General features: G+C 36.2%; 2 protein-coding genes and 3 long non-coding RNA genes across 18 annotated transcripts; 2 read left to right on the top strand and 3 right to left on the bottom strand.

Annotated features, from left to right (window-relative positions):
• Positions 1-76,681: 76,681 nt before the first annotated feature.
• On the bottom strand, positions 76,682-148,978 carry CXADR (CXADR cell adhesion molecule). Of its 4 annotated transcripts, XM_088144593.1 has the most exons (9): positions 148,718-148,895; positions 135,744-135,904; positions 133,820-134,018; positions 131,650-131,805; positions 128,233-128,355; positions 127,976-128,114; positions 124,912-125,095; positions 89,268-89,375; positions 76,682-76,717 (listed from the first exon to the last, which is right to left on the bottom strand). In XM_088144593.1, the coding sequence occupies exons 1-9, from the start codon at positions 148,764-148,766 to the stop codon at positions 76,697-76,699; spliced, it is 1,140 nt and encodes a 379-aa protein (XP_088000719.1). In that variant the 5' UTR covers positions 148,767-148,895; the 3' UTR covers positions 76,682-76,696. The 4 variants fall into 4 exon arrangements, with proteins under 4 accessions (XP_088000719.1, XP_088000720.1, XP_007421209.1 ...); XM_088144594.1 differs by lacking the exon at positions 76,682-76,717 and having other exon boundaries at positions 86,747-89,375; positions 148,718-148,978; XM_007421147.4 differs by lacking the exons at positions 76,682-76,717; positions 89,268-89,375 and adding an exon at positions 113,648-114,625 and having other exon boundaries at positions 148,718-148,893.
• On the top strand, positions 89,847-101,201 carry CUNH21orf91 (chromosome unknown C21orf91 homolog). 2 transcript variants are annotated; one of them, XM_015888930.3, is made up of 6 exons: positions 90,034-90,154; positions 90,879-90,981; positions 92,369-92,499; positions 97,371-97,901; positions 98,875-98,937; positions 99,764-101,201. In XM_015888930.3, the coding sequence occupies exons 3-6, from the start codon at positions 92,376-92,378 to the stop codon at positions 99,922-99,924; spliced, it is 879 nt and encodes a 292-aa protein (XP_015744416.1). In that variant the 5' UTR covers positions 90,034-90,154; positions 90,879-90,981; positions 92,369-92,375; the 3' UTR covers positions 99,925-101,201. The 2 variants fall into 2 exon arrangements, with proteins under 2 accessions (XP_088000721.1, XP_015744416.1); XM_088144595.1 differs by lacking the exon at positions 90,879-90,981 and having other exon boundaries at positions 89,847-90,154; positions 99,764-101,200.
• A 97,346-nt stretch (positions 148,979-246,324) lies between the features above and the next one.
• Positions 246,325-506,918, bottom strand: LOC112541239 (uncharacterized). 10 transcript variants are annotated; one of them, XR_015796776.1, is made up of 8 exons: positions 506,320-506,918; positions 478,907-478,950; positions 451,921-452,023; positions 391,209-391,328; positions 351,694-351,755; positions 264,153-266,658; positions 254,231-254,399; positions 246,325-246,436 (listed from the first exon to the last, which is right to left on the bottom strand). It is a non-coding gene; the product is annotated as an uncharacterized LOC112541239 (long non-coding RNA). The 10 variants fall into 10 exon arrangements; XR_015796778.1 differs by lacking the exon at positions 451,921-452,023 and having other exon boundaries at positions 506,320-506,916; XR_015796777.1 differs by lacking the exon at positions 391,209-391,328 and having other exon boundaries at positions 506,320-506,915.
• On the bottom strand, positions 275,299-279,479 carry LOC148215121 (uncharacterized). Its single transcript, XR_015796784.1, has 3 exons — positions 279,116-279,479; positions 278,047-278,092; positions 275,299-275,841 (listed from the first exon to the last, which is right to left on the bottom strand). It is a non-coding gene; the product is annotated as an uncharacterized LOC148215121 (long non-coding RNA).
• Positions 386,825-531,060, top strand: LOC148215120 (uncharacterized). Its single transcript, XR_015796782.1, has 3 exons — positions 386,825-386,909; positions 529,140-529,319; positions 530,558-531,060. It is a non-coding gene; the product is annotated as an uncharacterized LOC148215120 (long non-coding RNA).
• Positions 531,061-576,716: the final 45,656 nt, after the last annotated feature.

Here is a 576,716-nt window from a genome sequence, read left to right as displayed (position 1 = left end):
GAATTACAGCCCTTTACCCAATGGGGAAAGATGCTGAAAGTCACAGTTCACTAATATTTGGAGGCCCTGGTCTTGATACTACCTAGGTGAGGTTCAGGCCTCAAAGAAAGCCCTCTGAATTAAATCTTACCCAAAGGACAACCTCATAGATACACATGCATTTTAGATTTGTTTTTTTCAAAGGTTGCTGTGGGCTGATGCTTATTTGGAAATGGGGTTTTTAAATATGACCCAAAGAAGACAAAAGTTAAGCAGAGATTATAGAGACCATCTGAAGGGTGGAGGGCACCAATTTATTCTAGCAAACAATGGTTAGTGGTTAGCTATGCCTACCATGGTAGGTATTTTTTTTTTTTTAATAAGAGCCACTCTGTGGTATTTTGTAAGAGAACCCACAACTTTCCAGATATATACACTGACCAAAACAGATTATATACTGTATCTGAGATAAGTATTCTGAATGCCTTTGAAACTCATAAAATACAACAGTATCTATTACAACAAAATGGTGTATTGTCTGTGCATAAATCTTCATTTCTAGTTGCTTGAATTTGATTCAAAAGGGAATATTTTGGGGGGGTTGCCATGGCTTATGTTAACAAAAGCAAAGGATAGTGGAAGTTGAAATCTAACATTGCACAGAAGTTCCTATTTTGCCCAGCCCTGGATTAAAGGGTCTAACGTGCATAACAGTCTTGCAGTCAGGCCTTTGCGTCTTTGAATTGTTTAGGATTCAGTGTCATATGACTCTGTCTAGGACGGATGCTTCAAAAGGCTCCAAAAAAGAGGGATTAATCATTATACACTGCAATTCTTTTCTGTTCAGTTTACTCAGTAGCAGTTGATATGTGGAGTCATGTATCCTGAATCCCTAACAGCTAACTAAATTTTGGGGCCATGAAGAAATTTTCAGCTGCTGGAGCTTCATGCTGGAGTCTCTTTCATTCCTTCTTACATACAGTTTCAATGACAGAAAGGGAACTGATTAAAACATCAGCACTCCATGAAAGACATAGTAGATACCATATCAATTTTTATCATTACAATGTTTAAAGTCGTTATATGATGAAACATTTCATTGTTTGATGTGACAGAATCTCATCCTAACAGCTAGTCTCTGACCATTTTATATCTAACTGTATACAATTAATGTTCATCAATCCCTGTTAAGCAAAATCAATATGGCAAGTGTTTTCCATTTTATCAACTTTTAAGCAGGCATACATTTTTATGGTATCAAGATTACAAGTTTTAAAAAGTACACAAAAATACAAGAAAAAAAGATCAACTGATAATACGTGAAAGAGAAAAAGGGAAAAATTATAAACATTCCAAGCATATCACATGAAGTATATCACAGTAAACACTGTATAAAATTATATTAAAACTGTAAAATATCATGAAATGTGTGCCAAAGGGATGCATAATATTCTGTGCCAAATTATGCATATTGCATTATTTTTTGATTAGCAAAAAATATTGCATTTTCAGAAATGGATAAATTTCACATCTCCTGGATCCAATCCTTAATATCTAGAACAATTTTTTCCAACATTTTCAAAATAATTTTTTTTTGACAATTCCCCATATGTGATATAATTAAAGTTCCTCAAAAGCAGTCATATTCCATATTTTTAATGTAATTCAACATATTATAATTAGCATTAAAAGATTTCTTCATAAATCTACTTGCATTATTGTTCCAAAAAGAAGCCAATAACTCACAGGATCATGAGAGTCAATGACTCTTAAATTTTTTATATCAACAAAGAAAATCTTTGTCATCCTTTCAGATATGTTCTTGGAGGGGGAGTGACATTCCATTAAACTAAAAAGAGTCTTTTAATTAATTTCATTTTTAAATCTGATGATATAGATTTAACATTCTTTCAAACAGGCAATCATTAAAGGTCCATTATCAAATATTCTAATTCCTTAGTTCATACTTCATAAATGTTGATTATTTCAACTTTAAAAATGTTCTTTAATTTTGATACAAATATGATATAGGTTTAGATTCAGACATAGACTCTATCAAAAAAGGAAGTACCCTAACCCTAATCCTTCAAATAATTATTACAAAATAATTTAAAGTATCTATTCCAGATTCTGCCTATACATTCCAAATGTTTTGCTTCCTATTTAAAAAATAGAATTCTTCCATAAAATTAAATATTCATGAGCCTCAACATTAAAACCCAATCTACAACCCAATAGGGTCCAAAAATGCCTAGTTCTCAAATCCAGAAATAAGAGTTCTATTTGGTTGAGGGGTAGCTATATAAATTTTGTTTAATAAGTAATAAATAAATGTGAAAGCTTCTAAAACATAAAGCATATGATGGACTTTTGATTCTGCATATATTTGCTTTCATTTCCATCCTTAATTTGTTAAACTGTTTCATAACCCCAAATAATCTGAAAATGGCACAAAAAGTACAATTTTGGGTTATTTCATGGGACTTGCAAAGGATTAAGTATAGGAGTGGGAAAAATTTGCTTCCCAGAGGCCTCCTGCTCCTATTCCTACACTAAAAATCTACCAAAAAAAAAAAAAAAGGAATTGTCAGTCCTGTGACCTTTCAGTAATGTCACCATTTCACTGGAAGGTCTTCTGAATTGTGATCCTGACTTCTCAAATATTGTCCACTCCTAGTTTACAATCCTGGAAGAATCCAACTGAAGTTTATCCTCTGTTTCCTATTTAGCATTTCACAGATGATTATACTAATTGTTTAGCACTTTAATATACATTAATTTCTGCTCTGCTCTCTATTCTTAGTAAATGCTAAAGTTACCAGCATGGATATTATACTATGTTTGAATTGATCTGAAGTGTCATCAGATCTTCCTATTATCCAAACAAAGTATAATTTTACTAAAACATAGTTTGCAGTTGTATACTGTACAATATATGTTTGTAAACCATTGCTTGGAGAATGTATCCTTAAGCACATATTCAGTTGTCTATGTAAAAAGATGAAGTAGTAAAATAAAAGCCTGTAATAATGATTTAGATTATTCCTGCATATGAATTTATTTGTGCAGTTAGGCTACAGACACTTCCATAATAATATGGACTCTAGAATATTCCATATTGCTTATTTCGGATGATATTCCATTTCTTTTGTATTCTTTAAAAACTCCCAGTTCCTGTTTATGATAATTCAGCTGGTTAACACATTTCATTTCATTTCATTTTTTTTTCTCTGTTATTTCTTTTCTTTATAGCTATGCACATAATTCTCAGCCATGAAAAGAAAAATGTGAAAGGGATGGCTTAGGAAGGTTGCCAAAATGTGTTCAGGTCTGCTGCATATTTGCAATCTACATGCTTAATTCTGCCCTGGAAGCAGGTTCAACAAGCAGAAGGGTTTGCTTCACACAACCTTGAGTAAGACTGCTCAGAAGTAGATAATTTGTGGACACTTTTTATCATTGTAGTCAATACAATTACAACAGTGCTTGGACATGATCATAATTTTAGTGTAGTCTTTCCACTGCAGTGGCTCAGGTCTCTAACTTCCAGCCTACTGAAATGAAAGAAAAGGGTTAATCCCTATACTAGGTACTAGGCTGCTTCTGATCATTGGTCTTCTGGTATATTGGTCTTTTATTGGAATACCAGTAACTCCATGACCATAGGCTGGCTGACAAATTGGTGGGACAGTGGGTATGTGAGACATAAAACTGGAAGAGTGTGCATGGTTCATCATGACAGCTCTCTCCTGCTTCATCCTATCTGTCATATACCACACTGATCTCTCAGCTGGGCTATTTGGGGACATCAATTTTCTAGAAGACCAGTAGAACTATGTTCAGAAACAGGCCAAGTGACAGGTCATAGGCAGAGTGGAGGGATTACAAAAAGCATCAGAGGTGCTACACTCTGCCTTATTCTGCACACTTCAGCTGTGCATACAACCTGTTACTTAGGGTAGAATGTGAAACAGAGCCCTTTTTCATTCTACCCTGATTCTGAAATACAAGTTCAATGGCAGTGCTACTAGTAAGTCTCCCATGGAGCATGCAAAATAGCACTGGAGCAGGCAAAATGGAACTGCCATTCTTTAAAAGTAATAAAATAGTAGAAAACATGGCCACAGGAAAACTTTTGGGACAGAACAGCAATATACGGTTAGCAGATCCTGATTCTCTTTCTTGGATTAAATTATGCAGAGAGCATTAAATCTGTTGGTTTTTTACCCCTCCCCCAAAGATCTGGTTTACTATTCTTTCAAAAGACCATTAACATGTATTTAAAACAGGTCTAAAGGACTTTCAGAAGAATGCTTGACCCAAACATATAATGCATAATGCCTGCATAGTGTTTTGCAAAGCACTAGATAGGCAATATAATACCAGATCCCTCTATGGAAATCAGGTGTCCAATTTCTCCTGCAGTGCACACAAAAATGGCCATGGAGGTCAGCATCCACTGACAGGAAGGGAGCATGGCCTTAGCAGCCAGAAATGGTAAGAACTGGGAAAACCCTAGCCCTTGATTCAGTCATCACCAGTGTCATCAATGAGGTATTGCAGAGCATTCATATCGCAAGACTTGTGTTGGGAGAAGATGAAGAACACTGCTTTAACATCAGAATTGCTATATACAAACATATTCTGCTTCCCTGGTGGGCTGAGGATGATGAAGGCTGCATAGTAAGGACACTTTTGCTAAAAATGGTTAGTGAGGCATCTTCGTGCTGTAGTTAGCAAGCTATGACAATTAGCCCCAAAAGAAGAGTCATGGTGGTTGATGACCAGGCCAATCCACTGTCTGCCAGAAGCAAGGATGAAGGTGTGACAGAATAACCAAAATTTACTACTGACACTTATCCCATCCTGCTAATATATGTGAGGTAGATGATACCACAAAGAACAGCTATACCACTGATTATGAAAACCAAAGAAGGAAGCTCAAGAACTTGGGTGTTCACATGGAATAATTTTCCATCCTCTAGTCATCAGAAGACAAGAAGGAGCATGGTCTCTTGAAGTACTCAATAAAAAATAAAGAACATTGATTAATAAAGTTTGTAACTTTCATGGTTTATGGAAAAGAAACAAGATGAGCTCTTAGTATACAAAGGCAAGTATAATTTAATGGACATTACAGAAACCTGGTAGAATGACTTCTACATCTAAAGCAGCTGAAAGATATGGCTTGTTCAAGGATCAAAGCAATAAAAAAGGAGGAGTTGCACTGTATGTTAAAAATATCCATTCCTACTTAAAAATACAAATGAGAGAAACTTGGCAATGCTGTACAGAGTATCTTTTTTTTTAATAATATTTTATTGAAATTTTAAAGTTACAAAGTTAAAAGTTATAAATGAAAAAGAAAATTGAAAATACAAATTATAAAGAAAAGGAAAAGAAAAAGTGAGATAAAGTAAAAGAAAAAGAAAAAAGATATGAAAAATAGATAACTTCCAATCTATCTCTGGTCTTAGGAATAGTAAGACTATCATAAGTGCTAGTTTTTAATACATTAAGTAGGAGTAATTCTTTGTCAAAACATATCCCATTACATTTATAATCTAATCTTCAAATCCCCATGTAAGCTTCACCCCACCTGCATTTTGCAAATAGTCCATCAATGGTTTCCATTCTTTAAGGTAATAGTTGAGTTTTCTTTTAATAAGCAAGTCAGTTTATCATTTTCTGCCATCTGTACAGAGTATCTCAATTGTAATAAGTGGATGAACAAATAAAAATAATACTGCTGTTGGCCTGCAAAACCAAGAGAAGATGATACCTTCCAAATTAAAATGTATTCAAGTTTCAGAAAAGCAGATTCCAACTGAATATTAGGTGGCAAAATGTCCCAATAGTAAGATTAGTGCAACAATGGAACCAATTATCCAGGGCAGAGGTGGGCTCTCCTTTATTGATTGTGTTCATGATGTGGTTAGATTGCCATCTCTCTGGAATGCTTTAAGCTGGATTCCTGTTTTGAACAAGGGGTTGGATTGGATGGCCTAAATAGCTCCTTCCAACTCTATGATTTTATTATTCTAGGTTATAAAAGAGTACTCACAATACCTCAGTGTTTTCTTTTCATGATAGGAAAGACATATTTTGCATTAAGGCTTGGTTTTCAGATTTACAGGAATAGACCACTCGTGAAAAGACTGTATTTGTTAACCTCAGTGTTCTGTCACAACTGTAACTAAAAGACTGTTGTGGTAGAGGAAGTCTTAGAGGAAGTACCACATGCATCCTATTTCATTTTGCTCTGAAATCAGGTTTACTGTATTTGGTGGATAGAAATCCTTCTAAGAGTATACATATGCTGAAATCATCTACTGAAGGCCTTGATAATCTCCCACTTTTATGAAAAAAATTATGTGCTGAAGTCAATGCCTTGGTAGTTGCATTGTAAAACATTCAGAGGCACCAGGTTTTAAACTGAATTTATCTTTTCAAAGTACCTCTTCCCATTTAAGTATTTGGAGAAAGTACATGCAATTTACTTTAACACAGCACGAAGTAAATCACCAAATAGAAAAGACAGAATTTTATATTTATGGAATTGGAATTATGCTGCACAACTGCCAAATTCCATAAATCCATAAAATGGCCAGCAGCCATATGCATTGAATTTTTGCTGAATAGAGTTAAGTGAACACTGCTGCAGAAGCAAACTTAACCACAACTGCAGTATATCATGGTCTAGACTGCAGGGTATATTTCTTTGCACATGCTTCACAAAAAGACACATTTCTCTCATTAAATACTCTTTTCTTTTAAAATATATGATGTTTGATTACATCATCAAAACTGGTTCATGTTTTCTAAAGGGGCATCAAATATTACTTAGTTACATGCCAGGAATGATTCTGTGGCAAAAGTTGAGGCACCTGTATTTCAGTGAAGTGCATCAAATTATGAATAGCTTATCGCAGTAAGAGAAATATATTTCTCCTTCCTTACATTACATGTGTATACTTCATTCCTTTATGGAGTAATATGTTCCAAAAGTGATTTCCATAAAGAGAAGGAGACTTGATATGCACTTCTCACAGTCATAATTATATATGATTTTTCAAGACAATTCATATCTCTTCTGCTCAAATGTATTTTGCCATATACACCATCCACTATTAGCAAATAATAAGGCTTGGAGGGCAATTTTCTGAATACACAATATATTTTAAAAATCTGTGGATGTGTTGGGAAACAGAATATTCTGGATCTTTTGGGACCAAAACATTCTTTGCTACTGTCCTGTAATGCCTCCTTTTTGCCCCTGCTCCTGGAATTTCCAACTGCCAAAAGCAAAAACAGAAACAAAAGCAGTGATAGATTTCCTTGCCCCTGCAAGTATAGCTTCTGAGGTTGAACCTCTTTCTGTACCCATGGACCATTCTCTCTGCATGTGGAAGGGGGAATCCTATAATACCTTATGAATCTTGGGGTGCCCATTCCCAGACTACAGGAAAGCAGTCTTTATATACCAGGACCAGATAGGAATATTGTTTGTCTATCACTATTTTTTTTGTTAATAAGAGCTAATCCTGAGAACAGAGTAATCCCCTAGTTTTAGAGCAAATGGAGGCAGTTTAATAGCAGAAATAAGAGTTTTCTGCAAGAAATAGAGCAAGGTCCCAGTAAAGAGCAAGGGAATGCTGTAGATTGTCCTATAACTCTTTCTTTCAAAATGAAGTGCTCATATTTTTATAGAGTATTTAAGGACAAGCAGTGTAGGATGCTACCCCATTTTTAATGTTAAAACATTCATTAGTAAATTGTTTATGGGCTGCCAATGGAATAGAATAATATCAGGAACATATTTTAGAAGAGCAGTCTGAGTTTGGCCTCCAAAGTGAATGGAACAGTGGTCTTTGGTGATCTGTATTATCGTGGCAAATGTGAGTTGAATTATAAATGAGAGGCATAATCAAGCAATCACCTGACAATAAGCAGTTTATTTTAGCCAAGACCAGCATAGTCCAACTTTCTGAATTTGGCGTCCCCAAAATGATGGAAAATAATTTCCAGAATTCCCCACCACTGTAGTTTACATAAAGATAACCAATTGGGAAATATTGGCCTAATCTGTTACATGATTTGGAAGAAAAATCTCTATACAGTCCAGCTAAAGCTATTGTGCTTCATGAATCAAAGAAGCAGAAAGTGGTATCTCTTCCTTTTCCATAGATAGAAAACCTACTTGCAGCCTTTTGAATATTTTAACATTAAAAATGGGAAAGCAACCTACACTGCACCTGAAGACGACTAGCATTTCTGGTGACTTGAAGAGATGCAAAGCAGGCTGCGAATCTCACCACTGCCCTTTGCCTTCAGCATTTCCACCTGAGGCTATACTCTCATTCTGTTTAATTCCTGGCTGGTCCTACTGTGTGCCAAATCCAAACAATTTTGACCAGTGCCATTTGGAATAAAGTCTTGTGTTTGTGAACCTTTCTTATAAAAAGTGTGCATAGTTTGCATTTCCACATTTTTATTATCATACTGCATTTGGATGATTGCTACCCAGTGGTAAAATGCTGACTGATCTTCTTCCATAAGTAAATGTTGGAAAAGCCCTATAACATTTTATCAGCTTGCATTTATGTCACAGCAGCCTCATAATTTAAAATTAGAATCCTTCTTTTCTAGTACTACTTAACAATTTACTAATGATTTGATGCCAGAAAGTACCTATAAATGAATCAAGCCTTGACTTTTCATAAATAACCCCCCCTTTTGGGGAGGGGGTGAGGGAACTACAGTTCCAACTTAAAATCAATGCTGATTTGTTTGAGCAGTTAAAAGCATTTAATTAAGATCTTAGTAAACAGTGCAAAACATGGATGAAGGAAACTTTAGCAATTGTAAGAAACGATTGATGAACAAATTATTATTGTCATTTGGTCTCAAAATAAGAAGATGGAAATCTTTCCTGTCTATTATCTGTTCTCAAGCCTTCTGTTAAAAATTGAAGATGACAATATGACTGAATTTAAATGTTTCAGTCCTGTTAGACTATAACTCCCACCATTTTAATTGAGGCTGATGGGAGTTGAAGTGAGAGAAACTTGGACAGACAATTTGGGAAAAGCTGCCACCAAAACTATTTGCCTTATTAAAAATGTCAATTTAATTTTGTTATCCTGGACACTTAGCAAAGTAAAATTTTGTCTTCTCATCCCAAATCACATCTAGGGAAACAAATGTTTTGAGCATTACTGAGTTTTCAAAAACACAATAGTTCTCATTTTGTATATTCCTATTTTCCAGTTATAGTGGACTGTGCAAGAAACAAGGAGAAGTAGCATTTTGAATGGGCCATCCACCAATATAAACAGGGCTGCCAGCACAATCCAAAGTATGTTTGCTCAGAAGGATATTCCACTCTTGGGAAGAACCTCATCATCACTGGCAGGAGTTGATTGTCCCAGGGTTGTGGCTCACAGGCTATACGCTTAGTTAATTAGGAGAGGCAGTAGAAACAGGATGGCACAATGATGTACAATGCCACAGAGAAAGAGGCTGATACAAAAACAAAGCATATTTGTAGCCTTTCCACTGGTAGGCTGTTGCTCATTGCTGGATCTAACCCATCCAAGCAGGACAATCCGGGCTGGTATATCACTTATTGTCTTCAACTGGCATCCACTACCACCAGCTTCTTTTGTGCTCCCAAACTAGTAGTATAGGACAAAATCAAAAGAAGGACTTATGCCTTATCCTTAAGCCCAGGATCTAGAAATCATTTGGTCTGGGCATTCTGAGATATGTTAACAGATTACACCTCTGTTTAAAATAGCGTTTAGAGTTAATTAGGAACAAAAAAAAATGATGGCGTTAGGTTTAGAGAGACTGAGGCTTCAAGAGAGGCAGTGTAACCAAAGGAACAATGAGTAGGCCTACTGAAAATGGGGAAGAGCCTCAGAGACAAAAGCGTTCATGAGAACTGACAACATGCAAAATGCAATGAAATCCCTAACCCACTCTATCTAAGTACTCACTGAACCTAGAAGTCTGGCTTAGATTATATTAGGGGTGTGCTTGAAACAAACAAACAAACAAAAAAAGTTGTTGTTTTTGACATTCTATCAAACCATTCTGAGTGGGCTGAGGTTTAACAGAACTAAAACCTGGAACATTTTGTTTGTCCTATATTTTAGCTAAAACAAACTCCTGAAGGGTATTATTTGATGAACACGGCAAGGCTAATATGTCTTGTGCTTCTTTTCTTCACGTGCTGGCCCACCTGCTGATCTTCCTAGCACCTTCTTTTCCCTACCTTCCCATGGTTGCCATCATCAAGGCCCTTAGTTTTAAGTATGGCATAGTCAACTGTTTGGCCTCCCCAATCTTTGTCATGCTTCCCTTTCCCCACTTCATTTAGGATACTGCTGCGTATTTGGCTTCAAGCATTGCATATTCAACTGGACTCATTGCTTATCCCTCAATCTTTTGGGTACCTTTCTTTCCTTAAGCCTCTTTCTTTCCTTTCTTAGCTGCTACTGCATCATTGCAGATGTCCTTGACTTTTCCTATTCTCCTCCCAAAATACTTCTGTCATGTATGATTCATGGAACTGTGTGTGTACAGAATATTTTGCATGTTCCTATTTCCTTCCTGAGTCATGGAAAGGTTCACACCACAACCTGGGATGAATTTGGATTCTTTCCTTCCCTTCTTCCTCCTGCCAGTTGTTGCTCCTAAAGAAATTTAAAAAGCAAAAGAGAGATTACTTAATTGCTCAGAGATTGTGTTATAAAGGTGCTTATTATACCACACACACACTCACACACCTATTTTTAGAGTAGTATACTGTAAGTTTCAGCCAGTGTTTGTGTTAATCCGATACGTATTCCCTCAATGTCAAGAGACTTGAAACATGTCCCACTTATGCATCTAAGGGCAGCCTTGAGCTATATCTAACATACTGAGAGCTGAGCTGAGTTCCCAGTTGAGTTGGCAGGACCAGCACAGAAGCGTAACATTCCATTAGCACAAAAGGGAGCAAAAGTTGAGGCTTGTAGATGGCCATGTTAAAGAAACTGAGAGCTAAGAAAGTGAAATCCAAAGCAATACCAACTTTTAACACTCCAAATGAGTGATAGGCAAAGAGTTTAAAGAGGTGATAAATCTCATTGAGTCATGGGGGGGGGGGGGGATTTCTCTATTTTAAACCCAGAAATGCTTCAGCACAACCTAATTCAATTCATTTGCTTTTCCCCAGATTCCTGCTTTAAAATTTGCAGATTTACTTTGATGGGGTGTTTCAGTCTAAGTTTTATCAAATAGAATAACCCATTTGATGCATGTACAAGCCTAATCACATCTATTATAGCTGCTGAGTTACTTCTTATCCTGTCATCTTCTTGGATTTCTATACGCCTGCAGCCATATTGAGGTAGTATTACGGGAACTGAAAGTACATGAGCCCTCAGCTATATATTACAGAAACCACTGTTGCAGAACTGATCTGTAAATCAAAATAAGCTAGAAGAGACAAATCATATCAGATAAGTCTGTACCAAGAGTTGAATCTTGGTTTGTCTTTCTAGTGATCACTGATAGATGATTTTAAGAGGAATAGCTGTGACAATTTATTGCATCAATAGTGAGAAACTGGAGCACTTAAAGACTAACATAAGAGACAAGCTATCACAAGCTAGAATCATTTTTTGTGAAATAAAAAAGTATCTAATATTAGCCAATATACAGTGTTAGAAACAGTTAAGTCAAAAGAAAATGAAGTGCAAAAAAGTACTATTATAATGATATTTGATTAAGAATTGTGTTCATTCACAAAGCAACACTGATAGTACTTTAAAAAATAATTGTTTCCATACAATTTTTCCTAAGAAGTCTCCGATTCCCTATAATGCAATGATTTATTTACACACACACACACACACACACTGTATTGTATAATATCTTATTTACCCAACTTCATGTTAGCTGAATAAACAAGCCTATCTAAATGCATTTTTTCAACTGCTCTATCTGCACTAGAAATGGAAATTGATTTTTGTGAAAACCAATTATTGTGATAGTATGGTAGTTTGATTGCTACTAACTGTGATATTGTATGAGCAAGTGGCATTGTTGGTGCTATTAGTTAATGTTCAAGCTAATATCGACCATCTATTTTCAACAATAAATATAACTATCCTGGACAGAGGTGTCTCTTCAGCATTTTCCTTGACAATTGGATGATACAGTTAGCCTGAAATTAAAGTCCCTAAACCATAACAATTAGGATTTATAGTCACAACTTCAATTCATCTTCATCTACAACCAGCACTCTTCATTGTTTTAGATTAGAGAAGGGAAATATCAATCTTGTGGAAATAAAGAAAGAATTTTGATTCTTACCTTAAATTGAATCATATTGCTCTATGACTAAATAAATATTAACAACAAAGGAAAAACTCTTGATTAGATGGAAATGATTTATCACCATTGTTTTCAACCCAGGAAAAGGTGTGATCACGTGTCATTTACATTTTCATAAAATCTTACAGCCAACCTGATATTTTCAGTTTAATCATGGTTCCCTTGTCAGTAAATTAGACTACTATATATGGACTGCAAGAATCTGGATAGCCATTAGATAGCAGCAAAAAGATGTAAAACCATTGACACTTTATTTTAACAAACTAGTCTGGGAATGAGTGTATATGTTATTGAGTTAGGTCCATTAAATCAAAGAGTAGGGAGGTTACCTAAATGGTGTCATTATGCACATCATGAAAATTTCAGCAGAAATTTTCTCTATTGCTTACAAAGTCTGTTGCATCCAGGTTTCGCTGATAACAAAGTAATTATATTTTGATTAACAAATGAGTAACAATAATGTTCTTTTATAGAGCAAGAAGTGAAAATATGTCTGAGGAACTATTTCTGGGGACTGAAAAATATTGTAGATTCCTTCGAATAGTTAATTATTAAACTGATTTTTGAAAAGGTCAGATGAAATTCATTTAACCTTTTCCTAGACATTTTCCTGATATTTGCTATGAACTTCCAGCCTTCTCAGATCAATTTCGGGATTCACTGCAGCTCCCCATCCTGGCTTCTTTGTTTAGTTTTCCATTATTTCTTCTTTCTGAAGTAGAAACATAATTTCAGTTCTGTTTCTGAAGGTTTGTATTTGCAGCTCTCCACTCTTCACTTTATTTCCACTTATACATGTGTCACACTTCCAATCTTTTGTTCAAACAGGAGAGTCTTAGGTAAACAACCATTTCTTCAGCTAGTTTCTCCTTGAGGAACAGTTTGCAGCTGTGGCTAGGAGGGCCTTTGCACAACTCAATCTAGTGCACTAGATGCAACCATTCCTGGATCCAAGAGTAATTCTCATTCCTATAGTCACTTATACCTTGGACTCCTCATGGTTGGACTACTAAGCATACTTTGCATCAGGATGCCCTTGAAGTCTATCCAAAACCTACGGTTAGTTCAGAATACAGTGGCTCACATAGTTATGGGTGTGGCTTGTTATACAAAAATGGCACTACCTTACCAATATGATTTAAAAGCTAGTGTTCCCCACAAGTCCCTAGGTTGTGAGAGTTTTATCATATGAGGCCACAGGGACAGGCCTTCTCCATTGCTGCTCTCCTCCTTTGGAAGTGCATCCACCTTGAGTTTAATCTGGCACCAATCCAGCTGGGTTTAAGTAAGCTATTAATATCCCTACTATAATAACATTTTTCATTTGGTATAGATCTGGATTGCAGTTAGCTTGTCCTGTAGGAGATAACTGTTATTCTTTTTTGTTTGTTTGTTTGTTTGTTTGTTTTAATCTTTTTACTGTAACTGGGAATGTAAAACACTTAGAGATGGTTCATGATTAAAGCAGCCTATTAATGATTCATTATTACTTGGCTCTTTTACATGACATTAAGTTTTGTGATGGAACCATGCATTCAAACTGTGATGAAGCCATGCGTTCAAACTCTTTTACTGTTTCCTGTTTCCTGTTCAGGTTTCATAGTTAGTCTGTTAGACTAGAATCGTTCAAATACCCATCATGCTATTAGACTCACACTGTAAGCCTGGATCACTAGCTGTGTATCAACCTAACCAATAGTTGTCAGGATAAAATGGAGAGCCATGTGTTCTGCATTTTACTTATTAAAGAAAAGGCAGAAAACAAATAAATATGTCTTTACACATTCTGAAATTATTTCTGATGTACCCTGAGGTTGCTGATTTTCTTCAAAAGTTGTTTCTAATTGCTCTCTGCCTGGCTATTATAAATACATGGCACACTATGCTGGCTGGGATTCAAGAAATCTAACATGTCTGTAGAGCATCAGGTTGAGGGAAAGCTGCAATATAAACCCTTCAATTCACCAGATTCATATAATTAAATGATCCTTTCAAATAGGTTAGCAACACTTTCTAGCATAATTTATTGGCTACCATATGCTAGCAACAGCAACTAAAAACACTTGAAAAATAAATTACCAGTCAAAAAGACAGGTGATCAGAAAATTGATATGGAATACGGGACTTCTACAAAGGCTTTGCTTCAGAGTCTTGCTTAGATAGGTTTTTGGAAGATGCAGTAACTCACATATCACACAGCTTAAACACAGTGAGCTACAGTGGCTTGCTGAATGAGCCTCAACTGGCTGAACTTACAAATCACACCAAGCTATATAACATGCCTTTCAAATCACAGTGGCTGAAGTCACTGTGCAAATGACAAACAAAATGTTATGGCTTAACATGATGTGTGAGCCAACCAGCCTTTCCATCTCACTTCATTGAGCTTCTATGAGATAAAATAAGATAGATGGTGAACACATGATAGATCAGAGACTAAATGTCAGAGAACTCTTGAAGACTATTAAACTTAGGATAGCATCCAGATGCCCTCTTGTAGGGAGTGTTGTCCCTCAAAACAAATATTTTCACCCTCAGTATAATCCATCAGCAATGTGTGTAGCTCCTAAGGCGTCCAAATGAGAGATGAGAGAAATGGAGCAGTGGAACTGGCCTCATAAAAATATTCCCTATTCCATCTTTAACTTCTCACTTGGAACCTTGCAAAGCCCTGAGCAAACATTAAAAAAATGGTTTAGGAGCTGAGAGTCTTGTGCATCTTCCACACTGTATTTCATGTATAAGCATGAAAAGTTTGGGAACCATTGTAATAAGTATACCACCATGCAAAATGCTGCCTAAAGGAGATGAATGATTTTATTTCCTTGAAATACTAGCAAGGAATAAGTGTTTGTAAGGAGAGAATTAATCAATCCTAACGCTCTATATATTTGCAGCAATTTTCTAAATAATGTCTCCTCCATTCAAGAAAGTTTAAACCAACTTAAAAATGTATTTCTTCATTCCTTTGGTTACTTGGTTATTTCTGAAATACTGCAATTATGTAATGACCCTTTTCATTTAACTGTGGTGCTAGAAATATCAAGTCAGGGCTGCCGACTGGAACTCACCATCTGCTGGCAGTGCCAGCCCCAGTTTCAAATTCAGGATTATCACTTATAATGGTGTGCAACAGAGCAAAATTACCAAATGTGTACTGTATATGCGAAAGAGATGTTTGTAAAATTTACAATTGGAGAACACTCTTGTTCCTGCTGTTTTTCCACTCAAATTTCATCTATTGAAAAGAGAGTGTTTTTTTTTCTTTTTCTTTGAAATAACAACAGCCACAAATGGTATTTACTTATAAGTATCTGAACACCAGTAAAATCAAGATGCCAGATATTGTAACCAATATTTCTGGTAACTGCCAACTCCCACACTGCCATTAATCAATTAGATAATTAATAAATTAGTAAATTGGCATTCTCAGTAGTAAAGATCTACATTTTCACCAAGTTTAGAATGTGAAGACTATTTTGTATATCTTTCCTTGCATATAACTGCAGACAGAATGGTAGATGACTTGCCAGCTTTGTGCAAATGCTGGATTAGTAATTTAGAAATTCTGGGCTAGATAAAATATTACTTACACATAAATCCTTACAAATTTAAGGATGCTGGGACTAGGGCTCCGCCAGCCAAGCTTCATGGACAGAACTAGCAATACATCTTAGGTGTCCATGAGACAGCACAGGGGGAATGATGAAACATGCATTTTAACATCATGATTCAAACCCCAAGACTTTCATACATCAAGATGCACGGGCAAAAGGCCAGGGATTGTACTGGGATGTCACAATTCATATTTCATCATTTTTTCATCATCCTAGCTAGTAGTAGACACCTATAAATGTGGCCCCACTTCTTGTTCTCTGCATAGATCCCCTTTATGCAAAAGGGGCTTCGCCATGCAAATGAAGCTGCTATTAAAGGGTATACAAGGAGAGTAGTTAAAAAATTCCATCTTTACCAAATGGTGGCTAGTCTTTTTCAGGTCAAGTTCTTTACTTTGTTGAGCTCTAAATAGTGAGTGAAATTAGTGCAGAAAAGATGTCAGGAGTGGCTAGATACATCCTTCTTGGATGAGGAAGGAGAAGAAGTGGGTGAATCTATTACCTTGGAAGTTGAAGAACTACAGTAAAAGTCTTTGTAGAAGTAGGATGCAGCCTTCACAACTAAATTCCAGGGCCATAGGACTTATAGTCTGCAATATGAGCTAGTCAGCCCAGTCCCTGAGCACACCAATAATGGGCTATAAAAGGCTAGAGTATTAAAAGAAGAGCATATTTGGGAAAGAACTGAGGCTAACCTGAAGTTTGGCAGACTCATACCTTTGTAATCAAGACCAGCTAGCATCAACCATGCTTGCATGGATCAAAGAGAATCTGGGGAATTTAAGTCCCACCTGTGTCACTCTAAGACAATGAAACAATTTTTATGTGGCATGTTTTTATACTGAGCTCTGGTCGTTCTTGAGAATTCCTGTTTGCCTTGATAATACTATCTGCCTTGCTTTTCTATCTGCTGATAAGGACTATTTGAATATGAACTAGGACAGCATTTGATTACACTGTACAGTATGCTTCTTAACATATATGCTATTGATGTAGAGTACATCAAGGGCCAGGAGAAAGAAAAAAATTAGTGTGTCCAGTGGGAAAAATGTTTTTCAGAAAAATCTCATATATTATTCCTTTTTAGAACATTACAGTTGATAAAATGTCACTTATTTCAGCAGCAACCCATTCTAGTAGATGGCACATTGAGGAAGGGACTCTGGGAAAAGGAAATAGTGTGGGGAACCACATGTATCCCATGGGTCACAAGTTGCCCAATCTTGACCCAATGCTTATACCTACCTATATGGCTTGATATAACAGTATTTGCTATGCCAAGACAAAGCCAACTTCATTGTTAAAATATTTTGTTCTGACTGCATAGGAAGATTTAATTATTCTGTCTTCCTTCATTTGCACTACCAAACTGAAAATGTAAACTGCCTGCTTAAATGATACCAAATTGAAATTTGCTTTCTTCTTTTTTTCCTGTAATGTCCATTTATACATATTTTTCACGCTTGTACTCCCCTTTGAACAATTTAATTGCTTTCACCTTTTGAACTTTTGGCTTGTCTTGTTAACTTTGAAATATGCATGACCTCCCTGCAGAATTTTGAATTTTCTGGTAGAAACAATAAAACCTTGACTTGTATGTCAGATTTTGGGGAGATTTTGTTTTTTTCTTTTCTTTTCTTTTCTTTTCTCTTTTCTTTACTGGAAAATAAAGCTTTTTCTCAAATGTGACAAAGGACAAAAAATAAAAATGTGTGAATCAAACCTGAATTTCCGGTATCTTTATTAAGAGAATAATCCACAAACAGACCATGAATTCATCCAATACCCCTTTATTAATTAACTTTAACTATTGGGATATCTTTTAACAAGCATTTATTTAATTTTTTTTCTATCTACGTATCTAATTAGTACAGGTTATTCTTTATAGGCAACTTTACAATTGGAGATTATATATAGTGTTAGTAGGTTAGGTGGTTAGTTAGTACAGGATCAGTGAGAGCTATCTGGAGCCTAGGTGTGTATAATTCTTGCTTTCTTTGGATAGACAATAGTATTATTACCTATACAGTAATTGACTAGCCAGCTTAATTCCTTCCTCCTTTGCTTTTATATCTCTTAATCCAGCAATTCCAGGCCCTTGTACATAAATGTGCTGGAATGATAAATTGCCTTCCTACAATCCAATGTTACAATGACTAAGAAATTCATAACTTTTTCTCCTTGTCAGGTGGAAATCAAAAATTGAAAATAGACAGATATTCGCTCTTCTTATTTGTTGTTACTTGATTTAAAACATTCCTATGTTGTGTGACTTCCATGTTCATTGGGGTGTGATATAAACCACTGGGCATGTGAATACTGGAGTAGTACTATTATGAAATACCAAATCCTGAAGTGAATAAAGTGTTTTCAGAATATTGACTGAAGGTTGCAGCATGCTTTATCTCAAGGGAAAGGCTGCTCCATGGTATAGTTTCTCTGGTGGAAAACAAAGAAGTCCTGTTCCTCAACAATGCCAAATGAATATCCTATGGCACCAGCATGAGGGATTCCATTGATGATCTCACTGACCTGGCAGGTCTATATGGAGAAAACATTTCTCCCAAGTATGCTGGTCCCAAATTGATTAAAACCTTATGCCAAAACTGTAAACCTGGCCCAACAGCCGATTGGCAGCCACTGCAGCTCTTTCAAGAACCCTGTTGAGTGGAAGTATCTAAGCACGCGGTACAGCAGCCTAGTTACTACCAGACCCTGCATAATAGCAGTTAACACTGAGGATATTACAGTAACTGAGGATCTGGGGACAGAAGAGGATTTGTGATATGATTATTTTGGTTGGTGTTTGTTTTGTTACACAAAATAAGTTTCTGGGAATCTTGACCAAACTATTTTGAATGTCAAACACCAAGAGCTCCCAAAAATGCTGAAATGTCACTTATAACCTCTGGTGATATCGCTACTTTACTTATATCCACTCTCACAGTTCTTTAAGGCCAATAGATAAATAAATAAAAAGTTGGCCTCTGCCAAAAAGAAAGTTGTCCATATCAGTTCTAAGCCATAGACTGATTAACCATGGTCTGTTGATTATGTCACAATTAGCTAAGTTCACATGTCACACTAAGCTATGAACCATAGTTTTTAATTATGTAGCTTATTTCACACAGGATGCTAAGCTATAATGGGTTTCTTTGGTTTAGGCACAGATTGTTAAGCAGCCCAAGTTACTTTGCTAGTTGAAATATAGTGCTCCACAGGTGACACATGCTAATAATTCATTACCATTTTCAAACATTTATTTCATTTTATTTTATTTTAGGTATGAAGGATTTCCATGAGGCAAGTCCATCTAAATCATAGACTGCTATCTGCTAAGCATACTTAAACTCACAACCTGAACCAATCCATATCAGCTACTTATGCCTCAGAGTGAAATATAAAACTATAATAATTTGTAAATCTAGTCATCTGTATGCACAAATAGTTAACTATATGAGAGTAGAATGAACACTGGGTAGGAGGTAATAAGAAAAGGAATTCAAGATGGGTTGAAGTTCCTAAAAAATGAGGTGCTGAAAGTATAATTGCAAATAGTACTAAGGAGAAAAAAAACAGAAGACAGCAGAAGATGCCAAATACAGCGCTTAGTGAAAATGTGTAAATAAGGGACACATATAGGAAAGTCCAGAACAACTACACATCTTGCCAAATTAACCTTATCTCATTTTTTTAAATTGGATAACTTCTTTAATCAAGTGTGGGAATGGTGTACTTATAATTCATCATGAGAAAATATCTGATAACGTATACCGTGACATGCTTACCAAGCTTGTGAAGTGAACCTGGAAGTTAAGTAAACGCATAGCTGCCTTGAAAATTCTATTCAAAAAGTACTCATTAACAGTTCCTCACCAAACTGAAAAATGGTAGTAAATGGAATACTACAGGATCAGTCTTATGCTCTCTACTTTTTAATACTCTTATTAATGACTTTTATGAAAATGTATAAAGAATGCTTATCGAATGTGCAAATGACACAAAATAACTAATACTCTAGATGACAGAAATAAAATTCAGAATGTTCTTGGTAAGTTAGATAAATGGATTGAAAGTAACAAAATTTAATTTAAGACAGAGAAAGATGCATCATTCTTCACTTTAGAAAGAAAAGAAAGAAAAATTATATGTACAATTATAGACTAGGAGGTATCAGGCTTAGTAATAGCACTCATAAAAATTATCTTGGTATAGTAGTTGACTACCTGCCAGCAATGTGATTTAGCTGGAAAAAGCTAAATGAAGTTTTAGGCTACATCAACAAAACTATAATTTCATAATCACAGGAAGTAATAATTAAATGCTATTCATCTTTGGTTAGACTTCACTTTGACTACCATATCCCATTCTGGGCATCAATGCTAAGAAACAGTTTAGCCCTGGATATTTGACCCTTCCCTCCATGGGATATGAGTTGACTCAGGAATTCATGGCCACCCATGGCTTATCCCAAGACATCACTGGCCTGACCCACACTGCTGGCTACAGAGAAGAACAATCAGGAGACAAGAAATTAAATTAGATGAAGAGAGATTGAAGGAGCTACGTATGTGTAACTCTGACAAGAGAAGATTAAAGAGGAATATGGAGTATTTCAAATACCTTTATTATTTCATTTTTAATTCTTTCAATTGCAAGGCTACCTGGCTTCATAGTAACTCTAGGCAGCTTACAATTAAAAACATTAAAAAGAAAACATCAGATATCAAATAAAAAGAATATAGCTGACAGACTAGAACAAAAGCCAAAAGGGGTCAACTACCATCCTAACCCAAGGCCTGGGTGAACAACTACGTCTTTAACAATTTGTAGAAAATCAGGAGGGTACAGATCTCTGGGACAATATTCCACAAAACAGGAACTATCACTGAGGCACACTGCCTTCATCTGCAAGGAGATGCTGCTCAATTGATGGGATCTGGAGCATTCCCAGTCTAGCTAACTTCATTGGATAGGCAGAAACATATGGAGATACCCAATCCCTTAAATAGTCAGGCCCTATGCCATGAAAGGCTTTATAGGTGATAACCAGCACCTTGAATTGCACCTGGAAGCCAACTGGCAGCCAATAAAGCTTGCAAAACAGTGGGGACATACCTAACTCTGCCCCCGCTAGACCGGCTGTAGCTTCTGAGTGGTTTTCAAAGGCTAATTAACTCTTGATTGAGAAGGAACTATGTGTTTCCATCAACAACCCAGATCATGAATTATGATATGATCTGAAAAATGATATGGCTGCCTGAATTAGAAAGGTGCTAGCTCAAAGTCTTCCAAATCATTTTGAAAGATGGACAGCACTAAAAAACAGTACTATATTATGAGGTAGGCTCCAATGTATTTATTTTCAAAGGAAAATGGCCCTAATTTTCCTACACTGATATGATACATCTCAGGGATTTTTTTTTTTAATTTTCCTTGCCATTATTTATATCTTATATAGAGTCTACAGGAGACTTTTAAGTTATAAACAGATCAATATGCATTACTCTCTAACTGCTGTAGCATAAAATGTAAATAGTCTTCAATAATGAAGGAGGTGATATGATGTATATGATTTAGAATTACTCTGAATTTTTAGAAATGAGTTTTATATAATTCTTTTAATGATGGATTGGTATTCAAATATTTCATCAATTTACTTACATGTCATATTTTATCAATTTATTTGATATGGTTATGTAATACTGAAAATAAAAAGCTGAGACTTCTGGAGGAAGAAATGGAAACTAAAGATTACAATTAAAGAACACTTAAACTTGACTTACAGTTACAGAATGAAGCAAAATATTCTAACATTGGCCGTATTGAAGGATATTTTTGAACAATGGACCCAGAAATTAATTTTAATACTGTCAACACATATCTGCCTCGATGGATAGACGATATCTAAAAGATGTTATGGAAGAGGAACAAGTTCTACCTGACAAAATCAAGACTGAGTTGAGAGTGGATTTACAAATGACAGGCTACAAGAATGACATGGGAAAAGATGTTACACTGGACATACAAAAGAAACTTGCTGATGTCTTAATAATTAAAAGAGATATACAAACCATAAACCAAGAGAGTGACCTGGATAATTTTCCTATATTGGATTTAGAAAAGAGGCTTGTTAAAGTTTTGAAGAATCTTGTGAGAAGGGACAAAGAAAAAATGAAAAGAAATCAAGTTCTATGACATTATTTGAATGGACTAAAGATTAAGATTGTTAGAAGTAAAAGGAAGGGATATAAAGTAGATTTATTTGATCAAGGTTAAAACAGATATGTTGTTATCTCTGGTAACCCTTAATGGATTTTTGTTGACACCAGGACTGAAATGACAATGTTTTATGGATTTGTTTATAGACAAGTTATGAGATATGGGAAGAAGAGATTATTTGTTGTATTTTAAGAGAAGGTGATAAGTTATTAAAATTGTTTATACATGTGATGAAGGTGGGAAGTCACTTTATATATTTCTTTTCTTTTTCTTTACAATATTCTTATTTTTCTTTCTGTTTTTTTTCCCCTTTTTTCTTTCTTCTCTGCAACTTTGACTCTTTTTTATTCTTCTTTTTTCAGTTTATATTAGTTTTTACTGTTGTAATTATAATCTTTAATAAAATTTCTATAAAAAAAGAAAATAAAAAGCTGAAAAACATGAAAATATTTTCTGAACTATCTCATATACATATAATTTACATAATAATAATGTGAGAGTTTTTTCATATTATAACCTCAAGAATGTATGCATTAGGTAAAACTGTGTCCATGCAAACAGCTGTTTCTGCACTGTGTGATAGGCTGTATGTAGCAATCATCCATATTATATAAATTGCTTTTCTCCATTACTTTATTGTTTTTTGTATCAAATATAGCTCATAAAAATATATATAAGAAAAAAATGACCACTTATTATATGAGCTCCTAACCCATCTTGCCTGCCTAAGATGTACTGGGGCTATAACTCCCATAATTCCTAGTCACAGTAACTAAGAATATGGTACTTGAGAATGCTGGGAATGTCAATCTCAACATATTCAAATGGTGCCAGATTAAAAACTATAATCATTACTATAATAACCAAGTAATGATTGTCTTTAAAGTGACTACCATATGGTTCTCATAATAGGGAAACTTGGCCTGACTTGAGAATTACTCAGATGATATGAAATGACTGCGTTTTTGGCTGCAACTGATGATTTCCCATGCTCATTCACAGTGCTGATAAAATCCATTAACTGGGTTATACTGGCCAATGTATAACTAATTGTTTTCACGTGTGGGAGTGTGTCTGTTGTGGAAGTCCTAAAACTGAAAAATGTAAGTTCTAAAGGGTCAAGATGAAAATACACGTGGGAGTTTTGTTGTTATTGCTTTAAAGTCATTGATGAATATGATCTCGAGAATAAGCAGTTGGTCAGACTTTTCATACTCTTTTGGGAATCCTCAGCCTCCAAGTGAATCTCTACTAAATGTTTTTATGAAGAGCTAATGTTAATCTTGCTGTTATATAAGGTCTCAAGTGTGAATCTAAAAGGCTTTATTGCACTGTATAAAAGCATCAACAAATCTGCTTGAATCATTCTTCTATAAAGTCCCTGAAGACAATTCTTTTAAAAGAGTTTAATAAGTCGACCTTACCACACTGTGCATTCATAACAGGATTTTACTTCAAACAAACAAACAGTTTTCCTTAAATGTCTCCTCAAATCAGCTTGTTATAAACGAGAGAAATTACTGAGCTTGAGGGGAGGGGGGGAAAAACCTATTTAGTTGATAATAACTGTACAATCCTTTTTTGTCTGACAAGCTGTTTAGTGCAGATGTTTACTTCTACCTGGTATTTCCATGATTGTTTTCCATATGCTTTTTGGTAAATGGTCAAAACCAAAATGAAAAGAGTGGATATTTCTCTAAATTGCTTCCATTTCTCGAATGAATTCATATTGATTGTGTAAGTGCATCTTCCAAAGCAGATAATCTATTCCTGCCAGTTTGATCTGTCAGTCATCACTTACCTTTAATTGCCTTGCAGAAAATGTCAAAGAAAAGAATGGCTTGGCTAGATGGAACAAGAGAGATTCTTTGCATATCAGATAGCTGGCCCCAGTAAAGGGGGGGGGGGGAGAGACAGAGATTGAGAGAGAGAGAAAGGGAGAAACTACCTCCAAAAGTAAAGTTCTATTGATTATTCTCACTTTTGTATTTTATATCATCTGTTTTCAAGTCTTATAAGCTAAGATTATTTTACAGTTGGATTTCTTTCATTGAAAAAGAAAAAAAAAACTTGGTTTTAGATATTTTTTGGATAGAAACTTGATGACAAGCCTATAACTCACTAATTTAAATGTAGTCATACATATAACTATTGTGGCCTGCTGTGTGTCTGAGAATCCCTCTAGTTTCCTACTTGGCACGGCAAAAAACAAACAGGAAAATTATTATAAAGATGCCCAATCTGAAGCCCCAGGCCCACATGTAGCCCCGAAAAACCTTGAGGGTGATATCAAAGATCTTCCAAAAATAGCCATTTATTTAAAAATATTCTTTAGAAAGAGAAAAAAAAATGATTAAATCCTTGGGAAATAACCCTGCATTTAAAATAACTCTGATTCTAGTTAAATGAAAAATCTGGGTCTTCTGGTGCTTTATAAAAAAATCTGAGTCCTGCATATTCTTTGAAGGGTAACTTTTCAGAGTGCTCCTTCGGCCCAAGTACAGCCCTTGACCCAAAGAAAAAATGTGCCATTGAGATATTATATTGGTAATGGTCTGTGTAAAACATGAGAAGGTTAATGTGTTATTTAAAAAAAAAAAACTATGCTGCTCTTCATAAGCAGTTGTGCACAGGATGCTTATGCACTTAGAGGGAGTCACTTTTCCTGCAAATTTCCTAACATTCTATTAACAGTAAAGTTATGAGTAGTTAAAAAGAAATAGTAATTTGATTGTAACAGAAAAATGTACTGATTTCTATGAAATTCTGTGGTCATCTTTTCATAATGATCTGGCTGTCTTGTAAAGATTGTCCAGTTCTAATAATTAATAAATACATACATACATACATACATATCCATTAGTTGTTTATGCTTTTTTCTGTACTAGACAGGATGGCACGGCTTTATTTTTCCAAATCTGCTTCTAACACAGGAACCAAGCAAAAATGTACATCCTCAGAAAGAATAAGACTGAGTGAATGAAGCTAATTTGGACACTCAAAATTAATTGGGCAATGTCTTCCACAGCTTCTCATACTATTCTCTGGACTAACCTGCATTAAAGTTTCTCTGTTTTTGTCATATTCCTACCAATAGGATATTTGTTTGTTTGTTTGTTTGTTTAATAGCCACCATCTCGCAATCTCACTTTTGGATGGTACACAGGTTTAAAATTAGCAAAACAGAAATAAGAAAAGCAATGGCAGCTCAGGACAACCCCAACTCCAATTATAAGAAAGAGAAACTCACAGTGATGGGCGTACCAAATCTGCAGCCCCCATGCCCAAGGGAACATCCAAGTCTTCAAGGACTTCTGAAGTGCATTGGGTCTCCACAAATCTCAGATTTGTTCCAGAGCACAAGTGCTACAACATAGAAGACATGTTTCCACCAGATGGCATTGTTCAATAGACAGGTCCTGGAGCATGTCCACCTTGATGGATCTAATGAGTCAAACAGAAAGAACTGGGCAGAGGCGATCCTACAAATGTAGACTGTAATCAAAGTGAGCAAACTGTAGCTCACAGATACACCGTCTTTTGGAGTCATCCACCCTCCTCAAGATTACACTGCTACACCTTGTAACCTCATTAGCATACCTAAGTAGTTTTCTCGGAAATAATAGAGCAATAATGTACCAATTCTACCTTCTGTTAATGTTTTTTTTTTCAATCTTCAATCTTCCAGTCCAGCCTATAATCCTAGGATTTCCTAGTGATCTGCCATCTAAGTACTAACCAGACTTAACTAGATGCTACCATTTACTGAAATCCAGTAATGCCCTATTAAAAGTAAACTGAGAACAAATTTAAAAAATCAGGCAAAAAGTCTTTAATACTTATAGTATGCCAGATCCTGTGGCACTCAGCTACTAAAGAAATCATATTTGAAAGCATCATATAAATTGCCTTCTGTTCCTGACATACATGGAACAGTGACCTTATGCGCTAAAACAACATACTGAAGGTTGATAAAATAAGTAATAAAGACATAGTGAGGAGGTAAGGTCAACAGGTTCATTGCAGCTCTACTCAACTTATGGTTCCAATTATATGCAGGTGAACTTCCAGAGAAAGCTCCTGGCATCTGCCTATGTAATGAAAATAAGAGTTATGCTGATCTCAGGAAGATTCCATTCATCTTCTATAGGCTACTCGTGGGGGAACAAAATATTTAAATTATTTTCTCAATAAATACTAAAGCAACATGGTCCCTTACTTTGATGTTTGTTATTAAATGATTTCATATTTTAATTTAACCTTAAACCCGAGATAGACAGCATACAGCCCAGAGCTCTAAGGGACAATCCCTGGAAATCTTTCTTTATTGATGAATTTCATTTTGTAACCATTTTGAAGAAACAAAACATCTGAAAACCTGCAATATAGCCCTAAAAGGAAGTTTTATTTAAAAAAAAAAAAACTGCTTTCCCAGATTCCATACATAATACTCTCATCCACTTAGGGTCCTCATCCTGTCCACTGCAGTCCTCATGACCTCAAGGTATATTTAAGTCCTACCTCCTACCACCAGAAAGTTTTCCACCCCTTCTCTAGACATCCAGAGACAGCAAGATATGAAAAAGGCAGCATGATATGGAAAAAGTTGGACCAAACTGTTAATAAATACATCTCAAAGTCTAATGCAAAGCCACTTTACAAAACTAGCCAGTCAACTAAGACTCTTCCAGCCAGATATACCTTTCCTAGCATTTTTTGCTTATGCAGCTCTTCCTGTCCCTGAAGAAATAAGTCCCGAGCTGATTTGCAGACACTGAGGGTCTCAGGTACACTGTTCCAAACCTTTAATTAAACACTCAACCACAGAAACCACTTTTCTTGGCGTACTGGACAACCAAGAAGCAATTGCAGGCTTGACTTTTAACATAATTGGTAAGGAGCCCTAGTCTTTAACATTGACAAAATGGGTTGGCTGCTTTTCCTGGCTGGCTGCTCTGAGTGTTTGTGGTGCCACTGCTGAGCTTGAAAGCATAATATAGCCTGTCCTCAGCAAAATGTAAGAGCAGGGGAAAGTGCAACTCATGGCAAGGAAGGCATCAGCAATCACTAAATTAATACCCAGGTTTTTAAGGCACTTAACAATTAAACTTTAATTCCCTTTCTTTTCTTACAAACCTTGGAGCAACTAATTCTTTTAAATATTGCTTTGTGATGTACAGATACCATGCAGAAGATCTGGGGTGGGGGAGGAATACAGTTTGGGAGAATAATATACTTGAACATTTCTTTTTGCTGTGGACAAAAATAGATGACTCAATACGAATGTTTAGATATGAAAGTAGTATCTATGTCATCTCTAACACAGACAGCATAAACATGTTAGACAGAATATCTAATCTTATCTGCCAATCTTCAAATCAATAAGAGTGATTTGAAAACTTTCCTCCAGTTTTCAGTACTCATGTACTCATGTACACATCCTGATTTTGGGTGGGTAGGGGGGTATCTTCAAGTCAGTCTGGACAAATTTATAGTGTAGGCAAAATCAGCTGCCTATTGAACAACAACTACAAACCAAGACATCATTCCGAGGCCACTCCTGGAAGATTATGTTAAATGCCATTAAGAAAGTAGACATGTGATCTAACAGTGTGCTATTTCTCTGCCCCAGACAAGTCTGGATCTGAAAAGGAACACATGTTTAACTCCAAATCATTAACCTGGCATCATGCTGATATATTGCTGGGAATTCTGGAGATGGCAGTCAAAAGACATCTTGACGGAAAGGTTGGGAAAAGTTGCAAAAAACAGCAGTACAGGATGCCTTTTTCTAACTTTATGTTGAAGAAATTCATAGAAGGGTTTTTGTTTTTTTTTCCTGCCACAAAAATAAGCACTTTGTACAGTAGAATATAGTATCCCAAGACTGGTAAAAATATTGAAAGGGAAATATACATATTACAATAAGGGGTGAGTTTGTATATATGAAGATCAATATAATTCCTGGATTTAACAAAAGCAGACTAACTTTGTCCTGCTGAGCTAAAAATTTCTAAAACTAAATTGACATTAAATGCAACAGAGGCAAGTTTTTATTTGAAAAGTATTCATTTATTTATTTACAATGTTTATAGTCTGCCCTAAAATAATAATAATAATAACAACAACAACAACAACAACAACAAGAGGATATCTGCAGACTCTTCTCATCCTGGGTACAATCTGTTCCAACTTCTTCCTTCAGGACGGCACCATAGAGCTCCTTATGTTAAAACATCCAGACATCAGAATAGTTTTTTCCCTCGTGCCATTGCTTTGCTGAATACCATGTGATCTTTTTTTTGCTCTTATCCAAACGCACCGTTGATTTTGCTGTTATCACTGAAGATAAATTCCTTGTGTATGTTTTATACTTGGCCATTAAAGTATTGGTATTGGTATTGGTATTGGTAACAACAACAACAACAAACACCACAAAACAGAGAAAGTAATAGAAAATGAAGAAGCTAAAGTGCTCTGGGATTTTAGAATTCAAACAGACAAGCACCTGCCACACAACACCCCAGACTTAACAGTTGTTGATAAGAAAGACAAAAAAGTTTGGATGGTGGACATTGTCATACCTGGAGACAGCAGAAGAGAAGAGAAAGAACTGGGGAAAATCATAAGATACAAAGACCTGCAAAGAGAAATAGAAAGACTGTGGCAAAAGAAAGCAAAGATAGTACCAATAGTTACAGGCACCTTAGGTGCAATCCCAAAACGTCTGGAACACCACTTGAACACCATTGGCATTGACGAAATCTCCATCAATTGCAAAATTGTGCAAATATGCAAATGTGTTTTTTTATAAATTTTAACTATATATTTATTTATAATTTTAATCTGTTGTAAGCTACCCAGAGTCCCCCATTGGGGGGAGATGGGCGGGGATAAGTTTGATTAATTAATTAATTAATTAATTAATTAAAGGCATCTTTACTTGGAACAGCTTATATCCTGAGACGATACCTTTAACAACATCAGTCAACAACATCTGCCTATCCCAGGTCCTTGGGAAGAACTTGATAGGTGGATAAAAATGTCAAATCCAGTCTAAACATCTGGCTGACTGTGTGACTAATAATAATAACAACAACACATATTTTAAAAGGAAATCCAAACAAATGAAATTCAGAAACACCAACAATCCCTACTGAGTATCAGCTTAGTTCCCAGGTTCGAACCATACTGGGTCTAATTGATATGGGAAACCTAGTAATACACTTTACTTCAATTCTGGAAAAGTTTTTATCTCAAAATGGATTTGAAAATTTTGTGAAATTCAGGTTGGCAGTCTATGTGGAAATTTCTGATAAAAATTATACACAGAAACATCTGGAGTGCTGTTTTAAAAAGTCAAGACGGCAGCTGCAACTGTGTGATCAAAATCCCACCTCCTTTTTATGTGTGTCGCACATGCAACATGTATAAAGAAAAGAAAGCAACAGAAAGAACTATTTCTGTGATTTGCATGTATAAATATGAACAGATCTATTTTAACCAGAAATATAAAACATAAATAAACAGCGATCTAGTGAGCTGTGCGCCTGTTTAGTCTGCTGTCCAGGTGCTGACTCCAAATGAGTAATTCCAGGAGAGAGTCTGCATTTACTTATACGGCTGCCGTAAATTGGAGACAGGGTGGTTCTGCATAACTATAAGCAATACTTGCTTCTGCTTCTCCTGACACACAATAGACAATCATGGCAAGTATTTCAGTTTAATAGTGATCAGAAGGAGTGTTTATATGAACCTAGTGGCTTCTGCAAAAAAATCTTAGCTTTTTCTAGTTTTTGTTTATATTGCATTATCCATCTTCCATACTAAAAGCCTTCTTGAGAAACAGGTGCTGCCATCTTAACTGAATACATTTCATCATGGGATTTGTAGTCTGCCTTTATCACATAAATAATTATTGCTTTCCATTTCTTGAATAACATTTCAGATATGAAAGCTAGAGAAAAAAACAGGTGCAGAATAACCTAGTAAAATTAGCATATTAATTAACCTTTTTAAATACATGCATTAAAAAATTGCATAAGGAGTAATCTTGGAACACTTCAATGAGTATTAGGCATCTATTCTGCCATGCCTTGAACATTAAAAATTGACCCTCAAAAGTGTGCTAACTACGGTTCATTATGACTGAGAGGAATAACTTTGCAGTGAAAAAAAAAATAACGTTCTTAAATCCCATTGTTTTTAAGAGATTGTTGGAAGTGGAGTAAACTCAAACATCAAGAAGTTGCCTTTCCACAAATTGCTTCTTGTAATGCTAATCATTTGGGCTTGCTCATAGCCATTCATTCTACATTCTAGAAATCTTATTTCAAGAGGAAACTTTATACAAGAAAAAGCTGATATTATAATTCTCTTTAGCTTAATGAAAATACACATTTTCTATTTCTTTATTCACCATAGTTGTTCTTTCTCAGATGCATTGGATCTGAACTGTATGATAAGGCCCTTTGAAATCATTGCTGTCAAAAGAACACAGACATCTGGAAAATGTAGAGTCTCTGTTTTTTGAAGAGCAAAAAGCAGTCTGCTAAATCAATGTACAACATTTTTTTCAAAACGTTTAGAATAGAAATCTTTATTGTCATTGAACAACTTGTACAACGAAATTAATGCCACCCCAGTACAGCTTTAAAAATATAAAAACCATAAAACACATAAAACACATAACACACATAAAACACATATAACACAACCTTAATTAATTAATAATACAGTGTTCTAATTTCTCAGTCAAGTGTAGCTTCATTAAATGTTTACCCACCTATTCTTCCTTATCCTGTCTCTATAACTCAGCTCTTCCTATGTTATTCCCACATTAAATCTTAAATTGTAAGCTCCTCCCTCTAGATTGGCCAATGAAACATTCTGGGCAGAAAACAACATGAAGTTACAGTGATATTATTTGAGCAACAAGTTCTTCCTAAGGTATTTGATCATTCTTTGGTCCTAATATTTGTTTTGTTCTGTTTTCCTGATGTAATACATGTCCAGCCTACTTAGTAGTTTAAACTACTATATGATCTTTGAGAGCATTTCCAACTCTGTGACTCTTTCATCCTAAATGCTAGTCCACTACCTCAGATTTATCTCAGATTGGTGTCCATGGCACAGACTTAGCAAAGGACGATAGTGTATTGCACATGAAGGCATGTCCATCCAGCCTGGCAAGTGCTGCATAGAATTAGTTCCTCAAAACACTTCCCCTAAAACTCTGCCTCACGGAGAAGGATTTTTTTCTATACAGAGAGATAACTGTTCCTTTGTGCACAGAGGAGCACAAATCAATCCTCTTTCCTTGAGCAAACAAATGGTCTATTCCTTCAACTGAATAAAGGAAAGAAGGAACCATTGCTACTTACTTTTCTTTGCAAGGATTGCTTGATTCCTGCCCAGCCCTTTCTCAGCACAGAGAAAACACTTTGTACAGAAGGGGAATTCTGTGAGGAAGCCGAGTATGGTAAAGAGCACATGGGCCTTCAGCAGAGGAAAGGGGTTTGGGAAAGAACTCCTACTTTCATTTCTAGATCATATTCAAGGGAACCTATACATTTTGCTTGAATGTCTTTGTTCTTCCCACTGCATTCATTTCAATATTTCTTGTTTGAAAGATACTTTCATTATGGAAATAACTGAGTCCCAAAGGCTGGACTACATATTCCTCTTCAACAAATATTTTTACCTACAGCAGTTAGAAAAAGAGCACATCTTTTGTCTTGGCAGCTAGCATTAAAAAGAATCAGATAAAAAAGGATAGAGCCAAATAGTCTACTCTTCAACAGGAATGCTTTCAACAGGAGTTTTGGTGTTTCTGTCCAATGAAGTACACTGGGTTGGATTTGGGATCCAAATCAATGTATTTACAAAAATTAATTAGCTGTTTCTCTAAATAATAGTGGAAACCACAAAATCTATATTAAAATGAATAATTTAGCCATCAGCCAAACTTAAGCCTACCAGGATAGTTGCATATGATTTAATGGAGAACTGTTTTACAGGGCAGCCCTCAGTAAAAATACTTGCATGCAATGTGCACCAGATTGTATAATCAGCAGAAATTAAAACAGCCAAAATGTGTAGATCTACTGCCAAAAAAAAAAAAAAAAACCTGTGCTGGATCATTCATTTCTTACTAGCTTTCTGTGGAAAGTAGATAACTATTACTAAGTGGCTGCCTGTGGGCTGAAAGCAGGGCCAGAATAATCTGCTGAGCTGTGTAAATTTGTTGACGTTATACCATCCATGATATTCACACTGATTGATCTACAAGAAAAAGTAACTATCCTTTCCATTTCTGTGCTTTCCAAGGCCCTTTTAGGAACTGGCAAAATCAATACATTTCTATAAATAAAGTTATATTAATGTGGCTATAAATTTGAGTCAAAGTTGGCATATTTAAACTAGTAATTCTTTATTTAAATATCCATCTGTATATTGCCAATTATTTCCTATGCAAAGTAAAATGAAGTGATTATAATAATGACAGGATTTGATCTTATGTCAGTGACAGACAACCTATAGATACATTTAGCATTAAGCAAGCAGCCTTATTGTGTATCAGCTGGAAGCTCTGATTCAGTTCTGCCAGGTCAGGTCTCCAGAATTTTCAGTCCTACCTGGAAATGTCAGGATTTGAACAGGGAATTTCAGCAAAATATATGCTCTATAGTTGAACTATAGTGCCTGAAACAACAGGACTTTCCCTTACTTCAAAGAGATAGTTTTTTACTTCAGGCAGTGTGTGTGTGTGTGTGTGTGTGTGTGTGAGCATGCGTGCACATGCGCACATGCATTTACAATGGGGAAACATTCCATTTGAGATAGTATGGTTTTTCACCTCATGTGCACTTTGAAATAAATCATGGGATGAACCTGCTTGGTAAAGGCACCTTGATAGAGGTAGAAAAGGAGGTCTGCTACTGAGTTTTAAATTATCCCTCTCCCTCTTTATAATATATGGCCAATAGTGGCATAGTGCAAGACAATAAGCAACTTTGAAATTTAAATACCCAGAAAATAGTATTATAGTATCATTCATGAAGGGGCATACAGCAGAGCCCTGTGGTGATTTTCAGGGTCCTCTAGGTCTGTGATGAATCGTACACCCTGCAGATCACACGGACCCCTAATGGCGCTCATATTCATTCTGATTAGGCTATATCAGATATTCCCAAGCATTTATTTACGAGCAATTTACTATGTTAACTTCCTGTCAACAACTTGGTTTGCCATGCAATCAAGGCTAAGTGCTAATAGACAAACCTGCCAGAACAAGTCATTGGAATACTTCACTAGGTGCACCTATGCTATTATGCTAGCAGAGATGAAATCTCTAAAAAATTTACTCAGAATCTTTATATAGTAAGCATCTCTAGGACCTGACTGGACACAAGGAAATCGAGCAAATTTTTCATCCTGATGCTACTATATAAATAGTTTGTGGCCATTTATAATTGGGTTGAATAGTGTTGGAAGGATAGAAGCTACAGCTCCAATGGGCCAAAGGAGAAATAAATATAATTGGAAGGAGTGAGCAGTGAAATGTTTGGGTCATTTTTTTTCATATTTTTGGAAATTAAAGACAGAAATGGGAGTTGGATGCCTTTAGGAAGTAAACTGCTTTGATTCCTACCTTTAATTCTCCTTTGCTATGCCTTTAGTTAACCTGAATACGCAGCCCATGTGTCTGAATGCATGTGCAGAATTAGACACATGTAGACAAAAATAGGGATGTGCAAATCATTCCATAAATTGATCAAGGTATCATTGGAGTTCTATTCATGGATGGAAACATGCATGTTTTATTCATGCACAGAGTTCAAACATACATGATTGACTGGTGGACAGCTTTGGAGTCTGTGTGTTCTGCCTGACGTTTCAGAGCAGGAGACAGCAGGTCCAAGGATGGTGGAGAGCTAGGGCAGGTCCAAGGGTGGATTCCAGGTGATGACAGTGGCAGGAGGAAGAAAGGTATGTAGCTGCAGGACAGAGATTGGGTGTCTGGGGTTAATGCAGGGCTTCAGGAGGAAGAGGGGAGAGAAGGACAAAGTGCAGTAGCCTTGTTCCACTTGCCATTTAAGACTCCTCTGGAGTTGCTTCAGCTGATTTTTTTTTAGATTTTTTTTATCCCGCCTTTATAATTTTTATAAATAACTCAAGGTGGCTAACATACCTAATACTCCTTCCTCCTCCTATTTTGCCCACAACAACAACCCTGTGAGGTGTGTTGGGCTGAGAGAGAGTGACTGGCCTAAAGTCACCCAGCCAGCTTTCATGCCTAAGGCAGGAGTAGACCTCACAGTCTCCTGCTTTCTAGCCTGGTGCCTTAACCTCTAGACCAAACTGACTCTCAATTTTTCTCATTTTCAGAATTTTCAGAATTTTTCAGAATTTCCCAGGTATAATGGATTTGTGGAACAGAACACTTTTTTCTTACTTCATTCATACCCCTTAACAAAAAATTTTGCACTGTGACTTTAGTACTTTAAAAGATTATTGGCTTTTTTAAACTGGGCATAATTAAAATGGTGATTACTTTTCAGAGAAAACTAGCACATTGTATATTTTCTACATACATCAAAATATATATTTATAGAATCAATACATAAGGCTAACTAGTCTGAAATGCATTTCATTGATTTTTAATTTTTTTTCATCTACTCCATAAGTGGACACATGAACATAATTCTGTGCTGTGTTGATACCTCTGTCCAATTTCCTATAGCCTTGTTTCTAGTTCTAATGAAATACCTCTAGTATAACTTTGTCCTGATTGAAACATTCCTAATTCTGATATGTTCAAAGCTAACTATAACAAGTTCTTTCTTAACTGGCAGCTCAGATAATAGAATGAAATACTGCAGTTACTAAAGAAACTGATACAATTTGGAATCCATTAGAGAGATTGCTCAGTTCAGTATTAGTGTCTAGATTTCCCAGAGTGAAATACTGCAAAATCCAAATTAGATTCATGACAGTAGAATGATTTACTCACAAACTATAGACTACTGATAATTAATAAACCCATTCCGCCCTCTACATCTTTTTAAAATTAAATATTGATTCCTTGCCCTCAGCTGCTGCACATTTTTTTACTGTCTGGGACAAAGTAATAATTATTTTTAAAATGTTTTCAAAATGTAGATTTAAAAATATTCATTATTCATCATATCTATTTTAAAAAATGGATTCCTGATTATAGTAATTATCTCCATTTACATGTGTGGAATCCAGGCAATTCCTCATTTATTGAAAGGTAATATGCCATAGATCTCTTATATACAGATTTTCAGGATTAATCACTCCATATCAAAAAAAGAGGAAGGACGGGACAATCTACCCAGATACTATACTAATTAACCTTTTAGTTTACAACCATAATCCTATAACAGCATCTGAATGAACTAAAGATTAAGCTTGTTAAAAGCAAAAGTAAGGCATACAAAGGTGGTTTGTTTGATGAAGGTTAAAATAAGCCATGTTTGTATAAATCTGGGATCCCTTTACGGACTTTTTGCTGACACTAGGGCTACAATGTTAATGATTTATGGATTTGCGTATGGAAAAGGGATGGGTTATGGGAAGAAAAGATACCTGCATGTAATGTTATAGGGGGTGATGAATTGTTAAGTTTGTTTGTACTTGTTGTGATGAAGATTGGAAACTACTTTATATTTCTTTTTTCTTTGTCTTATTCTTTTCTTTTTCTTTCTTTTCTCTTTTTTTTCTATACACCTGTATTCTTTTTTTTTTTTTACTTTCCCTTCTCTTTGAGTTTAATTTGTATTTTCTTTTACTATTGTTATTAAAACTTTCAATAAAAATTATTATTAAAAAAAAGTTTACTGAGCCCAGCTATATATGTCCAAATGGGTTATTGTGGTTCTGAAGGATGAGGTAGGTAGCAAAAACTAATAGCTTATTGGATCCATGATAGCCAAATGAGGAAAGAAAAAAAGCATTTTAAAGAAAAAGTTTACACCTTATACAAATAGAGACATCATATTGCAGTACCATATTAGTTAAAATATTACAACTTATAAATATGTTAGTGAATGAACATTGAATTATTTGACCAATAAGTTGGAAATTTGGGATATCATGAAGAGATAGAAGAGGAGGAGAATGATGGTGTAGTGTATGCATGTTGGACTAGGACTAGGTTCAGATTTACCATTGCCCAAGGAAACTCATTGGGTGACTTGGGGTTACTTATAGTTTCTCAGCCCAGCATATATCATGGGTTTGTTAAAGACACTCCTCCCCACCTAAACTGCCTCAAGAGATTAAAAAACAGATGATGATGACGACAACGACGACGATGATGATGATGATGATGATCATCATCATCATCATCTAGACCAATCATTCACAAATTTTCCTTTATGTGGACTCTTACATCATCTTCAAAAAAGTTGAGATCTACCACATAAGCCAGGGGTTGACAATATAGTAACTCTGGACACCATTACACATGGGTGTTTTTTCTATATCATTTTTTTTTTCTTAAAATGGCCAAAATCTTATGATGTTGCCAAAAACCATATGATTTTGCCTTATCATCCCAATCCTTCTGAGAGTTAACTGTGTTCCTAGAATTTAGTCTTATACATATGTTGGCACCTGCACCTGGGGACCACCTGCAGTACCCTTATGGACAACTGGAACCCTCCAGATTGGAAACCAATCCTGCTGGAACAAGTTTTCATATTCTCAAATCAGGGACAAACAGTTCATAAATATGAATATCTAAGACAGCTGTGGTATTCATAATTATAAAGTCTGGCAATAATTTCTTTCCAAAAGTTAAATACTGTAGGAGAATTATAACATAGATGTCAAAACTACTATTAACAGCTCTGAGCACCTTCCTTTTATTCAGTAAAATTAAACTCCTTTTGAATAAGCAGGAACTGGAATGATATCCTGGTTGAAGACATAGGCACTGTGATGGAATGTATCTGTGAAGGGGTGGGTGTTCTTGTGGTGGATAACAACAGACAACAAGGCTATCAGGAAGGAAGAGGTGCATTCCAGGAAGGGAAGGGAGACAAAAGACAACACAGACCGGAGCTGGAGCATGGGAAGTATAAGAGGTTTAGGATAGCCACTCCCTAGAATCTCCCAGGGTATATCCACTAGTTGCAGTAGTATAGATTTAGTCTGGCAAGATTCTGTCTATACGGTGTAAGCAATAAAGGAACTGAACTCAACTGGACTGTTTCCCTGTTGTTCTTGGGCTGAGCCTTACAGGCATAGATTTCTTTCCCACCTCATCTAGTACCTGAGAGATCTGAATTTTAGCCTAATTAAATTAAATGAGCTCTTTCCTTTTGCTCCAGATTGTTAAAGGCTTTTGTCCGTACCCTGCTTTTATTCTGAAATTGCTCTTGGCTCTTTTCTTATACTTACATTACAGATTTCCATTACTTTTTTTTATATTGTATGGATTACTTCCAAGTGCTTGATAGATTGGCTCATTCTGTGCAAGAAAATGCAAGCTCAGATAATTTTTCATTAAAATACTCTGCTTCACTGAAATTCATTAATGTACTTTGCTCTACAAGTAAGTATGGATCTTGTATACATACACCCACTTTGGGGAATCTCCTCGATAAATTACATGATTAGCACAAGTGGATTTTTTCTACATTATGTGAAAAGTAGCACCACAACTCACATTCTTTACGTAGCGGTACAAAATACACTAAAGAAAGGATTCACACAATCAGACACTTTGGAGCATTATTGCTAGAGACAGATTTATAGAATACTTCCTACCAGAAGATATTATGTGATTCTGTCCCAGTTTGTTTACTTGCTTTTATCAGGGAGGGTGCATGTTGTTAAATCAAAGCCTCTCATGTTTATTCTCTAATACTATTGCCTTATGTATTGTCGAAGGCTTTCACGGCCAGCATACGATGGCTGGTGTGGGTCTTCCGGGCTGTGTGGCCGTGTTCTGGAAGTTTTGGTTCCTAACGTTTCGCCAGCACCTGTGACTGGCAACTTCAGAGTGCAGGAGCACAGACAGGAGCAGTTCTTTCCTGGGCACAGAGAGAACTGCTCCTGTCTGTGCTCCTGCACTCTGAAGATGCCAGTCACAGGTGCTGGCAAAACGTTAGGAAACAAAACTTCCAGAACACGGCCACACAGCCCGGAAGACCCACACCAACTATTGCCTTAATTCATTGCAGGAAAATCTGACTTTTTTATTTTGTTTAAACCACAGGAATGTTAGAAAGAAATTATGTAAAGGGTCTCACAACTCAGTCTACCTATCCCTTCTGTCGCTCAGCAGGATAACTGTTCTGAAAACTGAACAAAATGGGACCAAATTTAGTGTGAAATGAGAAGCCAGCAAAAGAAATATCAGGTTGGGAAATGAAGCAGATTGAGGGGGAGGGGGTGCTATAGAAAAAATCCTGAAGCAAGTTCCCCAGTGTATCCCTATGGGAAAGGCAGTTGGGCAGTGGTGCAACATGTTGCTGACTGTTCCTTCTAACCCTGACCCTTCTCTTTTCTCATCACATGACCAAGAATGGAAGTGTGCAGTCTGTCCCGTGCTTTTCAGTGCACATATATCCACAAACACACAGAGATGTAACACAAAGCAGAAACATACATATACCGAGACACAACTCATATATGTCCAACCTGATCAGATCCTGCCATCTGTGTGCATGCACAGACATAGAAATATGCATATACACTTTCTTAATAGTCCCTAAGGAAAAAAACATATGCACAAACATACATACATGCACACTCACACATGTTATTTTATCAGACAGAAGAAAATACAGATGATTCCTAGAGCTACAGGTAGTCCTCATTTAGTGACTGACTCATACAGCTTCGTACCTTTGTAGTTACGAAGGTGATGAAAAAGTAACTTTGTGACCAATCCTTCATTTATGACCTTTGCAGGTCTATAAAGCAAAAGAAAGCTGAAGATTGTAAGCATAGTCACAGTTTTATTTAACAACTGCTTCACTTAACACTTTATTTAACAACTGCTTCACTTGTGTTGCTGATCACAATTGTGGTCACTAAACAGGACTATCTGTACTGCTGATAAAGAATGTGGGGCAAAAATCCAGACCCCATGCTAAGTCTGCTTTCCCTAACCTGTTATTTTAAGAAAAAGAGCAATATCCTCAGACAAGGGACAAGTGAGTAAGAAGGAGGTTACTAGCAGTGTATGGAGACATCCATTCTACTCTGAGAACTTATCTTGAGCTCCATAAATGATAAGTTCTGAGTCACTTCAGAGGTAATTCCTGGATCTGGAATGAGCTTTACACTTTATACTGAATCTACTTTACTATTGTCTACAATGGGAAAAATTCAAATACACTGATTTTTTTCCCTAATAGAAGGGGATGGAATTTTCAGAAATGACAAATACTTATTAGGTGAGGAAGCTTTCAAAATGTCGTAAAAAATATAGCATAGCTTTTCAGGTTGTAGTCCTTTTTCTTTTTAAAAGTGCTTTTAACTTTATTGTTTTGGAATAGAACATGAGGCATTGGCAGCAAAAATAGTTCCTATGGTCATATCTGTGTCAATTTTGAGACAGCTAGATTAAGGGAACTTTGTGCAAAGGGAAAGGGTGATTGGAAAGAATAATGATGCCACTCCAGAATGTAATGAACCTGATTGCTGGGGCTGAAGCATAAGTGTAAAAGTTAATTCATCTTTTCAAGACAACTTAGAAAATATCATACAACTACTTAGGATGTGAGATTTGACAACAAGGAGGGTAAAACAAATGCTAAAACTAATGATTTCTCTCCCAATACCTTTAAATCCTCCCCAGACGTTGCAGTTGAGTGATCAACAGTGATCAAATTGTAAGGGTTTCTGTATTTGGGTGCTAGATCTGTCAATCACTGTGTCCAATATTTCTCCCTCTACTCTCTATGGTGTTTTACAGTTGTTGTTGTTGTTGTTGTTGTTGTTATTATTATTATTAAAATTTATATTCTGCCCAACTTCCAGCAACTCTGGGAAAGCATTCCCCTTCTCTTTCCTTTGAGGAGAAGGGTGTTGCTTTCACAAAGGTACTATTTGTTATATATTAGGATTCTGGGGAAATGGGTTGGGAAACAAATTTTCTAAAGGAATTTGATTTGGAAGGCAACTAGTTTAGATACATCTATTCCAGCTCAATAATGAAAATGTATTTGATTAAATTAGGTAACCAGTGCTGTTTCTAGAAAATTTGCCCTCAAATAGCTGGGCAAAATGCTACAATGCACCTGTTTCCTTACATTCAAGTTAAATAAGCACCAATCTTTCCTCTGACACAAACAAATCTCTGTTTCTTTTCTGTGTCCCGCCTCCCTTTTCTGTCACACATGCAGAACTTTGTGTTCCCCCTGCTCTCTACCACCCTATACACACAAGTGAAAATTTTGACTTTTTTACTAGGCCACTAGATCTAGGTTGCAAAAATATGGGCGACCACTAGATGGTAGCAAAGATATGATTTTGCATCTCTTTTCTTCCATCATCTGAATTTTTGAAACCTAGATGTGATTGCCCTAGCTTCCAAGTTGCATCCCAGAGATTTGAGGGAAAACAAAGCAGATAAAAAAGATGGAGAAAAGAGGGTGATTATAGACGGAGGGCAAACATTTGAAAATCCAGACTGTCTAGAATAATTCCAAAGCTGACAAGGACCAATGGGAGTTGAACCTTAACATACAGTTCCTTAATATTTTCTATTCTTACTTTAATGCAATATTTTCCTTCTTGAACTCAAATGTTAAAGGGAACTAATAACATTAAGACCGGCTGCAACTAAGGTCTGATTTCAACAAGATTAATGCTGGTCAAATATACCAGATGCAGACAGCCAGGAAATCGGGCTCTCAATCAGGTAAATGAGAACTAGGGACAGGAGGTACGGAGCTACTCAAAAAACTGCCTGGTGACCAGGCAACAAGTTGAGTAAACAAAACTAAATAAGAACATACAGTGGTTTAATGTCAGCTAGGGGTCAAGCACTTAAAGAGAGAAAATGAAGATGAATGATCCAACCAATCCAGTTGTGAGGGTGCAAATATACAATCTGAGAAATATGAATATATCAATCCATAACCAACTTTCTATTACTCCCTTGTGTCACATATTCCTGACTGGACCGAAGAGCTCCAGCTCCAGCACCAGCTCTGGGCTTCATATGGGTGGTTCTTCACCATAAGAGTGGTATAAGGAGAAAGAAAGCTGGGCTATGCTACCTGAGTCCTGGTTTCTTATACTGAAAACAGCAGTGTTTTTATTAATAAAAGAAGGACAAAATTCTGGGCTTCTTTGTGCTGTGATTGCTAGACAACTGAGAATCAGCCTTGCTCACAGAAGAAATGCATTGTAGAAATCCTTTACTACATAAATGATAGCAATACAAACAGAGAATTACAATGAGGAATTATGATATCCAGTTGTGCATTCCACGCCTCAAACCAGACTGAGGATACTTTTGAACTCCTGACCTAGTCCTTGGAGTTTGTAGAGGTCAAAACAAATTTAGATTAATGCTGAAAAGATGGAATTACTGTTTGTTGGAGCTGCTGTTTGTTGTTGATAATCTGGATTGATTCTGATTCGAATTTTACTCTGGATGGAATCACATTCCCTGTGAAGAAGCAGTTCTGTGATTTGGGGCTTCTCTAAAGCATCAGGAGGAACCTATGGCCAACAGGGCCTTTACCAAGCTTTGACTGGGTTCCCGATTCTGGAACTTTTTGGACTTGGGATGCTAACAACAATGTCTTCATCACATCACAATTAGACTACTGCAGTATTTTCTATGTAAGTTGCCATTGAAGACAATTCAGAAGGTATGATGGGTCCAGCATGAGGCAGCCTGTCTGCTAACCACTGGGAAGAGATTCAGAAGTTTCAATGTCTTAAGCACTTTTACTGTTTCTTGTTTAGCTAAAACAGTCCCACTGAGTAAATCTAAGGTGCCCATTTCACAGAAAAGCAACTGAAGTTGATGTAAGATCTCTTCAAACTTTATGAGCTTATGAAGGATGCAGAAAACAAATTCTGAAAGCATTTCTGTAATTAGCCCAGGTCATAGTGTGTGTGCTACCAGGGGCAAAATTTACCTCTCGCTACATTCCAGTTTCATGAAAAGGAACTGATATTAGCCCATAACTAAGGAATTCTGACATGGCTATAGAATGTATGAAGGCTACGGGGGGAGGGGGGAGAAGACTCTAAAAGCATGCTTGTGATTGGCCTCACCAATGTATGCTGTTTGTATGAATTATATTGAGACAGCTTAAAATTCTAAAAAAAATATTGGGAAGAAATCATTATGTGCAAGATTTCCAGTTCACTATAAAGCAGGGATTGGGGAATAATAATGAATTGGGGAGCATTTTGGTATTTATACAAGTGGAATTTTTTTATATAAAGATGGGATGTACACACACACACACACACACACACGTATGTGTGTGTGTTTGTGTGTGTTTCACTGAAGGGTGAAACCGAAGTCTGAGGATTTATAGCAGAAGGGGAACACTATTTCTTCTTCTAGCCCAATTATCTGATGAACCATAAGGTATAGTCACACTGTCTAGTCAGCTCCCTCAGCTATTCAGGGCACCACAAAGCAAACCAGCAGCCCCCTCCTCTGCAAAGTTGCCATGGTATTAATTCCTTTAAAGAAAAGTAGGTTGCCAGATTGCTAGAACAGATCTTTGGTTCAGGATCTTTGGTGCCTTACTAGAGTTTCTACCTATAATCATATTTATATCCATATGCTCAGACAATTATGCAAATGGAACCAAATATTAAAATTATATTTAATTCAGTATTGGACCACACGGTCTCTCAATTATGCATCTGTACTATTTAATTAAGGTTCCATTTATGGTAAGGTCATACTTGTGTGAGTGAACATGCCTTTAACCAATTATGTAGGAATATGCTCACTGATGCATCATCTTTCTTCCCATACACTTTATATATATATATATATATATATATATATATATATATATATATATATATAAAAATATATATTAATAATGGAAAATAATAATTTTCTTAAAGCAAGGTATCAAACTTCAAGAAATTGTCATAATCAAGCAGCTAGTACATACAAGCCACTTTAGGTTTTCTTCGTGTTATCATCTATGTATGTATCGTATGTACTTCTTTGCAAAAATATACAACTGGCTACTTTAATATCTCCTTTCTGCATATGTGAACAGCAGGATATAATTATGTTGCTTTTATTAAATAGTGCTGTATCTTTATCAGTCACTGATTTATGTCTATTTGAAATTGCTGCTACTGCAATCTTCCTAAAAATTACTTTCATTTATGCTTTCAAGCAATTAACTGATATACAATAAGATTATTTTCAAAACTAGCAACTGTAACATTATTCCCAGTACTTTCTACTGCCAATCAAATTCATCATCGAGAAAAGCATGTTTCTTTACGTTTTAGAATAAGCATGTGCCTAAGTGATAAATGTTGTCTGGCTATGCAGAAATAATTTCTTCTGAAGAATCTCCTTCAGTATTCCTTTGTGTCATCTGACTAAGGCTATTTCAACACAACTGCTCTTTCATTCCCCAATCCTTCAAAAGCAGTTGGAAGCTGATTTCAATCTGTTTTCACTTTGTTGGCCTTGAAATGTGGAGGACAACATTATGGCAGCTGAATCTATATGGAAAGGGAGACAAAGGAGCCAGTACATGGTGTAAGACCGGCTTCACAATGGAGCCTCCTCTCCCTTTCAGTGCCAGCCTAGTGCTGGGGCAGGCTGCAGCCAGATCAAGCAGGAGAGTGGTGTTTTCCATCAGAAAATGGAATTCTGCTGGAATTGTACAAACATTCTGAATGTTATGCAGGAGAGTCTGAGGGAGGTCAGTGACACCTCCAGCTGTAGAGCTGCAACTGACCAGCAGCAGGACTGCTCCTTCCCATCCAGCCATGGGCTCTGCTTCCTTGGCCATTTATGCATTGACTGCCAGAGACATCAAGGCCTCTCTAGCAACCAACTTTTAAAAGTTTTTCTGCCCACAGGTAGCCTTCTCTCCAACTAGTGCTTCTGCTGCTGCTGCTGCTGCTTCTTCCTCTTCCTCTTCCCCTCCTCCTTCTCCTCCTGTCCAGCAGGCATGAAGATATGTTGGAGAGGAGAAAAACCTAGGGGGACAGAGAACTTTTGCTCTTTCTGCTATTCTCCCTTTTGCTGCACCTGCCCTTATTTACTAACTTACCTGCACTTCCCTATAGCAGTCCTGACAGCAAAAACTGCAGCTCCTGTCCTTGTGTGCAGACAGCAACTTTTCTGGCATCACTTTGGAGGTACAACAAGCAAAATGCAATGGGGGCAGCAGTTTTTGAAATGGTGTGCTGGGGGAGTGAGAAAAAGCCCACAGTGTTTTCCACAGTGGCCCATCTACAAGGACTGCAGAACTTCAAGTGAAGCAACCAAGTCTGATGCAATTTCAGATGTACTGCGTATGTACAGCCAGCAGTAGATCAACTCAGTTTCTGGACAGAGAAGAGGCAGTTCTGAACTGGTGTAGTGGCAAGATGGAAGACGATTGTTATTTTGAGGAGTTCAGGTGATGTAGTTTAATTTCTCCTGCACACATTAAGAAAGCTCACTTTGAATCATAATAATTTTCAGCTGGCTTGTTTTTCACTTTTAGTTAGAAGTGGGGTGGGGGGAACCCTCAGGATTGTTTAGGTTAAGCATTAGCTTATCTATACAGTTCTCAGGCTCTGGACTTTTTTGATCAGCAGGTATCACATCTGGTCAAGGTCACTTTCAGAGCCCCTGGCTCCAAAACAGAGTCATAGGTTTGCAGTGCCAGACTTTAATAAAAAGCTCTGGCATTGCCCCTGGAAGTTGGAGCATGGACACAGGCCTTGGGACTAGGCGGTGTATTACCTAAACCCTATCTTGGGGTCTCTCTGCTGTCTCCATATGGTAGCTCCCAACAGTAGGGGAAGAGTTTTATCATCTTGCTTGGTATGTTATGTTTTTATAGTATGCTTAAATCTGTTTGCTAGAGTTAACAATAAATCTTAAAATCTCCTTATCTACTGGTGTGTTCATTGGATCTAAAAGAACTAAAAGAACCACTTGTCTTGCACCTGGCCAGTGCTTTGACAATTGGCAAAACAACTGGTACAGTATCCTTTTATGGAAGTGTCAAAGGAACATGAGGAATAGAGTTGGACACATAGCAGATGGTCTTACATATACCATTATATCCCCACATTATATCCCCTGTCCAAGAAAGTACATAGTTAGTATAATCAACTAAAGCTAGCCATAATATCACTTGCACTTCCAATGATAATGATGATTCTGCCCCTGCCACCCCCACCCCCATGCTTGTTCTTCCAGAGCAAGTGCAACTCCACTGGAACAAGTAAACTCCTCAGTTTCCAAATCCATAGCATCTTCCACAAGTTTCTGTCTTGTCAGGAGTCAGATTCAGTTTATTAGCCCTTATCTACCCATCACTGCATCCAGTAGATAGCCGCCCCCCCCCACCCCCAATTCAGAATGATCTCAGTGCTAATCCAAGGCAAACTATTCAACATCACAGTAATCCAGGTCTGTGCCCCAACCACTGATCCCAAAGAAGCTGAAGTTGATCAGTTCTACGAAGATGTACAACATCTTCTAGAACTAGCATGAAAAAAAGATGTCCTTTATATCATAGGGGATTGGAATGCTAAAGTAGGAAGTCAAGAAATAATTGGAATAACAGGCAAGTTTGGCTTTGGAGTACAAAAGGAAGCAGGGCAAAGGCTAACAGAGTTCTGTCAAGAGAACAAGCTGGTCATAGCAAACACTCTTTTCCAACAACACAACTCTACACATGGACATCAGCAGATGGTCAGTACTGAAACCAGATTGATTATGTACTTTGCAGCCAAAGGTGGAGAAGCTCTATACAGTTAGTAAAAACAAGACCAGGAGCTGACTGGGGCTCAGATCATGAGCTTCTTATTGCAAAATTTAGGCTTAAATGGAAGTACATAGGGAAAACCACTAGACCATTTAGGTATGACTTAAATCATATTCCTTGGGAGTACCCAGTGAAGGTAAAGAATAGATTTAAGGGATTAGATTTGGCAGACAGAATGCCTGAAGAACTATGGATGGAGGTTCATAAGATTGTACAGGAGGCAGAAACTAAATCCCTCCCAAAGAAAAAGAAATGCAAGAAAGCAAAATGTCTGTCTGATGAGGCTGTACAAATAGCTGTGGAAAGAAGGAACGCAAAAAGCAAGGGTGAAAGGGAAAGATATGAACAACAGAATGTGGATTTCCAGAGAATAGCAAGGAGAGATAAGAAGGCCTTCTTAAATGAACAGTGCAAAGAAATTGAGGAAAACAATAGAATGGGCAAGACTAGAGATCTCTTCAACAAAATTGTAGATATCAAGGGAATGTTTTATGCAAAGATGGGCATGATAAAGGACAAAAAAGGCAGGGACCTAACAGAAGCAGAAGAGATTAAGAAGAGGTGGCAAGAATACACAGAAGAACTATACAAGAAAGATCTTAATGTACCCGATGTCCACGCTGGTGTGGTCACTGACCTTGGGCCGGACATCCTAGAGAGCGAGGTCAAGTAGGCCTTAGGAAGCATTACTAACAACAAAGCTAGCAGAGATGACAGTATTCCAGCTGAGTTATTTAAAATACTAAAAGATGATGCTGTTAAAGTGCTGCACTCAATATGCCAGCAAGTTTGGAAAACACAACAGTGGCCATGGGATTGGAAAAGGTCAGTTTATGTTCCAATCCCAAGGAAGGGCAATGCCAAAGAATGCTCAAACTATTACACAATTGTGCTCATTTCACATGCTAGCAAGGTTATGCTCAAAATCCTACAAGCTAGGGTTCAGCAGTACATGAACCGAGAACTACCAGATGTACAAGCTGGGTTTTGAAGAGGTAGAGGAACTAGAGATCAAATTGCCAACATCCGCTGGATCATGGTGAAAGCACGGAAGTTCCAGAAAAACATCTACTTCTGCTTCATTGACTATGCAAAAGTCTTTGATTGTGTGGATCAGAACAAACTGTGGCAAATTCTTAAAGAGGTGGGGGTACCAGACCACCTTACCTGTCTCCTAAGAAATCTGTACGCAGGCCAAGAAGCAACAGTTAGAACCGGTCATGGAACAACCGATTGGTTCAAAATAGGGAAAGGAGTACGACAAGGCTCTATACTGTCACCCTGCTTATTTAACTTATATGCAGAGTACATCATGAGAAATGTCGGGCTGGAAGAATCACAAGCCGGAATTACGATTGCAGGGAGAAATATCAACAACCTCAGATATGCAGACGATACCACCCTAATGGCAGAAAGTGAAGAAGAACTAAAGAGCCTCTTGATGAGGGTGAAAGAAGAGAGTGCAAAAGCTGGCTTGAAACTCAACAGTAAAAAAAACTAAGATCATGGCATCTGGACCCATCAATTCCTGGCAAATAGAAGGGGTAGAAATGGAAGCAGTCACAGACTTCATTTATTTGGGCTCCAAGATCACCGCAGACGGAGACTGCAGCCATGAAATTAAAAGACGCTTGCTCCTTGGGAGGAAAGCTATGGCAAACCTAGACAGCATATTAAAAAGCAGAGACATCACCTTGGCGACAAAGATCTGCATAATCAAAGCTATGGTTTTTCCAGTAGTAATGTATGGCTGTGAGAGCTGGACCATAAGGAAGGCTGAGCACCAAAGAATTGATGCCTTTGAACTGTGGTGCTGGAGAAGATTCCAAGGAGTCCCTTGGACTGCTAGGTGGTCAAACCAGTCAATCCTAAAGGAAATCAGCCCTGACTGCTCACTGGAAGGATTGATAATGAAGCTCAAGCTTAGACACTTTGGTCACCTAATGCGAAGAGAGGACTCTTTGGAAAAGACCCTGATGCTGGGAAAGATTGAAGGCAAAAGGAGAAGGGGATGGCAGAGGATGAGATGGTTAGATAGCATCACTGAAGCAATGAACATGAAATTGAGCAAACTTGGGGAGGCAGTGAAGGACAGGAAGGCCTGGCGCAATACGTTTCATGGGGTCACGAAGAGTTGGACATGACTTAATGACTGAACAACAACAACAAAAGCTGACTGTAATCTCTGCATTGGTGATACCCAACTCCAAAACTCCCAAGTAGTTTCATATCTATCTTAAATAGCATTGGGGATGCATTAATATCTCAGGGTACACAACTGCCAGGATGTTGAGGCACAGCCACCTTTGAAACTCTCTCTGCAAGTAGATATAGGAGAGCATTCTCATACTGACAGCATGGCTAGTAATCGTTATATAAGCAAAACTCAAGGGCAGACTGGCCTGGCTTCTCAGAATGGATTGATACATTGCAATGTGAGAAGAAGAAAGCTGATGGCTTTGAATTATCTATAAAAAGAGTTCACATTTGAAAGAAAGTTACTTGCCAGAATTCTTGAGCATTCATATCAAAATTTTTTCTAATAAATATTATTAATCTGAATTCAGAGAGAATTGTTTTTTCATTGTTCTTTTCTAATGTTGATTGTTACTATGGAGATCTGGCAATGGGAGCAGAGTCACTGTAATACAAGGTCACCCAATCCCCATTTATAGAAATGGAGTTAATATTGTTTATTGATAAACTACAATTGCATAGGTTTATACAACTAATTCCACCAGAAGCCAAAATCAAATCACATTCTAATTAATGAAGTATGTAAACTGATTACATACATACAGAAAAATCTGCATGTAAAGCACATCCCATAGAGACAACCTACTGTTACTTCACATGATGGTTAATCATGTGGGGAGCAATGCTTGAAGGAAGTCAGGGAAATCAAATACTTGCCTTTCCAACAGCTTTGTAATCCAAATTGTATCTTAAATGCAGACAGGTGACAAGCATTGTGCTTTCTTAAAATTGCATCATTACAAATTTAAACAGAATTATTTGGTTTTTTAATTTTTTCGTTTTGTTAGTTTTGTTTTATATTCTACCTTTCAATGGTATTTGCTAAATAGTGATCATCCTGATGTAAAAAGAAGGGAACTATGAAAAATGGCAACACTTTATTTAACTTGAGATTAAACACACTGTAGTTTACAAATGCTGTTTTTTTAAAACTGTTACTAAATATCAACAAATAATTTTATAACAAAATACTCACCCTGGAGATGAAAATAAATGAAAGCTATAAATAAACAAACCTGATGCATCTGGACATCTGGGATAGTCAAATGCAAAAGAGAACAAGGCTCCTACATCTTTAATGGTTCAGTAAAAAAGAGAATTCTAGCAGTTGTAAATGGATATTCCTTCTTCAGCACAACTATTAAAGGTGCAGGAATACCCTTAGTATATAAGTATTGTCTATGTACCAAAACAGAAATCTTTGCTTAATTGCATATACAGTGTTTAGCCTATATTTGCATAATGCACTTGATTTATTGAATAATGATTATGTGCCATCAAGTCCATATCAACTCTTAGCAATCACATAGATAGATTTTCTCCATGATGATCTGTCCCTAGCCTGTTTCTTCATGTCTTTGCCACTGTGACTGAGTCCTTCTATCTTGCTGATGATCATCTTCATCTTTTTCCTGTTGCCTTTCCGAGCATTAGAACTTTCTCCAAAGAGTTAGGACTTCGCATAATGTGTTCGAAGTAGGATAATTTGAGCTTGGCCATTTATTCCTCAAGTGAGAACTGTGGGTTGTTTGTTTGATAATCTATTTGTTATAACAGACTTACTTGTAGTTAACTGCAGAGTGGTTTATTGAATTAATCCAATTGCCTGCATCTGCCACATTACAAAATAAAGCATATCGTTTCAGAATGGCACTTGACTAAGGCTTGGAAACCTTGCTAAAGATTATTGAATCCTATAAACAAAGGATTGATAGACATGCAGGGCACGACTATCAAATGTGCCAACATCTGATTAGACCACAGCACTGTCCAAAATTATGATCATTTTGAATACAATTGTTTGTTTGCATATTTGTTACATTTGAGCCAAGAAATTGGGTTCTCTTTCATACTGGTGAAGACTTCAAAGCTACAATATTAATTTGACTGAATAACCACTACAGAGATCAAACCAGGTAGAATGTGAGAATAAAAGTTGAAATTATTAGAGCTGAAGCATTCAGCCCTTCAGATTCAAAAGGAAAAAAGGGTGCAGGAGTGATCATGGACACCTATCAGCAAATCCTTAAAACAACTGTACTTTTCCCTAGGATCATGTGGCTACTTTCAGCAGTGGCAGCAAGATTCTGAGCAAGATACAATTGCTTTAATGAGTGCCTGATAAGTGCTGATACATGGATGCAAAAATGTGCTCCAAAGAACCTTTTTGGTTTGAAATCCAAAATGTTGCACTGCCCTAACAATAAGCACATTTCTTCTATTGTTCTCATTTAATTTAATGAAAAAGAATTTGCTTTTGTCACTACTTTCAAAGTAGAATTTTGATTAATTATTATGGTAGAATGTTCTTGTACATGTAATGAGCTTGTCAAACTTGTGTGCAAACATCCTTTGTTTTATTCTACAATCAACTTTCCTACAGGTTACATCCTCCTCAATCTCCTACATTTAAATCGGTTAAATCCCAAAGGTAAACCTAATGAAGACACAAACTCATCCTATTGGGACTTTTACAGACTGTAAAGTTTGAGCAGCCAGGGAGCCTTCAAAGTGATAGAAAAAAATGGGAGAAAGGAAACAACAGCATCAGCAATAGTATCTCCTCCATCTCCAGGAAGAAAATAAAAACACCATCAAGAGAAATTAGGAAAACATGATCAAGCATCTTTAGAATAAGGTAGAAAAACAGAAGCCTCTTTTGCTAGAGAAGAAATGGCTTTAAAAATTGCTAGAATGGCATGAGTGAAACTGATAAGCCTTAAAATTTAGTCTCTAAAAGGGCTACTTTAAGCTTCTCTGTGTAAACTTCTTTCTGTAGTTAAGATGCACTATTAAAAGTAGCATCGCAAATAAGGGATTTCTCTACCAAATCTGTCATGATCTGCCCTTTACTGGGAGAATGAGGCTCTGATTCAAGCACAATGTTCCCAATTCTTTCAATATAATTTTGGCTGGATTGCTACTGACCCTATGATTTGCCATACATTTTGCACACATCTCAAGCCAAACTAGTATTCTGTGACTAACTGCAATTATTTATTGTTGTTGTTATTTATATGCCACCCAACTCCCAGTAACTCTGGGTGGCAATATAAGTGGTCCCTTTCCTGAAAAGTTTCTAACTTTAGGACAAGTGACATACTTTATTGTACATGTCATGTAAAGGGGGGGAATTTCATTTATAGGTTAAACCTGTAAAACTGAGCAGTTTTTTGTCCCTTGATTATTTTTTTCCACCAGCATATTCCTAGAAGAATGTGTGTGTGTGTATTAAGAAAACAATGTACATATAATGAGTTATATAAAAAGAGATTGCGCTAATTATAAAAAATGCAAAATGTTTGGCTCCTAGGAACATTTCAATTAAAAAAAAAAAAAAGCAATAATGTGCCATTTATGGGAAGCAATGTAAAATATACCAGCATCCATTTAAATCTCCTTTTTTATAGAAGTCCTGAAGTGCTGATAAAGTCCTGATATCAGCAAATCTGCCATTTTACTGCAGTTATTCATTGCCCACAGCAATTCAACTGAAAATTAATTAGCAATACCCTACTATAAATCTCCATAGTACTAGCTAAAATGCCAATTCTGTAATCACTTTTCATGAAAGCCAAAAATACTAATTAAAATTGACTTTCCCTTCCCCTTTCTATGTTTTGGTAAACTGCCTTCAGTTTTAAGATACTCTCAGAAGCAAGTCATAAGAAGGAAGACCTTTCCCTAAGTAGTCTGTATAATCTCACTCTTGCTATAAAGATAACAATGCATGAAATGAGAAGGAGCATTTAAAAAAGGAGACTGATAGGCACACAATGCAAGGACAGGAGCATGTGGGTATGGAAATAATAAGAAAATATGTTCTCATTAAAGCCCCAGCTAAACTGGGATGTTCCCTAGTGCTACATTCTAGACAGCTAGCTGTTAATATGCTACAAGTTACAAAGGACTGTGTTGATTCCCTCAGTTTAGACATTTTAGGGCAAATTGTGCCAAATATGTCTGGCTGAACTTTGTTTTCCTGATGTGCCTGCCCAAGTGCTTTCCGCAGCAAACTGTGTTTATTCTTATTCAAACTATTTTTGGCTTAATATATTTTTGAAAAGCCACATCTGCTTTTAAATTAGTGGCAGACTAGACTCTTGCTTTGTTGCATCCCTTCGCAGCATATTCTGATTGGGCTTCCAACAACATGATTTTTTAAAAGAACCTATTAAGTTTTATGCATATATTTTGTTCATGCAACTAATTAATTAGACTCCTACTCTTAACCTGTAGGATTGCATCCCAGCCCCACCTCAGAGTAGGTCTGATGCTCACTCTCTGTGCCATCTGCTATCATATTTCTGACACAGAGCTCAAGAATGCTTTCTGATTCAAATGTCATGACTTTAGCAAGAGAATCTGGATAATCATTAAAGAGTCCATCAAAGTCTGGGGAGGTTGTTCAAACCACAGGTCTAACTTGCTGCCTTTAACATATCAATTAATTGAATCCTGTTGTGTTATTCCTATTTTTCTTTTATTACTGAATTGGCCAGTTGCTTGATACTATTATTACTGCCTTATTTGACTAGAAAAGAAGTTTTTTACATAACTGGATGCCTGATATGAGATGCTGTCTGTATCAGGCACACAAATATGGAACATTTTGTTTCTACCTAGAGAAGAAGGAAGTGTTAGTGGCCAGAAAGATTAAGTATAGGTCCAAGGCTAAAGATAGCATACCGACAGTCTATTCACTGATAAGTATGAAACAAAATTAATATAAAAAGAAAGCTAACAGAAGATTGTCGAAGGCTTTCACGGCTGGAATACGATGGCTGATGTGGGTCTTCCGGGCTGTGTGGCCGTGTTCTGGAAGTTTTGGTTCCTAACGTTTCGCCAGCATCTGTGACCGGCATCTTCAGAGGACAGGAGCACAGACAGGAGCAGTTCTCTCTCTGCCCAGGATGAGGTGACCCTTTTGTGGGTATTTATAGAGATCAGTGAGGTACCCCCCAACCCCCCCCCCACAGGCACCCTCGCTGATCTCTATAAATACCCACAAAGGGTCACATCATCCTGGGCACAGAGAGAACTGCTCCTGTCTGTGCTCCTGTCCTCTGAAGATGCCAGTCACAGATGCTGGCGAAACGTTAGGAACCAAAACTTCCAGAACATGGCCACACAGCCCGGAAGACCCACAGGAGCCATCTAACAGAAGATTGATTTGTTTGCTTGCTTCTGACACTTGCATAAATCCCATCAACAAGTCCTTTGGATGATTGACAAATTAATATTCATGCCTCCTATTTTCCCCAAACAACAACTCTGTGAGGTGGGTTGGGCTGAGACAGACTGACTGGCTCAGTCACCCAGCCAGCTTTCACGGCCACCTGGTTTTTAGGCCAGCACCGATAGATAGATGACAGATAGATAGATAGATAGATAGATAGATAGATAGATAGATAGATAGATAGATAGATAGATAGATTTGTATACCCAATGGGTTTTGCTTTGAGCGGAATGCTATTTTTCATAAATTGGTATAACGATTGGAATGACTGCAAGTGGATGTGCAATCATTAATGTGCATTAATGAGCCATTCCTTACAAAACACAATGGATTAATATATGATTGCACATTAAAAAGGGAGCTGTTAGGCTTCTTTAGACAGTGCTAGATTGGGAAAAGGAGGAAGCAGGGATTTAAAGACATAAAGCTTTGTTGAGTAGTTTTATTGTAGAAAAGCAATATTATTACAAAGAATTCCAGCAATTCCCGTGTATCAGATTGCAAGGCTTACTTATAGAAAAAATCAAGACTTAAATCTTTGAACCTTTTGGTGATTTGAATCTGTCCCTTACTTTGGTAACAGACAGGTTTGCTTTCCAGCTGGCTTTTCTGACCTCTCATAGGATTCTACAAATGTTACATGTAAGATTTGCATCAATAACTTGGAATATAACCACCTTTCTGGACTTGTAGCTATTTATAATTTCTTAGGATAGAAGAAAACAACTCTACAATTCCCTTCAATGAGTCCAAAACTAACTATACAACAGTATTAAAAGACATAAACTCAAAATAACAAAAACAGTCGTCTCACTGTATAACCAGCTGAAGGGCTGCTTAGGTTCCACTAATGAAACCATGCAAAAGCTACTTTTCACACACCAATTATTTCTGCAGTAATATCTACCAGTTGTGGTTAGCATTTTTATAGTGGGAAAAACAGATTTCCTGTAGTTCTTCTTGAAATCATGAACAGCTGGAGCAAAGCATAGTCAACTGTTGATCATTTGAGAAAATATCAAGCATGTAAAATCATTTTCCAGAATATATCAGAAGTCACTAAGAAAAAAAAAAAGAAAAAAATATGATTCAATACATGGTCCTGGTTGCATATAAATATAATCCTTTAATGATTAAATTATTCTGGTTATAACTAGTGAAAAATATCAGAAATAGCAAAGTTCAGATTGATCAGAAATTTTATTTAGTTTTATCGCACAAGAAATTAATTGAACTATGCATGATTTTACTCCACAATAACTATGTGAAGTAGTTTAGGCTAAGAGATGGCTGATCCAATTATTAATTGAACTTACTAAGTAAAGATTTAAATCCCTTGTCTTATGTGAATACTTTGACCATACTGAATCATCTGAATGAGTTTCTAAGCCCACATCTATATTTCAAGCAATATGCAGTTGCCTTTCAAATGGAGGCCTGCACAAAACTCAAGTGAAATATAACTTATAAGCCATGTATACCTGACCTCCAATGATTTGATAAAAATCACAGTTTTTGTCACCTTTTAGAGATATACAAAACTGGTGATTCCAGACCTCAATAGTTGCATGGTGTTGGAGATAGGTAGGTGGTTGGGGGACACATTTTGGACTCTGCTTCTGGCAAGAAAACATTTTAGGTTGGTAGTTGTCAGCCCTAGGAGGAAAACAATGGTAAACAACTTCCAAAAATCTTTCCAAGAAAGCTGCAGGGATTAGTCCAGGCAGTCTCCAGCACTGTCTTGATGACACAAAACACACAAACAAACAAACAAATTCAAGCAATCATACCTTGAATTTAGTCTAATACACCAATTAGACTATACTCAAATCTAACAGGAGAGGTTTAAAAAACAGAGATAAGAGGCTTGAAGGGCCACTCTATGCAATGTTGTTCAGTTTTTTTAGACTAAATCCCAATCTTTTAAGTGTTCTAATACTTACACAATTGAATATATGGTGTAAAATAGAAGATGGGGGAGTTCTGAAAATCTAATGCCAAGCATGGATTTTTTCTTTTTAATTTTATTTTATGCCAGTATCTAATAAGAAAGAACCTTAAAATTATCACATTTATATACTGTGATGCCTAACAACATAAATATTTTGTTCCTGCTGCAAACCTCCCTTCCCTCCTAAACCTGTTCTGGTGCTTTGGGAAAACCTGCTAAAGCCAAGTTGGAAACTCATGTAGGAGGAGGAAATGAAAAACCCATTATGTGAGTGAAAGCACAGATGATAGCATTAACATGGATGCTCTTATATGTACAGGAACAGTTTATTTTTTCTTTGGAAAAATACTTTTCTCAGTGTTTATGACAAGAATGAAAGAGAGAGAATGAGAGGGAGGGGGGAGAGAGAGAGAGAGAATATAAGGCAATTTTAATATTACAATTTGTATTTATTTATAAATGTAATGTATCTAATTATCATCACATTTAATAGATCTAAACCAGTGAATGACCTTTCCCAGCAATTTCCTGTAAGACAGAGATATTATATAGACATATAGTTACAGGTATTCCTTGCCTCATTTAGTGACCACAGTTACAATGGTTGGGGGAAAAAAAAAACAGCTTTGTGACCAATCCTTGCATCTACGGCCATCACAGCATCCCAGGATCAGATGACTGCCATTTGGGTGCTTTGCAACCGGCTTCCAAAAAGCAGAATAATGGAGAATGTGGAAGTGGTCATGTGATGTCTCACTTAATGACCATGGTGATTTGCTTAGTGATGGAAGTGGAAGTGAGGTTGTAAGTCTGGCACAGTCATGTGATTTTTCACTTAGTGACTGTGGCGCTTAGCGACAGAGTTGCCGGTCCCAAATGTAGTCGATAAGCGAGGACTACCTGTAGTAACATGGGAAGCAAAGTAGAGCCTTCTGGGATTTCTCACCCTAGGATAATTCCATGGGATCAAGCACAGGTCTCCCAGTATTACTTTCTCTGAATACCTAGAAAGTCATGAGCATATCTCTGAGTACCTGGAAAGTCATGAATATACTGTATCTACCACAAAGTGGCGCCTCCAATCTTTACCAACTTCAAATGAATTTAAGCTTCAGTTTCTTTTTAAAAAGTATAAAAATAGTATAAATAAATGAACTAGTTGGATTTATCTCCATACATATGGCTATAACTTTACTGCTCATGTCATCTAGAACATTCTATTTGTGTATCTTTGATGATATAGTTGAAAATGAACAATGTGTTCATTTGATCACTAAATACATTGAATATGTGTTTCTTTGGGAATTGATGCACAATCTCCTAAAAGTAATCAGGATAGCCAAGAAACGTAGTTATAGAGACACTCTATATGTAAATTAAATAGCAGCACAAATTTATTTGGAAGTCTTTGGGATTATTATCATGGTAGATATACAAAAGTTCATTCCAGGGCCGTAAGTGTGTTTCCTGCTCAGCTACCAGAAACTAAAACAGCTGTGTTCAAGAGTTTGCTGAACAGCTGTCTGTTGGTTATTTGAAAACCTCACTTAAAGTACACAAACAACCCAAAAGCCTTACCCACTACTATCATATGAGGAAAAAGGAAAGATTGCATACAAGCTACCTAGAAATTCAGTAGTTTAGAATGTAGGCAGATAACGCCTAATTTCTAGAACAAAAATGTCAACTACTGTATTTCTGTATATTTATTTATGCATGGCTTCAAGTCAGTCTTCCAGTCTTGTTGATCTTGACTTTCATTGGTAACACTGCATCAGTGGTTTTCCATTGTCTTCTTTCAGGATGTTTTTTGACTTCCCATCTCAGGCTTAGAAAGAATGAGCACCCCAAGCTGGCTTCCATGCCTGAGGGAGGATTGGAACCTGGGTCTCCCTTCTCCTAGTCCAGCACTTAACTATGTCACATGGGCTCTCACATTTAAATGCCTGATAAAATTCCCAAAATTTATTTAGATAATCAAAAATATGTAAAACGTGAAATACTGCTGACCTAAGAATGCAGTGGATGTCAATATTTGTTACAGAATATATAACATCAAAGTTGTCATGCATGATTTTACACACAAAGTTGTCATGCATGATTTTGCACACATTATACACACAAATTTTCTATATTAATATGTGAAAATATATACAGTGTAAAATTTGACGTTAAGATAGTAATAACAATCAAAATAAATATTTGTTCATTTACTCCTATGACTCTCTGTCTGCCTTTCACCAAGGCCATAAGCCACCTGTGAATGTCTCTCACTAGGCATGCATGTCCTAGTATGCAGACAGCTATCTTTCTGGAAGTGGGGAGGTCGAGCTGAGAAATATGAGTGGGGATTGTTAAGAGCTAGCTGTCAGTTAGAGAAGGGGGTGTTGTTTGTGAGAACAGCCAAATGATGTGCTGGATAAGAACAAGGGGAAAAAAAAGATAAGAAAAAAGCTCCAGAAGATCAAAGCCCATAGAACGTAAGTACCTCAAGGCTCAGAAGATGTTCTGAGGTAAAAGGGGATGAAGTCATGAGACAAAGAAGGGAGATGGCTGTTGGAGGTATGGAGGTGTGTAGGTGAGATGAGAGTTGGGGCAAGGCAGTCTTGTTGTTTCCTCAACCAGTTGATATGCTGAGTCAAGAATGGTGATGATTATTGTGATCAGGGAAAAGAGAAACCAGAAAGTAGCTATGTGATTTTGTGCTTCAGTTGCATGAAACCTATGCCATTCCAATATATGCTTTCTGGGCTGGTGCCACACTGCCTGAAAGAACTCTTGCTAAGCAAAAAGTCTCTGCCAAAATCTTAAGTACCTGCCATTAAGTCCCTATCAGGTTTGAAGACACCATTATTTTGCAAAAAGTGACACCACTCAAATGATTGGGCTAAATTTGGTCCAGTGTATCAATTAACTTAATGGCTTTGTAAATTAAGCCATATTTCTTCTTCATGCTTCAAATATGCTGCATAATTTTAACTCCTACTTAGATTTTCTTTTAACTGTAATAATATTGCAAAGAATACAGGTTATAAAGGATCAGTAGAAGGAATGAATTTGGAAATACTGAATACTGTATTTTTCAGTCAATCTATTTGCACGTGTCTCAAATGATTGTGAAAAGGAGCAAAAATGGTACTGTGCATATATTATGGACCACAACTTCCACAATCCCTTACCATTGGGCCTGCCAGGTAGAAACAATGGAACTTGAATTCAAAACATCTGGAGGGCCTCAAATTCCCTACCTAGACCGGCAGGTAGAAAAAAAATCCCAGTTCCATATTGCTGTCACAAAAACTATATAGACATGTTCATGGGGTCAGCAGAAGTCAAGAACTCGATGAAGTCTCTACCTTCATTACAGAAATATTTGATGTTTCTTTTTCTTGGCAAGATTTCAGAAGTGGTTTACCATTGCTTGTTTCCCAGAGCTGAGAGAAGGTGACTGGTCCAAGGTCACCCAGCTGGCTTTGTGCCTAAGGCAGGACTAGAATTCACGGCATCCCAATTTCTAGCCTGGTGCCTTAACGATTACCCCAATCTGACTCTCCAATTATCACTATTGTAGTGAAGGACTGGATAGGCATGGCTGCATCCTAAGAATGTCCTATCAGTTCGACCTATTCCTATTTTGTTTGCCTGTGGGTTTCCCTCCATGCCCTCCCTTAATATCATTTTGGCAAAAAAATCCTTCTTTACGTCAACATTTTGGCTCAGCATTCAAGCTGCTGAAAAGAAATTCCAAAATTCTGTTGTGTTGGTGATTTCATTTATTGGATAGTATCCTGTCTTTTTGCCCAAAAGGCTGCAAATACCATATGAACCTCAGAACAACTCTGAGAGGTAAATTAGGCTAACAAACAGATTTTTAGCCAAGATCACCCAAACAGGTTGCTGCAAAACAAGGATTTGATCTGCCACTTCTAAACAATACTGACCAGATCACCTGGTTTACCTGAAGCACACTCAACAAGTGTTTGAAACAATATGCATGTTTAATTTTGCATACCCCACAAATTATCATATGAATCTATTTATATTTTTCCCTATTATTGGGATGGGGAACTTCACATACTAACTGGTATCCTAACAAATTAGCAAGGATTTGCACTCCTGATAATCAATATTAATACCTTTATCAAATGACAACTATATTAAAAACTGGTGATTTTTCCCATTTGTAATATGATATGAGAGTCTATATTCAAATGAAAAATGTAAGTCATCCTTACAGAAGGTTGCTTAATTCCACCATTGTTCCTTCACTCTTTACAAAGCAATGGTAAAACAACAACAGCAGCACCTCTGTGGCACACAGTCAGTTACATTCTTGTTTATCATAGGAAATTACACTACTAGTTGTGTATAATATTCCTTTCTCTCTGTCTGCCATTGAGACAACTAAAAAGGTACAGGGAGACACAGGAGTTCATATGTCACTCTTGCAAGTTTGTCACCATTGCATCCATCCAATCAGAGTGTGCACACCAATAATACATACTGTATATGTCTCCATCAGGTTTGCTGACAGATACTTGAATGTATAGAGACCACTTGATCTATTTTACTGACCCCATCCAGTACTTCAGAAATGTTCCAAACCACAACTGGTTGCTCAAAAGCAATTCAATCTGACTGTGCACATCCAACACAAGGTTTGGGGGTGGGGGGAAGTTCTGTCCTCCCACATCTACCATGTAAAAAGCACAAACTTTATTTTCTGCAAAATGAAATGAAAAGATTTATGAAGGGAGGAAGCATGCCAGAATTCATGGAAATCAGTGCAGAGCTTTTTGAATTATGTTTCTTTAAAAACTGATTAAAAAAAGAGTCTGCAACATTGTTTCTCTGAAAAAGAATGTGATTAAATTTGCAGTGACAGTAGCCCCTTTGTCTTGCCAGATTCCAGATGTGTAGATTTGTGGGTTTTCTGCAAAGCAAGAGGATGGTCATAAGGACTGTTGATGCCTTCCCTGAATATAAGTAGAGCTGACTATCAGAGGTTGAGCTAAAACTAAAAAGTTACTCAATAGAAGAGAATATGAAAGTTACTAATTAGTTCCTCACACTTATTGTTGCTGAATATGGTGCTGAAAAAGTTGTCCCTAAAGTTTTTGAATTAGATTTGTACCCAGAACAGAAGGTATGAACAAACGAAACACACATCCTCTTGAGACTGGTGATCCAGATACAGAGCTATATAGCCAAATAATAAAATTAAGGATCTTTCATTCTCATTATCTTTGTACTCTAAGATTGCAATGGTTAGCGATTCCTTTGGTTTTGGGGGCAGACCATTCAGCCATTGAAACAGAATACGTCCTCTGTTTTGTTTCTGTTTGGTTTTTTCTTTTTACCACACTTCTCCCCTTTACAACTTCAGTAGCACCAGAAAAAGATACCAAAACTGGAGCTTCATTGAGGACCAGAATCAAAATGGTTAGTTTCAGAGGTACCATTGCATCACAGGCAAATGAAAATCAGGTTTGAACTAACCCACACTCAGTATTTGGCTAAATCCAGTTTCTGCTCCTGGTGCACAAATACAATATTTGCATACCAATACACTCTAAAACAAAAATAAGATTCTAAGCCTATACTGAGGTAATAGGGTACATACAGCTCTCTTGAAATGAACTGAAACAGCAGGGTAGTTTTTAATTCCTATGTGTTCCACCAAATATAATGCTGATAAATATAGGATTTCTCTCCTCCGCTCACCAACATACTTAGTTGTCTGCTGACCTTCCTGCTCTGTGGAACAGCATCCCCCCACCCCCATGGGATCCTGCTGGCCTTTAGAAAAGCCCTACAGACTTGGGCCAGGATGTTCTGTGAGCTACGAATATGTGTTAATGTAAAGGAAAAGAATTTCATCCCAGCACTATGAGTATTTATATACGGTTTTATTAAATTATTTGTTTTTCTTTTGGAAATGTTTATTATTTATGATTTTTGGATGCTTAAATATTGTCAGCCATCCAGTGACACTTGGCAAGTGGATGGCTACATAAATTAAATGGATGGATGGATGGATGGATGGATGGATAGATAGATAGATAGATAGATAGATAGATAGATAGATAGATAGATAAATAAGTAGTAGTAGCAGCAGCAGCAGCAGCAGCACCAATAGTAGCTGATCAGGCTGCAAACACCTGGAACATTTTTCTATCTATATCTACGTCTACGTCTACATCTACATCTACATCTACATCTATAGTATATCTATATCTATCTATCAATCATCATCTAATATAGTCAAAATGCCAAACTGAAAAGATAATTTACCTTGCTGGACAGGCAATTCTTATACTCTATACTGTAGACACTGAAAATCTACTATCGCCGTCAATAGAAGAATGAACAATTAAATGCAATGACAAAAAGATATAACCAACTGCATTTTTGCAATGGCTGCACACTAAAATAATATGAGTTTCATGCCAGCTCTTTATTCCAAATGAAAAATAAGAGAAAATGGCAGACTGCAATGCTGCAGAGTACATTTGAAAGGAAACTCTTTATTGCCCTCTCCTGTTCACTTCCATTATGAATGCAGAGTTCATCAACAAGTTTTGTTCCTGCCTAGAGACCACCACCACATCCCTGCCAAACTATACTATAGGATAGTTTTATTTACAATTTTTTTCCCCAGTGAATGAGATTTGACTAATCATACAGTTCTTAGTCGTCAGATGAACAGTTTTATTTTTGTGAGATTTTCTGTACTTACTTTGCAATACTATCATATAAAGTGAATGAAGAAAGGCACATAAAAATAAAACTATTCAACAGCTGTTCATTGGGTGGCTTCTTTATTTGTTAGAGATCAGGCTATTTGACACACCAAGTTAAAATAATGCCTCTCATGATATGCTCAATACAAACATATGGATTCATAAGTGACCGCCTGGCTAAAGGATCGAATAAACAATAATAAAAAAGAAATGGACTCTAATATAAATATAGCTTCTGACACTATAGCATCTCCAGATTGCAGCAGCGAAATCTGATGGGGGAAAATAAAAGACATGGAGCTTTTGCCAGATAACGCACATCCATTTCCACTTTTGAACCACCAGGCAGAGAAAAATGGGGGGATAGAAGAAGGCTGAATATTTTCTTATTGTTCACCTGGTAATAGTACTACATCTCCCAACTTACCCCTATGGCCTAGAAAGGACCAAACCCAAATCAAGTGACAGCACAGCCATCTCTGATAGAATGGATAGGGAACGGCCAAGTGGTATGGTGATTAAGGTGTTGACCAAGAGCAGGAGGACCCAGGTTCTACTCTACCCTCAATCACAGAAGCTGTCAGGGTGACTTTGGGCCTACCATGTGGTGCTTTCAAGGGGTTAAAGAGAAAGTGTAAAACAACATTTCAGCCCTCCCTTATAACATAGGAAAAGCAGTTTCATTTTTTCACCTTCATGTGCAATTTGGAACCACCAAATTGCTCTTCATATCAAAACAGTTTCTCCCTTCCCTTCAGATAAAACAGTATTTCAATAGTACAAGTGGGATAATGTTTTCTTCTGAACTCTAGTGTTTGCCTTTGGTAACTCTAAGCATATATATGTCAGATTATGATACATTTAACATAAGTTCTTTATTCAAATTTGCATTATTAATAATTATAATGGCTTCCTGTCCCAAATATGACAGCTACCTAATCTATGGGATAGACAGGAGTAAGTTCCACTGTACTTTTTAATTAGCCTTGGGGTAGTCTGGAAATATACGTAAGATATTACATTATATAAGATGTAATATATAGCACACACAGCCAGATTTTTACATAATGCTAAGCCAATAGTCTATTGAAGAAACTATGACATAGAGTTTACCCATCCTTCTAAGTCAAATACCAAACAAGCCATACAATGACTATGCAACATGTGTGAAACAGATCATAGGTTACACTTCTTTCTTGTTGTCTAGCACTTAGCATCAGGGAGTAAAATTCACCTGGCTGGTTTTCCTACCAATTCTTTTTCAGTTTGATGAAAGGAAAAGAACATACAGAAGAACTTCTCATAAATGGAATATGGTGCTCTTCTACATATTAAGTTGATAAATGGCAAAGTATATATATAAATGTCCAGTCCTTTAACATAAAATAATCTTGCCAGTGATCTGCAGCCTTCCTTGGATTGCTACACTTCCTCCTTAAACAAATTAAAAGCAACAGAAAAGAAAAATTGAGGAGGTGATGAAAGGATGAGAGATGGAAAATAACATTACTAGGCCCCCCTCCCAAATTCCTTGAATGACACAGGATCATTTCCAGAAACCAACCAATATTCCCATTCCTAAGTGACCATTTCATTTCAGCCTGGAGCTAATGACATCTTTTGGAAGAGAAAGGTGATCTATTGCAAACATGTTTAGTGAGATTCCTGTTTATTGTAATAGCAATATGAGAAAATGGAATGGTTATTGTTGGAAGACAACAGAAAACAGTAAAAAAGCTATATCCACTAGAAGAAGGAGTTTGAAATAAAACATTTTGGACAGAAGTCTCCACCTTGTGGCAAGCTTTATTTTTAGACTCTTCATTTAAGCCTTTTAAGCTCTAGTGAAATCTGTTTACGCTAACTTCCTTAAAACACATTTTCTACTGTTTAAAAAATCTGAGCCTTTATGGAATGCTTTCAGAAGGGTTTTTTTTTAGTTCAGTTGTTTAGCATGTTGACTCCATGATTGTGCTATCATATTTTTAGAATTTTTTTTCTATATATTTTCAGGCACATATCTGTCAAAATGTCTCTGGAAAGAAAAGACACTTAGTTTCTTCCTGAACAATGTGAGGAATTAAGATTTTCTTTGAAGAAGTCTTAGGACTTTTTTCACCACAATATCTCTAATAACATTTCCCATTCTAAGTACCCTGCAGTTAGCTTCCTGCCAAGAATTAATAAGGTTACACAGCTTCCTTTTTTCAAGTGATTATTTTATTTGGTTTTCAGAACATTATAAATCACTGCGAATAAAAAAGCAATGAAAAAATTTGCAAGTTTTATATTTTCATTCCCACAGTGTAATTACATAGAATTAGATATGTTTAGTGGTTAATCATTTGATACTAAAGGCACTGTACATGACTTTTTAGTTACTGGTAAATAATTAGAAATGGATGTTCTTATGTTTTGATACACAGTTTTATCATTTGTGTACGTGCATACAAAATATGCAAATTACACAAGAATTCTACATATATTTATAAGCAGATTTATTTTTACAAAAATACCTTTTGAATGAAACCAGCTAAAGTCTTCCAAATTAACCTGCAAAGTATATCAAGAAAACCAGCATTGGCATCATGGGATTCCGTGGGCAGGGGTGGGGGGAGAGGAACTTAGATACTTTCACAAGGCTTCATGATGCAAGTACATAATAATGGTATTTGTATGATGACATCATCATGTACATGTGCATTTTGATGTCACTGCAATTTGCTATGGACACTAATATTCACCCACAAACATTTGGAGAATGAGCAAGCCAAAACATCCCTGCCATTTTTCATGTACCATTCAAGTAAGTATCCTGTACTTCTACTATTCAACCTCATTTTAAACATTATTGCATTTATTTCTGTTTCACTAGCCAGGAAAGTTGTAGTAATGACCATAAAGGCCATAGTACAGAGTTTGCTGCATGATACCTCACTGACAACAGTGGTGTCCTTAGGATCCAATTCTTCTATCAAAATGGCAAAAGCAGCACTATGCCACAAACCCCTCCTCTTTCCTGTGTGAATGAGACATCAACATGCATATACCAAAGGGTGGAGCTTGCATTGCAACAGTGTGGGGCTGCTGCCATCATTTGTCATTTGCTAACCACACCCACCACAAATGTCTTTGACTGACACCAAAGAAAAACACTTCGAACAGTGATTCTTCAAAGTGTTGTATATCCTTAGTAATCCTTTATGATCATATAGAGGTAGAAAGTGACTGTCTTATCATGATGGGACACAGGTTCCTTTACCAAAGATTCTTGGTGGTACTTAAACAACCAAATGTGATACAACTTTGATGGCTGGAAATGAGGAAGACTAAGGTAAAAAAAAAACGAGGATGCAAAATCCAGTCTGCAGCTCGATATCTGACAATAATAATAACTCAGTGCAAATAGGCAAAGAACAAGTTAAAGTAATAACACACTTTTATCTAGATAAAGCTCAACATGGATAGTGACTGTAACCATTGTGAGATTTGCCCCGTTCGACAGAGAAACTCTCGTGACACGTGTGGTTCACAAAGAAGGTTTACTCATGCGTAACGTAGTAGTCACAAGCAAAGCCAGGACTGGCTTGGTACAATTGCATCACTTGTTATATTCCCCCCTTCCCGCGCTTTTTCCCGCCTCGTGATCGCGTTGCGGCTGTGGGCTATTAGGCCCCCCAATGTCCCCCCTGATCGTTCATGATGGCAGGGTCGGTCAGAGTCCATTGTCCTTGATTGCCAGTCCCCCTCCGGCTGGGTTGGCCCCTCCCTGCTACGTGCAGACCGCAGGTTCTGTGCTGCGTTGCGATCTTGTTTCGCTGCCCTGCGGCCCCGTTCCTTGCTTGCTCGCGCCGTTATCAGTTCGTAATTAAAAGCTTCCGCTGCGGTTTTCCTGTTTAGCTGGCCGCAGGTGGCTCGTTAATAAGCGGCGCTTTCGGTTCCTCTTTTCCCCGCTAGCTACCGCCGGTGGATTCCGCGTGGTCTGGTTGCGAGCTTCCCTGCAGCCCCGTGCTTCCCTGAAACCTTGTGCTGACCGAACCTGACATGCCGCCCCCCTGACGACAACTCCCCCCCTCGGTCCTATTTCGGCTTCCCGGGATATTTACTGTAAAAGTCCCGCACTAGGTCCGGCGCCCTTATGTGGGTTTTACTCACCCATTCGCTGTGGGACTTGGGGAAATGTTTCCATTGCACTAGGAGCTGGGTCTGCCCCTTGTGCCTCCGGGCGTCCAGTATCCGGTTGATTTCGAAATGCTGCTCCCCCCCGACCATGATGGGTGGTGGTACTCCCTCCGCCTTGTGCCAGGCGTTCCCCGGCTGGTGCAACTTTAGCAGGCTGCAATGGAACACCGGGTGGATCTTCCCGAGGCTTTTCGGGAGCGTCAGCCTGACGGTCACCGGATTGATGATCTCCGAAATGGGGAACGGCCCCACAAACCTCGGGCTGAGGTTTTTCGATGCCTGGTGCGTCTTTAGGTTTTTGGTTGACAGATACACCTGGTCCCCCACTTTCCACTTTTCCTCGGGGAGCCTCTTGCGGTCCGCGTGCTTCTTGTAGTCGGCTTTGGCTCTTTGCAATGCCGCGTGCGCCGCTCGCCGGGTCTCGTCGATTTGGGCGAACCAGGCGTCCAGGGAGTTGATCTGGGATTCCGGCTGAGGCAGCTCCGGCATGGGGACGAATTCTCTCCCGGTGGCTACTTTGAACGGAGAGAACCCGGTGCTCTTGTGGACGGCGTTGTTGTATGCCACCTCCGCGAATGGTAGTAGCTCCGCCCAATCGTCCTGTTGGTGCCCCACGTAGCAGCGCAGGTACTGTTCGAGCCCCCCGTTCAGGCGTTCCGTGGCTCCGTCTGTCTGCGGGTGCGCCGCGGAGGATAGGGCTTGTTTCGTCCCCACCCGCTTCAGGAACTCCCGCCAGAACCGCGCGATGAAGTTGCCGCCCCGATCGCTGACGATACGTCGAGGTGCGCCGTGGAGTCGGTAGACATGTTGCACGAACAGTTTCGCCAACCCCTCGGCCGTGGGGACTCGCCGGCACGCTACAAAGTGCGCTTGTTTGGAGAATAAGTCCGTGACCACCCAAATGGCGGTCTTCCCCTTACTCTCCGGGAGCTCCACTATGAAGTCCATGGCGACCTCTTGCCAAGGGCCGTCGGGTTCCGCTACCGGCTGGAGTAGGCCTCTAGGTTTGCCTTTGGCTCCTTTCGCTGTTGCGCACACTGGGCAACCCCCCGAGTATGCCTCCACGTCCTTCCGGAGCGTGGGCCACCAAAACTGCCGCCGGATTAAGTGGAGTGTCTTTACGAAGCCGTAATGCCCCGCGCTCCAGCTGTCGTGGGCTCTCTCCATGACCTCCCTTCGGCAACCCTCGGGCACGTACAGCTTTCCTTCGTGCCACCACAACCCCTCTTGACCGGTTAGCGCCTCTCGGTTCTGCTTGAGCCAACCGTCCCGCTCCGCTGCCTCCGCGAACCCTTGCCTTACTTCAGACGCCGCGTCCCGTCGCTCCCCCTTGGTCTGGCTTCAGGTCACCGCCTTTGCAGCCAGCCTGCTGGCGGGGATGACGGAGTCCACGATCTCCTCCCGTAGGCTGGCGTGCTGGGGCATGCGAGACAGTCCATCCGCTAAGAAGTTGCGCTTCCCGGGGATGTGTTTCAGTGTGAACCTGAACCTCCCGAAGTATTGGGACCACCGTGCCTGTTTGGGGGATAGCTTACGCGGGGTCTTCAGGGCCTCGAGGTTCTTATGGTCCGTCCACACCTCGAACGGTTCAGTTGCCCCCTCCAGTAGATGCCTCCACGTGGCCAGCGCCCACTTGACCGCGTACGCCTCTTTCTCCCACACCATCCACCTCCTCTCCGTCTCGGTGAATTTGCGGGAGGCGTAGGCGCACGGGTGGATGGCACCATCCGGGCTGGGTTGGAGCAGGACTGCTCCCGTTGCCACGTCTGATGCATCCACTTGGATTATAAACCGCCGGTCTGGGTCGGGATGGCGCAGGATCGGCTCCGGGGTGAACCGCTGTTTTAGTTCCTCAAACGCCCCCTGGCATTCTGCAGTCCACGCGAGTGCCATGCTGGGCTTGGGGGGTTTCCCAGTGCCCTTGGTTTTTAGCAGGTCGGTTAGGGGAAGGGCGATTTGGGCAAAGTTCGGGATGAACTGACGATAGAAGTTCGCAAACCCTAGGAAGCTTTGGAGTTGCCTCCGGGTTCGCGGCGCTTCCCAGCCCAGGACATCCCTTACTTTCGCCGGGTCCATCTCAATTCCCCGGCTGGATATTCGGTAGCCGAGGTAGTCTAGTTGCTCTCGATGGAACTCGCATTTCGAGAGCTTTGCGTACAGCTGTGCCTTCAGCAGTCTCTGGAGCACCGTGCGCACCAGGCTCACGTGCTCCGCCAGGGTCTCGGTGTAGATGAGGATGTCGTCCAGGTAGACCAGGACGCCCCGGTAGAGTAGGTCGTGCAGCACCTCATTAATTAGCTGCATAAATACCCCGGGGCCCCTTTTAATCCGAACGGCATCACGGAAAACTGGTAGCTTCCGAGCGGGGTGTTGAACGCCGTCTTCCACTCATCTTTTGCGCGGATCCTAACTCTGAAGTAGGCTTCGCGCAAGTCCAGTTTTGTGAACACCCTCCCCTTCGACAGATGCGACATCAAGTCCTTCATCAGGGGGAGGGGGTATTTGTACTCCGTGCTGATTGCGTTCAGCCCCCGGTAGTCTACGCACATACGGAGCGAGCCGTCCTTCTTCTCCCGGAATAACACCGGGGCCGCTAATGGTGACTTCGCGGGTTGGATGAATTCCCGTGCTAGGTTCTTGTCTATGAACTCGCGCAGGGCTCCCATCTCCCTCCTCGACAGGGAGTACATTTTTGGCTTAGGCAGGGTCGCTCCTGGCTCTAGCTCGATGGCGCAATCACTGGGCCGGTGTGGTGGGAGCTGGTCAGACTCCTTCTCCCCGAACGCTGCCGCCAGGTCTCGATACTGCCTCGGGATTCCGCCGCCCGTCGGGGGTTCCCCGGGTCCGGCCCCTCGCTTTCCGGTTGCCTTGCCAGTCGCCGCTGCCTCCCCTCGCCTCGGGATCGTGGCGGGTCTCCGGGGTCCCGGCGCTGCTGCTGCTGCTGTTGCTGTTGCCGCCCGGGTCTCGGGCCCCATCTGCTCTCGCCCCGTCTCCCGGTGTCCCGGACCCTCCGCTTGTCCGCCGGTGGTTGCGGCTGCCTCCGTCTCCACGGCTCGGTCCCCTCTGCTCTCGCCCCTCGCCGGTCTGTCGACCCCGAACCGCACTGCCTCCGCCGTCCAGTCGACTCGTGGGTTCCGCCGCCGCAGCCACGCCAAGCCGAGTACCACCGCGTAGTCGGCCACCGGGACCACCACGAACCTCAGTTCTTCCCGGTGACTCCCGATCGTCATCTGGACCGGCTCGGTGTAATACTGAGCTGGCCCCCCCCCTGCCAGCGTGCCATCTAACTGGCTGAATGAAATGGGCTCCCGGAGGCGCCTCAGCTGTAGCCCGAGCCCCGAGACCACCGCTGGGTGCATCAAGCAGTGGGTGCAGCCCGAGTCCAGTAGCGCCCGTAGCTGCGCCTCCCCTCCGGATCTCACCCCCCGGACGTGTATCCTCACCCGGAACGGTGGGCAGTCCTCGTCTCCAATTGGGTCCGCGCGCCTCGACTCCCCTGCTCGCACTGGGACGCCGTTCAGTGCGAGTGCGCCTCGTTTCCCGCCGGCTCCGAGTCCTCTCCGGAGGATGCTGTCTCCGGGGTCGACCACCCCCCGCGTCCTTTCTCGGTCACCGCCGCCACTGCCCCCTTCCGCGGTCGGTCACCGGTCCTTTTCCCGTTTGCACGCGGGGTTTTGACCTCGGGCCGTGGTGGGGCGCCTTCCCGCTCCGTCAGGCACTGCGCCGCTCGGTGGCCTCTGCCTCCGCATCGGAAGCACAGATTCGGGGCTCTGGTCGCCTCTCGCCTCCCGGTGGACTGCCGTCGACCGCTCCGTCTCTCCTCGGGGGTCCTCTCCCTCGGCCGGTCCCTCGTCTGGTCCCGTCGTCTTGTGCTCTGTTGGATCTGCCGCCACGCCGATTCCGCCGTTCCGGCCAGCCAGATCCAATCCTTCACTGTGGCCGGGTCGTCCCACCCCAGTGCCCGTTCCAGGATCTCTGGGTTGAGTCCCCTCTTAAAATACTTCACCTTCAGGGACTCCGGCCAGTCCGCGAGCTTCTCGGCCAACCTCCGGAACTCCAGGGCATATTCCGATACCGATTTGCCCCGCTGCCTGAATTGTAGGATGTCGTCCTCCGCCCGCTTGGCGCTCAATGTGTCCTCGAATCTGTCCCGGAGCGCCTGCATGAAGTCCGGGAAACTCCGTAGTTCCGCCGCGTTGGCATCGTACAGCCCGATCACCCAGCTGGCGGCTTGGCCATCTAGCAGCTCGGCCACGTAGGATACCCTGTCCTCGTCTCTAGCGAATAGGTGCCCACCCCTCTGCATGAACCCCCTGACGTGCGTCAGAAAGTGCGGCAGCTGTTCGGGGTCCCCTGAGAACTTCCCAGTGATACCTCGAAGTCTCAGGGCGTCTGCCGCCCGTTGGTCCTCCGACCGGGGCGCCGTGGGTGGTGCCGGCGGGGGTGTCGGACCGCCCCCCCTGTCGCTCGCCTCCTCGTTCACCGCCGGTGGCCCCACTCTCTGTAGTAGGGTCTGGAGCATCGCCTCCACGGCGTCTAGGCGTCGCTCGACTCTCTCCTCTAGTCGGGCGAATTTCTCGCTCCACTCACGGTTCCGGAACCCCGAACCCCGGGTCATCGTAACGCCCGAATCGCCTGGTCCTTGATTCCCGCCCATCGACCACCGCTCGGATGGAGTGCGCCCGGCCCTGGCCGCTGCCCCGTCGCTCCCGGGCGGCTCCGACCGCCCTTCCGCGAGCCTGGATCCCTCGCGCTCCAGCTGACCCACGGATTCCTCGTCGCTGGTCATGCCTGTATTGAGAAAGAAAACGCTCCTCGGTGGTACCGGGTAGCGCTGACGGTGAGTCCTGGCTTTATGTGAGATTTGCCCCGTTCGACAGAGAAACTCTCGTGACACGTGTGGTTCACAAAGAAGGTTTACTCATGCGTAACGTAGTAGTCACAAGCAAAGCCAGGACTGGCTTGGTACAATTGCATCACTTGTTATATTCCCCCCTTCCCGCGCTTTTTCCCGCCTCGTGATCGCGTTGCGGCTGTGGGCTATTAGGCCCCCCAATGTCCCCCCTGATCGTTCATGATGGCAGGGTCGGTCAGAGTCCATTGTCCTTGATTGCCAGTCCCCCTCCGGCTGGGTTGGCCCCTCCCTGCTACGTGCAGACCGCAGGTTCTGTGCTGCGTTGCGATCTTGTTTCGCTGCCCTGCGGCCCCGTTCCTTGCTTGCTCGCGCCGTTATCAGTTCGTAATTAAAAGCTTCCGCTGCGGTTTTCCTGTTTAGCTGGCCGCAGGTGGCTCGTTAATAAGCGGCGCTTTCGGTTCCTCTTTTCCCCGCTAGCTACCGCCGGTGGATTCCGCGTGGTCTGGTTGCGAGCTTCCCTGCAGCCCCGTGCTTCCCTGAAACCTTGTGCTGACCGAACCTGACAACCATGACATGAAGAGATCTACTGTTTGGAAGGAGAACTACATAACAGACAACATTTTGAAGTGTGGAGACATTACACTGACTAGAAGGTACACATTGTCAAGGCCAGGTTTTTCCAACTGTAATATATGACTGGGTCACTGGAGCCTCAGAAAGGGTCTATAAAGGAAAAATGAATGCATTTGAATTCTGGTGCTGGAGAAAATTGCGAAGAATCTAATTAGATGCCTCACTAGGCAAAAAATATGGGTAACAGCAGTTCAGCATCTCATGTAACTAACCATGGGCACATTCCCCATCTCTTCATTGGTTAACACTTTCGGTGGTATAGGTAATACAATTTTAACCATTTGCCTTGCAACTAGAGCAGCTTCTTTTATTAGCAATGTTTAGTGTAAATTTGATAATACCTATCAGGGATCCTATAGCAGTGGATTTCCTATATTATCGGGTTTAGATAACCTTTGATGTCCCTTCCAATTCTACAATTTTAAATATATATTTTTTCTGGTTGCAATCTAATCAAAGAAATCAAGGTAAAAATGGACCCTCTAATCTAAAGGTCTTGTTTTTAATACTGTGGTATTAACTATAAAACATTTCTTTTCCAGAACTTGGCAAGTATTAGAGAGACCTGGCTGAAAGAAGGAAGGGGAAATTAATCTCTCCTAGCTCTAAGTGCCAAATTACTATATGATGTAGCAGGCAAGGGTTGGAGGGAAGGTAGGAGATGTGTCCACAGTGTATGGGAATTCCTTCTCATTAACCAGACTCAATCTGACAATCTGGAATGTTTGCTGCTATATTTGGATGGCCTGGATTGTGTAAAAATACTGTTAGTGTACCATCAACTCTCTTTTTTCTGGGCTAGCCATGGTGATCTTTGACACTGCAGTGGAGTACTGTAGATATCTTATTCTAGGGGACTTCTAGTCCATGCTAAGGTTGACTAGTCAAGAGAAGCTAACAATTTCACATTTGAGGTCCCTACTATCTACCTCCAAGAAACTTATCAGCACCCTTGAATGTTGCCTAAACTTGATTATGGCCTGGATGAGAATTAGATGACATTACATTCAGACAAGATTAAAGTAATGTTGATAAAGAAAACGGTGGACTTGAAAACTGATTTGGAATATATTCTGGATGGTATTGAACTCCCCAGAAAGACCAGGTTCTCAGTTTCAGAATGGTCCCTGACCTCAAAGCTGACTAATAGGTGATAGCTGTGGTGAGAACATATTTGCACAACTATAGCAAGCCAACTGCAAAGCATCCTGAACCAGTCATATGTAGTAACAATTATCCAAGCTGTTATCCACCTTGTCTATTATAATATGCTTTACTAGGAGCTTGGCTACTAACTGATACAAAGGACAAGAATTGTTCAGTGCCTGTGCTGAAAAAATTGCTCAAGTTGCCATTGCTTACTGGGCAAAATGTAAGGTGCTTTTGTTGACTTTTAAAGCCATAAATAGCTTAATGCCTGATTATCTGAAGCTGTGCCTTTCCTGCTTTGAACCTGCCTGGTTACTCAGATTAGCAGGAGAGGCTGTTTTGAAGATCCCCAATGTATCTGGTACCAGGAATCTGGTACCATTTCCTGTGTGGCTCCCAAATTATGAAATTTGGCCCCAATCTCCCAGAGCTTTCCAACTAATTTTTAATTATTAACTGAAATTGTTTTAATGATACTGATCTTATTTGATATCTGATTTTAACTGAATTGGGTTTAATGTTTTATAACTAGTACTTTTAATTGTAAGTTCCATGAATGTCATGTGGAGAGAAAGGCAAGATTAAAAATTCTTAAATAATAAATGCAAAAAGAACTTTTTTCCACACTGAAGATAATTTTGCTACATTTTAATGACTTCATAGCTGAGCATTTATACCCATTGTTGTTGTTGTTTAGTCGTTAAGTCGTGTCCGACTCTTCGTGACCCCATGAACCATATTGCGCCAGGCCTTCCTGTCCTTCACTGCCTCCCTGAGTTTGCTCAGTTTCATGCTCATTGCTTCAGTGATGCTATCTAACCATCTCATCCTCTGCCGTCCTCTTCTCCTTTTGCCTTCAATCTTTCCCAGCATCAGGGTCTTCTCCAAAGAGATCTCTCTTCGCAATTTATACCCATGTACTATATTAATTATGGCTGTGCAAAGGGATTCTTCATGTCAATTAAGTTAAGAGCTTCTTCAAAGTTGCATCATGAAGTAATCCCGCCTCCTCTATCTAAAGAGTGAAGTGAAGTTGCCATGGTGCTTCCCTCCATGTTGCTTCTGGAGCTACTGGAAGCATTCAAAGATGCTGTCCCTGCAATACTACATGTGGGAGAAGTTCTAATTAGCTACTTAGAAAGCCACCAGAAACAATGCAAATTGTGAGTACTTCTCACCATTCTTGTATGTGTGTGTGTGTGTGTACACACACACACACACAGAGAGTATACATATATATATATTCACAGATTTATAATCCATTATTGTATCTGGAATACAATTATGAGGTCTGCAAGTAAATGAACTATTGAGACCATTCTTTAAAGATGGATTCCACCTATAAAATTGGTGTATGTCATCTGACCAGCAGTACTGACATTTTAGATTAAAGGCTTCACATTTTAAATAAGTTCAGCACTGAAAAGGCTTCTCTAACAGGTTTTCAGTTTAAGACTTGCTTTGAAGTCTTTATGGATAGATAACTATGGAATTCTGCTACCCTCTTGTGGCCAAGCAGGAAGTGTACCAGTTTAATTTATGAAACAATCATGTGCTTATTTCAAAAGAGTAAAATCCTTTAAAAAGATCTCTCAGCTTGGTATTAATAAATATTAATACACCCTTACTTTTGCAACCTGGTTCAGAACTGAGCCAAATCTCAGGTTCAGGCCATTTCCACAGAATAATTTCTGTGTCTTTAATAGCTTTTATATGACTACTAACTAAATAACAATACAAATAAATAACAAGAAAACAAACAAGAAATATTTTATGGTGGACAGAAAGTAAAACCTAGGAAATACTTTTGTTCAAAACATCTCATATATGCAAATACTTACATGTTTTCCAAATTAATTTATAACTAAGCTTGTTAAGGATGTTAAGCTTACATCTAAAGGCCAATGCATGTTAAGTTTTTTTCAGATATGGCACATGTTGGTGTCATGTCTGCTTATCAAAAAAAAAAAAAACAGACTGTATAGTTACAACACAAATTTAATTTAATCTTTGTACATCATATAATGTTCATATATAACAAGGAGAAAAAGCAAAAGGATGAGAAGGAAGAAGAGGAAGGAGAAAAAGATTGGAGTGAGTAAAAAACAAAGATGATATGCTAGCAAAATAATGCTTAGGATCATTCAGTGCAGATTAGAGCCCTACAGAGGGAAAGAGATGTCAGATTTCAGGCTAGCTTTAGAAAAAGCCAAGGAACACGAGGCATTATTTCTGATGCACACTGGATAATTGAGAAAGCCAAAGAATATCAAAAAGAAGTCAGTATGTACTTCATTGATTATAGAAAGGTCTTTGATTGTGTCAGTTATGTCAAGCTGTGGAACGTCCTTAGGAAAATGGAAATTGCAGAACATCTCATTGTCCTCATGAGAAACCTATATACCAGTCAGGAAGTCATAGGACAGACAGGACATGGTGAAACAGACTGCCTCCAGGTTGGCAAAGGAATGAGACAAGGCTGTACACTCTTAATTTATTTATTTATCAATTAAAATTATATGTGGAATATATATATATATTCAGCATATAATATATTCCATATATATATATGGAATCTGGATTGGAAGAATATGAATTCGGTTTTAAAATTGGTGGAAGAAACATCAATAATTTGTGCTAAGCTGATGACGCTATTCTGATAGCTGAAAATGCAAAAGATCTGTGAGCTCTAGTAATGAAGGTAAAGTAGCACAATGAAAAAAATGGGGCTGGAATTAAATAAAAAGAAGACCAAACTAATGACAATAGGTACAACAATCAGCCTTAGAACTGACAATGATCAAAGTGATAGATAGCTTCTGCCTTTGAGGATCAACCATCAGTAAAGCAGTCAAGAAATGTGCTGGGAAGTGATGTAACAATATATATTTCATCATTTTGGCATAATGTAGTTAGGAACAAACACCATTGGCCTGGATAAAGCTTGGAAATCATAGCCACAATGATAACCATGGCCTTGTCCCAGATTATCACTGACCTGACCCATTTGGTGGCCACACAATAGAGCTGGGCTTTACCTTAGTTCTGCAGGATATTTCCATCAGTTATTCCTTATGATGATAAGGTTAATTGGAGTCACCAATCTCCACAGAGAGGAGAAGCCAGTTAAGATGGTCTGTCCCAAATGACTGATGGTTTGTTTTGGAAGGCTTTCAGATGGTGCTTGCATATCTTCCCAATAATCTGGAGGCAGTTCTGTTCTGTTGGGTGTCTTGTTAAACATGGAATGGAGGGACGACCAGGATATTGGTAGGCATGCCACTCAGCACCCTCTCTCTGCATGCCAATGCCAAGCAGATTCTTGTGTTTCCTTAGGAGATAAAGGAGGTGAAAAGATTCCTGGAGGGGTTTTGGCAGGTGTGATTGTATATGGGTACCAGCTCAAATTCACAGCTACTCTGTGGCAGTATGGTGATGGTGAAATGTAAGAACCTCTCCATCCTTTACTGGATATGTAGAACATCAGCCAGCTGCATTATTTAGAGTATCTTGAACCCTAGAAAAAGACAGGCCAGAAAAACAATGTAAGTTGTGATTGTCTGTTGAGCTTTTAATGGATAAAATCACTAGCATTATCTCCAAGTTTAAAACAGGATGGATGGAATCTATTGGTATGATAGAGGTAACATCTTGCGATATCATCTGCAAGGTTTCAGCTGTGACTCTTAAGGAACTGGAGAGAGTTTTCTGTGGTCTTAACTCTACCACTTATAAACTGGATCATTAACACCTAGCTGGTCAATGAGGCCAGAAAAAGATTGGGAGTTAGATCCAAGCAGTAGTCAGCACTTCTTGAAAGGAGAAATTCCAGCAGTCCTAAAAGAGGCACTGGTATACTCACTTCCAGAAGTCAGCCCTGGCAACAATGGTAATAGATAATCTATCTTAAATCCAACCTGTTGAGCAATTATCTTGCATAGGGCATTGAAGGATATGGTTTATCTGGACCTGTGGCAATCTGAATGGCCTGTAACGGTTGGAAATTGGAGACACTAAAATAAGGTTGTTTTGCTGCTAGCGTCTAGGTGGTGGAGGAGCAGAGGTTGAGCCCTCAGCTGCTCTGCTGTGGGGTGCTTCAGGGCTGGCCAGTTCCTCTATCCTCTTTAACATCGACATGAAACCACTGAGAGAGGCATATATCCCCATAAATGGCATGTAAGTCCCCATAAATGAATAAATCTGCAAGTGTGGGATGAGTTATCATTAATATCCTAACAGCATCAAGTTGTGTATCTTAATCCCAGATCCACTGGGAAATGTAATAGTAATAGAATACATCTCTTCTGTAGGTGGTCACCTTGACATCTGCTCTAAAATGCCTTATATATCAGACTGCAAGATCTATTTATCCAGTAACACTTTCTACAGGAAACAATTCATGATGATAGAAATGGAAGGTGAGTTTGGTGCTGTGGCTGATTTAGTTTGGTTTTCTTTTAAAGAGAACTAAATTGATATTAATAGGTTTAAACTGCAGTTTATGCTATGTTTATTGGCTAATGTTATGTGAATTGTATGCATTAGCATTTATTTATACATCAAAAAGCATGAAAATTGTACATTACTATATGTAGGTAAATAACCACACCACCTAAACTTTAAACATATATCATACATTTTACATATGTTTATAGCTTTTCCCATAACATCCACATTATAAGTTGCCTCTAAATTTATCTGACACATTTTAATTTAACATTGCATCTGAATGTAACATATGCCTAATGTGACAACCGTATTTTTAATCTAAATATAGGTTATTTTTCTCATCTAAGTTACCATCTGAGTTAATTTTGTCACCTAAAAATATTCTATGTCCACTTTAAGTCCTTGATGCAGTAGATTAAAGCTTCAGTTATTCCACAAAAAACAATAAGTTTCAAAAGTGCTTCCTAAATTCATCATGATTTAAATTGGAGGTGTGCAATATGATCTCATGCCCTCTGAAGTATTGGACATCAACTCTCATGAGCCCCAGCCAGCATAAGCAATGGCAAAGGAATGTGGGAGCTATTGTTTGAAACATCTGCAGAGCATCTGATTACCTATTCCTGGTTCAGTTCAACCACATTGAAGCTACATAACTAGCCTACATAACCTAAAATAATGAGGAATAAATCAAATGACCCCATCTCAACATTTTCTAAAAAGTAAACTTTTTTTAAACATGGGTTAAGCTGTGTGTGTGTTTAATACTGTGACTCTTTGCTTTGAAGTAACAGTGTATTAATATTTTAGATTTATTTCCATTTGATTCCATTTTGCCCACTAGGGGTCAGTGAAAATTAATAGTTAACATGTGAATGTAGATAAAGCATTTTCCAACAAGAACTGACAACACCTGGGGATGGGAGGGAGAGTGTCTCTCACTTGATGATGGCTCCCTCCTCCTGCCCCTTTGTGGAAATTGTTTATGGGTCCTATCAAAAAGAAATGGATCTATGAAAAGATGTAACAAAGATCAAAAATTAAACTTCTAAAATATAGTAATACAAGAAATGTTACCTAAGTGCTTCAAGAAAAGGGTCATTTTGCACCACCACCAAAACATATATATTGTACATATATTTCATTGAATTAGGATAATATAATGTAGGAGGAACTGCCCTCATTCTTAATTATCATTACATGACCTGAGTCATGTCATGCGGCAAATTGGGTTATGATATGAGTGCATTCACTGCATGGGCCTTAATTGGATTCTTTTTATTCATTTGAAGAAGAAAAGCTATAACAAAAAGAACATATGACACCTTAGGAGAGCATAAGTGAATGAATTATTTTAACATTATGAGCAAGCATGAAATGAGTAGTAAAGATGTCAAGCAATACTTCATTCCATTACCCCAGTACAACATTCACACTGAAGATTTAACTAGGAGAATGTTCTACTCAGTCATAAATATAATGACTAACACTACCTCAGCTTACTATAGCACAAGCAGATTTTAACACTGCTGTTGCACAATTGCTATTAATGCAATCACCTGTGCTTCTTTCTGACAATCTCTAATAGCACAATCCTCTGCCTATTTAGTTATAAGTAAGACTACTATGTTCTGTGGTATTTTCTGTATGGTGTGTTTAGAAGTATAATTTAAAGGCTATTTTACTTTTTTAAAAAAGGCAAAAAATGAGTGCTGTATGTATTTTCTCTAAGAACTCAAAACAGTGTACATAATAAACCTCCTACAATTATATACTCACATGTAACTATTGTGAAAGTTAAGTTTTGCTGAGAAATAATGACTGGCCCTAAGTGAATTCTCATGGATGAAGGTGGACTTGAACTTGAGACTGCCTCATCCTGCTCAATATTTTAACCACTACACAATATTGGTTACTTGCATATGCAGGTTTATATGCAGCAGAAAGATTACACAATAAGATTCAGAACCAAGACTAGTTGTTGATCATTTGAGTTGAGACTTTCATAGAACATCATTCTCATAAGGAAAGAAAGGCAGTGGATGGGTTGATATCAGTATTAGATACCATTGCTGGAATTAAAGATGGTGTTTTAAACACCATCAGAGAGAAAGCTGGGAAGCCAGGAAATGGAGTTGATGGCTGGCAACTAAAATGGCTAGCATGGACAGAACAGCTCTAATGTCTGTTGGAGAGGGGTCTTAATTTAGAGAAAGGGTGGGTGATCTTAAAATGTGTCTTAGATAGCACTTGAATAGCAAAATGTGTGTTAGTTCCTGAATGTCCAAAGCCCATAAAGTATTTGAGAGCACGCTGGTAGAAAATGGCTGACTAGCTCTGGATATTGTCTACTCATTACAGATGACCCTTGGTGGAATTAAAAATGATATAACCCTACCCCCTCCTTAAAGTTTGTCAAAAGACTACCAGCTAGATCAAAGTTAGCTGCCAGTCTGTCTGACTGGGAGAGAGACAGGAATATCACTAATACCGGTAAGCCCTTTCTTGACTCTAGAATTAGGAAGAGTACCTAGGAGTATAATAGTCCACACATGTCTGAACCTGTACTGTAATAGACACATAAATGCATGCTTAGAGTTGATTACAGCTGAAAGAAGGAGTTCAGGGTGGAAAAAAGTTCAGCTTTCATCATCACACCGGTGAATATGTAAAAGAAAAAGAAGGGTTGCGGAAGATAGGAACAAGCGTTGGAGGGGAGGGTGTGTTTTTGCCAAAGTGGTAAGTACCTGTTTGGAGTAGGGCGTTGCCTATAATGAAGTGAAATACATTAGCTGAAACTGACAGCAACAATCAGCCAGCACATGCTGGAAAATACTACTTTCGACACATATCAGGAAAAGACAGGTGGAACTTCCCTTCTTGGTGGGCTGGGGGTGGGAAAAGATGATGTTATGCATTCCTGCCTCTAAGAAATTATCAGTGGGCCATAATGGTGCTGAGGCAAGCTGGTCACACAAATCAGCCCATGAACTACCCTCAGGAAATGATCCCTGAAGAGTGAACAAGGCTAGCAGATAAAGACCATTCCAAAAGCCTTTCTAGCTGGACTACCTTTGTCCACCATCACCATCATCAGAAGAAAAGACTGGATATTATTAGATACTAGAACACCTACTAATTTGGAAGGGCAATTTAACTGAAAATAAAATACAATTCTCTCCTGTTTGTGTATGTATGTGTATATACTGTGTGTGTGTGTGTGTATTGTAGTGGTGTATTTGGAAGAATGGATATCTCTAAAGATTGAGTATTTAAACATGGTTTGGGTGAATTCAGAGTAGTCATTCATTGTTTTCCCTTGTAATTTTTGAGACATCTGTGCTTTCATTGTCATCATCATCATCGCATACTTCCAAGGGCACCCCTTAAATCAGCATTTCCCAACCTAATGTTCTCTGGAGATCTTTGGATTACAGCTTCAAGAATTTCCAGCTAGCATGGACATCTAGTAATCAAAGCCTCAACACATCTGGATAGTATCAAGTTAGGAACATCTACCTGAAATAATGGAAATTGTGCATATTCTCCCTTAGTTTTTCCTATTTATTGTGATGACAGGAGGGGAACAGCCCGGCTGAAACTGACTTTCTACAATTTTGCCTTCAAGAGTCTTTTATTGTTAAAATAGAAATTTCAAGGAAGATACTTATGTCTGCTTGCATTTTTTAAGTGTTACAGAATTTTTTAGGCAGTAATTTTAAACAATGCATGCCAAAACAATAACAATGAGCAAGCCAAAATGAAACCACAAAACTGCTGCCTGTGGACAAGACTCTGAAGTGGTTGGTTTTTCAAGCCTCTTGGAGAATTTGTATTTTAATTTAAAGTGAGAGCTAAATAGAGAAGAAAGGGGCTGTTTTACTGAACTGATTTTCTTCCCACGAGTGGGAGAACATCACCTCAGTTTAAAATTAACATCATTGATCGGATTAACATCTAAGCTGCACAATGTTTTAGACTAATCAAAATATGTGAAGATAATTAACCACAAGTTGTTAGTTCTGCTTGAGGGAAACGCTTTTGGGAACTACCTCCCTTTCATTTAGCTTTCAGATAAGTATGGTTATACATCCCAATTAAGCAAGTTGTATTTTGAGCATACAGAATAACAAACAAAAGGAAAACCAGTCTAAAGGGAACATAAGAGTAAACAGATGGTAAACAAGAAAGGATATGACACAATGTGGTTTAATTAAAATTAAACTTTATAGTCAGACAAGCTTTACACTTGCCATACTTGATGCTGAGATGATAATTGAAACTAATAATAATAACCTGTTAACTAAGAAGTTACTTGTGACCTGATTCTTTGCTCCAAAGGATGCAAGGTCCACAATCCTTTTGACAAAATTAATCCCAGTCTGTGTATAACCTGAAAAAGATAAAGCTAGGATCCCACCAAAGGTTTTATTGTAGAATAAATGTTAACAACAAAAAAACAGCAGAACGTTTGGTTCCATAAAAATATATATGACATGTGAAACCCAAGGAAGAAGCTATTAATATATTTTGTCTTTGCTCCCACTAGAACCTTTCAGAGGCTGGGTGAAAACCAGTTAAGAAAAGCCTCATCCCACAGAAGTCTGGGTTGAAGATCTGGAAATTATATAGCAAACCAGATATGTGACATTTCAGAGGAGTTCATTTAAATTGAATGCATTCTTGAAATACATAAGATTTGGATTACTGAGGCCTATTGCTACTTGCTTCACTGGCATTAAAAGATCGATACATTTGTTTTTGGCTAGCTGTATCGAGCAAATATCTTCAGAAATGACCAGTTTATTTTCTGAACTCCTATGCCCATCTTAAAAACAGAAGTGCTAAAGCATAAGCTTTATGTAAGGGCCCATTACTTCCTTATTGTGCCATGAAAGACTAGCATTAAGGTAAAAAAGCAGCTAAACAAGCTCACACAATTTCCCAGCTTTGAAAACAGAAGCAGCACTGAAAGTCAGTTTCATACATATACCTGTGCCGTTTCCAAGTCTCTTTTCCTTTTCTGAATTAGGAAAACAACATACTTTCAATCTGACAATTCATTGCCAGTAGAGGTCCCCACCTACATGTTCACTTTATAGTGGACCATCAAAAAATATATGTTACATACCCAACTGTGAGTACTGTATGTACAAATGGTGATTTTTTAAAATATAATTTTATTGAAGTTTTTAATAAACATAGTAAAAACTAACATAAACTAAATTAGAAGAAAAAAAGAAAAAGAAAAGTTTGGAAGGTGCAGAAAAAAGAAAAAGGGAAAAAAAGTAGAAAGAAAAAGGCAATAAAGACAATAATAAAAAAGTGGCTTCCAACCTTCATCACACCAAGCATAAGCCAATATAACTTTCCCCCCTCTTTTAAAATTACACATTAAAACAAACAAGCAAACAAACAAAAAAACCCTCTTCTCCTCATAACCTAACTTTTATCTATACACAAACCAGAAATCATCAACTTTTCATTCCTGGTTCAGCAAAAAGTCCATTAGGAGTTATCAGAAATATCAAACAAATAGTTCATCCCTGATCAAACAGTCCAACTTGATATTCCTTCTTTTTGCTCTTCACAATCTTAACCTTTAAATCAGTGTTTCTCAACCTTGGCCACTTGAAGGTGCGTGGACTTCAATTCCCAGAATTCCCCAGCCAGCATGGCTGGCTGGGGAATTCTGGGAGTTGAAGTCCAGCCGTCTTCAAGTGGCCAAGGTTGAGAAACACTGCTTTAAATCATTCCAATGGCATCACAGGATTTGATCTTTCATCAATCTGGCATTCAAGAGGAGTCTTAAAAGCTTTCACCAGACTACTTTGTAAATCCCATAAAGAGGCATTGTCCAGGATTTCTAGTAGCAACTCTTCCATGTCCAGATCCTTTTCTTGATTTGTCTTTTGTGTTCCCATTTTGGTAATCTCAATTTTGTTGTCTTCCATATCTTCAAACTCTATAATGTCTATGTCAGGTAAAAGTTTTTTTCATTATTTTCTAAAAATGTATCCATTGATATCTGTATCCTTTCTGATATATTAGTTATTAATATCTCAGTCCAGTTATCAAAAGAACTCTTTAAAATAAGAAAATGTTATGGCCAGCTTAGCCATTTTAACTCTTTACTCCCTGGTCCTTTAGTTTCCTCTAGTGTCCATTTGCAACCTTCATCAATCAGTTCCTAATATGGGTTTAGTTCTGTTTCAGTAATTTCCCATGAGTATGTTAGTTAATTATATACTTGATTTTCATATATTACAGCAAAAATAACCAATATTTCAAATCTCTCTGGTCTCTCAATCCATTTTAAAACTTTCTTAAATCAAACTCCTTTTGTTTTTTTTGCTTTTTGCCAATTGTATATTATTTTAAATTCTTAAGTCTCTGTTTAAAATTTCTTAAATACAAAGAAGAAGGTAAAACTTAGAAGGTATCAAATTAAGTTCATCATTTGGAAAGTATCTAATATCCATAAAGTGGTTACATTGAACATTTCCAAATGTGATTAGAAAGTGAATTTGGCCAGCTTAGCATTCTTATTAAAGGCTACAACTGGGGAATATTTAGTTTCCAAATATTCAGTAGGATATTTTAAAGTATCTTTAAAAACAAACAAAGATTGTACATGACATTTTGCCAAGCAAAATGACCAAGCATTCAAACTGAACCAGCATAAGATCCAAAACAGGATTAGATCCAAATGCAATTAACAAAGCAGGTTGGCAGTTTCTAAATTCATTTCAGTCACTTATCCTAGAATGGAAATTAGGCCACTGCTAACAATGAGTCTAATGCTGGCTGTCTGGCAATTTCTAAAGACAAGGGCTCAGCTTGCATATACAGCAAGGTACCTGTTTAACTCTATGTAAACAGAACCAGATACGGCCTTTACTTTCTATTTAGTGCATTATAAAGAGGTTATGCCAGCTAAATGAGGCAAATGCTGTTCTTGTGGCAACTTTTGGTCACCTAATGCGAAGAGAGGACTCTTTGGAAAAGACCCTGATGCTGGGAAAGATTGAAGGCAAAAGGAGAAGAGGACAGCAGAGGATGAGATGGTTAGATAGCATCACTGAAGCAATGAGCATGAAACTGAGCAAACTCAGGGAGGCAGTGAAGACAGGAAGGCCTGGCGCGATATGGTTCATGGGGTCACAAAGAGTCGGACACGACTTAACGACTGAACAACAACAATCTCATAATGATCAGACTGTGGTCTATCATGTACTTGATAATGTTTCATCAGATATTGTATAGTACTAAAAAATATTATTAGAGTAATTGTGCAATTTTTAAAAATGAAATGCTACCTAAAAGTGTTTAATTGCTTTAGTTCTTATATCTTCAAAGTGTAAACCAACTTGATTTTTGCCCATAAAATGAAGAACCATTCATTTCATCTTTTTCCATATCTGTGTGGACTTATCAAGGTTCAAGGAGTCTGAAGCCCTTCAAACATTTTCGGGCAATATTCACCAAGTCTTTGTAGAGTAGGGTGTCCAAATAAAGAAATATACAATCTTCCAGGGTTGTTGGAAGCTGAGACTCTTTAATAGTGGGAAGTCTGTTGACTTTCCATCTCTAGCTGTAAGAACGTAATTTTTCAGGCTGACCTAGGGACGTTATTGAAAAGACTATTCCATGTATGTCTCTGATCTCTGCACACTGAGAAAAAGACCCTTTTTGCCCAATCAGTGAACACTGAAAGGGAAAGAAGATAATGCAATGTAATTGAAATCCTAAATCCAGTTATCTAGAAATAACTTCCATTTAAAGCAGAAAGGTTAAGCATTATACTTCTGCTCTTTAGCTGTGTTGGAAGAACCTGGCTTTCTTAACAGTTACAAATGGAAAACTAGTACTTTGGTCATATATGAGTGTGGAAACTAATATGATACAATGAGTGGAAAAATATATATTAATTTTATTGCCCATGACCTAGCTAGGGCTGCCAGATCTGGGCTGCAATAATTGGAATGATCATGAAATGGCAATAAAGAGGTAGATTTTTCTGTATCTCTTTGCGGCCACCTTGTAACACTTTGAACTTTTGCAGCCTCGATACAGCAACCTTCAACTTATACCCTTGTGCAGCTAAAGATCAGCTTCCATTTTTCACATTCAAGAAGTCCAAATATGAAGAGTTAAAATGGAACCTAACACTGCTCTGTTGAAAGAATGGGTTAACCGTTGGTTTCCCCTCCCTCCTTCAGCAGTTTACCTACAACCTCAAAAATCTGTTGCTTAGACTTAATTTCTTTTCTAGTTTTGGATTGAAACAGGACACGTAATAAAGTACTAGATGAGTAACACGATGAAATCTAATTCATAATGTTACAGACCGGCACTTCTGTTAACATGGGTGAAAGAGTGCACAACATTTCTGGATTGACCTGCACTCCCTCTGAAGAGTTTCCTAGTTGAGGGAATCTTCCAGTGGTGGCCATTATCAGGAGCTTTTTGCAAAGGCAACTTTTCAAAATATACTGAAACTTGGTCTCTGTTGGTTACAGGCTAGTTACACACTAATGACAGTTTGCAGGCCCACTGTAATGCCTACATCATGATCTGGCCTTTGAAAACAATCCAGACATTGGGTTGGTGGAAAAGGAAGCTTTTATTATTTAAAAAAGTTGAGACATTGAAACATGTGGTTCCAATTTTGTATCATCTTTATTGGGATTAATTCAAGGCATTAATTTTAACCTTTAAAACCCATAACAGTTTAAGAACAACTTAATTGATTATAAAGAGAGTGCCTTAAAATCACTTTCATTGGTTTGCTCTGAATCCCAGCACCATTTGAAGTAAAATTAGTAAAGTAAAATTGACCTGATGCTAAAAGTAATAGATAATGTGAATTATAGAACATACACGCTTATGTTAGAGAACCTTCTAGGAACTAAAATTAATTCACTTACAAACAGGCACATATTCACTGTAACTCAACTACAATATGATAAAGTAATATATATATTTCTCAGTAGGTCCTAAGTAATGTTAATAATGTGATCTTAAACACCCAAACAGCTCCCTAATAACAGTCTCGATACAATTTTATTATTATCTTGAGCAATGGACCTTGAGCTTGTTTGGAGGTTCTAGCAGGGGAGCGCAGCTATCGTATACCCTTGACCGAAGATCGGTACACTCCTTCTATCTGGGATGGTCGTCCTCTTCCACTGAGCACGCAGCTTTGGGAGGGATGCACATGGAGCGGTGAGGGAGGAAGGGGACACCCGCCTAGCCAGCCAGATCAGCCGAATCAACCCTGGCGATCAATGGGGTGACAGATGTCGCAGCCAGATCACCCTCACATCCATTGAGCAATGTTAATACATAAAACAGATATGGGAATCTTTCTACTTTTTCTGTCTCCTGAAGATTTATGAACAACCTGTGATCACATGCTTAGTTGTACACTGGGCAGCATAAGAGTTTATATGCAAAAATGCACATTCCTTCATGGTTAGCCAGAACTAAAACATGCATGCCATAAATCGAAGTTACCCTATCATGAACTCAATTGCCCAATAATTCCCTTCCAGGACACATTCAGAGAAGGCATCTTCCAACCCTCTGACTGTGAGCTACGTCATGGAAAACTACCAATAAAGAGGAACCTCAGCATTGTTCTTAATTGCGACACTTGCCCTCTGCAGCAGCTAGCTCATCACGGATGTGGTAATCTGAGAATCTGCCAATTGTCCCTAAGCAGCAGTGATGCCCACCCCCCTTAAAACAGTAGACTTATCTCTATACTCTCTAGTAAAATTCCTGTTAGTCACCTGCATCAACTATTGAGCATTTTCATTCACCTATGAAAATGAAAATGCTCAGTAAAAATCCCTGAAAAAGCCCAGGGCTTTTAGATGTAAGTGGCAAAAGCATGTAAAGGAGTTTTGTTTAATTATGCTTTTATTCTGTTTAGGAAATATGATACCCTTTCTAGAGGTTTTTTATTATCATTCCACTTTTGGTGCAAATCCATTGCTAACACACAGTCCATATTAATGTAATATCTTTATTAGTACAACTTGATACAAAATAATGTATTGACTAAGTAACACTTAGTCTCAGCACAATCAACTGACAGGGTTGCTGTGCGGAAAAACGGACAAGGGAGTGCTATGAGTATCACCCTGAGCTTCTGGAGGAAAGGTGGGATATAATTAAATGTAAATGTAATACTGTTAAAACAACCTCAACAACAACTTGCCATTCCTTCTCTTTTCCGATAGCTTTTTAAAAGTCATCTTGTCTGATAATGAGTTTTAAGTGCTCAAGAGCTTGCCCATTATTTGTAATTCCAAGCTGACATACTGTAATAGCAGATTTGCATGCCTCTCTTCGCCCCACCCAATTAGCATTAACAACAGTTCATTATCCTTGTGCATTTTTATTTTCTATAACTGCCTTGATATTTGCAACTTCAGCATTATGTCGTTTTGCAATAATACTAGTTGGTATTTTATTTACACACTTGCAGCATGCTAGATTCCTGTTTGCTTTTCATTAAAAGAATCATAAATTAACGTTTGATGAGGTATTGAGCCTGACTGGTGCCAAGGGTAGAGTCTCTGAGGTGATCGGCTCGAACAGAGGAATTAAGACATGCAAAATTTTGCAATGTTGTTTGCATTGTAATCAGAGCAGATCCTACCATTAGTCACAATCAGGTTGCATTTCTTGGTTCTTATAAAAGGGAGACAAAGACTAATTAATTTGTCATTTTAGACCCAATCCCTTTTGCATGCTGGCACCCATGGCACTCCATGTTACCCACAACCTTACTGGCCCCACATCAGGCCCTTGTTGTACATTCACCTGGATTCTATTCTCTGACTGTGTCCTTCCTGTCACCAATCACACCACTGCAAGGTCCCAGATGGGTGCTCCTTTGTTGCCAACCCTGCCTGCTCAGCTGCTGTAGTACAAATGTCTTTGACATCCAAATAGAGCAATTCTTTACTGTATTTTTAAATCAGTTTTATCCTGTGGTTTACCAGTCAACAAAGTGTTGGATGCACTTACACTTGTGTATACATGCAAGTAAACATATCTGTATAAATGTCAGACTTTCAGATCAAAATAAAATTCTTCCTATAATCATAAACATTTACAGGTTCATGCACAAGCTGGAACCAGCACCCCACAGCAACCCCATGGTTGCTGTGCATAGCCTCGAGCAGCTGTTCCAGGCATCTCTGGCTGGTCTGGGGAAAGTCAGAGAAATAAGGAAGCATTTCTTGGCCTTAGATGTACCAGCACCCAAAAATACTGGGTGCAGGAGTACCCAGAGCAGCCTTGCATGCATGTCACAGCTTTGTGTTCCCCATGTAAATGAGTGATACACTTTGTTTCTGTCTTCACGTACATCAAAACTGGTCAGGACTGCTGGAAGGCTGGAGATAATAAGCAAAACTGGGTAGTTATAGCAGCAGGGTGCTCTATTGTTAATGGCTGAGCTTTCTTCAGGATCCTTAGCACTGCTTTCAGTGGAGAGATACATCATGGAGAACATGGTGCTGGTTGCAGGGGAGAGACCTGTGGAGAGCTGTTTGGGCAGAGCTCCGTGGCCGAGTTGCACTGACTGGCTTGTGTCTCACCTGTGCCTGGAGTTCCTGGATCCTCCACAGAATCATCCACACTGCCAATGGAATCTTGCAGTACGAATCAGATTCAGCTTCCTGGCAACTGCACATCCATGGGGGCCACTGCACATGGATGGGGAGGAAATGATTACAGGCAGGCTTAAAGATTCAGGCTGTTTATTTGGAAACACTTACACAGGTTTACTTTTAAGTTAGAATTATAAATTAAAGAGTAAACATCTTTGCTAGAATTCATTATTGTTGGGTACAGATCAAACGGGGAAAAATACGTTTAGGTATTAAAACATCTGAGAAATCCTGAAGTTTCCTATCATCCTTTCTTTTCTGCTACACACATTTTCACTTCTGAGGACTGTAAAAAAAACCCTCTTCTGAACAGGAAATGCGTAACTGTGACGGGAGTATATCTATAGCTTGCAGCGTTACTTGCTACCTGTTTGGGGCTGATGGTCGTCTTTTCCTTGGACCGCGGGGAAGGTGGGAAAACAATGGTGACTTTTAACAGTGCTGCCCAATCAGAGAGGCAGAGAATTAGATGTTACTCAAATCCCATTCTCTAGGGAGAAACAAGAAAAGAAAGGAGAAAGGGGGAAAGGAGGGTTGGAGGAACGAACAACAACAAAAAAGCTTCTCCTTCTCCTAGATTATCACCCCTCCCTGGCAAGCAATGGTATAGTCCGGAAGCAGGCAGAGTCGGGGTTTCCCACATGCTGGGAGGCAAGGCTAAGCTTAGATTTGCTGCTGCTGCTGCCGCCGCCTCCTCCTCCTTTTCGCTGCTGCTGCTGCTGCTGCTGCTGCTCTTTCTTTCTCCGACAGCCATTTCGTGAGCACGTATCGTGGGCACCGAGGACCCTGGAGCGCGGCGGTCACGTGTGGCCAGGGTGAGCAGGAGGAGAGGTCCCCAAGGGTGGCATGCTTGCGTGTGGAGGGCTGGGAGCTCTAAGGGTTTCACTGGGGTCAGTTCAAAGTGGAGGTGGGATTTACTCTTAAAAAGGAGAGTGGGAACGGTGCGGACTAGGGCAGGAGCCCTCGAGGACATTGGAGTCCAAAGAGAATATTTCGGTACTTTTTCTAGCGGCTTTGTATAATGCTGGAAGAACTCGTGCTAATCTCAGGATAGCAACTGGGTGGATTGGGGGCGGAGGAATTGCAGCTGCGTGGTTTTGCTCTCCTCTCCCCTCTCTGTTTTTGCCTCTTTTCCCCGAGCTGCTTGTGCCCATCCCCTCTTCCCATCCTCAGCCTTTCCCAGCGTTCTACCCTCTAGATGAGTTGGGACTACAGTATCATTTCTGGAAGTCCCAGGTAATCTCGATCCCTCCAGCTCAGGAAAGGCTTCTCTAGGAGTTGGGATATTGGGCACAACACATGAGCAGGGGAAAGGGACTAAGGAGAGGCAGGGAAGTGAATCTTGTCAGGCCTAACCTAAGCGTGCCTTATGAAATGAGCGACCATCTTTGTACATACAGATGCCATCATTTGAATGATGGGATATAAGTCCAATGAACACTGTACATGCAAGAGCTGAAATGTATGAGAACAAAAACTGCCTCTGTACCTGTGTCTAGTACATTGTCCTAGCCCTAAATTAGCTCCATTTTTTTCCAGGATGTAAGAAGGTTTTCATGTTTTCCAGTTATATTGATTTTCATTGTAAAAAGAGAAACAATTGAAAACACCAATCCTTGGTATAACTTTTGTTCTCATTAAGGTGAGCAAAAATGTTTAGATAGATGTATATTTCCCCTAATAATGGAGGTAGAATTAGACTTGAGATGCAAAAGTGTACACATGTCTAGTATCCTCTTTATTGAAACCTTGGCCAAGCCTCTATGTTATCTGTTTTGATTCCCTTTCAGCAAAAATAAAGTGGCCTAGTTCCAGTTTTGAGGAAAGGGAAGACCTGAAGAACATCCCATATCTTCCAATAAGAATGGCTGTTTAGAAAACAATTCTGAAATTTAACTTTTTTTTTCCTTTTTGCACATTTTGTGCTTTTCTAAGCTCTGAACTGATGAGATGAAAGACAATTTATTTGATATGTTGACTATACTTACTGCTCTCTGGATATAGTTTAAACAGGAAGTTGGATAAATACTAATTATATTCCTTGTTTAGGAGATACAAATGTGATGATTAGTGCTCACAGTTTATAAATGGTCAAGTTTTGCATTCTGTTGGGGGAAAAAATTACAAGCTCAAAATGGCTTTCTAAAAAAAGGTACCTTAGAGCTCTCAAAAAGTTTCTACATTTAGTTATGAGATAAATATTGCAAAACTGTTCTGCCAGAGGCTGATATGGCACAGCAAGGCATCATAGAACTGGCACAAAGGTTTAAACTCTTCCATTAAAATGGGAAATTGTTGAAAGGACACTGTATTTTCCTGTGTGTCTCATTAGTGATTCACACATTTGTTTATTTTATTTATTTAATAAACCCTGTACGGCCGGTCATCTTATATAACAAAACTCTGAATGACTCACAGCAATAATTGTATGTGTGTATATTTGTGTGTGTGTGTGTGTCTGTGTGTGTGTGTCTATCTGAAGCAATAAAAAACCAACATCCAAAAAACAGCTCCCAGCACCCTACAACAACATTCTTAATACATAAACAACAATCACTGGGCTCTAGCCTCACCCTATCCCAATGCTTGGGGGAAGAGCCAACTTTTTAAGGCCTTCTAGAAGGATGGTAGCCTGCTGGACTGGGGTCTGTGTGTGTGTGTGTGTGTGTGTGCTCCTGAGTAGGTGCACTTACTGGGTCCTGCTAGATGATAACAAATGAGTACTATAATTTAAATACTTATAAGTATTTAGCTTATGGACAGCAAAAATATGGAGAACTGTCTGAATGATATAAGCCTACAAAATTAAACTGAAGAATACATGTCTAGAAATTATTTCAATTTGGAATCAATTTGGAAATAAAGATAACATTTTCCAAGTTTAGTAACTATTCAAATGTAAGATACTTAGAGTTTTTTCTGTTTTTCTTGTTTGACTTGGTTATACGCTGTTTGGGATGCTAAATATATGATTCTTCCATACTGTGAGTAACGTTAACAGAATATGCTGCTAAACTTTTCTCTTTTAGGGGCATTATGACTGAAGAGCAATTTGTTAACATTGATTTAAATGATGATAATGTTTGCAGCATATGCAAATTAGGAACAGAAAGAGAGACTCTTTCATTCTGCCACATTTGTTTCGAGCTAAGCATTGAAGGTAAGTGTAATCTAATTTCAGACACCTGGAGATTTTGAAATTTATCTTCCTCGAAAAAAAATTCCATTTCCACATTAGTGGTGATAGTAGCTCATGAATGTGTGCTTAACTTTCTAACATAGCTGTGAAAATGCTCTGCAATATGTTTTTATATTCCAAAATCAGGGATGCATATAAATAAGTTGCCATGTAATATCAATTGCTTGTTATACATTTTTAAACTTAAGCAAATGAGAATCTTTTAAGGTTATCAGATATAATGAAAAGCAAAAGGGGTAGTAACTGTGACTTGTTCCTTGACTTTTACTATTAGCCTTCACATACTGGAGAAAAGTTTCAAAAATGAGAGGGCATTTGTAGGGAGAGTCAGAAAAATCAAGATCATGATGGCCAACTGAAGCTTTGCCCCTTTTGTGTACAGCATTGCGTGTAAAAAAAGGGGCAGGGCTTTGATTACCCAAGAATCTTTGTCTTTTTGATCCTTCTGTGTGTGGGGGTATCCCCGAGTGGGAGAGTGGGTTTGTTTTGCATATGTTGATGTTTGTAGTTTAGATCTTTGATTTTCCAGAGTTTTAAATCACATAGTGGTCCTCTATGTGTAAACGGGCTCTAATTCATCTATTTTTCAGAATGTTTATATACATTTTTAAAAAATCACTAAGACACAAGAAGGGAAGATAAAATATAACTAATATTTGTAATAGATTTATATTAAGATTTTGTAAATTTGTAAATGTAAACCAATCTTTGAGAGCCAGTTTGGTCTAGTGGTTAAGGTACTGGACTAGAAGTGGGAAGCTTGAGTTCTCATCCTGCCTTATGTATGAACTTATTTGGATGAATCTGGGCAGGTCAATACTCTCTCAGCCCTAGGAAGAAAGAAATGACAAACCACTTTCAAAAATGTTGCCAAGAAAACTGCAGGGACTTGTCTATGTAGTTACCAGAAATCAAGATGGGGTCGAAGGGACCAAAAACAAAACAAAACAAAAAACCCACAATGTTCTAATGCTTTCTGGTACTTTGTCATTTTCTAATTTGATAAAATTGCTTTATCAGTTAGCCAACATTTTCTCCTTAGATTTCAAATATATGTAAACTTTTATAAATGCTTATTTTTCTGTTCTGTATACTAGAATGTGATTGCTTAGGGTTAGGGATTTGCAAGTTTGGACAAAATAAATAGCTACCAATTGTCTTGCAATGCTGAATAAAATAGACAATTTATTTTTGTCAATCTTTTAGGAGATGAAAATAATGTGACTTTATTCAGAAAAATACTGCCAATTTCAAGCAGCTTAAGAATTTTGTGAAGAATTGTGCTTTGAAAATAATTTCACTAGACAAATCCGATAACTTTATTGTAATAAACATTTGATTAAAAATATATAAAATCCACTAGTTTATTTAATTGGTTAGCTTAATATTAATATTGCTGGTAAACACATATGTGGCACTAGCAACGTGTTACAGTGTAAAATACAATGCTACCTCTTGAGCTATGATTAAGTATTAAAACTGATAAAATATTGAGATATTGTTTAGATTTTTATACCCACACCATTCCAAAAGACTCTGGCAGATATCTTGGGTTTTCGAACTTTTTTTGAGGGGGGGAGCTGCATTTTTGCATTGTTTTCTCAAAACTGCATCTCGTAATTCTCTATACTGAGAAATGTATGTTGCTAAAAGCCACTTTAAATGACTTTAGCTATTTTCTAGTAAAAGGGGGAGATTTAAGTACATCAGCTCACTACTGCACTCAGCTTCAGGAGCATTACAGCAAGTGGCTTGCATTTTTGTTGGCTGGGCTAAGCTTACAGCAGCTCATGGAGCAATAATCATACCAGTAACAGTTATTTTATGTGTTTTGTGTTGCTCCCCCAGTGATATCAACAGCAGTAGAAAGTTGGGGAGATGCTTTAACAGCAGATCTCTATAGAAACAAGAAGTTGAATATAGATGGAATAAGTGGGTATTTATGGAGATACAATGACAATAATTTAAAAATCAGACAATGTGATTTTCTGGATTTTTTTCCCCATTTTGTCTCTCATAGTTGAGGTATACCTATGATGAAAATTACAGGCCTCTCTCATCTTTTTAAGTGGGAGAACTTGCACAATTGGTGGCTGACTAAATACTTTTTTGCTCCACTGTATGTGTTGCCATATTCTGCTGACTTCATAATTATAAACTCCATTTTGCTGGTTTCCATGAAGTGAGAGAAACAAAGATAAAATGAAAATATAATGCCTATATAAACTTAAGATTACACATCAATATGTAGAACCGTATTGAAGTCAGGTGACTTTTCATGTTAATTTTGCTAAATCCCATGATCCATTCTTTGACATTAGGTGTGTAGAAATTGTTTCATTTTTAACTATTTTGAGCATGATATTTAATGAAATGTCTCATTTTGAGTGCATGATGTGCTGATTCCAGCATTTTGGAAGTGTTCAGAACTCAGAATAGCACTTTCTAAGTGCTCTGTTTCAAGCACAAAATGTTTTAAAACAGATTGTTTGCTTAAAGCAGCAGTTTTGCACAAGCGATAAAGAATTTCATACTTGAGATGATTGTTAATGAAACATTTTGCACACCATTTTGGGGAATGTTTTCTTAAAGAAATGAAGCTGATGCTTGTGTGTGAAAAATAAATACAGCTTGATGAGTAGTGAATATAAAACTAGAGATTGTGAGCTATTAGAAAATTGTTAAAGAGTAAACATAAGACATATGAAAAGCAAAATACCATTAATAAGTTTCAAGATAGAAAGTATGCTGGTGGAAGCCTGAAGATGTGTAGAAAAAAGCTTAAATAAAAGGCAACTATTTTTTGCATTCTAGGGACTACTTAGACATTCTTTAGTTTACTTGATGCTGTAAACTTGGCTAGAATATTATACTAGATGACCATCTTACAATCCTAGAACTTTATTAGAACTGTGTTTTAATCAGAATCCATTCATCGCTTCTTAAAATATGTATATTCTGATCAGATATTGGTTAAACCCAGTTAATTACAGGAAATAGTCATCTGTTTTCATCAGCTAAATGCTTATTAGTTATAATGTTTTAAACAGGTTAATACATGCTCAGAATTGACTTGACTAGAAAGTAGTTACAACAAAAAAACCCTGCAGTTGAACTTTACAAAATCTTCTTTCATACTCAAGTTCAGAGTGACCTTATATTTAATCATTATTCTTTTAAAATATCCTTTGAGTAGTAAGTATGGCAGTGCCAGGTACCATCTAAAATAGACATGGATGGAACGCAGGCAGGCAGGCTAATTCGTTGGCAAGTCCTCACAAAAAAACTATGTGTTTGCCTGTTCTGAGAACAGGCAAACACATAGTTTTTTTTTGTGAGGACTAGCACAGCTTGCACAGCTGCTGGGAGAGCTTAGAGGAGCAAAGACATGGTTTTGAAGAGAAACAAGCCCAGGAGCTATCGTGCAACAGTAATATAAGCAGCTTACAGAAGTTAATGCTGATTTTTACATACAAGATTTAAAAAAAAATGGTAGGTGCAGAAAAACATGAATAAACATCTGTTTCAAATATATCAGCAGCTGTTTTAAAATACCCATTGGAAAATAACTTAATTTGGGCTTTTTGTGTGTATATTTGTACTTTCAGTTACAAATATATTTAATATGTAGCCAAGAATATAAAAATACAACATTAGGTCAGAAGTTTTTTCAGTATTAATTTTTTTTCTGATGTATAGAGAGAACTTGTAGACTTAAGTAGTTGCTGAAATGTTTGGCAGGTCAGGTCCAATTTTACAGATGCATAATTGGTCAGGGTTAATATTTGGGATAACATTCTAATGTAAATACTGTACTTTTCAAGAATGTAGATTTTATATATTTAAAACAAGACTTTATTTACTTATTAATAAACTGTCATATCTTTGATCACAGTATTGGGGAGATACATATGCAGAACCCTGCAAGACCGAGTAGTTGGGTTTCTCTTTCTTTTTCTTTTAATTTCAACATGTTTGTAAAGAATACATTGAGGTTCAAGTGAGTGGACAATATTATATATCCTTGCTAAAATATATAATCATTACTTTCTCATAAGGGTTCAAATGTACTTGAGAATGGTATTAGTAAGTAAGTTACGATTTTGGAATACTACAGTCCCTGTCAAACTTAAACATTTGCACAAAATTATTGTTGGACACTAATATTCTGAAAATACAGATTTACCAAGGTTCCTGAGCTAGTGTTGGGATTATATTCATGTCCATGACTAGCCATGGTAACTCACTTGATGACTCTTGGCCAATCACACACTTCCTGTGTTTCAGTCCAGCTCCCATATTAAGGGAAATCCCCATTTAGGTCACTTTTTGCTCTTGAAGGGAAGGTGGAAATTGAATATGAATTTGAATAACTTCAAATATGAAGTTGAAAAAGTATATTTATCTTATTTACAAAATGTCTAGACAAAACTTTTAGATAAAAGATGGAACTTTAGATTCATTCTCAGTTGCATAAACATATTTCAAGTCTACTGTATAGGGGAATAGGAACTAAATACTGAATTATCCTTTTTTTATTTTTTCTTGGGAGAAATTGTGTTACAGAGAAACAGTTACTCCAAATTTCAGTGATGTTGAAATCTAGCTTTAGTAACTACTCATATCTGCAGCCTGTTTGAATTTCCAGGGAGACACAATAAAGAAATCATTAACACTGCTATGAGATAATGGAACTAATTAATTATCAAACCAATTAAAGACTATCCGGTTGAATGAAATATAAATATAAATATATAAATAAAATTTGCAGCCTATAATTTAGTATTATTCATAGAATTATACAACTTGTTTCATTTTTTTCCCTATCTCAGGAATACCAAAGTCTGATCTTCTGCATACAAGATCATTAAGGGGACACAGAGACTGCTTTGAGAAATTCCACTTAATAGCAAACCAGAGTTGCCCACAATCAAAATTATCTAAGAGTACATATGCAGAAGTAAAAAACATTTTGAGCAAAAAAATTAACTGGATTATACAGTATGCACAAAACAAAGATACGGATTTGGATTCAGAAAGTTCAAAACAGACACGGCACCGGATTTTTAGCTTTAGACATCAGAGAGAGAAAAAGTTACTTCCACAGTTTGATTCCCAAGTCCCTAAATATTCTGCAAAATGGATAGATGGAAGCTCTGGGAGTATTACAAACTGTTCACAGAATATTCTAGAATCAAGAGAACCCAGTGATTTTAGATTTGGCATGTTGGAACAAAGAGGTGCTACATTTTGTTGTAATAACTCATTATGGTCTACTCATAACCAGTCATCAGAATTGGGAAAAACTAAGAAAGATCCAGTTAGCTGTCTACGAAGATTTCCCCAGTACAGCAGAGAGCAATGTAAGTGAAAAAGTAATTTATTATAAATTTGTATATATAAACTTTTTATAGCACTTGGAAAATAAAATATTAACTTGTAAGTACTGAAAGAAGTAAATGTCCAGCTGGTACATAACTTGAATTATTAGAGTTTGAATCTAATGATACTGCATTTGTTAAATACTCCAAGCCTAAGGAAGCATCCTTTTTAAATTGTGAACACATACTAAATAGTATGCCTCTTTAATTCAAAAAGTATTTGGAGTTCATACTAATTTAAGACTAGTAAATACAGTTATCTTAAATTTGTGGAATTGTTTTTTGTTTTGTGCTTTGTCAGTGTGATCTAAACCTATCTTCAAGAACATAAGCTCCATTAAAAGAGCTCTATTTTCTTTTGACTAAGCTTCTATATACTTTCATTGTCAACAAAATATACTATTCCACTTATCTAAATATAGAATGTCATGTAAAAATATTCCATTATAGTAATTCTGGATCAGGTAGGAAGGACTTTAAATTGATGGATGCTTCTGGGGCCTTCATAAACAGCCGTACAATTTTGTAAGAGATATTTTGCTAATCAGTCTGTGTTTATTACCAGGACAAAATCTGCAGCATCATAATAACAGCTCCTATTTTAAAGTATAAAAATTATTTGGACAAAAGTGAAAATAATTTGAATTGGATACATTGTTTTAAGGAGAAAGGTTGAAAAATTATAAAGGGAGTTGTACTTCACTTATGTACTGCATTGTCATGCAGTCTTTTAAAAGGGATGTTAGTGCTTTTAGTAATTTGATTTATAATTGCAAGAGAAGAAAAAAAGAAAAATCCCAACACTGAATTAATGTTAAGTATTGATTTTTCTTTATATAGCTACTTCAGTACTATGCAAGTAAAAACTATTGCTGTTTAACTTTTCTGTATGAAAGCATTGTTTCCCATTTATACCCACTCCCATTAACAATTTACTCTCTTTAATTCATACTAGTGAATATGATGCCTCTAGGAGAAGTTGAACAGTTGAATGGGAAACTACTCAAGCAAGTACATGGTGAGATACATTTTAATATTTGCTAATTAATGTGTTTGTAAAACTGTATTTGCTTCTGTTGTCAATTTTAAATCTCTAAAAGATTCATGCTCCATATAAATATTTATAAATGTAATATTTATATTTAAATAAATATATAAAACATCAATAAAACCAACTGTATCAGTCAACAAAAGTAGATAAAAAACAGTCTCAACCAATTATTCTCCAAATGCTCTGTAGCAATGCTTTCTTTTGATCATTTTCTTGAATGCCAATAAGGTGGGTACCAGTCAAACTTAAGGGGGAAAGCTGGCCTATAAAATATCACCTGGCACCAAAAACAAAAACTTATCTTTCCCTTTCGGGAAAAAATATGGGAGAACCAATAGAAATCTGTTTTCTGCTAGCTTTTTGTTCTGTTTTCTTAATTCAATACTTTATCATGGCCTACTTACCAAGACAGTTTAGAATGATAGCAAACACCAAAAATTGTCCCTGTATGGATATTAAATGTGTGTGTGTGTATTTCACCATTTTTGTTGCAGAGTCTCATTCTTTAACACCTAGCATTCTGAGCTCTTCAATTATATATAACAAGCAGAAATTCAGAGATGATTTTGATTCAGTGTCAGACACCTTTGTTCTAAAATTTAGGGTATTAAAAACTACTCCAAATTGCCCCATTCCATTGTGGATTTGTGTTGAGTCAGGGTACAGCTGTAATTCACATTTTTTTTTTAGTTTTTTCTTAGCTATCTTGTAAATGAAAGTACATCATTACAAACTCCTAAGTGGTGGAACTACTTGATATTGTAGGCTAACATGATACCATTATTGATTTCAGATGTGTTTGAAGAATTGACTAAGCAAGTACAAGAAAAAGACTCCTTGGCTTCAGAGCTTAATGTCCGTCATATTGCTATTGAGCAACTGCTAAAGAACTGTTCAAAACTGCCATGTTTACAGATGGGACGAGCAGCTATGAAATCCAATGTATCCATATAGCCATGACAAACTTGCATTTTCTACCTTTGTTTCTTTATCTCATATCTATAAGTTAGATTTTGGGGAAAAAAGCTTGCACATTTGAGCAGTATTTTGGGGGGAAAATTAAGCTTGTGGGTACACAGAGTGTTTCCATTTTTAAAGAGGAAAAATAGATATGGATAGCATTTTTATTCTGAGCTTCATATCATTTCCCGTATTTAGTTGAACTGTGTGAATCTTGATACAGTGAGGCAACATGTCTTAAAAGCACGGCTGTTTGAGCCTCCCACACTGTTTTATGTGCATGGACGTACATGCCCAAACACCTTGCTATGATTGCCATCTCTATACTTTGAGCAGTGGATTTGGAGGAGTGGTTTTGCAAAGCACTCCTCCAGAAGATTTGCACAGCCTAATAATTATTTTCCTTTGTCACCAATTACCAATATTTCAGCTTCATTTAACAAATAATTCTAACCACCTGTAAATAACCTGTGAGATAACAGGTAAAATACAGTTTTAAGAATTAAGAAATAATGGAACAACCAGTATTCGTCTGCATTTTTTTTTATTTATTGCAAGCAATATTTTATTACTGAATTTTATAAAAAGAAACTATTTTAGGTACTTTTCCAGATCTTTTTATAAAAGTTTTGAATTATAAATAGCATTTTGCCTGGTGTAATGAGTGTTACTCTTTTTTCAGGTCAATGTAATTACCTTTCATGATGGAAGTTTTAAAAAAGCTCGTTCCCAAAGATACAATCTTAGTAGTTGTACTATATTACCTTTAATTTTAAGAGTGTAGAATTTTACCAGACATAAGAAATTCAAGCCAAGCACCTACTTTTGGAATGATGGTTCATGCTTTGTTAATATAAGCAGAGCTCAACTTCAGTTTTGTATGTGAATTTCTATTGTTTAATAAAAGTAAATGGCTTAAAAAAACCCTATAATACCTCAAATTAATTGTTAGTAATACTTTATGTCACTTGTGAACTTTATAGAAACCATGAAACTGTTAAATACTATCCTAGGTTAGGCTCCAAAGATCCTACAAGAGAAATGTTTTGTCTCTGAATATTGCCAGAAAAAAAGTAAAATACACAAATACTTGGTACTCATGGGGATAAAGTTGTATAGGTTGAAAGCTGACGAGAAATCTCATTCTGGTAAATACATTCTTTTTGTAAAGCAGCAATATGATTATTTTGTGTGCTTTCAGACCTGAACTAAAAACATTTCCAATCACACTTCATACTAACGCTTCACTTGTACAAGGTCTGGTCCAAAATGCAAACAGATCTGTCTGTGTGATCCATAGTTTTCAAAAAACGGGATTCAAATGCTGGATTATGCAGGAGCTATATATATCCCCTCTCATGCAGACTGAAGAGGGCTGGGGCTGCACACATGCTCTGTTCTCTATATATTTAGATAATTGCCCAAAATGGGCTTGAGTTTCAGAAATAGTCTGTCCAGTGGGCATTGCAAGCCTCTGTGAAGATACAGAATCCAGAATGTGAAGATTAAAAAAAAAATTGTCTGATTTCAAGCTTGCTTGATCCAATCCTTAAAATGCTATATGAGAAAAATCTTCAACCTGTTTAAACCATCACAACTTAAAATTAAATTTTAAAGAATTTTAAATCTTCAAATTAAACAGTAGTGAGATTCAATGATAGATGTGGGAAGACAAGTGCTATTTAAGGACATATTTCAGTCCTAACATTTTTTTTCAGTATAACTCAAAAAAATATATTTCCATATGCTATCAGATTCTAAAAAAATATCAATGTAAATTTAGTATCAGTATTGGAAGGGGCCATTTAAGCCATCAAGTTCATCCCTCTCAATACAAAAGTCTAAATTAAAGCATTTCAGACAAGGCTATCTAACCTCTGTTTCACCACATTCAGTGAAGGTGAACCTACTACCTCTGTTAGAAAGTTTTAAAATCTGCCTTCCTGGAATTTTAATCCATTCTGTGTCCTGTAATTTGGAATGAGAAAGAAGAGGTCCATACCTATTATACGTAACTGGCTGAAATAGCCAAAGCCTAGAAGATAAAATTGAACACTGTCTTGCTAGTTTAGAGAAATTAGCTGAAAATAACAGAATAATCAATGTGGTGCATTTAAGGTATTGGTCTAGGATTGTAGAGACCCAGGTTCAAGCCTGAGCCATAAAAACTCACTGGGTGACTTTGGGCTTGTCACAACCAGCCCAACTCACCTCAGAATTATTGATGTGGGGAAAAATTAGATGAGAGTTATATATTCACCATCCTGAATTCTTGCAGGAAAGGTGGGATATAAAACTAAAAACAATAGAAATATGTTTAATTTACAAATCAAATCAACATAGGACAGAGACACCTGACTTGCTAATGTTTACGGGGGGGGGGGGGACTTGCAATAGTAGCTGGTTGCAAAGTGAATATGAACCAGCAGTATAAAATGTTTTCAAAACAGGCAAATGCAATTGTACAGAGAAGTATAGTTTCCAAGCCATGGGAGTAACAGCTTATTTTATGTAGACCTCAGTATCAGTTGTGTCTGGTACTACGCACAACACTTTAAGAAGGATTCAGACAAACTGGATTAAGTTCAAAGAAGAGACTGATGTTGATAATAGAACTTAAAACAATTCAATTAAGAGACTGAAGAGGCTGTGTATGTTTAAACTGGAAAAAGACAACTGGAATAATTGATAGCATTCTTCAAATATCTGAAGTTGCAGGAGAAGAGCTGTGTTAGTCTAGGATTGCCAAAAATTTGAAGAAATCTGGAAGCACCTTTTCAGACTAACAAATTTTATTAAAAAGTATAGCTTTTGTGAACTACCTGGCTCTTTCTGATTTTCTGTATGAAAGAATGCCATACAGAAGAAAGTCAACCTTTTCCTGATACAGAATAATGGAATCAGGTTATATTGAATGTTCTCATTGAATGTTCTCACTGGATGTAACAAAAACCTTTCTAACAATAAGAACAGTGTTAACCAATTATGGTGAGATGTGATTTATTCCCTTCTCTACCATTAAAATACTATTTCAGAAGGAAGATTCTAAATTAGCCTTTTCCTAACTGGTTGTTTCTGAACTGAATCCAATGAGCCTCATCAAACAGCTCGTTCAGAAGCATGTTGAGAATTACAGTTCATTAAAAGGCCATTTCTGCTCGCAGCCCTAGGAAGCAGGTAATGGCAAACCACTTCCAAAATCTTGCCAAGGAAACTGCAGGGACTTCTTCAAGTAGTCACCAGGAGTCAAGACTGATTCGAAGGCACTAAATAAATAATAAATAAACAAGCTTGTATGTCATCCAACTCTCAATATCTAAACAGGACTCCTTTCCTTTCCTGTCCAGTTATCTCTTGTTTTTGCCTCATCTAGTTTTATTCCCCCTTTCTCTTTCCTTCCTTTCCTTGTGCAACTACCACACCTTGCCTGCATTCTGTTTTTTTTCTTTTTTTTCTACTGTTTCTGCGAGGAGGAGAAAGGGGAATGACTATGTGTTTAAGAAAGTGATTTCTATATATCAGAGACAGCAGCTGATATATTCATATAGAGAATTTTATAAATGAAGCTGGGGCACCTGTGGGATCTTGCTGCCTTCGTCAAAATGACAAAAGCCATGCCACATTTTACCCTTTTCATACTTGTATGTACACATAAAAGGGGCACAGCGTATACTGTGATGCTTTTATCAGTCTAACCCCCCCCCCTTCCCTCCCTATGAACACCACTAAAATGAAGTATTTTACACTTAATTACATTTAAAGTCATTACTGATTTGTTTGTTGGCTTTAACAGTTATTCCTTCTCTCCATTACTCTATTAAACCAAGAATTTACTCTCTGCATGCGCGCGCGCGCACACACACACACAGCCTCCAGTGGAATATCAAACAGTGCAATTTAATGAGTTTCTGCACTGATGCCTTGACAAATTCTAGTACGAAAAAATCATGAATTATTAAGTATTAAGTCAATGTTAAGAGATTCAATCTATATACAATAGAGAAAGTAATTTTAGAAACTGAAGAATGAAAGTGCAAACTTCAAATTGCTTAATTATTGTGCAGCTAATAAATAAATAACAAAAGGGATTCAGTCCTAAAGCTTTATGAGCCTTAGTGACTTCATTACAGCATCAAGATGTTTCAGCTGGAGGTCTCAGTAAGGAATACTAAATTTTCTTCATTCTATAACTTTATTAATCCTTCCCTAATCAGAGCAGTTTATTACAAAGCAAAAATAACTGTTGCTTAAAGGACTGAAATAACTCAGTGATTTATCAATACATTTCTTAAAATGTAATAGTTTACTTATTTATAAGCTACTAGTTCCATTAACAGCAACTGGCTTACAAATAAACAATAAAAAGCTCATTCAAAACCAAAAATATAAAATACTAAATTAATTACCTTGTAACATTGAAAGTTTCCAGTGACAATTGATTACATAAAATTGGCCCTACAATAGAGAAATTGATGGCATGTGGCATCCATGACATGACCTGCAACAGTCCTGCATCGATGACCAAAAACCAGTAACAGTTTCCTGTATTTTTGCAGCCCAAACCTGGTAGCCAACCTAATATGCACCAATATTAAGATCAGGTTCTGATACTTCTATGAACAGTAGCAACAACCCTAAAAAGCAGCAGTTTGTTATCAAAATAGAGCCATGAGTGATACATTGCATGTTTTAGATACACATCAAACCAGCCAGAAAACCTTTCTGGAGCATTCCATTCTTTCCTCAAACAATACTGATTCAGCCATTCACCAGCCCAGAGGTTTTCTGGAATGTAACCCCTCAAATTAAAAGTGCTTTGTGGTGTTCCAAATATAGTGTTTTGGAAAATACAGGCCTGTTTCAGGTATGGAAAGAATATGGAATGGCAGCTTTTATATAATCCTAGTTACTACATTACTCGCTATACACCTATACATTTTATAAAAAAAATTAGTAACATTTGTATAATTTTCAAAAACAATTTGAAATCTAACATTTCAATTATTTAAGTTGGCAACTTATGACTATACGCTGAAAGAAAATGTAGAGTAAAAATAAATTCATTTACAGTTATCGCATAGGATGGTAGGTAATGCTAGTATTTTCCATTTCTAGGAAAATGCAGAAGTTATTAAAAAAAAATCCTAGGAAAAACTTAACTTTTCATTAATATTAAATAGAATGGTACCCTCTAGTGGTAGATATAGTAACTGTTGGAAATGCTTCAGGTAAATCTGACCATTTTGTTTCAGTTTAATTCAGTTTTCAAACTGCCATCTGCTAGATGTCATAAGTAAAAGGCTTAAGTTATTTTACCTTAAAAAGATTTTAAATAGAATCTTATTTGACTGTTATGCCATGATAAAATGAAAGATACAATTGTTTTCTTGAGGAAGATACAAAATGATAGCATGAACACAAGGTATATACTATTATCAAAAATGGCAGCTTATTCTTATTACAGGTATCCTAATAGCTACAAGTTGACAGTAGATTTATTCTTTCTAAGAACAAACCTAGTGAGGAATACTGGAAGGAACCTTTGAAACATTATGAATGCTTAGAGGAACTCCCAGAACATGCATAACTAAGTGTGTGCGTGTGTGTGGGGGAATAGGTCACCAAATATAGATATGAAATTTGAGGTGTTAATGGTGAATCCAGGCCTGGTAAGAGAAGATTTACTTGTCCCAAACATCACATTCTTATTGTACCATTTGTTTTTGATCACTCTCTATTCTTCCTCGTTTGTCATTTTTCTGTAGATCATAAGCTTAAGGTCTAAATTTCTTTTTTTAATTGATATGAGCTGTTTTGGAAAGAACAGTGATCAGAAAAGTAGGATAAAAACAATGTTTTAGTGACTGATTTATTTAAAAGACCATTTCCTTAACAGACAACATCTGTACATCTTAAAGAATCTTTAGAAGATGCCTCCAAAGTTAATTTTAAAGAATAAATAGGGAGTAAGAGGATAAATTATTAAATCAGGTAATCATCTTAATGCACTTTAATTTAAACTTAGATTGAATTTAAAACTGGTGTGTGAAAACTACATGTTCAGAACATATGTTATCAGTTAAAATTATCATCAACTGAATTAACTTCAGTTATTAACCTTCTTGCTAGCTTCCTTGTATTGCTCACCTATATATGTGTTATATACAGTGTTATATGGTTATACGTTATATGGTAATATATGGTTCGTTACAGATAAATTATTCAACCTCCAAATGGTGTAGCAGTGATATAGCTATAAAAATATACCTCACACAAAGTCGCCTGAGTCCTTAAAGTCAGTGATGGACCAAAAAACATTCCCTTCCTAAGCTACATACTTGGTCCTTCAATGAAGCTTTGCCTCCTTCTTGAATCCAACTCTTCAGAATGCTCTTCAAAATGAGCAAACCTTTTACAGTTCCTTTCTTCTAGTCTAGCCTAGGCCTCAGTTTTTTAATCATTATCTAGACCTTTATCAAAGTCATGCACTAATTTAACACACCCATACCTGGGTTCAAAGAGAAGCAAAACAGTTAAATGGTATCAGCAGTTACAATACAGGCTTCTGAGTAAACTCACCCAGTGGTTTCTTGTAGGTTAAACAGCATGGGAGAACTATACAGAACCCAGGAGGAAAGGTATCAGATGGCTGATCAAAGCTTCCCCACCACTACATTCTGGAAATAAAGGAGTACCTGGGGCACAACTGTAAACAGCTCCCTCTCATAGATTTCTAGAAGGTTCCCATGGTTTATCTGCTGAAACATCAAAAAAGATCAACAGGATTACATTCTCCATCTCTATCCCACAGGGTGACTCAGGCTGCAGCTAAATTCCAATTTAAATGAACTTTGAAATGAATATCTAATATACTCTGTATCTAGTCATCTACCATTTGAGCACATATTATTATTTCTCTCTTAGGTCCTACATACAAACATATATATGCACAGATAAAGAGAGAGAACTAGTTATATTGCTGTATCTTTCAAGGAGCCCAGCAGTTTCCTCTTTTAAAGGAGCTGACCATGTCCTGGTCCCAGCCAGCTGTCTGATGTTGTAGGTTAAACAGCATGGGAAGAATTCAGGCATAAAGCACAAGAGTTAAGAAAATAACCACTTAGACACACTACAGATAAAAGTTCACAAAAGATAGGATTAGTAAAGGGCTGTGTGCGCATGCACATACACACACGCATGCCTTCAAGTCATTTTTTGACTCCTGGCAACTTCCTGGACTAGTCCCTGAAATTTTCTTGGCAACATTTCGGAAGTGGTTTGCCATTGCCTACTTCCTAGGGCTGAGGGAGAATGATTGGCCCAAGGTCACCCAGCTGGCTTTGTTCCTAAGGCGGGACTAGAACTCATAGACTCCTGGTTTCTAGCCTGGTGCTTTAATCACTTCACCAAACATGCTCTAGGAAAGTTACAAAACATCAAAAAGTTACCAAAAAAGGCAAATATATTTTACACATTTTGATGTGTGATTTTTTGTTTCAAACTATCTAGGTTGCTGATACAAGTAGATTACTTGTTCTGATATTGTTCTATATAGTAAATAGAGCTTTAATTCCTTTGGTATAGGTATAGGTAATAATGGAATAATATATGGAATAATATTTCCATAGCTTCCCTAACATTATACCACATTGGATAACTAATATTTTCTTTAAAGTATGACCCCTACACTTAAGTATTATATATTTATTTATATTAGCTTTCTACAGGATTTAGTTTAAATTTTTTTAACAGCTCATATTTCATTTCCATAGCTTGGACGTGGTGGTGATTGTGGGAGTCAATATCATTCTTTAAAATAATAGATAATACATCAGAAGAGAGAAGCATGGAGTAGGATATTTATATATAATTCATATATATATAAATGAATTTACTTCTGCCATCTGTAAATGTACTACAGAATCAGTGATCAATAAACCCACTGTTGCTGTCATTGTTCCTATTAAAGAACAGAATATCACTATGCACACACACACACACACACACACTTCATGCACTAAAAACATTTATTAAAGCATCAAAAGCATGATGCAAAAAGGTAGACTAAAACTAGGTAGAGCTAGTTGATGAATCAAAACTAGAGTCACATCTTATTAAAACTTGAAGATGTCTCAATGTTGGGATGACATGGGTACCTCATAATCTGAAATACAATTTTAAAGAAGTTTTGCATAAATCAAAAATCAAAAGTGACTATCTTGTATTATATGCTTAAGTTTCATGAATACTTTAGTCAATATTTTTTTAGGAAAATAAAGTTTGATTCTTTTCATTTTCTGAAAAAGATTTTTTGCTAAAGCACATTTATTTATACATTTATTAAAAGTTATTATCAACAAATACAATCAGTGTCATAATATGTACAACAGTTCATGCTAAAACACTAAAAATAGAGATGGAATATATAACAACATTTTCATAATAATAGAAGAGGAAAAAGACAAGATCATGCTCAAAAATGTTGTAAATGAGTCTCATTAATCTATTATTAATCTCAAACTGACATGTCATTTTCTCTGCAAGGGCTATATTCCAGGCCTCAGAATACTACAAAGTCTTAGACAAACATGAAAGATCTTTTCAACATCCAATTTTGAGTCACTCTTTGGTACTGGGGCTTTGATGGGGAAAGGTGCTGTCTAAAATATAAGGTATTTGATTTTAATTGATATGGAAACAGTCCCACTGAGTTATGACAATGCTGCAAGGATGATTTGCGTTTTCTTCTCAGATCAGAATTGGAGCTCTATTTGGTCCTCTATTTATTCCTCTACTAAGGCTCCAGAAAATTATTTAAAAGTCACATTTTGATTTCCAATAAAAAATAAAGTTCCCTAAAACAGATTCAAAGTGGTTTCATTATGAACTAATTGCCAAATTATGCTATCCTGGTAGGCATCTATTAAAATAAATGTTCTTTTTATATCAGCATCTTACCTCTCATTTAATCTGGATAGGAAGTGGTTCAAAAGAAGAGTATGCACTGTTTCTGGAATTGCATTTTACTTTCTGCCCACTGATATTTCTTCACATTCTGGGTTGGAGTAACAAAGCTGAATGACTAAAGGCTAACTTTGTAATTTATTTGAAATGAATTGCACATTTTGATAAAACATGTTTATGCTTGATATAGAATATAATTATAGGTCTGCAAAGCAGCAGTTTATGCTTTGAGTAACTTTGCTGTTAAGTACGCCAACTGAAAACACCACCTTGAAACTGATCTCTCTTGAATCAGATTGTTGCAATGAACAAGAAAACAAATGCAAGTTCTTCCTAAGGGTATATTAGAATACATACTCTCACTATTCCTACCTAATGGATGCTAAATAAAATATTCTATGCTCTATAAAATGTAAAAGATAAAAATACTCTTGAGTCAAGCTCAATTCATTATTGCATTTATGCAGATTAGTTGGCAACATTATGGAAATAGTTTGCCAGTACTTTCTTCAACTTTCTAATGTGGCCAGCAGTTTGTAAGGAAACTTTAGCCAACCTGCCTGCGTGCCTGCCTTTAAATTTATATGGCCATACATCTCAAACTTGTGACTCTTGAATGCTAACAATAGCTAAAAACTATACAAAAACATTACACACACACACACTCATTCCACAGCTGGATTAACAGGGGTGGAGATATAAAGCTGGGTATTATCAGCATACTCATCAGTACCTCAGCCCATGCCATCAGATGACCTCACCTTGCAGCTTCATGTCAATATTAAACACAAGCAGGGTGTGGAAAGAAAGCCTTGCGGTGGCCAGCATGAGCCTTTTTTTCCCTTTGTTTTCTGCCCTGGGACTGAAGAAGGCAGCCTGAAGAACACTGCACCACACCTGGCTTCAAAGTATGAAAAGAAAACACTGAGAGGATCAGGATGTGGGTGTATAGCTGCGTTTGTGATTTGTGTTGTGTCAGAGAGCAGAAAGGAGGGATTTGCAGCTGAGGGAGTGGAGCAACTGTCAGCTCAACAGACAACTGATGGTAAAAGAGGAGTAGCAGACAAGCTGAAAGGACAAGCAGAGCCCCGCAGCTTCACCACTCCAGCAGCAACAAATTCTCAGAGCTACAGCCAGCCAGCAGCTGGTAAAACACCTTCATCACCCCAGCACAGACTGAGAAACTGCCAAGGCAATGCTTCAGCACCAGTTTAGAACAGCAGCAGACAGCACCAGAAACCAACTTGAAGGTGGCTAAATGGCAGCTAAAGTCTTGGGAGTAAGCTCAAGCAACAAAGAATACTCTGTTTAGGAATGAGATATAGGCATAGATGTAGGTATAGGTATACAGGTTTAGCAACCACAATTGGGACTGCAGCACTGTTGTTAAGCGAAGTGGTTGCTAAGTGGGAAGTCACATAACTGCAACTGTGCATTCCTTTTCCAGTCTTCTGCCCTTTGGAATGTTCACCCAGGCACTGGGATAACTAGGAACAAAGGAATTAATGTTTGTATTTACATTCATTGGAGAGGAAGGGATTACAAGAGAGTAAGCAGGCACCCAATGGGGAATACACCAGCTGTTTGCTGCCGGCACCAGAGCATTGTTTTTGATGTATATTCCCCATCCACTTCCTCTCCAATGAATGTGGTGTGGGGAAAAGGGCTTTAAGATTTGCCCTGCAAACCAAGCTTCCTTGTGAGTTGAATTCCGGAGACCATCCTCACCATTTGGGCTCGCCCGGCTGTTGGGGGGCAGATCCCTCTGGCACTGTAAGTATGTTCCAGGACAATTTCTTAATAAACTTTCTCTAAAGGTTTGTGCTGTCCTGGCATCTCCTTTGATGTTCTTGTTCTTTCGTATCTATCCTGCAAATCCTAAATTAAGTGTCGAAGCACAAATTAAGGGCAAGAGGGCATTAACGATATAAGATTTGTTTCAGAATAAATACTGATTAGGAATGTTATCTTCATATTTTTTGAACAGCTTAATTGTGAAAATGAATGGCACATACTGTAATTGACCATAAATATTTATTTTTCCTGTAACCTCTCCATCACCACCATCACAAAGCAATTGGAGTCATTTTTCAGTGGTCATGTATAGGATGGCACTGTGAAAAAGAATTAGCACTCAATACATTGTACTGCAAAATAGAATCAAAATTATAGCCACAATAAATCCTCAGTTGTAGTTCCCTAATGTATATTATTTAAACTGTTTCCCATGCTTTTAACCCATGCAGATTACATTCCATGAGACCTCTTTAAAAATTCACCTTCAGTCCAAACTGAAGTTAGTTTTTTTTAGATGTCCAAATGAGTAATTTTGAGTGTTTCTATTTAAATTATTTTTCTTTTGTCTAGAAACAGCTATATATAAAACAATACACACAGCCTTCTGTGGAAGGCCCAACTTACAATAGCTTTACTTAAATGTAAAATTAATTTAAAAAAATAATTTATATTAAAAAAAATCAACTGATGCTAAAAAAATTCACAAGCACTAGTACATGTACCTTCATTTGAATCATGAACATGCTGTCCCTATATATGGAGAATGAATCTCATTATACTGGCTGGGTTCACACATCTCATTAAGTCACAATGTAGTTTTGTTTTGGCTTAATATGGTGCATGAAGTGGAATATTATGATTTCTATAAATCCAACTATTGCAACCTATTCATGTTTGAACCCCATTTTAGTCACTGTGGTTAATTCCAAACCATGGTGCAACCCTGATGCATAACATTGCCATGCTTTTCTGCCGTTTCCTTTGGCTCTGGCAACATATGCTGAAGTCTGGAATTTGCAATTCTGAAATAAACAATGTTTTCTTTCATATGTGCCTAAAATATTAAATTAGCTATTAAATGGTCAAAGAACTTTATCAAAGTGGCAAATAGAACTAATGATGGACCTAGAATCAGAATTGAAATAGAAGGGACCTGGATACAGAGACCTGATGTTGTAGACTGTTCTGGAGAAAGAAAACTGAACGTTTTGGTGAAGGAAAATAAATACGGGATTATTATGGAGTAGAAGCAGGTGGACAAAAAGGGGCAGAAGAGAACAGTGGTGCTTTCAACAGAGTTGAACAGAAAGAGACTGTATTGGGGAAGAAGAAAGTGTTGGGAAAATACTGTATAAAGATTTGATGAAGGAAAGCAAGTACCAAATTATTAAGAGTTGTTAGCAGGAGGGTGTTAAAAGAGTGGAGATAGAACTGTTATGGGTTAAGAACAATTTGTTTTGGTAGTGTGAAGAGATTGGAAGAATGGTGTGGATTTAATGTTAAGAAATAGAATACTTATAGTGGGAAAAATAAATAATCTTTCTGTTTTTCATCCTGTGTGTTAGTACTTCATGTTTGCTATTTTTATAGTGTCTTGATGTCCTGTTGTTTTAACCTTGTTGGTCACTTGCCATTATTATTGCTGTCATCACTATTGGATATAGCCTCTCTGTTGCCATTTGTTGGTGGATTCCTGGATTTGCCCTCCCTCAGAGATGGTTTTTATTCCAGTCATTTGTGACAGTCAGATTGGGTTGATACTTGGAACTATTAAATTAAGCAGACAACAACTTTATCACACTGGATTGTCCATTTGTTAGTTGTATGGGGTTTAAAATTGTTATAATGGAGTAATATTATTGGTTTGTTGGGGTGATCTTGTTTGGGCCGATTATTTATAGGAGGGCCATGCTGGAGTGTGCTTTGGAATAGATTTTAGACTGAAAGTTTGGCTAGCGGGTAAGAAAATTCAGTTAAATTCAGTTAACAAGAAGGATGTGTGGTCAAGGGGAAGTACTGACAACTATAAAGTTTGGGGGAGGGAAGGGAGGGAAATAGTGTAATGGAGTTGGAGCAGGTTGGTGGAGATCTAAGCAAATAGTGCCCATCTTTCTGTCAAGCCTATCTAGATGTGCTTCAAGAATTCTCACAGGGCCTTTCTTCTGTTAAAATAGCAGGTCAATCGTTAATTATCCACATCCTAAGGAGGTCTTATGCATGACAGTAATGCCCACAATGGTCACCCTTTGGGGTATCTGGCCTCAGGTTCTCCCAGAGGTTTCTATGTATGGGAAAAGTGACAGGCTAAAACTGAGGAAGGGGTGCTGCCCTTGCTGTAAGGATTCTGTCCTAGGAGCATACACATAGAAATACAATATATAAAAATAAATAAATGTTTCACATTACTTTCCTAAAAAAATTCTGCACCTGTTTACAATTCTTGATTCAGAGCAGTCAAATTGTACCTTCTTATTTCCAAATAAGAGATTTAACTACTGAATATATTAAACTATTATATATTAAAGAGATGGTCCCTAGAACTTCACTTAAATAAACACTGAAAGAACAACTACCAATTTTATTTGATACATTAGAATATTAGATTAGCTCATTCCCTATTTTAGAACTTTGTCAGGAAAAAAGAAAGAAAAGCAATTATCTCTAAATAAAATTTATAGTATAAATGTATTTTTCAGTATTTTGTAAATGGCATTGAATATTCCATTATACATTAAGTATAATTTAAAGGAAATTCTGCTGATTCCTCTTGTAAGAAACCCCATTCTTTAAGAATTGTCTATAGTTGATGTTAAGACAATGGGACAAAAAAGCTAGCAGGTGATTGTACCAAGGCCTACACTTAAAAGTAAAGAGAGGGCTTAAGGATGCAAAACAAGTAGGCCATACAACAGATATGTTGATGGGGGAGGAGGGGGGAGAGGCACTTTTCTTTAAAAAAAAAAAAAAGTAATTAAGATTTATTCTTAAAAAATGGAAAATGAACATATGACCCCAAGTCCTCATCAATTTGCAGAACAGATTTTATTAGCAACATATTACTTATCAACGTAGATTAGCTATGGATGATTATAAAGAAATAGAACAACCATCTATTGAATGGTTTATGTAAAATTTTCATATTTATGTAGCCATGAATGTAAGCCTTGTATGTTTTTGTTTCTTTCTGGTTTCATCTTTTATAATTTTCTGTACTGCATATTGTAGTTTTTCTTTTTAACTGTATTCAAATAAAAGAAAACTATTTATAAAAGACAGGTTTCTTTTTTAAAAAATCAGATCTATATGATTTAAAAAAGCATAAAAATATAATCTAAAAGGCAGAGTGTGAAATGATACTGATTGATCGTAAAATACAATTTAAAAAATATACCTTTTACTCAACTGAATTGAGTACTTGAGCATCAACAGCCAAAGCCTGCATTACTTATCTCCATTCCAAGTTAGGTCAGATGATTGTAAGAACAGTTCAACAATGAAACCAATCATACAGAGAGGTAGTGGGTATCCACTCATTGGCTGTGTTCAAGAAAATGTTAGGCAGCCATCTGTCAGGGATTCTTTAATCTGGATTACTGCACTGAGCAGGTTGGGTACGATGGCCTAAGTGGCTCCATCCAAGCATGACGATTGCATGATCTTCAATCAACTTCAATTCTCTTTTCATATTTTCACATTTTTCATGTTTAGCACTCTTACAAAAAATATATTTTCAAGTAGTGTATTTTTAAATATTTGGGAGGAAAAACTACCTATAGTAGATTTACTCTATTTTACCATCATTGTCTGCAGACCTTACATAGAATGATAAAACACAGAGTACTTCATTTCCTTCATAATGTAAAATTCATGATATTATGATGTTTCTTCAACTTTATACCACTGTTATGTCACCCATCCTGCATGCGTTGTCATACTACAACAGAGAAAACATGAACAATCAACAAATGAGCTTTAAAATTAAAGTATAAATAAACAACTATCCTAAACATTCAAGCTATAAATTGCTGTGGCTGGATATTTTAAATCAGATTGCTAAATGATCAAACTCTCCATCCAATGAAGCTAGTCCAATTTCTTAAAAAATCTTAGTATAGGATTTTATTGCTTCTATATAGAATATTTAAACTACTTCATGAATACAAATGCTATCTTTTTTTATCTTAGTATAGGTATATTACAGAATATTGTACATTTAATTTGATTTTAAGTCAAATTCATTGATCCAATTCAAATTCTACACAAGTTGCAGAATTGTCTACAATTTTAACTGCCGTGTCTAAAATAACACTCCAGGCTTGGTGGTAAACAGTAAGAAAACTGGCCAAAAAGAGTCCCCCAAATCAAGAAATTTATATTTGCAATCCCTTCATTTATAGCATTCCTGTACAAAATGCAGTTAAAATAAAAAAAAAAATGATTAGCATTTCTGGAACCCCACTATATTTATAGTGTGATTCACTCTTACTGTCTTCTCTAATCTTTAGAAAAGAGAAGCAACCTTTTCTCCTCTAAATATTGAATCTTCCCCCAACTTATCAAAGTTCCAATGGCTAGAGCATGTGGGGTTCTCTGTGGTTTCCCAAGTAGGGGAAAAAAAATGCAACTGGACTTGTCTGAAGTTAAGAAATGCACACAGAGTCCATACAGACAACAGCTGCTATTTCACAAACAGTTATATACAGTGGGGCAAAAAAGTATTTAGTCAGCCACCAACTGTGCAAGTTCTCCCACTTAAAAAGATGAGAGAGGCCTGTAATTTTCATCATAGGTATACCTCAACTATGAGAGACAAAATGGGGGAAAAAATCCAGAAAATCACATTGTCTGATTTTTAAAGAATTTATTTGCAAATCATGGTGGAAAATAAGTATTTGGTCACCTACAAACAAGCAAGATGTCTGGCTCTCACAGACCTGTAACTACTTCTTTAAGAGGCTCCTCTGTCCTCCACTTGTTACCTGTAGTAATGGCACCTGTTTGACCTTGTTATCAGTATAAAAGACCCCTGTCCACAACCTCAAACATTCACACTCCAAACTCCACTATGGCCAAGACCAAAGAGCTGTCGAAGGACACCAGAAACAAATTGTAGACCTGTACCAGGCTGGGAAGTCTGAATCTGCAATAGGCAAGCAGCTTGGTGTGAAGACATCAACTGTGGGAGCAATAATTAGAAAATGGAAGACATACAAGACCACTGATAATCTCCCTCGATCTGGGGCTCCACGCAAGATCTCACCCCGTGGGGTCAAAATGATCTTGTGAGCAAACAGTGAGCAAAAATCCCAGAACCACATGGGGGGACCTAGTGAATGACCTGCAGAGAGCTGGGACCAAAGTAACAAAGGCTACCATCAGTAACACACTACGCCGCCAGGGACAAATCCTGCAGTGCCAGGCGTGTCCCCCTGCTTAAGCCAGTACATGTCCGGGCCCGTCTGAAGTTTGCTAGAGAGCATTTGGATGATCCAGAAGAGGATTGGGAGAATGTCATATGGTCAGATGAAACCAAAGTAGAACGTTTTGGTCTAAACTCAACTCATTGTGTTTGGAGGAGAGAGAATGCTGAGTTGCATCCAAAGAACACCATACCTACTGTGAAGCATGGGGGTGGAAACATCATGCTTTGGGGCTGTTTTTCTGCAAAGGGACCAGGATGACTGATCCGTGTAAAGGAAAGAATGTATGGGGCCATGTATTGTGAGATTTTGAGTTAACACCTCCTTCCATCAGCAAGGGCATTGAAGATGAAACGTGGCTGGGTCTTTCAGCATGACAATGATCCCAAACACACCGCCCGGGCAACGAAGGAGTGGCTTCGTAAGAAGCATTTCAAGGTCCTGGAGTGGCCTAGTCAGTCTCCAGATCTCAACCTCATGGAAAACCTTTGGAGGGAGTTGAAAGTCCGTGTTGCCCAGCGACAGCCCCAAAACATCACTGCTGTATTGGAGATCTGCATGGAGGAATGGGCCAAAATACCAGCAACAGTGTGTGAAAACCTTGTGAAGACTTACAGAAAACGTTTGACCTCTGTCTTTGCCAACAAAGGATATATAACAAAGTATTGAGATGAACTTTTGATATTGACCAAATACTTATTTTCCACCATGATTTGCAAATAAATTCTTTAAAAATCAGACAATGTGATTTTCTGGCCCCCCCCCCATTTTGTCTCTCATAGTTGAGGTATACCTATGATGAAAATTACAGGCCTCTCTCATCTTTTTAAGTGGGAGAACTTGCACAATTGGTGGCTGACTAAATACTTTTTTGCCCCACTGTAGCTCCAAAATGAGCAGTCTTCCATGAGTGCTGATGCAATAGTTTGCATAACACCGCTAAATAAGCTAATTGCTCACTCAAACGTCTTTGAATCCAATCCAGTGATTTAGGATAAAAAAAGTAGATGTGTTAATGAGACCTGATTAATATAAAATTGCTTAGATAAAAAAAAAAAATTATAGTTTTTGCCCTAGACAAGACACTTTATCTGTGCATATTCTAACTTAAATAGTCTACTGAAACATATTCAAACATAAAACTACAGAGACAAATAAAGATTAGTTGAATGTTTAAAGAAAAAATAAAATAAATTTTATTCTGAAGTACAAAAGCAATCAAACAGAAAGCATTCCTGCTTACTTGATATGGAAGATGGACGGCACTGAGCATAAATCATTTCCAGAAATCATTGCAAAGGTGTTAATATAATCAGTAGTCTGTTCCACCATAAAAAGCAGAGTATTTAAAATAAATGAGGCAGGATGTTCAAGTTAGCTTGATCTGGCTTTGTAACAAAGTACCTCATATGATCCCTGAAAATTTTTGTATTTGTGTGATTTATAAAGCAAAGTTCTGCACAAAGATGGCTACTTCCTTTTCCCCTTTCCTACTTCCAAAGAGCTTTAAATCTGCTTTAGTCATCTACATCTTTCTATAATAGCATTGAACGAAAAAGCATTTCCAAGCATATGCAATAAGTTTGGCCTTTTTAGAAAAAAATGATCTAACATGTCAGCAATTTCTTCACGTGCAATTTTAAAATGCAGGAATGGGCTACGGTCTTCAATGGTTAATGGTGCTTTAGGGGAGGAATACATTATATAAAATGTATTTCTGTACTTTATTCACATACTTTAATTTTAGGTTTGGGGGGAATATGATGATTTCAAGAAAATTAGTCATCAGGATAGCAATGTTTCTCTTAAATATCATTGCATTCTGCTCCTATTTGACCAGAAGAATTGCATGCCAAAACTATTTCATAATCCAACATCTGGAAATAATTACTATTCATGTTTTCTAAATCAGCTACCTGGAATTTACATTGATCCTACTAACAATGGAACTAATATTAAACTTCTACAGTTCACTAGAATAAAATGAATTCAGTTGTATGAATAAAACCAACACATTAAAACACATTGAAATGAATAATAATAAATAGAATTTAAGAAGATACTACAATTCTGTAGGACTCATTTCAGTACAGGTAGTCCTCACTTAACATTCATTTAACAATGGTTCAAAGTTACAAAAGCCTCGGAAAAAGTGCTTTACAGCCTGTGCTCACACTTACAACCGTCACAAACCATCGCACCACCCCCGCAATCACATGACCATGATTTGTGACTTTTACAGTTGTCTTTAAGCAAATCATTGTGGTTGTTAAGCAAATCATGTGGTCTAAGTGAATCATGTGGTTAAGGAAATTCTGGTAAAAAAATCCATTGGGGAAGCTGGATTTGCTTAACCACATGATTCGCTTAACAACTGTTGTAAAAATGGTCATAAAATCGGGTCCAGTTACATGGTGACTCACTTAATAACCACCCCACTTAATGACCAATTTTTTGGTCCCTATTGTGGTTGTTAAGCAAGGACTACTTGTATCATACACCAAACTCAATTTTACAATCCCATGATAAAGCTACAGGTTTATCTACTTTACTTAAATAGATAAACCTAATCCACTTACACTTTAAAGCTATATAGCACAATTAATACATTCCAGATTTGAATACATTGTTCTTGTTTCCTGTATATAGAAAACATCACATTACACGTATTGAATTTTATAAACGAGTTATTATGGAACTTTATTCTCTTTACAATTTATGGAACCTTTATTCTCTTTATATACTTGACACACATGTGATCTTTACAATTATCATAAAGTCTGCTTTTAAGGGTTGTGGAGGAAGTTCAGATTATATTAATATCATTTTTCCCTGATCTAATATTTGTGAATTCCTTTAGTGAACTTTTTAAATTGCATTTTTAAAATTTATTTTTATTGTATTTTTAATTAGCTTGTTTATTATCCTTAATATATATCTTTCCAGATTTGATAAAAATGCAAACTTAATATTCAAATTTTATCAAGACCTTTCTCCAGAGCAATTGACCATAAGTTACCATGTTTTTTCCATTGTTAAATTATCAACAAATTTCCACTGCTGATGAATTATTAACTTAGCTGTTCAAAATAAAAATAAGGTAAGTTCCTTGTTATGTAATTTAGTAATAACACCCTCAAAAATATTTAATAATTCCAATTTTGGAGCACTTTCTACACTTTATAATTCAAATATTTCCTTCCAGAAAGATGCAACTTTTTCATCAGATATGAAAAAAAGTTCCCCATTTTGTGCCTCCAACATTTTATTTAATACTTATCAGATATCTGGGCTATTCTCACTGGATGTAAATGCAAATGATATGCAATCTTCCCTTGCAATTCTTCTACAGAAGCTGATAAAAGTCACCTGATTTCCCAAGATTCTTTTAGATTTATAGTAATCTAATTCCTTTTCTAATAACAACTTGTTGAGAATGTTCTTTTAGGTTGGGAGGAGTAATTACTAATTTCTCAAAAATTATTACACAGCAAGATGCTGAACATTTTATATTCTTCTTATTCAAAAAGGTTTTGAATTAGAGTCCTCTAAAATAAGACTCAATCTCTTCCTCATTATGAAATATGTTATTACAGGTAGTCCCTGGGTTACAGACAACCCACAGTTAAGAATGGAGCCTACTGTAGCAAAATTTGAGTTAAATACACAATGGTTCAAATTCATTACACAATACTACTTATGCAGTATTATACAATAATACTGTTCCAGCTTACGTACAAATTTGACTTAAGGACAGACCTTGTCCTTGGGAACAGAACTTGTTAAACTGGGGACTACCTGCACTGTAAAAAACAAACACACAGAAACAAAAACAAACAAACAAAAACCCTCTCATCCTATAAATATATCATTAGGAATGCTGGACGGGGAAAAACCCTCTATCAATATTGCATATCGCTTTATAATACACATAAAATTCAGCCATATAAAAACAAGCCAGTGTAACAATACCTTGCTGAAATTCAAAAGTATATTTCTTCATCTGATATATTCTTTTATGTGATCTCATACACTACTGTGTATAAGGTTTTTTTTTTAATTTAAAAATTAGATATAATTAATTTACTAATTAGGGACAGTAGCAAAAAAAAATTATATTACTTGCAGTTTATTTTGCATAACTATATTTTGTGTATTCAAGATAAGACCTTCTGCATGTATTTTTAAATTTATCTCAGCAACTATCTTCAAACTGGGTTCAGAAAAGAATTTTTGAAAGGAATTTTAAATCCAATACAGCTCTCTAAATCCAGTGGTGAACTTTGTACAGGTCTCTATGCAGTGACAATAAAAGCATTTATGTGGAGGATTCTGTTTTCAGATATTACCAAAATGAATAAATACAGCATATTTGTATATTTCATCTCTTCATTTCCCAAACATTTCAGTAATAATTGTGTAAAAATGTTTTCTAGCTAGTTTTACTCCAAACATAATAATTTCCCAAAGCTCTAAATGTAAGAAATTACAAAGAGCTATACAAGAAAGTATAGTATGTATAATCCTCTTCACTAAGGGAGAAAGTAATAGTTGGGGTACAACTGTCTATGATGAAGATATAACAAACATAAAATTGAACACATATAAAAACAAAACATACTTCTATAATTTATATTAATGAATGCTTACATATTCAGTGCCTGGTAATATTAAAAATTATTCTGAATATGTTAATTTACATATTCATGTAATTGAAACAACATATATGTTCAACTTAGAATGTAAAGTTAGTTATTTGAATAAAAAACTACAAAACTCAAAGTATATTATTAGGCCTAATAATACTTGACTACATTCAGATACTCAACATAAAGTAACATAAATCATACTTTGGGTCAGCAGAGGGAAGAGAAAAGGGATCAGAACAAATTTAAAAATGATTCTCTTCTGCTTCTTTGGATCCTTAATACATGATATAGTGCTCATTATAAATTATGTCCACCCAACTTACTTTTCTCTTTATTTTCCTGCTTTAAAAATTGCTGTTAGAAAATTTTTACAATGAAGAAGTTTTTTGACTAAACAACATGTCTATTACATTCATACAAATTTTAAAAAATGACTATTTTCTATTTCCAGGTCTATGAATATGAATAATGAAAATCAAGCCCAATAGCTTTGGTAATTTTGCCACTCTGATTTTTTTTTTTTTGCTTAATTATATTTTTCAAGAGACAAGAAGAATAACATACTTAATATGAACAAATTATCTTTTTAAAAACATTTACAAAACAAAGCTGCAATATTTAAGAACATCACAATATCTGATTTACTAATATCTTTATTGCAAACAGTACACCAGTAATAAACCCACAGCAATTTTTGTTTCCTTCTACAAATGTCAGTATTTATATTTAAAAAAAAAATCTAGAAAAAAAAAATAAACCACCTATAACTGGGATCTTCACAAAACCCAAAACTTGTAATGATGCCTCATAAAGGTTCTGTACTATTTGTTCCAATTGCAGGCATGTGACAGTGCTTTGAAAAGAACAACACTTTTTTCTCCTAGGGTTATGCCAGCACTACACAATTCCAGGAAAAGGTGCATTTGGTTTTAAAAGTTGCTAGATGTATATGTTAAAAAATACATGCTCACTTAATAATCACATTGACATCTATCTACTGACTAAAAACCACAAAACAAAATGTATATTTAAAAGATATACTGTATTAATGTTGACTATATATAAAGCTAATAGGCATGCAAAACAATGTAATTTAACTTCTTCCTATATTAAGAACAGACATTTCACGTATGTAATATTAACATAAGACCTTCATGTTTAACAAGGAATCTTAAGTTTAGGATTCCATTAACATAAACCAATAATCTATAAACATAAACCAATTAATCTATTCATTGAAAAAAGCAAAAGTAAGTTTTAACATCATACATTCTGACATCTTCATAATTAAATACATCTTCGTACTTCTTTCCTCCTCTGAATAACTGATTGGCAACAGCTACACAACCTCTCTGTGAATACTACCATTACTACAAACACAGCCCTAGAAGTGCTCATAAGGGCAGAGTGGTAATAATAACCAACTGATCTCTCTCCCTATCATTAACTTGTGGGATAAAAAGGTTGAATATCCTTAGTATGTATCATCCCAGGTTATACAACTCTTTATTTCTCAGTGCAAAACAGATTCCCTTTTCTTGGGCCCTGGAACATCACGACAATTGGAACACAGCCTCAAGAAAGCTAACTATTTACAAAAAATGACTGAGATTTTACTAAATGTAATATCATTTTTACTCATTCAATTCATTCTAGACATCCAATGCTCAGAATAGTCTAACCCAAATCAGTTACTATATATACATGTACATGTGTGTTATATTAGTTCCTATTTATACTACATCCATGAACAATCAAAAGCAACCAGACTATCTACATTTAACTATGTAAAAGCCACATCTTGCTGACAAATCACTATCTTTTTATTATGCTTTTATTATTTTCATAAGAACGAGAAAATTAAATGTGCCAGAATTCTTCCAACTGCTATATTAGCATTTTGCATTTTGTCTGATTTCTACCATTAAGTATAGCAGCAATGCTATAGGACGACAGAATGACAGAATTGTTAACTGAGAACCTAACTACTTTTCAAACAGTGTAGTCAAATTCTTGATTGTAGTACTTCAGAGTATAGTATGCCACACAATATGTTCATTATGCATTTCCAAATCCTTTGAAAGATTTCTTTTGGAAAGCATGGGAACATGTGCAAAGAACCCCTTCTTGTATTATTACAATAGTCACAACTTTTTCAAAGCATTAATACTGTCTGCAAAGTTTAAAAAAAAGAACTCTCTCATGAGTTTGACAAGACTTAAAAATACTGAGTAGGTTTGTTGAAATCAGTCCCCTGATTTCAGCAAACCAGCTTTAAATATTATATTTAGGTTTAATCCAATATAAATATAAAAGGGAAGCTGCCTTCTTATTGCACATTTGATTTTTATTATCTTACTATTCTGTTTTCAAAAGCAGGAAGACATAGGTTATAATCCCAATAATTCACTTATCTGGTACAGTGGGAAAAGATGTGCAATAACATGTAAAAGGATCAGACCCCATGAAGGAAGTATAGAAACAGTAAAGACAGACATTCTGAAATGCAAAATTATGTAGTCACTTAACCGACATTTGGCAGAAAATATTAAATAAGAAAAAAGAAGTCACAGTGTTGTGTCAAAAACTGCTTTTCTTAATGGTGCAGAAAGATGAAGATACAAAGTGAAGGACCAGGACATTTTATAGTAGAAATCTGACATATAATCAGGTGTAAAGTTTATTGAACACACATGATGTTTAAGGCACACATAAAAAATAATTTCATATCTAACAGTATCAAATAACCTAAAAGACTTCAATATGTGAAGACTAATACTTCACTCCAGTATCTAAATCTAGCAATAAGGGTGTGTGTACTTCAAAAATTGTTTATTACCTAATTCAATATATCCTATTATTAGATCAGGTCAATTTAAGAAATATCAAAGTTATTTATACTACTAAGTTGCATTACTACATGTACAAATAAAAATTCTTCAAATTAAAATTAGGTAACACAGACACACTTTACTACAGTTAAAGCAACATACACACACACACACACACAATTATGGGTTACAGGTAGTCCCCAGTTTAAGAACGAGGTTCCGTTCCCAAGGTCTGCCCTTAAGTCGAATTTGTACGTAAGCCAGAACAGTATTATTGTATAACTGTGTAAGTAGAACTGTGTAATGAACTCAAACCATTGTGTATTTAACTCAAATTTTGCTACAATTGGTTCTTTTCTTAACTATGAGTCATCTGTAACCTGGGCATTCTTAATGCAGGGACTACCTGTACTAATATAGCAAGAAAGCCCTTACTACATTCACCAGCTCTTGGTTTACAGAAAATGTTACCACAAGAGTATATTTGTGCTAGTGTATTTTATAAATTAAAGGCTAATATTCTGGTCCCTGTGTAAAATCTAATCTTTATAAAAAGCAGGGAATCTGATGGTTAACTATTTCAAAATGACAAATGCAGCTTGCAAAATGCCAAATATTAATTAAGGAATGAATTCAGGTTTCATTTCTCTGTCAGATATGCACCTAACGTGCTGAGTAAACACATTCAATATTACATATCTAGAAAGGAAAAGTTTATGCTCATAGAACAAGCAATTCACTATAAGACTGGAGAGAGAGAGAATATGAGAGGACATAAAGTGGTAAATACAGTAAAACTGTGCCTTATTATAACTGATAATCCATTTTAAAAATTCAAAGCTCTTAAGAAATGTACTCCAGAATCTATATTACAAGAATTCAAGTCCCTATTTTCAGATTTCTGAACAAAAGAACTCTATTGTTGTAACAGTTGTCATATATAGTCAGGTATCTCTAACAACGTAAAGATAAAATACTTCATGTCATACAGTCCACTAACGCTAATAGATCAAGAATTCATATTTCAATATTTATTTAGAAACTCCTAAAAAATTGTGGATAACAATGGTTCCTTCACTGTCAGCTTTCTTCAATGTAAGTGGTCAAACTCAATAAAAAACTTGTGAGCTAAGCAAATATTCTGATGCTCAAGAGTGTATTTAAAAGTGTAAAACTGGAACAAACTAATCATCAATGTGGTAATGAACTAGTGAAACTTCAAATTAATGTCTTGTCATGTTATACTATGGAACCATCTTTGCTTTGTGCTGGTATCATCACGGGAATAGCTCCCATTCTACTTAGATTAGGTGCAGCTACCTTTGGTGGATCAAAGTACTGGTTCTGAGGAGTACGTTCAAAGTCTTCACTTGGCACTTTATTGTACTGAGTTTTGGTAAAACCATCCATATTAGATGGAGACATTGAGCCCAAAGATGATCGATTACTCCCTATGTAGCTGCGAGCTGTTGAGGCACGACTCTTTGGAGGAGGGACATCCTCTCTGAAAAATGAAGCATATTTAAGAGTTTTAAGCATCTTTAGAAGCACTAAAAACAGTATTATTTATTTAATGAAGCTAGTATAATTTCTTTCAAACAAGCATCTCCTAAAATACAATACACTTTCACACTTAAAAATCTCTTGGATTTATTCTAAATTTTAGACCATAGTAACATCCAGCCACTACCAGCATTATTCTATAAAAGCAAATTGATCTAGCTGAAGAAGACAAAACAGTCTCTTCCCTGCAACTCTGAACTGGTAAGGAAAGGGAGAAAATGCAGTCTTTAGAATAGCTAAAAGAAAGAACAACAGTCAACAAAGTTGTCAACAGGAGTAAGCTAGTATTCTTTTTATTCACTTGTCAGGGTTTATTAAACATTATTAAATATTTCATAAATACTTTTGACCACATAAGACAACCGAATGATCGTCTTCAAGGCTAATATTTACAATAGCACAACAAGCTTTAGGCATCCTTATATGTTTCAATGAGTGCCTAAGAAGCTGACATAATCTCCTCATGGTAAAAAATTAAAAATGGCTTCTTCCTACAAATTTCTATGAAGTAGTTACAGAAAAGAGTGAATATGGCTCAAAATGCCCTGTTTCAAAATGAAACAGCCATTTTAAACTCAAAGTGAGGCATTTTGATTTTAGCAAAAATGTTCCAACATTTTTAGGAATGTACTGAACTCAAATCCACCTTGTCAAACAGCTGTTTCAACCTTGGAATTATTTATTATATTGATTTATATAGCTGCCCAATTCACAAATTGTAATTCTGGGTGGTAAACATAGGATAAAACCAACAACAAAGCATGACATTAATAACAACAGGATCACAAATAGTAGCACAATGGCATCTAAGGATACTCTAATACAATTCATACAACCATAGTCACAAGGATGGGCACAGCAATCTTTTCAAGTTGGACAGCACTGCACAATTTTACATAATGCTGAGGGCATAAAAAGTATTTTATTTATGTATTTATTTCCCATTTAAAATCTCAACATTTGACAGCAGTAAAAAAGATTAAACTGTTTTTAAAAAAAGTGATATAAAGCATGTATAAAATATACAAGATGAAATGAACAATTAAAACAATAAAACAATGCAATAAAGGATAAAACTAATAGGAAAAAAAAGTTCACAACAGACTATAAATTAACCCATAAAAATATTTTGGTGCCAAAAATAAAATATTAAATTTAAAAAGTAAATAATTCATTAAAAAAATAAAACGCTCAGAATTTCATGAAATTTCATCTGAGTCCAGAGATTTTGTAAGATTTGGTTATCTGATACTACCTAAATGCTTAAATGCTATGTCACCCACAGCCCTGGGTTGATAATCTCTTTAATAATTCTTGCATCTGTTTCTTTTAAACAATTTAAAACAAATGATATTACCCATTAGGGCCACACCAGCAGGAATGGAGGGGACTTGCAGCTTTAAGACCTCAAAAGGCCAACAGGATTTATCATAGCTCCCCAAGAAGCCGCACGGGTGGAAATGAGAAAGAGTATTAACTCTCCACCTCACTGCTTACTAACTCTGATCCAATTATGTTGGATAGAGGAGTGAGCAGGTAGAAACAAATTATGGCTGTAATTATCTATACCTGAATTTGTGTTGTATTTATTTTTCTCCTTCACTGACTTGCAGATAAAATGATTCACCCAGATCAGCAGCATTTTTTCCTGACGTTCTAGTTGGCCTTTTCCTGTACACTTTTCACATTCTCACTTCTGTCCTAGCCCCCCTTTCTCTCATATGTTTCATCCCAATTTTAGAGACTCTTCATGAAAGAGGGAAAGATGGTAGACGGGTCTTATATATGGAAGGGGGAGGGAATGGATGAATCTGCAAACTAACCTTTATACTCAGAAGTGAATCTTATTGAACCTTCACTAGCTCTCACAATTTCCATTTTTGACATTCTTTTATTTGCTTCAGCTCATGCCCACTCCACTGCTCAACTTTTTGGAAGGGTATATATTTCAATATAGTTCACAAAAAAGTATGTTTTTCAGGTTTTGTTTCCAATTCATCAAAAAAAAAAAAAAACAAAACAGTGATCTTGTAGGGTAATAACACTAGCATAATAGCATAAGACTCTTGGTTTCTGTTTACCTCAGTGTTTCTCAACCTTGGCAACTTTAAGATATGTGGACTTTAAGTCCCAGAACTCCCCAGCCACCGGCCTATCCTGTTCCTTAGTATTTTTTTAGATTTTTTCTGCCAAATAAGCCTATGTAAAATGTAAGCCTATGTAAAACTTTATTCTAAAGTACATTCCTTGAGCCTAAATAGATGTGTGTCAATTTAATATGCATACTTTTTTTTAGACAATTAGTGTTTCCCAAGTTGATTTGCATTAATAAAAGACAGCACTATTGTCTATGACTATTTGCTCCAATCTTTTTAGATTTTTAAAAGTTTTTAGATTCTTTTAGTTTTTACTTTTAGAATAATTCTGTTCTAAATATTAATTATGCTATTATTATTGCTAAGTTTCTTTATATTGAATTACACTCAACAGTTTCTACATTCTTATATCAGGTGAAATAAATGTACATTTTCATACATCCTGATATTTAAAATGTTGTCATTTATAGCACAGATAAAATCTTACTAGTCCCATTATAATATTTTCTCACTTTGTTTTTTAAACATGTGAATTTTGTTTAACTAGGGCAATAAACCAAATGTTATGAAATCATTTTTTAAGCAAAAGATTATCCATATATTTGCACTGGTAGGCGATGATTGACTTTGCTGCTAAAAAGGAGATAAATCAAAACTTTTTAAAAATTAACATTTTTAGAAATGAAATTTTGAAATTATGTTTACAGTTAATCAGAATGACGCACCTGATATCATGATGTACTTCTTTTTCATATTTTTTTTCTCTTCGTTTCTTATAGAAACAGAAAATGAAAACAGCCAATATGCAGAGTGCCAGAAGAGTCCCTATAACTGCTCCAGCAATTGTACCAGCTCTATCTATAGCTAAAATACACAAAACAAATTATGTGAGGTAGCAGAAATTAATTTTGCAGTTTAATGCCAAATATTTAGCAAATGTCTATTTTTATTACTTCACTGTTCCCTATTAGCTAATACTTACGAGGTTTAACAGTCAGTATAACAGAACATTCATCTGTGCCGACCTTATTTATAGCAAAACACGTGTAAGTACCAGAGTAAGCCTGAGAAGCGTTTTTCACAAAAAGGTCACCTGTATTTGCATCTGTAAATATTCAAGATATTTGTTAGAATTTTGCAACAATCTATAAAATAAAAAACAGTATCTTAATGTTATTTCATGTAATGTCATTATATATTACTTATACACCACACACTTTGATGTAAATCTTCTGCAAATATTACTGAGTATTAAAATTATTTTGGGAATGAGAGTAGATAGAAGCCCTTCTTCCAATGTCTTTGCATACCAGCACTTTACAGATGAAAATTGCACTGCAGTACTAAGGTCCACACATATGTTACCACTTAGGTATGCTAGCTGTACACCAGAAGAAAACTAGTTCCTGAGTGAGATATAGCTGGAAAGAAATCACCTTTTCAAATGTGTATAAAACAAAAGGAAATTCAAGTACTAATCTCTGCCAATTCACTTTTTCTACTGCTATCAGATGGTTAGTAATTAATCTATCACAGCCATAGACATTTTGGGGGCAGGGATAAAATTAATCTTTTGAAGAAATTGAAAGGCTGTTATCACCTCACAAAATTATTACTGTGGTGTGAATTTTTCAAACAAAGTAATTCATAATATATGAGAAGTTCATGCAGTGCACTTCTTTTTTCAGATCATTAGAGCAACCATGTCTTCTGCAAGGCTGTGCAGCTGCCTCAAAAAGCATTCTTCCCTGTCTCAAGCAACATCTGTAGAGCTGCTTCACATACAAAATAAGAGCTTTGCACATGCTAAAGTTGCAAGTATCTCTTTTGAAGGTTTTGCATGGATCTAAATTATTATATTCAATTATCACAAATGATTATTGTGTAAAAACAGAATTCTCTAAATGCCAAGCAACACCTTGCTTTTATACTTACATACACCTATATGCATAATTTAATATACTCCATGTATATCAAAATTACTTATGTTATCCCCAAATAAATATTGGTACTGATTCTACTTTTACCTTTCATAAAAAAAGATCAGTGCCCTTACATCAATACAAGAAAAAGCATACAGTTACTTGGATATGAATTTGCATTCAATTACAGTAAGACAATATGCTTCTGAAATTGAAAAGTTGTAGAAACTGCAAGTAGAACAGTAAAAACAAAGCAAGTTCTACAACTCCTAACACGTATGAAAAAACACTTTAGATTATAGTTAACAGGATTTTTCTATGAAATTAACACAAAGACAATACTGAAAGAAAAGTTTCTGTCACTGAAATATACTTACAGACATGAGCAACCATGGGTTCACAACTATCACAATTACCTTTTTTTTATAATAGAAAACATGGTTATTTTGTTAATTTACATAGACTTTTTCCTCACAATTGTCCCGCCTTCTGAATTGGATATAAAGCAAATTATGCACTTTTTGTCCATTATATTTGATTGATTAGGGGAAATTAATTTAATCATTTTCTGATATAACAACTGAATTGTTGCATCTATCCAAAGGCTATCTGGTTGTTCAGCACTGGCTAATCCCAGGAAGCCCACCAGCAAATTATGATGGACAGCTTTCATGATTCTAACATCAATGTTCACTTAAAGTTCTACAAACGTAACCACCTCTATACCTTCTTTTGTGAAAATTCAGGGATTTTAAAAAATGGTTTTTGAGGCAGCCCCAAGAAGGGAAAAATAGTAGAATCTTAAAAAGAGTTACTAAATAACATTTAAGCCATTTATGCACAGTTGAGTGCCTCCCCCCCCTTTTTTTTATTTCTATGATTACTAGTAAAAGATAAGATCTGTGAGCTGGACATAATTCCTGTTAACTTCATAGACACATCCATGTAACTTTCATGGCAGCAATATAGAAGTGATTTGCCACTGCTGTCTTTTGGTACTTTTTTTTTTTTTTTTTAAGTTCCAATCTAGCCTATTGTCCTGGATTCTCTTTCCATGCAAGTACTAACCAAGTCCAAAGCTGCTTAGCTTTCTGAGGTAAGTCTAGATTGGCTAAGTATTACCACCTATCAATAAGACATCATGAAATAATACTATAATTACCTCTAGAGTCTTAGAGAATTATCTCTGCTTAAGGTAGAACAAGGTACAGTGGAACCTCGGTTTACAAACTTAATTTGTTCCCTGACTCTGGCCATAACCCGAATTGGTCGCAACCCGAAGCAAATTTCCCCAAATTTCCATCCTGAACCTTTCTACATGAATCCTTCCAAAAGAATATGGGCAATGGTTCAATGTAATTACCATTAATCCGTTCTGGCGTGGAGGACAAGGATGCGGCTATTGCTTGGAGGGAGAGTCCCCCTCCCTACGACCACGTGTCAGGGCAGGAAAATGGCCACGGACCACGTGTCGGGCGGAAAAATGGCCGCGGACCACATGTCAGGGGCAGAAAAATGGCCGCGGACCACGTGTCGGGGAGGAAAATGATCGCGGACCACGTGTCAGGGGCGGAAAAATGGCCGCGGACCATGTGTCGGGGCGGAAAAATGGCCGCGGACCACGTGTCAGGGCCGGAAAATGGCCGCAGACCATGTGTCAGGGGCAGAAAAATGGCCGCGGACCGTGTCACGGGAGGGAAAATGGCCGCGTATCCTGCTCATACCCCGAAGCGGAGTTCACAAACCGAAGCAAAATTTTGCGGCCGGAGCTGGTCGTAACCCGAAAAGTTCATTAACAGAAGCGTTCATAACCCGAGGTTCCACTGTATCTGAAAGACTCTCACACAAAGGCTTGCAAATTCAGTGAACCAATGTGCAGAAGCAAAGCAACTTGTCAAAACTGGCAGATTCCAAAACAGGTTTTTTGGTTGGCTTCAAAACTAGTCCAGGGATTCCTTACTATTTCTTACACCTTTTCAGTGCTTATCCCAAACGGGAATAGCCTAACTGGTATGTATATGTGGGACAGAAATATGTACATTTTACTCTAATACTCATGCTCCCTTTCTACTACCAAGTGTTTTATTCATACATCTTACTTTTTTTGATTAACCATGTGTCATTTAGGAAAGCAAATATTCCATCCTGAACCTTTCTACATGAATCCTTCCAAAAGAATTTGGGCAATGGTAGGCAATGGACAACAAGGCCATAGCTCTGTTTCCTTCAATGACAGTTAACTATATTTCCCCTTTTCAACTAGCTTCAAGAACTTAAATGTCTGACAATATACCACTTAGAAATATTTTGGACAATCACATGGTAAATAAAATACCCTTATATTGTAAATTAGACAAAATGTTTTTTTCCTTATGTTTCAAAGTTGGTCTAAAATTAACTTAGTTTTTGAAGACAAAAAAGGTATACACAATAATACTCCTATCTGTGAAAAATATATTAATAACATGAAAGCATACTCGGTAATGCTGTTGCTGGAAGTTCTTGTGAACCAGTGGTTTTTTTCCAGCTGTAAATTATGATGGGAGAGCCTTCTTGGGATTTACATTTCAGAGTAAGATCTGTTCCAATCTCCTGTGATCCCTCCACATAGCATTTAGTCTTCGTGGGCTTTTCTGATGAATAATGATAATAACGTAAGTGAAAAGTCTTTAACTATGAATCCATTAATTGGCATTTCCATCTATATACAGGAATCTTTATTTGTACTGGAGATTTCAGCAGGCTACCGAACAATAGCAATTTACCCTAGTTAACAATATAGGACCAAATCCAGAGTTATACCACATATTTGCACTATCTTAACCCTAAAACCATACTTTTTTCTCGGCTCACAATAACCCTTGTCCAATCCTGCAAGTGCTTTCTTAGCTCAAGCATGTATTTTCCTGAACTGTGAGGCTAATCTGCGAGCCAAGGAAAAGCTTCACCTTTTAGGAGGCAACAACCTATAATCCTGCTGAAACAGCTGTTCCACTTCAGATCAGAATAGCTGACCATTCCTAGCTACAACTATTCTACAAGGCTTTGATCTGAAATATCACAGTAAATATAATTATACTATTAATTATTATAGTATTATAGTATTATAGCAAAATAATTTCTAATTATATGAGTTACCATTATGATGGTATGCCAGAACCAGTGGGGTACACCACTTAAAGTGCTGGCTTAGGATAAAGATGATGAAGATTTAAGCCCCCTTAGCCATGGAAGCCATTTGGTTGACTTTGGACCAGTCATTCTCTTAGGCTATTCTACCCCAACAGGGCTCCTGTGGGATAAAACTAAAGAATGTGTTTTGTATGACAATTTGAACTCCTGGAGTAAATACATGACATAGTGAATATATTAGAATAATGAATGACAAAAATGCAAGCCAGTGTATACACTTAACCTGTATGATCCTCCCTATTAGTCCAAAGACCTAGGCAAAGTCAGCCTAATCCTCTAAGGAGGGAAAGCTTAAGTGCAGTGTTTAATTTTTTGTAATGCAAAGCTTTGTGAGCTTCTTTTTGCTGGGACCAACCAACTTCCTCTACCTTCTAATCTATGCACCCATCCAAGTGTATTGTCTGCCTGAAGCCATTGTTTCTTGTAATATGCTTGTGACTTCAGTCCATATTAACCTGACAAAAAATAAGACATAAATTCTTTTATGTTTGCTTCTTTTATCAGTAATAGTAGATGTTGTACACAAATGACACAAAACTAAAAAATCAGAGGTAACTAATTGAAAGGACTTCAATATGACATAGAAAAGTCAAGTGATGCACTCAGGCACATTCATGACCAACATGGGTGGCGGGGGGGAGGGATGCATATATAACTCTAGGGTGAAAAAGCACTTTGTTAGTGTTTAGAAGTAATTTACTTTACTCTTACAGGTGGGAGGCCAACAAGCCAATTGCAATACATTAACCCCTGAATCTTTCTTTTTAGTTCTCTGTACTGGTTCTCTTCAATTTTTAATGTCTCAACCTAGTGCTTTATTCTTAGGCATATATGTTCTCTTATATAAACATGCTTAGCTACAAAACTTTGAATCTGAAGAGAATTTATAAATCTTGCAAGGAAGAATTTGAAAGTTAAGTATGGTTTCATTGTAGTAGATCCAGCCACATTTCCACTAAAAACAAAAAGCAGCAGTTTCAAGCAGCATCATTCAGTAACAGAGCTACTTGCTGGGAAAGACTGGAATATATATAATACTAACTTTGTTCCACTGTCAGATGTAAACATAACTCAGAGAATTGTACTAAAAAGTTAGGTATTGCAGTGTGAGCAGTATGATAGATGCTCTTTCAGTCATAAATTTATATTGCATGACACAACAAAGATTCATGTAGTGTTGTTGTCATGGTGCCTCACTTATCCTGTTTTTAATTTCCCAAGCTCATGGGAACATAATTCAAAAGACTTGAACTTAAAAAGGTAACACATTGAAATTTATGAGCATAAATTTAAAAACTGAAGATGCTCATTTTTAAAGAAAAATAACTGAACGACTGTTGAGTATCCAACAATGCATTATACTTTTTGCATTACATTGTACTTCCTACGCACTAAATATTTGCATTTACCACCTCATACAGAGCTGTACAAAAAGGCAAATCACAAATACCTTACCAAGTACTGTCAAGTGGATTCTATGAGTCTGAACACCAGGAAGTTTCTTCACTTTACATTGGTATGTGCCAGTATCTTCTGGTTTTAAATTTAGGACATCAATGCTTGCATCTCCAGAAGTTGGATTTTGTTCAATAAACTGTACTCGTCCTATCATACGATACTTATCATAAACTTTGTCTCTATTGTATATGATGACCTGAATGGGGGGAAAAAAAGTAAAGGTTGTATTATATCTACAGTGGTGTTCAAAAGTGTGTGAACCCTTTTGAATTTACAACATTTCTGCATAAATATAACCTAAAACATGATCTGTACTCCACACAAGTCCTAAAACTAGATAGACACTATCCAATTAAACACGTTTCAAAAACATTATACTTGTTCACTATTTATTGAAGAAAATGATCAAAACCTACATATTTCTGTGTGGCAAAAGTATGTGAATCTCTAGGATTATCAGTTCATCTAAAGGGGAATTAGTCAGGTGTTTCAATCAATGAAAAGATCATCAGGGATGAGTATGGGAGGTCCTGGCTTATTTAAAGAACAAAATTCTGGATATATACTATCAAAGTCTGATCTGCACAGCAGTTTAAGTGTGTCATGGCTCAAACAAAGGAAATTTCTGGGGACCTATGAAAAGCAGTTGTTGATGCTCACCAGATTGGAAAAGGTTACAAAACAAAAGGTTACATTTCCAAACAGTTTGGACTCCACCAGTCCACTGTAAGGCAGCTTGTGTACAAATGGAGGCAATGGAACACTATTGTTATCCTCCCCAGGAGTGGTGAACCAGCCAAGTTCACATCAATAGCAAGCCATATAATACTCAGCAGGTCTCAAAGAACCCCAGGGTAATGTCTAAGGAACTAAAGGTGTCTCTGGAGAATGTCAGCGTTCATGAGACTACCATCAGAAGGACAGTGAACAACAATGGTGTGCATAGCAGGGATACAAGGAAAAAGCCACTACTTTACAAAAAGAACATTGCTGCCTGGCTACAGTTTGCAAAAGACCACATGGATAAGTCAGAGGGATATTGGAAGAATGTTCTGCGGATAGATGAAACCAAAACAGAACTTTTTGGTTTGAATGAAAAGCATAATGTATGGTGAAAGGCAACACTACACTCTAACATAAGAACCTTATCCCATCTGTGAAACACAGTGGTGGCAGTATCATGGTTTGGGCCTGCTTTGCTGCCTCTGGACAAGTATGGCTTGCCATCATTGATGGAACTATGAATTCTGAATTTTACCAACAAATTCTACAGAGTATCTGTCCATGAACTGAAGCTCAAGAGAAAGCAGGTCAGGCAGCAAGGTGACCCAAAGCACATAAGTTGTATGGTCAAAGAATGGTTAAAGCAGAAGTTAGTTAATGTTTTTGAATGCCCAAGTTAAAACCCTGACCTTAATCCTATAGAAATGTTGTGGAAGGACCTGAAGCAGACAGTTCATGTGAGGAAGCCCACCAACTTCCCTGAGTTAATGCTGTTCTCTAAGGAGGAATGGGCTAAAATGCCTCCAAGCGATGTGCAGGACATCGTTATTGGAAACATTTAGTTGCAATTACTGCTGCTCAAGGAGGGCACACCAGTTTTACTGAAAAGCAAAGGTTCGCATACTTTTGCCACACACAAATATGTCGCTTTGGATCATTTTTTCTCAATAAATCAATGAACAAATATAATATTTTTGACTCATTTGTTTAATTGAGTTCTCTTTGTCTACTTGTAGGACTTGTGTGAAGAGATCACATTTTAGGCCACTGTATGTCTTAGTTATAAATAATCTGTTCAATGTACTTCTCCAAAAGTGCCCTAGAGAATGACATGGTATTTTCATTAAGAATTTAACTTAACATGCACACAACCTGAATTCAAAATGAATATTAAATCTATGTAATAACTTCTACTTACTGGTTCTTCTCCATTTGGTTCCAAAATACTCCATTCAATTTCAACTGTGCTTTCATCTTCTGGGGTGAGAGTAAATGTGCACAGCAGTGTAACTTTCTCTCCTTGAGCTTTTGTAACCATGGTCTGCTCAGTTGAAGTTATTGTTACACCTTCAGTTAGATCTAGGAAAAGCATTGTGAAATCAAGAATGTTAGATTCAATATCTTAAAAGTTAAAATAAAAACACAAACTTGTAACTGAAAAACTTTTATAGCAAGTGTTTGGTTCTTTAGATACCTAGAGGAATCAAATGATTTTGTAATCCTCATTTGCACATTATACTCAAAAGGACTGTGTATTTCTGAAACAAAGAAACATATATAGGAAAGGCAATAATTACTATTTATTTAATTTAATCAATTTGTATAGCCACCCATCTCAACAAGTGACTTTGGGCGGTGAACATATTAAATAAAAACAAAAACAATTACAATCATAGATTCAAAAATTAAAGTGCATAGCATCTGAGGAAATGACACAGTTAACAAACACTAATACAGCCAGGAGATGGGTCTCTTCACTTAATTGAAGCCCCAAGTCCAGGCACAGAACCTGGGCTGACAAATGGCTAGCAGGGTCGGGGCCAACCTGATCTCCGGAGGGAAAATGTTCCATAGGGCAGGCACTATGGCAGAAAAGGCAAGCCACCAACTGGCATTCCTTAGCTGATGGGACCCGAAGCAGGCCCATCCTGTTGGACAGGACTGAATGGGTAGACAGGACCAGAGAGAAACAGTCTTTCAAGTAACCCAGTTCCAAGACGTGAAGAGCTTTAAAGGTGACAACCAACACCCTGATTTGCACCCAGAAGCATACCACCAATCAATGCAGCATCCAAAGTAGTGATGTTACATGTGCCACATAACTGGCGCCACTGACTACTCATGCTGTCGCATTCTGCACCAGCTGAAGCTTCTAAATGCTCTTCAATGGAGGCCCATGTAGAATGCATTACATGTAAATCCAGAAGGGAGGTCACAAGGGCATGAGTGACAGTGAGCAGGGTCTCCTGGTCCAGGAACGGGTGTAACTGGTGCACAACCCGAAGGTGTGCAAGACCATCCTAGCCACAGCTGCCACTTGTTCAAGCAGGAGCCACGAGTCCAGGATTGTGCACTGGGTCTGAGGCAGTGCCACCTCATCCAGAACAAAAGATGGAAGATCTCCAGCACCATAATGTCTTGAGTCAAATCAAAGCCTGTTGTGCCCCATCCAGACCTTGACAGTGTCGAGGCACTGGGACAGGATGTCTGCAGCATCACTCAGACTGTCTGGGGCGAAGATATAAAGCTGAGTATCATCAGCATACTGGTGATATCTCACCCCAAACTGTTGGATGATCTCAACCCAGAAGCTTCATGTAGATGTTAAGCAGGAGGGCGGAAAGAATCAAGCCCTGTGGCACCCTACAGAGCAGGGGCCATGGGCTGGACCTCTCCCCTCCTATCAACACCAACTGGAACCAGCCGCAGAGGAAGTAAGAGAACCAACACAACACCATGCTGCTCACCCCCACTCCCGGAGCCGGTCCAAAAGGATACCAGTTGCCAGTAGGTAACTAGTACAGAACACTGGGATAATATGCTTTTAAGGACAAGCATCAGCCAACAACTGGACTGCTGTACTTTAGATCAGCCGTACTTAGTGTTTCAACTTCAATGGCAGCCCCATGTAGAGCACACTGCAGCAGTCTAAGTAGTGATGAGAACATGAGTCACTGTTTCTCCCATTCCAAAACTGTTCTCCTATCCATGGCCTTCATCTGCCCTGCTCTTCCTGTTGGGCCATATCCAGAAAGCAGTGTTGGGAAACTACATTCAAATACTTGAACAAATATAAAATAATATCCCAATTCCTGATCCAGCAATCCCAACATTGGTGCTATGAGACTAGGCTGAAGCTGCCATAACCTAAAGATGAACCAGGCATGTAAGCAGGAGAGAACAAAAGCCAGGAATCTTGTCTAAAAGATGCCTTCAGGGAGGTAGATAAGAAGGAAACAGGTTGTTAAGGGAACAAAGGAAAAATGTCACCTGAAGCAGAGAAAAGAAGCTGGCCGTAGCACATTGGGGGGGGGGGGGAACCAAACAAATCCCATCCATAGTTAACAGGAAATTAACAAGGCAAGAGTAGCTGCCAGTCTTGTGAATCAACAAAGCAAGGACTGTTGGGGATAAAGGGGGTCCTGAAACCCACCCACTGAGTCCTCTTGGATCCAGACTTGGCAGCTTCCGTCCCTCTAGCTAGTGCCTGGCAGCCTAGTTGAGAAGGACATGGCTAGGTGAGGATGGGGAAGAGTGTGTGTACGTGTGAGAAAGAGCAAATGTACATTATAAACAGTAAAGTTTTACTGCTACTTTAAATTCACTGGGTCTCCGTGTATTCCAAAGAATCTGATGTGCCTCGGTGTTCAGCTTCATAATAAGTTTCCAACATAGGTCATCCATCAAAGCGGTGTCAGCAAGAAATCTGACGAAATGGATCCAGAAAACAAATTCAAAAAATCTGTATCATTCATATTAGTCTGGAGTTGCAAAGTCACAAAGTTCTTGACTGTCTTTTCCAGAAAAGCCTTTCTTTTTATGCAAGGTTGTTTCAAGCTATTCAAGTATTTAAGTCAAACAAGAACATGACAACAGAGCTCCCGCTCTTTGGAACATTCTGCCCCTGGAGGTGCGATTGGCCCCCTCACTCCTGGCCTTCCGAAGAGCCTTGAAGACCTGGTTCTGCCACTTGGCCTGGGGTGGGGAGGGAATACTTCAAGCAGGGGGATGGCTAGCCCCGTAGTGGCCAGCTCTCCGCAGTTTGATTTGCCATCTGCTTGGATCTTCCTTTCTTTAGTATTGTTTTAAATTTTGGATGTTTTATGTGTTTTAGATGTATTTATAGTTTTAATGTTTTTTGTAAGTTGCCCAGAGTCCCCTATTGTGGGTGAGATGGGCGGCGGAGAAATCCAATAAAAGAAATAAAAGAAATAAACATACAGGGAAGGTCCTGTAAGGGTTTAGGTTGAACACCCGTAGACTGGAATGGTGAGATCTAGACCAGGCTTCAGTCCAGATCAAGACTAGAGCATAACTACCATATGAAATTCCAAATACTTAATTCTTCACAGTACAAACTATAACATGCAAAAAGGAAGCAGCAACTTTCCCCCAACTACCTAGCAACAGATTAATTAGTGAAGAAAACTTCAGGGCAAGAAAAAGAGTATCTAAGGCCCAATGTGTCCAACAGGTTGCCAAATAAAGTATACATTAAGCACTCAGAACTTATATATTCAATGGTAGAAGAAACAGGACTCCATACTGAAATTCTGATCAAGGATAAACCCAGCATGTATGTTCTCTTTACTTTCTACACATCTGTTCAGATTGGATAGTTACATGGGAATTATAAATATCAGTTTAAGGAGTTTTCATCATATCTTCTGACTGCTAGTTGGTGTTCATGGATGCGCTCTGCAAGCCTCCTGCCTGTCTGTCCTTTAAAGACCTCCAAAACATCTTAAGCAAACCAAAAGACACAGTAGTCCAAGAAGGAAAAACAGGAGTCATCTACAACATACAGTGTAAGGACTGTAACAACCACTATGTAGGACAGACAGGCAGAAGGCTTGCAGAGTGCATCCATGAACACCAACTAGCAGTCAGAAGACATGATGAAAACTCCTTAATCTCACAACACATGGACAGACTTAACCATAGTTTCAACTGGGAAACTGTCAGCATCTTAGACCAAGCTAAATCCAAAAATGCAAGGGAATTCTTGGAAGCTTGGTATTCAGACAAGGCAGCCATCAACAGGCACATAAACAATATCTACACACTATTCAAGAGAGACAAAAGAAAGGAAAACAAAAGACCAGAAGATCTTACCAACAATCATCACCCAGATAAGCAGAGATTAACATCAAGATTACCACCAGACATACAAGCAGTAAACAATACCTTAATCAAGGAACTACCAGAGGAAAAAATAGAACAAAACAACCCCCCCCCCCAACACTGGCAGGGCATGCCAGAATATATAAACAGAGAGCAAACCCCATTCTATTCTAGCACTGAAGATGCTACCTAGCTGGGTAATGAAATGTTTGCAAGAAAACAACCAAGCTCAGAGAACCCCAAGGACTCCACAGCTTGGGAATACATTGTCAGACTGTGGCTCAATTTTCTGGTAAGTTCTAAAACTGTTAAGCATAAATTTCCCAGTTTAGAAGTAATTATAAACTATGACTCTGAGTTTCCAGTTTTATCCACAGATGAAAGTCTTGCATCAAAATATTAGTCCAAAAAAAAAGTAAAGAAAATAAAATTACATTTAAATTCATACCTATAATCTTAGAAGAACATAAAGTGAAATAATTTAATCCTAATGTCAACAGTAATATAATAATTTAAAGTAATGTAAAGTGAAACATAAAACTGGATAACAGTTGAGGATATTTCAGTTATTAAAATGAAGAGGTGGAGGGAAAATGTTTGGTTTGAATTTTAATGCAAGCATAACTGATTCACATTCAGTATACACAAATCAGAATGAAAATCCTTCAGTATTCATTCTTAACAGATTTTGTGATGGATGTTACCAGGTTAAATAAATATTATAAAGAAAATTAAAAACAAATGGAAAAATAAAGAAGTGTGGATTTAAAAATAAAAAGGTGGTGAAAATAATGAATAGCTATGAAATTCTTAAACCTTTTTTGCTACAAAGGTAGCAACTATATACTTTCAGGGGACCATATACCTATTTTCATATAAGTATGATATTGCTGCAAAGAGTATTTTCCAGCAAATGTCTTCCTTTTTTGTTCAGTTACCAGATTGACTGTTTTCTTCAATATACCAGTACGTTCAACATTTTCAGTCTTACATTAATGCAGTAACTATAGTTTAAAATGCAACTTTTAAGCTGCAGTCTTATATGGTACCCATCTAGATGGAACTCTAAACTTGGTAGAACCTAAACAGAATTGTGTATGATGCTGGTATTTTCTCTGACATTTATTTAATGTTAATTATACTGTAGTAAACACTATTTACTGTATTTGATACACATTCATTTGTATCTTTAAAATAACTTTTTCACATAAGAATTTTGGAGTTTAAATGGAGGCATTTTAACTATGCACAATTATAAGGATTAGGGTTATTCAAGAACAAAAAACATTTTACAAACTTTAAAGCTTTAAAAGCCAAATATTTTACAATAATCTTTCTTTTTTTTAGAGGAGGAATGTATTCACCATATTTGCTAAACAAATTAAAATTTCTATTCTCAAACTAAAAGTTTACTGTATAGGTATTCTAGCAATAACAGTGATGATTCTGGTCTACAGAGACTCTTATCAAATTCATGGAACATTTATAATCATATTGCTGGAAAGAAAAAAAAAACTACTTTAGAAAACTGCATGGCCAAAAAGCTTGGTAATAGCAACAAACAACTGATTATAATAATTGGTGGTTTCTATACTATGAAAAATGTATTTAACATGGATTTTGAAGCAGGATAGGAAGAATATTGATGCTTTTGAATGCTGATGTTGGAGAGGATCCCTGAGAATATCATGGACAGTCAAGAAAACAAACAAATACATTATCAAACAAATCAACTCAAGAGTTCTCACTCAAGGCACAAATGACCAGGTTCAAATTATCCTACTTTGGACACATTACATGAAGACCTAGCTCTCTAGAGAAAGCTCTAACGTTGGGAAAGGTGGAAAGAAAGAGAAAAAGAGGACAACTGGCAACAACGTGGAGGGACTCAGTTACAATGAGGATGAGTGCATCATTGGAAAACCTGAAAGCCCAGGTTAGGCACAGATAGTCATGGAGAAAATCTATCTATGTGGTCGCTAGGAGTTGACAATTGATGGCACATAATATTTGTTGACACTTGATGGGACGAGTTGACACTTGATGGCACATAATATTTAACAAATTTGGATCCAATATATATTTTACAAAACCCATTAATTTAAAATTAATGTTACATACTGAAATAGAAACAAGATAATTCTATCCTTTGCTACAATATTACTATGGACATCTAGGTCTGTAAAGTAAATCACCAATTAGTGTTATCTCAATCTGTCAGGGAACTAGTTCTTACAGATTGTTGTTTGTGAAACCAGTAAAACATCAAATATGGGCATTAAGGAGATCAGTGATGAGCAGGCAACTGAACAAATCAAATGTATTGTTGGCAGCATCAATGTTGTGGCATTTCCTGGAGTTAGCATATTGTAATACATATATTCCCCTACTGATGCTTCTGCTAAGCAATACTGTAGAACAAGTATTAAATAAACTTTGGGAAGTAACAGTCATACTGGATGGAAAACAAAAAACGTCTGCATGATACAAAATGGTTTAAATTTTAGTGAAGAGAGTAAAAAAATATATATATAGTTACAATCATATACCTGAAAGAAAGGTGAAAAGGAATAAAATGGTTACATGAAATCATAAAAATCAATCTATAAAAACAACCAACCAGAAGGCAAAATATATATTTTTTATTTTATTCCACAACAGGGTATGCTACCAGATCTTTCTTTTTTCAGTGATTTCTGCAAAACACAGATAGGAATTTTCTAAAGGCAAATTATGTTCATTTGCAAAGGTTTCTTTCATTATTTCCTAATTGGAAATGTATTAAAGTTAAAAACAAAGTCTGGATGGACAATTGGGTTAAGCAGAAATTATGCTCAAAGTTAATATTAACATTAAAACAGAGAAATAAATTTAAAATGCAAGAAGCTCTGCTGCAGATTGCATGTCCCAGACTAAAGATGTATACACTCTGTTGTAAACACCATACTTGGTTTTGATTCTGGATACCAGTTATGTTTTCTTTTTTTTTTACTTCAAGAAGATTAAACATTTCTATTTCAATTGAGGAGAAAAAGAGTAATTTTAACAAAGTCAGCCATAACAAGCCCTGAATATTAGATCGATTTAGCTGATGAGATAAACTTAAACCTAATCCCAGGTACTTTAAAAAACAATCATGAAAAACAGCTGCTCTATTTTACTGTGGATGACACAACCTGAAGTTAATGCCTAGGTTAAAAGTAAGAAACAGATTAATTAGATTGAGAAGTAACAGAAGAGTCTGTAAGAAACAGATTCAATGCACCTTCATCAGCACATCACTTTTCCTTTTATCAGCCATGTATCAATTTTTTTTTTTAACGCCTTTTGTTTGATCTTAACATTTTCAGAATGTGACTGATGTGTGCAATTTGAAGTATTCCAGGCTCTGTCATCTTTCTAAATACTGACTTTTCTCTCAGTTCTGGAACATCATTATTTTCTATTATTGTTATGTTTTTATGATGCTCTATAAAAGAGTTTTGAGAAAAAGGATTCAAAGAGTGAAGTATATTCAAACTAGTAACTAATATATTAATATCTGTTGGCTGAATTTCATTAACTATAATTTACATTTTATTCAAAATAGTATAATCAAGTATGATGACTATAGTAGGACAAATATAATAAAATTACAGATTTTTACAATGCTTTATTATTTGTATGTGGATGTGCATTATGCCCTAATATACCATGGTATAAACCACAAAACAATATTTTGGAGAACACACCCTCTCATTTAATGACTGCATTTTGTTCCAACGACTTGGTTGTAAAGCGAATGATCACTAAGTGAACTCATGATGGAGGGAGAGAAACACTGCGAAGATCACTGGTTACTGCCACCTCATTCAGATAAAGTTCTCTCATATAGTGCCCTGTGCCTGACCCGTTTTCCCCCCTTTTTTTGCTCCCTTATACAAGCTATCTCTTCCTGAGCTGCTTTTCTCCACAGCACAGTGCTTATCTAAAAAATGCTAACTGTAAGTTAACAAGCTTGGCTCTGTGACCTTAATTAGTTCTATAGAACCCTCCTGCCAGCTTGTGCTTCTGCCTGAAACTGACCAGATCTTCAGTTTCACACTGAAGGCTTTTGTTCTCAGGTACATGAAATTTGGTTGAAAATGCGCACATTGGTCAGAAAATTAATTTTTATTACCATTTAGTACCATTCTGTGAATGGTCACTAATCGAGGAAGTTACTAAACAAAGGGTAGCTGTTTTAAGATAGCAGTAGAAGGAAGATGCATGACTCTATCATGGGTAGGTAACACTGTTGTTTGCTATCTCCTTTGTGTTAGACCCAGAAGTTGCACTGAAATAGCAATATGAAGTCTTTCTACACTACCATTATTAGTATTTTTCACAAATGTTCCTGAAGCTGCTTCAATAATTCAACAAACATACAACACAGCCTTTCTTCCTTTATTATCATTATTACAATTATTTTAAATTATTATCTTTAAAATTTGTTATAGCCATTCTGGTAATCTCAGGGTGACTTAAAAAATCCCAAAACAATAAAAACAGTTAAAAACATACAACATAGGCAGCCCAGACTAAAACAACCATCATAATAAGAGAATCACAACAAGGGACCCGCAACTCATTAATCCCAGGTCTGAGACCAAAGCAGAACCCCAGGTATCTCTGGGGGGATGCTGTTCCAGAGGGGAAGGCCATATCAGAGAAGGCACGCTTCCTAGGTCCCATAATATGACATTTAATGGAAGGATCTGGACCACCCCCATTCTACCAGAACATACCTGGCAGGCAGAAACAATTAGAGGTAGGTTCCAGGCCCTATGCCATGAAAAGGCTAATGATCTTAGAACCTTGAACTGCACCTCATTTATAGGTAATGACCAGCACCTTGAACTGCACCCAGAAACTGACTGGCAGTCAATGCAGCTCATGTTGCAATGGTGGCACATGGGCATACCAAGAAGCACCTATTACTGCTTGTGCTACTGCATTTTGTACCAACTGTAGCTTCTGGATGGTCGAGGGCAACTTCATGTAGAAAGCACTGCAATAATCCAATTGTGAAGTAACCAGGACGTAACTATCTGTAGGACCTCCTGGTCAAGGAAAGGGCTCAATAGGTGCACAAAATAAACCTGTTCAAAGGCCTTCCTGGACACAGCTCCCACCTGTTTTGAGCAGTAGCTGTAAGTCCACAAGGACCCCCAAATTGCAGACCAGTCTTGAATGAGGAAGTGCTAACTTAATCCAAGACCAATGATGAAAACGTCTCCAACCCCAGGAATGGGCAATTTTAAAGGAACAAAAAAAGTTCAGATTTTACTGTATTAGTCTAACAATCCCATTTTTCCCATGAGCAAACTAGGAATCCTCCATAATATCACAGAAAAGATACAGGACAATAATCTTCTGTTTGCTCTCAGCAACAAACACAGCCACTTCAAAAAGTGGTGGCTACACCTAAGTATCATATTCAGTAGCCAGTGATACACTTTTTATCCAAACATTTATGTGATAATCTTTTGAAGCACTACACTTTATAAATTATGTAAGTGCTATCTGAAGATGCACTAATAATGTATGACTGTCTTAAAGCTCCTGGCTATTAGTTTCATTGGACGATCAAGTTCTAGTACTAAGAGGAGGATATGAAACTTCATAAATTTTCTTCACTGCTTGCTCATTTTATAAATCTTTACTAAAGGAATAGGTAATTTTTTTGTCGGGGCTGCACTTTTTGAGGAAAAACCTCAATACCAGAATAGAACAGCAGAGAAAATCAGAACCAAACTTTTTCATTCCTTCTCCTTCCTTTATACAGTAGCTATAACAGGGGGATGAGATTATTCTTCCATGAGATTCAACTGTTGTTGGTAAATGATTCTGAAATTACAATGGGAGGTATAGCGATTTTGGCAAATAATATGTAGTCCTGATGCCAGTATCTCCCCTCCCACATGCTACCATATCTCCCTCAGTGTCATTTTTTCCCCCTACCTTCTGAATAGGTCTGTGACAAATAAGAATCTTTTCCTCCTTAAATCTCTCTATGCCTGCCACAGGACAGGAGAGGAAATCACCCTCTTCTCTGGCATTTTTGTTTTGGCACATCTGATCTCACTGTTCTATTCTAGCTACAGAATTAGCTATTAAATCGGTATAGAATGAGAAAAATAATCTGTTTACTGTCAACCTATGTTTAAGATAATTATTTGCACCATTAAACTTCATGATACAGAAAGAATACTACTGCTTCTATGTTGTAGTTATTACAGTGTCACGTCTCTAACCATCGTTCTTCTGTCCTTCCCTCCTGCACATATGTCTCATTTAGATTTTCTTCACCTGACCTTATTATATCTATGATTTTGCTTATTTTTACATTTTTTGTTCTCTTTTACTCCACTTATTCATTATACCATTTTCTGTCTCTGTTCCATCACTGGAACTTAAATTTTGTGCAGCAGCCAAAGGTCAAATAGAGTCTAAAATAAAGAATATTTTTGAAACTCTAACTTAGATTGGGTTTAAAAAGTGATCCCTGTTAACCAGATATTTATATCTCCATCCTGAAGTTATTAAAACAGGCAATTTCTTCACAAGCATGATTACAAGTTTGAAAAAGAGTCCTCCAAAAGTGCACATTTACAGATTTTTCAGTTTCACAAATTTGCGACTGGGTGGAAAGCAAACGGGAGATCGTGAGGACCATTTCTACAGGACCCACCTATATATATGAGATTCCGCCACAAAATTATGCTGCCAAAGTTGTCTGCCCATGTTCTACAGAGGGTTCAGAATTATTTTACAGTTACTGTTACAAGGCAAAATTTTGTATTTTAATATTTGGTATTTTTTGGCATACTTTTTGTGAATTATAATTATTTCATTAACATCTGAGAAAAAAATCTTTACTTGAATTCCCTATTTTAGTAGTTTGCATTTAAAGTGAACATGATATACATACTGAAAAAATTAAAGCCAAATTAAACAATTATCATCATCATCATCATCATGCCTACCACTGTTAGTTTCCAATTTGTGGTTTTTGTTTTTAGTTCCATGCATTTTAAACAAAATACTGTTTGATGACCAAAAAGAATTTTTATCCTATGAGTAATGTTGCAAAACTATGACATCAACAGTGGCATAAGATATCTGGACAGGAAACAAAGAGCTAAAAACTGCTGAAAAGCTATTATTTTCTCTAACTTTTAACCTCACAGGTGTTGGATAAATTGAATTCTAACTGTGTGCAGTTTAATAGCAACTTTTTGAGAAGAGGAAATTATTATAAGGCAAGGGCAGCAGTTTCCCAGCATTAAATGATATAAACCTTATTATCGCTCAACTTTGTGAAGAGAATCCTTCATAAATAAGATCCATATATTTTAAATGTTTTTTTTGTTTGTTTTATATTTTGTAGACCACCCAGAATAGCTGGGAGTTGGGCAGCATTTAAATTTAATAAAAAAATAAACATGTGTTGGAGTACACCTGAGGATATATCATAACAAAAACATTTGTATACCTTAAGCTTAATACTAGCTAGATAAAACTTTTATGATACAGCATAATATCTAAGCAACTGTCATCTTCCTTGTTCTACCAGTACTTCTAGTCATTACAAGCCAACGTATTAGAATTAACATAAAAATTTTAATTTATGGTACCACTTTAATTTTATGCCTCCCAATGTCCCTCTAAAATGGCAGGTAAAGGTAAGTTTGTCGAACCATAAAGATCTGAATGTAGAGTCTGCAGCATGATTTTTCTTTCTAAAATAATTATACCCATTTAGAACATATATTGCAGGAAAAATACTTCCAGACTGAGAGTTAAAAAGCATTATACAATTATTTGGTCTAACAGGTTTTTCTGGAAGGCATTTACAAAGATATTTGTAAAATCATAGATTATGAAAGTTTTGTGTGGATGCATCTTTAGCGACCTGAGTTAAATTAAACTCAAGTTTTAGACAAAGACTGAACTCACTGTAACTCTGCAGTCCTGTACTTGTCAATCACAAGTCCTAAGTTCTATACAGGTTGGTCTGTAATGGGTGATGTTTATCTAGTTCTAATAACTCCTCCATCTTTATTCAAAGTAGCTAAGAAACTTATTTATTTTCAAAAGAAGCTAAGGATGAGTCCTAAATTGGGCAGCTATTGGTACCCTTAAACATACCTTCTACTTTTGTATTTCTACAAAGGTAGTGAAGCCTTGTTGAATTGAAGCAAAACAAGGCCACGTTCTGATCAGAAAGAGCATGCTGGGAAAGCTTGTGCTTCCTCCACCTAGTTTTGGAAGCCTTTCCAGCACTATTAGCAAAAATCCATAAAGGCAGCATCCTATTTGGAATCATTGTGCCAGCACCTGCCCCATACTATAGGGATTTATGGAGTAGCGATCATTTGGGTTGTTCAAGCTTGTGAAACGTTTTTAATTTTTTTTTTTTAATGAAGAAATGTAAAATTATGCCCCTCTTAAAAATGTGCTTTATTTTTACATCTTTGTTTAAATTGAGTTCTTCGCCTGGCTCACTACTTTAAAGAGCGAAGGACTTTGCTACTGGGCGTTGGTAAGGATAGCAGTTACGCGAACCCAGCGCTCACAACAATGCCTCCGGTGAATCATCAGAGAGTGAAATCCCGATACCTCCCGCTCGCCCCACCCCCATCGGGGAAAGATCTCACCAAAAGAAAGAGGCCGACATACTGTTTTGTGTCTTTTTAAACGAACCTACGCGGAGAACCACCGAGAGGCAAAAAGACGCGGTAGCAGGCAGAAAGACGCGTTTCTTTTCTCTCGCTCTCTTCCCCCACGCCCCTCTTCGGAGCCCTTTCACAACTGAGCGATTGCTCCCGAAAAGCCCCAACAATGAAGAGTCTACAGAGTCATTTGGCAAAGCGACCCATCCAACCTCCCGTCCCTTAACTCGGACCCTTTGTTTTCCCATCTCCCGGGGACACCTCGGCGAAAGAAGCGCTTGGGAAGCTGGGCGAGCGGGGGTTGCGGAAAAAGGGGGGTCTCCTCCCGTTCCTCGCTGACCTCCACCCTTACCTGCACAGAGAAACGTTACAACCCACAAGAGCGGCAGCAGCGATGCCATGGCGGGGAGAGCAGTCGCCGGCGGCCAGAGAAAAAAGAGCGACTCCCGAGCGAATTCCCAACGGACACTCGCTGCCTCGCGCCGCCCTCCTCTGTCCCCTCGCAGCCCAGCAGGTGAAACGGCCGTCACTTCCGCCCGGCCACAGCCCTGCCGCGTGCTCCGCTGGAGCTGCCGACGCGCAAGGGCAGCCCAACGCCGGGAGAAAGGCGCTGACCTCTCGCCTTCACTTATTTGCTCACCCACCCCGGGACAGAAACTCCCAGCAATTCAGGCTTCGGAATATTGCAACAGGCAAAAAGCGCCCTCGCTTGTCTTATACCTCCCACAAGCTGGCTTTTCTCTCTCGCACACGCACAATTCCATAAACAATAGCTTCAAGTGCAGGAGGCTTTCGGAAAGTTTATGAGGATCTGACCACTTCTCCCTGGACCCTTTTTAATTCACCACACAATCATGAAAAGGAATTTTGCCTATGTATTTGAGAGTTTGCAGTTACGCTTTACAGTACTGTACAAAGGACAGAAATGCCTCCATATCATAATCACCTTTGCACGTAGCCCATAGCTAATACTAGTCATGTTAAGATGTTTCACCCTTTACTTACCCAACCACAGGTGACTATGGTTGTACTCCGGGTCTAAGACTAACCTGTGCACAAATTACGTGCACTTACCACACTTCTCAGGAAAGAGAAAGTCCTATCACAAAATACAGGCCGTTGGAATAAAAGAGCTCTAACAAGAAAGAATGTACCCCTTAAAATATGTCAGAATGCATAAAACATATAGAACTCCACTAACAAACTGCACAAAATTGATATTATACCTAGAGTTTAGTTTTTAATGAGAACTCCAATCCAGAACTGTGATGACGTGCATGCAGCAGGTCTTGGAAGAACTTAAAACATACTCAGAGGGACTTTTTATCTCTTTCCTGTCTGGGTCTTCTGAAAATCCTGTGAGTAGGTCAGCTACAACAATTTGCCCAAATACAGCTGCGAAATGTAAGTGATGAATATGTTTACCTAGCTTCAAGCCCAGAAATATTTATTTATAGAAAACCATTTATTTATTTACTTACTTACTGCAAGCCTTATAGGCTGTTCTAACTGGAACCAATTCTAAGCAGCTTACAATTCCCTGACCAACTGGCATATCTTTTCCTGTATTTAGAAACCACAGTATTCCAGAAGAGACACTGAACTTGGCTATTGAAATAATTTTATTACAGTTGAGTATGCAGATAACTGTTGAATATATTAATGAGGAGTATTTTATAGAAAAATGCCAATCATTACTATTGTGTTTCTTAACCACTTGGCAGGGCTGAGACTGTTTCTCTTTAATCCTGTCCCTGTATTACAAAGCCAAGTTTTTTTTCTGACTTGTGTAGGAATCAGTGTCACCTAAGAAGGTGTAGCACTTTCTCGGTAAAAATCTGACAGTAATTTCTTGTGTGTGATGATGAGAACCAGGATGTCTCTTATTCTGCTGAAATGAATATGCTAATGCACTGTACAATCTTTTGAAATCATTGGTTACCATAAATAAACCTGCATTTCCCCCCCTGAAATCTGAGTAACCGTTTCAGGATAAAATTACAAGGGAAGCAGTAGATTCATGTTATTTTTTTTTCTTGGAAAATACAATTGAAAGTACTGTTTACCGCTTACAAAGGAATCCACTGTGTTTAACAGTTTGTTTAGCTTCACTTCTAAAATAGACAAAACAGCTTAAGGATTTACTTATATATTTAGATTTTATTTATGTATTTAGCACTGATTTCAGAGATCTGTTCTTCAAAACAAAAGCCTTGTAAATTACAAAAAAGCATTTAAGGTTTGCCAAATTAGACATATGATCACTCCTAGTTACTAAACAGCTCATAGTTCAGATTTATGTATTTAATTATCTAACTACTTAGATAATGAAGGGATCAATATCTAAAGTGGCAATGAAGCAATATCTAAATTGGCAATGTTAACTTCATAGCTTTAGAGCATGCACAGAGTTCTCTATAGCCAAGCTTTAATACTAACAGCACTTAGCGAAATTGCAAGAGGAGGCAAATAACCACAGACGAGCTAACTCAGATAATAGGGAAAACCCCTCCCGAAGAGACTAAGTCTGAGGCCTGATAAGAGGAGGGAGGACCCAGAACAAGAATCTGCAGGGACTGACAAGGTATAAGAGTTAGGGGGAACTCCTTTAAATTATGTAAGCAAACAAGGGCGGGGAATAGAGTTAATGTAAGCAAACAAGGGCGGGAAATAATGTATTCTGCTTAAGTTTCTTTGACTGGTTGTAAAACTCATCTTCATTATAATGGTAATAAGTTCTGCCCTTTTAAAAATACTATAAAAGGCTGTGGTTTTGTCTCCAAGGGTGTGCCACCCTGCTCTCTCTTGGTGCATGGTGTGAGCACCCAGATTTTTGCTTGGCCAAATTATGCGCTGTTTAGAGAAGTCTCTGCTTGAAGTCTTTTATTTTGTGCTGCTGATTGATTTCAAGTTTTCTGGGTAGCCGTGAACCTTACAATAATATAGACCACATTAATAACTTCCATAACTAGCAAATGTATAGTGGTGTAAGTTTTAACCAGGTAGAAGTATTCATTTATTATTTAGATTAACGTCCTATCTCCCCTCAGTAGTTCAAGACAGCATGCATAAATAACACTGCTCCAATTGTCCCACTAACTAGGTTCAACTGAATTAAAGCAAAGCTGTGAGCTTCATGATTAAGGATAAACTTGAATCTGCATTTCCTTGGTTGTAATATGTTAACCACTGTATGACCCTCATTTCTAATACACCTGCTACTCTTTATTATATTATTATTGTTATTATTTTGCTGCAGCAGACTAAAATGGCTACTCTCCTGGGCATATTAACTTTGTTTTTAAGCAGGCCATTCATCTTTCTTTGTGGGAAGTTTTGTTCATATTGCAGATTTTTAAAAAGATAAACAAATTTATTTTTTACCTTAATTATTGGTGTGCTATGCATTCAAGATCTGCTTAAACACTGGAATCTAAAAAGATGACATTTTCATTACTATGTCAGGTTCGGTCAGCACGGGGCTTCGGGGAAGCTCGCAGCCAGACCACGCGAACTCCACCTGCGGCAGCTAGCGAGGAAAAGAGGAACTGAAAGCGTCGCTAATTAATGGGCCACCTGCGCCCAGCCAAACAGGAAAACCGCAGCAGAAGCTTTAACTATACACTGATAACGGTGGGAGCCAACAATGAACGAGGCCGCAGGCAGCGAAACAAGATCGCCACGCAACACAGAACCCTCGGGCTTGCACGTAACGGGGGGGGGGACCAACCCAAGCCGGAGGGGGACTGCCAATCAAGGACAATGGACCCTGACCGAACCTGCCATCATGGACAATCAAGAGGGATTATTGGGGGGCCGATAATCCGCAGCGGTAACGCGATCGCGGGGCGGAAAAAAGCGCGGGAAGGGGGGAATATAACGAGTGATGCAATTGTACCAAGCCAGTCCTGGCTTTGCTTGTGACTGCTATGTTACGCACGAGTAAACCTCTTGTGAACCACACGTGTCACGGGAGTTTCTCTGTCGAACGGGGCAAACCTTACATACTAGACGTAGGGCAATTTACTGTGTTACATTTGAATTTAATATAGAATATGTGAACATTTAAACATGATTTGAAATACACATGTGATCACTTGTTTCTGATGTTTTAAATATCAACATATTTAATTTTTCTAGGTTAGATTTGAAAAGTTTGGCTGCCTAACTTCTTGTTGATATAAATTGCACATGATGAAATAGTTAATGAGATAATTATACTCAATGTGAAAAAAAATGAACCTCTGTTACACTGGTGGTCATTATGCTTATTCTCATTATGTTACCTAGTAATTTTATGAAATGCTGTTCAGCATTTTGAAGACTGGTATTTGTCTAAGTTCCATGGATTTTCTACTGTGAGTGAAGGGCAGTTTTTGCTTTCAGAAAATACATCATGTTCTCAGAACGATGGACACTGATCCCATTGATTCCCCAGATTCTAGATTTTTCAGGAAGACCACATATAACTGATAACAAGATTGTCATAAATTGTGCATGGGGACTTTAATTTAAGGTTCACTTAAATATTCACTGTAACATTCCCTACATAATTTCTCATGCTGAAGAAAAGATAACATTTGTCAAACTCTGGCAGAGTTAACTTAGAAGCCTTCTGGTATTAGAGGCAAGAACAATCACTAGTTTTCCTACTCTTCCTTTCCCCTCCCTATTTTTCGGCTAAGTCTGATGAAACCTTTGGAAGAAAATGCAATTAAAGTACTTTTGAAAGTTACTATTTTTCACAGGGCTTGGATGAATCCATTACTGTATGTTTTTTTGGGTTTGATGCACTGAGAATACCACTTAACTGGCACATTGCTATTCCACTTGCTCTTCTTCCTTGCTCAGCCCAATCCACTTCACAGGGTTGTTGTATGGAAAATAGGAGATGGGAGCATTATACTTACCACTTGGAGTTGTACAAAATAAAGAGATATGAGTCATAGCAGAAGAAGAGGAGGAGGAAGAGGAAGACAGTGGCAAGAGCTATGCATATAAGTGGTATCCATTACTTCATAGTATACAAATATCCTGCTAAATTAGGCACATGAGTCCTGCAGGAATAAATTAAAAAAAAAAAAGAGAGAGAGAAGGATTAGATGATAAGATTTATACTTTGAACAGGAAATCATTTATTCTACCCAATGAAATGGGAAAATCAAATAATATGCTAAAATTTAAAAAAAACATTTTTGTATAGGTGTGTATATACTAAATATGTATATATGTATATAGATGTGTGTGTGTGTGTGTGTGTTCCCCCAAGTGATTGCTTAGCACTCACTGATGTTATTGGAACTTCCAGAGCTGATTGGGCCATGCAGGTGGCTGTTGACTGACTCACTATTCCCAATAAGCTCTCTGGGGGCTCCAGAACAGCTCATTCTTCTGTCAGAGCCATTGGACAGTTCCCAACCTGCTCGTGGTTGGTGAATGGGAGAAGCGGCTTAGAGTTGCTAGCTGGATATTACAAAAGTGATGACAACAGCTATAATTGTTATTGTTGGAGGATGGCTGAATGGAGCTGAGACAGTGAGAGCTGGAACTAGAGCACCACCTAGAACTGCAATAAGAGCATTTAGAATATTGGGACAACAGGAGGTGGGACATCATTGTGGGTGTTATCATTGCTGTGAGGCTGAGACCTAGCAGAGACTGTGGCACTGGTGAAGGCAATACATCAATGAGGACAGACTGGTAGCTAAGTGACAGAATGCAATTATCACTACTACTGGGGCCAGCTGAATGGACTTGGAATAGCAGCAATGGTAGAAAGGTGATATTGCTGCTGGGATTTGTGGTGATGATGGTTTAAAGAACTAGTGAACCTGGGACCAGTTCTAATGGGCTGGACCCATCTGAGGGTACAGTTTAGATCCTGGGAATGGGAAACTCACCTAGATACTAAAAGCCACAGCAAAGAACACCAGGGTCACAATTAGGCTGGTGAAGTGTGGGGGGAATGGGATCTTGACACTCTTCTGTACCTGTGCTACTCACAGAGTTCCCTGGAAGGTGGTCTTCTAACAATGAGATGTGAAGTACCCTGAATGAGCACAGCGATGCAGAATTTGAGAGGCTGCATATGGCTGGGTGCTGACTGAGAAGGATTTCTATGAAACCAGTATTTCATGTGCAGGAACTTATTTTCATCTGGAGCATTTTCTTGTGCCATTACCTGGAATTCTTGTTGCCCTGTGACCTCCACCCTGCCACCCTGTAGCAGACAGGGTGCTTTCTAAGATGACCTTTGGTGCACCAGTTGCAGCCCTACCTGGAGTAGGCAGTTCTTGCTATAGTGACTATTCCCTTGTCACCACCTGTTTAGAATACTTCAATACATTCTACATACACATTTTGAAGATCCTTTGGAAGCTGCAGTTTGAAACCTGCAGGTTCAGAGTGCAGCAGCTCATGTGATTACCAGTGTTCCCTGCAGTCTCTATTGCCTTCGTTAATTGAATCCCATGGTTGCTAGGCAAGGTGACTTCCTGCTGGCTTCCAAAGTTAGTGGGGAAGCCAGCAGGAAGTTGGAAGTCCCAAGCTGGCAGGCAGGTAAGTGGCTGCTGCTGGGTGGGGGAGGAACTGTGGGGTGCAGCAGAGGAGTGGGGAGAGTGCATAGGGGTACCCAGGTGGCCAGCGTGGCATGAGTATAGAGGGGCTGGGAATGGTGCATGGGTGAGGGAGACTTACCCCAGTGACTTGTGACCTTCCCTGCCAGCTTCCCCATAGACTTTCTGGGGAAGCCGGCATGGAAGGTTGCAAATGGTGATCATGTGATCGCAGAGTGCTTGGCAACCGGTCGTAAATATGAACAGGTTGCCAAGCACACAGTTTGCGATCACATGACCATGGGGGGTTGCTGGGATGGCCATAACTCCGAGGACCAGTCATAACCACCATTCGTTCAGCACCGTCATAACTTCAAACAGTTGCTGAATGAATGGTCATAAGTCAAGGACTACCTGTAGGTCTATTTTTTCCCAAAGAATGCTAAATCCATGCATATAAAAAACTCTCATAATATGATGCCTCTGCAGAAGCCAGGTATCTATTTTTCTTGCAGCTCAAGCTTCAGTGGTCATGGTAGCAATATACAACAAGAGAGAAAAAGGCATGCACACCCATAGCCTGAAATGGACAATAAGGAACAGGGAAATCACAACCTCTAACTGCATCATGAACTACCCAGAAGCATTGCCTCCACAGCAGAAAGTATGTAGGGAGAAGAGGGTAAACACTATACTAAAACCGGAACAATTACCACATTAATTTACCATGGGCTCAAGATAAGACAAAAACAATATGACACTTAAAAATTCTTTGTGGTATATGTTTGTGCCACAATAAGAGTCCTATAACTAATTTGTTTAGTTTAATTATTTGATTAATTTATATGGCCCCAATTCAGCATATGACTCAAGGTTGTATACATCATTAGTAAATAAAAATAAGTCAATGAAATTCACATAATAAAACAGAGTATAATTTAGAACAAAACCATACAAATGCATAAAGTGCTGGAAAAAAACTCATTCAACATGTCATACTACTCCCTCAATGCCTGTGGAAAAAATACCAGTTCCTTAATGTCTCTCAAAAGGCAGATGGGGGGATGCTGTTATAAAGTATGGGAGCAGCAATAGAGAAGTCATGTCTCCTGGGTCCTGCCAGATGACATTGTCTAAGAGACAGGACTCTGAGAACACCAACTCTGTCAGATCTTAAGAGATGGGCAGAAATAGAGAGAGATGGTTCAGCAAGTAACCATGAAAGGCATGAATTGCAGCACCTTGAATTGCACTCAGAAGCCAGTGATAACTAATAAAACCTTATAGAGATTTACCCACAAATAATCTTCACTGAGGTACAATAACTATCATTATTCTAAACCTAAAATACTATTTACTCTTAGAACATTAAAAATAGGATATGCAAACTGTTTCCAAAACACAATAAAACAGGTTGGGCAGGTTTTAATGTATTTATCCTATCTCTGAGGTATACTGCAAGTTTAAACAGTATTTTATTTTCAGGGTTAAGATTTCTTAATCCTTAAAAAAAGAGTTGGATAATCATTTAGTGTACAGTTTTAATCAGTGATCATTCTAAACAATGGGAAAAGAAATGGCTTGGCAAGATGCTTATTTGAACAAAACACTCCTTTACCAACAGCTAAAATAGCTAGTTACTTGATTGTTTATATATTCCTTGTTTTTACATGAATTATGAAGAATGCAATTCAGGGAATTGATGATAAAGAAATTAAACCACTATTCAATTTAAGACAACTGTTAAATAGGTATGTCATCAGTTGTGAAAAAGTGTTACTTTCTTTTCCCTCTTAGTTTTTAGGGTAGTGTTTATAAGTAGTCAAGGACCCAAACTTAAAAGAAGCCACCACAGTTTGGGTGGACTTGCTGAAAAGGAGTTATCCTTTGATATCATTCGTATAATCTAGATTATTTGCTAATTGCAAGGCAGCTTAAAACCAAACTGGAAATTTTCTAAAGTCAAGGAATCCTAAGAGAACCTTTTGGAAAGGACTAATTATACAATAATTTCCTTAAAAGCCCAATGGTTCATCAGTTGTTGTCCCCCCCCCCCCCAAGCCAAGATGCATCACTTATAGTATGCACAACTACAAGGACCTTGTCCATGTCAGGCTGCAATGCACCATGTAACTGATCCAAACACTGATGACAAGCACAAACTCAGAGCACATCAGATTTACACACTTACAGAGGTACCATAATCAAAATTAATGATTTTGTTTGCATGACAGGCATAAGTGTGTCATTGACAGACTCTGAGCGTTATGCAATATCTAAGCCAGTCACCTATAAGAATTGAGAGGGGCAGTTATAACCCAAACAATCCTGGGTTTATTTGTGGTTGAAGTCATTACCTGGTCAGATGTGTCATTTGTACACAATAAACAACCAAAAGTAGGGTACTTTTTCTACCTACTCAGGTCTCCAAGAAAAAGAGTTGGGCTGGTAGTACAGCTGAAAAAGCCAAACTAGCCTGTATAGATCTTACTGCTAGAGTTCAAAGAGAAAGTGATCTCCCTAACTTAGCTTGACTTCTGGGGCCAACCAAGCTACCATTTCCTACACACTGCTTGTAGATACTCTTCCTGCAAGCTCTTAGAACAGCAGTTTTTCCAGACTAAAAAAAAAAATCCTCAGTGGAGCCTCTTATACCTACATTTTGAAAATACCGTCAAACATGCAACACATCTCTATACATTCCCAGTATAAACAAGTTACAACATTTCAATAATGCTATTTGAGAGCACTGCCATTATGTCTGACCTAGATGATAAATTAGTTATGCAAGAACCCAGTCCAGGACTAGCAGATCTAGGCTGCAAATATGCAGATAACCAGTGACAGTAAGCAGTTTCTATACCTCTATGCTATATCTCTGTTCTACTATGTAGTGGTCACAGATATTTTTGCAGCCCAGATCCGATAGTCTTAACCACAGAAACTCATTGGATGACTTCGGACCAATCATTCTCTCTCATTCCAACCTACCTCACAAGGTTGTTGTGATGGTGAAAAAAGGAGAAAAAAGCATTGTGTATACCACCATGAACTCCTGCATGAAAGGTAGGATATAAATTTAATCAACAAAAGGACGACATTTATAACAGACGTTGAGACCCATCTCCTCCATGTTTTTCTCCTAATACTTGATATATATTACCCCCACCACCTGGCCTACATGTGTCCATGAAATACATCTAATATTCCAACCAGATGTATCTGGAATGGAGCAGTACTCTCTCAAGCATCAGTCAGCCAGGCTTCAGCCTTTTTCTTTTTAGAATCACAGGGTTGGAAGGGACCTTGGAGGTTTTCTAGTGCAACTCTCTGCCCAGTGCAGGAATCATCATACCATCCCAGACAAATGGCTATCCAGTCTTTTCTTGAAAACCTTGAAAACCTTCACTGAGGAGGACCTATGACTTCAGGAGGCAGGCTGTTCCACTGCTTAATTAAGTTATACCATTCAAAAATAAAACCAAGCATATTCAGAACCCCTAGGTTTATTTGAAACTCTATTATTTAGCTCAGGGAAAATAGGGCAGAAAATCATATACACAGATTTCAAATATATCAAGGAATATGGCGGGGGGGGGGATGTTTAGTCACCTACTGTACCTGCAGATGTTAAGGTAAGATGTATCTGGCATACCATTGATAGTTAATAAATATTAAGCAGTAGTAAAAAATATTTTTAAATTGCACTGGGGAATTGGCTTACAAGTAGGAGTAATTTAGCATGAGGAAAACTATCCATACAAACTATAGCATACAGTAATTCCTGTCAATAATTCTTTGGGCAGAATTATCCTGCCTCAATATACGACGTTGCTCCAATGGCTAGGTTCCTTCAAAATCTTTTGGATCATCCAAGATTAGAACAACAGTTTTCTTGACTATTTGAACTAGAAACAAGGAAGATTTGCCTTGACATAGTTTCTCTGAAAATGGAAAAGGAGAAAGTATTCATACTATACGCCAGTGGAACTCCTGCAGTGACATACAAGTACAAAGCTCTTCATTTTTTTGCCAACTAAGAACTCTCCCACACATTTCTCACAGATATAATCAGTTGTAGTGGTTTTTTGATTATTTGCCAAAATGCCTCAGAATGACAAGTCATATACGGTATACTTCAAATCAGAAGTTATCACACAATGTAATTAATGGATGTTCCCTGAATATTGTGGACATTTTCCAACATGAAGATATCATTGGTATATGGGGCAGTACTTAAGTACATCTTCTAGCAATTGTTGATTTGCCCAAAATATATGCAGATTTAAACTGCTTACTGCTTTGTATCAATTGGGGAGGCAGTTATTTTTCCCAAATTGTGCAAACTTGCATTTGGATAATCTTTTATCTCCAGAATGCCCAAAGGTGGGGGGGGGGGGGGGCTGTAAGGAAGAAAGAAAGAAAAAGATACCATATTGCTATTTATAATGACATATATCAGAATGTCCATGTAGTATATTCCAATGCTGTGTTTTTCAGTGGTGTTGTACCAGTGTATTATGAGGAACTAATTCAGTAAACATAGCTGTGCTTTCCAGGTATGTATATTTATGCTATAATAGATGGTTTTTCATGGCAGGGCCCATGGCACCAAGAAGAAGAAAACAGTATAAAAAATATGTAAATACATTTCTCAATTCTACCAATCTGAATGAAGTTTATAGAAGATTACTAGACAACCCGTGACCCATTGGGTCATCATTTCAGAGATATTTATTCTCTTTATCTAAACAGATAAAGAGAATAATCAAGGGCAAAAAAATCAGCGGGAGTGTGAGCGAATTATGACTTGCTTCCAGCTTCCCCATTGACTTTGCTCGTGGGAAACTAGCAGGGAGCATCAGAAATCTTCCTTCCTTCCTCCCTCCCCCCATGTATAATATAGGCTTGTGTCATTTGCCCTCCCCTCACAACCCTCAGGAGAGCCCTGGTGAAGTTGCCACCACCTCCTCCTCCTTCTCCGCTGACCTGCGGAACTGCCCTGCCACTTTGTTGAGGGGAGCTGAAACAAAGGGAGCTGCAGACTGTGAGGAAAACTGCACCCCTGCTCCTTCCTCCTCAAGGAAGAAGAGGGCTCACCTGTCGACCACTGGTGCCCCCAGCCAGCCCTACCTCACCAGCAGGTATCCGACTCACTCCCTCCTCCTTCCCTCATCGCTAACCACCATTAAGAGGTTTCAAATTTCTGCCTCGTTTCCAAAGCAGCCAATTGCCGGTCATTGGTCAGGCCTTGCTGCCAGCCAATTGGGCACAGGGGATAGAGGGAAGTGGGAAAGAGGTTAGGGATACACCCATGATGATTACATAAACTGGGCTGACCAAATTTCATTCCCACAAGAGTAATGGGTCCCGGATTTTGGATGTTTAGATAGAATCATTGTCCAATCACCATTTTGCAATGGTCTGAGATATCTAGATGTTGAATGTTTAAACATAAACTAAACAAATGTTAGATGTGTTTATTGCACATCTAATATAAATCCCATTCTCAACACCATAACTATCTCCTGTTAGATCTCTGGATCACTGAGTCAACTCCTGATGACTCCAGGGACACAACTATGGAGTTTTCACAGCAACAGCACGGACATGGTTTGCCACGGCATTCTTCTAAGGTATTTTCCATCTTCCTAATCTACCCTAGAACTTGGCATTACTTGGTGGTTTCCCTTCCAAGTACTAATCAAACCCAGCCCTCCTCAGCTTCCAAGCCCAGGCAAGATAGGTCATGTGTATGGATCTTACGTCTGAGTTACTAAAAGCTGCATAGTGTTGGGCTTCACATTCATATTTCAGATATGCTCTTTGGCAAGTTTACTTTAAAACAACCAGACAAAATTAAAGACACCTTTTTCATGATGGAATTGAAATACTGGTAACTGTACCAAGCCTATCAAAAAATTTCACCCCAGAAAAAATATATATTCTAGGGCCACTGCCATTTGTCCTTTTCCTGTGGGAAAATGAGCTATACAATAGCAGCATTGTTTTTTGCAGTTTCTGTTAGGCGATTGGCTTACTTCCCATGGGGCTTTTTAGTGCAAAGCACTTTTGTATGGGACCACATTATGTGTCAAAAAAATACATTAATTAATCTGAAATTTTGTACTGCATGCAATAGAGTTAAATTCTGAAGTCTGTTGTTTCACCAAAAGTAATGTTGAATATTTTAAAAAGTATTTTAAAAAAATATAATAGTATTTCTTTCTCTACTGTGAAATAAAACTCCAGTGAAAGCATACATTAGAAACTGAAAATTTCATACTGAAACCTGATATCGCCAAAGGATTGGCAATCTTACTTGGCTGTGGGTGGGTTGTTTGGTCAAAGGGCAAACAGAACAAAATGATAACATACTGTTATCACACATTTGTCACAAACCACATAACTTGAATGAAAGTACTGAAAACAAGCAGGAGTAAAGGCATAATACTGAAGAAAGAAGGCCCCAGAGATAATTCTTTTGAAAGATACTGCAAGAACAGGGCATCATTTGTCTGCTGTCCCTGAATCATTTCCCAGTGAACTCTGGGTGGGAGGCCTTAGCATACACTGTTAGATAAAATCCTTCGGAGACATTCCATGATATCTATAAATGTGGCATTTTTCAGTTAAGCTAGCCAGACCAAGAACAAAAGAAAACACACACATGCAATGGACACACACCACTCCTCTGAAAAGTAGTGATCTACAAAACTCAAAGTTAAAACAGCAAACAAATTGAACACATCAAATCATCCACCACAAGGAACTTGTCTGATAAAAACCACTTAATACGACTCATCAGAACTGGATGTTCAATATAATTCATGTTACTGTGTTCTAATTGCAAATAGCTTTTAGATGGTGCCTAAACTGTTCTAAAAAGAAAAAAGAAAGAAAGCCCTTATTCTGCTGTTACTAGTATTTTTCAGGTTAATCAAGAAATCTTACTGTGTGAAGGATCAAAGCTCAACTAAATTCTGCTTGCTTCTCTATTAGGCGTTTATGCATTGTTTACCCACAACACTCACCTTCATTCTGCATAATCCTTAAACATAGAGTAAGTGCACTATATATTAGAGGTGAAAAGTAGTTTTATGCTTTACATTTTTGGTTCTGATGTATTTGTCTTAAATGTGTGTATGTGTATGTATATCTATCTCTGAAAAGTAGCAGCTTTGTTCACACATAGCAACTTTCCATAATACAGCTGAAATTTAGCTGGTGTTGCTGGCAGCTGCTGGTTGTAAGACAAACACAGATGTAATTAGGTATTGAGACCTATGGCGCTTGCGTGGGGCAGCCAGGGATTTCTTAGCTTTAACATGAGTGGCACTGAGTGCTTAAAGCAAATCTGCAGTCAGTGACTGTACTTCTTCTTCAGTATTTCCCTTTCTTCCCATGATGTAGAGGACAGTTTCCTCAACAGTTAGAAGCCTGAGGGGTAGCCTCATAAGGCAGTACCTGGGGAAATAAGAGCAACCTTTTCCTCTTTAGAGAAGGCTGCAGCTGATCCTTTCCTGATGTTTATTCTCATGCTGGCCTGTTTGCTCTGGGCCATGTTCACGCCCCTACCTATGAGGCATGCTAGTTTCACTTTAACTGCGTGAGAGAAAACAGGCCTGTCAGCAAGCAGGGAAGGCAGCAGAAGGAGGGATAGTGCAGTGATAAAAGCAAATAATAAATGGGAATAACAGCAAAGTGAGAATGTTCCCAAAGCAAGAACTGATGTTGCTTTGATTCTTATTTTCATTTCAATTTTCATTTCTAACCAACATAAATATGCTATTTTGGAAAATAAGGAATGAGAAAGGAGCAGTAATTTTTAAAAGTACTGCTCGATAACATGGTAGGGAGCTTTCCCATAATATATCTGTGAGACAGTAAGCATTCAGCCTTGCTCACATGAGGACTCAAAGGGTGATGAGTATGCAAACAAACATCATGTCCTGTTTCCAGAATCAGATCTCTATTGCTTTATACTGACAATCGCTAAACCCTAATAATTTTCACCAGAATGGGAATCCATCCTTTTAAGTATGTAAAGGAGGACTTCTGAGTATCTAGAGGCTATTTCTTCTGTTCAAGCCATGTAAGTAGAAGGACATTTCAGTCTTGCTTGCTCCCTGAGGTGGTGTTTTAACTGGATAAACAAACAAATGTATCCCACTGTGCCAAGAAATTGTTCTTACATATATGGTTTGTGGAATAAAGTTTTGTTGTCTTGGTTTGTGCAAGGTCCAAACTCCAGGTCCAAACTATTATTTATGAAGTACAATCACTAAAATCACTCATTTCAATATACCACAATATGGTGGGTTTGACTGTGGCTTAGTATCAAGTTATAACATTTAAGCTTCGGGGTCACACACTTACAAAGATGTATTTTGAAAAGTTTGGGATTCCCATCACTCAGAGGGACAGATATACACAAACACATATGCACGTACATTTTCTACTGGAAATACAGCACAAAATTAAACTAAACAAATATTGGTATAGCTGCCCATTTTCTCCAGGAGCAGACAAGCTATACAAGGTAGATTTCTTTCTCTTTGTGATAAAAATAATTAATAATAAATAAGATAATCCATATAGATTTAATTACTGTCACATAGAGCTATACAGAAGAGAGACAAAGGTCAGTGGATCAGATATAAACTATGTTTATTTAAAAAGATACAGGGCTTCTGTATCTGGCATCACACTTAAATGCAAAAATATCAACTGGGCCCTAGATTCTCCTTCATCAGGGATTCATAGAACCATTTAGGTTATCAAGTCCCTGTTCAGTGCAGGAATCCTAAAGTGCACCTGAAATTGCCTTTGCAACAACATCACACTGCTGGCTCATGCTCAGTTTACAATTAATTATCACTTACTCATTCTCAGGTACTTAGGTGGGTTCAGCCGCTAGTTAGTCTTCAGAGATGGACCACTCTGCTTGACTGAATAAAGCAATAGTAAGTTTTTCTAAAGAAGCCTTTCACATATCTTCCTTTTTCTCTAAGGTAGAGGATGTTCAAAAAAAAGAAGAAGCAAGGAAGGCCAGCCTAACAGTATTCAAGCAGAGGGCCCAAATGCTAAACTCTGAACATGTATTGAAACTGAATGCCTTATTATTTATTTATTTAATGGGTTTACAGAGCTGCCCAACTCAAACAATGTGACTCTGGGAGACACACAAAAAAAACAATCAATGAACAGGGAAAAAAAAACCTGCACAACATTAAAACATTATATAGTTAGATAGTAAATAAACAGTTCAGTAAGATCAAATTAATTAAAAATCAATTTTTTTATAATGATTTTTATTGAAGTTTAAAATAAAAAGGTAAAAAACGAATACAAACTAAGAAAAACAGAAAAAAGAAAAAGAAAAAAGAAAAAATGCAAAAAGAAAAAGAAAAGGGGTAGAGGAAAAAAGTATAAAGAAAAAAGATATATACAGAAATGACTTTGGCCTTCATCAAGACAAATACTAACAATTTCAGTAACTTATCACTTTCTCTAGTGTTTCGACCAAAAATCTTTTCAACCCATATCTCAACTTTTATCTATTAACAAATAATAAAGCCTCATTCAATCAGCAAAAGTCCATTAAGAGTTACCAGAAATAACAATATATACATTTTAGCCTTAAACAAGTAAACCAATTTCATAGTCCTTTACTTTACTCAGTAACTTATCATTTTCTCTAAAAATACAACAAAAAAATCTCTTCTTCCCATATCTATAAACAGCCTCATAATTCAATTTTTTTGTAATCAAGAAAATTTCATTAAGAGCTACCAGAAACAACAACATATTGAAAATCTTGATCTTTAATCCCTTCAAATAATATCCCACAAATTAATTTATTATCATTTTCTCTTCATCTCCTCTCAGAAACTCTTTCATAAGTTTAACACTTTCCATACAACAACAAATCTCTTCTTCCCATATCTTATCTATAACCAAATCTTTAAAGCTTCATTCAGTCCTGGCCAAGAAAACCCCATTAAAAGCTACTAGATAAAAACATCATATATATTTTAACCTTGGTTGAATAAGCCAACTTAATAGTCCTTGTTTTTGGTTTTAAAAGTCTTGATGTTTATTCCTTTTAAATAGTGTCCCAAAAGCTGATATCTTTTCATTGTCTATTTTTTCTCAGAAACTCCTTCATAAGTATAGCACGTCTCTTTTGTAAGTCCACAATAAGAAAGTTGTCCAACTCACTATTCTGAATTAAAATCCACACATCCAAGTCTCTCTTCTGATTTATTATTTGTGTGTCCCTTTTAGCTATTAAAACATCTGCCTGTTTCATTTGTAAGTCCTGTGTAACATCTTTGTCAATAACATTTTTGTATCCTCTCATTTTAAAATCCATATCCAAAACAGCCTGTTTCTCAGTTGTATCCTCTTCTATCTCCTCTTTTAAACCCATTTTTATAATAGCAAACAATCTTAAGAGAAAGTTCTGAGTACATTGTTGCCAAATGTCCTTGAATTCTTCCAGAGTTAAAATACTTTTCTCCTTTCTGTATTAGTGAGACTTCTCCTTTAATTATAATCTTTAGTTCTTTCTGGTTATCTCTAGTAACCAGCCTTCAAGGTCTCTTCTTACCATGTTTTTTCTCTAATCCACAACATTTTCCTATGGAAAGATTTCTTACACTTAGATTCAAAATCTTCATATATTTTTAATAGGATTTTAAACAAACTACAGGAAGGGTTCTTATAATTAGTTTCAAAATCTTATTTCCAGTCAATATGGCCCCTTAGTTCATTTATAACTTTCCAAAATCAACAGCCTAATTACCCTTTTGCTGCTTATTTCCAAATATTTTTTTTTCTTTAAGTTCTTAAACTTACATGAAACTTCTTTCTCTGAAGATTGAAGGAGTATCACCCAGTATAGTGAAACTTGTCCTTCTGAAGGTTCTTAGTAGCCAAAAAGCAATTTGCAAGCCATTTCCAGAAGTGATTAAGAGAGGAAGTGAGGGAACCCAGTGTACCTCTGAAGGCTCCAAACTGCAGCTTTGGCAAAGCTGACTCTCCCAGCTCCCAGAGCTCTAAAACCTGCTGGAGACTGCTGTTTTAAGTCTCACATAGGGAGCATCTGTATGGAGAACTATGGATGATCTGAGGTCCTCCCCCTTATCTGTGGAGGAATTTTGAGGCACCAATCCATTTGTTGGCTCCTTGTTTTGCTGCAATCATCGGCTCCACTAAAAGCAAAGCCGTCTTCAGTCCACTATTGCTTCCCTGGAAGTCCAAATCAAATCTTTTTTATGTTCATAGACCAGGATAAGGAGGCTGGGGTACAGTCAATTAAAAAGCATAAAAGATACAACAGATTATGAAAAGTTAGAAGATATAAAACTATATATTAAAACAGAAAATATATATTAAAAAACAAGATTCTAAATAAATCTAAAAAGAGGGGTAGGAGCATTTAATGGGTGTAGGGGAACATAAAGGTTAGTATGTAAAAGAGCACTATAGTATGGCGAACTATAGCTCATTAAGTCTTGTTTATGGCACAGGTCATCATCTGATGAATTTTAAGTGCTGCTGTGCAGAACCTGGCAACATTGTATGTTGTAGCAGGGCTGGTATCTGAAAGTAGCAGGGAGGTGTAGAATTGTCCTGTGCACCCTGGATATTTATGCAGTAATGGTGAGATGAGGCTAGTACAAATGTCTCTGTAATACAGGTACTGGAAAAGCACATGCTCTGTTGTTTATGTGTGTCCAGAGTCACAGGAGCATTGTCTTTCTGGGTAAGGAGTCTTTCTGTATTGGCCTTCAAAAACAGGTGAGGGAGGGGCATGGCATCATGCCAGAGTAAAGGCCCTCTGGGCCTTTAGGTTTAGGTACTTTGAGTTTAGTTAAGTATGTCATGGGGAGGCAGAGTACCTGTTGGATTCACTGGCAATAAGGGTTGGGGTCCTGGCACTCCATCTGGCACTCTTTGTCTGCTACACACTGTTTAATGAGTGCTTTGGCCTGATCATATCTCATGCTGAGTAGAAGACCTGGAGAGAAGCCCAAGTATGAGATCTTAGTTGCCACTGCCTGTTTCCCTGTGGATTGAAAATCATCACTCATAGTCAATGGAGCAAAGCCAAGGGGAAAAAGGGATAGTTCGAGTCAATAGTTGATTATGGTTACTCACACTCTATCCTCTGCTTTCATGAGGCCTGACTCTAGTCACAGGGTAGTATTGATTTTATTGGAAATCTGTATATTTGATTACTGCTTCTCCTTCTCCTTATATTTCCAGATTTGGCTTCATTCTTTTTCCATAAAACCTTCATAACATGAAAGAGTTGCAGAGCTGCTCCTCACATTTCAGGGTTAACATAATATTTGTTAAATTCTGTTGTTTCCATTAATATGCATGTAAAGACTTAATTTAGAATTTGCAGGACTGATACTAAAGAACAAGGACACTAAGGGAGACGGCAGGACATTAATACATCTTGAACCTTGAAAAAGGTTTATAAGAAATAGCCCCTGAATACTTACAGAAGGTTATGAACCCTAAAACATCTGGGTGAACCCTAACAGTGGGGAAGGTTCATGTTCCAGAGCTTGACTCATGAGGAAGCTGGAAAAAAGGGATAATCTTTTAGCCCCTTTTCCCACTCCCCCACCACTTGGAATTCTCACCTCTTGTTCTGGGATAATTAGCAGGGGGGAATTAATGTTTGTATTTACATTCATTGAAAAGGAAAAGATTACAAGAGAGTAAGCAAGCACACAGTGGGGAATACACATTGAAAGGAATGCCTTGCCACCAGCTGTTTGCTTAGGGTGCTGATCTAGGAGCCACAGCACAAGAAACAGCAACAAGAAACCCTTTAGGTTGAAGCTGAATAGGGCCTTTGCCAATATCAGAAAGCAGCACAAGCTGGCTGAGGTACTAATCAACCTGAAAAGGAGTTTAGGAAGAAATAGCTTGTTTAAGCAATATCTTCCCTCTGCAAGGGTGGGGGGGATTCTGCAAAGGGTGAAAGGGAAAAAACAAAAAATACAAATTAGACAATCAGGCACAGGATATCTGTTTCACTGCTTTTTGACCAAAAACAAATTTCCTTTCTATTTTTCTTCTGCCTGGGCTGCAGGGAGAAGTCCTTGGTAAAAGGGCTAGGAACTCAATGAGTTACAATGGGTCAGGAGGTTCAGCTTGACTGATGTCTTTTACCAGTAGACCCTTGGAAGAAAACATCTGCTAGTGAGGTTTTAAATTGCTCTTCCTCCCAGATTATGATGCAATGTTATAAGTGTCTGGTTTTTGTTTTTTGTTTTTTCCCCAAAGAGATACAAGGACAAAACTCATATCCATACTATACGATATGATTGACTGATCTGTAATCTCAGGAAGATATGGATTCTGTAAATAGTTATTTCTTGTCTGTCTCCTATCTTCTCTGCAGTGAGAATTTAATCCTTTTCTTTTTAAGTGCCATTGGCTTTTCACCCATTTCTCCAATGTTCCACAACAAGGCGAGTAGAGCAATGGCAGGGAAAGCACATGTTTAACTAAAGGCAGTGGCAACTTCCCTAGGATTGCACAACTACTTTTGCAGCTGCAGCATAATCCTGGGAAAATATGTGTTTGGTTTAGGGAGTTGCCAACAGATGCTACATGCCTACACATGCTCAGCTTTTCCCTTCAAATCCCAAGCTCTGCACTGCCCTAGTGCATATGTGCATATGCAAACTATTTCAATAGTTTGGCCAGACGTTTTTTGTTTTTTGGGGGGGAGGAGCCTTCAAGTCAATTTTTGATTCTTGGCAACTGCCTGGACTAGTCCCTACAATTTTCTTGGCAAGGTGTTTAGGAAGTGGTTTGCCATTGGCTGTTTCCTAGAGCTGAGAGAAAGTGACTGGCCCAAGGTCACGCAGCTGGCTTTGTCTCTAAGGCGGGACTAAAACTTATGGCCTTCTGGTTTCTACCTTGGGTGCCTTAATCACTATACCAAACTGGCCCTCAGAAGTAAATTAAATTAATTAAGTAATTAAATTAATTAAATAATAAATTATTTGTATGTGTCTATTATGTTTCAGTATATACAGTATGATTTCTGTAAAATATTTATAGCTTCTAACAATATCAAATAACAAATGAATAAAGCATATTCTCATAACTAAATAAAATAAAACCAAGCAAGAAGCAATGTCAGAAAATATTTCAGTAAATATAGAATTACAAATTCTATATTTTATGATATAAAATCATAAAATGAAGACTGTATCCTATACCCACTTACAGAAAACAAGATACTGCTGTTGGACAATTCAGAGTTTTGGCAAACAAAAGCTTGTTAGAATATAGAAATGTTTTTTGTTTATAGCTTTCACACTTTATGCCTGATTTATCTAATAAAGATGCTTTTTTATTATTATTATTATACCTTAAATCACAATAACCCATCTTATTCTTTGCAATATACAATATTTTTGTATTTACATTTCCACTATTTTTAATTCTTTAATAAGTCTCGGAGAAGGAGATGAGAAGACATTGTAGATGATAATGAGATTAGTTCAAACAGATGATTGGTTTTTCTGCAATTCAGTTTTTTATTCCTAACATTAAAGTTATCTAATTATTAAAGCTAGAAAACAACTCTGCTTTCCAAAACTTGTTGGAAGTATTTAGGATTTATCAATGTTTGGACAAATGGGCATTCAACAATCAACTGATAACAACTGATTATTGTACTTTTTTGGGCATGGTTTAGCACTTTGGAATAGCACTATCCCGGAAGAGCAGGATAAACTCCTATGCAAAAGAAACAACAATCAGTAGATGTCAGAAATGGAATCATATGCATTACAGCAGCTGTTCATTTTACATAGAAGACAAATAAGAAAAAGAAAAAAAAATGGCATGCTATTCAAGGCCACTGTTTTGGATTTTGGGCTAATTTCTTGTCCCTGGAGATTCTTATGTCAAGAGAAAGAAGCAGATTCCGTCTTCTCATTCTCTTGCATGCCATCTGTCTTGCTATATCTCACTGTCCGGAATGCTTCCCGTCAACTGATCAGACAACATAATTGTGCATTGGTTCTGAGGAATAGTGTATGTCCCCAGTCTAGTGCATTTAGTCAATCCAATTAATGTTGTATTTATAAAAACACTTAGACTCTTATTCCATTTTTGTCCACTAAAAGGTTTTGCCCACCACTGAATTTTGCTCACCAATCAATTATCTCCACTTATTTTGGCTGTCTCACACTTGTTTTCCTGCCAAGTGGCTTAGGGTTAGAATTAGAGCTATCAATCAATGGTTGACAGTTACCTTTGCAAATTTATATACAGCTGTAATCACAAGGATATTACATCAATTAATTATGTTTGTGGGGGGCAAAACTTTTTGGACATGAGATTTTAATGCTAGTAGTGAGCAAAATAGGATCAAGAGCCCACATATACCTCTTCTTTCTGTGTGTAAAAGATGTGCTTCCAATGTGGGAATCACATTGGAGATTAAATTTCTTGCCTTCGGTATTAGAAACCTTCAAAAAAATTTCACTTTTCTTTCCCCAGTCCCTAACAAGCATTTTGTTATTTTTGAATAGAAAACCAACCAACCTCAACCATCTGGGAATTACAAATTCAGAAGACAGAGTAAAATATTAGACCATAACATTTAAACACTGTCTGAGGTGTGAAGTATATTTTTAAGGGGGCACTGCAACTCGAGTGCAAAATCCATACATTCACTCTCTAGGGAATAAGCTTTGAGGGCATAGGGAAATATCAAGTAAAATGCAGAAGTTTCCTCCTTGAAGCAATTAAATTTGGTGCTATCCACAGCTGTCTAAAAGCTGGCTTGTCTTGATGGAAGAAGGCTGTCGTATGAGTCACAATTTTGTAATAAAGTAGCTACACTTGCAGCATACCAAAGCTCTTCCAAACTCTCCCTCTCCCTATTTTTAATGTATTGCTTGCTGTCTCTCTTACTCACTGACAGGGATGGGAAGAGATGCCTTGCAATCAATGCCTCTTGCCTATCACCTGTTTTCCAAATTATTATTTGTTTTTAACCTGTGTCTAATTTTTCTTTTTCAGAATTTCAGGAAACTCATCTTTAAAAGTAGCCTGAGAAAAGGTTTGACCAACATCAGGTATGTCATGCGATGATCTTTCCAATTTTAGCATGCTTCTCATACCACAGTGAATGTCAGTAGTTTTATGGGCTCTCTGATAACTACTGTTTATGGGGAGCTGGCCCACCAAGCCTCTAGTCATACAGATCAGCTCCATGGAATCAGAGACCTAGCAGATGAAAGATTTTCTCTCTCTCGTTTCTCTTGCCACTCTAATCCAGGCTGGCCAGAGACATGTGGTGATATATCCTTTTTCATCTTCATGATTTTGGAGATTTGGCAGGTACAAGGGGAGAAGCTGGACTTTCCCACTGCTCAAAACGGTGCCCATGGATTTCAGGGAAGGGGGCATCCTGGCAGCACCTAAAGTTGCCAATAAGAGCTGAAAAATTCCAACCCCTGACTACATCTTTGTAGACTTGTCATGAAAACATCCTAAATCATTCCCATAGCCAAAACTGTGTTTGAAGTAGAGGGAAGATGCTACTTTAAAATGTGACAGCTAAAGATGACTTTAGGCTGCCCTTGCAGGCTGAGGATGAAATGAAGGCAATACAGTGGTACCTCGGGTCACGAACGCTTCTGTTCACGACCAATTTGGGTCACGAACAGCACCGTTCACAAAATTTTGCTTCCATTCGCGAACTCCGCATCAGGTGATGAACAGGATCCGCGGCCATTTTCCCTGCTGTGACACGTGGTCATGGCTTCCTGTAGGGAGGGGGACTCTCCCTCCAAACAACCGCCTCCCCACCCGCCTTCCTGTCCTCCACGCCTCAAGCAAGGTTAGCGTTCTCTCTCTTCATAGTGTACTGTACTGTACTTTGTGTCATATTTTTGTGGTTAAAAAAAAAAATACATATGGTTCAGAATGGATTAACCGTATTTACATTGAACCTTATGGGAAAATTTGATTCGGGTCGCTACCAATTCGGGTCACGACCAGAGTCGCGGAACGAATTAAGTTCGTGACCCGAGGTACCTCTGTACCATGAAGATATATCACAGAAGGGCATTTTTATGCCATGCTTAGCGAGACAAGAGAAAGCAGAGCAGGCAATGAAATACTTGTGTCTGATATTGGGACATCATTAGGGCAGGACTTGCATCATGATGTCACAATGCACATATTAACACTTTGACATAATCTGTTGTGTGGACCCCTTTGAATGCATATTATCTTGGCCACAAAAAGGAGACCTGTAACAATATCATGTGTCATGATACAGTATATCATTCTCTGACTATTGTCAGATTGGTGTTTATTTTTAGTAAATGGTATTAAAGCATGTAATTTTTAAGCATACACAATCAGTGGATAATGTTTAACTCACTTCATTAGTGATGCAAGACCTATAGGCTACAAAAGTACAAAAAGAATATTAGCTCATAAAGAAGTGTTTGTTTACAAAAATATAATTTTAGCATACTGGAGTAAATTGTAGGAATTATAGCTGTATTACAGACAATCTACTCTTGAATTTTGGTGGATTAGACATACATAATGGGAGCTTCAAGATATATACACAAGAAGGGGCAAAGTATCTCAAACCAAAAGTAAGCCTTTCTACATTTTGCCCAAGTCAGACCAAATTTACAAATTGTTCTCAGAAGTAAATTAAAAGTAAATTAAAAGTTGGACTCAGAAAACAACAGGGAACATGCAGAGGTACACTGGGTATTAAAAGGCTGTTCCTGAAATCTACCAAGAAGCTGCTGCTAGCCAGTTCAATCAAGGACATCCGATATTCAGATGGCCAGTTTACAGTGTGAGAATGTACTTTACTGCAGGGAAAATGTTTCAGTCTAACTACCCAGGGCAGCTGAATACAGAGCTAAAGGTTTTTGTTTCTAGGCCTGGAACGTTCTGACTCATGTAGTTAGCTATCCACACCCTTTAATCTCAGTTGCTTTTTTCTGCCACTGGTAATATTTAGAAAGAAAGCTTTTGAAGGATAAGACCCTACTTCTTTTGCTTTCATCTGCAAATCATACTTTATGCATGGAGAGCACTATAGAGCACACACACATATACACATTTCTGTAAGACTGCCAATCACTTTAAACATCTCCTCTCTAAGGAATGCATATTTGAAGCAAACTTACAAGATTTCTTATATTAAATCCAAGGATGAAAGGTATGTTATAGCATACAGCAAATACAGGTGTTACCTGGATGATGAAAGCATTTTGCTTTATTTTCTTTACTCACTTTGTGAAGATGGAGATCAAACAACAAGCTTCTTGCTGGCAGCACAGGAATTCATTCTCTGCTTTGAGAGGTTTCCAGAATAGTTGCTTGTCCACTTGGAATTAATCTGTTTTAACACATCTTATACTTTCATTCTAATTTGCCTCTGCAGTCTTTGCTTTCCAAGCTTAATGCCATACGAGGTTCTTTGTTTGCAAAAACCAAATACAAGAGAAAATTATGTTTCATTACAGGACCATTATGGAATTTTCAGGAAGTTTACTATTACCCACAAGTTTTTTCCCCCCATATGAATCAAGATGTGCTAACGCTTATTTTTAGAATGCATGACTTGTAATCTGGAAATATTGCTCACAATGTAAATGCACTGTAAATGAATAAAGTTTTCCTGTAACATAAGTTATATACATTTTTTTTGTTTTATTAAATATACAATTTTTTCAGTTAGTATTGTTGAATCAAGTGATTACCTGTGTTTACATACAGCTCAATGAATTGTAATCACAAGATAAAAACTTACATCAAGAATTTTTGAATGAATCAACAATAAAAATCCTAACCCTTCAAAAATAATTATAAAATCATAAAGTAACGGAAGACAATCAGAAAACAGCATGGTAGCATTTAAGATAATGTTGTTTGTTCCAAAAAAGTGACACAAACAGCAGTTTAAAAATTAACATGGATTGTTTTCACATTTAGAAGATTCCGTTTCATTAGATTTTAACTGATAGTCTTAGTTTTCTGAAAACTATATTTCTGTGGAATAAATGAATTAATTAAGGAAAAAAGAAAAGAAAAAAAAATGAAATATTTATTTATTTATTTGTTTATTTAATTAATTAATTTGTATACCGCCCATCTCCCCCTGAAGTAATATGGCTTATTGTTCACAAAAAGTATAATGTGATGAGTTTTGGAATAGTTCAACATTTCTGTCAATTTTACGTTGTGAAAAACCAGTTTCATTCCAGTAAATGCATTTTCTGGATCTGATGCCATAATTGTTGAACAATATGAATTTTTTCCCATTAGGTGTCAGGAATTAAAATATTTGTGGAGTTAGATTCTATACCTATGCAGTTTATTCCCTAATGAAAATGTGATAGTAACTAATAGAAATTTATCTCAAGTTGCAAAAATCTATAAATAGATCTGTTAATCATAGTACCATTCCTATTTCTAATCAGTGAATTAAAAAGTTTAAGTAAATTTAAGTAAATAATGTTTAAAATAAATAAATTTAAGTAAACAACAAATTATTATGTAATATTTTAAAAATAATTGAAAGTTATTAAATCTTTATGAAGATTTGTTAAACTGAGAAAAACATCTGGATTTAAAGTGATATAATTGTTTTTGCTAAGCAAAAATCAAGTCAGAATAAACAAGATTCATAGCTCCTATTCTTTTTAATTTTTACATGAAAATTAAAGATAGATATAAATATAGATATTTTGTATTATATGCATTATAAAGCAGGATAGCTAATTTTCAGTGTTTCTACTTAGAGGCAGTGACAGAAAGAGCACTGAAATATCCATATAACTGAGTGGTAAATTAATTCCTACTGTTGTTGCTGGGAGTAGGAACTAATTAATTAGCATGTAAGCTAATTTTGCTGTTCCTGGAGCATTTTGGGAAATTGCTGCTTACAACAGCACACCAGAAGAGCACTGCAAACCTGGTTTGGAAGGAATCTCATTATTCCAACTTTACCAACATACAAATTTGGAGCTGCTGAATGGATGATTCACTAAAGCGGTATTAAGGATTATTTTCCAGTGTTAGCAGTTACTAAAAAAGAGGGAAAATCCATCTTTCAGTAAGCGTTGATGAACATTCCTAAAATCAATAATGTCAATTAAATTTCCCATGGTACTTCTGACTGAAGGTTGTTTATTTGTAACTTATTTGGAAACAGTATGTTGATTTATCAGTAAATCAGCACTCTTGCTATTTGAGTTATAGTACTATCCTTGAGCAAATCTGGGCCTAATCAGTACATAATTATATGCATGGAAACATGGAACACAGGATGGGTGTACTTGTAAAAAAAAGTATACTGTGCCTAATCTTAAGATTAACACTTAGCAAACTTTAGTTAAGCATGCACACACACACACATAACATATGGGACATCTTTGTCTTTGGATACTATCAGGAAAAAAAGAAGGCAAAATTATACAGATGGTATAAGAAGTAGAATTCTGCTTATTAACAATAAAAGGTTTTTCATATATATTAAAAATAGACTCAGCATTATTTTGAATCTAAAGTGTTTTCTATCCTCAGGAGGTTTTAGATCCATTGGAAAAGGTTCAGCTGCTGAAAAAGTAAAAGAAAGATCTCTAAAACCTTTTAGCAATGTGAGTACAGATGCCCTATGTGGAGAATCTATGTCTAAAGAATTTTATACCTATTGACACTCCTCTTAGGTCTTCAGCATTACTGGGATACTTGGGATAGATTATCAACATTGCAGAAGAGGTCAGACGTAAGGTCTTTCCTTTTCTGTTTTTTTTTTTTAAAATACAGAGAGATCTAAATGGGGCTAAGTCTATTTTCTCACATTTAGTCCTTCCATCAAAGTATAAAATGCTTTAAAAAGAATGATAATGATTATTTCCATCTTTCCTAACATCTAATCTCTGCTGATAAAAATCATTGTCTCCCATAAAGCAGTGTGAAAGTATGTTCTGAAAATACTTCTAGTTGAATCAAAGAACATTGTTGTTGATAAGATACAGCAGCATTATCTACAATTCAACTTTCAAGGATTGCTTACAGCTATGGTTATGTTACACCATGCGAATAAATATAATATGTTAAATCATTAACACAATTATTTTCAAGTAGGGAGAATGAAGATGACAGTATGTGTTGATACAATTGAGTGCATAGTAGAAACCATAGACAGATACAGTTTTTCACTTGTTTTTCCTGAAATATCAAGATTTGTGGGTTTTTCTTTTGTGTTAATAGATAAAAGCTTTGTGGGCTGTTTAGAGTACAACCATCCAGTTATTTTCTACTTCAAGGCTACTGAGCATCTACTTCTCTTAACTTTGTTTTCTGTAGTCTAATATATTCAGTGTCAGCTGAATACAATAGTCACAATCTCTCTCTCTCTCTCTCTCTCTCTCTCTCTCTCTCTCTTTTCCATCAAAGATTACTGAAAGGAAGGAATTAGATAGGGATTTTAGTTGCCTTGTATAAATATTTCAGTAACACCAATCATAGGCTAATTTATATGCAGAATTCCTGGGCTTTGGCACAGTTTAGACATTTTATGGAAATGATCTGCCCCATTTCAGCTTGCAGTGAATTTTTCTGCCCCATTTCAGTTTGCAGTGAATGTTTCCTAGAGATTGTGGTTGGTTTCCATTCAGGTTGTACCAAAATGTTACTATTTATTTTTCTCAGCATTATAGTTAGGACTGTAATAGCTGTGCTAATGTTATTGAATTATATAAAGTTGCCTGTTCACCCAAATGATGAGCATTGATTTTCTTTTGTCCAGAAAATATATTCAACTGCTAGGTGACTGAGAGATAGAAAAAGCACAGTGCAGTTTGATGTCTCAAATTCTGAAAGCCAGAGTGCCTTTTGTAAGATGGGAGGAGGAATGGTCAATTTTCAGCTATGCAGAAATAAATCTTTTTAATCTAAAATTAAAAAGGTAATTTCCTTGCTCTATATATTTGCTAGCCGCCTTCCCTCCCTCCCTCCCACCATCTACTTCTCTTACATTCTGAATGCAATCTTTTACATTTGTTGTTATCATCATTATGGGCTTATAGATTGACTCCACTGCTCATTATGATTTTGGTCACTCAAAGCTTTGATATAACTCTTTTTTAGCAAGATATAGAGAGATAGATTGGTTACAGCCTTTTGGACTGTATGCTACAAGCACAATACAACTCCAACTTTATTCTAAGCAAGTTCACAGTATTTTATGCACCTCTAGCCTAGGGTCACTAACCTAGAGACTATGTTGCAAGCCAACATGCTATTACCAAATCACACCATCTAGAACAGCCTTTCTCAACCTTTTGACCCTGGAGGAACCCTTGAAATATATTTCAGGCCTCAGGGAACCCCTGCACATTCAAGCTCAAATATAGGCCAGAAGTTACAAAATTATATTTGTTTCATGTATAGGCCTGTATATATACTTTAGCAGTGTTCTTAAACTAAAAATAAAGAATGAAACTTACCTCTTTAGTGTGAAACCTGTGTAATATATTTCTCCCTTCCTGCAGTATAGCATTCACCTGTTATCAATGGTCTCCACTAACTCATGTCAAAAATTAAGAATGGATTCAACCAAATAAACCCAGTCCTACACAATGTTGTCAGCTGGGCAATTTTCCCGCCCAGTTGGGTTAGTTTTAGAGATTAGTTGTGGGAAATTTTTGGTGTTTGTGAGTTGTGGGTTTTTGGGGCTATTTTGGGCTACTTTTAAGCGTGTGTACAGTTTTTGAGTGATATATCAAACTCTCATGAATTATAACTACAAAATGCATCTCAGGGATGCAGATGATGCAACCCAGCCTCCTCGCATCTCTCTGCACCACCAGCACATTGTTCCCCAAACCCAGCTTCTCCTTTCTTGCCCCCCTTTCCACCTCCTCTCCCAAGGACCCCTTTGCAAAACTAGAGGGAGACTCCCGCCTTGTACCCTTTAAAACCTCTCCCCTTAATATTTGGATTCCTCAACCTCTCCTGAACTCTTGGCACCCTGATGCCAAAGGCTTCACCACCACCACCACCACCACCACTTTGTCCTACCCCAGCCTCTTTCTCCCCCTCCCACGCCTTTGTGGGTGGCTCCTGCTGCCGCTGGTGCCTGGGCCAGCCCAGTCCCAGATATCCTGCGCCCACCCAAAGTCGGAGTCCCCTGGGCTGCTGTGCCTGCAGAAAGGCAGGCAAGCACCAGCAAGAAGAGCCCCGGTTCTGCAGGCAGGAAGGGCCCAGCGGGCATTTCACTCTCTCTTGTGCTCTCTCACCACCTGCTGCTCTGCAACTGCATTTCCAGGTCCCCCTCCTTGGCTCACACTTTGCTCACCTCCCCGTTTGCATGCACATGCATATTCCCCACATCCACCTGGGGTCCACACATGCTCCAGTGGGCCAACCCAGTGTTGGAGGTTGGAGGGTTTTTGTTCGGTCTTTGCTGATCACTCTGATCTTCCAGTGAACCCCTAGTGACCTCTCACAGAACCCTAGGATTCTGTGGAACCCCAGTTGAGAAACCCTAATCTAGAAGATAAATGAAATATATTGATACATGCTTAGGTTTACTACTCATACCAAACTTTTAATATTTGTATACTAATCGGATTAATGCCAGTGTTAAATTAGATTTTGCATTTTGTTTCAGTTTCTTTAGATATTTGGTAATAAGAGTTTTACTCCTGTTTTGTGCTGTTTTATTGATTTGTTTTGTGGCATTTGTAGTTTTTTACATGTTTATAAAACTTCACAGGTATATCAGTAGGAAGAGTGATATGGACATTCTAAAAATAAAGTGCTGAAATCCAGCACTGTGCAAATGAATTTATTTACATGCTGTTTGTGTCACTTAACAGCAGTTAAAATAATGTTAACACATTGGCTATTCTTATTCAGCTTCAGTCTCTCCCTATCCAATGTAACTGCAATATTTGGCAATGACAGGATATCTAGTTATTTGCAGAACTGATATCAGTTACAACATTCATGTCCTATAGAAAAAGGCCAAAGTGTGTGGGAATAACTTTGCCTGATGCTATTAGCTTTAACAAGCAAGTGAATCTGTAGTATTATCTACTGGCATGTTCTCAGTTCAGCTCACCTATCACTAGCTGCCTGAATCCTCACGCCTGGTGCCTGTGTGTAAGCAATTAAGACTGACAGATGTTCCAGAAACCAGAGGTTTGATGTGAAGAATCATTCTCCTACTGTCAGCCCTTCAAGGTAGATCAGATCAAGAAACAGACTCCAAAGGAAGACTAGAATTACAAAGTACTTTATTGAGATAGGCTATAATAATAATTCTTATAGATAAGGGATGGGATATGGGAAGAATAGATATCTGTTTAACCTTATTGGGGGTGAAGAGTCATTAAATTTGTTTATACTTGTGTTGAAGGTTGGAAGTCACTTCTTTGTATATTTATTTTCTTTTTCTTTATTATATTCTCTTTTTTCTTTTTCTTCTTTCTTTTTTCTTTTCTTGCACTTTTATTCTTTCCATTCTCTTTAGCTAATTTTAGTTTGCATTAGTTTTACTATTGTAATTAAAATTCTTAATAAAAATTATATTTGAAAAAAAGAGAGAGATAGGTTATAATAACAGAATCTTACAAGGCTGATTGACTTTATCTCCCATCCGTCTTATATTCCAGTGAATCAGGGAGACGCCTGCCTGAGACTCTTCTGAATACTACTTGTTTCTCAAAACTTAAAGAAAGTTTCATCCCTCTTTGCTTATACAGTGGTACCTCGGGTCACGAACGCTTCTGTTCACGACCAATTCGGGTCACGAACAGCTCCGTTCACAAAATTTTGCGTCCGTTCACGAACGCTGGATTGGGTGACGAACAGTGCCCTCCCGTGACACGTGGTCACGGCTTCCTGTAGGGAGGGGGACTCTCCCTCCAAGCAATAACCACTTCCCCACCCGCCTTCCTGTCCTCCATGCCAGAAGTCGCGTCGAGCAAGGTTAGCGTTCTCTCTCTTCGTGCTGTACTTTGTGTCATATTTTTGTGGTTTAAAAAAAAAAAAACATATGGTTCAGAACGGATTAACCGTAATTACATTGAACCTTATGGGGAAATTTGATTCGGGACGCGACCAAAATCGGTTGGCGACCAAATTCGGAGGGGTCAGAATGGATTAACCGTATTTACATTGAACCTTATGGGGAAATTTGATTTGGGTTGCGACCAATTCGGGCCGCGACCAGAGTCGCAGAACCAATTAAGTTCGTGAACCAAGGTACCACTGTATAATGGATCGTGCCTATTTCTCTCAAGGTCATCTCCCTTCTCTACACCTATCAGCAGACTTCATGGTTCACCAGTGTAATGCCTTGGACTAGGAAGTGGCTTCTAGGGTTCCAGGGTCACCCTAGTCATTTCACAAACTAGAAAGACAGAATGACAATAATGGAAGCTGACTATTAATCTAAATTTAACCCTGCCTTTTTAAGAGGATTGTCTGTAGATGTTGCTATCCTAAATCTGGAGAACAGACATTCAAAGTATATAGAAATATATAAATATATATATATTTTAAATCAGAGGATAAAGAAATTATTAGGAATCTTAGATTCTCTTCCTTAGCTGACTTTCTGAAAAATATTTTAATTCACAACAAGAATTAAATGGGAAGCAGATATGCAGCAAAGCAAAGCACCAACACTCAGCATCATTTAATTTCTAATAATGCTTCTACAGATGGTGTAGTTAATATGATGGATGACTATTCTTTGAAAATGTATCTATCTGTCTGGAAAAAAAAATATGCAGTGGGGTAGGAAAATATGAAAGATGGCATCTTCAGGCTAGAGACAATAGCAAGAGGTAACATCAGCAGTTTCTTTGTGGTAATAGTTCTTTTGGAACTGGTGACATACTCCATGACAGTCATTTTGTAGAAGTGCCCACAACATGCTATAAAAATTCCAACTCTGACAGACCAAAAAATTAGGGAGTCTTGGACTACCTTTTGAGACTTATTAAGAGTTAGACTAAGAGCCAGTTTGGTATAGTAGTTAAGATAGCAGGCTGGAAATCATGAGATCTAGTCCAGCCTTAGTAACAAAACTAGCTGGTAACTTTGGGCCAGTCATTCTCTCTCAGCCCTAGGAAGAAGGCAATGGCAAACCACTTCTGAAAATCTTGCCAAGAAAACTTCAGGGACTAGTCCCAGCAGTTGTCAGGAGTCAACACTGACTTGAAGGCACACACACACACACACAAGACTATTGATCTATAACCAGAAAATCTATCTTGGCAATTGTTCTCCAGCATTTCTATTTAAAGTAACACCCATGCCAGTTAGTTGAATTCTTGGAAACTTCTGCAATAGAAATATAATTTCTGTTAGTAATCTATACACTATACAAATCAGGTAGCATATATTGTTCTGTCCTCCAAAATTGCACAGCATTCCCCACTTCAAATATAATATCTGTCCCAGAAGTGGCACAGTCCTGTTTCTACCAACACATTAGCAAAATATTTGCCATAGGTGCCCACAAGGAATAACTTAAATTCTTCCTTCTAATTCTGCTTCCAAAAAATCTGCTAGTTGGATTGTCAAAGAATAATTTGAAAAGAGGTAAAAATGGGAGAAAAATTGCCAGGAGAAGCTTCTATTGAATACATACCTTCTGTTAACAAAATGAATTATCTCCATTTGGGATGGAGAAGCCAGGCCACCATCTAGGCATCAAAACTGAATAAATAAATAAATAAATAAATAATAAAATATTTAGGACCAGCCATTACACCTACTTCATCACTTGACCTTGGCTTAGCTGTTTTTTGTTTGATGTGAAACAAAAAGCCCCCCCCATATATATGTGTTATTCATTCATTCATTCATTCATTCATTCATTCATTCATTCATTTATTTATTTATTTATTCCATTATATAGCCACGCATCTCACTTTTATAAGCTACTCTGGGTGGCTTACAACAAAGTTAAAACAACAGTAAATACCTAAAAACCACTCTAATTATTAACAATTTATAACATCAAAAACTATAAAAATGGTGCTGAAACAAAAGTAGATGAAGTGATGATAATAATGGAGCCACTTTACTAGCTCACACATCTGTTGATTGCTGTTGGAAATTATCTCCACTATGTTTAGGAAAGTATTGCCACCTACTGGCTACATGTAATACAGCTTTGATATTTGTTGCACTAGCGATGGATATGTTAATGAGGATTTCAGAAAAAAATTAAATGGAATGTTTATAGGTAGTAAAGAAAAATTCACTGGGTAGTAAAATGGTAAGAGGGACGTATTTTATTAATGAAATAGAGACAATAAATACATAGTGTCAGTTTTTCAAAAGGTGATAAATGCTATGAGTTGGATTTAAATCTAATTACACCTGCAGTAGAACTATTAAATCAATCTGGATTTCATCCGGTGATACTCTTTTACTCTTTTTAATGTTTCCTATTTTGGGTTTGTTTTTATATTTTTTCCAGAAACTAAAACTGAGCTAAAATGAAATAAAAGAAAGGGACTTACATACTTGATTCAGATGTCAGGATGGAAGTGTGTAATGGTGGCATTTATATGATAATGTCATTGTGTAGGTATCATTTCAACATTACCATGGCTTGTTACAGAAGTTGTTAATACAACTACTTCTTGTTTAGAATTGCCTGCAAACCCAAACTAACCTGTGTGGTGCTGTATCATGGAAGAAAAGTGAAAAAACATTGTTATAAATTGAAAAAAAATATTAAAAAGAAACTGCTGGCAAAACTATTGATCATCAGCTTAAATAACTATTATTTTCCTTAACTTTTATTAGCACTGTGACAGGTAGAATCAATTGGTGAACCCTTGCTTTCTTTACCTGTTTATTTTCACATGAGTTGTTTGCTGCAATACAAAGAACAGGTCATGAAAAACAGAACTCAACCTCTGTTTTCAGGAAGTGAGGCAAGCTGAAGCATCCTGTTCTGAGCAATGCAGCCAACTCAGCTTCCCTCTTCTCTTTTAAGGATTTGACATTTAGAAGAAATTATAGCTGCTTTCTAAGATTTTAGTGCAAATACTTTTCTCACTCGGTTTGCTTTTGCAGATGTCAAATTCAGCATCTAGTTCCTCAGGCAGATGAATCACCTGACACTGGGCTGACTTGAAATCTAAATGATAAGCTAGAGTGGAAGGTTGGGTAGGCAAAGAATTGCTACTCACGTGAAATATCTGTAAGGCATAGCTCAAAAGAGGGAGCTCATCTCCATAATGACTTGATTACCTATCCTACAGCTACTACAGCTACAAGTCATGAAGAGATGCTTCATTGGCAGTCATGGTAAAATAGGCACTTCTATTCAGTGAGCAAAACAAAACAGGAAAGTAGGATTTCTGCAACAGAAGTAGAAGCTGCTTTGTGAGTAATGAATTTAGGTATCATTAATTTATGCAGCCCAGAGACATCTCTATCAGACTTCAGGCAGCAATGGTCTGCTATATGAATGTGTGTATATGCAAAATGCAAAATTTGTACTCTCTTTTACAAGAAGTATAATATTCTTCACCTGTAAAGAATTTTTAAATTTTTTTATTTATTCAATCTGTATCTTATTTTACCCAGAGGAAGTAAGGCTTTATAGACTACAAATGAAGCACAACTTGTTTGTTTTTGAATTCTAGAAAATAACTTTCTTTCCTGAGAGAACAGTGATTGAAGTCATGCAACACATCACACTTTTTCTCACAATTGTACAGTAGTGCTCATCAGTACTATTATACTAAAGAAGTACAAAGTGCAAATACTAGGGTTTAACCCCTCTTTTGTTCATCCTTGGTTTTGATCATGAGTCCCAGGAGTCTTGGTAAGGCCAATTGTTTAAAAAATAGAAGGAGAATCCCTTCTCATATACCATTCAATATTTACTGCATCTGAAAAAGCAATTAATTCAGGCCAAGAAGATGCAGGCCCTCAAGAAACCATGTCATCAATTAATATTAGTTTCCAAGAACTCAGTTTTGTTCTGGTACCTGATAATCCCCCATCCAACTACTAGCCCTTCCTGTTCGTTCGTTCTTCCTTCCTTTTACCATCATCAGTGCAGGAGGACCATTTTATGTATTCCTGGAGCTTTACCAGATTTGAGGTGTTTAACTAATCTACTGTTTCTGAGCCTGTTACAGAGACCCATTGTGGAAGCAAACTTGGATTAAGCTCTTAGCTGAGCTCAGCTAGTTCCTTCATTGCTTTTCCAAATGGTATTCTAGACTTTTCAGTCACCAACTACACAAAATAAGTTAACTGACTGGGTTTAGGTCTTTACACTATATGACTGAGTTGTGAAATCAATTTAACCCCTTTGTCTGTTTTGGGCTAAATTTAATGTCATAGCATTAGTTGATAGGGTTAATTAATATCATTTTAGACTGTGTTCATGTTTAACACCCTAATGACCCAGTTAAATGTGTTGTGGGATTAGGGCTATTGATTCCTTCCCTTTAATGTTTTACATGAAAATGTATGCACATTATATTATCTAAATTAGCAATGAGGGGATGTCAGTACCCTGGGGCAACAATGATTCTTGTTGTTTTTTGTTTGTTTTTAATTCATCCACTTCCTTAGTTTTCCTTGCTTTTCTGTGTTTATTTCTATCTTCAACTTCTTTACAGATGTCATTGTAATATATGCTGTATGTATTATAACTCTAACAGTAGTTAGAAAGCTAGAGTTATGATGGCACAGTAGGTGGTATTACCAGAAATGGAGCGAAGCCAAGGGCACTAAGAGAGTATGATATCAACCCCAGATTGTAGATTTAAGACTTTGAAATAAAAGGGGGGATATGCTTGAGTGTTGCGGAGGGGAGGGGAGGTGAAGAGGGAGCAGATGTGAAAGGCTAAGCACTAAATTTGGATGCAGTGCCTACCTAGAGGGTGCAAACAATCATTGTACATCCAAAAGTCTTATGAAGGGTGCCAAAGTTTACTTAAGATAATACTGTATAGAGGTGGAAGGAAAATCGTAAGTTCTAGTCACGTGATTTTTCACTTAGTGACCACAGCGCTTTGCTTAATGATTGAAAGGGAAGTAAGGTAGTAAGGTTGTAAGTCTACTGAGGTCATGTGATTTTCCTCTTAACAACCACTTCACTTAGCGACTGAGCTGCTGATCCCGATTGTGGTTGCTAAGCAAGGACTACCTGTATGGCTCAAACAGCAGCAGTCATTGTTTGAATCATATGATTGAATGACTGATACATGTAAATTAGGTCAGTACCCTGGGGCAACAATGATTCTTGTTGTTTTTTGTTTGTTTTTAATTCATCCACTTCCTTAGTTTTCCTTGCTTTTCTGTGTTTATTTCTATCTTCAACTTCTTTACAGATGTCATTGTAATATATGCTGTATGTATTATAAGTTGTAGTTTGTTAGAAGATGTCTCTTCTAGCATACTTCCGAATTTTTTTTAAAAAATTCCTTCCTGAGATCTCTTTCTTTCTTGGCTCCTCTTCTTGGCAATTTCCATGGTTTGTTCTGACATCCACTTTACTTTTTTTCTGCTTCTTGATCTTTGGCAGTGTCTTCATATTCATCCATCACAACTTCTTTCATTTCTTTCCACAGTTTCTCTAGTTCCCGACATCACTATATACTTAAGATCATATCATGGAAACTGATTAGCTTTTTTCTTCCACTTAAGCTTGGCTTGGAACTCGTACACAAGCAGTTTATTAGCTGTTCCACATCAGTACCTGGCACATTGTTCCTTCATTGTTTTTCATGTCCTGAGCAGTAGTCCTCACTTAACGACCATTTGTTCAGTGACTGTTCAGGTTACAGTGGTACTGAATGAATGGTAGTTACGACTGGTCCTCAAAGTTCTGGCTGTTGCAGCACCCCTGTAGTCATGTGATCAAATTTCGGGCACTTGGCAGCCTGCACACACAACCGCAGGGGTGTGTCAATTCCCTCAACCTACCTATTTTCCCACCAACTCTGCCCTTTTTGCTGCCCACCATGCTACCGCATACCCTGCTGCCCTCCTGCCACTGCTCCTAGCTGACCTTCACTGTGTTTTTTCTCCTGCTGCTGGCCCGGGATCCATGTGCTGGGTGAGGGTGTGGCCCTGGGATATGCACAGCAAGTGTGGCAGGGTGGTGGAGCCTCATCTGCCAAAGGGAGCTTACTGGGCCCAGCCAGGGAAGAGGCAGTGGGATGGCAAGATGTGGCACTCTCTGTCACTGGGCAAGGCAGGAGAGGTGACGGTAGCTCCCCAGGCGAAGGTGGAGGCTGTGCGGGAGGTGCTGTTCAGGGTGGTGGCAGAACTGGAGAAAGTGTAGGGACAAGGATTTCCCAGAGGTGCAGTGCACGCTCTACAGATCATGTTGGAAGCAGTCCTGGAGAACTGGCCTGCAGGCTTTGGCAAAGGGTGGAGGTGAGCCAAGCCCTGACAGAGCCTACCCGTAGGCCCTCTGCTCACTTTTGGCCCAGCCTTCCCCCTACAAAGCCTCACAAAGGGCCAGCAGCTCTGCAGTTCATGTTGGAAGTGCTCCTGGAGAACTGAGTAGGTGGCAGAGTGCAGGGCGGCCAAAAGGGCAGAGATGGGGGGAGATACGTGGGGGGGGGGAGTTGAAGAGGAGGCAAGTGTGGCAGGGCAGGAGAAGTATGAGGTCCGCACCTAACAACAGTGAAGTCCTAGTCTAACGACCACAACTGGGACTACTGGAACTGCCGTCACTAAGCGGTGCAGTCACATGATGCTTCGCCTAATAACTGCTTTGCTTAGCGATGGAAATTCTGGTCCCAATCAAAGTAATTAAGCAAAGATATGATCTTCGGACTGAAAGTGTCCCATTCCAGTCCATTTCAATTCACTAATGCCTAATTTGTCAATGTGTAGTCAATATTCATTGGGTTGAGTTTTCCCATTTTCATGCCTCTTATGTTCTACCTTTTTCCACAATAATTCTGTATTTGCAGCTTTCAATTTTCTTTTCCTGCATGGCAGCATCAGCATCTATATGTCCCAAAGTGTCTAATCTAGCCACATAATAAACACCATTAGTACTCCAAAAGATCTTCAGCAAATCCTCAGCAGCATGTTAATTACCATCCAACCTGAACGGCCCATCATCTGGCACTATAACATCAGTCACTTTATCTTGTCTATCCATGTGGTTTTCTTAGTAAAATACAGGAGGAGTTTACCATTGCCTTCTCCCACACACTATGAAATGATGATTTAATGTGATCATCTACATCCAGCGTCTTCCTTCAAGAAGATTTAATCACTGCATTTGATCATGCTATTCAGATCCCAGTGTTCATAACAGAAAGTGGATTAACTTAAATGAGGGAGATGTATATATCAGTTTCCTTGCAACCATAGTGCTTTACCAAGGAAAGATTCTGTCCCAGGATTAATGGAATTATCTCTTTTGTAAGTAGCAGGTGTAGAGTCTCTATTACATATTCTGCTACTTAAGGATTGCTTTACTCCTTCTTGCTTATAGTAAATCTTACCATGCAAGTCCTTTACATTTTCACACACAGGAGAAAAAAAGACAAGAAAGGAAAAGAAACATGAGGCTAAAATGTCTTCCAATTTCAAGGGAAGAAAGAAATAAAATATGCAGCCTACCAAGCTGCTTTATATGATTATAGCACTTAGACTCTCAAAGAAAAGGCATTCAGAAGAGATTTCTGTTCCATCCCAGCTACAGCTTTTGTGACACGTTGCCCCAAACAAATAAGATAATTTGCTGAAATGAGCTACCTTGCTATTTTCCTTTCCTTTGAAGAATCCGATGCTGCAACAGACAACCCATCAGAAATAATTAGATTATATGGCAGAATCCATAGAAACAATACAGCTATAGAGAAGAAAAAGGACTCCTACAGAATATCCTAGAAAGCACATCTATTATCACTATCTGTGAATATTTCAAGGACAGCCTAACTCCAAATTATGAGAAATAGCAAGTGGGTGAAATCTTATTGTTCCATAGTTGCTCTTATTTAACAAGCTATAGAGGACGGCTCAGTTATCTGGTTGTGTTGTGTCCTAAGCTGATAAACCATTATGGAAAAGACAATTTTTTTCACATAGTATTTTTAATATAATTACTGTATTATCTTAATATTAAAATAGTAATAAAAAGCCACCAAAAAATAGGCCACTATATAAAAGAAAATCAGAAAGTTGTTGCCTGAATACATTAAGCTGAATACAAGAAGATGAGTTTCCTGTTGATTGTTATTTGTTGTACTGTCTCCCAATTCAGTGCTGATTAGCATCATCTCTAAGAGTGTGTATACCCATCAAGGCCACTGAAGTTCTTTTGTAGTAGAGGACTTTTATTACTCTTGCAGCTTTGTGTTATGTACCTATTTCACCCCTTCCTGGATCAGGAGGCATTGCACATGCCTCCTGATCATCTCCCAAGTGAATTACTGCAACGTGCTGGCTGTGGTTGATAGAAGGCAAATGATTACCCACTCCAGCTTGAAAGATGAATAGTTTTTATGCATAAATACACAGGCAGATTTGTAAATGTAGGATGGGATAGGACTCCATCTCTACCAATTCAAGACTCTTCTTTTATGAACAAGACAGTTCAATTATGATGATAATGACTGCTGAAATCAATACAAGAGTGGCATAAAGTAGTTATGTGCAATCAACAACAAAATTAGCAGCAGAGCAAAGCTATATTTCAAACAGGGAATATAAAAACTAGAGTTGTCCCCAAAATGTCCTGCTTTGTTTTGCCATTTTCATACAATTTATTATTTTTAAATGTTTTTCAGTGGAGAATATATACTTACTTATTGAGTGAATTTGAAAAACAAAGGACTATTTTTAAGAAAAAAAAGTTGGGAAAATTGGAAGGTAGGTTTTGACCCATTATCAGTAGAATTGCCAATAAACCCTTTTACAGCACATCTGGCTGTAAAACAATTAATTTTCACATTATGGCAATGGTGTGACTCCATGATATTATACCTCCCAAGCAGTCACCACAATACTTTGACTGCACATACCACAAACAGCCATCATGAATGCAATACTCCTACAGGCAGCAAGTTTTAATGTCTGAAAGAACACAGATCTAAGGAATGTAAAAACATCCTTTTCACAGGAAAGTCTTCACATACAGGTTAAATAAGTCACAAAGCCATTCCATAAGCAAACTACATCCATATTTTGACATTTCTCCAATTACAGCGTCTATATCTGTAATGGTATGTGGGAATGACCTTGAGAGATAGGAGGAAGAGCCGCAGACTGGAGAACAATCATGTAAAAGATATCTCAGTCCTCAGAAGGAGAGGATGGGGCATGACAGCATTTCAGATGGGTTCTTCATATTTAAAACTTCTTACCATCATTGTTTCCCTCAATAATTCACAATAGTTTCATATTACACAAATGATTGTACTTTTAGATTTATATCCGTTGCTTTGTAAAGTATACAGTTAAGCTTCAATCACATATTCAAAGTACACAGACATCTAATATTCTAAGCAGATATCACTTGTTACCATCTTTTTGGATCTCCAAATGGCTCAGTTGTTTGTTCATTTGTTGTTGCTTTTGCTGTGATCTCTTACCTTGTCTTATCTTGTTCCCACTATTCATCCTACCAACAAACACCCTAGATGGCACCAATTCATACTTTCTGATATACATTATATCCCTTTCTTTCATAATTATACCTACATTTCCCTGAATGTATTCATTTAATCCACTTCACAACAGCAGACCACTTTCATTCAAATCTCTTACATCCTTTCTCTTAGTTTCAAATACACACAATGTATCTATTTTTCTTTCTTTAATTTCATCTGTTAATTCATGCTGTTTTCCAGTTACAGTACTTTGTTTGTAGATACTTCTACTGGAAGATTTGCAAGAAGGAATTGAATAGTGGTATGAACCTCTTTCCTTTAGGTGCACGGCACATAGAACCTATATGATTTGATATTTTCATGTAGTGGTTTAGTATTGTGATGCAGAACTAAGAGAGGATTTATTTTAGTTACTAAGGGTCATATTTGGGTTAAACTGTGTTCTGCCTTGTCCTTGGTGAGACAGCCTTGTAAACCTCATTTTAACATATTAACGAAGGATATATCCATCAATTATGAATGCTGTTAAAAGAGTATGTCATTGGGGCAATTTAAGTTATGTAATCTGTGTAACGATGTCAAAGGGTAAATGATGAACATTTGTATCATTGTATTGTTGTATGCAAATTCTATTGTATTGAAGTTTGTTAAATCAAGGTTTTGTAATATGTAGTTTGAGGTTGTTTCTAGATCAATCTTTGTCCTTGAAGGCCCACAGTAGTTCTTTTTTTTTTTTAAGCAGTATAGCAGTCGCTGTACTATGTTATCAAATAGACACCACCTAGAGTCACTTGCACAGTGTGACGGGTGGCATATATAAATTTGAAAAAACAAATAAACAAATAAATAAGATAACTCTGTATCTTCAGCCTAATAGTGTCCGTCCCCCCCCCCCCATATAAAACTCATTTTTGGCAGTGGCAACAGAAAAACATTCTATAGGTGATTAGAAGTGGAAATTGTCAGTACGATTTGACCTTTCAAATTTTCAAAGCCAGAGTGTACATTGTATAATGTACAAAATCATAGAAGTAGTGGTGAATATTCAGTCATATCTTATCCATACAAATGGAGAATTTCAGCTATGTATGTATGTATCTATGTATCTACTGTATGTATGTATGAAACTTATACACCACATCTGGTCAAACTTTAAATGGTTTACAGTAAAAAATGTAAACATTTTAATATATGTACTTTATATTATGCTTCAGAACACAAAAACAGAAATGGCAGGGAAATCAAATTAGAACTAAGTTTTAAGAGAAATTTCAAAACTATAAATGTTATTGGATTGAGGAGCAGACTGTATTAACTCTGCTGGAGGTTTTTTGTGTTGCATCATAAAATACCGATTTTGTATTAAATGGGGACTTTGCTTTGGTGACCTCCAAGTACTCCATTTCAATGATTCAGTGAATGCCAGATTTTAGTTGGTCTTCCATTTTACTGTCAGTTCCTATCTCCAAGTCTGCTCAAATGTGTCAGAGGCTATGGGAAAATGCCCATCTCTTGCTTCAAATGCTGTTGTCATTTACATGTAGGCACTAAATGTTTATTTCAACTCAGACTAGTTTTTTTTCTTATATTTCTAGAGGGGGGGAAGTATTTTGCATGTTTCTAACACTGTGTGATTTTTTTTTTTTAAATGAATCCCGCATGTAGCAGCTGTAATGCATACAACTATGCTATGAAGAAACTGAAAATAGAAATGAGCTGGATTGCTTCTGTTTATAAAAATATGAGATCTATTCTCACATTTTTCATACAGTGTGATAGTCATGAGGACAGATTTCATTTATTTAATTGTTTATGCAGGTAATGATTCTTAATGCAAGCTATTGATGAGACAGGTACTGACCTCTGTTATCATGCATCACTGATGTTTTAGATGGATTTATTTTTGATACAGTAGACCAGGAGATGAATGATATCTGTAGGGAAATATATGGATAAAGTTTATGTTCAAACTGTCTTGAAAATAGACTCTGACGTTTAAGTGCTGGTATAAATGCTTAGACATTCATAAAATCACTTATAAGAAGCAATGCTAAAACTAAAGACTACCCAGATATTTACAAGTTTTAAAATAATTGTGGTTCTGTCTTCAGTTTGATAGCCCCCCCCCCACACACACAAAAGCACACACAAAAAAATACACATATAGAGAGCAATACTAGCTGTGTCCACTAAGGTGTGCTATACCTTTAAATATAATCTGACATACATATACAGGAGGAAAGTGAGAGAAAACAATATTTTTCTTGTTTCCTTCTTACAATATCAAGTGGAACTACTAATTGTCCATGTACACCCTCTCTCTCTCCCTCTGTCTGTCTCTCTCTGTATGTATATGTGTGTGTGTGTGTGTGTGTGTGTACACACACACACACATATATATTGCTAATCATTTTATATAATTATTTTGTAAACAAAATCTTTGTCATGCAAGGGTAACACCATACTGCATATAGAATTTCTCATATTTTTTGTGAGCTGTGCAGGGGGATATTTATTTATTTATTTATTTATTTATTTATTTATTTATGTATTATTTATTTCTCCTGAGCAGTCTTTCTGCATCAAGGTGATTGGAATCTTGATTGGATGGAAAAGGATTAGGCTGCAATCCTATCAACACTTATTTGGTATTACATTTTACATTTAACAGTACTTGTTTCTCAGTAGATATATATGGATTACCCTGTGAGAAAGTTAGTATGAGCAAACTAGTATGCAGGCAGATGTCTATGAGCAGTTGCACAGGATCAACCATATTCATTTGTTTGAACAATTACTGCAAAAAATTCTGTGGTTTTTCACATTTGTTGTAGCATGGTCTTTTGTAAGTGTGTATCTGATCATGTCGGTTCAATTAATGTGTTAGTCATGAAGAACTTGCTGTTAAAATGTTTATGGATTCTAGATGGGAGAAAGGAATGCATGCTGCTATTTCAAAACTTACTTCTTTCTTTATATGATCTTATGCCATCATTTACAATGAACATTGATTGGAATTCCTCTCTATTTAACATCTCTTATGGGTTTTTTATGTGTTGTGTTCCACAAGCTTGACCACAGCAATTTCAAAATGAAGCATAAAAAAAAAAAAAAAGATGGAAGAGATGGAAGGAAAAACAGTAGTGGGAAAAAGAACATACTTGAGTAGTCTATGTTGTAGCCTTAGAGCAAATATTGACTGAATTTGAGAATATTTATTCCAGGTCACAGTTTGGAAGGGGGTGGGTAAGAAGGATTTCTCATTGCAGTATTTGATTCTGAGGAAAAATAGTAGTGTCTTCTACTAGCTCAAAGCTTACTTTTCCCTCAGGCTTGTAGGTAAATTTTAGTTCATATTCAAAGAGTTACTTCTAACCAGATTCAGTATAGTAAAAGCAACTGGAAAGTATAAATCTAATTTTAATACTGTAGAATTACTATTTTCTCCCTCCCCTCATGAAATTTTAAATTTCAAATTAATGTAAAGAAATAAGAAATATGCAAACAACAATATAAACAGAACCATTTAAGAAATTCTACAAACCTTCAATTATATTTACAGAAGGATATTAATGGGACTGGCAGGATAAAAGTAGAACTAAGATGTTCTAGAGATGTTTTGGGTATTTATAGCTTTCCTATGCCCAACACCCTCAAGGAGAGAGAATCAAAAGTTTATATACAGTCCAAGACCAAACAGCCCCCAATACACTTTGGAATGGGGGAGAACTGTTCCAGGGCTGACCAATTTCTTTTCTTTTCTTTTCTTTTACAAATGTATACAACCACACATCTACCAAAAGGAACTCTAGGCATCAAACAAAACCCAATACAGTTACCACCCTCCCCCCCAAAAGTAAAAACAACAACACTGAGACCATGATGAGCCATACCATGCAGCCCCATGAACACCCTGCCCCAATTACAGACATGCTTTTGAGGCCCCACCAGGCAACCCTGTTTCACCAAGGGACTCAGAGCATGCTTGCCCTGCTAGATGAATGGGATGGGCAGAAACCATTGGGGATAGGTGGTCCCAGAAGTAACCTGGTCCCATGCCATGCAGGGCTGAAAGGTGACAACCAGTGCCTTGAATTGTACCCAGAAGCCAACTGGGAACCAGTGAAGCTCACGCAGCAGTGGTGTTATATGAGCATACCATACTGCACTCAATACTGCATTCAGGATCAGCTGAAAGTGTCATGATTATATACATAATATATAATATATACATAATATCACATGATTCTGAATCTTGGATAAAATAATTATCTTAAATGCTATACTGGGTATCTTTCAGATATCATCAGTGCCTTGAGAGGATGTACAAAACCAGAGGAGTGATAGTCATTAGATAAGTATATGAGTGTCAATGACTGATACAGAATTTTAGAGTAATGTGAAGAGTGAATGATTCTTGAATTAGAAATACAGTATTTCCAAATTATGGCATCTGAATGAATTAGTACTTTTATTTAAGCAATTGGTTAGAATCCTTCTACTTTCATGTGGCAAGACTCATGACAGCTGTTATGTCTCCATTTATATGCAGAAATAACACAGAAATAGAAAAGCATATTCAGATGACACAGAACTTAGCAGTTCCAAAAATCTATAATGGGCAATTTAACAATTATTCTGTGTAATGAAGGAAATTGCACATGAAACAGTATGTAAGTCAGCGTAATATTTGATCACTGAGGAAATTAAATATTCAGTACACTGCAAAGCCTTTCAAGACCTGAGGGTGGAAACTGCTTTCAAGTTGCACAGAATAGTAACATAAAAATGAGCAAACAGGAGTGGGATAAAAATTGTATGAATTCCCAATCCCTGTTTTGTCAAAGGATTACTTTTAAACTTCTAATCAAACACCAAACCAAAACACAGATGAATTATAAGGGCATAACCACCCAAAGGAAAACAAAGCAGTCTTGGAAGGCACTCTTATAATGGAAACTGATTATCATTGGCTAGATCAGCATAATTTTCATAAACCAGCTAACCACAATATGTTTTGAGTACAATATAAATAGTTTGTGCTTGAATATGGTTGATTCTTTAATATACAAATTGAAACAGAATTGGTTTGTTTCCCTCTCCATTGATCTAATGTAAATGATGGCTATAGTAATAGTATTTTTGGTCTTAATCTTTGCAAGTTTCTTTTCCCTAAAATAATTTTCAGCAAGATGCATTAAATATATTCATGTATATGGGAGCCAACTCAATCACATATATGTAATTTACCTTGTAAGATTTAAAATTATTCCTGAAATTGTAGTTTAAATAATAGGAAATTGAATGGACTCTGTCATCAGCTACAATAATTTTGCTACTTTTCTGGAAGCATTTACAAATATGAGTTATAGTTCTGCACATGCTTAATGGAAATCAAATGCCACTGAATAAAATTGGAATTGCTTCTAAGTAAATATGCAAAGGATTGCTCTGAAAAAACTAATGAAACTGTTTAGACTATTTTCAGAATATCTCATGAATCCTAGGTGTATTAGTACATGTTTTCAAAAAGCCCACAAGCAAACATCTCTATGATTGGGTTACATGGCTGTGAAAATCCCACTGTACAATCTTTGCAGCACAGCACACTTCCATTCTCAATTCTTGTCAAATATTCAGTTCATTTTCAAGATACTGCCGACATTAAGTACTAACATGAAGAACTCTTTGGGTTGATTTCCTTTCAAAAGGTGGGAAGAGAAAGCCGTAAGATATTTTCCTTTGAGAAACCTCCTGAGTATGGTAATCACTCCTTCATGTTTCTGAAAAATTCTGCCTTGGTTTCAAACAAGAAGAAAAGAACTGAATTTATTTAAAGAATAATTCCAAAAACCTTACTTGTGCAACAATCTTAACATTAAGTAGCATCAGCAATGAATCATTTCCATGAAAATAAAATAAGGCTATGAGTAGTCAATTTAAAAAGTTGAAAGGAATTAATTCAGGTAATATTTAACACATGTATAATTTGACTATTATATTTAGACCGACATATACTTGGAATAGATCCTCTGAATAACAATAAAGTTTTCCTCAAATTGAGCTCAAGTCGTATAACTATATCCATAAATCCAGGTTTTTTCTTGACAACAATATGGAAATGGTTAGACACTGCCTTCTCCCAATATGTTTATTCACTTCACAGGCTGCTTTACAGACCAGGGATTTCTGATGGTTTCCCTTTCAAGCATTAATTCTTAGCTTTTTAGAGGTCAGCCTATATCCACTAGGTGTTATAACCAGCTATGAAAGACCCACTAGAAAAAAAAGAAGAGTAATTTAGCTGCTAGTGATTTTAAGGCCTTCACTCAAAATAAATAACAATAACAATAACAATTACCCCCAGTGAGGCACTACCTTGATGTGGTTGTGGGGTTTGCATGCTCTGAGGAGGATGTGAGCTATGCCAGAGGTTCAACCATACCGGACAGGTCTCATCAGAGGAGCAAGACGAATAGTGTCTCTCCCATAAACAATATGGTGAGATGTAATTTACAGAAATTACACCACACCAAATTAGTCATTGCCGGGCCACCAAGGACCACACTAGGTGTTCTACTTCCTGGACATCTGGTGACAAGTGGGCTACCAAATTCAAGACTGTTGGCTGAGCAGCCAGGGCCAGCAGCTGCAGAACTACTGGAAGAAAAGTTGTTTATCTGCTGCAAATGTACAAAGACTGAAAACAAAGAAACAATGATGATCTACTATAAATCAAGTCCAACAAGAAGAGGGTATCTTGAAAGCATGCACCAGTTCTGGAAAGAACAACATCCAGAATCAGAAATAACAGAACAGAGGCTAGCAGAACAACACTGATTTATAACACAAAACAAAGTATTCATGGAAGTAGAATTGGAAGAACTGCAAAGGTCTACCTAGGGCAAATAAATTGAAGCCTTGCCAGAAGTAGCTCAGACAGTAGAGCCTTCTGCTCAGAAAGAACAAAGCCCTCTAACAAAAAAGGGAAGGGAAGGGAAGGGAAGGGAAGGGAAGGGAAGGGAAGGGAAGGGAAGGGAAGGGAAGGGAAGGGAAGGGAAGGAAGGAAGGAAGGAAGGAAGGAAGGAAGGAAGGAAGGAAGGAAGGAAGGAAGGAAGGAAGGAAGGAAGGAAGGAAGGAAACAAGAGGGATTGAAACAAAGAATAACTGAGTATCTAGAAGAGCAAAAAAACAACAGAATAAGGTTGCCTGCATTGAAGCTTGTTACAAAGAAACAGCACATGTATTAAACAATGCCAATACTGTAATATCAAATATAAGCACCAGCTCACTGCAAGAAACAAACCAACTGATGTACAGCACAGCTGCAGGTATAACCGAACATCTTGGATGCAAAATCAACAAACAGGAAAAAAAAGCCAAACAATGCACCACCAAAATGGAAGATCAGGTTAGAAAATAACATCAGTGTGCTAAGATCAGATAAAAGCAAGCTAGAACAGATGAAAGAAAATATGCTGAAGAACAAAAAGACCAAGGAATACCTGATCAGGAAATATCACCTAGAAACAAGGAAGACCAAGGAAGCACTAGAAATAATAAAGCAGCAAATAACAGCCATAGCCAAAAGGATCAGCAGATATGAAGCACGAATTGCACACTACAGGCAGGATCTCCAATTTCAGTCGAATCATAAATGTTTCTACCAGTCCATCAATGGAGAGACTGCAGTGAACCAGTCAACACCTGACGAAGAAGAAACAGTGCAGTTCTGGGTGTGGCTATCAAACATCAAAACACCTGTCAGGTTATCCCACCTCCTTTACCTGGACGATCCGTAGCTGTATGGAAAAACACCATCTGAAATGGAATTGCTACTCAACAGTGTCCAAATATACAGTCAAGATATTGCAATGAAGATTGGACTGGACAAATGTGCCACCCTGACCATCAACAGGGGAAAAATAGTGAAAACTGAAGGAATCAAGATAACCTTTGGAAATAACATCAAGAGTCAGGAAGAAGAAGATCACTACAAATGCCTGGGCATCCTTCAGGCTGACAATATCAAGCACACTGAAGTCAAGAAAAAGGTTACTAGTGAATACATCAGAAGCATAAAGGAGATCTTAAAGTGCAAACTCAGTGGTGAAATACCATCAAGGTGGTGAACACCTGGGCAATTCCAGTCATTAGATATACAGCTGGAATAGTGGACTGGACTCAAGCTGAACTAAAAGCCCTGGATAGGAAGACCAGAAAAATAATGACAATGAATCATGCCCTTCATCCATGCAGCAATGTTGACAGACGCTAATTACTGTGGAATTAAAACGCAGGACACAAATGCAAAATAATCAAGGCTTCACTGCAGTATTTATTAGGCAGTATGTACTGGAGGGGAACCCCACCAAAGGCTAGTGGGAGACACTCCCCTAAAGGCAGAATGGATGCCCTGATATTTATACAGTCATACAAAAAAGGGAAAGGGAAAAGAACACATACATATACATATTCATATGATGATGCAGGGATACCTAAATGTGCAATACTTCTCAAGTTACTGTCTGTCCCTGTTCTTGTCTGCTATCTACAAGGACATAACAACTGCTATCTATAAGGAAAGCAATAGTGTCAGAGAGGAAGAAACAAATTGTTCACAGTACCAACTGCCAGGAAGAAGACATCCTACCTTACGTTGCTATGGGGATGTTTGTGATAAGGAGTTTACAATCAGCCTAGTTCACACCAGCTTCATGGGTGCTGCACATTCCTTTATGTTTCACTTTTATTAAGGTGAATCCATTCATCTGAGACCTCTAAAAATGTACTTCTTTTACCTAAAGATTCACCCAAAGATATATTTTCCCCATATTACCAAGGAGCATAGGTAGGCGTGGAAAGTTGCAAGGACACCAGACAGTTGAAGAAGAAAAAAGGGCATTGGAAGAATATCTGAAGGACAGTGAAGAAATTTCAATGAAGCTGGTACACCATGAAGGCTTACTGAATACCAAAGAAACCAAACTGGGCTATAAGAAAGACCAAATGAAGAACAGAAAAGAGACATGGCAAGGCAAAGTATTACATGGCCAGTACACACATTAAAAAAAAAAAAAAAATGGCAGGCAAAGCAGATAACAACAAGACCTGGCAATGGCTACAAGCAGGAAAGTTGAAGAAAGATTCAGAGGCTAATTCTGGCTGCACAGAGCCTTAAGAACAAATGCATACAAAGCCAGAATTGAGAAGACAGCAACAGATAAAAAATGCTGCCTCTGCAAAGAAGCTGAAGAAATAATGGACCACCTAGTTAGCTGCTGCAAGAAAATTGCACGGACTGACTACAAACACAGAATGACAAATTAGCAGCAATGGTGTATTGGAATATCTGCAGGAAATACCATTTGCCTGCAAGCAAGAATTGGTGGGACCACAAAACAGACAAAGTAAAAGAAAATGAAGAAGCAAAAGTACTCTGGGACTTTAGAATTCAAACAGACAAGCACCTGCCACATAACACCCAGACTTAACAATTGTTGATAAGAAAGACAAAAGACTCTGGATAATGGACATTACAATACCTGGAGACAGCAGAATAGAAGAGGAAGAACTGGAGAAAATCACAAAATACAAAGACCTGCAAATATGAATAGAATAACTGTGGCAAAAGAAAGCTAAGATAGTACCAGTAGTAAGATGCTTTGGGTGTAATTCCAAAACATCTGGAGCACCACTTGAAGACCATCGGCATTGACAAAATCACCATCAGTCAATTGCAAAAGGCAGCTTTACTTGGAACAGCTTACATCCTTCAACGATACTTTTAATATTATTAAGCAACAAGTTCTATCTACCCTGGTTCCTTGGGAAGGATTTGAGATATGGACAAAAATTCCAAATCCAGTCTAAACATCTGGCTGACTGTGCGACCAACCATAATAATAAATTAAATTTATATGCTGACCAACTACCAACAATTGTTAAAAACATTTTCAAACAATGAGCAATACAAAACACAATATCAACACAAAATGAAAGAGCAGAGATGACAGAGAAAACAACCTGGATGAGTATGAATAAGTATGAATGAGTATGAATAAGTCTGAAAAACCTACTACCTTTGGATTTGAAATAAAATACGTGTTGATATTATTAATATGCATGTAGTGCGCTCTCACGCACTCTCTCGCTCCCTCCCTCCCTCCCTCTCTCCTGTTTAACTTGTCATAATCAGCAAAATTGATGGATTCCAAAAGGATGAAAGGCATACCTTGTAACAATGGCTGACCAATGTTTCTCTACAATTTGCTGGACTATATGGTTATTGGAAAGAAAGCCACTTGATCCATATGGTAATAACTTTTCACATAAAATAATAACACCCCTGAAAACACTACATTAATCTACCCAGCTTGAATTTTCTGGCAGAATAAGAGAATTTTCTACATCACAAAAGGGAAATATTATAGGGTTCAATCCCCTCCAGCCATTAGATAATTCTATGAATTGAAATTGAACTGCAAGATTGAAAATTATTATCTGGCTTTGCTGATAAATAGACTGTTAATTTTCTTACAGGTTGTGTGCTTCTTCAGTACAAGAAAGCCTAGAATTAGTGGTTTTTATTTTTTCAGAACTAGGGGAAACCACAATTTTCTTTGTCCTTGAATACTAGGTAAACTTTGATACCAATTACATTTGCCACCAGAAAGACATTTAGTCCACAGCTCCTGTATCAAGACTGAGTTTGAACAGCAGATGGTTATAACATCTGGCCTAATTTTTGTAGTCTCTTCGTGCTTCCCATTCCCTTTTTGTGAATTGCTTGATGAGAAGTTCTGGAAGCTGAACACACTTTTATGGCTATGATTGCTTTTTAAATCATGAAAGAAAGTAAGCTACAATATTAAGCATGTTCACTTGACATTTAAATCAGCAGGATAAACATTAGTTTAAAATATATAATTCTTTTTTTATATATAAATCTAATGTTTGTCAAGAACCTTACTCATCATAAAACATATATTTTGTAAATGCTTTTGAAGGAAACAAAAGTGAAAGTGACTAAAGCACCATCATATCTGGGGAGCAGTTACCATCTTCTTATACTGACAATATGTGTCCTCCAAAGTCTCATCATTTTAGTGTATACCATACAGAGGTGCATACAAACATTTGACTCTTTGTTAGTCCTAATTAATTTTCATTGAAACTGATGGAATGGATTTTAACTGTATATCTGATTTATACAATGATCTTAAATATATCTCCTCCTGCAAATGGTGGGGTTCTATTAGTAGTGTTCCATTTAATTAAATTAAAGAAATTCTCATGCAATAGGGTCAGAAAGGAGCTGCATGCTGCAGATTGTCCATGTCTTATTTATAAGATACAAACTTGACCATTAATAAGTTAGTCATTTGTTATGGATGTTTAGAGGTTTCATTTGTTCATTTGCTTAGGAGCTAAAGGTGCTCTAGGGACAGAAGAATACAGAGTCATTTTTCAATGTCAGGTAAGATTCCGTAATTATAGTACATCAATATGCCCATGGGTTTTCTATTTTCCCAGTGCAATCCCCCCCCCCTTCCATTTATGGAATGTGTGATATGCTCATACTAGTCAAAATAATCAAGGAGAAATAATTTCAAATTTACCAAATGGGGGGAAAAATGACCTTTTTTGTTTTGTTTTGTTTTTTTATTTGTCAAGGTAAAAAATAAGTTTCAACACTGACTATATTTTAAAGATTCCATTGCAATCTTTGTAAGTTCTCCAGTGAGCTGCAATTTAAATGAAAACATTTCAAAGTTTAATTTTTACCAATAATCTCCACGTATGTGTTTAAAGTTCCTTTTCCCCAGCATAAAATCCACTTGCTGAATACCTCAAGTCCCTGCCCCATACCTGATAGAGAGCAAAGAAAAAAATTAAGAAGCAACTCCAGGCCAGTGTCTTTATAGAAATAAAGAAAGTAAAGACTAATGCTGGTTGTTCCCATTTGCCTCTTCATAAACAATTCTTTAGAGCTATGTTGCTAAAAAATTAAGGGTGACCCAAACAGAAAAGGAAGAGAAACACCCATTCAGATTCACCCTTTATTTTGGTAATTCTCCTAGTGACCCATCATCATCAACTTAAGTGGCATCTTGACATCAGAATTACAAAATCAGTTAGTTTCAAGCCTTCTAAGATTGGTCTTTATCCACAGCTGGCTTCCTTGAAACTGTGCCTGGGTCATTTATTATCTCTGTAGAAATTTCTTTAATCTGTGATCTTCTCTATAGACATTATCGGTGTGTACCTTTAGTCCCCACTACCATCTTAATTGTACATATATTTTAAATCTATATTCAAATCTGATCTCTCCTGACTAAACTGTCAACTCCAAACCTAATATGCCTCTAAGTAAGCTTTGATATGGAGACTAAAGAATTTGCTCATTCCAATTCAGGAATGTATTGATATCATTGTGATATCTGTACCAGTATAATGTTATCAATGAACAGTATACATCTTTAAACAAGCATTGTAGATATGAATACTAGGATATGTTTAAGAATTAAGCAATTCCAGTTTAAAATTATAGATTAGTTGACTTTAATATAACAGAAGTTCTTGATTGAGTGACAAAAATAATATTATGTATTTAAACTATTCATTCAATGGGTTGTACTGTAGAAGGTTAGAAAACATACTGTATCTTTAGCAATGCTGTACTTTTCCTTATTCTGAGTAAGAGGAAATATAGTAGCCTAACTATGATACAGAATGAAAAAAAGAGAAAAAAACATGTTCTTCCTTCCAGGAGGTGGTGTATATATTAAACCTTCACTTTCCCAGAATGAGAAATTTTAATAAAACACCTAGGTCACTTAAGATAACACCAGCTGAAGAGTCCAGACTAAGTTGCTGAACTTTCTTTCAAGTATATAGGCAATCTATTGTTGAGCTCCAGCATATGATTTGATCTAGTGCTAGAGTAAAATTCAGAGAGTCATCATTTGGCTTAGTGAATTTTTCTTTTCAATTTAAAGTCAATATAGATGAGGTAAAATAACCACCCAAAAGCACTATTCCAAAACAAATAACTGATTTACCCTGTGCCAAAAAGCCTTCAGAAGTTAATGTATAGTAAATTGGTGAAGTATTTCAGAAGCTAAGACTGCATTTACTGTTTTTTTAAAAAAAAATCTGATGAAAAAAGGCTGGAGTAAAGAGGCAAAGTGATCAGGATCAATCAAGATTTTCCATTTTTAATAGATTTGGGAGTAAAAGTTATACACACACAGACACACACACATACATACGTGACATGTGGAAACACCAAAAGACAGTTGTAAATCCCCATCATTACCATTCTCAAGTCTTTGGTAGGTACTGAAACCAGACAGACAAAATCATCACTTTTTCAGAGCCAAACCTTAGGAAGTTTGTGCAAATACTGTAAATTTATTGCAAAAGAAGTCAGCGCCATATCCCTTGCAATTTTAAGGAGTACTTTTTTCAAGTGAATTTCAAAAAGATTCCATGAAACTGTGTAGAATCTAAACAGAAGGAAAGAGGAAAAGGGGCTTTTTGGACTAAGAACAATAATAAGCCTTTAATCTCTTCCTGATTAACCTCCTTTTTTTCATAGATTGATTTTGAATAGATTGACAATATATTTAGCACAATGGTTTAATTGAATCATCATTTAATTGAAAAAGATCATTTCCAGTGTTTGAAAGTCAAATGGGATGAAAAAATTACCCTTCAATACTTAACTTTTAAAAATCTTAGTACCAGATGGAAACAGTTTAGAACAAAAGAACAAAATGTGGTAGGATAGTCTTCAGTTTTGTTAATTTTAGCAGAAGATCACTGTTGCTTAAGCCAACTTTCCAGAAGACTGATGTAAATTACAGAAAAAAAAAAAAAAAAGGAATGCAAAGGGGGAGAATAAAGTCATGCACTAACTTAACCCATATGATGCACAGAACAGCAGTGAAATGGGCATTATACAATCTAGAATACAGTTTCCTCATTTTACATATATAACTCAATTATTCTATATATGTCTGTCTGGATTCAGCAGTTCAACAAAGTCTAAGTAAGAAGGGTGGAGAAACAAACAAACAAAAATGCTGTGATCATTCTTATATTCTTAAAATCTTAGGCAAATAGGGCTGAGCATCTTGATGTTGGCAGCTCGCTGTAAAGGCTTTCAATCCTAAATCATTACATGCCACAAATGTATTTTACTTCAAAGACAATTGTATGTTTCTGTGTGGGAGAAGAGACTCAGATTCATACCTCAAAAGTCTATTTAAAAGGCCAGCCAACATGGTAAATAAAAACAGATTTATCTGATGCATGCCAGCAAGGATGTAATGAATTTTGATACCATTGTACAAGCTAACTTTTCCTCTTTTATACATTTTTAAAAGTGTTGCAAGCCATATTATATATTTCTAATATCAGAAATATATGTAATATAAATTACAGTTTATGCAATCATTAGGTAAGAGCCTGTCTGGTGTAGTGTTTAAGGGACCAGACTAGAAACCAGGAGACCATGAGTTCTAGTCCTGCCTTAGGCACAAAACCAGGTGGGTGACCTTGGGCCAATCACTCTCTCTCAACCTTAAGAAGCAGGCAATGGCTAACCACTTCTGAAATCTTGCCAAGAAAACTGTAGAGACTTGTCCAGGCAGTTGCCAGGAATCAACATTGAGTTGAAGGTACCAAAAAAAGAAGAAGAAGAAGAAGAAGAAGAAGAAGAAGAAGAAGAAGAAGAAGAAGAAGAAGAAGAAGAAGAAGAAGAAGAAGAAGAAGAAGAAGAAGAAGAAGAAGAAGAAGAAGAAGAAGAAGAAGAAGAAGAAGAAGAAATAAAATAAAATAAAAAAATAAAAAATTAGGCAGTGATATAATTTTTGTTTGTTTTATTTATATTTTATCTCCTTAAAAAGCTGAACAGCTTAGACCTGATTATAACTAGCCACTATTCATGTTCATATTCACTGTCTGTCAACAGCTTGAATTTTTCTGCATCTTCAGGTCATTCTTTTAGCTTAATTTCATGGAATGCCCTTACTTTGAAAAGCTTGATCTTTCTAGGAGAAGATTTCAGAGTTCCTAATCTTAATTTTGTTTCTTTTATAATCTATCCATAGAATAAAACTGCAGCATTAAGGGGTTGATCTGGCAGGCCAGAGAAGCTCAGTTATCTGCTTTTTGGCCATGGCCTGTAACTGTCCACAAGACATGCTATTTTTCCCAGTAGGAAAATTGATCAGTTGAATGTGTGCATGCTAGTTAGTTAAGTAAGATCTATTCCAACATATTAAAAGGACAATACATCTCATTTCTCAATTCATGAGCTAAATAAAGGTACTTAGATTTCCAAGTAAGTACACTTCATAGTACTTCCAAGTACTATGTTTAATTCATCCCCAAACTATTCTAATAGCAATTTAAATCTTGCCCTGGACTATTCCAACCATTTCCATGAAGGAAGGTATGACTATATTCTGGAACTCATCAGCCCTCAAGTACCCTGTTGCTGACTAGCCATGCTACCCCATAATCTACCAAGTTCTCTGCCTAGTCATACTACATGCATACATCCAGTGAAAGTCGAAAATATCCATGTTACTGGCAGAAGCATAATCTGATTTGGTTGCATACTGTATATAGTATAGTAAATGTGTTGTGTAGAATCATGTCCATTATCTAGAGAGAGATGCTTAGAGTCCAAAAGGATAAGTTTATTCAGATAATTAGATGCTAAGGTAGAAAACCTGCAGCTCTGAACTTATCTTCATGAGGATGGAAAAGAGAAAAAAGAAGAAAACACTCTTCCTGCAGGAAGCAGGGTGAAGAAGAAAACCTAAGAATCTTCTAATTGTAGGCAGAAGAAAAAAGAAAGGTCTCTTGCTTGCCACCTTCTAAAGCCTCACTGGTCAATATGATGAAAAAGTGAATGCTTCTTGAGCTGCATCTACAACAAAGAAGAGGATCTTCTTTGTACAGTAGATGTCAAGGACAAAGCTAGGGCAGACTTCTTTCTAATATGCTCACTTTCTATGATTGTGTATGTTTTATGTGACAGCCATGAAACACCTGTTATCAATCTGTGTGTGAAAGGAAAGTAGGAATGTTAGGGTTCCATGAAAAGCTGCAGAGAGGAAAACTCTTATTTTGTCTTTTTTTTTTTCCCACTGCATTCTTCCATGGCATAATTTTGTAAATCTAACAGTAGAAAATATTAGATCACATCAGAACATAACATAAAGAAAAAAGTGCAGACAAAAAAAGAGGGGAAGGCCTAGAAGAGAGCAGGACAAGTAATCTCACTTCCTCATGAGATGGGCGGTGTCCAAATCTGAAAAATAAATGAGAGAGAGAGAGAAAGAAAGAAAAAAGAAAGACAGAAAGACAGAAAGAAAGTCATCACACCAGCAGAGATGGAGGCAAGGTTTTGAAGTAAACACCTGAGAAAGATGCATGGCAGACTTGGCAGAGAATGGAAACCTAGGAAAGCAAATGTTCTGAATTCTGTTATGGCAGAAGGAAAGTTTGTACCATATGTCAGACATACTGGCATCATATTCTTGTGTATCTTGAGTGCTGATCAACTTCTTGCCTTTCTTTAAGAAAATTCTAATCCTTGTAGCATTCAAACAGATTATCGAGTCAATTATTCCCCAATAAAACTGAAATTGTCAGCAATGCTTGCACCTCCTTCCTAAATGTGATTTTCCTGAGGGAATTCACCAGATTTAACTAGATAGACACCCAAAGTAAATATGTAGTTAGGACTGGGTTGTCAAATAAAGTAAAGTCAGTGTTTGGAAGAATAGAAAAAAGGTTCATGCTGTTAGGCAAATTGCCTGTGCACTCTAGTGCTCTCTTCTGAGGGCATGAGGTTCAAATTGGAAATAAGAAAAGAAGCATGCATAGTAACTTACATTCTTGTACACTTTAGACCCCGCTCCTCATCATCCCTTCTTGTATTGTTGAACAGTTAGATTTGCAGCGAAGTTCTATGTCTTTTCATTTAAACACCGTTCTGTTTTGTTTTTTTCCCCTCATGATTGTGGAATGTCCTTTATCAGGAAAACAATCACAAAAAGAATTTTAGTTAAGTCAAAATGAATGCTCATAGAAATTCTTTCAGACTTTGATGTATAATACAATAAGATAGGGATAGGGTACAGTACAATGCACCCATAGACATTGGGCAGATCTGCACCTTCTGCTTGGCCCATAACAGTACAGCTACCCACCATTTCCTGAGTATAGAACAGACAATGTTGTCCTCCTGTTAGCTCTAGCCCATTACAAATGCACCTTGCACCTGTGTTTTCCAGCTTTAATTCAAAACTTGGATTTTCTAAGCCCTTCAGTGTGGATGGTCTCCAGCAGTGTGTTCCATTCTAGTAGCAACCTCAGGTCCCATTGACTGCAGTTCCTGGCACATCTCCTCTTCCCTCCAGCAATTGTCTGCTGCTTTTCTTTTCTTTTTTAAAATAATATTGTGATTGATCCAATTATGACCCATTAAGTTTATCTTCCATCTTAGAAACTCATGTTTCATTCAATCCTTACATCTCCCAGTGGGCACTCTTTTAGTTTCTGCCCAGGGTGGATGAAACATTGCTTTCCTACCCTATGCCCACAGCAGTACAAAGCTTTCATTCCCCTTCTTTATTTTTCTTTTAAACATCTTTAAGTTGCAAGATAGGAAACTTGCTATTTCTGTTTCTATGAAATTGAGCAATCAATTCTTCTTTTCTACAAAGTTACCATGGACTGACAGAGAAACATAGCAGTGAAATAATTTGTTCTCTATTGGTTTGATTATTGTAGCATTGAAGCTATGATGGTATCATTGGGGTGTGAGGGAGGGAGGAAGGGTCTGTGTCAGTGTCTAAAGAAAGGGGAGTGAAGGATTCCATGTGTGCCAACTTCTAGAAAGCCAAAGAAAAGGCATGGGAACCCTAAGAGTAAATGGCAGGTATGCAGACTGATCCACATAGGAGCCAGGCAATGAGGCTTGCCTTCCCTGCACCAGTGGGAAATCAGGTTCTGATTCTCCAGAACTGCAATCCAGACTGGATTTTCTGAAGTTGGTTTAAGAGCTGGGAGTAGCATGGGAGACAAACAGCTTAGGAATTACCCATAGAGAACAAAAGCATTATGGCAAAGCATCACTGTAACTGTACCATTGTATAGCCACTATGAAAATCTAAAATACTTTTTCCAAATAAGATAAATGAGAAACTTATGTAATGGAAATTCAGCTACTCAGCTGGGGGTGAGACCATATCTTAAAATGGTCTCAGAAAGCTCAGCAAATCTATTAACCACATATTTCAGATTTTAAACTGACGTGTTTTGAAAGAGCTTAGACCCAAAATTAATGCTTATGATCCCAGTGGAAAATCAGGAGTATTCAAGAAATACTACTCACATAAAAATGTAACCCCCAAACATTTGAATTAATTGTAAAGTAAAACTGCATTAATTTGGAAATCTGGTGGGGAATCATGTCTGGGGCTTTCCTTTTCTGACACTGGATAAAATTCAAGATACTAGTGAACAAGAATGTGTAGGACTGTCAGATCTGAGCTGCAAAAATTTGGAGCAACAGCAGACAGCAGCAACGGGCTTTAATTTTCTCTATCAATTTGCTGCCATCTGTGATTGAGATTTGCAACTCCTTGGAGTGTGAGTAGGGACTTTGGCATTTTGAGATGTAAAAAGTTCTGCTGTTCAGAGAACAAATTAGATTTACTTCTAAAAGATGATATCTTAAAAGAACATTATATGAATCTGAGATATTTCCCTCCAATTACCTGGCTCCAAATCATTTAGGTTAACAGTGTAAGAATGGTACAACTGTACAATATTGAGCTGAGCAGTATCTTGTTTAGTCTACTGGTCAGCCCTCTGATCAGACAGGATTACAGAAAAATACTTCTCTTACTATGTTTGCAATAGCACAGCAGTTTTATTTACTTTGATCTTTTTTTAAACAAAGCAATCACACTCCAATTAACAAAAGCAATATGATTGAAAATGAAAGCAGTGGAAAATTAAACAACAAGTATGCTGATTGACACATGCAGTATCATTTAGAATAAAAGCAATGGCAAAGTTGTAGCTTTCCTGTAAAATAATCATACTATAACAGATCCTGACATAGAAAGTGACATATCTCACTTTCTTTAGCTCGGTAGTTTCTGAAAATAAAAGGAATGATTTAATTCAGTCTGTAGACTTTTTTTAATATAGAAGAATTTAACATTCCCTGGACATTTTATAAAAATAAATGTCACCAAATAAAGCATTACATTTGTAATACTCCTATTTCTTTATTAAAACTTCCAGTGCCAATGCATATTTTTGAAACATTTTTTAAAAAAAGGTGTGGGAATAGATGCAGGTAGTTTGCTTTTTTACAGCATCACCAGGAGGAGCTGTCATTTTGAAATTAGGTGGTGCCAAAATGAAGTACATAAATAAACGAACAAACAAATAAATAAAGGCAAGATGACAAACATGGCATTGCACTACAAACCCCACCCATTTTATTCATACATGTGATGTTGACAAATATACAAAAGGGATGTGGCTTATATTGTGACACTGGGTCCACTATTTCCTCTCCCTCCCGCCAACCCAGGAATCCTGGTGGATCTTTAAGTGCTTCTTCACCCTTCTTTCTTTTCTATTATGTTTAGAAATTATTTATTATTAAGATTTTTCTCAAGGATCCCTAACCTTCAGCTTTTATAGAATCTTATATAGAATCTATTGGAAAGTGTTTATACTGGAAGTTGAAGTAGAATGAAATATTCATTCATGCAAGTCTGCAGAAGTTTCCTTAACCTGAAACTCAGTTCAGACAAGATGGAACACTGTTGGATGGATTTTTTATTTAATCTTAAAGCTTTTTCTGAATGCCTTCTTAAAAGTTTGGCTATGACATAAAATCAAACTTAGCTTTGAAAGGTAAAACACATTTATTTGTGTTTTATTGGAACCTGTTTGGATTGCTGTACTGTACAAAGAACAAACATTAGGTTCAGGGGTGTTCAGAGGATGATAAAAAGGCAAAATCATGGGTCCAACCATTCCATCAAAGCCCTTCTCCTTTTTTTTGTGGTTTACATTTGCAACTTGCCTAAAAAAAAAGAGGTGGGACTTTGCTCATGTAATCATGGCTGCCAACTTGACTCTTTTGACCACCCCACTTTCAGAATCCCCTGACTGGGTTGCAGACAGAAATGGATGAGCCAAACACAACTAAACAATTGTGGTTTCTGCCAAAAGAATTAAATAGCCTAGGACTTCTAGGTTCAGGAGTAAGAGGAAAGAGGGAGAGGAAGAAACAATTCTCTAGAACCCAGCAGAAATATAAATTCTTTTTTCTCACTGTCACTCCCTATGTAGGCTCCAAATCTGGCAAATCATCCAACTTCTAGATAATCAGTAGTTTCTAATTCTTACTTCATACATATTATTATGGATTTGGGAACAGGTCTAAAATAATTATGTAGGTTTTCACACAATATTATAAAATTACAATACTATAACAGTACAGTTAACAGAATGTTAAATGTGATTGCCCTGCTAAAGCTTTTTTTTGGGGAGGGGGTATTTTTGAAGGGCAGTTGATATTAGGAAACATGATACAGGTATATCAACCCACAGATGTTGGGTTGAAATGACCAATCTTTTTTTTTTTTCCTTCAGTAGTTAAAGAAAAAAGAATAAATAAGATCTGGTTTTTAATTGGACTGTGCTAGAATCAGGTGTAAAAAGGATGCAGAGAATTGACTTTGCTGTTTGTAGGAATTATGTAATCTAATTCCAGTAACAGAATTAAAAAAAAAAATCTGATGAAGAATAGCAATGTGTTGAAGTTACAGTGTTGTGGTCATCCATTGTATGCTCAGCCCATATGATGCATATAAATGTACCTGAAATCACAGAATGCCAAGAATTTACAGTTACCTCCTTAAGGAAAAAAAGGTCTGGATAGGGGATGGAAACTGTGAATTGCATTGGCTGGAAGTACACTGCATATCCATAATAATATATTTGAGCCAGAGTATCTCACTTTCTCTATATCCCATGGATGGTCACACTGGATTATTCTTTCCTCTGACCACCAGAGTTAAAATCTTTTATATATTTTTTTTCCATTTAGGACTTCCAAGCTTGACAAACATAGTTCACTTTCTTATATGCAGAATATTTCACTTGCACTGTTTTATATTGATCTCTCTTCCAGTCTTGAGATACCACCTACATTTCTGCTCCCCAACTACATTTGTGTATTGCTATTGTCTCTGCTGGTTCTGGGCTTGCATATTTTATTTTTCCTTGCTGTAAATGATGTGAGGTTTAATTTTATAAAACTTTTCTATGGCATAATATTTAAAACTTCATTTTTTTAAACAGGAGCCCAGCAAACTGACTTTGTTATTTTAGAAGGTTATTTGATAGATTCCTTTTTCGAGAAGAGGGAGGGTGTTATGATAAACACATTTCTGTCATTAAAAATAAAACAACAGCAGATTTACAGTGGCATGTTGTTTTATTGAAAAAATGTGAGAACAACAGGTTTTACAATGTGGTTTGCTTGTGGGATAGCACATTCCGTAGACATATTAAAACTAACAAAGCACACACTGTATATCCATAAGAGAGTATTTTTTAAATCATAGTTTGACCACAATCTGTCATGGTTTCAGTTGCACTGTTTAACCAGGGGGTATGTTTGAAGTTGCTATCATTTCTCTTTTATTGTAGATATTCACCTCCCCAAAATTCAGCTATTGCCAAAATAGCTGCATAAGATTAAGCATAAAAGCCTACACTATTTCAACAGCTGGTCTGCTATGTATGCCAAGTGCAGAGTCATCAAACAGTGCTGAATGGTGTTTTAACAATCTGTTTTTGTTTTAAGACTGAAGGCAGCATTTTAACAGTCCTTTTGGCCTTATATTCTGTGAGATACTCTCCTTTTTAGTCAGAGGACCTTGTAGGCAAAGCTTGACTTTTTTAAAGACATACTATGGACTTGCTTCTATATGTACTAATTTTGCAGAAGACATCACTAAAAATCTAGTTTTCTGTATTTTGCGGGTATTTGGGGTTGGTTTTTCTGCCAGCTAGGTAGAGCAAGAAACAGCTGTGCAGACCTAAGCCAAGAGCTGAGTCAGACGGATAGGATTAAGAAATGCACTAGAACACACCATATTCAGATAAGGCTTCCAACTAAACAAAATGTCACTTATACTTTTCTTGTCCAATAGAGCCCAATGAGAAAAGGGGTGGTCTAGAGCAGTGTTTTTCAAAGTTGGCAACTTTAAGATGTGTGGACTTCAACTCCCAGAATTCCCCAGCTAGAATACTAGCTAGCTAGTATCTAGTATGGACATGATATTTAATTGCATTTTCTTTCTGAGAGTTGAAGGCCATACATCTTAAAGTTGCCAACTTTGAAAAACACTGGACTATAGCAAAGCAAAAGAAAAACAAATATAGTCAAACAAAAACAGTGATTTTCAAAAATTCATTATACCCTTAATATTTAAGGTTGTCACCTTATTCAGTCCCTTAGCAAAAAATTGTGTAGAAAAAAACAGCCTTGATAAATGCCAGTAACCTAGGCAGGGCATCCATTGTCTTTATCTTTTTATGCACAATTTGTGAACAGATAGGGTTTCATCACTTTGCTTAGAGTAAGACTATTGTATCTGGGCTACAAAAAATTACAAGGAACATGAAATGGCAATTTTGTACCTCTTTGTTTCTGTCTAGTGGCCATAAAGATTTATGCTGTCCAGATATAATAGCCCTATCCTAGAATAAAGAAATGGGGGCTTCACTTCTGGTTGAATACAGCCAAATGAGTATGGCTTATTCACTTGTAATAGATAAATTCAAGATTTTGCTACTTGTTTGGACTGCAAAAAGTAGGAGTGCAGTGAAATATGCAAAAGGGCACATTGATATCCAGTGTTTAAATCCTAAATATCTATCAGAGTTACCAGTAGGAGTCCCAGCATTGATGGATTCTGAATCAGCCCCCTTGGTTGTGTTATAACAGTTTGTTCTCTGTCTGTAATTTTTATCTCGATGCTGTGAAAAGCTGCACTAGTTGATATTACAGAGCAAGCTATGGTGATTTTTCAACAGGATATCAGGGTAGTATTTAGCTTTTTTTTTTTTTTTTTTCTGATTAGCTACCTGTTTGATCTGCAGTAATGACTTTCTGTCCATATCAGTCAGTAAAAAACTAAGCCATAGTACCTGTATGTTATCTTGTAGTCTGCTGAAAAATCTATTATATCACTCATGATGGTTTGAGGGCATCCCTGAGGCATCTAGCTGATTACCAAGTCTGATCCAGCAGGAATGTTCCCATGCTCTGGCGTATTCCCTCTGGCCCAGGCATATATTTCAGTTTCTGAGAATGGCGCATCTCAAACCAACAACAACAACAACAAAAACCAACTACGACGACAAAAACTTGTTAAATACTGTATATCTGTCAGAGTTACCACTATAACCATAGATGAATATAAAATCATGTTTCAAACCTAACACTTGTATCTACATTTCTGTGAGAATCTTTTCCCCTTATCATTGACTAAACTTGGAAATCTCACCCATTCCCAGTATCCAAGTATAAATCAGTGCTGAGATATAGATTTGAAGTTTAACAACCATCTTGTAGGGAATTAACTGTAAATCACATTATTTTTAGTTTAAACCCTTTCATAAGAGACACAGCAGAAAGGCAAAACAGTAAATCTAATTAAAGCTGATGTCCCATAGTTGTAGGATGCCACAAAAACCAATTCCTTGCACAGATAAATCTTGCTACTATTACAGTTCTCTTTTTAGTAGATTTACAAGGCTAAAGTTAAGCTTTCTTGAATTTGTTAAAAGTACTTCTAGCTTTTAAATCATTATGGCTAGTACTAAAATTCCATAACAAATGATATTTCATTTCAATATATCCACAAAAACACAGTAACTTCCTTCAGGACTGTCATCTTCTTTTGGGGGGAGGGGAGGGTTAATCTTCCTTCTAATGATTTAGCAACTTAAATAATAATAAACAAAACTTTATAGTACATTACTTCTTCCCTTAATTTTCCTGAGATGAGAGAGGTCATCAAGCTATGATACATATTATCAAAAAGCTTCCTTTATGCAGTTGAGGTTTGGCAATATTAATGAAATAACACAATTTAAAATGTCCCTTGAGCATATAGAAAGGCCAGAACTTCTCCATAACATAATACTGAGCCATATCATGCTTCTTTGAGCACTACAGGTTCAGGCATGTCTGTTAGGATAGCTGTAAAAGATTTTCTACATGGTTAAATTAGATACTTTTGAAGTATATTCCAGTGCGGTAAAATGTTATCTGCTATTAGAATGGTTATAATATCAGATTTTCATCAAAAACATCTGTGCAAATCAAACTAAATGTAATATTGTAATGCTACTTGTATTCACAGCTACAAAAGGTCTATTCAGTTGCTTGTATCCCCACTTTACACACAATGAGCTTGTTATTCTTACAGTATAAGTCATTTCTGGTTTGGTGAAGTTCATCCAAGGGTGACTATATCCAAGTAATGTGAGGAAATGCTTTCTTTCTTTCTTTCTTTCTTTCTTTCTTTCTTTCTTTCTTTCTTTCTTTCTTTCTTTCTTTCTTTCTTTCTTTCTTTTTTTAATTTTTAATCACATATTGGTGGAGATAGATTACCTCAAATTTTCTAGTTGAGGTAAACAAAGACATCGTTAAAATCTTAACTGTGTTTATTACAGGTGCTGCAAATTTAAAACAAAGTTGAGTGCTACCACATATAGTGGCATAAATCTGTCTGAATTCCTGAAGTTGCTGAAGACTTCGCTGCTTAATTATATCTTTTATATAAAAGCATACCAATGACACCTCACCCCGTGGTGATGGATGAGCTCATCCAGTGGCCTCATGTAGATATTAAATAGGAGTGGGGAGGGTACTGAACCCTGCGGTACCCCACATAATAGGGGCCAAGGGCAGGATTTCTCCTCCCCAACCACTAACGACTGCAACTGGCCCCGTAAGATGGAAGTGAACCAGCACAACACAGTGCCACCCACCCCCAATCCCTTGAGCCAATCCAAAGGATACCATGGTCGATGGTATCAAAAGCCACGAAGACATCAAGTAGGGCAAGGATGGATCCATGACCTCTATCCCACCCACACCAGAGGTCATCCAGAAGTATGACCAATGCTGTTTTATGTCCCATACCCACGTCTGAATCCAGACTGAAAAGGATCCAGATAATATTAAGAGAGATAGGTATCCTGTCCTAGTTAGGGCCAGATGGTCATGGAGAAAAACAACCTGTGTGGCCACTAAGATTTGATCCCAACATGATGGCATGTACTCAGTCAATCCAATCAATCAATCAGTCAGTCAGTCAGTCAGTCAGGTGTCCTGTGTCAGATGACCCTACCAAGCTTACAGATGAGTCTTGACCTAATACAGGGCCTGGACCAGAATCAGTCAGGGATTTCTACCCAGGACCCTGATCTAGATTCCTCAGCATAGCCACACAGACCATATGAACAGCAGTGATGGCAGGTTGAATATCAGAAAGTGGACAGATACCAACTTTCTTTTAAAACACTAATAAGTAAACTTCATTTATTTTTGAGCATATTTTATATGCATACTGTTCACTTCATGTAGATAAGCCAGGTGAGAAAAAAATTGTATATTGCATTGAAATGACAATGTCACCAAAATGTATATGCCTGGTTCCTTTCTTACATGCCCCAGTACAAATTCTAGCACAGGTAGAACACCCAGTATTCCTTGAATTTTTTCTCTTCATGCTTCTATGTGATGTATCAGTTGTGTGGGTGATGCAAACTTCTTCATCTGTAAAGACTATATGGAAATAAAATTATGTTCCCAAACATAAATATGCAAAGTCAGTCTAAGTTTCTAGACCTTGTGCCTGCAGACAAAACCTTGAATATGAGTGGATCATGACTGGTCTAGATGTTGTTTTGAAATCCATTTAAATTCAGCAGGAAAGCTCTGAATATGTAATCTACATTTTGGTTATCTATCTTTGGAAAGTAAAGGCCAAAGTGGTCCCAGTGGTGGTAGGACCACTCGGGCCATGACTCCTAAGCTGGGAGAGTGGCTCCAACAGTTCCCAGGAAGAATATCAGAGCTCTCTGTCCTGAAGAGGGCAGTGCTAGGAACAGCTGAGATACTGTGCAGAACCTTCAAACTCCGAGTCTCTGGTAGTGGACCAGAGATTGAGGATGACACATACCACCCATAGGAGTGAGAGGGATTTTTTTTTCTTTATTCAGAAATAAATTTTCTGTTTCAATGGCTGTAATTTCTAGATTACAAATGTGCCTAGTCTGAGACCTAAAAATATTTAATTTTTATTGGCATCCAAAAGACATCCTTTTGTCAGGAAGAACTACTTGAGGAATTTGCCCAAAAGGTCTCAGTTCTGCATTATTGTTACTAAAAGGCAGAAACAATATTTGAAAATTCCAATGTATTAGTTTAGAATTTTGATCAACTGCAAAAATAGGACCAATTTTATGACTTTGCAGACTAATTGACCTTCTGTGGGGCTATACAAATTTAAGAGGAAATTAAATTCAGTCACTTCAGTGATGTGACCCCAGGATAGAAAGTCGTAGTGGTACATAAAAGGGAATATAATTATTGAAATTCTAATTTTAAAGGAAAAGGGAATATAATTATTGAAATTCTAATTTTAAAGGAAACACAGCTTATGTGGAAAATTTAGATTATGGCATGGAAATAACATAACAGTTTTTCATACAAATGAAAATGTAAAAGACATGAGTAGAAATTTAAGAAAACAATGAAACAAATAAAAGTGTTTTTGCTTGACAAAAGCAGTAAAATTAAGATGATTGTGATTGTATCTTACAAGGTAAGATTAAGATGATTGTGTATATATGGCAGGCAGATGTATAGTACTAACTAATGACAACTTAATATTAACAGCATTTCAAATACTCTTACTGCAATAGCTTGCTTAAGGCACAACCAATAGTGAATTAATATAAAAGAAGGATGATTACATAGATCATTTAAATGATTGTATAAGCAGTCAGCCCAACTTGGAAGAATATAATCATACATTTTGAATATTGTATTTTTATATAATTACATTTAAAAAAAAATGGCTAACGAATAGTCCTGTGACACTGAACACTGTAGTTGCCTTGAGCACCATAACTGCATCACAGTTGCTCTGATACAAAGTATGCAAATTTTACAAACCACTAAATAAAAACATGCATTTTAATGTAGTCCTCAACTAATACACTTATAATTGATTGGTATATGGCAACATTTTAAGTATTCTTACTAGCTCCACTCACTTCAGTAAGGTTTATATTAGGAATAAGGTAGCTAAGTGTTAGATATATGTAATATTAGAATATGCAGAGATATTCAGTCCAATCCAAGAGCCTACAGAAACAGTCCTAAATATTCCAGATAATTGAAAAGGCTGTTTTATCTGGTGCAATTATTACTTCCAGAATTAGATTTGGGGAATTACACTTTTTTCTATCATAATTTATCAGGGGAAAAAAGGCCAATGAATCTATCTGTTTTATTTTCAATATAAAAGAAATACATTTAAGGCAAACTAGGATCTGTGGTGAGATAACACTTGCCGAATTTAATACAGGGTCTCCTCACATGGAATATAGTGGATTGTGTCCCTTGGCTTCCACAACAAGGATCTCCTAACCCTCCTACAAATCCTATTTGATTATACTGTCACCAGCCAGTTTACTCCAGAGAATTTTTTCTCTGCTTGGTTTATTTGAAAACAAGCATGTGGCCACCCTACATTTTCCTAAATACTGTAGCTCACCAAATGGGAAAGCATGTGCTAAAGGCTCAAAATAAATGTCGCTTTGAGAAAACAAAGGGAAAAGAATGAAGAATTGAACAGTAGTAATTTAAAATCATCCATGTGCACAGGCGCACAGATTTGTTTGTTTGTTTGTTTGTTTATGTGCTGCTCAACTCCCACTATAAATGGGAAAGATCATATATCTAGCCATAAAATGTGCTGACATTGGCAAAAGTAGTAGCCCTGCCTGTTGGGATTACCTGTGGCCAAATTTCAGATAGAGAGACCAAGGAGCTCTCCAGGGTCCTAATTGAGTTTTGTTTTCCAAAATAAAAAAATTGCCTGGGTTTCCAGAAGCCCTAGTGAATTCATGCATTCTCTGGCTTTGTTGGTCAGTCTGAGTAGATAATCCGCATTTGGGATAAAGTGTGCAATAAAGCAAAAGTAAGGTCCTGATTGCTGAATTATTACTATTTCCATTGTCTATTACAAGCAATTGATAGTTGTCTTCAGTGAAGTTTTTTTTTACGTTAGTGACAATATCAAATTTAATTGCATTAGTTCCTTACAATTTCTAACAGTGAATCACAAAAGGATGGGATGCATGGGTAGGATTACATGCCAAAAAATCAATTTCAGTGAAAAAAATTGTGGTGAAACAACAGTATACAGAGGAATCAATACCCAAATAGACACAAAAGTCTAGGATAGACACAAAAGTCTAGGATTGTTCAAACTCATTAAACCAACTAACCCCACTGCTGACCTAAGTTGGCTCTGTATACGTTGTCAAATAAGAAAAAAAGATTAAAAAAAAAGATAACCACAGTGTGATGTTTTGTTTTATTTTGTTTTGCATTAAAACTTTGCATAAAGTTGACATAAACACGAACAATTAAAAATAATAGCTATAATTGACTGAAAACTAGAATAAATGTTCTACTATTGGGACAAACAAAAAGCAAAGGTGGTGCCTGATCCATTTTCCTAACAGAGAATTGATGGCAACTTAAAGGGCACCTCTCAGTCTTCCAGTTTGTTACTTTTAAACCATTTAAGAAAGAGGCTTCCTTAAAACAAAAGTGGATAATCTGCTGTTCAGACCTTATACACCCTCTTCTCGTTTAGCAACCACAATTCATTCTTTAAACTGGAAATGAAATGATCTCTAAGCAAAATGATTGCTAAGCAAACATGTGACAAAGAGAGAGAGAGAGAGATGCTGCGAAGATCACTGGTTGCTACTGTCTTATTTAGATAAAGTTCTCTCCTACAGTGTCCTGTGAATGACCCATTTTCCCCTTTTTTTGCCCCCTCCCTGAGCAAAGAGATTGCTTAACCAAGCTATTTCTTCCTGAGCTGCTTTTCTCCCTAAGGAGTGCTAACTACAACTTAACAAACTGAGCTCTGTGACCTTAATCAGTTGATTAGGACCCTCCTGCTGCTGCTTGAAACTGACCAGACCTTAATCAGTTTCACACTGAAGGCTTTTGTTGTCAGGTGCATGAAATTTAGTCCTAAATGTGCACGTTGGTTGGAAAATTATTTTTTATTATTATTACTGTATTTGTGAATATTCACTAAATGACGTAGCCACTAAAGGAGGCATGGCTGTATTCAAAGTTAAATAAAAGGGATTATACTGGAATCAAGCAGGTTATACACTATTTACCTAATACCAACTAGTTGTCAAATCAATCAATCAATCATTCAGTCAAATACATACTTTTTTTTACTGTACAAAAGAAATGATATACAGTTCTCTGGAGGGTAAAAAACAAAAACAGATCAGTTCAGCTGATTGCTGTTTGAGACAGTTATTGCAAATGTTCACAGCTGAACATGCCTTTGCAAAGTCTCAAGTGTATACTACATATCAAAGATTAAATTGCAGCTGGTGAGATTTTTTTTTTTAAAAAATAGAACTTGTTTAACTATTTGACATAATCTATCAAATTGTATATTTTAAGGAACATATTTTAAACCACAAAGGAAATTAAATATACAAATGGCAGCAAATGGCAATGCATATTTTTTAAAAAGTAAGTTATTTCTCAATTTTACATGATTTTTAATTTTATTCTGTCTGAGAGGATTTAGTATATATTAACTTATATTGTAATAAAACCAACTCAACATAAGCAAAATAAAAATGGAAATTTTATTGTATGGGTAAACAATATAAATATAATTACAATCAAATATAAGTATGGGGATGTTCAGATATTTAAAATTTAATCTTGTTTGATGTAAGGATTTTATTTTCAGCAGATGTTTGATATAGTGTTGATTCAAAACTGAGAGATTACAGTCAGTATTTTGTTTATTTTGACTGATCATTTAATTTTTTTTATTTATACAGGAAAAAGCTGAAACATACTCAGAGTAACATACCAAAAAGTCGATATTTGCAGAAATGTTTTTAAATGCATTTTTTTTATATATATTTCTGTGATTTTCTTTCATTACCTTATTTTTATTCTGCCTTAAATCCAGGTGCTTTTATACAATAGAGCAGCAGTCAGGAGTCAGAAAGTATTAGTCTTTGATTCACCATTTGTGAAGAAATGCACCATCCTGAGAAGAATTAAGTAGCTTGAATTTCTGTGTACACTTAAAGAGAAAAACTTTTTCCCCTCTTGATTTGAATAGCAATTTCCATGCCAAATACTAGTTTGGACATGAAAGAGGCTATGTAATCAGGCTATGTAATAATCCTTCCTTTTCCTTTTAGTCTCAATAGAATAATGAATTATTTCCCATTTTACTTGCTTTCTTTTCTTGGAAGCCTGGCAAATTACTTTTCTGTGAATAATTGGTGCTTAAAAGGGGTATCTGTTATACAACTGAAATGAGTAACCTTCAACTTTATTATAGATGCAGCATGTGGATATGTGGAAGATATTTGTTTGCTGCAAAACATAATTTGACAATTAAAATGTACTGTGTGGAGGATCTTCAGATAATAATAATAATAATAATAATAATAATAATAATAATAATAATAATAATAATAAAAACTGCCTAGCAAAGAGCAACTTCTAAACATGCCCAGAAACTACTGCTTCAGTAAAATGGCACAGCCACTCTGCTCCACTGAATAGAGGCAGTACTTTGAAAGGGTGCTTCATTTGTACATCCAACAAAATGTACCATTTTAAACATCTGCACAGCCATTTAAACCATTTAGTGAATCCCACTTGTCAGTGCAGGAATTCAGCTTAAAGCATCCCCAACAGTTGGTGGCTGGTATCTGTTTAAACACCTCAAATGAAGAAGACCCCATTATCTTCCAGGGAGAGATAATTTTATTCCACTTCCATGATGCATTCTTATTAAAAAAAAAAAAAAGCTATCTATGCATACCCTAAATCAGTGTTTCTCAACTTCAGCATCATTAAGATGTGTGGACTTCAACTCCCAGAATTCCCCAGCATCTGGCCATCTGTCTCTTATTTAACTGAAGCACACTGGCTGGGGAATTCTGGGAGTTGAAGTCCACACATCTTAAAGTTGCTGAGGTTGAGAAACACTGCCCTAAATGAATGATTGAAAGAAATCATCCTAAAGTGCTTGAGGCAGTGAGGAAACAACCATTTTCATAAGCAGAGGATTAGCGTATATGCCTATTGGAAGTAAATATAATTTATTTATTTAATGCATTTATATTGCTGCCCATCTCATATACATACAGTAACTCTGAGCAGCTAACAATTAAAATAGAGTAAAAAAGAAAAACAACCAAAAGAAAACAACATAAATTTATGACATAAATGACATAAAATAGCAGCTGAGAAGACTCATGACATCATGCTTCAAGACAACCATGACCAAAAAACAGGCTCACCCATACTGTCAGGGCCCCAGGCTTAATGGAAAAACCAAGTTTTTAATGCCTTGTGAAAAGCCAGCATGATTGTGGCAAGTCTAAGCTCTGGGGGAATGATGTTCCAGAGGGCAGGCACCATGGCAGAAAACACTCTGTTCCTGGGCCCTGCCAGCTGACACTCTCTTGCCAATGGGACCTGGAGCATGCTTCTCCTGCCAGATCTAACAGATGGGTAGGCACCACTGGGCAGAGACAGTCCCATAGATAGCCTGGCCCTAAGCCATGAAAGGCTTTAAAGATAGGTATGATACTGCCTACCCAGGAGTTCCTCCCACTAAAATAATCAGACTTTACTGCTGAGGAACTGGGTTTAGGATCATGGTGTAGAGAAAGAGCTATAATCAAGGAAATACTGGGTTGGGTTCAGAATGAGATTCTTGAATTGTGCAGAAGGCTCTTCTAACTCTTCCATTCAGCCCCTGGTAGCAGAAGTTGTATGTAGAAAGTATCAGTGGCGTGGTATTTTACCAGATGATAGGAAATAAAATGGAATCTAATACCTGTAAAAGTAGCAGTACAGTAAAAAGTGGGCAGCAGATTCTATGGCACCTGTATCACATGGACATAACCGAGCAGCATATGGAATTTTTTTGTATCTGCCTTCCAAAATGGCTGAAAGAAGAGCATTAAATCAAGCCACTGTTAAAGCCCTTCTCAGCTTGTATACTGTAATATTGTTTAAGTATCTTGCTAGTCTAAATATATAAGACTGGCTGCTTAGGAAGATATTCTTGTTGCCTTTCCACTATTCTGTATTATTCTTTTAGCTTCCATATTATGTTTCATCCTCCTCTTTTAGTTTTAAACAGTTTGTTAATTGTTTCATTCTATGCTGGTTTTTGACCAGAATAAAGTTTGACTGACTGACTAGTTATAGACTAGTTATATAGTCTATATGCAGCATAAATGATATTAATTTCTCTATTCATGTGCGCAAGGCAGATGGAATTTAAAAACTTTACTTGGCCAGTTCTGCTTTTGAGCATGTTAGGAGACCTTATGGAATTACCACTTCACTATACTGTATATAAATTTGTATGATTTATATTTGAGAGCCTTGATACTCTCAAGATTATTACTGAACTTCTGTGCCATCTATGTACTCATAGGAAGAGCCAGGATAACAGAAAACATGGAAGCAAGAATAGTGCGCAAGTAAATGCCGTGGTGAGATGTAATTCTTTTATGTGTACTACCAGTTAGGTTTCCAGTAATAGAAGAAGAAACACACACACACACACACACAACAAGCACTCCGGAAGTGCCCCCTTGTTTCTCAACAGTTTTTAGAATATAATAACTGGAAGGCCATGCAGCAAAGTGAAAGAGTTTAACACTAGTTATTGAAGAGTTGGACATGACTTAACAACTGAACAACAAGAAATTGAGAGCTAGACCAATAATCTTTCAAGCTCAGGGATAGGCAATTAGTGCTATACAATTATGCTGGATTTGAACTCCTTTCTACAATCAGCACCTTCAAGAGACTAAGAATTCTCCCAAAATAAGTGATAGGTGCCAGCACAGAAAATGACAATAACAGTGGAAGAACACATGCTTGATTTCAGTTCCAAAAGATTCCAGATTCAGTCATGGAATTTCCAGATAGGGCTCTCAAAGACCTATCTGAAGATCTGGAAAGGTGTTTCCAGTCAGAGCAGATAGTACTGAACTGACACATAGCCTGACTTAAGACAACCAAAACAAATTTTAATAAGGATTTTAAAAGTATGATCCTAATTTTTACAACTGTAATTAATTTGTGCCTAAACCAGATGTACTTGTTTTAATGGTTCTCTCTAATGTATTCCATATACACATGATGACTATTATCAGTGACAAAACAACTTTCTATGTGGAAGTTTTTTTCTTTTGTTTTACTTTCCACTGAATAGCATTTTATCATATTAGTCCCTGCAGCAAGTTGAAATGTTATTCATCAGATTTCCACCTCAATGAGAACAGTTTTCTGACAAGGAATTCTGAGGTGATCATTAATTCTTCAAAATGAATTGAATTCTATGAAACTTTTTAATATATATAGCAATTTATGGCAAAAGAGGATCCTATGATAATTTGTCATAAAATATTTCCAGGTGTATATATGAATAGATTCATTTTCAGTCTATGCTTCTAAAACAAAAATGCCTTTTTCTAAACAGATGCTCACCAGTCACCATTCCCATTCATTTTTGGGTCTGCAAATGGCTCTTCTTTTTTAATGTGCTCCCTATACATCTATTCATGCCACCTAGTGGAGTAACATTTTCCCCTGGATTGCTATCCTTCAGAAGAGTGCCCATTTTTCCCCTGTGGCTCATCTATAATTCTTGTGTAACATACAGTTTTCATTAACCTATAGATTTTTCCTTTCATATGAACCCGCATCAGCCTCAATGATACTAATTCATATCATTCAAAATTCACCCTATTCATTCAAAATTCCCTATGTGTATTTTTTTTTTAAATGTGTTTCTTGATTTATTGTAGATCACCAACAGTTGAGGTGGCTTATAAATTGTCTAAATATTTATGTATCTATTTAAACTCTACCCCACAAGATCAGCTACTTTATACAAATCTATTACATCCTCTCCCTTTCTCTAAGTTTCACAGACACACAATGCATTTAGTTTTTGTTTTTGTTTTAATTTCATTTATTAATTCATGTACTTTACCATTTACTCCTCTTATTTTACAAGTCAAAAATTTCCATATCCAAGGTAATTACCATAACTGCGAAATATATTGGTCTTCACTGTCTATCATGGCTTTGGTCAATCCAATTTTTCACATAATGTTTTTTAGCAAGATAAGAAATAGACTAGGTTACTAAACTTATCATACTCATGCTATATTCCCTACTAACGAGAAGGACAATGCCTGTGAATTTTGGCATATCTTGGCCAATTTGCCACAAACACAACCAAACCCCAGGTTTACCTCAAGCATGCTCACACTATTTTATGTAAGCTAGGATGTAATTAGATACTATTGCATGGATCCCATAAACTAAGAAGTAAAGGAAATGTAGCAACACCTATTCAGGACTTATATCAGATATAAATATATGCAGCATAGTGAAACACAAGCAAGATATAATTAAGGATAAAATAAGTGTTTTCTCTAGCATTTTATTTTCACAATAGGCCATCTGATATCCATGGGAATTTCATGAGCAGGATATGATTTCATCAGTCCTTCTTTGTATAGTTGCTGTTTATTTCCATTATTTCTGTGAGGGGAAGGAAAATATAGATACCATGACTACTTACCAATAAATGTGTCCCATCTCAAAGTCATTCAGTTTGGTGATACTATTACATTTTATGGCAACAAATCACATAGTTTTAATATCATTAAATATAATTTACTTATCATCTGTGTGCAAAAAGAGACTGCTGTTATATGTACTGAATCATTAACACTTTGATTTCATTGAAAGGCTTTTCAGTGAAAGCTTCTTCATTTCTACCTTCCATATTAACAATGTCTAGGATGCATTAATAAACCAATATTCAACCATCTTGTACATTTTTCAAGTGAGATTTTTAAAAGTTCTTTTCCAAATAAAAATAATATTTTTTCAATACATAGATCTCTAATAAAATTTCATATAATATATGTGCAACAAAAACCAGTAAAGAGGAAATCAGAATAATTAAATGATTTGTAAGCATGGTCCTTCATAATAGCTGGGTTGTAGGAGGTTCTCTCAGATGACATCTGTGAGCGGAGTCAGAACAAAAGACACAGCAGAATCAGGAATTCCTTGGAGGTCAGTCTCCCCAGCCCCCAGCCAGAAGACTCCTTTCAGTCACGATAGGCAGAAATGTTAATCTGCTGCAAAAAAACAAAATATTGGTGTTCTGATCCTTCCCAAAATGGCTTGGCTAGAGGAAATTTCTGGTTCTAGCTTCAGTGACAAGACAATTTTTTTCTGACATTACTCTGTGGTGAATCTATGTCTCTGTTTCTCACCATCTGCTGAGAGATTTTTTTTGGGGAGGGGGGGTAAAATCAAGCTGGGATATGTTGTCTACCCCGTAGATTTATATACCAAAATCAAGCATAGGAACAGAACTCACACTGAAATCTAAGGGAAATTGTGTTTATTATTGAAAGCTAGAGCAAAGAAACACCACGTAATGGGACAGATATCCAGTCCTGGCCTATTGTTCTGGGGGGGAAAAATCTCCAAAGGTGATTATGTTGAAATAAGGCAGGTGTAAAAACAAGATCTGACCTTAATGGTTTTGCTGAAAAGCAAAGTATTTGTTCTAACATTCTTTCCATTCTGCTTTTATGATCAGGATATGTGTCTCTGAGATAATATGTCATCATGATCATACTTAACATAGTTTCCATTTTGCTTTTATGCTTAGGATATGCCTTCTCAAGATAGTATGTCACAAACCTTACATATTAAAAAAAACCTGATAATACTGGCCTGGCTATAACTTAAAGGGGGGGGGGAGTGAATTGATATGGATGTGCCAGACTGTGCTTTTTAAAAGGCTAAGTATGAAACAGAGAGCAGCCAAGTCTTACACTCCCCATGAAATGAATGTTTATAACTGAACAGATAGATCAGCATTAAAATGCAAGCCTTGCACAGCATGAGGATGAATGAGACCCTCCATTTCTTAGTTCCCAAGAGCGCTGATACTGTGCAAATGGAATGGATATTTAGATAAATTAAAAGATATGTCTTTCAACGGTTGCTTTTGTCATATGCCAACTGGATAAAATCAGCACAGCCCATTGAAAGCACAAAGTTACAAGATTTACAGTTTAACAGCCAGTGAACTCATTGAAAATGTCTGTTTATATTTGAAGAAAGAAGCCAAAGAAGAAAGGCCATTATAGTGTATCCAAATGGGGAGGAGTGTGTGTTTCTCAATAGCAAGATCAATAATCTGCGTTACTTTGGATGCCAGACTTCTACCAGCTGTGTGGAGATGACTAGCAATAATTATGAGAAATTATGAAATATTGCTTTTGCAAAGTTGAATAATTTTAGTTATAATGTCAGTTGAATAATTTCTTATTCCATATTAAAGTCTGATCTTAGTTGGTAAAGAAGAAAAAACATTGGGACTTTGAAAATTAATTTTTGTCTGTTTTAGCATTCACTAAATAAGATACAGGATAGATGGTCAGCTCTCTCTATTTTTTTTTTTTTTTAAGTGAAGTAAAAACAAAGAGACTGCAAGCTTACAAATTTACTTTGAGCGGAGGCAGGAGAAATAGAATAAACCGTTCTGTCTGTGCAGTCCTCCTCCATCAAAACCACTCCCACCTATTCAACATCTTTTGCAGACTAGAAAGATAGATGGAAATGTCTCAGTTCATCTGCATGCAAAACATATGCTTAACATATGCGGGACGGCGGCTGTGAGGCTGAAGTGGAGCAGAGACCAGAGCCTGGCGGCCCACAGCGGCCCACAGTGGCATTGAGACCTTGGGGGTTGGGGGATGAGCCCCTATGTGGCAAGGGGTGCCCCCTCCCCCTAGAGAAGATGCTGGGGGACTCGAGTGAGTGGGTGTGTGAGAGTGTATGCTGTGGTTGGGAGAGGTGAATGTGCTGCTCTCTGCCTGGGTGGGAGACGGGCAGAGGGTAGGAGTGAGTGGAGCCCTTCTCTTCCCGGCCAGTGGGAGAAGTTGGTGGAGAGAGGGTGAGTGCTTGGTTGGGAATTGGGGGTGTTGAGCCCCTGTTGGCGCTGAGAGCAGCCAGCTGAAGTGCCACAGGGGCGCGCTCCCCCATTCCTTTTTTGTCTCCTCTCCCTTGGGTGGTGACTGGTATGGCGGGCTCCTTAAGTGAGAAGTCTGGAGGGGGGGAGGAGGACCTCGGGCAGTTTAGGGTGGGCATTCAAGTGGTGACGGGCATGGGGTGGTATGGCGGGAGCCAGAGGGCAGGCCGTTTCAGGGGAAGACGCCCCCGATGTATTATACTGGTGGCATGTTCAGGCCCTCAGAGCTCAAGCCCAGACCCTGATCAGCAGGCCTACAGAGGCCTGGGCTTTCGACTGCTGCTACTGAACGCCAGGTCAGTCAATAATAAGGCCCCCCTTTTTCACGATCTTATTGGGGAGGAGCAGGCTGACCTGGCATGCATCACCGAGACCTGGCTGGCACCAGAGGGGGGAGTAGCCCTCTCGGAATTATGTCCAGCCAGGTTTAGGGTGTGGCATCAGCCGAAACCCCAGGGCAGGGGAGGGGGAGTGGCAGTAGTCATCAGGGAATCCCTATTGGCCTTCAGGGGCCCTGCTCCACAAGTTGCTGGATGTGAGACCCTGTTCCTGAGGTTGGGCACATGGGATCAGTTGGGAGTGCTGCTAGTGTACCAGCCTCCCTGCTACATAGCAGCCTCCCTGCCTGAGCTGCTGGAGGCCATCTCGGGGTTGGCAGTGGAGTTCCCCAGACTTATGGTCTTGGGGGATTTTAATCTGCCGTCCCTAGGGTTGGCCTCAGAGGTGGCTCAGGAGTTCATGGCTACCATGGCAGCCATGGGCCTATCCCAGGTCATCAATGGCCCAACCCGGGACAGTGGTCACACCCCAGATATGGTTTTCTTGTCAGAGCAGTGGCAGCGTGATCTGGTAGGGGGTTTTATAATATCCCCCCTGTCATGGTCAGATCACTCCCTGGTGGCAGTGGGATTCTTCTATGCTGCCCCCCTCCGCAAGGAGGTGGGACCTATTTGAATGGTCCGCCCCCGGTGACTGATGGACCCATATGGGTTCCAAAGGGAGCTGGGGGTTGTGCTGAGGCCTTGCTGCACGGTCCAGCGGAGGCTCTGGCCACAGCCTGGAATAAGGAGGCGGCTGAGGCCTTGGACAGGATCGCGCCTGTGCATCCTCTCTTGGCCCATCACCCCCGGTGCTCCCCGTGGTTCACAGAGGAACTGACGGAGATGAAAAGGGCTAAGAGACGTCTAGAGCGCCACTGGTGGAAAACTGGGGATGAATCAGACCGAACATGGGTTAGAGCTGCTATTAAGGCCTACCTGGTGGCAGTAAGGGTGGCGAAACGTCAGCATTTCTCCGCTCTTATTGCATCCTCAGAGTGTCGCCCTGTAGCCCTGTTTAGGGTCACCTGGGCCCTCCTGGGAAAAGGGGGGGCAGAGGACTACTTGCAGGGTCGTGCAGAGGAATTTGCTGAACACCTGATGGATAAAATCGCTCAGATCCGTTCTCAGTTGGAAGCCAACCGTGGAGTAGGTCCAGTGGAGTTGCCCGGGGAGCATTCTTGCCCAGTTATCTGGGAACGGTTTGATCCTGTTGCCCCTGAGGAAGTGGACAGCGTCCTCGGGGCTGTCAGTACGACCACCTGTGGTTTAGATCCTTGTCCCTCCTGGTTAATTAAAGCTACCAAGGAGGTGACTTTAGGGTGGGTTCTGGCGGTGGTTAATTCATCCTTGCAGGAGGAGGTGTTTCTGAAGCCTTTTAAAGAGGCTTTGGTCCACCCACTCCTCAAGAAACCATTGCTAGACCCCACCCTCCTGGACAATTTTCGTCCAGTCTCCCACCTTCCCTTTTTAGGAAAGGTGGTAGAAAAGGTGGTCGGGCGGTAGCTTCTGAGAATACTGGAGGAAACAGATTATCTGGACCCCTATCAGTCAGGATTCAGGCCCAGTTATGGGACAGAAACAGCATTGGTCGCACTTTTAGATGATCTCTGGCGAGAGCGGGATGGGGGGAGTACATCCATCCTTGCTCTTCTTGACCTCTCAGCGGCTTTCGATGCCATGGACCATGGTATCCTTTTGGGTCGGCTGCAGGAGTTGGGGCTGGGTGGCACAATGTTGCACTGGTTCAGCTCCTTTCTCCAAAGCCGAACCCAATCGGTGTTGATAGGGAGCAAGAGGTCTAGCCCCCGGCCCCTACTTTGTGGGGTGCCACAGGGGTCAGTACTTTCACCGCTCCTATTTAATATCTACATGAAACCGCTGGGTGAGATCATCTAGCACCATGGGGTGAGGTATCATCAGTATGCAGATGATACCCTAATATACATCTTCATCCCAGGTGCCTTAAGTGACACTGTGACTGCCCTCTCGCGGTGCCTGGAGGCTGTGGGGGCCTGGATGGGGGACAACAGGCTTCAGCTGAACCCTGGTAAGATGGAGTGGCTGTGGATATGGGGAGCCTCAGGATCTAGAAGCTTGTCATCTTTGGTTCTTGACGGGGTTGCACTACCCCAGACAGACCCAGTGTGTAATCTGGGGGTTCTCCTGGACTCACGACTCCTGCTCGAAGAGCAGGTGGCAGTCGTGGCTAGGAGGGCCTTTGCACTACTTCGTGTTGTGCGGCAGTTACGCCCCTTCCTGGATCAGGAGGGCCTCCGCACGGTCACTCATGCCCTGGTCACCTCCGGGTTGGACTACTGTAATGCGCTCTACATGGGGCTACCCTTGAAGAGTACCTGGAAGCTACAGCTGGTACAGAATGCAGCAGCGTGGACAGTTCTTAATGCCCCTAGGAGGGCACGTATAACACTCCTGTTGCATGAGCTGCATTGGTTGCCAGTTTGTTTCCGGGTCCAATTCAAGGTGTTGGTCATCACCTTTAAAGCCCTTCATGGCATGGGACCAGGTTATCTGAGGAACCACCTCACCCCGGTCATCTCAGCCCACCCCACTCGGTCCAGCAGAAGGGGCAGGTTGCAGACCCCACCCATCAAGGAATTTTGATTGGTCGGGACTAGGCAGAGAGCCTTTTCTGCTGTAGTGCCCGCCCTATGGAACATCTTGCCGCCTGAGGTGCAGTGTGCCCCCTCCCTCATGGCCTTCAGGAAAGAGATCAAATCCTGGCTCTGCCAGAAGGCCTGGGGGCCAGAGGGGGGCCCACACCTGTGGAGATGGCTGGTGGGGTGACGGGTTGTCCCCCCCCCCCAGCATCTTACAGGTTTTTTAGGGCCAAATTATAGGAGATTTTTAGGCCATTTTTATATATGTTTTTTAACTATTTATAGATTATGTCCATTTCTGGAGAGTCCTGTGTTTTTTCTTTTTTATTATTGTGAGCCGCCCAGAGTCACCCATTGGGGGAGATGGGTGGCATACAAATTTGAAAATAAACAAACAAACAAATAAATAAATAAATAAATAAACCTTCAGCTTTATGAAAAAAAATAGCTGTATAAGTTTTGTATGTTATATGTACACTTATGACTGTTTCATGACAAAAGAAATATGATTAGTACAACTCAGGAAAACTACTGTGTGGTCAGAGAACAAAATAGATGAATTTGGTAGCTGCTGTAAAGAAGGAAAAAAGGAAAAGGGATAAAAGAACATTATTGATGCAGGGAAATTAAATACCACAGCATAATACATGTAGCTTGCACTATGCTGTACTATATAATACAATACATTCTACAATGATTTCTCAAGAACTGAAAAATGGCATGAAATTCCAACCAAATTGCTTCATCATAGCTCCATTGTTTGATATATAAATGTATAAACTCTGGTGGCATTCTGGCATCAATGAATTTGCTATTAACATTAATCTAGCATCTCTGGCACAATCTGAGCTCCTAAAAGCACACACACACACACACATATATAGATGTTATTGTGTGCATCTTTATTATGGGAACAATTAAAAAACAGTGGATATACAGAAATGTTTATATTTACTATATATATTAGTGTCCTTTTTGGACTGTTCTTTACCACTTCAGTCACACTTGCATTTCAAACTAAAGTTATCTAAGTTTTTAAAGCAATCCACCAATTTTGAAAATATGTATTAGGGGAAAGTTAAGAGAAAAATACACATATTAATGAACAAGAATGTTTAGTAACCATTATATAGGATAATTGTTTGCAAACCTTAATTTACTTTTGCCAAATTTCAAACTAAATGCACATTTTAGTGCAAACTTTTTTATATATGCATGTTTGACAAACTTAACTGGACAGTGTCACAAAAATGAGAAATTCAAACTTGACAGATTTGCATAAATCTATCATATCTCATTCATATATGATAAACAATACATATATGGTTATTTTACTGTTTTCCCAAGACGTGTCACTGCATTGATTGTAAATATAATATACATAATTTCCATACTACTTTTGTTTTCACAAGCAGAAAACAGAGAAAGGGTTCCTACATTAACATTTTTATTTTTAATGCTTAAAATAGGTTTACCTGAATCAAACTTTCCAAGAATAATTATGTTGCCCTGATTGCTTAAAAATATAAAAACTCTCCTTTATGTCATTATCTCTTAATAGGTGGAGTATAAACAGTAGTATGTTGGCTTGCAAATTACCCTGCTAGGTAACATGAAAGGATTGGTGGGAACAAGGTAGAGTGATTACATTAAAAAGTGACTGCATTATTTGGAGATTCAGGAATGAATAACTGGAGACTATTTGGTCAGAAAAAAAATCTGTTTTGAAAACATAATTTAAGAATATTCATATATGTACAGTATATGCCTGGCAAAGGTACGAATATAAATCTAAAAGGAGAATTGATTTTATCATTTACGATGAAAGTAGTGAAGAATATAAGGCTAATGAGAATTTCTGAACATGGGATTAACCACAATCTGATTAAGTGAAGAACAGATTCTAGGAAATCATGGGTATGGAAGAAAAGAAGCGAAAGAAACAAAAGTGAAAGTAGAATAACTTGAGGAAGAGAGAGAGAAAGAAAAAAAAAAGATAGATTAATTTCCCAAAAGAGTGAATGGTAAGTAGATATAATATGCAAGGATGTTGAAACCTTCTAGAAGGGAGTGAAAATAATTATGTTATAATGCTCCATAGAATTGTATGGAGTTAATGCTGACGGGAGGTATGAAAAAGTAAGCTTGGTGGAATGATGAAGTGGAAAAAGCTACAGATCAGAAAAAAGTGCGTGTAAGACAATGCTGCAAAGAACTAAGATGAGAGAAAACTTGTATAGTATATATATTTAGAAAAAAAGATAGTTGCAAGGAATATACTCTGGGAAAACAAGGAACAGTTAAAATTAAAAGAAACAGGAAAAATGGAAAGCAATTTTAATGTGAGTAAAATAAATGTTTTGCAAGTGGATGAAAGGAGTTAAACAAAGAGCTTCTGGTAAATTGGATTTTTTTTTTAAAGTAATGAAATTTTGGGATGAAACTGATGTGAAGGAAATCTGAAAGAAATTTTAGATCTCTAAAATATGTCAAAAATGGAATTCAAACAAATATTATAAATGTTAACATCCAAGAAAAGCCTTAAGAAAAAGAAGGTCATAAATGCTGTGAGAATGTTAAAAATGCTGCACGAGTAGATGATGTAACTCAAGAAATCTTAAAATACAGATGTAATTTGCTTATGGATATAAATTGCTTAGAAACCAGGAGACGTGATTTCTAGTCCTGCCTTAGGCACAAAGCCATCTGGGTGACCTTTGGCCAGCTATTTTCTCTCAGCCCTATGAAGAGGCCAATGGGAAACCACTTCTCAAATCTTGCCAAGAAAACTGCAGGGACTTGTCCAGGAAGTCACCAGGAGTCAACACTCATTCGAAGGCACACACAAAATTTGCTTATAGGTGATTGTGTGATTCGCTTATTCTGTGTGAAGACTGCATCAGTACCTAATGCCTGGACAAATGTTCTTACTGTTCCTTTTAGAAAGAGAATGATAGCAAGAATGAATGCAAAATGCTCATCTATATACTACTAAAACTCTCAGGTCTGTAACCTTCAACTGGGTGAAATGGTGCATCATAGGGCAACAATTTTTGAACCAAGGTACTTCAAATGGGCTAACTTTGCTGATTTTCTGGAAGATAAAATCACTGATTCATTCCCAGTTGAATGTCAGCATGGATTCTTGTCTGGTGGAGATGCCTGGAGTAGGTTCTTGCCCAGTTATCTGGGAACAGTTTAACCCTATTGCTCCTGAGAAAGTGGACAGCATCCTAGGGAATATAAGCATGACCATATGTGTTTTAGATCCATGTTCCTCCTGGTTGGTGAAAGCCTCCCAGGATGTGGCATGTGGGTGGATATTGGCAGTGATTAATGCATCTCTGGAGGAGGGGGTGGTAACGCAGCCTTTTAAAGAGGCTGTGGTTCACCCCCTTCTTAAGAAGCCATTGCTAGATCCTAACCTGATGGACAATTTCCATTCTGTCTCCAACCTTCCCTTTTTGGGAGGGTTGTTGAGAAGGTGGTTGTGCTGCAGTTCCAGAGGATCCTGGATGAAACAAATTATCTGGACCCGTTTCAGTCAGGATTCAGGCTTGGATATGGAATGGAAACAGCATTGGTCATGCTTTTGATGATCTCTGGCAGGAGTGGGATGGGGGTAATCCATCCGTCCTTGCTCTACTTGACCTCTCTGTGGCTTTCTATACCTTCAACCATGGTATCCTTCTGGACTGGTTTGGGGGTTGGAATGGGGGCTCTGTGTTGTCCTGGGTCACTTCCTTCCTCCGAGGTTGGTGTTGACTGGGGGTGCCTCTGACTCCAGTCTTGAGGCACCCCATGCTGCAGGGACCTAGGGCTTGAGCTCTCCTCACCCACCAACACTGACTAGAAATGGCCATGGAGAAAGGAGGAGAACCACCTTTAAAGATACTTAAATTCAATCCTAATTCTCATGGGAAATTAACATTATAGAATAATCCTGGCCTGGATTCCTAACAAATATTTATTCTGGAATTAATGGACACCCCTCCCCCTGTCAAAAAAAAAAAAAAGGCAAAAGACATCAATACATTGTTAGCCAGTCTTTTAAAACATTTGATAATTTTCAAAAAAATAATTTGGATTTGTCTAATATTATCTGAATATAATGACAATATATTCAGTTAAAACATTTCTTGATTTTATAATTTGGGCCTGATCCATTAGTGGCATTTGAAAATCTGAAACTACCAGTACTAAACTTAGCCAAAAGGCCAAGAAAAGTTGGGTTATGACTACTTTGTATGTTAGAAGAGCAATATTTTGAACAAGAGACCAATACACATCTTTGGCATAATGTATGGTTCGTATGGGTTATCTGGACCCTTTTCAATCAGATTTCAGATCCAGTTATGGAACAGAAATGGTATTGGTCGCACTTATGGATGATCTCTGGTGGGAGTGGGATGGTGGAAGCACAACCATCCTTGCTCTCCTTAATCTCTCAGCGGCTTTTGATACTGTTGACCATGGTATCCTTTTGGGACAACTCAGGGAATTGGGGGTGGATGGCATGATTCTGTGCTGGTTCACCTCCTTTTTCCAGGGCCGATCCCAATTGGTGGTGATAAGGACCCCCCTTTGTGGGGTGCCGCAGGGTTCAGTTATCTCTCTGCTCCTTTTTAACATCTACATGAAATCGCTGGATGAGATCATCCATCATCATGGGATAAGGTATCATCAATATGCTGATGATACTCAATTATACATCTCCATCCTAGGTGAGGTAAGTGATGCCGTGACTGCCCTTTCATGGTGCCTGGAGGCTGTAAGGGTCTGGATGGGGAACAATAGGGTTCAGCTGAACCCTGGTAAGATGAAGTGGCTGTGGGTTAATGGCTCCTCTGTATCTGGGACTTTGTCATCGTTGGTGCTAGATGGAGTAGCAGTGCCCCAGACAGACCCAGTGCATAAACCATATCACGCCATATTATATATATTCTTACTTTTACATACTATTATTTAATCTTCCTTCCTTCCTTCCTTCCTTCCTTCCTTCCTTCCTTCCTTCCTTCCTTCCTTCCTTCCTTCCTTCCTTCCTTCCTTCCTTCCTTCCTTCCTTTTTGTGTTTTTTACTATTTTTTTCTTTCAGTTTATATATTAATAGCTATGATTTACAGGGAACAAAACTTTGGAACTGTACTGTGACTTTATGCTGGGCAGGGGGTGCACAGACCAGATTTTTGCTATCTGGCAAGTCGGTAGGAAACAGAAATGTGAGAAAGTATATTATTATGTTTGTTGATTTAGAGAAATATATGAAAAGTGCATAGGCTTAAATTATGAAATGAATATGGAGTTGGTTGCTGAAAGAAATAAGTGATATATGATTGAAGTAAGGTATGTATAAGAATAGATAGAACACATGGCACAGAATTCAACACTGAGCAGAGAGTAATATAAGGATTTGTGATGTCCTCATGGCTGGCCAGATGAAAATTTAAGAAGTGTGTCATTTAAGACATGAATGTATAAGACACATGTTTGGTCACATTAAAAGCAGGTTGGTTGGGGACAGGAATATGTGTGAACTTTTCTGTGCAGATAATGGTGTGTTGTTGTCTGAGAAGGCAAATTATTTGCAGTAAATGTTAGATTGCAATGACACTAGTGAATTTGAAAGTAAGGTATCAAAGACCAAAATAGTTGTATATGACAAGGGAAACAGGATCAATAATTGGTAGTTAATCTTAAACGACAAGAAACTAGAGCAAGTAGATGAATGTATGTATCTTGCTAGAATGTTTACTAAAGACAGGTAAAGAGATAAATTTTAAGATGTGCAGATGGTGTAAGAAAAGCAGTGTGTAGTAAGTGGTCTATTGCAAAGAATGAATATTTGTCAAAGGAAACAAAAATGGCTGTTTTTACAGCTATGTTTATGCTACTTCTTAATGACAAATGAGGAAAATTGAATTGCAAAACAATATATAATGGCAGCATGAATGTATGGACTGTGGAAGGGGAAGACCAAGGAAGTTGTGACTGGATGATGTTGATGGATATTCAGAAAGAGAGTTGAGAAGTTGAAACAATGAAACCAGATGGACCTGGTGGAAAAAAAATTGGCAAAGATAGAAAGATATGGTAAGATATACTACACAGAATATTTCCTCTCCTCTTTTATACCTTATCTTAATTCCTTTAAGTTACTATTTCTTACTCATCTTTGTGCTTAAACTGAAATAGAATAGCATGTATGTATGCACTCTTTCTTCCAGATGATTAAATTTAGAAAGTTTTTTTTTTTTTAATGCTGGATTAGCATGTTTGTTTGTTTTTTGGGGGGGGGCAAGAGGGTGTTGTTTCATTAACAATTTTCCAGAAAGCCTTGTCTGATTAATTAGCTTAAAATACAACAGCAATCTCTTATTCGGGCTGGGGGGGGGGGAAATACTTGCTGGAAGATTAAAGCCTTTATTTTGGTATTCACTTATTTCCTCATCAGGCAGACAGCTTTTTTTCTTGCTCTTGGATGAATGAACTAATTTAAGATGTAATTGAACAATCATTTAGGCTGTTTCAGGCATCCTAATTTAATTCTAGATTGCGTGTTCCATAAAAAGGAGAACTATAGGTTGCAATCTGTCTCAGTGAAATATTTTTGAAATTCATTCTAATTAAAAAAAAAAGAGAAAACCATCGAAGTCATCCATTCTTGTAATTTGCACCTTATTGTAATGTTTGCAATGATATCACAATAAACATTACATATAATTATCTGGGAGAAAGAACCAATACTTTGATTTAAATGACACACATAAATAGCATCATCAGTGCATTGATAAAGCACAAGCAGATAACTCTGCTCCCCAAGAACTTACACTGTAAAATTCAGTGTATGAAAAATGAAAGCAGAAATAGATGAATATTGGTTTACTATGCTTTACTTGAATTGTTATTGCTGTTTTATGTTGTTTTATTAGTTGTAAGCCAGTTGCTTTTTAAGATGGGCAGCTATATAAAATAAATAAATAATTTTCATGGAACTATCGAGTAAGCCATCTAGAGTCAACAGACTGAGGTAGTATACAAGTTTACAGATAAACAACAAAATATGTTTGTATTATTAGATATTCTTAACTTGCATGTAATCATCCTGCTAATATTGATTTTTTTAAAAAAATATTATTTTAAAATGTTTATTTGACACCTATTGTGCAATGTATTTCCTGAATGTGTGGAAATTCAAAATGGATGAATGGCCCATGATTAATGGAGAAATGGACCTTTCTGGTGATTCAAATGAATATTTAAATAATGTGGCACAACTAGGAAGATCTTTGATCAGAAACCCAGGCAATAAAAAGATTTATATAGGAAGAAATATTCTGTTGGATATCCTAGTATGTGAATTGCTAGTAAAGTAGTTAACCTTGTTCTTTTTTAATATTGCCTTCTGGTTCACTGGCATCATCCTCTCCTGTGGGAAGACAGAGCCTGTTTGATTGGCTCACCTGAGATGACTGGTGAAATTTGAGGATTTCCTTGAGGATTTGGTAGGTGGTTCAGCTGAGGCCTTAGTGACTGCCTGGAATGGATGGGTGGCTGATACCTGGGACCATATGGCTCTTTTGCAGCCTTTCCCTGTGTGCCAAACCTGGCACACATCTTGATTTACTGAGGACCTCTGGGAGATGAAGTGCCAGAAGAGACACCTGGAGTACCATTGAAGGAAAATTCAGAGACAGTCTGACCAAACATAAGTGAGAGCCCGTATTAAGGATTACCTCATGTCAATTGGGGCAGTGAAAGATCAATATTTTTCTACCCTTACTGTGTCCACTATAGTCATCCAGCAGCCCTATTTAGGGTGATCTGGTCCCTTTTGTGCAGAGATGGACCATAGGATCATTTGCAAGGCTGCCGTGAGGAATATTCTGGCAATCTGGTGAGAAAGTTGCTCAGATCCACTCTGAGTTAGATTCCAACTAGGCAGGTCTGGCTGAGATGCCTGTGGTTTTGTGGTGTGATCTGGGATGAGTTCAAGTCGGTGACTATTGAGGAAGTGGGCAGGGTTCTCTGCACTGTTAGTTCAGCCACCTATTTGCTGGACCCAGTGCTCATGGGTTGTTAAAGCAGCCAGGGAGGTAATCTATAGTTTCTCCATGCTGTGGTATTGGCCTCCTTGAAGGAGGGGTTGGTGCCTCCAGCCTTGAAGGAGGCATTGGTACATACTCTCTTCAAGATGCTATCCTTGGACCCAACAATTTTAGATAACTATCACCCTGTCTTCAACCATTCCTTTTTAGGAAAGGTTGCTAAAAAGTTATTGGATTGTAATTGCAGAGAACCCTGGAGGAAGTGAATTATCTAGACCCATTTCATTTGGGTTTCAGGCTAGGATTCAGTATGGAGACAGTCTTGGTCACCCTTGTTGATAAGCTGTGGGGGAGTTGGAATGGAGGTGGTGCTCCTTGTGCTCCCTGATCTCTCAGTGGCCTTTGGTACCATTGGCTGCAGTATCCTTCTGGAGTGGTTGTGGGGGATGGGAATTGGGGACACATTTTACAATAGTTCTCTTTGTTCCTTTGACATCAGTTCCAGTTGGTTTGAGCAGAAGGGGTCACTCCCTAGGCCCCTCCTCCATGGGGTGTCACAGGGCTTGACACTTTCTCCCTCCTGTTTAACATCTACATGAAATCACTGAGTGAGGTCATCTGCCAGTTCAGGATTTGATATCATCAGTATGTTGATTATACCTCTCAACCCCAGGCCAGCCAAGTAAGACTGTTGAGGTCCTGTTCCAGAGCACGGAAGCTGTGCCAGACGAACTAATTCTAATTCAATCCTAGCAAGACTAAGTGGCTGTGTATATTAGGGCTTCCTAAATCCAGAGAACCTTGGACACCATTGCACTTTCCCATTCAAGAGTGGTGCACAATCTAGGGGGTCTTCTTGGACTCATAGCTCCTGTTCAAAGAGCAGGTGGCAGCTGAGGCCAAGAAGGCCTTTGCCAAGCTCCATCTGCTGTACTAGTTGTACTCCTTCCTGGTTTGGAAGGCCCTCCAGACAGTCACTCATGCTCTCATCACCTCCATCTTGACTATTGCAAAGCACTTGATATGGGCTACCCTTGAAGATTATTCAGAAGTTTCAACTGGTCCAGAATGCAGTAGCAAGGGCAGTATGGGCATGCCATTACTTTGCAAGCTGCACTGGTTGTGAGTATGCTTCCAGGTGTGACTCAAGGTGCTGGTTATCACCTATAAACCTCTAGAGTCAGTTTATTTAAGGGACCATATATCTCCTATGGTTCTGCATGGCCAGTACAAGCCAACAAAGTTGGAGTGCTCTGGGTCTCCTTGATTAAACAATGCCATCTATCAGGACCCAGGAAGCTTTCCTTCTCTGTTGTGGCACCTTCCATATGGAATGAAATCCTCCTGAGATCCATGTGACTCTCACCCTGATGGAGTTCTGGAGGGCCTTAAAGGCATGGCTGTATTCCCAGGTTAGGGTGGATGGACCCCCTGTTGAATGTATTTTGTATATATTGTCTGAATATATGGCTTTTGGTCCCAGTCCAGGAGTGGGTGTTTATAAGGCCCCTTATAAACATCAGCTCCAAGATGGAACCAAAGCCATATCTTATATTATTGCTGTTATATTGTGAGTGGCCCAGAGTTGGTTTGGAGTCAGGCAATGCCTAAATGGCTTGGCTTGGCTTGGCTTGGCTTGGCTTGGCTTGGCTTGGCTTGGCTTGGCTTGGCTTGGCTTGGCTTGGCTTGGCTTGGCTTGGATGGATGGATGGATGGATGGATGGATGGATGGATGGATGGATGGATAGATAGATAGATAGATAGATAGATAGATAGATAGATAGATAGATAGATAGAAAAGCTATTCATGGAGGTATCTTGCTCTATAACAGTGTTATTTCTCCTTGAGTCTCTCTGGAAACTGCATCTCTTCAATGGCCTTGAAAGGGTTATTTCTTAATATTGGCTTACTAGTCTTCTTTTTCTCCCTCACTTTCTACAACTTCAGCACAATTTGTTCTTGCCAGTTTCATAGTCCATTTCAACTTTACCCTTCTGTGATACTCTGCAGATTAAACTTTTCTCTTCTCTTCTCTTCTCTTCTCTTCTCTTCTCTTCTCTTCTCTTCTCTTCTCTTCTCTTCTCTTCTCTTCTCTTCTCTTTTCTCCTTTCTCCTTTCTCTTTTCTCTTTTCTCTCTTTTCTCTTTTCTCTTCTTAGCTTCAGGCATCAGCCACAAATACAGTATGCATGGTTACATGACAGGATGGTGGTTAATGTTTATCTTCTCCATTCTATCACACTATCCTTACAAAATAATATAATCTGTGGGGTGTCACAGGGGTCAATTCTGTTCCCCCTGCTGTTTAACATCCATATGAAATCAGTGTAGCACAGTGTAATATAATTTTGTTCTACAATTATTTATATTGTTCTGATCATTGATTGAATAAATCTCTGTCTAACATCCATATGGAGTCACTGGATGGGTCCATCTGACATTTCAGGGTATGATATCACTTGTATGTGGATGATACTCAATTGTACATTGCTACCTTGGGCTGCAAGAGAGTTGCTGTCAATGTCCTTTCCTGGTGCTTGGAGACTATAAGAATGTGGATGAAAAGTAAAAGGCTGAAGCTGAATCCTAGTAAGAGTTGTTTGTTCATTGTGGCTCTCCATTACCACCATGGCTGATTTCATTAGCAGGTGGAAGCCAATGACTAGAGGGGCTTATCTATAGCTTCAGCTGGTGAACCAATTGTGGCCAAACCTGGGGCAGGAGCACCTGGCTACATTAATGCATCCCCTCATTACCATCCAGACAGACCATTGCAATGTGTTTTAGAAGGGTATGCCCTTAAAAACTATTTGGAAGCTTCAGCTGGTCCATAACATGATGGCCTGCTGGGAGCGTATAATACCAATTCTGAAGGCCCTGCATAGGCTAACAGTTGGTTTCTGGGTAAAATTTAAGGTGCAGGTATTGACCTATAAAATGCTTTATGGCTTATTACCTGAATAACTACATCATCATAATCTCCTCCAATTAGTATGGTATGACCTATTAGAATAGTTATGGAACAGAGTGTAGCCATTATCATTCAAATGTGCCACACTGCTATACCACAGAACCCCCCCCCCAACATTTTTTAATCCTTATTGTAGAGTAAGTAAACTCCAGCACAGTAAAACACATTTGAGCTAAACTTTAAGTTGTCCATGTCCTTGAAAGGTTTAATTCATAAATGCTGAGAAATATTTGTAGTGCATTAACTAAAAGAATTACTTATTAATCTGGAATTTTTCAGTTCAAATACCATTTTGTCCATGGATTTCCTAAAGGACAAGCTTCCAGTTTTCATGCAATTATAACACATTCATTCATTCCTTCATTTCTCCTCAAACTAAAACATTATTTGGGTCCCTAAACATTATACTTTGGGTCTGTGCCATCTGACACAAATACAATGCAAATATAAATGATCAATACAAATACATACAAATGATCATAATGCAAATGATAAATGTGTGACCTTTCCAACACATTTGAAACATACCTTTCTTACATTTATACCTTGCTCAACCCCACTAGTTTCTTATGTGGCCACATAAAAGAACAATGATGCCTCAAAGATTAAAGGAGATATTAAAACACTATCATGTATCTATCTATCTATCTATCTATCTATCTATCTATCTATCTATCTATCTATCTATCCATCCATCCATCCATCCATCCATCCATCCATCCATCCTACTTATATCCCACTACAGTCAAAATCACTCATGGCAGTTTATGGAATATAAAGTAAAAATAAAAATATTGATGGTTATATTAAAACTAATCCAAATCATAATATCTATAATAAGAATGATCACATCAAACCCCACATAAAAACTTAAAAAGGAACAATAACACAAAATGGCATCAAGTGAAAACTTACGAAACCACATGGGCTAAACATTTTGGCTACAATATACAAATGGATCAATGGGAAAATATGTGGTTAGAAGGACTGAAATTTAGATTATGTTCTAACCTTAAAGAGAATTTTTATAAGATAATATATTGTTGGTATTTGTCTAGAATGTATAAAGCTACTTCGAATCTTTGCTGGAAATGTGAACAACATGAAGGGACATTTTATCATGTATGTTGAATGCGTAAAAAAGCCAAAAAAAAAAAAAATTGGATACAAATAAATACACTAAATCAGAAGATTTTAAAGACTAATGTATAATCGAAACCAGAAACTTTTCTTGGGGGATGGACAACTAGAAAAACATCATGGAACTTCTATATATGATGACTGCAGCAAGATTACTATATGCTCAAAAGTAGAAAAGTTCAACACTACTCACAATAGAGGAATGGTTGGTGAAGATGATGAAACTTGCAGAGATGGCTAACTTTACTTCCTTGATTAGAGAAAGGACAATATCTACATTTATGACTGTCTAGAAATCCCTTATAGACGTTTTGCATGAAATAGAAAAAAATACACTTATGACTTCTGGTTTTGATGATTAGAAAAAAAATTAGATAATAGAAAAAGGTGAACTTTTTTTGTAATCATAGAGGAGGAGATAACAATAATCATACTTATATTTGCTGCAAAGGAAATGAGATCTTTTTATCATTTCTTTCTGCACTTTTGTCTTTTTTTCTTTTCTTTCTCTTTTTCTTTGTTTTCTTTTTCTTTCTTAGTTTGTGTTAGTTTTATGTTCTCTTTAAAATGTTTAAATGTATATATTGCCACAGAAAAACAGCTACTTCTAGATTCAGCCCATCAAAGCTCTTGAAAATATGGGATTATAAATTAAATAGTACTATATAGGATATGAGCCTATTTGAAGTATGCTCTAGCCTCTGGTTGTGTTTAAAATGAAATTAAGGAACCTCTATGATCATGGTATTTTTGGATTATCATAAATGAAAGCTATATTTAATAAATTTCCATTTGTGCCAGGAAATGTTACATTATACACACATTTACAAACTTAGTTTTAAAATGTGACGCATGTGACCATGTGGTTATAATTAGCCTAGTTTGCAAATATACTTTTGTCACAGTCCAGGTAACTTTCACTACCAATTGTTTTATTTCCTTAAAAGGACCCTTCACACACACACGCACATACACACATGTACAGAGAGTGTTGGACACACTTACAACTCATGTAATTCTTTGTTAAATTTGCAAGTTGGCAATTTAATTGCCAGAAGAATGCCAAATATGCAGAGCCATTTTCCCCCAAAGAATATACAGTAATGCACAGTTGCTATGATTTCTTGTCTCACTTATTGAGGACACAGTTATGTAATACCCTATTTCCCTTTAATTTTACATTTCTAGCAGTACATATGTTTAAAGAATTGCCTTTTTACGAAGGAATATGAATTTAAAATTTCAAATGGCTGGCCTCTAATTAAACATTACTACAACAAACCATTATAATAAGCTTAAATCATTTTGGCAAATCAGATGTTCATTTCTGTTAAAGCAGCTCCTTTTCTGTGATTTATTAGGTATCATTATTGACCAAATATTCTGTACCCTTCCCCCAAAACATATTAAATGATGAAGTAAAACACACTAGCAACATAATTTTATTGCAACACCAATGTGACATGTTATGAACAAAGAAATATTATTCTCAGTTAAATAGAATAACTAACTGAAGGATTTCACGGGCTCCCAAAATATTCAAAGAAGCTTTAATCTCATCCAGCAGGAAACTGCAAAATTTGGAAGTAATTATTGCAAAAGGCTTAATAGGGCTAGCCTGATTACTGTTTGCCTAAGACAGCCAGCTCAGCTAGCCAGTTACTAATTCCTGAAAGATGGAGAAATGGTGGCTGCATCTTTTCATTGTTGTTTCTCTTGAGCTCATAGCCATTCCCATTCTTCTGAGGTGACCCACACTGCATATATTTTTAATGTTCTCTCTCTCTCTCTCTCTCTCTCTCTCTCTCTCTCTCACACACACACACACACACACACAGTTCCTCCAGTTAGCAAATTCAGTTACAGAGAAAAGTGATTATCTGTCCTTCTTCATAGAATATATTCCACAGGGTAGCAGAAACCCATTTGATCAGTGACTCATTAACTAGGGATGCCATTGTACTAATCTCTATGGAACTTCCTGGTTGCAATAGAATTACATTTGGTTGCAAAGTTCTGTAACAAATGGTTTGCGGGGTGTGAGTGTTGTTGTCATGGCAATTGGGGAATTGTGTCTCAGAGATGGCATGGCATAAACAGCAGCTAGAGATCAAAGGAGGAGATAACCTGTTGCCATAGACAGGCAAGGGAAGGATGAGATTCTTTTTGCCCAAGAAAGTAAAAATGCCAGAATTAAGTAAATTGAAGGAGACACTTAAGGAATTAGTGTATAAAAATGTTGAGTGATGTGCGCAATCATGGAACAGTGTGGGGAAAAGAACTGGGGGAGTGTCTGAAAGGGTTTTAGCCAGAACAGCTAAGAAGTGCCATGGGAAGGAAGAAGTGAACAAGGGTAGAATAGCAGTAGTTTAGAGGAAAGGTAGCCTAAGGGTTGCGGGAGGATGGACTACAAAAGAATTTAAGGAATCAAAAGAAAAATGGGGACATTTCTTCCACCTGGCATCAGGAGGAAAAGAGAGGCAACTTAGGAGATAGCAAAAAAGTAAGGAGGAAATAGAAGTTTTTCTCTCTGCAGTAGGTCTGCTCAGCAGGGATCCTTTCTTTTCTGCAGTAGAAAGAAGGGGGACCTAGGGACACAGGAAAGCAAGGAGTTTTGGTTGGCAGCAACAGCCCACAAAGGACAGGAAGGCCTGGCGTGATATAGTTCATGGGGTCATGAAGACTCGGACATGACTTAACGACTGAACAACAACAACACCCCACAAGAGGAGAGGCATGGCTGATGGGGTAGATAGCAAGAAAAATGCAGCTTGGCATTGAGGCCAGAAATAGCCATTTGAGTAGTGGGATCACACAAAGGGAAAGACAGTTCAGGTGGCTGAAGAAGCCAGCTGTGGTGAAGGTTGCGGTGAGTGCTAGAGGGAGAAGCAAAGCTTGGGTTGTTTAGCTGGGGTAGGTGGTCAACCTGTTTAGTATGTACTATGCATTTAATAGTGTTTCTCAAACTTGGCAACTTTCAGATGTGTGGATTTCAACTCCCAGGATTCCCCATGGTTGGCTGAGGAATTCTGGGAGTTGAAGTCCACACATCTGAAAGTTGCCAAGTTTGAGAAACACTATTAAATGCATATGGTGTCATTAAAACTTCAAACCTGCAGCAGAGAGATCCAAAAGTAACCCTAAGATAAAGAGAGCTCCAAAAGCATCTAGACAGTATGTGTGAATGCATGCAGTCAAACCTGTGCATAGGGATAGAAGCTGAATGCTACACTGATTTCTAATAGTTTATTTATCTATCAGTTTTATAGGTCTGCCCATCTATTCAATGAAAATCTGGGTGGTGAACAAAATAAAAACATAACACTCCATTGAAACCCAAAATAGATACAGTATTTGTCTTTTGTAATCATTTAGTCTAAAGCTGCATGAATAATATTAGTAGTAAATGTTCCAGTTGCCCAGGAGGTAGATTTATTTTATTCAAATATCCCTGGAAGGGAGGAGAAAATTGAGCCCCTTTGAGTTACACCCATTGCATTGGCATCAGGCATTGCTTAGAGAATAGGGCCTAAGAGTATAGTGACATTCATGGAATAACCAACACTCACTGGATTAAATAAAAATTTGTTTTTATTTTGTGTATTAGTTGTTAGCTGCCCAAAATTATTTATTTAAGATAGGTGGCCATATAAATATTATAAATACATGAATAAATCCATGTCCGGAAACTTATTCTACAATTGAGGGTAAGAAGGGGAGTGTGCATTATTAATGTAAAGGACCAGTCAGGCTATTTGCTCTGACCTTGCCCAGTTTAGCCATAGGTATTGTGAAGCCTTTGAAATAAAAATCTCTACAGTTACATTACAGAATTGATAATTATTCAAAATGCAGCTGACTATTGCAGATTGAAAATATGGATCGATGCATGAAGCTGAACACACACTCAGGAAAAAAAAAACTTACAGTTTCTAGCTATAATATGTCTAATCCTGAAATCATTTAAAGGGCAATTCACTAAATATATAGATATATAGAAAAAGCACAAAGTCCACTGCTTTCTGTCCACAGGAAAATCAACTGACCCAAACAGATAGTTCTGCTTCCATTTGTCAATGAGAGTATTCCTTCTTTTCTTCATCTTGATTTTTTTTTTTTTTTTTAGGGAGAAGGAGATCACATCTAGCATTCATTTGCTTATGCCCAATTTCCAAGTCTGTCCAGTCAGATGATTCTGTTGAAAAAAATTAAGTGATAGTGAGTTTAGGAATTAGCATTTCTGATTTTTGCAATTCAAATAGTTTTTTTTTCCTCACATCCCACTTTCATTGCCCAAAGTTTTATCTTTGTTTTTCCCTTATATTTCTTCTCAATGTCTTCTTGCTTCTTTCCCTAGAGTTTTCTTTATTTACTGCAAGGTTTGCTTCTCATTTGTGGCCTTAAAATCTGGTTTAGATGGTGTTAGAGATATACTTACCTGTGTCTAAACCAGAAGAAATGCATCCACTTTCCCACATTGGAAAAAGAGGAGGTTACCTAGAATGCTACTTATCTTTCAGGTCTTGTTCTTGATAGCAAATGCCTAAAGAGACTGAGAACTTACTGGCTGGGCTTAAGACTTATCTGGAATGCTCTGATGGCAATGAATAATGGTAGAATAGACGTTGTGGACTAACTAGTTTGGCAGGTATTGTTTCCCTTGCTGTTCATTGTGCTTTATTCTAGCTAGTTCTTCTTCCATGAGTATTGCTATGTGTCATAACCAGGGTTCTTAACCTTCAGGGATAACAGTGAATGGGACAATGTTATAATACCGCATAGCCAGTTAGGTATCTCTGCATGATAATATCAAGACATGTATGTTAAAATTAAAGAAAGCAGCACAGCAGTCTTTGGCCAACTAAAGTTTGTCTTATTAAAGCTTCCCCCCACCCCCTGGCTTTTGCAGCTTCAATTCATTCATGATTATCACAGTGGAAAAAAAAATAGTGCTGTAAAAAAGCAGCATGATGTAGCAGTTCAATAGCGTACTGAACTCCTTACTTTTTCTTGTTGATAAGTTCACGCCTCTGAAATTAAACTCATGTTTCAGAAAATATTAAATGCCAACACTGAATTTCATGTACAACAAACAAGCTACCAAATAGTAGCAAAAATACTTGCCTGGCCCATCAAGCTAATAGGACCAAAAATGATAGGTCATCAAAGGCCAAAGAGATCTGACATATTTTAGGGAGCAACTGATGTAGTGCAATCAGTCATGGCTACTTGTTCACCATGTTCTAGAACACAGGGTGAAGCAGAAACTATTCTATCACCTTTTCCAAAAGATCAGCAGTCTTCATTCTACTCTTGTTATCAAGTGTTATCAAGCAGAAAGCAAATTTTGTGGGCTGTACAGCAAAGGAATATCAAAGAAAAGCTGTTTCTTCCCATCTATTGGGAGATCAGGTACTTTGGAATCTTCCCAACAGTGATCAAATCAGCAGCAGTTCAGTTTTACCAACTGTCATGATAGCAGTTGTAACTTTAAGAACTGCAGCTGACTTCCCTATCTCTTTTCTTTACATAGCAAGTCTTTTAGATTATAGGTTGTCTTACTACTGATAAATTATTCTTGGAGCCTTTTGACTAAAGAGTAGGACAAAAATATTTTGAATACCTTGACAGTAAGACTTTGAATCACTAAATTAGAACAACTGGATTTAATTTGATATGCACAGAAGTATTACTCAGACAAGACTTTTGACTATGGCTCACACTATTCCCTTTGTAGTGCCCTTCCAAAATATAGGCAATTAGATTTAGGAAAAAAACCTGTACAAATAAAACTTTCTGTTTGCATCTTTCTATGCAGTTTTTTTTTTAATAATTAGATTTTTATTTGCATTTTTCCTAATAAAAGTTCTACAGGGATTTACCTAATATTATGCATTTTGGTATATGCTGTTTCTCATTTTCACATATGTTATTACACTACTTTTTAAAGTGGGGAACAGCATTGCAAAATTCAGAAAAGTGAGAATAGTTGTATATAACATTATTTTGGTTGTTTTTCAAAAAGAAATTCCATTTTTTTTCTTCCATCCCTAATTATAGTAAGGGAGCAAAGAATCCCTCAAATACTCCTTTCTGTATAGTAATTAGACTTGGAAAACAAACGTCCTATTTATGCGTAAAGACCTATTTTTATGAGTTTAATTACCGCATAGTTTAAGTAGGACTAAGACGGAAAACATGGCTGGGCATGACCAATAGGATTTATGATTGATTCTTTGCTTGAAAATAAATCCCACCTACTATGTTAAGCAATGCAGTCATGCAGCATGGGAAGCTGATGTTTGAGAAACAGCACAAAGTCTCTAAGGTACAACCCTGTTTTTTTAATGGATCCCAACCAATATGTTTATTTGTTTTTATGGTGGCATTAGCATTCCTTCCTTTCATGCATACATTATGACATTAAAGAGAAGTATTCCACATTTTATTTATGACAACATTTCTTTATCCATGCATTGATTTATTCACTGCTGCTTCATCCATTGTACAAGTTATTAGTGCTTATCAGTCCTTAAAGGGTATACGTGGCAGCTAGAAATTTGAAACAAAAACAGAAAGAAAGAAAAACCTCTTTGTGCTTTCTTTCTCTAATGCAACCTCTTTTTTTTTAAGAAAAACTTTTTTTAAGCCATCAACACCTGCATTTTGACAAGGATATATGCCATATGCCAACCATTCTTCCATTGCAGAGGACATAGATTATAGCTTCAGTGAACTATTTTTATTGCTGTACTTTTTTTTGCCTTTGAATCAGTGTTGACTCCTGGTGACTGCCTGGACTAATTCCTGCAGTTTTCTTGGCAAGGTTTTTCAGAAATGGTTTCCCATTGCTTCCTTCCTAAGGCTGAGAGAGAGTGACTGGCCCAAGGTCACCTAGCTGGCTTTATACCCAAGGTGGGGCTAAAACTCACAGTCTCCCGGTTTCTAGCCTGATGCTTTAAACCACTACACCAAACTGGCTCCCTGTACTATTAATACTGTGCTATTAGTGTACTAATAGTGCTGAAATAGTAATAGTGCTATACTATTAGCGCTGCACTATTAGTAGTCTTCAATGTTAAAACTGGATGATAGCAAAAACATACAAAATACAAGTTGTAAAAAATACCTACCTACAAATGTCTTTTGTACAATTCTGGCTCTCCTTAGATTGTAATTTATGGCCCATTTATTAACAAGTGGCCCATTGAACAGTCCCACTCCTCCAAAATGTGCCCTCAAGGATTGAGCTACATGTCTGCCAATTAATTAACTAGCAACTCACACACTCCTAGTGATGTAATTAGTGATGTTATTCTATGATTGATCTAAATGCAGTTGTTTTTCCAAACCTCCAACTCTATCCCCAGCTGCTGATTTTGCTTAAATTTTAGTTAGGCATAGCAGTTTTAATTGTATAGGTAGGAGAGAGTATATGATGTATATATAATGTCGTTAACAAAGGAAACAGCAGTTGGAGTTTCAGAAAATATGCCAAGTTTTTCCTTTGACCACATCATTTCTTCCTGCTGTGCGCTCAAGGATGTTCTATGCCACTTGAATTCAGTAATGGCTTTCAGGGCACTCCAAAAGAAACTGGCTTTGAACCTGCAAGGAACAATGGACCATACTAAATGAAAGATAAGAGGCTGGAGCTTGAGCAGTAGAGAGGACAAGAAGACAAATAGAAGGATTGTAGTGATTAGTGATTTTCAATTACAAAACAGAAACAAGTGTGTATGGGCCAGGCAGGGATTGCATATATAACAGAGCAGCTGCCAAGACTCATGAAGTCCACTGACAATTGTCCCTTCCTGCCACCCATATAGGGATAAATGATACTAAGCGCATCTTAAGCTTTTTAATGGTGTCTTCCATTTTTCTGGTCCATGGAAAAGGGAAAGAAAGATTCTGGCTGTGTTCATGGAAGATATTTGGTTGCTGGAACTACATTTTTTGCTTTCTGGATGATGGATTGCTGTCACAAGATGGATTGCATGTTACAAGGACTAGAAGGAATTTGTTGGCCTGAAGCATGATGAACTTGGTTAGGACAACTGAAAAATGTGGAGCTGGAAATGAAAAACTCTGTAGCAAGGACCTAAAAAATGAACAAAAAAAGTCTTGTAGAAGAAGATGAGAGTAAAGATATAATGGGCCTCTTAAACCACTCAATTAAGACTTAGGAAAACCAACAATTAATTATGATGGCTTTCAGTATCTATATACCAATATTTAGAGCATGGATAATGAACAAGGTCAGCTTGAAGCCTTAATAGAGAAAGGCAAATATGATTTAATAGCTACAACAGATAACTGGTGGGATACTTTATGTGACTGAAATATGGCAAATGGAAGATACAACTTGATCAAAAAGAACTAAAGCAGTAGAAATGGAGGGGCACTTGTACTGTATATTAACAGTATCTATTCCTGAATGAAAATCCAAGGGAATGAATGTAGTGGTACTATGAGAATTAAAATAAGTGGATGAAGTAAAATGAATACTGTTCTTGGTTTCTACTATCAGCTGCCAAAATGGAAGAAAATCTGGATGATGTTTTTCAAAAGTAAAATGCAGATCTTTCAAGCAAGTATGAATTAGTATTGCTGGAAAATTTTAATTACCAGCCTTGCCAAGCGTGGTATTCAGGAGATTGTGACTTTCTTTTTCATAGGATGGAATGAGCAACAAGTGTAGAGAACTGAAGTTGCCATATTGGAAGCAGGGAAAGGTACTTCAGTTTTAACATGGGCACCTTTGCTGTATCTCTTGGTACTTGTATGTTTGCAGTTCCTTACATTCAGTATATCTTTTCCTGAAATCGTAAAGCAGCTGTGGAAGATATGACCTGTGGATTATTCTGGTAAACTGGATAGTTTATTATCCTGGGTACAGGTGTTTTAAGGAGTTATATACAGATGTGAAATTTGCACCCTTGCATGCTCCGAAGCACCATTTTGTCTTCTGATCCAAAAACAGGGCATAGCCCTAACATATAGAATTACACTCTAGGTACAATACTATATATATATATATATATATATATATATATATATATATGTATGTATGTATGTATGTATATTAATCTGCACTCAGTCGTTACCGACTCTGCAGTGACTGCTTTTGGACGAGTCCTTTGCAGTTTTCAAGGCAAGGTGTTTCGGAAGTGGTTTGCCATTGCTTCCTTCCTAGAGCAGAGCCCAGCTGGCGAGCGCAGGAGGCAGGGTTTCCGTTGCTTCACACCTTTTTCGGGCGAGCACGGCTTCCGCGCTACCGGCAACTGCTCCCGACTCCTTTTGCAAGGCGCCGCCAGCATTTTTCCTCCCACCGGAGTGAGAGTACCCATTTATCTATTCACGTAAGTTTTCGAACTGTTGGGTTGACAGGAACTGGGAGAGGAAGCAGGAGCTCACTCTGCTACGCGAAGGCTGGGCTCGAACCGCTGAAGTGTCGACCATTTCTGGCCGGCAGCTTTCAGCGTCATTAAGCCGCTGCGCCACCGTGTCCCCTTTACAGTACTAATAAATAGGGCTAATGGAAGGGACAAAATAAGAACCTGACCACATCCCTGTATATAGACATAAAATATTTGACGTGATTAATTGTCCATTCTAAGATAGATAGATAGATAGATAGATAGACAATCTTTTTAAAAGCCTATGAAGTGTTTTCCTAAGAAATATGGGACTTTAAAGAGTGAAAAACATCTATAGCAACTATAAGCAGGAGGTCTAAGTGAAGGACAATGTAATATTTAACTCAGCAGAGGTAAAAGAATGTATGTTAATGTTATCCTCAGAAGCAATGGATGCAGAATTTTCCATATGCCCAGAACTTGAAGTGGATCATATCTATTAGGGTCCTGAAAAAGTTGCACTGGGTCTGAGCACCAGTGTATGGACATAGGAAATGGAGTGTCACTGGTGTATGAAGGAACTGTAGGCCCATGCCCAGAAATCTCAATCTTATTTTGACCATACAACTTCTTGACCCTCACTTGCACTATGACCATGCTTTTTGTCTTACACCTTCAGAAATGATACTGTACCTTACTCCTTGATTTCAGATTTGGCTTGGAATATACTTCTACATTATTGACATTTGGGGGGATTCCTTAGCCTACCTAATTGCTCTTTGTTTATTCCTTTTGTTCATCAACTTTGCAGGATATAACAGACAGAAGCAGAATAACCCCATAGAATACAACTCTTTGTCCAAAGTAAATTCTATTCCTATTTCTGTGGTGCGTGAGAAACTGGCCATCAGTTTCTTTTTTGTACTCACTTGGTAAGGTATAGAAATTTATAAAACAAAGTAATTCAGTTAAAGTCCTGTGTTTGTGTGTGTGTGTGTGTGTGTGTGTGTGTGTGTATGGGAGAGAGAGAGAGAGAGAGAGAGAGAGAGAGAGAGAGAGAGAGAATGCAAGAAGTTAACACTATTAACAGTATTTAAGCTGTTTTCTCTTAGTAGTTAAAATATGAGTTTCCATAGATTGTGAAACTGGTTCTCCTTCCAATAAAGATTTATTTACTGGCATTTAATTCATAAAGAAAATTGATGGTGTTAATTAAGCATTAATCAGGATACTGATAGATACTTATAATAAGCAAGGTTAGTGCAGTTAGCTTTCTGTTTCTCATTTTTCCTCTTAAAACGAAGTCCAAAAGGAAAGACTTTTCAGACCTAGGGCAAGGGAGAGATGTATCTTCTCTTATCAGAATCTCAGCCCAGGAAGTCTTATCTCAGCAAAAGGGTTTAATATTTACTTTTTATGACAGTTAAAGGGAGGGAGGTGGATGAATATTTGTATAAATTGCAAATGTGCCAAGAACAGAGTATTTGTTCTTGAGTTAAGATGAAAATTTTATTTATTTAAATAATTTATAGACCTGCCCATCTCACAGCAGTGACTCTGGGTGGCATATAAAAAATTAAAACCATCATAACAATATATAACTCATGATGCCCTGTTAAAACTATTGTCTCCAGAACCAAAAGCCGTGTCACCAACAAAGCTCATCACCAAAATTCTGTAATCTCCTTCCTTCCTTCCTTCCTTCCTTCCTTCCTTCCTTCCTTCCTTCCTTCCTTCCTTCCTTCCTTCCTTCCTTCCTTCCTTCCTTCCCCATTTTTGCACAAGCATACTGAATCTGTTAATAATATTGAATTATATGCTGACTATCTATCCACAAAGGGGGACGCGGTGCGCAGCGGCTTATTGACGCTGAAGGTTGCCGGCCAGAAATGCCTGACGCTTCAGCAGTTCGAGTCCAGCCTTCGCGTTAAACAGGGTGAGCTCCTGTTTCCTCCCCAGTTCCTGTCAACCCAACAGGTCGAAAACTCACGTGAGTAGATAAATGGGTACTCTCACTCCGGTGGGAGGAAAAATGCTGGCGGTGCCTTGGAAAGAAGTCGGGAGCAGTTGCCGGTAAAACGCGAAAACCGCGCTCGCCCGAAAAGGGCGCGAAGCAAAGGAAACCCCGCCTCCTGCATGCACCAGCTGGGCTCTGCTCTAGGAAGGAGGCTCTGGCAAACCACTTCCGAAACACTTGCCTTGAAAACTGCAAGGACTTGTCCAAGCAGTCACTGCAGAGTCAGTAATGACTGAGCGCAGATAAAAAAAAAAAAATCTATCCACAAGCTCAAATTTAATTTTATAAGTTTATGCCACATATATGATATCAATAATTCATGGACTGCTAAAGAATTCTGTTTGCAAAACTGAATTAACCTGAAAATTCAGGAGAGCAAAAGGATAGTTCTTTTATGTCACTGACCTGCTCCCAGCCATTAGTTAGAGGATGAGAGAAGAAAGCAGCCTCTTGCTAGCCTCTTTCCAAAAGGTATGACAGGGCCAAAAGACCTTTATAGCATTGCAGAAGGCTGAAAGGAATCTTACCCCACAGATTTGGCCAAAGTGCTTCCAGCTGGGCAGTTTGAGCACCCAGTGCAGGATTACCTACAGTGTTCAGTGAAAGTTCCTACCTTTCCTAGAGGTGCCCTGAGTTATGTTGAAGTTCTTCCAGGCTTGTGAAGATTGCAGGCAATCTGAAATACGTCCAGTGTAGAAGCATTTGTGCCAACCCTGGAGAGAAATGTGAGAGGAATCTTCTCCTTCAGCAATGGCCTCGGGCAATTTGTGGCTCCTGAATTGCTTTGTTGAAATAAATTGGCAGTATGAATTAGATCACTTATAGAGCCTGAATAATTTCACCAAAGTGCATCCATGTCAGTTCACAAAAGTTTATATAGTATACAATACTAAATAATACTGCTTATTCCTGGCCAACTGTATAATCGGTAGACAAATCTAGGCAAAGATCTTTTTTTTTTTTTTTGCTATTGCCTTGTGACAACAATTATTTTTATTTAAGTACATTAAAAAGAAAACAAAAACAAAACAAAGACACAACAACTTTATTCATTTCCCCCCTCAGCCTGAAGCTTTCCCATGGAAAAGTAAAAATGTACTCTTAATCACATCAGATTCTCTTAGGATTTCACTGTATCTAATACTCCAGAAGATGTTGCAATCTGCAGAACTGGATTTTCATATTATAGAAGAAGAACCAGTCTTTGGGAATTGAATAACTGAGCTACTTTTTTGTCTGCCAATCCATTCTGCTTTTACATTAACATAAAATTACCATTTTAAATTAAACATAATTAGCCAAACTGCCACTAGCAATTAAAATAAATATGATGTACCCTGTACCTCATGCAAGCCCTCTAGACTTATATCACTGGTTCTTGTTCAAAACTTGCCAAGGACATGAAAGCTTCCACTAATCTACGCCAAACTATCTTGGACAGAAAGATTTTGCCTGAAGCACCCTTCTGGTGGCATTTAAAACACCTGGTGCCCCACGGTGTGTGAAGGAAAAGACACCCCCCCTTTTTTTCCCCTTTCATTCTGTTTCCAGCTACATATGTCCCAGAACTGGGTGCTTTCATCACTGATGGCAGAATAATATGGCATTATGTTCAAAAGTAATTCAAACAGTAAATTAATAGTTCAAGCAATTTGTACGTTAATAGTTTAAGCAAGCAGAGACTTTCTCATTGTGTGCTTTATATGGTTTAATATAATGAATCTAACATTGCATGCACTGATTTAGTTTAAATCCCAATGTGGTAACTGAGAAACATGTATGTTGTCAGTGTGACATGTTAATTGATATTTGAAGTACACTTGAGCAGAAGTAATTGAAGTCAGTCAAACTCAACCTGTTTGCAGATTTAAATGTAACTTTTGTTTTTATTCTGTTTGTATGATTTTTTGTACATGACTTTAGTTGGTTAGTTAATTAGTTTGTATTCTGATGGTTTGCATTGTAAATTATAATTTGTTTCTCTTGAGATAGACTACATTGACATGATGACACTGTGTCAGTTTGAAGGCAAGTATGGATTGCTGGGTTCCCATGACTTCCTTGGTCCTGGAGAGTTGAGCTGATTTATTTCTGGGTTAGTTGTAATGTATTTGTTTCTTTGTATGGCAATGACATTGGAGGGTATTCTTGTCTTAACCTATTCTAGACAATTGAGATGATATAAGCCAGTGCTAGTTTAACAGCTGCCTTTGGTGTCCTAAAGAGAAAACTCAGCAGTAAAAGTGACTAGGATCCTGCAAGTTTCCCTCTTTTTTCTTCAGAGAAAAGAAGGAATGAGACATTTTTTTTCCTTCTTCTACTTTTTTTTCCCCCTGGTGTGTATGTGTGTGTCTATGTCTGTGTCTGTATGAATGGACATTTTTGTTGCTACATTGGCAAAAATATTGACATTAAATAGAATTTGTGCTTTACAAAATTAAATATTAAAAAATCTTTAAAGTACACTATGGTGAGTTGTATGCAAGCAACAGTTACATTTAAAACAAGAGTTAACATTGACAGAATGTTTGTGTAAATCTTTATCACAGAAGGTATGTGTAAAAGAAGAAAAATGACAACAAATTTCTGGACAAAAGTATTATTAATTACCTACATTAAGATAAAAGGCATAGAAAGCTTCTACTACAAGACCCTGAAAATATAACTCATTATGATATTTCCTGTATTTTTAAAGTTATAAGAAATATCTGAACTGGAATACCAAACTGATCTATTATGCAGACAGTAAAGTGTACAGGAATTTTAGCAATTTGACATTTTGTGAAGCATATTTGTTTGAAAAATGCACACACATTTAATCATGAATCTTGCTGTAAAATGGCTATAAAGCACCACCATTACCTGACTATAAAACTGATAGGAGAAAAACTATGTATTGATTTTTGACATGTCATATAATTAATTGTATAAGTGTTGGGCAATCATGTACTGTATTAGCCCCACCTTTACTTTTGCTCACGGCAGAAGAGACTGTTGTCATGGACTAGCCTATAGATTACAAACTGTAGAATCTTATCCAATTCATTTTACCTGCTGGTCTAATTTTAAGAGAACAGCCCTATTTTTCACCAGATATTTAAAGGAAGCTGCCTTTGAGAAGTAAGGATTATCATACTTTGGTAAACCTTGGTATACTTTTTGACTTCTGTATGAGTCTCTGGTTTTGCTCAATCATTTTAGTGATTAAGTTCTGTTAATAGACAATATCAATACTTTTGCTTTAATAATATCCACTTTATGAGACAATTTGTCCTTTGCTGGTGTAAAATATTGAACCCATCATAATTTTCCCAGTATAAAATATGGAATCCATTATAATCTTATACGTAAAGATTCTGGCTTTAGCAATGTTTGTTTATTTTACTATTCTTGCTGGTCATGGACCATATTTACTACTAGATAAATAAAATATATTTTTTAATTCTTTGCAAAAAGAAAAGTAAAAAAGAAAGAATATGCATGAATTTACATCACTCACAATTAAATGAGTCTTACATATATATTCATATAATACTGCATAATTTGTTTACAATTAGGTAAATTTAGTAAGGACAGGAAGGCCTGGCGCGATATGGCTCATGGGGTCACAAAGAGTCGGACACGACTTAATGACTGAACAACAACAACAAATTTAGTAAGTAAAAAAGGGGAGAAATGTAAGTTTAAACATGTAAGCAGATAAAACTGTCCTTCTGACTCATATTCTTGTATCATTATCAGAGAAACTGATCTGTAGTTCTTTGAGAAAATGGAGAGATCTTCAGGAAAATGTAATTGTAAAATATACAGCTAACTATTTTTTTAAAAATAAAATAAGTAATAATCCAGTAATGTGAAACAGCTAGTTGAATATCTTGGTACTATGTTTTCTGGATGATCACAGTGTTAAGTAACAATATAATATTTATAATAAAGAGTAGCATGCTTTTGGCTAAATGTAATTGTCTAAGTCATCTAATTCCTTGTGGCCAACTCTACATGCCAACTCCTCACTTTCTTCTTAGAACTTACACTACCTGGAACAGCCAGGAGGAAGGAAGACATGGATTCCTGATGTGAGAAACAACTCTCAAGTTCCAAAGAATTGAGACAAAAATCCAATGAAGCAGCAAGGCATTTATTAAAAGAATACATTGTTGCAACAGTGGTTGTCCAACAAGTAGACACACCCCATGATACATGCACTTTTTATTCCCTAAGCCCGAATGGAAAGGCCCTCCTCCATTTCCCCATTGGTTGGGTACTCAGGAGTTCACAACCTATCTGATACGCCTAATACAACTCCCGGAAGTCCCGCCTTAGTTTACATCTCCCACTACTCAAATTTTAAGCTTCCCCCAGTCCATATTTATTTATTTCCTTTTATAGCAGTTTTTGGCATTAGCAGTGAGTGTGCTCAGTGATGTGGTTTCAGATCTAGTTCAACTATTACCACAAAACTAGCTCAGGTCGGTTCTTCAGCTCCCTATTCAGAGACTCCTTTAACCACCTGCACCAGTTTCCTACCACATTGCCACATCCTTTACATGTTAGCTCTTTTACTTATTCTAAGCAAACTAGTGGAAAGCCATACTACTTTATGCTAAGAACCCCCTAAACAATTGAGGACTAGTAACTTGATTGTATCACTACATATGTTCTGCTTAGAAAAGCAGGGGTCTGGAAGATCCCCTTTCACTACTAGTTGCTCATTATGGTTTATTCTAAAGCATATGTTGTCAAATTAGTTTGCCTGCAAAAACAACATTTTGTCATCTCTCACACTGAATATTAAATTATGATATAATTCTATAAATGTCTGCTCAAAATTAAACTGCCTTTAATTCCACAAGCTTGCTTTCAGTAAAATGTCCATTGTTTTACTCATTTTTTATTCTTTCCAAATCAGTGAGTATTGGAAAGAAAGATGTAAAGGTGCTTAGGATTGTCTCTGTCCATCAGAATCAGAATAATTCTGCAAAAATTAAATAGAGTGGGATCAAACTTGGTATGGTGAGAGAAGCCAGCAAAACTTGGATTGAGTTTGAAAATTGGCCAGATCGAGTTTGAGGCTGTGGAGAAAAACATGCCAGGAAAAAATCACCCAATGGGAGAAAGGAAGTTATGCTTCATTCCTTTTTTAAGCTTCCTTCCCTCCTGGTCATTCTCTGTGTGCTTTCCCTACCTTGTTTCTTTATAAAATAATTTAAGACTTCCATTTTTTCCTTAATATTATATATTTATATATATAAATATTATATAAAAGGCTGGCTACTCTTTTTTCTGTTCAATTATTTGGATCATATTTTATAACATTTCTGCTTCTTTTGGAACCAAAAACACCATTTATATGATACCTTAAGTGGAGGTCTTAATGAGAGGAATATTATCAAATAGTCAATCTTCACGAGTACAGCATGATTATCCACACAGATGAACGCACAAATGCTTCCACAAAAGCTGGAACTCTTTACTATTCCTTCTCTTCTCTTTAGAAAGTTGAGAACTGAATTACATGTTAGAGGTGGTCTTCACTAGAACTTACCAGTTCTGTCCTTTCATGCAATTAGAATGCAGTTAGAATAGCATCTGATCATAATAGCGGAAAGTTGTTTTAATATGTCTTAACTTCATTGTATGCTTACAAGTAATAAGAGGAAAAAAGAGAAATCAAGGAATAAACCAAATTATGCATTAAAAAATAAAATTTACTTTGGCCCTTCAGAGATAAAGAGAGTAAAACTACTGGAAAAACCTTGCCAAGAAAACTGCAGGGACTAATCCAGGCAGTTGCCAGGAGTCGACACTGACTCGAAGGCACACACACACACATACACACATATACACATACACAAGAGAAAGGGCAGTGCAGAAATACTATTTTGTCCCGTTCCACCTCTTCAGTTTTCTTGGCTGTTGCCTCTGTTTAAATCCTCTTTCTATACTGATATATATTTTGGGCTCAAAACACTACAAGTGTAGTCTTTTTATTCACAGTAATCTGTTATTTCTTTCTGGCTCCAAGTCCAACCACAACTACAAAAAGAATATACAAAACAGAATATTTGTTTTAAAAGAACACAAAGGAAAAGATTCCAAGATTTATATTAAAAAATGTGTTGTTTACTTAGATCTTTTTTCTCTGGTCCTTATTTTTTTCTAATTTGTTTTCTTTCTCTTTCACTAAGGTCTTTTCCCCTTGTCTTTAAGAATATGAACTTGATGAAAAATGGGATATTCTGAAATAGCAGAAAATAGACTTTGTTCAAGGACAATAAAGAATTCAATTTTCAGCTTTTCCAGATAGGATAGGAATAATAGTTATACAAAGACAGGCTTGTTATTTCAACATCTTAATTGACAAAAAGTGTCTCATCCACTTATTTAGTTAGTTCTGAAGACAACTTGCATACAGGTTGAGCAGAACCTATATCTTATAATGTTGCACCTACAATTGAAATTTTATCAAATTCCTACATTTTCAATTTGGTCCTTCTACATGGCTTCCTATACTTTTCTTTCCTTATAACTTTTTCTCTTATTGCTTAATTGCATTGATTGCACAAAATCGCTCTTCTACTGGCATTTTCTTTTCAAATGTTTGTGTCCTGTTTAATTTAAGACTGCTTATAGTGCTTATAACACACATGAAAATTCCCCATGCAATAGCTTTTTTTTTACATTGATATACACCAGAACTTTTAAAATTGATTTTAAAAGTCTTCATGTGTGTTTAATTCTTCCAATTCTTGTTGTGTTATAATGTCAGTAATATCTTAAATAAATTTGTGTCTAGCAGGTAGCATGCTTTTTTTTTTTTTGCAAATTATTCCAGTTTCAGATTTATTTTAAGTTAACAATTTCATATGATCATAGATTTTAAAACTCTGATTTATAGCACCTATAGAAACAGTTTATTTTGTTTCTTACTTCTAATATATACTGTACAATCATCACAGTTTTCTGACTGAATTGCAAAAGAACTAAAACATTAAAAGTTAGTGAATTTCTTCCACATCCTGGATTAAAAAAAAAGCTTCAAATGCTTTCTATGAAATTTTTGCAAAATATCTATTTGAAATTTTAGCAGTATTTTCCTTTATAATTATATTAATATTTTATGAGGCAAGTCTTTACTAATTTTAATGAGATTCAAAGTTTGCTCTGTGTGTGTTTTTTTTTTTAATTTTGTATGCAAAAAAATGTTTACCCCAAAATGATTGTTTGCATCTGTTTGCAGTTAGTAAGTTGCTGCTGCTTATGAAAAATAAAAGGCAGTTCATAATCAAACTTCTGTCATAGGTACGGTGACCATATTTTCTTGGGAAAAAATTAAGACAAAACTAAAATAGAAGCACACCTGAAAGAGTTCATAAGGAGAAAAAAATGTTTATAACTTTGCTTTAGAAAGGAAAGAGCAAAACATCATCATCATCATCATCATCATAGACAACTTTCTAAATAAAGGACTGGCCTTTATAATAAAGCATGTATGGTCACTGTAGTCATAGCAAAAAGGTTTCCAAATGTACACTTTAAAAGTTGTATTTAAAGTATGTATTTATGTACATAAAAGTAATGCAGTACAGCCAAAAAGACTTTCTTATGTGTTTTCAAATACAAACACAAAGAAATGGCATTAACGTAGAAAGTCTATTTATTCAAACAGTCCTTTAGAAAAAAAATCAATTGCACATAATTTTACAAGGCTTGACTAATATACCTGTAGGTCATAAAATGTTTGAAAACTCCAGTTCTTCCTTTATCTTATCCCTGATTCTTCAATTATAAGAGCAGTGTGGCAACTTTTGTGGTGGTGTCACTTCTGACCCTTCACATTGCTGCTGTACGATTGGTGCTTTGAGAAAAAACTATATCATTTTGTATAATAGCCATATCCTGTTAACAGGATGTTATGAAATATAGCCAGCCATGGAGAAATATTAACTGTGCCACATAGCATAAACAAGACTTAGCTAATATTGGTAGCTCCTCAAAAAAAAAAGTTAAAAAAAAGTTGCCATTAAGTTTTTACTCAGCTGAATATTGAAGGGATATACTGCAGAAGGTTGCAAAGAATGAGGGCTCAACTTCCCTTCCAGAATCTACTGTCTCATTTCACCATTTTACCACCTCAAGGAAACAACAGAGTCATGTATTGCATCCCACTTGGATTATAGCTAAGGGCTCTTGGTTACTTTATGCAGCCTTCCTAACAACAAACCACACAAGCTTTTGACAGTGAAACAATGAAGTTATTAGATTATCTCAAAATATTTTATCACTTTTTAAATTTCAAAGCAGGCAATCAATATAAAAAGGGGTGTTCTCCATGATAGTAAAGTCTCTCTGGAGTCAAGCTTGAAACCTGATGAATGTGCGAAAAGGTCTATGTTGTTATTATTAGATTTAGGTCCCACCTATATTTTTTACAACTCAAGGTGGTATACATAATTCTCCTACCTTCTGTTTCCTCCACTGTAACAACCCTGTGAGGGTTGGGCTGAGGGAGAGTGACTGACCCTAAGTCACCCATCTGGTTTTTGTGCCCAAGTGAGGACTAGAACTCACAGTTCGCTAGTTTCTAATCCATTCTTACCATTACAACAAACTGTTCTTTAAAAAAAAAAAAAAGTGAAAAGTAGACTGTTGAACATAGTTTGGTACTGACCTTTTTCAGGATGCTTTTTCCACTTTCCAATATAATCTACAGCACTGGGAATTCCTGCTGACCTTCTATCCAAGTAATAACCAAGTCTTACCTTCCTTAACTTAGAGGTCATTTATGTGATGCCATCTGCTGTGACTTTCCCTTATAAGCACATTTTAAAAACTACTTGAATAATAATTATATAAACTTGACACTAAGTGTGGTATTTGTTCTGTAAATAATCCGGAGAATCCTGCTCTTGTCTGAAATGAGCTGGTAATCAAATGCCTTATAGGAATTTGTGGGGGGGGGGATGCTTTCAGGTCAGTTTTTGACTCCTGGAAACTGCCTGGAATAGTCCTGCAGTTTTCTGGGCAAGGTTTTTCAGAAGTGGTTTGCCAGTGCCTCCTTCCTAGGGCTGAGAGAGAGTGACTGGCCCGAGGTGATCCAGTTGGCTTTGTAACTAAGGTGGGGCTAGAGCTCATGGTCTCTCAGTTCCTAGCCTGGTGCCTTAACCACTACACCAAACTGTCTCCCTTTATAGGAAATACATAAGTAAAATAGACTGTAGACATGTTGGTCGTTCAGTGGAAATTTAAAAGTAATATCAAAAATTCAGGTATGATAATATAAGAAAATATTGTTGAAATCATATTTAATAGAATTACTTCATCCAAATGCTTAAAAATCCCATAAAATAAATGAAATTAACAATGTTGGTGACATTCCTCAAATCATCTTTGTTATCTGTCACATTTATTTTTCATTAGCTTTCTGCCACTTTCAACATTATTATCAATCATTTTTTGGCTAAATGTTTTTGAAAGCTCAAAGAACCCTATAAATTGGTATTGCTGTTTGACCTTTCAGAATCAAGGTTAATGGAAGCTCTTTGCTGTCAGAAGAAAACCTTCAAGCTAAAGTAACGTGTCAGAGGCAGCCACTCAAGAATGGTCCCAACACAAAAACACTAGTTAATCTAATGCAAACCAGATCCAACATTTTGAAATTCCTATACTTGAGAATTTTGTACTTCTGGTTTAAGGGTTGATCACCTGATATCACTAAACCTTAATTCTTCACAGCATTCTTTGAAATGAATTATTTTCAGAGATGAGTGTAAAATCCTTGCTTCAGGTGGTTATGTTTTTTTAAAAATGTTAGGCTAAAATGGGGAAGTGTTTGTGTGAATACCCAGGTTAATTTTTATCATGTGTTAAAAAAGCAAGGGGGGGGGGGGGAGCAGCATCGACACAGACCATTTTCAGTAAAGTAAGGTGATTTGATGACTTATACTAGATTTCAGATATTTCACTTTACGTATGGGTCCTATAAGATTTTTCAGTATTATAATACAATAATGTATTAGCTACATTAGCTGATAAGTATATTAGCATGACAGCAGATTGTGCTGAAATACATGTTTTATTTTATTTTGGCACATTTTATTTTGGCCCTTTGTCCATTTGGCTTGCATATGGATAAAGTTGATACTTAAGTTACACCCTGAGGAAATCCTGCATTATTTATAAGGATGCAAATTATTATAGCAAGATTTCTTCTTATGCTTACATTTCTTTACTTTAGTTTAATCTTGTGTAATCCTACTGAAGTCAATAAAATAAATACAGCCTGATGCCAACTTCCTTATATTAGTCATATCTGTATCCCATTGCTTATATGATAGCCAGCTGTCCTAGGAATTTTCTTACCCATCCATATTTGGAGATGCCAAAGGTTAAACCTGAAATTTTATTCATGAAAAGTATATGCTACATCAAAGAATTTCAGTTTTAAAGGTATTGTACTATTGTACTCTCCTCTTAGAAATGATATTTATGATAACAACTGAACATGCAGTTAATCTGAGCCTAAAACATCTTACACTGTCTTTTTTCCAAGGCAGCTGAAGGATTTGTGTGGCTTCTCTCTTGTTCATTATGTGAGGCTCTCTCCAGCCTCCTGCAGTTTCCCTGGAAATCTCAGGGGAAGATGCCATGAAGAAATCCTTCCCATGGGGTTTTTCATAACAGGTAGTAGACAACCTGGGAGACTATAAAGAGGTGAACAAATACATAGCAGAAAAGAACATCAGCAATGCCTGGAACTTCCACAACCTTTAAGGAAATTAGAAAAGGTTCAGCAGGATAATTCAAGCATTCTTCATTGCTGCTGTTCCATGGAAGCAATGTTGTACATTAGTTATGTTCTAGTATTAACCTGCAGAGTTCCCAAGTTGTTGGGAAGCATACTTTAGGATTGCTAACAATCCTAAACAAGAAATGGTTAATAGCTTGTACTCACAGTAGGGCAACCTGGCAATGCAGATATGCCCATAGGAGAATATTTCTTTTTTAGCCATTAGGAAAATAATTGTCAGATCAATGTAGGTCCATCAAGGCCACATTATGAAAACCGACTTGCAGCTCTCTAGGATTTCATCACCTTACTGGAGATACCAGAAATCATTTACATATAAGGCATGTCCTGAACCCATCATATGTAATAGAATGAGGTGAAGCACCTGTACCAGAGCAACAGCTCCCTGACATCTGGCACACTAGACTGCCCCAGAGTTGCTGATGTCCCAAACTAGACTGTAGCAGCCACTGGGATTCATGAGATTGCTAGGCATGTCATCTCTGCCTCTGATCTATGGTTCCTAAGCAGCACCAAAGCAATACCAGCAAAATCAAGAATTAATGATCATTCACCAAAATTCACAATTATTGACTCAACAATTTGATTGGAGAGGAAAAGATAATAAAAATTTTACACGTTATTGTTCCCTAAATTAAAGGTAGGATATGTGTGACCTTCCAAGTATTGCTAACTATAACCCCCATATCATTTCATTTTTGGTCATTTAGAGGCTTACAAGTTCCCCCATTACCATAATAAACCCGTCCCATGCAATCTCACAGAGAGGGCATGCTCTGGACCCCCTCGACAAAAGAACTCTGACTAGCGGGGTCCAGAAGGCAGGCCTTCTCTGCTGTAGCCCCCACCCTTTGGAACATCTTGCCCCTGGAGGTGAGACAGGCTCCCTCACTCCCAGCCTTTCAGAGGGATTTGAAGACCTGGCTCTGCCATCTGGCCTGGGGTGGGGATGAAGGTTGTCAGAAATGGGGTTGGCTAGCCCCCTAGAGGCCTAGTGTGGCTTCCATTGGCCTCTTGGATTTTTTTTTCTTCTTTCCATTTGTGTAGATGTGTCTGTCTTTTATAAATTTTAATTATGTTTTAATTGTTTTAAATTGATGCAAACCGCCCAGAGTCCTCCATTGCAGGGAGATGGGTGGGGATAAGTCTATGTATAAATAAATAAATAAATGAATAAATAAATAAATAAATAAAGCCTCATTCTATATTTAAAAAGAGGTCTAACCAACTACCCTTTTCTGCAAATATTGCATGGAGAAAATGATATTACTGTGGCAAACTACTTGCCAGCTCTTCCTTTGCACTTCATAAAAAAAGAACAGATTGATCCTAGCGCCAAACTGCACCTGTTTGGCTCCAGCTAGGAAGCACTATCTGCACAGTGGCTCCTAGTGTTTCAGTGCCCTTGGGAATCCTTGTGTCTGAAAGGCAAAATATAAAATTAAGCAATTATTAATAGCAATCATTTATCATGACAAAGCCATAGATCTCTGCCTTCTACTGGAGACAGAAGTCAGACGATGTAGCAGCTGATTATCTTATTGCAGAGTCATAACCACAGGCCATATTGATTAAATGCTGATCTGGGAGAAGACAGGGTTGTGCCTAGAAGTGAGGGACTGGAAAACAATGGCTGTCTTTACCACTTTGCATTCACCTTGTATGGCTCTGTCTAGCACTGGGACAACTTTGTCCAGTTTCCTTAGAACAGGCCTCTCCCACACTTAGTCTTATTTTGATTTACATTCCTCGATGGGGAATCTGAGTGAACATACTAAGCATCATAGACATTTAGCAGGAGACGGGAGTTAATATTTTTTTTATTATAAAACTAATGCCTTCTCTATTACATTTTCTCACACAGCACCAACAGTTTATGTGGCATTTTATACAATACAACAGAATCATTTCTTGCTTTGAGGCTATGTTACTATCCAGCTGTCACTTTAATTCAGAAAATTCCTATGAACAGCCTTTTGCACTAGTTTCAGGTATCCTGATTTAGTGTGCTCTACGTACATTTCTATTTGGAGTGTTTCATACTAGCATTTACACTGTTTCAAATACCTTCACCTAGTTTGTTGCAGAGAAATGTGATACTGAACAAGACTGCATCTCCATATCTTTTCGGTATTCTGTGACATTCTTGTCTTCGCTGGCTGTATCACAAAAAGGTTCCAGGGAGATGGATTATATCTTTTTTTTTCCCCTTTCTTTCTTCCTTTTTATTGCTTTAGACAGAAAAACATAGAAAAAGAAAGAAAAATGTTTAGAAAAAGAAGAAAACCAAAACAAGAGGAAAAAGTAAAGAGACAGAATACATTTATATATATATATAAAAAAAGTTCAGTTTTTAAATAAAGTGTTAACTTGGCCACACATAATACTAATCAATTTTTTATTATGTCATAATACTTCATAAACAGACAGGAAATGTATGTCATAAATGCAAGATTGCAAATCCATAGTGTTGTTCTCTTCCTATTCTAAAATAGTCTTTTAATTTTTTTGCTATGGTCTATGCTAGGAATATCCATAATTCTTCATATATTAGTAACTCCAATTTTCTGGTATATCACATTCACATCTTTAAATTATGTTACTTTTTGAAATGTATTATACCTGCAGTACTTGAATTTCTACTTGTTCTGCCTTACTTCAACCTACTAGATTTCTGCTATTAAATCAGACAAGCCACACAAATATTATTATTATTATTATTATTATTATTATTATTATTATTAATAATAATAATAATAATAATAATAATAATATACACCCCCAGTGAGGCACTACCTTGACATGGTTGTCAGGCTTGATTGCCCAAGGAGGATGAGACCTATGGTAGAAGTTCAACCATAATGGACAGGTCTCATCAGAGGAGCCAAACAAAGAGTGCCTCTTTCATAAGCAATATGGTGAGATGTAATTTACAGAAACCTATACTGGATTGGTCGTCACCCCGGTCAGCAAGGACTGTGCTAGATGTTCTAGTTCCTGGACATCTGGTGAAAAGTGGGCTACATGACTCAGGACTGTTGGCTGACCAACCAGGACCAGCAGCTGCAGAACTACTGGAAAAAAGTTGTTTATCTGTTGCAAATATACAAAGACTGAAAACAACGAAATAATGATCTGCAATTACAAATCAAATCCAACGAGAAGAGAATATCTGAAACGAATGCATCAGTTCTGGAAAAAAACAACATCCAAAATCAGAAATAACAGAACAGAGGCTAGCAGATCAATGTTCATTTATAGTATGAAATAAAGTATTCAAAAAAGTAGAATTGGAAGAACTACTAAGGTTTACCCAGGGCAAAGACTGAAGCCTTGCCAGAAATAGCTCAGACTGTAGAGGCAAATCAGGGGAATTCGGCATTAGAGGAAGCCAATATAGCCATTGAATCATTTTCATTCCCAAACCAGGCACCCTCTCCTCTACCTTCTCCTCAGAATAACCAAGCTCTGTAACTAAAAAACAAGAAGGATTGAAAAAAGAATAACTGAGCATCTAGAACAGCACAAAAGCAACAGAATAAGGTTGCCTGCATTAAAGCTTGCTACAAAGAAACAGCTAGTCAAGTATTAAAAGATGCCAATACTGTAATATCAAATATAAGCACCAGCTCCCTGCAAAAAACAAACCATCTGATGTACAGCACACCTGAAGTTATAACAAGATTTTGGATGCAAAATCAACAAACAAGAAAAAAAGCCAAACAGGGCACCACTAAAATGGAAGATCAGGTTGGAAAATAAGATCAGTATGCTAAGATCAGATACAAGCAAGCTAGAACAGATGAAAGAAAAAGCTGAAGAACAAGAGGACCAAAGAATACCTTATCAAGAAATATCACCTAGAAACAAGGAAGACCAAGGAAGCACTGGAAATAATAAAACAGCAAATAACAGCCATAGTCAAGAAGATTAGCAGATACGAAGCTCTAATTGCACACTATAGGCAGAATTTCCAATTTCAGTTGAATCAGAAAGGTTTCTACCAATCCATCAATGGAGAGACTACAATGAACCAGCCAACACCTGACAAAGAAGAAGCAATGCATTTCTGGGTGCAGCTATGGGACAATTCAAAGAAATGCAACAAGAATGCAGCTTGGATAAAGGAGATGGATAAGAATAAAAAACTGAAATGAAAGAATTTGTAATAACAGCAGAAATGGTGGAGAAAAGGGCAAGGAAGATCAAGAAGTGATCAGCACTAGGTGAAGATGAACTCATGGATTTGGTTGAAACATCTGATTAGTCTGCAGCTACTCATTGCCAAGCAGTTTAACAACATACTGCAAGGAGGTAAAATTGAAGATTGGTTAACATCTGGCAAAACTTACCTGATAATGAAATATCCAACAAAAGGGGCAGCACCAGGCAATTAGAGGCCAATTACCTGCTTACCAACAACTTTCAAATTGCCAACTGGGGTGGTAGCTGATGCAGTCCAACAGCATCTAGCTGAAACCAAGCTGTTTCCACCTGAGCAGAAAGGAAACTGCCCAAACACCAGAGGAACAAAAGATCAGCTCCTAACTGACAAGATGATTTTGGAAAACTGCAAGAGAAGGAAGACTAACTTGAATGTAGCCTGGATTGATTACAAGAAGACATTCAACTCCCTGCCACATGATTGGATAATCAAGTGCCTAGAAATAACAGGAGTCATCAGATGTAAAAACATCTGAAGCTTTGTACAAAGATCAATGGCACAATGGAAAACAGTTGCTGGCCAGTGGTGACAGATGGGAGAGGTTAATATCAAAAAAGGAATCTTTCAAGAAGACTCACTATCATTACTACTATTTGTCATTGCATTGATTCCTCTGTTAACAATATTAAACAAGTCAGATCATGACTATCAAACATCAAAAACATCTTCCAGGCTATCTCGCCTCATTTACATGGACGATCTGAAGCTGTATAGAAAAACACCATCTAAAATAGGATTGCTGCTGAATGCTGTCTGATTATACGACCAAGATATTGTAGTGGAGTTTGGACTGGACAAATGTGCCACACTTACCTTCAATGGGAAAGATAGTGAAAACTGAAGGAATCAAGATGCTCTATGGAAATAACATGAAGAGTCTGGATGAAGTAGATCACTACAAACACCTGGGCATCCTTCAAGCTGACAACATCAAGCACACTGAAGTCAAGAAAAAGGTTAGTAGTGAATACATCAGAAGAGTGAAGAAGAGCTTAAAGTCCAAACTCAGTGAATACCATCAAGGCAATTAGCACCTGGGCAATTCCAGTCATTAGATATACAGCTGGAATAGTGGACTGGACTCAAGCTGAACTAGAAGCCCTGGATAGGAAGACCAGAAAAATAAAGGCAATGAATCATGCCCTTTATCCATGCAGTGATGTTGACAGTCTCTATTTACCAAGGGGCATAGCTGGGTGCTGCAAGTACAACTGACAGCTGAAGAAGAAAAAAAGGGCATTGGAAGAATATCTGAAGGACAGTGAGGAAGATGCACTGAAGCTAGTTCACGACGAAGGCTTACTGAATACCAAAGAGACCAAACTGGCCTATAAGAAAGACCAAATGAAGAATAGAAAAGAAGCATGGCAAGGCAAAGTATTACATGGCCAGTACATTAAAAGCAAAACAAAACAAAACCTAGCAGGCAAAGCAGATATCAAAATACCTGGCAATGACTAAGAGCAGGCAAATTGAAGAAAGAGATAGAGCGACTAATCCTGCCTGCACAAGACTAAGCTTTAAGAACAAATGTATATAAAGCCAGAATTGAGAAGGCAACAATAAGACAGCAAATGCTGCCTCTGCAAGGAAGCTGAAGAAACAGTGGACCACCTAGTTAGCTGCTGCAAGATCTTGCAGACTGATTACAAACAACAGCATGACAAAGTAGCAACAATGGTGCATAGAAATATCTGCAAGAAATACCATTGCCTGCAAGCAAGAACTAGTGGGAACACAAAATAGACAAAGTAACAGAAACTGAAAAAGCTAAAGTGCTCTGGGACTGTAGAATTCAAACAGATAAGCACCTGCCACACAACACCCCAGTCTTAACGACTGTTGATAAGAAAGACAAAAAAGTCTGGATAATGGACATTGCAATACCCAGAGACAACAGAATAGAAGAAAAAGAACTGGAGAAAATCACAAAATATGAAGACCTGAAAATAGAACTCAAATGACTATGGAAAAAGAAAGCAAAGATAGTACCAATAGTAATTGGTGCCTTGGGTGCAATTTTAAAACATCCGTAGCATCACTTGAACACCATCAGCATTGACAAAATCACCATCAGTCAATTGCAAAAGGAAGCTTTACTTGGAACAGCTTATATCTTTTGATGATACCTTTAATATTATTAAACAACAACATCTACCTATCCCAAGTCCTTAAAAATGCCAAATCCAGTTTAAATATCTGGCTGACTGTGTGACTAACCATAATAATATAATTTTGATAACCTAAAACGACAATCAGGAATAAAATGCACTTATAAAATGCATTTTATATACTACCACAAGTGGGAAGGAGATATGAATAGAAATAAATTTGTATTTCTGCTACCCTTTTCTTCCCTCCCTTTTAGGATTAATAAATTTATTTGAAAGTTCTTGAACTGAGTTGCTTGTGCAAGTTTTTGAGGAGAATATTGCTGTCTGTCTGTCTGTCTACCTACCTACCTACCTACCTATAATCCTCCCTTTCCTCTAGGTGCTTAGAAACCTGGAGATTGCCAATATTTTCTTCTCTTCACAGCTAGAGAGGTAGGTTGGATTAAGTGATAATGAGTGCTTCAGATTTGCCCTAGTGGGCTTCCATGCTTGAGTACAGAGTTGATTCTGAAATCCTCTCGCCTCATCCAATTTTCTATACCATTGTGGCTTAACTCTCATACAAATAATAATATTTAAACTGTTTTGCTTACATGTCATAAGTTTTCTAGAGACTTAAAGTGCTGCTGTTTCCCCTTAAATTTCAGGCAACAGACAATATGAACTATCTCTGGCTTTGCTCATTTCTAGGATATCTCAATGAAGATATTGCCAGTCTAATCTATAATGCTTCTGGCCTGGTGGAAATGTCCTATTTCCTGGATGCCTCCAATCATAATTCGGAAAGTACCAACACTGCCCTAGTGGTGAGTCATTTATCTGTTATTGACAAATCCTGATTTGCCTTCACACTTTGTACAATGAATATGACACTGTTTTCCTCATCAAAGGATTTTGCATAATTTCAATCTTCAATTCCATCCACCAGCATTTAACTTTTTGTGTATGTGTTTTCCAGTAATGTAAGCACATGGCATTTGAAGTTAGTTAGTTAGTTAGTTAGTTAGTTAGTTACTTATTTTAAAAAATTGGGTATGAGAATATATTTCTGGAATGATGAAAGTAGGAAGAAAGTTAAACCTTCCCAGACTGTAATCTTAATCCAAATCAGGATCCTCAGTAAATAAACCAACTAGCAAAGACTAAACTTTGGATACATAAAAGACCAGTTCTGCTGTAAGCCCATCCAAAGCAAAGTAGTTTAACTTTAATTTCAGTAAACTTCTTTGTATGGAATGTGATTTGCTTTACTGAAGAAAAGAGGCCCTTGAATCACATCAGTTAAACAGTTTGCATGGTATCAAACCTCTCTGAGCCAGTGCTAGAAAAGAAGGCTTCTCTCAGAGTTCTACCTCAGTGTTGACCAAAATAATCTCAGGCCTGAGTGGCTTCATGTGCCACTCAGTATACACTGGAGTTGCCCCTTTAGATCTATAGTGCTAAAAGTATGCCACCCTTTTTCTTTTAATAAGTTATACACATGTTTCTTAACAAGCAAAGAAACACCAAAGATTATCAGACATGCTCCTTCCTCATCAACTCATTTGCTTTACCAAGATTCAGTTTAAGTCTTTCTAATTTCATCCATTTGAACATATTTTCCAGATTTTGGCTGAGAAGAAAAATTGTGGTTTCTGAATTGGCTAAGGAAACCTAAATACATTTAGTCTATGTCCATGTCCTCCATCCAAATGCTTTGAGGATGGGGAGTGGGAATGGGAATGGGAAACAATTGTTTTGGAATGTTTGGCTCTGGGATGGTCTGGAGCCTGACCAAAGCAGCTTCTAATCATATGAAATAAACCTTCTAACTTCAGTCCCATAGTTAAAAGGATAAGAAGAAAAACCCTCTTAAGAGGTTCATTTTCAGAAGGATGATTATAGATATTTCTTCTTGAACATATTCACAATGTTCTAACAAAATGCATATTGACTTTAATTTCAGATGACATCAAAATGTATTGATCTTTGAGGTAAATATTAATCTCTGCTTTGGCATAAATCAATATTTACCACTTAGGTCAATACATATGGATGCCCTGCTCAACACAATCAATATGAGCTTAATTTGCAACAAAGTTAATTATACTGTTACAATGTTTTACATGCCATTCATACCTGAAACAGATTTCAAATATTTATTGTTCAATATGCTTAGGCAGAGAAAATTTACTATCTTAGGGTCACAAATTCCAAGAAAGTGGATACCTTCATATAAACACATTTCTGACTTTCATTTCACTTGTCTCTTTTTGCTACTATGGAAAACCTTTCCTCCTGCCCCCTGCCCTCAAATTAGAACATTTAGAAATTCAGGGAGGATGGGAGCTGTAATGTATGCAGGCTATCTCTTAGTCCCATACACATGTTTGTTTTAAATGATAGATCTGGTTAGGCTGCTCTTTTTGAGTTGTTCTACTGGATGCATTGAAATTTACTTCTCAGAAATATCCATGGGATGAATATCTGTGAATGTCTGTGTGGTCAGAATTATCCATAGACACTTTTATATTAGAAATACTTCCTTTAATCAAGTACATTCTAATCAAGTAAAGTACATGCATACATATTCACATACTAACAGAGAGGAAAAAAATAGAAATTTGTTTGATCAGAGTTATTTCATTTGCCTAGTGCAAGCAATATTAGATTCTCTTTGTCTCTCTCTCCCCATCCAGGATGAACAGTTTTATCAGATCATCAGTCTGAGATCCTTATATCAGAGCCTTGGCACATACTGAATAAGTGGAAGAATCCAATCTTTAGCCCGCTCATGAATCTCCTCTTTATCAGCAGGACCTTACAGCACTCGGGATGAAAATAATGTAGGAAAGGGAAGTTTGGTCTTCCAGATGTTGCTGAAATGCAACTTCTAGCATCCCTCACTTTGAGGCTGCTGGCTGGAGATGACCCATTCTTCTAGTTTATTCTCTATACTGGGGGCCTGCAACATCTATCCTTTTCTGGCCCTCTTACATGAATGTAACTATTCCAGCTATTTAACTCTTATACTGTTCTATTAAAAAGGATACTAGGCCTTATTAAATCTAAGAGAAGAAATCCTCCATTTGATTCTCCCATATTCTTCTTTTACTGCTATTAAAATTGCAGTTACCACAGAAGAATAGGATATACTGCAACAATTTTCATCCCAGCAGGATGCAACAATTCTTAGCACATCAAAAAATTAAATTAGCAATTTGACCCTTTTACATATATAACTTTCCTCTCTTGCCTTTCATTCCTATCCTTGTCTTTTAATTTGAACTTTTTCTCCTTGATAATCCATCTTTTCCAGGTGCAGGAAAAGAAAACTTATTTACTGTATCTCCAATTTATTTCTTCAAGAGAAATGCTGGCTTCTATGAACTTGAAAATTCCCTTAGGCTTTTGAGATGTAAAGCTATTGCTGCATAAAGAAAATAGCTAACCATCAAGAGCATTTCATCAAAGTCACACTTTCCATAAAATGGTTTTAAATCAGGCATGGGAGGCCTAAAGCCCTTCAAACATTGCTGCGTAGAATTCTCAGCATCGCTCAACATTGGCCATGCTGATGAAAACTGCTAGGAATTGTATTTTAGCATGATTTCTAGGCCCCACAACTTCCCTATTCTAGGTTTAAATACAAAACCTAATGTGCCCTATAGAAAGAATGTATGCATTCATAATGCAATAGCTTTTGAATGTCTGGCTTTGTTTCTTTAACACATTGCTGATATAAAAGTGTGACAAAAGTATTATGCTTCTGGGATAAAAACATAATACATTATAAATTAATAGATATCTATAAGGATATCAGCAAGGAAGTTTTAAAAAACTGACCATTTAATTTTCAGCTGTGCCATAATGTCATTTACCCTTTTCATGTCCCTTCTTTCCTTCCTTCCTTCCTTCCTTCCTTCCTTCCTTCCTTCCTTCCTTCCTTCCTTCCTTCCTTCCTTCCTTCCTTCCTTCCTTCCCTCCTGCCTTCCTGCCTTCCTGCCTTCCTGCCTTCCTGCCTTCCTGCCTTCCTGCCTTCCTGCCTTCCCCTCTTCTCTCAGTATCAAAGAATAAAATACTCTCATATTGTGTGATACTATGAAATAAAACAAATTCAATTGTTCAAATTATTTTTAAAATGGCATGATGTAAATAAAGTTTACTGGTAATTCTAAAACAGTATAGCTCTGCTTCTGAATGCTATTGCACCATCAAGATGGTGGTCTATTTGAGAAATCTCAAATTCCTGCTAATGACAGATCCTTCTGTATTTTTTCCATAATATAATGCTTCAAGTGATAAGTCCTCCCATCATCCTATGAAATTTAAAATGTGTTGTCTATTAACAAAAAAGTCCCTTCAACAAGTAAAAGCCAAATAGATTAACTGGAATTAAATAACTGAACACATTTCTTGTTGAAAATGGGCCATGTATTTCAGCTTTCTATAGCAAGCCTTAACTGCTTAGTAGGAGAATTTGTTTGAGAAAAATGCTCATAAAAAGTTATACATCTCTCATCGGTCATAGAAATTGGCACTAAATCAGAAGCTCAGCAAAATGTTCTCCCAGGCAGTCAGAATATATCTTTTGTGCCAATACATTTATCAAAGACAAAGTTGTCACAAGATTTTACAATATTTTAATATTGTAAGCCACCCAGAGTTATGTATTTGAGATGGGTGGCTACATAAATCAATCAATCAAATAAATAAATAAATATTTGGGAAAAATACTTTAAATAATAAAAATAATAGCAATTTGATGATAAAGATAATTCTAAAAAGCGATGATGATGATGATGATGATGATGATGATGATGATGATGAAATAAAATCTCCCTTCAGTCAAAACTCTTGGTGACTTCATGTGCATATCCATGTAATTCTTCTTTACAGAAGTGATTTGCCATTAGTTTCATCCTGGATTTTCTTTCCAACTTCCCAATCTTGTCTAATCTTGCTTCCCATACAGTCATGAACCAGACCCTGCTTAGCTTCACAGTCCAGATAATGTCTGTGAGGTACTGTTAACCTCTAAAAAATTTGTCAGCAACAACAACAACTGCAACTGAGATATAAGTTTTAAAATGTTACTGCAAAAGGAAGTAGAAAAAGAAAAGTCAGCTTCTCTTTTGTTGACTCTTGAACTAACCTTAACCTCAATACAATATTTCAAACACGCACACACATACAACCATGCAAACACACACAGATAGACATAAACTAGAATAATTTAAGCAGAAAGCTAAATTGCATGGGATCATGCAAATTAATGTTAGCCATGTTGATTGTCAAATAGATTATTTGAATAACGAAGAGGTTTTAGGTCTATTTATTTATTTATTAAGCAAATTTATATAGCTGTCCATGTCACTGAAGTGACTCTGGACAGCATGCAACAATCAGATAAAAAGACAGATAAAAACAACAGAAGAAATATTTAAAAAGCACATTGATAAATACCATAAAAAAAACAAAAATACAAACCATACAGGAAGGAAGAATAAAAATGGACCCCTCAGCAATGGAGCCATCTAACCAGGTCTCTGGTTCCCTGGGAGCCCCAGGCCTGATAACATAACCAGGTCTTGAGGGCCTTTTGGAATAGCAAAATGGATGGCACTAATCTAATCTCAGGAGGAAGGATGTTCCATAAGGCGGGTGCCACAGCAGAGAAGGCACATCTCCTGGGACCGCCAAATGCAGGTCCCTAGCCAATGGTACCCGCAGTGTGCTTTCTTTGTGAGATCTGAAGGGGCGGGCTGATGTATGTACTTGAGGTTTTCTTAAGCTTCCTTAAATAAAATAATTAAATAAATGGTTAAAATACGCAATCTTAATTCTTTCCCAGAAAGATGCCAAATGAGAAGTTCTAAAATTAGGGATAATCACAGATGATAAATGTAAAGTATACAGGTTTTTTGTAAATGTGTGAACTCCTTTGAAGATTCACCAAAGCATTAATTGAATGCATATATACATGCATGCGCTTCAGTAGTTATTTGTAATTTAAACAAATATCTGTGAATTGGTAGCATTGATTTATTGTTACTGTTATATAAGCCTTAGCCAAATCAGATAGAGTTGTTTTGATCCTTTACAATCCTTTACAAGTGTGCGGTCAGAGCTGAGTGTACATATGTATATACAAGTATATACATCTGTATACATCTTAGATCAAGTCCAACCTCCTTTGCAGTGCAGCAGTGAAAATTAAACCATTCCTGACAAATATTGAATGGTAAAGTTTATAAGGGGCTTCTGTGCAGATTCATTTCAATGCATGTCAAACTTTTGCAATAAAGCATGAACACCGTATGATTCTGGTGGTGAAGTACTAGCTGGAATGAAAGGTATAGAAACCTGATTTTAGAGAAAAGCTACTGAGATTAAGCTGGGAAAGACCCACTTTCATAGCATGAGCCATAATTAAGCATATTTTACCTAAGGAATGTAATATAATATTGTTCTCCTACTTGACAAGCAACATTTTATTAAATAGTGTAAATTATTTCCTTAATCTTAACCCTTACTTAGAAGAAACAAGCTGCTGATTTTTCCAAGATAGACAGTACTTATTTTGATGTTTCCTTAATAGTGAAATTTATTGCTATATGTCATTACTCTTTCTTTCAAATCTTAGAGAAAAGGTTCTAATATCTGTTTCAGTCCCTAAAGTAGAGGGGTCAATTATGTTCCACAGCCATATCAGCATCTCCTCATGATTACTCATTCCTTTGCAGTTTCTAAACCAAACCTGAAATTTACCCAGTGAAACCAGATTAAACAACTTCAAGTGAAGAGATTTTTACATCCTTGCCAGTTTTCAGCATAGGGTCAAAGTGCAAGCAAAGTGATATTTAGCAAGAAGGCCCAAAGCTATATTAGAATAAATGGTTTCATGCTTAAACTAAATTTAACATGGACATCAGTCATCAGGTTTTTCTATGGATAATCCAGTGGGGTTTCAGTGAAGTTGGGGAAATAAGTAAACGGGCAAACTGATAGAGGTTTGCCCTGAGAAGCAGTAAAATAATATGGATTCTAGGGATCTAGGTGCTGGTTTGTAATAGTCAGAACAGAGAAAAGAAGATGTAAAGGTGAATAGGGAAATAGGGTAATTTAGATTACAGGATAAGATAAGGAGCTTCTTAGCAAGCAGAGTAGAACCAACAAAGAAAACAAAATTGAGGATCTTCCCAAAGGAAGGGGTGTCTCCCAAAGACTCGAAGTAACAAAATCTAATGTTTGGGGAGAAGGTATCAAACATGTGCTGTTGTGGGTGCACAAACTCATACCTAGAGACTCTGCTTGACTCAGAGAGACTAAGCTTGGAAGAAATGGCTGGGGAAAAGAAAAGGAAGTGGTTAGCTTAGCAAGACTACTTGAGGAGATAAAAAGACAGTAGATATTTAAGGAAAAATAGAAAGATTACTTGAGAGCAAGGGTATAAGGACATGATGAGTTAAAGTCAGAAAAAAATACTCTGGAATCAGAGGCAACTTAAGAAAACAAAAAACAAAGTTTTTTCAATTAGCAGAACTAGTGATAGAAATATTTCCTGGTGAAGGGAATCAGCTAGTGTGTCAGCTGCTGACTCAGGACTGAGGCCAAGTAGACAAGGAGTGTCCAGTTTATAATGACTAGGGAGAGGATTAGGACTGGCAGAGCCAAATTGCTGACAAGTAGCTGTCTGAATCTGGAGGAGATCCAAAAATGTTCAAGCCACTGGAAGTGATATTTTTTTGCAAGGCAGTTGTACCTGAAAAAGAGGGCACATTTCTTGCCAAGGGGGTAGTGGTAACAGTTGGACTGTACTATGTATCTACTATGTCTTTGTATATACGGCTTAAAATGTATTACTCCTTGAAGGAAATTGTTGGGTTTAATGATGAACATTCTGAGCAAGCCTCTGGACCCAAGATCCCAACCCACTAAGTTCAATAGTTACTACTGTGTATATTCTTTTTTATTGTAAATTTATTAAAAGTTACAATTAAAAAGATAAAAACTAATACAAACTAAAAGAAATAAAAGAATAAAAAGAAATAATAGAAAGTTCAGAAATGAAAAAAAATAGAAAAATAGAAAAGAAATAAAAAATAAGAATATGGTAAAGAAAAGAAAAGAAATATATAAAGAAATGTCTTCTCCCTTTATCACAAGTATAAACAATTTTGGTAACTTATCACCTTCTCTTGAAACACAACAAATGATCTCTTCTTCCCATATCCCATTTCTTATCTATAAACAAATCCTTAAAGCCTCATCATTCAATCCTGATCAGCAAAAGTCCATTAAGGATTACCAGAGATAACAATATATCTATTTTAACCTTGATCAAATAAACCAACTTTATATTCCTACCTTTTACTTTTAATCATCTTGATCTTTAATCCCTTCAAATAATGTCCTAGAACTTGATTTCTTTTCATTTTTTCTTTGTCACTTCTCACAAAATTCTTCAAAGCTTTATCAAGCCTTTTTTGTAAATCCAATATAGGAAAATGATCTATCTGTATTATTTGCATATTCCTTTTAATTATTAAAACATCATCTGATTCTTTAGTATGTCCAACGTAGCATCTTTTTCCATATCATTCTTGTAGCCTATCATTTTAAAATTCACTTTCAGATCTTTAATTGTAATCTTTAGTTCCTTCTGGTTTTCTCTAGTGTCCAAGCTTCAAAGTTTCATCCTTTCTTCCTCTTCCTCTTCCTCTTCCTCTTCCTCTTCCTCTCCTTCTCCTTCTCCTTCTCCTTCTCCTTCTCCTTCTCCTTCTCCTTCTCCTTCTCCTTCTCCTTCTCCTTCCTCTACAATTCAAACCAACAGCATTTTCCCACAGGATGGATTTTATAAATAATTTCAAAATCTGGGTGCTATAAAACTTGTCAATCCAAAGGTTCCTAATAGCTGAAAAACAGTTAATAAGCAATTTCTGAAAGTGATTAGAAAAGGAAGTATGCGCACCCAGTGTTCTTTTGAAGGCACCGACCATGGTTTGAGCAAAAATATGGTTATTCCCTCATGTCCCAAAGTTCTAAACCCACTGGAAACCACTGTCTTATGGTGTCCTCATAAGGAGCAACTGTCTGGAGCACCTGTGGGTGACCTCAAGTCCTCTCCTTGTCTGGAGAGGAATTATAAAAAGCCGGTCTATTCACCACCTCTTCATTCCACTGCAGTTATTAGTTCTGCTTGTGTGTTTATGCATCTATGTAAAACTGTCTGTAGACCTATATGATTATTGTTTAATGGAAATAACAAAATAAAGCTGTACTAGAAGTGTATCTTGGGATCTTATTGGTCTTGTGTGGTGCTGAAAACACCCCTTAGTGCCCTCTGCTGGTTGGATAGTTGGCAGCAGAATTAGTTAAAGCACTGTGGCTAGAAATTAAAAAATAAGGAGAGACTCTATAGCTAGAAGGTCCCCTTGGGGGATAGTTTCTCAAAATCAGGAATAGCTACTGAATAAGAAACAGGCCTCCCTTAAAAACGTACATATGTTTTATTTTTAAAAGAGGAGCTGCTGTGGAAGAGCTGGAAAAGGGATTCCAACTTTTTCTTCCTGCACTGTGTCTCAGTTTCACAGAAGCTATTACTTACTACGTTGTGTGTGCATGATTATGTGTGGGAGTGAGGTTGGGGCAGGGGAATAGGTGTATATCTGATTCTATGGTTTCATCCATGATACTGATATTAGGAGGGAAAGTGAAACAAGGCAGGCATCCATTTGATCCCCCCTTCCCAGCATATTGTGATGCTTATGCTTGCTTCCTTAAATCCTAGCTGCCAAATTTGATGCAAATATTGAAGCTTTTACATCCTTGAATCCAATCAATATTGTTTAATAATGATGTCTGATTGATTTAAGACATTTCTAAAAAGCAGACATCATGGCTTTGTTAAATTTTATAGTCCATAATTGATTACAGAAGAGGCATCTAAGATACTCCTAGCTATCCTTATATTACTATTAAGTTTCTTTTGAAATGGATTCCACATGTTTTGCAGATTCAAACACATTAAATAGTGAATGCTTGAACAGCCTTTCTCTAAACTTAGTTGAAAATGAGGTCCTCTGCTTCAGCTTCCAGTATGAAGAAATGTATAAGCAACTATATCATATCTGAACTTAAGAAATAATTAGGAACGACCACATTCAAATTCCAGATCTCTGTTTTCACTGACTGTCCATATTCAGTTGTTCTTGATTTGGAGGGAATCTCTCTGAAATTAGACTACTGTACAGGAAGTCCTAGAAGACATGTAATGGCTATGGAGATGGTCAAAGATTAGCCAAATAATATAAATATTTTCCCCACTTTTACTTATATTACTTACATTAGGAGGAATTGCTATTTTCCATTTAAAAAGAAAAAGAAAAGGTAAAGCAGAAATAGTCAAAAGAACAGGAAAGAGTTAAAACAAAAACAGAAGCAAAGTAATAGGTAAAGCTTCAGTGGAGCCACTCTGTTGCCAGCAAAGTGCAGATTTTAGTTGTCAGAGTGTTCCATTCTTGAGAGTTGCAAGCAAACCATAAGATTGTTCATGAAATTATGAGTAGCTTATTCCATCTCAGTGACCTAGATTCAATTAACAGCCTGGATTCAATTCATTAAAAAAAAGGAAAAAATTAATAAACTTGGTTTATACTTCATCTACTCTTGTAAATAAATACTGCACTATAACATGGATTTAGAATTCATATTATTATTTACATTTTATTTTCCATTTATGTTTTTTTTTAAGAATAATGCTGATTCTTGAATATCCAAGCTACTGAATTGTGTTAGAAAATTTCTATCATATGATTTCTTCTAATGAGGACTTTATCTGATTTCAGTTTTGATGAGATTCAATCAGATCTTTGACTAATATGAGAACACTATCATAATTATCTTTTGAATTTTTCACTTCATTGAATGTTATGACAAATTTCTCAACTCAAAAACATACAGGTATCTATAACATGCATTTTGCATTTAGGAATTGCATACATTGGAAAGGATTTATGAATGCATGTGTACAACCCTGATATGAATCAGAAATATACTGAGCCATCTCTAACTAAATGTTGTCAGAAATGTCAAAGCAAACAGTACTAATAAATGGTTATTCAGTAAGAACCTCCCATGGGATATAGGCAAAAGAGTGTTTTTAAATCATAAAAGGCCATATAGGTTTTTGTTGTTATTCCTAAGACTGAACAGAAAGTGATATATTTCTTTATGCATATTGAAAGGCTGATCTGTTTTCAGTTGTTTTCTCATCATGCGTATGTTTCAATACTGTTGGTGCTCATTAGTCTCTATCAAAGGAACAAATCTTACTCCTACTGTTCTTGCTCTAACGTTATTACTTTCAGCATCATTTGTCCTCACTGCCATTTAATCTGACTGCTGGCCTATATAATTCTGTTGGGAGACATCATGAGGTAAATACAGTGAGAAATATGCAAAGATCTGATAATAATTTCCTCCACTTACCTTGTGGCAAGTGAGGATTGAGATTTCTTAGAAAATTTTTTCATCACCCCAAAGAAGATACTTGCCAAAATGTTATCTAATGTTATCGCTTGTTTGTTTTGTTGGTGGGAGGTATTAGGTAGAATTCAAAATGGTGCCATTCTCATTACAACTGACAATGTGCCAAGATTTAGGGGGAAAGGGTGTGTTTGCCAAAGTTAAACATGAACTTCACCCCACAAACTGCTGAAACATATTTGATCCCTCTTGAACAAATTGGGTGAAATGGGTATTGAATTACCCATTGATTTGGATAAAATGACTGGGAATGTAAATCTGTCTCCAAGTCTGACATGATAACCATTGAACCATAATGGCTTTTTGCTGTATCTTCTTTAAAAAAGAAACATGGCCTAAGCTAATCTGAAAATGCACAGCCAGATTTACGCTCATAAAATTCTAATAAATAATGCCATTAAGCTTCTGCAGTTTGAATGGGATTTAGTGTATGCCTTTAATGTTACCGGTTATTGATAATCCCTCTGTTAACTTATGGCAAATAAGTGCATAAAGGCAGTGAAAGGGGTCAACAGTAGCAAAATGCTGGCAGGACTGAGGTGATCCTGCCACCTGTTTACAAAAATGTGACACCTTTATGAGTCTATTGACATGCCCTCCACTACCACTCCCAAAAGACCTGGATAGGAAGGGTTCCTGCATCAGGCTTCTTTTTTCCCTTAAAAGCTCCTGTTTTTGTAGCTTGAAATTAAGATGTGTTCCCTGTCCTGGTAGCTGAATTAGCCCTGATTTGCACTTAATGAATTTTATTTAGTTGCCCACTTGCTCAAACTACAAAGTAAGCGGAAATCCTTATAGCAGGACACACAGAGGGAATTCACTGGAAAATGCTATGCTGCTTCAGAAGCAAAGAAAAATTCATTCTTAGGAAAGAATAATTACAACCAGAATGGATAGAGTTTTATTTTAAAATTACCAGAACAATTAAAATAATTGGATGTATTACATTTTTAAAAAATATAATTGTATAATCCCAAAATCTACAGAAGTTTAATGAAAATCTGGTGAGCATCCACACTCCCAACTTAAATATCATGCCATGTCAATACTTACCTATTACATTTACGAAGAGCAATCTCATTAATTGCCTACAGGTAGTTCCCATTTTAAGAACAAGTTTCATTCCCAAGGGCTGTCCTTAAGTTGAATTTATATCTAAGCTGGAACACTATTATTGTATAACACTATATAACTATTATTGTGTAATTAACTCCCTCCATTGTGTATTTAACTCGAATTTTGTTACAGTAGGCTCTGTTCTTAACCATGGGTCATCCTTAAACCGGGTATTCTTAACCTGGGGACTACCTGTATAATGGAGCTACAATACCTGAGCAACTGGAGAAAGAAATAAAAGTCTACTTCATATATCAGACTCTGTGTCCTGTAGACCCTGGGGCAAATAGAAACTTCCATATTTTGGATTCTTTACCTACAAATTCCAAAGCAAGCCAAGTCACATCTTTTCTCAGGATAACTTTTTATTCCTCTTTAAAGTCTTTGCCTGCAACAACTGTTTACAGATTGTTGCACAGATCTCCATGTTGCAGAATATGTAGTATATTTTAGTTTGAGCCTGCACTTGGCCTTTGATTGGCATGCTGTAGGTCACTTTTCAAAAATGAATGAGACCAGGATAAAGAAATTGGCAGGCCAAAACCAAACTGGATTCAATTTATTTATTTACATTAAATTAATAGATTATATCAGTACACTTTGATGTATTAAATAATCATAACCTTTTATCGTATTAAAAGTAACCATTTGGTGTAAACTTTTAGAGACACTCTGGGGGTTGAATCTCAAGCTTTGAGGAAGGCTACAGGCTGTATATCCCTTAATTCAGGGGAAGGTAATCTGAGACTCTCCAGATATTTTGGTCTATTAGTAATGAGTAATAGAGTCAGAACCTGTTTGACTCTGTTTGCTAGAAGTGATTTAAAAAGAGATTACAAAGTTAAATGGTATATTTTTAATTCTTGGGTTATGTTCAATGCTGCATGTTCATTTATGAAAGTTTTGGATATGATGCAGGGAGGTGTAGGGGGAAGAGAAATTTGCATATTGTCCATAAGTGGAAAACTGTTCAGAGACAGTCCAACATACTGAAATTGTTTGAACACCTTTGAACAATTTCCACTTCCACCTCCAATGTCCTGTGCCATATCCAAAGCTTTTGTTAAGAGTCCCTGAACATCCAGGAAAGGATTTACTTGCTTGCTTGCTTGCTTGCTTGCTTGCTTGCTTGGTTACGAGACTTACATTCTATCTCTTCTTCAGGAGCTGCTGCTGGCATAGATAATGCTCCCTTCTTTCATTTCCTCCTATTAACAACCCTGTGAATTATGTTGGGCAGAGAAAGGATGACTGGTCCAGTTGCTTTCCACTGAACAACAACTTATATACCCTCCAATGACAAGCTAGATCCCTTTTGGTGGCCAGAGTGAAAAACCAGACCCACACAACCTGTGAAGTCTATATTGGCAGGAGAGAGAAGGGAGTGGCCCTTGTACATGTAGTCTTCTGTATGGTAGAACTGGATATAACATGATCATTTCATTTATTCATTCAATTGCCAACCTTCAGTCAACAAATGATTATGTTATGTATTATTTGTTCTGGCTACTGATACCACTTGCTATTATATTAATAATTGGGAATAAGAATGTATAATTTTTGTAGGGCCACATATGGGTATGCATCAAGGAAAGCTAGCTTTTTGGTGGTTGGTTGGTTGGCTATTTTACTTGCTGGCTTGCAGAGTAAAGCGAAGCTTTTAAATGGATTTGGGATTTCATGTTTAATAAATCTTTGTAATTTGAGACCTGGATGGCAGCAGTAAAAGGAATTTATTTTTTCTCTTGACACCTCAAAAATTAAATATACATATTAAATATCTGCATTCCAATCTTGAATGGCTACTTTTAAACCCTGTGTATGATTTCAGAAGGGAAGACTATGAGTAAGTTATAATGTGATATCTCAAGAGCATCTTCTCCAACACCCATTTTATTTATGTGAATCTATATTGTACACAAACACACACACAGATATTCCACATTTTAATAAAATATTCAAGATGAGTTGCAGGAAGTTTGAACACTTAAAAAATAATAGTAAAATGCAATGAAATAATGAGACAGCAATAAGAAACTGCAGGCCAAAACCCAGGAAAATAGTTTTGTTGTTTATTGTTATTTTTTTCCCCAGTTGCAAGCATTGGGTAAACTTTGTGTATTTCCCTATCCACAAACTTTGTGGGTAGGGAAATCCTGAGCCAAGGAACCCAGCACAAAGAATCAGAGACAGACAGCATGTGAGAAGGAAATACACATATACAGTAAATAGGATATACAGTGCTGTTCAGAATGTCATGATTGCTTCAAAGACTTTTCACTAACATCAAAATGGGTTATTTTAATTCATTAGGTGGACAAAAATGCCAAATCAAGTCTAAACATCTGGCTGACTGTGCAACCAACCTTAATAGTAATAAAACAACTGGATGTAAAGTGAGTATATGTTCCTGTATAAATGTGCATTGCAGGAAAAATTGTCATTTCATACAATCCTTTCTTATCAAAGAAAAGTGTTGGATTAATTTTTGGTGAAATCGGTCTGTGTATTCCTCTACATATGACTGTTCATTTAAACAATAAGCCTCTCTAAATTTCTCACCAATTTGTCATAAACAGAATGGTTCATATGCTCAGGTATATGCACCTTTTTCAAACAAACTTTGCTGTGAGAGATCACGTAGCTGATGATATTTCTATGCAAGTGTGGTGTTTTTAATTCTGAACATTGCCTCATCTCCCTTCATTTCCTCTGAAGTCTATGGAAAAAAGGAAATGAAGGGAGACAAGCTGAACTGTGGTGCTTAGGGAGTCCCTTGATTCAGTCTGTCACACTCTTAAGCCTTCTTTGGGCCTCAGGGGAGTCTGGCTGCTCTGTGCCTCCTCTGCCAGTCAGCCAGTAACGGCCTACTGCTTTTATTCATTATTTTCAATGTATTGCACTAAATTTAACAAGTAGCACAGGCAGCGAGAATGTATTGGCCTTTTCCAGCATGACTGAAAGATGCAGTGTGGCTATGGGTTCCAGTTACTGCTGATCTCAGCAACTAACTTCATAAAGGCTTTTCATTAATCAAAGAAAGTGATATTTTGCATGAATGGAAAATCTGGGGTGAAGGGAAGGGACAGACAGTCACATGCACACACACACACATGATGTTTCGTCTAAAAATACTATTATGGTAAATGTAGGCATATAAGCAAAAATGGAGCTTATAAAAAAGATGTGAACAAGAAAAATATGGAGCTGCTGGTTTAGCATGCAACTGCCCAAGTAGGTTCATCCATGTAACACTGCTGATTACCAGTCAGCTTCTGGATACAATTAAAGGTGGTGGTTATCACCTATAAAGCACTATATGGCTTACTGGCTCCAGAATTGTCTTCTCTGAGTTGAATCTGCCTACCTGGTAAGATCTAGTAGAGAGTGCTTGGAGTGAGACAAGGCTGTATACTGTCCCCTTATTTATTCAACCTATATGCTGAACATATATTATGGGAAGCTGGATTGGAAGAAGATGAGTATGGTTTTAAAACTGGAGGAAGAAACATCAACCACCTGCTCTATGCTGATGACACTAATAGCAAAAATGCAAAGGATCTGCAAGGTCTAGTAATAAAAGTCAAGAAGCTAGAGAAAAAAATGGGATTGAAATTAAATATAAAAAAGACTAAACTAATGACAACAGGTACAACAACCAGCCTTAGAACTGATAATGACATTATTGAAGTGGTAGATAGCTTCTGCCTTTTAGGAACAACCATCAGCAGTAAAGGAACAAGCAGTCGAGAAATATGTGGGAGTCTAGCATTTGGTAGAGCAGCCATGAAAGCCTTGGAAAAGATATTCAGATGCCATGATGTGTCTATAGCTACAAAAATCAGAATAGCGCAAGCAATGGAATTCCCTGTGATGCTCTATGTAAGCAAAAAATGGACTTTGAAGAAACAGGATAGAAACAGTATTGACACTTTTGAACTTTGGTGTTGGAGAAGACTCCTACAGTAAGAATACTGAGGAGAGCCAAAACAACAAAAAAATGGATCATTGAACAAATCAACCCAGAGTTCTCAGTCAAGGCACAAATGACCAGACTCAAATTATCCAACTTTCGACACGTTATGTGAAGACCTAGCTCTCTGGAGAAGGCTCTAATGTTGGGAAAGGTGGAAGGAAAGACAAGAGGATAACCAGCAGCAAGGTGAATGAACACAGTTACTGTAGTGATAGGGGCACTATTAGAAGACCTGAAAGACCAGGTTAGAGGCAGATCATCATGGAGAAAATCTGTATATGTAGTTGCTAAAAGTTGACACAATTTGATGGGCACATATTCAATCAATCAATCAAAAATTTACATGGACTCTGTGGCTGAGTGTTCTCAGTGATGGCCCCTGCCTCTGGAACAGTCTGCCCCCAGACATTTGGACAATCCCCTCTCTATTATAAAACCATAAAAGCACAGCTCTTCAGAAAGGTATCTGAAACACTTCAATATTGTGCTACCTGAATGATGACACATTATGGCCTTCTTGTTATGTTTCTGTCACTGATCTTTTAAAATATATTTTAACTTTATGTTGTTATTAGTCATCCATTGTTGTTCAGTCGTTAAGTCGTGTCCGACTCTTCGTGACCGCATGAACCATATTGTGCCAGGCCTTCCTGTCCTTCACTGCCTCCCTGAGTTTGCTCAGTTTCATGCTCATTGCTTCAGTGATGCTTTCTAACCATCTCATCCTCTGGTGTCCTCTTCTCCTTTTGCCTTCAATCTTTCCCAGGATCAGGGTCTTTTCCAAAGACTCCTCTCTTCGCATTAGGTGACCAAAGTATCTGAGCTTGAGCTTCATTATCAGTCCTTCCAATGAGCAATCAGGGTTGATTTCCTTTAAGATTGACTGGGTTGACCTCCTAGCAGTCCAGGGGACTCTTAAGAGTCTTCTCCAGCACCACAGTTCAAAGGCATCAATTCTTCGGCGCTCAGCCTTCTTTATGCTCCAGCTCTCACAGCCATACATTACTACTGGAAAAACCATAGCTTTGACTATGCGGATCTTTGTCGGCAAGGTGACATCTCTGCTTTTTAATATGCTATCTAGGTTTGCCATAGCTTTCCTCCCAAGGAGCAAGCGTCTTTTAATTTCATGGCTGCAGTCTCCGTCTGCGGTGATCTTGGAGCCCAAATAAATGAAGTCTGTTACTGCTTCCATTTCTACCCCTTCTATTTGCCAGGAACTGATGGGTCCAGATGCCATGATCTTAGTTTTTTTAATGTTGAGTTTCAAGCCAGCTTTCGCACTCTCCTCTTTCACCCTCATCAAGAGGCTCTTTAGTTCTTCACTTTCTGCCATTAGGGTGGTATCGTCTGCATATCTGAGGTTGTTGATGATTCTCCCTGCAATCTTAATTCCGGCTTGTGATTCTTCCAGCCTGGCATTTCTCATGATGTACTCTGCATATAGGTTAAATAAGCAGGGTGACAGTATAGAGCCTTGTCGTACTCCTTTCCCTATTTTGAACCAATCGGTTGTTCCGTGACTGGTTCTAACTGTTGCTTCTTGGCCCGCATACAGATTTCTCAGGAGACAGGTAAGATGGTCTGGTACCCCCATCTTTTTAAGAATTTGCCACAGTTTGTTGTGATCCACACAATCGAAGGCTTTTGCATAGTCAATGAAGCAGAAGTAGATGTTTTTCTGGAACTCTCATGCTTTCTCCATGATCCAGAGAATGTTGGCAATTTGATCTCTAGTTCCTCTGCCTCTTTGAAACCCAGCTTGTATATCCGGTAGTTCTCGGTTCACGTACTGCTGAAGCCTAGCTTGTAGGATTTTGAGCATAACCTTGCTAGCATGTGAAATGAGTGCAATTGTGCGATAGTTTGAGCATTTTTTGGCATTACCCTTCTTTGGAATTGGAACGTAAACTGACCTTTTCCAATCCCGTGGCCACTGTTGCGTTTTCCAAACTTGCTGGCATATTGAGTGCAGCACTTTAACAGCATCATCTTTTAGTATTTTAAATAACTCAGCTGGAATACCGTCATCTCCACTAGCTTTGTTGTTAGCCATCCTTAGATTAACCTATGTAGACAAAACTTTCAACACTATATTTATACAAATTTGCCTTCCCCCCCACCCCCGGAAGGTGCTTTTTATTGTGGCTTTTTCTGTACTAATGAGTTGTCTAGTTGTACAAAAACTCTTACTGGCAAGAAAAACTCCAAACTGTAGAACTGGTTTTACAACATTTTCCCCTTAGTTCATATTTCTCTGGATATTTGGAAAAAGTATTTGTAAACAGGAAATGTCTGTTTCTTCTTGATTTATTCTTCTTTGATAAATGAGTAGTTACTCACCTTTTTAAAGCATAGTTTTAATGTGCCCCTCTACAGCTGTGTAATTGTGAATAATGTCACACCTTTTTATTTTAAAACCTGCCTCCTTGCTTAGCTACTAAGCAAGACTGGATTTACCAGACTTTTTTTTTAAAAAGAGCCCCAAACCCTCAGTGTTACTTCAGTTTTTTTATATATTGGCAGAGCATACTTATGGTTTGTAAAATGCTTTCCCCATAAGCACAATGATAAAACATACCTGAGTTTTCAAATGCTACCATTTTTCATATCATGACAAAACTACACACTAGTTTATGGCACTTGCAGAGCAGACATGTTATGTGAGCATATTGTGAAATGATCAAGACTGTCCATGCTGTTGGGCCAGCTGCAGTTTCTACATGTTCTTCAACGGCAGCTCCATACACAGTGAATTACAGTAATCCAAACAGGAGGTGACTAAAGGCATGGATCACTGTGAATAGGGCTTCCTATTCTGGAATGGGTGCAACTGGTGCACCAGGCAAACCTGTGTAATGGCCCTCCTAGCCACAGTTACCATCTACATTTTGAGCAGAAGCTGAGAGTCCAGGAGGACTCCTAAACTGCACATTAGCTTTGTCTGGGGGAGTACAATCTTACTCAGAGCCAAAGATGGAAGGCTCCAGATTCAGGGTCCTCAAAACCCATAGCTATTCAGTCTTGCCACTATTGAGCTGAATCCTGTTTTCCCTTCCAGACCCAGTATTTTGCTACTGCTTCTTGCAGTTGCTCATTTGGGTTTGAAGGGCACTTCCATTCATTTTAAACAGATATTTCTTTTGACCATTGTATTTACTTGCCTCATTGTTTCATAGGGTGGGCAAATGCAACAATACAGTTATAAAGATGATCTGATCTTATTATAGCAAGTGAAGAATCATCAGTTTGTAAACATGTCAGAAAAAAGGGTATATTGTAAGTTGTTCATGGTTCCTGAGGGAGAGAGCAGTGTGTGTGTGTGTGTGTGTGTGTGTGTGTGTTATGTCAATAATAGCTGGCTACCCAGCTGTTGTCTACTGGCAGAGTTCCATAATCATTTTGATTCAAGGACAGATGTCTATTCCCCTCTTCTCATTTTTACCTTATTGACAGGTCATGCAATCATAGAGCTTCTGTCTGATGCTCAAGCAACTCTTCTTTATGTAGTCTACCTTGGGAATACTACTGTGATTTGTCTCCCTGCAAGTTTGGGATTAGTCTAACAAATGAACTGGGAAATGCTCTTGCATGATTAACTAAAATGCTGCACCAGTGACTGCAGAGAAAAGGCTGGTAACAGTCACATATAGCTGCCAATAGGACTGGAGAGGAATGGAGATACAGAAGGGTTAAAAGTTTTGCCTGTGACACTGAAATTGAGGCCAGCTGTAGGTCATATTCATGTCCCAGCCACAGGAAAATGAACCTGTGAGACAGAACCTAATTATCTGCTAAACCAAAAGCCAGTCTCAGTTCAATAACTTACAACAGAGCTGGCAGCCAGATATAGGGTTGCCATGACAACATTGAAGTTTTTTTTGTTGTTTTTTTGTTTTAAAAAAAGCCCTATTGCTGCACAAGGAAGAAGGAAAAGAAGGCTGTAACCCTAAGTGTGCTGTAACCATTTGAACTTGGACAACTTTAAAGACCCAGTCTCCTCAAAGTGCCAATTTACTTTAATAAACTCTTGCCTTACCAAAATGAACATAATGTGATTATAATTCTCTTAAAGCTAAAGTCTAGTTACAATCAACAAACTAAGAATTATTTTCTTATTTTTACTGAATTAGATCTGAGACTTTCATTTACAACAGGCTTATAAGAAATGAAGAGAGACTATACAGTAACCAAGGTCAAGTTACACGCTTGCCTAAAATTACTTCAGGCAAATTAAGACTTTGGTTTCACTTTGGTCCACATTTCTAAAATTGAAGTTGTTTGCGAGGAATAAAACTGTCTTGTGGACAATAACCAGGCAATAATTCAAACTACCGGATAAATGGCATTGGAGTTATCAGTGAGAGAAAAATGGCTTGTAAATTAAGGCCAGACATAAGAATTAATAAAGACAATGAACATACTAAAAGTAGCCATACTGTAGATGCTCATGTTTGATGGTATTATTTATTAAGCAATTAAACAGATCAGTGACTTGTACTGAAGAATAGTTTTACTATTACTGCAACCTAAAATTACAATGTAAGTAAACCAAAATGGCAATTCATTACAAGCAGAATAGGAAGACCACTAAAAATAACTGTATTTCAAGGACCTGATCTTTCACAACCACAGTTGTAACATAATCAATCCATACATGCATTGTTGTAAGTTATCACATGAAACCATTTTTCAGCTTTCAGGGTGTGATAGATACCTTTACGGTATGCTAGAGCTTTTACATTTGCAACTTGATTCACTGATTTCAGTGATAGTTACAAGTAAATCTGTCTTGATAACATCACTCAGTCATTTCACTATGGCTGGATCAATGGATGCAGCCTGGAAATATCTCAGATTCAGTATCTCACATTGACCTCTATTATTTTTCTTCCTCTTGAGGCCCTTAAGAGAAACCAAGATGATTGGAGCAACTACAGCTTTCCTCAGTATTACAACTCTTTGATGGGAAATATACAAAGAATCAGTTTCAGGGCTGTTGGCTAGTAAAGTAAGTGTGTGTGAGTATAATGAAGAGAAGAATGAATGGTCTTGTGTCAGTGGGAGGAGAGATAAGGGAAGATATAGAGTTCTGTCTGGTACTGACTAGAGGTCATTTTGCTCTAGGCCCTCTCAAGCCTGGTATCCATGAGAAAATGGGTAACCTACCAGTATAAATATGTAATGAAAAACCAAATCATTTGAATCCAAATTATTGTTTTAATACCACTGCATGGATATAATTTCTAGTACATTTTAGCCATAATTTAGGACTAGCACTTACAAATAATGAAATCATAAACCTCCTTCTAACTCATGTCAATGAACCTGCAGGAAAGATATGAAATGACTGAGTAATTATTGAATAATCTGGTATGTGTGTGTGTATGTACCCAACCCCAGGATGGTGTTTATTAAAAACAACTTCTGTCAGGAAGAAAATCTTTTTCCATTCTTCATAGCTAATCTATAAAGTAGAATTGTACTTATTGCTTTCTTTTACACAGGAGAGTATGACGCTTGCAAAATAATCCCCAGTTATGAAAGAAGTTTGTTTGCTTCTGTGTTCAGTTTATAGACTTGGAGAAGCTGCTTGGTTTATCTGGTGAGGATTTGGGAGACACAATATGATTTTCATATTCTTAGTTAATTTTGCAATATGATTTGCATTTTCATTTCCAAAGAATGTTCTCTTCCCCTCCCTCACCTAAATATTTTGCCTTGGAATAAAAACTAGGATGGGAAAAGTACAGTGTAGCAATTTTTGTACAGGACAAATTCTGATCCTGTCAATAAAACATTTGACTTCTCAACCTGCCCCAACTACTTTCACAACTCTCCCTACATAGTTACTATGGTAAAAAGAGATCTGCCTCTTTACTATTATATTGTCAAATTTCACAATTACTCCAATAATTCCCAATTTCATGTCTATCAATACACCATATCTATGTACCCTTATTTCTACACACACACACACACACACAGAAGAGGAGGGGTAACTGAGAGTGAAGTTATTCATTTGAAATAACAACATACATCTTAATGTAAGCATTAGAGAAAGCACCTTGCTATGTGGTAGCATGCTGAAAATTATAATCATGAGCATTCATAACAGGATTATTTTTCTGTTCATAACTTTCTACCAAAAACTTTTCCAACTTTGGTAAAAAAAAAGGGGATGGCATTTGTTTCATTCTGTAATATAGGCTGTAACATCACCTCTTTAGTTATACTTGGCTTGTTTGTTAAAAAACAACAGCATTGCATTTATTCTACTATACAACTGGAAGGACTCTGAAATAGCAAAACTAAAATACATTCTTAGGCATTATAACTATGGTGAGACAGAACATATTTCACTTTTCATAGCTATCATTAAAAGCCATATCTAACAGTCAAAGTGCATATATAACAAATATAAAATTTTTAAAGTATTTTGATTTTTTTAAACTAGAAGTTAAGAATCTCAAAGACCCTAAAAGCCCTGATGAAAAAGGGAAGTTTTAAGCTCTCTCCTAAATTGTCATAAGAAGACCAGCCTTAACTCCAGTGACAATTTATACCTCAGCATTGGCCTTGCTACAGAAAAAGGAAGATTTATGATTGATATTAGATGTTTCCATGATGGATCCTGAAAAAGGTGGCCAGCTGAGGACTAAGAATGTAGAATAGACTGTACAGCAATAGGTGCTCCTGTAGATAATTTATGCCTAACCCATGTAAGGTTTTATATATCAAATGAGCACCTTGAAGTGGGCTTTTAAGATAACTGGTTATTTAGCCAAATTTGATAAAGGTCCTCTCTTGCCAATGTAATGTGCTTGTCCAGCATCAGTGCTGAATCCAGCCATTCAACCAGCCTATGACCCTATTCTTTAATAGGAGTACAACCCTATTTTGAACAGTTATATCACATAATTCTTGGTCCAGTTGTTAGACACTGAATTTGAACAACGTGTGGTTCAACTTCAGTTTTAGCTAGTTTTCCCACATCTAATCCTGCCATAATAACACTCTGTGTAGTTCTTCAGAAGAGGTCATTTAAACAATTTTGCCATAGTGGCCTAATAAATAATTAAATAAATGTTTACCATAACCTTATTGTTATTATTATTTAAATAATGATTGATGTTCAGATTTTCTTTGCAGTAAATACTCTTTAACACCTTTAATCCCAGGAATTGATTAAAACTTTTTAACCCCATTGTTTTATTTTGCGTCCAGTATATGCATTTTTCATGATAGAAATTCCCATTCTTATTATATTGTGTCTTTCCAAATAGGCACAATTTCTCAATGCTTTATTCAGCTATTTATTTATTTATTTATTTATTTATTTATTTATTTATTTATTTATTTATTTATTAAATTTATAGGTTGCTTACTTCCATCACAACTCTAGATACAGTAACATAGTGTATAAAACAGTTTATAACAATACAAAAAAGTGTCCAGAAAAAAATAACAATAGAATATGACAATCCAGTCATTATAGAGGGGCCTTGTGAACAAATTCTTCACTAACGATATCACTAGCTAATGTCATAATAAAATTGTGTCCAATGTCTGGGGTTGGAATCTGCTCTCACATACCATTGCAAGTCTTTAAGGCTTTTCAAAAATGTAATACAAAAGGGTTAATTCTTGTATTCGGTGTGTATTCCAAAGGACAGTGGGCTTCACTAAGAAGCATAGGAACAAAGTCTCTGAAGATTATATTGCCTTATCATATTTTTCCTCTGAGATATTACTGGACAGGCAGATTCCACTCAGCTAAAGTAGTTCTAGTAGTAAAGGCATTACATAGTCTAACTTTGGCTGCAGCTGCCAAATTGCCTTCAAGAGCAGCCACATGTAGAGCCAAATGTGAGATTACAAGGATGTGAATAATCATGAGCAAAGCCTCCTGTTCCAGGAATGGTTACAACAGGGGCATCAGATGTAGTTATATAATGGGCAAGAGAAATAACCTTGAGAAAAAGGAGGAAGACTCATAATCAAGACAATAGTCAGGTAAAAGAAATCTGAGTCTGGGATAAAACTGTAGCCTGAGAAAGTGTCTCAGACAAGTCCCTCCCTAGTTTTCACAAAGATAAAGGGAGGGACAGGAAAAGCTTATTCAGACTTGCAAGTTTCTGTTACTATAACATTATAATAAAAGCAGTATTAATATGCATGACTTTGGTTTCCTAATCTGGTCTACCTTGAAAGGCTGGCAAGTTGTACAAAAGCCCTCTTGACTACAGCCTCCAGCTTCTGACTCCAAGAAAATACCGAGATTGTGAGCCAGCTGTATCTGGAAGAGCCCAACCCCTTCAGACCTAAGAATGGACTGTTTTCAGAGTTGGTTAGCTTCCAAATCATGTTCACTATGTCTTGCTGGGATTAAGCCTGAGCTTGTCTTTCCCCATCTAGATCCTAACAGCTACAATGCATTAATACAGAACCTGAAATGGATCTTCAACCAGGATTGTCAATAGTTGCTAAATGTAACATTTTGAATGCTACCCATTCAAATTACTAGTCAATGAAATGAAAGTTCTCTCCATACTATGAAGCAGCCACTCATTGGATATTCTGATGGCACATATCAAAGAAGTTTCTAGGATATGCAGTATCCAGGGTATTTGTCATTTAACATTACCAAATTCAGTTGTGCAGATGATAGGTTGCCAAGTTTTAACCATCTGCTATAGATGAGTCACTCTTTTGCATAAGTTAAAGCTTGTATTTCATTATCTGTTTAAAAATATGGATTCTATATTTTGTAAAAGTTCTAGCAAGGCTTCAAAAAAAAAGGGGGGGGGCTTCCTATATCTTTTGCTTTACATCTCCATGCAGTTAGGATTCACATATACCATATACAATTAGGTACATCTCTAGCAGTGTAATATGAGCTTAAACAAGCAACCTGAAACCAATCCCTTATTCCAAAACAGAAAAAAATAAGAATGGATTTGGAATAGTATCTGACAATTTGTGAAATGAAATTGATTTCCATTCCAATCAGGTCTTTTACTCTTCTTGAAAAATGTCAGTGTGTCAGCCTTGGCCATTACCCGCCTGTGATTTATAGTTGAGACAAAGTGATAATACTCAGGTGACTGTCTGGAGCTGTGCTGTAGTGTCTGTGTCTGGAAAGACTGCAGATGGCAGCCATCTCTTTTCTTAACCAACTTGTATTGCTTATTTAAGATTTGAAAAGCTTTGTTTTTCCCGTTGATAAGAAGATGATAACAAATGCAGTTAATACTAATCTAAACATATGAAAAGGAACAAGAACTGAAAGGAGACAAATCCATAGTTTTGACAAAATGAAAAATAGCCTTTTGGCCAAATGTTTTGTTTAAAATATATAACACTATACTAAGCAGTTCTGGAATATAGAATTCATATCAATAATTTCTGTTATTATTTTATGCCAAAAATAGGTGTCAATCATTTATTGTCAAGTGCCTTACATAGTTCAATTAGGTAAATAATAGTGTATGAGCATTTGCAAGCCAATTAGATTGAACTAGGTTGCAAATTACTAGAGTTATATATCATGTTAAATGAGTGATATTACTTTTCATAGTTCATTTTCATAATTGGTTGGTAAAATAAATTTTAAAAAAACAGCTAAACATTACTACTGCAATCTGCACTATATTTTGGCCTTTACTGAATAATTCTTGCTGTGTCTTTAATCTGTCTATTGAGTCCGAGTGGACCATATCTGCATATGTGATAACATTTTTCTTACTCTCCAACATGTAAGGCATTTGAAGGGGAGGCTAACAGCAAAATTGTTGGACTTGTTATTTTTCTTGTAAAATTACATGCTTTTATCAAACTTTGTCTAATAATATGTTCTTTTAAATGTTTATCCTCTTTTGTGTCTCTGTGCCATAAATATCTGTGAAGTCCATTAAATAGGCTGGCTCCTTCCAGTATTGACGTTCTACAATTCAGGAACTTTATCCAATCTGTTATCCATGACAAGCAACTTGCTTTACAATACAGTTTAATATTTGGAAGGTCAAGACCACCTCTGTTTTTTGATCCTTGTAAAATTTTTAATTTACCTCTGGGTCTTTTCTCAGTCCATTTAAATTTTCTGACAATTCCTTGCCATTCTTGTAAGGTTCTCTCTGAGATGGTAATTGGAGCCATGTGAAACAAATAATTTATCTTGGGTAGTACATTCATTTAGATAATTGTAACTGACCCTAATAAGATGATTTTAGATGTTTCCATGTTTCCACCTTTAGAGATTTCTTTTGATTCTTTGCCATTATTTAACATAGTTATTTTTGATATATATCTTGATTGTAAAATTCTTGAACTTGTAAAATTCTCCAAAACTATGGATTGTTTTCATTAACTGTTTCATTGCCTTTTGTGGTTCTGTGATGGTTAGTACTACATCATCTGCATAACATTTGAGCTTAAATTCTTCTCCGTGGATTTTGAGACCTGATATTTCTTTATCATCTCAAAAATTTCTGCCAATATTTCTAGAGCTATGATTAATTATAAAAGGCAGAGTAGACAATATTGCCTTGTACCTTTGTTGATTTGAAAATCTGCAGAGAGTGTTCTGTTGGCCAGAAGCTTTGCTTTTTGTCATTGATAAAGGCTTTTCACCCAAGCTTGGAGCTCTTCTCCAGATTCATTTTGTTCAGTACAGCCAGCAGGAATTCCCACTGCAAATTGTCAAAAGCTTTTTCTGCATCCAAAAAGATTAATACCACTTTCTTTTTCTTTTTTGTTAATGTGTTCTATTATATTGATTATGAACATACTGTTGTCCTTAATATTCCACTTTTGAATATAGCCTATTTGATCAATATGTATTATATCTGAAACACATTTCTTCAATCTATCAACTAATATTGTTGTAAAGATTTTTTAATTTACATTAGCAGGGAAATTGGTCTATATGGCTATGGTTTCTTCAGGTCATTTCCTTTTTTGTAAATAAGGGTTATATATGCCTCTTCCCATGTTGGTAGTATTGCCTTTGTTTCTTTCATGTTAATTAATGGTTCTAACACTTTCTCTTCAAATTCTTTGTAATATTGAGCTATCAACCCATCTGGACCTGGTGCTTTTCCTAATTTGGTTTGTTTTATTTCTTTTTTTTTTTTTAATTTCTTGGACCATTATAGGTATACTTAATATTTGCCTTTTAAATAAATATTTATATCTATTTATTTATTTGGTGCCTTCAAGTCAGTTTTTGACTCCTGGGAATTGCCTGGAATAGTCCCTACAGTTTTCTTGGTAAGGTTTTTCAGAAGTAGTTTGCCCTTGCCTGCTTCCTGGAGCTGAAAGAGAGTGATTGCCCCAGGTTCATCCAGTTGGCTTTGTGTCTAAGGTGGGACTAGAACTCATGATCTCCTGATTTCTAGCCTGATGACTTAGCCACTACACCAAACTGGCTCTCAATATTTACCTATATTGATAATTAAATTCTCTGATAACTTACTTTTCAATATATTTGTTCAAAGCAGCTTCATCAACGTTGATCTTAGAATTCTTTTTTAAAAAACTGTGAGTCCTTCTACTATTTCCAATCTTGAGTATAACAATTGGGACCTTTTCTTTAATAGTAATATTATCTGTATTTCTATCAAATTTTGCAAAAGAATGTAAGTCTGCTGTAGTTGTGGATTTAAATGGGTAGGCTTAAACAATCCTAAACTATCATGCATGTCCAGTTACTGTGAAAATAAAATTTACATACACACACACACATACATTTTCCCTTGAAAAGATTAAATGTAAAAGTTATAAAATCATTAGGGATTAGATACGTAAAGGAGTCAAATTGGTATAGTGGTTAAGGCACCAGGATGACCAGTCTCATTTTCTCCCAGGCCTAGGTAGAAGACAATGGCAAGCCACTTCTGAAAAAAAATTGACAGGAAGAATACAGGGATTTGTCCAGGCAGTTTCCAGGAGTCAACATCAAAGGCACAAAAGCAAAAAGTGCCTGACTACTGTGCTGAATTTTGTGGTTTGTCAGAGACTGAACCGAACCTGAGGATTGTATTCAGAAACGATGTACTCTGCCAATGATCTGTAATGAAAAGGTCTTGAAGCAAAACGTCAACCTGTGAATAGTTGCAAAGTTTACAGATTAAGGGAAGATCAATTCTGTGATAGGGAAAACATTCTGGGAACATATATTGGTTCCCTGATTCAACTGCATTCCTACCATCACAACCTTTTGCATTCCTGATGAAAGCTGATTTTCAAAAATTGGACTTTCTCACTGGATAGGGATAAGATGTTAATATTACATAATATAGCTTCCATTTGGGATAGTTTTTGTGCTTCTCTGCTTGTCAGTTCATGGGAAAGTACATGAATACTGAGTCAGGAATCCTGAACAAAATGATTTTTCTGCTTTTTCCATTTATCTTAGTTTAATGTTGGATAACTTTGATTAGATATTTTTGTTTAATCGTAGATGCCTTAGATATTTTCAAGGGAAGATAATAACTGTCACTAGAAGATAAAAAGTGTATGTTCAGTACATTACAGTTTCCTTTCTAATCTTATTCTTTAAACATTAATATGATTTAAGAAAAAATAAAATTATTTGCTCAACTATTACCCAAAGGTATAAAGCAGTTTGTGATAACAATGAATTGTAGATCTGTGTAATAATTAAAGATGGCTCAAGATACTAGAATACTAGTGTTATGTTTCAGGATTCATTCATTACATTAAATCCATAGCTTACTTAAGTACAGATAACAGAATGATGGTAAGATGAAATATTAATGGATCTATTAGCATGCATCACAGGGAAAAGCTTCAGTATCTCACATCACTTTCTGATATGAATCGATCCACCAAAACCATGCCTTTATTCTACCTGTCCCCAATTTTATCCCAAAAGATGATCCAAAAAGAGGACATCTCCAATCTACTAAAAGCACTGAAAGAACAAAAGAAGCAAACTTGCATATCTCCTATTCCTCTGGAAGCATACATTTCCAAGTACAGCACTGAGGTTGTTTCAGTTTAAAATTAAGGTCATAAACCTAGTTTGTATTCGTTCCAGCAGCTAGCCCAGAAATGAGATATTAGCAATCAACTGATACTTTAAGTCTTCAGCATGTCATAAGGATTCCTTTTTCAGAAAGGATGTCCTGATTCTACAGAATTCAGCAGAGATCATTCTGCTTTTCAAGGAGTAATTAGCTACTTATAAGATTCACATAATCTTTTCCTATTTTTATATAACAAATCAGAAAAGAAAAAGTGAAAGGATTCTCTGATTATGGTGTCTGCACACACCATACTGTTCCTGAAGGTTGATCATTTATTGATTTGTTTTTAGGGGAAGGGTCAGTTGGGTTTTGTGTTTTTGGTTTCTAATGTTTATAAACTGCCTAGAATCATTGCGGTTTCCAAAATAAAAAAACCATACACATGCAGACAGACATAAAAAACACAAAATCAGAAAAACTTTGTTTTAAGAAAAATATCTATTAATGGAAGACTTCATAGGGGCCACACCATTGATTCATATAGAGCTATTGTATCTAGACAGCAAAAACCCTGATGACTCTAGACAGAAGTCAAACAATACAGAAAACCCTAACTAATGCTAATTCATGGTCATCTGGATTTTTGCAGTCCAAATATGGTATGTGATTCATGAATTATAAGTTCCTGCTAAAATCTTTCTCAATCTTTTGTGCATTTTTAAAATTGACTTTCAATGAATCAATCTGATGGAAAAGAAATTGCTCTCAATGTTTTCCCTATCTCCCACCCACAGGAGAAGAAAAACTTCTTGCAACGGTTTACACGTTGCAAAGTGCCAAAAGGATAGGTTTCATAAACATCAGTAATTTTTTGTGCATCAGGAAATTTTTTTTGTGCACCTTCAGCCTCTCTCGGTTTCTATTAGGGAAATTTGATTAGGTTAATTTTATTTAAAGAGGTTTAAGGCAAATCTTCAAAGCACATCTCCAGAAAGGTGATTTGGAAATATGACAAGCTTTCTTCTGCTTCTGGTTGTACAGAATCTCAGAGCAGCTTTTCTTTCATAGTTAAAATGGATTACTAAAGCATTTTTTAATGTTTTTTTTTCTTCTTTTTGTAATTAAAAATTAAAATAAAAAAAATAGATAAAATGGATTAAACTTCTAATATAAGCAAACAAACTAATTAATGAATAAAAGGTAGATATAACTGATGGGGGAAGAAGATTGAGTGTTGTGATGGGCTTTCTGGTGATGACATAGGTAGCCATCCTCTTATAGAAACCATGCCTATTAGCGAGCTTGGGAGGATGCTATTCTGTGACTTGTGTCTAATTCTTCTAGAATTTGTTCAGGTAGGTTTGCTTGGGTGGGATAGGGAGAAAGAGAGAGAGAGAGAGAGAGAGATGCAGCTTTATTCTGCCATTCTTTTTTCATCTATTTTATTCTATATAGTGTGATTTTATGACTTTCCCTCCATCAGTATCTTATCCTTTATTCAATCTATTTGTCTGATGTCTAGTATAGTCCCCGTTAGTCTTGAGAGCAGTCTATCTGCAGAATATTAGCTTTCTGGAGTTTCCATTTTTATTTCTTCATTTATTTTTCATACTCCTTATTCAATCCTCAAAATTAATCAAAATGCAAAATCCTGTTTTATTTATGCTTCTTGTCTGTCTGTATTTTATCTTCACTTGAGTGAATCATCTTTGCTCCATGAGTAGATCTGAAATAATGTGACATTTCTACCCTTGAAAAAGAAAATCTTGAAACTATCTGACTAAAACTTTGTCCTCTAAAAGGTGTACCATTCCTGCTAGCTTTATTCCATTCTACCAAAAAATGAAGCAGTTGTAGGTATTTTTATGCCTCCCCACTAGAAGGCTCAAATGAATCTTGTCATTTTCAAATCTTGAATCTCAAATTTGAATTAAATGTTGGCTGATTGACCCATCCCTAGTTTCAATGCTTCTTAAAAGTACTTTTCTAGGTGAGCCTTTAAATTAGAAGCAGTAGCACTCACAGTGCTTGCATAATGATGGTGAGCCACCTTTAGTGCCTATAGACACAAAAGCAGAACATACACTGAACTGATAGACAAATACATAAATAAAAATAATAGACCTATCCTGAGATCCTTTGATTAAAAACTTGTTAAATTAAACTTTAGAGGTAGCTGATTAATTTGATTTCATTTCTTTTATTCAATAAGCATTTGAATCAAACTGTAAATCATGTGGAAACTCACTATCTATCAAAAAAGTTTTAAAAATATAAAAAGAAAACAACTAACCTTCAAATAAAAAAAATAAGCTCCAGTGATACATATTACTGTACTTATGTGCCACTAGGAAATTCCAGAGCTGTTAGCTATATTGGAGAGTAAAAAAGAAAGGAAAGGAAAGGAAAGGAAAGGAAAGGAAAGGAAAGGAAAGGAAAGGAAAGGAAAGGAGAGGAGAGGAGAGGAGAGGAGAGGAGAGGAGAGGAGAGGAGAGGAGAGGAGAGGAGAGGAGAGGAGAGGAGAGGAGAGGAAAGGAAAGGAAAGGAAAGGAAAGGAAAGGAAAGGAAAGGAAAGGAAAGGAAAGGAAAGGAAAGGAAAGGAAGGAAGGAAGGAAGGGAAGGGAAGGGAAGGGAAGGGAAGGGAAGGGAAGGGAAGGGAAGGGAAGGGAAGGGAAGGGAAGGGAAGGGAAGGGAAGGGAAGGGAAGGAAGAAAGAAAGAAAGAAAGAAAGAAAGAAAGAAAGAAAGAAAGAAAGAAAGAAAGAAAGAAAGAAAGAAAGAAAGAAAGGGAAAGGCAACCCACTTCCACAATGTCAGCAGACCTGGGAACCCCAGAGGATGGGTGAGCTAGTGAGGTAGCTCCGTTGTTATTTACATCCCTTCATATACTGTTTTTAAGCTCAGTTTTTATAGTTGATGATATTTTAATTGTTAATAATTAGAGTGGTTTTAAGGAATTTATTGCTGTTTTAACTTTGTTGTAAGCTCCCTAGAGTTGCTTGTAAAAGTGAGATGGGCAGCAATATAAATAATAATAATAATAATAATAATAATAATAATAATAATAATACAAAGACCTGCAAATAAAAATAGAACAACTGTGGCAAAAGAAAGCAAAGATAGTAATAGTAACCAATAGTAATAGGTGCCTTGGGAGCAATCCCAAAACATCTGGAGCATCACGTGAAGACCATAGACATGGACAAAATCACCATCAGTCAGTTGCAAAAGGCAGCTTTACTTGGAACAGCTTACATCCTGCACCAATACCTTTAATACCATCAAACATCAACATCTGCCTATCCCAGGTCCTTGGGAAGGACTTGATAGGTGGGTAAAAATGCCAAATCCAGTCTAAACAACTGGCTGACTGTGCGACCATCAATAATACTTTCAAGAAAATTGCAGAGATGTCTCCCTAGGAATCAAGCTTGGTTTGAGGGTTTTTATACATTTATGTACTTAACAGGATGATTTTGGGTGAATCTTACATCCCAGGAAACAGCAGGATAAGTTGTAATAGATTTTTATTTCACTGGCCAAATAAAGTTTGTAGGTTCTATGTTCTGATTACTGATTTGTTTATCTAATGTTCCTCAGTGGGGTAAAGTGTGATAATATCCAACAATAAATACTTTTGCTCTTATGTAAATAAAAATCTTGCATTTATAAAAATACAATGGTGAAAATGGGAAGATTCATGGACCAACTGCTTTCTTCAAACCAAAAGTGATCCTTGAAATTATGCCACTATGGATAAACTAATCATAGCATATAAACAGGTAAAATTTTGAGAGCTATGTATATTCCATCTCACCCGTATGGGTGGTATTTTACTATTTCTTCTACACAATGAATGTTTCATTGTTGTCCAGTCTGTTCTCCTGGGCAGATGTGTGAACTGCAATAGTTAGGTGATGTGGTCTAGAACTGATTTATTTTATTGAAAGACCAATGAGCTCATTCTTCATGCTTGTCCCACAAACTCTGATAATGAGCTGTGCTGCATTCAAGAAAAGAAAGGCAGCCTTCCTTATGAATCCATTTGCACAACCCCCACTTAATCTATAGAATTCATGGATGTTCCATGCTTACTGATGTAAATTCTCATGATTCTATGTTCCAAACCAACAGAGTAAGTACAAAGGGTTATGTTTCACCACACAAATTTCTAATGTTTTTAATGCTCTACAAATTTCATTTCACTTGGACTGAAAAATAAAAATATTACTGATATTTGAATTTTTCATTTGCTAGATAACCCAAGAACAGAATTATATTTTTCAAGATCTCACTCTGGATTCAAACAATGTTAAACAGAACTTTGGAGTGACCTATAAGTCAGGCCATTTCCTTACCCCAGTTTGAACTAACAAAGTAGACTGAGTAATCTTTAAACTCCCATCCATATAATATTTTCAAATCCTAGAAAAAGCTTGAAAGAGAGAAATAACTTCTTGCAACAAATCAGACACTGTTTATACAGCAGTAATTTGAAGAAGAACTCATAAAGTTATAAATGAAGTATCAGTTGGATAATTGGGCAGCATTCAATTTTTTTTTAATAATTGTGTTTTTTAATTGATTGTTGTTTTTACAAAAATACATTCTAGTAAAAGTTATAGTAGTCATGTAAATATGGTCTCTGAATTGAATTTTTAAAGGAAATGCTTTCCCTAAATTAAATATATTTCCTTTTCTGTCCCTGCTAAATCCTACTTCAGACTTTGCTTTCACTGAGTACTCGTAAGCTTCACCAGTGAATTTTAATAGGTTTTCTTATATGTTTTGTGCATTCAAGATTTCTTTGTTATACTTCCCACCCTGCTGCCTTATGTGCATCCTGGCACGGAAGTCGAGCAGTCAGTTTGTTTTCTGCATTAATAAAAGAACCTACTTTCTTCTACTTCTTTGAAGATGTTGAAAAGGCTACATGTGAGGAAGCGGGGGAGCAGGAACAGACTGGGGTATAATACAACAAAATGCTGTCTAAGTAAGAACCACCCTCACCCCATCCCCTCCACCCTGGAAGAAAATGTGTAAGTGGTCAGACTATATTATTTTCCTATGGGGAAGACTATAGCCAATATATAAGAGATATACACTATGGATTTCATTAAGTAAATGGAAATTAACAAGTGAAACACAATAACCATATACTTTGATTTCCTATTCTTAGAAATAATGCTTCTCACGTCTGTTGAAATAATCTTTTGCAATATCCTTTATCAAAGCATTGCATTATGATAAATATCAGTGAGATTTATAATTGTTAGTACTTTTTTATGGGCCAAGCTTATTTTAAAGATGTTGAAATTATTCTGAAGAATAGCTTTCTCTTTCCTAGAATCATTTTTCAAAGCACATGAAAATGGAAACAGTAATATCCAACAAAATAATAAAAACATCTGAGTTTTTCATCAATTTTGTGTGCTTCATGCTTCACTCCAGTAAACTTTTATCAGTGCAACTTCATGGTGACACTGTGATAATATTCTCTAGATTTCTAAAATATCAATCTAAAATGGTACTGAAGACAGAATGAGCCAGTTTCTGAAAAGCAATGGTAGTTTTAATTAAACAATATGAAGGAATTCAGTTTTGTTCAAACCCTATTCATTGATTTCAGAATTGGACTGCAAGCTGTCCTATTGCCTTAAAACACATATTAAATGCTGAAACATAGAAGGACTTTTTTTCATACTACAGAAAGATACTTATTAAACTCCACTATAGTAAGAAATTTACCTTATTAAAGCCTTCATTATTATTACAAGAAAGAAATTTTACTTCTTGGTTTAGAGAAAACATGATAAAGTTAATAGGCTTAAATTATGTGAATAAGGAGATGAATGTTGGCTACTGAAAATAATAAGAGTGATAGATGAATGAAGTAAAGGATGCCTGAGAATAAATTGTGTACTCAGTAAGTGGTTTAACACTGAGCACAGAGTCAGACAAAGATGTGTAATGAATCCTTGTCAATTTAATATACATATGGATATATGTACAAGGAATATTTGTGATGATGTTAGATGAAAGTTGGGGATATGCATGTATATTTTTGTTTGCTGACAATCATTTGCAGATAATGATATATAGACTGCATGATGCAACAAGAAGCATGAGTTTAAAAAAATGTATCAAATGTAGGTAGTTGGGTTTGGAAAATGGAATGAAATGTGAACTAATGCATATTACACATAAAAGGCAAAATAAACAAACCTCACAGAAAGTAGATCAATCTGTGTACTAATTAAATATGGAAAAATTGATGAAGAAATTTTAAATTTTAAGGTGTGCAGGCACTGGTAGAAAGGTAGCATGTGATCTTTTGCAAGGACTGTTGATATATGCAAAAAGTTTTGTTATAAGAGTATGCTTCTTCACACATTTTTACACAGAAGTAATATTTTGATATATCCTAAGAATCCAAAGTAAGTTGAAAGCAGTGGGACTTGGTTATTTAAGAAGCATGTGTGGTAAGTAAATGTTAGGAGTAAAAGGCAGCATACAGAATAACTTGATATACGGGTGATGGCCATTCCTTGAAAGCTAAACATGGAGACAGAGACTTCTGCAAACGGCTTTCACGTTGAGTGGCTTGGAAGCAGGTAATCCATTTTCGTTCTCAGCTGTAGTGCAGCCTTTATATGGACACTAGAGCCATCCAAACCTCATTCTAAAGCATTTTAGATTATAACTATTTTTCAGCTTAGGAGAGACCTTCCTTCGGAACAGAGAAGTAATTCTCTTGGAGCTTATCCTTATTTTGGGGACTATATTTTTAAAAGAAGAAATAGAGTTTTTATTAGAATCTGATTAATTCACAAAAAGTGGGATGAAAGTTGGAATTTAAAAATTACATATAGTGAAAATGGAAGATTTATTTGTTAGAATTTTTTCCCCCCTATGAAACTCCATTTGCAGTAACAAAGTTTTGTTTTTTCCATGGGAAAGATTTTTGTTTTGCTGGACTATGTTTGTTAATTGGTTGGGTTTCTAAAACAGAAGATTGTAACATGATCCCTGTGTGTTTCCTTTGATGCATGCCTGCAATTCCAGCTTGAAAGACACCAGAGGGCATGAACTGTCTGTTTACTTTCTCTTGTATTTAATATATCCAGCTACTCCTTTTACTTGTGTTAAAGGGAAAATAATAATAATAATAATAAAAAAATATGCCTATGAGGAAAGGAGTGAAAGAAATTAAACAAATAAGAAGAGTCTCTGTAGAGCAACCATTAGAGGAGAACATGGTCACTTTAAGTTTACTTAAACCAATGTTTAATGAATTAGGGGCTAAATTTGTAACTTTGGGAAAAAATGGAAGAAAGAATAGATAAGATAGACAGTTATGTGAAACAAATAGCTGGAGAAATGAAACAAATCTCTGGAGAAATGAAGCAGGTTACTGAAAGAATGGAAATGCTGGAGAATAAAGCAGAAACCAGAGATCTTGAGTTGGAGGAAGGACTGGATAATGTGGCTTTGCTGGAGTTAAGGGAGAAGGAATTTTGCCTGAGATTCAAAGCTATTCTGGAAATTCCAGGGGAAGATATTAGAAGAAAGTTGGTTCAAGCATTGGCAGATTTTTAAAATAAGGAGTAGGAAAAAGCTAAAGATAAGATTGATAACGTGTATCAGGTAAATTCATGCTATGCAGCTATAAGACATCTACCAAAGGATATATTAGTACATTTTGCAAAGAAAAGAACCAGGGATCAAGTTCTGCAATGGCATTTTAATACTAGACTGAAGACTGACAATGTGGATATAATTATACTAAAAGAAATTCTCATCAGAATTTTACATAAGAGAAAAGATATTGATTGATTGATTGATTGATTGATCGATTGATTGACTGACTGACTGATTGATTGATTGATTGATTGATGGAGGTATTGAAACAGAAGACAATTTTCTTTCATTGGGATAAACTGGAGGGAATGATTTTTACTTTCCAACAGAAAAAAATTGACTGAATTCAGTTCATAAAGCCAAAGAATTTCTAGAAAAACTCAAAAGAGACTTGGAGGAGATGCAAATGGAGGAGGATGAGCAGACAATCTCAAAAACCAAACAGGTCCATGAGGAAGATGAAAAAGAGGACTCTGAGTTGGGTGCCAACTCAGTTGGGTATAGACTTTTCTATAGACTTTCTAAATTACTGGCTTAATTATGGATTACAAATGGCTAACGCAGAATATTAATGGAGCAAATGCTCCACAAAAGAAAAGAAAAGTGTTTCACAATTTAAAAAAAAAACTTAAAATGTAATTTGCTTACAAGAGACTCATATTATGAAAAAGGACATAAAATTTTTGATTTGCAAGAATTTGGGACAAGAATTTACTTCAGCAGGTCCAAAACAAATTAATGGAGTTGTGTTATCTGTTAACCCATAATTAAAACCAAAATTAGTACTGGCTGATGAACATGGTAGATTCGTTGAATTACAGGGAATTAGAACAGTAAGCTTGGGACTTTATGGTCCCAGTGATGATAAAGGACAAATTTTTAAATGTCTTATGGAAAAACTGATAAATTTTCCTCATGAAAATTGGTGCCTGATGGGAGAATGAAATGGAGTGGTATACCCACAATTGGATAGACTATCAGAGAAGTTAAAAAGAATCAGGGTAAATTACCTAAGACATTTTTTGATTCGATGGATAATTTAACTTTAGTGGATATATGGAGAAAGGAAAAATGGAAGAATATACCTATTTTTCAGAAAGACACAGATTGTTCTCAAGGATAGATATGATTTGGATTTCAAAGACTTTGGCTGTTAATACTTCTAAAGTAGAGATTTTACCAAAGACTTTATCTGATCATAACCCAGTGAGTTGGACTTTTAAAAGAAAATCTAATTCATTCAGATGGAGATTAAATGAAATGTTGCTGCAAAAGGAAGAGATAGATAAAGATTGTTAAAACAAAAATAGAATTTTTTGAGAATAATCTAAATTAAAGTATGGACTTGAGAATGGTTTGGAATGCAAGTAGAGCTTTTATTAGATGGTATTTCATATAGCATAACACTGAGTTCAAAAAGAGGAATCAAGAGAAAATGCAAGCTAGTTTGGAGGATATAAAGAGAAAAGAGGATGAATTAAAGTTAACACCAGGAAAGTTAAGTATCTCAAACCAGATCAAACTTTTACAGCAACAGGTATTAACAGTGAGAGAATTGAAAAAGAAAGATGAACTATGTGAAACAAAACAAAAAAAAAATTGAAATTGCAAATAAGCTGGGAAGATGGTTGGTGTATAAATTAAGAAAGGAGAAAGAAAAGAAAATGATTACAAAATTTCAAGGGGGTGATACTGTAATAACAGATGAGACTATAGAAAAAAATCATCAATATTATTCTAATTATATAAAAGACAGGAACTCTCTCTGGAGAAAATAGATGACTACCTAAACAAACAAACAAACAAAATTTGCCAAAGCTTAGGGGAAATCAAAGACAGATTATGAATGGACTGATAACAATAATGGAAGTATCTGAAGCTTTAAAAAAGTTTAAACCAAGTAAAGCACCAGGACCAGATGGGCTTCCAGGATCATACTGCAAAACTTTAAGGATGAAATGTTACAACTGCTCCAATCTATGATGAATTCTATATTGGTGGAAGGTGGGATGCCAGAGTCTTGAAGGAGGCTAATATAGCATTATTACCTAAAGATGGACAAGATTTGAATCTAACTAAAAATTATAGACCAATATCATTATTTAATAATTATTATAAGTTGTTCACACAACGATCTTAGCAGATAGATTGTAAGTTATATTAGAAGAATTTATTCATGAAGATCAATATGGATTTTTACCTAAAAGACAATTAAAAGATATTAAAACAGTATTGGACATTATAGGATATTTGGAACAGCATAATGAAAAACAAGCTGCATTAATTTTTTTGGATGCAGAGAAAGCTTTCGACAATTTAAATTGGCCTTTTACGTTCAAGTTTTGGAAGATACAAATTTTGGAGAGAACTTTATAAAGGAAGTGAAATGAATTTATACATCACAGAAACCACAATTTATTGTGAATGGAGACTTAACTAAATCATGTGAGATAGCAAAGGGAATGAGACAAAGTTGTCCACTGTCTTTCTTGTTGTTTATTTTAGTTTTGGAAGTTTTGAATAGAGATATAAGGAGAGATAAGACGATAAGGGGCATAAAAATTAAGAAAGAGACATGTAAGTTGAGAGCCTTTGCAGATGATTTGGTGTTGGTGCTGGGGGTGTTGAAGGGGATTGAAGCTTTAATGAAAAAAAGTGAAAGAATTTGGTGTTTGGGCTGGTTTTAAAATTAATAAACAAAGGGCTAAAATTTTAACAAAAAATATGAGAATACAGGAACAAGAAGAATTGATGAACAAAACGGGTTTTAAGATTGAAAAAAAGGTTAAATATTTGGGGGTGAATTTGACAAATGGTAATTGTATATTGTTTCAAAATAATTATGTCAAGAAATTTAAAAAAAGATGTTAAGGTGGGAAAAATCATAATTGTCATTGTTGGGAGCAATTTCTGTAATTAAGATGAATGCTTTACCTAGAAAGTTATTTTTGTTTCGAACAATGCCTGTTATGACAACTGATGTTCCATTTGAACAACGGCATATAGATATATCTAAATTTGTGTGGCAAGGCAAAAAACTGAATTAAATACCAAGTTTTACAAGATGCTAAAGAAAGAGGAGGTTTACATCTCCTGAAGTTGTATTTTGCAGCTTCTTGTTTGGTTTGGATGAATGAATGGGTGACTTTGAGAGATAGGAGGTTATTGGAACTAGAGAGGCATAACCTAATATTTGGGTGGCACAGCTATTTATGGCATGATAAAGTTAAAGTAATGTAGATTTTAAAAATCATTTTATTAGATGTGCCATATTGAGAACATGGAACAGATATAAATCTTTGTTGCCTCTGAAGGTTCCTTTATGGCTGTTACCACAAGAAGCTTTTTATAGAAGAGAAATGGTAACTAAACAAAAATGGTTAAGTTATGGTGACATATTGGAATTTTCTCAATTAAATTAAAGACAAGAGAGAAATCAATGTCAGAAGGATACATGTGTCAATGGTTTTCTTATGTACAAGTACAAGAAAGATTTCAAATGGATAAAAGGATTTATGGTTTTGAGTATGGTAAGACTCAGTTTAAGCAGAATTATGTACTAATGATGAACATGTTATTGCAAAGATGTATAAACTTTTACTGAAACTAGAGACAGAAGATGATCAAGTTAAGGACTGTATGATAAAATGGGCTAAAAACTTTGGCTACAGTATACAGATGGAACAATGGGAAAATATGGGGTAGAAAGGAATGAAATGTACATTGTGTTATAACCTTAAAGAGAACTTTTATTAAATGATGTATTCTTGGTACTTGTTGCTAGAAAAATTATCTCAACTGTATAAAGGTACTTTGAATGTATGTTGGAAATGTGAACAACAAGAAGGAACGTTCTATCATCTCTGGTGGACTTGGAATGAGATACTTACTTACTTACTTACTTACTTATTTGTATGTATGTATGTATGTATGTATGTATGTGTATATGTATATATGTATATATGTATATATGTATATATGTATATGTATATATATATATATAAAATTTATATCACTGCCCAACTCCCCCACGAGGAGGGACTCTGGGCGGTTGACAACAAAACAATTTAAAATCAGTAAAAACATAAATAATACAAATATCAAATAGAGAACATTTTAAAGATTAATATTCAATCAAAACCAGAGACTTTCCTTTGGGGCTTGATGGATAAACAGTTGGAAAAAAACTAATGGAACTTTGTTCTGTGATAACAGCAGCAAGGCTTTTATATGCACAGAGGTGGAAAGATAAGATATTACCTACAATGGACAAATTGATGGTAAAGCTGATGGGGTTGGCTGAGATAGTGAAATTGATGGCTTTGATTCATGATACGACATGTATCATTGTGTAACGTTAATGCTAACTGGAAGCCTTTTTTGGACTTTTTGCAAGACACAGAAAAAATTGTGTTGTATGGATTTGATGATTAGAAATAATATGGTTTAATAGAAATAATGGAAGTCATGTTGTTAATTTGGAGCAAGAGTTTAATTTATATTGTTACTTATATCTGCTGCAAGAAGGGTCGGAAATCAATCCTTTTTTTTTTTGTCTTTTGTGTTTTTTTTTTCGCATCCTTGATCTTTACTATTTCCTTCCTTCCTTCCTTCCTTCCTTCCTTCCTTCCTTCCTTCCTTCCTTCCTTCCTTCCTTCCTTCCTTCCTTCCTTCCTTCCTTCCTTCCTTCCTTCTTCCTTGCCTCCTCCTCCTCCTCTTCTTCTTCCTTGTTAGTTTTTACTGTTTTTTTTTAATTAATAAAGTTATTAAAAAAAAAGAAACCTCCAGTAATGGATGTTATTTCCAAATAAACAGTAAAGAAAGCAATTTTATGTGATTTCCATCTGCCATCTATTAAGTAAAAGCAACCACATTAATTATGTTGAATATAATATGCTTCATTTATAAATTCACTGATTGAATTTATTTGATAATCGATTGAATCATAGACTATTCAAGCATGAAAACTGTCATTCCTTATGGTTGTAGCTGCAATTATTTCTTGTTTTTAAGCATTTGGGGCTAGAAGTTGTTTGATTTATTATAGTTTTAACAATTTTATTAATAAATAAAATAAAATATAGTGTTATTTATTATTTTGAACTGTTTTGTAATTAACATTTTACATTTGAAAGCCACATTTAGATGCTTATTACCTTAAAGAAATCCTGTTTCAGAATAAACATTAATCATTGACATAACATGATTAAATGCATATAAGTTAAATGTCCTTCCTGAATTGTTCTTCCTGAAATAATAATACTACTTTTATCACTATTACTATTAATGTTAAGATGCAATTGCAGTGGTAATTAATTTCTCTAACTTAATTAGTATATGGCTTGTTAATAACCAATTATCATGTTCCTTTTTGTTGTTCTTGTTCCTTTATATTTTTTGAACAATAATAGCTGTAAAGATAAATTTATTGATTCAACATGCTAGAGCATGGGTCTCCTAAGCCATAGACAAATAAGTGGTAGATTGTGGTAGACAAAGATGGATATCTGATCAAGATGGTTTTCCATGCCACTTTCACATGGTTGTAAAAATTAGGTAGACCTCATCTATATTGTTATTGGCTATACAGGTACATGGAGTGTATATTGCAGAATTTCCTACACATGTTATACATCTGGTGACAATCAGACCAAATCTAAGGTCTTCTTGCTTTCTTGGGTAGGGGACTGTCACAATGAAAAAGATGGACTTGAAGGTGTTGACTAGATTGGGTCTAATATTAATTAGAAGATATGACCTGTGTATAATATATCAATTACCATTATCTGAACTTACTGTTTTACTATAATGAAAACACAATTACCAACATTAGTGACTGGGAATTATAGATGTTGAAATTCACCACATCTGGAGAGCATACATTTGTACTAATGTGTTAATGCTGCTGAAGTTAATGAAAAGCCTTTAATAAAAATGCCTTTTCTTTGCCACAGCATTAAACATATTTAATACTCTATATCAAATGGAAAGTATTGCCTTGACTAACAGTGTGACATTTGGTGAAACAGATGTTATTCTCCTATGACCATTTGAAATTGATACACATCATTGTCATGATAATGTATAATCACTTCCTACATGGCAGACAAAAGAACAATTGTTTCTAGCTTTTGTACTGATGCATGTTAGGAAATAGCATTCTTGGATGACAATTAATTAGGAAGTGGTATAAAGGTATATGGGAGGGAAGAAAGAAAGAAAGACACAGACGGTTTAAAATATGCTTGTGAAAAAATGTTATTTCTTTTAAAATGTACAAATAAGCCAGTGTCAGAGACTAGATTATTTTTCATTTCCACCACATTGAACATGGCTCATAACAGGAACAGTGAGCCATTAATGTGTGCATCTGGCTCAATCTGGTATCAGCTAGGAATTCATTGAATTGTTAATATGACTCCCTCCCCCCCCTCCCCCCCGTTTGCACCACATATTGTTTTCTGTCTCTTGCTTTCTTGGTGCTGTGGAAGTTGACTTTTTTTTAAAGATCTACTAGCTGTAGCATGAGCTGTTTATATGCACACATAGTGTATGATGCACTACTGTGTTACAATAGAAATCTAGCATGGAAATAGACATATACATTACAAGCGTACACAATTAGCTATCCATCTATACCTTTATCAAGAAAAAATATTAATTTGGCATGAATAATCAGTAAAGAACTGTTGCTCTCAATGCCTTATTTTGCTTTGTTTTGTGCCCGAGTTCACTTCGACAACTCTCTCAGGATAGAATTTATTCTGTCTGAATAAATATTAGGTAACATTTGCTTTAACATGCATTTGTCATGTCTGTTTTGTGTCTTGATGTGATTAGAAAAGAAAGTATTAGATATGTTATTCCTTCTGGCTGTAACAAAGCAAAAGATCAGTTCTTTGTCTCAAAACACAATAGCATCTCTAAATAAAAATATAAATATTAAATAAAGTATAAAGGGGGGAATGAGGGAAGATGGATTATTTTACATTTTTTAATGAAGAAACATATAAATAAGGTATTTCTGTCTCTACCTCGATCCGTCTTCTTGCTCAGACACCACCACTGCTGACTCCTATTTAGTAGCCATTAGAAGCAGCCACAAATAGGGAACTTTTGTCCAACTGAAGCCTACACTTGGTTCCAGAGAGATATCATTTTTACAGAGTGATCAGAGGTTGTCAGAGAGCATGGTGGTCATCATATTAGCTGTCCTAATTCTGTGTACTTTCTGGCAGTTGTCAGGATAACAGGCACAAACAGAAGACATGCAAGAGACCATGCTTCCACAAAGTTAAGTTGTAGCATTTTGGATATCAAGCCCTCATTCGTTTTGTACCTCTGACAATTTCATTTACATAGAGGTTTCAGAATAAAAAGCAACAAGGGTTCATGGCCTCAAACTGCTGCTTATAAATTCCAGAACCATGTCTAATAAGACCATATTCATGGATAAGCAGACATACTTGGCATGTATTACCAAAACCTGTCAGGTGAGAACAGTGATATCACCCTTTCAGAAATCTGCCTTTCTTGGTCTTGGATCCTGGATTTGGTCTGAGATTGATTGCTGCCTAGCACTTCCTCTGGGCTGAGGTTACACTAGGAGGTCCACCAGAGATACCTCATGGATTCAGCAATCTGCCAGGCCATTTCTGTCAATTGCCTGATTAGCCTCTTGCATCAGGAGGCAAATTGAACCCTCAGTGAACTTGCCCCCAAATGATTTGTCCCTGTGCAATGAATCTGACATGCTCCTGGGTTTTCTGAGATGCTTTGTGTTGTGAAGTGACAGAAGCAGTGCCTGGAACATCATTGGATGAAGACTAGAAGGCATCTAATTGAAAATAGATACAAAGTGAGATTTGAGTCCACACAGTTAATAAAAGAGGTGAAGCATTGTCACCCTTACTGATTTAGCAGCCTTTGGCTTGTGGCCTTGTTTAGGTGAATTCCCTTTTAGAGAGGTGAGAACAGGAACATATTCCACCTGCCCTTTGTGACTGTTTTGCATAGCATGTTGTTGATAGCCACTAACATTAGCCAAAGTTGTCGGTGGTGGAGGAGAGATTATCCTGGTGGTTACTCCTGCATGGGATGCCAAAGGGATTGGTCTTCCCTTCCCTCTTGTTTAACATTTGCACAAAGCCTCTTGGAGAGTTATTAAAATATTTGGGGTGCAGCAGCATCAATATACTGGTGGTATACAATCATACATTGTCATCCACCCTGATGGAGATGCTATGGAAATCTTGTTTTGGTGCATGAAGGCTGTTAGAATCTAGAAGGGAGAAAACAGGCTAAAGCTGAATAGTAGCAAGATGTAGCTGCTGTTGGTCCTTTGTGGCTGACAGCTCCAGAGAACATTGCCCTGAGGGAGCAGGCCCACAATTAGGGATCTTCCTACTGGGCTACTACTGAAAGGGGAGATGGAGGCCATGGCTAGGACAGCCTTTGTCCCCCTCTGCCTAGTTTGTGAGTTGGGATTCTCCCTGGACTGGGAATGCTATGGTGACTCATTCCCACATTACTACACATCTGGACTATTGCAATGCACTCTGCATGGGGCTGCAGCTAATACAGAATAAGGTGGGTCTGTTTTGTCAGGTGCTTGACAAAATTACCATGTAATTCTAATTCTGCAGGCCCTGCAACTGGAAACCATATTATTGAAATGGAATGACAAGATACTATTATAAATCTGCTGTACTAATCTTTCAAAATGGCCTAAAGTTCTACTTATAGCTTAGTAACACTGGCATAGAATCTCAGATTCAGTCCCTGACATTTCCAATTGAAAGGATTATGTAGGAAGCGGTAAAAGATCCAGTTATATAATACGAAGCTAACAGCATATGTATCTGGTACGTTCTGCAATGTTGTAAAAATTATGCAGTGTGAATTGCATTGTCATGATGCAAAGTCTGATCTATTGTATTTGCTCTTGACTTTGGACACAAGAATGAAAGTCACATTGTGTTACAACACACATTTTCTCCTTTGTATCCTTTGCTCCTTTTGTATTCACTTATGCTAAAGTGCTAAATGTTTTTTTATGTTGTTTTACTGTTTGCATAGTTGTTCTACTGTTTGGCTTATAATAGGCCACATTGTTAGGACAATTCATTTGATTCTTTACAGTAGGAAGTTTCCATTAACTGTGGTCAATTATGTTCATTTTGTAGTTCTGTTTTGTTTTTTCTCCAGAAATGGAATAATTTTTAAGCAAAAACATTTACAGGATGACTTCAAATTCTTTAAATAAAATTGTGAAAACTATTGGTGAAACCAAGTGGATAGTGATGAAGACATGAGAATATAAATGTCAAGGAATTGTTATAATTCTATTTATTTTGTTGTATGTTAAAACTGGCATCCATTACAGAAATGTTACCTGAGTTTAAGATGAGTTTAATATGAATACTACCCATATTTTGTGATAAGATGGTTCTGTCAGCTATATAGATGTAGAAACGTTTAATTGAATAATCTTTGGTTATGGCCAAATTAGCTGCATTAAATTGACAAAAATCTATTGTTGCATTATGTCAGTTGTATGCCATGAAATCTAAGTTGATTCATAGCTGGCTGAAAAATTATAGCCAAAGAGTACTCATTAATGGCTCCTCATCAAACAGGAGAGAGATATCATATGAAGTGCCACAAGGTTCACACTATACCCTTTTTTATTAATCACTTTGATGAGATATAAGAGATGTTTATCAAATTTTGCAATTGACACAAAAGTAGATGCAGTAGCTAATACCCTAGAAGACAAAAATAAAGTTCAGAACAACCTTGATAGGTTAGAAAAATGAGCTGAAAATAACAGAATGAAATTTGATAAGTTCTTCATCTAAGAAACATAAAACAAGTACCTTGGAGGATGACACACAGATGAATGCCAAGACCTGTTGTATCATCCCAGAGGGCAGAACACAAAATAACATGTTATGGGAAGACAGATTCCTGCTAAATCTTAGGAAAAATGTCCTATCAGTAAGAGCAGTGGAAGCAATTGCCAGGAGCTATGATTGGCCCTCAGCACTGGACATGTCCAAGCAGAGCATGACTAGTCTTTTGTCATACATTTGGATTCCTGCATGCAACAGGGTTGGCTTCTAAGGCCTAAATGTCCCCTTCCAATTCTTCTAATTCTATGCCAAATTTCTTTAATACAAATGCTCTATGCACTGTGTAACTGTGGTGGTAAGGGTGTATAACAACATACTGAATCACTCTACAAGATAAGAACAATACATTATAATGGAAGGGAGAAAAAAGACCAACTGTAACCAAAAATATCATTCTCTGAACATTTCTGATGTGTAAACAACTCTTTGTTTCAGCCTACAAACTTTGGATTTTTCAGAGCAGAGGTTGGAAAAAAGAAGTAGAACACAGGAAGCTGAGGGGGAAAAAAGTATAAATAAAGCTGTACAATAAGAAATAAATTAAGAACTCTGGTTATTCTTACCACTATTAAAATACAAACTATGAAATAACTGATGGCTTCCTATTATCAGACTGCTAAATACTTAACTCATTTATAATACAATAGAGACAAATAAACATATAAATCTATGCAGACACACTATGCATACTGCAATTTTCTTTCTAAGCCAAAATATCCATTCTTTCATATAACTCCCCCTTTGGCAAAAAAAAAAAAAAAAAAAACCAAACAGCGCAAATAAAATCAGTCAATAAAGTCCAAAGCTGCTGGTTCCCCTCCGCCTAGGTCCCAAGAGCCTGACTTGTGATTGTTACTAAAAAACCTCACAAGTTAGGGTCTCAGGGACTAGGAAAAGTCCGATAAGATCCAGTCGAATTCTTCTTCAATTAATCAGAATGGGTTTTGTAGTTATTTTATTAAATACTTCTTTCGGTAGATTTGGAAGATATAACAAGCAGTTCTAATATCATCAAAATACACTTTCAGTTATTTTGGAAGGAATATATATCTATTGTACAGAGGCAACAGAGATTATATTTTTAATGCCTAAGGCTTTCAAATGTGTACATTCCAAAGAAGTCAAACGAGATAAATATAGGTTAGAATCTGCTTCCTTTTCTTCCAATGGTTTAAACACAGCTTAAATGGTTTAGCATTATTTCTCCACCAGCATTACTATAGTGGGCCCTAAACATATTCCAACTTAAAAGCCATTCTGGAACAAGAACGTGTTTGGGATACAATTTAACTCTCTCTTCCTCATACTGAATATTTTATCTCAGACTAGTATAAAAAACTTCATCCATACGAATAGTTTTCACTTCCTAGATTCATAGTGACCCTTAGCAACTTGTTATACTTTGTGCCAGGTCACTTGAACAACATCTGATCTCTCAAAAAATATTCTTCATGCAAATAGGGAAAAAAATCACTCCCTTCCTATTTTTTTCCCCTCCAAGTCCAAGACTTTTAATAACGGAATCAAAGCGCTGAAAAGATTCACCCTTGCCTCCAGCATTTTAGTCTCATTTGCGGAATGAAAAAGAATATGTCTACTTTAGGAACAGATCCTTGATGCTCAGCAGAAGAACTCAGAAGCAAAGGGAAGCCACAAAGGTGCTGGCCACTTAAGTAGAGTCTGGTATATGTAACTCATTCAAGCCTTGTTTCAAGATGCAGTTCAGCTGGGGGGGGAGGGGGGAGGAGAGAGAAAAATAATTAGAATATCAAGTTATAAAACAAGCTAAACAGGAAAAAAAAAAAACCCTGAGAAATATTTTTAATGATTAACCCCCGCTTCAAGCTGCTTCTCTACATTCCACAGCCCCCTCTTCCTATTTCCACACAATGTTACTTCTGGATTCAGTAGGTGTTCAATTACTTGAAACATTTTGAATGAGGACAGAATCTTATGTTGCAGACAACTCTTTTCCTTTCTCATTTGCTCTGCAGCACAGCTTGAATGCTTATAGTTCAGGCATGAAACAGTTAAAGAAACCACCAGCAGCACTATATATGCTTTTTGTTATAAACTGTAATATGGTTTTCCCAATACAAATTTGACCAAACCAGTAATTAGGAAGGAAAAAAAAAAGCTCCCCCCCCCCATAAATATATTAACATAATTGCACCATCCCCATCGCATAGACCCATCCTCCTTAGGGGATACATCTGATGCTCAGTAGATGGAAATCAGTCAGATTTGAGCTGCTCTCCAACGTACCTTTGCTTCTCACTGAGTGACTGGGTTTTACCTCCCATGAATATGCACGCGCACATTCAGACAGACATGCTTCCTTACACCCAGACATGCACACGGCCGCGCGCGCGCGCGTTCCAACCACATAGACACACACAAAGAGGACGCGCGCGCACGTACAAAAGCAGGCAAGGCAAGGCAAGGCAAGGCAAAAGAACGACTGCTGACTCAGAGCGGTTGCACGCGGGGCGGGGGGGTGGCATTCGGCTGGCATTTGCACTGCGCTCCTCGTGAATAGTGTAACTGGCGCGCGGTCTCCTGCATCCACCCTCCGGCAGACCTGCTGGACCGCAGGATTTGCATGACGCTGCTCCTCTGGTCCTTGCAAGAAGAGGAAGAATAAAGGGGGAAGGGAGAAGCAGCTCAAGAATACTCAAAAGCCTTCATTTCTTCCGAAGGCTCCCTCCCTCTTCTTATTTTTCCATCTTTCTACTTCCTCTGTCGCTGTATCTCAGTTGTTGGACATCTTTCCGGAAGAAAATGTCTTGAGCTGCAATAAGCCAGTTGCCTGACGGTCCTCCCCTCACTTCACAGTTGTATTCCCACCCCTTTTCTCCCCCTAATCAATAATAAGACAGATCTCCAAATGCAGTTTGAAAATAGGCTCTGCGTAGACGGTCCTCCTCGATCTTCTGCCTCGGGAAGAGCAGGCAAACTCGGCTCGCACACACACACGTGATGTGGGGAGCAATAATGCCAGCAAAGCTTTGAACAGACTTAGAAGTTATCCTACGCTTTCTTCAGCTTTTCCTCTCTTCCCCTTGCCGCAGCCCTGGGTGGAAAGGATTCCTCAGTACACACGGCTTCTCCCAAGCGATTAGCTTGCAACAGTTTTATTCTGGTATTTTAAACCAAGTTCTAAGAAATAGAATCGGGACTTTTAAAAAATCTTAATGGGGATATTGGAGTTGATTTTTTTTTTTTTTCCTTTCAATAAGTTAGGCTTCCAGCGCACAAATTGTACTTTGCGGCGGGAGGGGCTCATTAGTGGTTGATTACGAGGCATTAATAAGGAAGTACCTTCCTGAGTTCGAAATACGTAACAGCAGTTCTAGTTTTCCTAAAACGAAGCGTGGATACCTGTGAGCCAGGGAAAAGTCTCTTGCTCTCCATTCCTGTGGCTGCAGTGTGTGTGTGTGTGTGTGTGTGTGTGTGTGTTGGGGGGGGGGTTACGAGAGAGAGCGAGAGAGAGAGCGAGAGAGAGAGAGAGAGAGAGAGAGAGCAACTAGGAGATAAGAATATATTGTACCATAGCAGTATATTGGTGTGTCGTGTTTTTGAATTCTGTACATGTCTTCAGCATAATTCTGTTTATCTATAAAAATACTGAGTAATTTGGCACATTTATCATATGCATCATGTAAAATTGAGCAAAAGCTTTGCTAGTTGAAATGTGGTGATCATATATTTTAAAACAGTTTCCTCTTTTTATGTTTGTTTGTTTCTCTTTAAAGAATAAACTCTGGATGCTGAATGTATTAATGAGCCTGTTTAATTGTTACTGTGTGACATGTTGATTTCAATGCAGAAGGAACCCTGTGACACAGGGATTTGAGGCTTTGAAAACTATGGAATGGAGTGCAACTCTGTGACTGAACTATCAGTTCACTCTAACCCTGACACTTTTGGTGCACAGACGGATCTCATCATTCAGTGCAACAAAGCTGCACCAGTGAAGGAAAAGAAATAGCGGGGGGAGGGGGGCAACATGAGGTACATCTCTTGGCACAAAATGAAAATATTGTGACAATTACAATAAAGATAATGTGTCTATAAAAGAAAAATAATTAAATGCACATTCCTTAACTGGAACAAGAGTAACTTTTTTAAAACTCCAAAAGCAAGTAAGTGTTTTATTGCAAAAGAGAAAGCAAAAAATTAAAGGAATGAAATAAATCAATTAATACAGAAAGGTTCAACTGAAATCAGACTTGATTAAAACTCATACCAAATTATGGGACTGGAGCATTCAGTGTTGTATACTTCTTTATTTGAAAAGAGAATCCATCTAAAATATGTATATAACATGGCTTTAATTGCTTATTGCTGCCAACTTCTAACCTTTAAGGCTATATTACAAATCTACCTTTTGCCTTGAAATCCTATGCAAATATTGAAAAACAAATGAGTTGAAAACGAGGGAATAATCTTGAAAATATGTACATCTTTCAATAAGCATACATCGAATTGAGCTGTAAATCTCTTTGGCTCAGACTCACTTATTTTTATGTTACTATTTCTTTCTTCCTTTTCTCTTCCCCCACCCACCCCCATACCCATGTTACCCTGAGTGATATAGTTATGGAGCTGAGTCTGGGAAATTGCCTACTATACATGCAAATAATCTGTCAGATATATTAGAGGTTTTTTTGTTTTTTGTTTTTGTTGTTTTTTTTACCAGTTATTCCAAAACGGTCTATGGCAGCTTTGCAATTCAGAAACAACAGATGTACATACAAACCAAATATCACCCCCCCCATTTTTTTTCTTCCTTCTGAGTTATTCCTTTTCAGTATGTATTATCTTTCATTCTTAAATTTTGATTCCTTGTAATCCTATTGAATATTAGGAGCACTAAATAACAATATAATTTAGAAAAAGTGAAACACAGTTATGTTTGTTTGAACCTTTTTTATAATTTTATATGTAGCTGTTGAATAAAGAAGATCTATTTCCATTTACTAAGGTTTCATTTTGGGGCAGTGGGAAATCCAGAGTAGATAAAATCAGTAATTGAGATGTCATAATCAGCTCAACTGCAATTGTCATACATCCAGATTTAATGTCCTTCCTAAGTCCATTTTTCAAACATTAAGCTTTCAACATTTCTAAATGCTCAGGCACATTACTTTACAAAGAGGAAGTGGTTTAATAGTGGACAGGAGTATGCTTGATTTTCAATATTGTTCCTTTTAAACAGTGGCAAATGAATTATATGCTTTTTTCTTATGAATAATTGTACATTCTTTACATGGGCATTCCATAGGTTGGTAGGTAGATAGGTAGAGAGACAGACACATACAGATAGATATAGATAGATAGATGTGAAGGGGTGTGCATGTGGATGTGGGTGTTGTTATGGCTGGAATAGGTAGGTAGCACAAACAATGTTTAATTAACATGAATTATAGCAATTTCTTTGAAGATGACAAATATAAAGGAACCTTCAAAAATAGACTTGGAACCAGTTGTGGCTTTGTTTTAACAGCATATAAAATAATTTATCCTCTGCTACTTGTTTTTTGTCAGGGTTGTTACACGTAACAACTTACACAGCATAATAAGTAAAAGCAATTACATTTTTATCTAGTATATCAATTACAGAAATAAATAAACAAACCCCATGTTTCCTTACACAATGGGAGAAGGGAGTGAATCTTTCTGTCGTATAAAATCTTTGGCATATTATCTTTCCTATTTCAAATTTAATTTTGTGGAAAATATTTTCCACTTATTTCTCAAGAAATAACCTCTCTCACTTGACATAAAACTATGAATACACTTTTACAACTTCTCTTAAGAATATATACAATATTCTTAAGCAATATGAGATATATATATTAGGATTTTTTAAAATCCTAGATCTGCCAGAACCAAGCAATATCAGACACATTTTGATATTTATTTTATCAATGGACCAGTGCAAAAGGAAAGAAGAATGGGATGGCAATGACAACTGAAACAATCCAGAGAAAATTAAGGATTTAAAAATAATTGAAACAATGGGAAACATACGTGCTTTGCAAATTGAATCCTAGTTTCAGTCATCAATTTGGTTTGATGCTAGAGAGCCACTGCAGGTCAAACAATATTGAGTTAGATGGATCATTGACCTTACAATATAAAAAAGAATGTATATATAATATATGATATTTGCCTGTTCAGTTGTAACATTTTCCTGGAAGAGAGTTAAGTTTTTTAAAGTGAGGTTTGGAGTTTTATTACATCTGCTGAATAAAGCCTTACTGAGGCATAGACTCCACAGATATAAGAGCTTTTCCTTCTGCAGACTCCACACATTTTTTGAATATATTTCTCAGTGAGGCAGAAGATTTGGCGACAGCTTCTCTTCATCTTATGCCTCTTTGCAGACTTTTAACTTCTGTACGTGGAGCACAAGGAAAGGGATAGGGTGCTCTCTGCTCTTCTTGAATGGAAATAGAATAGAGGATGTCATCATGTTTGAACAAGGTAAAAAATTCCAAGTAAGAACCACTAAATTCAGAGAGATTTATTACAAAGTAAGCAAGTGTAAGTTTATGCTTGCTGTTCTTTGTGTAAGTACAAATTGGGCTTTCTGTAGTAGCCATTTCCCCCTTTTCCTGTCCACCCTCATATCTGCTGCATCTTGCATTCATTTTTAGTTTCTTTCTTTCCTAGTGCAACTATTTCATTCTGTCATTCATCTCAATCCTCTCTGCTTCTTTGCTAATTTTCCTGTGAAAAGAATATGGGTATGAGAGAAACTGTATTTTGTGCTTTATTGTGTTTATTATACAGATGAGAAGTGAATTAGTTTTACAAATGGGTTGCTTTATTTTATAGGCAATTAATTTTAATAAGCAGCTATTTATTCAATTAATGTTAATTGAATTGTTTTTCCTAGCCTTGTCTTTTTCTGGAATGTAGCTGCTGAACTAAGCATACACACACACACACAAACGAACATACATACATATATTTCATAGACATAATTGTGTCAGAAACATATTTGAGTGGGAGGGGAATATCCAGGTGTGGTTTAACTCAAGTTGCAACCATAGAGTTAGAAAGTCAGAAAACTGCATATTAAACCTAATTTTTGTGTAAAATCTTGATAGATAGATGAGAGATTGATAGATAGACAGACTGAGGATAGACGGACAGACAGGTCATTCAATGATGCTGGGTCTGCTTCAGATCAGAACAGTTCTTCTGGTCAAAACACCATGGGTTGTTCTAGTCACACAATCTTGGCCAGAGGACTTGGTTGGAAAGGTTTCAGCAAGATACTGCAAGCAATCTTTACCATGGCACTCCATATCTTTATCTCTTGTTCTGAGGAGTTGTGCGATGGTTTGTATGTTACATTAGATAGCTGATACAATCTAAAAACCAATTTATTTTGTGGAATGGAATACTGATAATACTTCAGTCTCAACTCCAACAATTAGCTCTACTGGAATGAAGGAGAATTATAATTCTATATGACCATAACTTACAAAAATCTTCAACCCCACTATATGGAAATTGTCAAGGAAATATTGCATTATCAGGATTATTGTCACTACAAATGTTTTAATATTTTGTCACAAAATAATGAAGTGATGTCTACTTCATTACAAAGAGAGGGAGAGGAAGAGAGAGAGAGAGAAAGAGAGAGAGAGAGAGGGAGATGATAAAGGACTTTAGCTTGAAAACCTCTGCACTGATTGCTATGATTTTTCTGCAATTTATCCCCTTATAATGGTTTAGTTTTCTGGTAATTTTAATCCCATTTCATAGAAAAGCAAAAAACAGAACAGTCATTTGGTTTTTATTTCCATGGTAAATTATAGAAGCCTGTACATGTATGTCTATATAGAAGTATGTATGACTGTAGGCTTATTAAAATAGATTACATTAAAACAATGAAATGTGAGAGTACTAAATAACTTTTTATTGGACAGGATGCTGGGTATTTTTTTAAAGCTCATATATGCTATTAAACTGTACATTGTACACTTACCAATGTGCTTAAAATTAGCTATAAATCTCATATTGTGTTTCTATTTATTTTGGGATAATTTATACTTAATTATACTTACATAATTTATACTTTGGCATAGTATACATTTAAAGTATAAATAAGTTTTCAACATGTCATCATTTGGAAAATAGCCTGTTATAGAAATGGGGTTATATAAGTGCTTACATCTGAAGTAATTATCTTTGTTCCTTTAAAATATATGAGTGTAAGATGACTGAGAGCTTTGAAAATATTTACTTGCAACCCATTTATTCCTGCATTCAAGATGGCCCAAAGATGTTCTTTTTACAACCACTGAAAGAAGAAGTTGACATGGCCAGAAGACACAGAAGAAACTTTGATTTTTGTTCGTAAAAGGTTAAGAAAGGGGGGGGGGAGGGGGCGAAAAGTAAGAAAAGCAATATTGCAGCAAGCTAAATATGAATTTCAGATACACAAAGAACGAATATGCCTTTCTAACTGTTGAACAATGTGACACAGGCCAAGGCTTAAAAACATTCTCATCATGACAAGGAGACAGTACTGTCAGCCATACTAGAAGCTTTCTCTTTCCACATGAAGAAGCAAAAGTTGAAACAGTCATTATTGCAACTACCAAAGCAAATATTCCAGTTAATTTTTAGATATGGGGTCCAGGAAACAGAGTCACACAGCCTTTAATATAGAAGGCTTTCAAATGCCAAAATGCATAAAGTGGGTCAAGCTTTAAATACAAAAGTATTTGGCACTGCTATATTATTGCTGTGTTTGTGATTTTGAAGATGTACATATGATAGTAAGATTAAAAACAAAAAAACAAAACACAAGTTACTTTGGAATAGAAGACAATTTTATAGAAAAAATTGCAACAAATGAGAGATGCTTGATTTTGATTAATATACTTACAAAAGCATACATAGCATGAAACATTCTGAAGAAATGAAATGATATAGACAAAGTACAGTATGCTCTAAATGCTTGTCCTTTATACAGTGCTTTCCAATCCATGTTCATAAATGTGAATTCAAAAGTAATAGATATGTATAGTAGTCTTATTAGGACTAATTTAGATATTTTGAATTTAGAAAAAGTGGAAGTGTTATCATACACGTGCTTACTAAGCAGTTGTAAGCCCCACTGGGTTCACTAAGTTTCGCTTCCAAGTAAATAAATAAATGAATAAATAAATAAATAAATAAATAAATAAAAAGAAGTCGTAGCCTGACTCTCATAATATGTTCCCTGGATGTTTCTAAAATCTCTATATTTTAACAAATAAATAAATAATTTGTTAAATCCCCTTACATATGACTAAGGAAAACTTTGGTTCTATTTGTCCAGTTTTACACTTCTGGTAGCCTTTTTTACTTTCTCAGTTTCACAGCTGGAGAGTTGCACAACTTTTGAATATGCCCTACACTTTAAATTGAACCATGTGAAATTACAGACATTAAACTTTATACAAAACATTATCCAATAAATACTGCAATGTTATAATAACCATTCATGTCAGGCGAAGAAATCTTTAAAAAAGAAGATGCTTTATTTTGCCTTCCCTCACCCAAATTAAATAACTGTAATGCAAAATAAATAACTATATATTTTTCATTATTATTTAAATATAAATGTATTCATTTTTGCTTGTTACTGGAACATACACATTAAAGGATTTCTTATTTGCAAAAACATTAAGTTTCCCATTTCATTTTTCAGGAAAAAAGTCAGAATTTGAGCTTTACTTCTTTCTTAAGTAAAATGCTTAAATAATTGTATGTTTTTTTTTTAAAAAAAAAGCATGTGTGTTTTGTAAACAGTATTAAACAGTGACACTGCTTTTTATAACTTAAAGAAACAGTATAAGATAAACAAAAATAAATAAAATTATTAATCAACCTTTTAAAGGTGATGAACAAGATTTATTTCTGTTGTCATGAAATGATTTATTTTCATTCTACAGGTAATCCTCAACTTATGACTATTAATTTAGCAACCATTCGAAGTTACAACGGACTGAAAAAAAGTGACTTATGACTGGTTCTTGCGTTTATGACCATTGCAACATCTCCACAGTCATGTGATCAAAATTTGTGTGTTTGGCAACTGGCACGTATTTACAATGGTTGCAGTGTCCCAGAATCACGTGATTGCCATTTGTGACCTTTGCAGTTGGCTTCCCACAAGCAAAATCAATGGGGAATTGCATGATTCACATAACCACATGATTTGCTTAATGACTGCCACAAAAAATTTGTAAACTTGGGTGTAGTCACGTGATGCCTTGCTTAACGACTGCCCCACTTAATGAATTTTCCAGTCCCTATTGTGGTCGTAAATAGAAGACTATATGTACTTTTCATTGTCATGCTTATAAAATATTATTTCATATATTAATAGATCTATGCACTTAATATTTCTTCAAAACAACTAGTAGTATAGTAAATTTTTGAATTCAACCTCATTATTCTTTCCATTCTGGAACAAAGGTACCTCCAACCTCATATCTTATCTAATTTACTTGTAATATTTATAAGGCTAATGTATATATTTTTTTAAATGCTATGAAAATAGGTATAGGTAAGTAAGCACCCTCACTGTCTTCTTCCAAGGGAAGGATTTCAGGTTGTTCAAAAAATATCCTGCACAATCCAAATCCAAAAGTAGCAAATGTTGTTATTTGTAATAATAATATATGGCTTTGTAAGGGCCTTTTTAAAGACCATGGTGATATTTTAAACAATCATATATAAACCCTTATGTTTTAAGTACATGCATACAATTAATATTTCAAACCTTTACATTCAGTAAAGGTTAAAGCTCATTCTGCATTCTCATGGTTTACTCTCGTTTCTCCATCAATTTCATTGATTTTAAGGGTCAGAGGCTATACCTTCATTGATCAAAGAAACAGCCTGACACAGCGAAAGAGTCTGCCAATTCCAGACAGATCAATCACACCTTTGTCTGCTTTCTATATATAATGGTTATTTATTCTGCATCTCAGTGGTTTTCTGTCAAACGGTTTTTAATGCAGTAAGCTACTGAGAAAAATAAAAGGGGAAATATTCTACTAACAATATTATAAACACTTCTCTGGTCTGTCTGAGGGTAGATTACAGTGAAATTTAGCCAATGCTTTGGATTTCATTTTTGACTTGACTCTTGGCCTGATATTTAAGTTTCTATCATTTTGTAAGAAATGAATTAAAGGACGGTCCTTGGAAAGGAGCTGAGTAAATATATATTTCAATCAGTGATTTGATTGGATAGAATAACAGAACATATAATTGCAACATTCAATTTCAATTTGTATTTGGAATGTTAAGTATTTGATATATGTTAATATTTGTGGTTTTATATCATCTCACTGTAAGAGCATTTCTTTTCTTGAAATGAAACAAGTTGGAGAAATGTACCTTTAAAATGAATAAAAGCAATACCTGGGATTCTAAAACCCAAGATCTTAATCAGTATGATGATGCCACATTACTATAATTACTAGGAGTTTCTATGCCCTACTGAATTTTTATATCATTGCTTATTCATAGTAAAACATATTGAATGCTTTGTTCTTCTAAAGCACATTTCTACACATTTTAAAGTATATAAAGTTATTTCCCACCAGAAATCACAAACATTCGTTTTATTGGTGGATATAGTCTTGCCCTTGAGTCTATAACTGCAACTTCTGTTCTCTACAAAACAGAAAGCACATGCATATGAAACGCAAGCAACACAACTCTGGAAAATTAAAGCTATGGAAGGTTATCAGTCTCGTGGAGGTTCTGTATGTAGTTCTAGATATATCAAACTCTTATGTTTTCCCATACTGAAGGGTTAAACTGAAGGAAACAACATCCCACTGATAAACTACAAATCACAATAAGACAGAAAGTCTACTGACACTCTCAAATATTTTCAAGCTGAGAAGAGTATTCAAACACATACAGTTATTAGTGAAGAAATAAAATTGAATTCATAACATTTTGGAGAAGTTTTGAATAAGACTGTTGTCTAGCTTACATTGCAAGGCTGAGTATAAACCATAAACACTTTCATTCCATACACAAGGGCTAAACAAAGAGTCTTCTTTTAGCCATTTAATCTGGTAATTTATTTTTTCAACCATCACATAAATCGAAACACAGCTGTAACCAATGACTTGCAGATTCACTTCCCTACCAGCTGGATTTTGTTTTGCTGAAGCAGCAAGATATTTTTTTACATTGTTCACTTCTGTGCATCTGGAGAAATCACTAAGGATTAAAGGTGACCTGAATACTGAAATGAACTCAACTAGAAATTAATATCAGCCTCATCACCTGCAGAATATTTATGCCATATCACATATCAGTTCTTGCTTTGTCAATTTCAGAATCTCTAGAAATAATTTGAAATTTATAATTTCCTTTAATAAAATTAAAATGCAGCTGTTGTTTCTATTTCAAACTCTGATTTCTTCAGAGCCCTTTCTCCACAGATACATGGAGCTGAATGATTATCATTTTTATCAGTGTGAATCAATCCACTGAAAATGAAGGCTTCTTCACTGAATGTTATGGACTGTAATCTACCACATTGCTGCAGTGTGAGTTGGTAGATGTTAGACAGAGCTTTTTCAACTTCTTGGTGTAGCACTGAGAAGGAATGGCTGGCCAAAAGTCACCCAACCAGCTTCCATGCCTAAGGGAGGACTAGAAACTGAGTATCCCTGCTTCTGTTCTAGCACTTACATACAGTGATTCTCAGAGTAATGGTTTCCCATATATTTCAGCTCAAGGGAAAGTTCTTGAAATAATCCCAAATGACCTGCATATTATGACTTAAATAGCTTCTAAAATACTCCTCAAACTCAGGTTATTCTTCCATACAGAAAGAGTTTGATAGAGTCTAGAATTTCCAACAAACAAATAGAGATTTGCATGTTGGACAGTTTAACTTAAAAACAATTACAGGTGTGTGTGTGTGTATGTGTGTGTAGAGAGACCGACCGACAGACAGATCGTATGTATGTATGTATGTATGTATGTATGTATGTAGGCACCAGGTCAGAACGTTGTCCTTGGTCAAGTCTTATATGGATGATGATGATGATGATGATGATGATAATGATGATGATGCAGCGTTTTAATGAGTGCTAAGAAGCATCTATCAATAGAATATCTCTCCAGTTTTGACCATAGTCATTCTCTGGAAATGAGTTGAAAGCTGTTTTAAAATCAATGAAAGCCACATATAAAGCCCCCCTGGGGGGAGGATATATATTTCTTAATTAGATGTTGTAGGACCAAGCATTGTTCCATGGTTGATCTCCCTATCCTGAACCAAGCTTGCTCTTCCGCAAGAATGGTTTCCTCTTCCAACCACTCCATTAATTTCCAGTAAAGATATCTAGTATAGAGCTTACTGATAATGCTTAGTAGACTACTGAGGTGATAACTGGATGGATCAGACCTTTCCCCCTTTTGAAATATAGGGACAATAATAGAGGTGTTCCATTAGGGGGCATTTTTAATGTACAATTTATAGCTGTAAACAGAAGTGCTAGAATTCATGCCCATCAGTCAGTGCTTAGTTTACAGCTCTAGTAGGATGGTGTTTCTCCTGGGGGCTTTGGCATTTTTCAGTTGTGCAATTAGTTGGAAATTTAATTTGGAGTGACAGGAGGCCAGTATGCTAGGTTCTCCTTAACCTCTTTGGTAATTATAGAGTTACAGCTTTCAGGAGCATAAAGTGATTGGTAAGAAACATCTCATGTGGAAGCTGTACTTAGAACCTCTAATTTAGGGCTAGTTTCTCTCATATGCCAGATGTAAGAAGCTGCAAGGCTCTTGCAGTTTTCATTGCAGTTCCCAATGAAAACAACTCCCATTGAAACTGTTTAAGATTCAAAGAAGAATTCATTTATTGAGGACTAGTGTACAGTTCTAGAGCATTGCTGAGACTAAAAGCCCACATGCGCCAAACTCAATTTTACCCCCTTTCCCTTTCACTCCCCCCCTTCTATCCCATAGTCCTTCTTGTGCATACCCCTGGGTCTCTCCTGGTCTCATGCTGATTCGACCTTGGGCATTCCTGAGAAACAGATAACAGTTTTCAGTTTCAGTTCACCTTCTAGCTCTTTCCCCCCTCTCCCCTTCTGTAATGGCAGAAACGAAGCAAGCGAACTAGCAGGCTGGTCTAATTGACTGCGAGGCTTTTGACACCAGAGATGATATACCAAAATATGGTATTATCCCTGATCTTGGAGGCCCGAATCATTTTTTTCCCAGAGAGCTTGTACAGCAAGGATATATTTTAGCCCCCCTTGTTATTTAATTTCTCTATTAATGTTATGGTGGCAAGACTCACAAAATTAGAACATCATCCTCCAAACCTGGCTGGTAGACCTATTACACTTCTCTAATATGCAGATGATGCAGCCATTATTTCTACTTCACCCATTGGCTTGAGGAGAGCCCTAAAATCAATCACCTTCTACTGCATAGACAATAGCTTAATTATTAATTATGTATGTATGTGCATGTGTGTGTATATATATATATCTTTTTTTCAGACTTCTGGAGGAAGAAATGGTGGACTGAAGACAGCTCCATGAAAAGCGGAGCCAAAGACCATGGTGAAATGAAGACCTGGCAAGTAGACCGGCTTTTCAAAACCTTTCCAGACAAGGAGAGAACTTGAGATCACCCACAAGTGCTCCAGACAGCTGCTCCTCATGAGGAGACCACAAGACAGCAGTTTCTGGTGGGTTTTGAGCACTGGGAGACAAAGGAATAGCCATATTGCTCAAACTGCAGTTGGCACCTTTGAAAGGATACTAAGTTCACATACTTCGTTTTCTAATCATGTTTGGAAATTGCTTGTTAACTGCTTTTCAGCTATTATAAACCTTTGGATTGCCAGGTTTGACAGTACCAGCTGAGTTTCCTTCAATCCTTAGTGAAAGAAAGTTTTAGCTACAAGTTTAAGAATTTAAACAAATGAGTTTTTCTGGAATAGATAGGAAAAGGGTGATTAAAACTTTGTGTTTAGAAAGTTACAAGTGGACTAAGGGTCCATTTAAATTTGAAATAAGATTTTGGAATCGATTATAAAAATGCTTCCTGTGTGGAAATGCTTTTGTTTTGAATTAAAAAAAAAAGATTTTAAAATGTGGACACTAAAGGAAACTAGAGATTACAATTAAAAGAGAAGAACACATAAACTCAACTTAGAATTACAGAATGAAACAAAACCTTCTAACATTGGACATTTTGAAATATATATATATATATATTGAAAAATAGATTCAGAAGTTAATATTAACAGTGCAAACAGAGACATCTGCCTCTATGGAGAGATTGTGTCTAAAAGAAACAAGTTTTACTTTACAACATCAAGGCTGAGTTGAAAGTGAATTTAGCTACAAGCTACAAGAATGACATAGAAAAAGATGTTACACTGGTCATACAAAAGAAACTGGCTGATGTCTTAATAATTTAAAGGGATATACAAACAATAAACCCAGATATTGACCTGGATAATTTTCCTATATTTTTCCTATAAATATTACCTATATCTAATTATATATTGGATTTACAAAGGAGGCTTGTTAAAATTTTGAAGAATCTCATTAGAAGGGCCAATGAAAAAAAATGGAAAGAAATAAAGTTCTGTGTCATTATTTGATATCCGGCCATGAAAGCCTTCGACAATACATTCTGTGTCATTATTTGAATGGACTAAAGATCAAGATTGTTAGAAGTAAAAGTAAGGAATTTAAGGTTGGTTTATTTGATCAAGGTTAAAATAGAAATGTTATTTCTAGTTACCTTTAATGGACCTTTGCTGACACCAGGACCGAAATGATGAAGCTTTAAGGATTTGTTTATAGATATGAGATGGGGTATGGGAAGAAGAGATCATGTATTTTATTTTAAGAGGACATGATAAATTACTAAAATTGTTTACACTTGTGATGAAGCTGGGAAGTCACTATATATTTCTTTTCTTTTTCTTTACTATACTCTTACTTTTTCTTCTATTTCTCTTTATATTTTTTTTCCTTTTTTCTTTCTTTTCTGTACCTTATATTCTTTCTTTTTATTCTTCTATATTTTTTGGGGGGTTGTATTAGTTTTTACTGTTCTAATTATAATCTTCAATAAAATTACTATAAAAAAAAGATGTTGGAGATTGAGTCATAAAACTATAAAATCAGTTTTCAAAAATTAGGTTTGACCCATAGTTGTCCTGCAAAACTTCAGTAGCATCTTTCATACCACATATTAGAGCATTACACACTTTCTTTTCAATCTTCTATAATAAGGAACATAAACTCTTTATCAAGTTCTTCTCTGGGCATTTATATGGAATCATGCTAGTAGCTATTTTATAGCTATTTTCTGTGTTATAATTAGTTTTTTTTTTTTTTGTAATGAAAAGGTAAGAAAACCTGTTGTGCTATTTCTCAGAAAGCCTGAGAAAGATGTTTCTAATTTTTCTAAATAACTTGAGATTCTGTAATGACATGTGGGAATGACATTGAGAGGCGAAGGGAAGAGATGGTGCCTAGGGAATGATCAGGTAAAAGGGGAAGGAGTCTGCAGCTGAATAACAGGCACAGAAAAAAACTTAGAAAGGATCCGCCCTAGGCTGTAAAAAGAGACGGTTGGAGATTTGTACTTTCAGACATGCAAGATTCTGTTAATGTAGCTTTACAATAAAGTTGAATTAGCTCATCTTGTCATGTTTCCTGTCTGGTCTATCTGGGAGGCTGACAGGTTCTTTTAAACAAAGAATAATAATGTCACTGAATTTATTTTATTGTTAAACATGAAGGGTGTACATGTGCTTGCTTCTGTTGATGCTGTTAATTTCTTTTACCATTTTTTCCACTATAGTGTAGCCACCCACACTTCTGAAATTGAAAAAGCTCAGTAAGATGAATCCCTTATTTCCTTATTAAAAGATCTTCATCAGGCCCTTTCCTAGTATTCAGCAGAGAAGCAGGGAACCTGCAGACTACTGGAAAACTTGTAGAATAGGGATTTGTTCCTAACCACAACGATGTTAATGACATTCACCCTTCATATTTATGTTGTGACATTGCACACAAATAGGTAAGGGTGGAATTTTCAGGACATGACAATATCACTACACATTTGCTCACTTGCCTCCCCCTGCCCTCTCCTGCAGATACATATGCTTTCAACTAAAGACAAGACATTTAAACTTGTGACCAACTTATAACTGAAAAATGTAACTGTTCTTCATTCCAGACATAAGAATTTCATTAAAAAAAAAATCTCTTTTGAAAGAAATTTGAAAGCCAATTTTCTTATTTCGAAAGGAAGAAGAAATGGCTTGAAAATATTGTTCAATTTTTCTATATTGCTTTTATTTTAAGGGGTTCACCTGAAGCACTTAAATAACTGTAAGAATTGAAGAAATATTCCATTTTGCTTATCTTGTTTTAAGGAAAGTATAAGGGTTAAAACAGAAATTGTGCAGAAATCTGCAATCTAGATCTTTGATTTAGAGTCACTGAGGGCTGCTATTTTGACTGGGATATTAAAATGATGATACTGTATATGTACTGATGATACTGTGAATATACTTACTTCTCTCTTAGGTACTTATTCTATTTCTTTGAGAATTATGTAATACACAGCTGGAGATAGTTTAAATGCCATAATCAGATTATGGGGAAGATTTGCCCATTCGCAAAATGACTGCCTTGGTGGCATGAGCTAAAGAGTCTCTTGAACAGAGCTTGATTCTTGGGGAATACAAGTCCATGACCATAGCCTACAGCCTCACATTCTATGTTGAATTCCAATCCAAGTCTAATCAATTCTGCTTAACTTTTGAAAGATCAGCCAAGGTTGAATAGCAAATACACAAAAGAAAGGTGGGCAGAGCCAAGGGAGACGTCTGTGAGATCCCTGGTATACAAGCAGTTTGATAGATAGTTAGAGAGATAGAGAGATAGAATTTGCCTAAATTTTTCCTGTTTGCAGCAAGAATCCTATGTGGTTTATCAAAGGACAGAAACAGAAAAATTAACCTACTAACAGCTGGGAAATCAATCCTTTCTTAAAAAAATAAAATGAAGTGAGTTTTAAGTGTGAGTCAAAATGATTTATTTCTCCAGCCTAATTTAAATGTCTGAAACTTATTCTTATATTAAATCTTAAAGTTTTAACTAAATGAAGATCCTATGCCTTGAACTTTTTTCCTTTCTCCTTCCTACTTTTAATGAGTTTATCATATTGTTATAAATAGATTTGAAGAAGAGGAACACTATTGCATATTTTTTGTAATCTTAATTAAATGGTATTGCCGTAATATGATTTTTTTAAGAACTTCTTCTAATGACCATGATGATAACAGCTTTTTTTTGTTAACTATTGTAATTTATTGACAATATAGCTGAAATAATTATATGAATTACTGAAAACTAACAGGTTGGATACAGGCTTAATTATGCTTAGAGAAGACCCTGAAATCAACTGGTGAAATTAGAATTTGTTCTGTTGATTGCATTTTATTATATATTATTTATTATATTTTTACAATATAAAATTTAGTTGGATTTGTTTATGGTTAACATGGATAATGAATGTCAACACTCACTAGTAATTAACATGACCAAGCAATTTACTTACAGTAATGTAATATTGTTCAGGAATAAAGAAACAACCTTATACTCAGACCACTGATCCATTTAGCCAATTTTGTTGCCATTCACTGGCAGAGGCTGTTCAGAGTTTCAGGACAGATTTTTTTCAGCCCTAGAGAGAATAACTATACCCTTCCATCAGATGGCAGTAGAAGAAAAAGCTTTGAGATTCCTACAATCATAGGATCCTGATCCAAAGGAGCAGATGTGTTAATAATAGCTAAAGCCAAATTTGCAAACATTTTCAATTTTAACAATGCTGAGATGAAAAGATGAATACAAGGTTGACATCTGCTCACAGAAATGAAAATTTTATTGTTTAGAATAAATGAAAGGAGGAAATGAGTATATCTGATACATTGCAAGATGTGTATCAGATAATATCAGATTATTGTTATAGCATATGCAAAAAAACCAGAAAGTCTTCCAGTTACAACATTTACTTTTACACAGAAAGTATACATGTCCGGAAGAAAGGATTTAACTTGCCTTCCCCACAGTGTGGTAGCAAGATCAAAATAATTTGAACCACGTGGCAAATTGCTTTACGTGAACTGCTTGACTCATGCAAAGGTCCCACATGTTCGTATTTATGGTGGCCATTATGGCACTGTTTGCCTATAGCACTTCAGCCTTATGTTTAAGTATTTTTTTTTTAAGTTAAGTTTTTAGGTATGTGTTTGTGCTTACATACATGTTCTCCCATTCCTAATATAATGCCTGCTAGGCAAGTTCTAGATAGAAATGTGTTTAAATATTAGTGACACAATACCAAACTACAAAAATACCATGTTGCAATAATTACATAAATAAGTAGATTTCTTACACTGAACACAATACGTTGATTACAATACATCATTTTCTTTCTAAATGCTTTCACTAAAACTCATCAGTAACCTCTTTAGAATGTAAATAAAAGCAGTCAGAAGTATTACATCATTAGTTTGGACAATTTTTCAAATAAAAAAGTAGAGTTGTGATTATTTCCATCTCTGTGTTTCATGCATATGTTGGAATAGCTATAAAAAGATAAAAGGAAAACAGGAAAACATTATCCGGCTTGAGTCACATGCTGTAACGAGGTTAAAATATCAGAGTATATGTACATAGAGGAAAATATATATATTTTTAAATGGAATGAAAAATATTTCTAAAAATAAATGTTACATTTATAAGAAGTTATTTCTACATTTTTAAATGATATTTTTCAATATAATACATTATATTCTTGTTTATCTGGAAGGGATTATATATTATACTCTTGCATATAACTGTTGATTGTTGAGTATCAGAAGGACAACCAAAGTTACAACCATAAATATTTATTTTGGATATGGCTATGACTGTGCTTACTTGTTAATCTGTCTGTCTGTCTGTCTGTCTGTCTGTCTGTCTGTCTATCGTCTATCATCTATCATCTATCTATGTGTACTCATCACACTATTCAGTTTCAGGATAAGCAGTGCCAGGCAAAGGTAGTAAGCTACAAAAATTGGAGGAAAGATTTAAGAAAAAATATATGAATATTACTAAATCTAGTTTATACAAAAGCCACTCACTACAACTTTCCATACCTTTCTATCCCTTCAGACCACCCTTATACCTACCAGCTCCATATGCTGATTCATACCCAGACTTTTATTAATTTTTTTAATTCTCTTTTTGAGTATCTCATTAATTTCACCCAACTATAACTTTCTTGGTCTTCCCCTTCTTCCCCATTCAGTCACTTCACATCTATAATATATATTTGTTCTGCAATTCAATTCTCAATCATTCTGTCTACAGGACCAATCCACTTCAATGTAGTTTTGCTTCTAGTTTCAAACTCCATTCATTGAATACCTCTTCAATCTTGACCCTATCCTTGTTTTTTTCCAGATACATTTCTTAAGTAGTTTTTCATATATTTCCATTTATAAATCATCCTTGCTTGGACCACATCCATATATCAAAATTATACTCTCCACTAACTTTTACAATGCATTCGATTTACTTGTTTTTCCTGACATATTAACCCAACTCTCACTTCCATATAACAAGGTGGGCAGAAGGACACTCTTAGACAATTTTGCTTTTTTTGGGGGGGGGGGAATATTCATTCTTCATAAAAGAGTACACATTACCCCATCTTTCTACCATCAATTGCACATCTTAAAATTTCCCCATTGACTTTCTCCATCCATTTTCCCATGTATATCAAAGTATACAAAGAAATTGCTCTACTTTTTAAAGCATTTATGGATACTGTCAATTGTTCATTTCTCCTATCAAATATAACATTGTTTTTTAACTTTTTTTCGGGAGATAGACCCAAAAAGACCATTATCACTCAGAAGTGATAATGATGATCAAATTTTATTATTAAATAAATTATAAAATATAATCTCCCTTTTAACTTTAAAACGCATACATTCAGTATTGTAGAAAACGAATTACAATGTTGCCTTGACCAGATTCAGGAGCTAAACAGAAAATACAAAATAAATGCTTTGGCAAACCAGAAGATGGAGCAGATCTGCTACATATAGGAACAGGAATCAATTTATACAGATCATAAGAAAATTATAAATACAGTTAATAGTCTTGATTCAAGGCCGATGTAAAAAATACATTTTTAAATTTCTTAACAGAAATAAGAACTTAGATGCCATTAGACACTGCCACAATCATTATAAAGAATAATTTAAAGACCAAACACAGTTACTAGTTAGAAGATCTCCTAAAATAACAGACTTTCACGGGTAAAAAAAATTGATTTGCTTCACTTTTTCCTGGAAATTCCAGAATTTAATGTCAAGCTGTAAAAAAAAAATCTTAATCCTATGCTTTCTAGCCTCTATTCACAGCTTCTACCTATTTTTTAAAATGTTCATTGTCTATAAACCAATCTTTAAAACCTCATCTCTCCATCTTAATCAGCAAAAGTCCATTAAGGGTTATCAGAAATAACATAACTTTACAAACTATATCTACTAAACCCAATTTGAATCCTTCCTTTTATATTTATATCTCTTTAAACATATCTCCCCTATTTCCTCTCTTCAAATAAGCAAAATCTTTAGAGCATCATCAAACAGTCCTAGCCAGCAAAAATCTATTAAACATTTCCAAAAATAGCAACCCATTTGTATTAACTTTGATTAAATATAAATCAATTTTGTATTCTTTCTTCTTTTTCGCCATAAAGTCCTAACATCTGCTTTGTCATACTCTTTTTATCTCTTCTTTCAGAATCATAGGTGTCTTTATCAAGCCTCTGCTGTAATTTCAGGAAAAGAAATCCATGATACTGTTCAAATTTTCAGTCTCTTCTCACAAAATCTTTGACAGCCTCAACAAGTTCTTTTTGTAAATTCAACATAGAGGACTTTTCCACATCCCTGTTCTGGTTTAATATTTGTACATATTTTGTAATTATTAAATCATCATCCAGTATCATTTGTAAATTCATTTTTCCATCTCTTTCTTATAGGCTATCATTTTAAATTCCATATTTAAATCAATTTCAGTTTTATTAAATAGAATATGTCTTATGTCTTTAGCCCATTCATCATAGTTCTCCCTAAAGGTGGCCACTGATACATTTATTTCCTTCTAGTGCCCTCTAGTATCCAAACTTCAAAGTCATCTTATCAGTGGTTTCCAAATATAAATATAGACATTTCCCACAGGAAGGATTATTTTAATTAACTTCAAAGTCCTTCTTTAATCTGAACTCTTAATCTGTTTAAAACTTTCTAAAATCAACCCTGTAATCATTCTTTTGCTGTATATTCATAGCCATGTCTTCATCCCATATCCATAGCATATGCACATATATATTTCTCTTACAAAGCTTTAAACTTGTAATTTCCTTACTTAAAGTTTGAAGGAAAACTCACCCAGCGAATATGATCAGACTTGTGGTTCTGAAGGTTTTTAATCTTTAACAAGCAGTAAAACAACAACAACAACTCCAAAATAATTTAAAAAGTGAGGTTTGGTTTAACTTAAGTCCATAAAACTCTGAACTCGATGGAATCCTGCAACTCCCAGCTGTTGCAAGTGACCGCAAAAACATCAGTTTCTGCCATTTAGTCACACAAAAAATAGCTGTACGGAGTTTCAGAGATTTCAATCTGTCCTTTCTTTGGAGAGATTTTTGGTGGTACAGTTCTAGCATCCAGCTGCCTTTTTGGCCATAATGTCTCCCACTAACCGTGGAACATCAGTTCGCCATTCCTCACCAGAAGCTTCTCCACTTTTTTTTTTTTTTTTTTTAGTAAGAGAAAGCAGGATGACATGTTTTGACACAGCCCTGCCATTAGGTCTCCACCAGCTATGTTTCAAAGTTGTCCACACTTTGTAAATAATTATCTTATGATACAAATAGGAGTGCTTCAGATTCATTGCCTTTATGAAGACTGAAGTTTAATATTCCTTGTGTTGGAAACTTATGCTAACTTAATTACACAATTTAAGACAATGTGATTTACTTTAAAGTAAAAATGAACAGAAACATGGCTTTTACTATGGTAGGTAATAATATAATGTGCGTGAGTGCCCCCACTCTCATGGCCTTCAGGAAAGGGGTGAAATCCTGGCTATGCCAGAAGGCCTAGGGGCCGGATGGGGGCTTGCACCAATGGAGGTGGCTTGTGTGATGATTGACCTTGCCCTCTTGTCATCTTGAATGTTTTTAGTGTTTATGTACAGAGTTTGTTTTTTATACTTGATTTTTAATAGATTAATTTATTTTAATTATTTATGGGATATTTTAATTGTTGATGGGGTTTTTGATTTTAACTGTGAGCTGCCCAGAGTCACCCGTTGGGGGAAGATGGGCGGCATACAAATGTAATAAATAAATAAATAAATAAATAAATAAATAAATAAATAATCTCACACTTAAGGAAAGTGCTACATTTATATGCTATCAACATATTGTTGCTTTACAAAAACCCTAATGTATAAATAATATTTACTATTACTATGGTTCCTTACAAGATTTGGAAGCCCTCTCATATTCTGAGAATTATATAGTATTTTAAATCATTTTAGATTATAGATATTTCCAAATTATAATTATGCCAATAATTTGTGGGCCAATCAAATCTTAAGGACAGTCTTTCTGATAATACTGAAAACCTGTCATATCTATCATTCTGCTTCTTAAGTCCAAATGAAAACCACACAAGCAGAATATATAACTTTCCCAACAGCACTCCCCAGCAATTAGTATTTTGGCATACTGCCTCAAATTAGTACCCAGTTTCCCCAGTTTTGTGATTCTTGACAATGTCAAGTTCTGAATTGCCTTGTGGTATTCTAACCAAGTGGCCTTTATATACAAATCAATCCACATCTGTTCAGAAGTAAGTTCTGTTTGGGTTAATAAAAGTCATTCTTAAATAAGTATGTGGAGGATTTCAGTTTCAACCAGATCACTAAATGCTGTTATATTTCATAGCTTATATTTAACACTGTTAGAACAACTGGAATAATTGGAAAAAAGAAATACGTGCATAAACTGTTAGGGGTCAAAGTGATATTATCCAATGTATATAATATGTGTTTGTATGTGTATCTTATATATTATGAGATCTCTTGATCCTTCCTTTAAAATTCAGAAACTGTTCTCTCCACTTCAGTGGATAAAGAGTAGTAAGTGGCTGAACATATCTTTGTTCAGTCAATTTCTTGCTTGGATTAAATGGTGTGTCTCAATCCAAAAAGCTGTCATGCCATTATTTCAAAAATAGAAACATTTTCATTTCTATTATTTTCATAATAAAAACATTCCTTGCCATCACTGCAAAAAATATCAAAGGGTAATAGTATTTTATTGATTTACACATTTTGTTTCTGGCAGAAAAATCAAAGTATCTGTACAAGAAACCAAAAGTAGGCCTCCTTGTGGGTAAAGATTAAGAATCTGTTCACAACTAAAGGTCCTCAGATCTGCATTTTGCCAGAACTTTAAAATCCTAATCTGAAGATGTTAGGTGGTAGAACAATGTCTGTTTGACAGCTTGGACCCTACTATAACTTGACATCTTCTTCTGACTTGAATCCTATTTAAATTATTTCTTGCTTGGATTAAATGGTGTATCTCAATCCAAAAAGCTGTCATGCCATTAGGAAAGGAGAAATTCATTATTCATAACTGAATAATGTTGGGACATCTCTGGAGAACTAAGGGACTAAAAAAATCCAGAAAGCCAAGATATAGAATTATGTTATTTCATGTATTACATGGGAAACATTAAATTTATAACAGCTTCTCTAGCATGTAAGTATCTCTTTGCTAAGTAATACAAACATATTGAATATAACATATTTTCCCAGTGCTGAGATTCTTTTGGTGTTAGATCATGGGAAAGGGTAATCTCCAATCTGATACAGATGAAAAACAAGAAAAGAATTTGCTTTCGCTGATCTGCTCTAGATAAGAAACATGTTCTTTCCCATACCCCAATATTGTGTCTGGAGTAAATGGGTAACTGTTCATGTGTTTACATAAACACAAAAAGTTTGCATGCATTGATGGAGGCATCAATGGGATATGTGAAGCTGGACTTAGTAGGTGCATAATATCTTCCTGAGAGATAAATGAGATGCAACCTACCTTGAAAAAAGCAATGGAGTATTGCCTCTTGAAAAGTCTGTCTCTTGATCCAGACACATTAGCCTATATCTTTCCAGTCTCCAACCTTCCTTCTTTAAGTAATTTTTTTTTTAAAGGCTGGTGAGGCATCAGCTGCAGAGGATCTTAGAGGAAGCAGATTATTTGGATCCACTCTAGTTAGGAATCAAGCATGGAGTGGGATGGAAATAGCATTGGTTGGTCTGATGGAAGATGCTTGATTCTTTTAGCCTACGTAGTGGCATTTGGTATCATTAATTGGGACACCCTTTGGGACTGCTTGCAAGGACTGCTGTTTGATGCATCATTTTGCAATGTGGCCTGAGTTTGTAGGTGGTGATTTCTCAGTCTTCTATACAAACCTGGTATGCCTTGGAGGTCTTCCATTCAGGTGCTAACTAGTCTTGAAACTGCTAGCTTCTGAGCCCAGACAAGGTCATCCATCTGCTGCCACTGCTGAGACAATTATCTCCACAACTTATATACATAATTGAATTCAAAAGAAAAAAAAAAAGACCATCATGAAGGGACTTCTCCCATGAGGGTTGGTTTTTTGTTTTTTGTTTTTTTCCCCAGGATCTGGCAGCAAGAACAGCTAGGAGTCTAAAACAGACAAAATTTAGACTATTTGGAGTGATGGAACGAAGTGTATAAGAAAAAATGGCCAAGAGAATGTGGGGGGGGAGAGAAATTATCTTCAAACTTCACAAGAATCAAATCAAATCAAAATTACTACTTAGTAAATTCTAAGCACATTAAGAGTGAAGTATAACAATAAAAGGTTATTTCGCAGAAAGAGACTAATGTTGCTGAGTTGTCTCCAAGAAACTTCTGTGGAGTAATTAAATTCTTGCATGGGGCTATGGAGAGGCAGACAAAAATTTACTGCTCTTACATACCTATCATATTTAGTAGCTTAATAGCAACTGAACAGTTTAGCAAATTTTTAAGATGTTTCTTACAAACAGTTTAGCAATTTATAAGATGTTTCTTTTTCAATTAATTCACAACATTTCATTTTATTAACTTCTCAAGAATGATAAGTCTGCAGCATTGTGGAGCAAAATGGTAGTGTTACTACAAGCACTGTTGCTGATACTGCCCTGCAGAGTGAGTCATCCAAGTCTCAAAGGAATGAATGAATGAATGAATGAATGAATGAATGAATGAATGAATGAATATATATATATATATATATATATATATATATATATATGAGAGAATTAATGGTAATTCTCATCCAAAAATTGCTAGATAATTTCTCATCCCCCACACACCCCATTGGAGAAGCTCAATTATATGATCCAGCACATTCTCTTGGCCAGAAACAGAATATAGACTGTTTGCATGCAGTCTAATGAGAAAAGAAGAAAGTGTATTTTCTGGAGACCATGGAAAACATTGATGAATAGAATTGAATTTTTTATAAAATAATGTATGACTGAGCACATTATAAAGCAGTAACAACATAGTGCCTGTAAGTTGAAATAACTTTTTCACAGTAAAATTAATGCATCTTGTTCCTATATTTTATTAGGTGAATGCATGGAAGTTTAGAAATTAGAAATTAGTTTGTCAATGTGTTTCTGTAAAACTTTAAAAAGAAAAACCTTAGCCTTCTTAGTAAGTGTGACTTATCCAGTTGACATTGCAAATTGCTATTTAAATATACAGTGGTACCTCGGTTCACGAACTTAATTTGGTCCATGATTCTGGCCGTGAATCGAATTGGTCGCAAACTGAACCAAATTTCCCCATAAGGTTCAATGTAAATAAGGTTAATCCGTTCTGACCCCTACGAACGTGGTCGGCAACCGATTTTGGTCGCCAACCAAATCAAATTTTCCCATAAGGTTCAATGTAAATAAGGTTAATCCATTCTGAACCATATGTATTTTTTTTAACCATCTTTATTCTTCAAAATAGTCGAGATTGTCGACTTCACTATCTTATACTCTGAGGCCAGATCAGTCACACGAATACCACGCTCATGCCTTTCTACAATTTCCTCCTTCAATTCAGTGGTTATTTTCTTCAAAACCTTCTTCTTACCATTCTTGCTCTGCACATTCTTGTCACCTTCATTACCATTCTGGACATTCTTGTCACCTTCATTACTGCTCTGCACTTTCTTTTTACCACCATGCTTGCTCTGCACTTTCTTTGGAGCCATGATGGATGTACTGTATGTGCTAAAAAGCACACCAAAAAGCTTCACAGTAAGTGTCTGTGACTGCAATCTCACGTAGAGGAAGCCCCGACCATGTGTCAGAGCAGGGAAGATGGCTGGGGGTCATGTTCGTCACCCAATGCAGAGTTTGTGAACGGAAGCAAAATTTTGCGAACTCTGCTGTTTGTGAACCAAATTGTTCGTGAACAGAAGCATTCGTTAACCGAGATATTACCGTATCTCAGATTCTATATACTCTGATAATTTCCATGAACCAAGCTTCCCTGGAAACCTAGAACATTAAGAAAGATTCTGCAAACCACTTTTCTTCCTGTGGAACTGGTTTTCTATTTGTAGATTTTTTTAAGGTAGGGGAAAATTTAAAAAAAAAAGCAAAAACAAAAACAAAATTTCACACTGAATCTGAAATGATCTATTGAAAAGCAAACAAAGCTACCTTACCAAATAAGATCAGTGGTCCAACAAGTTCATAGACTGAATTTGTATCTCTTATGTACAAATCATATTTTCCAGCACTGAGCTACAGTTTTCAAACAATTATTGACTTCTTCATTTTACATATTTATGTGATAAAAACAGAAGTTGATTTAGCACAGGATTTCCCAAACTGTTCCCCTCTCCTTCACAAAGCCTTGTTTGCTGCTCCCAGAGCATTCTATGAGTTGCTGTCAAACTGCATTTTTTAATGTGACAGAAGATAAAAGTTAATAAATGTATGGGGAATAATTTATTGATTGTATTCAGTTAATTTAGAAGTAATTTATCTCAAATCAAATTTCATTTTTATCCTGGCTGTGCCCACTTATTGTAGATCTCCTAATGCACAGCATGATGAACACGTAGTCCTCACCCCCAAACTTGTTATGCCCTCTTAATTTAGCAGGTAATGAAAGGAACTACTGTTAACTGTTCCAATACTATCTTCTTACAGATTATATTTTTGACAAAAAGACTCATTTCATTAATAGTAGCCAATTAAGGTTCATACATGTAGCCAATTTCTACTTTAAAATACCTTCTGGAATTAACTTGATTACTTATTAAAGAATCCCTTAGTCTAAACAAGTTTTGCTGTTTCCACAAATTCGTCTGCTCATTCTATATTTTTGACACCTATATATAATTACCAATTAAATTGTTCACTCTGTTTTCCCTGTCAAACATATCTACTTTGGAATTTAATTTTCAGATCCATACTCCTTATGTTACTCCTGTATTAAAATCCAAATGATAGAATGTTTGGGTGCTTTTGGACTTGGACAAGGTAGTGATACCCATCCATTGCTCAACAGTGACTACACCTACAAATTCCCTAAGTCCTTATAACATCAGGAGGAGGAGAAAACCACATCCCAACATCCCTCACATCTATTTGGGGGGGGGGAGCAAAAGCAATATTATTTAGAAAATGAAACATTAATGTTAACGAGAATTCCTAGAGGGAAGGCACAGACTACAGAAACAGGAAATTATCATCATGTTTGATATGGGCAACTGTATCTGCTCAATCTTAAAATTACTTATAAACTATAACATAGCTAAGATATGACTAATCTACATCTGGGAGATTATGCAGATGTAGACCATGTAGATTTGAAAGGGAAACAGAAAATATGGGAAATGGCATTTTGCTCATACGGGTATGTAAAAACACCATTAAAAAGCGAATAAATGAAATTTGCTGGTTCCAGACTAAATGTCTTTAATTTTTAGTTTTTGAAATTAAAAATAACCAAAATTCTGACATTAAAAAAAAAAAAGCCATGTCAAGCTCAAGAATACTTTATTGTCTTTTTTTTTTCCCCCCTGTGATATGCTTGGTTTTTCATATACAAATTGATTTTAATGTGGAGGTTTGTTCCACTATACACACCAACCCTGTTTCCATTCCTAGTCTACCTAGGAAGACTTTACTGTAGACTCAAACCCATGAATAAATTAATGTATTCCAAAGAAAGATATAAACTACATTAGAAAAGGGGAAAAATAATTAAAATAAAACTCAGATCTCTTCATAAATGCATCAGAAAATAATAAAACATTATCTGAAATAGTGCTGGAAAGCCTGCAAATCCTAAAATTCTTCAGATTGTTACCTCCAATGAAAGAAGAAGAGACTAACAGAAATTGGCCTGTTAACATACAGCCTATGCCCTTAGATCATCCTTAGGGTGATTAGTTTAAGAGAACATTAAGACAAAATAGAAAAAGTAGATGTATTTATATTTTCCACCAGGGAGTGGAGAGAAGGGTTAGACCAATACTTCTTTTATTTCAGCAAGGCATTAAAATAAGAGATCAGCAGAATCAGTAAAGATAGTCATTGTCCTGTTTTTATATCATTTGTAAAAGCAAAGCTTTGTTTTATGCCAAACTGCAAATAGCATGAACATTCCAGACAAGCCCAAACTAACAATCAGAAAATACTTATGAAAAAGACACATGGTCATTTAACTGTTTCTTAAAACTTGCTTCCCATATTCAACTTTCCTCACAGGAACAGCCAACTTCATTTTTGGCTCTATTCTCAACTACTGCTTTGCTTATAGTCCCCTCAGCTGTCAGATACCAGAACAATAAAAGTCCGAAACAATAAAAAAGCATTCAGAAGCAGCTCATGCAGATACCTCCCTAATACACTGAGCTATAAGAGGAAGAAGGAGGTCCAGCACAATCAGACTTGCAAGATTCTGTTATTATAGCCAATGTCAATGAAAATAGTTTTAGCCTTCATGTAGAGTGGATTTCTTGGTCTGGTCTACCCAGTGGATCTGACAGTGGTGCCCAAACATCATCCCGAAATGCTCTCCAGAAAAGCTGTGTTTCTACTCACTTCTAGAAGTCCATTAGGATGGGTCCTAACCTGGACTGAACAGGAAGGCTTATCATTCCCCTGTGTCTGGGGGAATATTTAAATGTTCAAATAATGTGATTTAGGATATGATCTTGTAAGTTCTTCAGGGCCAATTTTATTAAAAAAAGAAAAAGATAAATAATATTAAGATTGTAATTGGCATTGAGGCATCCATGTAATTGGCACACCGAATTTCTGGGTCATTAATATTTTATCCCAACCATTAGGGAAATGTTTATGAATAAATAGTTCTCAGAGGGTTGCAAACCAGGTCTGGCAATACTTTTGTCAATAATCCCAGATTTGTATTCTGTTGTCTTAATGTATTTCTTCAACTAAAATAAGCAGATTCATGAAAATATTTTTTAAAAAACCACCAAAAAAGTACTATATGGAAAAAAATTTGAAAATTTATTCTAAAGAAAAGTAAAAATGTACATATAACTACAGTATCACACAGAAGTGAGATCCTTTGTATGTGCCTTATCCCAGAAAATGTCCCTAAAACTTTATTTCCAAACTTATTACAAATACTGTATACTAAAACAAGTGGTAAGTCTTTCTCAAATATCTGTGGTATATAGTTATAGACCAAAAACATTAGCTTCATTCATGACATTATAAATGAAATAGTCATGTAATATCAAATATTTGAATATCAATGAAACTTCATAGTATTCTATTTACTACACAAAGCTTGTTTTGCTACCTTAAAAAGATGATGAATTCTTTGAAGATTCAAGTGTGCTCCAAGGAAAGCTAGAAGGTTGTACAGTTAACTCCTGGGTGTAATTCTAAACCATACAACCTACTACCTCAACCCGGATGCACACAGCTTGTAATGTCTTCTGATCTTCTCTTTTAGAAAAGTAAGGAATTTATCAAATTTAACTTGAACATGGAAAGGTCACTGAACATTTGGCATCTGTCCTGTTCATGTTGTTCTGTTGACTATGTTTACTTTTACACAATAAGATGCCTTCTTCAAATTATGAGGTTGCACTAATTCAAATGAATCATATTCAAAATATACATTTTACATAAATGTGCTTTGTAGGAACAATAAACTTTTTAGGGCCACTTTACCCACTAGCAAAAGAGGTGTTTTCCACATGTCTTCCCATAATGAACTTCTTTAAAGTTAAAATGTATGTATCAATGGTCTGGCATGCAGAAAATTTCAGGTTTCATCTCTTGTATCAGTATTTTCTTTTAAATATAATGATCAGGCAGCAGTTGATCTAAAATATCTCTGCTTCAGTCTGTTCAGTTTGTTTCACTCATAATAGATCTGGTTAACCTGTAAGAAAGGTGTGCGATGATATGTGTGTATGTGTGTGAGAAAGGGAGAGAGAGAGGGAGAGAGAAAGAGTGGGGGGGTAACCCCATTCAGTAATGTCAAGCAGGTCCCATGATTTGTTTCAGAAGACAAGCTTGCCCTTGGGCTAAAAAAGATTATCTACAGTATCTTCAGCACATGGCTAAGTGTGCAAGGAGTCTGTCCAGATTTTGTCTCCACAAACCAGCTTTTTAATGTTTATTTATTTGAAATATTTCTTTACCGCTGCTCAGGCTATGCTGCTCAGGCTATGCAGGAACTCTACCATATTAAACTTAGGTACATTTGATGATTCTAAATTGTACAATATATGCATAAACCACTGTTATTAACATCTATGGGTATTTTTATATTCCCACCTTTTGGCACGTAAGTGGATATGCTACATCCTTCCATCTTTTTCTCTCTCTCTCTCTCTTCCTCAACCACCGTCACTTTACAAGAGTATAAATCCCACTGGGATGTAATCACTTGCAGTTATTGTATCTGATAATCCACAGACTTGCAGACCTGTGCAATTTCTTATTGCCAGCTGTGGAATGGCCAATTTTGTATTCCCAGGCTACTGCAATTCCATATGTACTAATAAGAAAGCCAACTTCAGTTTTTCCTTGTTAGATTTTGGTTATTGCTTTAAATCATTGTGAAAATAATTTAAAAGCATTGTCCTGGAATGAATGAATGAATGAATGAATGAATGAATGAATGAATGAATGAATGAATTTTATTCTGCTTGAAATAGTTGCCTATAAATCAATAGTGATCCTTGATATACCTTGGTATATACAATCTTGTTAAATCACCAGACTGACACTGACCCATAGAAACGAGCTTGTGCACTATATTTCACCACAAGATCGGATCTACGGGTTTATGCCAATTGGCACCAATGGAAACAAGTTTGAAAAAATCATTGCTAACCATTTATGATGAGGAACAATGAATCTTAAATTCATATTTGATAAATTGTACAAAACATAAGATGGTTATCATTACGCATATTGAATATTGAAAAACTACCAAACTAGAAAATATATTTATCCAGCATATTATGACAAAATCATTTGATTTTGACAAACACTTTATCCAAACACTGGATAAATTTTGGCTGTTTAAATACTGGCAGTTCAAATTTCATAATTAAAACTTTAAAAAAAAATATTCTGCAAATTTACCAGGTTACTGAAGAATAAAAAATCAAACTCTCAATCTGAAAATGCTTGGTATTCAAATAAATATCCAGTAGCTCTGATTAGCCTCTTAAACTCAGAGACTAAAACACAGTTACTCAGATTTGTTAAATCAGTATTCAAACAGTAGCAACAAATGCAAATAACATTTGGTTGTGGATTCTTCAAAAAAATTATATTAAATAGGATCATTAGACGGAGTGAAGTGATCAACCTATGTATCCCCATCTGTTGTCTTCCATTAGAAGAAAGAGATGCATATGCCTTATGACCCATCATGGGCCCACAAAGTAGAATGAGCCCCAGTGTCAGTAGCTAGGTAAGCTATGTTTCACTTAATAGATTGTATTATAGGTTGAAACCCTACAGGCCATTCCCTGAAGGTTTTTTTTTTTTTTGGTATCTCAATACCTAACCAATAAAAAAGTATCTTCATTATTTCTCACTTACACCATGATGTTTTAGCAGAAACTTTGCTATAAAAACATTTATTCTTTGATTCCAATATACTATATTGTCTTCCTAGAATATTTTTCCATGCAAACCTATAGTAAAAAACTTATGATGTCATCATATTTGATTCTTGGAATGGAATGTACTCCCAGGTAAATGTAAATAGACAAAGATTTCTTCAGAGAAAGTCATTGTATTACACATCTGTTGTAAACGAATAACATTATTTCACATACTTTACATAAGGAATTCAATTTGGTTCTCTTCACTGACAAATCTTTATTTCAGATAATGAATCCAAAATATTTAAATAAGATTTTTAGGGCAAAGTAAGCTTATACGCTGTACTTATATGATTAGTTAAAGGTTTGCATTGAAAGGCTACTAAAATAGTATGTATGAAGCTATACAAAGATACATTTAATATTTGATTACCTTATTCAGTTCTTATATGATCAAATTCTTCATCTGGTTTTTTCCATTTATTTTTCATATCACTATAATAGAATTAAGAAATATAGCATGAAACAGTTCTGTATAAAGAGATAATTAAAAAATTATGTCACAAGATCATGTCATCCTGATGCCCCTCCTGAGCTCTTTGGCAGGACATACTTAACTAACTTTTTCAACAATTAAATGTAAAAGGAATAGTGTACTTTTACTTAAAAGTAATAATGGAAAAATATTTTTATATGGTACAAAAATGAAAGATATGCTATTTAGCAATGAGATGAATGCTGCAATCCTATGCAACTTCCAGGAAATCATGCATAACATTGTAGCCTAAAACTATGGTAACTTTTACTATACTAATTTATATGTTTACAAAAGCAAGCACTCCTTGTTTATGAAACATTTTTTTCCACTAAAGCAATAGAACTAACGGCATCTTAAAGGTAATTCTCGTTTATCAACTGCAAATGATCACTACGCGACATGGTTGCTAAGCGAACCACGTGACAGAGAGAGAGAGCAAGACCTGTGAAGATTGTTGGTTGCTGGTGTCTCATTCAGATAAATGAGCAACAATGCCACCATTACTCCCATTCCAGCATGCACTGTTGTCAGCCACAGAAATTTGGCGTAAGAGCGCACATTGGTGGGAAAATGATTTTTTTTTTACTACCGTTTACTACTGTTTATTACTATCATATTTATGAACAGTCACTTAACGAGGCAGCTGCTAAACAAGGACTTTTTTGTTTTTTTGGTTTTTTGGTGCCTTCAAATCAGTTTTTTGACTCCTGGTGACTGCCTTGACTAGTTTCTCCAGTTATCTTGGCAATATTTTGGAAGTGGTTTGTCATTGCCTGCTTCTTACTGCTGACAGAGAGTGACTGGCCCAAGGTCACCCAGCTGGTTTTCTATGTAAGGCAGCACTAGAACTCAAAGTTTCCTGGTTTCTAGCCTGATGCCTTAACCATTACCTGTATTTTAATCTCAATATGCAGAGAAAGATTGAAGCACCAAGATAATTAAAAACTTTGTTAACATTCTAGTTAAGGATTTATATTTGTGAAATGTGCATGATTTTTTCACTTGGCAGTGACTGTGAATGCTTTCTAACAAACCAAAAACAATATAATAAATTCCATATTTGATAGCACACAATGAACCATTGGAAATATGCCGTCTTTACAGAACTTGCATGTATGTCTGTAGACAATGTAACTATTACTTCTTTATTAATAATGTTTAACTTAAAATATATTTTTTTCATACTGAACATAGTTAAGTTGCTTTTTGAAAGAGAAATAAAGAAAACTCAAGGCACAGAAAGGTGTGCACAATACTACACACTGACCTGAATTGTTTTTGCCCTCTATCTTCAAGTGAAAATTAATTTGGATTAGAAATTAGAAATATTCAAGTTGCACAGTAACAAACATTGCAAACAGCTGATTTGCTGAATTGGCATTACCTTTCATTACCATAAGCACATCTACATGGCCCCCTTAAAAAACAAATGGTGCCTCACATTTTCACTTAACTATTCCTGGAAAAGTACCAGAGACCCTGAAATAGACACTGTTACCAACTGGAAATCTGCTCACTATATCAACTTCTAAGCATGTGGTTTATGACACTAAATAATTTGTGATGCTATATAGAAATGATGAGGAATTTTTTTAGTGCCAGAAGAATTAACATTTTGTTTTTAAGTACTCACTAGAAAACTGACTTATTCTATCAGTTTGATAGAGCTTGAACTACTCTGTTTAAGGAAAAACAAGCTTGCATTTCTTAAGAGCAACCCCTGTGTAACTAATGTCATACTGATAATCAAAATTTATACTGAATAAGAATCAGACAAGAGGTATTTACGTTACTTTATCACTTAATTAAGATTAAATGTGGTCCAAAGTTAATCATAACATTCTTAGGCCTTCATTTGTTTTTAGGAGTATTGTGACATGAATGGAAAAGCCCTTAAAAGCAATCCAATTAGTCAGACAATTACAAGGATTTCAGATTAAAAATGAAAATAAAAGCACTGAAATAAATATGCTATGCATCTGTTTGGGAAAAAAAATGTCACCCATCACAACACATTGTGACTCAAATCACATGGCACAAATCAATCATTTGATCTTATTAGGCTATGTCCTAAGTAGCCTAAACATGCCTTATGGTCATTATTTTGTGAACAAGTCAGTTAACTTCATTTCCAAACTCAGGATTGATAGCTTCCTGGGTACTGATAGGTCTAGGCTTAAGAACCAGAAAGTCTGCTGTATTTTTGCTATTTCTCTCAGAATTCCAATCACACAGAAAAACACCCAAGCAATTCTTGTGATAACTCTCTGTGAAGCACTAGAAGCAAGACAAACCAGCCCCTGTGCAAAAACAACAATGAAATCATTGTGCTGATTTCATAAATGAGGATTGCAAAAACTTGCCAAAGGAAAGGGGCAAAAAGGCAGGATGCCAGTTGAATACACAGTGCTTACAATGAGCTCATGCTCAGGGGAGTGCAGTTGCCGGGTTTGCCCTGTTCAAATGCCTGTTCAGCAAAACATGAGAAATTTGTATTTATCAGCACTCTAGAACTGGGTGTTATAAACTTCCCTTCTTGCAAAACACAAACACATGTATGCAAACACAGACACCTTCTCTGAACAAAATCTTCATCCTCTCTGGAAGCGGCATCCCTTGGTGGGGAATGAGAGAGAGAGAAAGAGAGAAAGAGAGAAAGAGAGAAAGAGAGAAAGAGAGAGGGAGGAAGGAAGGAAGGAAGGAAGGAAGGAAGGAAGGAAGGAAGGAAGGAAGGAAGGAAGGAAGGAAGGAAGGAAGGAAGGAAGGAAGGAAGGAAGGGTGGGGGTTCAAGCCTAAATTACTTGCAGAGTTTATTTAAAATCAGATTCAAAGGCCCACCATTTTCTGAGACATGCAAGAAAAAAGCAATAAAGGAAAAACTCAGGAGTTCTACTTTTTGAGTCCCTGTTGGTATGATTGCAAAATATCATCCATAAAGGTCACATCTTTTTATCCAAATATTGAGGGCATTCCCAGAAACCATTCTGCAAAGGCAGCTATTGTCTAGCTTATACCCAAAGTTCAGCCCTCTCTTCACTGAATTAGCTAAAAAATGCATCACAATTGGGACTTAGGAGTCATAGTAATGTCTACCTGGCCAGCTGCCCACCTTTTCTGCCCATCAACCAGAGGCAGAATTATCCTGCATAAATGTAAGGATGCCTGGGGAGTGGAGAATCATCCAAAGTGAATCTGATTCTTGTTCATTTGCTTCTTGGCAGATATAGGGTGGGACTGGCTGGGACATGTGGAAGAGAGGAAAAGAAACAGGACAGTTCCTAAATATAGCAGTTAAAATCTTTTTACACTTGCGTACTTTAGAACTTGCCTCAACTGAGCTAAATGCTTAGACATCAAGCTACCTTTCTCTCTGAACAATACAATACAATTCTATATAGATAAAAGCCAAAATCCAAGATAGAACAACATTAATCACATACCTATCCCTGGAAAAGACAGGCCTTAATAACAGTTCTGAAACCTGCAGGGTTGGGAAAATACAGATCTTAAGAGGAATACTGTTGCATAGAATGAGGCAGTGACAAAAAGCCCTGTGTCTGAGGTCCCTACAGGTGATATTCCCTGAGTGAAGAAGCCTGGAGGAAGCAGCCTCTACCTGCTATTATTGAATGTGTAGAACCAGTTAGAAGAAGGCAATCCCCCAAATACCCAGCCCTGAAAAGCTTTAGAGGTGAAAAACAGTATCTTGAATTGCATTCAGAAACAGACAGTGGAGCTGTCAAAGCAGAGGTGTTACATAAGCAAATTGAGTTTTGCCCATAACTACTTGAGCAGATGCATCCGGGACCAGATATAGCTTCTGAGTGGTCTTCAAGGGCAATCCCATGTAGAGTGTGTTTCAATAGTTTGAATGAGAGGTGACCAAGACACAAGTGATGTTGAAATGGCTTCCTATTCTAAGATTCTTTTTAAATGAGAATTGAAATAAATAATTGTATGATTTGCACTCAATTTTATTTTTGAGTTGCATATAAATAACATATTAATCTAGGTCTTGTTAGGAACTTCTCTTTATGTTACTAAAACCAACTATGGATCACTGCAAATTAGATAGTCAAAGAAAGAAACAAAATATACAGTGGGAGAACATAGGGAAAGAGAAGAGAGAAGTGTGAAATCCTGAGACTCATACCTGTAACATCAAATCAAGGTTTGCAATTAATGTGAACCAAACCATTAAGTACAACGAAGAATTATTTAATATTAACAAGAGCTCATGTAGTTATACATACATACCTATCATAGTATTTCCTGTGGGGTTGGTGGTGAAGAAAAAGGTGTACAGACTTAAAGGAATTAAGAACATGGTATAAGGGAAATAAAAGAACATATAGCTGCAACTATACCTCACCATATTGCAAACCATCCTTGCTTCCACATTCATTTACTTCTTCATACATTGCCTTTTCTGTGAAATTCTTACTTTTCTATTTTTCAGGAATCTTATCTCCCTCTGACCACACCTTTCTTGGACTTCCCCTTCTTCTTGACCCATTCACTTTTCCTTCCTATATTTGTTTTGCAAGTCAGTCTCTCTGACTAAACTACCTCAATGTACTTCTTTCATACTAATCACTCACTTTTCCATTCCACTGACTTTCATTCATTGCACATTCATTCTTGATCTTATTTTTGGTTTTATAACACACTTCTTAAATATCACATTCCCACTGCTTTCAACTTGCTTTTATATTACACTTAACTCTCACTGCCATAAAGAAAAGTGTATAGATGCATGCTCTTACAAACAGCCATTTTGGTATTTTTGACAAACATACATTCGCTGGAGTATATCACATAAAATCCACTTTTTGTACAGCACATTTATATCTTACAATTTCTCTATCCATTTCCCCATCTTTAGTAGACATTCAACCAAGATACATAGATTTATCTATCTGCTTTATTTTTCACCAGTCACATATAATACTGTATGGAATCTTCAGTTATACTTTTTTTGTCAATCACAACTTTGATAATCTTTAATACATTAATTACAGATTTATGCTTCTAACTGCAACATGCCATCTTTCTAATATTAGTTGCAAATCATTTGGATTTCACCCAATGATATGGAATTATCTGCATACAAAAGTGTGCTCACACTGATATCCCCAACCAAAATCCCTCTAACATCACCACAGGTATAACGTGTCAATGCTGAACCATTCACTAAGCATTCTATTTATTCTTACCCATTGGCTTTCATCATATCCTGCTCTTTTCCCATTACTCATCCAATGTTCAACTCCATTTTCACATAGAACTTTATGTTATACTTCCTCTAAACCAACAAACATACAATTGTAAAGCATATGGTAAGTAAGAGCAGATTAATTCAGTTGAGTATGCTCAGTCAGATATAGCTTATTTACAGCATTAAGACTGATTCTTTTCTTAGTCTTTAGCTGGAGTTTGTGTTTGGTTTTGTACTTATTCTGTCAGTTATTATATTATATTCCTGTTAGCTTTGTCAGAGGTCTATTCATAACTTAAGCTAATAATCCTAAATTTCTTTTCAGTTGACCATCCTGTTTTATCTGTTGGCAGGCACCTTAAATTTTTAGTTTCATTTTTAAGCTTACCTTTACATTACTTACTTGTTAGTCTTCCTATTTTTATTTTTTAAAGTTAAAATTCCTGGTATGCACCCTTGTTACTTAATTTAAACCTACTGGTCTAGTTTATAAATCTACAGTTACGTTGGCTACATGATTTGCTTTCTGCCGGTTAATGACTGTAATAAAGATACAATAAACTCTCTCATACATATTATACATTTCTCAGTGATGTGCTGAAGAGCAAAAATCTAGTATGCACAGCCTTTCTCCAGCATAAATCTGCCCTACATTTTCTAAATTTTACTCATTGTCACCTCCTGTACATTTAAAGTCAGAATTCTACTGTACGCTTTGCTAGGTATACTTAACAAAGTAACAGTCATCTGGTTTTTGCATTAACTCTTATTTCCTTTCTTTTTGTGTAGAGGAAAAATAACCACATTCTTCTAATCATCAGGAATTGCTGCAGCCTTCACACATAAATTAAAGAAATCGCATAGCCACAATATAAGCAAACCACACCCATAGTTTGACATTTCTCCAGTTATATCATCTACCCTTGTGGTCTTACCATTTCGCAACATTCTCACATCTTTTCTAATTTCCTTTTCATTATTTTTTCAAAACCTACCTTTTATACCATTTGTTTCAATTCCACTCTTTAATATGTCGCCCATAAAGAACTACAAATAATCTTTCTAGTATTTACTCACTTCAGTTGTATCCCAAATTATTTAATCATTTTTAATTGCATTCACTCTGCTAGAGGTTCCTTTTAGTCCTCTTCATCCATTTTCAAAATATTTCTTTTTCATTTCCATCAAAATTTCTCTGCATTTTCTCTGTCTCTTTTAATCTTAACGGTTATTGTATTAATTATTGTATTTACCCATTTAAATTATGGCAGTTGTTAGGAACAAAGTTTTATTAGGACTAATTTAGCATTTCCAACTTTGCTAGTGATAAGACGTATTTGGGCCCTGTTATGGATAAATTTAGTTTTGATATGGAATCTCATGAACACTTAATTCTCTGGCATAGCACTACCACTAATTGGTGGCAAAACCTTTTACTGGAATGACACAAAAATGGGCACATAATTACCCTAGATCAATTACTATTTAATGGGTATGTTAAATCTTTTCAACAACTGGAAAGAGAATTTTCTGTACAATCAACACAAAAATGGAGGTATATCCAGTTAAAACATGTTTTGACAGCCCAATATGGACCTGATGCTTTAACAGCTTCCAAAATATCTGATATGTTATTAATACTGAAGAATTCAATCTCAGAATCCAAAGCTACTTTTTGTTTTGTCAAAAGCTAAAGGAACCTGTTTAAAATATCTTAACAAATATATAAGAAGCTTAGAATCAAGAATTGGAAACTCCAATTCTTTTCAACCAATGGGCTCAAATTTTGAGGTACACTATGTTTGTGTCTTGTGACTTAAAGCTGAAATTTATCTATCAAAAGATTGTTTTTTGTATCTACTGGACACCATCTAGAATGTTTTGTGAAGGATTGATTAATGATTATTTATGTTGGTTTTGCAAGGAATTTGAGGGCACTTTAACTCATATGTTATGGTTATGCTTGTCTTTACACTCCTTTTGTAATAAGGTTACAATATGTTGACAGAATTATTGATAAAACTCTGTTTTTTAAAGACATGTACATTGTATTGAATGATATACCAACAACTTGGAATTTAACTTATTTGGAACAAACATGGGTGTTTCATGCTCTAATAATAACAAAAAGAATAAATCTTAGGTGATGGAAAAATACTATAATTCCAGATATAAAGGACTGGATTTCAGAGATACGTGACTTAGCAGTTTTTGAGAAAATTATATTCAGTTTATTAGAAAATGTCAAATCTTTCCCTGTTTTTGAGGGGGGGGGATATTGGATAGGCTTGGTCAACACTGAAAGCTCAGTTTATTTTAAAGACTTACAACATTCAACAAGGTGAACTTGGAATATAGCTGTAATTAGGAAAGGGGGCTTATTCGCTTTTTTATGTATTTTTATTAATCCATATTCAAACAAACATAAAATAATGTAAAATAAAATAAAAATTAACAATTTCCCATGCACAAAAATCAAAGGAAACATTACACAACAAGAAAACTATCTGGTTTTTTAAAAAAACTGCTTCTTTTACTACATTCTTTGCAAGTATATTTTTCTCTGAATACACAATGATATATTTTCTCTCTTCCTAAGCTTTTGCAGGATTCTAAACAGTATTTCTCATCTATAACTTCTTTTACTTCACTATTCCACCATATTCCCTATTATTTAACACCACATATTTATCTGGCACTATGTAACATAATTCTTTTTACTCTTTTTCAAGCACTCAGTACTGTAGCCTTCCTTAAATCCACTTTTCATTTATTCTAATGGAAATTTAACCTGTCTTTGGATACTTTTTACTCAGGACTTCTACTTTTCCTTCCTGATAGTTACTTATTAGAGTTAGTTCTCATAGTAATAAAAGGAATAGGAGTTATAGAAACAATGAACAGATGTAGACTGTCCGACTTCTGTAAGAGAGGCAAGCAGAAAAAGCATACAGAAAAAGTATTACATTTGCCTATCCCATTATATTTGGCAGAGAAGGTACTGTATGCTTTGGGTCCTGTCTGCTAGAGACTTACACTTGATGGGTCCCAGAAAGTGGGTCTTCTCTGCTGTGGCACCGACCTTATGAAACATTCTTTCCTAGCCCCAAAGTGAGGTTAGCCTCATCTTATGTTCCATAAGTCCCTCAACACCTGGCTATGTCATCAGGCTTGGGGATCCCAGGGGGCCAGTGGCATTCTAAGATGGCTCCATCATTGTAGTTAATATTTACGCTTTCCTATGCCGGTGGTTTGTATTTTAATAATGGCTGTTTTATATTTTTAATTATTTTGTATATATTTATTCTTTTATTTAATTGTTGTAAGCCATCCAGAGTCACTTTTTGTGAGATGGGCGGCCATATAAATTTGATAAATAAATAAATAAATAAAATAAAATAAGAAAACCAACAAGAGTTTTGCCAGATTAGATTGCCTAATAACTGTTTTTCATTGGAAAGTAAAGTTACTTGCAAGTACTGGGGTACAATGCAATCAATGATCAAATAATATAAATTAGATTTCACAGATGGTCCTTTAATATGATGCTTATCCAAGTTTGAGCTACAACCACTGATGAGAAGAAGAGGAAGTTCATAAATGTTATGATCAATTTGAAATCAACAGAACATGCAAGCAAAGTAGATGTGCTGCTTTGGCTCGAGACTGAAATGTCAAAATGGGATATAGTAAGGAGGAAAACATAATTTGATTATATGGTCTAAAAATTGATAGGAAGCAGGAAAATTAGTTAACAATTTCTGTCTATCCAATAATTTCTTCATTGCTAACACAAATCTTCCAACAGCCAAAACAATACATGGACATCACCTGATGGAGTACACAGAAATCAAATTGATTATATTATTGGTACAAGGAAGTGGAAGAGCTCAGTTATAACAGCAAAGCTCAGTTATAAAAAGAAAGGCTGACTGTGGAACAGACCACGAACTGCTCATATGGAAGTTCCGTCAAGCTAAAAGGGAATAAAAAAGCTAAGCAGTTTTCGTGATGTGATCTTGACTATATAACCCCACGTTCAAGGAGATCATTGAGGATCACTTTGAATCCCTGAATTTCATGGATAAAGAAGCAGAAGAGTTGTGGAATGAAATCAAAGAAGTTTTATTAAGGATAAATGTAAAAAGAAACTGACAAAGACCAAGACACAAAATGGATGTCAGAACAAATGGTGGAAACGGACAAGAACAGAACAGAAAACAGAGAACTAGGAAAGATAAATATATCAGGAAGAAACTTAACAAAGAATTTCAGAGAGCTGATAGAAGACAAGGAAATCAAACCAAGATGGAATATTGAATTTCTGTACAGTAGAGATGATCTTAGAATATACCTTAGAAGTTATTCCCTACTTACAAGAAACTCTAAAACTAGAAGATGAAGTTAGATCAGCACTCTGATCATTACCAAGTTGGAAGTCTACAGGATTTGATGACACATCTGCAGATATATGGCAAGAACAGAAGAAGAGTCTGTAAAGGTTCCAACCAAACTATGCCAGCAAATCTGGAGAATGACACAGTGGCTAACTGATTGGAAGAGCTAAGTCTAAATACCAAATGTGAAGAAAGGAGACTTAACAGAGTGTGCAAACTATTGTACAAATCCTTAATTTCACATGCTAGCAAAATAATACTTAGGATCATTCAGTGCAGATTAGAGCCATACATAGAAAGATGGATGCCATATGTTCAAGCTGGCTTTTAAAAAGACCAAGGATCACAAGACATTGTTGCTAACGCAAATTGGATAATTGAGAAACCCAAAGAATACCAAACAGAAATCAATATTTGCTTCATTGATTATATGCAATCCTTTGATTGTGTCAGTCATATCAAGCTGTGAAATATGCTTAGGAAAAGAGCAATCCCAAAACATCTTTTCCTTATGCAAAATGTGTATATGGGTGGAGAAGCTGCAGTTCAGACAGAATATGCCAGAACAGACTGGTTCCAGATCAGCAAAGGAATGAGACAATGCTGTATAGTCTCCCCTTATTTGTTCAGTCTTGGAAAAGAAATTCAGATGACTGGATGTGTCTATACCTATAAAGATCAGAATTGTGCAGGTACTGTGACACCCTATGGAAGTGAAAGTTGGAGGATAGAAAGAGTATTGATGCATTTGACCTTTGGTGTTGGAGAAGAGTCCTGAGAATACCATAGATAGTTTATCCTGGTCTATAACCATTATGTATGTAGGTATGTATGCGTATGCGTAAGTGTATATGTGTGTGTGTGTGTGTGTATGTGTGTGTATATGTGTGTGTGTGTGTGTGTGTATATATATATAGAGAGAGAGAGACAGAGAGAGAGAGAGAGAGAGAGAAAGAGAGAGAGAGAGAGAGAGTTATCATAGATAGTCAAGAAAACAAACAAATGGATCACAGAACAAATCAGTCTAGTTCTCACATGAGATACAAATGACCAGATTCAAGTTATCATATTTTGGGATTACTATGTGAAGGCATATAGTAACTCTCTTGAGAAGTCTAAAATGCTGGGAAAGGTAGAAGAAAAGACAAAAGAGGACGACCAGCAGCAAGATGGATTGACTTGACTATAGCAGTGATGAGTACACCATTGGAACATCTGAAATACGAGGTTTGAGACAGGTCATCCTGGAGAAAATCTATCTGTGTGATTGCTAAGTGGTGACACTGACTTAATGGTGGATAAATCAATCAAAAGTAATGAAACCAAATTATATCTTAGAATAGTTCCCCTACTATTCCATCTTGAATGTGCTGTTTTCTGTTTATTCTAATTCTTGTTTATACTCCTTATGTATCCTTTTAATATTTCAGAAACTGCTCAACATGTATTAAAACTTTCAGATTAAAGCATGCAAATAGCATAGTTCAGTGATCCAAGGCACTGGCATTCTTTTTAGGATACTCCCATTATAGGAACTCTAAACATATTCTGTCTTCTTTTACATTCCAGTGGTTAATGCATCACATGGGGAAAAAATCTTTTTGCCCTGTGTCTCTGTTCTTGGCACTGTAATAATAATAATGTTTTTCTAGATTGAGCACAAAAAGTTTATTCAGTCACTTTCATTCTTGAATGGGAAAAACGTAGGATCCAAGTATTGCTGGATTATCATTCACAGCATCGCTCATCACTGTTCATGCTGTCTGGAACTGCAGCTGTCCATGTGGAAGCTTGCTCATGATAACAGCTAATTTGAACTATAATGTTTAAAAATGTTTCTGGCATTTTTCTTCAGGAAATAGCTACCTAATGTTGGATAGCTTCTGGTCTAGAAGGAAGAACATTGAGAGGACTACAGATGAGAAAATGTTTAGAGGAGAAAAGATTTGAAGTTTTGCTGAATTACAACTTTATCAAATATTTACTTTTACAAAATAGTTCTAAATAAAACTCCACCTACATTGGATTATTGTATACTGTAATTTTAATTGATTTTAACTGTTTTGTAAACTGTCCAGAGTCATTTCAGTGAGATGGACAGTGACAAATTTGATATATAAATAGATAAATAAATTGAGGTGTCACACTTATTTCCTCTGTAAGCTTGTACATACAGTATAAGAGAGTTGTTTTCTGATTCTATTTCATTTTGTTGATATTTTCAGAATAAATATTCCCATCTGTCATGATGTCAATTTATTGTTTCCTGTTTCAGCATAATAATAGCATAATCCCTTAAACACAGAAAAGTTGTTGTTTTTATTGTTGATGTGGTCTCTTCAATTTGCTTTTGAAAAAAAAAACAGAAAAATATATTTATCTGTCCAACCTGTGTCACATTATTTTTAGTGGCCACAAACTTCTTACAGATCAAAATCATGAGCGAATTGATTATACTGAATGAAACTTTCCACTATTTGTAGTTGAAATGGCTGGATTTCTTGTATGATTAATTCAATATATCTTACCAATAAAATATACAGTATTTTCTGATTTGTCAGTACTTGCAAAAGCAGTAAAAAGAAACAGAAAGTGGAGGATAACAGGCACACTTGTCTAACTCCCAGATAGCATAGATTAAATAAACCAGGTTACAAAAGGATGGAGAAATGTGTCATGCCAAAATGCCACCACCAGTAATGCACATCAGACATTAAAGTAAACTTAAGAGCACAAACCCAAAAAAGTTTTACAAAGCGTCTGAAAAGGAGGGAGAAAAATGGGAGCATTTTTCAGAGTGGAATTTTCAAAAACATTTAATCAATGCAGACATTTTTATGTAAAAAATAAGGTGTACTCTTTTGCAGATTCTTTTACTCTTCAAATATTTTTCAGGGAAATTGTGGAGTACCCAATATCCATTCTTGGGTACTCCACAATTTCCCTGAAAAATATTTTCAGGGTAAAAATATTCAGATCAAGATTTTTCTTTTTTCTTTTAAAGCAGTGCAAAAGGTAAACAAGTAACTTTTTTATATCTTTATAGTTCTACCTAAATAATTTAAAATATCAATTTGTTTTCAACTTTCTGTAAATTAGGATGCTTAAAAAAAAAAAAAAAACTCTGTGGATGGGGGAGTTCCATTAGTGTCATGCTGCACTTTATTTTAAAGGCAGCTCATGCAAAGGGTGAATGTGTGCACACACTAGCTTGCTTCATACACAAAAGTTGCTATTGCTGCTGAGGCTGTATAAATATAAAGGCTACTAGGGTAATGTCTTTTAATGTTACATATTACATGTTATTCATACCAGTAAGAACCAGCACTTGCTCTCTCTTTTGTTTTGTTTTGGTTTGCTTTTGTTTAGCAGCCAACAGACACCCTTATGTGCAAGCATAAACATCAGTTGCTTTGCCTACAGAAAATTGGCAAAACAACAAGAACAAAACCCCAAAATAGTAAGAAAAAGTTATGGCAGATATTTATTAATTGAAGGGAAGACTAAACTAGCTGTTCTCATTGTCTTGTACTTTACTGACTGTGTAACCAAAAGGCTACTTGTTTAAAGACTTTGTAAGACTTCTTTCTGTTGAGAGGGGGGGCTTTTTATATATATAAGACATGCTTATCTAAACAAAATGTCAGTTAATAAAAACAGAGCTATATATCCATTGTTTCCTATAGGGATGTATTATAATGATTTCAAAAATATTATAGAAATTATGTCCTTGATCATATTTTATGGAAATAGGTTAGTAAGATTGAATTCAGAATGGACCACCGCTCTCCTGATTCCTGTGGCCCTGGGATAAAAAGAAACAAAAAACAAGAGATCAGCAGCTGGTTCTGGAGTTCAATTGTTTTGTACACCTGAACTCTCAAAATGGTTTGAATTTTGTTTTAACAGAACAAAGAACACAGAAGCTGTTTTGAGTGTGGTTAGGTACAAAACTGCCAAATCAAAACAATTTGACTGAACTTTTTGGGTGGGCTGCTTTAGTCTGAACTCAAAATGATGTTCCATTTTATTCACATCCCTTTTTATTTTGGACCCAGATAATCAGACCTACTTGAGGTACCTGCTAGTTCCATGTGACACATTCCAGCAAAAGATGTGGGAGAAGAACAAACTCAAATTACTCTTGCTACTACACTTCCTCTTCTCTGGGACTCTTAAAATGAAAGCTATAAGAGACTCTTTATGAATAAAGTTTTGGAAGAATACATACATTATAATATTACTAACAAAAACCTTTGGCACCTAACACAATATTATTTCATTTCTAAAATATATCATAGCCTAGGGTGACTTCAAATAACCAGTTTTACAAACAAAATCTTGCCTTAACATAGGTATGCCTTTTTTAAACCCAAGTTATTTGCTTAAGTAATACTAGAGAGAGAAAAAAAATACTTAGAACTACAGGTAGTCTCCAGGTTAAGGATGCCTGATTTAAGGATGACCTATAGTTAAGAACAGAGACTACTCTAGCAAAATTTGAGTTAAATACACAATGATTCAAGTTAAATACATAATGGTTTGAGTTAATTACACAATACTATTTATGCAGTATTATACAATAATACTGTTCCAGCTTACATACAAATTCGACTTAAGGACAGACCTTGGGGATGGAATTTGTTCTGCAGTTTGCAGTTTGCAAATTGAAGCACACCACAATTTGTGCTTCAATCTAGTAGTATTAAAAAAAAAAGAAGCCAATTTAGGAATCTTTTAAAAATTATAGAACAATTTTTGAAATGTGCTTTGCCATCTTCACTTCTGACCCATCAAAATAAGTTTTTTTAGTAGCAGTTTGTACAGTTTCTCTCTTTCAATGATGTAATGGGTTGGTTGTATGTTATTAGATCTGGAAACATGAGTTTTGAGGGTGTTATGTTCCATAATTGTAAATAATCACATATAATTTTCATTTTATTTTAAATTACACTCCTACAGAGTTTTACAAATCTTTACTACCTTTTTAAAAAGAGGACAATGGAAACCTGTCCGGTAATTGTATCGGCATACAAATGACTTGAATTCTTGACATAAACAAAACTGATGAAGGCTGTAGCCTTTCCGAGTTGTTCTTTTCTTCCATCATTGAAATACTATCCATTGCTTTTGCCATTTATGCTCATGCCACAAAAACTGTGTAAACATTCATATTTGACTGCAGAGCAACCATATATATTACGAAAACAAAACAAACCAACACTGGCACATTGGAGATACCAGAGGAACCCCGAAGTAAGAGTCTCAGAGGCAAGAAAGCATTGTAAGAAAAAACAGAAGGAGTTGAAAATAACTGTTGATATGTAGGAGGAGAGTCGTTTAAAAACAAACTCCAATCAAAGGAAACTGGACTAGGATCCTGAAGAAAATGCAAAGAGGATTCTTTGGTAAGGCAAACATAAGAGGGGCTATCCTTTGTGTTTAACTAACCACTAATCTTTTATGACAATAGCCAGGAGAAGCTTAGAACAATGCCTATAGAGCACTGTTCACAGAAAAGTTCACACAGCACAGAACATAGGTATGATTATTGCTTTAGAAAAAAAGAAAAGAGAGAGAGAGGCTACCGAGATTGCAGTACATGATATGGCATCCAGGCACAGGGAATGTGCCACACAAAGCTGAAGCCTCTGGCTTCTTACTATGTTTCTACTTCCAGCTCCTAGCCAAGATGTACAGTCATACAAACACAGAGAGCAGGGTGGGACAAGGCATAAACGTTTGAATTATTTGCACAAATACTAATGGCACAACTGAAAGTTGTTTTTGGAATACTGATAGGGAACCAACAATACTTTAAGAAAACTGGGTAAGAAGATAATAATTTGATTTTGGCAGAATGTTTTTAAAAAGTAAAATTGTCTTCAAATTGACCTTGACTCCTATTGGCTTCATGGTCATGTCCATATAAGAGTTATGGAAGTAGTTTTCCACTGCCTTAGTCCAAGACGTATTTCTGATTTTTCAATGTAGCTTTCAGCAAAAAGTGGCTTTCAAATTCTTCAAAAAATATATAGAGAATAATTTGTCCTTTGCTTTAAAAATTAGGAATTGCTCACTTCCATCCAGTACAGTTTTCTTTCTTAGACTCACATGTAGTTATATAACTAAGTATGCATACACAGGCATTACTTAATCTTACTACTTTTGGTAATTATTGTGTAAAATTATCTTTTATTTAACTTTTTCAATTCTATTTCTGATTCGGCATCCTTGTTGAAGATGTGAAAGCTGTGAAAAGTCATATTTATTTTATTTTTGCATCAACACTGTATTTGGGGAAAGGTTTTTTTTTCCCCTGTACATTTTGATTTTCATCATCATGATCAACATCTACTAATTTTTAAAATGTTTATATTTGCATGATCTCAAAACATTTTGCCTACATCTTCTGTTAATTTATGTAAATGCTCATGGACAAAAATAATTGTTTCTGCTCTTTTACATATAGATTTCCTTGAGGTAAACTTCTCAATTATAAAAAATCCCATTGCAAATCCTTTAGAAAAGTATTACAAATGCTCTTTGCACATAAATGATTTTTTAATGGATTTTATTTTTATCATAGGAAAACAAGCCCTGGAAAACTGTGCTTGATGCTAGTGTGCACTACTGAATGTGTAGAGGAAATGGAAAACCATCTCTCTGTCTCTCTGCCCCCACACTTGCCCTCCATATGCTGATATTCACTAACTAGCTATCCAGAAGATAAATTTGCATATTTTTTTCTGAGATAAAAAACACTGACTGAATATTGGCTTTTTTTAAACCAAAACCAAAAAGTTCGTTTTTTAACTTGACAAGATAAGAACTAGCAGAATATTTGGACTAGGAGACATTTTTATTGTAAGAGTTTCAACACAAGTTTATACAAGTTTTCTTCAAGCCAGTTGTTTTTCAGTTTCTTCCTGAGATAAGGAAGTACAGTAGTGGGACTCCTGTAATGTGTCCCCAAAGTAACTCATATTATACAAACTGTAAGGGAAGTATCCATGACAAGAGATGATCCCCATAGATTTCAAGGGAAGAAATGTTTTTTTATTCTGTGCCTCTTGTTTTGGTTGACAGCTTTGAACTGCTAGCTCACTCTATACAGACAACTCAGGAGCGATCTTCTCTTGAAATTAGCATCTCTTTTCTTTACAAATGTCTACTGAACTCAGTGCATCTCTGCATGGAAAAAAAATAAAGCTGATTTAAAGTACTGTAATTTAAATTTTGAGCTTATAGCTTCATTGGAAAAAAAATTAAAGAAATGGACTTGAAATATTTTTGTAACCAAAATATGATAGAATTAACTGATTCCTTAATTTGACTTTTTAAATATCAGCATTTAAGCTGTCAAAAAGTATGTACAGTATGCTGGCTAAGAAGCTAATAAAGTCGAAATCCAGATGCATTGGGGAGGAGTGAGTCCAGATGTGGGCACAACTAAACAATCTAAATCCCATCCTTCTTTACATGCATGTGGCACAGATACCACTGCCCATACCAGTAAGACTGGTAATACCTCAGTACATGCTTTAACCTGCTTTACATTAAATTGACCCAATTTTTGACTCCCTGTCAACAGGATTATATTTTAAAATATATTCAAGGTAGTAATTTACAGCATTCATTACCCTTATATACCGTTATGTCAAAGCATAGCTTCATGGCTTTAGAAACATAACTAAATTGTAGTCAAATATATTTCAGTCTCATTACATTAAAAAGTGCTAATTTCCTATTTTTGTATAGCAACCTTCTACAATCTGGTGCCTGCAGCTTTGCTGTATGATGACTTTTTTTCAGTTAGAATGTTCAGAGAGGATTGTAATATAAATCTTTAACCACTAAATTTTACTTCAGAAAAGTATTGTGAAGTATATTTACATCATCAGTACTAGTGAGGGTGGAACTTGCTCCCTGTTTATATACAGTAGCTTGCCCTGCCAGTGTTGGTGGGGGTGTGGTACACTCACTAGAACTGATGATGTTACCTAGTCAGGTAATGAAACATCTGCAAGCAAACAACCAAGCTCAGAGAGCACCAAGGACTCCACAAATATATAAATATTAGGGATAGCTTAAAACAATATTATGCCTCATATGAACAAGATTGCATCCCCCAATACTGCAGTCAAAGTTAACAGGAGCTCAGTAGAAACAGTAAAGGAATTTTGCTGTTCACCATCCTAAAATCTGTTACTTGAAGCTATTTCTTCTCCCCCATGATAAGACTGTCATTCCCCAGAAGTCCATCTAAAGTTGTCCCTTAAATTTCAACTCAGAGTACAGTAGAATAGTTAATTCTCTCCTAGGAGAAGTAGAAGGAGACCCATTTGATTGCAGTAGAAGTTTAGAATTCTTTGGAATTTCTTATTCCCATAAATTTATGTTGGGCCTCACCTTTCTTATTTAGGAAGGAGGCAAAGATGGAACATTTTTATATGACTTTTAGTTCATTAACTGTTATTGTCAATGGATGCTGGGCAATTCTGAATATTTATTCATTATAATTTTGTGTTATAGTTTCATTGTTATAATGGAAATATTGCCAACTGTCAAGGTCTTGTTGGAGTGCTATGGCCTATAAGAATAGTTAAATAAATAAATAAAGTATACAGATAAGTAGGCTTGTAGGCTAACTCTATGAATGTAAAGGCAACATCAAATGACAAATATACCTTTAAAGGACATAAACATTCTGGGTGGAGTACCAAGAGGAATACAGATATGATATTCCCTCCCCAGAGAGACTTAACCGACACCCACATTAATATCCTGTGCCAGACTAGGGAAGCCTACACAATCCTTGAAGACACATTGCCTTGATGAAGTACAAATAGTCCTTGCTTAATGTCTACTCATTCAGTGACCATTTGAAATTATGACAATACTGAATGAGGAGGATTTACGATAGGTCCACATAGTTGCAGCCATCACAGCATCCCCACAGTCATGTGATTGTGATTCAGATGCTTGACAACTGGCTTGCAATTGCAGCGTCATGCGATCACCATTTTCAGTCTTCACTGCTGGCTTCTGACAAGCAAAGTCAGTGGAGAAGCTGGCAGGAGATCACAAATGGTGATCACATGACCACAGGATGCTGTGACAGTGTGGGATTTACCTAACAAAGGCAACTGGGACTGCCGAACTGCTGTCCTAAGTTGGCACAGTCACGTGACTTTGTACCTTATGAACGTGTTGCTTAGCAACAGAGTTCCCGGTCCCAATTACCATCAGTAAATGAGGATTATCTGTACAGCACTTCTAATTTTAACACAAACACAGAACTAAAACAGAAGGAGGCACAGTTCACAAACGTTTCTGCCTTTTGAAAACAGCATTGCTTCACAGGGGCTAACAAAAAGGATAAAGTGTTAGTAGGAAACTAAATGTCTCCCTATTACAAGATTACTGAGGAGGTTTCATCTTCTGCAAAACTACTTGTCACAATAAATCTAATCTTGCACTAACTGATAGCAAAGCAGGAAGAACTAGCATAGTTTGGCATGGTGGACCACTCCAAACCCATTCACAGAGAACAACATTGTTATTTGAAGGCTGATTGTCATTTGAATGTGATTGGCTTTATGGTATAATTATGTTATCATCATGTTTGTGGCTGCCAGAAAGAATTCCAGAAATAATAAGCAACAATTGAGTGAAACAAAAACAGAAAATACATTGTGGTCCTATTCACTTTAACAGTTCAGGAGCAACTACTTAATGCTATAAAAGATATTATAGGACAACGGTTTACACTTCCCAGAATAACTGGAGAAATATGACATGCAGCTCTTAGATGCTATCTATTAACAGTATCCAGAGTTAAAATAGTTGTCCACTTATGGGGACTATCCACAGCCAAATTTAGAACCATTTAATAATGGAAAAACTAACTCACCTCAAGTTTCTTATAACTTGGCTACAACAGCTACTTTTTATTGTTCAATTTGTTGTAGTTCATTTATTTGTTTTGCCACATAGCAACCTTTCATAACTTATATATAAGAAAAACACTTAACTCTTGCTGCACCAGAAAACAAACAAGTAATTTTAGAGTGCCATCTTAGAAGAAGATCCATTGAATGCAACAGCAACTGCTTCTGTATTGTTTAAAGCATAGATAGAGATTTCCACTTAATTATTTTATGTTTTACAATATTTTTCTAATACTTGTTTTTACTGAATACAAAGATAAAATCCAAAATTGTGTAAGATTTTAAAATTGAAGGCAAGCAAAAGAAGGATGATGAAAGTTTCTTTGTGGAATTGTATCAGGTCAGTTATGAGTACTCTAATGGGAAAGCCATATTTCAGATTGATACTCTCTTTTCTCCCACCTAGACCCTTTTCAAATTTTTAAATACAAGAAATTAACTCTTCAACCACCAGAATGTATCATTTTTCTTAAGGAATACTATTTGCATCATAGTCTTCAGGCATGACCATCTAATATTTAAAAAAAAAACATTCCTACTAATTTTAAAACTTTAATTGATATTTGACTCTTATGTAAAATAAAACTGCATTATACAACTATGCAGAAGAGGGTGATTGAAGAACCCCAAAGACTGCAGAAATCCACAAAGAGGCTTTAGGAGAAAAAAGAGGAGAAAAGAACTTGATGAAGACTGCTCTGTGGCCAGAGAAAGGTGAGCATTGTTGCAAGTGGAAAAAACTGATAAAACTAAGGGCATGAGAACTATCTAGAAGGCATAAATTGCTTGTGAGCATAAATCTAAGAAGGATTATACTGCTGTGAATCCCACTTATGTTATTGCACTCTATGTGATTATTTGTTTTCTGATTATCTGCTTTATTTCTCTAACAAGCATTGTTGCCTGAGAAAAAACAAAATATTAACTTTTAAGAAAGTAAGGTCATAATGATTAGGAGTTAAGTTTACTTTTTTGCTTCACCTTATTTGTGTAATATAGAGCTTTACATGGAAGATTCAAGTGGGGTAACTGTTGCTTTTGAACATGGCTTAACTTGCTCAGAGCTCCAGTTGTTTGCACATGCAGAGAGATTGCAAAAAAGGATCTTGTCTTATGTAAATAATGCTCAAAATACTTCATCCCACTGCTGATTTTCATATCCCAAATGTTGAATTCTCCAAATGCTTAAAAATATATATATTTTTTAATTATATCCCCAAATATATTTAAAACACACACATATTTTTTTAATTATATTCCCAAATATATTTAAAACACACACATATATATCATGTATGTTTTTTTTTTTAATTTACCATAGTGTAGGGCTTTGATAATCATGCTTCCCTTCAATGGAAAAACAAGATATAGTGTTTTAGCATGAAACAATTATTTCACTTTTATTTCCTGTCATTAAAATGCTCTGCAGCAAACGATTTGGACGCCATCAAGCTATTTTGCAGTTATAATCTTCTGTGGTTGGATCAAAAGCAATGGAACTGTTTTCATTGGTGTCTTGACAAAAAGAGAGAAAGTTACTTAAACAGATCACCAGCAAATTTGGGAAGAAATTGTTAAGGTTATGTGATTATTTTGATTCTTGTCTTTACTTTGCCAAAGCAGCATGCTCGACTGTAGTCAACATTTGTTTTACTTTTCAGCGTATCTATTTGTCTGTGTGAATATCTGCACAGAAACATAGGTTTGGGGGTGGGATTTATAACTCCACTATCTACTGAAAAAATATCCACTTAGTTCCCAGGCTTCGCAATATAGCTTCACTCTGCACTGTCAGCAATACTACAGAATAGTTTCTCTGTTCTATATTTTTGACATGTTGCAAGGAGTTACTTGTACAGATCCTCCATGCATGGGAAAGTGCAGTTAAATATATTTTGAGCATATAGATGACTGAGTGGAAGTGTTGCGAAACATATTGGATGGGGTGGAGGTGCAGGGAAGATCATCCTATGTTCTCTTTTTATGGGTTTTAATGCATAGATAAGATTATGTAAATTTTCTAAAATGCGGATTGTATCAATATTAATACTAAAGTGCAATTCTTAGCCTTTTGTTTAGGAGAATGCCATTCTTATGACAAGCAAATAAAATAAGAGTAGTACTACCGCAAAATTATATAAGAGTGATTAATCTTTTGTTAACTGCCCATATCAGAGTGAAACTATCCATACTGTTTCATCATTACCAGACTTACAAATGCTATTATCCCATGTTTGAAAGAGTAGACATTGTTAGCATCTTTTACCAATATGAGTTAAGAGCTGAAGTTTTTGAATGTCTACTAACACACAAGAAGAAAGATCCAGAATTAAAAGGCATAGGTTTGCTCCAAACCAAATTAAGCATTTTAAAGTATCATTGATTCTCCCTGCCTCTTTCAGTTTGAAAGTTATAATAAATTGGGTTGAATCTAAATTGAGATTGACTTTAACCAACTCACATCTGCTGTGGGTCTTGTGGAAAGAAACTAAAATCCTATAATTCAAAATATGTGCAATCTTCAGGACATGAAGAGAAAGAAAATGCTATGGTTAAGTAATTATACTGTGTGTGTGTGTGTGTGTGTGTGTGTGCGCGCGCGCCTGTATCTCTCTATATCTGTTACTGTACTTTCATTCTTTGCACATTACTGTATTCCTTTCATCACACAACACTGTACTACTGCTGGGGATCTTGATTCTTGGTCTTTCCTAGGTGCCATACTACCCTTGTTTCATCAGAATTTCAGGCAGATAGCTTTCACAAGCTAATTATTGCTATCTCTAACAATTTTCTTAACACACTGGTTCAGTAAGTATTATGGTAGCACAAAAGCCAGAGGCCAAGCTACCAAAGTCCCACTATCTTTCTTTAGAACACGCAGCATTTCTGCCAGCCAACTTCATGAACTTTTCTTTGCAAATTTCTTTTCATACAATTGCATCAGACCAATTTTCATTTCTGATGGAGGAAAGTATGACTCACACTTCCACCTAACCTTAGACAAGAGAAGCCAAATAGCTCATTGTACAAAAATAGTCAAATATAAGGGATACAGAATTAGAGGTTGTTGCCCTTTCTTCCAGTTACATCATGGAACAACATAGCTATAACAAGACTGATACAACTTTGGCCAAATTGATAGTGTAAATGGACATCCATTCTTCATGTGTTTATTTAGCAGGTGCTCAGATGTCAAATATCAAATAACAGAAACACAGCAATAGGCAACAATAAGCCTAATGTCCCTATCCTAAATCCAGCAGACTCTGACCTAATCATGAGCTTTCACCATCAAGCCCTCAAGAATGCTGGCTTCTTAAAACAGAAGAGAGATAAGAAAACTTGGCTATGTCAAGAGACAACTGTATCTGGTAAGGTTCCTGGAGAATAACCTACTGGAAGAAGCCAGATATGATAAGGGACAATTGTGCTCAGGAGGCGTCAGAAGCTTTGAGCATCCAGGCTGCTCACTAATATGTCCATACAAAGTCCTATCAAAAATTCCCTAACTGCCAAGACCCTTTCCTGGAAATTTGATTCACTTTGTCTTTAGATTCTGTCTGTGAATCTAAATACACTTCTATGAATACAATCTGCCTGAGAGACTGCTTACAGATATATGGAGTATACTGAATTTATGACTTTGAGATAGGCCTGATGGGGAGGGAGGGAGGGGGAGAGAGAGAGAGAGAACACACACACACGCACATATATATGCACTTTATTTATTTATTTATTTATTTATTTATTTATTTATTTATTTATTTATTTGACGTATAGCTTTCCACAGGTCTTCCTTCTATTGTTTCTTACCAACTCCATTAAAGCAATCAGTACCCTCGCATGCAGCCTTAGTTCAACAGTCGTCTGGATAAAAAGGAAAGATACTAAAATTGAATCCCAATAAAACAGTGATGTTGTTAGTAAATAGGAAACTGGGATTGGTGATTGAGATTCAGTTTATTTTGCATGAGTTTGCATTGGTTCTGAAAAAAAGCAGATTGACACTTTGGAGTGCTACTTGACCATTCACAATTGGGTTTGCTACCTAAATTGTGTCTCTTGGTTACACCCCATCTTGATTATTGGATATATAGGTAGTTCTCATTTAGACTACAATTGGGACCAGCAACTCAGCTGTTAAGCAAAGTGGTTGCTAAGTGAAACTGACTGTGCTTATGATCTTACTTCAGCTTTCCTTTGCTTTACAGACCTGCAAAGGTCATAAATGTGAGGACTGGTCACAAAGGTACTCTTCCATCACTGTTGTAAGTGCAAACAGTTGCTAAAGAGGCAATTGCTAAACAAGGACTACCTGTAGTCTATATATTTTGAAATATATCAAAAAGTTGCAATTGGTGCAAAACATGGCTGGTAATCAGTACAAAGATGCTGCACTAGTTGCGCACTGCTTACCAGGCACAATTTATGGTTTTGATACTGACATTAAATAACTTAGAGCTTGACTATCTAAGGGACTGCTTTTCCTGTTATGAGCCTTTCTGTTAAGATCTGCAAAACAGCCCTTTTGAAAAGATCTCCACTGTTAGAGGCCTGTCTTCCTGGCTGGCAGAAGACAAATTTCTTCTTTACTGTTACCAAACTATGTAGAGCTGTCCCTCATCTGCCGCATTTGGTTTCCATTCACTCAGCATTGAAACAATTGTAAAGATGTGTTTATTTCAACAGGCTTTTAACTGCAGAATGAATTTAGTCTAGATAAAATGTATAGTATTTAATTTTGATTTGTTTTTAATTCTTTATTACCTTTTCTTGTTTTGTTTGTTTGTTTGTTTTCATTTTGTTAGACACCATATTTATCAGAACAGAAAGGCAGGGTATTGAGTCAATCAATAAATCCAAGTGGTACAGATCTAGCAGGACAGAACACAATAGAAAGGGAATTAAAACTTTTATTGTCTACATGGAAGGTTCTGCCTGTCAGACATGTTCTAAATGTCAGACAACTCAGGAAAAAGGATCCTTCTAGATCTGGCCTTAGGGCTGTAATAAACATGTGTCTGGGTGTGATCCTTCTAGATCCTTAATATACATAACTATAACAAAGATCCCATTTGAGATATTAGGCTTGGATCCATGGGGACTCTTAGAGCATTAGTGACAGATTATAATTTAATCTTAATTGAGAAAGCTACTTGGGACCTGGAACCAGTTACCCCAGGTATCACCCTGGCCCATGAATTGTTACAGATATTCTTGAAAGTGATTTTCCTCAATATGTAAATATGGCCTGAGGCCCAACTTCACAAACAGATGTCCTATTTAAAAAATGGACCATGTAAAAGACCTGGTCTTTATGTGGGTCTACATTCCTTGGGCAAATGGACTGAGAGACGTTGCACCAAACTGTGAGGCAAATGTTTAAATGTTTATCCACAAGTACTCCAGAAAAAAGTAGCAGCTTAGCCTCTTTGTTATCTGCAGTCAGAAGGTACCACTGGATTGAACTGACAACATTTGATCAGTTGTTCAGAAGATAGGGTATTTTGGACTGTATAAAGAGGGTTGGTAGAAGAGTATGATTCTTCTCACTTTACATTTCAGTTGATTTTGCAGATGCAGCAGTGTCTTAGTTGTGTGTCATTATTTTAGGCCAAGTTTAGTATAATCAAAAAGAATGATCACATTATTCAAAGATGAGAATTTTAGCAGGGCAAAGAGTAATGGTGTTGGGACCAGTATTTTGGTCTAACCATTTTAACCAATGGTAAGGTCAATATGAGGCAGCTATTAAAATAGATTGGGCAAATATAGATTATGAAATGCATTTCACTTCAAAAAGGAGGCATGCCTTTTTTTTTCTTTTTTTAATGTCAGTCTACTTAAGTTATAGAAAAGGCTTTGTGTAGAAGATGAAGAAAATGTCCCTGAAGGACAGAGGGAAGATCTATTGCCAAGGCAATGATCAGACAAGCACAGCTTAAGCCCATTCCAAGAAACAAACTTGAGAAAATGCCTCAGACAGCCCCCTCCTAATTCACACGAAGATAAAATGAGGAAAGAGGAACACACATTAAGACTTGCAGGATTCTGCTACTATAGCTGTTCTAACAAAAGTAGTTTCAGATCTATATAGCATTGGTTTCTTCTGCCATATGGTCTTGTGGAAGCCAGTGAGAAGTGAGAAATATTTGGCTAGAACTGTTTCTTCCTCCTGAGGAAGACCTAACCTAACTTTCAGTTTTCAGTTACCACAGCATGTGGTTAGGATAAAACAAAGGAGCAGTCTTCTGGTCTGTTTTCTTCTTTTGGGCTGCACATAGTTGTTTAGTTGTCACGATATGCCTTACCTAGGACCATAATACACATTCTATTCTGAACTTGGCTCTATAAATTGAGATAAGTCATTGATGAAGAAGCTGAAATGATGTTGGAGCTGAGTATTATTGAGAATACACACACACCTATACATCTAAAAAACAATTACTGTAATGTCTGTGTATATTGATATCCTACATGTTTCAGATAGTCCTTTCTGTAAGCATACTTAAGCTATGATGTATGTGTTAATATATGCACTTACAACTGTAGTAATCCTTTACATACATATGAAATGATAATATAATTAACATTACGCCAATGTTGCCAATATAATTATTATTTTTTAATTATAAAAGTACCTAAGACATCTTGTCATATTGGGTGAAGTATGTGGTCAGTTCTTTTGTTAATATAATAAGCTTTCGTGTATCCAGAGATGTTATTATTTTATCTAATTATTAAGTTTTCTAGCAGAGAATAAGAATCCTACAAATACTATTAAATTCATTGAAAATTAGCTACAAGTAAGGGAGTATGACTTTCCCAAACTTACATTATTCTTATCCATAATGTAGTCAGCCCGTTCTGATACTTACACCTAAATAAGTGTTCAATTTTGCATAAATTTTACACAGGTATTGTTGATTTTTAAATTTGATGATTTCTTTATACGTTGTTAAATGATTATTTGAACCGTTAAGCTCAGCCAGAATTCCCTTTCTCTGGACAAAAGATAGTAACTCTAACTTTTTGACCACTAAGAGCATTATAACAATTAACATACATGCTGTTTGGTTTGCATTTGAGAGCTGTCATATTTCAGAGGTTAACTATGTTTGATCAGACACCCATCAGACATTGTGCACTACCTAGACAGATGATATAATTATTTTCAGTCCTCCCTGGGTGGTGCATCTAAATCACATTCCACAAATACCGGAAGGATCCAGATTAGCCAGTTTAGCCACAAAAGACTAACTCTAAAAAGTATACTGAGAGTTGAGCTCAGATACAATATTTGGTGTTCATTTAATACCTCCTATTCCCATAAAACTGGGAACTTAACTTAAATAGCCTACCCCATCACAAAAAAGGAGACATAATGATTTTTAGGGTTGGCAGGATATTCAGAGATTTTGTATCTCATATAGCAGCCCCTTTAATAGATATAACTTTTTAAAAAATATGAAATTTGGACTTAGTGAATAAAGATCTTTCATTAATACTTCTGAATCATCCATTTGTGCAGCAACCTCTTTCATAGCATCAGGATGTGTCTGCTCCAGCATGTGTATTTGTGCAGTTGAATAGGGAAGGGCTATATCCTGCTCTCCAGGAGACAGATAGATGATAAATAGAGAGAGAGATGAGAAATCATTTATGGGAAGCACTTTTTACATGTTGGCTACTGATCAGGTGCCATTACAATAACTCCTTTTGAAATTCAGTTTTACCAAAGCATAACCCATACTAAAGTAGATTTATTTTTGGCAAGCATGTTGGAATGCAAAGAATAATACCATTGGCATCCTATTGATGAAGAGTTATGTGATAGATTGTTGGAGGTTGCCAGCCATTCTCACATAGGGTGCCTTGGAAATACACTGATTAGACACAAATAGGGAATAGCATAGGAGTAAATCACTATAAGCGATAGTTGTAAATATAGTTAATCACTCTACTGTTAAATCAGGCAGAGGGGCAATTAGAATGTGACTGGCAAAAGGAAATATGTTGGAGAGTATAATATAAAAGGGATGGAGATAGTTGAAGAGAAAACTCATATGTCAAGGTTGAAATGTGTAATGGAAGCATAATGGGAAGAAGGAATAACCTTGAAGAACAGGAGGAAGAGCTGCAACTAAGACAATGATCAGATAAAAGATATCTTAGTCTGGGGCAGAAATGTTATTTGAGAAAGTATCTCAACAAGATCGTCTCTAGTTCTCACGAAGATAAGGGGGGGGGGAGTATATTCAGACTTGCACGATTCTGTTACTATAACCTTATAATAAAAGTAGTATTAGCATTCATAACTTTGGTTCCTTCATCTGATCTACCTTGAAGCTGACAAGAAGTCAAAGAAACAGGAAAATTATCAGGAGATTCTTTGGAGTAGCTTCTTCCCATAGAAGTTCTGAATATGTGACATCCACGTTCTTGCTTTTATCTGTATAAAACATTTGTTTATGTTTTACTTGAACATATTTTCATTATATTTACCAAAACAAGTGGAATTAAAAAAATAGAATTCAAGAGAACTTCAAGCTTCAAAGATAATCTAATCAATCTTCTGCTGATGAAACAAGACCATTATAATGGTCTTAATAACCTCTTGTTGAGATTGTTGTTGAAAAGACTATACTCTCACAAAAGATTTCCTAGTGTTTAGTTCAAAGTCCCCTGTGCTGTATTTTGATATCATAATTTGGATCCAATTTGCTCACTATGCAACAGCCTTTAAATTGTTTAATATTACAGTCTTCTAATCTCTTAATTTTATTATCTACAGATGTTATGTATTTATGTATTTATAAATAATACTTGTATGGCCCACTTCAGATTCAAAACTCTGGGAGGCTCACAATCACAATATAAAAACAATACCATACCATACTAAAAAAACAAAACAAAACAAGTAAAACAAAGTCTGGCACTATACCCAAACTCCCTTGATACAACTCACAATATTCTCTTGCAACTCCAGCTTCACTTTATCCCAGTGCTTGGATGGAAAGCCAGCTCTTCACAGGTCTCCTGAAGGCTAAAAAAGTAAGTAGAGGCCTGCCAAATCTCAAGGAGAAGGATGTTGCATAAGACAGGGGCTATCATGGAAAACATATGCTTCCTAGGTCCCACAAGATGGCAACATTTAAGGAAAGGGGACTTTAGGGTACCTAGACTAGCCAGTCTGATGGGACGGGCAACATATCCAACTTCTACCTTTCCTATACTGTAAGGCCCATTTGTTGTTCTCTTCTAGTTCACTTTAAACATGGAACATCCCATTTTTCATTTCCTGAAAAAGGAAACTGAACTTTTCACAAAGTTGAAAGCAATCATCCTTGTTTTTACATTTCAAATAATTCTATTGCATGAATTTTGTATATGGAAAAAAATTATAAATTAAGAAAGGTAGTATAGGGAGATAAATGAACCACATCAACCTCTTCATCATACAAGTCTGTTCATTTGGGAAGATTCAGTATACTATACCAACATGTCAATTCCTTTGGAAAATCCACAACAGAATAAATGGATACAAATTATACATAAAACAAAGAATTGTCTGGAAAAATATACTTTAATTTGACCTAGTGATCCCATTTTTTTTACTTTAACGTTGCAGTAAGAAAACATAATACTTAAAAGTTAAATTAATTTCATAGTATGAATAATATGATTTCATTTTTCTCTTCAAATTAATCTTATAGGTTTATTGTTATTGTTATTGTTATTTTAGGAAAGCCACAATTAATGATACAATAACCTAGCTATCTCAAATGTTACAAAACCTCAGTAAAGCGAAGTAAAACAATGTGATGCAGTAAACCTCTTCAGTTCTAAAATTAAGAATACATCAACTTATTAAACATAATTCATTGCTATATAAAAATCCCACAATATATAAATTAAAAAGAAATTAGTAATACCATGACAAAAATAAAGCAGCACCCTTTTTTTTTTTTTTAACTATTATGTACATGTAAAAATGTACATAAAAGTAAAGTTCTTTTTGGACATGTTAATCCTTATCCCAAACTTCCTGGAATGATTACTATACAGTGCCACACAGTATGTTCTTTGTTTCATAGGGGGGAGAGAAGTGCTGAACCAGAAATCTTCTCCTAAATGCAGAGAGATGGATAAAACAGAAACTCATACTTACTTTTTTCTACCCATCCCTACTCTGGACAATAACTTCTAGTGTGAAGCATAGTATCCAACTTTTGACCTACTTTATTAAATGACATAGGTGACCATTGTTCTCAGGAAACATTCAACAACTATAGAGATCAAATGAAAACAGAGATCTAGTTACTATGTAGGGTTGGTAGGATCCAGAGTCATAGATTAGGCAACTCTCAGATGTAGATGCATATTATTTTTTCCCTTTCTAAGTAGCCTGTTTGGTATGGGTAGACACCTAATTATCTCAGAAATAAAATAACAAATAAATGAAGTGTACTATGCCTTGTAGACCACGTTGCATTATAAATACAGATGAGAATGCATATGATCTTCAAAACTCGGACTTCTTGAATTACTGTATATATGAGCTACTCTATAGCTCATTCCTTAATATGAATTTACAAAGCCGCAACTACATGCAAAGAATATTTCATCATCACAGTTCCTTATAAACTATTTGCAGCTTACTGACCAGCTGGAAGCATCTTGTAAGCAGTTTCATTTCTCTCTAATCTTCCTTTTACAGGGAGAAGAGTAATATTAAATTCAGGACCATTTTCCTTTCAGATGGATACCAAATTGAGTTCCAAAACACTGAGAAACAAATGATGTTCTTCCAAATGCCAATTCAATGACCAAAGATGCAATCACATATATTATTTCTTTGCATCTTCATGCACTACAGTTGTTATTAGGATCTTCCTCTTCCTCCTAATTATCATCAGCATACATTCTTTCCTAAAACCTTCTGGAGTTTTTAATTTTAAGGCTGATGAAGTATCACATTAGCTCCTTGATAAAAATATTATGGTTGTAATTTTCTCCTTCGTTGACTACTAATAGTAGGGAAAAGAATAAGAATTTACTGAATACAATCACATTGCACTTTTAATAACACGTGTGAAGAATAAGCAGAGAGAGAGAAAAGAGAAACTTATGGGAGCCAGACATGTAGAACAATATTTGCTTTGGTTCTATGGATAAAATAGATTTTATACATATTTTACAACAAATCTGAACTCTCATATAGAGACTCTCCTTCTATTCAAAGTCTATTTTTCCTAGAACTGAAATGCTGAGAAAACAGCATTCCAAGAATCAGAAGTGATTATGTCCAAGTGTTTTCTATGCCAGAGGTTTTTTTAAAAGGCCCTTGGCAGTACAAAGTTGATTACAGACATAATTAAAATAATGTAATATTTAAATACATAAAGAAATCTTATTACACAACAGAAATCAGCAGCAGGTAAGTATGTATCATTTTCAATAATATATGTTTGTTGAATTCATCCAAAAAGGAGAATTCTAACTGAACTGCCTTGTTTTTCATTTAGAAAATGAAACAAAAGCATGACCATAGATAGATAGATAGATAGATAGATAGATAGATAGATAGATAGATAGATAGATAGATAGATAGATAGATATAACTAAGTTACTGGAATAAGTAATTTTGATTTTATCAAAGGTAATTTTGAAAGTAAATAATCTGCTATTTTTAAAATAAGTTTCGTAGTAGTAGCTCTACTATTTCTACAAAAGAATGAACCAAAGAACTACATATTAATGAACTATTTATAGTCTTCTTACATGAAATAACAAATTAAATCATAGTAAGAAAACCAGATAACTTGAAATAATATACCCCGACCAGGATATTAATATAATGAGTCCTTATCAATGCAATGTTTTATTTTCATCAGATTATAAAATTGTATGTAATCATTTAATTGAGCAAAGAAATTTGATTTCTACACTAGATGTTTCTAAGCATGTTTATTCAGAATTTGTACCATTGCTATTGATTAGAATTATTCCATAGTTCAGTGTCCTTATGATAGCAGCAAGCATCATATTGAACTGTACATTATCATATTTCAAGGTATCTTGTATCATTAAAATAATGAAACATTTGCATAAGCAGCTCTCTCTCTCTCTCTCTCTCTCTCTCTCTCTCTATATATATATATATATATATATATATATGAATTATTTAAGCATATCATTTGCTTTCTCTCTCTTTTATATTAGTTACAGAACAAAATTATTACATTACATGCTTCTTTTATCCAGCTCTTGTTACTTTAGGCTCTGGTAACTGTGAATGATACTGAATAGTAAAAGGAACTTATAAAAGTTAAATTCCTAAAAATATAGCTAGAAATTTTGTAGATCTGCTTTTGCTATTAAAAATCTCAAATCTTAATTGCTAGAGCTGGGAAATATACAATACTATATAATATAATTCAATAGTTTTGTGCTAAGAACACAATGGGCAGTTGTTTAATGAAGGCAAACTCACACCATGAACCTTAACACATTTTGCTGAAGTAAGTTTCATTGACCTCAACATGGCCTCTATAAGATGAGCATATTATGTTTGAGAAATCCAAGGTATTATACTGATTAGAATTCATCTTCAGTTTGCATCTAGAAGGAATTGAACAGACCAATAGGAACACAGATTTAGATAATTTCAGAGCTTCCTTTGGAAACATCTGATCACAGTTTTTTTCCCCCTTCTTTAATTCCTAGAAATAAAAAAATTACCAGTACTGATTTTTTTATCGTTATTTAAATGCATGTTTACCAAAAGTTTAGGAAGATGTATTCCCACTCTGGAACTGTGATGTGGCAGTTATCAAAGTGATTTACAACTATACTATGCTCAAATTATGATTTTACAAAAAGCTTCTATTCAAATAATATTACTTCAAAATCTAGAAATTATTAAAACTTCCATGGTCAATAACTTGTTATGCATGTACTGAGCCAGTATTTAACAAAACTAATTTTATAAGCTATACAACAAACTACAAACCTATTCCAATATTATATATTAGTTAAATATCTAAAGAGAAAGATCTCTTAATTATTTTTAGCCAGACAAAGCACTTAGGTAGTTGCATATTAAGTTTCTGTTCTGAATCCGAAGTCAAGAATATAGTCCAACTATATTGGATCACTGGCCATATAGAATGTTTTAAAAAACCGAAGCATTATATGTAAATGAATACATAATTTTTATTTTCATGTTCGCAGCCATATATAAATTACAACCACTTATACCTCCTATTTATTTGGGAGTACATGTTCCTGCTTAAAAAAAAAAAAAAAGTTGATTGTATTATATGTCTCTCCACTTAGCAACTTTTTTTAAAAAAAACTTCAGTTATATTTTCTAATGCTTTTATAGTTTATGTGCTTTATTAACACAATGAATCTATTAGTTAAACATATTTTTATGCTGGCTATTTTCAGAGCTGTAAAATGCATCTATTACACTTTAACTAAGGAATTGGTTTACTGTATTATAATTCGGACTACAGCTATGTAATACTGAATAACTACTAAACTGACAGAATGTGCAGACCTTCAAATTCTTTTTTAAAAAAATGTCTGAAGCTATCCCAGGTGCTTGCATTTCAACCACTGGATTCAGTTATTGAAAACAGATGGGCACCACTCAATCCATAAATGCAAGTGTACAGCACATCCATATACAGTATAAGATTTAATTATAAGAGATGTGCAAAACAAAATTCCCACCCATCACATTTGTAAATACACACATGAATCCATGGTGAATTTTATGAGTGACTTCTTGTTAGCTACCACAAGAACAAATCAAAAGTAGTTTGAAGGTCCCAATCATACAGTATGTAACCTGTTAAATGCGTAGATTTTACAGAGTTTAAACATTCCAATATTAAACACACATTCAACCATTTTTAACATTTTTCTCCCAAAACAAAGTCTTCTAAACTTTATTTTTCACAATTTATAATAAGTAATTATTATAATTTTAAGAAACTTTTTCTTTAAAACTTAAATTAATGAGAAAAATTTCTTGAAAGGTATTTACTTACTCTTCATTTAGCTCTAATGAACTGAAGAGTTAAAGAAACCTTCTGTATCTTGACGTGTTTTGAAGCAAAGCTTATCACTGTAAACTGACCCAAATGAGATATGCTTATATTGATTTTCTGGGAAACTATATATATAAGTACAAACCTTCTGTACCACTAAGCTCAATGAAACCTATTCTGAATGGTGAGTAGTCTCAAAGAAAGTAAAATGATAATTCCAACAATTTTGCATACCATGAAAAAAGAACCTAGAATGAAAAGGAATGTTTCACGTCCATGTATAAAGTCATTTTGACATGCCTACACAACTGGTTATGGCAGCTTTCAGAGTAATTCCTCATCACAAAAAAGAAAGAAAAAATGCTCCAGGTTCTTTTAGAGAAAGCTCTCCGTTGGGAAGTTGATTCTGGCCAAGTGCCAAAATCATGTGCAAAAGGGGCCCTCATTACCAATTCATGGCAGCCTTCAACGCTAACAAAAAATGTGACCCAACAGGCTAAAGCAACAACAAAAATTAAAAAGTATGAGACAAAGACAACTTACTTAATATTCCCTTCAGAGCTACATTAAACTTTAGTCATTCAAACCTTATTAGTCCAAAGCTATTCTCAACTGCATTTCAATTTTTGGGCAGATACTCTCTAAAAGTTGAAAGCATGCTTTGAATCTCTTCCCAAATCCTAGGACTTTTTAAAAAAGTATTTCTATGCAATAGCTGAACTTTTTTTCCCCCATATTCATACCTAGAAATCTTCTAAGCAGGCATAAGAATACCCAACACATTTATTTCTATGAACACTCTAAAGCTAAATAGAACAGCACAGCATTTTGCCAGTTTTCAAATAGAGCAAATTCTTATTCAGACTTTAAGGATATATTTATGAAAGCAAGGCAGTTTAGCAATTTGCAATTAGCTGAAATTCACTACACAGTTTCTCAGAAACATAAATTTGATAGTCAGCCTTACCTAGATGCCGTCTGGCTTTTCTGTGGATCAAAAAGTTTCCTGCCTAAGCACACAGATATTCTTTCACAACCCATAAAGGCCCCTTTTATTAATCCAGGACGGTAACAAACTTCTTTCTGCACCATATTGGGAGCAGGATGCATCAGCTTTCAAGACAGAATGCATTTTAATACACAAATGTTGGCAGATTGCATAATACTGGATTGATCTTCAAGAGGGAAAGGACTTTTGAAAAAAACAAAACAAAAAGGGTAAGAGGGTGCGGTTAGATGTTAGGCTATCCCTGAGAAAAGGCCTAGGCTGCACTAGTACCTAAATGCTAGCAGAAGCTTACTGGGAAAGGAGCCAATGGAATGACTTTGTTTGACCCAGCTGCCAATCTCTTCTGAAGCAGTGCGCCAGACTAAACACTGACACTATTTTAACTCAAATCAGGCTACAGCAGCTGTTTGCTTTCCTGCTCTGAGCTATGCACCATGGCTGTGATGACTCTGCATGGCATTCTATCAGGTTAAAATATGTTCCTTGTTTGGTTTGTCATATAGCAGTCATTATGTTTAACCACTTCCTCTCTCCTGGTAAAAGAAAGATGATCTTATGCGATTGCTGAAATTTCCCGTAAGGAAAAAAATGCTATGGAATTCTAGAGGTTATGAATAAGTAGAAAGGGTAGGGAACTAGCAGCAGCACGAACAATACTAGGATTGCTAGAGAAGACTTCATCCCCAAATCTATCAAAGTATATTGTCTGACATGATTATAATGCTCTAACAATAATATATTTCATGTTCAGTTATGGGCTATATTTTAACTAACCCACTGTAGTGGTGCTGATGGTGGCGGTGATGATTATCATTTGGGCAAGAAGAGGGAATCTATCAGGGATACTTAGATAACATGACCAGCAATGCCAGACTGAAGATACTTTGTCTACCACTTCCTACAAAGCACTTTTTGCAGGGAAATTGTCGGTAACTTCTGGGCTAAGTAATATCCATGACTCCTTCCTTTAAGACAAACTGTTTCTGACAATCCTTACTATATAACACATTTCTATTCTCCAGCTATACTGAGACTTCTGCTGTCAGCCACCAGTCTGAGTAGAACATAGCTACAGCCCTGTCCCAGCCTTTCTGCTTCATTCTTGTCTGTAATTCTTAACTCTTCTGCAAATGTAGCTAGCTGCAATATAAGTCTTAGGTTTTATTAGCCATACTAGGGAAGATGGAGAGACATACCAGCTTGCAAATATTCTACAAGGTGAACACTTAGATTCTGCCATGTAGAAACTCTTGAACATGCTTCATTGTGCAGCACTTGTAACATATGAGAGCTTCTCACTATAAGAGGGTTGTATAGAGGTTTTTCATGCAAATATTTGATGGTTGTTTGTGAAGGCTTGAAAACTGCTGACTGGATGATATGCTGACATTCATAATTAGCTGCATTGGTAAACAAATTTATCACACTTATAATGGCTTATGATATTACAAACTGAATTCCATCGTTTGCCACAAGCTTGATCTCCAGTTTCATGTGCTGAGCATTCAGCAAGCAATGTGCCTAAATTCAGCTGCTTAGCATAAACTTTCTAGGTTCACACAGAATTAAGTTCACAGTAAATTCCTACTCAGTTTTTATTTATTTGTATTTATTTCTTTAAATTATTTACATTCCTGCCAATCTCACAAGAGTGACTTTATTGATTGCTGTGGAACTTTCTGACCTGCAAAGACATCAGGCAATAATGACTTATTTTTGATAGGCTTGATTGCTATGAACTACTTGACTGGACCAAACAGTGTGTCAGGTTCCAGCACACTTGCAAGCTTGCAGGTCATGGCAAGCACACAACAATTTGTAGAGATTTCAGCCATGGCATTCAGAGACAGATAGTGTTTCAAAGGTAGGCAAGAGAGCTAGTCATGAAGGCAGCAACTACAAGAGTGTAACTATACATCTCAAGGGTTAGAAGCAGGAGGTACAGCAATGAACTTCTGAAGATATATTTCACTGCAGCTAAATAAAAACCAGTGGCTTCTTGGCAGGAGCCAACCACAGTGGCACAATGATAAGGTGACTGAGTCTTCCAGAAACCTCCTTAATACCTCGAGCGTCCTTAACACTTTACATATTCTTTTGTCTGGAGAAGCTCTTCTCTATTTGTCTGCTGCTTCTTGCCAACAGAATTTGGCAAGAATTGAACTTTGAGATAGGTTTGCTTATTTTGGGATGGAAAACCTATTGAATTTCCAAGTGGCTCTCTCCTGTGGCTGGTGCTGGAAATTACAACTTCTAATATAATAAGATACATGCATTAGACACAGTTAATATACACAAAGCAACAGTATAAAGCAGATAGTAAACAATGGATTCCTCAAACCCTTAATGTGCCCACTCTTCTAGACATATGATAGTAATGCAGTTTTTTAAAATTATGTAACTATTATAAACAAGTACAATTTCAACAAAACTTTTTGAAACTGACCATAAGAAACTGGAAGTAACCACTGTTAGAGCATTTTTGCTATTGAAAATAATCTGTATAGCCAAAAGCTTAATAAATAGGGAAACTAATTATTATGTTACTTATGGCCTGATTTGAGAACAATGTTCTCAAATGTTAAATGGACAGATCTTGGGGTTTTGCACTTCCCTGTATTCTTCTGGTAGAGGTTCTGTGTCATAAATTCCTGAAAATGTTAAAGCATAGCCAGCACAATCTAAGCATACTTATTAGCTTATGGTTAATAAATGCAAAGCAGTTTGGGCTTGCCAGAGAAGTAATATGATTCTCTTTGTTACAGAAAGGGGCAAACAACTTTGCTTCAACAAGGCACTTTGCCACTTAACCTGTCTTGACCAGCAAGCAGTTACAAAAGCATTAGAAGCAAAGTGTTCCTTCTCTTAGAAGTAAGGGGATTATGCTGCTTTATGAAGCATCTTCCAGGGGAAGCTTCATTCAAGTCCCAGTTGAAGAAAAAGCTCCCTTCAGATATTGGAACTAAAATCCAGATCTGAATGCTAAGTGTTTCCTAGCAAAGTGTAAACAACTCATAAGTCTGCCTATATATATATATACATACATACATACATACATATGTGTGTACTATGTTGAGTTTTTTACTCTTCAATATAAGCAATTCATACAAAAAAGAGACAGAAGAAATTTTCACAAACAAGATATTCCAAATATCATATTTTTCTCCTCATTTATTGAAACAGATCTAACAAAAATTCACATATATTTATAAAAACACCCACACCCACACAACAGAGCATTCGAACATTTTAGTTTTGACACACAGATAACATTTATAAGGGTCATTCTAAATATTAAGAAAAATACTAAAAATTATAAGATAACATTTCATACAAACATACATACATGCTTATCATGCAGTTCCTTCCAGGAAAAGCAGTGTTATGCACTGTGGAAAAATGAGTAAGAAAGACTTAGCCAAAGAAATTAAAGAAGAAAGAGAGAGACAGAGAGAGAGAAGGAAACATAGTTAAATGAGTTTACTCTAATACCATTAGAGTAAGTATTTGTATTATATTCATCTACCACTTTATGCATGTTCTCTCCTTCCTTTTTTGAGGATCTCCTCACCTATATCCAATACACATTTCTTGTTCTTCTCTTTCTCTTGATCCATTCACTTTTCCTTTACACATGCACACACAGTTTTGTGATTCAATCTTCATTCATTCTCTCCACATGATCAAACTAACTCAATATACATATTTTGTAATGCTCATTCACTTGTACGTTCAGTGTACATTCATTCAGCACGCATTAATTCTTGAACAGGTACATTCTGATTTTATCATACACATTTCTTAAGTAGCATATTCACACTGTATTCAACTTGCTTTTATGTTTTTTCTCAACATGCTCAGCTCTCACTACCATATAAAAATGTGGGCTGAAGAATGTTCACACATATCACCATTTTTCCTACTTTTGAGAAACATTCATTCCTCATGGCACACCACATAATATACACTACTTTTCTAAAAGTATTTATATGTCGTAAAATTTCTGTATCCATTTCCCCATCTTTACTAAGCATTCTACCAAGATACACAGAATAATCTGTTTGTGCTTGCTATTTATGTAGAACATGCAATATTTCACTCCATTTTTCCTGTCAAACACAATAGTCTTTGAGAGAGTAATTATCTCATGTGTGTGTCAGAAGTTTATAATATCTCTGAGTTGCTGGTATATAAACAACAATATATTGCTAGCAAGACAACCTCAAGAGCAGACATTCTAACTTGCATAGAAAAGCATGTGCATGCTTGAGATAAAAGAGATCACTGGTTGTGCCAATGGCCTACTAGCCAAAATGGACCAAAATGGACTAGCACTGTCCTTTCAGCTAGCATGGAATAGTTATCATTAAGATGATAAACCAGCCTATGCCTTCTTTTATTGAAAAGACGTTATGCAGAAGAAAACATTTCTGTTCTATAAATGCATGCACGTGCTTGAGCAGACATACATAGCAACTTTATAATTATGCAATTTATTCCAGATTTTGAGATCATTTTTGTAAAAAAATATTGTTTACTGGCCAGCACAGGGTTTTGGACTGCAATAAATTAATTGTTTAAAATTAGAAATTTAAACATTTAGCCAACAAAGGAATAAAATAACAGCAATTTTAATAATTTTAAAAAATTTCAGGAGAACAACTATAGTAACACTCCTGAACTGAAGGAGTGCTCACTGAACTCACTTGGAATAATCAGAACATCTGAAAGGAAACAGTACAAGTTCATGAATCATAGACTGCAGACCTCTAATCAGCATGAGGTGGGGCAAATGCTGTGTCCCCACCCTCATACGCTGGTCCCCTCTTCTCCTCCTCCTCTTCTTTCTTTTTTAAAATTCAGTGCATTGAAGCAATGTGGCAGCACCTATAATGCAAGCAGCAAGAAAGAAAAGAGATCACAGATCCTAGTGGGCCATGACCAAAAAATAAAATTGGATAGTGTAAGATAAATGAAGAAGAGATGACAAATAGAGCAGCTAGTTTCAGGAATAGGAAGAAGGGGTTCAGATCAGTAAAGAGAAGAACAGGAAAAAAAAAGGATAATAGCATAAGAATAAAAACGGGGAAGAAAGGTGGCAAATATCCCAAGTACAACGTCAAACAAAGTGGTTTGAGTGAATGACTGGATGAAGGTTAGGAAAGTCTGAACTGACTGAAAACTGTTGAGAGTTTATTAGCCTGGTAAATACCTTTGATATATTAGAAATGGTCAGCTAGATGTCGGGTACCTATATAATCTATGAAATGTACATTTAAACTTTATAATTCCACTTAAAATAACACACTTTCTTCTATAAATAATTCCTCTAATAAACATCTTATTTTTGCTCATCTTGTTAGGTTTTCTTAGGTGGCTGTATTAATCAAGCTTATTCTACAGAAACCAAGTGATGGAGGTTTTATAAAATGTAGGGAATTTATTTTGGTACTGTAGCAAGTTTTGTAATTGATGCAACCTTCTTTACAGTCTTAGAATGTTATTGAACAGTTTGATTTCCATACCCTCAGATTCAAAGTTGTTTTTCTGCCCCTGCCCCCAAAAGAATATTGTTGGAATAGTCACATTCTTTTCCCACATATATTGGGAACTCCAACAGGACAACTATCTAAAATAAAATTTAAAAAATGAAAAAAATATATTATTTCTGTGAGATATACGTGGCAAGATTGATTATATACCACCAAGTCAGTGTTGATTCTCAGCAACCACACAGATAGATTTCCTACCCAATGGTGCATTGCCACTGTAAATGAGTCCACCTTGCTTATGGTCATCCAATTTTTCTCTGTCCTTCCACCTTTCCCAGCCTTCTCCAAAGAGCTAAGGCTCCATACAATGTGTCCAAAGTAGAATAATTTGAGCTGGTCATTTGTGCCTCAAGTGAGAACTCTGGGTTTTGTTTGATAATTCATTTGTTTGTTTTCTAACTATCCATAGTATTCTTAAGAGCTTTTTTTTTTCCAACACCAAAGTTCAAAAGCATGAATACTTTTTCTATTCCTGCTTTTCCAAAGTTCAACTTTCACTTCCATAGATTGTCACATGGATATCATGGCTTGCACTATTCTGATTTTTGTAGGTATAGATATATCATGGCATCTGAATAATTTTTCCAAGCCCTTCATTTTTACTTTACCAAGTGCTATGGTGTATTTCTTGACTGCTTGTTCCTTTATTGTTGATGGCTGATCCTAAAAGGCAGGAGCTATCTACCACTTCAATGTCTTCATTGTCAATCTAACACTGGTTCTATCTGTTGTCATTAGTTTGGTCTTCTTTATATTTAATTTTAGACCTTTTTTTTTTTCACTGTGTTCCTTGATTTTTATTACTAGGGCTTTTCGCCTATCAGAGTAGTATCATCAGCATAGCACAGGTTCTTAATGTTTCTTCCTCCAATTTTATAACCACACTCATTTTCTTTCAATCCAGCTTCCCTTAATATATATTCAGCATATAGGTTGAATAAATAAGGGGAAAGTATACAGCCTTGTTTCACTCCTTTGCCAACCTAGAGGCAGTCTGTTTCACCATGTTCTGTCTGTCCTGTGGCTTCTGTCCTGTCCCACAGATTTTGCATGAAGACCATAAGATGTTCTGGAATTCCCAAATTTCTACATGGATTTGAAGAGTTGCATGGTGTCAGTCCAAACTGTCAGCTCAGCCTTGGTTCTATAGCTGTATAAATCAATAATGAAGTTATATTCTTTTTATGACTTGTATGGCATATGGCTTTGAAAGAAAAGGAACAACACAGGAGAAAACCTTGTCTTTTTGATAATTAAGTACTAATTAAGTTTCTGTAATGGGCAGGAATAAATAAGCCTTTTTTAAAGAAAATGCAGCATCCATTGAACACTTTAAAGAAAATATATAAATAAGTAGAAGAGGAAAGATGAAACAAGAATATAACCAAGAGAAAAGATGAAACAAGAATAAAAGAATACAATATAATTGAATAAACCAGGGATTATATTCTACAAATGGTTTCCAGTTTGAATTCAAATGCTAGATTTACTTTTAACTGTCTAAGAGTTTAAATGAGCATTTGATACAAAGAACAGAATGGATTTAGGATGGGTGATAATAGAAAGCATTACATTTAAATTACAATTACAATTTAAAAAAAAAATTCAGCTTTAATTTTCCACATAAAATTCAGATACTATCTTCTAGAAAACCCTGAAAGAATGAAAATGAGGCAACCTTCCCTTATGTCCAAGCATTTACTGCAAAGCTTTTGTTTTCTTTTTTCCAAAATAGCTAAAATGTTTCTGCTATAACAGATTTACATGTCCAAGATGAGAGACAAAAAGCAAGCAAACAAGCAAGCAAGAAAGCGAGAAAAGCAGTAACTATAAATGTATGTCAAATACTAGAGCTTCTGTTTGGAAATCTACAAAAATAAAATACACAAGGATATCCATGGTATATTTCAAAAGTGAGAAGCTGCATACAAAGTATAAATTAGTCTAATAATTTTTAATAAAATGACATCCTAAGAATATTTAAAAAGTAAAAATATGTCCTTCCATTTGTCCTCTTTGAGAATGAAACATACGTTTAAGATTTTGCCTTTTTCCACATGCTATGAAAAACATGTATTGTATGTGCAAAGTAAAATAATAGCTCATTTTAGGCTTATCCAAAATGACACTTTAGTCATATTTTGAGCTGTAAATAATCCATCCTGAAACAAATGTAAGGATGTAAGGATCTTTCCTTGTGCAATGTGGGCAATTAGCATCTCTTCCTCTGCTGCAATGAAAAGTTTGGCCTAATACTAGCAAATCATTAGAAGGAGGAGTGAAGATTTAACTAGGAAAAGTAAAGGTGTATTTTTTTCTGCACTGATTTCATGTGTTAGCTTTGCAGACAGGAGGAGGCACCTATCTAAATTGTGTAGGCAACAAAATGGCATTTTCTTTAGCTTCAGTTTAAGTCACTTGGAGTGACTACCTAATAGCATGACATCATCTTCTTGCCACATTTGCTACTGATTGGTTATACAGTTGTGTTGTGATGGAGAACTGAAAATGGACAAGAATAAAGGAGCACTGCAAAGGCCATGAACTGTCATTTGGGATTCCAGGATTCATTTTCAATTTTTCTGAACTTTTTAGTTTTCTTACTTCTGTTGAGAATTCTGCTTCCAAATTAATTCAGGACTATCATAACTTACAACAGGTGATGCCTGTGTATTAATTGTTGTATTAGTTTCGTATATGCAAGTTTACTTGTTTACTGTTTATTCCTGACTTTTCTATTCCTTCCCTCTCCTTCCTTTTCTCTCCTGGCAAATATTATATTTTAAGTTCCTCCAGGCAAGGTATTCCATACAAGTGACCACACATTAAGGTTGCCATATAGCATTTACAATATGAATGAGGTAATCCAACATGGAGGTAAAACTTTTTCAACTATGGCATTCCTTTCTCATTTGAAATAGAATTAAAACTCATAGCAAAAAAAGAGTATGCATAATACAAAGTCACTCTCCCACAAACATTCTTACTACATCAAAGTAAGATGGTTTGTTGGTCTAGAGATGTTCAGTGTCAACGGCCACCATCTCTAATTATCAGGAGGAAAGTCCTATGTATAGAATGAGGCTGCTATTGCAGCAGAGGGGATAGAGGGTTATAGGCTTTACACACAAATAATTTAAATCAGGGGTAACCTGTTCTTTCTAAGTTGGTATCCTTCGTGTGATGTGATGATATTATAGAAAGAGGTGGGGCTAAAACATTTGGCCAATTTTTCTCATGATTTTGAGCATTGTGGAGTATAAAGTTATGACTGGAAGTGTTTTGTTTTTCAATCAAGCAGAATCATACTATAAAAAAAATGACTCTTTTGGTATAAAATTTCAATCATGTATACTCGGAATTTTTTAAAGGCCATGAACTAGTGTTGGGCATTTCAGTTGAACTGTACATTGCCAACCTCTGCTTTAAGGCACCATTAGTCTTAGTTTTTCCAGCTTCTCTTCACAGAAAGGGTCTACCACAGAGAATAAGGCTGAGATGTACAACCTAGACTGGTCTCACATAGGTTCTCTCAGAAGCCAATCCTATTTTGCTCACTCACTTCCAGACATCCTTAATCAGTTAAAGAAAACCTTTGTAGTTTACCCACGCTTATTTATAAAGTAGTACGTTTTGTTCATTTGGCTTATTCCATGATACGTATGTATTATTTGTATACTACTAAAACTCTTGTGTCTGTAACCTTCAACTGGGCAAAACAGTGCATCATAAGGCAAGAATTTTTGAACCAAGGTACCTCAAATGGGCTAACTTAGAGAATGCATCCAAAATCTGGGACCAGTTACTACTGTGGGATTGAAATTTGGGAAATTTGTGGCCGGTTCAGAACTGCTGTGCTGCTACAGTCAGCCCAGGTCATGAGATCATCATGGGTGTACCCCTGACCTCTTTTCCACCTCCCTCTGTCCCCTGTGCCCAATTGGCTGGTGGCAAGACCTGACAGGTAAGCAGCGACTTGCTGCTTTGGAAATGAGGCTGAAATTTTAAATCTTTTAATGGCAGCAGTTAGTGTTGAGAGAAGGATAAGGGAGTGGCTTGTACGCTTGCTGGTGAGATAGGGCTGGCTGGGGGTGCCAGCAGTTGACGGGTGAGCCCTCTTCCTCTCTCAAGGGAGAGGGCCCTTGGGGTCATGCCAGAATGAGGAGCAGGGGTGCAGTTTTCCTTGCAGTCCACAGTTCCTTTTGTTCCACCTCCCCCCAGCAAAGTGGCAGGCAATTCTATTGGTCAGCCGAGGAGGAGGAGGAGGCTTCATCTAGGCAAGCCTATATTATATGTGGAAAGGAGGGAGGAAGATTTTACAAACAAAGTCAATGGGGAAACCAGTGGCAAGTCGTAAATCACTCACACACCCACTACTTTTTTGCTCTTAGTCATTCTGCTTCTCTGTTTAGGTAAGGAAGTATCTCTGAAACAATGACCCATTGGGTCAGGGTTGTCTAGTTTTAGAAGTAAGATTTGTGGAACTGTTAAGTAAATGAAATCAAATCTAAATGATGTAAGTATTAGTCTAGTACCCTTAAATGTATGGCAGATCCTCTTAAGGGTTGGTGGGATAACATTTACAGTGATAGTAGATTCTATTAGTTTTTCCTCATTTTTTTCAACTTCCCAAAACAGATACCAAATTCCACTCCAGGACACTGCCCAGTAAATTAGTCAGGATACTTGTTCAGATAGTAAGTCTGTCTTGTTCCCTATGTATTTTTAGGACTCTTGACATTTTGGGTTCTAGTTCCTGCCCAATTCAACTCTTTGATGTGTAAAATGCTAAGTAGCCCCATAAAAAGTCTGGAAGGGACCAGAAAAGATTGGTTTTAAGACAGTTGGATGTATATTAAAATATGTGACCACATTAGCTTCTGAGAGACAAAAATCTTATAAAACATTAACCCTGCCAGATTTATCATAGCATAATTTTTGTAGCCATATACAGCAGTTACAGAGGACTGAAAGAAATGCAAAAATGCATGTTCATCCAATGGAATTAAAGCAGGCATTCAGGAGACTGAACTACCCACCCAGTGAGATCAATAGACAAATCAATAGAGCCAGACCAATTTCCAGACGGAACATATTAAAAAAACAGACCACAAAAATGGAACAACAGAACACTGTAACCTACAACTCACAGCTCAAACATTCAAATACATTAGTAATAAGCTACAGCCCATACTGGACAATGACACTGCACTTTTTTCAGGCAATGGATAGCAGACCCATATTTCTATACAGACAACCATCCATTCTGAAGCAGATCTCACAAGCAACAACAAAACAACAGGTCAATGATACTAACATGGGATCCAGATCTGGCAGCAAACCCAGATTTCTATTTGATCCCCACCTTTGCACTAACAGCATCATCATAGACCCCACACACAATTATAGTTGTCTTTACATGCCATTCCTCTAATGCAGAGGTTCCCAAGCTTTCTTGGTTCATGGTGCCCTTAGAGCTGCAAAGATAGGACAAATTAATGTCACAAAACCCAGCTTCACAAAAGTAAAATATGCTGCAGCACCCCTGTAAGTTAAAAATTAAGCCACAATTTGTAATCAGGACTCAACACAAGAAAAATTACTTTGTGCATTTGAATCTCCCAGAACACTCTTGTTACAGACCTCAGGGTGACCATTTTGGAAAAATGGGACTTTAACAGCCCAGTTAAGCAACAGATTGCTGAACTCACATTCATCAAAAAGTTTCAGACAACCTTAACAGGTGACAACAAATACAGTGGGTTGTTAACAACTGCAATGATTAATAAAATAATCTGTCTCATATGTAACCTGCATTATATAACCAATTTGCCTTGCCTTCCCTTTCCCCTTGCCTTGTCCCAATTTAAACCTTATATCAGCCTAACCACTCTATGTATCTGAGGTAGTGAGCTAAAGCTCACATGACTCTTCTCCCATTTGCACCTGTAGCTGCTGAAGGGGCAGCAATTTGCTTTGATTTCAGCTATTGAACAGCAACTAGACCCAAACTAGCTGAGACTTCTCTGCTCACGTATTGGTCTGAAGGACACATTCTGATAGCTGTCTTACAAACACTACAAAATGTGCACTGTAGAAAAATGTGTAACATCATGGTTACTTTAATGGTGAAAGCAACCTATTCCTGCTCTCTTTGAAGTCCTGCATCTTTTAAAATGTTAAATTGAAACGTATATAATGGAAGTGTCTTTGTCTAGATTCTGGAAGTTTCCTTGAATGGATCTCCATATTAGATTACATGTATTTGCCTATTTTCTTCTTCTAGGCTGAAACAGAGCATGAAAATAGCTCCACTTACATGTTTCAGAAGGAATGATTTTGTAATAGATGCAAGAGTCATCTATTAGTCAAAGACTTAAAATACTTTCTCCCATCCACAAACAACTGTGTATTATATTTCATATATATGCATCTAGGTCTGTAACATTCTTGTTAAAAGAAAGAAAGTGTTCATTCTATTGTAATTACTTCCCACTGGATTTAGAGCTATAAAGCTAACAATATATTACAATATAATTATGAAATCAAAAATAAATGTAATCTGCACTTTCTTTGCATTGATATCTAATTCTACATGCTCCTAGTGCAAGTAAAACTGGCTTCTGACATTGCATATCATATTTGGTTAAGTCAGAAGTGTTCAATTACTGTAAAGAGAAGCAGAGTGGGAAATGTTAGCAATAAATTGTATCATGTTCAGCAAACCTGGTATTATGCAAATAAGTATAATATTTTAAGGACATTACAGATAGATAGGAAAATACCAGATGATCATATGATGATAGAGGTAGTTCTTGCTTACCAACCACTCATTGAGTGACTGTTTGAAGTTGCGACGATGCTGAACAAGTGGTACTTATAATCGGTCCTTGAGGTTCTCACAGTCACAGTGCCTCCAGGGTCACTTGATTGTGATTTGGGCGCTTGGCCACGAGCTTGCACTTAATAGTTGCAGCATCCCGTGGTCATGTGATTGCCATTTGCAGCCTTCCCTGCCAGCTTCCCATAAGGAAAGTCAGTGGGGAAGCTGGCAGGGAAGGTTGCAAGTCATTCTGGTAAGCCTCCCCATCTTCCTGCACAATGTGCCATGCCCTCCTTCCCAAGGCCTCCTTTTACACGCACTGCACTGCACCTCATTCCCTTGGCCTCCCTGTGCTTGCACACACTCACACCCTCCTTCCCTCAGCTGCTGCACTGCAGCACCCCCCCTCCAACTCCCATGCAGCCTGCGCCAGGTCTCCCAAGGCCTCCCCCTCCCATGGCAACCCCGTGCATTCCAAGATTTCACTTCTGAATGCCTGATTTCTAAAATGCATGAGTTAAATATCCATTTCCTTTTGGAATGGACACTCTTCATTCTATTTTTTTTTTGGGGGGGGAGATTGTTCTTCCTTCATTTAGGCAACAGTATAAATGAAGGATTCTTTTTTGATCCTTCAAGTTACTTGCTCTTCCTTATGTATTTTCATATTTACTTTGTAATGTGTCATGCCCAGATCTCAGCATCTAGGTATGTAAAGTTGGCCCTTGGCCTGATCACTGTCAATGATCCAGAAAATTATTGATGGCAGATACACAAACACTCCACACAATTTATTCCCATTTTAAAAGTAATGTATACAGTCTTGGATTGTTCATCATCACATATTGTCTACTATGTTTCATGAGTTAATGATGCATTAGTAGATTATTTCCTTGGATTGCGTAAATCTACTGCCTAACAAATTCAACAGTTGAAAGTACTATTAGAAAGGAGTCCCTTTTTTTTTCTATCAATTTTACCATGCCATATTTCACATTTTTTATTCAATTATTTAAAGATATGAATATTTTAGAATATATTACAAAACGTAACAGTTCCTATCCTGCAAGAACAACAAATTGTATCTCATTAAGACATTTTCTTTTTTGAAATGATTTTATTTTTGTCACAGTGAAACTTCAAATTTCCATACCTCAAGATGTGGACCAAGTTCTGTTGTGTGATATCACCACAAAACTAGTATAATTTACATCACTTTGGTTAATACAATGATATTATTAGATCTTGGGGGATAATGGATACCTCACACCAAATAGTTTGTTAAAATGTGGTTTCACTTTACTTACATTCAAATCCAAAGGCATTCCTGACCTTCAAGAACAAGCTAGTGATGGGTGATTGAAACAACAATGTATCTTTTAAACAATTTGTTATGTGTATAACACGGTTACTTGCTATCACCACTATTACCTCAAGTCTGCAATTACTCAATTATAAAAGTCATCAGATCTGTAAATCTTCAGCTATTCACACATTCTTGCTATCAAAAGGGATTTAATTAGATTTGCCTAAACTGATCAAACGAATATAAACAGCCCTTATAAGTTTAAAAAAAAAAAAAGGTTTGGAAATAGCTGAGTAAAAAATGGCATTTTTTGAAAAAAGAATATTTAGCATGGAAAAGTAATTTGTACTGAATCTCATGATTAAAAGACAGCCAAGGCAATGATTTATGTGCTGGAATGGGGTCAGACACATCCATATTTCAGTGCCTTTGCAATCATTCAGTTTATTATGTAACTTTGGGCTGGTCTCTAGCTCTCATTACAATCAGAGTTGTTGAGCTTCCAGAAGACAATAAGAAAATAAATATAATCAGCAACAATCAACATCAATTAACAAATGAACCCCAGCTGCAGACTGCTATCAGTGCTTAGTTAGAACAATGGTCTTGTATGAACGATGTGAAGAAACAGGAGTTTTATAAAATCGAAGCAAAATATTTTATAAACTGTATTAAAAATAATTCAAAAATGTAGTATTTCTTCAGTACAAATATTTTAAATGTATTTTATTTCAATAGAAGAGAGTATCTGTAGCTCAGAGTTGAACTGTGGAATCCTTAGTGCTCTCTGAGCTTGGTCATTTGCTTGCAGAAGTTTCATTATCCAACTAGTGCTAGTGAGTGCACATCATCAGTACTAGTGAGTGTGGGGTTTGCTCCTTGTTTATATACAGTAACTTGCCTTGCCAGTGTTAATGAGGGTGTGGTTTTCTCCTTGGTAGTTCCTTGATTAGGGTATTGTTTTCTGCTTGATTGTTTGTCTGGTATATTAATCAAGGAACTACCAAGGAAACAAACTATCAAGCTACTGTATAAATAGGGAGCAAACTCCACACTCATTAGCACTGATGATGTTACCTAGTCAGGTAATGAAATGTCTGCAAGCAAACAACCAAGCTCAGAGAGCACCAAGGTCTCCACAGTATTTTATTTGTTATTTGTATGTCCCCTTTTGTGACAGGCGTAGGACCTTTCAAGGCAGATTCCAAAAACATATGTCAGCACAATATTTATCACCATGATATAAAAACCAAAATGAATTGGGCAAACACACACGCATGTGCGCACACGCACACACACACACACACATATATGAATGAAATGGTGCTTTATAAATGCCTTACTACATACAAAACACTAGGCTGCATTAGCAGAAAGAGGGTATCTATCCATTTCACCAGGTCCTTTCACTTGATAGGGAAGGCATGTTCCAGGTCCCTTCCTTAAATGTTATGGGACCTAGGAAGTGTATCTTCTCTGTAGGTACCCCTGCCCTGTGGAACATTCTTCCCCTGGAATCCTTCAGGACTCCACCCTTCTAGCCTTCTAGAAGGCCTTAAAGAGCTGGCTCTTCCCACATGCATTGGGTTAGGGTGTGGCCCAGTACAGCTGAATGTGAATGTGTTTGCGTGTTGGTTGCCTTTGGGATGCTGGGAGATTTTGTGTGGTTTTTTATAATTCTTATGTTTGTTTTTTATTGTGAGCTGCCTAGTGTTATGTTATATAAGATGGGTGGTTATATATGTCTTTTAGATAAATAAATAAATAAATAAATAAATAAATAAATAAATAAAACCCATTATAGATCATTTTGCGCTATCCCAGTTCACTCATTTCCTTTTTATGCTAAAGAAAATATATGTGATCTCAGTTATATCTGTACTATTAGTTACAAAGCTACTTCAGGGCTGTGGCAGAAGTCAAAGTTAGTGATGAATGAATTATGAAATTACCACGTATATTTGCATTTCTGCCAGAACATATAAACTTAGAGTTATTAAAAGGTTCAGTATGTTTTAAATGTAAACTTCATATCCATATGGCTTTTCTATCCAAATGAATTCCCAATAAACCTATTCATTTCATATTCTTTATTACTTTAATGTCAATATATTTAAATGAAAAATTGAGATATTTGGCTAAAGGTATGATATTCATTTTCAGGAGGATTATATGTAGTAGAATCATATTCTTATAATATGAAGTTGATGGAATTTGGAATTTAAATTTTTACTTCTGCTGAAATGAATTGGATGGGAAACAGATAAACAATTCTCTTCCACCATTTATTTTGTTTAACTTCTTGGAAAAAATAATATTCATCTTTCACAGTTCATTTGAAAGTATCTCAATAAAACAGATCACCAGGACTTATGGTTCAAAGAGTAACTGCTAGACCTAGCAATTTAGTTAGCCAGTTTATAAACTGGACTCTTGAATCATCTGACAGAAGTTCATTCTTGAAAGGAGCTGTAGAAATGTGGCTTGATCTTATATTCTTCCTATACAGATAATTAGATACTACCCAAAACAGAATTTGAGACCCAGTTTGGTGTAGTGGTTAAGGTACCAGGCTAGAAACTGGGAGACTATGAGCTATAGTCCTGCCTTAGGCACAAAGCCAGCTGGGTGACCTTGGGCCAGTCACACACTCTCAGCCCTAGGAAGGAAGCAAGGGCAAACCACTTCTGAAATTTTGCCAAGAAAACTGCAGGGACTTGTCCAGGCAGTCACCTGGAGTCAAAATTTGACTCAAAGGCACACACACACACACGCACCAGAATTTAATATATGATTATTTGGGAAATCTGTTTTAATATATTTGTATAATTATGGAGTTGAAAGGTATCTCTTCAGCCAACATAATTACACTATCTTTAATCTTAATCTTAAAATAATCTCAAAATAATTAAATACATTAAAATAAAATTAAGGTTTGTTTCAGAAACAAGAACAACAATCCCCTTCAAGAGTCTGTTTTAACAGAATTCCAATATAATCTCCAATTAAATTGATGGCTGTAATGCACAGATTACTGCTGTACTTGTAACGCACAGACTACTATGATAAAGTTTAAACTGCAATTTACTTTGCGGTACACAATATTGGTGCAAAGGCTGCTTTTATATTGACTACTGGTTCCACAGCTCAGTTGCAATTACAGTGACCACTAGTAGTTATTCCTGATTTAAATTAGGAATAACTAAAACATACATATGTATATACCCATCAGGATATTTCTTTAAGAGAAAACAACATAGAAAAGAATAGGAACCCAAAGAACATAAGGCATAAGGTAACAAAATGAAAATGAAACATAGCTATAACATGATACCCCTCCCTATTTTCTGTGTTTGCAACTAGTTGGATAATGAAATTACCTAGTTGGATAATGAAACATCTGCAAGCAAACAACCAAGCTCAGAGAGCAACAAGGACTCTAGAGTCTAATATTTACTGAACATCATTCAGGTTCTTAGCCTGTATGATGTTCAGTAAATATTAGAGTATGGAGCATATAAAAATACATGAACATTCATATATCTAACCAATACACTTGTAATGTCCTTGTAAGTATTCATTATACATTTATCAATAAATACATTAAACAACCAAGGGAACATCACATATGCTCATTTTATTCCTTGTTCAATATTGAATATTGCACTAAGCTTTCATTTATTCTCATGTGCATTTTACTTCCATCCTATTTATTTGTTTATTTGCTAGTTATCTCCATGCCACTCCACTCCCACAGCCATAAAATCATCAGAAAAAAGATTTAAAATACCATAGCATTACAAATATATAAGCTTAACAAAATGCAATGGTAGCACCATCCACCAGGGACGTATGCCGTAACAGCCAACTTTCAATGCCATATTCATACAAACTGTTCCTGTATTCAGACTGATTCACTATTACATACTGTCTTTAGAGCCACACACATATAAAATCTTTCTATATCTTGTTTATACATTTCTCAGTGACCTTTTCAAGAGCAAAAATCTGGTCAGCACTTCCTTGCCCTACATCACACTGCACAAATTCTCTCATTGTAATCTCTTGGTAGTTTTATTTATGTATTTATTTGATGTACTGTATATCACACCTTTATTTTTTACAACTCAAAGTGGAGTCCATAATGTTCATTCCTCATATTTTCCACACAACAAAAACAAACCGATGAGGACAGTTGGGTTGAAGAGAGTGACTGGTCCAAAATCACCCAGCTGACTTCCATGCCTAAGGGAAGACTAGAACTCAGGGTCTCCCAGTTTCTAGTCCACCATCTTAACCACTGCACCAAACTGGCTCTCTTTTCCATCAGAATTTTGCCAAATCCCTTCTAAGGCATGCTTATCAAACATCCCCTTTTAGTTTTTCAACTCCCTGAGTCCATATCAGTAAACTGCATATAGCAACAGTATGTTGGCTTGAAAGGCAGTCTCTAGATTCGAGATACTAGCTTCTATAGAATAGCAGGAGCATTCTTGGGGTATCTCATGGGCTTTGCTTGTCCTTGTGGCATATTGATCACAATGGACCCAACTGACCAGTACTGTCCTTTAATTAGCAGGGAATGAGGGCTAGTAATCTAGTCTATACTTTCTTCATCTTACTAAAACATGTTATCTTTCCAAAATCTGTTGAAATATGCAAGAGATCGAACCATAGAACTAATAAGTTAGCTTCTTATTTTTTTAACACTAAAACGTAGAGGGCAGGGAAGACACCCTATATAAACTAATCTTCCATGTTTTAGCATGAATGTAGCAGGTATAACATATCAAGTAAGATTAGAAACAGTTTCATTTGCTTAATATTTTTTTCTATATCTTCCTTTGTGTCTTCTCATCTCTTTCACTCCCACTGATAGATTTAAATTTCCTTCATTAAGCTTTCTTCACTAGGCCTAATCTTTTTTATTTCTTTCACCAGGACCAAATGCTGAGAAACATTAGTTTTCTCCTCTTTCATTACAATTTGGTATGTGTGTGCAAGTGCATGTGCATGTCAGTAGACATGCTTGCATTTTTTTTCAAGAAAAAAGGCTCATTCTGGAGTCACCATACAGATAAAGGAAGAAAAATGATCTTAAAATGATGAGAACTAGGTTGTTATTTGCCAGTTATTTCCTGAGAAACTTCCCTAATTTTTTTTAAGAACAATTTTCCTATGTCTTTTTTAAAAAAATACTTTTGATGAAAGGAAATTCCATTCCCTTCTGCTTTCTTTCCTATGAGCATTCTGGGATATGTCATTACAGCCTTGTTACAGAAGGCCTGAAGGGACAAATTTATTAAATAAGTTAGAAAATAACACACAGTCATTAGGACACTACATTGTTCTTTCAATAAATAAAAGATACTTTATTTTATTTTATTTCAGATAAAATAAAGTATCATATACATATTTTATGTCAACTGCCACCTGATATGTCTTACTGCTGTGTTTTCACTTGCAGTGATTTAATATTCTTTTTTTCCCACGAGGTGGCAGTCATTTCAACTTAATATAAACACAAATGGTTGCTACATGTGAAGCAAACAATGATATTCTTTGTGTTTGGAATTATAGCAAGAGAAAATTGATTTTAACTTTCTGAGCTTCACTAGAGTTTGGCTAGCTAATGTAGATCAATAGGAGATAATGTATGTAGCTCAGGGTTGAACTATGGAGTCCTTGGTGTTCTCTGACCTTGGTTGTTTTCTTGCAGACATTTCATTACCCGACTAGATAACATCTTCAGTGCTAGAAGGGAGTGGGGTTTGCTCTCTGTTTATATGGAGTAGCTTGCCCTGTCAGTGTTGATGTGGGTGTTGTTTTCTCCTTGATAGTTCCTCAATTAGGCTGTTGTTTACTGCTTGATTGTTTGTCTGAGTTGGTAGTTCCTTGATTAGGGTATTGTTTAATGCTTGATTGTTTGTCTGGTGTTAATCCTGGCATTAATTTCTGCTTATCTGGGTGTTGATTGCTGGCAAGGAGGTATTCTGACCTTTTTGTTTCCTTTTTTGCTTTTTTATTTTCTTTTTTTAATGGTGTATAAATATTGTTCATCTCTATGTGCCTGTTGATGGCTGACTTGCCTGAATACCAAGCTTCCAGGAATTCCTTCTTGTTTTTGGATTTAGCTTAGTCTAAGATGCTGACAGCTTGCCAGTTGAAACTATGGTTGAGTCTGTCCATGTGTTGTAAGATTAAGGAGTTTTTATTGTGTCTTCTGACTGCTAGTTGGTGTTCATGGATGCACTCTGCTAGTCTTCTGCCTGTCTGTCCTACACAGTGGTTGTTACAGTCCTTACACTGTATATTGTAGATGACTCCTGTTTTTTCTTCTTGAGCTACTGTGTCTTTTGGTTTGCTTAAGATGTTTTGGAGGGCTTTAGTTGGTTTGTGTGCTACAGAGATGCCTTGTGGTTGTAATAGTCTGTTGGTAGTTTCTGAGACGTTTCTGATGTATGGTAGTGTTATCCTTTTCATAGCTTGTGTTGGTTGTGCTGTAGTGGGTTGAGTGGTTAGGTACGTTTTGATAAAGTTGTGTGGGTATCCATTTTGTTGGAAGATGTTATATAGGTCCGTTTCCTTTTTCTGGTGTTCTAGGTTGCTGCTCTGCATTTGTGCTCATCTGAATAATGTTCTTAAACAGCTCCTGTTGTGGGAGGTTGGGTTGTTACTTTCCTAATGGAGCACTTTGTTAGTGTGGTTGTTTTTCAATAAACTTGTGTTTCTAATTTGTTGTCATTTCCTCTGGTGATGTGGATATGCAGGAAGGATAGTATATTGTTGTTTTCTTCTTCCCTTGTGAATTTTATTCTTTTAAAGATGTTATTGATTGTTTCATGTGTCTTCTCTAGTAGTTCTTTTATTATGACAAAGGTGTCATCTACATACTGGTTCCATACTTTTGGTTGTATATGTAGGAGTGCTAGTTTCTAGATGCTGCATTACAATCTCTGCTATGAGTCCTGAGACCATGGGTATTTCTCTGATTTGTTGGTATATTTGTCCATCAAATTAAAAGTAGGTAGCACTCCTTGTCTCATATCCAATTGTTTCCAGAGAACAAGCTAAAAAGATTGCTGCACAAAGAATCTTGGATATAGAAGCACAGAAATATGTAGCCACCCTCAGTAAGGTTGGCACACTGAAATGGATGAGCCATTATAAACATACCTTCCAAATTGCCAAGTATTTAAACACAGAAATGCCCAAATATCTTAGGCCAGTATTTACTCGAGCAAGATTTGAGCAGTTGGACACTATGGTTAAATATAGAAGATTTAACCAAGTCCCTTACAATGAACACACTTGTATTTGCAGAGCTCCAGAGACAGAAGACATAATACATATATTATTTGAATGTCAACTGTATAAAAAAGAGAGGGATCCATATCTTAGACCACACATTAGACGAATTATCTATTGGGATCGTTATATTAAAACAACGTATTTAATGTGCAGTCAGAATTCAAAAATTACATATAATACGCCCCTTTATTTGAACAAAACAGTACAGCTGAGATCTGCATATGTGGATCTGACTGGAGTAAATTGTAGGGGTGATACAGAAATATGGTTTGCATCTTTTTTTCTTTTTTTCTTTCTTTTTTAATTTTAATTTGTTTTCTTTGTCCTATTTTTAATATATGGTCTTAATGTTGACTTATGTTTTATATGTTTCATATTCTGTATCCTGATATGGCCTAATGGCTAATCAATAATAATAAACTAAACTAAACCAAAGTAAAAGTTGGTAGTGAGGCAGAGGTTGATGAGGTCCATGATTCTGGATATTTCGATATTAGTGTATTTGGTTAGGTCGGGTGTGTTGTGTAATACTGCTGCTATGGATTCTTTTGCTAGTTCTGCATCTATGGATGTAAAGAGTGCTATGACAGCATGGCACATTTATGTTGCTTTATTTTTTAATTTAATATGAATGAGATTGTTCTCAACTACTTGGGATGGGCTGTTAGTGTAATTGGTTTATGAACCTTGAATGTAATATGTCACAACCCAAATGCATTTTTCAAATATTAGCATGCCAAACTTTAAAACATTTAAAAAGAGAAGTTACAGTTGAGGATTTATGTTGCCTGTTGTAATTAATATCCAAAATGACAAAAATAAACAACTTCTTGTTAAAGATGCTGATCAGTCTGATACCTTGCAAATTAATACAATAAAATGAAGCTGTGCTAGCATAATTATTAAGTCGGGCATGACACTGGATTCTTGGTGGGATTCCATCATTGCTGAAAGATCCAAAAGGTAGGTAGGTAGGTAGGTCGATAGACAGACAGACAGACAGATAGATAGATTATCATTTTGGGCAACTGATAAAATTTCCAATCAATCAGAAAAGGAGGAGAAAGAAAAGAACTACTATCCATTGCATGTTGTTTGTTGATTATGATATTTGCAGTGTTGATTTTTATGTAATTTTTATGATAACTGTCAGCTGCCTATAATTTGTAATTGTTTTAATGGTTTTACTGAAATTGTTCGCCTCCAGGAGTCACTTGGATTGAGATGGGCGACTATAGAAATTGCATAAATAAATAAATAAATAAATAAATAAATAAATAATTTCTGGATCAATTCTAACCAGTTTCTTTTGTCTAGAAGATTCAACTCACATACAAGAAGTTTGATTTTAAGAGATGGTAAACCTAACAAGAAGTTTGTAAATACTGTGATAAGCTTCTTAATTATCATGTCCTACTCTGTCAAGATAAAAGGCTCAGATAAAGTAGTTTGTCTGAGGGTCCCCAAACAATGAAGTTACTTCTGATCCACAAATGTTTTAACTATATCACAAAGGATTATAAATTTCTAATTTTTGTACCATTAAAAATCCATCTCTGTAAAAAAAAAAAACCCTCAAAAATACCAAGCATCTAAAAAAAAAGGATTGAATCAATCAATCAATCAATGTAAAGAGATCTACATATTTTGTCAGCAAATTCTATTAAGATGAATCATTGTATAAAGTTACATATTTGTTAATGTGCCTTTTGCTTACATCCATACTTAGAAAAATGACTTCAGTACTAGAAAAAGACAAAGTAATGGCTACAGATTCCTCATCCAGCTGAAGATATGACCTTAAAAAAAACTGATTCTGCATATGTGCTGATCTATTGCAGAGGTACTTAGATCCACTGATCACAAGGATATTAGGGCCTTTGTTTAAGATACTACTCAGAAGCATTGGCTGATAGGTTTCATTTTGTTTCTATTTTGTTCTGGAAAGATGCAAAACTGAGAAAAAAATTGAGAAAAACTGCCAGAGACAAATTACTAGTTATGTTTTCTTGCACTTACATTGAAGTAATTAAAAAGAGGAATAGGATATTCACTAAAATAGCAGAATTTTCCATTGCATATTTAATTCCAAGTCACTAACCTTTTATTAAACTTACAAGGAAAATCTCTGAATTGTTCAGACCAAGATCCTGATAGGAAACATATCCCAATCAGAAAGCACTGTAATCTCCACACAAGCCAGAATATTAATTTTCCAATGGAATTTTCAGCAATATGTCATTTTTTAAACAGATGCAAGCATTATCAATACTTGCCTAAGGTTTTGTTTTAAAAATATTATTATTTTCAGGAACTATCCATTGCTGCCTATCTTGTGAAAAACGCAGAATACCTTTTGACCCACATAGTCCTTACTATTTCTGGGACCAAAAATATGCATTTTCAGGTACAGAAACTTTCATTCAGTCATTGATTAATATAGTTACTTGTTACCAAGAGAAATCCTTTTAACAGCTAAACCCAGCATATTAGTTCCATGTGATACATAGTTTGTTTGCCTATCTATTATTCCTCCTTTTGATGCTGCTGTTGAGAGACTAATAGTTTTAATGCTCAAGCAAGGAATTCATTCCAGATGAGAAAGTTATCTAAGAATTTGGGCAAATTAGGATGATTGTTTTTAAAAACAGTTGTTTAACCAAGTTGTTTAGGGTTTTAGATTCTCATATAATTGTTTAATCTCTACCAGTACTTAGAAAATCATTTTTTATAGATGATAACTTTCTAGATTATGCCCGTACAGATTTGAGGTAGTTAATCTCATATAATGTACACTGAAGATCAAGACTCTGAAGTGGTCTCAACCTAATGTCAAAGACTCTTCTCTAGAGAGCCACTCAGACATGTCTGCCACCTGTGGATTAGGCAAAGGATTAAAAAAAATTGAACAGCAAAATGAAGACTATTGGGGGGGAGATGTTTGTGTGTAAGAGAGGGAAAGACCGGCTTAATCCACTGTTTCATAGCTTAGTGGCCCTAACAGATTATTTTTAGAATAATCTGTTTGCTCATCCCAAAAAGTAGCTTTTCAACTCAATAGTAAATTCCAATTCTGTCATTTACTCAATCAATATAATATATCACTTAAATAATCAATATCTTCCTCATACTACTACTTCCGCCCTCTCTCTCTTCCTCCTCTTCCTCTTTCCTCTCTTCATTCTTTCTTAATTAACTGAGCTTCCCCTAATTATTTACTTAGAGGTCTATCAGGACCTTATTATTATTTCCCTAAAATTATCCTTCCTCCATATCTGTATATTAGAATAGTTAGGAGTTTACCACCATTTGGGACCTTTTGAAGTTATGGACACTTTCAAAAAATAGTTAAGGGCTAATTATGTGCAGGAAGTTGTTCTTTCCTTAATGGTCTGTATTAGTTGTATGCACATTTTAAATGAGAATCCTTGTTGAGCTAACCGTTTAACTGTCTGTGAAACAACTGCTATTTGTGAACCAGAATTTGTTATTCTCTAGTGAACAAAACTAAAAGTGCAGTCTACTTTTCTATACAACAGTTGAAATTTTTGGATATACAGGCTGACGTAAGTGATCCACGTGGGATTTCAGGCAATAGTTCACAGCTGGATCAAGAGCAATCTAAAGGAACTGTGCAGATGTTGGTTAGATATAATGTAAGGGCACAATATTTATTTAAGTAAGTACACAACAAACGCAAAGCTGAATATCTTGAAGGTTAGTTTTGTGAACCTCATTAAATAGTTTAAACAAATGATTATTACAAATTAGATTTGGCATTTTAATTTTAATTTAAAATAAATATAGCTGATCATTTGTATAGCCTCTGATCAGATAATTTCAAATTTACCTTGAATCAGTTTCCATGGGATTGAAGTTCCTGATACCCAGTATCTAATCTGGGTCACTGACATGAAGTTCTTATAAACATTATACTCATTTGGAAAATATCTGGCCCAAACTAAGTATTACATTAAAAACATTTTTCATGTTACTTTTTTTGATAACTGAAAGAGAATCATAATTCTAGTTAGGATCCAGGGGAAGTGGAGAGATACATATAAAATTGATACTAAATTAAAAAGAAAGGAAAATGTCCATATGTGTACTTAGTTCAATATTTTAATTTGCCTAAATAATGCTTATAATATCCATATATTAATTAGTTTTGTATGTGATAAGATTACTAAAGCCAAAACAAGTTATTCAGTATGGAGGAAAACCACATGCAAGCCCAAGACAGTCACGCCAATGCTCCTTCTTTTTTGCTGAAAGCATTGTAATATGTGGAAAGACAAGGAGTGTTTTCCTTAGCAACAAAGATGGGTTCCTTTTTATTTTATGCCTTTTCTGTTGCATATTTCCTTTTGCTCTGTAGTACGAACTGACTATCAATATCAAATCCAATTTTGAGTGGGGAAAAGCCCTGCAGAGTGAGCAGCCATTTTTTATTATTTTTCTAGTTCTTCTGTCTCTGAATCACATATTTTTCTGGGTCTTCCTTCATACTGTCTTTTATTCCTTTTTGAAACATTACATTTTTATGGGACTTATTTTTGTTTTAAAAAATACTAATTTTGTATCTGTTATAAAACTTTCCACACTCCTGTTTTTTCTAGCGGACAACATTGTCCTATGCTTCTTTAGTCAGATATAAGTCATAACATAATTTCACTTATGTTAGTATAGGACTGTAGTCTATTCCAAAATAACAAGAACAAAAGCTACTAATAAAAGGCATGATTAAATCTTCTCACAGGGCTGCATCCTTCTTATGTGCTCCACATGAATGCAAAACCACATTGAAAATTTTGTTGACAGAATAAATAATAATCATAACCCCTAACTTTTCCCAACTTGGTACCCTCCAGGCATAACTCACATAATTTGAAGCTGAGATGGCCAAAGGCAACAGATCTAGAAGACACTAGACTGAAGAACACTGAAATAAACAGCTGCTTCTGCAGTCATAGCTAGCCCCAGAAGATGAGTGTCACTGTGGCTGAACTCATTTGATGCTTTACTTAAACAATTATCCATTAAGGTGTTTACCCCTGTGCATTATTATCTACAGTTATTTTTCAAACCACCAATTCATTTGCAAATAATTTCAATTTACTTAAATCCCAAGCTATGATTTCCCTACCATGTCCTCTGATCCACATATATGTTTCACATTTAGCATGAGGTTTAGCTTGCCGGCAACATTTTCAACCAATCATGGCTCAGCCTGAGCTAGCCAATAGCTGAACTTTGAGAATACAGCCAGTTGGCACTCATTCTGATTCTCACTTGCCTGTCACTAAGTGTATTCCTCTTGACTCAAGAGTTTCCAGTGATCCATGCAGACAGACAAACAAACACACAGTTTAATATGGTGCTATTCTAGAATGTTTTCTTCAGTATTTATTTATTTATTTATTGTATTTATATAACCACCCATCTCACATAAAAGTGACTCTGGACAGTGTACAACAGTATGTTGTAACAGTAAATCTTGATGTTGTAACAAGCCATTAAAGAGCATTCCAAAGCTTTCCCTCCAGCTGGTTGATATGTTTGAAATGAAAAAAAAATGAATAGAAATACAAAATAACCTATCCGGACACATGTTTCATACCAAGCAGAAATACAGGAGGGAGAAAAATACTTAAGTTTTCAAAGAATGGCAATAGAAGTGGAGATCTTAGATTTTTCAACACGTTATCATTAGTTTGCTATTAGTATCATAAAATAGGTGGGAGTGTAAAGCTGCAGACGCATGGCAGAAGTTATTCTGTCGCAGGGTATTTCCCACATGAATTAGCCTATAGAGTCGCATCACATGAAATAGGATATTCTCATGACTTGTACAGCCTGTATTATTATTTAATAATTTCTCTGCTATGTAATTTTGCCCTGCTTCATTATGCATGGCAAAGTAATTCAGAAAATGGAATCATTGACAACCACTTAAAGAGATTGTTCCATACTACCTTTAGTTATTTTATGTAATGCTGAACAGTATATAAGCCCTTTTGTGTAAAATAGCCGGTAACCTTGCAGAGAATCTCTGCTACCATCTTTCAGAGCTGGTTGGAGATCACATGCTCTTTTCCCCCATCCCTACCCCCAGAGGGCCCTAGTCTAGAAAAAGTATGGACACAGCTGCTTGGCAACCCTTAGTGGACTTCCATATTACTTTCTGGCACTACATCCTTTAATACAGAGTATTTTAACTGGATTAGAGACACACAGAGCCACTTATAAACCTGAAGGTAGAACATAAACTTATAACTTGCAAAACTATAGTAAAAGAGGCAAAGCCCTACAAAACTGCCAATGAGAAATGAGCATGCTCAGAACAATAAAATGTGTGTTGAATATGGAGTAACTACTGAATATATAATAAAGAAGATTGAGGAAGGGCCATTTTCTTTGCTGGGTATAGTTTTTTAATGGAGAATAAAGTTCTGAAATGTTACATATAAGAGCAATCAAATTAGAGGTACACTCATGTTGGGTCCCTCAACTCTGAAAAGCTCTCAATCCTGAATGTATCTGATGAACATGAAAAGCTACTAATAATTGCCAACAAAAGTACTAATAAAAGAAACTGCTAAGATTATAAGATTTTATCATAAAAAGCTAGTAGGAAAAAGGTTAGTTGAAATATTACAAAAGAATGCGTGCTAAAGGTAACCCCAAATGTATCATGAGATAAACAGGAGGAAGTAAGCATTATGGTTGTGGAAAATGCTAGAGCAAGATTTATATGGACAGCATGGGCTAGTGGGGGCGTTAAGATGATCTATGTAATCAGAAATATGTGAAATGTTGTTGTTTGTTACAAAATGTTGGCAAAAACAGCAGTTAGAGATTCCCATATAAGGGAAGGTTACACTGTGACAAGGAAATAGGTTTGTGTAAGGTTCATGATAACTGTACTATAAAGAACCACTGAACGACAAAGTGGTTACAGAAGCTTTGAGAGAGATCTCCTTGTGTCCCCTCTCCACACAGAATAAAGTTTGCTTCAGTCTCCACCTCAGTGTGTTTTGCACACTGGAACCAGACCCAGACTTGAGCTGGAACAACATATCCAAAGTCTGACAAAGTTTGCATGGAAGCTACTAGAGAAACAATGTATCGCTTGCAAATTGATTTCTACCTCTTCTACCTCCCAAATAATTAAGCAGAAAGTGTTGTGTATGATAGCTTCTGTACTACTATAAATGCCTTGTATGCATCTTTTAAAGACAACAAAATATCTGCGTACAGCAATTATTACAGCAATTATATTCTGCCTAGCATATTCCAGATATTTAACATATTTACCTATAATAAGTTAAGAGCTGAACAAATTGTTAAAAAATTAAATTTGTAAATTTTTTACAAAATTTTAGTAAATTATTACTAACCTGCTGATGCATGATATCTTCTATATAATTTAATACAGTGATACAGTTGACCGAGCTACTATGTGATTTCAATTTCTTGTGGTTAAATTTTCTGTTTGGACTGAAAATCAGAAAGAAATGCTAAAGCAAGAAGGGTATGCAATAAAAATGGTCCTTTACAGACACATAATCACATACTTCTTCCATTGTTTTAAAGTTGTATGCCAAAATTTGTTTCAACCATGTTTATATTTTCAGCAATAATAAAGTTAAATATTTATGTATAATGTTAAATTCCTCTTAAGCATTATAATACTAGAAAAATTCTATCCTTTTAAAAATATTAAAAGAAAATATTATTCAAAATGGGGGTGGGGGTGAGAGAATCCCACTTTTAAAACAGACAGAAAACCAGGATGTTGTTATAACTTTGTCACATTCAACAACTAGGAAAAAAAAAAAATTCATGTAGAGGCTTTTGTTTAAAGACCCATCATTCAAGACTTACAAATGCAAGGCTTCAGCTGGGGAAGGAATACGATAAATATCACACTATGCAATCTATGTTTTAACACCATAACAACAATTAAAAAAAATCTATATTGTTATTTTATTCTCATCTCTGTTTATGAAAAACAAGAAATATCTCATACCATGCAATATAAAATAAGTTTATTTTTGGTTTTCTGAGAATACATATATAACCATTAAATTGGAGTATACAACATATCAAGCAGAAATAAAAAGTTTGTGAAGGAGATTTCTTCCTTAAACAAATCAATCACCTTGAAAATCTGCAATTTGCAGTCATATTGAACTGCTTTAATATACAGAACTATAAATTTTCTGATGAAAAAAGCAGTATCTTTTTAAAATATTTTAAATGATTCCTCTATTAGGATTTATGTTTCTTCTAGATTTTCTGTTTGAAAATGTTTGTTTTCCTTCCTCTCTTCCAAGTATTACATTGTATACAAAAAAATCTTTAAAGAAAACAAAACATGACAGTATTATTATGCAACTAACCTACAATATTTCAATCACATAGCCTAAAGCTCTCAGTCATATTTTATAAAATATTTTGTTGAGAAATAAAACTATTTTACTAAATATTAATTACTTGCATATGGATTCCATAAAAATCCATATCATAAAGTATTGTAAGGAGTAAGCAGTATAATAATATACATTGGTTAAATCATAATCATACTGTAAACTTCACAAACATTCAATATTAATTTATATGTTGAGAAGATGTACTCTTCAGCATAAATATTTCAGTAATGTCTATCTGTATTTACAGACTTTGGTAATGCAACATTATTTTCTTAATTGTGTAATCTTATAAGAGCAGTTTAACAATATTAGTTAATATTGTTCTAATATCCTAAGAAACACAAAACTCTACAAATGTCAAATACAGTATTAAGATGCACATATTGTTAAGACAGATGCATTGTTGTCTAAAGTATATTTAATGTAATATAGTATTTACAATTTTTAAACAGAAAAATAGTTATCTGTAAATTTAAATTTGTAAAATAAAAATAAATGGCAGTATACTTTCACCAGATGAAGAAAGCATTTTAGAATATCAGTGTTGACAAAAACTGTTTTAACGTTCTGTATACAAGTAAAAATTATGAAATTAAGGTAGTGAACAAAAATAAGAAACTCTTCAGAAATAAAATAATTAAGATTGGCAGACAAACTATTTTTATGCTCATCAAACTTATAATAATAGTTCAGGTCAAATGAAAAGCAAAATCTTATTAAGCATTCTCTAAAGCTTTCTTAACAAAGGGGCTTGTGGCCCTTTCACACAAAGACACACAAACCTTAACCCTTGACCTTTTCTCAGTTGACAGAATAAGAACACTGGAAATGTTACATATCATATAAATGTTCATTTTGTACAAATTCTTTCTTCTCTATTCTTGGGTTAGGAAAAGATGCTCTATTCAGAAAGAGCCCAATGCAAGCCTGCTTTTTAACTGTCATGTGACTTTTTTTTCCCCTAAAACCCATGTGCTCATGTATCATTTTACTCCAAAATATCTGCGGATTTCAGCTCAACCTGGCTTTACTTTGAATGCGTGACATAGACTGTGAGGGAGCATGAGAACTATCTCCCTTAAAAGCAAGGTCCTCATAGTTGGCCTGTAACCATGGAAGCAGATGTCTCTTTTTTGCTTGGTTTTTTTTTTTTTCCTTTGCTTACCCTGCTTACCTCTTTGCAGCCACGAGCTGCTCCTTATTGTTAAAAGGGGTATGGCTTGATTTTTCTTCATCATGAACGAACTTGTCTCTTCTTCAAAGGGCATGATGCTGCAGGTCATCGGTCTAGACTGTTTGGACGGTCCAGAGAATAGCCTTGAAGTAACCCTTGCTCTGTCTGTGCCACACCACCAGCCGAGCAACTGCAGACTGTGGGGGGACATTGGAGATCTGTTTTTGAAAAGAAGTCCGTCTGATTTTGCCATTGTGCCTTTTCACTCATCGATCGAATGAATATCGAACCTTCTGTCGTTGCATGTGTGAAATAGATAGCTTAGCAAGCATATTTGAGCCCAAACCTGTGCAAAGGGCCAAACTGTTATTCTGTTCTCCCTAATTTTCATGTTGTGTTCTCCAAGAAGTGTTCTTCATCAGAAATCTCTTTTTAATATTTATTACCCATACCAATGTTAAATGCCTTCTATGCATCCACATTTCCCCCTGGCTGCCTCAACCAACACCTTTATCATCTAAGAATGTGAAGTTTTAGAGAATGTTTATGTGTGCAGTTGCTTTAAGTTTCACAACTTAAAATACCTGAGCAAAATACCTGAGTGTTTAAAATAATTTATTGTAGGAAAATATGAGTTCTCATAACCAGTCAAAAGTATTCTAAAATCACATTGTGGGGTTCTGACTATTATTATAATAAAGCTTATTACAGGAAAAATAAAACATATTCTCATATTTTATGTGATAAAGTAACTGCTTCTGAGGATTTTTTTTCTAAATAGAAAAAAAATGAAGCTATCTCTCACAAACATTCATACAAAGAATACGAAATGAGAAACATTCTTATATTACTGTTATCATCCAAATAAACTTCAATCTGAAAATAATAGGCAATGTTATTTTTCTAAAGCATATATATATATATATATATATATATATATATATATATAGATCAAATAAACAAAGCCCATGAAAATTATGTGGAAATTGTTTAAATCAACCATAATTCAAATACATTTGACTAGTTTAGAAATGTCCCAAAGTACTTAAAATAAGATATTCTGAAATTCATTCATAATAACATTTTGCTTATCCTCAAACACTGAACAAATCTCTGTCACAACTGGCTGTCAAAAAAAAAAAATGTTCACACACTGACAACTGTGGGGATGTGCTCATTGTAGAGTATCCTTGCCTTTATACTGATCCAATAATATTCAAATCAAATGGGCTTACATTTTCTTCTGGGGGTCGCTTATCCAGCATTGTCTATATATGGCTTCAGTATCTATATATGTTTTGAGATATCACTCCCTCTGTACTTGGAGACATACCTATTTTCTCTAATTGCCAAAGGCAAAGGGGAGGTGCACTAAGGAATAAAGAAGGTTATTGTGACAGATGAAACATAATTCACAATGAATACTCTTTTCATTCAGACTTAACATGGAAGAGGATTACTCCAAGCTGAATTTTAGGAGAGAGTGTAGACTTGATTCCAATAATACAAGGACAGGCCAGAAACTGGAAAACTACTGTAAATGCAAACAGGATTTTGCTCATGATTTTGGATTGTTTCGTACCAGAAGAAAATATTAAACTGAGGAAAGTCTGAAGATAAACAGCCGATAGGAAGCAAAATGATATGGGATTTTCTTTCTTTTTTTTCTAGAATGGATCATGATGAATGCTTATATTATGTTTCTTCTTCATTTGACAGAATTTTAATGAATGAAAAATGTTTTTTCTTCAGTAAATATGTTCTTTGAAAGTAGGTATTCCATTTTATATGTTTACTAAACTTACCATTCTTTATAAAAGTTTATTTGTTAATGGTTTTTTAAGCTTTTCTTTCTTTATATTATATTAGAGAGGTTAAATTTAGGCAAAAATACCAGGAAAATTATTTTACTGTATGCACATATGTTGGATATCAAATTTTGGATTTTGAGAAATAATTGGCTTAAATTATAATTACTGCTTGTAAGAATTTTATTTTCTTTTTTAAGTGAATGATTTGAGGCTACTAATGAAGTAAGCTAGTGATTATTTTGTATGTTAGAATTTTAAAAAGTTGTCCTACATTGTTTTTTATTTCCTTACCTGCAAATATGTTTGAATAAGAGGTGTGCGCATTTTAAAATTTGACCGTCCTTAATTTGATCCATGGTTGTATTAGACAACCATTGGTAGCTGTTATACAAACTAAGGCAAGATATAAGCAATCTAAAATGAAAGTAGCTAAAAGATATTTGTGAAGAAAAATAATGCATGAAAAAGGTGTTGTTTCTATATATTTAATTTTATTACACACTTACAAAATAGATTAAACATATTTTAAGGAAGTTGACATTATTAACTGAAATATTTCAGATAATTGGAGGCTTCCATCCCGTAGTTACTTACCTGAAAATCTCACTAAGCTCAACCAGAATGGCCTCTGAGAATGCATGTATAGGATTGCATTATATGTCTGTAATACTAGCTCTATTTTCAGTGATTTTTGCCAGATGCTATGACACCTTTCTAACTTCTGAACAACATGCTGTATATTTCAGCAACATTTGAACATTAAATAAACATGTGAATTAAGATTCCATAAAACACTGGGAGATTGTCCATTAAGTTACATCCTGTAATTTTATTATTACAACTATTATTGCAATTCTAAATTCTTCAGAACAAATACTACAACAATATTTTAATGTTTATTTAATCAAAAATAGTCTTTCTTTTATAAACAAGAAATAAATAAACACTGATGAAAAATAGCTAAGGATGAAAAAAAAAGCAAGAACATTTTATCATTATGAACAAGAAAGAAATTTTTAAAAACCTTCCTTTAATTAAATATCTATATTTCTATTTGCTATCTCGAGAAAACCATAATATTTTTAGGTGATAAAACACATACTTTTTGTTTTCATTTTAAATGTTACTCATTTAAATTTATTAAATCCTTAAGGATTTTTTTTAAAAACAGAAACTGTAACTGATATTTTAAAATATGAAGTTTCCATTTAAATGTTAAAGGAAAACATTCTGAGGACTGCTAAATTTGTACATAGACATTTTTAGAAAAAGAAAGAATTAAAACCAGTAATTTACCTAAAGAACCAGATATAATTATTCTACTTGAATTGTATATTTTAAATTAATCAGTAAAATATTGTGCCTTTATACTGTAAGCTATTTTTAAAAAGACATTTTCTAAAAAATGGAATCAAATTGCAACCTGAAATGATACTTAATTTTAAATATTGCATTGGATATTTATAATACTAATTCAGAATATCAGAATGTATGAAACTTGAGTTTAGTTAATTCTCCAAGCTGTATTTGTAAAACTGCTTGTAGTTTATTTTCATGACTTTGAGTTGTTAATCATTATATAAATTCTGACTAGCGCTGAACCATACTGAAGTAAAAATATTTAGATTCGTTGGGGCTGGAAGCAATACGCTGGATCTTTCTTTCTTTTAAATACTATGATTTCATAAGACAAGCTGGAGGGGAGTCAAATCTACCACATGCTGTGTGAAAAAATGCCACCCTGGTGTGAACAAAGGGTTTAGAATGGAGTCAAGAAGCGTGCAAGCTCAGTGCCTAAGCTTTTCCTGTAAATTGTTCTGCCACAACCTGCAGGATATCAAGTGGGCTGGAAAGAATAGGCAGCTCTTGGAAGCCCCAGCAGAGAAACACTTGCAGTCCAAAGTAAGAGAGCCTCTTTTGTTTTGGGCTTCCTTCGGCAAACTGTTTCACCCAAAACAGAAACCAAATTTCAGACAAAAATTACAATAACAATAAAATGCCAAGATTGGCTAAAAAATCCATATTATCTTCCTTCACATCTTGGAACTAAGTGTTGGAATGTACTAGTAATGTAAATCATAGCAAGTGATTTCAAGTGTCCTTCCAAATATAACATTAACTTAATAGTCCCAATATAAAAATAATATAAAATGTATAAAAAGGCTCTGAGACCATTTTCTGAGCTGAGAGTGAATGAAGCATTCACTTTCTCATACTGCTATACTGTGGTACAAGTGACAATAAAATTTAGTTTTGACAGCTTGACTCAATGAGGTCCTTTTTTCCCTAGCTGATTGACTGAAGAGAGTTATTACCATGTTTTCCCTTATTACTATAGGGTATTATAGCGTGTTTTATCTTTACCCTGCATTAAAAAAATTTCTAGGTGTAAAGTTTCAAAATACAAATAATAATGATTATGTGACTTTCATTTTGTTCATAGAATCAGTTAAATTTGTTTAAAGTATAGCACAACCACCAAATTTCAGGATGATAGGGAACTCTGAAACCTTGTTTCTTGAATGAATTATAAAATTATTTCTACGTACTCCACAGCTGTTTAATTCACTTGAATGATCACATATTGAAAAACTAACTCTTAAGGCTTTAAGCTTTAATGCTGTATCATACTGGGAAAATAAAATAGAATGACTCTGTCCTACCCTATCATCTCCTATTTCATCTTGTTTTTTTATTTGACTGAAAGAGGGAGATGGGTTCGCACAGAAATGTACTATTCGTGGCAAATGGGAAGACACTGATTCAATCTGAACATATTATTATGAATCCAGCATAGGTGTGATTAAGTGAGTCAGTCTCTATACTGGAATATCCTATATGGCACAGTTGTATTTCAAAAAGGCCTATTCTGCTATGAAACTTTTTGTTCTGAAGCTGAAGCAGGATCAACAAGGTTGTAGGTTAAGACATATAAATAAATTACAGATTTAACAAGACAATTACAGCCTGGCCGTTCTGTTTAAGAGCTGCTAATCTGACCATTTGGTATTATGGTCAAATCTGTATTGAAGGATATTTTTGTATTTGCCTATTATCAGATTTGTAGTAATGAGTCAATTCATGAGTCCTAAAAAGGGAGTACAACTAAAATTATTTAGAATTTCTCCCCCCTACCCCTGTTTTTATTGGTACAACAACATTGTATTGTGCTTGGAAGAAACATGTTAATACCTTTAATTCTTCTGAACTCAAGTGAGTTAATTCTCTTTCCTTTCTTTGTTCTGTAGTATCACCTGTCTTTTAAATTCTCTCTCTTTACAATATAGCATATGACTCCTTTTTCCTCCTGATTAAAATAAGCTTGAACTTCCATCCTTCATCTACCCAGTTTCTGCAAATACAGTATTCCTACAGAGATACACAGGTATCTCTACTGCTCTGCTCTTTATTTTTGTTATTATCTTTATTTGTACTTTATAAAGACATGCTTATTTACTCCAGTTCTTTATTCCCTAGTCCTTATGTATCTTATGTTCTCTTTCTTTTAAAAAATTAGGCCACATTTTTCTCTGTAACCCATCTGTAACATATCCTCTTTTGCTTTCTGTTCATCACACTTGTTTCTTTGTGCTCCCATCTCTCAGTTTCTTCTTTTTCTTTCTCCAGTCATTATTCCTTTCCCCACTTAAACCTTTCTCTCAAAGCCTACACAATTTAATAATACCCGCCCCCCCAGCAATTACCACAGTAGAAGAACCTGACAGAAGGTAGCAAAATTGGTCCCAACTTCATCTGCCCTCTAGAAAGAGCAGCAGCAATGGATGAAAAGTGATTTTTATTCAATGAAATCTTGATGGCTTTTGATAGGCCTTTGTAAATTCTATAAGAAAGTAGAAAAGGTGCATATGTGGGATTTTCTTAGAAGTCTGCAAAGTCTAGCTTGATCTGTATTTTAAAAAAATGTGTATATGTATTCATTTAATTCAGAAGCCTGTAGTTGTAGCATTCAGTTTTTGTACATCACTGCCACATCTCAATCTTATTACTCTTAAGTCTTATTATTTTCACATCTCTAATGTGAGAGACATTTCAGATATTTAGGTAATTGTTACCAAACTTTCCAGTAATCTTTCTTCATAATGATGGAATGCTAAAAGCTATATAGAAAATTGTATGGTTGAATATTGAGTCGGCTAGAATAAGTTTAGATTATAAAATAGAAAACATAATTATTTTCTTGATCTTTATGTAGGAACTCAGCTACACAATAATATTGTGATTTTTTCCCCCCTGAGCTAAAGGTATATGGTGTTTACTTCTATCTCTTTAAAATACTGAATGTATATCTCCTTTGCATACTTCATTATAGCAAAAATGTTTAAAAATTCATAGATACAAAATACTTACTTTCATCCTTTTATAGAATATCACAATTAGTGCAGGGAGAAGGCATGTGAAACCAACCACAAATATGCAACTAGATATCTTGGCTTGAATTGGTAACATTGGAATCTGAGGAAACTTCATTACAAATGAGTGGAAGCTATAAGCATGGATGGTTAAATCTCTCTGGGCTTCTTTGTCTCCTTGGCATAAATATAAATCTCCTGTAAGCGAGTATACCAATATCAGTATAGTATACCAATATACCAATAACTAGATTAGATATTGTAGGCTGCATCTTTATTCTAGATTAGACAATTATTCTTTCCAACTGTTCACATAGATTATATCACAATATCCATTTGGTAAGTTTCCAAACAGGCTGAGATGTCAGGCTTGAGTGATCTCTTTTGTTTTTTTCTAGAATCATGAGATCTACTAACAAATTTATGAATTCTGAGCACAGGGTTCTTTTAATGAGTATTTGAAATGAATGGAGTCACACAAACTCCACTTTTTAGTTATCATAAGCTCTCTTCATTTCAACTAGAATATCACTTCAGCTAGGAAAAAAAATGTTGCTTGTGTTGTTAAAGTGAATAGAAAACAGAAATCAGAAAATGTTAATGATATCAATTAAACAATGATTATCACATTCAGATCTACCTTCTGCCAACCTCTGTCCTATTTTAGAATGGATGGAAGATAAACTAAAATACATGAACAGGTATAACAATGGCAAACTTCACCAAATTTTTCTTGTTTTGTTCCTTACAATACTGCAGATAGGCAGACAGGTAGAAGCTTTCATCTGTTTCAGAAAAGAGTCAAGAGGAATGGGGCCATATACAGTGGTCATGGCTTCTCTCTTCTTTTTATATACCAACCTGTTGTTGAGCTTGGAAATAGCACCATACATACTTTTGCTTGATCAGCAAAATGGAAAGACAATGTGACCACTATTTTTACTGAAAATGGTATGACTGAGGTTGAAGCGGCAAGGACAGGCACACAAAAAGAATATAGGGATTAGGAGCAATAGAGCCAGATAGGACTCTTATTCCCTATAACCTTAACTTTACATGGAATCCAGAATTGATGAAGACTGTTGGGAAGATAGATGAATATATGCTATGTATGTAAACATGTTATGGTTGCATCAAAGGAAACAGGGAGCTCTAGTTCAGAAACGTACTGAAGGCCAAAAATTGTCCCCTTCCCCCTTTTTTTGTTACAGGATGCTTACTGGATGTAGTTGTACTGATTAAAATGGCCCAGATTTAAACTTTTCTTTAAAAAACACAGAGAGAGTGTTTCTAAGAGAGAAGGAAGCACTGACAAATTTGAATTGTCCCAGTACAAATCATATATTGACAAATGTAAATGTTGTTTTTTCTCTGTTTCAGCTGTGTTTACTTGCCACTGCTTCCCCATCCTGCTGTTTTTCTTTCTTTTTTTCCTCAGAGCTCTTGAACTGATGTGTGTTCCTATTGCTGATCTGCCAGCAGCAGGATTCAGCAAGCCCTGAAGGTTTCACTCTGGGCTTTGGGTTTGGGGGGCTGGGGCTGGGGAAGGGAATGGGTGATAAATTGCTGTGGCAGGCAAAAGTAGCATAATGGTATGCATAAATGGTAGCATAAAAGAAATAAACAAGAAGAATATATAGAACATAGACTGCCGGCAGGGAGGATGAGGAAATGTGTCGGAAAGAAAGGAACCGTAATCCATATGTGGGTCTTGTTCACTGAATGAGTAATTAAAGGATGAAATGTCTTACAGGCATTCAACTTAACCAAGGATATTAAAACAATCATCAACATTTTAAGTCACCAAAGATCAATATGGTTACAACATTCAAAATTACATTTGTTTAAATACATTTCTCTAAGTGATACTCCTATTCATAATTTTATGATACAGCTGGGGTTTCAGAAATCCTGAGGTCAAATTCTAATTATTTACTTACTTATTAACTTATTTATTTATTTCTGTAGCCCAAAAAGTAACTGATGCTATGACAAAATCCAAGGTAAACCTCTGTATCAATGGTCACGTTCTGCTAGTGATTACAAAAATGGTAGTGAAAGAAACAGCACAACCAGTGCAAGAAAAGTCCTATTCAAGTAATTGGAAGTCGTGAAAATGTACTTGACCAAGCAGAATCAGTGACAAAATGCTTGTGCTAACACAATATGACTATTATTAACCATTTTTGCTCTGCTTTTTGGGTTAGGGTTTACCACTATATCAAACACAGAATGAATATTAGTGTGCACTAGTAAACAGACAATCATAGTTACATAAACTACTTGCACTACAAACTAGAAAAAAAATAGTTCCTTCCTTCTATGTACTAAAGGTTATAGATAAAAAATAATTCTTGAATATTTGATAGCATAAGCTGTGGTTATCTTCACCAAGTCCTGCTATGCTTCCTAATTGTGGCAAGGGTGTTATTGGAATAAATGAGTAAAGAACACCAGGATTATATGTCAAGGCAGTCCTCCCAGCAGGGTCACCCAAGGCATGAAGATCACCCAAGCTTCCCAGCTAAAGCAACCAGGCAGCTTTATCAGGCAGTACCGATACTGGAGAATGACTTACTAGTTTCTGCCACTCCTAGGTAGACCAAGTGAAGAACAGAAGTGCAGGGATTGCAGGAATGCTGCTTTATTGTTGCAGGGTATAATAACAGAATCTAGAAAGCGTGCCCATGTTTCTTTCTGTCATATCTTATACTTAGTAAATATTTTGAATTGGGTTATTTTTAGTTTCTTCAAAATTCCTTCAGTCTCTGAATTGTGTAACCGTTTCTGCAAATTCCTCCGGTTCTTTCATGCTTCCCCAAGGTCATCTCTGAATTCCTTTACAAATAGCAAAGAAAGCAGACTTAACAGAATGTGCAAACTATTGCACAATATCCTTAATTTCATGTGCTAGCAAAATAATGCTTATCCATCACAGATTAGAGTGCTACCTGGAAAGGGAGATGCCAGATGTTCATGCTGGTTTTAGAAAAGGCCAAGGAACATTATTGCTGATAGACAATGGATAATTGAGGAAGCCAAACAATACCAGAAAGAAATCAATATGTGCTTCATTGACTACAGAAAAGCCTTCAGTTGTGTTAACCTTGTCAAGCTATGAAATATCCTTAGGAAAATGGGACTCCCAGACCACCTTATTGTCTTCATGCAAAACTTATACACAGAATAGGAAGCCAAAGACCAGACAAAACATGGCAAAACAGACCAGCTTCAGGTTGGCAAAGGAGTGAGACAAGGCTGGATATGTTTATTTATTCAACTATATGCTGAATATATATTGGGGAAAACTAGATAGTAAGATGGGCATGGTTTTAAAATATTAATAATTTGCACCATGATGATGACTAGTCTGATAGCTGAACATGCAAGTTCTACTAATAAAAATTAAAGAGCAGTGAAAAAAATGACCAAAAAAAAAGGCAATTAAACATAAAGACCAAACTAATGACAACAACTACAGCAACCAGCCTTATAATTGCCAAATAAATACTGAAGTCGTGGATAACTTCTGCCTTTTAGGATTGGCTATCAACAGTAAAGGAACCAGTAGTCAAGAAATATACCACCAGCTAGTATTCGGTACAGTAGCAATGAAAACCTTGGAAAATATATTCAGATGCCATAATGTGTCTATACCTACAAAGATCAGAACTGTGCAAGCAATGGTTTTCATGTGACATTCTGTGGAACTGAAGGTTGGATTTTGAAGAAGCAGGACAGAAAGAGAATTGATGCTTTTGAACTTTGGTGTTAGAAAAGACTCCTGAGAATAACATGGATAACCAGGAAAAGAAATAAATGGATCATAGAACAAATCAAATCAGAGTTCAGCCTTGGAGCACAAATAACCAGGCTTAAATTATAATATTTTGGATATCTTATGTAAAAACCCATCTCCTTTGAGAAGTCCATAATGCTGGGAAAGGTGGAAAGAAAAAGAGAATAACTAGCAGTAAGATGAATGGATTTGGTTATAGCAATGATGGGTACACTGTTGGGAGAACTGAAGACTGAGGACAGATCATCCTGAAACAGTTCTGTCTATGTAGTTGTTAAGAGTCAACACTGACTTGATGGCACATAATCAATTAATAATCATAATCAATCTTGGATATATTCTTAATTCATCTTTGCAGATGCTGTTGGAACATATGACCCATTAAACATGATCACTGTTGATAGCAGAAATGAATCCTGGGAAATTGAATACAGCAACATCTCTACTTCATTTAGTCTCAAATCAGGTAGAGAATTATACTTGCATTCAATCAAGCACTAGTACTGCTCATCTTCAAATCTTCCTGCTGGACCTTGTCTCTACTTACTTTCAAGCCCTCTTATGTTAAGGCAAATGCCTGAAAAGGATTAAGGTATATCATTATGGAACTAGAAAATCACCCACAGCTATCAAGATATTGTCAAGTATAAAATGTGCTACTCTGAACATGAAAGATACATATTTGTTTCTATCTACATCTCAGTTCTCTAAGAATAAAAGTATCAATCTCCTCTCTTGGCATAACCTGCTCCCACCTATACATAATGTGTATTAATAATGAACAAATGGGTGTTTTTTATTAGGAAATAGAAGTTATATTTTACTTACAGTGAAGAATTGAAACATAATGAAATTAAAATAACCAATAGGACAACAATAGAAAAAAAAAAAAGACTCTTACAGTATTGATGGATATTCCTGCAAACAATTATAACATTACCAGATTAGGGCAAATAGTCTTATTAAAATTAAATACATTTTAACTTCTTCAAAATTAAACCCCTTTATTTATAACTATTTTTTTTTTATTTTTAGGATTGGATTATTGTTAGATAAAAGTAGGTCCCACACAGATGAAAAAATAATAACAAATAACAACAATTATTTACAACTCCCAGCCAAGGGCGCTTGTCTATAAGGCTAGACAGGTAGGTCATTTAATTAAAACTGCATTGACCATATTGTGTTTGCTGTTGATGAGTGACAGCAGGACAGTGCCAAATGCAATCTCAGCAGATATTGCTTCCCAGAATTGTTTTAAAACATCTTTAATCTCTAATTCAGATCACATACTACCTTTGATTTGTCTTCCTTCTTTTACTACCCATACTCATCACTTCAAAAGTGCTTTGTCCAGAGTGGTTGGGGAACAAAGCGGGAATCTACGTAGCCTATCCATCACTTTTCCTCTTAACTGAATGACACACAAATTCGATCGATTAAATGAAACATAAGACAACTTTGCATTTCCACACTCACTTATTCTCACTTTCTCTATTACTCTCAGCCATCATTGTGACTGGAAGCATTAAGCATGGTGTCATTTGAACACTGCTGCCAAGCACCCACACACAAGCTGTTACTATCTGAATAAATTGTCAGGAAAACAAAACCCATTTTACATTACAAGAGGCCAAGAAGTCAACTCTAGCACCATCAACCATGCCCATTTTGAAGGCTTATATTAGTGACAAAAGAGAGAGAGAGAGAGAGAGAGAGAGAGAGAGAGAGAGAGATCACAAATTATTGTTCTTTTGCTTTCAAGAGGAGTTCCCACCTCCTTTTCCCCATTTTTCCAGCTGTGTCAGGTAGTGTGGCAAGCAGCTGAGTTGACCTCTCAGCTCAATTCTGCAGATTTCATAATAAACCAAGACCACCTGTGATTTTCTTGTATACAAGGTTTGTAAGCTCTTCCATATATTATTGATAACCTCATCACTATGCAAAATGTTAGACTGACTGACAGAGTTATAATCCTAGCTCTTTCTTGAAAAGCTTTGCCAAGCTAAAACATGAATGAGGAGTAGGAAAAAATGAGGGGGAAAAGTGGGTATTTTAGGTAGTTGCATTTATAGATTTTACTCATTGTTTTAATCTTGATTTTGCATGGTCCTCCTCCCTGCCCTTACTGTCCTTATATTTTTAAATATTGACAGTAACAGTTTATTTCTAAAATATGCCAATTAGCTACTACCCTAATTATAATTACATAGTAACAATAACAACAAACCTACAGACCAATCTGCTTATCTATTCTTACTAATGTGGATATGCTTCACTCAATAATGGATCAAATAAGAAGCACAAAATACAAGCGTGTCAAGACATAAGTCTATAACTGGCCAGCCAGCAAAGGCATCCAGAGAGGGTGATAATTTGATTGTGGACTACAGATCAAGCCTTCCTGCATAGTTTTTCAGCCAAGAAGAAAAGAACAAACAACAAAACCCAGAATCTTCAGAATATTTATTTATTTATTTATTTATTTATTTATTTATTTATTTGGGAGATTTTCTGTATAAGAAAATTTTTTATTTAATTTATTTTGCACTTTCCAACATGCAGAAGGTGTCACCAGGCTTTGCTTTCAAAAAGTGGGCTGGGAATTTTTTTAAGGTGAAATTGGTATCTTAGATATCTGCCCCTTAAAAAAAACTCAAAATGCAGTAAAGGTCCCAATCCTTTGGCCTCACATATTATGAGAGGACTTTGGTGATGTAAAACAGTTGCTGGTTGGCTGCATATGGTCCTTAGGTTGCACTTTTTGCATTCCTGCTTTACAGGTTTACATAATGATAGAGGTAGTCAGAAAGGAGTTGAACTATACCAATGTTAATTATGGGTTTCCACAGGTTCCTAGATCAAAAATTGGAAACTGTACCTTTGAAATCCAGAAGTTTACTTGACTGTTTTTCAACTCTACATACCCTCTGATAACTAAATCCATTTAAATCAGTGGAGCTTTGATAAACTTGACAAAATGCACTCAAAGAGCATTTGGAAAACTCAACTGGTGCAGAATACAGCAGCATGGGTAGTACATGGTGTCAATTACTTGGCACATGTAACACCACTACTCTGTGGGGTATGCTGCTTGCCATTGTGCTTCTGGGTGCAATTCAAGGTTCTGTTTGTCACTTTTAAAGCTTTTCATGGCTTGAGACTGGGTTACCTGAGGGGACATTTTTTCCCAGTTGTTTTTACCTGTCCAATCTAGTCCAGCAGGATGAGCATGCTCTGGATCCTGTTGGCCAGTTGGTGGGGGCCAGGAGGCATGCCTTTTCTGCCATAGCATCTGCCCTATGGAACATTCTCCCTCCAGAGATTAGGATGTTCCCGACACTCCTGGCCTTTCGTAAGGTCCTAAAGACCTGGTTTTGTGCCCAGGCCTGGGGCCCCAAGTGTGTGAAGGGTCCCATCTCATGGTTGTGCTAACAACTATTGATTGTGACATCCTTCTTGGCTGCTGTGTATTTTAATTTTTGAATTTATGATGGAAATTTATTTTTAATTAATTTTAAGATTGTTCTCCACCCAGAGTCATTTGCTGAGATGGGCAGCCATACAAATAGAATGAATGAATGATTACATAACTAAATAAAATCATTTGCTACTAATTATTTATTCATTTCAAGTCTTGGTCCAATTATTTGTTTGTCTGGTTGGTTGGTTGGTTGGTTGGTTGGCTTTCTGTAATTTCTCTAGCCTGATCTGCCTTCCTTTAATGATCTGGGGGGGAAAAAAATAACATAATACTAACATGGCAGGACTAGTACCACTATATTTTTTCTTCTGTCACTTGGTATTCTTGAAACTAAGACAATGTTCCACAATTATGGAGATTAGAAGTTTGACAAGTAAAATTGATTATTTCCTACAGGCAAAATAAAGCTGAAGTTGCAAATGGCCTTCTTCTACTTGACTTAATTAATATACTTTTCTAAACATTGTACAACAATAGCTTTTTAACTGGATTCAGAAAAATTGAAAAGTATAGGCTTTCTGAATCCCTGAATATTCAGGTAATTACAAGGGTTGTCACAGCTACCTAGATAATTATTTCGTTTGTTAAGCTAAATTATTAATTTTCTAGGACCAGAGTAATATTTAGACAATTACTGTTTGTACTCTTTGTACTTTCATAATACCTCAGCTTTCCATCTGTTTGGACAATTAAAGAACCTAACACCCTCTTTTCCCACCCAAAATAGAGATAAAATTATATTAATGAATATTATTCAATGAAGAGCTAAGTTTAACTCCTTTTCTAAGAGCACAGTGATATCTCTTAACTGCTGGGACCAACTATGATGATATACAAAATTGACAGATACATAAATAATGGAATTTAATCCTTGTTTATATACACACGTTTTTTTCCAAATGAGCATTTGTAAGCATTACCAAGACTTCTCTGTAGAAGATTAAAAAACAAGTACTTTGAGGATGCTCTGGCTAGAAAATGTTACCATCCTAACTTTGTCTTAGATCTTGATTGAGCCAAAATTGATCATTCCAAGACCTTACTGTTTTCCCCCCGCAAATTGTTCCCTCTGCTATTTGAGCAAGGTGAGAATGTGTATCTGCATAGATAACCATTTGGAAAGAAAGATCACTGAAAGAAAATAAATTTTATCCCTCTCTTACCTCAGTCTATCTCAGAAGAAGGAAGAGGAGGAGCAGAACCACAATAAGATTTATAATCTGCCTTTCATTCAGGAGCTCAAGATGACATATTCCTTCCTCTTACTTTTTCTAACTACTATTCTGTGGTTGAATTTAATTTATTTACATTTCAAGATATGATACAAGCCCTTTGTAATTATATGAATTGGGAGGATGGAAGAGGAGATTGTATTGCCTTTCCTACCTGGTCCTGTGTTTTGCAACTGAAATGAGTGGAATGCAATATGATTGTCCTTGTATAAAAGCAGAAGAACATTTTGTTGCCCAGCTTTCAGCATTATGGAGAATTTTAAAGACGATAAAAGCATTAACATACTGAATAACTCCTAACACAAGGACCACCCTCCAGGAAGTTAGGAATGTTTGGCAATACAGTATGTCATTATTGGGATCACTTTACCTTACATGGCAAAAACTGGTTTTTTTCAGGTGCACAAATAAACTAGAGAGAGGCCTTAATCATGAGTTAGGTATGACCTGAAATTAACAACATGTGGTTGGTGTGAAAACAACATTAACAAAGCATTCCCTGAAGAAAGTCTCACAGATTGCTGCCAGAAGCCACCTTCTCCATGCCAGTCTTGCCAGTCCTAGATCAAAATTATATCTATTATAAATATTATACATATAGAACATGGGTAAGGTTAAATAAGATTTTTTTTAACAAGTTGAAGCACCAACATTTACAACGATCATCTTGAAAATTTCAAAGACATATGTCCTTTGACAGTCTACTTCCAATAGGAATTACGAAGTACTATTGGAGAGCTCACAGGAGGTTGTGAATATAGGGATTAGTTTTATTCATTACATTACCTCATATTTGCCTAACCTTGGTTTAGTGAATAATTACACTTGGCAAAGATCATAACACACATACACTAAGTTATAAGTTACAGTTTACAAACCACAATGGCTGGTCTAATACACCACACTAAGACTGAACTGAACAATTATGTTTTGACTTGGTTTGAATTATGGGTATCTGGGAAAGTTTAAATAGAATGCAGCACGAATAGAAAGGTTTACCTCTTCCCTCCCCAGAATATCTAGAACCAACTTCTTCTAACTCCTAATGCAACTAGAACACATTTAAAAATGTCCCTGCTGATGCTTATATTTTTATCACTTCTGACCTAAATTAGTTTTAGATTAATTCATGTTAAAACACATTCACATTAGTTTTGGTTATTTTTTAAAATGCTGATTTTTGAAGCATCAGGAAGACATAATATGGCTGCTGTTGTTCTATGAGCAGCTCCAACAGGGAAGGCCTACTGAAGTAATAAGGTGTCTGCATATTCTGATCAATCTGAATATGAAAAGATTAGAAGTTTCCATTTGACGAGTTCATATATTAAAATACATGCAATTCACCTCCTACTATGTGAACATTCTGATTAGTTCTCTGTAATGTAATTCTTACAATCACAACTTTCAAACTCTGAATACTGATTTTTGTCTGGACTGATTTTTACCAAGTGAAAAGAGAACTTGGAATAAAATACAGATGCAAATTAGTTGCCCAGTCCTGTTTGTGAAGGTAAGAAAAATAAATCACGTATGAAACTTTGTTTAGTTTAGTTTTGTTCTTGTGAATATAGCTTCCAGAACTACTTTTTTATTTTAAAAATATGAGAAAGGAATTAAAGTTCTGGAACAGCATTCCCCAGGGATAGGAAAGTAAAGACCACTGGAAAGAAACCATCCCTCAGATAACTCAGCCCTATGCCATGAAGGGTTTTATAGGTGACCACCAGCACCTTGATTGTACCTGGGAGCAGACTGGAAGCCAGTGCAACACACAAAGCGATAGTGTAATATGGACATATCAACATACACCCATAACTGTGCACATCATCATATTCTGATCAACTGAAACTTTCAGATGTTCTTCAGTTACACTTCCATGAACAGAGAATATTGCAATAGTCCATAACGAAAGCACCACTATCTGTACACAGTGTCACCTGGTCCAGGAAAGGGACAACTGGGATACAACACAAAGTTATGCAAAAGTCTTCCTGGCCACTGCTGCCACAACAGCTACTCAAACAGGAGCTATTAATCCAAGAGGAATCCCAAATTGTGCACTGGTTCTGTCTGGGGCGGGGCAACTGCCTGAACTAAAATCACTGGATCCAGGAGGCTGTAAAACTAGAGCCACTCACTCTTGCTAGGGTTCAGTTTAAGCCTCTTCTTCCCATCCAGACCTCCACAGCCTCCAGGCAGAACCTTCACAGCATTTCAGCCCAGGACAGAGATATATAGCCAAGTAGCCTCACCTTGTGCCATCAAATGATATCAGCCAGTGGCTTCATGTACATGTTATATAGGACTGGGCAGTCGAGCCCTGAGGAACCCCACACAAAAGGGGATGTGGGCTGGACATCTCCCTCTTATCAACACCAATTGTAACTTGATCTTGGAGTAAGGAGAATAAACAACACAAAACTCTCCTCCCAATTCTTAGTACCTGGAGCAGTTCAGATTAATATCATGAATCATAAAAGCCACTGACAGATCAAAGAAAATAAAGATGAATACACTTCCCCCATCCTGCTCTCTCCAGAGGTTATTCGCAAACACATTTTCTAGCCTGAAATCTGACTGAAGGAGGTCCAGGTTATTCACTTCATCCAGGGCTCTCTGAAACTGCAGTGCAACCATGTTCTCAACAAGTTTTTGAGGGAAGGTTGGATATGAGACAAAAATTGTCCAAAATGGTTGGGTTTAGCAACACCTTCTTCAGGAGGGCAAAGACCACCACCATCTTAAGTATCAGTGGTACTATACCCTCTGTCAAAGAAGTATTTACCACCACTCAGACCTAGCTAATGTTTATATTTCAGGAAGCCTTCATTAGCCAAGAGAGGCATAGAGTAATATTGAGGTGGCCGAGTTCACTGCTCTGAAATCCCTTGGGACAAACAGAACCAACTTCAGCCCAGATAACTGACTTCATTCAACTCCACAGAACCTGCATCAAGGCTAGAGTCCTGCTTGGAGGAAATCCAAGTGACTTTGTTCACTAGATGCCTAGCATATGCCTCACAATGATCCTATAAAATGAGAAGGGACTGAATCATTCAAAACAAGGCCACCACAACACTCCAAGGTGATCAGAAAGTATTCTGACCATGACAGGGGAGTAATAGTGATCTCCTCCAACTACAGATCACACTAACCCTGCCCAGACAGGAAGATCAGGGCCAAGGTGTTACCAGTTTTGTGTCAGGACCTTGATTACCTGGGTTAGATCCATAGCTGTCATGGTGGCTATTATCCCCAAGCTTCTTCTAACTTCACCTCCAGAGAATGCAAGTTGAAGTTTCCCAAGACAATAAGACTGGAGTACTCTACCACCAGTCAGACCATGGAGTCAAGAAACTCAGGTAGACAGGTTGCTATATAGCAGGAAGCAGATACAGCAGCAGCAATGCCACCTGATTCCTAGTAGCAATCCCAACTGATTCCAATTTAATGAATAGGATCTCACATCCAGTCACTGGGGGACAGCACCTCTGAATGCCACCAGAATCTCCTGGATAACCAGAGCTACTCCACTGCCCTGGCCTTGGGGTCTTGACTGATGCTACACACAAATCCAGAGAGAAAAATCTAGGTCTCAGTAATACATGCCAGGTCAGTCCTCACATCCATGATTATATCACTAGTGAGGGCAGCTTTATTACAGACTGACATGTTCAGAAGTAGCAGCTACTAAATATTGCTTTACAAGCTCCAGATTTTCAATAATTCAGAACAAATCTAGGTATATGAACTTATACAAGACAGGAACTACCAATCCTGATATGAATATTTGTTATTTTTTTCCTTTTTATTATGTTGTAAATCTTGATACATTGTATTGTTTCAATACAGTGATGTTTATATAATATGGTTAACATTCTATTATTTGGCTAGCTTAGAGTATTGAGAATAGAGAGGAGAAAAAATATTCAATCAATATTAATTACAATTTAGAATGTCAGCAAGCATAAAATTATTTGGCTTTTTCATCCAAAGTTGAGCATAACATTCAAAAAAGAACCACTATGACTCACATCAAAGTATCTCTTGTATAATAGAAGTTTCAATCTTAAACTGATTACTTAATATTAAAGTCTCCATTGTATTGTTACTTAGGGTGTGTGTGTGTGTGTGTACACACACACCTCATCCCTATGAATGGTATGTGTCTTCTTCAATTGTGGGTCCTCTGCCATAGGCCTGGGAGTTTGAGGGTTCTTTTAGCTGTTCCGAGCACTGCACATTTCTGGACAGAATGCTCTGATGTTGTTCCTGGGATCTGTTGGAGCCACTCTCCCAGCTTAGGAGTCACAAGCCCAAGTGCTCCTATCATCATTGGGACCACTTTGGTCTTTACTTTCCACATCCTCTCTAATTCTTCCTTCAGGTACTTCTCCAGCTTCTCATATTCCTTCTTCCTGATGTTGCTGTCCCTTGGCACTGCTACATCTATCACCACCACTGTCTTCTGGTCCTTGTCTACTACCAGAATTACTGGTTGATTGGCCAGTGCCTACCTATCAGTCTGGATCTGGAAGTCTCATACAATTTTAGCCCTGTTATTCTCCACACCCTTCTGTAGAATCTCCCATCTGGACTTGAGACGGTATAGCTCATACACTGTGCAGATGTTCCTGTACACAGTGCCAGCTACTTGGTTGTGCAGTTCAGTATATGCTGTTCCTCCTGCATCTTACACTCTGTCACTATGAGTTGGACTGTTTCTGAGGCCTCTCTGGACAGTCTGCACCTTGGGTCCTGTCTAGTGTTGCAGACCCCTCCTTCTATGGATCTGGTGCTTAGTGCCTGTTCTTGTGCTTCTATGATCAGTGCCTTAGCACTGTCTTTAATCCAGCCCTTTCCAGCCACTGGTAGGATTTCCCTATGCAGGCCACCTCAGCTATTTGTCAATGGTACATTCCATGCAGAGGCTTGTCTTGCCATGGCACTTCATCTACTTGAATTCCTCCCATGTCTGCTGCTGCCTCAGGCATTCTCTCAGCAGCTCATCTTTGGGTGCCATCTAACTGATGTACTCCTGGACGCTCTGCGTTTAGTCCATGACAGTGGCTTTGACATTCACCAGACCCCGCCTGCTCTCTTTCCAGCTGGTGTACAATCTCTGGGTGTTGGACTTGGGGTGGAAATCTTCATGCATTGTGAGGAGCTCCTGGGTCTTCACATTGGCAGCCTCCATGTCCTCCTTTGGCCAGCTCACTCTACTGGCAGGGTATCTGATGATTGGCAGGGCATACAGTATGTGTTGATGGCATGGATCTTGTTCTTCCCATTAGGCTGGCTCTTCAGGACCTGTTTTATTTTTTGGTGGTATTTGGATGTTACTGTCTTCCTTGCCTTCCCTCTCTCTCTCTCTCTCTCTCTCTCTCTCTCTCAATAAATAAATAAATAAATAAATAAAGGGTAAAAATTAGATAAAGGGGACAAATTTAACCAGAATTAAAATACCAAAAAAAAAAACAAACACACAAAAAAAAAAGGAAAGGGAAAATTAAAAAAAATAAAAGAACAATTGAGTTTCTGACTTGCCCCTTTTTATAAATCTGCTAATTTGCAATATTGGTATACATTTAGACCCCCGTAGAAGCCAGATTGTAAGTGATTATCTTTCCTATGCTGCATGATAGTGTTGTATGTATGGGAACCATTCTTGCTTAAATTTAAACTTTTGTATATATACTGTTAGTTTTGTCATTGCTGCATATTCTCCAAGTTTAAGTTCCCAGTCAGGTATTGTCAGATTCATTCTTTCTTCTACTGGTGAGCAAAATTAATTCTTGCTGCTATAAGCATGTATCTCATTTAATTATGATGCTTCTTGTTGATTTTTTCTGAGATTATACCTAGTAGGAAAAGTTGTGGTTTCATTTCAAATTTAAGTTTCAAGATGTTCCGCATTATACTATGTATGTCTTTCCACTAATTTTGAGTTTTTTTACATGTCCACCACATGTGGTAAAAGATTCCATCTGTTTCATGACATTTCTAACATTTATTACTGTAAGATTTGTCTTAGATATTATTGATGGAGTTCTATACCATCTGTAAGACATTTTGTACCAGTTTTCCTTTAGATTATAACTTGGTGCAAATTTTGTAAGTTTAGTCCATAATACTTGTCATTGGTGTGCTATGACTGGGTCTTTAAAGTTTTGCATCCATTTTATCATACAGTTTTTTGTTTATATATGTGCCCTAATAGGTGGTGTGGGTTTAGTTATATTTGTATTCTCTTTGTAACATTTTATGTAATAACTTCATTAGTTATTCTAATTTCTATATGCTTCTGTTATATTCTCTCTGAATCTTGTATCCTCTGTATGTATACTTCTATTATTAGCCAGCCAGAAAACTGAAGCAAAGTAAAGGACAAGATAAGATGGCTGAATGATACAGTCTAAGCCAGTGTTGTCCAAACTTGGCCACTTTAAGATGAGTGGACTTCAACTCCCCCAATGCTGGCTGGGGAATTCTGGGAGTTGAAGTCCACTCATCTTAAAGTGGCCAAGTTTGGACAACACTGGTCTAAGCCATCAACTGGCACCATTTACAGTGCATAAATGGAAACAATTTAAAGGTCTATTTACCATGATTGCATGGCTAATACTAATAGTTCTTTTTCTTCTTTTCACTGAAAAAGAAACTGATACATCAAAACAAGATGAGAATGATACGAGACCAGAAAAATGTGTAAAACTTTAGGAGAATAAGATCCCACAACCTCTTTATAGTGTAAAAGAGAGAAGCATAGCATTGGAAAGGTGTAACTCTCCCACAAAGAGCTCTTTAGAATTTTCCAATTCCTTTTTATCCATTTGGAGGAAAAAGGCACTGTTTCTTTCTATTTTTCTTCCTTTTTCGTATGTATACTATGTGCATGTGAATGGATGTCCATGTGTGGCTTGTAGAATATGTTCTAATTAAATAGCTGTATTCACACAGAGAGATTTGTAACGCTCCCAGGATGAAGAAAACCATTTGTCAAGACACCTCTCCACTGTCTCCCATGGTCTTGTAAAATATCTATGACTTTTAAAGGGAGGAAGAAAAAGCCTAGGATTTTTATCTGGAGCATAGATATAAATGTAGGCTTTAATTATGGTGAATTGCAATAGTCAGTTCTTCTGCTGTAAATAGCTTTATTTTAGTCTATATTAAAATAATTATTCTAACTAAGCTATGTCCGCAAGCCTTCCACCAATTAATCCAATTCCAATTCAGAGTCCAAACAGCCTAGACGGCTGTGCCAGGTATAAAGCCTGACAGTCAAAATCCAGTTGAAATGTATAGCAATTGTGGGCAAAAAGAAATAATTCTTTGGATATTTCTTCCATATCTGGTGGCAATGTCGGATAGCTCAACAATACTGGAAATTAATTTTTTTTTTTTTTCATTGCCTTTGAGTCAGTGTTGACTCCTGGCAGCTGCCTGGACTAGTCTCTGCAGTTTTCTTGGCAAGGTTTTTCAGAAGTGGTTTGCCATTGCCTAGGGTTGAGAGAGTGACTGGCCCAAGGTCACCCAGCTGGTTTTGTGTCTAAAGTGGGACTAGAACTCACGGACTCCCTGTGTCTAGCCTGATGCCTTAACCACTACACCAAACTGGCTCTCATCATAGAATCCCTCTTTTTTTTTTTTTATCCACACTCAGTTGTTACCGACTCTACGGTGACTGCTTGGACGAGTCCTTGCAGTTTTCAAAGCAAGGTGTTTTCAGAAGTGGTTTGCCAGTGCCTCCTTCCTAGAGCAGAGCCCAGCTGGCGAGAGCAGGAGGCGGGGTTTCCGTTGCTTCGCGCCTTTTTCGGGTGTGTGCGGGTTCCGCGCTACTGGCAACTGCTCCCGACTCCTTTTGTAAGGCGCCGCCAGCATTTTTCCTCCCACCGGAGTGAGAGTACCCATTTATCTACTCACGTAAATTTTCGATCTGTTGGGTTGACAGGAGCTGGGGAGGAAACAGGAGCTCACTCTGCTGCGCGAAAGCTGGGCTCGAACCGCTGAAGTGTCGACCATTTCTGGCCAGCAAATTTCAGCATCATTAAGCCGCTGCGCCACCGCATCCCCTTTTAGAATTCATCATAGACTGGAACAAATTTTGAAAGTTATAATTTCATTTCAACCTGAGACATTTCTATTAAACTTCACCAAATCACCCTTTCCTTCAACATATACAGAACTGGCATTGTGTATGATAACAACTACAAGGATTTTGTATGCTTTTTATTGGAAAAGATCATGGAACTATGCAGATCCCAGATTTGGGTTCTAGAGTTTATATTTCAGTGAGCAGATAGCATATCACTACAAATCACTAGAAGTATTGCTTTAATGAACTTTATTATTTATAGCTTTTCTTTTTCATCTTCTTGATTTTAATTTTGTGCGTGTGTGAGTGTGTGCTCCTTCAAGTCATTGTTGACTCCTGGTGACTGCCTGGACTAATCCCTGCAGTTTTCATGACAAGGTTTTTCAGAAGTGGTTTGCCCCTTCCCTGCTTCCTAGGGCTGAGAAAGAGTGACTGGCCCAAGGTCACCCAGATACCTTCATGCCTAATGCAGGGTTAGAACTCATGGTCTCCTGGTTTATAGCCGATGACTTAACCATTACACCAAACTGGCTCTCAGTTTTAATTGTGACAACTAAATATTTTTGCAGTTCAAATATGGGCAGGTTTTGACCAGAAATTGGATATGGAATGTCCTATTGTACTCTAAGTTGTTAAGAGTATATTAAAATATATTAACTATATGATATTTTAAATCTGCTGGTTATTTAAAATTTGTCATGTTCCACCTATATTTTAATGTTTATATAGGGTTTTTCCCCTTCCTTATTATATTTCCTATAGTCTTTTAAATGTGCATTTGCATTATTTTCTTTTTTTCTTGAAATAATAATAGTAATAGTAATAATGTGTTTTTAAAAGAAAGAAATAATTCTATAAATAGCACAACTTCACAGAATTGTCTAACATAACTGTTTCAGAAAATCGAAGGTTACTATATTCGACTCCAGAAAAAATTATATAGACCAATTTATAGCATGTTGTAGCCAATTTGGCAGATAAAATAGTTTGATCTGTGTTGATTTAATTTTCATAGTTGATAGAGGTCTATTCAATATAACTGTGACCTCTGCTTGCTTAGTTATGATGGCAACTGGAATGTCTCAATTCCTCTGTGTGTGTGTGTGTGTGTGTGTGTGTGTGTGTATGTGTATATATATATATATATATATATATATATATATATATAATTATAGTTCATATATACATTCATATTGTGCTGCAATGTATTTATAAACTAAAGATATGTGGATTTAAAATCTCTATAAAAATGATTAACCATTGAAAGAAAATGGGAACTTACCATGTGTCATTAAATATAAACAGTGCCATTAATACGAACTTCAGGTGCAAGATACAATAGCTGCTGCTAATTATGATGAATCAGTAAAGTGAAAAATGCAAAACAGTGTTTGGAAAACACATGTTGTATGCAAAGTTCTGCTTGTGTAAAATCAATGCGAAATAATGATACATGAAAGCTGTCTTTCTGTACTATGCCCTGGTTATTTGGGTCAAAAATGGTATATGATCAAATTGGTAGGAAATTCTGTTAAGAATCTATTTTTTGTGCCTTTCACTTACATGTGACTTCTAGTTACTTCATGAACAAGCCCATGCAGTTTTGCTGGCAACATCACTTGTCCTTAGCCCTTCTTCCAAGGGCTAGGAGGGAGCGACTGATCCAAGTCAGCCAATTGGATTTCGTGCCATGGCAGGACTAGAGTTCACTATCTCCCAGGTTCTACTCCAGTGCCTTTAATCACTACACCCAACTGGCTCTCTAGGAACCTGTGAAGTTGTTAGATTGATCAGAGAATCAAAAGCATGATATTAATTTATTTCTTCATGTTTATAAGTACTATTATTTAGATAAAATTATCAATGACATTTTAGTGATGAGCTTCCAATAAGCTGTCAAATACTGAATAAACTATTTTGAAAAATAGAAAACAATTCCATTAATTAAGTTAATATTTATTTTATTCCAATTATAAGAATGTTAACTTGCAAAATAGGAAAAATAAAATATTTTTGTTATTATGATGAGTGGTTATTTTAAGAAGAATGGCTGCTATAACATTGTTAGAATTATTTTAATTAAGATACTTTGCGATTATATTTTTAGTTTCATCTAGCTTAAGTCAGATAAAAATGATTGGGCACTAAAATAAATGTAAAATTTCAGCATTCTGCTTCTGACATAAAACAGAACTTTTAAAGTTAAAAAAGAAGAAGCAAAGGTGCTTTAAAAACTGAATATGAGAAAGTGTGCAGCCATTTGCAGAAAATAATATAACTGCATATCCCAATATGAACAACAAAACTGCTTGAGAAAACTGCTATAATTTTGTTGGGAAATTGATCAATAGAGTATTGAATTCCAAATAACAATATAAACACTTAAAATATTCATATATCTTGATTTAATTTAATTTACTTGCTGATGGAAACCTGGAAGACAGAAAGCTCCTATTCTTGTTCTACTTCTTAACAAAATGTTTGTCATGTGGATTCATAATAGCATCACCAACTGCAATGGAAACAATGGCACTCCAGATGTCACCAAACAGTATTGCCTCAAGATCTACTTCACAGTTGTGTATCTTTCTGGCTAGGAACCACAAGGCCATTCAACTTTTCTCAGCATTGTAACTTGACCAGCTTCTGTGGTGCAAACTTCACATAAGAACTGTCCATTGAACGCTAGACCCATAGGAACCAAACAGAACATTGCTATAGCTTCTCCATACAGCTGCTACCTTTGTATTTTCTTTAATAACAGTATCTTGGCAGCTATCTTGCTTAGTATGCCAACTTAATAATATACTGACAGACAAGAATTACATGATCCAAAATTTGTAGAGGATATTTAGTCTCTTCTTTTAAGGGTAATATTTGAATAAGGGGTTGAAAGCCTGATGCTGAAGTGACTTGTACTGACAAATATTTGAAAAGCTCAGTCCAATTTCAGTCCAACTTTGAAATTTCCATATTAAATTATAAGCTCAGAATGCCTGCAGTGCAAATAAACACACTAAAGGCTTTTTAGCCTCAAGGAGATAAGATCTCTCTCTGGAGAGACTTCTCAAAACTGCTCCCTTGCCTTTGTGCAGACTGCTGGAATGTGCTTGCTTTTCATTTCACTCTTTGTGTCTGGCTCTCAGGCCTCACAGGCAGTGTCTTAAGCCAGGCAGGGTCAGCACAAACAGAGAGCAGCATTCATGGACAGATCAAGTTTATGTGAGAATCTGCTCCTCCTGTGCCCTCAATTTCCATTTGAATTGTTAATAAAATCTCAGCCTGAAAGGCACATGATCCCATCAGTAGAGAAGTCATGCAGAGAATGCTCAAGCTCAGAAAAACAAAATTTCTTTATCTTTTTTTTTTTAAGCCATCCTTCTCCGGCATTCATGGGAATTATGCCATCTAACTCCCCTCCTAAACTGAGCCTTCCAACCCCATGGTAACATCTGATAGCCAGTAAGGTGCTTGCTTTTAAAAGAAAAGCACAAAAAAGAAAAACAGCAACAACAGCCACCCTTCATTAAAAAAAGCACAAGGATAGCAACAAACTAGAGCTGTCAACAGTTCAGCATTCTCCAATGTTATAGCCTCAAAAGATTCAGCAAATGCAAAGGGGCTTTTCATAATTTTAATAGCATTTCAAAGAGATAATCTTACTGATTGGGAAATTTTCCATTGCTTTATGATATAATATGAACTGTGGCTCCACAGAGGTAATAGAAAAGTCACACCCCAGTTAATTTGGTCACCCAGTACACATACTATACAGGAACAAGAGCCACTCTTTGCTTGAGGGAGTTGACAGGCATCTTCCTAACCTTACCACAACTAAACAGGCCACTTGTTTCTTCTTGCTTTGCTCCCTTCCAACTGTCTGATTTTACTGAACTCTTTTCAGAGGGATGGGCTGATGACTCTCCTGCTTCTCCCTTCATAAGAGCCAAGGGAAGTGTTAGTGATCAACTGCAGAACAAAAGGAGAGAGGCTCATGATTCTGGGCAGTGCTGTGAGCTTGGCTCCATAAACTGCATTATCCATCTACAGCCTAAAATGTTTCTCAGTTTAAGACAAAAATGTAACTCAAGTAACTGGCGCATGAAACATGTATGACATCCACAAGGTTTTTCTGTTGCATTTAAATGTACTATGTGCGTGACAAGTGAGCAGCTGTGTGTGTGTGAGTGGGTCTGTTTAAATCATATTTAAGATCTATTCTTGTATCATAACAGTAAATCATTTTTATTCATAAAAATTGTCTTCCAAAATTAAAGACAGGAAGATGTTTAACAGAGTTTATTAACAATTTGAAATACAGTGTGGATAAAGTTTGTCTTGAAATACGTCAAACTGAGAATTTCCAAATGCTTTAGGAAACTCTAAGGGAAAAGAGAAATAGAGGATAAACTATGTCATCTAAAAAGGAGTATCAGGAAACTGTAACTAATAACATGTAAACCACCACAAATGAAAAGCAAATGGAAATTTAGGTCATTCTGAAAAAAAAATTATTTTTGGCAACTTGAGATTTGAGTTATAATAGCTGTAAATTAGGCAGTAACAATATCAGAATTGGATAGTGCAAGCCAACACAACTCAAGAAGCTGATATAATATATTAGGTGGTGACTTGCATGGTGGTCCAGGAAAAACTGAATAAAATCTCAATTTTCTCTAAAACTGCAAATCAAGACAGTTATCAAGCAACATTTCAGTTATCATATCCCATTGATTTATCAGAAATAATGATAAACCACTAGTGGTATAGCCATAGTGATCAATTAATATTTGAATATTTAAATTGCTTTGAAAACTTTTGACTGACTCTGATCATTAAGCCAAAAAGTTATCTATGCTTTCTTCTCTTAATGTTATCTGATGTCATAGCATGGGGGATACTTCAACTTCTTTCTACAGGAAAGGATGTTGCTTCATTAACTTGCTCCTACTTCAGTAGAATAAAAACTATGAAAATCCTTTCTTATTCATAAGGAAAGGAAAGTGGGAGCTTATTGTTTTGGTATTTAGGTTACTTTGGCACTGTAGTATCAAATCACTCCAAAGCTCTCTCAACTCTGGAACTGTGGAGACTGGGTCAAACACTGAACAACTGCTAGGACTATCAACAACATTTCTCCAGTTATAATACATCAGCAGATTATATTTTATTTATTTATATTTTATTTATTTATATATCAAATTTGTCACTGCCTATCTCATTGAGATGACTCTGGGCAGTTTACAAAACAGTTAAAATCAATTAAAATTACAAAATTACAATTTACTATTAATAAATAGAAAATAAATAGATCTAAGAATAATTGGCAGTAACTTATATTCCAACCAGAGAGAAAAGATAAACATATTTCATTAGAATTAGAAGCTATATGCTAATGAACTAGAAACAATATGAAAAAAGAAACAAAAGGCCACATTATTTGTTCCATAAAACAAATTAGTGGATTGGCAATGAGATACTTAAGAACAGTCCCTTTTTCAATTCCTGTCTCTCTGTTTTGCCAGGGCATCTTGCCATTTGATGTAGTGATATTGATGTTGATCCTCAATACCAGGTCAGTACATAATAAATCACTGATCATCCATAAAGCAATCATAGCTGATTTTTCTGATCTGTGTGTATGCAGTGGTCGCAAGACCACTGTTAGAGCACTTGATATGGTGATATTCAGATTGTTATTTTATGGGAATTATTTTGTTATGACTTCAGATAGAAACTAACACTGATATAAAGGGCCTTTCTCCTTATCTTCTCCCATGAGAATTAGGGTATCATCTAAAGCAAAACTTTTTCATGAAACAAACAGAGGGAAATAAAAATTATCCCCTTCCTATTTCATCTATGGATGGAAGTATTAATTTCTACCAACAGTCTTGGCAGAGTTTGGTTACAAAGATAGATGACAACAATTTTGGCCTTCAAACAAACATATTCAGGATCAACAGAAAAATGAGGGATTTTTGTCAAATACCTGTAATTAAAGTTGGCAACTTAACAGGAAGAAACAATGATAACAACAATTATTTCTTAGATTTTTTTTCCTGATTCACTTCCAGGAGTTTAAAGGATATATATAGTATAGCATTCCTACCACTAATTTTTCCCCACATCAACCTGAATGGAAGGATGGGCTGGGTTGAGCTATGAGATAGGTTAGGTTGAGAAAGAGTAATTATTTGACACACAAATATCAGTGTGTTTCCGTGGCTGAAGATAGGTTGAACCTGAATTTCCCTGATTCATCACCTTAGCCAGTCTACCATCCTGTTTTTGACCATTTTCATAATGATGCCATAAAGAACCTATGACATTTTTAAAAAATTTATGTGTGCTTTATATTCTTTCCCCAATAAAATAATAGCAATTCATTCATAGACTTTTTTCTAAATATGATGGTAAAATATGATGCATAACATTGATTATCACTCCTATTGGTTGATGGTGTCAGTCACTCATTGGTAACATTGAGGACTGATAGCAACATACATATTTTCTTCTTTCTAGGATTTAATTTACATGTATTGTGAATTTCTATTATTAAATTGAGAACTTCATATTTTATTCAGCCATATTATCAGCAAAGATAATAGCAGTATATTCTAATTCAAATAAATCTGATACCAAAATATCTTCCAATGTTTATTTATATCATGGCTCAAATTCTAATTTTTATTAAAATATTCTTGATGGCATTTTGGGTCTCACCCTCACATCACAAAGATGCCTTTTTTTCATTTTTAAAGGACATATATATATATTGTGGGGGAAAAAAACACTAGGCAGTAAGAACAACAATAACACATTACAATAATAAACAGTCATAATTATAAATACTTTAATACATTACTGAAATTTATATTATGTTATAATTTAAAAGAAAACTTTTATACAATGATGTACCATTGGTACACAACTCCAGAAAAATTATCTAGAATGTATAAAGATACTTCAAATATATGTTGGAAATGTGAGAAGTATGAAGGGTCTTTTTTTATCATGCCTGGTAGACTTTCAAAAAAGCCAGAACATTTTGGGTTCAAATACATACACTGATACCAAGAATTTTGAATATTTTATTTTATTTTTTATTATCAAACTTGTATGCCGCCCATCTCCCCCAACGGGTGACTGTAGAACTTTTCTTGTTGGGACTAATTAATAATTAGAAAAGAGTTATGGAAGATTGTTTTTATGTATGATAATGGCTGCAAGATTATTATATGCACAAAAATGGAAAGACTCTGAGATATCCACAATGGGGGAATGGCTGGTGAAGATGATAGAATTAGAGAGATGGCAAAATTGACTTGTTTGATTAGAGAAAGGATGATACAGGTAGTTCCTGGTTTAGAACAACCAGTTTACGGAAGACCATAGTTAACAAAAGAGCCTATTGTAGCAAAAGTCAAGTTAAATACACAATGATTCAAATTAAATACACATGGTTTGAGTTAGTTACCCAGTACTACTAATACAGTATTATACAATAATACTGGTTTGGCTTACATACAAATTTGACTTAAGGACAGACCTCGGGAACAGAACTCATTCTTAAACTGGGGACTATCTGGAAACCCCTTATGGTGTCTTTGCTTAAAAAAGAAAAAGAGATGAACTTGTGATTTATGGGGTTTGATGATTAGAATGGGTAGACAATGGAAAGAAGGAAATTATGTTGCAGCTTTAGATAGAGAGGGTAAAGTATAAATTTACTTGTAACTGCTGCTAAGAAGACCGGAGCTTCACTTGGCTTGGCTTGGCTTGGCTTGGCTTGGCTTGGCTTGGCTTGGCTCGGCTCGGCTCGGCTCGGCTCGGCTCGGCTCGGCTCGGCTCGGCTCGGCTCGGCTTGGCTTCTTTTCTTTTCTTTTCTTTTCTTTTCTTTTCTTTTTCTTTCTTTGCACTTTTTTCTTTCACTTATTACTTTTCCTTACTTTCCTTTTTTATTTCAAAATTTATATTGCTTTTATTCTTTTAAAAAGTCTTTAATTACACACACACACATTTTAATACATTGATATATATATAGGCACTGATGATTCCACAACTAATCCCCGAAGACCTCCGAAAAAGTTAGTTTTTTACCAGCTTTCAGAAAAGAGTGGGGGGCATTAAGGCACAGTATCCCACAGAAGAGGAGCTCCCATATAGGAAGGCTGCCACCAGGCACCCTTCAGTCATATCTCCTTGTAGGTGGAAATACTCAACAGGCACTCACTGGCTGTCCAGGACAAATGGGCAGAAACTAACTTGGAAAAGCAGCCCTGTTAGAGCCACATCCAGAGCCATATGTAACTTTAAAGGTAGTGACCAACATCTTTAATTGTACTTAGAAACCAGTAATGTAGTAACCAGAGCAGCTCCTATTGCAATGATGTAATGTGATACTATTGTGGTTGCCTGGTAAGGACATGGCTGTTGAAGTTCCTGAGTGGTGTACAAGGGCAATCCTATGTAATGTGAATTACAATAATGTAACTGGGAGATGACAATGGTGTGAATGACTCCACTGAAACATCCTGTTACAAGTAAAGCCACAACTGATGCACCAGCTAAGGTTGTGCAAAGTCCCGCTTGGCCTACAGTTTCCACTTGCTGATTAAGTAAGCCTGCTCTATGGTAAACACAATCTCATTAAAGTCAAAATTGGTACAACATTGGAATCAGTATACATCTGAATTTACAACCACCATCTTATTTAGGCTAGACAGACCCTGTTCTTCCCCATCCAAATCCTATGAGCCTCCAGGCACCAACTTAGAATTTCCAGCACATCTTCCATTGAGCCTATGTTGGGTATCATCAACATATTGATAACCTCTCTCTCAATGGCTTAATGTTGACTTTAAACAGAATTGGGGACTTGACCAAGCCCTGGAGTACCCTATAACTGACTACCTATAGGCTACACATCTCCCCATTACCACTACTGACTAATCCTATCTTATTAAGAATGGAACCATAGTAAAACAGTACCTCGAATTCCTAACTCTCACTGATAGTCCAGAAGGATATTATGGTCGAAAGTATTGAAGGCTGCCAAAAGATATAGGAAGGCATAGATGCTTGTGGTCCTTCCTTCCAAGTTCTACCACAGATCATCCATGAGACTGACCAGTATGATTTCCATACCATGTCTGGATCTGAAACCAGATTGTCATGGTTTTGATCATGCATATCTTTCAGATCCCTCTGTAATTGCAGCTCCATAACCTTCCCCACAACCTTTTGTCCAAAAAGGAGAAAGTTTGGAGATTGTTGTCACTTTCATTGAATCCAGACTGGTCTTGAAGAATGGGTGGACCAAGACCTCCTTCAAGGCTCCTGGAAGTTTCCCTTTCCTCAGAAAAATATTATCTGGTGCTTGGATTGAACTCCTAGTCAGCTGCCTGGCTGATTCAGTTCCTAGATGGCAGTGCTAAGATCACAGAGAACTCTGCTTCCTTAAGATCCATAGAGTCAAACCTCCAAGATAACATTGTAAGACAATATGTCTCTCATGCCAGTAAATTCTGTCCATCTGGCATCCAACTTGAAGTGAATGCAAGTAAATATATCCACAAGAAATGGTGTTCACCAGATGATCACAATTCATACTAATTTGTTCTTCCATTCCATTTCCTAGTAAGGTCCACAACACTCAACAGTAAATAGTGCAGCTGATTGACATTACATAAACACCACAAAGATGAACCATACTTCACTGCCATTATCACCATAGAATAAGCTCAAAATGGAGCTCAGACTCATAACCATTCATACTTGCTTCTTATTTTCCACTAGCATAACTCCAGAATCTCTTCACTTGCTTAATTTCCTGAACAAAACCAAAGATAGGGAGACTTCCGGGGAAGCAATGGCTAACTGAAGATGGCTTTGCTTTCAGTGGAGCCGATGACTGCAGCAGGACAAGGAGCTGACTAATGGATTGGTGCCTCAAAATTCCTCCCCAGACAAAGGGCAGGACTTGGGATTATCCATAGGGCTTCTTACAGAGGCTCCCCATGACAAGACCATAAAATAGCAGTCACTGGTGGGTTTTAGAGCTCTGGGAGCTGGGAGCGTCAGCTTGCCCAAGCTGCGGTTCAAAGCCTTCAAAGAGACACTGGGTTCGCCCACTTCCTTTCTTTATCACTTCTGAAAATGGCTTTAAAAATTGCCTTTTTTTAAACTAAGAATTTTCAGAAAGACAAGCTTTGTTTCACTGGGTGATTTTCTTTCAATCCTTAATGAAAGAAGTTTCTTGTAAGTTTAAGAACTTAAAGAAAAAAAATTATTTGGAAAAAAGCAGCAAAAGGGTGATAGATCATTGATTTTGGAAAGTTATAAATGGATTAAAGGCCTAGATTGACTGGAAATAACATTTTGAAATTAACTATAAACTTCCTATGGTTTGTTTAAAATCCTATTAAAACATATGAAGATCTTGAAGTTAAGTGTAAGAAATCTTTCCATGGGAAAATGGTGTGGATTAGAGAAAAACATGATAAAAAGAGACCTTGAAGGCTGGTTACTAGAGGCAACCAGAAAGAACTAACAATTACAATTAAAGGAGAATACTCCCTAATACAGAATGGAGAGAAGTATTTTAACTCTGGAAGAATTCAAGAATATTTGGTAATAACGTACTCAGAGCTTTCTCTTAAAATTGTCTGTTACTATTAAAATGGGTTTTAAAGATAAGATAGAAGAGGATATAACTGAGAATCAGGCTGTTTTGGATATGGATTTAAAAATGATAGAATACAAGAATGATATTGACAAAGATGCTGCACAGGGCTTATAAATGAAACTGGCTGATGTTTTAATAGCTAAAAGGGACATACAAATAATACATCAGAACAGTGATTTGGTGTGCGGATTTTAACACAGAAGAGTTACTTGGAAAACTTCCTTATTTTGGATTTACAAAAGAGATGTGTTACACTTATGAAGGAGTTTCTGAGAAAAGATAGAGAATGAAAAGAAATCAGCTTTGGGGGCATTACTTAAAAAGAATAAACATCAAGGCATTTAAAAACAAGAAGAAAGATTATAAAGTCAGTTTTTTCGATCAAAGTTGAAATATATGATTTTTTTTTCCCTACTAGCTTTTAATGGATTTTTCATGACCAGGGCTGAATGACAAGAGCTTACAAATTTGCTATTAGATAATATAAAGGAAGAAGAGATTTCTTGTTGTATGATTAGAGAAAGTGATGGGTTATGATGTTAAAACTGAAAGAAAGTGTTAAATTTCTGACAGGAGGCAAAGAGAAAATAAGAAATTAATTTGTGGGATATTATTTGAATGGTTAAAGATTAAGATTTTCTGGTAGCTCTTAGTGGAATTTTTTTTTATTAAGTTGGAACAACAAGCTTTTATACTGTAGGTTTGCTTATAGATATAAGATAAAATATGGGAAGAAGAGATTTTTGTTGTGTAAAATAAGTTACTATGCAAAGGAAAAGAAATTAAATGAAATTGATTTACTTATAATACATAATATTATGTATCTTGTTATTCCTGGTAACTCTTAATGGACTTTTGCTGATTAAGATTGAATGATGAGGTTTTATTATTTACTAATAGATCAAAGATAGATATAGGATGAAGAGATCTTTGGTTGAAATGTTAGAGATGGTGATAAGTTACTGAAATTGTTTGTACTTGTCTTGATGAAGGGGAAGTCATCTCTCTCTCTCTCGATCTTTCTTTTTCCTCCCTCCTTTTTTTTCTTCTTTTCCCTTTGCACTTTTTCTTCTTTCTTTTTTTTTCTTTTAATATTTTTCTTAGTTTGTATTAGTTTCTTATCTCTGTATTTTTAAACTGTAATGAAAATTATTATTAAACAAAAAGAGAAAACCAAAGGATATTGTAAACTACAGAATGTCCTTTGTCTATCCTATAACACTACAATGTATGTTCTTCCAATGAAGTTAAACCTTAATATTAAGAGAGGAGAAGGAAGAGAATCAAACAGAAGTAAATATTTGCATATGTCTTGGGCAACTCCAAAATTGTAAGGCTTTCTCTCAGATCTGGAACATGTACACAGTTGGTCAGTGAACTGGTCTCCTTACCTCTAGTAAGTTGAATATCTCTCTTTAAAAAGTTAAATGTCAAGGGAGGAGTTTGCTGGAGCCTTTTGTCTTTGAATCTTTCCAGAGAAAAAGCAACAAGGATCTGGGGACAAGAAACAAAGCAGGTGACTTCAGGTTAGGGAATGTGACTATTCCAAAATTTTAAAAAGGGGAAATCAAATGTTCCCAGACTTCTAGATTCAGTAAGTAATTAGTCAGGCTGTGCTAGAGTTATTGTTTTATTTGGAATGTGTTCAAAGCCTTTCCCAGCCCCTTCCACTGCTTCTAAGAGTCAATATGGATAAGCCTAGCCATATTCTTTACTCCTCAAATCCAAGTCTTTTCCCCTAGGCCCAACACCCATCTCTGTTTCCTTTGTATTAGGTGTTTTCTGATAAAATAAGCAATTTAAACAAATACTTTAGTGTCAGTTTGTGTCTTGGGGGACATTACCTGCTAAAACACCACAGAAGGTATAAGTCCCTACAGATCAATTACAATTCCCGGTCTTAAAACAGCATGTTTTCTAATTAATATAAAGGAGAAGACATGTTCCTTGGTGGGAGGGGGACAGCCTTGCTTCTAAAACTCTGGATGAAAAATGAAGGAGGATTTTGTAGCAATGTATGCCAGTGAATGCAATCCTTGGGCTATCCTGGTTGAGTAGGACAGGTCTGATAACTAAGAAAAACCTTTATATGGGACTAGAGTGGGACTTTTCAACATTTAAACAGCCCTGGTAAATGCATAGTTCATTTAGATATTGATGACTTCTGGATACAGAAAGGGGAAGAAGGGCAATCAGGCAGATGAGCACATTGTGTTTTACAGTATATTCTTACAATATACTGAGTTACAAATGCATTACTCAGAGTAGAGCCAAGATAACTGAATGCTCCTAAGAGAAAACAAAGTGATTGAAAATGTCAACTCCAAGAGGACCTTAAGTACAAAACATGAATGGCAGATGAATTGGTGTGCATATTGTTTTAAATGTGCAGAAATAGTCTCATTAAAACAGAATTTCCTAGGCTAACTGCCAGAATTAACTGTTCGCACCCTTGGTCAGAAAACTCCAGTCCAAGCCCAGTATCCACCCCACCTTAGCTGAATGTTGAAGTCATTTCAGAGGATTAGAGAGTATTTGTTCAGATCAATGATCCACTGGATGTGGTATATAAGGACTAGCAAGTAGATACCTTGCTAGCGCATAAGGGTCTCATCCCAAATCACTCCTTGAACAATGAACTCTTGGTGCATGTAGGTGGGGCTAACTCAGCACAGGGAGGCCCCTTAGTCAAACTGTCTGTCCTGACAGTGGATGGGAAAGGAATGATTCAACTGGGGTGAAAGCTTTCACTTTGGGAGTACATTTAGGTAGAGGCATTTCAAGAAGTATAGATCTAGAGGTAGTAACTGGATTAGCTCCATAGTGACAGCTGATCTGTGGTGTTCTCTACATTTAAAATGGAGAATATCTCTCCTTGAAGTTAAATGTCAAGGAAACTGAAAGCTCAGGTGTTCGAACATCCCCAGAGAAAGAATAACATTAGACTGGGGAAATGCAAAACAACAACAACAGCAACAACAATAAAACACCCCACTGGTTGGAAAGTATGAAATTTTCAAGATTTTAAGAGGGAAAATATAATGCATCCCAGTTTAGTAAATCACATTGTGTTAGAACTTTGATTTTTTTTTTTAAAAAAAAAAACAAAGCCTTAAAGTCTTCCCAGGATCCTTTCACACTATTTTCCCTGAGTCTTAATCTCCATTTTAGATTAGGCTATTCATTCTCTGTTTCATTATCCTTACTTTGAAATTGAGGTCTTTTCCTCTAAACCTAATTTCCTTTGTGTTTCCTTTACTGTGTTTCCTTTACTGTTATGCATTTTCTAATAATCCAAATATCTTTTAAAACATTCATTTTGAGTGCTGGTTTGTTTATTCAATTGTAATCTGATAACATGCCTGTATTGATTGACATCAGTCCTGCGCTTAAACTGGTGGTCTGTTTTTCAATTAACAAAAAAAAGGAAGCCATTTTCTCTCCTTTGGGCCTGTTTCTATATCCTAACTGAAGACAGGAATAGGAGTTGATGGCAGCAAATATCAGTCAAAGCCATCCCTGCTGTGTCCTCGTTCAGTGGGTCAGGTCCAGTGGTAGTAAGAGAGTCCCTTACAACATGAAATCACAAAACAAAATAATAGTATATCCATTTTATTATTGTTATAAGATATGATTACTATGAACAAAATCTAGTTATGTGTAGCAGTCTTAAAGGGTTAGAATCATATAAAACATTATTTGGAATTAATTCAGCACTAAAATACCTCAAAGGGATTTCAGCTAAGCAAAACTAATGTTTAAAATATCCACAAAAGTAGCCAGACCCAAACTATAATATTGAGAGTAGTAGCAAAGTAGCTCATGTGTTGAGCTACGCAATTAGACTTTGCCCTTAAACCTGAAAATCAATGTAATTGATTAACAAAATACGACAGGCAGAAATGCTAGATGAGATAGTAATTCAGGATGGCACGGAACTGAAAAGATCTGCAGCTAGAACTAGAAAATGTAAATGATGAGGCATGGAAATGAGAAAATATTAAACTGTATATGCTACAATGTAAGAACATTTAATCCAAAAACATCTGATATCAACAATATGCAATAATAATAAATGAGATAATATCCACAAAAAAATTAGTAAATGATGTTTGTGCTTAATAAGACCCTGGTGCTGCATGATAGATCAATTTAAGCAATAGCAGTGTTCTCCCATTTTTAAATTCTTCCTACTTTCAGCTGTAGACTTTGCTTTGCTTCCACAGTGCATATATGACAGAAAGAGCGATACAAACCTGCATTAATACATGCAATGGATTTCACATTTCTAACATTAGTTCATAGACTATCTGTAGTGTAGTTGTACAAGCAAAGGGGTTTCACAGAGGTACTGATGAAAGAAAAGTAGATTCTATTTATTTGGTTCATTTTAACCAAAACTGGTCATAAACATTCACATTTCCATAGAGTGCTTAACTGCATTGAGTAATATGCCTTCCCTTTTCAACAACAGCATTAGGGGAAAAGACTAGTGTCAGAATTGCTTCTCACACACTACAATATAACCATATATCAATAAAAAGTTGTAGTGAGGGAGCAATTTCATTCTCTTGTATAAGAAGTGCAGAACTGGAGGCTCCAAGTCTATGTAAATTCCCTGAAAACCTTGAGCATGCCCCAAGAAGTTTCCAAGACTCAATATCAGATTAGAATTTTGACTGGGATAGAAAAGGAAAAAATATTAAATATATGATTGGGGAGTAATTACTTAAAATAGGTTTCAATCTAAATGAAATAAAATACAATTTAGCTTTTACCTTGGTCCCCTTGCTATTTTGGGGGGTAGGCCCCCCTGCACTCTGTTCAAAAGCCAGGGGCAACCCTTGATTCAAAACAAATTGTACACTCCCAGCTTACATGGCCAACAAACATTTAGCTGCATACAATTAGAAGCCATTTAGTACAAGGTCTAGTTGCTAAACTGTACTCACCCACTGTAGAGATACTCAAACATCCTCTGAAATGGTTCTCCTATGAATAATTCCAGAATGAATTGGGTTGTTCCCCAAAGTTGGGCATTTATACATTTTTCTCTGATTGATCAACACTGTTCTGAACATTTTCCAATCATTAAGTAAAAGAAAAATGCCAGGTATGTGGAAAAGAGAAAGAAAAAGAGAATATGTGTCTTTTTACACTGACAAGGATAGCTTCCAACCAGGAATGCCTTTTCCAGCGCTTAGCTCTGGGGCAACATATCAGAAATTGTTTCAATATTTTCAATATTTTTCTATACATTAATTGTCCAAAGGTCAACTGAAAGCGTTATAGAAGTGGAGGCAAGCTGTTTTTTAATCTTATCCAATGTCTTCTAAAAACTCTTCTACTGTATATACCTTGTCCTTGTAATTTTAACTTTTGTTGCTTGTGTATATGGCTTGAATGTTAGTTACTAATCATGTCTTCACTGTTATTCTATTCTATACAAATTACATTAAGTTTAAATATTTGCAGGTCTGTAAGTTTCTAAGTAACATCCTAGTTTAATATAGCATAGCATAGCATAGCATAGCATAGCATAGCATAGCATAGCATAGCATAGCATGGCATCTCTTTTACTCTTATTGTGTTCATGTACAGTATGTTGTGTAAGATTGGGCAACTATGCATTACAGCAGAGCAGGAAAATGTACATCTTGCCTCTGAGGCAGAAGGTTTGAGAAAGAAAAGTGGAGACAGGACTTTTATATCAGCATAGGACATTTATCTAATATTATCTAAATAAATAGGTGCTGTCCAGTAAAGCAGGCCTACAATGCCTTTACCTCATTATGAATATTTCAGTCACAATTATAAGTAGTCAATTTATAATTGTGTCATGATTTTTATGTTTTGTTATACACAAATCCTCCACCCTTGGAAATGGCATTGGAAAAGGAGAAAACTGAGTTTCCAGCACTGAAGAGTTCCAAACTTTAAAAGAGAAAAGCCACAAAGATTGGGTAAGCTAGAATGGGCCATCTTTAGTAAATGACAAATGAACATCTCTGAGAGGGTCTAATGTACAACAGATAGCTTATAAAAGGTCAATAACTGAAGGTTAAGGCATAAAGGATAGAAAAACCTTCAAGAGGATCAACAAATGGGAATCCTGCAAAATATCTGCAAAGACCAGCAGGCTCCACCAAGAGTTTGCCACTGTAGATATGCAGCAAACAATATTTTAACCCTTTATTCATAATGGAATACTAGTTGATATGGTTTGATTAGTAATGCTGATTCCAAAGTGGAACAAAAGTCTATAAAAATATTGGATCCAGTTAGGGTAGGACAAACCAATATGTGTTTTGGCATTCCCACAAAAGTAACAAACCATAATCAGTGTTCTGCAGTTAAATGCAAGAATTCTACTGTATTTTAGCAAGAGGTAGAAACGTTGTGAATTTTAAAGCAATGTAACATCAAGGCAAAACTGACGACTGAATAAACACTGCTTTGGTTTTAGAGACTTATGTATGTTGGTCCCCCCCCCCCCACACACACACATATGGACAGTTTCCACTGCATGATACTCCTCTCACATGAAGTAAGTAGAAAACACCTTTGTGCAAGAGGTTGAGTATACATATTAGAAAAAGGAATTTGTGGTACATATTGTAATCTTCAAATTCATTTCAATTTAGCATATGAAGACCAATATTTAGAATGTGAAGATTCTAATTAATTCTAAGAATATATCCAACTGTATTACAGGTTTGCCTTAATTATTCAATCCAATGGCCATCCTGTTGCTGCAATTTTTCTTTTCAATTTGTTTTTCATTATTCAATCACTATTTTTCATTGTGCTCATTTAACAATTCATTTCCTATTCATTTTTTATGCAATGAGCTAGTGTAAATAAAATTATATCTACTTTGCTTTTTTATTTGAAATCAATAGAGCAATTTTTAAAAGAAGCAGGAAAATGATGCACAGTAGTAAAAGCATAAATTAATACAATAGTTAATAAAGGCAACAGATGGAAAATCCATTAAAATAGTAATAGAATGTTTTGAATTTCTTTGAGTAAAACTGTTTCCAATTTCTATGAAAAAAAGAACGAAGAAAGAAAGAGGGCTAGAAGAAGGAGGGGAGAGTATGTCAAAGATTTGTTCACTACCTCCAAGTACAGTGGTACCTCGGTTCACGAACGCTTCTGTTCACGAACAATTTGGTTCGCGACCAGCACCGTTCGCAAAATTTTGCTTCCGTTCGCGAACTCCGCATCAGGTGACAAACATGACCCGTGGCCATTTTCCCTGCTGTGACACGTGGTTGTGGCTTCCTGTAGGGAGTGGGACTCTCCCTCCAAACAATAACCACCTCCCCACCCGCCTTCCTGTCCTCCATGCCAGAAGTCACCTCAAGCAAGGTTAGTGTTCTCTCTCTTCATACTGTACTGTACTGTACTTTGTTTCATATTTTTGTGATTAAAAAAAATACATATGGTTCAGAACAGATTTACTGTATTGAACCTTATGGGAAAATTTGATTCAGTTCGCGACCAATTCGGTTCATGACCAGAGTCGCGGAATGAATTAGGTTTGTGAACCGAGGTACCACTGTAGTCTATATCTACTGTGCTCACTATGCCTACTTTGCTCACTTAATACTAGACACTCTAGAAAGATCTTAAAGTGTATACAAACATATGACAGTTCTCAGACAACTGGATTTTTGAGTGACATGGGAATACTGAAGGAACTGAGAGTTAGCTGTTTAGGATTTTCTGGACCAGCTGTAACTGAGCAGGTAAAAGACCTAGATCTCTGGAGAAGTCTATAATTCTGGAAAAGATGGGAGAGAAGAGAAAATGAGGACGATTTGCAGCAAGGTGGATGGACTCAATTAAAGCAGCAATAGGCACACTGTTAGAAGAACTCTCGGGGACAGATCATCCTGGAGGAAATCTGTCTATGTGATCATTAACAGTCAACACCAACATGATGGCATAATGAATGAGATTTTTTTTAATGGAGATTTATAAATGGTAGAAAAACTTATGCTCAGCATATCTTCCAATATATTAAACTTTTATAGACATATTTCTTTCATTTACAGTATGTAGTCATTAACATATATTCTTCATGAATATTATTTTAATTGCAAATTTCTTGTTTTGATTCTTTAACATCTAGATTTTCTTAATCCAGGCTTTTCAACAAAACTTTCCAAAATATAAGCCATTTTTAAGGAAAAGTACTTCTGTGTCATTCACAATTTTCAATAGCATACTTCCTTTTTAGAAGTATTCTTAAAGATGATTTTGATATTTATTTTGATTTGACTATTAGATGTAACAGCCTTCATATAATGTAAATGGTAATGTCACTGGAAAATCTAATTAGATTGCTCAAATTACTTTCAATGACTTATTTGGATAAATTTATTTACAATATTATTCTGTGGTTGGTGACCACAGTCAAAAAGCAAATAGATACTAGTTTTCCCACCTTTTATTTTTAACAGTATTTTATGTAAGAAATGAAATAACATCTTTTCCTAAAGCAAAAATCAGATTTTTAAAATTATTTCTGGTGAACTGAAAAGGAACCAAAATTGTAAACAACACAGCCTGACATAATACAAATGTATTTTTAAAATGATACCAAGAAAGTAGGTTATAACATATTTTGTATTTGTTACTGGTGACCTATCATTTATACACACCATTTATTATTTATACAGAATACATTCAGTAGAAAGCAAAAGATCAGCAAAGTCCTTATATATAAATGTTGCATAATTTATTTGTTGCTTATTATTTTCATTCTTATTGGTTTAATAACTTGCACATGTGTTATTTTTACTCTCTATATTTTCATTTATTTATGACCTAATGGTTTAAGGTTTTAGAATAGGGCCAAGACTACCTTAAATTATTAGTGTAGCTTGGAATTCCATCTAAATCATAAAACAGTAGCTATGTTAGTCTGTTGCAGCAAAAAAGTTTGTAGCATTTTAAAAACTAACATTTATTATGGCATAAGCTTTAGTGGACTACAGTCCATTTCAACTGATGGATAACTATTATCCAGAGAGAACACTTCATGCATATCCATGGCTTGGGGAGGGGTCTAGTGGGAAAGTAAAAAAGAGAGATTCATTAGAAATAAAACATGTACAAACAGTGAAAACTATATATAAAGGATGACATTCTAAATGCATATAGAAGCAGCTCATTTTGCTTCATATATTTTCTACAGAAGAAAGCTTAATATGGGTCAATGACTGATTAATTATTACCTCTCCCCTTGCCTATAACACCAGGGTACTAAAATATTTTAAAATAATAATGTGTATTTTTGTTACCCTGAGTTCACTGAGGCTTATTCCCAAGTGAAAGTGAATCAGACTGTAACCTAAAGGAAGCAACAGTATAATCCTACTTTTTTGTTCTCTGACCATAAATAAAGTTGCATTACATTACAGTATAATTCTGTCTTCCTCTGACAAGTGAGGAGATGTACATTGTAAGTAGAGACTATTCCCTTTAAAGTGTCTGTAACCACTTCTTGAATACCAGCTGCAGTGGGCTTTATTCTCTTTTGGCAAAGTAATTTGCCAAGCTGATTTTGGGGAGAATGTCTGTCTTAAAAATGGCCTTAAAAAAGGAAGAAAAAAAAAATTTTTTTTTTGGCCACTGTTCCACATCCTGCAAAGATGTTGAAATAAGAGTGATAATTTGTAGGGCTATTTAAATTAAAAAATAAAGAGTAATTAAACTCAGTTCTATTGGAGATTCAACAATGTATTTAGAAAGAAATTGTCATGAGTTGTATTTCAAGATAAGTGACACCATGATCTCATCCCATAAAAGTGATATAATTTGAAACAGTTTATTATAAGGCAATGTTTAAAATATTTGTAATAATAACAGAAGTTTAAACTGATGATAGTAAAGTTTCATGAAGACTATAAAACTATTGATTTAGAGTACTGGTCCATCTGGTTCAGTAAGACTTTACAAAGCCTCTCTTGGGTTTACGTGGAAGCAATCTTTCCCAGCTATACTTCTAAAACTCAAGGAATTAATATAAATCATTTAACAGGCAATGTATGTGTTTTGCTACCTTCACCCAAGATTACTATAGTGATCAAAATGTTGACTAGGGGAGAGGAGATGCACACTCTAGTTTTTGCCCACGAGAGTTCACTAGGTAGCTTTAAACAGTCTCTCTCCCTCTCCCTCTCCCTCCCTCCCTCCTTCCTACCACACAGAATTGTTGTTATAGGGAAAAACAGGAGGAAGGATGGGTGGCCTTGACATCCAGAATATAAGGTGGGATATTAATCAAATGTAAATATTAAGGGAAATAATGGTGGAAATTTGAATTTTAAGTATTTCAGTGGCATAACACATGAACATGTCTCATGTACCTAAAGAGCAGACACTCATTCTGACAATGGTCAATGTAGTATTTCATATGTAATGTTACCAAGCTTTAGCTTTATGTATACAGTATATGTCTCAGCAAGCTTCTGTGTTCTTTCTTATGACTGCTGAGTTTACTTTTATTTTTTCTCCATTCCTAAAGAACTGTGGGTTAGTCTAGTTTGTTAAATACATTGACAAAATAATCAGAGTTGCTTCGGGCTTCAGATATATTTCTAAAAGGACTACCATATTAAACTGTAAAAAAAACATACAAAATGTCAATAATGAAATATATTATTGTTGTTGGTTAAGTAAGCATGCCCATGATCTTCTACTGTTGCTCAATTAACTTGGCCTGGCTATATATCTTGTACTCTTACAGATACTCAAGGTATCTGGAAGTTTCAATAAAACAAGCAACAGAAAAACCTACTCCTGATTATTCTGTTTTGTTTTGTTTTTTTTGAACCAGAAGAAAAGACACAACAGTGGCAACAAATATGGGATCATTAAAACAGGCTTTTAGCCTCTCCTCATTTCCAGATGAGAGGAAGGTGGTAAATAAAAAACAGAAGAAAAATAATGCCAAGCCAGTCACAATGAATAAAGAAAAAGGGAAAGGTACAGCAGGATGTTTGATTTCATTTGGGAAGCTTAATGTGTTTGAAAGTGCTGGAGATGACTGAACATTACATAAACAACATTTTTTTTAGGTAAATGAGATAGCTGCTGAAACAAAGCTACCTGTCTTACTGAGTGTTAAAGAAGCAAAGTATGTAACTTATTAAGAAGTTTAACCATCCTATAAAAGCCCTAGTAATTCAGCTTTCCAGAACTAGTAAATATAAGGCATCTAAACCATTATCAATTGCAAGGCATTTTAGCTTTCATAACCAAAACCAGAGAGAGGAAGAATCTATTGTAGCACATGCAATTGAGTTTTAAAAGATATTTGAACACTGCCAATTTGCAAAGGACTAAACGCTGAATTTAACAGTGATTTTATGGAATTCTGAAAGAAAACAATCAAAAAATATTTATTTATTTATTTATATTTACTTACGTATTTATTTTAAGTTCTATAGCCACCTATCTTTTAAACTACTTTTATCAGAGGCAGATTTAGCATGTTAAGAGAACATTTGAAATTGCTATTGCCATGGAAACTTCTGCTAAGATCTTATACAACTGCAGTCAGAAGTAGAAGCAAAGGTGAATGAGCTTGCAACAGAATACAAACAGAGAGTAACAGGTCAACATAAACTGTGCTACCATTGTGACAATGGTTCACACACAAACGCTCAATGCAGATTTAAAGGAGAAAAGCAGAACATTCAATGAAGTGAAGCATACTCAGAGAACCTGTTTCTCAGGGAAAATAAATCAATTGCTAAACATAAGGAACCAAGTTATTACTTGAAAAGGAGTGTAATATTGCATGCCATAGATGAAACATTTAATAATGAACATGAAACAGGGATAGGTAACCTGTAAATTTTATAGCATAAAAAGTTAAATGAGACCAGCAACAAAGCTCACACCAGAAATGAAAGCCAAAAACCATATCCGTGCATCTGGACATTGGTATTACCATATCAACTATATTATAATGCACAGAAGAACAACCTTTCAGAGATGCTAAACCAAAGCCAGAAAGACACACAGTTAAAGATAATTCCCACTGGAGTGATACCTATAATTTAAAATACAATGACCAGCAACATGTGTTGGATTTCTATGTTGTGGAAACAAATGGACTAGTATTTAGTGGTCATAATTGGCCAAGGAAGCTATAGCTGGAATGGAGTTCAAGCTAAGTCTACATGTTACACTTTCTAACAGGGAGACCATAAAGAAATTCTGGCTTCTGAACACCATGAAACAAATGTGAGTTCTTTAAGCCTAGTATTACATATTGGTCACGCCAGTGACACACAAGTTCTACAAGTGTACACAAGTGTGCCCAATACTAATATCTTGTTGGATCATTAGCAAGTTGTCTTTGATCAGCAAAAAAAGATACAACACTACCATCCCATACTCATCCACATATTTACAGTCCTGATATGGTAGCCTTGGCTTTAAAGCACAATTCTTGCTTTAATGAGTAAATTCTTGCTTTAATGAGTAAAATCATGAACTGTAGTCTATATTGGCAAGGCTATCAAATGTTATTAAATATAAAAGGTCTCTCAAAATCATTCTGTACATATGAATGCTTCCATTAGGTCCAGTAAAATTAAACCTGAAAATCATAAATGCATGAAGCAAGCACTGAATCTATAATTAAAAAATCCTCACCATTTTTCTTTTACTAAAAATAAAATTAAAAAGTTGAATTTTATCACATCATTACATTATGAATTCAGGAGTTAATTTATCAAATGCATGAAACTTCTTACTCAGGTTTTTTTTTTTTTCAGTCTTCCAAGCATTTTGCTATTAGTGAAAACTGGGAAAAAAATAAAAGGTAAACTAGTATTTATGTACTATTGAACAACTGCTTGTAAAATCCAGTTTATCATAAAAGTTGTGAGTCCTCAGTAATTAATCAGAATAGAATCACATCACTGGAATCTACCATGGACTTTTCACACTGAAGAGACCTAATGGAGATATGGTGGTATGCAGTATATCCTGAAATATAAAGATCATGTGAAACAATCTATGATGTAGGTTATATTCATGAATGTTTTACACAACCAAATTCCTTAGTGAATAGAGGCCAGTGGATTTGGCACCATGTATTGTTATTCTCAGTTTGATTGTCAAGGTACACCCTGTACATCCCCTAAGTTACAATGGTATTATAATTAAAATAAATCTAATCTTAAATTTAAAGCTGGAAAGAAATCAGCAAAGAGAATCACAAAGGCTTACAGATTTCCCATAATTATGTTACTCATGTTGAATTAAAGCTTGGATGATAATTTCCCTCCTGCTTTGTTCAAGTAATTATGACCTTTACTTTATGGAGATATTAGTATAAAGCCAGGGAAAATTTCTGTTTACAAGTTTAAACTTAACACCTTTCTTATCATCCTGAATTTTTCACTTATCACCTCCCGATAGGACTATATGAATTAAACAAATACATAATAAGGCATTCAACATTATGTTCTTTGCCTTTCATTATAAAATTACTGATGAACTAGTGCTTATTTTAAAAAAATTATGTAATTGCAGTTCTTTTCAATTGATCTATTATCAGCAATTCAGAAAGGATTGATCTTCCAGTGTACGAAAACCTAACAAAAAATAGTCTGAGTCTTTAATTTTGTCAGATTAGAAACAAAAATAGCTCCATTCATTTTTCCAACTTAAAAAAAAGGAAAAGAATTTCTTGTAGATTCATTAAGTGGAAAAATTGTGTGTTTTCTTCCTATAAACCTAATACAGAATGTGAGAATAAATTAATTCATTTGCTTTTCTCCATCCTTACATTGAGACTTGTCAATGTTACTAATATAGTCCACCTAAATTCTAATTCGTTAAACTTTAAGTGAAAGGGCATATCAGTGCCAGGAAGTTTCAGTGCCAGGATAAAGTACTGGAACAGATGACATTGCTCTGTACTTGCATACCACCTACCATGAATGCATCTTCTGGACATACAGTATTGTATTTTCCTTGCCTTTTTCAAAATAGTGTTTTTCAGTTTACTTTGGATTAAGCATTGCAGTCCAGTTTGCCTGCTGTGCCTTGCTTTCTTTTAAGCTAATGTTGCTCTTTGATTGGCTACTTTGCAGAGGCAGAATGCCCCCTAACTTCATATTCTCAGCTTTTCCTGAATAAGGACTGTTGCAGCTTTTGTAACAACAGGTCTTTCTCACTAGCATAATGATTGTAACATTTGCCTAATGTGCAGAAAGTCCCCTGATGATGGATAGATGGGTGGATGGATGGATGGATGGATGGATGGATGATCTAGACAGGCAGGCAGGCAGACAGACAGAGAGATAGATTTCTTTGCTTGAACTATATATTAAATGACCTACTTTTCTGTTAGGCTTTAAATAAGTCTACCGGTGCACTGTTTCATAATTTTTCCACTCACTTGAACTTAAACAAGTGTTATACTCATTATGCTAGTTATGAAGAATTTTTATAACAAACTGCAGCAGAGTTTATTCAGAAAGAAAGCTGGGGAAATGCAAGAAATGATTTTTTGTTTTAAAGCAAGTTGTTGTGTCTGCATATGCATGCATGTTAATGCTTTAACTTTGTATATGTAAATTTAAGTTTGTGTGTGTGTGATATATGTGCAGTAAGAACTGCTCACAGAAGGGAAAGTCACTGGCAGTCACTTTCCTGGAATGGAAGTTTGGGAGGACACAATAGCAAGAGAATTGTCCAATCCAGATCAAGTATTTTACAAGCTGTGGAGTAGAGGACAGGAGCATCTTAAGGCTACAGTGCAGATATGCCCATAGTTGATAACTTCATATCGTAGGTATGTAGTACAATCCTATTATGAGTAAGCCGTGCAAGCTTTGCAAGATGCCAGAAGACTAGATTTCTGTCTTAAGTCAGCACAAATAATTCAACAAGGCACTTTCATTTGCAAATGAAGCACCCCTTTGGATCCACTCCATTAAGCAGCTGTGACATCTCAAAGGCTCAGCACATCTGCTCTGAAGTCATTTGGAGTTTTTCTGAGCATTATTTGCATAGGTCTTGTATACAAAGGTAAGGGAGCCCAGTTTGGCATTGTGGTTAGAGGTGCTGGATTAGAAGCCAGGGGATCATGCATTCTAGTTCTGCTGTAGGCATGGCCAGTCACCCTCTCTCTTTCTCTCTCTCTCTCTCAGACTCAGGAAGAAGGTACTGGCATGCTACTTCTGAAAATGTTGCCAAGAAAATTGCATGGACCTGCTCCTGGAGTTACCAGGAGTCAGGGTTGAGCATAATACAAAAGCAGCCATATCTGTGCTGAAACAATCTGAATGACCAAGAGATGGCAGCAAGAGTTAGGGTTTTCAGTTTCTATTTGCTGTCACCTTGTGATCACAGTCATAAGTCTTTTTAGCACAGATATGGTATCCTTTCTAATGTACACACATTCACACACGTGTGTGCATAGATGTAGATATATACATAACATGAATACATTCTGTAATTTTTTATTGTGTAACATTTTTCAGAACTTCAGAACATGTTACTTTTAAATACAAATAAAGCAGATTTTAAATTATTTCATCAATGATCATGGTTTTAATTTTTACTATTGCATTTATGTGATATTTCTGCCTCAGATGCAGCTTTCGGTCCAAAGACTTTTAGAATGTGATAAAATTCATACATACATGCATTTGCTGCTCCTCTTCAGGTAGAAAAAGTATGTTGGAACAGTCCTAGAAGGACTGCACTATCCTAAGCCATTGTATGCCAAGAACTAAGGATTCTGACACTGGTTTGGTAATACTATGGCAACATACACAATAGTATATATCTATATCTATATCTATATCTATATATCTATGTCTATGTCTATGTCTATATCATCTATATATCTATAGCATCTATATCTATCTCCACCATTTATATCTATATCACCTTTACCTATATGTCTATGCCAAACCTGCATTTTGAACCCATAACAGCTGGGATTTTTTGGTTTAATTTTATGCCACATGCAATACTTGTGTGTGTGTATGTACTGTACATGTGTGCATGCCTTAGACTCAGTGTTGGCTCCTGGCAACTGCCTGGACTAGTCCCTTCAATTTTCTTGGCAAGATTTTCAGAAATGGTTTGCCATTGCTTCCTTCCCAGGGCTGAGAGAGAATGACTGGTCCAAAGTCACCCAGCTGGCTTTATGCCTAAGGCAGGACTCGAATTCATAGCCTCCCAGTTTCTAGCCTCATGCCCTAAACACTTTACCAAACTGGTACTCATAAATGCTTTGCTTACTACAAGAGAATAAGATGAAACTCTGTAATTTTCAAATAGCATGAGATAACATTATACTTTTCCAGCTACCTTTGTAGACCAAATTTATGCTTCTGAATTAAAAAGGTCACAGCACAAGTGCAGTGTAAACATGCATTTGGGGGGGAGGGGAACTCGTGTTAACTTTCTAAATAATAATTCTCCCTTTTTTATATACAGAAGAGGGTAATGGCTTTTTCCTGCAACTAGACCTCAGGATAGTAATAATCATTTGACTCAATGAAAATAATATGTGAAAAAATTACACCGTATTTTTTTTTTAGATTTTTTACTCCTGCCTTTATTATTTTTTATAAATATTAAGCACAGTTATGTTGCTGTCTTGCCCCTATTTTAAAATGTTGCTGAAAGAAGGTTAAGGAAAATATGATCTGTCATTTATATATAACAATAAAATTGTCTTTGTTAGCAAGTGAGTGTAAATGCAATCTTTGAAGAAAGCAAAAATTTGCATAGCTGAATATGTAATGGGGGCATGCACTGTTGCTGGTCCAGTAACCTGGAGAATGGTCTATAGGCTCCCAGGTTAACAATCTCCTTTTACATGTCTTGCTATCCCACAATGAGAAGTTTGCAAGGTTGATTTGTTGTTGAGTCAGCCAGCCAGCAGGATGGACTTGGGTCTCCATTTGCCTTTGAACTTAGTTTGGCTATGTGGGAGTCTTCTCTGCCTTCAAAAGGCTTTGAGGAGTCTTGGGTTCATAAACTAGGAACCTCTACTTTACTTTCACAAATCTTTCAGCCAGTTTTTCTGCTTTGGTGATGAACTTTGGGATTTGGTTAAATATCTGCTCCTGTAAGTATTGATAAGCTTTAGAGGAATTGATCAAGGAGTATCAGGTTCCTCAGTTCTTGCTATGTCTTTGTCCCCATGCCTTTCCAGCCAAAGCCCGCCTGCTCTCCTTAGCTACTGGGCAAACTCTCTGTGGCTAATTCAGATCATCTTAAAGAAGTTTTGGTAGGGCCAAGGCATTTCCTGATATAAACATAAGCCTGGACCTTAACCTTTCTCAACACAGACTGCAACTCTCCATGTCCTTTATCTTAGATTCCATACTCAATAGTGAATAACTACACTCAGGTGTGATTTTAGGCAACCCATAATGTATCACCATATATTATTACACTTAATGTCAAAAGTATAATAGATGTTTTATTGGTCATTTTAATGTTAGGACATACTGACAAATCTTATAATTTAAGGGGGGGGGGGAATTAATTGTCCAGTGGACTATACTGTAGTGCACTGAGGTGGGAAACCTGCAGCTCAGCTGTATAAATTCAGCAGAAGTATGTTTCAATTAAAGCTTCTTTAGGGAGCAACATTAGCTGCCTTGAAGGAGGTGATAGTGCATCCACTCCTCATAAACCATCTTTCAATCCAATGGCAAGTACTGTGTACTTTCTGATTTTCTCTGGAGAAGGTCATATGCAATGGTTGCAGAGAGTTCTTCATTAAATCAAAGTTCAGTCCTGAATGTAGGACCCAAATAGCATTATTCACTTCAGCCAGATTGAAATGGAATGATTATGGCCCTCATTATCCAATTGGACCTCACAATAGCATTTTATCTTGAACACAGCACCTTCTTGATTGCCTGCAGGGTTGGGAGTAGTTGGCAGTGGTTTACATAGATTCTTCTTCTTCCTGAGTATGCAGTTCCAGTCATAAGTTGTAAGGGTTGCCTGGAGAGTCTCTGGGTCCTTTGTTTTCTTTTCCATGCTATTTAATATCTAATGAAACTGCTGCAAAAGGTGACCCATCAATTTGGAATGACTTACCATCAATATGTTCATGATACCCAGCTGTATATCTCCATACTGGACTGAGCATGAGATGCAGTAAGGTCTTGTTCCAGTGTCTGGAGGTTGTAAGGGATTAGATGGAACAAACGGGGTGAAATTAAACCCCAGCAAGATGGTGTAACAGTTTGTATGTAAACATCATTGTATGATCCCAGTCTCTATGCCCTCAAGATAGGACATATTCCCATTGAAAGAGCAGACTTGGAGTCTTCCTGAACTTAGGGTTCCTGCTTTATCACCAGGTAGAAGCCATGGCCAACCATTAACAAAGTATGCATTGTTGTAGCACATTTGCCTTACTAATGACTATGCAAAGAAATAAAAACCAGTGTTACTGTCCTCATTTTACAGAGAACCATGTAACTTGCCATTGTTCATAGATCTTGATTTGCATGGGCTACCTGAACTTTGAATCAAAATGTCTCATATATGTGTTGCTTTTAATACATGCACACGCACACACAAAATTAATAACAGTACAGTATATTCTTATACTGTCATTAATTGCCAAATTATTTATTAGAAACATGGAAGATGGAACTTACTGGTATTTCTTAAATAAGCAAGACATTACTTGTTTCTTTTTTTTTAAGAAAACTAAGATTTTTAGCCCATGAAAAACCTAAAGAGGACTCTGTGTGTGTGTGTGTGTGTGTGTGTTCCTTATTCAATACAGACATTAAAAAGGCCTAAGTGTTTGCAATCTGAATCATAAGATTTATAGAATGCAAACTTAGCTATTCATTGTAATCTAGTCCTTCATGGCAAGCTGTTTAATATGATTAAAATACAATACTTCTTTTTATAAAACTATGAATATCTCAGTAGGAACAGCATTTGAGGCAGCTGAGAGAAACAGTAGTTTCATGCCTCTACTCAGAATTCTCAGAGTATTTTTGGCATATCACCTCCAAATACAAATTAAGCAAGCAGAGTATTTTGTCTGTTTAATTAAAAACAAAAGGATGCTATTGTATCTTTCACATAAAATTGACGTATTTGTAGATAATATGGGCAACCACAATTTCAGTTCATTCCTGATAAACAAAGGACAGGTAGGGGACCTAATAAAAAATTGTAAGCAGCCAGACATTGTTTGTTCCCTGATAAATAGTTGTATTTTGTGATAAAGTCAATTGTCTGTATTCCATTCACAAAAACAGTCAGGGCTGGTATTTTTGTAGAGAAAATATTTAATTAAGAACATTGCCAGTTTTGCACTGCTTATGTGCAAAAGAGAGGAGAGGAGAGGAGAGGAGAGGAGAGGAGAGGAGAGGAGAGGAGAGGAGAGGAGAGGAGAGGAAAGGAAAGGAAAGGAAAGGAAAGGAAAGGAAAGGAAAGGAAAGGAAAGGAAAGGAAAGGAAAGGAAAGGAAAGGAAAGGAAAGGAAAGGAAAGGAAAGGAAAGGAAAGGAAAGGAAAGGAAAGGAAAGGAAAGGAAAGGACTAGAGGATGGGGAAGACCAAGAAACTCTCTTTGGGTTGTGAACATGGATGAACAAATATTATGCAGTCTTAGGAGAGGATGCTGTTTTCTAGTTCCAGAATTACAATGAAAGAAAAAAAAGATAAAGACTATAGAATCAATTTTGGAGAAATATGCATTCCAATTATTTGTTTCTGAGAAACAAGAAAACAAAAATGGTGGAATACCAAAAATAATTATGTGAAGATACAGGGTGTCAGCTTGAAAATTGATTTCTCTTTTGCAGATCCATTGCTAATCCAGAATGTTAATTCAACCTATCCAAATACATTGAGTTAGGCTACATTAGAAAACCTGAGAGATGCCATCAATTCTCTTGAGTACCTATGTAATATTTAAAGGGTTCCTGTAAATATTTTGTGCTATCATTTCTTAAAAAAAAAATAAAAAAATCAGTTTCAGTCAGCTGTTCATATTGTGATTGCAGTGAAAATGCCTCCAGTTTTAAACATATTTTGATGTGATCCTGTGGCATGATATATAACCATAATGAATTGCAAGCTATTTTTTACAATTAGTCCGGCAACAACAAAATTCACATAATTTCATCAGAATGGTAAGAAAATGAAAGACAGGGACATCAGCCTTTAATAACTGTTTAATACAAAATGGGATACTTCAAGAATTGAAATCTCATACAATTTACACTAAGTGGTTCATTCCTCAGAGTGCTTTCTTGCAAATGCAGGGCCCACATGAAGACTTGTTTTGTTAAATCATACAACATACTATAAGACAAAATAGCCTGTCTGTCACTCTCTCTCTTTTCACACAAACATGTACACACACACAAAATTGCATATTGGTACATACCCACTCAGAAGTAAACAGCATTCAGGCCAGTGATTATTATGGGATTGCAAACTTGATAGCCTATGAATGTTTATTCACAAATGCATTCCAATAAGCTGCATGGGCTTAATCCCTAGAGAGGGGCTAGGCCAATGATTTGGCAGCCAAGAGATAAAATAAAGTCATCTATTGATTGTCTAAATATTTGCAGCCAGTGTACAATTAAGTTTCCAATTTACAACTGCTTTCAAGCTGGCTGGAACATTCACTCAGTTTAAAACTTATTACTTTCTGTTCTTTATCTCCATCAGCAATGATGCACTGTAGAAACTTTTATAAAATGTGTCTAAAAATGACATGAATAGTTTATCAGAAATGGATGCCTATGGGTTCCCTTCTGGTTCCAGAGGTTGCAAATCATATGAAACAGACAATGTAGTCTATACAATAGAACTCATTTTATTAGGGAGGTAAACAATATAGGTAAAGGACAAATATGTGAAACTTTCCCAAATGGTTAGGAGACCAATTCCTAACGTTTTGGTTTTGGGGTTCTCAATATGCCACTTCTTGTAAGGTACTAAATGAGAAGCACATACTGTATCTAATTTAAATATCAATCTGCATCTACAGAATTTTTTAGAAACAGATTGTATGTGCTTCATTCTACCATCACTGAAAGCACTATAGGCTTTAGAACAGAAAAAGCAGTATATCGAAATTGTTATGAACAGAGTTTTTGATATGGTATATTAAAGATAACTCTGGCTTTTGTGGAGTATGTTGCAGAAAGAATAATGGCACAAGGTAATTTCCATCTCACAATTTGTGTCTATTTCACAATAAAGGAAGCAGCAAACACAGCCAGGATGCAATTCAATTAATCCAAAATTAATTGAATTGATCTTCCCAATAAATGAAAATAAATTAATGCTCAGTGTTATAATGAATATGCAAAGAACAACTTGAATATAGCATCAATATCATTCCCAATAAGATATGATTACATTCTGTTGGACACAAATATAATTGAATAAATATAGAAGGTTTTGAGACTTTAGAGATACTTCTTCAAGACTTACCTTTGCCTCCACAGCACTGCTCCTCTCAATAAAGATTGTTGTGAAGCTAAAGCATATAGTTCCCTAAGAATTTGCAATACATGCAGTACAAACTTGAAAGGCCTCTCCACATATATTGTATTATTATAACTCATAAAACTAAAATCAAGAAGGCCGTATTAATTTGCTTTGAAACTGATAAAATGTGAAGTAGTTCACGTAGAATACATAAGAACACCAGAGGTGCTTCTAATTGACCATCTTCCCTCATTCCCAAGTGAAAACATTTCTTTACATAACTTATTTTCCTAGCAAAGCAGAAGACTAGAGAAAACACAAAAGCATTATAAATGGAAGATGACAGCATCTAATTTAGTGATGAATTACATGAATTTCAGTCTATTCTATTTCACTTTTATGTGCACTCATATATATGTCCATTACTTCAAAAAATATTTGAAAGAAAGTTATGTATAACCTTCCTCAATCTGCATTCTTGTATAAAATGTTCCCCAGTATGTGCTTTTTTAAAAATATAAAGTATACTTTAATGCACTATTTATTTTGATACATTGTGCTCTTTTTTATGTAATATTTTGACCTAAGGACCTTCCAGCAAAATTCAGAGAAAACCAAGCTGTGATAGATAACCGTGCTTCCTCCACCCAGAACACAAGGAAGCATGAGGCAGATCAACCTGCTTAAAAATGCAGATCAAATTACTTTTCCCAACATGGTTTTGCCCATAGCTCTCTAAAGTTTAATGAATGATGCAGTGTTATCTCAAAGTAAAAGTCCCATCTGGAAAAACATCATACTGATGGAAGGATTTAAAGAAAATTAGTTACTCAAAGCTAATTTAAAGCTTGGAGTAATTATTATAGCATAGTCACAATAAAATATCCAAAATACATTAAGACACAACAATAGAGCACTATTATCAGTATTACAGCTTGGAAGCAACTACTCACCCCAATCTTCATGGTGGAAAACACTTTCAGAGAATAAAAGAAAAGCAAGTAGGATATATTTTTAAAAAAAAATGCTCTGGAAGCATATCAGTACTACAGGTAGTGAGTCTTTGAAGACTTTTTTTTTTTTCAGACTAACCCACCATAAAATAGCATCAGTTTGCAGAGAGTATTGAAAACACTGAATAAACTCTGATATGATACCTTAATGTCCCTCCCCAAATCATGTTGGTTGAACAATACAACAGTAAAACATTACCTGAACTATCAGTCACAAAATTACACATCTCGTTTCTTTTCCTCCTTTTCTATTATTACTTTTATATAGAATTTTCCTATGGAATATTTGAATCTATGATATATGAAATTTTCATTACAGAAAACTTAAACTGTCCATCTTTAAAATTTCCAAAGAATTAGCTAAAATAGTGTTTTCAGGAAAAAGTAGCTGGTTCTTGTAGCACTTTAAAAATAAACACATCTATCTGCAATAGCCTATGTGTAAATAACTATTAATCTTTATGGTGCCATAATATTTCATATTTTTGTTTCTATGTTTTAAGCAATCTACCGTTTTGGGAACAGTCTGTATTGCTTTGGACCACTTTGACCAACCACTGTTTTTCTTCTGAATCAGTGCTTATACTTCCGAAACATGCTTCACTAGGGCTCTGTAAATCTTTAAAGGAAGTGCTTCACTTAATGAATATAGCATCTCTTCAAAGTTGGTTTGTAAAGCATGTGCCATCCTTCATTCTAATTGCAAGACAAAACAGCCATATTGATTGGCTTCAAGGTCTCCTCCCAATCATTCCAGTGAACAAAAGAAACTTTATCAGGAATATGGCTACAAGGAAGACAATGAAAGAAATGAAAGAAATGGGGGGGGAATGAGAAAAGGCTCTGTAGAGCAACCATTAGAGAAGAAGATGATCACTTGAAGTTTACTTAAACCAAAGTTTAATGAATTAGGAGCTAAATTTGCAGCTTTGGGGGAAAAACTGGAAGAAAGAAGAAATAAGGTGGACAGTTATGTGAAACAGATAGCTGGAGAGATGAAACAAATCTCTGGAGAAATGAAGCAGGTTACTGAAAGAATGGAAACATTGGAAAATGAATTAGAAACCAGAGATCTGGAGTTGGAGGAAGGACTGGATAATGTTGCTTTGCTAGAGTTAAGAGAGAAGGAATTTTACCAATAGAAGTGAATATGTGTAGCTCATGAAGGAATTTTGCCTGAGATTCTGAGCTATTCCAGAAATTCCAGAGGAAGATATTAGAAGTTTGGTTCAAGCATTGGCAGAATTTTTAAATTGGGAAGTGGAAAAAGCTGAAGATGAGATTGATAAGGTATATCAGGTAATTCACATTATGCAGCAATACAACATCTACCAAGCAATGTATTAATAAATTTTGCAAAGAAAAAGACCAGGGATCAAGTTCTGCAATGGCATTTTAATACTAGACTGAAGATTGACAATGTGGATATAATTTTATTAAAAGAAATTCCCATCAGAATTTTATGTAACCGAAAGAACCTTTTTTTTTTTTTTTTTTTGACAGAGGAATTGAAACAGAAGATTTTGTTTCATTGGAATAAACTGGATGGGGTGATTTTTACTTTCCAACAGAAAAGATTTGGACTGAATTAAGTTCATAAAGCCAAAGAATTCTGGGAAAATTCAAAGGAGACTTGGAGGAGATGCCAATGGAGGAGGATGAACAGACAATCTCAAAAACCAAATAGGTCCAGGAGGAAGATGAAAAAGAGGACTCTGAGTTGGGTGCCACAGGTATAGACTTCTATAGACTTTCTAAATTACTGGTTGATTATGGATTACAAATGCCTAATGTGGAATATTAATGGAACAAATGCTCCACAAAAGAGAAGTGTTTCATCATTTTAAAAAAACTTAAGCAAGATGCAATTTGTTTACAAGAGACTCATATTAGAAGAAAATGACATAAAATGTTTGACTTGCAAGAATTTGGGTCAAGAATTTATTTCAGAGGGTTCCAAAAAAGTTAATTGTGTTATATGTTAACCCACAGTTAAAACCAAAATTAGTATTGGCTGATGAACATGGTAGATTTGTTGAATTACAGGGAATCAAAACATCAATCTCGGGATTCGATGCTCCAAATGAAGATAAAGGAAAAAAAATTAAATGTCTTATGGAAAAACTAATAACTTTTTCTTATCAAAATTGGTGCCTGATGGGAAATTGGAATGGAGTGGTATACCTACAATTGGATTGAATATCAGAGAAGGTGGTTAAAAAGAATCAGGGTAAATTACCTAAGACTTTTTCTGATTTGATAGACAATTTATCTTTAGTGGATATATGTACAAAGAAAAATGGAAGCTCTAAAGAATATACCTATTTTTCAGAAAGACACAGATTGTTCTCAAGGATAGATATGATTTGGATTTCAAAGACTTTAGCTGTTAATACTTTTAAAATAGAGATTTCACCAAAGACTTTATCTGATCATAACCCAGTGAGTTGGACTTTAAAAGAAAATCTAATTCACTCAGATGGAGATTAAATGAAATGTTGCTGCAAAAAAAAGAGATAGTCAAAGATAGTAAAAAAAAGAAGAAGAAGAAGAATAGAATTTTTTGAAAATAATCTAAATAAAGGTACAGACTTGAGAATGGTTTGGGGTGCAAACAAAGTTTTTATTAAAGAGTATTTCATACAGCACAACATTGACTTTAAAAAGAGAAATCAAGACAAAATGCAAGCTATTTTGGAGGAGATAAAGAGAAAAGAGGATGAATTAAAGTTAACATCAGGAAAGTTAAATATCTCAAACCAAATTAAATTTCTACAGCAACAGCTATCTATGTTAACAGTGAGAGAATTGGGGGAAAAAATGAACTATGTCAAACAAAAAAACTTTGAATTTGCAAACAAGTCAGGGAAATGGTTGGCATATAAATTAAGAAAGGAGAAAGGGGGGGGGAAATTATTACAAGAGGGTGATACTGTAATAATGGACAATGAAATTATTTTTTAAAAAATCAGTATTATTCTAATTTATATAAAAGACATGAAATCTCTCTGAAGAAAATAGATGACTACCTAAAAAACCTAAATTTGCCAAAGCTTACCAATAACCAAAGACAGATTATGAATGGACCTATAACAAGAACGGAAGTATGTGAAGCTATAAAAAACAATAAACCAAATAAAGCACCAGGACCAAATGGGCTTCCAGGATCATACTACAAAAATTTTGAGGATGAAATTTTACAAACTCTCCAATCTATATTGGAAGAAGGTGGGATGCCAGAGTCTTGAGGGAGACTAATATAGCATTATTACCTAAAGAAGGACAAGATTTGAATCTAAATAAAAATTATAGACCAATATCATTATTGAATAATGATTATAAGTTGTCACAACAATCTCAGCAGATAGATTGAAAGTTATATTACAAGAATTTATTCATGAAGATCAATGTGGATTTTTACCTAAAAGACAAATAAAAGATAACATTAGAACAATATTGGACATTATAGAATAGTTGGAACAGAATAATGAAAAACAAGCTGCATTAATTTTTTTGGATACAGAGAAAGTTTTTGACAATTTAAATTGGCCTTTTATGTTCAAAGTTCTAGAAGATATGAATTTTGGAGAGAACTTTATAAAAGGGGTGAAATTGACTTATGCATCACAGAAAGCACAAATTCTAGTGAATGGAGACTTAACTAAATCATGTGAGATACAAAAGGAAATTAGACAAGGTTGTCCACTGCCTCCCCTGTTGTTTATTTTAGCTTTGGAAGTTTTAAATAGAGATATAAGGAGAGATGAGAAGATAAGGGGCATAAAAATTAAGGAAGAGATATATAAGTTGAGAGCCTTTGTGGACAATATGGTGTTGGTGCTGGAGGACCCCTTGAGGGGGATCAAAGCTTTAATGAAAAAATTGAAAGAGTTTCGTGTCTTGGCTGGTTTAAAAGTTAATAAACAAAAGACTAAAATGTTAATGAAAAATATGAGGTTACTAGAAGAAGAATTTATTAACAAACTGGGCTTTAAGATTGAAAAAAAGATTTAATATTTGGGGGTGAATTTTACAAATGGTAATTATATGTTGTTTAAAAATAATTATGTCAAGTCTTGGAATGTAATTTAAAAAAATATGTTAAGATGGGAAAAATTACAACTGTCATTGTTGGGAAGAATTTCTGTAATTAAGATGGAAGAGGCTCCACAACGATGCAAAATTATTTGTTGCAGAGAATCACATCTTCTTCTCACCTTCATTAAGAGAAAGGGGTTGCCTCCATGGTACAAAGCACCACATGAAACTGCCTGTTGTATTAGTTTTAAGCCAAAGCCAATCCATAGTCCCAAACAGCTACCATTGAATCAAAAATTGGGATGCTATTCCACTTTGGGGCTTAAAGAGACAGAAATTTATGTTTAAATATCCTTTGCCTAAAAATAAAAGAAGGAAGGGCTCAGCCTTCTCTTCCATTTGCATGCAAATACCCTTTTCTACATAGCAAATATTGAGTTACATATTTCTAGCCTATCCTAAATCTTATGGTGCAGTTCAGCAATAAATAATTCATCCAGAGTCATAAAAAACAGCTAATAAATCAGATATAAACACCTGAAAAACTCAAAGATTTTTTCAAATAATTTGAAAGTGGAATCAACATACATGCTAGCTAATTCTTTGGGACATTCAATAGTCCCGGTCCCAAAATCCAAGCAATCCATTTTGTGATGCACAATTCCCAATGGTGGGATGTAGAAGATACTGTCTATAGCATATCTTAATGCACATTGAACCTTCAAACAATAAGGAGTCAAACTTTTCACTGACACATAGGAATAGAATATTAGTAGTTAATGCATTTCTTTTAGAGCCAGTATTTTAAATGCTGTTCTACACAGAATAAGAACACAGTGCTAAAAAGTGCAGTTAGTTGCCAAGAAGAAAGACTTGGGGAAGTAAGCAAAGACACAAAGGAAGTATAAAAAATCACACATGATATGGAAAGCTTGGAGATAATGTTGGAACTGAGGAGTCATCCATTACAACTAAAGATGGGGGATTCGGGACTGGTAAAATGTTCTTCTTTACATGATACTTGGTTAACCTGCAATTGGTATATTCAGCAATGATGGTTTAAAAGAGGATTGGACAACTTCATAAAGGACCAATAGCTGTCAGTCTTGATGGCTGTTTGCTCTGCCCAGAATCACAAGCAATTATATATTTTATAGATGCTTGCAAGTAACATGGAAGAGAGCTATCGCCCTCATATCCATGTTGGTGAGCTTTCTGAAGGCATCTGAATGGACTGTGTGAGACACAGACAGCTGGAATAGATGGATACTGGCTGGATTTAACAGGTTTCATTTTTGTTATATTTTTATGTTTGAAATAAAAGATAATTAAATGCAAGTTGTACAAGTTGTAAAATATAAGTTACGGAAGTTATGCAATTATAAAATGTAAGTTATAAAATTAGCTGCTCAGGTACACAGACCAGTATCAGGTCATATGCTGGGCTAGGAAGAAATCAAATCTCAAGATAAATTGCAAATCAGTAATGAAATGTATAGTGGTTGAAGCAGGAATAAAGTGCTGCTGAATGATCTTAGGCAAGTCAAACCTTGTCAATGTAATCTCAGTGAAATTGAGATGACAAAATGGAATAATCACCATTGCTACTTAAATATCTGTAGGAGAAATAAGTATATAATATGGATAAACAGCTTTGGAATTTTCTCCTGCTTCCATGAAGTTATTTGCAACTGATATAGCAAACTGCATTGCAACTGACATTATATTAGACTGATGTATTATAAACATTGCTTGAGTTACATGCAATAGTAACTCAATAGTAGTCAGTAACTATACAACTCAGTAATAATAGACAAGTGCCTAAACAACTTACTCTTTGTGCAGTTAAGCCTTGGCATGGTGGAAGTCCCAGAAGACCTAGAAAATGAAGGCAATAAAAACTAGTTGAAAAACTCATAGGTTTCCAAGCTCAATTCAAAAGTTGTTAATTTTATGAGATTTTTGTTTGGATATCATTTTTCAAGGATGTTTTTAAAATTAAGTGATTTCTTCCATTGGATATATTAGGTATTTCATGCCTGCAAAACTAATATTTGATGGGACTTGAAATACTAAGTGATTTATTTCTCATAGGGCAAATTTTATGTTCATAGCTACCATCCAAACTTTATGACTCCAATCTCACCCCAATCTGATCATGCAATAAAACATAATTAATTTCTTATTCAAACCTGTTGTTAGGCTTCTCTTTTATTCATAACAAACAGTTATGATTTCTCTATTTACAAATGATATTTCATCTTCATTTTACTGTATATAGACCATTCCAATCTAAATGACACAGGACAATGATAAACAGCAGATAATTCTATAGTTTTTATGCCAGTTATTTATTTATTTGTTTATTTATTTACACATGCACACATGCACACAGACAAAACATGTTGTTATGACACCTAATAAAAAAGGAACCATAACAAACCAAACACCTTCAAAAAGTGAAAAATTAACTTAGATAAATAAAACAAACTTAGAATTCAAATTATTCCATGTAAAGAGCTATGACAAGATTTGATTCAAAGGTATGATTTGAAACTAGTTCAATCAAATCTGATACTCAAGCTGCTGAATCATTTCAATACATTGAATTAGATCAGAAGATTTTGCTTTGATCCAAAGATCTTAGGTACTTTTGTGTATGTGCATACCTGTTTTTATTAAAATGAGTCCTCTGATTCAATTCTCTGACTTGTATCTCAAATTCAAATTAAATAACATTGACTCTTCAAATTAAACAGCAAACTGAATCAAATCAATTTGAATCAATTACAACTTCAGATTCTAAATTTGGAATGTAGTGCTGAATGTACATAAAATTATAAGGAGCAGATTTTTATATGCAGCATTACAAACACTGAAATTATTGGAGTAATTATTTAGAATATGTTTTATATTAATTTCCATGAGATACAGAAGTGGCTGCTAGCTTAACTAGATAGTTAAGACAACAGCCCAACAAATAATGGGGATTTTGAATAGGAAAGAATAGTACTGCAACATAAATGGATTTGACCAAAGATGTATATGAATAATACTGGAGGCATTTTATTGGACCAGATGCTAACCTACATGAATCCTTGGTTTAATCTAGAAGTTTTATTCTTATATTCTTCATAGTTCCTATTAAACTGTTGCTTTGTACAATACTACAAATTTCTAACATCTTCAGAACAAGCCAGATACATCAGGCTAGTAATCAGTCTAATTTTTGTCCATTTCATCTTCAGATATATTCTTTCTTAAGTCCATCCTATTCCATTTTAGTCATCAGGGTTTTTTAAAACAACAACAAAAATAATAGTTAACTATGTATAACTATGTATAAATTATAAGTGCATACTCACTTACTGAACTTACAATAAAGGTAGTGTTAGTACTCATAGATTTTGTTTCTTGTCTGGACTATCTCAAAGGACTGGCATCAGTCTTGCAAGTCTGAAACCACTTGTTCCCTTCCTTACTTTTACTTTTTAGGGAGGGTCCCTTCTGAGGCACTTTCCATGCCCCCATTCCTTCTGTGGTCTGAGATATTTTTGTCTGAGGATTGTCTAGGCTGCTACTGTTCCTCCTGTCTCTCAAGGTTATTCTCACAGCCCATTACACCCACAGACCTGCACACAACAGATGACCAAAGTCTCTGAGAAGGGCAGCATATTATCACAGCACATCACTCTATAGGAATTTTGCAACTCCACTTTGAGCAGGGATGTAGTGGTAGCAACAGGCACTAGATACAGTGGTCATTCACTTTATTGCCTATGAAGTGAGTAAGTTTTCCCTATACAAAGGTACAGTAGTTGCAGAATCTCATCAGTTGCAACATTTAGTGAAACATACTGAACAATGGATTTCTTCAGCAATGAAATAAAGCCTTTGCAATTAATGACCATTTGTTTTTAAAAGGATCTTTGAAAACAAAATATTAGTTTGTTTGTTTTGGTTCATATTCAACAGGAAATTTGGCAGAAAGGACATACAAAACTCCAAAGAGAAAGAAAAATCAAAGGTGAGAAAATATTTTTTACTTGCAGTGGGAACTTTTATTCAGAACCAATACCTCTGCTTGTGTTGTGCAGGACAGACTAGATTTATTTTTAATGACCTATACAGGATGTTAACAGCACATGACATTAATGATTTATATTCACAAAAGGTCATTAAGGGTACCTTTTAATTCCTCATTTTACTTATGCTGTCAATAAAGTGTTCTTGTGTTTACCTCCTTAGGACAGACAGCGAGAGAGAAAGAGAAAAACAAAACAAGAGATCTAACAAAATGTGGTTGGGAAGGAGAGGATATATAGCCTACTAAAATAAATGTAATATAGGATCCCTAAGTCTCAGTTTCCTTGTTAACTAATATACAGCATGTAATCTAGTCCAGATATATGCTTTTGAGTTCATTTAAACCACAACATGATTTTGATTGCAGGTTCACTCACAAAGTCTCATCACAATGGAAATAGTGGGGATCATTCATTGTAAATCTTATTCTCATTCTTGAGCTAACAAAGATAATTAAAGTGGCCCATAGAAGAAAAAAAAGCAAGACCATAAACATAGCAGACAAGGCAAGTAATAGTGTAGCAGAAAGGCAGATAATTAAAGTAGTTCATTTCCAAAACAAAAAAGCAAGTCCATAAAATTGTTACCAGTTCAAAAACTGTTCCTAAGACATGTCAATATCTTTAAGCAAAAATTGGTAGGTAACTGGAAGCAGAGAGGAGGTCCATCAGAGTTCCATTAGATGTTTCATGACATATCCAATAATCAGTTGGTTACTTGTTCCAGAACAGAAGCAATTTATAATTCCAAGGAAGGACTAGACACTACCTATAGACTCCTATATCCCTATAACTTCATGGTGAACCCTAACAGGCATTATTAAAGGAGTAGGCACTCATACAATTAATCAAAGCATTTCACATTTACATTTTTGAAATTCAACCATCTTAAAAGAACATACACTCTGTTAATCACATTTAAAATGTGATTACAGCATAAAGGCATCAAGTGAAAATAGTGTAAAAAGACACCAAAATTACAGAATAAGTTTTGCACACAGTTGTTTTAATACGATTATTAGTCCAACACATGTCTATGCAAGAATAAGTGAAATTGATTAATACTAACTGCCAGGTAGGCCCCCTGAGGCATATTCTGTACATTAATTCATGGACAACAGTTCTGAACCTTCGAAGCATAATTTGAAAAAGACAGGGGAAAAAAGCCTTGTGTTCCTGAAACATACTCTTCTTAAAGAGGAACCACATATCTCTCTTGTTCCTGGCACTCAATACGGCAACTATTTATAAAACTGTAACCCCCATGTCACCCACAATAGGTTTTCCTTACTAAAAGACATATTAAGATTTAAGTTGTTTATAGATTTACTTTCCAATGACTGGTTCCACATATATTTGATACTGAGAAAGCTGAATCCCTTTTGGCATACGCCAACTAAAACCAAATTCAGAGGACTGTTCAACATTCTATCAACAAAGCAATTCTGTTGTATGCATACATATTGGGTCACTTTGTCAATATCCTCTATTCCAGCAGTTCTACAACCCTCCACATAAGAAATAAAGTTCTATGGAGAATCACAGCAATTTCTAATCGTGTTGTTTTTAATTTTCTTTGTCATTATTGAAATAGTCTTGTATTTTGAATAGCAAAAAAGAAAGTGAAACATTAGTAATGGATATAGTAGTATTCAATCAAAACAAGTAGCAGCACCTAGACAATTATAGATGATCTGGAAAAAGTTGAACAAGATTGGACTAAGTAGTATTTGGATGGAAATGTACCAAGAGATCCCAGGCTATTGGCTGGACTGGGCAGTTAAAACCAAACAAAATTAATCAATTTACAATGAGGCAGTGGCAACTCATTTTCTCATGATTGCAAAGTACATCTTACATATGTTATCATAAGGTGTCAATTTTACCTTAATAACACTTTTTAGAAGTGTTTACAGTGGTATGAGAAATATGCACTTAACCTATGCAGACTATGAGATAATATATACTCAGAGAAGATTTACCTATCACAGTACCCAGTAGCCAAATCCTTTCTATAGGTCTGTTTTGTTTTGTTTTTATCTGTGCTCAGTCGTTACCGACTCTGCAGTGACTGCTTGGACGAGTCCTTTTTGCAGTTTTCAAGGGAATTGTTTCGGAAGTGGTTTGCCAGAGCCTCCTTCCTAGAGCAGAGCCCAGCTGGCAAGTGCAGGAGGCAGGGTTTCCGTTGCTTTCGCGCCCTTTTTGGGCGCACGCGGTTTTTCGCGCTTACCAGCAACTGCCCCCGACTCCTTTTTTGCAAGGTGCCGCCAGCATTTTTCCTCCCACCGGAGTGAGAGTACCCATTTATCTACTCAAATGAGTTTTCGAACTGTTGGGTTGACAGGAAATGGGGAGGAAACAGGAGCTCACCCTGCTAACACGAAGGCTGGACTCGAACCGCTGAAGCGTCGACCATTTCTGGCCGGCAACTTTCAGTGTCATTAAGCCGCTGTGCCACCGCGTCCCCCTCTATCGGTCTGTGCTCCAGTCTAAATTCTAGCCTTTTTTATCCTTCGAGTTAACAGAATCTTGGCCATTATTTGGTAGCTTTGAGAAGCTAATTTTAATATAATAGCTCTCTCTAACTTGGGAACTGTTGCTTCTGGCTTTGCGATATTTATCCCTTATACATGGTCTTCACTGTTTTCTTGTCCACATGCATTCTTCTGGTCATATGTGACCAGAGACTATTTTGCTAGTTTTATTTCTTTATTGACTGAAGCTAAAGAAATCTTTCCTGTCTCCCTACACACACTTTCAGGCACCTTTACCCTTCTTGATATCAGACAGCAGGAAGGAAATTATTTGCATCTCTTCTACTTCTCCATTAGAAACTTTCCCTATACTAGCATTCTTCCTCTCACCAGAGGTGGAACAGTCTCTCTCTCTCTCCCTCTCTCCCTCTCCCTCTCCCTCTCCCTCTCCCTCTCCCTCTCCCTCTCTTTCTCATTAGTTATACAAATGTCTCCTCCTTTTCAATCAAGCTCACTTCTCCCTCAGTGTCAGAACTGCTGGCGGTTTCTGGATTCCAATAGTGTAACCTGGGCTTCTGAGAGCATTGTATATGAAACTGTCAAAGAAGGTATAATGCATGAATGACATATCCCAAAATTGGACAGTATCTGGATAGCCCTACCAATGAACAAAAGACTCCATTTTGACCTTCCTGTACCATGAAGCTAAAATATGTTCCATCTAAAATTCTTTCTTCCTTCTGAAATTAGGGTGAAAGGCAGAAATGTGCAAGGGGCGAGGTTCCAGGACCAGGAGGTAGTGATAGGAAACTCAGGACATAGTGATAGGAAGTTCAGTGTAATTTCAATGTGGCTGAAAGCTGCAGGTAAAAATACTTATCTGTGCAACTACAAGGAATGGTCAGATAAACATGAGATCAAAGCTTCTTCAAAAGATGCATTGAGCAGATAAATTTGAGACAAAGCCTGATGTGATCTCCAACTGAAAATATATGTTTGAGTTAAGAAGACATTAAGGGGACAGTGACAGGGCAGTGACATGGTTGTATCCTATCACTTCCCCATTAACTCAGACACATATTTTCCTGGGGTCAGCATGTAAGCCACTTAAGCCCAGGAAAAAGCATGGCTTCTTTAAGAAGCCATCAGCCGGTACAGTGATACTTCTATGCCAGAACTGAAACATATTCTCCATTTAATATATAAATACTGCACACTTCTATAAGGGGCAGTTGTTTGGATCCTTAGTCCAGCCCAGGTACTTCTGATACAGCATCATTATCGCCAGTGTTAGCTCTCTCTCTGTCTCAATCTCTCTCTCTCTCTCTCTCTCTCTCTCTCTGTATTGTTTTAACAGTTTGCTCTTGCTATTATAATTGTGTGAGCTACCCAGAGTCATATACTATATGTGAGATGGGTAGCTATATAAATTCAACAAATAAATGACAGACAGATAGAACATTGTACATCAAATTATAAACATGTACTGCATTAAATAAAACAGGCATATCTATCCAATCTTTAAATCAGCTGCTGAGACTCTACTCCCTGAATCACTGGTAGAAGCAATTAGGGTAACATGTGCCTCACTTAAAGCTCTTTTGCTTTCGTTATGGTGTTTTCTTCCCATGCCACAAAAATAAATTCTTTTAGTGATTTCTATTTCAGTTGTTGAAAAATGGGCTACATTTTCTTTTTTTAAAAAAACATCACTGAGGAAAGGTATATAATATTTTATTGTATACAACTTCAAAATAACTTTTCTTTTCTCCTAATGATTACAGATGTTTTAAAATGGTCAACAGTTTTCCATACCTGCAAAGCCTTCTCATTTTCCTAACTGCCAGAATATTTTTGAATTTCAAATATTTTATTTTTAATTGTACCATTTTTTTAAAAAAAGTTACATAACATAATGTTCAAAGTATTGAGTGAGTCTTATACATATGTTCATATCATACTACAGAATTAATTTATTTACATTTAAATATATAAATTAGCAATAACCCTAATTTCTAAATAATACTGTAGAGAAGACACATGGAAATAGAGTGCTTGTCAAATATGGGAAGAGACAGAAATTTTTCAGAACACTGTATAACTGACCATGTCAATTATTCAGACAGTTTTATAATTTATATCTGTATCTTGCTTTTTTTCTCTTTTTCTTTTTTTTTTTGGCACTTCTAAGAGCATTTTATTTGTCCTCTTAGTTTCCACATCATTCATATCTAGTTCAAAAGAACATGAGCAGCTAGGGAAAACAATGGATCTTGTAAATACATGAGATTATGTTTTACGTATTAAAAGATAGGTTAATCTCTTAACAGATAGAATGGAAAATGGATGTAAGGAAAGAGGATATCAAAGCTGCTGGGAACAGAGTCAATGGAATTATGTCATAGAGTTCCACAGAAGTTTGTGAAGATACACTAATAGGAAATATTAAAAAGAACGCTTGGTGGAATGAGGAAGTTGAACGAAACTTGAAGATTTAAAAAGCATATGAAAGAATGATTGCTGCAAAAAATAAATATGAGAGAAAGATATGTGTTTAAAAATAGGAAAAAAGAGCAACAAATAGTTAAAATTAAAAGAGCCAGTGATTTTGGTGACAATAAAAATACTTTTGAAAGTGACTATGCAGCTTGTTTAATACGGATGTGAGGACTGATTCTGTTCTTGATGATTGCAAGCATGCTGTTACCATTAATCTTTTCAAAGGTAAAAGTAGGAAGGCTGGATTATATGGATATTAGTTTGTTTAGAGTGCCTGGCACAATTTTCATCAAAATAGTATGAGATTTTGAGAAGAGAAATCTTCTCTTTTGACAAGAGAAAAAATTGGGAAGTGCAGTACAGTTTTATACTAAATAGTTACATTAAATATAATTAGATGGCAGGGTGCAATGAGGATTATTAAACTGAAAACTGAAGTATCAAATTCCAAGGCAGTTGTGTTTGACAAGGGAAGCAGAATGCACTATTACAAATAGATCACAAATAACCAACAACTAGAGCAGTGTTGTCCAAACTTGGCCACTTTAAGATGAGTGGATTTCAACTCCCAGAATTCCCCAGCCACCCATGCTGGCTGGGAAATTCTGGGAGTTGAAGTCCACTCATCTTAAATAGATCACAAATAACGAAAAACTAGAGCAGTGTTGTCCAAACCTGGCCACTTTAAGATGAGTGGATTTCAACTCCCAGAATTCCCCAGCCACCCATGCTGGCTGGGAAATTCTGGGAGTTGAAGTCCACTCATCTTAAAGTGGCCAAGTTTGGACAACACTGAACTAGAGGAAATAGATTGAATCAAGGTGCTGGTTATCACCTTTAAAGCCCTACCTGCCACAGGACTAAGTTATTTGCAGGACTGCTTCCCTGACTGTATGCTCAACCTACCAGTTTGGATTGGGTATGCATGCTCCAGGTCCTATCTCTGAAACACTGCCATGTAGTGGGAAGTGTGCCTTTTCCATGGCTACCCCTACCTTGTGGAACACTCTCCTCCTGGCAATCCAGCAGGTGCCCATCCTTTTAGCCTTCTGGAAGGTCATCAAGACCTGGTTCTTTACTCAGGTGCTGGGCTAGAGTGATGGGGGCTTTCAGATGATTGTTGGGACATCCTAACAGGATGCCAGGTTTTCAGTTTTTGTCTTATGGTTTTTATGGTTTTATGTTTTTGAATTTTTATTGCTTTGTGAGCCGTCCAGAGTTATGCTCTAAGAGGGGCAGCCATACAAATCTTTTAAATAAAATTAAATAATAAAATAAAATTTGTGTGCTGTAGAATGTTTACTAAATATAGAAAACTGGAGAAATTTTAAGTCATGAAAAACCGGTAGAAAGAAAACAGTGTATGGTCTGTTGTGGGGAATTTCTCAAAGGAAGTAAAGTTGTGTGAAAGAGAAAGTACGCCTTCTGAGTTCTATGGATTTACATATCAGGACATAATAAAGTCATCTGGTCCTTAGAAGTTCTCAAAAGTAGGTAAATACAACCTCAGATGAACAGTAGCACATAACATATTACACCATGTCATCATTTATTTTACAAAAAGAAAGGCAAAATGGAGAAGCCATGTCTGAAAAACTAAGTACACCCTTACTGCTTCCATAGGTATGAAGAGGCTAAGTAGCAGCCAGGTGCTGCTAATCAAATGCCCTTGATCAGTTGATCATCAGCAAGTGCGACTACCTCTATAAAAGCCAAAGTTTTAGGAGTTTGCTGGTCTTGAGCGTTGAGGTGTTTGTTAACACAATGCCAAAGAGTAAAGACATCAGCAATGATCTTAGAGATGCAATTGTTGCTGCCCATCAATCTGGGAAGGGTTATAAGCCATTTCCAAACAACTGAAAGTCCATCATTCTACAGTGAGAAAGATGATTCACAAGTGGAAAACATTCAAGACAGTTGCCAATTTTCCCAGGAGTGGACATCCCAGCAAATTCACCCCAAGGTCAGACCATGCAATGCTCAAAAAAATTGCAAAAAATCCAAGAGTTACATCTCAGACACTACAGGCCTCAGTTAGCATGTGAAATGTTAAAGTTCATAACAGTACAATTAGAAAAAGACTGAACAAGTATGGTTTGTTTGGAAGGGTTGCCAGGAGAAAGCCTCTTCTTTCTAAAAAGAACATGGCAGCACAGCTTAGGTTTGCAAAGTTGCATCTGAACAAATCACAAGACTTCTGGAACACTGTCCTTTGGACAGACTAGACCAAAGTGGAGATGTTTGGCCATAGTGCACAGCGCCATGTTTGGCGAAAACCAAACACAGCATGTCAGCACAAACATCTCATACCAACCATCAAGCATGGTGGTGGAGGGGTGATGATTTGCAGCCACAGGACCTGGGCACCTTGCAGTCAGCGAGTCGACCATGAACCCCTCTGTATACCAAAGTATTCTAGAGTCACATGTGAGGCCATCTGTCCGACAGCTAAAGCTTGGCCAACATTGGGTCATGCAACAGGACAATGATCCCAAACACACCAGCAAATCTACCACAGAATGGCTGGAAAAAAAAAAAAAAGAATCAAGGTGTTGCAATGGACCCATCAAAGTCCAGACCTCAACTGATTGAAATATTGTGGTGGGACCTCAAGAGAGTTGCGCATAAACAAATGCCCACAAACCTCAATGAACTGAAGTAATGTTGTAAAGAAGAGTGGGCCAAAATTCCTCTACAATGATGTGAGAGACTGATAAAGTCATACAGAAAATGATTACTTCAAGTTATTGTTGCTAAAGGTGGTTCTACAAGCTATTGAATCATAAGGTATACTTAGTTTTTCACACATGGGTTGTCCATTTTGGCTTTCTTTTTGTAAAATAAATGATGAGATGGTGTAATATGTCATGTGTTGTTCATCTGAGGTTGCATTTACCTACTTTTGAGAACTGCTGAGAACCAGATGATTTTTATTATGTCCTGATATGTAAAACCATAGAACTCAAAGAGAGTGTACTTTCTTTTTCACATGACTGTATAAATGGTTGTGTATGTATAACTTTGTTATATGGAAGTGAAGTTGGGTATGTTAGGGAAATCATAAAAAGAAGTCAAATGCAGTGGGAATGGAATACTTAAGAAATGTGTGTGATAAAACAAGATCAAGAATGAATAAATGTAAGTGAGTGAATGAGCAGTATAAAAGAAGCTCATTGGGGTGGTTCAGTCATACAGAAAGAATGAATAAGTTCTGAACTTCAGAGCAAATATATAAAGGAAGAGTGAACAGGTAGAAAAGGATATGGAGTAAGTCATAGTTGGATGACGTTGATAAGGTACATTCCTTCATCCTTGAGCTGGCTAAAAAGCATGCCAACATAAATAGGGCTGCACCCCATTACTGTGCCTTGGTAATCAATCTAGGCAGTTGCAATTTTTATGTATGATAGTTTCAGGCCACTCATTTGTACATTTCCCAGCTTCCTTTCCCATCCCATCTAGTACCATCTGCCACTGAGAAAAACAACCAATCAGTCAACATTAAGGGACTCCAGCATTCTTTCATACTTCATTCTGCAACCCAATTATTCCTCACTGGCCAATCAGCCTAAATAAACAAACAAACACAAAAACAGACTCACACACTTTTGACATAGGACTATTAATATCCTGGCTTGCCTGTGTTTGTTTCCACCACTACCAAATAGTGCTCCAAATAGGTTTTAAGGGATACTTGACCTAATACCAAGATTTCTTCCATTGGGCTCAAAATGTCACTTACCCTGCATGAAATAAGGGGACTGACCAGTGGTGTCCCTAAAAGGATTACACATGGATCATGACATCATTACACAAACAATATGATCATGAAACTGCATCACAAAGTCAAAGCAAGTATATGGGTCTATTAATTTGTGTGATGATGACATGATGTACAGTATATATCATTATTTTCCAGCCTTACACTCCTGCTAATGCCCATGGTCTAAATTGTCTCAGTGAAACAGAAGCGGGTGCTGGGAAGTAACAACGTCTATCACTGTTCCCATATTCCAGATTGGTTAGGAATTTGGCAAAATAAATAGAGGAGCATTCAGGAAACTATCCAGATCTCATCAGGTACATGAGACACACAGTTTTAACACTCCTTCTGCAGGGTGGCATATCCTATCACCCATTTAAATTTTTACAATCTAAACCTGGCCAGATAGCAGAATTACAGGGCAGAATTACAGGATACTCTCAGATCACAAACTGGACCTGATCAGAATACCATTTGCATTTACCAAACACTTATTGGACCTGTTCAGGATTGCCATGGCAGATATGATCTCCTGAGTTCTCTCAATTCAGAGGCATCAGTGTGGATACTGAAGACTCCAGAATTAGAAGCCTCTCTGAAGTTGCTGGTAGACAGTGTTGTAAGCAATATTAGAGCTGTAAAATCCATTGGCAAAGGTGCTTCAGAAAACATGGGAGTTCAGAGCATTTCCTTTAACTTATTAAAGCAGTTGCATATTTTTCACAAGTGCACACCAGCCATTTTACCTGACTAAAAGAAAAAATGACATCTTCCAAAGCACCTGTAATTAAATTCTGAGCCTGAGGATGAAAATGGATGTTTGCAAAACTTTGCACAAGAACAGTTGGCATGCCAATAGTATCTCATAAATGGATAGTCAGTCTCCCTTAATTTAAGAGTTAGAAAAGCATCGAGAACTTGCTGATCAAGCAGGAATTAAATGTACACTCATAAAATCATAGAATTGTAGAGTTAGAAGGGTTCACAAGGATCATCAGCCTTTGGTCCCACAAGATGACATTCTTTAATTGACATCCCATTTCCTTCAGCCTGTCTTCATAGGACATGTCCTCAAGTCCCTGTATCACCTTTGTTGTCCTCCTCTGAACTCCATCTAACCTGTCAATATCCTTATGGAAATGTGTTGCCCAGAATTGTACACAGTGCTGCCTTTTCTTTCAGGGAGATCTTAGTGATACAGTCCAAATTGGCATCTTTATTGAGAATTAAATCCTGGATGAGATATATCTACCCAGTAACAAACTTTGACATTAAAAAGCAGGAACCTTAGGTAGAAAGGTGTACTTCTTATAACCATAACTTCCTTGATCAACTGCAAGATGAAAGTGGGTAAGGTTTATGGGAGAAAGGCATGTTCTTTCTCCCATAATGACTATACTGAAATCTTATAGCATATCTGCCTCTGCTGTTAATCACCTTAAAGGTTGTTTCCACATTGTTTAATGTTCTATTCTCTTTTGGATGCATTCCCCAACACAAGATTCCAGAGAAAGATACTGTTTAATACTTTCACCCAATGAAAACCAATCACTTTCTGCATAAAACATGTGACCTGTAGACCTTCCTATGGTAACCTTCTGGTGTTGCCCCTTTGGCAATGACTTCCTGTGTCAGGGCAGCCAGAGTTTTGACCAACAGTGAGCTAGTGATAGATGGGCAGATGGAAAAGAGCCCTGACTTCAGGCTGGAAAACATAGATAATCAGTGGGTGATTATTACAGCTGTGCAGTTGATTTGGACATAAATTTTTGGACCCTATTTAAATAACTTTTTGATTTAAGAAGTAATAACTGTATTTTGCTTCTTTATTATAACGGTGAGAGAGGAAGTACCTTGCTAACAAATTTTTACTAATGCACCATGTACTCCAGGAAATAAGAAACCATATTGTCATTTTGGGTGATATAAGTGGTCAAACAATGCTTTAAGCATTCCATAACATGAAAAAGAACAGAACGTATAGCTGAATCTACTTAACCCTAAAACCATTCATAATACCTTACCAAATTTCTCTATCCTTGCAAACTGTCTTTTTTGGCATCGTACCCATAGACTAATTCATACTTTTTCTTTTGTTCTTTAAGCTTCTCATTGTTTCCTTTCTGAAACCTCGTCACTTTCATCCAATTATAACTTTCTCCACCATCCCCATTCTTTTTTTCTTCATATATATTGTTTTGCAAATTGAACATCATTCAATCTGACTAAATCACTTCAATATACTTCCTTCATACTGTTCACTTATTTCTGCATTCATTTATCACCCATTCATTTCTGACATTGTCTTGTTTAAATACACAAATGTAAGCATTCCATTCTCACTGCATTCAATTTTTTTAATGCTTCACACTTCCATTATAACTTCCACTATACGCTTCCATATAACCAGGTGGACATAAAACACACTCTTATATAGAGCCATTTTTCCTTTTCCATCAATTCATTCCACACAGCACACTAATACTATCCATTACCTTTCCACCAATATTTGTAAGTCTTAATATTTTTTATTTTTTATTTTTCATCTTTACTAAACAATGTACCACTGTAAACAAATTACCTACTTCTAGTTTTTTTCCATTTACGTATCACTGTCAACTCCATATTTTCACATAACATGTTATAATTCAAGCACATTCACTTTATCATACACTTTCTCTAAAGCAACAGACAATAAACCCTACTTCTTACAGTGGGGCAAAAAAGTATTTAGTCAGCCACCAATTGTGCAAGTTCTCCCACTTAAAAAGATGAGAGAGGCCTGTAATTTTCATCATAGGTATACCTCAACTATGAGAGATAAAATGGGGGGGAAAATCCAGAAAATCACATTGTCTGATTTTTAAAGAATTTATTCGCAAATCATGGTGGAAAATAAGTATTTGGTCAATATCAAAAGTTCATCTCAATACTTTGTTATATATCCTTTGCTGGCAATGACAGAGGTCAAACGTTTTCTGTAAATCTTCACAAGGTTTTGACACACTGTTGCTGGTATTTTGGCCCATTCCTCCATGCAGATCTCCTCTAGAGCAGTGATGTTTTGGGGCTGTCACTGGGCAACATGGACTTTCAACTCCCTCCAAAGGTTTTCCATGGGGTTGAGATCTGGAGACTGACTAGGCCACTCCAGGACCTTGAAATGCTTCTTATGAAGCCACTCCTTCATTGCCCGGGCGGTGTGTTTGGGATCATTGTCATGCTGAAAGACCCAGCCACATTTCATCTTCAATGCCCTTGCTGATGGAAGAAGGTGTTCACTCAAAATCTCACGATACATGGCCCCATTCATTCTTTCCTTTACACGGATCAGTCGTCCTGGTCCCTTTGCAGAAAAACAGCCCCAAAGCATGATGTTTCCACCCCCATGCTTCACAGTAGGTATGGTGTTCTTTGGATGCAACTCAGCAGTACTGGCTTAAGCAGGGGGACACATCTGGCACTGCAGGATTTGAGTCCCTGGCAGCATAGTGTGTTACTGATGGTAGCCTTTGTTACTTTGGTCCCAGCTCTCTGCAGGTCATTCACTAGGTCCCCCCATGTGGTTCTGGGATTTTTGCTCACCGTTCTTGTGATCATTTTGACCCCACAGGGTGAGATCTTGCATGGAGCCCCAGATCAAGGGAGATTATCAGTGGTCTTGTATGTCTTCCATTTTCTAATTATTGCTCCCACAGTTGATTTCTTCACACCAAGCTGCTTGCCTATTGCAGATTCAGTCTTCCCAGCCTGGTGCAGGTCTACAATTTTGTTTCTGGTGTCCTTCGACAGCTCTTTGATCTTGGCCATAATGGAGTTTGGAGTGTGACTGTTTGAGGTTGTGGACAGGTGTCTTTTATACTGATAACAAGGTCAAACAGGTGCCATTACTACAGGTAATGAGTGGAGGACAGAGGAGCCTCTTAAAGAAGTAGTTACAGGTCTGTGAGAGCCAGACATCTTGCTTGTTTGTAGGTGACCAAATACTTATTTTCCACCATGATTTGCAAATTAATTCGTTAAAAATCAGACAATGTGATTTTCTGGATTTTTTTTCTCATTTTGTCTCTCATAGTTGAGGTATACCTATGATGAAAATTGCAGGCCTCTCTCATCTTTTTAAGTGGGAGAACTTGCACAATTGGTGGCTGACTAAATACTTTTTTGCCCCACTGTATATTCATATAATAACCTTAATGACCTGCTGAAAGGCAATACTATGGTCTGCACATCTCTTGCATGAAGCTATATTACTGCCTACTTCCAAATTTTGTCCAGAATTGCATCAAGCACCTTCCCAGGGCATTCCTGGAGTGTCTTCATTCAGTCTTCTTACTTACTCTCTGTATAGGGGAACAGTAACAGCATTCTTCCAATTATCAGGCATGGATATAGTCTTCAAAGAAGCATTTAACAAGTTGTATAGCCACTTTCTGAACAAACTACATCCATATTTTAAGTTTTCTCTATTTATACCATCTGCTTTTGCAGCTTAACATTTTCCTACACTCACATAACATTTATGAGTTCCTTTCACAAGTTTTCCTTGGACATTTAATATTTTAAAACATTCATTCCAAACCATCCTTCATTATCTTATTGTCATTCTCATACATTCTGTAAGACATTCCTTTCAGCATTCCTTCATTTCTGTGTTATCTCAAATAATTTTGCCACTTTTATTTTAAATTCTATACAACTTCCTGGAAATGCCATATTTATCCTTCTGCACCCATTTCCAAACAATTTGTTATTTTTATCAAATCATTCTTCATTTTCTCTGCCTCTTTTAATTGAACCAGTCCTTACTGTTTGACTACATTATTTACAGCTATTGTTTTCTCTTTATTATTCAGTATCTTTCTCACAACTTTTTGTAGCAATGTATATTTAAATCATCCATAGCCCTTTTCACTTCATATTCTATCAGGTTTCCTTTACTTCCCATTAGCATAACTCTATACACTTTTTGATGAACTACAACATACTTTTCACTTTGTTTCAAGCAACATCCACAACTTCCTTCCATATATTCACTTTCTATTCTTTCATACAATATTCTTCTTTTTTGTTGTTGTTCCTGTAATCATTCAATGTTCACTCTCATTATTGTCACTATTTTATGTCAGTTTTTCCCCATGATTCACTGCTGATACTATCAGAAATTGGTCTAGTACATTCTGAACTTATCTTTGTATCCTTCAATAATTCTTCCAATCTTTTATCATAAATAATCAAACTAATTGTGTTTTAGATTTGAATTCATTCCTTTACCATGCATATGCATGAAGAAACTTGTGCTTAAACCCCATATCTGAAACATATCTTTTTCTAAGCAGATTCTACTCAAATAATAATCACTCTCATTAATTCCTATGTCTCCAAATGGTCCAATCATTTTTTCTGTCCAGTTTTCTTAGTGACATTTTCAGAAGTGGTTTGCCATGGCTTTCTTCCTAGGGCTGAAAAAGAATGCCTGGCCCAAAGTCAGCCAACTGGCTTCATGCCTCAGGCAGGACTAAAACTCAAGATCTCCTGGTTTCTAGCCCAGTGCCTTAAATTACTATACCAAACATATTCTCAATATGTAGCTTAACTTAACATATAGATATTACTAACATACAGACTCCTACTTCCATTGGCACCCACAGCAACCTAGATAACACCAATTCATACTTTCTGTGAAACACACTTTAACTGTTTCATTAATAATAAACCTACCTTCACTTTCCTCCATGTAGTGATCAACTGCACTCCACAAAATCAACCTTCATTCAGTTCTATTACAATTATCTTCCTTTTCTTCCACAGATATATCTATTTTCCTTTTTTACATGTCATTAATTAATTCGTGGTTTTTATTATTTACTTTTTTACATTCCAAATGACATTTTTCCATAAACCATAGTCATAACTAGGTAGGCCCACAGAAATTTGCCTCTACTGCCCCTTATGGCTTTGGTCAATTGAGACTTTAACATAATGTTTTTTAGTAATATAAAGAAGGGATAGACTAGGTAACTAGTCTATGCTATGCTGCATGTAGTATTCCTTGCTAACTGTAAGGACAGTTCTAGTCAGTTTTGGCACACTTTTGCCAAGGTGCCACAAACACAAAGTCCAATGTTATCACAAGCATGTTTCTAAGCAAGATAGGAATCTAATCTAGAGACTACATTGCAAGTCAGCCTTGCAAGGTAGTTCAGACAAGAAGCACACCCAGAAGTACTATCTCTAACTTTATTGTAAAGTTACACTAACAGAATCTTGCAAGTCTGAAAGTACATCTCCCCACCACCTTTATGGTCCAAGAAACTAGGGCAGGTCCCTTCTGAGAAGTTTGCCATACCGCCATTGCTTCCATGGGCTAAGCTGCCTCTTATCTGACTATCGTCTAGCCTCTGATACCTCCTCTTGTCTCACAGGTTCATTCCCACATACCATTACACAACATACTGTTGCCCATGTTTCATCAGCTCATTGTATATGCAGGTACTAATACACATATATTTTTTAAAGAGGCAGAGGAAGAAAAATATAGATGAGAAACAGTTACAACTGCCAGATATATGACTGGATGACCTTGAAGTTCTATCACATGAAAACCATATGAAAGTAAAATCTGGTAGCAGAGGTAAATCTATATTTTTATAAAGCTTTTTTTTCATTTAAAACTCAGATTGTCTTGTAATAATATAACTCTATTATTACAGATTGTTATATGACAGGGTAAGTTCTGGGTCATCAACCTAGTATCTATGGAAATGAATGCATCCATGGATACTTTTCTTGGTTTTAATCAGGATCCAATCTCCATCTTTTAAAAGATTTTACACTTAGGAAATGTAAGCTAGCATGTTTGTAAGCAAAATAGAAACTTCAAGGATCATTCTTAATTCAAACAATACTTCTGGGTCAATGTAGGCCTCTGAGTCATTCTTAGCATATAAAAATAATATATGTATATAGACTACAGTATTATTCTAAGTACACTTATCTTTAAAAAAAGGGAGCCAAAGCTAAGTTATGTTGTAAAGAGGATAATGCTGGGTGGGAGCTAAAAGGAATGGAGGACATCAATTTCAGCAGTATGCCTTCTTGTGAATGAATGGTTTGTGGCTCTCCACATCCTCCAGGCCATTCATTTTTTAAGAATCCCCATAACAGGTAAATATGTTTATTAGCTAAAAGGACTAGACCTTCCCTAACGACAAATGTTACCACTGGGATTTAAGGCTGGGATCTTATTTACAATAGTGTCATTTTCTTATAACTATGATATAGGGTTTATTTAAGGCCATAATTTGGAACTCAGTCATGCCCAGATTAATTGGGACATTTAAGGACTTTAGGAAAAATTAATACCAAACAAGTAGATATGAAACACAAACACAGAGAGACAATATAAGTAAGTAGCTAAAAGATTAGCACATTAGAACATTATGCAAATAAGCAAATAGTTGCACTTTGTGTGCATTTAAATTAATGGAAATTCACTAATAGTTCCAAATAAAGCAAATTACACTAGTGTATTTTAAACAACCCTAAGGAAATTGATGAAACTTCCCAAGTTGAACATTGACATTTTAAAAAGCTTGGGGAAAAATCTACCACAATAGTTTAGACTCAATAAAATATTTCTATATATTAGGCTGCATGATCATCCTTAAGATATCTTCCAGCTCTAGGAATTATGCCTACAAGTATGGAGATAGTTTCAAAAGGAGCTATGTGAGCCTATTAAAGACACAGCTGCTTTAATGATTCGAAAGGAGGTACTTTGTTCACACTTTTATCCAAGGCAAAAGATCTCGGTTGAATGTTTTGCACAGCCTTTTCCATAAACAGAAATAACTCTTTCATTCACAGAAAAACCAATTGGTTTCTCTTTATATCATATAAAATTTTCACCTTTTACCAATCTTGATTTAATACAGCTTTTCTTTAATTTTCCATCAGAAAGAATAGGGAGATTTAAGAAATACATATTAAAAAATAAGGTAACATTCAGTTTAGTTCAAAAAATGGATGGGACATTCTGACCTGGGGTGGGGGGTAAACTGTCCTATAAGACTGGGACAGCCACAGAACAGGCTGCTTGATCTTCAGCATATTTCACTGCTCACACACACATACGCATCTAGACTGTACTTGGACAAATTAGTCCCATAAGTAAACAGGACCCAAGACACATAGGACATCATAGTTAATAACCAGCACATTGAACTGAATCCAGAAACAAACTGGCAATCAGTGCAGCAACCATTACATAAGTAGTACCTTCTAAAGGTGGCTCATCCAAAAACAGGTGAAAGCTGTGTTCTTCATCAACTGAAGTTTCTGAATAATCCTCAAAAGCAGCGTCAAGTAGAATGCACACCCAATGTGAGATAGTGAAAGTATAAATAACAGTTACCAAGGTCACAACTGGCATATCAGAAAAAGCTGGGCAAAAGCTCTTCAGGCCAGGTCCTCTATCTGCTATTCTTGGGGGAGCTGAGAGTCCAGAAGGATTTCCAAGTTGCAAACCTAGTCCTTCAGGTGGAGTGTTACATTTTCTTTGGGACTGGGGCAATATTTTCTCCTGGTATAGATTATGAAGTTTCTCCTGATAAAATTGGATAAGAAGACTTATTTGGGATCAAAAGTTATGATATTATTTTAATTTAAAATAATTGAACCTAGATATGGGAAGCAGTTCTCACACAGTTAAAGGCACTCAAGTCACAACCGAGCAATGAAAGCTCACTGAGAGATTTTGGGACATGCAGTGTCTCTGAGCTCATCTTACCCCCTAGGTTTCTTGTTGTCTAGATAAAACTGATTAACGAATACATTATTAGTCCTGTAGTATCATTTGCCTTCAGCTGTTAATGAAAAAGTAGGGGGGAAAGCAAACAAAATACATATTATGTCAAACCCTTTTTGGTTGTAGTTTATTCAAGTGTAAACAACCCAATAGCCCCATCACAGTTGGGTCTACTGTGGATATTAAAGAAGATATCTAATACTTTTAGACCAAAATAGTTGAAAGGCCACTGCAAAACAAATATTGTATACATATTTTGCAGTTTCCTCCTGAATAATCACTTTTTCCCTAATCCAGTTTAAGTTAATTATAGCTTAATTACAAGGCAGATTGATAAGCTTTCTAAAGATGCTCAAATTGCCACATAATTCCTCTTTTTTAAATTTCAGATTCACTTCACTTATCTAGTTGGGCAGTTGTAAAATGCATCAGCATTTATGTGTTCTGTTGTAGTAAGCTATCTAGGAGCAGGATGCTAGGGGCTAGCTTTAATGGCATATGATAAGACTGGTTATCCCTTGCAGATAAAGGCTCCGGGTCATTTTGATAGAAAAGGATGGGTTAGTATGTTTACTACTCCACTGACAGTGAGGCATACCCACAAAAATCCCTTATATGACTTCTTGTATTTTAAAAACTGGCTTTGTATAATTGATTCCACCTTAATGACTTTAACTTGCTGGGAAAGGAGAAACAGAACTGACTGCTGAAATAGAATATCATTCTCATATCATAAATTACATCTCCTAAGTGTTCATTTAATTCCTTCTAAATTGGAAAATATTTCACAAATATTTTTAAGGGAACGAACATCAATTAAAGAGAAAAAAAACCTTCACAATACAGTGTTGTATCATTGTTGAACAAGGAAGATGAAGATGTGAAAAGTTCCACATTCTTAAGGCATAAGCCACTTCACACATTCAAATAGCTTTCCAAAATTTTGCAGGCATCCATTAGCTTATATCTTAAAAGGGACTTTTTTCCAGTTATGTCTTAATTGTATTCATTCATCATGACTGAATACTGAGCATCTCTTCCCCTCCATAAGAGATGAGGCATCTCTTCCCCTTCATAACCAGGATAAAACAGGAGTGCACTGTTAAGCTCAACTTCAGAGGCCCTGGTTTCTGCTGTGCATAAGATTAGATAATGTAGAACAAGAAACAATGTTTCTTCGGTAATAGTTGGAAGATTCTGAAGTGCTGTCTCTATGGGAATCCTCCAGAATCCTCTTTCCTATTACATCTACCACTCCCATTAGATCCAACAGGAGAGGCATGCTGTGGATCCTGTCTGTGAAAGAGTTCCATCTGATGGGACCTAGAAGGCAAGCCTTTTCTGCCATGGCATCTGCCCTCTGGAACTCATCTCTCCCGAGGTAAGATTAACTCATTATGGCCTTCCAGAAAGCCCTCAAAACATTGTTTTTTTAGCAAGCCTGGGGATCCCCTGATAATAGGGAGCTGGCATGTTGGTTGTATTTGTAACATTTTTCTTCTCATGGTCTTGTTCATTTATTTTTATTGTTTTTAATGAGTTTGTAAAATATTTTAATTCCTGGTTTTATTGTATGGCACCCAGAGTCACTTCATGTGAGATGGGCAGCCATATAAATTTGACAGACAGACAGACAAACAAATAAATAAATAAAATACTTCTGTACATATTGTCAGTTATAGCTTGAAGATGTCTTTAGCTGAATATTATTTAATATTTATCATGTTTTTTTTTTCCTTTTAGATTCTATTATGTTTTTTACTGAGTTTTGTTTTAGAATTGCCCTACCCTTTCTTTGACTGTCTCATTTTAAGATCATCTTTGGATTCTATTCATTTCCTTAAGAACAACTCCCTATTGAAGAATACAGATTACAGAACTAAACACTGTAGTATTCCACTCAGTATGTCCCTCCAGTTTGATAAGGAACCATTAATGAGCACTCTGGATACAATTTTCAAGCCAACTAAGTATTCACTTAATTGTCATGCCACCCAGCCAACACTTAGCCAACTTCTAATCAGAATGTCATGATGCACCTTGTCAAATGATTTGCTGAAATAAAAACATGTTACATCCATAGCATTCCCAGACTCAATTAAGGGAACTGATCAATCAAGAAGGAAAAGAAAGTTACTCTGGCAAGATTTGCTTCTGAGCAACCTGTGCTGACTTATAGCAATTACCCTTTGTTTTCAAGGTGCTTAAACAGCAATCTATGATTTAGTATGTCTTAACATTAATGCATAAAAGTTAGCAGACCATTTGTTCTTTCAGTATGCAATTAACCTGTCCCTAGAAATTTAATTCAAGTAAATTGGCATTTCCTGATTTTGTTTCTGACAGTCTCAAGATTCAATCCTTCTCTATCAGTGGTATAGAAATGGGATAAATGAATAATTGAAACAAATAAATTTCCTAATGGAGCACATCTTTTCTTTTTGGAGAAGACAGAACTAAAATAGGAGCTACTAGTTTTGCCTTCTTCTTTTCTAGTTAGTATTTATTTTATTCTTATCTATACTTGTTCTTTTTTCTTTTTTTTATTTTGAAAATACCTAATGAACAACTTTTGTTGTTCATTGCTCATTCTGAGCTTTCTCATTCTTGACTCCATTTCTACAGTTCTGGATTATACATACATACTCTTGGTAGGTGAACTGGGCATCGTTCTGCCTTCTATATTGTCCTCTTTTTTTTCCGTTCTTTAAGAAGGTTTTATGTAGCCCTTTCTTCCCCTCTGATCAAATGTTTTTGCAAACAAAGACACTATAGACCTCACACAGACGCAAAAGAAAATCCTAGCCCTGCCTATGTGTGGTGTTGTTCCATTTGCAGAGGTTTGCTTGAACCAATTAGCTAAAGCTTGGAGTTCACATGGGAGAATTGTTACATATTTTATGTTTAGCAGATAAATTTGCACCGGGTGTACTTAAAGCCATTTGGTATCAGTTTCTAAACTGTACAAAAACAAAGCAAAACAAAACATCAGACTTACTTTTTTAAAATGAAAATCCACATAATTGTTTAGCTTATATGTAATATTAACCTTAATCTGTTCCAGTGCCAGTAAATGGATTCCAGAAGTGTCTACATGCATAACATGCTTGAAAGTGTTACTCGAGTTGTGCAAAACATTCTGAAAGTTACCTTGTTTGTGGCATTCCTGTTGGTGAAGCGCCTCTCTAAAGCTGTTCCTTGAAGCCCCAAAGTACTCCTAGCCTCCTGAAGGCACAACCACTCTGAGAAGCTTTCAAACTCATCTGTTTATGAGACTGATAGTGAAGCAAACTGACCCTCTAAATGGTTTGCTCACTTATAGTTATTATTAGTCATAATTATCCTTAAAGTAATATAATAAAGTAATTAGTAAAGTAATATTCTGACTTTCTTTCAAGAAACTTAAACTTTATGGCTTCCTGATCCATTTGTATCTTCACCACAAGCTAGAAAGGCAAATTTATTTATTTATTTGATTCAATTTCAGTGATGCCTGACTCCAGCTGACTCTCAGCAGCTCACAATATAAAGGGAATAAGACAAAATATAGAAAGATAAAGAAAAATATGATGAAATAAACAAATATGATGAAATCCAGATAACCAACACCAAAGCATATGCAATACATGCCAAACATGTCCAGTAAGGGATGCCATCTACCCTACCCCAAAGCCTGGGAGAAGAGCCAAGTCTTTAAGGCCTTCCAGAAAGCCATCAGAGAAGGAGGGAATATCAGGGGGAACCTCATGAGAGTGAGAGATAGCAGCTGATCAAGGTCACCAGATAGCTACAATGAGAATGTGAAGCTGGATCTCTCCAGGGTCATTTAGGTGAAGTAATGTTTACATAGTACTTTTGTTTTATAATGAGCTTTTGTGTCTTTCTGCACTATTGAATACACTCCATATAGCTTTACTGAATATGTATATTTAATAAAGCCTCCCTTGCTGTCCAAGGATTATCTAGTTCAGACAGTATAAAATCATGTTTCCTTCCTTCCCTTTTGTGAAGATATTCATGAACTAGAAGACTTCTCCAATATATAGACCAAACTATAGACAGATCTAACAACAACAAAATTACTGCAGCACTGGGGGGAAAAAACCATCTAATGACCACTATAATCCACTTATTTATAAATTTAGTTTTGAAGAATAGCAATTTCTAATTTCTCTGACTCTTCACAGTGGATCAAGTAGAAGTTATATTGTGACTCAGAAAAACCCTTCACAAGGTTTCTGCTGCTGATGTTTCTATCTGAGCAGAATTTTCTTCTGGCAAACAGATGCAGGACTGTAATATCCAGACATCCAACTTCTACTCTTTCATCATTGGATTGCTCCAGAAAAAAGTGCATTTTAGACATTGGGATTGATATCTATGTAAAATGGCCATTGTCCACCTTTGACATGGGCTACTCAACTTGCTAATATTTAATATTCATTTCAAAGAATTTGTTTTGTCATTTTTTACAATTTGTGTGAGCACCGAAGGAGTTTCAGTTTGAAAATCCAGATCACTGACTTCAGGAAAATTTGAGGTATAATATTTTCTTTGTGAATGTTAGCTGTTCTAATGCAGTATTTCTATATGAGAAAAAAAATGGCACTTTGGATTGGGAAAAAACACATTTTAGAATGTATATCTAAGATGTTCCCACCTTGTGCTTTCATTTCTGAGACTAGCCTATCAGGTTCACAATGTTTTACTGACAGGTAAACTACTTAGGTTCAGTATAATGTGAACAATATGGGCACAGAGTAGACATTACATGTAGGAATTCTACAATTCAGAATGGTATATGCCTGAAGACCCCACTGTTATTGTCTTGATGATACTATCAGTTGAAAATACAATTATTAACTAATTGTGTGGCAACTAATACATTAAATGCAGTACGTACTATTCCTAACTTACAGATGTGATGATCAATTTTTATGACAGATATTTGACATATTCAGTTTGAATTGGCTGAACTTATTATGTAACAATAAAATACATTGTTGTTTTAGACAAAACTCAGACTGACTATAAGGACATAAAGCTACATATATAGGGATACAAAATGTTCCACATATGGTACAAATGCATCTTTAAAATCAGGCAAGGAATAGTCTGGAATAATACTATATCATACAATGCCTTTGGGACAATCCAGATGTTTGATGGCATTAACAGTACTGTTCTGCAATACAGATCATATATCTTGGTAGCTTATTAGGATGTGCAGATTTTTATCAGTTTAGAAGGAAAATTTTAGGTTTGTTTATTTGTTTAATGAATTTACAGGGCTGCCCAGTGTAACTCTGGGTATAGTCTCATTTGTTCAGTTACTGTGGGAATTGTAAAATCAATAACTATGTAAGTTTGTTTCAAAATTATACCTTTACGGATTTTGAAAAAAAAAAAATGTCTGGGGCCAGTTACCAGAAATTATATACCTGGCATAACTCTCTAACACAAATTCTAATTTAACTCCTACACTTCATTCTTTCTTCTAATGGAATGCTGAGAAATTTCAGCGGCCTTTAAAAAAAAAAAAAAACAATTCCTAATAGCCAGTTTAAAGAGATTTCTGAGGGTGGAAAAGCACTTCAGAAACTGTTTTCTCCCTACTTTGCTACAATGAAGAAGAGGATACTTATGTTCTGAACAAGTACCTGAAATGGCTGCTTTCATTCTTTCAACCACATTTCCCCTTTCAGTCTCTGATTCAAAATGTGCTTTGAAAACAGTCCAAAGAAAATAACCCATGAAAATTATAAATGCAAGACTCCATCCATACTTTCCTTCTTTGTCTTACTGCAGAGTGTAAATCTCAACTCCCTAAAAGAAATTCTGCTGTGAACATAATATATACACATTGGTATAAACCCTATTTAGATCAGAATACATATAATCTTAGCTATGTTTTTTATGTCTCCAATAGGTAGACCTTCTGAAAGCAAATCTTATTAACTAGAAAGGAAGGCATACTTGAATTTAAGATCATAATCCTTATTGTAATATCAAACAGAGGAAAATTTATTTGCCCACATTTTCATATTCTCAACAAATCTAAGATAACTGCTTCATTTTTAAGATGAGTTTGGGGGAAAAAATAGCCTTCTTTTCAGGGGATACAGTATAATTAGCCCTTTTTCACAGACTATCTCGTCTAATGGACAGAGAACAAACTTTTAAGATTTAACAAGTAGGATGAAAACTATAGCATATGAACAACTGTAAATGTACACAATTAGGGTTTTTACATCCCAGGGTTACTGATTTTTCATTTATATCTGGAGTAGAGGTATATTCTGAAATTTAATATTCTTTGCAAAATGTTGTGAAGCTAAATGTATTTTAGTCATAAGGCATTTCCGACCATTTTAAAGTTGTGGGGTTTTGTTTTTTGTTTTGTTTTTTACAAAATTAGAAATATTAAATGTTTCAGTACTTTTCAGCATTACTTTCTTGTCCACAGCTAAGGAATAAAACCCTATACATTTAAATGAAAGAAAATCCAGTTTTTGTTTTGCTTAACTTGGGCTTGTTTGTTTGCTTTTTGTTTTTAAATTAAGGTGTTAAATTAATATTGCACGTGTAGTAATGTTGGCATGCACAGATTTGTTACTCTAAATTTTATGCACTCAGGAGATTTTGCAGACATATTTCTGTACTTCCTGTCACGTAACGTTTAATATAGTTTTTAAAATACAACTGATACATTTTTCAAACCATCCAGTCATGCGAATTAGCATTATTAGTTATTATTAATATATTAGCTGAGAATTTCATCAAGTATTTAGGGCAGGACCTTCCCCACATCTGTCAAAAACTTTTAAAACATATGATCTATTTGATTCCATAAATAAAAAAAATGCAGCAAGATCTTCAGACGGACCATATCTTAGTAGTCAAATTCAGAATAATTTCATTTTTGCCCAAATTTATATATTTCAGAACAAAGGAACCTGACACATCGTGATTAGCCAAGAGTTGTTAGTAAATATGGTCAAAAGAATACTAAAAGCTGACTGTCAATAGTATAAGCCTCCTGTGTAACAAAGAAGGACGAAGTTGAATACAAGCACAGATGAGAATGGGGGTGGGTGGGAGGAAGGATACCCCTTCCTCATTTAGCTTGAAAAATAAAGGACAGAGAAATGAGTCTTGCTGGCAGGCAGATAACTTGCAGGCCCTGACCCTTCGACTCACCAGGAATTCAAACACAAAGCTCTTTTCATAGTGACTGTCCTATACATTCTCAGATAAGGCTGCAAATAAGCCAAGCAAAGGAATTTCTAAAACGGAGGCTACTGCACAAACTGTTGCAATAGATGGTTGTTGTTTTTATTCACTGTCCCTGTTGACGCACACCTGGGAGTGTTTATATGCGGATATGCCACCTCCTTCTTTGGATCAGTTTAAATAACTATGCGTTTTTCATTCAGGAATCATTAACCCTCCTTATGATGTGCACGGAAGGCAATGGGCAAGAATGACAGAGAGAAGGCAGTCTGGAATCAACTCTCTGATCAAGATTATTCTCTCATCCCAATAAATAAAGAAATACCAACATCCACATACAGAAAACTGGGCACATTTATACCCATATTTCAAATCTGGACTCACCATCAGAAAGAAAGCAACAGTTGCCTGAAGTTTGTGGTACTTTTTGTCTTGCTCCACTGTACTTTTTTCCTCCAAGGCTGTCCGGAGCTTACAGCTCAGAGATGCCACATAGAGGCCCTTTAAGTGATACGGCTTATTTGCCTGTCAGCCTGAAAACAAGTTTTTGCACTGCGCAGTAGTCCATTTTGCTGAACTCTGAGTAGCATATCCACAAAACTCCTGCAATTGCCTAGAGCAGGCAGCTGGCTTTCGGCAACTCACCGCACCCTGGATTCACTTTTCCGTTGCATGGAGAAAAGCTTTAAGATGTTCGCCTCCTCCTAGTTTAAAAGTTTAGTTAGAGGTGGGTGGAGAGAGAATTCAGTTCAGAAAGGAAACTGCGCATAATCAGAACTTGGAGAGCTTCCTCTGTTCCTCTCTCCTCCCCCCTTCCCAACCAAGCTAAGCAGCCACTGCTCCTTCATAGAATTTAGGAATGTAAAGGGAGGACTCAAAAGAGGCCCAGTCAGACAAACCTTTCTCAATCAATTAGCTTGCAACCATTACTTGTGACCTAAGGTCACGCAGCATAAGTGTGTGGGGTGTGCCTTGAGGAGCACCAAAGCTGCTTATTAAAACTTACATAACCCAAAGTGTGCTAAAAAGAAAAAGAAAAGAAAAGAAAATCAAACACAATTTGGAAACTGGGGAAGGGGAGAGAGAAACATTCCCTAATACTAGGCTGATACAGGAAGTTCTTGGATGGTTTTAGGACAAAATTAAGTGAATATAGAGGTTAGGGATCCAACTGATTCTATGGAATATATTTTCCTTTTTAAAATGTGCATTTTAGTTTTGGAGGCATTGGTAAGGCTAATTCAGTGTTTACACTGTAATGGCCAATACTGTTAAATGAAACTACGTTAAGAAAAAGTTGAGCAGTTATTTTGCATTTTATTATGTTACTTGTCAGATCAATTTTACCCTTGTCGGTAAAAAGACTATTATCAACTGTGGTTTCTACGCTATGCATTACCTTAAACTGTTCAGGTTAAAAGCAATTGGATCCAACAGAGAGACAGAAGACTTTTAGGCTAATAATACATTCTTTTCATTCCAACACCCTGCCATATTGACTACACAACCAATACAACACTTAAGAACTCTAATGTAGTTTGTGATCTTAATATAATGAAGAAACAATGGTTCCCACACTTGAATTATACCCACATGGTGTGGAAAGGTGACTTCATAATGAACCTCAATTTCATATGGTGCCGGAAGAGCAATAGGGAAATGTAGTACTGAAAAAGCCAGAAAGATGTCCTGCTTTCTGTGGGAGTCATGTGTCTTTTTTCTCAGTCCCTAGATAAACTTCACTTCAACTGACCAAAGCTGAAGAGAGGCAAATGCAAAATGTTGGATCAAGGATTGATGGCAGAGGGGAAAAGTGGCATCAGAAAGATAATGCATAAATGTAATCTCTTTGCTAATATATTAAAAATCATTTTTGTGCATCCTCTTGTCTTTGGAGTAGGATTAATGTGCACTACAAGCATGGCAAAAATGTGGTAATATTTTTCCATAATTTAACAAAATCTTTACATCAATCTATTTACCCACAACATCAAAGTTCCATTGTAGGTCTTTGTACCTTGTGGATAAATTTTTACATACGTGTACCCTAACATTCTTTAGGGTTCAACCAATCTTTCACAGTTCTCTAAGAATACTAAGGGAGGAGAAGGTGCCAAAAATATTACTCATAGATGCCAATTGAATAGTGTCCACAAATTTCTGCATAAATGTTTAACAACCTAAAATATTTTTGTTGTCTGAAATAACTGGTCATTAATATGTTAAGCTATGTGGAGCAACTTGTATTCACTTCATTCAGCTTGGGATATGCTCAGTTAAAAAAGTGTATTATTAACTTTTTTTTATCATTATATGAATGGAAAAATGCAATAAAATTAAATTTTGTTTTTTATGCAATATCTCCTAAAATCTGCATATTGCATAATATAATATGCAATATGCATATAGTATAACTTCTAATACATATATTTATATATACAGACATATATATGACCACTATCCTTAATACATGCATTCTAGCAAAACTCAGAAAGCATAACATGTTGATAATCTACATAATGTACCTGGAACTACAAGTTAAATAAGTTTGCCTAAAATGTAGATTTAACAAGATTTTTCAGCATCTCTAACTATATATTTACAAAGAAGAAGGTAATGGTTCTGCATGGAGAGAAGAGTGAGGATGTAATTCTAAGTAAGTTTGTCAGGAAATAAGTGCAACAGAATGCAATGGGATTAATTGCCAAATAACATTGCACTATAATTCTATCTCTTTAAAGTCTGCACCATTCAAGAGCATATTTTCAAAATGTTCCTTACCTTACCTTTCCTTACCTTTGCCAGAAAAACAAAATTAAAGGGTAGAATACAGATTTTCAAAACAAAATGAAGGGCAGTATAAGGACAAAAAGCATAAAAATAAAATATGATTAAATTTTATTTACCAACCGAGTTTTATGCTGCCATCATAGTCATACTGAAGTCCCTATTTGACTGGGGTTGCTTTCCTAAGGAATTGTAGTTAGTGTAGGTAGGGGAAAGCAGAAGGGAGAGCATGCTAAACTGTTGGGAAATCAAGGAGCGCACAAGCAGCATTTCACACAATATCTGCCTTTTGAAAATGGAATTCTGCCACTTAAACGGGTGAATTTTGTGCCCAAGATAAAATGGATGGAAATTTATCACAGACCTCTGAAACTCACCATAACAGAAGCTCCTTGCTATTTGATATAGTCATTTTCATGACTTGATTGACACAATTGAGACTTGGACTAATTAATTGTAATAAGGGATTGAAACATTAAACAAATGTTTCCATAATTAACATTTTTTTCATATTAAGTAAGTTCTATAGCTGCTACAACCACAAGGAAAAGCCAGTTTCATGCTTCAAAGAAATGTCAGTTAATGCCTACCTTTCAACCCATTTATTTCAAAGCCATCTTTGCATGGGTCCTCCCATCCATATGGGAGAACAAAACTTTTTTAGAACAAAAATTTTCCAGATTATACTAATGAGTAAATATATTTCAAGATTTCATTTCATGACACATTAATATCACAAAGAGATTTGTGACAAGAATATACATACATTTGCATGCATCATTGCAAAAATAGTTCAGAGCTTGCTACTGTAATCAGGGTTTGAAATAAGAAAGCAACAAAATAGGGTTTATTTATTCACTCCCAGTGAAGTAAGTAGATCGCCTCAAACTCCAACTATAACAGGGCAATTAGATCTTTCCAAATGTTTGATATATTAAGACCACAGTTTCCAGAATCCCCAGCCTGCAAGACATTTAAGTCCAAAAGGAATGGAATATTTCTGTTTTTCATACCATCCACATGATTACTATAAACCAAAACACCTCTTGGCCACTTATAAAAGCTGGAGTCCTTTAAAACAGATGTTAATACAGTATGTTACAGATTCTTTAAGGACCTGTTTCCCATGAAAGAATGGAAGAAAAATCACAGAAAACCTGGGGTCCTTGGTTAGCTCTTTTTTGATAAAAATCAACTACCCGAAGATGGAATACTCTCAGATAGTAAAATCTCTTAATGTGTTAGGACAACTGTTACAGTACATAATCTTTTAGATTTTTTTTTTCATTGAAAATCATCACCTTGAGAGCTTCATTTCATGACCTGAAAATCCTTAACCCAAAACTGGATGTACTTTGAACATACTTAAATGCACCTTTTCCTTCATCACTGTTGTAAATATTAAGAGAATAAGCATTGACTCTAAAAAAAGAAGCCTATAGTGAATGTGCATCTGAATGTTATTCTTAATAATCTTGTTATTCATTATTATCTTCATTATAACAGGTGGTTCACCATGAGATGTTAGCATTCGCAGTGGTGCTTGCTTTGCTTTTCTTTTATGACAAATTTGAGAAATTGTGATCTACAGGTGCCAATATGCACAGAATAGAAAGAAACATGCTGTTCATATCTACCATATACAGTAGCTGCTGTAAAGGAATCTTTCCCTGAAGACAATATAAGTCACCAAATAAAATTATACATAAAAGTTCACTCTATATTGCTGTGATTCGATTCGATTCGATTCGGTTCGACTCAGTTCGGTTCAGTTCTGTTCTATGTTTTTGGTTCTTTTTATGTTTTTCCTAGTTTTGTATGCCATCCAGAGACCACCGGAGTTGGGCAGCCAATAAATTTTAATAATAATTAAATATTCTGATTTAAGAATCTTGTAAAATCAAATCATAAATTCTATGCATACATAAATCCACATTTTGGACGGGTATTAGATTATAGCCTACAGATGGTTTCTAGTTCGAGTTGAAATCTGTGTCAGATTTACTTTCAAGTTACAAAGGTATTCTAGACATCAAAGCAAACTCCCACAACTTGGTTAGCCATTCATATGTTAAGAGGATCAAATAACTTTTCCAGTAAAAAGCATTCAATATCGGGTCAGGAATTACAATTTATAAATTTAATTCAGTATACTTTGAGGATATACATGCATTGGTAAAGTAAATGGGAGTTCAACTTTTAAGATTTGTTTAATTCCAATATGAATCATTTTGCCAAATTGCTGAACTATGGCATTGCCCTAAATATGAAAGAATGATCCAACCTGCTTCTTACATTTCTAAGCATGTAATGTCCATTTTAACAATCAAAACTGGATTAATATATCAATGATAAAACATATCAATTTTCTCTGGAGTTAGTTTAAGGTTTTTCTTCCACTGAAACACCCATTAATGCATCTGTATTATTGCATTCGAATTCTGCATCCATTTAATCATACAATATTTGACTTGTTCGGATTCTGAGTCATACTTCATCAACAGTCTATAAATAAGGCCCAAGAAATGTTCTGTGTTATGTGTTATAAGATTTTCAAATTCAGTCAGCATTCCTACTTGTTTTTGTGATTCTTTAATATTATACTGTTACATATTTGAAGATATAAAAACCAATAGAATAAACTATGAAGTAAGAGTTTCAAAGTATTATTATTTTGTTAATGATTAAATCTTGCAATCTGAACAAATCATTAGCTCTCCACTGAACTAATTTATTGGCACCTTCCTCTTCATAAAAATAAACATTTAATAACAATACAAGGGGAGAGAGATGTTTTGGACTTGAGATACTATTGGTTGTGGGTTGCATGGCTAACTACTCCATAACAACTAAAAAGAACCAGATTGCCTATTTCTAAGCTATACTAATGCAATTAATCTAAATAACTTGAAATACATTTTCTCAAATGGAAAAAATGTATTTTCTTTTCTCAGGCTAAAAAATCTCACTTCCACTTATGGATAGGGGGAAAAAAATCCATGCTATGGATTTCAAGTTTAGGATCATATCTCAACTTGCTGAACATAACCAAAATATTACTTTATAGAACAAAAATGATTATTAGCAAGAATAGGACAAATAAACTGGGATTAGAAAGAACTGAAATCAAGATGGTAGATCTGAAACAGTTTGCCACCTATGCATCTCTGTGTTTGTGTGTATACATATACAAATGAGAAACTGTTTCAGGTTAGATGTATCAACAGAACTATTTCCACAATATAGAAAATACAATTCTGTCTAGCTTTATAATTATTCCTGGCCTATCTGGCCTCATCTGGACTGAAAAAAGATAAAGGCCAGTGCTAAGCATAGCTGAAATACCTGAAGGGAACAATGTTACAGAAGAGTACTCACATTTTATTGAGGCTTCACCACAATACATTTCCATGGAGGGAAAAAAGTCTGGGGAAAAAAAAAAGAATAATCATCTCAGTACACTAGGAGAAAGAATCAGAAATTGTATCCTCTCCTCCCCCCAGCCTCTGAGGCTAGTTTAAACAAAAACAATTTTTTTATGTACTGTCACTGGGGGGGGGGGGATCATGAAAATGCATAACTATTTCCCTACATATTTCTCTTTATATATTTTCTGTGTACTTTTTACAACCATTTTTCAACTGGGAAAATTTTTACCTTTTAATATGCATTATATGCATAACATTATTCATATGGATTTTCTAAACTGAGAATAGCATGACATTATTCTCAGCATTACTACTTTGAAATTAATCAATACATGGGATAAATGTATTTAGTTATAAGTTCAAAATTGGGTTTAGGAAAAAAGTGTCAGGATTTTCTTTCTCATGGGAAAGGATTCATCCCGTTATCTTTACAACAATAACAAATAATATTTTGACTACAGAGATCATGTGAAAAACACCTGTTATTGTGTGTTGTGTATTGTGCTATTTACTGCCACCTATTGGCGTGTGTATGCTAGGTACCCAGTGGGGGTGGCATAGAGCTATAATACAAGGGGAGGAAAATGTTCAGCTTCTCGGAGTAGTTGTTAGTTGTTTTAGTGTTAGCCACTATGTAGGTTTTATGGGCTACCTAGTTGTAACAAAGTACCAAGTAGTGTACCTCTTCTCTAAGAGTTTGTAGCTAGAGATTTTGTTAAGCTTGTTTATTTAAGCTTTGTTTTCTTACAACAAAATGCTTTTTTAAAAAATTACTTCAGGGCACTTCATATCATATAGCATTGTTCAGGGATCCCATGCTTTCCCCCTTATTGGATTTTCTGTGCTTAAAAATGCACACATCTTGCCTACCTTGTCTAATCTTGAAAAGGGAGGATTGGACTAATTCATACTTGGATGGAAGACCACCAAGAATTGTGAGTGCTGTAAATTAGACTAAATTATTCTATATTGTTATGAATAAATCTATATGCACATGTCTATTAAGTCACCAAGGTCAAATTCCAGTTGAAGGAGACTTGGGGAAGATACGCTATGTTAATAACAGATTGCAATTTCCCTGAATAAAATGATGTTGCTGTTTTTGTTTGTTTGAATCTATACAAACACATAAATGCTACTAATGTCATTTCTAAATTCAGAGAATGAGATTGGCTAAAATGAATTAATGAGTAAATAAATTAGTATTTTACACGCTATCAAAAATATCAGTGTTTTGTATTTGCTCTCATCTGTACAATTGCTTGCTTCAGAAACTTATATTTTCTCTATTTATGCTTTGAGGGATTTCTAATCTCAATGAAGTGCCATTAGCAAATGTAACAAGTTGATGCTGAAGCCTTCAATTTATGGAAACAATATTGTAAATATACCATGAAACTTGCAACAGATTCATATAATACTTTTAATCTGAAAAGCAAATTATATGTCACAGTCATTGTCTGCCTTCATTCACTGTTGTTCCAGACAAAATAGATCAACTCACACATTCTTTCTCTCTTCTTTCCTCTCACATTTTAACCATCTGCTCAGATGACCATTCCCTTCCACCATTATACTATTTTAACACCTTAAAGAAGGCCTAGATGGAGGCTTTTGTATATATTAGAATGTTGAAGATTAGCCTGAAAGAGCCCATATCTTGGTTCATTCTCAATCCCTATGACATGTCATGATAACTGAAGCTAAAGTATACTGTAAGTAAATCAAAGGAAGTTAAACTTTACTTTTAATTCTAGCAAAATAATTAAAACTTACATATTTTAATAAATCACTTGAGTGGGTTGCACAGTATTAAGTTTCTTTGTTCTACACTTCAAAAAAAAGAAGAAAGAGAAAACCAGCACGAGAAAAAAATAATCAGAGAACAGAAACAGAGAAGGGAAAGTAACTGGAATTAAATACATTCATACTTTTTTTTCCCCATGGAGAGGAAAAGAAATAAAAAGCTACTGGGATCATAACCACTGAGAAAAATACATTTGCACATTTTACCTCTCAGTCCTACCATTATAGTCCTATCTTTAATTTTGAGTGTATAAGCGAAAGACTCTTTGCATATTGACATTATTACTGAACCATTAATTCCTCATTAACATTCTCTAACCAACCTTGTCTTATCACAAAAAAGCAAATTACAGCTGGACCTGGTAAGTGTTTGGATGTGAGACCATCAGGATCCCAAGGTGTAAACTACATTGGGAAGTAAAAACAAAACAAAGCGTGCTTGTAAAAGACAATGGCAATCTACTTTCACATTCTTGCAAAAGAATATATATATATATATATATATATATATATATATACACACACACTGTATGTATGTATGTATGTATGTATGTGTGTATATATATATATATATATATATATCCTCAGAAATCAAATCAGAAACTTACAACAGTATCTTACTGTACATAGAATAAGACCAATAATCCATAAATTACAAATTAATTGGAGAAATTAATTGTACAGTACAACTGTACTGATGTATAGTTTGCCTTATAGTACATGGTTTACTCCACTGCTTCTGCTCTCTGCACCCAAATATTTGAATTTCCAAGTTTTGCTTATGATACATTTGAGTCTACATTATGCCATAGTCCTGGGTGTTACATGCTCATAAAAAGGGTTTTCCATCTCACTAATGCATATTAAGGGTTTGCATCCAATTCAGCCAATCCCAAACTGAATTGGATGCATAAGGCTTCTCACTGCTGTTAACTTACCAAAACTACTGTGGCATTTTTGGACCAAGAATATATAACATCAGACATTTATGGGGAAAATGCTGTCTTTCCTGAATATACTTGCTCCATATTCATATAGTGCTATGGTACCAAATGACCAGAATTAAAAAAAAAAAAAAGAACTTGTGTTCATTCATGCTAGTTCCCTTAAATGTTTACATATCCCTCTGAAATTTTGCAAATTAGATGGCTACAATGTATGCCAGTTTTATACCAATGATCCTATGAATGTCTTCTATACGTATGTGCAAGTATATGCCATCCAGAGTCCAGCCATCTGAGGAGGTCTTACCAAGAACATCTGCTTGTTTGTGCCCTAATTTCATAAAGCAAAGAGGGCTGAGACCAAAGATAATTGTTACAGCTATGGCACTGATGAGTAGTCTCCCTCTGAAAGCTAGAAAAGTACTCTCAATGATGGCCTTCAGAAATTAGGGAAGGTTGAACTCTTCCAGATAGTTCATCATCATCATCATCATCATCATCATAATTATGGTTCTATTTCTTATTCTTATCTTTGTTTTGGATCTGTTAACAATTTTGTGTTGTGAACATAACTGAGGTTGTAGGCTTCCCCCCCCCCCCCTATTTTATTGCATTTTTTAAACCATAGATATTTTGTTGTATTAATTTTTTTGTAAGCCACTGGGAGGCAAAGTAATTTGATGGTGTAAATATTTAATAAACAGAATAGTAATAATATTAAGCTTGAGATAAATGCACCTACTTTGGAAACCACCAAGCTAGAGATATTGTTCATCCACTAAATAAATAAATAAACAAACAAACAAGCAAACAAATCCCCAGTCTATTCATCTGAATTTTGCAGACTTGACCCATTCAGAAGGGTTAAATTTACTTGGAAATGTCATTTACTCCTGCCAAGCAATAAACTAATTGGCAATTTCCTATTTTTGTTTAAAAGATGCCAAGCAAATAAGTAGACAAACAAAACCCTGTACCTTGTTCTCTAAATGTTGGTATACTTCATTCACACACTTCAACATTTCATAAAGTTCTATCATATAAGGAAAAAGAAAGTATATCTCTTCATTGATTTTTGAGCCATATTTGGGGTTAGGAAATCCAAATAACTCGAAGATGAAACAGGCTATTTTATGAACAATTGAATCTTGTGGTCTGTTATACATGAATGGTATATACCATTATACTTAGGGTAAGGATTCTGTACTGCAACAGAAAAACTGTGGTTGCAATAGAATAACAAATGGACACTTTTTACTTTCAATATCTCACCCTGGACTGAAGCAGCATAAACATCATTTAGAAGCCAGATAGAACAGTCAGTTTCAAACTTAACTGATTCACCACATTACTGATTTTTTCCTTACCTGCAGGTTTGAAGTGTGCTTACCTAGTACTGCTCAACTTCTGCATTTCTCTATGTTTTCTTGGCCAAATATCAGAAAAGTAAATTTATGTGTATTTATCAGAAATAGTTAAAAAAACAAAACAAAAACAAAGTTGTAGAACAATTCAAATGCTAAAAATCTAATCATGTGGCTCTCACTAGATACTATTGGCTATTTCTGGGCACAGCAGAGTTATGGTTGCCAATATGTAACAGCTACATTTTCAGCATGAATACTTTAACATAATTTATTTGGGAAGATTGTAAAACACCACAGATTCACCTTCACTTCTTTTGATGTCAACATATAGTAACCTTGGTGTTATTTAATGTTTGTGTAAGGATGCTTAATACAGCTAGTCTAAACCATTTCTTTCTTTAACAGGCAACACTGAGGTGTATGAAACACCTGTTCTCACTTTAATCCGCTTCCTGTTCTCTGCTCTTGTTAACCTCTGAGATGGCTTTTATTTCAAGGATGAACCTACTTAGAACTACACATAATCAAGGGCTACTCTCACCACACAAATATTAGAGTATCAACTGTATTTAGAATCATAATATGTACTTGTGAAGAACATATTATCATATTTAATTACTACAGTTCTGCAAATAAAATTGAAAAATCAATATTTTAATAAAGAGAAAGCTTGTATCTCCTTATCAAGAATGGCATCTTCACTATCGAACAGTGCAATCTTTTGCATAAAACGTGGGAAGTATCTTGCATGGAATATAATAAGATCAACTCTCTGAAATGTAGGGATAAGAATCAACTGAAATTGGTTTTACTCTCAAATATATTAGATTCTTCATCCCTTGGATTTAATGTTGCCACAGTTATAAAAACAAAATAGAATTTGAATCTGACTCTTTAAAATATAAACTCGAAATTTTATGTCAGTCAATCTAAAATCAATTATATTAAACTATATTACACATTTCAGAAAAAGTATCCAGTATAGTCGGAAGCAAAGGACAAACTCAAAAACAGGAATGAAGAGCATAGTAGTGTTTGGGACTGAATGGTAGATCCAAACCAGGGAACACACCAAGAGGCAAAATCAAAAAGAAAAGAAGACAGGATCAGAGGATAACCAAGTACCACAGACTACCTCAGAAAGAACTTGTTGCTGAAGCCAGACTTGAAATACAGGTAGTTACCAGTTTAAGAATGAGTTCCATTCTCAAGTCTGTTCCTTAAGTCAAATATGTACAGTATGTAAGCCGGAGCACTGTTGTATAATACTGTATAAGTAGTGTTGTGTAACGAACTCGAACCATTATGTACTTACTGTAACTCAAATCACTGTGTACTTAACTTGTTTTGCTACAATTGGCTCTGTTCTTAACTATGGGTCATCCATAAACTGGGCATTTGTAACCTGGGGACTACCTGTATTTGTTTCTATCCAATTATCTATTCAGACAGCTAGAGTAAATCCAAAAGGTTTTTACCTGAGAACATGCCTCCCATAGCACCTTATCTAAAAGGATGAACACAGATCCAGCAGCTCCCAGCATCATATACATCTAGACTGCTAAACATTCCTAGAGATCCCACATGGTGTTCTAAACTTCAATTTTATGTTTTGCTCCCATTCATTAACTTAGGTTTTGTACTAATGATAGCTACTTAATAAGCTTATGTATCCAATCTGCAGCACATATTGGTTTGTCATCAAATGTAAACTCGAACCCTGTGACAGAAAGAAGTTTTCAGTAAGATTCCATATGGCAGTCAAAGATTCTTCCTTCACATAAGCCTATCCACTAAAAAACCAAAGAGTATTTTAATATTTCCGTTGCCACAACTAATGAGAACCAGTGTAGTGGGAGACCCAATTTCAAGTACCCACTCACTGGTGGAATTTACTTTGTGACTCTCGGCCATTCACAATGTCTTATCCAAAGTACTTCATAGAATTGTTGCTTAAAATTAAAATGGAGGCTCTAAGTTTTAAACTCAGAGGCAAGATACACAAGCAATAAAAAGCAAACAAAAACCAGAAACCTGAAATATAACATAATACAGATATTAACCTCCTATTGTATATGTGGTAGTTTTTCCCAAGAAAAATTCTATCCTTCCATTCATTTTCTAGATATACTGTCTTACCGTGTAATTGATTTGCAAAACAAACCCTAATCTAAGTTGCAATGGTGCTTGACAGCAAAAAGGAGGAGGAAGAGAGAAATAAGTTCAGATGCATCAATCTCAAACCATACATTTGAGCATCTTCTGTCCCCACCTCCTTCATGTAGAGATTCTGGCTTGTTATAAGCAAAGATACTTGTTACATTCCCAAATGGAAATTATCTACTGATGATATTAACACTTCTACTATTGAATATTTAAAGTATCCACTGTACAGTTAATTTGTTTTATAATCTCAGAAATCTTGTGACATCAAAAATTGGAAGCACAGTAGTTAGCTGGATAATTGTATGTAAGGACCTCTCCATGAATTCTGTGTTTGTGGGTTTTTATGTCCCTCAATAAGATTGAGTGAAGTCTGAGATGATGAAAGTCTCTGGCTCTTATAAAAGCATTAAAAGTGTGCACGTGGAAAATGTGCAAGCAGTGTCTCCATAACATGACCTCAGGGATGATCTAGAACTAATTGCCTAAGATTGAGAAATAGTTTAATCTCTATTACCCATTTATCTCCCATTTAATGCCTGTGAGATGATGATGAAGGGGATGATGATGATTCATATCTCACTAAGAATTGAACTAAAGACCTCTTGGTCATTTCCAAAACGTTATTAGTATGATGAGTAATAGAACAGGGTGAGTCTTGATTAGACATACTGTATTTCACTTTCTTATCTAATGGGGGAAAATATTCGTTTACAATCATTATAAGAAAAATTTGCCATCATTCAATCTGGGAGTCTAAAGATAATTTCATACATTATACTAAGATAACTAAGGCCATGCAACCATTATAACAAATTTAGTCCAATTGTGTCAGTAACTTGATGACTATGTACCTGCGTAGAGTTGGAAATGAAAAAAAGGACAAGCTGCAGCTGATATTTCCACATAAATTCTGCATTATTCAAAGGTATTATCAAATCTTGTAAGATAGCAAGTGTTGAAGTGTAGATTTTGAACTATTTTGATATCTTAGTCAAAGAAATTAGTGAAGAAATTCTCTAACTAGCCAGTACAGGTACAATAGTAGTAAGTTTCTCTCTCTCTCTCTCTCCCTCCCCCTCTCCCTCTCCCTCCCCCTCTGAGAGAGAAAGAGAGAGAGCAAGAGAAACTTTTATAGTAAGAGCTTCTTTTCCTTCAACATCAAGGTTGACTATTTGTAATTTTAATAGGTACCACTCCTAAATTATCAAGTAAGCACTCATGTAGCTATCCAAAAGGACTGAATGAGCTCTGAGTTTGGGCCTTCAATTTGATTAATTTAGTTCAGCTATTATGATCTTGACCAGCTATGCTCCTGTCAAACTTGGACACAAAGAATTAAATATTTGGAGTTAAAGACATGAATAACCTGATACTGACTGATACACAGGTTCCTTAAGAAAAGGGGTCATTTGGTGTCACTCAGGGGTCACTCAGTCAGAAATGTTTCTGAGTGATCACAAGAGGTATACCAATATCAGTTATAGCAATAGGAGTTGCTGCCACCTCCAATAATAAAGGGAGCTCATAATAATCACTTGAAGGTAAGCTAGGCAAACAAGTCTTTTTCACAGTGGAAGAAAATACGTAACAAATTGCAAAGCATATTTTAACGTAGCACTCATTTCACTCTAGCTATCTTGATATTTCAGAAATGGGCCCTAGGCTTAAGGATAGGATTCTATAAAGCACTAGACAACCCCTGACCCATTGGGTCATTGTTTCAGATATATTTCCTTACCTAAACAGAGAAACAGAATGGCTAGGGGCAAAAAAGCAGTGGTAGCGGAGTGACTTGTGACTTGCTGCAGGCTTCTCCATTGACTTTGCTTGTGGGAAGCTGGAAGGGAGTGTGAGAAATTCTTTCTTTCTTTCTTTCTTTCTTTCTTTCTTTCTTTCTTTCTTTCTTTCTTTCTTTCTTTCCTTCCTTCCTTCCTTCCTTCCTTCCTTCCTTCCCTCCCTCCCTCCCTCCCTCCCTTCCTTCCTTTCCACATAATATAGGCTTGCACCATTTGCCCTCCCCTGATGACCCTCAGGAGAGCCCCGGTGAAGCCTCCTTTTCCTCCTCAGCTGACCTGCCACTTTGCTGGGGAGAGGTGGAACAAAGGGAGCCATGAAACATGAGGAAAACTGTACTCTCACTCCCCATTCCAGTGGGTTCCCAAGGGCCCCCTCCCTCAAGGGAGGAACAGGGCTCACCCATCAACCATCAATGACCCCCCAGTGCCCTCCAGCCAGGCCTACCTCAGCAGCAGGCATCCGAGTCACTCCTTCATCCTTTCCTCACCACCAACTGCAGTTAAGAAATTTCAAATTTGTGTCTCATTCCCAAATCAGCCAATCACTGCTCGCCTGTCAGGTTTTGCCACAAGCTGATTGGGAGCAGGAACAGAGGGAGGCAGGAAAGATATTGGGGAGATACCCATGATAATCACGTGATCTGGAGTGATTGTAGAGGCACAGCAGCAGAGTAGTGCTGAAGTGGTCACAAATTTCCCAAATTTCCATACCATGGGAGTAATGGGACCTGGATTTTGGACGCATTCTGTAAGTTAGCCCGTTTGAGGTACCTTGATTGAAAAATTGTTGCCTTATGACACACCGTTTCACCCAGTTGAAGGTTACAGACATAAGAGTTTTAGTAGTATATAGAAGTCTGTGACTTTTTATAATGTGGCACAAATATTAATGTAGCTACAAATCTAGTTGTTGTTGTTGTTTTACCAAAAAAAAAAAAAAACCTAAAGAATTTTACACAATCCCATAGTCAGGTATTAAAATAAATAATTTAATTGTGTGGTCTCGCCTTTTCCATTCACTATTGTTTCATTCTAAAGATACATATTCAACAAAGTTAGCCATATGCACACATTTTCTCTAAAAACTTTAAAAAGGTTTTATAATTCAATTTGCATATAATGTCTTATAATACTGAAAAAGGGGCATCCACTGGCTTTCAAAAGTACTATAAAATTATATGGCTTCACCACTAGTGTTGTTTTGATAAAAAAAGAGACAGTGATGACATAATAATAGAACCTGACTATTCAATTCCAAACTACAAATTTATTAAGACATACTACAGTTCCTAAACAATCATTGATGCTATAATTGTTAATGCATAAATGTAGATTCTCAGTGTAGAAATACTGATAAAAGGTTTTCAAGCTTCCAACACAAATCCCATGCATATATTTATAAGAAGAAATACACTATAATTAAATATTAGGAATGATAGGATAGAGAAATATTTGAACAGCTAAATCAGTGTTTTACAGGCATTTTGGGATTTCTTTCTACTCTTCACAATAACTTGCTGCTTCATCATCATGTAACTTTAAAGCATCATTCTCTAAATCTTGATCAAATAGAATAAGTTACAGAAGACCCAAGAGGTATGTGCAAGATCAAAAGTTCTGGTGAGCTCTATTTTCTGAATGCATCCTCTGTGCATTCCTCTCCTGCATTCAGTGGCAGGTCTGTGATACTATGTGCTTGCTGTGACAAATGGCTTTGCCATAATCATAAAGGGTGGAGACAAATTAAGAAGAAACATGAGTAAACATGAGATTGCCTTACCTTGAAGGAAATGGTCAAGAAGAGGCTAAGGTATGTTTTCGAGAAGGAACAGAAAAAAGACAGACAGGCAGACCTTTAAGCTACCTTCTGCAAGCTAAAGCAGAGTTTCCCGACCCTCTCTTGGAAATGTGTAAATAAATTATTTTACTCCTTGAGAAAGAGGCAAGAAAAACAAACATGGGCTTCCTATACTGCTCCCCAAAGTCCAGTACACTCATATGGTCAATCAAAAATGCCTAAAGTTGACCCCATGGACCAGAATTTCAGAATGACAGAGATGGAATGTATATGCACGATGTACTGATTTAGCTGACACTACGTCTACTGACATCAGATTTAGCACATCATCAAAGCACACAGCATCATCTTCGTCACCATCATGTCAACAACCAAAATCTGCAATGCAATAACTATTCTGAATATTTACTATTCAGTGAAGCAGCATAAGAAATTAATATGAAAAATATAGCCAAAGGATTAATAAAGTAAAATTAAATGACTAACAAAACAAGCAGCTGGAATTAATCAGATATATCTGTTCACACCCAAGATTTTTTTAGCAAACAGAATTAAGCCAAATTTAGCAACTTGCTTAAAAAAAAGTTGACTGATTTTAAAATAAAAAAGTACCCGACAAACCCAAGTGGTAGTTAATAGGACAGTTTTTAAATCAAAGTGCCAAGGATGACACAAGGGGCAGTATAAGTAAGCAATCTTTTACCATGCTAACAATTTTTTCAATCGTAGTAACTTTTGTATATTATTTTCACAGTATAAACATATATCACAAGATGATAACTTTTCACTAATGGATGCAGATCAAAGAAAAGTTTTCAAAAATAAAGGTGAAATTGTAGTTCATAGGTTAGTATAACTGTAACAAATTAAGGGTTATTTTATAATGAAGTGTTTCCACATTTTTCATGATAAAAACAATTATCACAAATGTATGTATATGAATACACACCCATACACACACCCATACACACACACACACACACACACACTACATACATTACAATAAAGGATCAACAGGATTTTAGGGACACTCATGCTGCCCTGGAAATATTGGTAAACTTAGTGACAGCTAAGCAAAAGAGGTATCAAGATAAATACTGGCATGCTACATTCAGTAGCATGGGAAGTTAATGCTAAATTTAGATTGCAATTGTATGATTATACCATCATCAAAATATTTTTGACACTACGGGGAGTCATGCTGTTTAATATGTGACATTGCTTTGAAAAGGAATGCAGTTTTAAAAGTATGATAGGATACTTTTTTCTAATAAAATGCCTTATAATTAATGGTGTGGTTTAACATCAAAACTATTGTTCTAGAATTATGGGTGATAGATTTAATTAATGTAATGTAATTATGAGTGAAGAAACATGGTGACTTTAAAAATGTGTTGGTGGCCATATTTAAACTAATATTCTAAATCAGAAATACATACATACATACATACATACATACATACATACATACATATCAAAGGGGTGGCCAGTGGGTTGGAAGTACAGTAAAATGGAATAATTCAGAACCAATTTATTACTGAGAGTGGACAGAGAAAAATCAACTCTGTTCTGAAACTAAGCCTCTGCAAAGGCTCCTAGTAAATATAGCTGAAACTGTGGTGATTCCATCTGTCATGCTAACCCACTGATTTTTAAAGTGTTTGGCATATGTTGTTCATCTTCTCATAGAAGTCTACTCTGTCCTCAAATTTCATCCCATTATGATTTTAAAAAAATTACAGCCACTTGTGTTTTTCTATGTTTGAATATAGCAAAGAGGAACTCTGAATTATTGGTCTTCCTCCAGAATAACTGCTCATGATCTGATGATCTTTAGATCATGCTTATCATGTTATTTCAATGCATAAATTCTTGTTTGAGCCACTGAAGCATATTAGATGATTTTTCCATACCCTTAAACCTTAATCCATATTATTTCAGAGGAATAGAAATACATATAATTTTTTAGCTAATAATATTTAGATCTAGACATGCATTTTTTGGGGGGATAGAAATTAATCTATGAAAACTTATATTGGAAGCAATCTGCAAGTCTCATGAACAAGAAATGTCCAAACTATAGATTTGAAGGCCAATATGGTTTTTTTTGGGGGGGGGGTGTTCTTTTATTATCCTATGGTGTTTTGTGTGTTTTTTCTTGAAAAATTGGAGGAAAATTGTGAAATATTTGTAATATTTTCAGCTTAAAATTATTAAAATGTCAAGAAAAGTGGAAATGCATTAAAGAAATGAACTGATATGTGAAGAGATGAAGAATAAACCTTCATTTTCACATCTTCAACATAAAATGAATTGTTTATTTACACCATCTTCTTTCTCCTTCCCCAACATGATTATATGAATAAAACCTCTAATTCAGAAACTGAGTCAATTGATCTGATACAATGAATATAATCTACAACAATTTATAAGATAATAATAAGGTATAAAGCAATTTGCATATATAGTAACAACATTTTGAACAATGCTAAATGCCAAAAAAGTACAGGAATAAACTATTCCAGCCTTGGCAGTAGCTTTTTTCTCAGCTACTGGTAGCCCCTGGATAAGAACGCCTGAGTTACAGATTACCCATAGTTAAGAACAGAGACTATTGTAGCAAAATTTGAGTTAAATATACAATGATTCAAGTTAAACACATAATGGTTCAAGTTCATTACACAATACTACTTAAACAGTATTATACAATAATACTGTTCCAGCATACATAAAAATTTGTCTTAAGACCTTGGGAACAGAACTCGTTCTTAAACTGGGGACTACCTGTATTATAGTCAATGAAATCCTGATCTTGAATACTATTGGAACATGAAACTGTAGCATGAATACAACATAATAATAATTTCTTTTGTACTCAGTTAAAACTTGAAATACCTGCTGTGTATATGCACAGCACAAAATCTATCCCAATTTCAGAGACAGACAGCTTAGATTTTATCCTATGTTCAGTTACTTAAGCTTTCTTCTGTGTTCTCTCACCATTCTTTTACATCATGCCAAATGATTATATGAAGAGTAATACTCAATATGTTCACAGCAGGTTGTGATAGGCATCTTAAAATTGTCTTTGTTTTTCTCTAAGATTTAGATAGGAGCTAATTTAAATATGAATTGATCTATTAATTGCTAATGTTTATAAAGTTACCATATGGAAGTGTATTAAAAGACAACCAATTGTTGTGTCCATTTTCCAAGGATTTCCCCTTGAAAGTAAATGCTGGGAAGGTGCTCTGCAAAGGTTGCCTCAGTTGGCTTACAATTGTTTTATACACTTTCCCCTTCCTTCATTCTTTTCTGAATCTCCCTGGAATAAGTAATTACTGTGGGAACACTTCTTTACAACTCTTCTCAAACAGTGAAATTGGCAGAGACTGGTTTTATAAAGTTCACAAACTGAATAGTGCCTTATTGCCATAAACAAAGGGACTTTAACTACAAGCATTAAAATACATTAAGAATATGAGATAAGCAAATCTGTGAATAAAGATAAGTCCGTAATTGACAAGAAAATGAAGGATTAAGCTAATGCAGTACTATAAGCAATATGCTGAGGATTCAAACTCTGGCCTATGTTACTATTTTGGACAAGGCGATTACAAAGGCTTTTCAAAGGACAGAAAGTAGCACTCCTCAGAGACAGCCTCAGCTAAATGCACAAGAACTGGCACAATGGCTCCAAAGCCTTCTGCATGTGCATAGATGTAAATAATTGAGATAACTGAAGTCTTTACAAATTAATTAAAAATAAAGTAGTAAATGAGAAACACAACTCCCACCATGGAACTGCTATTCTAATATAATATTTTCTTACTCACAGGGCAAAAAAGAATCAAAAACAATTTAACATTTAAGTTCCCTCATTTTTTTTTAACGATTCAAAATGGTTCAGAGCTCAAGTTAATCATCTGTTATCTTAAGCACCTACCTATAATGTAGGAATAAGAACACTGTGCTCCTTAAGAAGACTGTTAAAAGACTGATCATGAAGCTTTGCAAACAACGTTCCGCAACAATGGAAAACATATCTATAAATAAGGACCCTGTAACTTTTTTTAAAAAAATTCCAAAGGTCACATTTAGCCTTTGAATGATATGCCAATGGCTGCACTATGAAATGCAAGTAAATTGGATTTAATTTGATTTATATTTAAATCTAATTAAAATTGACTTACACTAATTTAGTTAATTAACATGACATCTCCCATTTATGGAATAGTGTATCCTGTTTGTCCCATTAAAATTAGAACTTGATGGTAACTTTTAAAGGGATCCTAGAGATTTATACCAAGGTTTGGAGGGGGATTAGGCTATGCACTACTGGTATAAATAGTTGCTTTGCAAGTTGGGCGGACTTATATAAAATGGGATAAATAAAAAATAGATGAGAATTATGATGGATCTGGTGAGAATTGATAACTAGATAGTTATAATATGATATAAATAATGTATATAAATAAACCAATAAAATCATATGTAAGGAATATGTCTGTCCATTAGTGAGAATTGTAGGAAAAGACTGCCTAGGGTAGTACAAGATACTAGCATTAACTCGGGGGGGGGGGGAGATAGGTGTCTGGTGGAGGCAGAATAGGTTGTACTGCCCTTATTAAATGTATGAGGTGGCTAAATCATCTCTACCCTGCTCTCTTTTAAGAAATGTCCCATACTTGCCCAGAACATTATGATGCTTTCTAAAAGAGTTAGATGTCAGCCTTTTGATTCCAACTTCTGTTCCTGCAGGACTTTCTAGAGCAATGTTTCTCAACCTCAGCAACTTTCAGATGTGTGGACTTCAACTCCCAGGATTCCCCACACCACGCTGGCTGGGGAATCCTGGGAGTTGAAGTCACACATCGTAAAGTTGTTTAGGTTGAGAAACACTGATTTAGAGCAATGCTGCAGGAAAGAGAACCTGTACGCAGCTGCATTTAGCTGCAGCTTTTCTTAGAACTTAACATCATGTATTCCCCAGCCCAAACACTGTCTAAATTTAAAAGAAAAAATCCTAAGCAGAGTCTGCTCTAGTTAGGACTTGGACCACCAGGAAATCTCAGAGTTGTAAATTAGGAAGGGTTTAGTTTTGTTTTGTTTAAAAAAAAATCCTAGAGAAAGGCAATGGCAAATCATTTCTGCAGCCAATATGACAACTCCTATCAATACAACTTGAGCACAACTCAAGAGAAAACTCCCTTTTCCTTGATCTCTTATAAGGAAGGGGGGAAAAAAAAAAGCAGAAATCTGCATCTTAAGCTGGTATCTGGTCTTTTTAATGCTTTATTAAAAGCATTAAATAGAATAGATAGAAACTGCCTGATATGGATAGAAACTGCCTGATATGATATAATCTAATGAAATTCTTTGGAACAATCCAGAATCTTGTCCTTGCCATTCACATAAGACCATTCATATCTGTTCATAGATATGCTTCTTTTCTACGATATGACCCAAGACATGTCATCATTGACTTGTTTCTACCTTTTAGGCATCCTAACTTATTATCAAACAACATTTATTTGCATATACTTCATCAAAATATTCAAGGAATGACTGAAGGATCAAACAATCATTGTTTGTTTTAGTTTCCAGTAACCCAAATCATGAAATTTTTACTTCTTCTGGGGTATAGTGGGAAATGTCTGACTTGATAGGAAGAAAAAAAGGAAAATATTTTAAATAAAAGCAAGAATTATTTAAAATTTAAATAAAAGCTGGAAGAAGAAAGAAAGAAAGAAAGAAAGAAAGAAAGAAAGAAAGAAAGAAAGAAAGAAAGAAAGAAAGAAAGAAGGGATGAAGAAAGTTCCACTAAGTTGTAAAGAGAGATCTATCAATCAACTCCAGCTGACTGAATTGTAACATTTTATTTATTCTGACTGATCTGTTCATTAAGGGCATGACAATTATGCTTCACATCACCAGTACTGTCTAACCATTGAGTTTTCCACCTATACAAACATCAATGAGAAAGCAGGGATTCTTGTTTGCTTAACCTTAAGAACATGAAAAAGATAACCACCAAGTGGCTATCTACCCATAGGATAGGAAATTCCTGAACTAGAATCAGTTTTGTTGAGCATCTGACCTAGGAAAAAAGCTAGGTTTGCCAAAGACCCAAAAGAAGGGTTGGAGCAGGTGTGTGTGTGGGGGGGGGGGGGGGATTAGAGAAGGACGGCTTATTCCACCACAATAATAGTTTAACACTGGAGTTTTAAGTCAAACCACAACACTTCCTCAAATTAAGGAAGACCCTTTCAATAACATACTGTAGCACAAACATTCTGTTTATGAAAAAGGGAATGAAAAGGAGACTAGAGAATTTGTAATACTACTTTAGATTTTCAATACAAGTAGGAATTAATCCAAGATACTGATAAGTCGACAAAAGGGTTAACAACTAAACAATATGCTGTTTTATTGGGATATAAATTCTAGCCATTAGATTAAAATCAATTTGGGCAAATGACCTATAGACAATCACTACAGAAGGGAACCAGAATCAACTAATAATGAAAATTATGGTAAAGAACTGTCAGCTTGTTATATTTTGATTTAGAAAGATAGTGCTAATTTGTAAAAAGTTCTAGAAGTAATAGATAATAGTTAGAGGACAGATAGAAATATGACTGATAAAATTGTAATATAGGAATAGTTTTGTATGCTGTCAAATCATTTCATGTTACTTTGTTTTTAGACAATTAATAATAAAAACAAGAATAGGAATTAAACATAGTCATCAGAAATCTGGAAAAGTTTTATTTTCCTTCTCTTCTCTCTGTCTCTCTTTCTCTTTCTCTCTTTTGGGGGGAACCAAACTTGCTTGATCAGACTACTGTCTCTAATCTAGGAACAGAGGTCCAGATCCTGCAATGGTTAGCTAATTAAAATAAGGCTATCAAAAAGACTGTCAGAATCACTATATGTGCTCCATTACACAAACTCAAACAGATCCCCTTCAAGTCTGAGAAACAGGTTCTTTCAATATTCTTTCCATTACAGTCGCAATTCATAATGCCACTTCAGGGAGAATGGCAAGCATTTCCTTTTCCAAATATTTAAAGCTCTAATAAGTTTTGTGTGTGTGTTTTTTTTTTAAGTCGGTGCTAAGGAGAATCAAGTCAACTATGAAAGAAGAGGATTTAATTAAAATGTCTTTTGCAAGAAACTAAAGACTGCTGAAAAGAACTGGCAGCAGTTGAAGAAGAAATGGGAGGGGCAAAGCTAAGCTGTAAACTGAAACACAAGGAACAATTACAGAAGTCCAACCTGCTTTGAATGTAAGTGGAAGTGTACCTGTCTAGCTCTGATTGCCAGTCCATCAAGATTTCGAATAGCCACTCTGAGCAATAAAAGCTTTCAAACACTCAGTTATGGTCTAAATGGATTCCACAGGCATGAGGTTCTTTTAATAATGAAAAGACAACTCTGCCTGGAGGCATTAAAAAAAAAACTGTTCATAGAAATAGTAAGTAGCCAATGAATACAACTTGTGGGATGTGTGAATATTTTGTCTATCATGCATTTAGATATATTTGTTTAAACATCAGTGTATAGTTTCAAAAGAAAGAATGCCTAAATTATATATCAGAACTTGATATATAAATGGGTAACCTTGTTTAGACCTTGCGAAAACCATTGAATTAAAATTTATAGGAAAATGGGGAGAGACTTTACAACTGGAACTCACTTCTAGAATGTTCTATTCTTTAACTGAATTTATGTCATGGTAAAAATAAATTTAAAAAAATGATTTTATTTGACCATGAATTACTTTATTGAAAGAAACTACTCTATTGGGTACAATGGGGCAAGGTCATAGAGTGATACTTAAAAATTTGTGAATCCTTTTGAATTTTCAATAGTTCTGCATAAATATGACCTAAAGTATTTTTCCTCAATAAACAAGTATAATGTTTTCGACACATTTGTGTAATTTGGGTTCTCTTTATCTAGCTTTAGGACTTGTGTGAAGAAGAGTTCATGTTTTATGTCATATTTACGCAGAAATGTTGAAAATTCAAAAGGGTTCACAAACTTTTAAACACCACTGGACATGTAGTCACCAGCATGTTAAATTGTAGCCAAAACAAAAATAAAATCAATCTAAATGTCTTGCTGTACAGGGAGAAGAAAAATTCAAGTGAGTATTTAGTGCAGTACACTTTTTTTTTTTTTTTGGTTCTGGCTCTGATTTATAGTAAGCATGCTATTTTCTGAACTTTGATTAATGATTATTCCATATAGTTCTTGGCAGCATAAGTTTATTAACAAGTTCATATGGAGCTTCATGGTTGAAGGATTATTTAAAAAACAGAACAGAACTGAAGCTGTGTTTGTTCAAGTAGAAATGAAGAACAGAACTAATTCAAAGATCCGGAATATATTTCTGCAAAGCTAGTTATTTCACTATTCTTGAATTTTATACTAAAAGTATGAAAAACTACCTCATTCTACCTGAAGTAGCATTCCTTTCTATCTATCCTGGATTAGTAATAGTATTGGTACATATTGTCAGGTTCAGCCTGCACCGCACGCCCAGGAACCTGCCCAGCCGCGCTTTAGTCAATTTCACCGCTCGAGCGCTAGCGCAGAAAGAGGAAATGCGAAACCGCAAGCTAATGAGTGGGCCACCTGGCGCCACTTCACTAATCTGGAGCGGATGCCTTGTGTTAACGCCAGAGGGCCGCGGGCGCTATAGACAAAGGAGAGAGCCGCGGAATTGAGGAAGAGATCAGCGCGCGAGGGGATGCTCCCGGCTGTGCGCGCGACAGAAGCCCCAACAAAGGCAACAACCACGCCATGGGCAACAACAATCAAAGAAACAGGAGAACTGGGCTGAACCTGCCATTCCAGTAGAAGGGGGGGATTACAGGGGGCAATCTGCAATCTAATTTGTAATATGTAACCTAGCAACGGGGCCCGCGGGGGGATTGAGACAACTATAAAGGAGTAATGTAAATGTACCAAGCCAGTCCTGGCTTTGCTTGTGACTGCTACGTTACGCATGAGTAAACCTCTTTTGTGAACCACACGTGTCACGGGAGTTTCTGTCGAACGGGGCAAACCTTACACATATATCACATTTAATTCCATTCACCAGAAGCTTGAGTATCAAAGGTACCTGGAGAAATAAATGCCAAAATAGATTGATGGATGGATGCCCTACCAGGACCTTAGCTAAATTTCCATTACCTGTTAAAAAGTGGGAGAGAGATAATACCTTTTCTTCCTCCAGTATACTGTTTGGACTGAAGTGAAATAAGCTATCAAATTACATACACACACACACACATAGACACAACCATTTTTTTAATTGAATTTTTGTACTCATAACATTAACAAGCCAACTAGCAATGAAAGTTAAAAATACACTATGAAAAAAGTTTGTGTTTGTCATAAATAAGTCCTATTTTAATAGCATTTCTTAAATTGCTTGATTATCACTTTTCTGTAGAATTTGTATGCTGCCATAATAAAACCCATCTACTAAAACAGTGATAAATCCAGCCCGATCAAATATCAACCTGTTAGGTAATATCAAGCTATATGCCATGTTGTAATAAATTTCTCAATTAGATAACCAAAGAAATATTTTAGTTTTAGAACAAAGTGGCTTCAGATGAGGCTTTTCAACTGCCAACCAATTACATTGTATTACCTGGCAGAGAAATACTCCAGTTTTGCATAACAATCTTTCTTTGCTGCCTTCAATTCAATAACTATGTAAGGCTCTGGAGAAAATTAGCAGTCTCATCTATGGACCAACACCTTCTTCAGTTGATAATGATGCTCTTTGGAAACAACTTTATGCATGTTAATACTCACAATCAACCTGACAGTCTATATTGCCATCCATAAAGGAGTCAAGCCTGGTTGTATTCTTGTTCTCTTATTATTTAACATTTGTGCTGGTCTTCACCAAATGGGAATTCCATTTCCTGACTCACACCCACAAAGCAATTATTGTATATGCAGATAAATACTATCTGTGTCCAACATTGGTTTGCAACAATCCCTACTTTTAGCATTATAATGCATGATGAAAAGCTGGAAATTATTCCAAAACTCAGGTGGTAATATTTTCCAAGCATAACAGCCCACATAATTGGAAAATTAACAATAACCAAACTGAGCAGGTCATGACTCTAAGTATCTAAGGCACCTTCTTTCACTTTTCTTTTTCATGGAAGCACCAAAGCAGTGACCTCTCAATTTGGGTGCAAAAATCCATCACTGCAATTGTTTAATTTGCAATCCACTATGACACTGAAAACTGCCAGCCAGAAATGGTCGACACTTCAGCGGTTCGAGCCCAGCCTTCGCACAGCAGAGTGAGCTCCTGCTTCCTCCCCCAGTTCCTGTCAACCCAACAGTTTGAAAACTTACGTGAGTAGATAAATGGGTACTCTCACTCCGGTGGGAGGAAAAATGCTGGCGGTGCCTTGCAAAAAGGAGTCGGGAGCAGTTGCCGGTAGTGCGGAAGCCGCGCTCACCAGAAAAAGGCACGAAGCAATGGAAACCCCGCCTCCTGCGCTCGCCAGCTGGGCTCTGCTCTAGGAAGGAGGCTCTGGCAAACCACTTCCAAAATACCTTTGCCTTGAAAACTGCAAAAGGACTCGTCCAAAAAAAGCAGTCACTGCAGAGTCGGTAATGACTAAGTGCAGATTAAAAAAAAAAACCAGCAGCACTTGATTTTTTTGAAAGCAAAAGTGTTAAGCTTGCTTCTTTATGGAGCTCAGTTCTTCATTTATAAAGATACCTTCTGACTTTGAATCCACTCAATTTAAATTCCTGATAAACCTGTTCAGTGGCAAACGCATTTCTCTGAGTTGTGTTAGGCTGCACCTCAGCAGAGGCCAAAATGAGTATCAGCTGGCTAAAGTACTGACTGAAGTATGTCTGGGAAAGGAATCATTAGCTCAGCTTGGCTGACAAATTCATCTCTTCTTCTGAGACAAATAGCTACTTAGGTTTACTGTGGACTTTTACCCCACACACTGTATATGATGGGACCAGGAGGAAGCCATGACTGAAGTCAAGCAAAGAATATTTGACTCAGACCTGCAAAATGATAGAGCCAAATAATCACATAACCATTACATTGCTTTCCCCAGTACTACTTATGCCATTTCCCATACCTTTACAACATTCCTTCTGACTTATGTAAAAGAGTATTTACCCTGTGATATTTGACATTCTTCTTTCAAAGTTAATGGAGGGGAGATTTAACAACATCCTTTTTAGAAATGTCTTCAGAGGCAGAGGTTGAGGCTATGACAACACATAGTATCATTCCAGGTGCTAAGAGTTCATCTCCCCCCTCATCGACAGATGCTTGGATTACCCTCAGTTTGAAATCATGCTGTTTCTACTGAGAAATAGGTCCAGTGTAATCACCATAAAGTTGCAAAATTCAGTGTTATTACAATCAAAATTAGAAGAGATTTATACAATCTACTGTGCTCAACCCTCAATGCACACAAATATACTCACATATACCTGTATATACAGACCCTCCTTTCTCTCTCAGCCATTTCATACATTTTAATAGCTTTTATGTGACCTAAATTAGAACGTTTTTTTATAGCTTTATTGTGTTAATCTATAACAAATAAATAAATAAATAAATCTGACAAAATATTTATAATTTCATTTAATTTGATGGAAAAATAATTGCATTTGATTTTTATCCCCCAAGACTTTTTTGTGGGTGTGTGAAATTGTCATACATTAGGTGGGTTGTTGCACTTACCTTACTTATGAAGTGGCTGACAATGGTATGTAAATATCCTGTCTTTCACTGTATAAATCTCTAATAGTCTGCAGTCTTACTAGATACCTATATTTTAAGGAAGTATCTTTGCAAGGAAAGACATCATGAGGAAATTAATCTTACAAAGATTTTTTCAGATTTGGAAGCAAATGCAAGTAGCAAGCCTGCAAGATGGTAGCTGGATGTGTAATCCTAAAAAGTGATGCAGTAAGTTATAAAAGATAGTAGCATCATATAAAAGTATGAATACTCCAGAGGAGAATCAGTGCAGATGTGACACCAGCCTTTCAAATACAATTTCAGCACATTCAGCTGTTGCAATGCTTTCCATTTTCTGATGGAGAAAGTGCTAGAAGATGTTATTGAAATGAATTCTGCTTTCAGCATGATCATAACCATGACTCACTGTGTGTTTTCAACTTTGTGAAAGGCATTCAGTCCCACTTGTTTTGTTCAGCCTTTTATCCTTTAAAGATAACTTTTTTTCATTGCTTTTAAAAGACACAAGCAAGCATGCCACATGAAACAAAAGGTTTGCCATGGTATGTCACAAATGCAATTTTACTGATTGCAAGCAAAATGTTCACTTCTCAAAATGCAAGCAAGGGCTTATCACATGGAGCTGGATTACATTTTTGACCCTCAGTTATTCTCTTCGTTGCACAGAACAGAACAGAATTTGTTTTCACCAGTCAGAAAGCTACTTTTGTGGTTCCAGTGAGTTCTATGAAGGATCCTCTGTGCAAGATGGCATGCCTGCTTCTTTCTGTTTCTTCCTTTATGGACCATTCAGCAGAAGATCTGTCTTGTTCTTTCTGACTGAAAGTTATTCTGAGGCTATAGGACATGTGACTTTCTAGATGCGATGTGTCAGTCCAGTGCCCCATTTTTCAGAAAATAGGTCAGAGTTTAAATACACTATGTTGTCACTTGAATTGCTGCAGGAACATGAATTCTAAGGGAAAAAAATAAAATGGAAATCTTTCATCTCTCTGAGAACTGTATATTTAGAATACAGGGACTTTTCTTACAAAAAAATTTGAATTTTAGCAGTTATCATTTTGATTCTCAGCAAATTTACCCAAAACCTTGGATAGCATCTGGAGCTGTGTCAGCTAATAAAAGGGGGAAATCCCCATTGGCTCATTCCTGCTTCAGTTTTGGAAATCTAAGGCAATCCATTACATTAATATTTTTTAAACAAGAGATAATTTGTATCAAATTATATGCATAGAACACAGAAGGGTTATTCAGGGTGGGGGATTTTATTTTTCTAAATTTTGCTCCATGAAAAATACAAAATTCACCTAAACTATTCATTTAATCTAAGGTCTATCAGAATGCACATTTTAGAATAAAATGAGTGCAAGATTATACTTAAGGATAAAATACATACAATTTGCATATTTGGTGAGAAAATGTTAACATATAAAGCAGATTAGTATAGATTTAAAATGTTTATAATGTTGTGGAGACTAGATACAACAGATTACTGTATGTGTACATAGAAAATGAAAGAAAGCAAACAGCTCAGAGTGGGGTGGTCAGATGGGTGGTGACAAATTTGAAATATTAAATAAATAAATAAAATAATAAAAAAAAATAAAATAAAATAAAATAAAATAAAAAAATATGCACTGTGAGCAAACAGCAATAGCTTTGCCTGCATCCTAGTCTTTTCTGGAACTTTGTGGAAAAGAAGAAAGGAATTACTTTTTTGGACTGTCCTGGCACTCACACATTAAAAATCTATCATAATACTTCAAAATATTCCACCACATTTGAAAATGGTTCATGATGATGATGATGATGAACATGGTTGTCCAGCTACAAACCAGTTCAGTATAATGTTTGGGTAGTTGCCAGATGCATATTTCATGGCTAATACCATATAAACGTAGGCCATAACTTGTAGAGAAGAAAGACTATATTTATTGTCAAGTATCTACCATGTGTTGTATGATATTATACTGTACATGTTTGCAATATTGTATTTTCCACGATAAAATGCAAAGGTAAGAAAACATGGTATCTAGACTTGGTAGCATCAGAACAAGAGCTAATATGCAGTTTAACTTATTTCTTTTTCTTTACTGTACAGCAAAAAGAGAGAGTTGGCATTACAGTATTCAAGTATTGGACAAACGCTCATTATATGAACCCTGTCCAGCATGAAACTTGGCACATCCCTGCCCTCACATTGGTGAGATTCAAAATGAATCTCACATCAATGCCATTGCCATTCAAATATACTGATTTCATCAGAAAGAGAAGTAACAAAACTTTCATTTTGCTTAGGGCCAGTTGTATGATCTGCTTAACTTTTCAATTTAGGACTTTGTTTAACTGTACATTACTGCTCAAATATTACAACAGATTTTTTTAAAAATAAGATCCTTCTCAGTGACAGAAAATAGGGATAAATCATAACTTACTCTAAGAAAATAAGCATTTAATAATTACTTCTTTGGGGCAATGTTCATGCAATGAAAAAAGCTCTTTATATGCCAAGGAGTGATTCTGGAAAAGTTTTATTTGTTGTCTGTGTTTTAGACTCTATCTATCCATCTATCTATCTATCTATCTATCTATCTATCTATCTATCTATCTATCTATCTATCTATCTGAATGATGCATAATTCTTGTAAAAGCCAAAAATGGTGCCACAATTTGTCAAATGATCCTGTAAAATTCTAAATCTTTTCCCTTCATAATGAAAATAAATGCTTTACACATAGGTGCTTTACTTATTATTTACAGTATATTAAATCTATACATTTTAAAACCATTCTTCACAAATGCACTGCTCTGTAATATGTGTTTTATTCTTACCAATGATTAATTAATAAGGTATATAAGCCAATTTAAAATTTAATGTAAGTTCTGATTCCTTTCATCAGCTTTGGTTTTAAAAGGGATCTGGTAAAATAATCAATGCAACATAAAACTTTCCAGGTGCTAAGAACACTTCTGGACCTTTGATTAAATACCAGACAACAACAGGTTTTACCAGCAATGAGGATAGAAAACTCCACTTAGGATATTCATTCCCACAGGTGAGTGGTGCGTCAGTGTGTTTTCATAAAAAGCAAAAGACTGCCTTGCCAGCTCAACTGTAATGGAAGCCAGCAAAGTTGCTGCACTTATAATTATTAATTTATTGAAAGCTGTCAGCAATGCCTATGCAAAACATTTCAGAAAAATACCTCTCAGCATTCTAGCTTTTATTTCTTGGAAGATTATATGCCTCCTCCTGGTAGTTATGCAAAGAAAAAGAGAAAACTCACAATACGTATAAACAGGATCGGAGGTAAATAATGTTCCTTGAACATACTTAATGATTTGGAATTGCATTCTTCTGCCACAATTACCATTGTGCCAGCTTTCAAATTTGATAAAAATAAAATAAACAGCATTTTATAGTTATGAAACCCTGCATTTTTGTTTTGTCCTTCATATGAACTCCAAGACAGAAAGCAGACAATGTCTAATTTCTGCCAAGCCATAAATAGCATGGCCAATTTTTCTTGCACTCAGTCAAAAGTACAAAGCAACTTTTCTTCACTGTACTCTGCAGTGCCAACATTTTCCTTTCTCCCACCCAGAATTACCTCCTGGACAATTGTGCTTGTCACTTTTACCTAGGGCCCTTTGTAGGGAAAAAAAGAGAGAGAGAAAAAGAGAGACAGAGAGAGAGAAAGAAGGAAGAAGGAAGAAGGAAGAAGGAAGAAGGAAGAAGGAAGAAGGAAGAAGGGAGGGAGGGAGGGAGGGAGGGAGGAAGGAAGGAAGGAAGGAAGGAAGGAAGGAAGGAAGGAAGGAAGGAAGAAAGAAAGAAAGAAAGAAAGAAAGAAAGAAAGAAAGAAAGAAAGAAAGAAAGAAAGAAAGAAAGAAAGAAAGAAAGAGTATATATAATTTTGGAAGTCTTCTTTTAACCTCAAGATCATAGGACATCACTGAAAATATTTCACAATAACTGTTGTGCAAGGAATTGTCTGATACTGCAGAAAAGAGAAATGACTAACAATAGTGTGATATTTTTCATGAAACCAGATGTGCAGATGGAAGCAGAACAAGTTGGATTCAGGCCCAAAAAATTGAGTGCAAACCAGATGTTCAAGCAAAAACTTACTATAAAATACTGCTTGAAGATGGCAAATTGCCCTGATCAGCAGGTTCATGAGCTGCACGATTATAGTTGACAGAGATTAGGAATGTTGCAAAATGTATACATTATTAAGAGAGATAAAGCTCTTTTTGTGTGGTTCATAAAGAACTTTTATCAGCTTTTCAGATGATGGTGAACTATGACTGAAACCCTGCACCATCCTGCTTTCTGCCTTCCCAGACATTCCAAGATTGGAGCACAGTAAAATTGGCAATATAAAACTGGATTTCTTACCACCTAGATTTGTAATTTAGATTGGAAGAAGGAAGGAAGGAAGGAAGGAAGGAAGGAAGGAAGGAAGGAAGGAAGGAAGGAAGGAAGGAAGGAAGGAAGGAAGGAAGGAAGGGCCAAAAAATACCAAAAAGAAGTTAGTATGTGCTTCATCAATTATATATTAAAAACAAAAAGAAAACCTTCAATTGTGTCAATTACGTCAAGCTGTAGAAAGTAGTCGGAAAAATGGGAATCCTAGAACATCCTCATGAGAAACTTATATACAGGTCAGGAAGCCACAGTACAGACAGAACATGGTGAAACAAACTGACTCCAGGTTGGTAAAGGAGTGCAACAAGGCTGCATACTCTCCCCTTATTTATTCAACCTATATGCAGAATATATATTAGGAGAAGCTGCATTGGAAGATGATTATGGTTTTAAAATTGGAGGAAGAAACATCAACAACTTGCACTATGCTGATGATACTACCTTGATAGCTGAAAAACCAAGGATCTGCAAGCCCTAGTACTAAAAGTCAAAGAACGCAGTGAAAAAATCATACTAAAACTAAATATAAAGAAGATCAAAGTAATGACAACAGGCAGAACAACCAGCTTTAGAATTGACAATGAAGATATGGAAGTGCTGGACAGCTTCTGCCTTTTAGGATCAACCATCACAGTAGAGAAACAAGCAGTCAAAACCCTACAGACTAGCACTTGGTAAAGCAGCCATGAAGGCCTTGGAAAAGATATTCAAATGCCATGATGTGTCTATATCTCAAAAATCAGAATTGTGCAAGCCATGATATCCCTGTGACCCTCTATGGAAGCAAAAAGAAGTATGTACTTTAAAGAAGCAGGATAGGAAGAGTATTGACCCCTTTGAACTTTGGTGTTGGAGAAGACTTCTGAGAATGTCATAGACAACCAATAAAACAAATCAATGGCTCATCAAACAAATCAACCCAGAGTTCTCACTCAAGGCACAAATAACCAGGCTCAAATTATGCCACTTTGGATACATTATGCGAAGACCCAGCTCTCTGGAAATGGCTCTAATGCTGGGAAAGGTGGAAGGAAAGAGAAGAGTATGACCAGCAGCAAGGTGAAAGGACTCAGTTATGGTGGTGATGAGGGCACCATTGGGAGACTTGAAAGAATATGTTAGCGATAGATTGTCATGGAGAAAATTATGCATCTGGTCTCTAGGAGTCAAAAATGATTTGATGGCACATAATCAGTTCATCAAGATTTGAAATTCACAGTGGATTTTGAAAACTGTGGGATTATTCTTCAAAGCAAGTTTTGTAGTTCAAGATGGATTAAGAATTTTCCAAATTCTACATGCTTCTTATTCTAAAGCAGAGTTTTCTCTGCCAAGTCAAAAGCTTTAGGCACTATCTCTACTTCTTGGCTTCTGACAGCTATTTCTCCCATAACTGTTTCACCCATCTTGTCTAGGTGACCAGCCTATGAATAAAATGTTGTGTTAGTTTGTTCACATATAATGTGATTCCATCATGTGGTTTGCTGGTATTTTGTCTAGCATGATTCACCAAAGTTCTCATTGTGATTTTGTGTTATCTGGAAGAAGCTGTAACTTGCTTGACAAATAAACATCCAGATTCTCTCAGACTGAATTGGGGTCTGCATGGACCTGGCTAATCACTGTATTCTGCTAGGATGTCTTTCAAATTCCATGTCTTGTGATTTCTTGGTGGTCTCTCTTACAGATATGAACCAGATCTGACCTGCTTTGCTTTTCAAGCTCAGCTTGGCTAAATGCTACTGCCACAATTGAAATATATATATTTCAACTTGTTCCATCCTTGTCACTAAGGAAGAGGGCTCAAATTTATTGGAGTTGAAGTCCTAAAAACCAGAAGACACATTACTTGCCTTCATCTAAGTTGCTGAACTATACAGCACAAAAAAATTCAGAGACGGAAAAAAAAGGAGATAGTTAAGGAAGTTGTGCATTTCTTTTAAAACACACATGCACCTAATTAACTTGTTTGGTGTAGTGCTTTAGTTGTATGTTTGTGATTGTGAAGACTGTAGCAAATGAATGGTGCATGTAACTGGATGCAGGTACAAAAACTACTGTATATACAAACCAAAATGCCTGTAATTTGATGGCTTCATACATTATGTTAAGATAGATATATATCTAGTGGCTAAATGCTACTGCCACAATTGAAATATATATATATACCTGCATCCAGTTACATGCACCATTCATTTGCTACAGTCTTCACAATCATAAACACACAACTAAAGCACTACACCAAACAAGTTAATTAGGTGCGTGTGTGTTTTAAAAGAAATGCACAACTTCCTTAACTATCTCCTTTTTTTTCCGTCTCTGAATTTTTTTGTGCTGTATAGTTCAGCAACTTAGATGAAGGCAAGTAATGTGTCTTCTGGTTTTTAGGACTTCAACTCCAATAAATGTGAGCCCTCTTCCTTAGTGACATGGATGGAACAAGTTGCAGTCTAGAACATCCTAAAAGTTCCAGGATGTCTGGCCCTTGATTGGCAGGCTTTTCTTATGGATTCTATGCACCTCAGCACATTCAGAAGTCTGCTCAACTGGACTCTTCTCTCTCCTTCCCTAAACAGGCCATTTACTCTGAAGAGATACTCTAAGAGGACAGTATTTTTCTATTTTTATTTATTGTTGCTTGTACTGAGTACGTTATCCAGAAGAGATGATCTAAATAATGGTAATAAATAAATAAAACAACTAATGCAAGTCTAGTGAGAAATACAGATTCTAAAAGCATGAATGTATATTCTCAATCCTTCAGTACAGATTTGTGGAGTCTATGAAGGTATGTTGAAACCAATTCACAATATTTTACATTGTATGTGAAACCAGACATCCTAGCCTAGCACATGGAGGTTTCAAATAAGGCTAGGGACAGAAATTTTCCTGTATTATTCTCCTACAAGATATAAATTAAGAGGATGAAACAAACTTATTTAGAAATTATTTCTAAGAAGAACATTTCAAACCTTTGGTAGCTACTTGAATTGAAAGTGAATTTTTTTTCAAGAATGAATGTCTCAGAATTTTCTGGAACATAATTTATTAAAACTAAATAGTATTGACACAAGAATTCCATCAAGAGAATTATTTCCAATTTAGAATCTATAGAATCATGTGTACATTACATACATGAGGGAGCTGTTTTTATCAAGCCTTGCATGCACCAAAAAATATGCAGGTCTTTTTTCTAACAAAAGGGAATCTGCAGGTCGGAATTGGTTATTTAACAGTTGCATGAAAAACAACTTTTGTAGAAAATTTCAGTTAAATTCTCTTGATTGGATGTAAAGATTTTGTAGCTATTTACTTCTGGGATGGCCAAGGATTATATCTGAAGAACATGCAATTCGTTATAGATTTTTTTTTCTGCAGCAGTCATCAGTTGTAATTTTAATGTTTTAGTTATTCTATCACTCTATGCATATATTAGTTAAAAATTTAAAATGTATTACTTTGAAAGTTTATATGATCAGTGTTTTAATCTGAAACATTACATATATCAGTGTCAGTACAGCTAGTGCCATAATAATTCAAATGTTAGCTTATATTACCCTATCAGGTTAGCAGTTTTAAAAGTTCAAGCTATTTAAATTGGATGTAGGCTAGACCAAGAAACAGTTCACAACATTTTTTGCTGTTAATATTAGCATTTTCATGCATATATCAACGTTTAATGGTGCTCATGAATAAAGATTGTGCAAAAATATACAATCTGCAATAATTAACACCAAACACTCTCCAAAACAGAGTTTTATGAAGAAGCATTGAACTGACCCTCAGTATTGAAATAAATTATGTTATGAAACAGCAACAGATTGCTGCTTAAGTCATTTTGTTGCCAACATTAACCTAGTCTTCTGTGCAAATTAACATGTAAATAATATATTTACAAAGTTAAGACATTGCCATCAGATACACACAGAGACACACACACACATTTTGTGCTTAATCTGAGTCATTTATTATCAGTAGGGTATTTTAAAAAAACACACTTAAGACAATTCCTTTCAGCTGATTTTTAAAACATATGAAATTCAGCTAGTGTGAATGGCCCTGGAGCTTAAGTTTCATTTGTTTTGTTCATAACATAACATTAAAAACACACAATCTCAAATGTTAAGTTTCAACAAAGCCAGTAGGAAGTCCAGCCACAAAAGAAACATCAGTATTCCCCAAGGCTATGGCCTGTCTTGATTTAATGCTATGGAAATGAGATTTATTTTCCTGTGTTTCCTTCTCCTTCCTTTCCCCTCTACCAATGTTATCAAATCAGAGTCTCTGAATATATTCAGACTAGTAAACTACTAGATACTAACTACTGGTTTGAAGGATTATCCATAAGGTTTCAAACCACTGAATGGAAACTAAAAATCAACGGGAAGAAGAAGGCTGGCTCATATATTTAGTATGAATGGAGGCTTGCAGTTGTAATGTAAAATAGAATATTAACAGAATATGAAAACTTTTAAAATCACTAGTTAATACAAACTTTCTTTGGTTAACAGTGGTCCAACAGTAGAAATGTAACAAAGGATGAGTTTTTTTCTCATTCACAAACTTCTTTTAGATTTGATCTCTAACTAGGCAATTGATCTCTTATATTTGCAGTCAGATGGGACAAAGTTGACAAGTGCTCTAAAGATGTAAAGATTCCTTATCTCATTGGTTTATTAATAAAAATCTATATTTCTATATTTCTACATCTCTTTAATACATTTCTACTCCATTTATTGAGGAACATTAACAGTAAAACAATTGACAAAATAAATACAGCTTTAGATATATAATTAGTAATAATAATGATTAAAATTCAATTTAAAGTTTGGAAAATTTAAATTTAAATATAGCATTCTTGGAGAAGAAAATTCTGTAAGTATGCATCTGGCACAGGACAGGCTGTGTCACTGATAAATAGCACTAGTGAATGCTAGTGATGGAACAAGACCAAAGGCTGATCTTAAACAGTGCAAATTCAAGTAAGTATAAATAGGTTTAAAAAAAAAAATCCTCAAGATAAGATTGCAGTTGAAAAGCCAATTGGTGGGAAACAGTTCCTAATGTTATGCCACTTTCACAAGTGAATAACTGGGTAAATTATTCCACTGCTTGCACCAGCTTGTATTTCAAAATCCTGAAGCTACTATTTATGGAACCTTCTGCTGTGAGTTTTAACCACGTTTCTAGTATCTCAAATAATTAAATACATGTCAAACATTGCATTCCAAAAATAACCTCACTAGTTCTAAGGGCTAAGCATGGGATTGGAAATTCACCCCATTTTCAAACTAAACAGAATTTTGATACAGTATTTATTAACTTTTTATAACAGGGAAAAATACTTAACTTTAGAAAAAAAATTAATGGCCATTTGGACATCCACTCAGTTTTCTGCAACAAATACACTCCCAATTATTTTCTCTCAGATCAACATTACAGCCCAAATCTCAAATTCCACATAATCAGAATATATGCTTTTTAGCTATTTTCATCTTCAATCTTTTTGTAATTTTTAACTTCCGTATGATTTAATGTCCAGGTTCCTTTCTTGAATCTCTCTCTGGTCTGCTTCTTGCTTGGAACTTCATTACCACCTTGCAGCACAACTTGCTACCTCTTTAGGACCAAACTCTTGTCACTGTTCTCCTCACCCCCACCCCAACTCAAATATCATTCAGCCTGGAACCTGACTTAGGTTGGTTCTCTTCATTTACAATTTACAATCCAGCTGACTAACTCAAGCCAGTCTAGCTGACTTTTCTTGGTTTCAAAATCTGTTGGAACCTTTGACCAATCATATTCCTTTGAAGTCTTCTAACAGCCATCCAAACTGACCAATCCTTGACCAATCCAAATTCTAATGTATTATCTTTTGGTTTATTTAAGGTGCAGTGCTAAAACCTTTCTTCCCAGCAATTATAACCAAATCATCTAAATTGCATGTGTCCACTGCAGACTAGCAAATCTAGTTCTCTGGGCTATTCTGATGCATTATAACTTTAACTACCCTCAGAAATTACACAATTAAAAACAAAATAAAAATATTAACTGTTTCCTAAACAATATAAACTGGAAAAAAAAAATTCCTAGTCACCCTAGTTTCTGAACATTGTATTCAGATTAGCAATTTCTCCAACCATCAGGATATACATGAATTAATTTACAACTTGTTTGCCTTCAGCAACTCCAAAACTTATTCCAGACAAATATAGAAGTTTTCCACTGAGTTTCTTGGTTTAAAAGATAGAACAGATAAACCTCTATATCATCTATATACAGGCATCAAGCCAAATCTCAAAAAAAGAAGAAAAAAGGTACTAAAATATACAATAGAGAAGCTGAAATAGTGAAATAGTTAAGCCAAATACTCTCTGGGCTTACTTACTGTAACAACTTACCTCCAGTCTCTACTTTTGGAAGAAAAGTAGGACTACAAGGATACTATAGTTATGGAGATATATCTATGTATGCAAAAGATCTAACAGAATTGTACTCCTTTTTTATTCCCATCCAAGGCCATCTATGGGCCAACCAGGTCAATTTCAGTCCCATATCCAGGCCAGAAAAACTGAGATGAATCCAAAGCTTAGAAAGCCTAGAGCTGAAAATTCATCATTTGTTCCAACATCTTGTACAAAAGTTCATGTTTGATCCTAGACAGCAATTAAATATTAAAAGAATAGAACATATCTTACTGCAAATCTTTGCTTTGTTCATTCTGAAAAATACTGACACTCCTTATTGGCATGAGAAAATGAGAACAATTGGAAGCACTTGTTGTTTTGTACTGTGTGATAGGAGACAGAGAGTATTCTTCAGATTTTAAAGTAAGTTTAATGCACAAATGGAAAAGAATGCACATAAGTACTTAGCTATAAGTACTTAATTGCTATAACTAAATACTGCTTATTGAATGGTATTGATTATTGGCCATCAGTATTTTATCTCCCTGTTGAAAAAATATTAATTTTTGATGCAAGCAGCAAGTCAAAACAGTTTGAAAATGCAAACACTGAAAACAGTATCAGCATTTTTAAAGGTATGTCTTCCTGCTACGATGTATTTAATCAGGATTTAATGTCTTTTATATTAAATAGCAAGAGCTTTGGAGTGTTTTAGCATCCTGTTATAACTTGATTATTATTCCAATGTTTGTGATCCACAGCTGAAAAGAGAACAGGTCAGAAACTTTTTTTTTTTGTTTTGACTCAAATAACTCCAAGAAAATAGAACTGCCTTAAAGATGGCATGCAGATCAACAACAATTCTATACATCTAGTTGAACTTCATTTTGCTTCCTACTGTATTATGTGGAACGATATAGTGACTGCTCTGAGTTGCTATTGGTGCTTCCAAACTTTTGAAATTTACCACAGCTCTCAGTGGATAACACACCACAGGCATATTATCTGGAAAATCTCTCTGTCAGCAGAAAACACTTTTCACTTCAAAAATATAAATATTTGGCATGCACACAGCTTAGGTATGAAATGTTAAGAGCAAGCCAAGGAATAGCCTTCAGTTTTATTCTCAGTCCCTTCACCACCATTATCCACTCTGTTTCCTGGCTTTCATCATGTGACACACCCAATTCGCTTTTGACAGATTCCTTATCCTTTTCATATTTGCAAGTTTTCAAGGTTCCAAGAAAGCCTAATTTATAACATGGAGGAGTTTGCAGTTTTCTGGCACAACAATTGTGCAGATGTTATTCCTTAAGGAAGACTATCTTGATTGCCTGTGTGAATAATGGCTCAGAGCTGGCTGGCACAGTGCCAAGAGTTCTCTCATAGCTGAATGTATAAAACTACTCTCCTACTGAAAGAAGACCCCCAGTAGGATAATATATTATTACGCATGATTCAAATTACAGGTTCTGCAGAGGGGAGCTAGTGGCTGAATAAGGATAAGCGCACATGGAATACTGATGATGGCATGATGGAATCTATCATGCATTGAAAGAGCCATCGTTTTTGCATTTAAATCCTCCATATTCTTCTTTTTCTCAAAAGGGACTGTGCAGATGATTATATCAATAAACATTGTAAATTAATCATTTTATATATCTGAGTGATTCCTGCAACATTTTTATTTCAAAAAGAGCTGTGCTTCTTACCAAGCACTGCAACCCATGAGCTCTAATTTAATGAAATAGTATTGAATTCTTCTCCTATCTGATCCAGTTCCAGCTATTAGGATATTGTAGAACAAAACTTGCTTCATTCAATTATATGAATTGAAATCTCTGTATTCCACAGCATTCTGGGATTTTTTAAAGTCCCTTGCACAACAAATTACTTTACCCACAAAGAACTAAATCCACATGTTTGACACATCATTGGCTTTTCAAGCATTTTCCCTTTTTAAAGAAGCCCTGCTCAAGAAACAATGCATAAAAAAGGAAGGGGGAGAAATAAGGTATTGAGTATAATTTTCTATTTGCTAAAAAAAAAAAAAAACTCATCCAGGGAGACAGCTATTATTTGGGGTATTAATATGCAAGTGTTAAACACACAGACGCACACACGTACATACTATAACCAACTACAGAGTCTATCTATTCCTTGCTCAAAATAGCCCCAAGCCAGCTCTCATCTTAACTTCTTTTCACACACGCGCTCTTGTATTCAGTTATTCTAGCAAAAGGGATGCTAATCAGGTGCATTGTGTTGGAGTAGGAGGAGTGAGAATGAAATTTGTTCAGAAATGACCTCAGTCCTATTAAAATGACATCTTGGCTGAAAAGTGGCAGAAAATGAAACATAGCACTGAACTTGGTTCAGATGTGACAGATGCTGCTAAGAGAAATCACAGCATGTAAGGGGGGGGGGGGTTTGCCACAAGATAAGTCTGAAAGCAAAGAAATGTTTAAGTGCAGTTGTACGAAGATGCAGAGATCTTCTGCCGCAGCACTCGCATTACCTTGCATTACCTTCAAAGCCTTGAAAACATGTTATAATGCAAGAAGCTGAGGCAAAGTGGGAGGCTGGCAAACTGCACATAAGAAGAAGCATTTTTAAAATCAGATGCCCATTTCATTATATACAAAGAAAAGCCATTTTTTAAAGAGCTCTGTATGGGAAAAAAATTACACAGTACCCACGGTTATCAGTACCTCCCTCCTGAGACAACAGAGTTTTCAAAAAATCCCAGAGCATCTGGGAAAATGAAGCCACCATTTTGCATAGTGATTCAAATTATGCTGGTAGAATAATTAATTGAGCGACCTAATCTCAGGGAGGGGGAAAGGGGAAAAAAAAAAGGATACATTAAATAAAGTTCATTACTGTATGATGTAAATGAGTTTCTCACCAATGATGTCACTGATTGGCTGAGATGTGGAGCTGGTTTCACAGAGTGCAGCATGGCCGGATTGGCTGCCAGCTCTTCTGGTGACTGCCTGCTTGGGCAGCTCTTGAACCAGACACTTTTCTCCCACTCTTGTTGTCGTACGAAGCAAATCTTGTTCAGCCCAGCTGTGTCTCCATAGTAGTGGCACCCTAAGAAATTCTCCCTCCTGCTTCCCACAGCTCATCTGTAAGGCGGTCGCTGCTGTGAAATACCAGCTTTTGGCACGGAGCCCAGACTACGTTGTTAGATCCGTCTATAATACAGAAAAGACATTTTTTAATAGCAGTTTGTTCACCAAATTACTTCCACGGAAGGATTAATAATCCCCCAATTGGAAATGGTTTGTGTACTTTGAAATTATGACATCCACAAACTTTCTAAAATACATGAGACAACCTACAGTATAGGAGAGCAACATGAGCTTGCATAGAAATCACAAAAAAGCAAGCAGGCATGATGCTTCTTTGTTTACCTTGATTATAGAATTCTTCATTTTGTTCTAAGGACTGTGATTGATTTCTTGGCAAAGACCCAACCATTTTGATTATGACTGTTGTTGCTTTGCAGAAAAAGAAAATGGGGAAAAAAAGTTAAATCACCATCATTCCCCTATTTGCATCTATGTGGATATTCACACACGCACACACACCCAATTCAAGACAGGGGATTCTCAATTAGTATTCTGTTTTAGTATGTCACCAAAAGAAGGAAATGATATCCAAACCACCCCTGCAAATAAATAATTAAATCTGAAAGGCAAGAGAAAGGGGGGGGGGGAACCCTGCAGCGTTTACATCTCAGCTGTCTGAGGGAGGAGGGGGAGAGAGAGAGACCGAGAGAAAAGAAGAATGCAGTGATATCAACTTTGCCAGACAATGGAGTACCTACAGGCTTTCCCCCAGACAAGTCTTTTATAACCACTGAGTATTATATGCTACAGACAGTGGCCAATCAGGAAACTCCTTTTTACAGCAGTGACACAATAGGTGCAACTGGCCATTCTGTCCTCCTAGTCCCTGACAGCAGTTCAGGTTCGTTTATGGTGCATGGGAATCTGTGTCCCCCTTTAATATTTCAGTCTAAAAAGCCACTACCAGCAGCACCTCCTTTTGTTTTTAATGCAATTATATCAGTCTAATTACTGGGACGAGCAGCAGCACTACTGATCAGAAAACAGCACATTGGCATTGCGTCATACAAATAGGCATGAATCTCCCTGATTATTTCATTAATAAAATGCATTAATTGCTGATGCTCTACCCACATCCCAATTCATTAACCCTTTTTCCTTTCTAATTTCCATGCCTGGTTTAATTACATTTAGACTATATAGGAAAGGCACAATTTCGGCTTTTCAATCATGTATACTTTGCCAATCTTTCGTCTTTTTTCTTCCTATCTCTTCTCCCATTTTGAGCTGTGCTTGCTCATAAAAGAACTGAAAGCCAAACATGTTTCACATCAGCAAAAAGGTAGACAGGGAAGAGAAACCCAATTCAGTCCTCACCTGTCCGTAAACTAGATGTTGGAAATAAATCTGTAGATTTAAGAAAATATTATTACTGGGAACAAACTTACATTAAATACCTTATGTGCTTGATAATTAACTGCCTCCATAATAGCAGTCTGTAAAACCACTCATGTGACCAAAAGATTAAATCATCACTTTTTACATATTAGTTCAATGTAATTGCTTTTGTTCAAGGAAGAGAAAGGGCGGGAAGAAAAGTTGTAATGCTAATTTTTGTTTTATTCATGGGATTTACATATTCATGAAGAGAATAGCCATTATGATCACTGATGGAACAAAACGAACAGAAAGGGTAAGACTCTCTAGCATTCACATTATTAGCATACCCACACATACAGCTCTAGAAAGAAAATAATGCAGCATAAGGAGAAATTATCTGGCTTTTATTTGAAATATCAAAATTGTTACGGTTTACAAATGTATACTAACACAGGAAGAAATGGCATTGTAATTAATAACCTTTGTCTGTAATAAGAAAAGAACATGTTTAGACCCTTTTTCTCTATACTTTTGTCATAACCAATCCCATCATTTTGTCATAACCAATCCCATATTCTGTTCCAGAATAACAGATTAACGCTTTCTTTTCTGCTTTATGTTACAGACCATTTTTAAAATGGTTTGCCCAAACAGTCGAATCCTGTCATGGTATCTTGAGGTAGTTTCACAGCATGAATTGTCACAAACTCATCTGAGAGCACACCTATGCTTTGTTTGATAATTTAAGCATATAGAAAATAACCTGAATTATATTTCAACTTTGTGTCAAGATGTACAATCCATCTTGTATATTTTGTCCCACAATCAGAATTCTTGATTTTTGTATAATTTATATAAAAAGGAAGGTATAATATTTGGTTCCAAATGTTTACAGGGCTGCATCAATGTTCTCCTACATTTAAAGCAATGTTTTCAACTATATAGATCTCCTATATATTTACCCAAATTACAGTTAAATGAAATAATTAAAAGTAAAGTGAAGATGCATATCAATTAAAATATTGAATAATACTGAAGAAACTTATATTCTTGAAAAATTGCAGTGATGCATTTACTGAATGAAGAAGTGCACCAAAATTATACATAACAGTATAATTTCCTGTAGCTTAGTATTACATCTGGACAAAATTATTTGACATAGAGATTTTTTGCTTTTATTTTTTTTAGGGGTGGGGGGGGGATGAATCAGCTCAAGGTGGGTAGCAATTGGAAGTGCTATTCTTGTTAGTTGTTCCCCAAATGATTAGAACCATCTTTTAAGGCTTTCCAAAAATTTTAAGATTTGTGAGGCTACAGCAGGCATGCTTTTTCTTTTTACTTTCTATAATAAAAACACTATCATCACTTCAAACAACAGCAGAGCAGCCCAGCAATATTCATCTGAATTTTGAATAGAATGCCCCAGTAGGAACCATACTATGTCATGACATAGCTTCATTCCTACAAAAGTGGGTGTGTATAGGAATACTATTTATTTACGATACTGAACCCTTAATAATATCCAACTAAAGGAAGGACCTAGTCAACTAAGTCCACCCAGAATCTAAAGAAATAATTTTATACAGAAGGATTGCACAATTCAAATTATTCAAAAATCACACTGGAGTTTAAAAATTCTATTGGCTCCCATCCTAAAGTTTTCCAGAATTCATTGAAAACTTGGTTATCCTCCCAGGACTTGGGGTAGGATGGTTGTGAGTTCCTGTAAGATTTGGTTCTGTTTGGCATATAACCCCCTCCCCCTCTGGATGCATTTCCTTTTGTTCTTTTGTTTTATTGTTTTAGCTTTTATAGTATAAAAGACCCAGAGTCACTGGGAGTTGGATAGTTTTTAAATATATGTATAAATAAATTTAAAAATGGGGGGATTGGATTCTTAAGGGGTATAATAGGTGCTTTAGTCTAGTTTAGTTTAGAAAAGTTTAAGATACTTAGTTTGCTCTCTAAACATTCCTCACATACACATACACCCCACACACACCCAGTGAAAAAAGGGGTGACAATGTGACCTCTCCAACTTGGAAGAATCCTGGGATTGCAAAAAATGTTCTGGCAAGTCACATGCAACTTTTGGACATCACTTTTTGCATCCTTATTCACTGAAACAGTGAATGTTGAGACACATTTGGTCTATTCCAGAAAAATGAAAATCCATTCTACTCTGCCTTGGGTTATGACACTTGGCAAGCTCTGATGCACATCTATTTTTTAATTCAGTGCTTGAATGAATATGCATCCTTGAGCATATAATCTTCTCTAGGAACCAGAAAACTATTTATAAAGTTTGATGTTTCCCAAGTTATTGTTCCTAGTAAACATTTGTCCAACATTCTAGTTATGCAGAAAATATGGGCATGACACCCATATTTTAGTTGACCTTTGGCACTTCAAATATATTATTTCAAAATTCTATATATAAAATTTTGATCTTTGAGGAGCAAGCAATTGTATTGATGCACACTGTTTCACTGCATCTGTAATCAATAAACATATTTTAGCATTATAGTGAAAATAGTCACATGAACACAGTGTTAAAGCCCCAATTGCAATAAAAGCCATGAACACAAGTCAAATATTGCAGTAAGTTATAAATCCAAACCAGTGAAGACCATAACCTCAAGCTCTAAATATCAACTATCTTAAAAAGTTAATGAATAATAGTGTAAATAATGAGAGAAGGGATGCAATAGCACCCTTTTTGTCCCATTCAAGGCATAGAGTTGCTGAAGCTGAACTTAGTTGCATATGAGCAAAAGAAGCAATTCACCACTACCTGAGAGCAAAATGCTAAGTGTCAACCAAATTCAATCTGTCTTCTAATAAGGGAGCCAGAGCTGGCACTTTAGGACAAATATACACCCAGCACATATTTAGGATATCGATGTAAGTATACATTTCATTGTTATATTATTTGACTTATTTGAAACTTTACAATGTCCGGTATTGGTCATCCAGAGCTGTTCAGCCCAACTATGTTACTCTATTGATTTATTAAAGGTGAGCAGCAATAAGACATCTGTACTCATTTAGTGAAATTGTTTCAGTAGATGACTTTGGACCTCAAATCAAATCAAAGTTTATTGCAGTCTTGGACCAATACTAGGATGATGCTCTATAAAAGTATACATAGCAACCTAGGATAAAATAAAATTAAAAGTTAAAATAAAATTAACATACATTTATAAATCTGTCTAACTAAACTCTATGGGTACAATCTAAGGTTCAGCTATACTAGGTGAAAATATGGTCACTAAGATTATGTTAGCTATAAAATGTAAAATGTAAGTATCTAAAATTACCACTATCTTAATATATAAAAATTGAAATGAATTACTATTACATAAAATACATTACATAAATTAGCCCATCAGGGTCCTGCAAATCTTCATTGCAGCAGCACAAAACCTGGCTACCTGAGCTGTCACAATAGGCTTTTCATCTATCAGCAGCATTTGCATATAGTCTGAATCTGGGCAACCAGGATATTTACTAGTCAAAGGTAAGATGAGTTTGGTTTGGAGATCTCTGTAGAAAACACAGCAAAGGAGGATATGGTTTGTGGTTTCCACCTCTCCGGAGTCACAAGGACAATGCCTTATGGCCAATGGTATTTTTTTATATTTGCCCTCCAGTACCACAGAGGGGGGAGCTCGGCATCAAGCTAAAGAAAAAGCTTTCTGATGGCTGGTTGTTTCGAGCTGTGTAAGATAACTCGTGGCAGTGACAATATACAGTATTTATTGTGCACTGGAGACAGGAAGGATAGAACCTTCCCTAGATCTGCTTGCTGCTCTATATCCTTTATCCTTTGTTTCAGCTCTTGTTTGGCCTGGTTGTATTCCATCTTGAGAACTGAGGATGGGGAATAGCTTAGCTTTAAAAGATTAGAGTCAATGGCCTAAATCCATGTGGACTGAAAGTTATCCTGAAGAAAAGTTGAGCTTTAGCCAAAGGTTTAAAGAGGCTAGACACACTCAACTTTTATCATGCCTGTTTCTAGACATGACTTTGGACCTATTTTTCAACCCAAGTTATCTCACAGAGTACTAATTATGAATTGTAGATTCATAATTTACTAATTCATAAGTACTAATTATGAATTGTAATTAAGAATTGATGCCTTTGAACTGTGGTGCTGGAGAAGACTCTTAAGAGTCCCCTGGACTGCTAGGAGGTCAAACGAGTCAATCTTAAAGGAAATCAACCCTGACTGCTCATTGGAAGGATTGATAATGAAGCTCAAGCTCAGATACTTTGGTCACCTAATGCGAAGAGAGGACTCTTTGGAAAAGACCTAATACTGGGAAAGATTGAAGGCAAAAGGAGAAGGGGACGGCAGAAGATGAGATGGTTAGATAGCATCGCTGAAGCAATGAGCATGAAACTGAGCAAACTCCGGAAGGCAGTGAAGGACAGGAAGGCCTGGCGCAATATGGTTCATGGGGTCACGAAGAGTCAGACATGACTTAGTGACTGAACAACAACAACTAATATGAGGAACATTTGGAGAAAGCAATGCTATATACAATCAGGTCCAGAAATATTGGGACATCGACACAGTTCTAACATCTTTGGTTCTATACACCACCACAATGGATTTGGAATGAAACAAACACAATGTGCCCTAACTGCAGACTGTCAGCTTTAATTTGAGGGTATGTACATCCAACTCAGGTGAACGGTGTAGGAATTACAACAGTTTGCATATGTGCCTCCCACTTGTTAAGGGACCAAAAGTAATGGGACAATTGGCTTCTCAGCTGTTCCATGGCCAGGTGTGTGATATTCCCTCACTACCCCAAGTACAATGTGCAGATAAAAGGCCCAGTTCATTTCAAGTGTGCTATGTGCATTTGGAATCTGTTGCTGTCAACTCTCAAGATGAGATCCAAAGAGCTGTCACTATCAGTGAAGCAAGCCATCATTAGGCTGAAGAAACAAAACAAACCCATCAGAGAGATAGCAAGAACATTAGGCGTGGCCAAAACAACTGTTTCGAACATTCTCAAAAAGAAGGAACGCACCGGTGAGCTCAGCAACACCAAAAGACCCGGGAGTCAACGGAAAACAACTGTGGTGGATGACCGAAGAATCCTTTCCCTGGTGAAGAAAACACCCTTCACAACAGTTGGCCAGATCAAGAACACTCTCCAGGAGGTAGGTGTATGTGTGTCAAAGTCAACAATCAAAAGAAGACTTCACCAGAGTGAATACAGAGGGTTCACCACATGTTGTAAACCATTGGTGAGCCTCAAAAACAGGAAGGCCAGATTAGAGTTTGCCAAACAACATCTAAAAAAGCCTTCACAGTTCTGGAACAACATCCTATGGACAGATGAGACCAAGATCAACTTGTTACAGAGTGATGGGAAGAGAAGAGTATGGAGAAGGAAAGGAACTGCTCATGATCCTAAGCATACCACCTCATCAGTGAAGCATGGTGGTGGTAGTGTCATGGCGTGGGCATGTATGGCTGCCAATGGAACTGGTTCTCTTGTATTTATTGATGATGTGACTGCTGACAAAAGCAGCAGGATGAATTCTGCAGTGTTTCAGGCAATATTATCTGCTCACATTCAGCCAAATGCTGCAGAACTCATTGGACGGCGCTTCACAGTACAGATGGACAATGACCCAAAGCATACTGCAAAAGCAACCAAAGAGTTTTTGAAGGGACAGAAGTGGAATGTTATGCAATGGCCAAGTCAATCACCTGACCTGAATCCCATTGAGCATGCATTTCACTTGCTGAAGACAAAACTGAAGGGGAAATGCCCCAAGAACAAGCAGGAACTGAAGACAGTTGCAGTAGAGGCCTGGCAGAGCATCACCAGGGATGAAACCCAGCGTCTGGTGATGTCTATGCATTCCAGGCTTCAGGCTGTGATTGACTGCAACGGATTTGCAACCAAGTATTACAAAGGGAAAGTTTGATTTATGATTATTATTCTGTCCCATTACTTTTGGTCCCTTAACAAGTGGGAGGCACATATGCAAACTGTTGTACTTCCTACACCGTTCACCTGAGTTGGATGTACATACCCTCAAATTAAAGCTGACAGTCTGCAGTTAACGCACATTGTGTTTGTTTCATTCCAAATCCATTGTGGAGGTGTATAGAGCCAAAGATGTTAGAATTGTGTCGATGTCCCAATATTTCTGGACCTGACTATAAATTGTTTTGAGATTTGGATATCTTTAAGTATATTGTTAAAACAATATGAGAATGTCAGGATAAACCATCATAGTCAGAAGACTAAATAACAATTAAACAATAAAAATGTTTGACATATGCTTGACAATAAAGGATTTTTTTAAATTAGCAGCTGATAAAAATTAGGCTGATTAACTTTTTAAAGAAGGAGAATAATCCTTTAGTATTATTCAGAAATCACATTTGTAAAGCTGAGCATACAGGTAGATTTTGCTTACCAATCTTGTTCAGTGACTGTTCAAGTTATGATGGTGCTGAAAAAATAACTTTATGACCAATGCCCACATTTATGACCTTCGTAGAGTCCCTCAATCATGTGATCACCATTACAGTCAGTATGTGCTGTCCTGTCCCTGACCTGTGTTTTTTTATTTTTTTCTTCCCCCCCCCCAAAAAAAAAAAGATTGCAAAGGAAGGGATTACAAGGGAGTAAGCAGGCCTCACAATGGGAAATACACCAGCTGTTTGAACAGCATGCTCAGGGCTGCCAGAATCACTGTATTCCTTTCAATGTGTATTCCCCATTGTGTTCCTGCTTACTCTCTTGTAATCCCTTCCTCTTCAATGAATGTAAATACAAACATTAATTCTCTTCTTGCTAATTATTCCAGTACCAGGGTGAGCATTCAAAGGGTGGGGACATCCATGGATTGTTTAATATATTGGGCATAGAGAAGGGCTCAATATCTTTTCAGATACTGAGGGTAAAAATAAAATAAAGCACACATGTGCACACCCAATACCCTAAGCTAAAATGCCCCAATCTCATACACTTGCTCTTCTTTCACCCCACATATCTTGAAGAAGAGTAACAAAACATTCTCAGCTAAAAAAAAATCTTTCTGGAAAGGTAATTGGTGACTGGAGTATTCTTAGGCATTCTTGAGTTCATCTCTTAAATCACCATCTGAGGGAAAGCAGGAAAGAAGGCAATTCTAATATACACAAAAATTAACATGGAAAATTTTAAATGTAACATGCCCATAAGAATGTTATGCAACAGATATTTATAGAGTTGGCTGCTTAACAATGTGTATATTATTGATGATGGTAAAATACAATTCATTTGATGTAACACCTGACCCCTCACCTAGAGTATACAAACATATAATAAAAAGTTGGAATGGACACATCATCCTAGACATCCAGGATAAAGATGCAAGCAGACTGTCATTGTCAGACAGTTACATCTGTGGAGCAGGTCAAAATCTGGAAATCTCACAATGCAAGCTCCCCACTTTTCTATGTGTCTACAACGTTGACTCATATGCAGAAGGGGGCGGGCTCTTGGATCATAATACCACAGATGCCATCTTGTAGATTTTGACTACCTTCCCTTCCCCCACCCTCCAATTACAGGTGCTGCTGCTATTGTCAGAACGTAGTTTCTGCCATGATTACTGTTTGGTTTATGTAGCTATTCAAAATAGCATTATGGAGGAGTTTCAAGGTATGGAGGGAAAACAAAAAAAATGAGTATTCAAAGGGAAGTACTTTTTTCCAAATCAAGTCTGGCAACAAGCAATAGTATGATTGGTGTGGTTTTCAGTGAGCAAATATAGCATGTATACACCCATTATGATTTGTAAACCATGATTCATGCTTTAGTATGTATGACCTCAAAAATGTGGTTTATTCAACCAATTTCAATTTAAAAAATTTTGTTTAATAAATGGGAGACCTCAATCATTATCCCTGTTGTTCTTCAGAAATATCTGAGCAAGTAAAATCCTTCCCTAGAAATCTTATTTTGCTTCAATAAAATAAATGTAGGTTATTTCACATTTAATAAGGACTAAATAATATCTTCAGATTCTGGTTTTTTAAAAAAAATACATATAGTGATTTGGGGAATCTTACTGAAAAATTTTGCAAAATTCTCACAGTTCCTAACTGAAAAATATTAAGTGTCAAATGAAAAACATTTTTTTTTATGTGGGTTATCTTCCAAGATTCACCCATAATTTTTCATTAAAAAAAAACATAATGATTACTTAAAAAATAAAATTTGGGTTCTTATAGGAACTGAGGGTCTCTTTGTCCCTGTTGTCCCCTATTCTGAGAAAAAGGTATTTATATAGGGCTCCACTGATTAAATTAACTTCAAATGTTATTGACAAGGAACTTCAGTCTCATGCAAAAGCTTACATAATTTTCAGACCTGTATCCCACCAAATCATATACAAAGTGTAAATAATAATACAACTGTGCATTTATATTTTCCAAACCAGAACCTACTCAGGAAATTGATCCAATATTGAAACATCTCCATCCCAAGATAATTCAACTGATTAAAGTACTTATTAAAGAAGCAACAATTTATTCATTCAAACATTATGCAGTTGTTTAGGAATGTTAACCTCTGGGTTAATAGTTAATATTAAATCAAGCAAATCCCATTGTTTTATGTGAATCCAGATTTTATTTTCTGTGTTTAGAAAAACTGACTGTTTTGTTTTGAAATGTTTCTTTTTTTTTCAAAAAAACCTTAATTTCTTGTCAGCTTTCATTTGCTATCATTTTAGCAGTATATATTAAATCAGCCAGATATTTAAACAATCCAGGATAACTGAGGGTATCTTATAACAAAATGGGAGAACAAATAATCAGTAGAATAAGATTTAAGAGCAGTTCACACTGAAGTGACTGTTATATAATACATTTGTGTTTCGTAAATGCTGTCAAATTCATAACATGTAACAATAATGAGTATTAAAGAATTTCTCTATACTTGCCTTTCTGAGAGGTCAGCTTGTCTGCATGGGGGATATAAATGAAGAGTGGGGTTACAGTGTACAAGGTATAATAAAGGAGTGTCAAGAGTATTAAGTTCTAGCCAAAATTCCATTTTAAATTTCAGGATGGCTTCCTTTGACACTTTCTTCTAGAAAAGCTGATGTGATAATTGCACATTTCTCAGGCCATATAAATATCAAGTTCCCATCAGAAGTCATTTTAAGGGAAATAAAGGACTTCATTTGACCTACTTTAAAGCCAGACCGTATAACTGCAGGAAGAAAATATATAGTGTATTGTTCAAAACTTTTTACCAACAGTTATACTGCCAGAAGAAATAGTGGACAGACTGTGATGCTGTTTGAGAGAATCTCTTTTTCACTTCCCCATTAATATGCATTAACAATATCAAATCAAGAACATAATTTAAAATTATATGCAGATGAAGCTCTACTTACTGTTACTCACCCAAAGGACTCTTTTAGAACTGATAATGGAATATATACAGTGGTATAGTTCATTATCAGGAAAATAGATAAAACAGAACCCAAATGGTGGCATCAAACTAATCTGAACAAGAAAAAACATACTTACAACAGACAATGAGGTTTAACATTAATGCTAAAAAAATAAGCTACCTGAGAATTTAATTAACAAAATGTAATAAAGATTTATTTAACAAAAATTAGTTCCAGATTTGGAAATTATATATATATGTGTGTGTGTGTGTGTGTGTGTGTGTGTGTGTGTGTGTATAGGCAAGTATTTCCAGATGGAAATCAAGATGCTTAAGAACAATTGCAGTGGTAAAAATAGATATCTTGCCAAGACTTAACTTTTTGTTCCAAATGGCCCGAATAAGAATTGAAGAAAAAACACCAAATGACTTGCAGAGACAAACAACTAACTTTATTTGGTGTAATAAAAGACCAAGGGTAAAGTTCAAAATTTTACAAGATTTGAAAGAATGAAGTAGACTGATAGCACCAAATTTTAAGTTGTATTATCAGACCAGATCAGATACATCACTTTAATAAAAGATTGGATTATAACATCTTACAACTGGACTGCCTCAATGGAAGCAGTAGGATTTCCAAGGATTGCACAAGTACTTTTGGTCTGAAAAAAATAGAAAAATCTATAAGGGGTCATTCAGTAATAAGTAGTTTCATAAAAGAATGGGACAAACATAGAAAAAGCTCAATCATCTCTTGCCTCAATATTAAACATTTATTTTCTTAAAGAAGAATATACACAGAAATTTGATCAGTTGTGGGGTAATCACTGCAAAACTTAATTATTAATGACAATCATTAATAAGATGAAATCTTTCAAGGGTCTCTCTTCTGAATGGCTAAAATCACCTCATTGGTTTCAACATCTACAAATAAACAGTATAGCCCAAAAGGAATGACAAAAACCAAAGAAATCGACTGAATTTTAAAAACTTATTATACAAAATTCAGACCATGTATTGGGGCTTATCATACATACTTGCAGATAAACCAAGAATTTTAGGTGCCAAAATACACCCCAAAAATCAGGTTTGGCTTATCTGTGGATGGGCTTTCTGCAAGAATATACTATAATAATTTTTAAAAGTATCTGTATTTCCTGTACATATTCACATATAAGCCTATCTGTAGATAATCTACCCCTTCATGGATCACTGCCTTGTCGTGGCGAAGGGGCTTGCGTAACTCAGTGAAGCCATGAGCTATACCATGCAGGGCCACCTAAGACGGACAGGTCATGACAGAGAGTTCTGACAAAATGTGGTCCACTGGAGAAGGAAATGGCAACCCACTCCAGTATCCTTGCCAAGAAAACCCCATGGACAATGTTAAAAGGCTAAAAGATATGACGCCGGAAGATGAGCCCCTCAGGTCGGAAGGTGTCCAATATGCTACTGGGGAAGAGCGGAGGGCAATTCCAAGTAGCTCCAGAAAGAGTGAAGCAGCTGGGCCAAAGCCAAAAGGATGTTCAGCTGTGGATGTATCTGGAAGCGAAAAGAAGGTCCGATGCTGTAAAGAACAATATTGTATAGGTACCTGGAATGTAAGATCTATGAACCAAGGCAAGCTGGATGTGGTCAAACATGAGATGACAAGACTGAACGTTGACATCTTGGGAATCAGCGAACTGAAATGGACGGGAATGGGTGAATTTAATTCGGGTGACCATTATATCTACTAGTGTGGGCAAGAAACCCTTGGAAGAAATGGAGTTGCACTCATACTCAATAAGAGAGTGGGAAAGGCAGTAATGGGGTACAACCTCAAAAACGACAGAATGATCTCAGTGCGTATCCAAGGCAAACCATTCAATATCACAGTCATCCAAGTCTATGCCCCAACCACTGATGCTGAAGAAGCTGAGGTTGACCGCTGAGCTTCATGAGCTTCTTACTGCAAAATTTAGGCTTAAATTGAAGAATGTAGGGAAAACCACTAGACCTCTCAGGTATGACTTAGATCATATTCCTTGTGAGTACACAGTGAAGGTGATGAATAGATTTAGAGGATTAGATTTGGTAGACAGAGTGCCTGAAGAACTATGGTTGGAGGTCTGTAATATTGTACAGGAGGCAGCAACTAAAACCATCCCAAGGAAAAAGAAATGCAAGAAAGCAAAATGGCTATCTGATGAGGCTTTACAAATAGCTGTGGAAAGAAGGAATGTGAAAAGCAAGGGTGAAAGGGAAAGATATAAGCAACTGAATGCAGATTTCCAGAGAATAGCAAGGAGAGATAAGAAGGCCTTCTTAAATGAACAATGCAAAGAAATCGAGGAAAACAATAGAATGGGGAAGACTAGAGATCTCTTCAAGAAAATTGGAGATATGAAAGGAACGTTTAGTGCAAAGATGGGCATGATAAAGGACAAAAAAGGCAGGGACCTAACAGAAGCAGAAGAGATTAAGAAGAGGTGGCAAGAATACACAGAAGAACTATACAAGAAAGATCTTAATGTCCCCGATGTCCATACAGGTGTGGTCACTGACCTTGAGCCAGACATCCTAGAAAGTGAAGTCAAGTGGGCCTTAGGAAGCATTGCTAACAACAAAGCTAGTGGAGATGACAGTATTCCAGCTGAGTTATTTAAAATACTAAAAGATGATGCTGTTAAAGTGCTGCACTCAATATGCCAGCAAGTTTGGAAAACGCAACAGTGGCCACGGGATTGGAAAAGGTCAGTTTATGTTCCAATTCCAAAGAAGGGCAATGCCAAAGAATGCTCAAACTATCGCACAATTGCACTCATTTCACATGCTAGCAAGGTTATGCTCAAAATCCTACAAGCTAGGCTTCAGCAATACATGAACCGAGAACTACCGGATGTACAAGCTGGGTTTTGAAGAGGCAGAGGAACTAGAGATCAAATCACCAACATTCGCTGGATCATGGAGAAAGCATGAGAGTTCCAGAAAAATATCTACTTCCTCTTCATTGACTATGCAAAAGCCTTTGATTGTGTCGATCACAACAAACTGTGGCAAATTCTTAAAGAGATGGGAGTACCAGACCACCTTACCTGTCTCCTGAGAAATCTGTATGCGGGCCAAGAAGCAACAGTTAGAACTGGTCATGGAACAACCGATTGGTTCAAAATAGGGAAAGGTGTAAAATTGGTTGGCGACCAAATTCGTAGGGGTCAGAATGGATTAACCGTATTTACATTGAACCTTATGGGAAAATTTGATTCGGGTCGCAACCAATTCGGGTCGCGACCAGAGTCTCGGAACGAATTAAGTTCATGAACTGAGGTACCACTGTATTACTAAACCTTATGTTTCCCAAAAGTATACTGAATTAGCATCATACATGATAACAACCACAAGAATTATTTATGCTACTCACTGGAAATTACAGGCAATTTCTTCCATAGAAAAATGGCCAACTAAGTTATGTGAGTATGCTTCAATGTTAAAATTAATTTCATATCTCAAAAACAAATCTGATACAGAATTTAGCGCTATGTGGATCCTATTTTTGAATTATACGCTTATACTCATTTGTACCACATCCAAAATTTGGGTTTTCTTTAACATAAAAGTCAAAGTTCATAATGACTTGCTATTTGTGACAAACTTCTTAGATCAGGCAGAAATTATTACAATTTCTTTATCTTAGTTTTTAATTTAGAATTTGAGCTATACCTGTTATAGTTGTTAATTATTGCATGATAACCCAGTTTAAATGTTATTTATCTTATTTAACAGAATATTTCAAACTAAGATACTCCAAGATACAAATTTATATTAATCTTTTTAATTGTTTAATTAATGTTTGTGAACATTTTAACTTCTATTTTCTGTTCTTTTTAAATTTTCTGTTTTCATTCTTTTATTGTCATTGTAAAATTAATAAATTAGGAAAAAAGAGTATACATTAACACTAAAAAGGAGCACTTGCATACAACATAAAAATGCATTTAAACTGGCATTGGGTTTAGAACTGAAAAAGCAATTTCCTCATCCCCTGAAATTCAATCAGACATCATTCTTTAACAGCAGTTAAAACTATATCTCTCATAAATACGAGAAAGAATTGTAAGAGCTAAGAAATTGTAAGAAAAAAGATGTTTTTTCCCTTATATAAGCAAAAGGAACTCCAACCAGCCAAAGCTGAAAAAGTAGTGGAAACCTCCATTTGATTTTAAAGCTACAGTACATATGATTAGAACCTGATTTGTGGTAGATTGTCAAGAGCCTGAATACCCTTACTGTGTGAAAAGCTAGGGCCAACTGGGAGAGTTTCTTTATATCTGCACATTAAACTGCAAAGGCACTGGACAAGAAGTCATGACACTGTTTACACAAATATTATAGCAAGAAACTGCCACTTACCAATGCAGTACTCTAGTTATACTTAATCATACCTTCACTGTACTGGCTGCAGTCAAATCCTAGACTGTTAAAAGAAGCCACTCCATTCATGACAGACCCACAAGACAGCTTACTATTATGACATTTATCCAAAATTATAATATTGATCTTAATGCTTATACATGCTTAATGCTTATTTCAGTGATTAATTACTGTACCATTAGTCATTATATCCAGTCATTGCAGTGCTCAATCCAGTCCATAATAAGTAAACATGAATTAGAATTCAGCACACAATGCCCTTTCCTCTGACACACTGGAGACAGCATTGTGCTAACAGCAGGAAATGGAGATACATGCTATCACATATAAGTAGAATGACAGTAGACCACAGAGATCTACAGTTGGTGCAAAAAAGGGATACAAAGGAACAGTGAGAGAGTATCTGCAGCCATCTTAAGTAAAAGGTAAAGCTACCATCTTAAATAAATAGAGCTCACTAAGTATAGACTCACTGAGAATTGTGACTTTTTCTCATTTTATGGTATGGTACCTAGTGGATAAGCCCAGAAATTTCTTATATTCTAACACTCAAAAGAAGTAGGTGTTATGCTGATCTTTTACTGATAAGATAGGCTGAGATTAGCAAGAAATGTTCTGTAATTATTGATTTAACTAAGTCTATAGAGCAATCACACACATATACTGAGACTAACTGCTGCTCTGCAAACCAGTCTCAAATGGCTATCTTATCATGTGACTGCTAATAAATCCTTAAAGCAATAGTGCTAATCCCACACATATTAAAAGGCCCCAAGAGTGGCTGAAAGCAGAATTGGGAGAAAATTAGAATTTTGCTGTTCCAGCTGACTGGAGTTCTTAGGGTTTTTAAAATTGAATTCAGTCAACAAGCTACCAAAAAAAGAAGGACAGTATCCAAATCTAGTCATTTGTTAAATTTTTTTTTTTTAAATCTGCACTCAGTCATTGCTGACCCTGCAGTGACTGCTTGGACGAGTCCTTGCAGTTTTCAAGGCATCTGTTTTTTCGGAAGTGGTTTGCCAGAGCCTCCTTCCTAGGGCAGAGCCCAGCTGGCGAGCGCAGGAGGTGGGGTTTCCGTTGCTTCGCGCCCTTTTCGGGCGCGCACGGTTTTTCGCGCTTACCGGCAACTGCTCCCAACTCCTTTTTTGCAAGGCGCCGCCAGCATTTTTCCTCCCACCGGAGTGAGAGTACCCATTTATCTACTCACGTAAGTTTTCGAACTGTTGGGTTGACAGGAACTGGGGAGGAAACAGGAGCTCACCCTGTTAATGCGAAGGCTGGACTCGAACCGCGGAAGCGTCAGCCATTTCTGGCCAGCAACTTTCAGCATCATTAAGCCGCTGCGCCACCGCGTCCCCCTATTTGTTAAATAGTTAAATAATATAAAAATCCTAATTATTTTGATAGTCTGATTTTATGAGTGTTTATGTTGTTTACTTATAAAGATGGATCACTGGCACTTCCATGCTATGAACACAATCCTTTTAGGAGGGGTGGACAACCATTTTAGATAAGAGCAATTAATGTCAAAGGATAGTATTCACAAAAGGGGGCAAAGCTGGGTAAAATACAGAGGGTAGAGAAAAATAGCAACCTATGTACTCATAGTGGTGATGCATAGTACATTGCTCAGAGATGCAATTAAATATTATGTATGCATAAAAACTTACAGACCTTAGTTTTATAACTTCTTACTCCATTTTATAACTTCTTACTCCATCAGTGAGTGAGAAGGTGTTGAGGGATATACTAATTTAGGTAGAAAATTTATGTAAACTGCTTATCAGACCCACTAGCAGAAGAAAAAGATGATGGATATACCACTAGAAATCAAGTGGAGGATCTAAGGATCAAGCTAGAGAGGAGGCTCTAAGAATCTATCAGAATCATCCAGATTGGGGTTCTGTATGGCCTGAGAGAAATCAGCCAATCACCAACCAAGATTAGCACTGAGGGTCTTGACCAGTCAGGAATGCCAGCTTACCTTGAAATTTGGCCAATCAGGAGTGAGAAGGCAGATCCACCAGAGGCCTGAAAAAAGATAAAAACAACAACACAGAAAACTGAATCTTCAGAGCAACTTTCTGGTTCCAAATTCTATTCCTCTCACTACATTTATCAGATTCTGCAATCCTCGGTTCTCCAGTTGGATAGGCCACCTCACTAGATGAACCAGCATTAACTGGGAAAAGATCCAGTGTGTGCTTTTCAATTGTAACATTTATATTAGACTTTATCTAATTGATAAAGATACAGTAATGTCTTTAATACTTTTGCTTGCTTGTTATTTGATTTATTCAATAGTGGAGATATATATTTCATATTGTTGTGGATTATCTCTCTTGTAGATTTTCAAACTAGATAGATAAGGGTTGAAACTGGGAATGCTTATGAAAATTGAAAGCAGCTGCTCGAAAGAGGAAGTTTTAGGAGATAGTTTCAAATGATATGTCCTTCACTAGAACACATTTTTGTAAGCCTCTAAAAGGAATCAGACCCTATCTCTGTGGATAGTGTGTTCTGCAAATGCTCTTCAGATAAAAATAAGAATCTTCTGTGTTTCTGGGAAAGATGTAATTCTTTTTTTTATTATTATGTTTATGCAGTTTACCAATGCAAAGGTAAAAGACTAATACAAACTAAGAGAAAAATATAAAAAGTAAAAGATGCAGAGAAAAAGAAAAAAGAGAATAATAAAAAAGAACAAAGAAAAGAAAATATATAAAGAAATGATTCCCCCCACCTCCAGAAAAGTATAAACAACTAAAGTAATTTAACACCTTCTCTAATATTTCAGTAAATAAAATCTCCTCTTCCCATATCTCATCTCTTATGAATAATCAAATTGTAAAAACTCATCATTCAGTCCTAATCAGCAGAAGTCCATTAAGAGTTACCAGAGATAATGACATATATATTTTTACCTTAATCAAATAAATCCATTTTGTGTTCCAACTTATCACTTTCTCTAAAAAATAAAGCCAAAGAAATCTGTCCCCATATCTTATCTATTATCTATAAACAAATCTTTAAAGCCTCATCATTCAGTTCCAGTTTAAAAAAAAAAAAGTTCCATTAATAGCTATCAGAAACCAGAATATATATATTTTAACCCTGGTCAAATAAATCCACCTTATATTTCTTTTATTTATTTTTAAAAAGCTTGATCTTTAATCCCTTAAAATAATGTCCCACAAGGTGATTTCATTATTTTCTCTTTGTCTCCTCTCAGAAACTTCTTCACTAGTTTAACACATCTCTTTTGTAAATCCAAGATAAGAAAGCTTTCTAAGTCACTCTTCTGATTTATTATTTGTATGTCCCCTTTAATTATTAAGACTTCAGCCGGTTTCATTTGTAAATCCAATTTGGCATCTTTTTCGATATCACTCTCGTAGTCTGGCATTTTTAAATCCATTTTCAAATCCACGTTCAGATCAGCCTCAGTCTCTCTTTTGCCCAGTAAAATCTGTTCCTCTTCTGTAGCCTCTGTTAAATCAATTTTTTATAGTGGCAGATAATCTTAAAAGTAATTTCTGGGTAGATTGTTCCCAAATATCTTTGATTTCTTCTATAGTCAAGTACTATTGTTCCATTGTATTAATGGGTCTCTTCTTTAATTGTAATCTTTAGTTGTCTCTGGTTCCCTCTAGTCAACCTTCAAAGTCCCCTCTTATCATATGTTTATTTTCTAATCAACAAACTTTCCATGGGAGGATTTCTTACAGTTAATTTCAAAATTTTCATATATATTTTTATAAAATTTTAAACAACCCACAGGAAATATTCCTTCAAGTCCATCTGGCCTCTTAAATTTCCAAAATCAACATTCTAGTCCCCTTTTGCTGTTTTTCAAAGATAAACATTTTCCTTTTTAATCCTTAAGCCTACATGAAATTTCTTTCACCAAAGATAGAAAGAAACTCTCCCGGCGTAATGAAACTTGCCTTTCTGAAGGTTCTTAACATCCAAGAAACCAATAATAGGCAATTTTCTAAGGTGATTAAGAGAGAAAGTGAGTGAATCCAGTGTCCTTTTGAAGGCACCAAACCATGGCTTAGGCAAGATAATCCCCCCCCCCCCCAGCTCCCATAGCTCTAAAACCTGCTGGAGATCACTATTTTACTATCACTTCATGGGGAACCTTGGTATGGAGCAAACTTGTTAGGTGATCCTTGTCCTTTCTTTAATCTGGACAGGAGTCCTGAGGAGCTGATCCATTCACTGGCTCCTCTTTTTGCTGTAGCTGTTATCTCTGCTCTTCACGGAGCCTTCCTCAGTCCTTCATTGCTTCTCCAGAAGTGGAGATATGTAATTCCCATTTTCTTGAATATAATTCAGTGCTAAACATAAGATGTTATGGGTTGGAATTGCCCATCCTTCATTTATAGGGTGAATGCAATATTCAAGGATAAGTTAATTGATGGGCAACTAATCATAGTAGACTGTGAGCAGTCTGTTAGGCTTCCACAGAGGGGACTATGCCCCAAAGATAGATAAACTCTCTTCAGCATATTTCCCTATAATTATTTTTCTATAATTATTCAGTTATGGATGTCAGATACACAATGAAGGGGAGCTGCATAAAAATAATTAGCTCATGTTCTCAAGGAATTGCATCAATTTCTGGGGAAGTTCCTTTTAACTGTTAACTGTTGATTTTCAGCCTTCAAATAATCCACATAGTAGGGAAGCATGGCAGTGCGTCTGGCCTCTCTTATCATTACTGCAAAGAGGACTAGTATGTACATACAAATCTATACCTATAGGCAGGGGTGTTATCTTGCTGTTTTGGTCCAGTTTTACGGACTAGACTATAAACTAATAACCTAAAATGATGCCCAGTATCCCCTCCAGAGAAAGGGGTCCAGTTCTTTTGATGCTTGCTTACCTTGATATCAGTAATACTCCTGCTGTACTCTCTCTCTCCTTTAGGCCCACTAGCATTGGCCTTTATGGAGCATCATTGCACCAGGGCCAACAAGAGGAAGAGCCCAAATTGGCTGTTTAGCTAAAGATGTGACTTCACTGGCTGCAGGCAAGAGTGATAAGGTGAAAAGCTTCAGTGGCACCTGCAGAAATGCTGAATCACTGACAGCATCTTACCAAGGCACATCTTTCAATGGTTTCTACCTGCCCTCCACTCTCCAGTACAGAAAGTTGCAAACTTCAGAATTATTTAGATAACCTGCTGAGAAATAATATTGGGGAGTCCAATTATGCAGAATTTCCAATACAGCACAGAAATAGAGGCAAGAGCATTAAGTATGTATGCCACCTTGAGTTAACAAAAAATGAGAAGTAGGATTCAATCAAATCCTGCTTTATTTGATACCAATATTCTAAAATGTTTATGACCCATTGAATGAATGAGCAAGGACACTAATAATCCATAGAAGTGCTGATATGCACTAAGATTTATTCTTCCATTGATTACCCCAAACCTTTGGCCTTGGCATACAGTATACTCTGAGAAAATACTTTTCACAGAGATATCTACACACTGAATGCAAAGGATATATTAAAGTACTGTACGTACAATATATATATAATATAGCTATTGCATTCAACAAAAGCTTAATGATTCTTTAAGTGCCATACAAATAAGGGATGGCATAGAAGAACACAGATTTCTGGATATCCACTGTAGTCTCACTTATATTTGAATGTGTGATTCTGCAGAACTGGCCATAAAATGTATTTAGGAAGTTAAGATACACTTAATGTTCAAGAGCCTTTGGATCAGAGCACTGTACAGTAGACACATTACAGATAAATTAAGTATGCTATGCTTAATCCTAACATTACAAAGCTAATTCAGAAATAAGTGGGATACATTTTTAATTTTTATTCACAACCCATTGACTAATCTAGTGTGTTGGCAGTATAATATATTAACTATATGATTCAATCATTGACTTTCTGCATGCACACCATTAACTTTTAATTTTACTCAGTGGCATGTGGTAGAACTTAACTTCTTAGCATCATCATAATTATCATCATCTCATTTCTGTATTTCAGGGAGTAATTGGACAAAATAGAAAACCATAAGAAATATATCAGACCACTGGACCATCTATCCCAGCACAGCATTTCTCCCAAGTTGGAGACATATATTTTTTTAGCTGTTCTCAGAAATGGTAGAGATGGAACCTGAGATCTTTGGAAATTGCACTCAGTCCCCACTTTTCCTTTCAATAAGAAAAAAGTCAAGACTCTTTGTATTGAACTAACTAATCATGATAGACTGCACAGAACTTCAAATTCAAAAGCCAGAAAAGTGCCACAAATATAACACCTGTCTGCAGTTGCTTAAAGTAGATGCATTTCTTGCCTGATTAAATCCATTACAGAAATAAAACCTGTAACATATCTCTATCAAAAGCTCAAGATTTTTTTTTTAATGGACATTCCTAGGATATTTCAAACATGGACTAAATAACTGGAATTTCCAATAAAGTCCCATCAATGACTTCATGTCCTTAAAAATGTTAAAATGGTATCTACAGATTTGAGATTAAGGTTGATTTATTTAAAAAATGTACCTAGGGTTTATTGGACTCCCAAAAGAATGTATTTGAAAGGATGGATATCAGATTTTTTTATGCTGGGGGTATAAAAAAATTGAGGGCTCATTAATCCATATGATATGGTCCTGTGATCATTTAGTATCTTTTTGGGATAGTGTATTAATGTACATAAGCAGATTTATGGGAAAATCTTTAAATGTTAAAGAAGTTAATGTAATGTTGAATTATATATCAAAGTTTTGAAATGTAACTGTTTATCAGGGATTATGGTTGTACTGAGAATGGGGGGTGGCTAAAAGAATTAAATTAAGAAATTGGAAAACTGATATTACTCCATATGTCAAATGTGTGATCTATCTGTTTTGGAAAAGACAATATTTACTACTAATCAAAGGATGCAGCAATATGTGTTACTCTGGCAGATATTTCGTGATATCTTACAATAATATCTTGTACTGTTCGATTTATTTATTTATTTATTTATTTGTTTGTTTGTTTGTTTGTTTGTTTATGTGGCTGTCCATCTCACATAAAAGTGACTCTGGGCAGCATGCAGCACTTAATTAAAAATAATAAATACATAAACCCCTTCATGGATCACTGCCTTGGCGAAGGGGCTTGCGTAACTCAGTGAAGCCATGAGCTATACCGTGCAGGGCCACCTAAGACGGACAGGTCATGACAGAGAGTTCTGATAAAATGTGGTCCACTGGAGATGGAAATGGCAATCCACTCCAGTATCCTTGCCAAGAAAACCCCATGGACAATGTTAAAAGGCTAAAAGATATGACGCCGGAAGATGAGCCCCTCAGGTTGGAAAGTGTCCAATATGCTACTGGGGAAGAGCGGAGGGCAATCCCAAGTAGCTCCAGAAAGAGTGAAGCGGCTGGGCCAAAGCCGAAAGGACGTTCAGCTGTGGATGTATCTGGAAGTGAAAAGAAGGTCCGATGCTGTAAAGAACAATATTGTATAGGTACCTGGAATGTAAGATCTATGAACCAAGGCAAGCTGGATGTGGTCAAACATGAGATGACAAGATTGAACGTCGACATCTTGGGAATCAGCAAATTGAAATGGACGGGAATGGGTGAATTTAATTCAGGTGACCATTATATCAACTACTGTGGCCAAGAAACCCTTAGAAGAAATGGAGTTGCACTCGTAGTCAATAAGAGAGTGGGAAAGGCGGTAATGGGGTACAACCTCAAAAACAACAGAATGATCTCAGTGCGTATCCAAGGCAAACCATTCACATCACAGTAATCCAAGTCTGTGCCCCAACCACTGATGCCGAAGAAGCTGAAGTTGACCGGTTCTATGAAGACCTACAACACCTTCTAGAACTAGAAAAAAAAAAAGATGTCCTTTTCATCATAGGGGATTGGAATGCTAAAGTAGGAAGTCAAGGAGTAATCGGAATAACAGGCAAGTTTGGCCTTGGAGTACAAAATGAAGCAGGGCAAAGGCTAATAGAGTTCTGTCAAGAGAACAAGCTAGTCATAGCAAACACTCTTTTCCAACAACACAAGAGACGACTCTACACATGGACATCACCAGATGGTCAATAACGAAACCAGATTGATTACATACTTTGCAGCCAAAGGTGGAGAAGCTCTATACAGACAGCAAAAACAAGACCAGGAGCTGACTGTGGTTCAGATCATGAGCTTCTTACTGCAAAATTTAGGCTTAAATTGAAGAAGGTAGGAAAAACCACTAGACCACTCAGGTATGACTTAGATCATATTCCTTGTGAGTACACAGTGAAGGTGATGAATAGATTTAGAGGATTAGATTTGGTAGACAGAGTGCCTGAAGAACTATGGTTGGAGGTCTGTAATATTGTACAGGAGGCAGCAACTAAAACCATCCCAAGGAAAAAGAAATGCAAGAAAGCAAAATGGCTATCTGATGAGGCTTTACAAATAGCTGTGGAAAGAAGGAATGTGAAAAGCAAGGGTGAAAGGGAAAGATATAAGCAACTGAATGCAGATTTCCAGAGAATAGCAAGGAGAGATAAGAAGGCCTTCTTAAATGAACAATGCAAAGAAATTGAGGAAAACAATAGAATGGGGAAGACTAGAGATCTCTTCAAGAAAATTGGAGATATCAAAGGAACGTTTAGTGCAAAGATGGGCATGATAAAGGACAAAAAAGGCAGGGACCTAACAGAAGCAGAAGAGATTAAAAAGAGGTGGCAAGAATACACAGAAGAACTATACAAGAAAGATCTTAATGTCCCTGATGTCCATGCTGGTGTGGTCACTGACCTTGAGCCAGACATCCTAGAGAGTGAAGTCAAGTGGGCCTTAGGAAGCATTGCTAACAACAAAGCTAGTGGAGATGACAGTATTCCAGCTGAGTTATTTAAAATACTAAAAGATGATGCTGTTAAAGTGCTGCACTCAATATGCCAGCAAGTTTGGAAAACGCAACAGTGGCCACGGGATTGGAAAAGGTCAGTTTACGTTCCAATTCCAAAGAAGGGCAATGCCATAGAATGCTCAAACTATCGCACAATTACACTCATTTCACATGATAGCAAGGTTATGCTCAAAATCCTACAAGCTAGGTTTCAGCAGTACATGAACCGAGAACTACCGGATGTACAAGCTGGGTTTTGAAGAGGCAGAGGAACTAGAGATCAAATCGCCAACATTCGCTGGATCATGGAGAAAGCACGAGAGTTCCAGAAAAACATCTACTTCTGCTTCATTGACTATGCAAAGGCCTTTGATTGTGTGGATCACAACAAACTGTGGCAAATTCTTAAAGAGATGGGGGTACCAGACCATCTTACCTGTCTCCTGAGAAATCTGCGGGCCAAGAAGCAACAGTTAGAACCGGTCACGGAACAACCGATTGGTTCAGAATAGGGAAAGGAGTACGACAAGTCTGTATACTGTCACCCTGCTTATTTAACCTATATGCAGAGTACATCATGAGAAATGCCAGGCTGGAAGAATCACAAGCCGGAATTAAGATTGCAGGGAGAAACATCAATAACCTCAGGTATGCAGACGATACCACGTTAATGGCAGAAAGTGAAGAAGAACTAAAGAGCCTCTTGATGAGGGTGAAAGAGGAGAGTGCAAAAGCTAGCTTGAAACTCAACATTAAAAAAACTAAGATCATGGCATCTGGACACATCAATTCCTGGCAAATAGAAGAGGTAGAACTGGAAGCAGTAACAGACTTCATTTATTTGGGCTCTAAGATCACCGCAGACGGAGACTGCAGCCGTGAAATTAAAAGACGCTTGCTTCTTGGGAGGAAAGCTATGGCAAACCTAGATAGCATATTAAAAAGCAGAGATGTCACCTTGCCGACAAAGATCCGCATAATCAAACCTATGGTTTTTCCAGTAGTAATGTATGGCTGTGAGAGCTGGACCATAAAGAAGGCTGAGCGCCAAAGAATTGATGCCTTTGAACTGTGGTGCTGGAGAAGACTGTTAAGAGTCCCCTGGACTGCTAGGAGGCCAAACCAGTCAATCTTAAAGGAAATCAACCCTGATTGCTCATTGGAAGGATTGATAATGAAGCTCAAGCTCAGATACTTTGGTCATCTAATGCGAAGAGGGGACTCTTTGGAAAAGACCCTGATGCTGGGAAAGATTGAAGGCAAAAGGAGAAGAGGATGGCAGAGGATGAGATGGTTAGATAGCATCACTGAAGCAATGAGCATGAAACTGAGCAAACTCAGGGAGGCAGTGAAGGACAGGAAGGCCTGGCGCAATATGGTTCATGGGGTCACGAAGAGTCAGACACGACTTAACGACTGAACAACAACAACAAATACGTAAAAACAGTCACAATTTAAAAATTACTTTAAAAATCATACAAAACAGACAGGATGATATTAACCACAATAAGGGAGCCATCGCAAAATCTAACCAGTCCCTGGGACCCGCAACCCTGATCACAGAGCCAGGTCTTGAGGGACTTGCAGAATGTTGAGAGGGATGGAGCTTATCTCACTTCTGGGAGGAGGAGATTCCACAAGGTAGGCACTATGGCAAAGAAGGCTTGCCTCCTGGAACCCGCCAGTTGTAATTCCCGGGCAGATGTTGCCTGCAGCATGCCTTCTCTGCCAGACCTGATGAGGTGGGCAGATGTAATCAGGGAGAGGTGGTCCCTCAGGTAACCCAACCCCATGCCATGAAGGACTTTAAAAGTCAAAACCAGAACTTTGAACTGGACCCAGAAGCAAACTGGCAACCAATGCAGCTTGCAGAGCAGAGGTATAATGTGTACCGCTCTAGGAGCACACATAACTGCCTGAACTGCCACATTTTGCACCAGCTGAAGCTTAATAGTGGAGTCATTGGTAAACCAGTGACTATTGATAAGTATAAAATATAAGATAGATGTTTTCTTTTTTCTTTTTCTTTTCCTTCCTAGTTTGTATTTTAGTTAGTACTTTTAAGAAAAAAATTAAAAAATTGTGAATATCATGGCACATTTTATACCTCTGTTTATCCAGATCTAGTTATTCTACAGTCTAAACATCTTTCTATGTTTAGAAACATCTTTCTATCTTTCTATTAAAGCAACTGGCCACTAGAAAACAAGTAATCAATCTGATGCCTTGGTGATATTGTTCTCTGTTGATTGGAAAAGGCATAAGAGCAGGTACTTAGGGATGGCAGGGTATGGTAGCAACACCAAAACATTGAACCAACCGAAACACAGACTGCATTATTCTCTAAGATCAGGCTTGTAAAAAAATACGTCATGGCAGACAGTGTACTCAAATGGAAGACAATCTTTACAACATAGACAGGAATTAAACATAAGCAAAGGTGAAATAGAAGTATAAAAAATATAAGATGGCATTCTGCAGGCCTTACAGACCTGGTTCTGTGCTCAGGTTTAGGGCCCCAGGTGTGTAACAGAGTCTGTTTCCTGCCTCTGCTCAGGGCTTTTTTTGTTGTTGTTATGATTCTCTAGCTGCTGGGTGTTTATTTCTTGTTTAATTTATATTTGTATCTATTTTTATTTGTTTTAATGTTGTGAGCCACCCAGAGTCATGTACTGAGATGGGTGGCTATATTAAATAAACAAACAAACAAACAAACAGCATGAGCTTCTTATTTTGGATATCCTATACTTAGCAACAGAACTACAGAGAAGTCCTTGAAAGAGTTTGCACTGGAGCTTTAAGAAGAGGCAGTGGCACACCAAGGGTGGGGTGGTGTCCACCCCGGGTACAGAAAAGGGGGTAGGCACTATTTGACAACTTGGGGATGACAAGAAGGCTATCCAAAGGGTCACCAACAGGTGTGAAGCATGCTGATCAGCAGTTTGACAGTTGGTGTCATGGCACAGCAGTGACAGAGGAAGGGTGTGTGTGTTAAAAATGACCCACTCTGGGTGTCAAACATGCTAGGTACACCACTAGGTAAAGGGCCATGATAGAGTGTGATTTGGAGCTTTAGGCACCATACAAATGTGCTTTAGCCTCCTCTTTTCTCTTTTCCAGTCCTGCAGTAGCAAATATTTAAAAATCTGAACTCCACCTCTGCTCCTGAGTTATCTATCTATCATCTATCTGTCTGTCTGTCTGTCTATCTATCTTTCTATCTATCTATTAAATGTATATGCCACCCATCTCCCCCAGAGGGTGACTCTGGGTGGCTCACAATTAAACTTTAACAGAGTCTGCAGCTGAAGCAGTGCAGTTCAAATGGTGGAGCTACTGAGCTTAACTTAATATCTTATAGTACAGTTTTCAATGTCTATACCTGGTGATTTGAGGCTTCCTGGTGCCTCACATCACTACAACCCTCTAGATGATTTGGTCTTCAACTTCCATCAACCCAAATATGACATTCCAATGAGAAAGGATTGTATCACTAGCCATGATTGTTGCTTAATCATTTCATTCCCCTCACTGTCATTAGGCCAGGGTTTAAAAACCATTACAGCCATCTGGAGTTGATTTGTGTGATTATGTGTGTGCATTTTGCTTTCAAATTTAACTGCTTCACAGGATGTGGGAAAAGCAATGGGTGGATATATAAGGGAAAGATCACTCCTCTCATGTTTGGCCTCCTCCTACTGCAGGTACAAGGTCACAGAAAAATACATTCAAAATAATGGGTTCAACAGATATGCAATATTATTGTATAGTATTTTATTATGTATATCTTATTTTTTTCTCCAGAAGCTCAATTCAGTAAGCTTAGCATTCTCTTTCTCAATTTACTCCTACAGCAATAATTCTATAAAGTAGGTTAAGTTGTGATATAATAACTGGCCTGAAATCATCTATGAGTTTCCATGATGGTTGTTTGACTTGAATTAATCTGGGTCTCCTGGGTCTTAATCAAACCACCATATCAACTGTCATGTTTATTTAAGTATTCCATCATAGTTATTCACTTTTAAAGCTGCAGTTCTAGCCTTACACTTTGGAGAAAACCCTTCTAAACTCAGTTGGATCTACTTTTAAGTAAACCAATGTATATGTTTGGATTGTGCATCATATTTGAGGGAGAGATTGACCATGCATTTACTTCTTCTAATTTACATTTTATAAGAGTTTCACTTGGGTTGGATTAGGCCTATTTTTCTTGTATTACAGTCTGCCACCATGCACATCACTTTTAAGCTTTCTTCTCAAACAGCAATATTTTTTCTAGCAAGTGAGTATTCATAACTCACATAGCTTTCCAGATACCTTGAATTGTTGAAATGCAAAATATGCAGCTTTGACATATACAATCGTACAGAGACATTCCAGTCAATGACACTGCTATTTTATTCAGGGTCATCTTTTCCCCATTCCTTGCAGACTTCACACAGTTCCTCAACCAAGAAACCTGACAGCTGTGTCATTGGACTTTACAAAGCAGCTGATAAAACCTGACAAGGACAAGAAGTATACAATGGTCTAGCTGTGTTTAAAGAAAAGGCTCAGATGATTTTTATGCAGCTGTAATGGAAAATGTTGCAGGTTTTCCATGTTTCATAATTGCATTTATGCTGTTATACTACTCTACCCTCTACTGGCTAATTTGTAGACTTGCAGAAAGACACCTTTAAAAGGGGAGGAAAGCCCTGCAAAGCCCCATTTTATGAAAATGTATTAATATCAAGTTATAAATCTGTTCTATCAAAAATTACTACCTGAAATAGTTATTTTTTTTAAAGTGGATATTAATGTTAATCACTTTTACTTTAAATGATTAATGTTACTGCTGAGGTCAAATAAGGCTTAAGTATGCTTA

The sequence above is a fragment of the Python bivittatus genome, unplaced genomic scaffold, assembly GCF_059951505.1.
Source record: "Python bivittatus isolate LINGU-HERP-01145 unplaced genomic scaffold, Pbiv_v1 ctg000350_np1212, whole genome shotgun sequence".
Taxonomy (NCBI): domain Eukaryota; kingdom Metazoa; phylum Chordata; class Lepidosauria; order Squamata; family Pythonidae; genus Python; species Python bivittatus.
This window is presented reverse-complemented; position numbering and strand designations above follow the sequence as displayed.

Bases quoted from the DNA above. Each gene is read 5' to 3' on its own strand.
- CUNH21orf91 (XM_015888930.3), top strand. From the start codon at position 92,376: ATGACTGAAGAGCAATTTGTTAACATTGATTTAAATGATGATAATGTT. The intron at 92,500-97,370 runs GTAAGTGTAATC...TCCCTATCTCAG, and splicing joins TTTCGAGCTAAGCATTGAAG to GAATACCAAAGTCTGATCTT. The intron at 98,938-99,763 runs GTGAGATACATT...TATTGATTTCAG, and splicing joins ACTACTCAAGCAAGTACATG to ATGTGTTTGAAGAATTGACT.
- CXADR (XM_088144594.1), bottom strand. From the start codon at position 148,766: ATGGCATCGCTGCTGCCGCTCTTGTGGGTTGTAACGTTTCTCTGTGCA. The intron at 128,115-128,232 runs GTAAGTATTAGC...TGTGTATTTTAG, and splicing joins TATACTGACTGTTAAACCTC to CTATAGATAGAGCTGGTACA. The intron at 125,096-127,975 runs GTGCGTCATTCT...TTCATTTTTCAG, and splicing joins GAAGTACATCATGATATCAG to AGAGGATGTCCCTCCTCCAA.